This window comes from Pinus tabuliformis, chromosome 3_1 (assembly GCF_031772625.1).
Source record: "Pinus tabuliformis cultivar Carrire ecotype Pingquan chromosome 3_1, CPIR1, whole genome shotgun sequence".
Taxonomy (NCBI): domain Eukaryota; kingdom Viridiplantae; phylum Streptophyta; class Pinopsida; order Pinales; family Pinaceae; genus Pinus; species Pinus tabuliformis.
In genome coordinates, this window is record NC_142301.1 from 745,206,030 (window position 1) to 745,782,745 (window position 576,716).

At 38.3% G+C, this 576,716-nt stretch overlaps 2 protein-coding genes across 2 annotated transcripts; both read left to right on the forward strand.

Annotated features, from left to right (window-relative positions):
• Nucleotides 1–7,653: 7,653 nt before the first annotated feature.
• Nucleotides 7,654–261,282, forward strand: LOC149189511 (WD-40 repeat family protein / notchless protein). The gene is made up of 13 exons (XM_089411822.1): nt 7,654–8,105; nt 83,804–83,885; nt 84,110–84,199; nt 126,479–126,604; nt 143,327–143,454; nt 143,641–143,840; nt 144,321–144,384; nt 163,140–163,250; nt 187,008–187,145; nt 187,999–188,141; nt 188,356–188,410; nt 260,606–260,662; nt 260,811–261,282. The coding sequence occupies exons 1-13, from the start codon at nt 7,929–7,931 to the stop codon at nt 260,892–260,894; spliced, it is 1,455 nt and encodes a 484-aa protein (XP_089267948.1). The 5' UTR covers nt 7,654–7,928; the 3' UTR covers nt 260,895–261,282.
• A 121,196-nt stretch (nt 261,283–382,478) lies between these two features.
• LOC149189512 (F-box only protein 6-like) lies at nt 382,479–383,660 on the forward strand. The gene has a single exon (XM_089410257.1). The coding sequence runs from the start codon at nt 382,479–382,481 to the stop codon at nt 383,658–383,660; it is 1,182 nt and encodes a 393-aa protein (XP_089266383.1).
• Nucleotides 383,661–576,716: the final 193,056 nt, after the last annotated feature.

Consider the following 576,716-nt stretch of genomic DNA (forward strand, 5'->3'; position numbering starts at 1 on the left):
CCCTATAATCCAGACACATGCACCATGATCCATCCTCTTTGTGCACCAATACTACTGGAACAGAGAAAGAACTTTGACTAGGTTGAATTATACGATTCTCTAGTATTTCTACAACCATACATTCAATTTCACTCTTTTGGGCATAGGGATATCTATAAGGCCTAATGTTTGTAGGAACACTTCCCGGAATCAAGTGAATAGCATGATCATGATTACAAATAGGTGGGAGGCCTTTGGGAGTCTCAAATACCTTGGAATGATTGTCCATACTTTTTAGGGATATAGAGAAATAGATGATTTCTATGTTTGAACCTCTAGTGAGCATAATTGTGCAATTATGCCCCATTGTTCTTTCTTTAGAAGCTTTTTCATGCCATTAGAATTGATTATCTTTCCTAGTTTCCCTGTGATACCCCTTAATTCAACTTCCTTTCCTTCCCCAAAAAAATTCAAGAAAAAATTCTTGAAAATTAAAAGCTATCGTATATAAAGATTGTAACTATTAGACTCTTAGTACAACTCAACACCACCCATTGAAATGGAAAGCATTGGATTATTCAATACATATTCCCCCATGGTTAGCTTGATGTTATGGCACTTTCTAGAGCAATTTATAGTTCCTCCCTTTGCAACCATCACTTGACACTCTGGTGTTGGATATAGGAAGAAATTCAATTCCTTGGCTATCTTACAATGAATAAAGTTATGGGTACTACCCGAATCAGTCAACACTATTACCTTTTTCTTCTTGATATGTCTTTCTACCTTGATAGTTTGAGGAGTGGTAATTCCTGCCAATGCATTACAGGGTATACTTGGATTCATTTCTTCTTCTTTGGGGTTGGTTCATGGTGTATATCCTCTTTTCTTGACGTTTCTTGTTCCTTTTATTCTTCCTCTTCACAATCTATGTGAAATAATTTTTTCTCATCACACTTATGACCTTTAATGTATTTTTTATCACAACTGTAACAAAGCCCCATTGCTCTTTTTTCTTCCAATTGTTGTGGTTTCAACCTTTTAGGTTGTGGAAGGATAGGAGCAACAACACTTCCATCTTTATAGTTGTGAGTGGTAGACTTCCTTGTTGCCGTAATTTTGCTTTCAACTTTTCTTTCCACACTGAATGCCTTCTCCAATGAGTCAGGGTCCCAAAGGCAAACCTCATGTTGGACGTTATCCTTTAAAGCCCCTATGAAGACATTAATGCTATGCTCCTCTGGAATATCATTCACCCTTATATTTGATTTTTGGAAGTCCTCAATGTGCTCTGCCATTGAACCCTTTTGTTTGAGATTTATCAATTGGCTAAAGAAGGTATTGCTCTTTGTATCCTCACAATGCGCTATCATTTCCTCTGTAAAAATTGACCAAGTGACAAGTGGTTTACGAGAACAAAGCCATCGATACCATATAAATTGATCGGGTTCTACATATAAATATGCAATGCATACCTTTTGTGTGCGTTGCACATTATGGAAATCAAAATATTTCTCCATTTATAATATCCATGTTACCAGATCCTTGCCATCCAACTTCCTCATATCGATCTTTGTAATATGGTGTGTCTTCAATCAAAAGTTAGGGTCTTGAAATCATTACTAACATTCATTTTGTTTTAATCACGAGTTTCATCAAATACCTTTTTTCCATTAAGAAGCATTTCTTGTAGAAACTTTGTCAAACCTTCCATCTTAGCATCCATGTCTGCTTTTAATTCATCCTTCAAACTTTCCATGTATGATTTAAAACCCTCCATGTCCCCTTTTAGTTCATATTTGGTTGCTCTTTATGAGAGTGAAATTTTTTGCACTTGGTACTGTAATTTTGATATATCATGTTGCAATTATTCCTCTTCATTGTTGGGTGTGTGTTATATTCTTTCCACGAATAGTTGCATGCACGGGGGGGGTGATAGCGCTCCCTATTCGTTGCAGTAGGCACAATAAGGGGGTCACAGGGGGGCCGCGATGAATTTTTTTTTGGACCCTATAATAGGTGGGCGAACCTACCTATGGTTTTGTGCATGAGTTTGGCACGTGGTTTTGGGCATGATGGTTTTATGCCCATGATATTTTGTAGATTTGGTCAAGGGAACTACAATTATGTTTTAATCCAAGGTTAATTGATTGGGGTTTATGAATGCTTCGACTTTTATATATATGTATTGTCACATTGAAAGGAACATAATGAAAAATCAATCTGGTAGTCCCAGTTTTGGGATCTAGGGGAAAATATCTGTGCATATTTGTTTTATGTTCTCGCCATTGTTTTTTTTTGTTTTAAGAATTCGTTTGCAGGTAATTTTTGTACAAGGTTAAAACCCACATTCATGTGTCATATTCGAGCTTTCTGAGGGCTTAATAGGTGTATAGTTCTTTTGTTTGGGAGGCATTTTATAACCCAACACTGATATCTATGCTTCAATATAACCTTGTAATCACTTCAACTAATTTTTCCAACAAAAGCTATGTAAATTAAAAAAAAAAATACACACATTTTTCTTGCTTTTTAGGAGCTCGATATTGAAGCTATTGTATCTCTTTAATTTCGGATCTCCAAGTTCATCTTGTGGTATCCCTGCGAGTCTTCTTTCCAACCACACAAGCCAGACCAAGATTTGATTCTTCAAGAAATAGTTATTCCCGACCTCCCACGAGGACCTAATGATAAATTTGTTCAGTATAGCGAACTTGTACGGAGTTCCATGTGTCACTGTTTCAACCTTCAGCCCTAAAAATGATAAACAAGAAACTAGAGTTCATGCACTTTGAATCACTTTTTTATGAAATTCAAATCCGATGCCCAGAAAGAAAGTTATGACGATTTTCCCTAGGTTACCTGTTTGAGATTGAATTCTGGAGTGTGCAAAACCCCTAACTTCCTCATATCATATCTCTGAAAATATAGCGAACGAAGATATGAAATTTTTACACGATTTTAGATCCACGTGGTCGAAATTTCATCTTTTGAAGTTTCGTAGAAAAAAAGTTATAGTGAATATAACAAGATGATTTGTTTGAAGCAACAAAACCCTAAAATCCAAAGCTTTGATACCAAATGTTGTGCAACCAACTCATAAAAGAGAATAAAATATAGACTAATGACTTGACAATTAGCCTCTTCGAGGGGGGAATCCTCTTTACATCACATAAATGAACAATTCTTGGATGATACAAATGACAAGACCTCCTTTCTATATATAGGAGTCTAAGGGGTCACAATATAATCAGAGCCTACTTAACAATAATAATGTAAGGGCACAACAATAACAATAGTGGGCTTCTATGAGGCACAATAATAATAATATGGGGACTACGTGGGCACAACAATAACAATAAGGGGGCTACACTAACAATAACAATAAGGGGCTACACTAGTATTATAGGGACCTAAGAGAGTAATCCATACATGTGGGAATACATGTTCTCCACCATGATGTCATCCTCTAAGAATGGTCAATATGCATCAAGCAAGTGATGAAATGGTCTAGGAGTGCTCCTCACCCCTAGAAATTTTCAAAATGCATGGGTACATCTCCACAAGACACCTCCTTAGCCATGACATCATCCATAAATATCCCTGTGTCACCCTTCCAAAGCATGTAGGAGTGATGTGGCACTGCATAAGGCAAGTATTGGCACCAAGGAAGAATGTGCTAGTCCTCCTAAGTCATCTTAGTGACATCCATCCTCATTTGGGCTCCAAAACAAGACATTGTCCATCAAATAGGGTCAAGGTTAGTTTGACGGTGCCCTAGGTCTGTCTAGGTACATCATCAAATAGTCGAATGCCCAAGCTCTCATGCTCAACATTTCATCATTTGTAGGTACATCAATCGGTGTAGAATAATGCATAAGTTGGTTAAGGCCCAACACTCATCTCTGGAGGGGCAACATTGGGGCCACAAGGTCATGTTTTCTCTCAAAATGGGGCAAAATACCCTCTGGAATGTGTTGGAAAGATGTTAAACCATCTCTTGAGGTATCTCTACTACATATGTGATACCGTCTAAAAAAAACTTGTCAAGATCAAGTGAGATCAACATCATCATGGACATAAAACCATTAAAGTATCATAATGGACCATATCTAACGCTGGAGGCATATAGATACTAGACAAAAAACTTGTTGTCAAATGTCTAACTAGCTCAAGATCTATAAACAAGTTACCTCACTTACGATGGGGATGATCAGGTCAAGAATCTTATTATGTTTTTCCAACTCCTAAGGGGAGTGACATGTCCTATGCAAACCCATCAATCCATAGGTGTGTGTAACAAGGTGGCTATGAAGTGGGAAAGACTTTGTGAAAGATGTCACAACCACGAGACCAACTAACAGAGGTCCATCATCTTGAGTTTAATGATGCAAGGATGGAACAATCGTGGAGGCATGAGTTACCCCTTTCCTTAGCCTAACTTTTCCACCCCTCTGGTGTGCTTGTTGCTTTAGTGATTAATCTTTCTTTGGTGCATAACTTAGGAAACCAAGTTTTCTTTGTGTTTTTTCAATAACCCCTTAAGGATTTACTAGTTTCTCGTTCATTTAGGTTGGGACATTCAAGAGTTCCTTTATTTTATATGAAGCATTAAATGCTTGAGGAATTAGGTGATGGCTAATAAGGGGGGTAGAGCTCATGCTAGGATTTTGTCCATGTGCTAAACAAGTCCCAACCATCTTTTGCATTTTGCATTTTCTTCCTATTGTGGCTTTATATGCTTTTATTGTTTTTTTTGCTACATCAACCTCTAGGGACAAGTTTTCGGGTCTTCACTCAAGGATGTGGATTTAGAATGCTAATCCCAATGACTAATGACAATCAACACACAAAATGGAGATAAACAATAGGGAAGGATGGGAAGCAATAAACATGGATTACCCTTGACTATCAATCAGTGTCTCCCTGGTAGTGCCATTCCTAAACCATAAGGCCCAAGAGGAGATCCCACTAGAATACAGTCAAAGGCTAACCTCCTAGGTGAAGTGTGGGAACAAGAATATAATAAGGAGCATTCAATCATCCAATTTGCCCTCTGATTCACACTAATACACTCATAACATTAGATGAAAGCACATGATTGCTAAAATGGTTAGAGTACCTGTTATTATATGACCTACGTTCCTTCAAGAAGAATGCTAGATGGAAGAGAGCATTGAGTGGAGCAATAGGTGGAAAGCTTTGGCATAATGCTATCTGAAGACCATCCAGTGTTGTTAGCTGGTTGGCTATCAAATGAGTATAAATAATTTCTCCTCTGGGTTACCCACTTTTGGTGGGTAATAGGACTTACCCTATATCTTCTCGATTCTAGGTGCATAATAGATCATAGATGGATAGTCCCAAGGGCAACCCAATTGGTGATGACCAAATTATAAAGTATTATGGAAGGATATGATAACATGCATGAAGAAATTTTTTAATTTCATCTCTTTTCAACGCATACACAAGGAATGGAACACCCAGACATATTCCTTATTAAATAAGGCTTCCTTTGTTGTTGAAGGACATACATTTTTTGAAGAATGGCAAGGTACGTTTTTTACGAAAAGAGAAGAATTCCTCTTTTCCTGTTATATTAGCTTCTCTTAGATAGGTCCAAGCTCTCAACATTTCATCTAGCCTGGATTTTGTGTTTTCAAATTCGCTTCCCTCAATTTTCTGAAGGGAACTAACTCAATTTTAGTTTCTTTCCTATTTTTTTTTACTGGGATATATTAGCATCATTACTCTTTCTGTGGTTATTACCTATAAACAATGATATTTGTATGTTTCTCATAATCTTATTTATAGGCACCGTCATATCTGTTAATGACTGTTGGAAATATAAATGTTTTTTTATACTTGTATAAACATGTTTTTTTGGAGTCTTTCTCCACACATAATGTGTATGCATGTAACCTTTTTCTTATAATATGAAAGGTGCGGAATTTATATTGAAAAAATTGAGATTTGAGATTTAGATCCAATCATTGCCTATAAAAATAATATAAACCTCTAAAGGTTATAATGATTATCATGAGAATGACCTATGTCAAGCAAGTACAAAAATTATCTAATTACCAATCTCCAAAAATATTTATAAAAAAAATCACCAAAGAACATAAAATTCCTTTGCATAATAGAGCCACTGTCCATAGGCTTTATGAAGAGGTGAAAGTCAAAATTAGAAATTCAGTAGGCATTTCAAAAAGCTTTAGAAGTGACATCGGAATCAAGTAAGACTACCCTTTATCCCCTACTCTTTTTGGTTTATATATTGATAAATTGGAAGAGTGGCTAAATATGCAAGGTGAGGATGGTGTTCGGTTGGGGGAGTTTGTGATAAAACTTCTTTTATATGTTGATGACCTTGTATTGATTGCTAAATCGGCCCAGGAATTGCAGATGCACCTATATGCCCTTGACCATTTTTGTAAAGCAGTGGGGATGCAAGTCAATACCAACAAGACCAAAATAATGTTTTTTGAAATAAAAAGAAGCAAAGCCATCATATGTTCTTCTTCGAAGGCAACATTCTTGAAGAAGTAAATGAATACAAGTACCTCGAGATTGATTTCAACAACAAGCTTAATTGAGAGGACCGCAAAAAGAAGAGAATTTTTAGGAGGATGGAAAGCATTATATGCTCTTCAAAACAAATATCGAGAGGCAACGTTATGGGATTGGAAAACAATTAAAGTGCTTTTTTGGCTCCTAGTTTGTCCAGTGATATTATATGGGTGTGAACTGTGGGCTAGCATCATCCCCGTCTCAAAATGGAAGCAAATTGAAAAAATCCAAAAACGCTTGATCATGAGCAAGTTTAAAATAAAAAGTTCAGTTCCTTATGAGATAATGTTGAGTGAAACAAGAGAAACTCCCATTGAAACAATTGCTATAGTGCGTCTCATAAGGTACCTACAAAGAATTGAGCAAATGGGAGAAGGTATATGGCCTAAAGTTATCTTCAATGAAGAAATGAGTGAAAGAAAGAAATCATGGATGAGACAAAACAACAAATGGATGCAAAAATGGAATGTTTACCTCAATGCATGTCCCACAAATAGCAATGAGTTAAAGAGTTTTGTTATGGAGAAGTTTCATAAGCGTATATGGGGAAAAGAGTTGGATAGAAAGAATTACTATGTTCAGAAATTCAACCCCACTTGATCTCCAACAAAAATAGTACATTGGAGCTAGCATTCCATGGAGTGCAAAGATTCTTATTGCTCAATTAAAAACTAACTTGTATCAACTACAGTGCGAAACAAATTGATGGGAAAGACCTAAGGAAGGTTGGGAAGAACCGTGTGTACTTTTTGCACTTCTGGAGCAATGGAATCGGAAAAACATTTCATTTTGGAATGTGATGCTTTCAAAGACATCAAAGATAATTACAACAGTGTGTTAACACGGGTTCCTTAGCATTGTCTTTTCAATAAGAAGACTCTGAGAATGTTAAGTCATCTCATCATTAATTTAAATAATAAAAAATTTGAATAGGAAAAAACTAAAAACAAAAAAAATAATTATCCCATAAACTATATCACATAAACATTAAAATTTCATTTCATTTCCTAAAAGGTCCTTTATACTCCTTCACTAAATTTGTTCATTTTGTTATACCCCTTCAAAAAAATCAAAAAGAGTACACGCATAAAATAATATTCAATTTAAACTTTTATTTGCCCTACGTTCCAGGAACATTGCGGAGAACGAACCTGCGGTAATTCCTAAACTTCTTGGGCGTTTCCGAGCCATAATATTTCTTGAATACCTAAACTTCTCGGGCGTCTCCCCGGCTCGACGCTATTTTCAGGCGGTGGTGATTCTCATACACCGGCGGATTACATACCGAGATATTCTGAAGTTTCGTTTCTCATAGCACTTCGGTACCTTACAGAAAAGCAGTTTGGAATCAATAGAGGAAGTTGAAGGTTGACAAAATGGTTGGCACCACAGAAACGAGGATGGAGCAGCAATTTCCTCCTCATGCTCCAGTTAACAATATTATTTGTCTGATGACGGACCCAGATGGTAACGCCCTAGGAGGTCCGGTTGATCTTCCCCAGGACGCAGGGCCGCTTCAGCTGCAGTCTCTGGTCAATGCTCTGCTAAATAACGTAAGTGATTTTCTCACGCTTCCTTATTCTCAAGAGCATAAAATTTCTCACAAGTTAGACCCTTAAGTGCCTCCTTAAGTAATCTGCGGTGTGAGATTTTTAAAAGTAGATGCACTGTGCAATGGTTATCATCTTTTTGTGAGACACATGAAACAAGAAACCAAAATCTTCTCACTCAGAGTAATTATTTTAGCACATAGGACACAACTTTGCCATGGTTCTTGTTTCGTTAGCCTCTAGGAGATAGGAGATCGTGGTGGACGACCACAATCTCTGGAAGCCTTGAGGTTATGGTAGAAACCTTCAGTGGAAAAGGGACAGTAAAGTGTAAATATTGTAGTGCAAGTAATTGCAAAGCGCAAAAAACCAGAGAGCGAGATCAACCAATCACACAGAATGTCATACTCTAAACTATACAATTGCGTCGTCATCAAGTACGTTACAATACACACCAGAGTGAGAGTGGCAGGCACTTTGTCTTTTGTAAGCGAAATGAGCGTCGTAGGCACTCTGTATTTTGTAAGCCAAATCTTGGAGAGCGGATGCAAGGATGAAATTTTGTGAACAGATTCAAAAGTACTGTAAGTCATTTTGAGTCACTAAGCGAATGAACAATGAGTTTCAAAATTTGTAATTATACAGAAGCATTTACATCAAAGGTTAAGATTGAGTTACAATTACAAGGCAGTTACAAGAAATATTTTGGTCATTATGCCTAATGACATTAGCACCACATAGGCCTCCTTGTGTGCTGTTGGATATTAGGTGCATGCCGCTGCTGCACGGCATTGAATCGATGAGTCCTTTTAGGTTTGCGGACTGCACTGGAGCTGGTATTTGCTCTGAAGTTTGGATTTGTGCCAAGGCTTGGATTTGTTTTGGAGCTTGAATTTATGCTGGAGAAGCTCAAATTTGCATTGAAGCTTGATTTTGTGCCGGGCCTCGGATTTGCTGCACCTCAGATTCATGTTGGAGCTCGGATTTAAGGTAGAGCTTGGATTTGCACTGAAAATTGGATTTGTGTTGGGACTAACGACTTTTTCGGAACTAAAAATTGTGCTGGAACTAAAAACTGCACCAGAGCAACACTTAGTGCTTTGGATCAGATCAGTGTTCCCACTGAGTTTGTAATGGTCTAGCAAAAGCTTCTGAGGGAGAATCTTTTTACTTGTGCATGATATTAAGCTTGACAATGCAAAACAACGGGATGACCTTGTTGTGCATGTGCTTGATCTTCTTACCCTCAATTTGGTCCTTGTTCTGATAGCGTGCTAGATATCAATCAGTGGCTCTAGTTGTTTAGTAGATCACTTCAACAGAGATGTTTTGTAAGGTCACAAATTCAATTGATTTACGTTGAAACTAGATGCAATCCTAATTATGGTGGCAGGTCCAACCTAAATTCTTTCTCATCAATTCACTTGGTGCTGCTACAAGGACCTTGGCAAAGTGGACAAAGCTTCCGACGCAGTCCTTTGAGTTGCTCTTTTTGATTATGTAACTAAGCCTGATTGTCAAGCTTGTCACCCTAGGGGCAAGTTGATCCTACTATTTGCTCGAAGATGTCATGGACCTTGCATTGAATGTTCTAAACTTGTTCAACAAACTTAGTTGCTGTATCAGATTCCTTATACAAGTCAAAGTGCTTGTGGTAGTTGGCATAGAGTAAGTCACAGTGATTGATGTTGTAGGGTGGGAATTGAGGCAGGTTTTGAAGGTGCTGCGCCCAATAGAGCTGTGCTAAACTAGATTATGGTTGTGATGCATGAACACCTAACTATCATCCTAAGTACAAGGGTGTTTGTGATTATGCATGCACTATCACTGCGCAATATGTTTGTTCACCACTTCTATATAGCCGTCAATTTTGGGATGGAAAGTTGTTTCAAGATTTCAATCTAACATCTCCCATAATGATTTTTAGAAGGTGTTGAGAAATCTGGGATCCTGGTCTGAAACAATAAATATGGGTAAAGTGTATAGTCACATGCACGAAGAGCAACTTTGTCTTGCCTTTTATGGAAATAATTTTGTGGCAGGGCATGAGCATTGCCATCTTGAAGAACTTGGCAACCACCATAAAAACATGATCAAATTGTGCCTTTTGATCAATGGGCCTGCGAGAAAGTTCAAAGGACAGACTTCCAAGGTTGTAGTGGAATTGGAAAAGGGGTGTACAATTCTCACTGCAATTTGTGGGTTTAGCATTTACATAAACTATGCAAGTGTGAATTAATGCTACATCTAAGTATGGAGATTACACTAACAAAAATACTTTTGCAGGCGACAAGAGTTTTGCAGATGCCCAAACTACATGTGAACTTAGGGTATTATGCCTCCCAAATAAGTTTTTGGCATTGCTCACTAGCTGGAATGCTTAATTGTTGAAAGTGATAAATCAAATTAGTTGTCAGATTGTAATCTGACTTGCCTTGTGGAGATCTTGATATATGGCCATAAAGTGTAGAATTTTGGCATATAATTGCATAAATTACTTGTTGTTGCCACAAGTATCCAATATGGTCAGACTTGCGCAGCTGTTGGGTGGTTATAGTAGTCAACTATAGGTTTTGCTGTGCCTCGTATGTGCTAAATAACTATGTCAAATTGTTGTAAAAACGCCATCCACTTCAGTTAGTGCACACATTGCATTTGCATGAACTATAAAGGTTTATGGTGTGAATGAATGATAGTCTTTGCACAATTGTGTATAGTTCTTGATCGTACAATGAATAATTGTGGATGATTTCGTTGAAATTCTTTGGGTGATAAGAAATAAGATGCTCAAATTGTGTTAGAAGTGCTCCCATAGCATACTGAGGTGCATCAAACTTAATTTCCAAAGGTTTAGCATAGATTTGGTAAAATCAGAATTGATGTTGAGCTTTGCGTGCTTGTTTTCCTCAAATGGTTCTTGCAATTGTTGGGTGCACTTAAAGGTTGCTTTTGCACTGTCACACAAAGCTTGGTCAAGGGGCCACATAGCATAACAAATATGTGGTAGAAGATATCTAAATTGAAGAAGTATAGTTTTGTGGGATTTGGGGGTAGGATAGTCTTTGATTAATTGTATTCTCTTTGCGATGACATGGATTACTTCTTCTTTAATGATACAAACAAGGTATTTGATCATCTTCATGGCAAAGGAACACTTGGCGAGGATGGCATACAACTTGTATTTTTGCAAACTTTGTAAGACTTGTTTGTTATGATCCACATGCTCTTCTCAAATTTTGTGGAAATGAGCTCATCATTCAAGTACACAACGTCAAAGTGATTTGTAAAGGGTTGCAACACTCTTTTTCATCAATCAAAGTGAAGGTTGTTGGCACATTGGTGAGTTAAATGGGCATCAATGACTGCTTGTATAGACTCTCTTGCTAAAAGCTATTGTTTAGACGTCTCAAGGATTAGTTGAAACTTGGTGACATAGCTAGATTTGAGATCTATTATGATGGAATATTTCATGCTTCCCAAGCTATTGAGAAGGTCATCAATGGATGCGATAGTAGCAATTTTTGGTAGTGATCTTTTCTAGTTTGTAATAATTGTTAAATGTGCCATGTTTAACTTTATTTTATGGAAGCACTATGGGGTTTCCACATGGTGAATAACTTTCCTTGGCATGCCCTCTTTCCAATGGTTCTCGAATCCCCCTCTTGATATTAATCATTCTTTAGGATGGATATGTGATAAGGCAGTCCATTTGACAATGGTACACTTTGATCTAGATCAATCAAGTGCCAAACTTGAAAACGTAAAGGCACCCTTGCATTTGTTGCATGGGGTACATAACAAAGGATAATTGGGTTTGTACTATACTTTTGCATTCAACTTGTGAGATTATCATCACAAGTATGAACTTTGGAAGTCATGAGTTTGTAGCATCACTTCGTGAAAATGAGGGAGATATTATGCCTTAGAAGTGCCTCTAGTGCTTGGTCGCATTGTTCAATGATGTTGAGGATCATATTGAATTTTTCTACAATATGTACAATAGAATACAATTTTCTGCTAGATAATTGCTTCCTAATGATTTCCAACTAGTATTTATGCCATTACTATAATTGAATAGTTACACTTTAGAAAATCTCAAGAGTAAATGCAGCAAAAAGAGTAAAGATCATAGAAAGACAACTGTGCACAATAGAGACAACAAATTTTATCCTAGGAAAGGAAACCCAACAACTTTTCTTTAGGAGAAACTATTCTCCAGCAAGGTTTACAAATCAACATTTTGTCTAGAAATATGTGCCAATATCCAAGTCAAAATACTAGTCACACCTGGTTAATACTTCAGCAAGTCAACGCTGGTCAAACCAGTTGAATATCAAAATTTCAGTGTTGGTCAATGGCCTAGTCAAAACAAGACTGCGGTCAACTTCGGTCTTGCCTTCAACTGTGGTCAACTTGCAGCCTTCTTGTGGTCAAACTGCAACCTTCTTGCGTTCAAACTATGGCCTTTTTGCGGTCAAATTGCGACCTTCCTACGGTCAAATCCGAGATAAAATAGCTCAATCAATGCAAGTCAAACTTGGTCAAAATAGAGGTCAAATTAGCTCGGTCAAGATGGTCAAACTTGTCTTCCTTCTCCACACGTGCGGTAATGATGGAGAAAACTTGCTCTTCGTTGTTGTTGAAATGAGGCATCACAATGTCTATTTATACAAGTCAAATGGGAGTGTGACAACCTAAGAGACACACCACTTCATAGGTTGGCCGACTTGATTTCTTCATGGGCCGATCTATCCTTTTAATATAAAAAATTGCCTAATTCATCTAGGCAGACTTGGAGTCCTTTTTAGCAAAGTGGGAATAGCTCCCGATGCTACACAAAAATCAATAGATCACAATTTTTGGTCTAAATTCATAGACATTATATTGTTCCCACATAGATGGCTCACCATGTAACAAACTGTAAATGTCTAGGGTGTTAGGCCATAATGCGCTCTATTTTTTAAGGGTTTGATACCATATTGAAACATACTTTTGCATGACAAGTAATGCCTTGCTTGAGTTTGGCCACCTGTTAGTGTGCTGTTAATTTTAGATAACAATGGTATGTTCTATGCTTTAGCACAATTTACTTCAATGTTCCTTATCAGCCCAATGACAATTTCCAACTATTTCCAGTAGCAATCACATTTAACTTAATCACATTGACAGTAAATGCATATATAACATAAAAACAAGGGCAAAAGACAAGCCAAGACAAGAGGACACAAGATTTGGCGGATGCCAGGGAAAAACCCCAATGTGGAGAAAACCCTTTAATCAAATCTTCTTACTATTATTCAATAGTTCAGCAGAGAGAGAGAGTACATAAATCAAATTCATTCACCCAATACACAGACAAAAAAAAACCTGTCAAAATCAGTAGTCAACAACAATGAATTGCAGCCCTAACCAGAAAGTCAATGTTGGTCAAATCAACACCAAAACATCTCCCAAGCAGCTTGGTCAACAATAGTCCAATTCGGCCTTCAAGGAGAGTCAAAGTCAACCCAAAATAGTTTGGTCAAAGGAGAGAAATACTGCTGTAATTTTTGTTGTCAAATATGAAGTCAATGTTGAGGTCAACGCTGGTCAAACTGCCCAAAACACCTCGGTTTCTGTGCCCAACAACTCGGCTTAGGAAAATCGAAATTCTGCCCTGAAAACTGAAGTCAAACTTGGTCAAATCAGCCTTAGTCAACGCAGGTTTGATTCTCTGAAATTTTGGCATGTTCTGTCCCTGAAATTTTCGACCTCTTGCCACACGTGCGAGATAGAGAGAGAGACTGCCCAAATTGTATGAACCAATCAAGAGAAGAGAGAGAGATGAATGATGTGTGTGATGGATGTCCAAATGAGGAGAGAGGTCACTCCTATTTATACAATTCGTTGAGGGTGAGAAGACACATCCATTGGGCTTCTTGAGCCTACATTTGACTGAGGCTGACCTTGACAATTTGTGCATGAGAGTGAATAAATTCAAAATTCCACTTTTGCTTGTCAGAATGAGATGGTTTTTTTTTTTAAATTGGACCTCTCGAAAAGAGGAATACAATGCAATAATCATCTCCATCATATGAGCTGTCCTAAGGTGGAATTTGGCCCTAGTTTCCAATTTTAACACTCCCTCTCAACTAGGGAGAATTCCACCTGCCAATCCATCTGTCATCATCATGCCATCCTGTCATCATGTACCATCTCTGTCATCATTGCTATGCTTTGTTTTGCTGAACCATGAAGTAATAATGAAGAAGAAGTGATCGAGAGTGAGTCACAAGACCTTACCACTCTCCACTGACACAAGTCAGTCCTTGATCCAGATCAAGTTGTTGAACACCATGCATCCTAGTCATAGGGAGTACGACAGTACACGATGCGTCCATCGGTAGTGCTATGGTCCCTAACCACTTTTCCCAACTCATTGGCCAGATGAGAGGTACTTCCCATGAGTCTCGGACTCCATAGGTAGGATGTGTGCTGGGGCGTCGACAGGAGAAGGTGAACCACTCATTCGGCTCATATGCCATAGGAGAAGTTTAACCACTCATCCTATGCATATGACAATCGTAGGGGAAGGTGAACCACTCACCCTACACACATGTCAACCATCATGGGGTTGCACAGGGGAAGGTGAACCACTTGCCCTGTATCTAGCGCACCACTAGGGGAAGGTGAACCACTCACCCTATGGTCACTCATAGCTCCAAGAAGTAACTCAAGGCTCCAAGAGCTCCCAAAGCTCAGTGTCCAACTCATACAGGACCCTCGTAGGAGGGTCTTTCCACGACTCCAAGTCTCTCTCAGAAGGTTAAGAATTTGACCTTCCCTAAAGCTTTTGTGAGAATGTCTGCGACCTGCTCATCCGTCTTGATGTGTTGAAGCCTTATTGCTCCTTGTTGTACCATATCTCGGATAAAGTGGTACTTGATATCAATGTGCTTGCAGCGGTCGTGGAACATGAGATTCTTTGATAGGCAAATCCCACTCTGATTGTCGCAGAAGATCACGATGGTATTTAGCACGTGCTCAAATAGCTCAATGAAGAGCTTCCTCAACCAAACAACTTCACAACAGGCCATATTTGCAATAATGTATTCGGCCTCAACAGTGCTCAAAGCAACCGATTTCTACTTCCTGCTCATCCAAGATATTGAAGCAGATTCCAAAGAGAAGCAACGCCCAGACGTGCTCTTACGATCCACCACACTGCCAGCCTAGTTAGCATATGAATATCCATGTAGCCTCAAGTTCCTGGCTGTGTATCTCATTCCATAGTGGATTGTGCCCTGGAGATATCTCAAGCGATTCTTAGCAGCAATCCAATGAATGTGATGAGGCTCGACCATAAATTGACTCAACGTGTTCACAATGAAGCATATGTGAGGACGAGAGTTCACCAAGAACATTAGGGCCCCCACAAGTTGATCATACTCGGAAGGGTTTGCTAATCCGGGCCCAGCAACACTTCCACATAGCTTCTTGAAGTTGAGTTCCATCAGAGTAGATACAGACTTGCAGTCCACCATCCCACATCTCTAAAGTAGCTTCACAATGTATTTTCCTTGAGAAAGTAAAATCTCACTTGGCTTTTGCTAGACCTCCAGTCCTAGGAAGTAGTGCATCAGTCCTAGGTCCTTTATCTCGAACTCGGAAGCCAACTCCTCTTGCATTGATGAATGAAGTAGTCATCACCTGTTAGAAAGAGATCATCCACATAAAGGACCAGAATGAGAGGCTTGTCTTTTTCAACTTTGAAGTATAGGTTCGGGTCAACATCGCTCCTTGTAAATCCCAACTTCATGAGATAGCTATCAATCCTCTCATACCAAGCCCTGGGGGCTTGCTTCAATCCATAAAGGCCTTTCTTCAACCTGCATACATGAGTCTTACGATCTTGAACTTCGAACCCCGCAGGTTGTTCTACATAGACTTCCTCTTTAAGCGAGCCATGCATGGAAGCAGTTTTGACATAAATTTGGTGTAGGTTCCATCCTTGCGAGGCAGCAAGGGCTATGATCGAACAGATAGTGGTATATCGGGAAATTGATGCAAATATCCCGTCATAGTCTACTTCCTTTTGAGAGAAGCCTCGAGCAACAAATCTAGCCTTAAACTCTTTAGCGTTGCCATCAACTCCATGTTTGATCTTGTAGAGCCATTTTGAAGTTACCCCTGACTTTTCCTTGGGTCTAGGAACCACATCCCATACATCATTCTTCATGATCGACTCATACTCCTCGTTGATCGCATCCTTCAAAACTTGGTGTTTCACGGCTTCTCCGAAGGTACAAGGCTCAGATTGTACAATGGTACTTATGGCAGCTAAGTACCCTTGGTACTTGATCGACTTTTTGCTTTAACAAAATTTCCCCCTCGACGCAATGTTTTCTCAACATCTTCAAGAGTATCTTTGAGCCACAAAGGTATTTTTCTTGAAGTAGAGGGCTCACAAGGAGGTGGATCTATGGGATCCATTAGACCTTCCACATCGGGCATTGGGTCATTAGATAGAGGTTCATTCTGTTTTCGTGCATCATCATCATCATTGTCCTTCCTAGGGATAGGAAGATCGCAGACTTTCCTAAGGGCAAAATCTTCATCAAAAGTGACATCATGACTTATTTCCACTTCCCTTTGACCAGGCACATAGATTCTATATTCCTTCAAAGTTTCACTGTAGGCCACAAACGTTCCTTTCTTCCTAGATGCACTAGATTTTTTCATTTCTCTTTGGGTACATGAAAATATACGGGACAACCAAAAATTCTAAAATGAGAAACATTACCAGTGAATACTTCTTCGGGTGTCTTGAAGTCCAATGCTTGATGTGGGCATCTATTTTGAACATACACAACATTGTTGGTAGCTTCTCCCCATAAGAACTTTGGTAGACCTTGGTCATGAAGCATGGCACGGGTGGCTTCTATGATAGTTCGATTATTCCTTTCGGCAACTCCATTTTGCTTAGGAGTATATGGAGTAGTGGTCTCCCTCTTAATCCCAACTTCTCTACAATAGTCAATGAATTCATTTGACTCATATTCGGTCCCATTATCGGTCCTCAATATTTTGATCTTCTTCTTTGTTTGATTCTCGACCAAGGCTTTGAAAGAGCGGAACCATTTGAACACTTCGTCCTTCTTCAAGAAATAGATCCACGTTTTGCGAGAGAAGTCATCCACAAAAATTGCATAGTACAAATATCCACCCAAAGATGTCATGGGCAACATACCTGATAGATCAGAATGGACTAGTTGAAGAATATCAGTAGTTTGACTTTGACTTGAGGGGAATGGTCCCCTTGTATGTTTTCCAGCTTCGCAACCTCGATAAACACCTTCATGATCTAAGTTGAATTTGGGCATACCTGTGACCATCTTCCTTACATCAAGTAAGGCTTTGTAATGAAGGTGAGCAAATATTCGGTGCCATAATTCGGATTGAAGAGAAGTATCACAAGTCATTGCTCTTAACAAATTTTCTCCAACCTGATAGAGACCTTCAACCCTGAATCCAAGATTGAATGCATCTCTTGGGTTCCTTTGCCAAACATGAACCCTCCCATCAATGATGTCACCTTGAAACCTTTATCTTCCATCGTAGAAATAGAGACCAGGTTCTTTTTCAGATTAGGTACATACAATACTTCTTGTAAATGAAGGGTTTGACCTTGATTTAAGTGAAGAGTAACAATCCCAATTCCTTTCACGGGATAAGTGGCATTATCCCCAAGTATAATCTCCATATTTGTCTTCTTTTCAATCAAGTTTGAGAGAGCCTCTTTGTACCCAGTGAAGTGCCTTGAGGCACCACTATCAATCAACCAATGATCCAATGTATCCGGAGGAGAGGCGGTGGTGAGGGCAGAAATAAAATAAAATTCTTTTTGTTTTACAACATTAACTTCTTCATACCTGGAGTTTCTCGACTTCTTGGGAGGATGACCATTTCCATTTCGAGTAGCGAGAGCATTCCTCTTTCCTTTGTTGTTGAACCTATTGTTCCTTTGATTGCCATTGCCTTTGAAGTTGTTGTTATTGTTGTCATCATCTCTTGGAGTATCCTTCTTGTGAGGACACTCTCTAGCGAAGTGGCCAAACCTGTTGCAATTGAAGCATCTTCCTTTTCTTCCTTCTTTGAATCCTGACTTGAACCCTTGACCTTGTCTTCTTGGACCAACATTGTTCTTCCTCTTAGCATGAGCGGAGAAGGCGGTAGGATTGTTTCCATTTGAGGGCTTGTCTCTTTCCATCATCCTTATTTCTTCTTGAGTGCATCTAGCCAATAATTCATCAAATCCCGAAATCCTGTCATTGTTGAGGATGGTAGTGTTAAACACATCCCATTCTCTTGTAAGGCCTCCAAGTGCAATAAGAGTGAGCTCCCTGTCACCAATAACTTCTCCAATAGATAGGAGATCATTCTTGATTTCGGTAATCCTCATGAAGTAGGATTGAATGGATTCTCCTCTATCCATCTTGATGTCTTTCAACTTGTTCTTGAGAAAGAGAACTTGATTTACATTATTTACTTTGAACATCCCAACCAACTTGTCATACATCTCCTTAGATGTTTCCAAATCAGAAATATAGGCAACCAAAGGCTTGTGAATAGAATCAACAATAGTTTTCTTAGCTTTTACCTCACGTTTCTTGTACTTTATTTGTGCAGCTGTGGATGCATTGGAAGGAGGCTCCACTACTCTTCCTTTGACATAGTCCACGACATCATTTTCTTCCAATGTCAAATCTAGAGACATCTTCCATGCATGATTGTCCTTAAGCTTGTCCTCAGATTTGAAGTAAGATGTAGTCGTCATTGGGACTAGTTCCAAGTTTTAGTCCAACAACTTCCCTTAGTGATTGCTTTTCCTCACTCTTGCTTGAACTTTGTCTTCACTTGAGCTCCAATACCATGTTAATTTTAGATAACAATGGTATGTTCTATGCTTTAGCACAATTTACTTCAATGTTCCTTATCAGCCAAATGATAACTTCCAATTATTTTCAGTAGCAATCACATTGACAGTAAATGCAGATAGAACATAAAATCAAGAGCAAAAGACAAGCCAAGACAAGAGGACACAAGATTTGGCGGATGCCAGGGAAAAACCCCAATGTGGGGAAAACCCTTTGATCAAATCTTCTTATTATTATTCAATAGTTCAACTGAGAGAGAGAGAGAGTACATAGATCAAATTCACTTGCCCAATACATAGACAAAACAACCCTGTCAAAATCAGCAGTCAACAATAGTCAACTGCAACCCTAACCAGAAAGTCAATGTTGGTCAAATCAACACCAAAACATCTTCCAAGCAGCTCGGTCAACAACAGTCCAATTTAGCCTTCAAGGAGAGTCAAAGTCAACCCAAAATAGTTCGGTCAAAGGGGAGAGAAATACTACTGTAATTTCTGCGGTCAAATCTGAAGTCAATGCCGAGGTAAACACTGGTCAAATTGCCCAAAACACCTCGGTTTCTATGCCCAACAACTCGGTGTAGGAAAATCGAAATTCTGCCTTGAAAACCGAAGTTAAGCTTGGTCAAATCAACACTGGTCAACGCTGGTCAATTTAACTATGATTCTCTGAAATTTCAGCCTGTTCTGTCCTTGAATTTTTCGGCCTATTTTGTCCTTGAAATTTTCGGCCTCCTGCCACACGTGCGAGATAGAGAGAGACGCTGCCCAAGCTATACGAACCAATCAAGAGAAGAGAGAGAGACGAATAATGTGTGTGATGGATGTCCAAATGAGGAAAGAGGTCACTCCTATTTATACAATTCGTTGAGGGTGAGGAGACATCCATTGGGTTTCTTGAGCCTATATTTCACTGAGGTCGACCTTGACAATTTGTGCATGAGAGAGAATAAATTCAAAATTCCACTTCTCCTTGTCAGAGTGAGATGATATTTATATCAAAATTGGACCTCCTGAAAAGAGGAATCGAATGGAATAATCATCTCCAACATATGAGCTATCCTAAGGTGGAATTTGGCCCTAGTTTCCAATTTTAACATGTTCAAATGTAGGTATAGTATTATGGTGAAGTTAAGCCTTTTGTTTGGCTCACTTGCAATTGTATTCTTTGGCTCCTATTATTCATGGTGGAATTAGAAAGTTGACCATTGACAAACATTTGCATATGGAAAAGTCATTTCTCTTCCTTTTTCAAATCTTTGGGATAACAATTGTGGGTTCTACTTGCATAGTAAGAGTTTTGGCACTAGAGGCTTTTTGCATGGGCTCAACCACTTGTTTACTCTTGTCCTAGTCTCTGGGATAATTTTTACACTTGCGCTAACAAATTTTTGTATGTGAAATATTCCTTGTTGGAATTTTTCATTTACTTTTGGGTGCTATTCTACTTCTTGGATTTATTTTGTACTCTTTGTCTTGGACTGCAGGCATCGATCTTGTGAGGATCACTTTTTTTGCACAGTGAAGTACGTTATTTTGATTTGTGAATGGTTTGGTGCGTGGTTCCCCGAAAATGGGTATTCAGAGGGTACTTAGTCCGTCACGGAGTTGTGGTAGCACACCTTGCCTTGGTAAATTATGGTATGTTCTATGGTTATAACAGTTTACTTCTTTTTCTTATTATATTCCACCGATTAGCAATCACATGTACATAAAGTAAAGTGCAGATAGAACATTAAACGATCGACAGAAAACAAGCAAGACAAGAGACACAAGATGTGGCGGCTAGCCAGGTACAAACCCCACAATGTGTGGGGAAACCCTTTGATCAAATCTTCTTTTATCTTCAATAATTCAACAGAGAGAAATAGTACAATAAATCTGATTCATATCAGCAGTAGCAAACCCTAGATCAGTAGCATCAGCATTAGCGGCTTCATTATCAAACTAGGGCAGACCATATCTCACAAACCGACAGTCGGATTGACTTCATTCCACCACCAAAAGTTTCGGCTTCCAGAGGAGGTTCAGATGAACCTACAGCGCAGTTCAGATGAGGAGATCTTCTAGGCCACGCAAGTCAATCTTTACTTCTGCAGTTGCAGCTTCAGTTTCAACAGTTTCTGGCTTCAAACTAGGGTAGTCGATATCTTGCAAACCGTTCGTCGGATTGACTTCATTCCACCACCAAAAGTTGCGGCTTTCAAAGGAGGTTCAGATGAACCTACAACGCAGTTCAGATGAGGAGATCTTCTAGGCCACGCAAGTCAATCTTTACTTCTGCAGTTGCAGCTTCAGTTTCAGCAGTTTCTGGCTTCAAACTAGGGCAGTCAATATCTTGCAAACCGTTCGTCGGATTGACTTCATTCCACCACCAAAAGTTGCGGCTTTCAAAGGAGGTTCAGATGAACCTACAACGCAGTTCCAAAGAGGAGATCTTCTAGGCCACGCAAGTCAATCTTTACTTCTGCAGTTGCAGCGTCAAATTCAACAGCTTCCGGCTTCACATGTGTGAGAGAGAGAGACCCATTTCAGCGCTGTAGAGAAGAGACTCATATCTGCGCAGTAGAGAGAGAAAGATGTGATGAGATGAGTGAGTCCAAATGAGGAAAAGTCCTCTTATATTTATACACAACGTTGGTGGGTGAATAGATGCGACTGTTGGGCTTCTGAGCCTACATGAGTTGTAGGTCGGCTTGATAATAATTCCCTAATCAAAATAAATTCATATCTCCATGAATACTTATCGGAATCTGATGATCTTTATATCAATCCTACACCTCTCGACGAGAGGAATCTAATAAAAATATTATCAGCCATGAATAAGATGACCCACATGAAGTTTTGCCCTGGTTGCCAATTTTAACACTCCCTCTCAACCATGGAGAACTTCATCTGCAATCTGTCTATCGGTCGTTACTATCATCCATCAAATGCACTGCCCTGTACAGCTTGACCCTTGCCCTGCTCTGCTCTATTTTGCCTGTTCTTCTTTGTCTTGTTTTGCCCTGCACTGATCTGTACTGTTTTGTTCTGTTCTGCTCTGCTCTTGCATTGTTCTGTTCTACTCTGCTTTTGTCCGAATTATGAAGAAGAAGAAATGATCGAGGATGTATCATACTGATTCAAAGTCAGTCTCAGAGTATGTACCACTGGTCCCAGACCAGTCTCAACCAACCCAAAGTCAGCGTCATAGTGAGTACAACTCCAATGGTCCCAGACCAATATCATCCTCCACTGACTCAAAGTCAGTCTCAGAGTATGTACCACTGATCCCAGACCAGTCTCAACCGACCCGAAGTCAGCGTCATAGTATGGTACAACTCCTACCACTGGTCCCAGACCAGTATCATTGATCCCAGATCAATGGAGGTCATCCTAGCGTAGGGAGTACGGTAGTTACAACGATGCGTCCATCGGTACTACTATGGTCCCTAACTTCATTTCCTTGCTCATTGATCAGATGAGAGGTACTTCCCATGAGTCCCAGACTGCATGGGTAGGATGCCTCGACAGGAGAACTAATCAATCCTGTCCTCACAGGAGAACACATCAATCCTGCTACAATCGCCATGGAGAACACATCAATCCAGGCCGCCATGGAGAACACATCAATCCAGGCCTCACAGGAGAACACATCAATCCTGCTACAATCGCCATGGAGAACACATCAATCCAGGCCTCACAGGAGAACTAATCATCCTGCTACACAGGAGAGCGAATCATCCTGTTCCACAAGAGAGCGAATCATCTTGTCCCACAAGAGAGCGAATCATCTTGTTCCAGTGTGCACCACCAGGGGAGGGTGAGTCACCCTGTGGTCGTATGTTGCTCCAGTAATAACCGCAAGCCCTCAGAGCTCCCAGAGCTCAATGTATGCAACATCCAGGACCCTTGTACAAGGGTTTCTTACCGACTCCAAGTCGTTTGGGAAAATCACAGATTAGATCTTTCCTCGGGGCTTTGACAAGGTGTATCAACCTGTACATCATCTTAATGCGATGGAGCCTCCTTGCTCATCAACTTACCATATCCCAGATGATGTCTATCTGCTGGAGCAATCGACGAATACGGGATTCCTCAATAATTGGATCCCACTTGTGGTTGTTATAGAGAATCACAGTGGTATCCAATGTAAATCCAAACAGCTCACTGAAGAGCTTTCGCAACCAGACTGCCTCACACGAGGTTATGCTAGCAACAATATATCCTGCTTCGGCGGTGCTCAAAGCCACTGACTTCTGCTTCCTGCTCATCCAGGATATCGAAGCAGATCCCAAGGTGAAACAGTACCCGGAAGTGCTCTTACGGTCCACCACACTGCCTGCCCAATCAACATCAGTGTATCCAAGAAGTCTCACATCTCCGGCAGTGTATCTTAATCCATGAGAGGTTGTGTCCTGAAGACATCTCAGAAGATTCCTGGCATCAATCCAGTGAGGCTCAACCAAATATGAGCTCACAATGCTAACTGCAAAACATATGTTCGGACTGAGGTTCACCAAGAACATCAATGCGAATGAGTTTTTGAAACTCAGAGGCATTTCCCAAGTCTGGTCCGACATCACTACCATATAACTTCTAAAAGTTAAGAATCCTTGAGGTAGTCACAGGCTTGTAGTCCATCATACCGAATCTTTCCAATATATTTACCACATATTTTCCTTGAGATAGGAAAATTTCCCTTGGCTTCTGCCACACTTCAAGTCCTTGGTCCTTCATTTCAAATTCAGAAGCCATCTCCCTCTTACATTTGTGAATGAGAGGGTTTGCACCTGTTAGAAAGAGGTCATCCACATACAACACCAGTATGAGAGGCTTGTCATCTTCAACCTTAAAGTAAAGGTTAGGATCAACTTCATTCCTAGTGAATCCCAGCTTCATCAAGTAGCTATCGATCCTCTCATACCATCCTCGGGGTGCTTGCTTCAGCCCATAGAGAGCCTTCTTCAACCTGCATACATGAGATTTTCAATCATAAATCTCAAATCCTTCAGGTTGCTCCACATAGACCTCTTCTTTGATAGAACCATGCAAGAATGCGGTCTTAACATCCATCTGATGTAGGTTCCATCCTTGTGAAGCCACAAGGGCTATGATCAAGCGGATGGTCGTATATCTGGCAACAGGTGCAAATATCATAGTCTATACCTCCCTTTTGGGAGAAACCTCGAGCAACAAAACAAGCCTTATACTTTTCCGTGCTTCCATCTGCTGCATGCTTTATCTTGTAAAGCCATTTGGAAGTAACAACAATCTTGTCCTGGGGTCTGGGAACTACTTCCCAAACATCATTCTTTATGATAGACTCATATTCTTCGGTCATAGCATCCTTCCATACTTGATGCTTGACGGCATCTGAGAATGACGAAGGCTCATTTTGTATGATCGTGCTCATGATGGTCAGGTATCCTTGATACCTATTAGGTTTCTTACTTTCACGAAAGGTTCCTCGGGGTGCAGCATGTCCTTCAGCATCATCAAGTAACCCCTTAAGCCATGAAGGTCTCTTCCTAGAAGAGGAAGGCTCATATGGAGGAGGATCAATCGGATCCATGGGTTCTTCTACATCAGGCATTGATTCATCATCCTTTTCTTTCGGTTCCATGGTGTCGGCTTCTTGAGAGCTCCTCAAAGTCGGAAGATTGATCACCTTGCTGAGAGCCATATCTTCGTCAAAGGTGACATTATGACTAATTATGACTTCCCTTTGACCGACTACATAGATTCTATAGCCTTTAGTATTTTCACCATAGCCCACGAAAATTCCCTTCTTTCCAGATGCTCCCAATTTATTTCTTTTCTCTTTCGGCACATGAAAGTATACAGGGCTTCCAAAAATTTTAAAATGAGAAACATCAAGTTTCTTACCGGTGAATTTTTCTTCAGGAGTCTTGGAACCCAATGCTTGATGAGGGCATCGATTTTGTACATATATGGCAGTGTTTGCAGCTTCAGCCCATAGAAACTTCAGAAGTCTTTGATCATGTAGCATGGCCCAGACAGCTTCCATCATCGTGCGGTTCTTCCTTCCCACCACACCATTCTGCTCAGGAGTATGTGGTGTAGTAGTCTCCCTCTTAATGCCAACCTCAGGTATGCCTGAGTGAACCAATTGTAATATATCAGAGGTCTTGCTTTGGCTTGAGGGGAATGGTCCCCTTTTGAGCTTTCCTTCAGCACATCCTGGACATACACCTTCATTCTCTATTCAGAATTCGGGCATCCCTATCACCATTTGTCTTACACCGAGTATAGCTTTATAATGAAGGGGGGAAAACCTCTAATGCCAAAGTTCGGACTGAAGAGATGTGTCATAAGACATGACACCTAGCAGACTTCCATCGACCTAATATAATGAATCAACACTAAACCCAAGAGTAAAGGCATCTTTAACATTATTTTTCCATATACATACCTTGCCATCGCTGAAGGTTACCTTGTAGCCTTTGTCTTCTGTTCCCGAGATGGACACTAGGTTCTTTTTGAGGTCAGGTGCATTTAATACATCCTGGAATTTCTGGCCTTCTTGAATGCTTGTCCTCTTCCTTGATTCCCAGCTCTCCTCTTACCTTTGCTGTTGAATTTGTCATTCCTTTGATTGCCATCAAAGGGATTTTGATCATCGTCCTAGAGTGAGTCCTTTCTATCAGGGCACTCCCTTGCATAGTGACTTGCTTTATCGCAAATGTAACATCGTCATTTTCTTCTAGCCTTAGGTCCAACCTTTCCTTTTGATTTAGTCCCGGAATTATTTCTTTTCTCTGCATGAAAAGAAAAGGCAGCAGGAGGACCTTTAGGCATGGGCATTTCTTACACTTCTTCCCTTGTTTCTTCTTGAATGCATCTAGCCATTAATTCCTCGAAACTAGGAATTACATTATTGTTCAGAAGAGTAGTCCTGAACACATACCATTCAGATGGTAATCCTTCGAGAGTTGTGAGTGCCATTTCTCTGTCAGTAATGGTTTCCCCAATAGATAGGAGATCGTTCTTGATCTCGGTGATTCTTAAGAAGTATGCTTGCATACTTTCATCTTTACCCTTCTTGATTTCCCTCAGCTTATTTCTACGAAACAAAACTTGATTTGCATCATTAACTTTAAATAAACTCACCAGTCTATCGTAGATTTCCTTGGAGGTGTCCAGTTCAGAGATGTAGGCCACCAAGTGCTTGACGATAGAGTCCCAGATGATCTTCTATTGTTTTGACTTCTCCATTTTTCCATTTGTTCCACGCAACAGCGGATGCATTTGATGGAGGCTCAACAATATTGCCTCTCACATGATCCAACACTCCTTGATTCTCAAGGGTTAGATCGATAGACATCTTCCATCCGTGATAGTCAGCGTTCTCACGGAGCTTGTCTTCGACAGGAAAGAGTGTTGAGGACCCCATAGTTCTTTTAGGATAGCCTTGCCAATCTTCTCTTCGATGATTGCTCTTGCTCTTGCTGGGCTTTGTCTTCACCTCAGCTCCGATACCATGTTAAATTATGGTATGTTCTATGCTTATAACAGTTTACTTCTTTTTCTTATTATATTCCACCGATTAGCAATCACATGTACATAAAGTAAAGTGCAGATAGAACATTAAACGATCGACAGAAAACAAGCCAAGACAAGAGACACAAGATGTGGCGGCTAGCCACGGACAAACCCCACAATGTGTGGGGAAACCCTTTGATCAAATCTTCTTTTATCTTCAATAATTCAGCAGAGAGAAATAGTACAATAAATCTGATTCATATCAGCAGTAGCAAACCCTAGATCAGTAGCATCAGCATTAGCGGCTTCATTATCAAACTAGGGCAGACCATATCTCACAAACCGACAGTCGGATTGACTTCATTCCACCACCAAAAGTTTCGGCTTCCAGAGGAGGTTCAGATGAACCTACAACGCAGTTCAGATGAGGAGATCTTCTAGACGCAAGTCAATTTTACTTCTGCAGTTGCAGCTTCAGTTTCAGCAGTTTCGCTTCAAACTAGGGCAGTCGATATCTTGCAAACCGTTCGATTGACTTCATTCCACCACCAAAAGTTGCGGCTTTCAAAGGAGGTTCAGATGAACCTACAACGCAGTTCAGATGAGGAGATCTTCTAGGCCACGCAAGTCAATCTTTACTTCTGCAGTTGCAGCTTTAGTTTCAGCAGTTTCTGGCTTCAAACTAGGGCAGTCGATATCTTGCAAACCGTTCGTCGGATTGACTTCATTCCACCACCAAAAGTTGCGGCTTTCAAAGGAGGTTTAGATGAACCTACAGCGCAGTTCGAAAGAGGAGATCTTCTAGGCCACGCAAGTCAATCTTTACTTCTGCAGTTGCAACTTCAAATTCAACAGCTTCCGGCTTCACATGTGTGAGAGAGAGAGACCCATTTCAGCGCAGTAGAGAAGAGACTCATATCTGCGCAGTAGAGAGAGAAAGATGTGATGAGATGAGTGAGTCCAAATGAGGAAAAGTCCTCTTATATTTATACACAACGTTGGTGGGTGAATAGATGCGACTGTTGGGCTTCTGAGCCTACATGAGTTGTAGGTCGGCTTGATAATAATTCCATAATCAAAATAAATTCATATCTCCATGAATACTTATCGGAATCGGATGATCTTTATATCAATCCTACACCTCTCGACGAGAGGAATCTAATAAAAATATTATCAGCCATGAATAAGATGACCCACATGAAGTTTTGCCCTGGTTGCCAATTTTAACACTTATGGGCTATGGCATTTATGGCTGGGTGATGAGAAGAGCACCAAGAGAAGAAGGTGCGATACAAGGAGGGTCCTTTCAAGAGATGGGACCAATACACAGATGATGCTGCATGTGTGGATGAGGAGATACAACTAGATGGTCTTATTGAGCTACCTCCAGTTGCTATGAATGAGCAAGAGCCTCCATGTGAGAGTGTGCCTCCCTAGTGAGCTTGTTGACTGATGAGCTTAATGATGTTGATCATGATGACATGGATGTTGATGAGTGATGGCATGGCTTGAGGAAGCCAAATCAGTTATCTTGAGACTTGTTCATTGTTTAGTTTCATTCTTTTTTTGGAATTTTCTATTTCATGTGTGGAAATGCCGTAAGGTAAATTTTGAATGTAGTATGATAGTGGAGTTGTGGAAACACACACACACACACACACATATATATAAAATGTAGTATATACCCTCAACAAACCCACCCACGCACCTTGTTTCAAAAAGTGATGTCCCCATACCCGTCCCTAAACCCGCGTTTCTTGGCAACTTAGACTTTAACATGATTAATACCTCATCAAAACCTGGAAAAAGGCTTGATCACCAAAGATGAATGTAGTACCCCACCATTCTAACTCAAGCTTAGGAAAATCTACATCAACAAGGGTAATGACATCATCAAACACATTTCCACTTAGGTGATTCCTAGCAAATGTTACAATGTTAAGTCATATCACCTAGGGAAATCCCACCAAGGCAAGGTGTGCTACCACAACATGCGTCATCCAACAACATCAACATCATAATCGAATGGGACAATAGAAAATGCTATCTTACCCAATCATCAGGTATGTCCTCACCACACATTCAACACAAGAGGACAATTTAGAAAACCACCTCCTAGTGACTAATAATATCACATCATCTTGTAAAAGTCACTAGGAAGCTCCAACAAGATCATGGAACATCTACCTTCTAACAGTATTATCTAACCCCTTGGTGGGGTAGAGCCATCATCCAAGAATAATATGTAGCACATCCAAGATAAACAGGTATACAAAAACTACACCATAATGGGATAGCATGGTCCACAACCATTAAACATGCAAGCAAAGGGTCAACAAAACAAGCACATGTGAAAAGACCACCAAACTAGCAAGCATAAACATCCAACCAATAAGTGAGACTACCCCAGCCAAAGATCTCCATCAAATAATCTGATGTCATGAAGAGAAGGGGCCTAATGAAGATGTATCTTGCCAAGTTGGTCCAATGCTCAAAAGGTACCAGCTGCAAATCTCCATCAATGTGATCAAAATCACAATGTGGAATGTCATACAATATGTGGTGTACCATGTTGAATTAAGTACTAGAAGCCACTTTGAGTTACTAAGAGAATGTAAGCTCCAAAGCTCTCTCTATATAGAGAAAGTTACATCAAGACCAAGATTCAGTTACAGTTATCAGGCTGTTACAATAAAGGTTTTGCAATTATCCCTGATGATGTCAGTGCCATGTTTACCTCCTTGCATTCCATCTATCATTGGGTGCAAGTCCCTGCTGCATGTGGATGAATTTGTGAGTCCACTGTGCCGAGGAATTGCATTCAGGTTTTGGCCATAGAATTGGAATTGGTGGCTGCGGCTAAGTTTTGTGTTTGAACATTAAGCCAGATTGCGTTGAAACCTGGATTGTGCTGGAGTTAGTGTTTATGTTGAGGTTTGGAGTTGTGTTGGAGCTCAGACTTGCAATGGATCTCAAATTTATTTTGGAGCTTGGATTTGCACAGTGACTTGAATTTGCGTTGAGAATTGGATTTGTGTTGGAGCTCAAATATGCTATATAAGGCTTGAATTTATTTGACATTGGATAAACCAACGCTCCCTGTGTGTTTCGCAACATGGACTAACCGCCTCTTGTGGATCCTTATATCTGGTGATGCGATTGTTGTTGACTAACACCTGCAGGTTTTGGTCTAACGACAATAGTGATTCCCAACGAGTAGTTTCAGAGCTTAGGTGACGATTTCGATACACACCTGACTCGCGTTGGGGGGATTGTTGGACATTAGATAAACCAATGCTCCTTGCGTGTTTCGTGACATGGACTAACCACCTCTTGTGGATCCTTATCTCTGGCGATGCGATTGTTGACTAACACCTGCAGGTTTTGGTCTAACAACAATCGTGATTCCCAACAGAATTTGTGTTGGGTTTGAATTTTTTGTTCCTAGGATTTGTGCTAGACCTAAAAACAATGCCAAATGTAAACTCAGTGCTCTGTATGAGATTATTTCTGGAGGTTCTCATGGTGTAAGAGACTTGACCTTGATTTTGTGAAGGTGAAGAAAAACATACTAGGTTCTTATGGATTTCATTAGATAGAGATTCATCCTTTATAGATGGTTGTTTATAACGATCAACTCTTTCCCAAAAGTCTGTTCTGCCAAACATATTGTACATATGGACTTTTTTTCTTAGCTATCCAGGTTATATCTTTTGGTGTTCGACAGATTCCTTCCCGAAGTGTTCAATTCTCATTAGATCTTCTCGATTGTAATTTAAGAGGTCCAATAATGTATGTATATTGGCTCTTCTGAGGGAGTTATAGGCGACATATTTCGTTAGATGACTTCAATGTTGGTACAAAATGGCAAACAATGACTTCAATGCTAGTACAAAATGCTAAATGCCCTACATATGATATTCTTGCTATAGATAGCTCCTTTGAGGTTTTATGACTTGTACATTATGGCATATTCTTAATGGGAGACTCAATTTATCAAGCATACCTGGGAGGGTGATGGCTGTCTTGTTACTTGTACATCAAATGTTGATCCCTTGCTTTTATTTGTTGATGACTTGGTCTCATTGGCCTCCACTCCTGAGGGATTGCATAAACAAATCAACTTGCTAATTTTTGTCACCTCCAACAACTAATGGTCAACATGGGTAAAACCAAGGTTTTGGTCTTCAATGCATCAAAACACTCTCTTATAGTTTTACATTTCTACTTCTAAGGGACAAAGGTTGAGATCACCATAACCTACATTTACTTGGGAGTATGGTTCAGGAGGCCTTGTTTTGGTTTGCGACAGGCCCTCCAACCTCGGCTTAGTAAAGGATATGGTTCTTGTTGCTGCAAAATCTAACAGGTCCAGTGAGAGGATTCATTGGATAAGGGCCAAACCATATGGCAACAATGAGGAAGGGTTGCCAATATCACGTTGACAACCTTCTTGCTGCTGTTTAGTGGGATTTCAACCACAAGGGAGGCTTCCCTATGCCACCTACAAGATATACTAATACTATGTCTCAAGGTGACTTATTTTGGAGGTCTAAAGATAGATAGAGGGCTTGGCAGAGCCTAGGATGACCAAGATATTCAAGACTAGTGTTCAAACTCTCTAAGGATAGACTTATGACAAGGCTACTATATAGTATAAGTTAGGGTTTGGTTAAAGTTCTTTATTAGGGCATGCAATGGCATATAACAACCTTAGAAAAATCCTTAAAATGATCTTCAACAAGAAAGGAACCAAGGATTTCCAATAGAGACTAGGGCTAATGCAAACAAGAGGGTTTTAACTTTAAGGTTGTTAGATGTGTGTAAAAACAATAAATAAGGATGATGTCAACCCTTATAGGGCATGTAAAATGAATTATGATGCTAGATTTTGCTTTTATAAGATTTATTTGAGTTATCCTTCAAATTAGAGCCACTCTTATGCAATAAAACAATACTTCTCACACAAATCAACATTTGAAACCCTAGTGGCTGCCCTAACCATCTACGAGATAGAGGTTTAAGGGAAATTTAATTTGATTTAAGGTCATAAACACACTTAGAGAGATTGGTGCCTTAACCTACAATGCACAAGTGGATTCTCAAGGGAAACAAATGCCAAGGAAGGACTTTGTTGAAGTAAGGGGGGTGCACTAGGGCATCCACTTGCAAAATCCTAGTTACTATTCTTGTGAGGGGAGAAATTAATTATAAGGTCTTCACACTAGGAGTTTCTTTATAGGCTATGAAGAAGATAATTCCACATGCAATAATGAAGCAAAGTCCCATCAATGATAAACATTTAGTCATGGAGCAATATAAACCCTAGTTAAAACATTTAAAGCATGCAAAACATTAAAAAACAACAATAAACTTGCAAAATTCTTCCACAATAGCTCTTCTCTCAATCCTAAAATAGTGTTTCCAAGCCTAAAATCACATCCAAGACAAGTTGATTCCACAAAAGATCATGTTATGCCAAAGTAGTGAAAAAGACAACTAACTTGTACTCCTTTACAGAGGCTGAATTCACATGTGTGATGCTGAATAATGAAGTGAGGAGGAGGCTCTATTTATATGAGCCTTCCTCCACTCACTTTACAAATAAAATTAAGTAAAAGCCCTAAAGACAAATTCAATTTTGAATGTTCCACAAGAAAGAGGTTACAAGCCAACCTCATAACTAAAAAACAAGACAAAAATGGCATTAAGCCCACATTTGTGGGAATGAATGCTCCAATATGTGAGGCTAGGGCTAAAAGGTGCTCCATACTCCCATAAATGCTCAAGGATAATGTATAAGCCATCAAAAGTATCTGCATGCCAAGATGTCCTGCCCAATAAGTGCCCTACGTCACCCTCACAGGAGGTGGTAATCAAATCTATCAAGTGTTGGGGCTCTAAGGTGATGTGCAAGCCTACCCTTGTCATCTCAAAACTGACCGTCATCATCTATACTCTATATCAAGGGATGCCCATTAAATAGTGTTAATGCCAACCTCGGGGCATCCTGGGTCCACTGGGCACATCATCAATATCTCCAACACTAAACATCGTGGGCTCAACATATCAAGATTTGGGATTTCCTTCGGGTGTCAAGCATCATGTCAAAGCAATAAATGGCCTAAATCAAAATCTCCTGCACTAAGCATCCTGGGCTCAACATTTTAGCGTTTAGGGTTTCCTCCTAGTGTCAAGCATCATGTGGAAGCAACAAATGACCTAATGCTTTGCTCTAGTTAGGTAACATTGCGTCATGAAGGACAATCTAGGATGGCACGACTTCTACTGCTCTATTAAGGAGGTGGGGAAATCACCTCTAAAAGCCTTTGTTGCTGTGATGTGGATCACCTGACAAAACCTCCTTAAGATCGAGTGTAAATCAATCAATCATCAGTTAACTAAGTCCATAAATACATCATAGTGGATTGTACTTAAAGTTCGGGGCACAACCAATACTTGACACAGAGATCACCATCAAATACCTAACTAGACCAAGTCTCGTGTAGGTGTTCCCTCTCTTATATTTGGGATAGCTAGATGTATAACCCTATTAGGCATTTCCAACCCCCAAGGGAAAGTGACAGACCCTAGGTCAACCCATTAGTCCATAGGTGCAAGTGTAGATGGTGGTAACAGAGTGGGAAAGACCTTAGGGCCAGGTGCCATAGCTAAGTGACCAACTAATGATGGTCCAACATCCTAGGTATATAGATGTATGCAGTGATCGTGGAGGCACGACTCACCCCTTTCCTCAGATTGCTTTTTTCACCCCTTTGTTGCACCTTTTATTTCTTTTTGATAATGCTTTGATATGGGTGCATAGCTTAGGGGCCCAATCTTGCATTTGAGAGATTTAACATTTATTACCCCTTAAGATGAAACAATTTATTGCTCATCAAGGTTGGGACATTATAAGGGTTCCTTATTTATGTGTGGAGCATCAAATGCTCTGGGAATAGCGTGATGGCTAATGAGATGGGTAGAGCTCATGCTAGGCTTTTGTTCACGCACTAATTTTAGTCCCAATCATCTTTTGCATTTTTGCTTTTCTTTCATTGTGGCTTTGTTTGCTTTTGTCGTTCTTTTAGTTGCATCAACGTCCAGGGCAAAGTTTTCTGACGCAAACCCAAGGATGTGGAGAGAGTGCCAATCCCCATGACCAATGACCACTTGCTCAAAGAATGGATGTGGAATAGAGGGAACGATGGAAAGTGGTAAGTATGGAATATTAGGGGCTTCCCCAGTCTTGTCCTTCCTATAACCCTAAGGCCTCAAAGGAGGTCCCTCTAAACTAGGATCAAAGACTAACCACCTAGGTAAAGTGAGGGAACAAGAATACAGTCAAGATTGGTCAATTATTCGGATCACCCCTTGATTCATATTAGTATGCCCCAAAACAATAAACAAAAGCACATGAACGCAAAATGGTAAAAGTACTTGTTGATGGATGACCCACCTTCCTTCAAGGAGGAATGTTGGATGGGAGAAAGAAATCTAATTGGAGCATATATGTGGAGGGTCCATGGCATCATGTCAAGTGCTAATCAATAGGGTTGTTGGTTGGCTGGCTGTCGAAGGAGAAAAGTTTCTCCTATGGGGCTACCCACTTTTTGGTGGGTAACATCTAGCTCCAACTCGGACATGTGCTCACTGTAGAGTGCATGATCCATGTACTCAAATAGGTAGTGCATGAGAACTCTAGCAATCCTTGGGTCTGTTACCACTCAAACTAGCAAGGGTCCTTGGGTCTGCTCCTTATGGACTTTCATCGATGGGAGGAGACCCAGTATAAGAGGAATCACTATAATGGATGTGTCAATGAGAGAATGAAGGGTGATTCCAAAGGCTTATTCCTATGAGAGACTCAATTATATGGCTTTCTTGCTTTGAAAGCAATGTGATAGGCTCTCTAGGAAAGGCTAAGAGGATTCTCAAGGCTAGGGTTTGGGAATGTATCTTGTAAAGATGATTCCTAGGCCTAGAAATCCTTATGGAGACTTGGTATTTATGTGATCTTTACGGAGTTGGAGTTGTGAAGTTGGACCGTGGTAGACCCAGAATTAGGTCAAGTGGAATTGATTGATCAAGGAGGGGCTTGACCTAATTGTGGAAGGGAAGATGATCAAGGGACAAATCTTCTTAGAATAGAATACAATGATCCAAATGAGGTCACTAGCCAAGGGAAACCTAGGGCAAGAAACGATCGTTGGGCTAGGGCTTGCAATATCTTGAGATCCCACTGTCGGAATTTCATGAAATTTGGAGGGCCTCTAAAGGAAACCCTAGCGCAGTAATGGACAAGAAATCGAAGTCTTTTGATGGCTAGAACGTGAGATAAGTGATGCCCTAGATGACCTATGGAGGCTAGGCCTAGAAAGAGGAGAGGTGAGAGAAATATGCGTTTAAAGTGACCACCTATGGAAGGACCAGTGCCTTATCCTTTGGGAGAGATGGAGTCAGGAGAATTTATGGTTTGGAAGAGGTTTACCCAATCAAGGAGGTCTTCAAGCAACTTCACATGGCATTAGGGCATGAGAGCAACTACTTGAGATCTTTATACTTCGATATGCAATAATTGATGACTTGTCAAGATGTATTTCAACAAAATAATCTCTAGGAACATTCACCCATCCATACATGGCTCATGCAATGATGCAACACCATAAAATATCAAAATTTCCACAATTTCGCATAGGAAAGTAGTAAATTTCAGACTTGAATAGCGAAAATCCCAACAACATTCATGCGACAAAGTAAATAACAAGAATAAGCATGAAAATATTACTTACATGTACAAAAGAGTATATCTAGTCATTATATTATGCCAATAATGAAGCTGCAAGACAAGAGAGATAGATCCAAACATCAAAATTCATCCATAACATCCAAACTCGTCCTCCAAATGGGAATGCGTAATTCTCAAGAGCTACTAAATTCCAATCCAAGTGATGATGATCAAAATGAATCATTTCACTTCTATTTATACAATTTCCAATGAGCTCAATTTGCCTAATTTGGCCTAATTGATCCCCAAATAATAAAATAATGTGCAATTGTTATATCCCTTATCAGGAATATTCCTCAAACTCAAGCAAACTCCAACCAGAGATGGACTGGGAGGGCATTTACCAGATATGTTGCCTCTGAAAAGAGGACGAGATCCGGAGGCTACCCGGCCCTTTCCAGACTTTGTCTAAGAGTATAGGAGAAACACACAAGTGGTATAATAGCCGAAAATGCTCAAAGAGATACCGATAACAATGGTGCAACATATAAACATTATAACCATAAGCAGATACTCAAGAAATGCAGAGAGAATGCCAAGCCATTTTATTATACTGAGTAATAGAATGAGTACAAGAGGTGATCAGAAAGATGGCACCTCGACTTGCACAAGGCAAGTGAAGAAATACACTCAGGAGTCAGAATAGCAAAGGAATGGCCCCTCTCTGAACTGCGTCCAAGCTGCTGGGGAACTGCCAGGCTGCTGCTACTGCTAGAAATCAAATGAGGATTCAGACTTGCTCCCCTCCTCAGAAAAGGATGAAACTCTGGAATCGGACTCTACTCAAGAAACCCAGAAAAGCCCAGAAAGCTTTCCTGAAATGACCGATCCTCGAAAATCACCCCTGGGGTTCTGCGTAGTCCCCCAATGCTCTGCGCTTCCACTGAATGAAACCCTCTAGAAATCTGCCTGAAACCCCTGCGAAAACTCTCCAATATGCAAGGGCTGATCCCCTGCTTTATCTCTCAGCACAAATCCCACGGCAAACCCTCACCTAGAACTCCTGCAAAAAGGAATTGCGTCCCTCTCCCAGTGCTGCGTAGACTTCCAAAACACTGATGAAACTATTGCTGAAATGCTAACAGAAATGCCTTGCCCGAGTAGGCACTCGAAGTCCCCCGGGGCTAAGGGTGAGATCTCCGAACGAAGACACTCAATGCACTAAACAGTGCTGCAGACTAGCTAAACAACCAGCGTGCTCTAAGTCGAAATGACTATCACAAATGCTCATAATAGAATGATCAAAATGAGGGGGCTCATCTCTCCTTTATAACCCTTGCCTCTCTCCATCCCAAGGCTCACCTCCTCCTGCATGATTCCTTTGTTGCCAGTGTTTCTTCCCTCCTGCGCAGTCCCTCCATGTGTCTGCGTGGGCTCCATTTCTGCGTCCCCCTTTGGCCCCATTGACTCCCCTTTAAGTCACAATGTTGTGCTACTAGGAAGTGACTTTTTATTCTAAAAGTGAGTTATGTTCCCCTTGCTCACTTTTTAATTTACAAATAACTATAGAAGACACAAATTGAACAAAATCGAATATTCCAATTAGCCATGGCTAATTAGGAATATTATAGTCTCGCCTGGCAAAATGTTGCTTGTCCTCAAGCAACTGAAGTGATGGATGCTGCAAGATCTTCTCACTCTCCCAAGTGGCATCCTCATCCGACAAATTCTTCCACCTCACCAAGAATTCCTGGACCATCCTGCTCCACAACTGCATCTCCCTGGTATCAATGATAGCCTCCGGTTGCAATACCAAATGCCCTTCATCATCCATGGGTGGTAGCTCATCTGTCACTGTCACATGCTGCCCCAATGCCTTTTTCAGGCATGATACATGAAAAACGTTATGAATCTTGCTGCCTTGGGGCAACTCCAACTCATATGCAACTTGTCCAATCCTGCGTATCACCCTGTATGGCCCATAAAAGCGGGGCTTGAGCTTCTCAGCCCCCTTCTGCTTCAGTGACGACTGTCGGTATGGCTGTAATCGTAGGTAGACCATGTCCCCTACCTCGAATTGTCTCTCCACCCGACCCCTGTCAGCATACAACTTCTGCTGATTCTGCGCTGTAGCCATGTTATCCTTGAGAGTTCGGAGGATATCCTGACTCTCTTGGATCCAAATCTTGGCTCTAAGAGCCTTGCTATCACCAAACATCACGTCAACAAAAGATAAAGGATGATACCCATAAAGGCATAGAATGGTGACATACCAATGGTCATGTGATGTGAAGTATTGTAGCAGTACTCCCCCAGATGCAGCCATTTCAGCCATGCTCGCTGCTGCCCATTGACATAGTTACGCAAGTAGCCCTCCAGCCACTTGTTAACTATCTCTGTCTGCCCATCTGTTTGTGGGTGATAACTGGTACTCGGTGTCAACTTCGTCCCCACCAACCGGAAAAGCTCCTGCCAAAACCCGCCCATGAAACGGTTGTCCCTATCACTGACGATGGTCTTAGGAAGACCATGTAGCTGAAGATCTCTCTGAAGAACAGCTCGGCCACCTGTGCTACTGTATAGTGTGCGGATATGGCAAAAAAATGTGCGTACTTCGTCAGTCGATCAACGACGACAAAGATACAATCCTTGCCCTGTACCATGGGCAACCTGTGATGAAGTCCATCGAAATACTCCCCTTTCGGAATGGGAAGAGGCTACAATAAACCCGCGGGATGGCTCATCTCTGCCTTGTTCCTCTGGCAAACATCGCACTCCCAGATGTGCTGGAGTACGTCCTCCTTGAGGCCCTTCCATGAGAACCTCTCTCTAATGGCCCTGTAGGTTTTGGTAAACCCCTGATGTCCTGCCAATGGTGAATCATGTGATGCTTGGAGTATCTTCTTCTTGAGCTGAGACCCCTCAGTCAAGAAGATCCGGTCCCTGTAATAGATGATCTCATCGACCACCCTATATCTGTCATCTGCCACCTGCCCATCTAGAACCTCACATGCAAACCTGTCCTTGGAGTACTCTACTAAGAGTCGAGCCCTCCAGTCTGTATCCAAGCTCATAAGAGACAACGTGGCTGGTCTACGCGAAAGGGCATCTGCTACCATGTTGTTCTTACCCTTGACATACTCAATGTCAAAGTCATATGCTTGGATCTTACTGATCCACTTCTGCTGCCTCTCCTGCAGCTGCTTCTGCTCCAAAAAGAACTTGAGGCTGTTGTGATCAGTCCTCACCCTGAACCTGTTACCCACCAAATACTGTCGGTACTTAGCCAATGCATGCATGATGGCCATCATCTCCTTGTCGTATATAGAATACAACCTCTCGTGCGGAAGGAGCTTTCGGCTCTTAAAGGCTATAAGGTGACCTCCCTGCATCAACACTGCACCGATCCCCTCTCTCGATGCATCACACTCCAAAACAAATGGCTGCGTAAAATCTGGCAACACAAGCACTGGGCAGCTGCTCATAACCTCCTTGAGCCTGTCAAAGGCTCGCTATGCTGTATTCGACCAACTGAATGCCCCCTTCCTCGTCAAATATGTCAGGGGTGCAGCAAGCTGTGAGAAACCTTTGACGAACTTCTAGTAGTAAGTACAAATGCCAATGAACCCTTTAAGTTCCGTCACGTTTCTCGGCTCTGACCATTCTCTGATGGCCCTGATCTTCTCCTCGTGGACTCTCACTCCGTCCACCCCTATGATGTATCCCAGATACAACATCTCCGTCAACCCAAACTCACACTTGGAGAGTTTGGCATAGAACTACTGCTCCTATAAGATACGCAATACTGTCTCAATGTGCTGGAGATGCTCCTTCCAAGTCCTACTGTAAATGAGAATATCATCAAAGAATACCAACACAAACTTCCTCAAGTGACTATGGAAGATGTGATTCATGCAGGACTGAAATGTAGCGGGGGCGTTGGTTAGCCCAAAAGGCATCACCAAGAACTCAAAGTGCCCATAGTGACATCTGAAGGCGGTCTTGGGAATGTCCTGCTCCCTCACGCGAATCTGATGGTACCCAGATCTCAAATCAATCTTTGAGAAGAAACGTGCTCCTCTCAACTCGTCCATCAACTCATCGATCCTGGGTATGGGGTACCTGTTCTTCAGGGTCTTCTTGTTCAGGGCCCTGTAGTCAATGCACATCCTTAATGTACCGTCCTTCTTCTTCACCAACACCACAGAAGAAGCAAAAGGACTCGTGCTCGGTCAAATGTGCCCAAGAGCCAGCAACTCCTGGATAGCCCGCTCAATCTCATCTCGATAGGCCTTGGGGTGCCTATAGGGGGTGGTGATCACTGCCTGTATGCCCTGCTCAAGCTCGATGGTGTGCTCAAACCCCCGATCCGGTGGCTGTCCTGGTGGAATCTCCCCAAACACTATGGCATACCGATCAAGGATGGACTGTATCTCTGGATGTACCGTCTGCCCTGTAGTCCCTGCCTCTGATGCACGCAGCTCCACTGCCCACTCTATGTCTCCCTTCCAGAAGACTGCCTCCATCCGATGAGCCGAAACAGTCTGAGGCGGATATGTGTGCTGTCCCCGTATCTTCTCATGCCTCCCTGTCTTCTCATCATCCCACTCCATCTCTAGGGTCTTCCAATCCGTCGTGACCTTCCCTAGAGTGATAAGCCACTGAACACCTAGTGTCATGTTGTTGTCCAGAATATCGACCACAAAAAAGTGGTGAGTCAATGTGTAGGTGCCCATCGTCACTGAAAGCTCTGGAACATAACGAGCACACGTCATGGTCTGATCTCCTGGGACCAAGATTGAAAACCCATCGAAGCTCTCTGTTTGTATACCTCTCCGCTCAACCATCTGTGCATCGATGAAGTTGTGGGTCGCCCCACTGTCAACCAAAACTGATACTCGCTGGCCACGTATTGTCCCTCGTACGCGTAGCGTCAAATACTTCGGAACTCCTCGCAAGGCTGCAAGGGCCCCTCCGGTGGGTGCAAAAGATGCACCACCTGCTGCTGGCGGTGGAGGTGGCAAAGGTCCCTGTACGACATGGCTATCTCTTGCCTCCACATCATCCTCATCACCCTCTTCTTCACTGCTCTCGGAGAAGACCTCAATAAAATGTGCCTTGCCAACAACACATGTATGTCCTGGTGCCCATGGCTCCTGACATGTGAAGCACAACCGCTTCTTCTTCAACTCCCTCCTGACATCGTCGTCAATCTGTACTCGTCCTGGATTCCCCTTTGGAGGTGGAATCCTCACATCCTTACCCTTACACTGGAAAGTCTGTCTCTGGGGGTAAGGTGTCTGGGTCCTGGGTAAGACATCCTGTAAATCCCGGGTCCTGTTGATAGTGTCCTGGAGTGTGGCTGGCCTAGTGGATCGGACTAGACCCCGAAGTGGCTCTGCTAACCCCTCAACATACATATAGACCCTCCACGCCGTGGATAGGTCTGGCACCATCACAGAGACCCTCAAGAAATCTGCAATGTAGGTCTCTGGACTCCCTGTTTGTTTGAGCCTCGTTAGCTCAACAAAATGCTGCTCTAGATCCCTCCAATCAAATCGTTCCATCAATCTCTTGGTAAACTCAACATATGTTGTCACTATAGAGTGCTCGAGTGTAACCATCCCATGAAACCACCAATCATGGGCCTCACCATCTAGATGCAATGTTGCCACCTTGATGGCCTCTGTCTCCGACATCTGGTTAAGCTGGAAATAGATGTCCAGCTTCTCCACCCAAGATTTTGCCGAACTGTTTGATGAACCATCAAACGTAGGCAAGTGGAATCTACTCGCTGCACGGTGGGTGTCACCATCATGGTAATGCCGGTACCCTCTGTGATGGTCGTGGGGTCTGCTATCCCGTTGGAGCTGAACAAAATCTCTGAATGAGAGGGCTTCCCTGAACTCCTGCCCATAGGCCTGGTACTCTGCAAAATAATTGCCCATATGTCCTGGCTCTGCCTCCTACTGAGCTATGGCCCCCGTGTCTGCTTCCAAGAAAGTGGGCATGGTAGAGCGTGTAGGGGCATGTGAGGCCACCTGCTGCGTAGTATCACGCTGCTCTGGCAAATGGTGGGATGCGCCCGATCCCTCACCAACCTAGAAAACTCGTGGGCTCTCACACTGTTTGGCCTCTATTGCCGTGAATCTCTGCCCCATCACCTCAATCTGCCTCGACAGATCCTGCACCGATTTGAGGAGCATATCCGTAAATCTCTTCTAGTCATCATCTGCGATCGGAGCCTCTTGCTCTGCGTCCACAACAGGCTCCTCCGGTTCTGCGTCCACCACAGGCTCCTCCGGTTCTGCGTCCACCACCGGAACACAGTCTCCCTCTCCGTAAGTGTTCTCCAACCTATGCCCAGTGACTCTATATCTCTGACCTCTGTAATAGATGTAGGGTTTTCCCCCCGGTGTCATAGATTGCTAGCTCCACAGGCTGAGCCAGATCTATGCTCTAATACCACTGTAATATCCCTTATCAGGAATATTCCTCAAACTCAAGCAAACTCCAACCAGAGATGGACTGGGAGGGCATTTACCAGATATGTTGCCTCTGAAAAGAGGACGAGATTCGGAGGCTACCTGGCCCTTTCCAGACTCTGTCTAAGAGTATAGGAGAAACACACAAGTGGTATAATAGCCGAAAATGCTCAAAGAGATACCAATAACAATGGTGCAACATATAACATTATAACCATAAGCAGATACTCAAGAAATGCAGAGAGAATGCTAAGCCATTTTATTATACTGAGTAATAAAATGAGTACAGAAGGTGATCAGAAAGATGGCACCTCGACTTGCACAAGGCAAGTGAAAAAATACACTCTGAACTGCGTCCAAGCTGCTGGAGAACCATCGGGTTGCTGCTGCTGCTAGAAATCAAATGAGGATTTGGGGGTGCTCCCCTCTTCAGAAAAGGCTGAAACTCTAGAATCAGACTCTACTCAAGAAACCCAGAAAAGACTAGAAGGCTTTCCTGAAATGCCCGACCCCCGAAAATCACCCCCATGGGTTTTGCGCAGTCCCCCAATGCTCTACGCTGCCACTGAATGAAACCCTCCAGAAATCTGCCTGAAACCCCTGCCAAAACTCTCCAATACGCAAGGGCTGATCCCCTGTTTTATCTCTCAGCACAAATCCCACGACAAACCCTCACCCAGAACTCCTGCAAAAAGGAATTGCGTCCCTTTCCCAGTGCTGTGCAGACTTCCAAAACGCTGATGAAACTGCTGTTGAAATGTTGATGATACTACTGCTGAAATGCCAACGGAAATACCTTGCCCGAGCAGGCACTCAAAGTCCCCCGGGGCTAAGAGTGAGATCTCCGAACGGAGACACTCAATGCACTAAACAGTGCTGCAGACTAGCTAAACAACCAGCGTGCTCTAATTCGAAATGACTATAACAAATGCTCATAACAGAATGATCAAAATGAGGGGGCTCCTCTCTCCTTTATAACCCTTGCCTCTCTCTATCCCAAGGCTCACCTCCTCCTGCGTGATTCCTCTCTTGCCATGTGTTTCTTCCCTCCTGCGCAGTCCGTCCATGTGTCTGCGTGGGCTCCATTTCTGTGTCCCCCTTTGGCCCCCTTGACTCCCCTTTAAGTCACAACGTTATGCTACTAGGAAGTGACTTTTTATTCTAAAAGTGAGTTATGTTCCCCTTACTCACTTTTTTATTTACAAATAACTATAGAAGGCAAAAATTGAACAAAATCGAATATTCCAATTAGCCATGGCTAATTAGGAATATTACAGCGATAATAACATCCCTTGGTGACAAGCCCACCAAGATAGCTTAATAACAAGAATAAGCCTCTCAAGTGGGTAGAATGATTAATAAGATGAGTCGTTGGGCCTTTGAGGAGGCCTAATGAAGTCTAGAGTGTGCCATGATGTGAGAATGAACCTGAAACATAGTGGACAAGGGGTTGGCCCCTTGTTTTCCAAGTAAATGCTCATGGTGCTCCCAAGTGGGTGTGGAGGCACAAGGACATCCTCATGGGTCTGCAAGTGGATCGAAATTGCCTGTAAACCATCTGTAAGGGCTAGGATGAAGCCTTATCTTTGTTTCTTGCAGTGAGACACATCCTCATCTGGACCCTGGAACCTCTGCCAAGTGTATGGTGCAAGTGTGGAGTCGGCTAGGCAGGGTGAACCAAGTGCATCATCCTCACCCAAAAGGTGGAACTTGAGCAATCAATAAGCAGTGTTGGGGATCCATGAAGTACTCTCTGCTATGGTGGAGGCCCATGGCTCTCAGAGTCTCAACGCTCACCCTACAAGTGCCAATGTGGCCCTTTGGAGGGCCAAGACCCTGTATAGGGAGACTAAGCCCCAATTGGAAACCCACCTGCAATCTTGCATAATGTCCAATGCGTCCCCTTGCCCTCCAATACAGCAGATCATCAGAATAATCAAGTAAAAGAGCTTGTGAGTTGTTACCCACCATTTTGTGGGTGATATCCCTGGGATAATTTTTTTCTCCAAGATGGTCCTCAGTCGGCAACCAACAACCCCTTGGAGCCAGCAACTTGCTCGTTGTGCCACTTCTCTGCCACCCGAGCCAGCCATGTGGTCCCTCACCCATCTGTCATGATTGTATGTTTGAAGGTGGTCCTCCCAAACCTAAAGGTATGCCTTGTCATTTGGTAATTGAGTATTGTAGTTTAGTTATCATGGAAACTTGAGTATTGTAGTTTACTTATCATGGAAACTTTTGGGCATGAATTAATGGGGGGATTTAGCGGAAAGAGTGGGCTAGGTCTGTGATTTTGTCCCCTAGACCTCTTTTTGGATGTTACCCTTGGATCCTAGTCCCGTGGGATCTCTTTTATTGACCTTTGGGTTCTAGGGATGGTACTTCATGGAAAACCCTGATTTTGGTTGCTTGGTCCCGCTTATTTCGGTCTCGCAAGAAGTAGCCCTAATGAGAGCCACCAATTAACGAGTTCTGCAATAGAAAGGCTTCCTAACAAATCCCTTAATACCCAAAAAGAAAATACAAGAAACACCCTATTCTTTGAAGATTCTTCGCTATCCTTAGGAGGCTGAAATTTCAGAGGTTATTGTCTAAAGATTTTTCATTGTTACGTATATGCCCTAAGGAGGATAATAGGTCTCCCTTTTATAGAGTGTGGAGGGGCTTCTTAAATGACCGTTGGAGGAGACTTTAGGAGCTTAAACATTGTTGACATTTCTAATAAACACTATTAATTGGTTACCTTAAGCCCAAAGCAAGAAGACACCTTAACCTTTAATGCAATGTAGGAGCCTTATGGGTGTAAGACACTTGTGATGGCCTTCCTTAAGATGATTCCTCCACAAAACATGACAAAGAACCCTTATGCTTGAATTTGATGATCAACAACCAATAAAATTGTGCCATGACTCCACCCCTTTAGGTTTTAGCCCATAAACTTGATTTAATCCTGACAAATATAAGAACATTCATTATCTGTTTGTCATCAATGATTGGTGTTTAGTGAAAGTCAAACCCCAGGGTTGACGTCAATGACAACACCATCCAACTAGGATATTCCTAGGACATATACGTGGCTTGACACTCTTTTGAGACACATTGCTATTTCTACTACTTGCTTGAGTGTGATTTGGCTCACTATTCTTCTTGGAGTAATGCAACCCCTTGGACCTACTGCCTTCAACAACATTAATTGGCTCATCACGATCTTCACTAGGTTCTTCAATGGACTCTTCGTGTTGTTGTCAAGAAAGGGAGAATGATACATTAGGAGAAGCAGTGAAAGGAACATGATCATTGGTCATCTATCATCTCTTCCACTTGGCTGTAAGGGAACTCCTCCTGATTATGGAATTCATTACATGTTTGACACCAATGAAACCCTTCTTGGCCAACCACATTAGTTGGGGCAAGTATATTAGGCACATTTTGCTGTGAAGGATTCTTTGCATTGTAAGGGTTTCTCTTAGGAGGCCTATCATTATTAAATTGTGGCTTAGGAGGATAATGTTGATGGGATCCTCTTTTCCTCTTTAAGATTGAAAGCTTGTTCATCATAGGCATATGCCCTTGCATTACCTCACTTGTGACTCTATCAAATTTTTGAGGAAAAGCTTGCAAGGCGAGGTTAACTTAACTTGGGTACTTGGCTTTGACTGGATTTCAACATTGGCCCTTGGATGTGAAATCATGTCAATCTTAAAGGAGTTCAAATTGCGTTCAATATTAACAACATAGGTTTTAGCTTCATCTAGGGTTTGAGGTACCTTATCTTTTAAAGCATAGGACATATGTCTAGGTAAAGCCTCTATATATTGGTCAATGATGGTTTGATTGGTAGGTTTATTTAAAAGAGGAACTTCCTTAAGAAATTTGTCAAACCGCTGTGTAAACTCCTCAGTTTTCTCAGTTTTCTTGGCTTTGTGGAATTTAGGCAAGAGTTGCATGCATTCCTTAATTGTAGCCCATCTTCTGTCAAATGCTTAATGGAAATGGTCCTAATTTTTAATACTTCTTGTAGGTAAATCTATGTACTAATCCCTAGCATCTCCTCCTAAGGACAAGGCAAACGACATCATGACAATGTTTTCCTCTTCTATTAGTCTTCCACCATTGGCCCAATAAAATTCAAGCATCTGTGTTTTTGTTGTGATAACATTAGTCCCATTGAATTTGGGCAGTCGTTCCTCATATTAATCAGGCAACTTATGTGGAGCATTAGGGAACCCACTCACATCTAATGGTTTGGATGTTGCACTAATCCATGGCTTGGCCATTTTGTTAGTAGTGGATGAAGTATCGAAGAGGCTCTTAACCACATGAGATTTGGAAGCTATAAGAGAAGTTGAAGAAATAGTTGTCTTGCGAATAATTCTTTTCTTTCTTAGAGCTATGAATTTATCAGATAAACTACTAGGGGAAATGGAATGTTCAGATTTTAGAGTCATTAGATGAGAATCTATGATGTAGTCTTTAGGTTATTCTCACTAAGATTTCGCTAAAGCTTAGACTTTGGATTACAAGGAAGTTGACTCAATTCTTCCCTGGAAAGGATGCTAAAGATGTTGTTGCAAAATCTAGTAGGTCTAGTGAGAGGATTCATCAGACAAGGGCTAGACCTTATGGCAACAATGAGGAAGGCTTGCCATTGTCACCTCAACAACCTTCCTTTGACTATTTACTGGGATTTCAACCACAAGGGAGGCTTCCCTATGCCATCTACAAGATATTCTAACACTATGGATCAAGGTGACTTATTTTGAAGGTCTAGAGATTGATAAAGGGCTCGGCAGGGCCTAAGATGAACCAAGTTGGGCGTGGGGTTGATTTTGAGAGGCGTCTCAGCTTCTTTAGATGATTAGTACATCCCCAGAGTGCCTTCCCTCATTCAGGTTCTCCCTTCATGCGTCGTGTCATCTATTGCTAACTAAACAACTACTAAACTAGGCTATCAGAGAGGACATCTATAGATTGTACATTCAGGTCTCTTGGATCTCACCGTTAATGAGCCTGGGCTCGAAGATGTCTTTCTACCTAGAGCACTTTTTGGAGTTGCGCGATGGCATGATCATCCAGCCCCCTTATACATGTAGACATTGGATGCACTTGCTCATGATCCCATTGGGACAACTTTGGGGCGACTCCCATTGACTTTGGATAGAGATAAATCACCATATACCACAATTTGATAGTATTTGCCAGGTGTGCTAACTTCAAGAGTCGAAGATGGAGATGCACCTCATTTTCAATGCCCCCTATACAATGAGATTTGAAGATGCTATCATTGCCTTTATAGGGACTCATGAGTCTCTCTCTCTACTTTATTCTAGTATTAGGATCAAAGATGCTTATTCCTCTTCAGTAGGGAGATTTTCTGCAATAGATCTTAGCCCTTGCACACCATGCCCCACCCTTGGCATGGCAGGACTAATTACCTCATATGTCCTTGCTGATACGTCAGATCAGAGCAACAAGCGACAGGCTGTGTTCCTGAGCACACCATACAATAGGATGGTGAGACACTAAGTTTCTCCTTTGCCTCCCTCTCTGGGAGACCACTCGATATTATTGAAACCTGTTTCGAGGTATCAATTTGTACATAAGGGCATATGTCCTTAGGGCATTAGAGATATTGGTTCTAGACAGTTCCAGAGTAGTGCACACCCAACCCGTCAGACTACTTCCTAGATTTAGAGGAGTAACCAGAGATCTATTCGAAGTTTCCTTCTTCCGACCTCGGATGTTGAGAGTGTCCCTCACTCGTACATGCCCCTCAGATCATGCAACTGGGCTCCTTGATGGTTCTGGAACTTTTTGACAATAAGCCAGTGCCGAGTTCGCCCCCCTCACCCTCAACCATTAGAATCAATAGACCTTGATATCATTAGTGTTGAAGCTTATAATAGCTTCAAAAGGTCTTCTTCATAGGCTTAGTGTCTTAGCATGTGGAAGATGATTTATTTCCCCTTTAGGTGCTTGCTTGGTGGAGTAAGTGATTTATGTCTTCTTTCTTAAGTCTAACTGAGGAAAAGTACAATAATTAAAGTCAATTAATTATTGCGAACTATTAAGTCATTTTCTAAGGATAAATAATTTAATTGTTTAAGTGACTTAGAAATGATCTCAACCATTGAGCTCCAAGATCTTCTAGAAGGGAGGTCAGGGTTAGGAATTCAGGCTTAATGAAGATTATAGAAAGAAGCTTAAGGAAGAGGTGAAGATACAAGAGAGGAGACACACCAAAAGAAAGAAATTTGCTCTTGTGTTTGTGGCTTAGTAGATTGAAGCGTAGATGAGGAAGAGTACGAGAGGATTTGAGGGTGTATCCTGGAGGCCGAATTGTTGGAGATTGTAGGGCCAAGTTGCTGAAGAAAGAGGGAGGCTGTTTTGATTGGAGAAGCCAATTTGCCAAGGCCAAATTTCCTGAGGTGTAGTGGCAGCTAGAAGGGAAGGTGTAGGGTCGATTTGCTGGCAAATTGTTGGGCCAAAATTCTCTAGGCCGAGTTCCTTTAGAGGTCGATTTCCAGGAGGCCAAATTCCTTACGCCAAATTCATATAGTGTGGTCGAGTTACAGGTTCCAGTAAATGTATTTTTCCTTGTAATTCTCTATGGGTTGAAAACCTTGATTTTCCATATTAATGAATGATGGAGAATTGTTGTAGGTATTTTTTTGTTGCAATATGTGATTGATCTCTCCTATGTTTTATTTTCCACTACATATAATTTCTAGAAGTTAAAATACCAATGATTTTATTCTTCAACGATTCATAATTTATTTGGTTAATTAAATAAATTGCTAGTAATAAATAATTGCTATGAGAAAAAAATTTGGGCTGATATTGGGAGATTTAACATGGTATCCTTGCTTTCAATATAACTTTGAGAGAGAGAGATCCAAGATCACTAGGGTTTGTAGCAACTAGTTTCTTCTTTTTACGACAACAAAATTATTTTCTAAATTTTGTAGTTGGGGTTTTGTGTCCAAGGTCGATTTGTGAAGATGGTATCACTGAGTAGTTTGCGATATGAAGACAATTTGGAGGGGACCACTAGCTTTAGTCCTTGGAAGGAGCGAATTACCATGATTCTAATAAGGAATGGTTTGTGGGATCTTGTGAACACAAAGATTCAGGGTCCTTCAAATCCAAACCTTGCAGCGAAGCATAATCTCAAGGATACCAATGCGAAGTGTATAATCTTGGATGGTGTGAGGGATCATATAATTCCTCAAATATCAGGGAATGACATGGACATCAGATGTGGGTAGCCCTAACCGGTCTTTATCAGAGCACAAACGAAAATAGGAAAATGGCGTTGAGGGAAAAATTAAACAACATCAGGATGAATAGATCAGAGACCGTAACATCTTACCTCATGAGAATCCAACAGGCTCATGATGAGCTTCTAGCTGTCGGGGAAATTGCAATTGATTCAGAGTTGGTGAAGGTTGCTCTGAAGGATTGCGTTAAGCATTGAACCACCTTTGTGGATGGGATCCTTGCTAGGCAACAACTTCTTCATTGAAGTTGGTTGTGGGATGACTTCATCTAGAAGGAGATTTGGGAGAATTGATTGACCCGAGGATAGCGAAGGAGTAGTGAGGAGAGAGATGAGCTTGCTCTTGCTACACAAGCGAAAAATGGCAAAGGGAAGGCCAAGTAGAACCAAAGTGGAGGTGGACCTTCACATAGTAAAAAGGAGAAGGACATGAGCAAAGTCAAGTCCTTTGCATGTCACAAGTTAGGGCATTTTTCTAGTCAGTGTCCCAACAAGAAGAAGGGATGGGAAAAGATAGCCATGACAAACACTACACAAATGGATGAGATGGATGATAAGTTTGAGAAGAACTTTGCCTTGGTGTCATGCCTTTCTAGAACCATCATGGGAGGTGTTTGGTTTGTGGACAATAGGGCATCTCATCACATGATGGGATCTCTAGACATTTTCACTAGCATGACTAGGGAGTCTAGGGACATACATGTAGAGCTTGGTGATAATGCCAAGCATGCAATAGAAGGCATTGGCAACATTGAGTTTCAAATGAACTCAGTTGGTATCATGGACATGGACGAGGTGCGTGCCGGGTTTGCAGAAGAATCTCCTTTCAGTTTTGGTCATAGAAGCCAGAGGACTAGAAGTCAGCTTCACGTGAGGTGAAGTGGCTATTGGACTGAAAGGAACTGATCCCAAGAAGAAGTGAGTTATTGGGAGAAGGGAGAAGAATCTCTATCTGTTGAGAGGACAACTGACGAAGGATCTCATACATAAGAGTGACAACTAGATTTGAGATATGGCATAGGAGGATGGGACGCCTACATTACAGAGCTCATCCTGTCAGCTTTCTAATACCTAGCTCTACTAATTTAATAAAATTTCTGCGATGAAGAAACTGAAAATTGAATCCAAACACTTTTACGAAATATACAAAGTTTTCTAACAAATAATAGCGTCAGAAAATAAATTCACGAAGACACAAGCACACAATAAACAATACACCATAAATTACCTAGGAAAACCTAATCAAGGAAAACCTGCCAACTTGTGTGTTCTAATATTCTAAGGAAAAGTCTTAGAAATTGATCACAAATATTGGGAGAAATTCCCCTTCAGTTCACTGATCCACAACTCGTTGATCTATGCTCCTCTAACCAACTCGACCTTCTTGCATGCAAAGTTGTTATAGGCTGAATCGATCCCTCTATGCAATCTAACTCGACCCTGAAAGGAAACACGCTGGCTAAAGAAAATTTGAGGCAATTCGACCTTTCTTCTCTACCCTAATGCGTTGATCTGGAAAAATATCCTTTACTGTGTTGAACACACCAATCTCTAGTGTGTCATTTGATTATCCAAGTCTGCACCCTTCCCTTTTTATAAAATTGAACCGACCCATCAACTCAAGTTGAACTGGCCCATCAACTCCATGATGGCTGAGATTAAATCTCCATGGACGGTTGAGATGGATTTACTTTTTGACTATAGGAAAACTAAAAATTTCCCAAGTCAAAATTTAGAGAAAGTATAACTGTGCCTTAACTTCACTTATGTGTTCCTCTGCTAAATTTAGCGCACTTCTAAATTTAGTAGAACCTTTCCATCTCTAACTCCAATTAACACTCTCTCTTAGAGAGGAACGTGTTTTGTACTACACCCAATTCATCTCCGAAGTAGACAAATTTGCCCCTTGCCAATGCCTTGGACCTGATATCTGTTGTCTCCTCCTCTATAGGCACATATTGGAGTTTGAATTTAGCCCTTTGAACACAATCTCTGATATGGTGGTACCTGATCTCGATGTGCTTGGAGCGGTCATGAAACACAAGATTTCCAAAGGGCTTGATGCAACTTTGATTATCATAGTTTATGATCATAGGCTCCAACTCTAACTGAACAACCCGACAAGTAGCTTCTTCCTCAACCAAATAGCCTTGTAAGCTGCCAAGTTGGCAGCCATGTGCTCAGCCTCAGTTGAGCTTAGTGCCACTGATCTTTGTTTCCTCTTGAATCGGGATACAACGTTGACCCAACATTGAAAGCACAAACTGAAGTGCTCTTCTTGTATGTTGAACCCCTTCCCCAATCTACATCTGTGAATCCTTGAAGACTCACTCCATCAATTTGTCTATACAACAACCCATAATCCATTGTGCCCCTGGAATACCTCAACATGTGCTTGGAAGCAACCCAGTGCACTTGAATTGGCTTTGGCTCAACTGGTTGACTGTGAAGCAAATCTCTGGTCGTGTGTTCACTAGATACATCAACGACCCTATGAGCTCTTATATAGAGTAGCATCTACTCGCTCACCTCTGGTAGCGTCCACCTTCCTCCAGTTTGTGACTAGAGGCGTGGTCATGGGCCTACAATCTTGCATGTAGAATCTCTTGAGAATCTCTTGTGTGCACTTGCCTTGTCCCAAGAATATCTCTCCATCACCCTGCCAAACCTCCAACTCAGGGAAATAGTACATTAGCCCTATATCCTTCATCTCAAACTCTTCTGCAAGATCTCTCTTCCAGTCATGGATGAGCTCCACATCTCCTTAGAACATCAAATCATCAACATGTAACACAAGAATGAGAGGCTGGCTATCAACCACAATATAGGACAACTTAGGGTCAACTTCAATATTGGTGAAGCCCAATCCAAGAAGGTAGCTGTCTATTTGGGCATACCATGCCGTCGGTGCCTGCTTGAGCCCATAAATAGCTCTCTTCAGCCTACACACATGCTTGTCTCTATTGAAAGTTTCAAACCCCTCAGGTTGCTCAACATATATCTCTTCCTCAACATGTGCGTTAAGGAAGGTGGTCTTCACGTCCATTTGGTGGATCTTCCACCCCATTTCAGTCGCAATGGCCAAAATAGTCTTAATGGACGAATATCGGGTCACTTGTGTGAACGTCTTATCATAGTCTATCCCTTCGACTTGAGAGAACCCTTTGGCCACAATTCTAGCCTTACATTGCTCCACACTCCCATCGTGAACCAACCACTGATTTGCTCACTGGTTTGGGCACAATCTCCCAGACGTCATTCTGCATGATAGAGGAATATACTTCCACCATGGCATCTCGCCATACTCGCTGAGACGTTGCCTCCTTATAACAATAAGGCTCAGAGTCTATCACCTAAGTCATAAGTGCCATGTACTCCGTATATCTCCGTGGTTATTTACTTTGTTTGAATGTGGAGTTGGGGGCTCCAACTCTCTCCTGAGCCTCCCTGTTCAACTGATCTACCCCTGGCTCGTCCTCTTCTTGCACTGGGAGTCACTCGCTGAGTGGGCCCCTCTAACTCTATTCTCTCCTCTTGTTCTTGCGCTTTCTCCTCAATTGTGTGCGGGTCGGCCTGCCCAACAACTGGTTGGGATGGAGTCTGAGGAGTTGGCTGAGCCTCTTGCATGGGAGCCTGTTGCTCCTCCTCCTGTGCTGCACCTTGCTCACGCTCCAAGGACTTCTTGAGAGCCCTCTTTTCCTCGAACTTCACATCATGTCTTATCATTGTCTTCATGAGTGTTGGAATATACACCCTGTACGCCTTAGATGTCTTGTTGTAGCCGATGACAATTCCCTTCTCTGCTGTGGGCTCAATCTTCTTCTGCTTATCGGAAGACACATGGTAGTAAACAAGTCTGCCAAAGATCCATAAATGAGACATGTCAAGCTTCTTGCCTGTGAAAGCCTCCTGTGGTGTGACTTTGCCTAGCACCTTGTGTGGACTCTTGTTCTGCAAAAAGACTACAATGTTGCATGCCTCTGCCCAAAGAAACATAGGTAGCCCCTGGTCATGCAACATAGCCTTGGCTACTCCAACAATGCTCCAGTTCTTGCACTCAGCCACCCCATTCTGCTGAGGATTATGAGGTGCGGTGAGCTCTCTCTTGATGCCCTCCTTGACACACATGATATAGATTTATGCAGGAACAAAATGAAATACAGATTTAAACATAAACATAGAACTTCAAGAAAATTGAACTTCAATTCATTCATAATAAAATATTGAAAAACTGTTTGCATGCAGAAAGGAAATAAATTAGCTCGGGCAATGGTAGCTATCTTTGAGAAGAGATGTGGCAGCTACATGCCTTCTAAACTATGTTACAATGAGGCTTGAAGGTCGTTTTATTATTGAGGAACAATGGTAAATCCTAAACGTCGAAAAACCTAACCTTAGGAGATGAAGTGCCAAAATTCTGTGGGCCCTGTTGGGTTTAGTTGGGACATCAACTTCCGAGGTCATAACTTTCGCATACGATCTTCGTTTGACGTGTATGATACCTCGTTAGAAAGATCTATTCGAGGACTACAACTTTCGACTATAAACCCTTGCCATAAGCTATGTGTTTTCCTGTTTTCCAAAAAAATCCATTTAGGGCCTCAAAATGGCTCTGGAAGTTCAAGACTCGAAAACTACCAAAAATAGTAATTTTGTTAGAAATTAGGAAACGAAAAGGAAATAATGTTGGGGGTCCAAGTGGAATAGGCGAGTGGCCACCAATATCCACTTGGATTAGTCCTCCCCCCTTATCCCCCCTTAGGAAAAAATGGTCCCCATTGCGTTGAGTGCCTCCATGATATGAGGAAATTTTCGCTGAACTTGGTCCCTGGTGAGCCACTTGCCTTGGTGCAGGAGTTGACCGACTTTGACAACTCGATACAGTTGAATTCTTTGTTTGCGAGTACTTTTAACCTGTGTGTCGATGATCCGATCAGTTGTGGGTTGTTCGATGTAGTTTGGATTGAGCTCTGTTGGTGTCAGCTGCTCAACGATGTTTGATGTATCTAGCAATGGTGGAAAGTATGGCCGAAGGTAGTCCACATTGAATACCTGGTGCGGGTAAAGGAATGGAGGGATACTTAGCTCGAAAGCATTTTCACCCACGACCTTGGTGATGGTGTAACGCTTGTATCGAAGTGGTTGAAGCTTCTGATGGGCTCCGACAAGCCGTTCCTTCTGTAGATGCAACCATACCTTGTCACCCACCTGAAACTTGTGTGGCACTTGATGTTGATCATGATGTTGTTTGTACTTGGCGTTGGCTTTCTCTAAGATATCATGAACTTGCTGGCGAATGCGCTGGATATGTTCAATAAACCTGGTGGCTTCATCAACCTCAGACTGTACTTGTGCTAACTTTGCCGGTGTAGTTGCAAGAGGCATGGCTACATCAATCAGGCACAATGGTTGAAATCCCAGGCCCACTTGGAAGGGGCTTTGGCCAGTCGAGCTGTGGAGAGCTCTATTATGGCTGTGCTGCAAATAGAGAAGACTCTCATCCCACGTCCGTGGGTGCTTGGAGTTATACATGCGGAGTATGTGCACTATCATTATGTTGATGACCTCCGTCTGACCATTAGTCTAGGGATGGAATGTAGTCGATTTGGTGAGCTTAGTGTCCAACAATGACAAGAGGCTTGACCAGAATACACTCAGGAACCTGCTATCCCGATTTGACATAATGGTCTCTAGAATTCCAAAATGTACCCAAACTCGTTTAAAGAAGAGTTTGCCAGTGTCTTCTGCTGTAATGCTCTTTTTGTAGGCCATCAATATTGCCATCTTAGAAAATATGTTAACGACCACAAATACACAGTCATTACCATGGTTGGTAGAAGGAAGGCCAGACATATAGTCCATGGAGATGGATTCCCATTGCTGGCTAGGGGTAGGCAGAGGAGTGTACAAACGTTGCTTCTTATTGGTTGGCTTGGCGATGGCATAAGCAGTGCAAGATTTGATATATTTCCCAACATCTTGTCAAAGTTCTGGCCAATAGAAATAGTTTTGCAATACTGGCACGATTTTCTCCAAGCCAAAGTGTCTTGCGATGCGACTATAGTGCGCTTCCCAAATCAGCTTGGCACGCTCACTTGAAACAACACAAAGGTGCCCTAGGTAGCACAACAATGCGTCCTAGAGGTGGTAGTTTAGTACTTGCTTGACATCCCGCTAGCATTTGGTATGTGGTGGCGAACTCTGGATCACTTTTGTATAGTTGCGGCCATGAAGAGGTCTCGTGGCCACAAGAGTTGAGAACAGTGGTCAATGCTGCAATCGGGGGTCGACTGAGGCAATCTGCGACGTGATTGGTGCTGCCCTTCTTGTATTTGATGTTCAAATGGAATTGTTGTAGATATGTGGAGCACTTCTGATGGCGATCATTCTACAACTTCCCTTGTGTCTATATAAACTGAAGAGGTTGGTGATCTGTGTGGATGACCGTCTCCTTCCCCATAATGTAATGTTTCCACTGTCAGCAACCTGCATGATGGAATACATCTCTTTATCGTCAGTAGGGTATTTCTGAATTGTATTAGAAAATGTCTTACTGTGATAGGCCACCAGATGCCCTTGCTGGGTGAGAATTGCACCAATAGCATAGTCGGAGGCGTTTGTCTCAATTTCAAATAGTTGTTGCACGTCTGGCAATGTGAGCACTGGTGTAGAGCAGAGGCGGTGCTTCAGCTCAATGAACGCCTTCTATTGGAGCTTAGACCATAAAAACTTTGCTTTTGCTTTGCCCTTGGTAACTTGACTCAGTGGCCAAGTGATATGAGAGAATCCCAACACAAAACTCTGATAAAAATTGGTAAGGCCCAAAAAGCTTCGAAGCTTTGTTAGAGTGGTTGGGGCTGGTCAATCCCGAATGACTTGGATCTTAGCCGGATCCACATGTACGCCTTGCTCATCAATGATATAACCCTGGTATTTGCTGGTTCATGCCAAAGGCACATTTCTCGAAGTTGGCACATAGTTTGTGTTGTCGCAGGGTATGAAGGACCTGCCGAATGTGTTGCAAGTGCTCTTGCCAACTCTTGCTAAATATGAGGATGTCGTCCAGATATACAACCACAAATGAGTTGGTGAACTACCACAAGATCTCATCCATCAGCCTCATAAAAGTTGCATGGACATTTGTCAACCCGAAAGGCATGACCAACCACTCAAGAAGACCTTCTTTGGATTTGAAGGCGGTCTTCCAAACATCTGTGGGTTCTATTGGAACCTGGTGATAACCAAACTTCAAATCAATCTTGCTGAAGTACTTGGCCCCCTTGAGCTGGTCAAGAAGGTCATCAATCCGCGAGCTTAGATACCTATTCCTGATAGTGATTTTATTTAGTGCCTGATAATGAATGCAAAGTCTCCAGGTCCCATCCTTCTTCTGCACAAGTATAATCGTGTTCCCACAAGGTGAAGAACTTGGTGGGATGTGCCCTATTTGCAACAATTCCTAGACTTGTCGCTTGATTTCTTCGTTCTCCAGAATAGAGTGGCAGTATATTGGCCCATTGGGTAGGGGTGCACCAGGAGTCAAATCGATCAAATGCTTAACCTGACAGTGCAAAGGTACCCTTGTGGGTGAGGAGAAGACATCCCTGTATTCTTCCACGACCTTATCCCCCTGCTTCTGTGGTGTGGAGGAACCTTTCCTGGGGGCCATGGATGTAGCGATGATCTTTGCCTTACTTTGAGAGAATCATAAAGAAAACAAATTTCCCGGTTTGGGAGATGATCTTGTTGCATTGCTTAGCAGAGATCAAAGAGATGGTGGTAGGTGGGGCTACCTTGGGTATCCTGTACAACCTATTGCCCAAAGTAATAATAACAGTGCGAGGCTTGGGCTCATACACAACATGACGTTTCCACAAGTATGGTTGGCCTAATAACACATCACAAACTTCAAGAGGAGCAACATCACACAGTACCTCATCCGTGAAGGGCTTGATGCTGTAGGGAAGGCGACATTGCTGGTTGACGCGAAGATTTCGTCCTTGGTGGAGCCACCCAATGGTGTATGGCTGTGGTGTGGTGTGGCCGGTAGGCCCAACAACTTAACGACCTCTGCTGAGATGCAGTTCTTTTGGCTCCTGCTGTCGACAATGAACTGCAACAGAGACCCCTTCACCCACATCTGTGAGTGGAAGAGACGCTCCCCTTCCTCTAGATCTTTGGGCTCAATCTTCTGGACCTTGGTGGTGGCAATGATGGTGCTAGGTCTACATCGATAATCTGCTTCCCCTTGTCGTTCCCTGTGTTGGGTTCTGACTCAGAGTCAGAACATGCATCTGACTCTGAGGCCTTCAGCTCGGCCACTAGTGACTGCTTGACATGACACTCATTTGTTTGTGAGTGGAGCTCTTGTGGAACTCACACCACTTTCCCGTGTCCTTCGTCTTCGCGGTGCTATTCTTTGTTGGTGGCTTCGATGGGTTGTCCTGAGTCACCCCGCCTTGGCTCTGTCCTTTGTTCTGCGGTTTGGATGGGGGCTTCCCCCTTCTTTGGGTTTGTAGAGCCAAAGTCGCGCTTCTGTTTAAATTTCTGCTCGATCTTGACAACATATCGGTATGTGGTGCCCAGTGAGGAGATGTCCAAGAACTCCATCTCGTCCTGAATGTATCTGTGCAAACAACCACGGTACTTGAGTACCAGATGCCACTCAAAATCCTTGATACCCAACTTCGTGCGAAGGGTATGAAAAATGATTGTGAACTCCGACACGTCTTGGTCCCTTCCTTGCCGCAGTGTAGTCCATTTTATGTACTTATCTTCATAACTTCTGACAGGGTAATATTGTTCCTTGACGACGTCTTGGAGAGAATTCCAAGTAAGCATGACCGAAAAGTGAGGGTTCCTTCTCGTCCCTTTGCTCATAGTTGGTTTTCCACCAGTCCTTGACATGGGGGGCGACTTTGAGTTGTGAAAAGTAATATTCTCCCTATTGGAAAAACTATGGACTAAAAACTATCCTTCTAATAAATTTAACCATATCCATTTATCTACGACATTTGCATCTATTTGGCCTTCAAATATATGAATGTCAAAGTTCACATGTACCTTAAGGGGGGTGGCGCCCCCGAGGTGGCTGCCAGATGAAGATGATTCACCCGCTACTACTAGCCGAAGGATTTGGGAAAAGTTATCCATCATCTCATTCTTTTTTCGCTCGAGGGGTTCTTCGAACAACATTTTGAAAGGATCTCAACTCCCTTGTCTTTCTTTTCTTCTGCCATGGGAGCCGTCGGGGTCGGCGAGGCCGGTCTTGCAAGGGTTCAACCAGTTCAAGTCCTAACTCCTTATACCCCGACCTCGTTGGGTACATGCACAAAACACAGAGGAAGAGCATACCACTTTGATACCATTGATCCAAATTTATGCAGGAATGAAATGGAGTGCAAATTTAAACATAAACACAGAGCTACTGCGAAAACTGAACTTCAATTCATTCTTAACAAAACATCAAAAAAATATTTACATGCAAAAAGGAAATAAACTAGCTCAGAGAATGGTAGCTATCTTTGAGAAGAGATGTGGCTGCTACATGCCTTTTGAACTGTGCTATAATGAAGCTCAGAGGCCTTTTTATTATTGAGGAACAATGGAAAACCCTAAACATCCAAAAACCTAACACTAGGAGATGGAGCACCCAAGTTTGTGGGCCCCATTAGGGTTAGTTGGTACATCAACTTCCGGGGTCATAAATTTGGCATAAGATCTCCGTTTGACATGTACGATACCTCATTAGAAAGATCTATCTGAGGACTAAAACTTTTGACTATAAACCCTTGCCACAGGCTACAAGTTTGCCTATTTTCCAAAAAACGTCGTTTAGGGCCCTGTAACAGCTCCAAAAGTTCAGTGCCCGAAAAACGGCCAAAAATAATAACTGTGCTAGAAATTAGGAAACTGAAAGGAAATAATGTTGGAGGTCCAAGTGGAATAGGCGGGTGGACACCAATATCCACCTAGATCAACACAAATCTCTGAAGGCGTTGGAGATGTATTCCTCACCATTGTCCGATCTCAACGCCTTGATCCTCTTAGCAGTCTGGTTCTTCACCAAAGCTTTGAACTCCACGAACTTTGAGAAGGCTTGATCTTTCTTCTTCATGAAGAAGATCCATGTCTTTCTCGAGTGGTCATCAATGAAGGTGACATAATATCTATAACCCATCAAGGATGGAGAGGAAAATAGTCCACTACATTTGAACGTACTAGACCCAGGATGCTCTTGGCCCCGCTGTCTCTGCTGGAAAAGGATGTCTTGGCATACTTGCCAAGTGTGTAGCCCTTGCACACGTCATGCTGATCTACACTGTACTATGGCAACCTTTTGGCAATCTCCCTCAAAATCTTTAGTGCTCCATGGTGTAAGTAACCCATACGCTTATGCCAAAGCTCCCCAAGGTCACATCTACGCACACTGATCTCTTTGCTGCTCAAGGCCATGACTGTCTCAAACTGTAATATATAGAGGTTCTTCAGCTTAACTCCAATTTACTTCATGGCTCCAAAATTTAAGGGCTTGAGGAAAGCCTTTCCTTTGCTGAAGATGACCTCATAACCTTTGTTTTCCAAGGTTGAGACTGAAACAAGGTTTTTCTTCAATCCAGGACATAGATGACATATTTAAGGTAGAGAGGATTCCCAGACTCCCTCTTAAACTTGATGGTACCCACACCCTGTGCTAGATACTTGCCATCATCTCCCATCTTTATATGAAATTGCATATCCTTCTCTGTCAACTGGTTGAAATATCCCTTGTTCTCCGTCATATGACAAGACGCTCCATTGTCAATATACCACACGTTGCCAGCAACTGAGCTTGCCATGCAAGCTATGAGTGAAATCTCCTTCTCAAACTGAGAAGTGAACCCCCTCACCTCAATTGATGCTGCCACATGATCCTTCTTGGATCCCTTCTTCCGATTTGGACACTTTGTGGAGTAGTGCCCAAACTGATGACAAGAGAAGCACTTCACTTTGGTGATATATTTCTTCTTCTTGCCTCCTAAATTGGACTTTGCCCCTCCTGGATTTTTCTTGCCCTTGGCCTTGCCTCCTTTATCAACCAGGGCGAAGTTTTCTTCTTCCTTAGACTTCGCATGAGATCTAGATTTCGCTTGCTTTCAGATCTCCTCTTGCATGCAATCACTCCATAGCCGCCCCTAATCTAGACTTTTTTCTCTACCATTCACTGCATCAATGTTTCCCATAACTTGGGAAACCCTAACAGTGCACAATTGACAAGGTCTTTGTTCAAAATTGTCTCTCCAACCTCGGTTAACTCGTCCTTCACTTGGGCGAATCTGGCCAGGTAAGAAATCACAGACTTAGACATAGTCATCTTGATATTTCTGAGTTTATCTCTGAGTACCGGCTTCTTGGCCTCACTCATACCCTAGTACAACCCTAAGATAACTGTCCACATGGCCCGAGCTGTCTTCTTTCCGAAAAGGTGAGGTATGATATAATCCTTGACTACTTCAAGGATTATTCTTTTGGCCTTTGCGTCTGTCTTGTTTTGTTGGGCTAGTTGCTGAGGATCTGTTGGTGCAGTTAGTGGACTCTCCACAAATTCCCAAACTCCCTGCTCCTCCAATACTATACCAATCCTCTCCTTCCAAGAATAGAAATTCGAGGCCCCACCAAGGCGATCCTCAAATCTCAGCCCCAAATACGTCATCTTGCTTCTTCGATCTACTTAGAAATCCTTGCGCAGAGCCTGCTAGGAGAAAACGCTATCGTAGATTGTAGCCAAAAACTCTAGTGCAACCTTTAAGTGAATGGCATCTGCTTTCCTATGTTTCTCACCTACTTTTCAGAAAAATAACACGCTTTTTGGTCTTCAATCAAAGACCTGCTCTGATACCATGCTAGCTTTCTAATACCCAACTACTAATTTAATAAAAAATCTGTGATGAAGAAGCTAAAAACTGAACTCCAAACACTTTTACTAAATATGTCGATTATTCTAACAAATAATAACAACGGAAAATAAATTCACGAAGACACAAGCACACAATAAGCCATATGTTAGAAATTGCCCAGGAAAACCCAACTAGGGAAAACTTGCCAACTTGTGTGTTCTATTATTCTCAGCAAAAGTGTCAGAAATTGATTACAAATACTGGGAAAAATTCCCCTTCAATTCGTTGATCCACAATAGAGTGATTTGCGCTCCTATAACCAACTCAACCTCCTTGCATGCACTGTTCTAGTGCGTAGCTGTTACAAGCTAAATCAACCCCTATGTGTAAGCTAACTTGGCTTTGAAAGAGAAATACTGGTCGAAGAAAATATGAGGCAATTCAACCTCTCTTCTCTACCCTAATGCACTGTTCTTGAAAAATCTCCTTTACTGAGTTGAACACACAAATCTCTAGTGCGCGTTCCCTGTTTTTAAATTCAAACTTACCCATCAACTCAAATTGAACTGGCCCATCAACTCCATGAATTGCTGAGGTTAAATCTCCATGGATGATTGAGATGGATATACTTTTTGACTATAGGAAAATAATTTTCTTCCAAAGTCAAAATTAAGAGAAAGTATAACTCTGCCTTAGCTTCACTTGTGCGTACCTCTACCAAATTTAGCGCACTTCTAAATTTACCAGAACCCTTCCATCTCAAACTCCAATTAACACTTCCTATGTTACAGAGAATGATTACAGGTTTTCCAGAGATCATAGTGGAACAAGATGGAGTGTGCAAAGGACATGCAGTTGGCAAGCAGGCCAAGGTCGCGTTTCCTCACAACATGTCTAGGTCTAAGGGAGTGCTAGATTTGGTGCACCCAAACATTTGTGGTCCTATGTTTGTGAAGTTGATCATAGGGTCTTTGTACTTTGCGATATTCATAAATGATTTTTCAAGGAAGACTTGGATCTACTTCCTGAAGATCAAGTGAGAGGTCTTCAGTTGGTTTCAAGAGTTCAAAGCTCTTGTGGAGAACCAAACCGAGAAGAAGATTAAGGTGCTGAGATTAGATAATGGGGGCGAGTATATCTCCAACGAGTTCCAGGATTTTTGCAAGCCAACAAGGATTAAAAAGGAGCTCATTGTATCTTACAGCCCTCAGTAGAATGTGGTTGTCGAGAGGAAGAACATGACCATAATAGAGGTAGGAAGGGCAATGATCTATGACCATAAATTGCCTATGTTTTTATTGGTAGAAGCCTGCAATACAACTGTTTATGTGTAGAACAAGAGTCCTTACAGGATATTGGAGGACGTGACTCCTGAGATGTTTATAGGAGTGAATTGAATGTGTGCCATTTGTGCATCTTCAGTAGTCTAATGTATGTCCATGTTCCCACATAGAAGAGGATTAAGCTAGAGCTCTATTCAGAAAGGGGTGTATTTGTGGGCTATTATGAGGTCTCAAAGGCCTACTGAGTCTACATTCTAGGATAAGGAAAGTAATAATCATTCATGATGTCAGATTTGATGAGGGCATGACCTTTAGGAGGTCTCATGAGAGAGATCTAGTAGGGGTAGAGGATCAAGAGCGAGAGGCTCCTGAGGCTGAGCAGGGACCAACAACACTAGCACCAGTGGCACAACTTGTAGATTTGGAGGAGTGAGATGTTCCCTTGACATCTACCAAGAGGAGGCCGAGATGGGCCGAATAGACCTCGAGGGGTGCTAAGGAGCATGTGGAGGCCCCTAGCAGCACTTTTAGGTAGACTAGATCACCAACAAGATTTTCCAGTTATTTGGCTTTGTCGAGCAAAATCAGTGAATCCGAGCCTTTCACTTTTGAGGAGGTAGCTAATGAGCAGGTTTGGAGGGATGCCATGGTGGAGGAGTGTAGCTCCATCATGAGGAATGATGTATGGGATATAGTGCCAAGACTGGAGGGAAAGTCAGTGGTCACTTCTTGATGGATCTACAAGATCAAACATGCAGTTGATGGAAGTGTTGAGAAATACAAAGTAAGGTTCGTAGCGAAAGGGTTCTCCTTGCAGGAGAGAGTGGATTACAAGGAGACATTTGCACCTGTCGCTAGAGATGCATCCATTAGAACAATTATGTCCATTGCTTCAGAGATGGAATGGAGGATACATTAGATGGATGTGAATACTGCTTTGCTCAACGGGATGATTGGGCAACCTCAGGGCTTTGAGATGAATGGGAGTGAGTCTCATGTGTTCAAATTGAAGAAGGCCCTTTATGGGCTGAAGCAGGCTCTATGCATATGGTATGCCGGGATTGATGGATATCTTCTTGGTTTGGGCTTCACCAAGAGTGAGGTGGAATCTAACTTGTACCATGTATTTGTTAAGGGTGAACTGCTCATCTTGGTACTTTATGTGGACAATCTCTTCTTGACAGGATCATAAAAGCTTATACTACATAAGAATGTGCAAGGAGAATCTTGCTTAAGAGTTTGAGAGGAAGGACATTGCCTTGATGCATTACTTTTTGGGATTAGAGGTGTGGCAACAGCCAAGAGAGATCTTCGTAGGGAAGGGCAAGTATGTAGTTGAGATCTTGAGGAGGTTCAGGGTGGAGGATTGCAAGCTTATGACTATCCCGATGTTCACTAACTTGAAGAAGCAAAGTGCTTCTGAGGGCGAGTTGGTGGATCCCACATTGTATAGGCAGCTAATAGGTTCCTTGATGTATTTGATCAACACTAGGCTGAGAATCTGCTTTGTTGTGAACACACTCAACCAGTTCATGGTGGAGCCAATACAAATTCATTTGGTAGCAATGAATCATGTGTTGGGTATTTGCGAGGTATAGTGGACTTTGGAGTGAGATATGCCAGAGTTAGTGGAGTGGAGCTATAGGGGTACACAAATTCTGAATGGGCTGGGAGTGCTATGGATATAAAAACCATGTCTGGATGTTGTTTCAACTTGGGATCAACCATGATTTCGTGGTACAACAGGAAGCAACAACCAGTGGCACTTCAACAGAGGCATAGTACATGGCAATGAGTATTGCGAGTTGTGAGGCAGTATGGCTTTGCAAGATGCTTTCAGGATTATTTGATCTTGAGATGGGGCCAACAATGATTCACTGTGATAATCAGAGTTACATTAAGCTCTTTGAGAATCTTGTGTTTCGTGATAGGTCCAAGCATATCGAGATCATATATCAGTTCATCAGAGACATAATTCAAAGATGTGTTGTGAGATTGCACTACATTTTGACAGAGGAGCAGGTGGCAGATATTCTCACTAAACCTCTAATGAAAGGGAAGTTTGTGAAGTACTGAGATAAGCTAGGGGTGGTGGAGAATTCCTTCCTTGCTATGAAGGAGTGTTGAAGTTTATAGTAGCTCTGAAGGTTCTTTTGCATAGGCTTGGTGTCTTAGCATGCAAAAGATGGTTTATTGCCTCTTTAGGTCTAAGTTGCACTGAAATGGATACGGGAACGAATATGGATATGGGGTTTCAAATGGATACGACAAATTTAAAAAAAATCCGGATACGATATGACAAGGAAACAACGTATATATATATATATTTTCATATTACCATTCATATTTAAGAATCGATATTCTATATTTAAAAATACATAATTGAACTTAGACAGTTACTGTGCACTGTGCATTGAATGCCATGTTGACTAATGTTAAGTTATGGTATGTTCTGTGCTTATAACAGTTTACTTCTTTTTCTTATTATATTCCACCGATTAGCAATCACATGTACATAAAGTAAAGTGCAGATAGAACATTAGACGATCGACAGAAAACAAGCCAAGACAAGAGACACAAGATGTGGCGGCTAGCCAGGGACAAACCCCACAATGTGTGGGGAAACCCTTTGATCAAATCTTCTTTTATCTTCAATAATTCAGCAGAGAGAAATAGTACAATAAATCTGATTCATATCAGCAGTAGCAAACCCTAGATCAGTAGCATCAGCGTTAGCGGCTTCATTATCAAACTAGGGCAGACCATATCTCACAAACCGACAGTCGGATTGACTTCATTCCACCACCAAAAGTTTCGGCTTCCAGAGGAGGTTCAGATGAACCTACAACGCAGTTCAGATGAGGAGATATTCTAGGTCACGCAAGTCAATTTTTACTTCTGCAGTTGCAGCTTCAGTTTCAGCAGTTTTCGGCTTCAAACTAGGGCAGTCGATATCTTGCAAACCGTTCGTTGGATTGACTTCATTCCACCACCAAAAGTTGCGGCTTTCAAAGGAGGTTCAGATGAACCTACATCACAGTTCCAAAGAGATCTTCTAGGCCACGCAAGTCAATCTTTACTTCTGCAGTTGCAGCTTCAGTTTCAGCAGTTTCCGGCTTCAAACTAGGGCAGTCGATATCTTGCAAACCGTTCGTCGGATTGACTTCATTCCACCACCAAAAGTTGCGGCTTTCAAAGGAGGTTCAAATGAACCTACAACGCAGTTCCAAAGAGGATATCTTCTAGGCCACACAAGTCAATCTTTACTTCTGCAGTTGCAGCTTCAAATTCAACAGCTTCCGGCTTCACATGTTTGAGAGAGAGAGACCCATTTCAGCGCAGTAGAGAAGAGACTCATATCTGCGCAGTAGAGAGAGAGAGATGTGATGAGATGAGTGAGTCCAAATGAGGAAAAGTCCTCTTATATTTATACACAACGTTGGTGGGTGAATAGATGCGACTATTGGGCTTCTGAGCCTACATGAGTTGTAGGTCGGCTTGATAATAATTCCATAATCAAAATAAATTCATATCTCCATGAATACTTATCAGAATTGGATAATCTTTATATCAGTCCTACACCTCTCGACGAGAGGAATCTAATAAAAATATTATTAGCCATGAATAAGATGACCCACATGAAGTTTTGCCCTGGTTGCCAATTTTAACACTCCCTCTCAACCATGGAGAACTTCATCTGCAATCTGTCTATCGGTCGTTACTATTCATCCATCAAATGCACTGCATTGTACAGCCTGACCCTTGCCCTGCTCTGCTCTATTTTGCCTGTTCTGCTTTGTCTTGTTCTGCCCTGCACTGATTTGTACTGTTTTGTTCTGTTTTGCTCTGCTCTTGCATTGTTCTGTTCTACTCTGCTTTTGTCCGAATTATGAAGAAGAAGAAATGATCGAGGATGTATCATACTGACTCAAAGTCAGTCTCAGAGTATGTACCACTGGTCCCAGACCAGTCTCAACCAACCCAAAGTCAGCGTCATAGTGAGTACAACTCCAATGGTCCCAGACCAATATCATCCTCCACTGACACAAAGTCAGTCTCAGAGTATGTACCACTGATCCCAGACCAGTCTCAACCGACCCGAAGTCAGCGTCATAGTATGGTACAACTCCTACCACTGGTCCCAGACCAGTATCATTGATCCCAGATCAATGGAGGTCATCCTAGCGTAGGGAGTACGGTAGTTACAACGATGCGTCCATCGGTACTACTATGGTCCCTAACTTCATTTCCCTGCTCATTGATCAGATGAGAGGTACTTCCCATGAGTCCCAGACTGCATGGGTAGGATGCCTCGACAGGAGAACTAATCAATCCTGTCCTCACAGGAGAACACATCAATCCTGCTACAATTGCCATGGAGAACACATCAATCCTGCTACAATTGCCATGGAGAACACATCAATCCAGGCCTCACAGGAGAACACATCAATCCTGCTACAATTGCCATGGAGAACACATCAATCCAGGCTGCCATGGAGAACACATCAATCCAGGCCTCACAGGAGAACTAGTCATCCTGCTACACAGGAGAGCGAATCATCCTGTTCCACAAGAGAGCGAATCATCTTGTCCCACAAGAGAGCGAATCATCTTGTTCTAGTGTGCACCACCAAGGGAGGGTGAGTCACCTTGTGGTCATATGTTGCTCTAGTAGGAACCGCAAGCCCTTAGAACTCCCAGAGCTCAATGTATGCAACATGCAGGACCCTTGTACAAGGGTTTCTTTCCGACTCCAAGTCGTTTGGGAAAATCACAGATTAGGTCTTTCCTCTGGGCTTTGACAAGGTGTATCAACCTGTACACCATCTTAATGTGATGGAGCTTTCTTGCTCATCGACTTACCATATCCCAGATGATGTCTATCTGCTGGAGCAATTGACGAATACGGGATTCCTCAATAATCGAATCCCTCCTCTGGTTGTTACAGAGAATCACAGTGGTATCCAATGTAAATCCAAACAGCTCACTGAAGAGCTTTCGCAACCAGACTGCCTCACATGAGGTTATGCTAGCAACAATATATCCTGCTTCGGCGGTGCTCAAAGCCACCAACTTTTGCTTCCTGCTCATCCAGGATATTGAAGCAGATCCCAAGGTGAAACAGTACCCGGAAGTGCTCTTACGGTCCACCACACTGCCTGCCCAATCAACATCAGTATATCCAAGTAGTCTCACATCTCCGGCAGTGTATCTTAATCCATGAGAGATTGTGTCCTGAAGACATCTCAGAAGATTCTTGGCATCAATCCAGTGAGGCTCAACCAAATATGAGCTCACAATGCTAACTGCAAAACATTTGTTCGGACGGAGGTTCACCAAGAACATCAATGCGAATGAGTTTTAGAAACTCAAAGGCATTTCCCAAGTCTGGTCCGACATCACTACCATATAACTTCTAAAAGTTAAGATCCTCGAGGTAGTCACAGGCTTGCAGTCCTTCATACCAAATCTTTCCAATATCTTTACCACATATTTTCCTTGAGATAGGAAAATTTCCCTTGGCTTCTGCCATACTTCAAGTCCTTGGTCCTTCATTTCAAATTTAGAAGCCATCTCCCTCTTACATTTGTGAATGAGAAGGTTTGCACTTGTTAGAAAGAGGTCATCCACGTACAACACCGATATGAGAGGCTTGTCATTTTCAACCTTAAAGTAAAGGTTAGGATCAACTTCACTCCTAGTGAATCCCAACTTCATCAAGTAGCTATCGATCCTCTCATACCATGCTCGGGGTGCTTGCTTCAGCCCATAGAGAGCCTTCTTCAACCTGCATACATGAGTTTTTCAATCATAAATCTCAAATCCTTCAGGTTGCTCCACATAGACCTCTTCTTTGATAGAACCATGTAAGAACGCGATCTTGACATCCATCTGATGTAGGTTCCATCCTTGTGAAGCCACAAGGGCTATGATCAAGCGGATGGTCGTATATCTGGCAACAGGTGCAAATATCATAGTCTATACCTCCCTTCTGGGATAAACCACGAGCAACAAAATGAACCTTATACTTTTCCATACTTCCATTTGCTGCATGCTTTATCTTGTAAATCCATTTTGAAGTAACAATTGTCTTGTCCAGGGTCTGGGAACTACTTCCCAGACATCATTCTCCATAATAGACCCATATTCTATGGTCATAGCATCCTTCCATAGTTAATGCTTGATGACATCTGAGAATGATGAAGGTTCATTTTGTATGATTGTGCTCATGATGGTCAGGTATCCCTGATACCTGTTAAGTTTCTTACTTTGATGGAAGGTTCTCAGGGTGCAACATGTCCTTCAACATCATCAAGTATCCCCCTAAACCATGAAGGCCTCTTCCTAGAAGAGGAAGGCTCATGTGGATGAGGATCAATCGGATCCATGGGTTCTTCTACATCAGGCATTGATTCATCATCCTTTTCTTGCGGTTCCCTGGTGTCGGCTTCTTGAGAGCTCCTCAAAGTCGGAAGATTAATCACCTTGCTGAGAGCCATATCTTCGTCAAAGGTGACATCATGACTAATCACGACTTCCCTTTGACCGATGGTGAACATTTCTTCAGGAGTTTAGGAACCCAATGCTTGATCAGGGCATCGATTTTGTACATATACGGCGGTGATTGTAGTTTCAGCCCATAGAAACTTCGGAAGTCTTTGATCATGTAGCATGGCCTGGACAGTCATGTAGCATGGCCTGGACAGCTTCAATCATCGTGTGGTTCTTCCTTCCCACCACACCATTCTGCTCAGGAGTATGTGGTGTAGTAGTCTCCCTCTTATTGCCAACCTCAGGTATGCTTGAGTAAACCAATTGTAATATATCAGAGGTCTTGCTTTGGCTTGAGGGGAATGGTCCCCTTTTGAGCTTTCCTTTGGCACATTCCGGACATACACCTTCTTTCTCTACTTGGAATTTGGGCATCCCTGTTACCATCTGTCTTACATCGGGTAGAGCTTTGTAATGAAGGTGGGAAAACCTCCGATGCCAAAGTTCGGACTAAAGAGATGTGTCACAAGACAAGACACCTAGCGGACTTCCATCGACCTGATATAATGAATCAACACTAAACCCAAGAGTAAAGGCATCTTTAACATTATTTTGCCATATACATACCTTGCCATTGCTGAAGGTTACCTTGTAGCCTCTGTCTTTCATTGCCAAGATGGACACTAGGTTCCTTTTGAGGTCAGGTGCATTTAATACATCCTGGACTTTCTAGCCTTTTTGAATGGTTGTCCTCTTCCTCGATCTCCAGCTCTCCTCTTACCTTTGTTGTTGAATTTGTCATTCCTTTGATTTGCCATCAGAGGGATTTTGATCATCGTCCCGGTGTGAGTCCTTTCTTCTCTTTGCATGAGAAGAAAAGGCAACAGGTGGACCTTTAGGCATGGGCATTTCTTGCACTTCTTCCCTTGTTTCTTCTTGAATGCATCTAGCCATTAATTCCTCGAAACCAGGAATTACATTATAGTTCAGAAGAGTAGTCTTGAACACGTACCATTTGGATGGTAATCCTCCAAGAGTTGTGAGTGCCATTTCTCTGTCAGTAATGGTTTCCCCAATAGATAGGAGATCGTTCTTGATCTCGGTGATTCTTAAGAAGTATGCTTGCATACTTTCATCTTTACCCTTCTTGATTTCCCTCAACTTATTTCTAAGAAACAAAACTTGATTTGCATCATTAGCTTTAAATAAACTCACCAGTCTGTCGTAGATTTCCTTGGAGGTGTCAGAGATGTAGGCCATCAAGTGCTTGTCGATAGAGTCCCGGATGATCTTCTTTGTTTTGACTTCTCCATTTTTCCATTTGTTCCAGGCAGCAGCAAATGATGAAGACTCAACAATATTGCCTCTTGCATGGTCCAGCACTCCTTGATCTTCAAGGGTTAGATCGATAGACATCTTCCATCCATGATAGTCAGCTTTCTCACGGAGCTTGTCTTCGGCAGGAAAGAGTGTTGAGGACCCCATAGTTCTTTTAGGATAGCCTTACCAATCTTCTCTTCAATGATTGCTCTTGCTCTTGCTCGGGCTTTGTCTTCACCTCAGCTCTGATACCATGTTAAGTTATGGTATGTTCTATGCTTATAACAGTTTACTTCTTTTTCTTATTATATTCCACCGATTAGCAATCACATGTACATAAAGTAAAGTGCAGATAGAACATTAGACGATCGACAGAAAACAAGCCAAGACAAGAGACACAAGATGTGGCGGCTAGCCAGGGACAAACCCCACAATGTGTGGGGAAACCCTTTGATCAAATCTTCTTTTATCTTCAATAATTCAGCAGAGAGAAATAGTACAATAAATCTGATTCATATCAGCAGTAGCAAACCCTAGATCTGTAGCATCAGCATTAGCGGCTTCATTATCAAACTAGGGCAGACCATATCTCACAAACCGACAGTCGGATTGACTTCATTCCACCACCAAAAGTTTCGGGTTCCAGAGGAGGTTCAGATGAACCTACAACGCAGTTCAGATGAGGAGATATTCTAGGCCACGCAAGTCAATTTTTACTTCTGCAGTTGCAGCTTCAGTTTCAGCAGTTTCCGGCTTCAAACTAGGGCAGTCGATATCTTGCAAACCGTTCGTCGGATTGACTTCATTCCACCACCAAAAGTTGCGGCTTTCAAAGGAGGTTCAGATGAACCTACAACGCAGTTACAAAGAGGAGATATTCTAGGCCACGCAAGTCAATCTTTACTTCTGCAGTTGCAGCTTCAGTTTCAGCAGTTTCCGGCTTCAAACTAGGGCAGTCGATATCTTGCAAACCGTTCGTCGGATTGACTTCATTCCACCACCAAAAGTTGCGGCTTTCAAAGTAGGTTCAGATGAACCTACAACGCAGTTCCAAAGAGGATATCTTCTAGGCCACGCAAGTCAATCTTTACTTCTGCAGTTGCAGCTTCAAATTCAACAGCTTCCGGCTTCACATGTGTGAGAGAGAGACCCATTTCAGCGTAGTAGAGAAGAGACTCATATCTGCGCAGTAGAGAGAGAGATGTGATTAGATGAGTGAGTCCAAATGAGGAAAAGTCCTCTTATATTTATACACAACGTTGGTGGGTGAATATATGCGACTGTTGGGCTTCTGAGCCTACATGAGTTGTAGGTCGGCTTGATAATAATTCCATAATCAAAATAAATTCATATCTCCATGAATACTTATCGGAATTGGATGATCTTTATATCAATCCTACACCTCTCGACGAGAGGAATCTAATAAAAATATTATTAGCCATGAATAAGATGACCCACATGAAGTTTTGCCCTGGTTGCCAATTTTAACAACTAAAGACAACGAAAGGCAATGAGCCTATGGTTTGAGTGTCAGAACCATAAAACTTTAAAAGTAAAACAAATTTAACCAAAGAACCTTATTGCTTAAAGCTTGAAAGGGTTTGACAAATATATCTAGACCTCAAGAATAATTATTATCTGACCATTTTTTGTTTTGAATTCATGTTATGTTACATTTACAATCATGTTTTTTTTCAATTATCAGTAGCTTTTCAAAAAGTTTAGTGTTTCGACTATTTGGCAGAATTTGGTAGCTGGTTTAGTGTTGTCTAGATCTCACAGTCAGAGGATAAATCCTTGGTCTTTGACAGGATTACATTGGGCATCGATCTACTCCGATCTTTTAACAAGTTGAGGTGGGCCTAAATGGAAACCACTAAACTTGTTAACTAAACATTAACAATTTTTTGTTTCTATAGCAATCTTCCTATACAAGACTGTAAAACAAGGATAATCAAATCTATTGGATTCAACTCTTTTTGTGACTAAATTTTGATGCATACAAACTAAAATTAAATTAAATGCAAATCAAGTAGTAGAAATTATTCTTTTGAGTTTCCATTTCTTCTTGAGAGGGGAGCTTGTTGAGATTACAACTACTTAAACCTATTTAGGGGTTTAGTTTACGGGCTACTCTCAACTTGAAGGTAGCTTCTCAATCATGCTTTGTAAGGGTTAAGCCTCTTTTTGTGCTTGAGTATCAATGTTTCCATATACATTTCATTGTTATCCCCTTAAAAATGCATAGCTTTGAAGTTTGAAGTGATTACTAAATCCATTGTTTTTATTTAGTACACAATCTTTCTCGAATCTCAACATATTCAACTTGTACCAGATGATAGATTCATTGATTATGGTAGATAGGTTGTATGCAGGGGTCTTGAGATGGCCTCCTCCAAGCAGCGATAGCTGCCTTCGGGCTCCTCCAAATCCAAGCAACCACCGCAAAATGAATTATGACGACCTCCTCCAACACACAAGTGGCATGAATAAGTTAAGAGGGCGGTAGGTGAACTTTTCCCCAAGCAAAAAATCCACTAGAATGAAGTTTTGTTCTCTCAAAGACTTTTATGCATGGATCCGTTTCCAAAAATTTGGATACGTATCACAATTTTCTGGATACGTAACCTGATTTCCGGAAACGAATCCAAAATCCTTAAACAAATGCTTGAAACATTTCAGAAATAGGATTTGCCGTTTCCGAAAAACCGAAACGGCTTGGAAACGTTTTCGTGGCGTTTCCTACGAGTTTTTGTTTCTGAAATGCGGAACAACATTTCCAGGGGTTGGGAGGGACGTTTCTGGTAACTTAGCTTTAGGTGCTTGCTAGGTGGAGGAAGTGATTTATGTCTTCTTTCCTAAGTCTAACTTAGGAAAAGTACAATAATTAATATCAATTAAATATTGTGGACTATTAAGTCATTTTTTAAGGATAAATAAGCTAATTATTTATGTGACTTAGAAATGATCTCAACCATTGATCTTCTAGAAGGAAGGTTAGGTTTAGGGACTTGTGCTTAATGAAGATTATAAAAAAAAGCCTAAGAGGTGAAAACACAAGAGAGGAGACTGGTCAGTAGATTGAAGCACAGAGGAGGAAGAGTACAGGAGGATTTGAGGGCGTATCCAGGAGGCCGAATTGTTGGAGATTACAGTGCCGAGTTGCTAAAGGAGGGTGGTTGTTTTGATTGGAGAAGTCGATTTGCCACGGCCAAATTTTTTGATGTACAGTGGCAGCTTGAAGGGAAGGCGTTGGGTCGATTTGCTGGCAAATTATTGGGCCAAAATTCTCTAGGCCGAGTTCCTTCGGAGGCCAAATTCCCTGGGCCCAATTCATCTAAGTGGGTCTGAGTTATGGGTTCCAGTAAATGTATTTTTCCCTGTAATTCTTTGTGGGTTGAAAACCTTGATTTTCCAGATTAATGAATAATGGAGAATTATTGTGGGTATTTCTCTGTTGCAATATGTGATTGACCTCTCCTAATTTTTATTTTTGGCTAGTAGCTACATAAAAGTTCTACGAGTTAAAATAGTAAAATACCAATGATTTAATTTTTCAGCAATTCAGAATTTATTTAGTTAATTAAATAAATTGTTGGGAATAAATAATTGCTATGAGAAAAAGATGGGATGGTATTAGGAGATTTAAAAATCAGCCCCATCATCCGATCTCTGCCCTACTCTCTTTCTTGAGTCTTGACAGGTTCTTGGGCTGTGTTGTCCACCCTTCCAGTCTTGGACAAATGCACTTAATGTTTTGTATCACCATACCTTTGTCACGGGCTTATACATATGTTTTGATGTTTTTCTTATGTAGGTTTCTTTCTTTGTAATTTTTTGGCATTTTCTAGGAGTTGCGCTGGCACTGCCACATTATATTCATATTGGTTGTACTCTTCAGTCCCATCAACCCACTTTTATGGTTATCTGTTGGACGTTAATAAAATTATCTTATCTATCTTATCTAGCTCAACATGGGGCAAGCATTTTATTAGAGACTGGGCGTGTCATGTTTTGGCATTCCTTAATGGCTATAATGTTTTCCAAATTCTGAGAACTTTAAATGCTATCCAGATGTGGTTGGTGCCGATGATGTTTATTATGTCATGATTAATCTCTTCAATCCTCAAACAAACCCAACTCTACCTCTTGTTGATCGTGTATCCATCACATTCAATATTCCTTTCAATTGGAAACCTGAACTAATCCATACAATTACCAATATTTTCATTTTGACCATGAGCTAGATGATATCTATACCAAGAGATTGAAATCAAATCCCTCTCACATGCAATTTCCTTAGTTTCTTCCAAGGTTGCACGAAACGGGGAAACGGGTACGTGTTTACGAAACGGGCACGGGTACGAAACATGACCCCCCCAAATTTTGGAAACCGGGAAACACGAATATATATATATATATATATAGGACATTTAAGAAATATGTGCAATCATAAAGCATATATGATACATTCTAATTTATTACATTATGATAAAATTGTCAATTGTCAATGCATAAACTATAAGTCTCTAAATTTACATCACATTTACTCATGAATGATCACATAATGAAAATAGAAATATCCAAAATCAACCACGAGAAATTTCTAATTTCTTGCCTCGTGCTTGATTGGGAGTCTCCTCCTACATAGTCGGACGACCTTAGTGCTCTTGATTAAATACAAGTTTCATACCCTAGTACCCTACATGCTCTTGATTATTGGGAGTCTCCTTTGCATAGAGGGCTTGGTCCTCTTGATTAAATACAAGTTCCATACCCTAGTACATGATAAAATCCAATGGAAACATTGCAATCGCCCCAATCCTGAAATCCTGAAAAACAGATAAGTCTGCTGGATTTTGAGTGAGATCTAAAATTCCACTTTCTCCATATGAAATCCAATGAGGGCAAAACCACTCTCAAACATCCTGAGTCATTTCATGGTAATGTTAAAAATTTAAGTAAAAGGATGAATTCTTTTCATCCTCTTACTTCAAGAATTTAACATTACCATGAACTGCATATGCCTCAAACTTCCTGATGAACTGCATATCAACACTAGGGCAAAAGTTCACTTTTATAACTTTAGACAGGCATCTAGAAGCAACTAGAAGGCATTAGAAAAACCTAATTAAAAATTAGAAGACAAATTAATTAAAAAAATATTAAAAAAAAGTCAAGTTGCATGTGGAAACAGCGTCGTATGGCCCAGAAACGCGTTTCCGGCCGTATTGGCCACGTTTCCACCTCGAGAAACGTGTCAGTTTTCCGTGTTTTGTTTCTGTTTCCTTACGGAAACTCCTCCCCTGCCAGCGTTTCTTGCAACTTAGGTTTCTTCATATATCGTTTCTCATACAACCTACAGATACCCATTATGGAACATACGATATCATTTTCTTGACAATTATTTATTTGACAAAGATTGTAAAGCCTCTCCATAGACTCATTGCGCAGATTATTGGTTGATCCTTATATAAGAGGAAAGTAGCCTAAAAAGTTTATCTTTGCTTTCTCAGTAAAAATAAAAGAGCATTTTTATACAGGAAAAATGTAGGACATTGTGAACATGCCACTTTTCTCTACGATGCTCCAACCAAACCCCATCCATTGCTATTGAGTTTTCCACGGAACTTAAGAATCAGGTTTGAGTCTAAGATCACGATTACAAGCACACTCGAATGCCACGACACAAGCACTTTGCATAGCAGAATAATGTACAACAGTGAATCAACTAGTACACAAGACAATTATCAACCCAAAACTTGTTATATTACAAATCTTAATGCAACATAGGGCTCCTGTACCAGGGATCACGGCCCTTACAATTAGCTCTGATACATGAATGACTAGGGCTTGGTATCAACAACCATGATCACCAATATTTACCAGAACAAAGTACACTTGACTTACTTGCTGAAGGTGTGCACTCCAGTCCTTTGAGTCCATGTACCTTGAACACATCTGACAAGTACTTTGCCTCCTCTTCTACTGATCACTGCAACTTATGCAACTTCAGAATGCTTGCATCTCCAGCAGTTCTGCCACTATCAATCTTCTAGTTGCTTCTAGAATGACTGAACATAGGCTCATCAAACTGCCCTCTAGCAGCCCTCTTGCAACACCAAGATGTCTGCTCATAGGGGTTTCAACATAGCTGCCCTCTAGCACTGATATGGCTCCTCCAACATCACTACTCTCAGGGACTTCCAGATCTGCCGTCTTATCAGTGAGATGCCCACCTGCACACACCAAACTAGGGCATACCCAAATCTGCCTCCTAACAATCCATTAGCTGCTCCAATGATCACTGTACATGAGGTCTTCTTTCACCACCCACTAGCTGTGCTTTGCTCCTCAAAGAGACCAGCACATAAGGTCTTTACTTCTGCCCTCTTATCTCTGAAGTTTCCCACTGTAAATCCCTGAACAAGGGCACAACAAGCTGCCCTCTTAACTGCTCTTTTGCTGCTCCCAAAAGCTCAATTCTTAGGGCACTAAAAACTGCCCTCTTAACTGTCACAAGTCTGCTCCTTGTTGACAGTACCAGGGCATCTCAGAACTGCTGTCCTAAGCCCTTTAGGACAGTCCTATCCACACTCTCCAACCCTGCAATATTTCTCCTTGAAGATGCTGATACTCGGCCTCCTAACAACCTCGGTCCTGTGGAGAAATACCTCAGCCCTACACACAGATTGGACTGCCCCTCTTTTCTGTGCACAACCTCAGAACTTGGCCCTCATACCTTTTTACCATGGCCCAGAATTCTGTGTATAAGACCCTATCCCCTTTGCTCTCCTCTACTTCAGCTCGGCCCACACTCAATGCTCATAATACCCTCACGGCCTCATGCACAGGGAGACTCGGCCTTATTGAACAGAGGTAGGGAAACTCGGCCCTAATACAGATCGGAGCACAGAGAATTTTGGACCCTCTTTCACAGTGATATTCCACAGCTAGGTTGCACAGAACTGTCCACAAACCTTTCACCAAACACGGCCAGCCTTCCTCCATCCTGCTCCAGAACTTGAGACAAAAGACAAAACCGAGACACGTCTTTCTGCTCCTTATCCAGCTCGGATCTTGAGGTCTGTGGCTTCCTTTAGTTTTGTCTTCACTTAAGAAGAAATGCACTTGTTGGATGATCAAATGAGGTGACATCTCTTTCTTACTTATACTGTTCTATGAAGGCAATGGCTAGCCCTCAAGGGGCACCACTTAAGCCTAGGACTTGAACATATTGACATCTACCCCAACTAATAAGAAAATATATTTCCTCCATTTGATCAAGACACTCCATGGTTGCCTAAGTACCCCCTTAGCCCTTCAAGGGCGCCCTCTTGCAATCAATGAACAGACCATCAATTTGTCCTCTTGGTTTCGCACCCACAACTTTGGGTGCAAAACCCACTGCTTAGGTACACTGCCCACAAAGCTCATGTGGGTCAAACTTCTCCCAAACCCAGTACTCTAGGGTGTGGGAGTACCTCCCAAGCTACACAAATCAACAATTACTCCAAACAGGCTGCAAACATGCCATTTGTTCACCATCCACATGGTGTTACGAACTGCCTTTAAACGTTAAATATTGTGAAGAATATACATTGAGAATTTGAAGGTTCAAACCTGTTGGCACGGAATCTTCACTTTAGGAAAATAAATGACTCTGAAAATTTGTAGTGTGAATTCAGTGTTAACACAGGATATTTTGCTCAACTTGTGAGTAGCAAAACTCCTCTCTGATTGGGCTGGTGCTTTTCCAGGGTTCCATAATTCATCCTGCACTGAAATTACCCTGTAAATCTGCAAGCAAATTTGTAATAACAGCATATAAAATAATCACTGGCATGCAATTAAACTGCCAAAGATGTGATAAAGAAAAATATTTTGAAATGATTTGGTGGAAATTTTCTGTTTACAATAGGTTAAGAATGGTTAGAGAAGAAGATAGAAAAATGCGCGAAGTGGTAAGTATTAACAAAATACAGGCTTAAGAAACTTATAGAATTCTGTGCAAAGAATCAACAATGTAACGACAAATTCTAAGATCTAGAGAAAAAGCATAATCAAACTTTATTTTGCATTAGTCAGAAGGTTGATTGCACCATAGAGACAAATACAAAACTGATCTAGTGATATCCCCTGCACAGAATACAGAAAGCTAGAAGAGAAGAAGAGAAATGGAAGAGAAGTGCTACTGCTGCAGAGAAACTCCAACCCTCAACTCTGAGTGCTTCCCTCTTCTATCTATCCTTCAAGGCACATTAGCCATGCAAGGAATCCTCCTTAGTTCATGCACGTTGATGACTTGAATGTAGTTCTCCCCCTCACGCACTTAGTCCAAGTCAAGATACTCTTTGTCAACCTGATGATGGAGTGTAGTGAAGTGGCCACGTGCCTATGTCCACTAGACATACACTTGGTTGACTGGATGAGGAAGTGTCATGAAATATGATATATCCATGCTATCTAGTCTAAGTGGAGTGGAAGAAGCCATGTCCTTGGCCCAAGTGGAGATACCTTTTGTTCAACTAGTGATGAACTAAGGATAAGCAAGGCATGCACTTAGTCAAGGTGGAGATATGCTTGGTTAACTTGATGTTAAACTGGGGTGAAGAAGCCCATGCACTTAGTCTAAATGGAGATCTATTTAGTTGACTTGATGATAGAGTGAAACAAAGTAAGGCATGCGCTCTAGTGTCCTTTTAGTTAACTTAGGCATGCACCTAATTAACGTAAGCAAACTACCTCATACATATCCTCAACTGACGCATGTGTCCTAGTTAACTTGGACACTGCTCATTGTTAACTTTTTCATGTGCCACCTCACTCCCAAACTCGTCCATGCGTCATAGTTACCTTTAGTTGATTCATGCATGCCCTTGGGGTGATGACTTAGGCGCATACCTAGTTAACTCCAGCATGTGCTACATTACTCCAACTCATGCATGCTCACTGCTCTCTCATGTGTGCACCTTGATCCTGCTACCACTTTGTCACTCCAAAAATTGGCATGAAGCTGCCACATGTCACCTTTGCGTGGATGCCATATGTCATTGCTTCATGGTTAACTACTAAAACTAGAAAATCTTTTCATGTTGACAAAATTAGGCTCATCAAACTTGATTTTCTGTAAGGAACCTGAATATGTGCTCATAATTGACATGCAAGCTCTAGAACTGTAACTGCTAAAAATAGCAACATCGTGCATGTCACTCAGAAAAGGCTTATTGAAATTGTGAGCTCACAAGGATTTCAAATCTGTAATCACCATTGCCATGTGGACCTCCAAACTTTGCCTCCTAAAATGTAGGAGAAATGCTAAAAATAGCAGTCTTCTTCATTGCTTACTACTGGCTTCCTTTGCTCTGGAATATAGACCTTGTAAGCCTTTGAAGTCTCATTATAACCCACAAATAAACCTTTGTTGTTGGAGGGCTCCAACTTGGTCCTCTTGTCTATCTGTACATGGATATAAATTGGACAACCTAAGATGCGCATATAACTCACCTCTAGCTTCACACTTGTGAATGCCTCTTTTGGTGTCTTGTCCTCCAAGATCCTATGAGGACATTGGATTATGGATGTAGATTGCTGTGTTAATTGCCTCTGCCCAAAGAACATTGACATGTTCTGATCATGTATCATGGCCTTAGCAACCCCTATGATGGATTGATTCTTCTGCTTTGCAACTCCATTCTTTGTAGGTTGTACAGAACAATCAACTCCCTCTTGATTTTTGCCTCCTAGAAACTCTCAAACTGCATGGAAGTATACTCTTCATTCTTCTTCCCTATTTGGTTTTCAACTAGAGCTTTGAACTTCTGAACCCTGCTAAATTACCTCATCCTTGGTCTTCATGAGTAGATGCAAGTCTTGTGAGAGAAGTCATTAATGAAGAAATCATAATACAAGCTTCTTGTTATTGATGCTACTTACATTGATCCAAAAACATCTCAGTGTACTAGGTCGAGAATTCCCGTATATGTATGCTCGTTGTTCGGGAAAGCAACCTTGGCATGATTGTCAAGCATCCACCTTTTGCATACACCAGGTTGCTCAATACTAAACTTTGGAAGACCTATGATTACCTGTCTTAGAATAAGCATTTCCTTGTGATGCAAGGGCTCTGTCCACTCGTCACAACTCACACAATCTATCATTGTTATTCACCAAGGTTTGAACAATTTCACCTTACTACCTATACAAATTACCTTCTCTAACCCCTATTATCTTGAGATGTATCTGGGCTAGAATCCTTCAGTACGAGGACTTGCTGGTTCTTGAACTCCATTGCAAAGCCCTTATCCTTTGTAATCAAAACTGAAAGCAAATTCATTCTGAGACTTATTGAAAACAAGACATCATCAAAATCTAAAGAGTTACTTGACTCGAGTTGGAAAGGAATTGTACCAACTTTTGCTACTAGGTACGTGGTGCCATCAAGGAGCTCAACCTGTACTCCTAAGTCTTGCTTCTTCAGACTAGAAAACAATTGCCGGGATGATAGCATATGTCAAGGTCCCCCACTGTCCGCGTACCTTGCATCCCTTGGAATTGTGTTGGTATTAAGGTAAGATATTATCGAGAAACTCTTCTTGAACATGGCAGCAAACTGGTTCATCTCAGTTTCTGCAGAGTCTGCCACTTGTGTTTGTTGTTTCTTCCCTTTATCCTTCTTCTTATCTAGACATTGTGATGCATAATGATTATGTTTATGACATTGTTGATTTTACAAAGGCCCTGTCTTTCTAGTGAGTTTGATTCCTCACTCTTGCCCTTGCCTTTGCTGGCTCATTTACCTTTGCCCTTATTTGACTGTCTAAATAGAGCCAGGTTCTGATCATCACCGTTCTTGTTGGCCTCTGATTCCATCCAAATCTCCCCTGGATACAATCAAAGCCTCTCAAAGTTAGGAAGGTTTTCCCAAGCACAAATACCTTTGACAAATGGTTTCCATGAAGTTGGAAATCCATCTAGTGCCATGTTCACTAGCTTTGCATCTACAACCTTCTCCCCAACTGCTACAAGTTGATCATGAATCTGTGTGATCTTCATAATTTCATTGGTGACTATGTTTGATTTGGTCATCTCTATGGATTTGCGTTTGTTTTGCAATATCTTCCTGTTTATGTTTTTTTCTCTAGTAGAGACTAACCAGGACATTGGACATCTCTTTCGCTGTCTTCTTCCTGAATATATGAGGGATTTGTTGATATTTTATAGCATTAAAAATTAGTTGTTTGGCAATCACTTCCTTCTTGTTGGGAGTTGCCAATTTTTATGGATTTGTAAGTAGAGTCACAACATCCTTGACAATATCCCAGAAATCACTCTTCTAGTAAGAATGTAACCCTCACCTTCCGTGATAGGAAAGTCAAGGCACCATCTAGTCTGTCCTCAAACCTGAAGCTAACTGATGCCATCTTCGAGACCTACTGCTCAAACTACCAAATTTCAGAATTAGTTTGAAATCCTCTAATTGCTGTTCCTTTTTCGCAGCAATTAATTTGTTGCTGCAAATTCTCGAGATTCTCAATCACTGAAATAGCTCTGATACCATGTTAAAATTTCTAGCCGTAGGTGAACGAGTAAATTGCTGAATCTAATTAACGCTGAAATTAAATTTAAAGCATAGCATCAATCACACAATAGCTGGAAATTAAACAGCGGAAGCATAAAATCATTTCTGATATACACAGGTAACCTTCAAAATCAGTTTTTCATCCATTCAAAATTATGAGGAAACTTCCACAGGCTGCCCACTAAAAAACAGCTCTGCACGGCTATTGAAATCAACTTGAATCAGGTGGAACAATCTACCTGAGAAGTTTGGCCTCCTGTACAGTTGTATGCATCCATATGGTCCTCCTGTATGACTGTACAGTGTTCAATATGTCTGTATGGATCTGTTCTGCACACGGTACAACTTTATGGAACCCTGTACAGATTCCGGACTCATGTGCTGCCAATAAATGCCTCTTTCCTAGCTGCATGCTCTCTGTCTTTCAGTCATTCAACTTGCGCAACTGCGCAGCTGTGTATGAAAACCTCTATCTATTTTTGAGACCTAGTCTAAGTCACGCATGCATGAGATACACTTTTTTAGAGTTACAGCTAAATATAAGATTTTTACTTTTACTAAAGTAAATTACAAAGTAGAATTACTTTTCAGAAATATAATTACATTGAGAAAATTACTTTTTAAAAATACTTCGAACTTCTTCTGGCATGTTCACACTGAACTGGTGTGGAAGTTCCTCTTCAAGCTATAATTCTGAACAAGTAATGTAGCTCCAGCTTTTCTCCCAGTCCTTCATTTTGGCCATGTATGTTCTTGTTGTTTCAATTCTATGTGTGATTAATTCTGCTGGTTTTTGTAGTTGCAGATCTACCCTAAATCCGATATACTTGTTCATTGTGCTGAGAGGCGCTTTCCAGCCCAGTCTGGTAGAGATGTTGTAATGTAATGTTTAACATCTGGTAGAGATGTTGTAATGTAATGTTTAACATTTTGACCAAGTCAAATTATGTAAAAATAAAAATAAAAAAATAAAATTAAATAAAAAGATTAATGTAATGTAATGCAAACATTTTAACTTGATCAAAGAAAAAAAAACCAATAAAAGAAAAATGACGCTGTAAAAATAAAATAATAATAAAAATAAAAATAAAAATGACTTATGGTATTCATGTGGCATATAGCCTATTTAAAGGGGAAATTAAACCAGCCTAGATCCATCTTAAATCCGGTGCTTGGTAGATCCGGAATTAAGATGGATCTAGGCTGGTGTATAATGCAGGCATTCCTTTGAGAGTAAAAACCTAGACAAACCTTTCCATGCAAATTACACCTTCATTTTGATACCCTCCCCTTTGCAAGTTCAGCAACTTTGTAATATACCTCCAAAGAGGTTTGTCTTCTCTCATTACCACCTGCCAATATCTGAAGGTGAATTATTGAAGGTGAATTAGACGAAGCCACTGATAAAATGGAAGAGTTCAACCATAGAAAAGAAAAACGAAGTGAAGATTTCAGTTCTATTCGAATTTGGCTCAAATGCTTCTCACAACCTGCTGCTTCACATGCAATTGCTGCCTCAATCCTTACAAATGAAAAAAACAATAAACAATCAATCCTTACGAAATGCAAGCAAACGGTAAACAATGATAAAAACTTGTGGCTATGGCTCTTTTTCTGCTTAGAAACATTATTCTTAGTTAAATTAAAAATGGGTGAAGTTCATGTGTTTGAGAATTTTTTCCATGTTTACTTCACTAACGTTGCCTCATTTCTGAGAAGTATTTTTGTGGTTCATAACTCATCTTCTATTGAAAGTTTCTATCAATCATTACCTCATATTCGTCATTACATGAATCTCCATCCCTCGAGATGAAATACTATTTACCTAGGTATTTCATCTCTGGAGATGGCTCATTGTAATTATGCATTACCTTTGGGAACTACTAATAAAACAATGACCAATGGGCCTGATGCAATCATCAGAGTCAGAAGAGTGAGCTGTGAAATAACTTCTAGATCCACTTGGTTTTCTCTCATCCCTATGATCCTGTTGAATTGATGGATGTATGAATAAAATGTTGTTGGGATCAATCACTTTTCTTCTCTTTTATTTTGTCTTCAAGCTCCTGCCCATGTCTCTTCTTGTTCTCCATCTGTGTAACTTCGAGTTACAGAGTTACAGAGTTTTACAGCAGTGATACCTTGTGGCTTGTCAAGTGATTTAGTTGTGGCTCATGAATAATTTTTGATCTCTTTTTGCTGGCTGGTTGAATTTATGCAGAACATTTTACTAATCCTTATCTATGTTTTGCAGGAAGAGAAGCTTCCTTATGCCTTTTATATTGCTGATCAGGAACTTGTTGGTCAACTTGGGGTATATTTGTTGAAGAATAAAGGTAGCTTATCTATAGTTTTTCTGGCTTATTATGTTGTCTAAGTTTTCAAATTACCTTCCTGGTAGATTCTTTTCCTAATACCTTTATTTTAAGCTTTACTACAGGACAATACTTAGCATGTCAGGTTTCAAACAAATGATATAAAACCTTTATTTGTTTATCTCATGAAAAGTTGCTTTAATACAATATACTGAACTTTTTATTTGATTGATATATTTTGGCAGTATCTGTGGAACAAGTATTACGGATAGTGTATCAGCCTCAAGCCATTTTTCGAATTCGCCCAGTTAGTCGATGCTCATCTACAATTGCTGGTCTAAGACCTTTTCACTTCAGACATTCTATGTATATATTTTAAATGTTTGTGGCCAGTTAAAATGGTTTTGATTCACACTCCATAGCAAGTGGACGCTTTATCATGCCTTCATGCTTCGATAGCTTCATTGTTTCCCTTGATTTTACAATGTACATTGGATATGTCTGCTCTCAAGGTTTTTTATTTCTTGTAAAGTAATACTAATTCAAATTTGTACTATGAGAGCTTTTCATAACGTATTTAATAGAAAATAACTATAGCCTTAGTTTATATTTGCTTTGAAATGTCTTTCTATGTTGAACTTGCATTTTAAAAGTTCCTTTTTTGCGTAAAGCACTGCACTATATTGATGAAATAAATATGACCTAATGCACTTTAAATTCTTACTAGAGTGTGAACGAGAATCAGAAATCCCACCTCACTTTTGCCTTCGAGGCAAAATTATAACAAGCTTCCTCTAATCTTCGATTTAAAATTTAGGTATGTTGTTTGAATATATTTTAGGGACACAAATCCAGTGCCATGATGGAGACAGAGATTAGATTAATGTAGAATCTACCTGTTGCTTGGAACATGTTCTCCTTCGGTGGATATGACACACAACAAATCCATATCTTGGTGCAGCAATGCCTTACCTTGGGATGCGTGCAAATCCTTCATGGTAGGGTTAAGGTGCAGCACTAGTTGCCTTGGGAGGTGTTACCACACAAATTGGCACCTTTAGCTTAAAATCCCAAAGATAGGGTACCAGCCTTGTGGAACTAGGAGGTTAGCCATTGTCACCTCTCCTCTGCACTATAGGCTAGGTTAAATGGAATCCTAGGTAAGTGGGGCTTCCCCATTGGTGAACTTCAACTAGGTAGGAATGGGAGTAAAGATAACCTAGCCATAATTGTGATGGAAATATAAACGTGAAAGATGGGCTTGTAGTGATGAGTGAATAGGAGACTAGTGCTTATCTTGCTTGGGCTATGGGGTCTATACCACTCTTGAGTATTTGTCCTCTTGTCTTGGTTGTTGAAGTCCCAAACATCATAAAGATTGCGTAGAAGAGCATCAAGCTAAGGATAATGAAACTTTCAAGGCTTAAAATGAAGTTAACGCATATGAAGTCAACCCAAGTATCAAAAAGAGAATTGTGCACTAGATCTTTTGTGAAAAAACAAAACCTCAACATATTTACTTCTAATACATTGGAAACCTAATTTAAACTCAAAAAGGAAAGGAATTATAATGGAAATTATACATCCTTTGCATTATCCTTCATTGTGATAGCTCTTACCTCATTAAGCTTGCAACTCAAATCCTTCTAAGATTATCCTAGAACAAACACTAAAGAATATACAATATTACACAATAGCTTTGCAAATTTGAGACTAGCTTCATCCCATTATTCTCCACTAATGCTTGCTTATATTCAAATAACATGAGGTGCTATGTGTCAATTGGATGTAGCTTGGGTGGTTGGGTGAAATGTTGTTATCCTCCCTGCTCAGGTTCAAACTTCAATTCATGCATGTGACATGTTGAGCTTGTAATGAGTATATCCTTGTTGTCTGAGAGTCCCGTGAGGACTGAAACATGTATATTCCTCATATGGAAAATAGAGATACTTTGGAAAAGAAAAAAGAAAAAAGAACAAGGGCGTTCACTTTGTAGAGGCAAATATTATCTTCTATTGTACATGTGGCATTAGTCCACTATCGTATATTGTTGTTGAATAGATATTCCCTAGTTTATTTGAGGATATTAGTTTTTTTGCACATATATTTAGTGTTTGTTAGATCTAATACTATTTTATTGTAGAGGTTGTTGAATTGGACAGTTTCTTAATATTATGCACATCTTGGAAAGGAACCTTATCAAAGCTCATGACTAATTCAACTAACACTCTAACAATATTCAATGCATTGGAAGGATTCATTAGTTGAAGATATCTTGTGGGAAACATTGTTATTTGTCTTGAGCATCCTCTCTAAACCAATGCTTTGAGGTCAAAGCATGTTCATAAGGGAGGACTTGCAATGAACATAAGGTTTTGCCTAGGATAAAGTAGTATAATTGTAGTTATGTAGGGGTATAGGCCGACTATAGGTAGGCTAGTTAATATTTACCACATGACGTGTGTATATAAAGTCATGGTTTACACTTTTCATTCATATTGTTCTCCTTTTATCTTTGTTTGAGATATTTATCTTTGAATATGTTATTGTGCATAATCTACACTTGTGTTACTTATATTGAGCAAAGTACATTAAATGGTTTTCACCATGCAAATAGGTGTTAGAAAATCAGAAGGTAGAATTTTTTTCTTATTCTTGATAATTACTTGTGAGGTTCTTGATTTGTTATTACATTTATTTATATCTTCTTTCTTTCTTTTAGTTCATCAAGCAATTACCAAATGTATGCTCACAGGCAGGGCAAAACCCCTCTAGGGGAAAACCTAGTCATTAATTCTTCCTTCAATAGTTTCCGGAGATATTCCAAAACTCTTGACCTTGACACAAACTTTCCTCCACACCAAGTCATCCTTCTTCCTTACTTGCAGATGATCCTTCTTGACCTAGCAACAACAACAACAACGGTAGCACTTTCTTTGACCCAACAACTTCGACCTAGCCTTGGAGACTTTGATCTTCACTGAAATACTTCGATCTTTACTTAGAACCTTCTATCTTGGCCCAATACAACTTCTTGAGGTGACAACATCACACGACAACTGGATACAACATCAACATGACAACTGGTTATGACATCTTACGGCAACTGGCTACGACATCAATAAGAGAACTTCAATCTTCCAAACTAGGGCACGAGAGAGAGAGAGATAGTTGCACCAAAAGTTCGATTTTCCCTTTCTCCTTCTCCTGGACCAAACTCGCACTTCCTTCTCCTCCTTCTATTTCTCACTTCTTCCAGCTTCAAGACCGAAGCATGAAACCCATGCTTTAATAAGTCATAATAATAATAATAATTTTTTTTATTTATTCTTTTGACAAGTACATTACAAGATGACTCAAATATATTTAATGAAAACCAAACCTAGTTACATTTTCGAACATTTGGCACCCAACTACTATGTGATGCATCTCATCTATCCTAGCAAGGCACCTAACTACTATGTGATTCATCTCATCTTATCTTGACAATTAGTTCCTAGCAGATTTGTCTCAGATTCACTAAAATACACAACTATCTTCTTAACACAATTATTTAATGGAAGCAAAATATTAACAACCAATCTCAATCATATGTGACACGTAAAGATTCTGCCCAATCAAATCAACTCATTAAGCCTTAATCATAACTTGCTTGGGCTCCTGTCCTAGGATAATGGCTGAACTGAGAAGTTTACAATTACAACATACTGTGGATTTGATCTAGCTGATTGGGCCCTAGATTTATCCTTGATCTCCTTGGCTGATTTGGATCTCCTATACTAAACCCCTGCACCTTTCTTGGGTCTAGCACACTTGAGTATGGCACTCCTCACTTGGGAAAATCTCCTTCTCAATGGCTTGTGCCACTATATGGATTGTATTTCACTTCTTCTTGGCCTTGCTTTTATAACTTTACATTGAGCTAAATCCCTAACCTTAATCTTCAATGTGATTGACAATAGAGATTAGATCTCATCCTACTTGAGATTATGGGTTGAGATTAAAACATAATCACTTAAGTGAATACTTTATATTTCCAAAGTGTCTTTAGCTCAATTGTCAACATAATTAATTGTGCTTTTCCTAAGTTAGACTTAGGCTAAGTCACAATAGCAACTTAATCATACTTGAGCAAGTGTTTTAAGGAAACTTTGGGTGACTTCTACACGCCCAAACACTTAGGCTTGTACAAAAGTTATTGCCAGAGCTTCAAACATCAATACTCCCTCTTAGTGAGGAAGGTACTTCTACCACTTAGAACTGGTTTTAATCCTGGAATTACATCCATTGTCAGGGATGCTCACTCTGAACTGGAAGCCTTCCTCGCCATTTGGTTCAGAATCATCCTCGAAGACTTTCTCCCATCCTTTAAGGTCATCTCATACCAAGAGACCTTCTTGGTAGACTTGGAAGGATCTGCTAACTGCTCCACCCCACTTGAACTTGATTGCTGACTCCCACTGAACTACCCAACCTTTAGGCTTCATGCTCCTTGTTTTTTGTCACTGCTTTGCTTCTTTTCATTTGCCCGAATAGGCTGGCCCTTTAGCCTATACAGGTTGCTCTTGTTGAGAAATCTAGGGGCAATAAGTGTAGGTGATTTCTCTTTTATGATAACTATTTGTGATGTATTTTTACTTTTCTTACTTAGCTTCTTATTTTACTTGTTTATTATTGAGTTCTTCTATCATCAACCAACTACCAAAACAATAGAGCAATGAGGCAATAGGACACAAGATGTAGGTGATCAGCCATGTCCAAAACGTCTCCAATCTTGAGAGGAAAACCCAAACGAATTCTTCTAATTACAGAATCTTTAATTGACGAATTTCAAGACCTAGACCCTTGACCAACAACCCCTCCAAGACCAAGTCAATCCTTGCCTCAAGTCAAAAACACTTTCTTCCTGATAACACTGCAATTTCTTCTTCTTCCTTAACCCTTGGCCCTGCAATTCAAGTCTAAGATTCTCGGCCTCTCTTCCTGCAGTTCTCGGTATTCTGAAGATGACTGCAATTTCCACACGTGTGACCGAATTAGGGTGTTAAAATTGGCAACTAGGGCCAAACACCATGTGGGTCTTCTTATTTATGGTAGCTGGTATTTTTCTTGGATTCCTTTTGCTGAGAGGTGTAGGATTGATCTAAAGATCATCCGACTCCGATATGTATTCATGGAGATATGAATTTATTTGTATTACTTGACAAATTGTCAAGGTCGGCCAGCGACCAAATTACCCCGACTTATCCTCAACGTTTTACTATAAATAGAGGTGGCTTGCAAGTCATTTGGTACACACATCTCTTGTTATCTCTCTCCACTTGTTTGGGTTTTGGTGGTAGGAGAGATCAATAGGAGAATATGCTGCCCTAGAGAAGATCTAGCCCTAGCTCTAGACACAGTCAAATAAGGCTCTAGACAGTCCTAGGAGGAGACACCTCTACGCAGTCAAGGAGGGTTTTATATGCATTCAAGAGGAGGCACTTCTAGTAGCAAGGAGATGGCTTCTATACGTTTTCAAAGGAAGCCCTAGACGCTGTCAAAGAGAAGTCTAAAACGCATCAATGAAGCATGCCCTAGCCGCAGTTCAGGTGCGATCTATACGCTGTCATAAGGAGGCTGAAGAAGAGTTCTGGCCGCAGTTGAATAGAGGCTCATAATCCACATTTAAGGAAGGACTAAAACCAGTCTCAAGAGGCTTCTATCTAGCCCTAACCGCAGTGAAGGAGGCCTATTCTCAGCTGAAGATACGCAAACCTAAGTGCCCTAACCACAGATCTGATCCGCAACTATTATAGAGCCCTCATCCGCAGTCCAAACAAGGTGTCTTTTAATGCTATCATATCTGGCCCTTATCTGCTGTAAAGTGCAACACTTAGCTGCAACAAGTGCAAGGTCACTTAGCCGCAATCAAGGAAGTTTGAACGCTATCCAGAAGTGACCTATCCACAGTTAGTGAGGTTCTGTTCCATAGCTAGAAGAAGGCCCTAATATCACAGCCAATAGAGAGGCCTCAAGACGCTGTGAAGGAGCCCTAATATAGCCAGCATCACTGTAGATGATAACGTTGTATCAAGGTCATGAATAGACATGATTAACTAGGCCTGTTGGAAGAATCTATAAGCTACAACTAGCTGCTTTGCTAGGCTGCAAGCCATAGCAAGTAGCTAAGGCTGTTCTGAAGGAGCATTGCAGTATTTATTGACTTCAACAAGCAGAGTGGATTAGGAGAGACTCTCCTAGGTGGACTGTTACCCTTGAAGGGCTGAGTTGTCTAACGACGTGGAAGATTTCAGGACTTCTTCTTGTGCCCTATCTAGAATTGTAGGCGCAGGCAATCAGAAGTATATTGTAGCAACATTGTTGATCAACCTAAAAGGGATATGCTATTGTACTCTTCGTGAGTGTTTGAAGTCTGTCAGTGTTGAATCCTAGGACAATCGTCATTATCAGAATGATGGACTTATTGCTGTTGTTATACAATATCTAATTTGTGTATTTATGCTATCTCTCTCTGCTGAACTATTGAAGAATATAAGAAGAATTGATCAAGGGTTCCCCACATTGGGGTTTGTCCCTGGCTGGTGCCACAACTTGTGTCCTCTTGTCTTGGCTTGTCTTCTGTTGTTTATGTTTCTGTTCTATTTGCACTTTACTATCATGCTGATGTGATTGCTAATCTAAATATTGTTGTTGGGCTAATATGAAAAATTGAAGTAAATTGCTCTAAGCATAGAACATGCCTAAAATTAACATGGTATCAGAGCTGAGATGAAGACAAAGCCCATGCAAGAGTGAAAGGGCAATCACCAAAGACAGTTGGAAAGGACAAAGGCTCAATGGGTTCCTCATTCCTCTTCCCGGGTGAAGACAAACTCCGTGAAAAGTCTGACTATCACGGATGGAAGATGTCTCTGGATTTGACATTGGAAGAGCAAGAAGTGCTGGATTATGTGAAGGGTAAAATCCCTGACCCTCCATCAAATGCACCGCTACTACAAAGAACAAGTACACCAAGGGTGAAGTCAAAGCGAAGAAGATTATCAGAGATTCCATTGGCAAGCATCTGGTGGCCTACATCTCCGACCTAAACACCTCCAAGGAGATCTATGACAAATTGGTAAGCATGTTCAAGGTTTGTGATGCAAATCAAATTGTTTCTCAAAAATAAGTTGAACGATATTAAGAAGGGCAAGGATGAGGATATTCAATCCTACTTCTTAAGGATCACTGAGATCAAGAATGATCTTCTATCGATTGGAGAAATCATATCTGACAGGGAACTTACTATCACTACCCTTGGAGGACTCCCACCTGAGTGGTATATATTTAGAACCACTATTCTCAATAATGATCGAATTCTAGGGTTTGAAGAATTGATGTCGAGATGCATTCAAGAAGAAACCAGGATGGTGGAGCAAGAAATGCCTTCTAATAGAGGCAACCCTACTTCTTTCTCCGCTCATGCCAAAAGGAGAAATAATGCAGGGTCTAAAGGTCACATCAATGGAAAGCTCAGATCTAAGAATGGAAGGAAAGGCAGATGCTTTGCCTGCAATAAGTTTGGCCACTATGCGAGGGAGTGTCCAAATAGAAGGGACACATCACATGATGATTATCACAATCATTTCGGGGCCTACTTCAATGATCAAAGGAATGGCAGGTTCAATGGCAAAGGAAAAAGGAACGCAGGGCATCAAGAAAATGGTCGACCCTCCAAGAAAGCAAGGAACTCTAGGTATGAAGAATCAAATGTTGTTTCTAATAAGCAAAAGGAGTATTATCTTATATCAACCCTCTCCACTACCTCTCCTCTGGACTCTTTGGGAAATTGGCTTATTGATAGTGGTGCTTCAAGGCACTTTTCTGGATACAAGGAAGCTCTATCTAATCTGATAGAGAAGGAAAGAAACTTGGAGATTATTCTTGGAGACGATGCCACCTATCCTGTGAAAGGCGTAGGGAATGTTACTCTTCAATTGGATCATGGTAACTCGATTCATTTACAAGAAGTTCTTTATGTACCTTATCTCAAGAAGAACCTGGTGTCCATTTCGGCAATGGAAGACAAAGGTTACAAGGTGGCATTCATTGATGGAAAGGTACGTGTTTGGAAAAGGAATTTTAAAGATGCTTTTACTCTTGCGTTTAGGGTTGGCAATTTGTATCAAGTTGCAGGAAGCCTAGTGGGGGCCATGTCTTGCGACACATCCCTACCGATGTGAGTCAAATGGTGACAAGGATGCCAGAAGAGCATGAAGGTACATGTATGAGATGTACTGAAGGAAAACCTTTTCCCTCAAGAAGTAGCGTGACTACTGATATGGATCAACCTAATGGGTCTGAGGTTCATGATCAGGAACCTCATAAATACAGGTTAAAGAAAGCTCCCTGATTTGAAGCAAACATCCCGTGCCTGGTTTGAAAGGATTGACAACTATTTGATGAAGTTGAGATTCACTAGGAGTGAAGCTGATCCAAACCTTTCCTTTAAGGTTGTGGATGATAGACCTCTCATTTATAAATGTAAGAGGGAGTTGGATTCCAAATTTGGGATGGTAGACTGCAAGCCCGTGACTACCCCGATGAAGCTTAACGTTAAGAAGTTATGCGGTAGCGCTGCCGGACTTGATTTGGGAAATGCCTTTGAGTTTCGTCAACTCATAGTAGCATTGATGTTCATGGTGAACTCCCGTTCGGATATATGTTTGCAGTTAGCATGTTGAGCTCATATATGGTTTGAGCCTCACAGGATTTGTGCCAAGAATGTTCTGAGATATCTTCGGGGCACAATCACTCATGGACTGAGATACACTGCCGAAGATGTGAGGTTGCATGATTATTTTGATGCTGATTGAGTAGGCAGTGTGGAGGATTGCAAGAGCACTTTTGGGTGCTGGTTCTCTTTGGGTTCTGCTTCGATATCCTGGATGAGCAGGAAGCAGAAGTTGGTTGCTTTGAGCACCGCTGAGGCCGAATACATAGCTGAGAGTATGGCCTCCTGTGAAGCTATCTGGTTGTGGAAGCTCTATAGTAAGCTATTTGGACACGTGCTTGACACCACCGTTATCCTTTGTGACAACCAGAGTGGGATCCGATTATAAGAGAATCCTGTATTTCATGATCGCTCCCAGCAACATAGACATCAAGCACCACTTTATTCGGGATATGGTACAACGAGGAGCAATAAGGCTCCATCACATTAGGACTGATGTGCAGGTTGCCGATATTTAGATGAAGCCCCTGGGAAAGGTCAAATTCTTGACTTTCCGAGAACGAGTAGGAGTCGTGGAAAGATCCTCTCCTGAGGGTCCTGTATGATATATTGAGCTCTGGGAGCTCCGGGGAGCATGGGGTACTTCTTGGAGCATGAGCAACCATAGGGTGAGTGGTTCAACTTTTCCCTAGTGGTTCGCTATGTAGGCAGGATGCGTGGTTCATCCTTCTCTTGCTGAGACACAATCATAGGGTGAGTGGTTTAGCCTTCCCCTAGTGATTTGTTGTGTACAGGGTGAGTGGTTCAGCCTTCCCCTAGTGATTTGTTGTGTACAGGGTGAGTGGTTCAGCCTTCCCCTGGGATACCCCTAACGACATGTAGGCAGGATGAGTGGTTCATCCTTCTCTTGCTGAGACATCCTACCCATGCAGTCTGGGACTCATGGGAAGTACCTCTCATCTGGCCAATGAGCAGGGAAATGAGGATAGGGACCATAGTACTACCGATGGATGCATCGTGTACTACCGTACTCCCTATGCTAGGATGATATTGATCTTGGATCAATTGGAATTGACTTCGGGTCAGTAAGAATGGTATGAGACACTCTCTTTATTTGGAACTAATTTCGGATCAGTAAGAGTGGTATGAGACACTCTCTTTATTTGGAACTGATTTCGGATCAGTAAGAGTGGTATGATACACTCTTTTTATATGGGACTGACTTCGGGTTAGTAGAGAATAGTATGATACATTCTCGATCACTTATTCTTCTTCATAGTTCAGCAGAGTAGGGCAGAGAAGAGCAGTGCACTGATGGCAGAGATAGTAGAGACTGGTAGATGGATTAGTAGATGGAGTTCTCCCTAGTTGAGAGGGAGTGTTAAAATTGGCAACTAGGGCCAAACTCCATGTGGGTCTTCTTATTTATGGCAGCTAATATTTTTCTTGGATTCTTCTCGTCGAGAGGTGTAGGATTGGTCTAAAGATCATCCGATTCCGATATGTATTCATGGAGATATGAATTTATTTGTATTACTTGACAAATTGTCAAGGTCGGCTAGCAACCAAATTACCCCAACTTATCCTCAACGTTTTACTATAAATAGAGGTGGCTTGCAAGTCATTTGGTACACACATCTCTTGTGATCTCTCTCCACTTGTTTGGGTTTTGGTGGTAGGAGAGATCTGTAGGAGAATATGCTGTCCTAGAGAAGGTCTAGCCCTAGCTCTAGACACAGTCAAAGAAGGCTCTACGCAGTCCTAGGAGGAGACACCTTTATGCAGTCAAGGAGGGTTTTATATGCAGTCAAGAGGAGGCTCTTCTAGTAGCAAGGAGAGGGTTTCTATACGTTGTCAAAGGAATCCCTAGATGATGTCAAAGAGAAGTCTAAAATGCAGTCAATGAAGCATAGCCTAGTCGTAGTTCAAGTGAGATCTATATACTGTCATAAGGAGGCTGAAGAAGAGTTCTGGCCACAGTTGAATAGAGGCTCATAATCCGCATTTAAGGAAGGACTAAAACCATAGTCTCGAGAGGCTTCTATCTAGCCATAACCGTAGTGAAGGAGGCCTATTCTCAGTTGAAGATACGCAGCCCTAAGGGTCCTAACCGCAAGCTTGATCTGCAACTATTATAGAGCCCCCATCTGCAGTCCAAACAAGGAGTCTTAAACGCTGTCATATTTGGCCCTTATCCGCTATAAAGTGCAGCACTTATCCGCAACAAGTGCAAGGTCACTTAACTACAGTTAAGGAAATTTGAACGCTGTCCAGAAGTGACCTATCCATAGCTAGTGAGGTTCTGTTCCATAGCTAGAAGAAGGCCCTAATATCACAGTCAATGGAGAGGCCTCAAGACGCTGTGAAGGAGCCCTAAACACAACCAAAATCGGTGTAGGTGACAACGTTGTATCAAGGTCATGAATAGGCGAGATTAACTAGGCTTGTTGGAAGAATCTATAAGCTACAACTAGCTGCTTTGCTAGGCTACAAGCCATAGCAAGTAGCTAAGGTTGTTCTGAAGGAGCATTGCAGTATATATTGACTTCAGCAGGCAGCATGGATTAGGAGAGACTCTCCTAGGTGGACTGCTACCCTTGAAGGGCTGAGTTGTCTGACAGCGTGGAAGATTTCAAGACTTCTTCTTGTGCCCTATCTAGAATTGCAGGAGAAGGAAATCAAAAGTATATTGCAGCAACATTGTTGATCAACCAAAAGGGATATGCTACTGTACTCTTCGTGAGTGTTTGAAGTCTGTCGGTGCTGCATCCTAGGACAACCATCATTATCAGAATGATGGACTTACTGCTGTTGTCATACAATATTTGATTTGTGTATTTGTACTATCTCTCTCTCTCTTTGCTGAACTATTGAAGATTATAAGAAGAATTGATCAAGGGTTTCCCCACATTGGGGTTTGTCCCTGGCTGGTGGCACATCTTGTGTCCTCTTGTCTTGGCTTGTCTTATGTTGTTTATGTTTATGTTCTATTTGCGCTTTACTATCATGTTGATGTGATTGCTAATCTGAATATTGTTGTTGGGCTAGTATAAAAATTTTAAGTAAATTGCTCTAAGCATAGAACATACCTCACATATGCTTTTAAAATATACGATCGCTCACAAATTCAAAGCATGTAAGGAAACAAATATGGAAATGTCTTGCAAAAGGAAACAAGTTAGGAATTTACTTGCAAAAATAAATGAGACGATACTTGCCCAAATAAAGTATTCAATTCAAAACATATTCATCAATAATAAGTACGTGAAAGTGTATTAGCATGAGATGCACCTAAGCTAAAATTTGATGCAACTATCTTGGTTACTTTTAATTTAAATGCCTATGCTAGATGTGACATTTCTTCCGACTGTTTTGAAACAAGTCTCTTATGTGAGTTGTGGAAGGGGTCCAAGAGAAAGACAACAACGACTATATTAACGATACCTTCCTTGGATTACCCAACACACTCGATGGCACTGCAGAGACTGTGGCTCTGACGACTGCAAGGTCACCATGTTAACCACATAAGAGGGTCTGTGTCCCTCAAGTTGATGAAAGAAAGGGGTCCTAAAAGATGTCTTTCAACCAAGCTTATCCTTGGAGGTAAATTAAGTTAAGATGCAACTACACTAAAATGCTTAATACAGTATGCAAGTAAGTTTTCCAAATAGAGATTTGCAATGCTTTCAATATAATGGAAATAGTGCTCAAAGTAAATTGCAAAATGTGAACTCAATTGGAAAAGGAAATTAGCTTGCACATGAATTAAGTAAGATTACTAAATGCTTTGCTTCAAGGAAATGGAAATATGCCCAAATAAAGATAACTTGGATAGTTACTCAAGATAATGCAAGATACATAAGCTTCATGAACATATAAGATTGTAAATTGCTCAAAATAATTGCTTTAACAAATGATAAACCAATAACCAACTAAAACAATGAAGCTTGAAATTTGTTGCTTGCAAAATGAACAAATGACTTAAAATAAAAGAACATGTAAACAATTAGCCTATTGTGAGGCCAACATGAAGCAAATTGTTAGAGTAACTAAATCGACTTTTCTACTTGAAATGAGATGCCTTGCATAAAATAATTTGGTTCCAAAAGCCTAAAGGAAGTACTTGAAAGCTAAACTTGAAATGACAAAGCATGAAAATAAGTAACAAAAGAAAATTCAGAAAATTAGCTTGTGAGAGTGATGTTGTGTTAATTTTATGTCATGCAAGATGAAAAAACTAAGAAAACTAGCTCAAGATCAAACCACCCACATGTTCTTCATTTTGCAAAAGGAGAAAATGATGCCTTGGGTGAAAACCCAAGCTCCCACAAGAAAAATTAAGCTTTTATTAGATGTTACAAGATGAGGAACCTTCAAGAGGTCTCAAGTAAATCTTTAAGAGGAGTCTTTACAATTTAATGATGCTTTTCAAGCTCTAGATCTCCTTCTTGAAAGTCAAATTCAGAAAATGAAGCAAGGACAATGAGAAAAACCCTCAAGATTGAAGAAGTTAAGTGTTGTTTGATGCCCTAAGGCTTGGCCTCCAAAGGTGAATGGAAGGTTGCACAAAACAAGGAGCGAATCCTCCTCAAAAGGCCACGACCCTGCCAAATAGAAACCCTCCTCTTTATCCTCGGCCTCCTAAAAAAATTCAACCTTGGAAAGGGGTTGAGAGGTGTTAGAAGAAAAAGGTTAGAGCTTGTGTGATCCTTTTTTGATGCTCTTATCGTCAACACTCTACCTATGCACTGCAAGATCAAGAAACAAATTAGTGTAGAGAGAATATGAAAACAATTAAATAAAATACAAATAATATACAAGAAACCAAATCAAGTGATATCCCATCACTTGGTCTAGTTAAGAAAAACTCTTAAATAACTAATATGAATCAACGAAGTACTATTTCAAAGATTTAAATTTTTAAAATAATTGCTTGTATACAAGTTATGCCCAAACAAATCCTTGCAAGACACTTTTCGTAAGAGAAACTAACTGAATCCAATTAAACTAATGAGAGTTCTTTTGAAGGTGCTCTAAGAATGGGTTGGTCTCCCAAAGAGTTCCCCTCACGCTTGATCCAACACAAATTCTTCTACAATACTCAAATCAAACATTAGTCTATATAGATTTAGATAAGCAAACAATGAATTGAAACTTCTAGAAATTTATTTGAAAATAAACTAGAACTTTCGAACTCTCTAGCCTACTTTCAAATCAAATGCTAATAGAAGATAACTTTGCACTAGCAAGTTTACAAGAACATATGGAAAATGAAAGAATTTAAAGTATAGAAAGATTATACCAATAGCTCACAATGCACCATGCTCCAAAGGAAAAGCACCCGTCAATGGATCCCCAAAGTCTTTTTATTGATATTCTTGAAAGTGTACAAAGTAGCAGCGCTTCCACAAGCACAACAACTAGTAAACAATGGATACATAAGTGAGAGCACAAAACTCTTATTATATAGAATCTTGGGAGCCAATCCCAAGGTAAATGGTGACAATTTCAAAGCAAATGGGTGACAATCCCAAAGCAACTTCATGAAAATTCGAATTTCCCAAGTGGCATCAAGAATCCCTCAAGCAAAATCGAATTCCATGATGAAATGACTAGTGTATATGGGTGGGGACTGGTGTGGGGACAATTTCCCATAAAAGTCTTTGCCAAATATTCTTCCAAATCGTCCCAAATGTTTATTAACTCCACAAATTCGAATTTCCCAGTCAAAAGCTGCTGCATTTATGTTAAGAAATTCAATTTCCTTGAGTGGGCCATGTATTTATGATGCAAGATGCCAAATCATCCTCCACTTATCCTTTGACTCATTCCTTTGACTTGAGATAATTTCCAAGTCATTTTGTCACATGAAACTATATATTTTCACCATTTATTTAATTGATGGGCTAATTTATTGTCACATTTTTCACAAAACCTAGGAAAAATGGGTTTTGAGGGTCTAGAACTTATTTTTTACCGCTCAAAGTGTGTCATAGTAGAAATTTGAGGGTGAGAGGTGTAATTTTGAGCACATATACCCTATACAACTTCTCTAGACATCAGTTATTACAATTTATTTTCAGAATTTATTCAAATTTCCGCCGTGTGAGAAATTAAAAAATTGACCCCTCAACCTAATCAACTTCCACGAAATTTTTTGTGTGATTTAATATGGTAATATACAATGACCCTAGACACTAGGACTCACCTAAGACCTCACTATCAAGCCGCACTCCGGCTTGGGGGTTATACTTGGAGGAAAAAACTTAATTAATTATTAAGTCCTCGTAAGGATATGATAATTAACCAAGAGAAAAAAACCTCCCAGAGTAAACTCACTTGATGACAAGGTCCCAAGTTACTTAGGCCTGTTACATGACTCGACTCCTCATACTAGTATCACTTTTATATTGTCTTCGTAGGGCTTGTGGAATTTGAGTACAACAAAGAAAGATGAGAAAAAGAAGTAGAGTTGAAAAACTCTGGTGACATGATGAACTCTGATGGTACATTGAAGCTTCTGATACACCCTTGGGCATGGAGGCTTCAAAAAATCTTCAGGTGCCACTCCAGTGGTCGACACCTTGCAAAGACTCCAATGATAGACATAATGAGCAACAGGATAGTGAGATGTTGTTGTTAATCATAATGCTCATAAATAGGATTTATGCATATATTAGACATGTAATAAATAATTAGTCAGAGGCTTTATAATAGAGTGATGTAATGATGAGTTAGTAAATGTAGTCGTTCAAAGACTTGGTGTTTGGGAGTTGTGTAATGTATTCCTCTCTTTCATAACGTTTTGTCCAAGATTGAACTATTGGACAACATTATGAACCTTGCAGTTTTGTATGAATCCAAGCACTGGGTACCGAACTTTTAGAGGAATATTGGACTACAATGGAGAGGGTTCAAGTTCACTTGTTTTGTTGCATCATTCAGTGCAAGCGGAATGTTCCTTGACACATTCTCTAGGTTGAGTTTGCAGCTCACCATTACTAGGTTAAGTCATTTTTACACTGACTTTACTACTTCACCACGTTTAAAACTTCACTAATTTGGCCATTCTAGAGATTGACACCCTTACCTTGCATATTGCTCCTTGAAGGGCATTGGTATTGCTTTGATCAGTTTCTTTAGGTGAGTCCATTGTTGGTTTGTTGAGGTTATAAACTATTATGATGAGTGGGCATCTCAATGGGCAAGGTCTCCTTGTTCAAGTAGTCCTTGGATGCCCCTGGCCTTCTCTTGTCCAACAACAAGTTGGCCTCCTATGCATAGCATTTCACGAAGATGAGAGTTGTGAAACCTGTTGACCACTCAAGTGTCAACTACCGCATAAGCAAAGTATATTTTTGAAGATTCTATCATATTCAGAGCAATCATAATTTTCGGACTTCATGATGATCATGCAACTTCTGGTCATCATATTGTATTCCAAATTCGGCAGCGCTATGGGGTCAGGATGTAAAAATGATTCTAGTATGTTGAATATAAAGCCATGTAACACATCTAGGTAGCTTAAGATTTTTGCTAGAAAGTTTTCACTCTAGGGAGTTTTTTGTTTTCTTAGCTCATTATTTGTGTTTCTCAACACTAAATAATTGGTGAAGTATTTCTCCCACACATCCCCCAAAGGTAGATTGAGATTTGATGGTAAGGTCTTAGGTGAGTCTTAATGTATAGATTCGATGTAAATTACCATACTTGATCATGTCTAAAGTTTTGCAGAATTTGCTTGTGTATAGGGGTCAATTTTTAATTGTCAAAATTCCCTCACTAAACTGGATTTTTTTATGTAATATTTGATGTAAAATGTAAAAAGTGTTGTCTATAGAAGTTGTTGGGAGTATGAGTACTCAAAACTACACCTCAACATCTCAAATTTCTATCTAGACACACTTTGAGGGTGGAAAAATATGTTTATACCCCTCTAGAGTCGTATTTTTAAATTTCTGGCAAAAAATGGTGACTAATTAGCTGAAAATTGTTCAGAAAATTAAAATGAGAGAAAAATAAAATTCTCTCCAAGTGAAAAATAATTAAAAAGGGATGTGGCATGTTGGAAAATCAATGCAAATAGATTAGGGTTTGATTCTCCTTTCTTGATAATTAGTTGTGAATTGTGTTGGCTTTTTTTACTTCTTTATTATCTTATCTTTCATCAAGCAATTACCATATTGTGTGTATAAAGATCACAAAACAAGAGACACGAGATGTAGGCATTATGCCAGGGCAAAACCCCTCTCGAAGGGAAAACCCAGTAAAAAATTCTTCCTTTCAATAGTATTCTTTAAGACTCTTCACCCTAGACAAAGACCAAACCTTCCCTCCACACCAAGTCAGGCTCCAAGATCTTCGACCTCTTTTCCAACAACTTCAACTATGCAATAGCTTTAGGCATCAGGCAGCTTCCGACATCAATGAAACTTGGAAGACTTCGATCTTCTAAATTAGGGCACGAAACAGAGAGAGAGAGGCACCAAAAGTTTGATTTTCTTCTTCTCCTTAGACTCCACCCAACTCGCACTTCCTTTAGCTTCCTTAGACCCACTTCGACCTACTTCGCACTTCTCCAACTTCTCTTGAGATATTGAATTAGCTTGAGATGAGATGCTCCAAATGAATTCGACTTGCTTCTATTTATAGGCTCCAAGTGAGGTCGAATTAGTGTCCTTATGCCGACTTGATCTCTTCTAGGCCGACTTGGTGTGGACGATACATAAATTATATTTGACTCAATAATATACCTTTCTACATGATTCAAAAACCCAAGAAGGGTCTCTTTGAATATACAATGACTCTATAAACTCAATATTAATCCTAGGAGTCCACAATGGGGATTTTGACTAATATAATGATGACCCAAGCATGAAACCCATGCTTTAATAAGTCATTGTTACAATAATAAAAATTATTTTCTTTATTCTTTTGACAAGTACATTTCATGATGACTCAAATACATTAATGAAGACTGAACCTAGTTATATTTTCTAACATGGCCTTCCCTAGAAAGGAATCTCCAAAAAATCAAATTAGTTTGAGATGAGATGCTCCAAATGAATTCGACTCACTTCTATTTATAGGCTCCAAGTGAGGTCGAATTAGTGTCCTTATGCCGACTTGATCTCTTCTAGGCCGACTTGGTGTGGACGATACATAAATTATATTTGACTCAATAATATACCTTTTTACATGATTCAAAAACCCAAGAAGGGTCTCTTTGAATATACAATGACTCTATAAACTCAATATTAATCCTAGGAGTCCACAATGGGGATTTTGACTAATATAATGATGACCCAAGCATGAAACCCATGCTTTAATAAGTCATTGTTACAATAATAAAAATGATTTTCTTTATTCTTTTGACAAGTACATTTCATGATGACTCAAATACATTAATGAAGACTGAACCTAGTTACATTTTCTAACATGGCCTTCCCTAGAAAGGAATCTCCAAAAAACAAGCAGAAACGTCCCAAAAAGAAATTCGTTGGTCTAGAAAAAGAATTAATTTCCCAAGAAAATCGATTTTTTAATGAAATGTCCCAAGTTGGTTAAGTTGAATGAGAAATTTTGAGGAAAAAATTGGAAAACAATTTTTTTGGTCCGGGATCAAATTTTTGAGTCAATCTAGCTCCATCTTCAAGGAAATTGAATTCCTTCCTCAAGATCAACATAGGCAATCAAGAGACAAGATTAATTGGATGTGGATGAAGCCTTCAACTAGCCGTTTTCTTTTGGGATTGAGTCAAATTTGTGCAATTCATTGGATCTAGCCGTTTTCACTTGGATAGGGATCTAGATCCCTCATTTTTTTTCTATAAATTGAGCTCAAAGCTCTTCAATGTAACATGAAAAAATTCGAGTTCTTGGCTAAGTGAAGCTCTGCTGGATTTGTAATATTTTCTTGAGCAATAAAAGAAAGTGTTTGGAGGCAATGCGATGGTGTTATTCTTCAGTATTTTATGGTAACATCATTCTGATCTATTGTGCTTCATATTCTACTAATGTTATCTCCATATTCTACTAATGTTATATCTTGTCATTTCCATTTTCCATTTGGATTTATTGGTGTATAGTTATCTCGCATCATTATTTGGATTGGATAAAAACTTTAGATTGGGTAGATCTAATGGGTTTTCGGTTGAACCCCTAAACTTCCTTCTCACTATGCTATCTAATCTTTGTGGATCTAACAAATCCAAAATATTGTTATTTCACTAGCCAATTTGTGGATTTACTATTTGCACAGGTATCTTGCATTAGTATTTGAGTTTAGAGAAACTTTTTTGAATTAATTGGTCTAGTGGGTATCCCTAGATCTTTTGTTTCGTTGTGTTATCTAGCTCCTTGTGATCTAATAATTTTACCTTAAGTGTGTAGAAATCAAATTTTATTTGATCAGATCTTGAGCACATGGGGATGTTCTCTGTTGAACCAACCAACTACTCAAGACATAGAAGCTGAGGAACTCATAGTGGGATTTTTCAAACACTTATCATACAAAATTTCAAGGGAGTTTTCTTGCCATTTGCTCTAAAGAAAAAGAACTTATTTATCTTCAAATTTTTCTCATTTTAAAGTGCTTTTACTGAATAGATCTGGCTACTTAGGCTTGTATTTTAATACCCAAGAGTGGAGTTGTACTCACACTCTTTGGGCTTATGGATCTGTAAATTTTGTAAATATATTCTATGTATGATTACTAACCCTTTTGTATATATTTCTCTTGTATTTTTTGTCTATTTTTTTACAGATCTGAAGGACAAGCAAGTATTTTGGATTAGAAATTTTTTTGATTTTTTTGGTTTGCTGGTTAAGGCTTGAGGATCAAAGATAAATCGAAATTTTGTTGAAGCTATACACCTGATCTGCTCTCAAACCCTTGTTTTTTTTCTTGGACGGCTTGGGTTTCTAGCTGATCAAATTTAATTTTGGGAGCCGTCCTCTCTTGCCTAGCATATCAAAATTTGTTTTGGGCAGATCGATTAAATTTTTTGAGGCTGTTTTCATTCTTGGAGCAAAATCGAAATTTCTTCTAGTAGGCCGTTTACATTTTGAGCCTCTTTTTCTGAGGCTGCCAGCTCAAAGGAGATTTCTCATTTTTCTTAAATCTCTTTCCGAAAAGGATTGATGACTGGTCATATTTTAGAACAAATTTCTTGGAGGTCATATGCAGTTTCTGAAGTCAAAATTAATTTTGTGGAAGTTTACAAGCAATTCCGTAAATTTGAGCAAAAGGTTTGAGCGAATACCCAAATTCGGTTTTGAGGAATTAGACATTTAAATATATAGTTTAATTTCCAAGGTTTCCAATCTCCTAGCCATAGGTTTTCTCCCTTAATCCCTTGTGTATTTTCCTTGGGCTCTGATGTCAAATATTTTGAGCGGATTTCACTTTGAGGAAAGTTGATTTTCTTTGGGAGAAATTTTCTCATTCTAAATTTTATAAAATTATTATAAAATTTCTCTCTCATTGGTGTTTTGAGGAGTGATATTAAAGTTCCATTTGTAAATCTTCCTTAATATTTTTCAAACCCTCACCTTTATCTGAAGGGGGTTTTCTTTGTAATTTTAATAAAAATATTTTTTCCTAGAGGGAGCTTGGGATTTTATCCCATGGTATCCCACCTCATTTAGAAAGGATGATTTCTTGTGCTTGTGACTAACTTTTTAACTTAGTTTTCTTTTCATTATTTCATTAGCCTCTAGATCTAACTTCTAATTTGTTTCCTTGCTCTCATTGGATTAGATTAGTTTCATGTTCATTGCATTTTAGTTCTAATCTCTTGAATTGCTTCACTTGGTTACTGTTAGATCTATGCTTCATTGATAATTATTTGATCTAATTGCTCTTATGGTTTCATTGGCTACTAGATCTAACTTACATTTGAGTAATTCCTGTCTTTATCTCACTTGTGTTTTAGATTAAAGTAGCATATCTTTAATTTCCTAATTAGCAATCTCATTTGCCATCATTTAAATAACTACTTGTGCTCTTAAATTCACATTTGCTCTTGAACATTCAATGAAGATATATTAGTGAAGTGACATTTTAAATCTAATCAACAACTCATTTCACATAAAGAGCAGCTTCTATTAAAGCACTGTGTTATTTCTGTAACTCACTTTGTTTCAATTGATAAATATTTATATGCTTCATTGATCATTGTCTCATTATAATTTTGTATTCAAAGTAACCTTGATCATAAGCAGATTGGTATTTCTTTCTTTGAAGCATCTTGTTATAATTTTATCTCATTGAAGCATTCCATTTGCTTCTCATTTGCATATTAGATCTAGGTTTGCATCTTTGAAATTTATCTCTAAGCATAAGCTTGGTTGATAGAAATTCTAGGACCAACTTCCCTAACTTTCATCAATTTGATAAATTTGAGTATGGAGTAACGTTAAAACATGTGACCTCACAGTTCTCTTGTGGTCGAGCCCTTGTAGGAACGAAGGCACGTGTGTTGTCATGGAGGCTAGGTGGGTATCGTTAATGATGGACTGTTGCTGCCTCGTTTACACACTTGATTAGCGTGGGAAAAATCCTCAACCCACAAAGTGTGACTTGGTGCCAAACTAAGAGAAGGGGCTGTCACCTATTCCCAACTCTCTCCGTTAAAGCTCTCTCCTACTTGAAGTTAAGGGGGGTGGTCCCTAAATGAAGGTTAGATGAGATGAGATGAGTATCTAGGAGATCTTTTTAATGGGACTACTTCAAGATATGAGCAAGCTAATGAGTGTGAGCAATATAAAAATGTATATTCGATGATAATTAATACAATATTCAAGATATAAACATGTCAACCAGTGCCTTGATAATTGCTTCAAAGAAATAGTAAAGACTTGCTCAAATAGATATTCAAAATGAAATAACAAGTAGTCTTGCACAGTAGAACAATGTTAGATAAAAAAAATATCACTTGCAAGATATAAATTGCACTCGTAAAGAGATGCTCAAGTAAAGATAATGTCATTCACTAAGAAACCAAATTTGACCTTAACCCTTGTCGTGTTCCGAATCGGGCGAATTAGACACGATTCAGTGGGATAGGTGTCCACCAGATCGTGTTCGATCGTGTTTAGCTAGACTCCATTGTGTCCTGATCCTGGGACATGGATCCCCTTGTTTGGTGTGTCGTGCGGCCCATAAAGGGCGGTTTTGGCCCATTTCACAATTTTCACTTTCTCTCTTGCTGTGGGTGTGTGGGAACGAATAGCAAGGGGTTTGGGAGCATTTTGGAGGTGATTCAAGCATTAGGTAAGTGCATTTTGTCTCTTTATTTTTTGCATTTTTATTACAACAGTTTGCATGTGCATTTTTTCTTTATTTTTTTACAACATTCATGGCTCAATCAAGGGCAATAGGGAAGGGGCAAAGGAAGGGGAAGAATGTCCCCATTGGAGATGCCCCTCCTATTCTATTTTCATCAGGGTCTGCAAGTGTTCCTTGTATTGGAAGTGGGGCTGCAACAACAACTTCAAATGTTGAGGGAAGACAACAACCTCAAGATAACAATTATCCCTTGTGCAAATATGTCACAAGAGAGCAAGGACTAGACAACAAGTTGAAGGGAGGAGGCAATGTTGCTTGGAAATGCAACTACTGCAAAAATCATTTCATGAGCACATATTACCGTGTGAAATCTCATTTGTTGGCTTTACGAGGTTGTGGAATTGCACAATGTACACAGGTGTCTTTAGCTAAAGAGGAAATAAATGGAAAAAGAGGCCAATGTTGGTATGGCAAAGGTGGCTGCAACATCTAAAAAAACAAGAATGATGATCCCCTTCCATTCTTGAGGAAAAGTAGCAACAAATTTCCATTGAGAGTTTTGGTGGGAGACAAACAACAAAAAGAAAGGCAGTGGCACTTGGTCCGATGGACAAGATTTTTCAGAAAGAGAAATGAGAAGAGCTTGATCTCACCATTACATTCTTTTTCTATCAAAACTTCATATCCTTTAATGTTGCACGCTCACCTTTATTAATTGAGATGCGCTGAGCTCTAACTCAAGGGGATCCATTAGGGTATGGGCCTCCTGGGTTAGAGAAGCTTAAAACCACATTGTTGTCTAAGGCAAAGAAAGAAGTGGACAAAATGCTTAATCCTACTAAATCAACATGACCAACATCTAGGGTTAGTATTGCTTCTGATGGATGGATAGATCCAGCATGCCACCCACTCATCAACTTCATGGTGTCTTCCTTGAATGGTTCAATTTTCTTGAAATCATTGGATGCACTTGGCAATACAAGGATGCACAATATATGGGTGAGTTGTTCATTAAAGTTATTGAAGATGTAGGTGTTGATTCTTGTGTGCAAATCATTAAAGATAATGCACCTGTTTGCAAGGCTGCTGGCATGATTGTGGAAGCTAAATATCCACAAGTATTTTGAACACCTTGCATTGTCCATTCTATGAATTTAGCACTTAAATGTATTGCTTTTGATGTGCTTTGGATTGGAAGTATTATTGAGGATGCACGACATATCCTTAACTTTGTACAAAATCATACAAATTCCCTCACTATTTACAAGGCGTACACCAATCTATCATTGTTGAAGATTGCAGATACACCGTTTGCCTCTTCATTCTTTATGTTGAGGAGGTTGAAGGAGGTCAAGACCGCTGTTGGGGCCATGGTTATTTCGTAGTTTTGGTTTTTTTGGAGAAAGGCAGATCAAGTAGCCTAAAAAAGAGTGGACACAATGTTAGATGATGCTTTGTGGGAGAGGGTAGATCTATTTATTAAGATCATGGACCCTGTCATTTCTTTGCTACGATTTGCAGATACAGACGAACCCATCCTAGGAGAGGTTTATAAGGGATGGGATTCCATGATTGAGTCTGTGAGGAGCATTATTTTACAGAATGAGTGCCTCGAGTATGACACATCATCAGAGGCCTTCTTCACTACCATACAAGATATTTTTGTTAGCAGATGGGACAAAAATTGCACACCTTTGCATTGTTTGGCTCACTCATTGAACCCAAAATACTACAACCATGAGTGGCTGAATTATGGACCCTCTTGCAGATTCTCTCCTCACATGAATGGTGAAATTTCACAGGGGAGGAAAGATGCATTGAGGCAGATTTTTCAGGATAGAGCATCCCTTGATAAGGTGGAGGATGCCTTTGCAGAGTTTTCCACTGGCACTGGTTGATTTGCAGGATATGATGTGATTAGAGACAAGGGGGCTAAGAAGCCCTATTCTTGGTGGGCAACTCATGGGGCAACAAGCCCTCCTCTACAACAATTAGCTATGAGGCTCCTCTCTCAGGTGACTTCATCCTTTTGCTGCGAGAGGAATTGGAGCACATATGGGAATTTGTATAATGTCAAGAAGAGCAAGATTGAGTAGTCCAGGGAAGGTTGTATGTGCACACCAACCTTCGTCTTATTTACAAGCAGAGGGATGAGTGGTTGAAGGGAAAGACAAAGACGTGGGATGTCTTTCTTGATGATATGGGTTTGAACAACAGTGTTGAGTTGGCATTGACCAACTTGGATTTTAATAGTTCCACACCAGTAGATGCAAATATGACAATGGATACAGAGGAGGATGCACCAGAGGAGAGCAATGGTGACCATGATGATGATAGTGATGCTGACTTTGATGATGATGATTGATGACTCATGAGCTAGCTGCTGTCTTGAGGCTTGTAGTTGTTTTGTATTTTCTATTTCTATTTGCCATTGGCATTACTACTACCTATGTAACACATTTTGATTTTGATGACTTAATGAGAAAGCTGCAGTATCATGTCTTTCTCCTATTGGATCATTGATGAATATGTCACAATTGTATTTGTATGCATAATGTTACTTTGTAAAACTTACATCTAGATGAACATCTATTTTTGAATCAATGAATTTGTATCATGAATGAGAATTTGTGTAAGAAATATCTAATTTTTAATATATATATATTATAATAAAAGAATACATAATGTGTCCTAATGTGTCTTGTTCTGGGGGGTCAACATGCTTGTGTCAGACATGTGCATCCTCGTGTCTTTTGTGTCCCATGTCCCCATGTTTGGTGACTTAGGTCATTCATGATCATAAGCATAAACATTAAGCACATGTAATTGCAATTTGAAAGATAGCTTACAAATGAAATTCAATGGATCAAAGTATTGCTTGCAAAATATAAGTGAGTGGTGCACTTGCTAGATGAAGTACCCCAAAAACAAGAGATAGTAACATTACTAAGCAATGAGGCCATCCATGATGCAAGCACATGAAATAAATAAACTTGTAAGTAAACTTCAAAGTGCTCTTAAAGTAAACGAGTTAGAATGATATGCAACTTAGCTAAGGTGCGATGCAATTATCTTGGTTAATTTTAATCTATATGCCTATTCCAGGTGAGAGATTATTCTTTCAACCTCTTACCAAGGGGTAAAGATTGGGGTGATTTGCAAGGAAGAGGGGTTGATGAGGCACTTGTCCTTGTTCACGACACACTTCCCCTAATCCTTACATATCATGTGTGCCATCGTTCCTACAAGGGGACAAAACAAACTTCATAACTGTAGTGTCACACACTTTAACTTACTCCGTACCAAATAGAAGAAATTTTGAAGGAAAATATTTGTCCTATTATGTCTATACAACCAAACTTATGCTTGGAGGCAAATTTTAAATGTGCAAGATCTAAACTAAAATGCCTAAATGAAATCCTTTTAAACGCTATTGTTTCCAAAAGAAAGTATTGATACAAATGCCTCAAAGTAAATGAATCAATTGCTCAAAATAAGATTGTAGCGTTGACTTCAATTATCCCAAAATGGAAATAACCCAACATTACTCACAAGCTTTGTAAAAGTAAATGGCATGTTAATATAAGCTTCATAAGTGACCCAAAATTTGCAAGTTTGCTCCAAGTAAATGAAAAATGCTTCAAAAGATGTACCAATGAACAATATAATTAAGACAACATTGAGCGCAAGTGGGCATAAAGATAGTGAAGCATGTATCAATAAATCATGTGAAACAAATGCTAAATAAATGAATATGGACCACTCAAAATATAGCCAAAAGTGAAATGCTTGTTTGTGATGTGTTGTAGCAAATAAAATGAGCTGCCCAAAAGATTTGTAAATATTGTAGATTAAACAACCATGGAAATAAATTTGCCCAACATAAGAGATCTAGCAAATGAAATAACAAAACTTGATTGTAAAGTTGATGAATTGTGAGTGTTATGTGTTGAAATTATGAGTTAAACCATGCATAAGTTAAATTAGATTAACAAGAGCAAAACATGCAAGTAAGTTAGAAACTACTTAAAGGGTCAATTGACCCAAAAGAGAAGTCCTCCTTCTAAATAAGGAGGTGGGATGCCATGGGAGAATTCCCAAGCTCCCAAGGCAAAATTGAACTCTAGAGTGGAGAACCAAGTGTATCCTCTTGCAAATCGAATTCCTTGAGTTGACCCAACATATCTCCTTCGAGAAAATCAAACTATCCATGTGTGAAGACAATGAATGCCAAGTGTGAAGCAAGGGAGAGTTATATCTCATGTGATTTCAACCATCAAGCCAAATGATGCTACATCTCATCATGCCATGCGTTGAACCTCCAATCAAGGAATGCGTGAGCCTCCTTGGGGAATGTGTAGATCCTCTTCTTGATTGTAGTTGCCATGTGTATGTGATAAGAGGAGTTAGAGTGGAGACAAGTCTCCAACAAACTCTCAATCAAATATTCCATCTGTTGATTTGGGGTAGCATTGGATGTGCTCTAGCCACGAAATTTGGTGGAGAGGTTGGGGCACATGAGATCTTCAATACCCAGAAAGGGTTTGGGTAGATCCTAAACAGATCAAGAGATATTAAAATAATTAATATTTTTAATGGAGTCTAGATCCTAAACAAATCAAGAGATATTAAAATAATTAATATTTTTAATGGAGTCCCTAAGCGTAAACTTAGGGAAAATAAACTATTAATGTGTATTGATATGAATCTGTGTTAGAGTGGTTCAAAAGACATGGATCAAGCCAGATCTAAGCTTAGCCGTTGATTAGGGACTTAATCTCAGTCGTTGATATGTCGACAAGAAAAGTATAAGAGGAGGCTTGAGGGTCACTTGGAGAATACACCAGAGTGATCAGTCATTCTATTCTCTAAAGCGGGGTTTGCTAAGAGAGATAGAATCAGTGATCGGAGATCTGCTGAGGGTCATTGAGTACAAAGAGACAGAGAGGCAGAGATAGTGCCGGGAGAGCAACAGAGCAGCCAGAGAGAGTGACGCAGGAGTAGCTAGTGCTCACGCAGGGCCACGCAGAGGTAGCTAAGTGCTGCGCAGAGCACCAGAGAGGCCAGCGTAGCTGATGCAGAGGCTTAGAGAGCTGACGCAGGGTCTCCTGGGGCTGACGCAGGCCAAGATAGGCCGATGTATGGCCAGCGCTGGGCTAGGAGAGGCTGACATAGTTCAGACTGGGCAGACGCTAGGGTTTCTGGGGCAGATCAGTGCTGAGTAGCTGCCGGAAGGATTATTCGGGGTTTCAACCAGTAGATTTGTTAGAAATTGAGAAGTATTACTGCCAAGGAAATTCTCTGTTGGGTAGTTCAGTTTCGGCAGCTAGATTGTACTCTGATATTGCTTAATAAGAAAACCCTCAGATAGCTGCATCGGTTTTCCCACATTGGGTTTTTATGGGGACAATAGTCCAAAAACAATGGTGTCATATGGTGTGTTTGTTCTTGTTTCTTTTAGTTGCTGATCTGTAATATGTTGAGCATGCACTGGTGTTTATTTTCAGTATTTACATTGTAAATAACTTGTTAAGGAAAAAATAACAAGTAGGTAGGAATAAATCAGATAGAGTGCATGGAGGGTTTCTAACTAAGTAAACTTAGAAACTTCAACATGGTATCAGAACGTGGTTGCAGATCACACGAGGACTAAAAGACATCAGCCGAGCAGAGCAATAGCAGCAGAGAACAACTGTCCTGAGGTGACAGAAGCTGTTTCTAGTAGCATAAAAGCAAAGTATTGTGACGCAGAGCCAGCCAGGGTCACACAGAGGAAGTCGGAAGCTGCGCAGAGCCTCACAGAGGCCAGCATTGTTGATGCAGAGGGTCAGAGGGTTGACGAAGGGCTTCCCAGGGCTGACGTAGACCCATCCGGGGTGATGCAGGGTCAACGTGAGGCAGAGAAGGGCCGACGCAGTTCACAGAGAGGCAGTCACTGGGGTCTAGAAGGCTGCAGAAATATTGCAGAGTGGCGCTGTGAGGTACTATAGTCAAAACAGTACCTGACAAAGCAAGGCCAGAGGAGTTGTTACTGAGGGTTTCTAGCCAAGGAACCCAGATTAGCAGTGTAGTTGCACAAAGACGATCAGAGTAGGGGGCATCTCGACAAGCGGCAAAAGGATTTCTAGGAGGGAAAGTAGAGACTCAGAGGGAGTCCAGAAGAGAATTTCCAAACGGGAAGTAGAGACTCAGAGGAGTCAAACAGAGAGCTTCCAGGAGGGAAGTAGAGGAGCATCATGGCACTACACGGGGTAAGAGACCAAGATAGACTGGATGGAGCATCGAACTTTGCAGTCTGGAAGGCCAGAATCTTATCAATGCTTGATAGGAATCGTGTCAAGAACTTCGCCTTGAAGGTAGTAGCTATCCCAGTCGACCCCAGTGATAATGACAGGTACGAGGAGGCAATAGCGAGGGCCAAGGGCATTATCTTTGACGAGGTCAAGGATCATGTGGCACCACATATAGCCGCGAAGGAAACGACATTTGAGATGTGGGAGGCTCTCAAGAAGCTGTACCAGCATACTTTTGCGCAGAGAAGAATGTTGCTCGAGAATCAGATGAGGTCGTACCAGATGAAGAAGGGTCAATCGATTGACACCTTGGAGGACTGAATGAGATCCGAGACTAGTTGACTGCTATAAGAGCGACACCGGATTGCTATAAGAGCGACACCGGATTAGGAGCTTATGGTGAGAACAACCCTGAATGTTGTCTCAGAAGATTGGGAAGTGTTTGACCAGAGTATCTTGGGCAGAGGGACTCTCCCACCTTGGGACGAGATGTGGGGAGCTCTTCACTAGGAAGAGATCAGAGGGCGGTTGAAGACAGGTAGCAGCAGCAAAGGGATCAAGGTCAAGCAGGAGGAGGAGGATGTGGCCCTAGCATCTGAGGGAAAGCAAGAGAAGCGAAAGAAGAAAGATCTCTCCAAGATCAAGTGCTTCCACTGTGGGGCGCTGGGTCATTATGCGACCTAGTGTCCAAGGAAGAAGAGTAAGGGAGAGTCTTCCGAGACTAAGGCAGCGCTAGCACGAGCAGAGAAGGAAGTTTTGACAGATGATGACTGTGCCATGAGTGCACACGCACCACTTGAGCGGAAGTTATAGCTACCTCCATGTTTGGAAACATGAATGAAAATCTTTAAAATTATGTTTTTTTATAAAAAAATTAAATATTTAATGTATTTTTTACAACGACTGAGTCGATACCGAGTCGGAGTTGGAGTCGGAGTCTACCCTCGACCGAGTTAGAGTTGGAGTCGGAGTTTTAAAACATTGGGTAATATACAATGACTTTAGACACTAAGACTCACCCAAGGCCTCCCCATCAAGCCACACTTTGGCTTTGGGTTTATGCTTTGAGGAAAAAACTCAATTAATTATTAAGTCCTCGAAAGTACCTAATAATTAACCAAGTACAAAAAACCTCTCAGAGTAAACTCACTTGATGACAATGTCCCAAGTTATCTATGCTTGTTACATGACTCAATTCATCACACTAGCATCACTTTAAAGGTTACATCATCCCCACAGGGCTTGTGGAATTTGAGTACAAAATAAGAAGGAGATGAGAAGAAGAAATTAGAGATAAAAAACTCTGATGATATCAGAACTTTGATGGTACATGAAGCCTCTGACATATCTTTGGGCATGGAGTCTCCAAAAATTTTAGGTGCAACTTCAGTGGTCAACAATGGACTAAGCGCCTCCTCGACCTATCCTTCTTGCAATTCACCCCAGTCCTTAGCAAGTTTTGAGAAATTGAGGGGAAGCTTCACCATAGATTAGGCATTTAATTAAAATCGATCAAGATCTCTTGCATCACACAGTCTAATTTTGCATTCATTCATCTAACATTGCCTCATTTTGCATTTGTTGATTTGCGAGCATTTCATCTTACTTGCAACATTGCGTTATACTTCTCTTGTACTTGTCATTTGAATTACTTGCTCATTGTCCTATGATATTGTTCCATCTTTTCTGAGCACATCTTTAAAGTAAAAGTTTTATTTATCTTGCAAGTGTTGAAAAGTGTAACTAGGTTTGGTCTTCATAATAACATGTGTAATTGTGATTTTATGTAATTGATGTAAAAGAGAAAAATAAAATTATTATTGTAATGCTTGTCTCATGGGTTTCATGAGCAAGGAATTTTATTTTTAGTGATGACTCCCATTGTGAGCCTTTAGGATCTGTCATCTAGTCATAAAAGTCAATTTGAGTCTATGTCATGTATGGAGGACCCTTCTTGGGCACACTACATTTTTGTATGAGTCATAAAATGTATAAGAAGGCCCTCCAAGACCAAGACAAAGTCACCTCCTTCAAGTCGGCTTCAAAAGAATAATATAATCTCTCAAATAGACATGTCGGCTCACAATCATCTCATGTCGGCTTATATACATGGGCAAACAACTATAAATAGGGCAGTTCGGATTCCATTTTAGAGCAAAATTTCAGAGAAGTAATTCGGTCAAGATCTGAAGCTAGGAAGAAGTGCGAAGGTCATCAAGGGAGCCTAATAACCAACGAGGAAGAAGGAAAGGAGCAGTGAGGTCTCTAGTGTTGTTTTTGGACTGTTTTTGGGCCAACTTACCTCCACATGTGCGAGATTGTAGACCTGTGTATTGCAGAAAGAAGGCCGAGGTATTACAGTCATAGTGAGAGAGGATTTCGGGTGAAAGACAAAGCCAAAGTGTCAAGAAGAAGTTTCCTTCTAGAGTGAAGAAGATATAAGGTCAAAGTTGGTTAAGCTCATGTGCTAAGTGTTTCTGAAGTAGAACCAAGGAGTGCATTACTGAACCAAGGGACCAAAATTCTGAAGAGTAGTCATAAAGGACGAAGAAAAAAAGATTTGATCATTGCAGGAAGAATATCATCAAGGAGGATTTGTGTCTTGGTCTTGGAGTGGCAAATAGGTCAAGGATCTTGGTCTTGGTATTTGTCAATTGAAGTCTCTAAAAGAAGAAGAATTTGTTGGGGTTTTGCTCTCAAGTGGGAGAGGTTTTGGCCCTGGCGAATAACCTACATTCTGTGTCTCTTGTCTCTTTATTGTTTATGCATTGGTAACTGTTTGATGAAAGAAAAACACAATAATAATCTAAAGAGAAGAATCTAATCTAAAAGGTAAAAAAAATTCACAAGCAGTTATCTCTCAGAGAAATCACCTAATATCAATGCCCTAGATTTCTCAACATGGTATCAGAGGTAAGGTGACAAAGTCAAGGAAAGACATCTTATCAAGGAACACTTAGGGATCAAATCTCAAGAAAGGCATCAAAGCAAAGATCATCTTTAAGACAAGATCTACAAAGGAAGCATTATAACCCTAGATTGAAGGAGGAGTCTACAAAGAAGTCTTGGGATCATAATCAAGAAAAGAAGGCCAAGTTGAAGAGATCTACGAAGCAGGGTCCTTACAATTGAAAACATCACCAAGAAGTCATCAATGATCTTCATTAAAGGATCCAAAGAGATCTCACTCTCTATGGGTTCAAGGATCACTCTTGAAGAAAACTACCTTCATCAAGGAGAAGTTTTCTATTCTCTACATCATCATCAACATCAAGGAAGCAACAAGGAGAAGGAGCATTCTATCACGTAAGTATATTTATGTCCACATCTGAATCTGTCAAAATGTATTTTTGCAAGGAAAGCAACAAATTGGTTGGGGCTTCAAATTATCTTGCATGGAAGAAAAGGACAGATCTGAATCTCATTGAAAATGAGGTTATGGAACATGTCAAAGGATCTATCACTAAACCAAGAAAGGAAGATGCTCAAGCTCTTGCAAATTATATGAAAGGGGAAGTTAGGGCTCAAAGGATTCTCATAGAATCTATCAAGGATCCCTTCATTCCATATGTATACAAACTTGAAACTTCAAAAGAAATCCATGACAAACTGGTAGAGTTGTATTCCGTAAGCACTGTTGGAGAAGTCATCTCATTAAGGAAAGAACTCTACAAGCTGAAGATGTCAAGGGAAGATGGAATAGCCTCATACTTTATGAGGATATATGAAATCCGGGATCAACTACAAGATCTGGGAGAAGTCATGTCTGATAGAGAAATGACTACAGTTGTATTAAATGCACTACCAAAGGAGTGGGGTACCTTTACTTCAAGTATTTATGGGAAGAGAGAAGCTACTCCATTCCATGATCTATGGTCACTGTGCAAGATTGAAGAATCTAGACTAAAGGCCAAATATGATGTGGGAGCAGGTGAGCAAAATCAAGCATATGCTATAATGACAAAGAGAAAGGGAAAATTTGAAAAGTTTGGTCCTCGGAAAAAGAAGAGGAACATGTCTATAATCAATGTTTTAAAACTTGCCGAGGGTTGACTCCGGCTCCGACTCCGACTCCCCACTCGTTATCGACTCAACCTAGTTGATTTCAATGACTCGGTCGTTGTAAAAAATAGATCAAATATTTATTGTTTTATGAAAAAACATAATTTTAAAGATTTTCATTCATGTTTCCAAACACAAAGCATTAGAATATAGAGAGAAGACAACATATGATCAAAGTAGGCTCATGAATATATCCATTATATCAAAATGGCACCCAGTGCACTGTCTAATACATACATGATATAGAGATCAAAACAAAAACACATAACCAAGGAGACTCTAAATGGCCACTACAGCAAAAGTAAAACATCACTAGTCACTAGTCACTACTAGCTACTGCTAGTGAAGCTAACATCATCTGGCTCAAACTCTGAATCAGAGTCAGACAGGGAAACCCATGGCTCCTCCTCCTCATCACGATCTCCAATTGCAACTGTAGAAGTAGTAGCACTAGTAGGCGCAACAGCTGCATGCTGAGATAAACAAGCTATGGGCTTGCGTCGTGGTTGAGTAGAGGAAGTGCCTGCAACTAGAGGACTTGGGGCTAGGCCTGGTACTAGTGGATCTGCATTTAAATGAACATGATGTTCAACTACTGCCTCCATCTGTAAATCCAAATCAATACTAATATTCTCATCAAACTCAAACTCTGCTGGATGACTCCCCACTACCCAATCTGATGTTGGATCAATATCTTTCAACACAATGGGATCTGTATCAGGTCTTTTGTTCAACAATTGGTTGTCTTAGCTGGAGGTTGTATTGGACATAGACTAGATGATTCAATTGTTTTTGTTCCAAATAGTTTCTCTTCTTCTGTGAATAATCTCAAAGACAGACCAATTGCGCTCACACCTAGTAGAACTACAAGTTTGACTCAAAATACGGATTGCATACATCCGCAATTGAGGAAAATGTCTACCAAATGCCTCCCACCATTGTGCTGCAGAAAACGTAGTTGTGTAATGAGTTAGCTCAACAAATTATATCCAACTTTCAAATTATAAATAATTTAACAAAATATGAATTTGAAAATTGAAATTGTTTGTTTACCTGGCTCATCTGCTTCCCTTGCAATCCTCGCTAGGTTCTTGTCAAAGGTACCTGTGGCTCTGCTGAAACAAGTGATCTGTCGGTGTATCTCTTGCTGGTCACTCTCCTTAGGGACCATGTGGTCAATGATGTCAATCAATCCATCTCTAACCTCCCCAGTCAAAGCTTTTGCCTCTAGAGCTTTATAATGATACCTTGGGTTCAGAAAATACGCGGCTGCATGTATAGGGCGATGAAGTTGATTGTTCCATCTTTGATCAATGATTTCCCAAATGGGCCCATACTTAGCCACTCTATCCTTGTATGCTGCCTTTATCTTCTCCTTTGCTTGATCCATAGCCTCATAAATGAAGCCCATAGCCAATCTTTCCCTATCCACCAACCACAACACCTTAACCAGTGGTTCAACAACCTTCATAATCTTTGCTGCCTTTTTCCAAAATATTTCTTCTTTAACTTTCTTTCTCACATCTTTGCCATCATGTTTGCAAGACCATTGACATTCATTCCATTCATCATTGGAAAACACCCTTTGCAAGTTTCTATGTTGGGAAATCATAGATTCCAATGTCAAAAAATGAGTTGCAAATCTAGTGACGGCGGGCCTAACAATATCCTTGCCCCCTGTATGTTTCCTCATCAAGTTCAAAATCCATGATTGATTGTAGATATATTTTGTTATGCTTTTGGCATGCTCTACAATGTTCTTGATCCAATATATTTTAGCAATATCCTCAAGCATGAGGTCTATGCAATGTGCATCACATGAGGTCTGTAGATATATTTTGTTATGCTTTTGGCATGCTCTACAGTGTTCTTGATCCAATATATTTTAGCAATATCCTCAAGCACGAGGTCTATGCAATGTGCATCACATGGGGTCCAAAATATGGTTTTATGTTTTTCCTCTAACATTTTACCAACAAGAACATAGTTAGAGGCATTATCTGTAATGATTTGAACAACATTAGCCACCCCAACCTCTTCCAAAAGATGTAACAACAAGTGTGCATCTTTCACCTATCAGATGCATCAACTGATTTTAGAAACATAGTTCCCTGTGGGCAAAAGATAAGAAAGTTTATGATGGTACGGTTCCTTTGATTAGTCTATCCATTTAACATGATGGTATATCCTGTTTTTGCCCATGAGCTTTTGAAATCTTTCAAATATTCATCAATGGACAAAATAGGGCCTTTGAAGTCCTGTCCAACGGCAAATATGACTTCAAACATAGGTTCATAATATGGTGAATGAGAAGCATTGAAGGGGATATCAACATCATACCACCATCTCGCTATGTAATCACAGGCAGTGTCTCTCAATTATTTCTTCCAATGGTCATCTAAAGTGGGCTGCATTTGACCCCTATTAGCTCGAGGAACATGTGCACTATCAGAGGGAGAGGAGAGCGTGAAATAACTTTTGATAGCACCCTTCTTTTTAATTTTACCCTTACCCTTTTCTTGAATAAACTCCAAAAAGGGAGGAACATTGTTAGCTTCACTCTCTTAAAAACAATTATAAATCCAAATAAAATAATTAATTAAATTAAATCATGAGAGTTAGTTTCTCAAACTAAGGAGTTTAATTAGGAGGAGAGATTCTCTCCAACTAGTTCTCCTAAATTAGTGTGCAAGTTGCGAAAATGTCTCAACCAAGTGAGTCTAAGATAGACGCACTATCTTAAGACCACTTGCTCATGTATTTAAATGTATTATTAAATTACTTGAATAAGAGAGAATTACATGAGCATGAGAGACCACATGATGGCTCTCTGCCTTTTCTGCCAGTTTTTTGTTCTATGTGTTAATTTCCTGTGAATGTGTTTAATATGGCTGAGTGGTTTCAACATAGCGAAAGGGGTTGGATGCATCAATGCAAGGGATAAATGAAGAGCCCTCATAATCAAAATTGGGGTTGGCAACCATCATGTGTTTTAACTCCTCTTCCTCCCAATTTCAGCATCTATTTCATTTTGCCTAGCTTTTTTTCGTCAAACTTCTCAATTTTTTCTACCAACTCCTCCCTAATGTCCCCAATTTGTTCTGCTGGTGCTGCACATGGAGCAATTTGGCCTCTAATACAAACCAAGTGTTGTTTCATTCTATGAATGCCCCCTCCACCTCCCTTAATTTTCTATGACAAAATTTGCAAAGCATATGCCCAAGCGACATCTTTCATTCTAGGAGCCATTTTCTGATATTTGGACTTGGAAATGAAAGGAAACAAATCTGAAAATGAAAAAAAATAACTCTTCAATGTTCATTTCTTTTACAAAAATTACTCCTTTTCAAATTTGCAAAAAAAAAAAGCACAAGCAAAGGCAGATTTAAGAAGTGAAAAAATAATACCTCTAGGCTTTAGCCTCCTCAATGCTACTCCAATGGTTGCCCAAGAAGCTCCTCACTGCTGCTCTAATGATTGCCCAAGACTCCTCACAGGTGCTCAAAAAACCAACTCAACATCTTTTAACAAACTCCTCACAAATGCTCACACAAATGCAATGAGATAGTTGTGAGGAAATGTGAGGGGGTTGGGTAGCTTTTATAGGCTTGGGAGAGGTTAGATGGACAAGCAAAAAACCTAAAACAAAAAAAGAAACCAAGTGTGGAGTTGACTTTCCCTCCAATTTTCGTCTTTGATCGGGTTTGACTGGCTCGACAGGTTTAAGTTGGACTCGGCTAAGCCGACCTGTTTATTACTGAACCAACCGAGTCGGTGACTAGCTTGGATGATTTGCTAACAGAATGGCCTTTGGACCGGTTTTTGTACCAAGCCAGCTCGGACAGGGGTCCGGCTTGGTCGGCTCGGTCGATTCTCGACTCCAAATGGGCTTGACTGAATCTTAAATCATTGGCTAAAATACAATGCTATGGGTGTCAAAAATGTGGGCACTATAGGAGAGATTGTCCTAAGCTCAAAAAGGACAATAACAAAAGAGGAAGAGAAGAAGCTCACATCATCGAGGAAGTGGAGGAAGTTGAAAAGAAGAAATCCAAGAAGGAGGAAGTAATAGATCTCCACTATTGAGATAGTCTTCCTCACCTAAGTTCTTTTCAAGTTCCTAAGTCTTCTGTTGTAAGATATGGCTATCATGATTCACTAAATGGGATGCATCAAGGCATCATAGAAGCATTGAAAGCAAGAGCTTGGGACATCATCATAGAGAAGCATGAAAGATGGTTAGAATCTATGGAAGTCAAGGATATAGCTCTTGGGAATCTCATTGGAAACATAAGTGGCAAGGTCATCTAGTTCAAGGTTCATCATACATCTGTCAAAAGGAAACATCTGTTGATGGGGATACTTTAGATCCTCAAGATTCTCTGATGGAATCTTCATTGAAAGGTTCACCGATCATGAGGGGAAGCAAGTGTTTCATCAAGAATTCCAAACTTGTGGAATTCATGGGATGATGGTATGATGACATAAAAGTGAAGCAAATCAAGGGATTGAAGCTCTTTCAATCAAAGAAGCTGCTGCAGGAAGTTTGGATGAGCCAAAGGAAAAATGAGGTATGTATGCTTATATTTGATATTGTGGAAGTCATGTCATATGGTTGCAAATATCATAAACCAATGCTCTATCTTAAGAGCATGATCAAAAGAAAGGATCTCCTCTCTCAAAAGGATGTAGGAATGCATGCATTCACTAGATGAAATCAACATAATATGTCCTCATATGAAGTATGAGGTGGTTGACTACAATTGAAGAACTAGGATTGCAAGCTCCTGGGAATGAAATGTGTGAAGAAAGGAAGGAAGAGATCATGGAATATGAAGCCATGGTAAAGGCAATCAACATTCGAAAGACCAAGAAGATTTGACTAGGATATCTCCATGGAAGATATGAAGACCATGATGGAGTCTGAAAAAGAAAGAGACCCTTGACAATATATATGTTTGGGAGATGTGTCGATATGTATGCAGGATGTTGATGCAAACTAGAAGATGTCATGATGAAAGACCATCACAAAGGTAATGTTGATTTTAATGTTCATTCCTTTATTTTTGAACAAATATCTGGATGGATTTATGCAGGGCTTCTGAGGGAAGATCTATGGATGTCTTCCACCACCGATGCACATGTAGTAGGATGAAAGACTCTTAAGTAAACATGGCATGAAGGAAGGCCAGATATGGATTGATGGATCACTTTCTGACGATGACATCGCTGAATCATAGATGAAAGTGACAGATGGTCGGTGTCCTATGTAGAAGTCCCAAACATGAAGACTCTTGGATAACGAAAATAAGTTCATGACATCGTGAGGAGTTCTTCAAGCAGCTGGTTGTCCCATCCTCTCCACCCGAGGAGTTGCTGTAGGTCCCTAATTAAGAGGGAGTCTGGAAACAAGTTTCTTACTTGGAAGAAACTTGGAAATTCCTAAGCCAAGAGGGAGCTTAGGCACATCCTTTCGTAGGAATGGGTACATTCCTTTATTGGAATAGATATGTCCCCCCTTATTAAGAGGGAGAGATAGACACATCATTCTTGTCTTCACGTGGGAAGACAAAATGGAGGATTGGGTAAACATCTAGCATCCGATACTCTTTGAGGATGAGTTAGGGCATCCAAGATAAGAGTAGTTGTAGAGGACCGATATTCTTTGAGGATTGAGAATCCAAGATAAGAATAGTCCTAGTGGAACACACCCTGAGAACCTGTGTGGGGTATGTTCCGAGAGAGACAATGTTGAGGTTGTCGATACATCATTGGTCTCGCCAACATTATGCTCAGATCTTGTGGAGAGATAGAGCTGTTAGTCAAGGCCTTGCTATGTGACAATGCTGGTTGATATGATGCTAAACAGATGGGCTACCAATCCGACTCTTCTTATGAGAAATTCTTTGGATTGTGAATGACCAAGTACCATTATGAATACCTCCCTAGTTAAGAGGGAGTGTTGAAAAGTGTAACTAGGTTCGATCTTCATAATGACATATGTAATTACGATTTTATGTAATTGATGTAAAGAAGAAAAATAAAATTATTATTGTAATGCTTGTCTCATGGGTTTCATGAGCAAGAGATTTTATGTTTAGTGATGGCTCCTATTGTGAGCCTTTAGGATTTGTCATCTAGTCATAAAAGTCAATACGAGTCTATGTCGTTTATGAAGGACCTTTCTTGGGCATGTTACATTTTTGTGTGAGTCATAAAACTTATAAGAAGGCCCTCCAAGACCAAGAAAAAGTCACCTCCTTCAAGTCAGCATCAAAAGAATAATATAATCTCTCAAATAGACATGTCGTCTCACAATCATCTCATGCCGACTTATATACATGGGCAAACAACTATAAATAGGGTAGTTTAGATTACATTTCACAACAGAATTTCAGAGAAGTAATTCAGTCAAGATCTGAAGCTAGTAAGAAGTGTGAAGGTCATCAAGGGAGCCTAATAACCAGTGTGGAAGAAGGAAATGAGTAGCGAGGTCGCTAGTGTTGTTTTGAGATTGCTTTTGGGCCAACTTACCTCCACGTGCGAGATTGCAGATTTGTGTATTGTGGAAAGAAGGCCGAGGTATTACAGTCACAATGAGAGAGGATTTCAGATGAAAGACAAAGCCAAAGTGTCAAGAAGAAGTCTCCTTCTAGAGCTAAGAAGATATAAGGTCAAAGTTGGTCAAGCTCATGTGTTAAGGTTTTCTGAACTAGAACCAAGGAGTGCGGAATTGAACCAAGGGACCGAAATTTTGATGAGTAGCTGTGAAGGAGGAAGAAACAGAGATTTGATCGTTGCAGGAAGAATCTCATCAAGGAGGATTTGTGTCTTGGCCTTGTAGTGGCAAATAGGTCAAGGGTCTTGGTCTTGGTATTTGTCAATTGGAGTCTCTATAAGAAAAAGATTCTGTGTATGGTCTCCTCTCAAGTGGGAGAGGTTTTGGCCTTGGCGAATAGCCTACATTCTGTGTCTTTTGTCTCTTTATTGTTTATGCATTGTAATCTGTTTGATGAAATAAAAACACAAAAATAATCTAAAGAGAGAATCTAATCTAGAAGGTAAAAAGCATTCACAAGCAGTTATCTCTCAAAGAAATCACCTAATATCAATGCCCTAGATTTCTCAACAAGAAGTTCTATCTTATTGCTCACATTTCAACATTGTGCTATCTCTTGTACTAATGCTTGTCTTGCAACATTGTTATCCTTGTAACTTGGAATATTATTTTCATTTGCAATACAATATCTTTATTTGAGCATTGTTTATAAGGCATTGGTGTATCATCTATATATCTTGTTGGACGTCATATTGATTTAATCGAATCTATCTTCGATATCTACATTGCTCATTAATAATCATACTTGATAATTAACCTTTAATCCAAGTTATATTGAATGGTAATTTCCCTTCCCTTTATCTCCTAGCGGTTGTTATCTCCAGCACGTTTTCCTTCAATAATCATATTTAGGATCATCCACCTTAGCTTACCTAGGAGAGAGCTTAAATGGAGAGAGTTGGAAGCAGGTGACAATCCCTTCTCTGAGCGTTGCGCCTTAAAGACTATCCCTGGTGGGGTTGAATTTTTTTCCGACATATAGGTGTACTTTGCCGCAGATGCTTTCAAGATTCTTCATGACCATTTCTGGTTCGTTCTCATTGGCTTTAGGCAGAAGCCAATGACCATATTCTGCAAGTGGTCTAGGTTTTTCGACTCTACCACCTATAGAAGACTGAGAAGGATGGATTTCATTTTTGGATGCCCCATCTACTATGAGATCTGAAGTGGATACAATTGCCTTTTCATTGGAGTCCCAAAAGTCCCTCTCCATCTTTTGCTTGTATTCGAACAAGTGGTGCTTGGTATTATATGTGTGGGAGGCTTTTGGGCTTATATTTTCTTTCCTTAGATTAAACCCACCACTAGATAGTACCAGGATGATCTCCTATTTTTTCCTTGTGCTTACACATAGTGGCACCAAGAGGTAAGTAGAGAGCAATTCCACCTCAGCTTCCAAATCCATGAGATGTTGAGGAGACCCTCAAGCTTCACTTGTGAGACCCTTACGATGCTGTTGGGTTTGGTTTTGGGTATTCTATCTTTCACAGCAAACACACTTCTTGCTTCTCATCTAGATCTTAGTGGAGAGTGGCCTCTTCCAAGTAGCATGTTGTGCCTAGATCTTCCAGTGCTTCCAGATCTTCTAGTTCATTTGGCAGTTCTCCATTAGGGGTTTCTTTGCTTCATCCTTGGATGGTAGGGGAGATCCACCTATTGTGAGCACATATTTAGAGGTTAATAGCTTCTTCTTCTCATCAATTGTTAATGGAACCCTGAAACCTTGAGCACATTTTCTAGACACATTCAATAGAGACATTTTTCTTGGCTCTTGAAATCTTGATAGGGTTTCTTTCTTCTCTAGGATAGCTAGCTTTTTATCTTTTTTGTTTTAGATGATAGACTTTAGGTCTTTGACCTCATAGGTTAGATATGCTATAATAGGAGCTGCACTTGCGCTCCCACTATGTATTGATTCTGATGTAGCTAGCAGTGCCTTTGACCTATTTATGGTCATTTGTCAGACTTAAATAAAATTTTCTTATTATCTTTTCACACTTCGTAATGAGACCTTGCATCACTCATTATGAAGCAATGTGTTCTCTTTCTTATCTTTCTGTGTACACCTATCTATGATCATGTGCATGTAAATCCAATAGGTGCTCTCTCTGTTATTTTGCTGAGAGAGAACCCATATTTGTTGTGAAATCACCTAGACATTCCCATTCCAGCACTTGGTTTAGGGCTGGGACAGGTTTCCAGCTAGGCTAAGGAGTTAGGTATATACCCTAGTTTTCTTCCATCACAACTTCAGAGGTTCGGAGAGATCCAGCATGTAGCAGCCAACTACCCCACAAAATTATTTGGTACCTTAAGTATGGTTGGCAACAACAATGCTAGCTCCCTCTTTTTCTGGTGCAGATTGATGTTTCTCTTCTTGCATAGAGCTTTACCTATTTCCTTTTTTTCAGTCTGGGTTTCATCTCTTGTGTTTACCCTTTGGTATTCTTTATTTTTATTTGTAGTTATTTTTGTGCATAGGAGTTCCCATCGGCTTGTTCACATTGCCAGTGTCACATGTTGTACTTTCTAGTCCCATTGACGTTTTTTGGTCATTTGTGGACATTACCATGGTTTCTTTCTTTCTGGATGGGAAATGCCCTAGAAATGTTTCTGTGCTGCTTCCTGGGCTTCTCATCCCTGTTTTTGCACTTAAGTTCCCAGTTAAGTAGATCCACACAAATCATACAACAACAAAGTACAAAGTACAAGCTATAATTGTCAGATGATGATTTCGCAGTCTCAAACGCCTTTATAGGGTGATGTCCCTTGGTGAACTCGTCTATTTCGCCAGTGAGCTGTCTTAAAAACTCCTGTTGTATGTCATAACATATCATTGCTCTTTCTAACAAGTAATGAAATAACTTGTATTATCTTGCAGTGTTAGGAAACATGTAGATGAAAAAGGTGTGTGAAGGCCCATTCAGGTTGAAGAGCAATTCTATAGTTCCTGATATTGGCAGACCTGTTTAAACTTTAAACTTTAATGATAATGAAAATAAGTCTTCTCTTGCTTTCTCTAATTATGTATTGATATCTGCAATATAGTTTTCATTGTGCTTATCCGTGATGCTTTATGTTTTGGTGAATCAGTTTGATTAATTTTGCCTAGTGTCTTAATTCTCTTAGCTTTGATGAAATAATTCTTTTTTATCACAATGTTGTTTCTTCCAAGACACTTAAGATGCCAACTTCTAAGTTATTCTGCAAGCTTATTTATCAGATGAAAATGGCATCCTTTTTTACTTTGGTCTTTGGTTGAATGTCAAGGAAACATGGTACCAAATGCTCTCTTTTTAGTGGCCCCACAGATAAAAATTATTTAGAACATATTGCCTTCATGGTCTGTAAATTACACCCAGGCTTTACTGGTGGTTGGAATAGTTTGATTAATATTGAATGTATTGAATGAGGTATTGAGCTGCGTACACTTGTCTATATACTAGCATCTGGCTGGGTTTAAAAATTGAAATTTTACTTATATCTGCACAATCTTTCCAATCTTTAGGGGCTTAAAGTTTCTGGTGCAAAAGTATTCTATATTACTCTGTTAACAGAGGCACTTTTGTCATTCTCCCTTGTGATTGCCAAGAACTTTCATATGCTTTTACTTACATTATTATAATCCTGCAGGGCATACAGAGGCTGTTCTTTCAGTAGCATTCAGCCCAGATGGACGACATCTGGCGAGTGGTTCTGGTGATACTACTGTTAGATTCTGGGACCTTAATACTCAATCTCCATTATACACATGCACAGGTACGGTTTGCTCTCTGTTTAAGTTAACTATTGGGTTTGTGTTCTTTCTGCATGTGGGAATAGATCCCACATAAATGTTTAATCTTCGTAACTGGTAGTTGTGCATTATTCTTTGCTTTGTATGCTGCCCATAAACTGTTATGGAAACATATAAATTCAGAAAACTTGATGTTATTGTGGAGGGAAAGATGGATTTAATATTAGATTCTGGAAGGAGGAAGAAGGCATTGTTATCCTTCCTGTTATTTAAATCAGTGTTGATAATATCGGTATCGGGAAAATATCGGCGAGGGTCCGGAAAATATCTTATCGGCAATATCGGCGCAAATATCGGCAAATGTCGGCAAGTATAAAAAATGCATAATATATTCATTTTTTTTCAGATTTCTAAACATATAAAGCAATAACAACATGAACTAAACACATTGGCACATAAATATGAAGAAGGCATTGATATATATGATGTCAAATAGAAATGATACATCAAACTTCAAAGGCGATACCAAATCCTGCTGATCCCTGATAATTGTCCAATCAAGGACTCAAACAAAATAACATCACATATCCTACTGATCCCTGATAGTGATAAATTGATAATTGTCCAATCAAGGACTCAAACAAAATAACATCACATATCCTGCTGATCCCTGATAATGATAATTGTCCAATCAAGGACTCAAACGAAACAACATCACATATATAAAACTTTAAAAGTATTTCATCATCATGAGTTATAAACTTATATGTAGCAAAAGTTGCAAAACAAATAAAACTAGCAGCTATCTATCTGAGACCATTGGCCTCTCCCTAGCAGCTTTCTTTCTGTCTTGTTCAGCAATTGCTTCACGAGCTTTTTGTATAACCTCTGCACTAGAAACCATACAAGGCATCACATCTGCATCATATGCAGAGAGTTTAGCCAGATGGTATTTCAATCGTGTAATCCCTCCTGACATCTTGGTCCCACACAAGTTGCATGATATATATGCCTGATTTGCCCCACCAACAGCCTCCCCATACTCCCAAAATGGGTCCAAGGCTTTTGGCATATTTGACATTTGTAGTGAACTAATTCAAACCTAGGGCACAAAAAAAACAAAAAATTGGCATTAAATGAGTATAACTATACAGTGCCCAGCAAACACTCAAGAAACTATTTTAATTTTTAAAGCAACATCTTCATGTTCAGAATTTAAACAACAAAAGCAAGCATAAAAAATGCATAATATATTCATTTTTTTCAGATTTTTAAACATATAAAGCAATAACAACATGAAATAAACACATTGGCACATAAATATGAAGAAAACACTGATATATATGATGTCAAATAGAAATGATATATCAAAGGCGATACCAAATCGTGCTAATCCCTGATAATTGTCCATTCAAGGACTCAAATGTGGAGAACCAATACAAAATAACATCACATATAATAATAAAAGTATCTCATCATCATGAGTTACATGTAGCATAACAAATAAAACTAGCAGCTATCTATCTACTGCCCTCTCCCCCTTTTACGGGAAAACATGATGGGCTGTTTGCCAGGCCTGCCCCTAGTAGTAGAAGGCCTTGACACTGCCTCTGCACCTAATGTCAAATAATGAGTGATAGGCATGGAGCTATGCTCTCCTATATCTATAGCAGATGGTGTTGATGCTGATGCTCCCGCAGTGTCCTCCTCCTCCTGCTCCTCCTCTAAGTGCTGCTGCTCCTCTGACTCCGAGTCCTCCTCTTGCTGCCCCTGCTCTAATGGATCATCTGCCACTGGCTCTAACCATGAAGGTGACTCCTCCAATATGGGCTCCTGAGACTCCACCCTCCACGGAGACAATACATCAATATTGTCTAAGGAAATGGCATCTGGATCCACTGGTGATTCTATTTGCCTCACTCGAAGTCGGATGTTGTAATGCACATACACCAAATCGTTGAGGCGTGCGAACTCCAACCTGTAAGAGTGTCAAAAAAAGTAATGAGTCTTGACTCTTGACTCTTGACACTTGAAGGTCATAAATTAAAAATTAAAAATTACAATAAGTGTAATTGCTCAACTGAAGGCTTGAGTTCAAAGTTATACCTGTTGCGCTTTTTGGCGTGTATTTTCTCAAATACACTCCAATTGCGCTCACACCCTGAAGAGCTACATGTTTGACTCAAGATTCGTATAGCCAATTTTTGCAAATTTGGTGCCCTTGCACCATAGCTTCGCCACCAAAGATCTACAACAAAATAATGAAATAAAAAATTCAAAAACTTAAAAGTTAAAAGTTAAAAGTTAAAACATAATTAAATTCAAATTTCTAATTTCTAATGAGTGATGACTTGTCACTTACGTGGCATGAAGAGGTCCCTTTCCTTAATGGCATCATCAAAGCCAAATAGGCCAACACAATCTTGATAACACTGTACCTCGCGCTTGATTTTGCTACGAAGCTCAGAATCAGGTACCATCCTCTGAATATAGGAATGGAGCCCTTCCATCACCTCGCCATCAAAACCAAAGTTGCATTTGTATGCAAATGCAGGGTTGAGGAAGAGTGCTGCTGCATGAATGGGTCGATGAAGCATCCCTGTCCACCGACTATCGATCACATCCCATAACATCATCTGCCTATTAAGGCCAGCAGAACCCTTGTCTGCATAATAGGAACGAATGGCCTCCTTGGCCCTATCCATGCCCTCATACAAATAAGGCATTGCAGGCTTCTCTCCATCCACCAATCTAAGAACCTTTACTATAGGTTCGCTAACTGCACATGCTTCTTGTACTCCACGCCAAAATGTCTCAGAGTACACCATTTTTGCAATGGCTCTCCCATCAGGTCTCCTGCTGTATCTACAATTACGCCAATCATCAGACACAAACATTTGCTTCAACTCGAACTGACATCGAAGCAAAGACTGAAGAGTAATAAAGGTTGTGGCAAAACGTGTGATGGCAGGACGCCGCAACTCCTTGTTTCTAGTGAACCTCCTCATAAGGCTAAGAACAAAAGCATGGTTATAAATAAACTTGGGGATGCTCCTAGCCATATCAACTGCCTCCTTGATGAAGGAGAGTTTCCCCATATCCTCAAGCAACAAATCAAGACAATGCGCTGCACATGGAGTCCAGAACAATGTGGGATGCCTCTCCATAAGCATTCTGCCGGCAGACACATAATTAGCTGCATTGTCTGTTATGACTTGCACCACATTCTGCACACCAATCTCCTGAATGAACCCATCTAACAACTCACATATCGTTGCTGCATCTTTGATATGTTCTGATGCATCCAACGATTTAATAAACATGGTACCTTTAGGACAATGTACCAAGAAATTTAGAAGGGTCCTACCCTTCTTATCTGTCCAACCATCAGACATCACTGTGCATCCAGTGACTTCCCATGTCTTTTTCAACTCCGCCAATCTAGAGTTGATGTCCTATTTTTCTGCTTGAAGAATTGGCCCCCGCAACTCCTCATATGTGGCACTTTTGTACCCTGGGCCCACAACAACAATAGCATCACACATTGGTTGCCAAAATGGATTGGTTTTTGTGATGCTGAGAGGTAAGTCGCTCCAAAAAATACACCTCCCCATGACTCTATCTGCTTCTTGCTTCTCCTTTTTTTAACAAGCGATTTTATGCCAGGTTGTGCTCCAGCTCCTGTTCGTGGAACAAAAAATGATGACCTCGCATTCACACTAGCAGTAGCGCTAGCATGTGATGGTGTGCGAGTTGTGGAGCCCCTCCCACTAGGGCCAGTAGGGCCACTACCCTCAACATCAAAATCAAGGAGAAGATATCCCGAAAGATCTACCTGCACGTTCAGCTTTGTTTCTTTCCGCCTCTTCCTTCTTTCTGTCCTTTTCTTCAATTGCCTCAAGAGCTTTTCGTATAAGCTCTGGACTAGAAACTTCACAAATGCCAACATCATGTCCAGTGAGTCTAGCAAGATGGTATTTCAGTCGTGTAACCCCACCTGTCATCTTGGTCCCACACAATTTGCATGCAAGATATGCACGATTTGTCCCACCATCAGGGATCCCATACTCCCAAAATGGGTCCAAGTTTTTTGGCATATTTGTATTTTGTAGTGGGCTAACTCAAAAGGAAACCTACAGCACCAAAAAAAATTTGGAATTAGTAACTTAATAAGTAATACGAAATTACAAATAAGTTAATAACCGCATCATTTTACAAAACAACATCCTTATCTCTTAGATCAGTGGAGGAAAGAAATTTTATTTCTGAGATTTTGCAATTTGTGATTGATCATTGATCATTGACCTCTCTGATTTAAACTCTGCTGCATAATTTTATTTCTGATACAGCCAATGGTGAATGGTTTTTAACTTTTTATTATCTATAATTCAAATTTCAGAGACAGCTCCCAGCCTAGATTAAATAAATTTTAAAAAATGTAATATATAACCCTTGTTTTTTTAATATATAAAATTCTTAAGAAAATGACAGTTAATTTGTTTTTATTATTTTCAAGCTCTGGAATTTAAATGTTTGATTCTTATGCTGTGGGGGAGTCGAGGCAGAACTTTCAGAACATTCTAATATCTATGCTTCCTTTATAAATATGCTGTAGTTCGTCTCTCATTATTATTTTAACTTGAGATATTAATCACAGGTTCTGAAAATTATTGGAAAATTAGAGAATTGTATTTGCTGGACTAAATCTGTGATTGCAGGCAGACAAGATGGAAAACAAGGCTCAAATGAAAGAAAAACCTGTGTTTACAGGTGAAGGTAAAAATTTGGGACTGTAGATGCATTTGAGATATCTCTGTGTTATATTGAGACAAGAGTAGACAACAGATTATAACTCCCAACTGGAATAATAGAAGAACTGTTTAAATTTTTTTCACAATTGAAAGTTATTGTATAGGAGTCTACAAAAGTGTCTAGAAGCCCTCCAACGACAAGCACTAGCCATCCTCTTGAAGTCGGCCTCCAAACAACGAGAAGAACTCATGTCGGCTCACCTCAAATATTTAATAGACACCCCTATTTGAAAAAGTTCAGGTCGGCTTATTTATGGGACAAACCACTATATATACGTGGGCAGGGTCTCTGCATTTACACCGTCAAAAATTCAGATATACGGTTATACCTATGAGATTTTTGGATGGATGTAACAGTGATAAGTTTGGAGTCTGGACCTTTATTACAGAGAAGTAATTCGGATCTCTGTTTTGGGTGGATAGATACATTCAAGATCTCTGTTTTGGGTGGATAGATACCTGTTCTCGGCAGCCAAACCCTCCGCAGCCAAACCCTCCTTCGCAGCGACCGGTTCCGTCTCCAGCGATCACAAAAACGAAATGACATGACTCTAAAAACTCATAAACCGTTTTATACAGGCCGCCGGCGATATTTGCCATTGTCTCGCGATATTTTAGAAAATATCGCCGATATATCGGAATTCTCGCGAGAAATTAAAAACAGGCAAATATTGCGATTTTTCGGGGGCGATATTTCGGCTCGCCGAAAATATCGCGATATTTGCGAATATCGCCGATATTTCGGCGATATTATCAACACTGATTTAAATAACTTGATCAAACATGGGCTGAGCAGGCCGAGGGATGGGAATCTTGCGATACTAAATTGTTACTGCTTAAGACATCACATGATATTCAACTTCTTTTTCAATGTTAAATTTGATTTCCCTTGGAAGGACAGTTGGCAGAAGACCCCAGAGTAAACCACAAGGATTTTTGCATGTAGTATACTTACGCAAGTATTAATAAATGTAGTTACTGATGGCAACATTGGTGCTATTTGATGTTTGACAGTCACTGGTTACCCTGTTACTGCCTGTGTACAGTGCACATTCTTGTGATTATAGACTAGGAGGTGTATTAGTTAACGTTCAATGCATTTTCTCAGTAGTTTTGTGTAGGAAGTACTTTAATTTTTATATTTTGTATAAAAATCTTGTTAAAATTGTGGCTACTTCTGTCACAGAATTCAAACCTTTTCAAAATTGTGTCTACTTTTTTCCCAGAAGGAATTGTGTTAGTCATAAGAAATAAAATATATTCTTTACATGAAAGATGCATTCCCAACCATCCAAGAATGGTTTTCAAAAAAGAGCAACAGCTATTACTCTGATGATAACGTGAAGGAACTTACCCCTTGAGGGGAAAAATGAACAAAATGTTCCACCTTGATTACAGGAAAAAAGATTAGCCCACCATTTTGCACTATCTTTCCAAAATAAGATCTCATAAAGTTCTGTAAACAAAGTCCAATACCTTATCTATAAACATAATGTCCAAACAGCCCAGAAAACTAAACATTATCGAATGAAAACAGCAGCACAGATGGTGTGAAACACAACCCCCACTAACCTAATCATCAAATGACAGAGAACATCTGAAAAGAAGAAGTGAGCAGCAGCCAACACTTTAGGTAGCATATATAATAATAATAATAATCCAATTTTAAGGTCACAGCCAAGCCAGACACCAAATTGGTGTATGAGACCCCCTTGTTTATGGGACAAGGGACCCACCTCCATGCAACGATTTGACTGCTTAAGTCTGTAAACACATACATATTCTACCCTTCTCTGGCTTTGAACCTGTGACCTCTTAGGAGGAAACATATGCCCTTAACCATTAGGCCCACTCAAGCCAGCTTCTTCATGAAGAATGGAAGCAAGACTGCAAGATAAGAGTTATGGAATAAACTGCCTGACTGTTTGCTGAGTGTGCCCGTCCCTTGATTCCAGAACAGTCCATATACCAGCATCCAGAGATAGGCCAGCCTTAGAAATGAAATCTGCATCTTTGTTATTTACCCTTTATACATGTGAGAAAGAAATAGTGTTAAAAACATCACAAAAAAGTACAACTTCCTCCAACATGGGCCTCGAGAACAGATTCAGCATCCTATATACCCCATTTACCAATTTGACTATCACTGAAGAATCACCATAAATATGAATATGAGAAACTCCTTTAGGCTTTTTCAGCAGCAATCATCAATAATAACTTTTAAAGCAGACAGCCCAGCATCATTATTGGTTCCCCTTGCCCCCGACCCTGCCTTGAATTTGTAACAGCGATTATCATTCAGGAGAAGAAGTCCTCCATCCCCACATCTTGGTGGGGATCCTTGGCTAGCCTTGTTAAAGAAAGACCAAGCACCAGAATTGTCTATTCGAAAGTATTTTTTTTCAGCTTCTTTTCTATTGCTGTCACTGTTCTTTTTGGCCACGTGCTTTATCTGTATTTTTTCCAGCGAAGTAAAATAGAATTGGCTGTAGCCTGTAACAAACCAAAATGTTTGATTCCTTCAAAGCAAAATGTTTGTAGTTCACTTTTTCGTTCATTATTGGAAATTTATTCTGTAGGCATTATAGGATTTGAGAATGTCTGGAGATGAATCATCCGAGATTGTAAATCATGGGAACCTATGGCCATCACCTGAAGGTGGTACACCATTTGCTATTTGCTGTAGGCATTATAACAAACTGGAGATAGCTAAAACATGATATTTCGTTAATATATATTACTTCCTGATGCATAGAAACTCAGCAGGTAGGGATGGATGGCAATTTAAAATTTGATTCTGGCTGTGACTGGAGTAGCACCACTGTTATCATTTTTAAACTATAACTCCTCTGCTATTAAAACCCCATGTATATTGCATATTTTATTTCTGTTTGTGTTGAACTTTGAGTTCTTGAAAGATAAATGTTTGTACTTAAGTTTGTCATTCATTACTGAAATTTATTGCATAGGCATTATAAAAAAGTGAAATTAGTCAAAACAAGATCATGCATGAATATATATGTCTTCCTAATGCAGATAAACCCAGGAGGTAGAGATGGATGGAAAACTAAAACTTGCTGCTGCTTGTGATTGGAGTTGGACGACTAGGTTGTGACTGGTTTAGGAATACTATTATTGGTTTTAAACTATGTCACCTGACATGGGGACATGGGACATGCAGGACACGAAAATTCGAGTGTCCAATACAGGCACGTTGACCCCCCAGAACATGACACATTAGGACATGTTATATATTAAAATTTAATACTAAATAGATATTTCTTACACAAATTCTCATTCATGATACAAATTCAGACAGATCTAGATTCTACATTGTAAATTTAAAATTTGTAAGTTTTACAAAGTAACATTATGCATACAAATACAATTGTGACAGATTCATCAATGATTCACTAGGAGAAAGACAAGAAGCTGCAGTTTTCTCATTAAGTCATCAAAATCAAAATGTATTACATAGGTAATAGCAATGCCAATGGCAAATAGAAATAGCAAGGTAGTAGGTAGCTCATGACTCAAGAGTCATCAATCTTCATCAAAATCAACATCACTATCATGGTCAGCACTGCTCTCCTCTGCTGCATCCTCCTCCTCTGTATCCAATGTCATATTTGCATTTGTTGGTGTGGAGGATGACCCCTCAACAATATCACGATCATCAAAAGTGACATGATCTAGCACTAGGTCATTAAGATCCAAGTTGGCCAATGCCAACTCAAAACTGTTGTCCAAACCCATATCATCAGGAAAGACATCCCACATATTTGTCTTTCCCTTCAACCACTCATCCCTCTGCTTGTAAATAAGATGCAGGTTAGTGTGCAAATACGCCATTGTCTCTACCTTGGATTGCTCAAGCCTACTCTTCTTGACACTATACAAATTCCCATATGTGCTCCAATTCCTCTTGCATCGAGAGGATGAAATCACCTGAGAGAAGAGCCTCATGGCTAACTGCTGTAGAGGAGGGCTTGTTGCCCCATGAGTTGCCCACCAAGAATAGGGCTTCTTAGCCCCCTGTCTCTAATCACATCATAGCCTGCAAATCGCCTAGTGCCAGTGGAAAACTATGCTAAGACATCCTCCACCTCATCAAGGGATGCTCTATCTTGAAAAATCTGTCTCAATGCATCCTTCCTCCCCTGTGAAATTTCACCATCCATGCGAGAAGGGAATTTGTGGGAAGGTCCACCATTTAGCGACTTATGGCTGTAGTATTTTGCGTTCAATGAGTGAGCCAGACAATGCAAAGGTGTGCAATTCTTGTCCCATTTGTTGACAAGAATATCCTGTATGGTGGTGAAGAAGGCCTTTGATGATGTTTCATACTCGGGGCACTCACTCCTTAAAATAATCGTCCTCAAAGACTCAATCGTGGAATCCCATCCCTCATAAACCTCTCCTAGGATGGGTTGGTCTGTATTTGCAAATCGTAGCAAAGCAATGATAGGGTCCATGTCACATGATCTTAACAGTGGGATCTACCCTCTCCCACCAAGCATCATCTAACACTGTGTCCTTGACTCTTTTTGAGGCTGCTTGATCTGTCTTTCTCCAAAAAGACTAAAACTTTGAAATAACCATGGCCCCAAGAGCGGTGTTTGTTGATTTTGGGTAGCAGCGGATGTGCTGTAGCTTTGAAATTTTGTGGAGGGGCTAGAACACATGAGACCTACAAGACCTAGAAATCGTTTGGTGAAATTCCACCCGGATTGTATTTTATTAAAATAATTAATATTTTTAATGGGGTTCCTAAGTCTAAACTTAGGAAAATAAAAATATTATTGGGTACTAATGAAAATATGCGTGAGAAACTTCTAAGAGACTAGGATCAAGTCTAATTTAATCTTAGCCATTGATTAGAGATTAGATCACGACCATTGATATCTCAATAGGAAAAGTATAAAGGAAGACTTGAGAGTCATTTAGAGACACACCAGGCAAATACTCAATAACCCGAGGGAAATCAATTCTCAAGAAGTGAGAGTTCGATTTCAGAGGGAGAGTTGCAGGGTGAAGGAAGAGGAGGGCATCAACATCACTCAGAGACTGAGGAGGAGGTGACGTAGTGCATCAGAGCAATAGCGCAAAGGATAGCTCTGAGAGACAACGCAACTAGGGACGTAGTTCTCACGCAGAGATGACGCAGTAAAGGTTGGAGGCTCAGTGGGGTGTCAGAATTTCTCCAGAGGGAGGAGGAAAATTATCTTAGGTGTTTTCTCAGAGGTTTCTCTATGTTTTGCAAAATCATTCCTTGAAAAGAGATTGTTGCTGAAGAATAATAAATAAACCCTCATTTGCTGCACCGGTTTTCTCGCATTGGGTTTTTCGGGGACTATTGTCCAAAAATAACTGTGTTGATGCGATTGATTCTTATGCTTGTATTTCAGTGTTCTTTTCTCTATGCTATTTTGTGACACTGCAGTAGAATTTACTTTGATGTTTACTGAAGGGTTTTGTAAATAACTTATTGTGGAAAATAAGCAGGAGAAATAAATCAGTTACTGCAGTAGAATTTCTTGTTTGAAATTTTCACATGGTATCAGAGCTGAGATCGGGCAACAGGATTAGAAAATCTGCAATGAGTCGAGAGCATGATGCTGGAGAAACAACTCAAAATGACCCACGCAGTTCTCCCGGGAAAGAGGAAAGCACGAAGAATATGGATCACGACTATTCTATGCTAGCTTCCAGACTGGAAAAAGAAGTCGCTTGCTTGGCAAGTTCTGCTTCCTCTGAGGTTTGGTATATTGATAGCGGAGCTTCTGCGCACATGATAGGAATAAGAGAATGTTTCTCGAGCTATCAAGAAGAACAGATGAAATTCCAAACTACCATGGGAAATAAGTCAAAATGTACCCCCGTAAGAAGAGGTACTATAGTTTTTCAAACAGAAGTAGGGGATCGACTTCGAGCTACCAATGTGCTGCATGTGCGTGGATTGGGGATGAACTTATTCTCTGTATCCTTGTTACAAAACGAGGGCTATGATGTTTTCTTCATGGGGAAGAAAGTATATGTCAAACATCCAAGTTGGAAGAAGAAGGTCCAAATTGGAGTTAGAAGTAATAGACTGTATAAGCTACAGCTAGAATCTCGAATGGCACTGATAAGCAACAATGGAGAAAAATATTTGAATGAATTATGGCACAGGAGGATGGGGCACTTACACCATGGGGCTCTAAGAATTCTCAAAAGGACAGTCACAGGAGTCCCAGAATTAAGTACCAAACGAGACGATGTATGCAGAGTGTGCGCACTAGGCAAGTATGGCAAAGCGGCTTATTTTAGAAGTAACAGTAGGGCTAAGAGTGTTCTGGGATTGATACACTCAGATATCTGCGGACCCATGTCCACAAAAGCTCTTAGTGGTGTCGAATACTTCGTCACCTTCATTGATGACCATTCCAAGAAGACTTGGATCTACTTCCTAAAAACCAAGGATGAGGTTTTTGATCGATTCAAAGAGTTCAGGCTCTGGTTGAGAATCTGGCAGGGAAGAGGATAAAAGTGTTGCACTCAGACAATGGTGGAGAGTACATTGATAAGGACTTCACTAATATCTGTGCAAAGGAAGGCATCAGAAGAGAATGGACAACTCCATATAATTCAGAGCAGAATGGAGTAGCAGAGGGGAAGAACAGGACTATTGTTGAAGCAGCAAGGGCAATGTTGTATGATCAGGATATGCCCAAATTTCTATGGGCAGAAGCATGCAACACAACAATATATGTCCAAAACAAGACTCCTCATAAGGCATTAGGTAAGATTACTCCAGAGAGTGTCTTCACCAACAAGAAGCCTGAGGTGAATCATTTCAGAATATTTGGGAGTTTGGCATACTGCCATATACTCGAAGAAAAGAGGAAGAAGTTGGATCAAATTGCAGCAAAATGATATCTTGTGGGATATAGCGAGAATGCTAAGGCATATAGAATCTATCTTCTCGGAAATAGGAAGATCGTAGTATGCCGGGATGTAAAGTTCATGGAGGACAGAGCTTTTAGGAAATCCTGAGAAATTCCTTCTGAAGAGTAGTCAAATGATCATCCATTGATCCAGCGACTTCGACTAACAGAAACTAGCACCAATATTTCTCCAAAAGACAAGAATCCAGAGGTATCATTGCAGGGGGAGTCTTAGAAGGAGGAGAAAATAGATCTACTCACTACCAGTGGAAGAACGAGCCGGGAACTTTGACAGATACTACGAGATGTAGAGGATTTCGTTGTAGCTCCTAGGAACGAGAAAGGGGAGCATAGACAACCAGATAGAGACCAAACCTTAGTGGCTCAGGTTAGAGAACCCTCTAGCTTTAAGGAGGCCGTTCAACATCAAGTATGGGTAGATGCTATGGTGGAGGAATACAGTTCCATAATGGTCAATGATGTCTGGGAAGTGGTACCTAGACCTCAGGACAGGTCAGTTGTAGGTTCGAGATGGATCTACAAGGTTAAATATGCTGCAGATGGCAGTGTGGAAAAATACAAAGCCAGGTTCGTGGCTAAGGGGTATGCTCAGAAGGAAGGAATAGACTACGAAGAAACCTTCGCCCCAGTAGCCAGGTATACTTCTATTAGATCTGTGATATCCCTTGCAGCACAGATGGGGTGGGAGATTCACCAGATGGACGTCAAGATTGCGTTCTTGAACGGGGTGATAGAAGAAGAAGTATACATTGAACAACCAAAGGGCTTAAACAAGTGCCTAGAGCATGGTACGGTCGAATTGATGGTTACTTGCAGAAGATGAGATTTGTCAAGAGTGACACAGATCCCAACCTCTACTATTTGATTGTAGAGAATGAACCTCTAATTCTGGTGTTATATGTGGATGATCTTTTTCTAATAGGTTTATTTAGGCTCATCAAAGATTGCAAAGAAAACCTAGCTACAGAATTTGACATGAAGGATTTGGGACGGATGCATTATTTTCTGGGGTTGGAAGTTTGGCAGCAAAAGGGTGGAATTTTCCTTGGACAAGGAAGATATGCTACAATTTTTTTGAAAAGGTTTAGAATGCAGGACTATAGACCTATGGATACTCTAATGATTACCAACTAGAAGAAGATCGATGCATCTGAAGATAAAGAAGTTGATCCTACCTTGTACAAGCAGCTCATAGGGTCCCTAATGTATCTGGTCAATACCAGGCCAGGCATTTGTTATGCTGTCAATACCCTCAGTCAGTTCATGGTGGAACCAAAGAGGGCGCACTTGGCAGCAACCAAGCATGTTCTCAGATATGTACGAGGAACAATCGAGCATGGATTAATGTACACCCGAGGCAATGACATCAGGCTGAGTGGGTTCATTGACGTAGATTGGGCTGGAAGTTCAGTAGATCAGAAAAGTACCACTAGGTATTGTTTCAACATTGGATCAGGAATGACCTTGTGGTGTAGTAGGAAACAAAAATCCGTAGCTCTGAGCTCAGCTGAAGTTGAATATATGGTAGCTAGCACAACATTGTGTGAAGCCATATGGCTTAGAAAGTTGCTTGTGAATCTACTTAGGAGAAGGATGGAAGTGACCAATATTTTGTGTGATAATCAGAGTTGCATCAAGCTCTCTGAGAATCCAGTTTTTCATGATCGGTCAAAGCACATTGACATCAGGTGTCACTTTATCAGAGACTGTGTCTAGCGAGGGGCAACATAGTTACGATACACTCCGACAGGAGAACAGGTGGCAGGCATTCTCACCAAGGCTCTAGGAAGAACACAGTTTGTTTATTTCAAGGAGAAGATGGGGATGATTGAGAATCCGTTTCAGTAGCAGAAGTGGATAGTGCAGTGAGTTGCAGTGCAACAATTAGTAGTGGCAGTGCTATGGGCAACATGATGTAGCATATTGAGAGGGAGCTGCAGTACAAATGCAACAGTGATAGTGGTAGTGTCATGGGCAGCAGTACAGGTTATAGCAACGCAGTGGATGAAGGGCAGCAGGCCGAGCATCAACATCGCAGAGGAACGATGCCATGGATCAGTGTGATACTTCTACTAGGAAGTATTGCTAGTGCATATTCCTCGCTAAGAGGGAGTGTTGACTTTGGGTAGCATCGGATGTGCTCTAGCTCCGTAATTTCGTGGATGGGCTAGAACACATGAGATCTCCAAGTCCCATAAATCGTTTGGTGAAATTCCACCAGGATTGTATTTTATTAAAATAATTAATATTTCTAATGGGGTTCCTAATTCTAAACTTAGGAAAATAAAAATATTAATGGGTATTAATGAAAATATGGGTGAGAAGCTTCTAAGAGACGAGGATCAAGTCTAATTTAATCTTAGCTGTTGATTAGAGATTAGATCACGACTGTTGATATCTCGACAGGAAAAGTATAAAGGAAGACTTGAGAGTCTTTTGGAGACACACTGGGCAAATACTTAGTAACCCGAGGGAAACCGATTCTCAAGAAGTAAGAGTTCGATTTTAGAGGGAGAGTTGCAGGGTGAAGGAAGAGGAGGGCATCCACATTAGTCAGAGAGTGAGGAGGAGGTGACGTAGTGCATCAGAGAGACAACGTAGAGGGATAGCTCTAAGAGATAGCGCAACTAGGGACGCAGTTCTCACGCAGAGATGATGTAGAGGTGATGCAGTGAAGGCTGGAGGGTCTGTGGGGTGTCAGAATTTCTCCAGAGGGAGGAGGAAAATTATCCCAGGTGTTTTCTCAGAGGTTTCTCTATGTTTTGCAAAATCATTCCTTGTAAAGAGATTGTTGCTGAAGAATAATAAATAAACCCTCATCTGCTACACTGGTTTTCCTGCATTGGGGTTTTTTGGGGACTATTGTCCAAAAATAACTGTGTTGCTGTGATTGATTCTTGTACTTGTATTTCACTGTTCTTTTCTCTATGCTATTATGTGACACTGCAGTAGAATTTACTTTGATGTTTACTGTAGGGTTTTGTAAATAACTTATTGTGGAAATTAAGTAGGAGAAATAAATTAGTTACTACGGTAGAATTTCTTGTTTGAAATTTTCACAGTGTTGACCTCCCTCAACGTCTTCAACATAATGAATAAAGAGGCAAACTATGTATCTGCAATCTTCAACAATGATAGATTGGTGTACTCCTTGTAGATTGTGAGGGCATTTGTATGATTTCGTACAAAGTTGCGGATATGTAGTGCATCCTCAATAATACTTCCAATCGAAGGCACATCACAAGTAATAGATTTAAGTGCTAAATTCGAGGAATGGATAATGCAAGGTATCTAAAATACTAGTGGATATTTAGCTTCCACAATTATGCTAGTAGCCTTGCAAATAGGTGCATTATCTGTAACGATTTGCACATAAGTATCAACACCTACATCTTCAATAACTTTAATGAACAACTCACCAATATATTGTGCATCCTTGTATTGTCCAAGACTCAAGTGCATCCACAGATTTCAAGAAAACCAGTCCATTCAAGGAAGACACCATGAAGTTGATGAGTGTGTGGCGTGCTGGATCTGTCCATCCATCAAAAACAATACTAACCCCAGATGTTGGCCATGTTGATTTAATATGCTCAAGTATTTTTTCCACCTCTTTCCTTGCCTTAGTCAACAATGCGTTTCTAAGCTTCTCTGACCTAGGAGGCACATACCCTCATGGAGCCCCTTGAGTTAGAGTTCGAAACATCTCAAGAAATACGGGTGAGCGTGCAACATTAAAGATATGAAGTTTTGATAAAAAAAGAATGCAATGGTGAGATCAAGCTCTTACCGTCTCTCTTTATGAAAAATCTTGTCCATTGGACCAGGTGCCACTGCCTTTTTTTTGCTGCTTGACCCACATCCGCACTAAAACTCTCAAATGGAAATTTGTTGCTGCTTTTCCTCAAGAATGGAAGGGGATCATCATTCTTGTTTTTTTTTAGAGGGTGTAGCCACCCTTGCCACACCAACATTGGCCTCTTTTTCAATTTCTTTCCTCCTAGTTAAAGACACTTGTGTACATGCTATAATTCCACAACTTGGTAAGGCCAACAAATGAGCCTTCGATGGTAATAAGTGCTCTTGAAATGATTGTTACAATAGTTGCATTTTCAAGCAACATTGCCTCCTCCCTTCAACTTGTTGCCTAGCCTTTGCTCTCTTGTGACATACTTCCATAGGGGATATTAGTTTTCTTGAGCTTGCTGTCTTTCTAAATTCATTATGCCCTCAGCATTTGAAGCCGATGTTGCAGCCCCATTTTCAATAGAGGGAACACTTACAGACCCTAATAATGAAATTGGAATAGGAGGGGCATCACCAATGTGGACATTCTTCCCCTTCCTTTGCCCCTTCCCTGCTGCCCTTGATTGAGCCATGAATGTTGTAAAAAAATAAAGAAAAAATGCACAAAATTGTAAAAAAATGCACATGCAAACTGCTGTAATAAAAATGCAAAAAAATAGAAGCAAAATGCACTTACCTGTTGCTTGAATCGCCTTCAAAATGCTCCCAAACCCTTTGCTATAAGCTCCCACACACTCACAATAGAAGACACACTCAAGAATGAGTGTCAAATGAGCCCAAATCGGGCTTTATTGGCCGCGCGACACACCTTTTTAGGGGATGCGTGTCTTGAAATCGGGACATGATGGACACAATTTCGGGATTCGTGTGTCCCTCGAATCCCATGATTCTGGACACGATGGCCACAATCATAGGACATGTGTCCCACCAAACCGTGTTCAATTTGTTGGATTTTGGACACGATAGTACTTTTGGACGAATGCAGTTTCTTAGGTTTTAAACAATAACTCCTGAGATATTAAAACCCCATGTATATTGGATTGTTGTTCTCTTTGGTGGTTGATAATTGTATATTTTCTCTCTTTGTGATGCTAGTGAGCTCAGATTGTTTTTAGATTCACTTGTTTGATTTCTTCTTGCCATGTGGCAATTGTCTTTATGTTCTTCATTCATTTTGTAGGGCACAAAAACTGGGTTCTTTGCATTTCATGGTCACCGGATGGAAAACAACTTGTCAGTGGAAGCAAAGATGGAGACCTACGAATTTGGGACCCTGAGACTGGGAGGGCATCAGGGAATCCACTTAATGTAAGATTATTGTTATCTTATTGTCTCTAATATTGATGTTGTTTCCTATGTTTAATCTGATTATTGATTGAGAAATCAAACAAGAAAAGTCCATTTTCCTTCTCTTTATGTTTTGTCCAAACTAAGTGGCTTTCCAGTATGTTGTGTTTGATGTTTAGTCTGTCACCAAATGCTTGGTTATTTCAGGGCCACAAGAAGTGGATTACTGGGCTTGCTTGGGAACCTGTACATCTGCAAGCCCCTTGTCGCCGCTTTGCCAGTTCAAGTAAAGATGGAGATGTTCGTGTTTGGGATACTGTCCTAAGGAAGTGTGTGATGTCCCTAACTGGCCATACACTTGCAGTGACTTGTGTGAAATGGGGAGGTGATGGGATGATCTATTCCAGGTTTTAATTATTCTCTGCTTTAATGTATGAATCAAACATTTCCATCGGCATTTCTGTTGCTTGTGTTTCTCTCTAAGTTCATAATAGATAAAGGAATGCAGATATAAAAAAAAGCTGAAAAAAGTATATATATAATTGTATATAGGAAAGAAAGAAGTTATATTAATTTCACTTAGTGACCAAAGATGGGTAAGTGGGACTCACATGTACATCCAGTATCAGTAGCCAAAGAGGCAATGCGCAAGACATCTCTTCTTGAGGAAGTGACCAAGACAATGCCTTCAAATCAAAGTGATTACATTGGTCTTTCCTTTTGAGACTTGACCCATGGAGCTTGTACATTGTACAATTATCTATCTCATTCTATTTTTTTTAAAGGTGTGAGTGAATCATAAAAGAATCATGTGAACAATGTTACAAGTGTGTTTGACAGATGCTGTTTTTTGCTTCATGTGGTGACATGATTGTAATGTGATGTAGTTCGCAGGACTGCACAATCAAAGTTTGGGAAACTTCTCAGGGGAAGCTTATTCGTGAATTAAGGGTACGTCTATTTCCTATATTCTGTTTTTCCAGATTTTGTCCCTCTCCCTTGACTATCATACCATTTGATTAATAATAAAGTTTGTTTTCAACATATTTATGATTTCTTGTAACTTTGATGAAACAATATCAATTATGGAGGATCTACTAAATCCTAGTAGTTGATGATCAAACTATAAGAGGGATAGAGCATTCTGTGTATTTTCAAAAGAAAGTAGTACATCAAAATGTGAGCTCATAATTTTCAGAAGAAAGTAGTACATCAAAATGTGAGCTCATAATTTTCAGAAGAAAATGCTAGTAGTTTGTTGTGACTCGTGAGGTTATGAAAGTATTATTGTAACATGTGCCAATTTTTTCTGGATAGCTATGTTGTGGTCTGGTTGATAAGACTTAGCTTGCTGGTAGTGAAACATGAAAATTGTACTGGATGCGTACATCATTCTGCAGAATGTGCTAATGGCAGATGAGAAAATATCCAGCAGAGCATGACCTTTATTGTTGAAGACATACAGAGTTTTCTAAGTTCCAATGATAATTAATAGTGTCCATTTAAGTTTTACTGTAACTTCTCCTTTGCAATGCTCAATATGGAAGATTGTTCATATTGTCAAGGTTGTACATGAATCCAATTATCAATGATGTAGCTTCATTCAACATAATACAAATCTACATCTGGTTTTCATGTTTATCATTCCTATGTTGATTTGATTGATTTTCACATGGAACATGGATTCTGGCACCCATACTGCACCAGATAATACACAATGCGTATTAAGGACTCACATCCATTTGATATTGCAGTTGACCATATATTTATGGCTGCATCTTATAAAGTTGGTCTACCAATCACCAACCATAAAGCTTAGTTTAGTTTTATATAATTTTCTATACTATTTCATAATTGGTTGTTCCAATGGTCTTTCGATTCTCAGACAGCTCGGAATCTTGGCTAGGTTAAAAATCTTTGTTTTGAACTTTACGGCTTTTTGAGTAGCAAAGTCCCTACAATTGCATGCGCTAGCAATTTTTATTTTTTTATTTTTTTTCTCTATGTGGTTAACGGTCCCCAGGTCTCAGTGACTCGCTACGTCCACGGAATATTGTTCCAGGCAGATCCATCCGAAGGAGTCACTTCCCACTGGCTCAGACACGGAGCCTAACACCGCGAGTGTCGAGAGAATTGAACCCATGACCTCTCAATAGCAGAGGTGCTTAACTATCGGAACTCGATCAATTGAGCTAATCCTTAGGGCTATGTGCTAGCAATGTATTATATCTCAAAAAGTTATGATTACATATTTTCTTTGCACATGTTCTGAAATTTCACTCAATATTTTGTTAGTACTTTTGTTCCAGTTGGAAGCCAAGACACAATATAAGATGTGCATATGCTTTTTGTGCCTTCCAATTCTCATAATTCTCTAAAAGCTGTGGAGTAAGCATTAATATTTGTAGATTAAGCGCACAAATTAGATGCCTTTTGCACAACTAAATTAGAAATCAAGGGGGTATTCTTTGTGTTGGGATAAGTTCTTTTAGCAAGTTGATTGGCACAAAGGTGGAACCAAAATTTCATTGAAGTTCGAATTACCTTGTTTGAAAATGTATTGAAATTGGGCACAACTTTACGTATGGGATGGCAATCTTTGTTGCAATCCTAGTGTTCTAATGGTTTTTACTTTCTTAGCTTGTCATTAATGACATTAAATGTCCATGTTTTTGTTTAGGCCTCCATTGTGTTTCTTGGGTCATTGAATTTTTGGGCATATACCTTGTGCTCTCAAATTTAATTAGTAATTGGAAAATTCTTTGTTTTCACAGTTCTCTGAAATGTTGTTAACCAAGGTTGCATGTGAGCCCTGTTCAAGATGTTTAGTAAAAACTGATTGAACGCTTAAGCAATTTCTTTGTTTCTACCTGAAAGTACTTGTTAAGCAAGGTTACATATGCAAAGTAGCCTTATATTCTTGGAATGTGGTGTCTACTGCAGTGGATAATGCAGAATGTGGTGTCTGCTGCAGTGGATAATGAATTCTTCCTAAATTTGCAACTAAGCTTCATATTTTCTTCGTACTTGTTGCTTGTAAGGAAAGTTCTACGAATTCTTTGTTATATCCCTGGACATCACAATCTGGTTACTTTTCTTGGTGGACTTAAGAGTGTGCATGGAGGAAATAAGTTTGGGGGTCAAATGGGTGTCAAGTCATTTAGGCAAGAAAAGGAATAGATGAGACTGTGTTTCAGGTCACTTGGGTTGCATTGGTATCACTTCAAATAATTCAATAAATCACTTTTAAATCTTAAATTTTGAATACCAATCAAAGCCTAACCTAACCCATAAATCCAAGACCTACACACTTCGATAAACCTAACCTAATCTAGATGTATACCAAAGAGAATACTGGCAAGAAAAAGTAATAGACAATGGGGAACAAAGAGTCTCGAGTGTTGAAAGTTTACCTAATATTAAAGGTAAGTGTGATAAGCTTTCCTTTCTGTTTTCCTACTATTCCAAGGGATATCTTGTTGGTTTTTCCTAGTAACTCAGATCAGTTCTATGTCCAATCATGATCATAAACACACTCAAATACACAAATTCAAGCTCTTTGCACAGGGGAAATGTAGCAACAGTGAATCAACAAAGTACACAAAAATATCAGTGATGCAAAACTTGATTTTATTATCCTTCAATAAAACAAACATAGGGCTCCCGTACCAGGGATGATGGCCCTTACAAAGCCCTGATACAAGACAATTAGTATACACAGTATGCACTAGGGCTTGAAGTCAACTACTTTTGACTGTCAATCTGCCCAAAATACCAAGAAAAAAACTTATCTTGCTGAAGATGCCCTTACACAACAGTCCTTTCAGTCCACTTTGTCTTCACACCTTGCAGGTCCTCTGCCTCCTTTGACCACAGAGAAATACCTCCCTCATACTCCTCTGCCCACCAGCTGCTCACAGAGTATTTGCTTCTTTAAATACACTGTATACTCAGGCCTAATCTGCTCAGCTTCTCACAGTGATCAGCCCTTCAAATCACTGTACAATCAGCTTTGCGACGCGCTGTTCAAACACTCCTTTGTTGAACAGACTTCCACAGTCACACTCGGCAATCATTCTCCACAGAATTCAACCCAGATTGGCAACGTCGCATGAAGCGGGGACGAAATGGGGACGTTTTTTGGAAGCGAGGATGCGGAAGCGTCATTTTCCAAAAATCTAGGAAGCTAAGCGTCTCGGAAGTGTCTACTATATATATTTATATTTTTTTGCATTTATATTCAAAACAAACATCCCAAATACCAAATTAGTTTAGAAGACATGAAAATATGCATATTTTTACATAAATCAAGATATATATGGCATCCATGATTCCATTGTACATCAATGATTAATTATCCGAGCATCAACCATCTATATTCTAGCAATTACAAACATACATCAAATTTTTAAGCATATTATAAAACATAAAACATTTAAGCATATTATAAAACATAAAGCATATTATCTAGCAGGTGAGCAACTATCAACATTAGTCATGTCCAAAATTCAAATAATAATGTTTACAAAATAGGCCGCTTGGTCACCACCAATACAAAAAGGTTCAAATTCACAACAAGCCTACAAGTCTAATGATTAATCTATGACAAAAGTAGTAAATTGTTAATATATCTACTAATCTCTCCTGCTTCCACCACAAAGAGAACATGGTAGTGGGCCTCCACGTGGTGGCAATGAAGAAGATGGTGCCTGTGGAAGTTGTGGGAGTGGGACTGAAACTGATGAAGACGAAGCCCCTGTTGTTGGTGTTGAACCATGGAACTTGGGAACCAAGGGACCAGATGGTGGTGGCAACTCAACTCTATCATCATCATCCTAGAATCACTCAAAAAATTCATACCAAAAAAACCACTAGTTAACAAAAAAAATTAAAAACAGGGATTAGAGAAATGCTTTATAAGCAAAATTGACACATTTGAATTCAATGGACATACCACTTATTGACTGAATTTTGGAATTCATACCACAATGGACATATCTGGATAAGAGCATCCTCTAATTGCTCTAATCGCAACACTCCATCCTCCAAATTGGGCTCCTCTGGATTCCTGTCCCAAACCTTAAGGTCTTTATTAGTCTTTGCATCATCACAGTAATGGGACAACAATCGCAAGTTGTAATGAACATAAACCAATCTCTTTGCCCGGTCTAAACTCAACCTGTTCCTTTTAACACTGTGGATGAAAGAATGAAAGCTCCAACACCTCTCTGCAGAAGAAGTGTTTACCACCTGTGATAGCACCTGCAATGCGAAAGTCTGTAGAAGTGGAGTAGCACCTCCATCCATGTTCCACCATCCATGCTCCCAAATGGACTAGTGCTAAGCGTATAGTTGCTCAACTGTTTCCGTACCATGGCAACCTCCTCCTCATTAGGGACTAATTTACCCAATGCAATCATATGCTTTTCTAGAACCTCTGGATCTAGGTATGGTTTTCTCCTGCTCCCCCCAGGTGCTAGTGTTGAAAGCCATGATGGATGATAGTATTTAGGTGTCAAAACATATGCTAATGCATGCAATGGAACATTTAGCATTTCCCATAGGTTTTCCACCTTTGCACGAATATAATTGTACAAGGTGATATCTCTAGGTTCAACAATGTCTTTAATCTGCCCCAACATGCTATCCATTTTCTCATACACCTCCCCAATTATTGGCCGATCTGAATCTACAAACTTGATCATGTAATAAACTGGTTTGGTGATTTGCAAAACATATTTAACCTGTGACCAAAAGAACATGTCAAGAATAGTGTCCTTGGCTACATTAGCACCATCTTTATCAGTGTTAATTTCCTCCCATGATTCAGAGGTCACCATATTAGTTAAAGCTTGTCTCACCTTCACTAGCCGCCTAAAGGTGAGGTAATAACTTGCAAATCTTGTTTTTGCAAGTTTAGGCAATTGCAACTTGGAGTAAGTGCCATAGAAGTAGTTTACCCTTGTATGCCCTATGATAAATTTAATAAGTTGCTTCCCTTTCTTGTAAAGCTCATTAATCCATCTGCATTCTTTATGCTTCACAATATCATGCATCAAAAGGTGCAATGTGTGCACCAAGCACCCAGACCAAAATATGTGTGGATGAGTACACTCAATAACTTTTCCTGCTGCCTTACAATTTGCTGTATTATCTATGATCACTTGAACCACATTATTGGGACCAACATCTCTGATTGATTGCAATAGGAGAAGTTGCACTGATGGAGGAGGAGTCATGACATGTAATAAATACTGCACCACTAGCAGAAACACCAAGAACATTTATCAAATGTTGGTTTCTAATATTTGTCCACCCATCTGATACAATGGATACCCCCCAATCCACCCACTCATTTGTAAAACGTGTCAAAGATCTTTGAACCTTTGCTTTTTCTCTTTCTAATAACACTGTTCTAGCTTTCTCATAGTTGGGGGACTTGTATCCTTTTGGGGCTTCATTGATGGCCTTTACCATTTAATGCCAATAGGGAGAGCGAAGCACATTGAATGGTACACCTCAATCACAAAGAAATTAGACTATCTTTTCATCCACATCATCCCTTCCAACAACATTCAAGAAATCCCCTATTGTTCTTTTACCTCCAGAGCTTGTAGACAGTAGAAGTACCACGAGGAGATGAGCTACCAAATCTAGAGGTTGCACTTGATTCAGACTTTGTTTTCTGTTTCTTTCTTTTTTGTTGTGCAACCTCCTCTATTTGGATGTATTTTCTTCTTTGTTCAACTGAAATGTTTGGGCAAATTTGTATCCCCACAACACCCTTTTTATGATCACTGTCCATCACACCATAAAGATGCCTCCTCACACGGGTATATGAACCACTAAATGTTTTTCCTCCATGACAACCATGAGGGCACAAAAATTTGTAGCTTCCACCACCTTTTCCCCCTTCAAGTTTGGTCACATAGTTCCACAAGGGTGTCAATGCAGCTTTCCCCTCTAGTGTTTCAGTGTTCCCTTCAAGTTCATCCCCTTCCTCTTCAAACCCTTCCTCCTCATCATACATTGGGTTAGTCATATGGGGACCGCTATCCTCTTGTTCTTCTTCCTTTCTATTCCTACTCCCCCTTGCCATCATTAAAACCAAAAGTGGAATGATACATAGAAGCCAAAAGAACACCATCTTGGAATATGAATATAGGTGGTGGACAACCTGCAATTAAATGAGCAAGAAGAAAGAATGGGAAAGAGTAGGAGAGGGAGGAGAAAAATACAAAAAACAATGACAAAAAAATGAGGGAGTTTGGGGTTTGCACTTACCTCTTTAGCTCTTGTAGATGGAAGCCCTTCTTTACTCCTCCAAGCTCCTCCTCCTCCTAGCTCCTCCTTCACTCCTCCAAGCTCTACTCAAGTTTCTCCTCTCTTCCCCAAGCTCTCTTCTCCTCTCTTCTCCAAGCTCTCAAAAAATACAAGTGAGCAAATGAGAGGTAAAAGGGCCTTTTAATCCCTTCATTCCTTACCCTAACCTATCTTGGACCCACCCCCAAGCACTATAAATAAAATAAAATTAAAAAAAGTCTCTTGGGTCTACATCAGTCCCTCTCGCCCAACGTCATCCCAACTAGCCCAGGGTCAGCCTCTGGAGCCTCTGTCCTCCCACCCTGACTCTTTCTGGCACTGCGCAGCTCCTGGCTACCTCTGCGTGGCCTCTAGCTGGCTCTGCATCAACCCTCTCCCGGCTTCTGCGTTGATGCTCCTGGTACCCTCTCTACCTCTCTGCTTCTGTATTCACTGCCTCTCAGCTATAACTCAGATCACTCCTTCGATTTCCTCAGCAAGCCCTGCCCAAGAAAATTGAAATCTTAATCAACTCGGTGTGTTCTTCAACTTACCTTCAAGCCTCTTCTTAAACTTTTCTCGTTGACAATTCAACGACCGAGATTAAGTCCCTAATCAACGAATAAGATTAGATCTGGCTTGATCCATGACTTTTGGACCATTCTAACTCAATTTGATATTAATTCACATTAATATTTTATTTTACCTAAGTTTTAGACTTAGGGACTCCATTAAAAATAGTAATTATTTTAATATCTCCCAAACTGGTTAGATTCTGCCCAAAACCATTTTTGGGTCTTGGAGATCTCATGTGCTTTAGCCTCTCCACCAATTTTCAAGGCTAGAGCACATCCGATGCTACCCCAAATCAACATCCTCCTGACTACAGCTTGATGTCTCCTCACTTCTTCTCGAGTGGCACATGAGCACTCATGACACAATCGTCATCCTCCTCGACTTCTTTCTCCACCTTCGTTGGCACTGCCTTAGAGTTAGAAGCCTCTCCCTTACTCTTCTTCCTCGCACACTGGTTCGCATAGTGACCTAGTTCCCCACAATGGAAGCACTTGACCTTGGAGAGGTCCTTCTTCTTCCTCTTTTCTTGCTTTCCCGCAGATGCCAGAGCCGCATCCTCTTCCACTTCCTTCTTGATCCTGACCCCTTTGCTGCTACTCCTTGTCTTGGTCAGCCGTCTGATCTCTTCTTGACAAAGAGCCGCCCACAATTCTTCCCAATCTGGAAGACTCGCCCTGCCCAGTATGCTCTGGACAAATGTCTCCCACTCCTCGGAGACTGCGTTTAGTGCGGTCCTCACCATCAACTCCTAATCCGGCATGGCCCTTATGAAAGCCAGTTGGCCATGGATCTCCTTCAACCGACTGATCACTTCGCTGGGAGGAAGTGGGATTAGAACAGGCAATGTTGGCAGAAGATGAGAAAAAACTTTGGATGTTTGTTCTCTTTGTTCCTTTTGATGGTTGGCCACAAGAAGGATGAAGATAGTGAAAGGGGTCATTGGTGGAAGGGATAGAAGTTGAGTCTTGAATCTCATAATCATCATACCCACTCTCTTTCATGGCTTTTAATAATTCCCTCTTCCTTGCAATGTCATCTTGGATGGCCTTCTCCATAGCCTTATCCTCATAAAACTTTTCAAGCTTGGAAATGTATTCTGCCCTAATAGGACCTAACATTGCATTTGGTGCATCACATGGCTTTACTTGGCCTCTTACCCCAGCCAAGTGTTGTTTCAATCTAAGAATACCCCCACCTCCAATAGATTTATGGCATAATTTGCATATCATTTTTCCATCAATTACATCACAATGAGCCCATGCACTGTCCTTTCCTTTTGGAGCCATGTTTACTTGAGATAATTACAATTTGCAAAGAAATCTGCCATTTAAAAAAAAATTGTAGCTAAGCAACATGGAAAACCAAAGCTAAATTTAGGAAAACAAATGCACATGCAAGCTACAAAATTTGATAGCATAGAACTAGAGATTTGATAACATAGATCATAGAAGTGAGAAGTTTATAAATTTATAACACATAAAAATTTTAATTCATAGACAACAGCAAATGAGGAATTTTCAAGTGAAAGTCCTTACCTGGAAATGCAAACTAAGCTTCCTTAGCCTCCTCTTGAAGATGCCAACTCCATTGACAACTACAAACTATCTACAAAATAGCTCCAACTCCAACTTCAAGATGACTACTCCAGCAAAAACTCAACACTCTCCAAGCTCCCAAACAAACTCACAAACACTCATAAACACTCATAAACACTCCAAATCAGATGTGTGAGACAAATGAGAGGGAGAGGGGCCTCTAAAAGGCTTGGAGAGGGTGTTTTTGGATGGAAAGCACCCTTAGTTTCCCTCCAAAACCCCTAAACTTCATTGAGAAAGTCGTTGTGTGGGGCCTAGGTGGGCATGGCAGGTAACCGACCAGTTTGCTACAAACCGGCCGATTTCGTCCTAAACCGGCCGGTTGGGACCTGTTAGGGTCCATTTCTTGCCATCCTGCTTCCTTAACTAGGTTTTTGCTTCGGTTCCAATCGGTGGCCCTGCTGATCGTCCGGTTAGACATGGTAAATAACTTGTTAATTAACAGAAAAAGTAGGAAGAAATAAATCAGAAAGTACAAGAAGGATTTCTAACAGATAGACTTAGAAATTCCAACATGGTATCAGAGCGTGGTTGTAGATCACAGGATAACTAAGGGCATCGGCCGAGTAGAGCAACAACAACAAAAACAACTATCCCAAGTGATAGAAGCTATTCCTAGCGGAAAAACATCGAGGAAGGGGTGACGCAGTGCCTGTGTCATCAGTTCGAGCTGGGAAGAGGATCATCACAGTGGCAGAGAGGAGCAGACCTGACCTACGCAGTGCCCGATCATCTTTCTAAGTCAGGAAGGATTGATGTCTGTGGCTAGGAGGTGCGGATTTTGCTAGTGCTGGGATTGCGCAGAGCCTAGAGGCTCTAACCTTCAGTTTGCTAAGGCATAAGAGGCTGTGGGAAAGTTGCAGAGTGAAGCTGGTGGGGTACTGTGGTCAGAATAGTACCTAATAGGGCAAGACCAAGGAGGAGGGAGTTGCTGTCGAGGATTTCTAGCCAAGAAATCCAAATCAGTGGTGCAGCTGCACTAACGATCGAAGTGGGGCATCTCGACATTGGCAGAGGGGTTTCCAGGAGGGAAATCGAGGCTCAGAGGGAGTCACACAGAGAACTTCCAAACGGGAAGTAGAGAGACTTGAAAGAGTTGAAAGAGGAGTAGCGAAATGGCAGTGAATGGCATTGGGTTTTTCCGGGGACATTTGTCCAAAAGTAATGTTGTCACTTGTGTGCTTGTTTTCATTCAGTTGATGATTTGTAGATGTTGTGACTGTATTGTGTTTATTTTGGTATTTAAATGTTTTAAATAACTTGTTCAAAATTTAAAAGTAGAAGAAATAAACCAGTAGAATACAGACTAATTTTCTATCGGATAGCCATAGAAAATTCAACATGGAGTGCCTTTTTTATAGAAAAGAAGAGGCTGATAGGGATTCTAGAGAATTCTATTTCTAATTTCTTTCATTAAATTTTGTTATCTAAGTGTTTAACTACATAAAAAAGTGTTAACTTAGTGTTTTTGGGCCATAGAAGGGAACGCCACACTTCTTGGCCCCTTGAGATGTTTGGAAAATAAAAAAAGAAGCAAAATTGTGGCTGAAACGTGCCACATTGCGGCCGAAACGGTCCTGAAACACCGACAACCATCCTGACTGGCATTTCGAAGTCGCGAAACACCATCTAGGATGGTCGACAATGTTTAAGGTTTGTTTCCATGTTGTTTCGAAGTTTCGACCCATTTTGGGTACTGAGACCGGCCTTATCTCGACGCTTCCTGCAACATAGACATCTAATATAGCGAATTGTCTTGCAAAGGATACTTGTTTGGGGATTCATGAAGTGATTCATGTTGGAATTGTGTAAGTTTATTGCTATTATCTTCAATTTGCGTGCTATAATTAGGGTTTCTATTTGTGCCATATTAAAAGTGTAATATATTTCTTAAAATCTGGATGCTTTATGACATGTAACATTTATCTTGTAAGTTCCATCAAAGGAACTTACTTTATGGATCCTTTGACCTTAAATCTCCCATTTAGAGAAGTTGCTAGGGTTTTTAAGGGAAGAAATTTAGTTTTCCACCCTCTTCATCCAAGGCCCTCTATCATAGACCTTGCCCTAATTGACTCCATTTCCCAATTGAGAGAAGACACTAGTCTAGTTGTGGTGATCATCTTAAATTTCTACTTCTTTTCCTAATTTCTTTGTAGCTAGGGTTAGGGTTTGATTTTAATTTGCATGTTATGGTAATTTTGCATCTATATGTCATTATTCTATTGATGAAAATTGCATTTAATAAATTAAAAAGGCAAATCTGGCATTAATTGCATTTTGTCCCTAAATTAGGGTTGATGTCTTGGCTTCTATTGCTGTTTTATGCATATAAAACCATTAAAAACTACAAAAGTTTCCTTTTCCGTAGCTTACCTCTTGATAACCTTTGATACTTTATTGAATCTATCCCTTAAAGGCCATTTCATAGTTGCTATATGCTTTTGGATGTTATATACCCACATATTAATAAAACCGTAGTTTATAACAACACTCTTCTAGTCCATTGGGGTTCGTGGCAATTGTGCTTGATTGCTTGTATTTCTTATCACAATCACTGAGGCCTTGCCAATACCTTTCTCCATAACCTTTATATCATATAACACCCTTGAACCCTTGTTTATTAAATATCTTGGGGTGATTTCTTTAGGGAAGCCTCCCTTGTGGGGATAACATTTGCCAGTAAATAGCTTAGTGAGGCTTTGCACTAGGCTTGATAGATTTTGCAGTATCAATGATCTTGGTTAAGCTCCCTCGCTTATTCATCTTTGAAAATTTTAAGGCACCCAACCCAAGCCTCCAAGGTAAACTGGTTAGTCTGCCCTAGTCCTTGATAGATTTTGCTCCAAGCCTCTTTGAACCTCTCATCAAGCTCCTTTTGAGATGAACTTGGTTAAGTTTGCTTCCTTATTCCATCTTTAAATATTGAAGGATGCTAGGGTTGGAGGTCTAAGGGATGCAATTTTGCCTTGGTTCCTTGCACTTGTATCTATTTCTTTTTCTCTCGAATTGTCTTGCTCCTTGGCTCCATATGCCCCCAAAAAAATATTGGTGTGCCAAGGCACTTATCTTCTATACTCACCAATTTTTATTGTAAAATATCTAAAACATATTGTTAGGGATTTACTCTCCTAATGATTCTTGGGTTGTGTGTGTTTGGGTATTTTTTCCCCTTTGAACTCAAACTTGGAAGTTACCCTAAATCCCCGGTGATCCTATCCACCCTAAACTGTAATTACTTTATCTTTTGGTTGGTGGAAGTGCAAGTAGAAGCCTTAGGGGGCTCTTGGCTTGTCCAAGCCATTTGATCCCTAAGATCTACCAAGGAGAACCCTAGTTGAGTTGGAGAAGACTTGGATAGAAGCAAAAACAGTGTTGGTGAGGGGCTAGTGGCCCCCTTTGAGTTGCAGTGTGTCTCACACTTGAGCTTTTGAACTTTATCTCAAGAAATGCGAGATTTTGTTGTAACAAAAACCCTATATGGATGGTCAAAGAAAACCTAGTTCCACATTGTAACAAAGATGCTACTAGCCAATAGTTTTCAGACAAGCAAATGAATGGAGATAGTAAAGTTCACACTTGAGATTTACAAGGATCAAAAGAGAATTGTTGGAACTAAATTTCATACAAATCATGAAATACCCTCTGCACAAGTACACTAGAAAGAGATTCTAGTGTGCTTGAGAGAGATTGGAAAAGACAAGCACAAATACTGAAAACTGAAATACACATGTGGACCTAAGAAAAAGATGCTAATCACAAGAGAGAATGCCAAAATAAAGTGCTTTTAGGCTTATGACACTTTGTATTTCAGATCAAGAAGATCATAAGGTGAGATGATACAAACGAGAGCATGAGTTGTGTATTTATAGTATATACACAACTCAAGTGAGGTGTCCCTTCAAAAGAGCATTATGGGTCCACAAAACAAAGGCACAGACACCAAGAGGGTTATTGAGCTAACGTTTCAAGTTCGACTAGGTCAGCCTTAACCATAATATGATAGAACAATAAAATATGGCTCTGGGCATAATTACAAGTAGATATGGATACATATGAATGGGGTCCATGGCTGCATGAACATATTACAACAATAATTGTGACTTTTAAATTGCATCTTTACTTTTGAGTTAGGAGTTTATAAGGTACCTTCTATTGTTTTTTAAATAGACTTCACCTTTCATTTTACTCACTTTTTAATCAATTATTAATGGAGTAGATACCTTCTTTTGTGTAAAAATTAATACTAAAATGTATATTTTTTTATTTAATTAAGAACAAAATATTCTTTAGTTATAATCTTTAACTCTTAAAGTTAACTTTAGACTTATTGGATTTTTTTTTCCATGAACGCTTTGTTTGACCATCTCTTCAGTTTTTGTTTGATTGTCCGTTGTGATTGTTAATAATTGGCAAATTTAATTCTTTTGGACATGCCACAAGTTTCTAGTTGGTTGCTATGGTTTGATAGATGTGCTCCTACCTCTGCAGCTCAGCAGCATGTGTGGACATTGTTTTTGGTGATTGGATTGTACTATGTAGGAATCTATGGCTGAGAATGAGTGATGATGATATGCTGGGAAATGTCTCTCTGTGGAGGGCCCCATTTTTTTTCTTTTGCACCTCATTTCTCTTTTTCTTGACAGCGTGTGTATGTTTGGTTGCTCACATTTTATTTTGTTTCGAGGATCACAGATCCTTTTTATTTGGAAGCTCCCATGTGTTTGTCCCACCTGATTGCATCAGTTTTGTTTGCTCATGATTTTTTTTGAGGTTTTGAATCTGGCTGCAATCTCAGAGGGCTGCTCCAGTGGTCTTTTTTGTGGATGTACTCTGGTAAGACTGCCAATATTAGTTTTTAAATATCTATTTTTTTCCTTCAAAGCGACATAGTGTTGAGGTATGACGAGCCTTATTTTATTTTGCAGTAATATTCTCTCCTGCTGATGTACATAGACTATTTTGTTTACAGAAACATTGAATAAATTCAGAGGCTACCAACCAAGGTAAGTTTACTGCCACTGGCAAAACGAAATTAACCACCAGCAAACAAGGTTCCAAGTTTATCTGATATAACTTGCGTTACACCTTGTTGTAGTCACAACATGCCATAGGCAGTACCAAGGTAAGTTTACTGCCACTGGCAAAACGAAATTAACCACCAGCAAACAAGGTTCCAAGTTTATCTGATATAACTTGCGTTACACCTTGTTGTAGTCACAACATGCCATAGGCAGTCATAAGAAAAGGGACAAGTCGATATTGTCCAAAAGTCCAAAGATAATGATCAATGTCAATGTTACAAGGATTGGTTCATAGGCAGTCAAGAAGACTATCATATGTGTTACCTAAGAGCTACGTTACCGGATCCGTCCACCCTGGGAAGTGGATTCGCGGATCCCCGTATCAGAAACGGATTCGGATCCGGATTCACTTGGATGCGGGAGAAACCAGTTTTTAACGAGGGAAAATATCTTAGTAACAGTTTTTAACTAGTGAAAATATCTTGGTAATGCCCTGACCCTGTATTGCACTTTAACCCTGATAGCTGCTCGCTGGAAGCTCACACAGTATGTGCACGTGCAGCGAATAAGACGGCCAAAATGATGCGATTGGTATTAATATTAGTGGTTTTGGTATCTACAGACTTCGTAGTATGACGCAGCGACTTGGTTTTTTATTTATCTGCTGGACATATGCAGTTTCGCACATTTGAAATCATTATATTTTGGATATGTTATAATATTAATTTAATTATAAATATGTTATACTTTACAAATCTGTCATATGTTATTGACATTAATTTAAAATGTTATAAAAGAACACGTATTAATTTAATTATAACTTTATAAATCTGTTATACGGTATTGACATTAATTTAGAAATGTTATAAAAGAACATGTATAATTACATGGTGTTTATATTTGAGATATGTTATAATATTATAATTAAATTATAAATATGTTATATTTTATTTATATTAATTTAATTATACTTTTATAGCTATGCTATATTTTATTCACATTAATTTAATTAAAAAATTTTAAATATGTTATACTTTATTTATATTGGTTTAGAAATGTTATAATTTTATAAAGTAATTTTCTTGTGTATATATATTATAAATTAATTATTCAAAATATAAAAAATTTGTTATTTTATTGTCCATATACATTATAGATTAAAATTATTTAAAATATATCAAATTTGTTATGCACAAGTTTTAAAATTTGTAGATTATATTTTATATTAAACTTTTATGTATTGTAAGTTTATTATTTAATTCATATAAAATTATGTGTATTAAATTATTATTATTTATCATTTAAATAGCTTTGTAATATATTATAGTTTATAATTTAATTTTTATAAAATAATTAATGTTACTTTAATTATGACGTATTGTATTTTTTTTCATGAAATTCATCTACACAATTCAGCTTGAGTGGGCCTGATGGTTAAGAGTATGCGTTTCCTCCTATGGGTTCAGAGGTTCAAAACTAGAGGGGTAGAGTATGTATGCCTTCGTAGACTTAGCAGTGAAATCGCTACACGGAGGTGGGTCCATTGTCCCACAAACAAAGGGATCTCATACACCAATTTGGTGTTTGGCTTGGCCATGACTTTAAAATATGATGATAATAATAATAATATAAACTCTATTGTTGTTGATGGATAGTGATCACAATAAATTTGGACATTAATATCAAATTTTTATTATAAAAATATATTTATATTAATCGTATTTGCCGTTTCCTTGCCGTATCCGAATCCTAGCTTTTCAAAAATCAAGCGGATCCGGATCCGCATCCGAATCCGTATCCGTATCCGTATCCGAATCCTGGTAACTTAGCCTAAGAGACACAACAATGCTAAAGGAGATAACTCTACATCATAAGTATTAATATAAATAATATATGTTAGGAATATTAAATGGGTATTTACTACAATGTTGAATGGATCATACTGGATAAATGGTCTCCTAAATTTGGTGACATTTTATGTTTGAAGAATTGCAAGAGCTGCTAAAATACTTTGAACTTTCATGCCTTACAGTATGTATTATTTGAATATCCTTCTGTGTTGTGGTTGTATTAAGCCTTGTAACACCATCTAATGTCATTATGCATTGGTCACATTTGGATGATGGAAGGTTTTTGACACTGTGTATCCACTGGCTTCATGCTGACCTATATTAGAAATTTGTAATTATTGGTGAGAGCTAATGAACCAGGACACTTAATGAAAAATCATTTTGGTTGGTAATAATAAATATTGACATGTTGCTGGACAGCTGGAGGTCAACATGAAATGCAAATATATTTTCTGAATGAATCATTAAGCTTTTGATAACATTGAAGGAAGACTCCACAAACAATTTTTTTTTAGTTGTAAAAAAAAAATCTTGAAGTGCTTTGACTCTGTCATTTTTGAATTGGTCTCCCATGTGTTTACACTTGTCTGAAGGGGAATAATATGGATATCTAAAACATTGTTGCCCAAAGAATTTTCAACAATTGAGAAACTTGATAAACAAAAAATAGGAAGGGATGGCAAAAAGATCTGGTTTCACTGAAAGAAGCGAGGTGCACTGTACTTCCAGTGTCACATGTCAGTCTCTGTCACGTGCATCAACTAAATGGAATAAAATTTCACATGCAACTTCCAATGTAAAAAGGAAGGTGACCTAAGAAAAACAAATAACGTTGCCCTATAAAATTAATGAAAAGATAAACTAGCATAAATCTGTGTTAGCCTTCATTTTTTTAGACACCAAGAGAATTTGGGTCCCTCTTGATCCCTCTCAACGCTTAATGGATCCAGATTCAAGATGGATCTATGCTAGTACTGTGACAATGTTGGATTTGTTCCCTTGTGGAAGAAAGGAAACCTATAAAAAAAATTAAAAACATTGCCCTATAAAAGTAAATGAAAAGATAAACTAGCATGAATCAATCTGACGCCGGGATCTTTTAAGTGGCAATAGAATTTAGGTCTCTTTTGATTCCTCTCTGTACTTGATGGATCCAAAGTTAAGATGGATCTATGCTAGTAGCTGTGACAATATTGGATTTATTCTCTTATAGGATTTAATGTTGTCATTTTGCTTTTATGAATTTGACTTTATAGGTTTAAGTTTTAACTTGTTTCTTGCATATAAGTTTGGTTTTTCAAAAGGTTTGTTTAGGTGATGTAAAACACTCTTGTTCCATGGCTAACCATACATACTAGTCTATTGTTTCTTATATTTAACTTCTAGTCGTCAATTTGTCTTCCTTTTATGGCTAACCATCTCATAGTTCTGTAGTTACAAGTGTCGGAGTACAATGGTGGTGCTTTAAATATTGAGGTTTAGTTGTTCTTGAGTTTGGCCTCGGAGATGTATTGTAATGAACATAGATGTTTGTTACTGAGGCTAGTATATATGCTAGAATAAGTAAATATAAATAAATGTATGGTGGGCCCAGATGTAGTCCAATTGTCAAGGCCACTCTGAATGTGCCAATAACATGTCGTGGATTCTTTTATCAATCAGTCATTCATGTATTGTCTTTTATTTAATTCATTCATTGTGCATTCTCTCTTCTATTTTCCTTTGTACTTGCCTGGGGTATTTGCCTAAGTGTTCTGTGGGTCTTACTTGCATTAATCTGATTTTATATGATTAGTGTATCGTATCTGATCCACAGATAGTACAAGTTAAAAAATTAAAATATCTAGTGCACAAGAGGTTGCAACTGTGTGAATAGATGAAATACAAACTTTTAACATTTTTTTACTAGTCTAGATATTAAATAATTGTTCTCAGATTCTGCTTTAGACACTGAATCACCAAGACTTTTAAAGAAAGCTTGGATTTCTTGCTTTCTTAGATGCTCACAATCCTCCCACCAACATTTATATGGATGATTTACTTCTCACTGAATTTAAATGTTAAGGTTTTATTGATTAAAATTTTTTATTACATGGTTCCAAGTAATATCTTGGAAACTATATTTTAGACACTGACCAAGCCCTTGAAATAAATTCTGGGTTATCATCTTGGCAGCTCACAATTCTCCCCTAACGTATTTCCTGCTGCATTTTCTTTTACAAACTGCTCGCTGTTCACTGCAGTTAACTCAACATTGTTATGGCTTGCATCTTCTTGCTGCCTGTATTTTTGCCCTAGAATAATATAATTATCTAATTTTCTAAAATGGATATGGACTATTGTGTTCGACATAAGGTTTTAACTTGTATTATTGGAACAGACAGGATTGGACCAGATCTGGCTTGTTCAAACTGGTTTGGAGGTTCTCCGTTTTGAATCAGTCACTACTGAACTGAATTTCACTGGTTCTTTACCTCATTAAAAATGAGCAAATAATCAAAAAATAAATAAACAAGAGCCCTAACCCTACCGAAAAGCCTAATTTGCAGATGATGACTTATCCTATATGGACTTAGAGCTGCTTCCACCACCACAGGATCCAGTCAATTTTGTTGGATCTGTAAGAGCATCCAGTTCAGGTGCTGTGCATACCGATACTGAGAATGCAGAGGATCTAGATTGAGATGATTATGCAGTATCGTTTTATTGTATCATTGTAGATTGGAGCATGATTATTTTTGGACTCTGGAGGCCATTTAGGGCCTTTGTTTATGTTTTCTTTTTTCAAATATATATTGCACTCAGTGCCATTTTGCTATATTCACCCTTACATTGTATATACATGTAAACCTTTGCATATTTTGTGCCTAATGGTTTGGATTTATGTTGATGCGCATGAATATTTATATTCTTTTATCAAAGTTTGAATATTTTATATATTTTTTCTTTGACCAGTTTTTTTCCCCATTCCAGTCTGGTTACAGTTTTTGAAATTGACTGGTTAGGTTCTGGTTCCAGTAATTTTGGTTTTATCATTCAAATTTAAAACCTTCACTTAATGCGTGTTCTGAAATTAAATTAGATGTAGAAATGATTCTACATTTTTTCATTTATATATATTATAAATTACGGTTATTTCAACTGCTGCATTGTTCTTAGGGATTCTCTGAGAATGTTTAAGGTGCTTCTGGAGCACCCATTTGGCTTTCACTTTTGCTTCTTCAGCCCTGCATGTAATGCCTACACCAGAATATGTACCTGATCTTGCATCAACTCAATCAGTTATGTAATATGTTGATGTTTGCATTGTGTGGAGTACAATTACTAGTTATTTTAATACCGCTCATTTCCTTTTACAGGGGCATGGACATTGGGTTAATACTCTTGCTTTGAGCACAGAGTATGCACTTCGAACAGGGCCCTATGATCATAAAGGGAAGCAGTATTCTTCAGCTGAAGAAATGAAAAAGGTAATTCCTCACTTCAAACAGCATATTCATGCAGATATTTTGCCTTGGATTTGTGTCCTGCAAATATTGTTCTATATTGATGACAATCTTTTTCCACTGGTAAGTTATGAAACTGGAAAATCTTTGGTGACCTTTAAATTCCAAAATTTCAAGTACACACTGGAAAGTGACATTTGTTTCACAGTTCATCCCTTTGTTTTCAAGTATGGTAGAAGTCAGCCATGATGGTTCTGGCTTCAATGGATCCGTTACCAATACAAGTTTACTAGCACACAGTGAGATTAAATCTTAAATGGGACTGGGTGTGAAATTTTAATTACTGTTGCATCTACCTGGTTATTATTCTCCTATCAATTGATTATTTGTCTTCTACAAATTGTTTGTGGCAAACGATGAATAAAACACTACTGCAACTTCACAGAAAAATAAATGACCACAGGAACTGAGAAAATTATTGCACACACACACAAATAAATAACACTAATATTTTGGACAACTGTCCTTGGAAAAACCCCAGTTTGGGGAAAACCAGTTGTGCAGATGAGTATTTTATTATTCTTTAGCAAAATCTATGATGGAGAAATTACAATTCTTTGTTTTAAATGAGCAAACCTTCGGAAAATTATTTCTACCACTTTTGCAAGTCAATCTACCCTCCTGGAAGCAATTCAGCCTCCTCTTAACAATTTGGCTCCCCTTTGGCTCCTGATCTGCTCACACGTGCAGCCCTAGCTCTGGCAAACTCGCACTGCTGAGGAAATAAGTTAGCCTCCCTCTGGATTTCGACTTCAACTAGCAAAATCTACTTTCCTGTGCAAATCGATCTCTCTTGCAATCCATCTCCTTGATCCAGCAATTCATCTTCCTGGAGAAGTTCACACTACTAACTAGGGTAATTTACACCCCCCTTGAGCAATTCACACCGCTGGAAAATCGGCTTGTCTCTACAGAAAAATGATCTCCAAATATCTCGGAAATTACTGTGATAGATTGCTCTGACAATTCTGTCTCCAAACCCTGCTGATCTCAATCTGTTGATGCCCCTGCGCTGTCTATGTGCCTTGATGTTGTGTTCTCCAAATTCCCATCAATTTTCTCTTATAATCTCTCGTTGACGAATCAACGACCATGATCTAATCTCAATCGATGGCTAAGATCACCTTGACCACTTTTCGTGACCTTTCTAGAAGTGACTAGAGGAAAATCAATTTACCTCAATTAATTATGATTAATTAAGTTGTAAATATTCCATTTCCTACTAGGAAATTAAGTGTTAGTACAAAGCTATGAACTATGAACAACAAATTACAATAAAGAACAAGCACCAAGAATTAGAACACCAACAAATATGAGCAGAACAACTGAGCCATTTTATTAAAATTTGGAAATTTGGGTACAAAGCAGTGTTGCGAAAATCGCGATTTTTTCCCAAAAAACTTGATTTTTGAATTTTTTGATTTTTTTTTTGTATTTTTTAATTTTGCCGATTTTTTGCCGACTTTACCGATTTTGTCCCAATTTTTACGATTTTTTTCCGATTTCGGACCCTCACTGATTTAATCCCGATCGCAATGTTCGCAACATTGATACAAAGAGTAAAAACAATGGAACTTGGGCTTGTTATTGCAAGTTATGCAAAACCTAGGTGATCTTTGGCTAACCCATGTGTTAGAATAACTCCCAACTAAAGTGTGCACTACCCAAAAAATTCTGCTAATTGCTGCTCAATGGTAACTGGAATTTTTCTCTAGGTAGTGCCCAGAAAAATCTACAAAATTAACCCTGGTCTCCTCTGACCAATTCCACAAAAACCCAGAAAGGATTTGGGTTAATTTCGGGTGTCCTGAAACCCCTTCAAGAAGTGCGAGTTCCCTCTCTGGCTATTTGTGCGAATTACTGGAAGAAATTCTACTGATAAACTCTCAAATGCACCACTAGAATCTCCTCCTAGCTACTTTGCAAAAATAATCTCTAGAAGCCCTTCCTCACTTCCCTTAGCTCCTTCAATTCAACTCTGTCCCAACCTCTACGCAGTTTTTGCCCAAAAACCCATGTGCATTGCCAAATTAAGAGAAATCCAGTCCCCAATATCTCTTCCCTTCAACCCTACGAATCCACCACTAAATCACCGACATAAAATAGGAAAATCCTCTTGCAAATTTACTGGTCTTTTAATCCACTGTAGTTGATCCACAAATGAATAATTCGAGCTGCCTCTGCGCCCAGGAAGTGCACAAAATTGGGGAAAAACTCCTGCAATGATGCCCTGTGAGAGCCTTGAAAGATCACCCAAATTTCTTCACTAGGGAGATAGTCGAAGTTCTCCGAAATGAGGGTGGAATTCTACTTGGAACTCTTGTGCTAAGCAACACTCCAACTCCTATGCTAAACAACTCCAAGAGAGGGCGATTTTTGAATTCGGATAGACAAAAAATAGAGAGAATTGCTCGTTTGTTGCCTTAAGTACTCCAATCCCCTTAGCCTCCCTTGCTGGCCCCCACAATCCACTGCAATTTTGATTTTTCCTCTCCCCTAGTGTGCATTGCTTCCTTTGCATCAAAATCTACATGGGGCCTACTCTACCCACTTTTCCTAAATTATCAATGTCGCCAAAAATCCCCTCTAATGCCTCTAATGCCAAAATTGTAAAAGCTATACTATTCTTAGCAAAATTATATAGTAGTGGATATCACATAAGCGATTTTCCTAAGTTAGACTTAGGAAAATTAATAAACTGGCTAATTTATTCTAATCAAGACCTTTTCCTTAGAAACCTTTTCTGCTTATTGCAGAAAATGTGTTCCTTAGCCTCATAGACATCATTTGAGATTAGAACACCTGTCCAAGCTACACAAATTCACAGTCCTTCTTAGCGAGGAAGGTGTTCTGCATAACACCCAACTTGTCTTTGAAGAAGATGACTCTCGTCTTCCCCAAAGCCTTCGTCAGTATATTTGCTACTTGCTCATCTGTGGGTATATACTATAGCTGAACAATCCTGTGCTGCACACAATCCCTGATGAAGTGGTATACGATACCTATATGCTTGGATCTGTTGTCAAACAATGAGTTCTCTGACAACCTGATGCAACTCTGATCATCGCAGTGTATGGCCTTCGTTCCAACCCTTTGACCAAACAAGGCTACGAGTAGCTTTCGAAGCCACATAACCTCGTACGCAGCCATGCTCGTTGCTATGTACACTGCCTCTATAGAACTCACTACCATGGATTTGTGCTTCCTATTGTACCACGAAACAACTCCTAATCCCATGCTGAAGAAACAACTTGAAGTGCTTTTCCGATCCACCGTGTTACCTGCTCAGTCTGCATCAGTATATCCAACCAACTTGATATTCTCTTCTCAAGCATACTTGATCCCATACTCGATAGTGCTGAGCAAATATCTTAGCACATGTTTAGCTGCCGTCCAATGCACACTCTTCGACTTTCCCATGAACTAAGTGAATTTACTGCAAAGGATATATCTGGTTTGGTGTTGACTAAATACATGAGAAAGTGATAATTTTAGATAACAATGGTATGTTCTCTGCTTAGAGCAATTTTACTTCAATTTCTTTATTAGCCCAATATCAATATCCAATTTAGCAATCACATCATCATGATAGTAAAATGCAGATAAAACATAAACAATAACAATAGAAGACAAGCCAAGACAAGAGGACACAAGATATGGCACCAGCCATGGACAAACCCCAATGTGGGGAAACCCTTGATCAAATCTCCTTATAATTCTTCAGAAGTTTAGCAGAGAGAGTACATTATACAATATTCACTTGCCCAATTAATGTGAAAATTTGATCAGTCAAATAGCAGAAACAGAAAGCCCTAACCAGAAAGTCAACGCTGGTCAATAGGGAAAATTTTGACCTCTAAAACAACTAGGTCAAACTCGGTCAACCCAGCCTCCAAAAACAAGTTAAATCATCCCAAAAACAATCTAAAAAATTCCAGTCAAATCTGGTCAACCAAAGTCAACGCTACAACAAACCTTAGCACTATCAATGCTAGTCAAACAACCTCGGATTTCCTGCCTAGAACCGTGGCCTGCCCAAACAAAAATACCCCACATAAAACTGCCGTCAAAGATGGTCAACGCTGGTCAAAACAAACTTCTGTGATTTTCAGTCAACTCTGGTCAAGACAGGGACAACAAAAGAACAATCCCTTCTTCGCACGTGTGGAGAGAGATAAGCCTCAGAAATCCGTACCCAATCAAGAAGAGATAGATGTGTGAGTGACTAAAGTATCCAAATGAAGAGGAGGCACAATGTATTTATATGCAAACGTTGAGGATGAATAGACGTGACTGTTCGGCTTCTGAGCATACATGAGTTTGCTGGCAGACCTTGACAACTTGTCAATAATCAAAATAAATTCATAATTCCATTTGTACATGTCAGAATGGGATGATCTTTAGATCAATCCTACACCTCTCGGAGAGAGGAATCCAATTAAAATATCAACTGCCTCATATCAGTTGTCCAAGGTGAAGTTTGGCCCTAGTTGCCAAAATTAATACTCCCTCTTAACTAGGGAGAACTTCACCTGCCAAACTGTCTGACAATCTGTACCATCACTATCTCTGTTCTGCTATGCTGAACCATGAAGAAAGAAGAAATGATTGAGAATGTATCATACCAATCTCCACTGACCCGAAGTCAGTCTCCAATAATAGAGAGTGTGTCATACCACTCTTAACCGACCCGAAGTCAGTTTCCATTGATCCCAGATCCATATCAACATCCTAGCATAGGGAGTATGGTAGTACACGATGTGTCCATCGATAGTACTATGGTCCCTATTCTTATTTCCATACTCATTGGCCAGATGAGAGGTACTTCCCATGAGTCCCGGACTGCATGGGTAGGATGTACCGACAGGAGAATGTGAACCACTCATCCTGCTCATATGCCAGAGGAGAAGGTGAATCACTCATCATATGCATATGCCACCATGGGGTATCACAGGGGAAGGTGAACCACTCACCCTGTACATTGCGCACCATTAGGGGAAGGTGAACCACTCACCCTATGGTCGCTCATCGCTCCAAGAAGTACCCCAAGCCCCCCGAAGCTCCCAGAGTTCAACATCCATCTCATACGGGACCCTCATAAGAGGGTCTCTCCACGACTCCAAGTCGTTCACGGAAGGTTAAGAATTTGACCTTCCCCAGGGGCTTCGTAAGAATATCAGCGACTTGATCATCAGTCCCAATGTGTTGGAGCCTTATTGCTCCTCGTTGTACCATATCTCGGATAAAGTGGTACCTGATATCAATATGCTTGGAGCGGTCATGAAACACGAGATTCTCAGAAAGACGAATCCCACTCTGTTTGTCGCAAAAGATCATGGTGGTATCCAACACATGTCCAAACAACTCACTGAAGAGCCTCCTCAACCAAACAATGTCACAGGAGGCCAAACTAGCAGCAATGTATTCAGCCTCAGCGATGCTCAAAGCAATCGACTTCTGCTTCCTGCTCATCCATGATATCGAAGCAGAACCTAGAGAGAAGCAACATCCAAATGTGCTTTTACGATCCACCACACTGCCAACCCAGTCTGCATCAGAGTAACCATGGAGCCTCACATTCCCGACAGTATATCTTAGTCCATAAGTGATTGTGCCTCGAAGATATCTCAAGAGATTCTTGGTAGCAATCCAATGTATGTGATGAGGCTCGAACATAAACTGACTCAATGTATTCACTGCAAAACGTATGTCTGGACAGGAGTTCACCAAGAACATTAGGGCCCCCACGAGTTGACGATACTCATAAGGATTTCCCAAATCGGGCCCAGTAGCACTCCCACATAACTTCTTGAAGTCAAGTTCCATCGGAGTAGTCACGGACTTGCAGTCCACCATCCCAAATCTTTCAAGTATCTTCACAATATATTTTCCCTTAGAAAGGAAAATCTCACTTGGTTTTTGGCAGACCTCCAACCCTAGGAAGTAATGCATCAATCCTAGGTCCTTCATCTTGAATTCAGAAGCCAGCTCCCTCTTAAATTGATGAATAAGAGAGGGTCTGCACCTGTCAGAAAGAGATCGTCCACATAAAGTACCAAGATGAGAGGTCTATCATTCTCAACCTTAAAATAAAGGTTCGGATTAGTTTCACTTCTCATAAATCCCAGCTTCATTAGATAGCTATCAATCCTCTCATACCAAGCCCGAGGTGCTTGTGTCAACCCATAGAGGGATTTCTTCAATCTGCATACATGTGTCTGACGATCTTGAACTTCGAACCCCTAAGGTTGTTCTACATAGATTTCCTCCTTAAGTGAACCATGCAAGAAGGCAGTCTTGACATCCATCTGGTGTAGATTCCATCCTTGTGAGGCAGCAAGGGTAATGATTGAACGGATGGTGTTGTAGCGGGCAACTGGTGCAAATATCTCATCATAATCTACAACTTTCTTTTGAGAGAAGCCTCAAGCAACAAATATTGAACTTTTCAGCACTTCCATAAACTCCATGCTTGATCTTGTAGAGCCGTTTCGAGGTGACAACGGATTTGTCCTTGGGTCTAGGGACCACATCCCATACACTATTCTTCATAATCGACTCATACTCTTCATTCATTGCATCCTTCCAAACTTGGTGCTTTGCAACTTCTTCGAATGTGCAAGGCTCAGATTGAACAATGGTGCTCATTGCAGTTAAGTACCCTTGGTACCTATTCAGCTTCTTGCTTTCACGAAATGTCCCCCTAGGTGCAATATGTCTCTCGACACCTTCGAGAGTCTCTCTAAGCCATGAGGGTCTCCTTTTCGAGGGGGAGGGCTCATGAGGGGGTGGATCAATAGGATCCATTGGTCCTTCAATATCGAGCATCGACTCATCCTGCGGTTCTCCCTGCTTTCCTGAATCTGCTTCTTTGTCCTTCCTTGGAATGGGAAGGTTAGTAATCTTCCCAAGGATAACATCTTCATCGAAGGTGACACCATGACTTATCTCCACTTCTATTTGACCAGGCACATAGATTCTATATGCCTTAGAAGTTTCACTGTAGCCCACACATGTTCCTTTCTTCCCAGAAGCATCCAATTTGCTTCTCTTTTCTTTCGGCACATGAAAATATACGGGACTACCAAAAATTCTAAAGTGAGAAATATCAGGTTTCTTATCGGTGAAAACTTCTTCGGGAGTTTTGGAGTCCAACGCTTGATGAGTACATCTGTTTTGAACATACACAGCGGTGTTTGCAGCTTTAGCCCATACAAACTTCGAAAGGCTTTGATCATGAAGCATGGCACGAGTGGCTTCTGTGATAGAACGGTTCTTCCTTTCAGCAACACCATTTTGCTCAGGAGTATATGTGGTAGTAGTCTCCCTCTTAATGCCAACTTCTCTACAATAATTTTTGAACTCATTTGATTCAATTCGGTTCCATTATTGGTCCTCAATATTTTGATCTTCTTCCTGGTTTTATTTTTGACCAAAGCTTTGAAAGAACAGAACCATGAGAATAATTCATCCTTCTTCTTCAAGAAATATACCCAAGTCTAGCAAGAGAATTCATCCATAAAGATAGCATAATATAAATATCCTTCTAATGAGTTCACGGGCATCGCACCGGATAGATCAGAATGAATCAATTGCAATATGTCAGTAGTCTTGCTATCACTCGAGGGGAATGGTTCCCTTGTATGCTTTCCTTCGGCACACCCCTAACAAACACCTTCATGCTCTACTTTAAATTTGGGCATTCTTGTCACCATCTTCCTCACATCGGGTAGAGCCTTATAATGTAGATGAGCAAACCTTCAGTGCCATAATTCGAATTGAAGTGATGTGTCGCAAGGCATAGCTCCCATTGCGTTTCCTCCAACTTGATATAGGCTATCAACCTTGAAGCCAAGTGTAAATGCATTGTTGAAATTTTTATTTCACACACGTACCTTTCCATCGATGACTGCCACCTTGAATCCTTTGTCATCCATCGTCGAGATAGATACAAGGTTCTTCTTTAGATCAGGTACATATAGTACTTCTTGTACATATAGTACCTTGATTCAATTGAAGAGTAACATTCCCAACTCCCTTCACGGGATAGGTGGCATTGTCTCCAAGGATAATTTCCAAATTTGTATACTTTTCAATCAGATTTGAAAGAGCTTCCTTGTACCCAGTGAAGTGCCTTGAGGCACCACTATCAATCAATCAATTTTCCAAAGTCTCTGGAGGAGATGCAGTGAAGAGGGCAGATATATATATATATTTTTTTGGCTCGATATCAACAACATTAGATTCATCATACCTGTTTTTCTTGATCTCTTGGGAGGGTGACCATTTCCTTGATGAGGGGCGGGAGCATTCATTTTTCCTTGGTTGTTGAATTTTCCATTCCGTTGATTGTTGTTTCCCCTAAAATTGTTGCTGTTGTGGTTGTCATCATCATGAGGTGTATCTCTTCTATTAGGACACTCCCTAGCATAGTGACCAAACTTGTTGCAAATGAAGCATCTTCCCTTCCTTCCATTTTTGGAACTTGACCTTCCTTGACATTGCTTCTTTGAACCTAGATTGTTCTTCTTTTTAGCATGAGTGGAGAATGCAGTAGGATCATTCCTATTTGAAGGCATCTCTAGTTCCTTCATCCTTGTTTCTTCTTGAGAACATCTAGTCAACAATTCTTTGAAACCTGGAATCTTGTCATTGTTAAGAATAGTAGTGTTGAACACATGCCATTCACAAGAGAGTCCTCCAAGGGCAATGAGAGTAAGCTTCCTATCAACAATAACTTCTCCAATCGAAAGAAGATCATTTTTGATCTCAGTAATCCTCATGAAGTAGGATTGAATATCTTCATTTCTTCCCTTCTTTATATCCTTCAGCGTGTTCTTGAGGAAAAGAATTTGGTTTGCATTGCTAACTTTGATTATACCAACCGACCTGTCATATATCTCCTTTGATGTGTTCAAATCGGAGATGTAAGCAACTAAATGCTTATGAATAGAATCCCTGATGATCGTCTTGGCTTTGACTTCACCCTTCTTGTACTTTGTCTTAGCAGCAGCCGGTGCATTTGAAGGAGGTTCTAAAATCTTTCCCTGCACATAATCCATAACATCTTCCTCTTCTAATGTCAAATCAAGAGACATCTTCCATGCATGATAATGAGACTTATCATGAAGCTTATCATCAGACTTGAAGTAGGATGTGGAGGCCATTGAATCTTGTCCTTGATCAGTGATTGCTCCTCTTCGTGATTGCTCTTCTCACTCTTGCCTGGGCTTTGTCTTCACCTCAACTCCGATACCATGTTAATTTTAGATGACAATGGTATGTTCTATTCTTAGAGCAATTTTACTTCAATTTCTTTATTAGCCCAATATCAATATCGAGTTTAGCAATCACATCATCATGATAGTAAAATGCAGGTAGAACATAAACAATAACAATAGAAGACAAGCCAAGACAAGAGGACACAAGATATGGCACCAACTAGGGACAAACCCCAATGTGGGGAAACCCTTGATCAATTCTTCAAAAGTTCAACAGAGAGAGAGAGAGTACAATATGCAATATTCACTTGCCCAATTACAGTGAAAATCTGATCAGTAAAACAACAGAAACATAAAGACCTAACCAGAAAGTCAATGCTGGTCAGTAGGGTAGATTTTGACCCCTAAAACAGCTCGGTCAAACTCGGCCTCCAACAACAAGTCAAATCAGCCCAAAAATAGTTTGAAAAAGTCCTGTCAAATCTGGTCAACAAAAGTCAACGTTGCAGCAAACCCTAGCACAATCAACACTGGTCAAACACAGTTCAAACAACCTTGGATTTCGTGCCCAGAACTGCAGCCTGCCCAAATAGAAATACCCCACACGAAACCACAGTCAAAGATGGTCAATGCTAGTCAAAACAACCTGCTGCAATTTTCAGTCAACTCTAGTCAACATAGGGACAACAATTGAACAATCCCTTCTTCGCATGTGTGGAGAGAGAGAAGCCTTAGAAATCCGTCTCCAATCAAGAAGAGAGAGATGTGTGAGTGAGTGAAGTGTCCAAATGAGGAGGATGCACTTTGTATTTTTATGCAAACGTTGAGGATGAATAGACATGACTGTTGGGCTTTTGAGCCTACATGAGTTTGCTGGCTGACCTTGACAATTTGTCCATAATCAAAATAAATTCATAATTCCATTTGAACATGTCAGAATGGGATGATCTTTAGATCAATCCTACACCTCTTAGAGAGAGGAATCCCATAAAAATATCATCTGCCTCATATGAGCTGTCCAAGGTGAAGTTTGGCCCTAGTTGCCAAAATTAACAGAGAGCCTATCAACCAATGTTGCATGAAACAGGGACGAAACGGGGATGTTTTTTGGAAGCGGCGATGCAGAAGCGTCATTTTCCAAAAATCTAGGAAGCGAAGCATCTGCTATGTATATATATATATATATTTTATATCTTTTTTGCATTTATATTCAAAACTTGCGTTTGCTATATTTATATTTTTTTTGTTATATATATACATATATTTTATATTTTTTTTGCATTTTTTTTATAATTTTTTTTCGGAAGCTTAATGCTTTGTACGGCCATAGCGCTATCCCAAACGCGTTTCGGAAAAACCGAAATGTGTTTTGGGTACATGCTTCCTGAAATTTTCAGGGAGCGTGTTTATCAACCTGAAATGCGTTTCGAATAGCGCTTCCCCCACGCATCCCTATGGATCGTGGATCGGGGTTTTGATCTGGGGGGGACATTTCCTGCAACACTGCTATCAACTATCTATACAAGGTGGGGCCCACATCCTTCTTGTTGAAAAATCTAGGGAAAAATATCAGATAGGCTTATTTACATGATTTCTCTTTAAACTTTGATACTTTCTTATAGTATTAGATTAGGGCATCAATATTATTAATTTGTTCTATTCATCATCAAGGCAAGTGCCAATAAGAAGATCACAATGCAAACAAGAAGACACCAAAAATAGGCTCCAAGCCAGGGCAAAACCCCACAAGGGAAAAGCCAAAAACTCTTCTTATAGAATCAATTCAATGAAGACTTCCTAGACCTTGACCCAAGACCAACCACCAAGAGATAAGCCAACCAAACCCTCCAACGAAATTTATGCAAAACGGATATGGGGAAACCCTAGTTTCCTCCAGCATAGTCGCACGTGTGAGCTGATAGAAACAAAGATTCTCTTCCTTTTTCTCCTTTGCTGCCCTCCTAGAAATGTCGCTCCTTCCTCGCTTGGGTCAGAACTACCTTTCTCGCTTGGATCATAAATCTTTTTCTCGCTTGGATCAGAAATGTTGCCTCTGAGTGTGTCATTCAAATGAGGACAAGCTCTCCTTTATATATGCTTCTTGAGCGTGGATTAGGCCTCTTCTACGACGACTTACTTTTTGGTGGGCTTCTAGACTCGTCATTTTACAATAATACTTTTCTTTCTTTAATTCTTGAGCCACACAAGGGCTATTACATCATGGGTGCTTGACCTAGGACAAACAACCAATGGGAAAGAAACCCATTTTTAATAAATAATTTTCTTTTTACAAATAATTTCATTTTCTTTTTCTTTTGACAAATACAATAATGATTACATCAATTCATGACTCATATACAATTATGAAGAGTGACACTAGTTACATTTCAACACTTCTCTCTGGATGCGTCTATCTTCCTCCAATTAGTGATTATGGGAGTAGACATGGCTCTGCAATCCTCCATCCTGAATCTCCTAAGGATCTCAATGCAGTATCTCCCTTGACCAAGGAAAATCTTGCCATTTGTCTGCCATACCTCCATGCTAGAAAATAGTGCACGGGCCTCAAATCCTTCATTTGAACTCAACTGCAAGATCCCTCTTGCATTCCTCTATGAGCCCCAGTGAACCTTTAAGAAACACGTCGCCCATGTACAAGACAAGAATGAGTACCTCATCCCCAACCACCATGTAGTAGAGGTTTTCATCTGCCTCACTCTTCACAAAGCCCATGCCCTACAAGTATTTGTCGATGCGCTCATACCACTCCCTGGGAGCCTGCTTGAGCTCGTACAAATCTCTCTTCAACCTGCACACATGGGTCTCTCTACTGTGCGCTACAAAGCCCTCCGGCCGTTCAATGTGTTGAGAAATCTATAGGGCTGTAGTTAGGATGATTCCTCTTAAACTTGGTAACTGCGTGTGATGTCTTTTTACTTTTTCTTACTTATTCACTTCTTCTCTTATTATTATGTTTGTTCTTATGATCAAACAACTACCAAAACAATAAGAACAATAGTACACAAGAAGCTTCTCCCTTGTTTTTCTTCCTGGGACACTGGGATGCATAATGTCCCAGTTCCCCATAATGGAAGCACTTCAACTTGGAGATGTCCTTCTTCTTCCTCTTCCCTTGCTGTCCTGCAGATGCTAGAGCCGCATCCTCCTCCTCTTTCTTGATTCAACTTCCCTTGTGACTACTCCCCACCTTGGTCATCCTCCTGATCTCTTCTTGGCGAAGAGTTGCCCACATATCCTCCCGACCTGGAAGAGTAGCCCTGCCCAAAATACTTTGGACAAATGTCTCCCACTCCTCGGAGACTACATTCAGGGAAATCGTGACCATAAATTCTGGATTCGGTGTAGACCCCACGGAAGTAAGATGGTCACAAATCTCCTGCAATCTGAGGAGGAATGGATCTATCTGCTTTCCCTTCTGCATTTGATACGACAACAACTGATTCTCCAACAGGATCTTCTCTGCACGGAAGAGTCTTGATATAAGGTCTTCAAAGTATCCCACATCTCCTTTGCTATGTTCTTTTCAGCAATATGTGGTACGACATGATCTTTGACCCCGTCAAGGATCATGCACTTTGCCCTCGCCATTGCATCCTCATACTTCTCATTTTTAGATAGGTCGACCGGGATAGCCACGGTTCTCAAGGCAAAGTCGTTGATGCGGTGTCGATCCAGGACTGACAGGATCTTGGCCTTCCAGATGACAAAGTTGGAAGCCCCGTCCAGCCTGTCCTGATCCCTCAGTTCGTTCATTGCCATTTCAACTCCTCTTCTGGACTCCCTCTGAGGTTCGAATCCCCTCTTGGAAATCTCCCTCTAAGTCCTGATTTCCCTGCTGGAAATCTTCCTGCCAAATGTCGAACCACTCCTCTCCAATCCTCCTTGCAACTGCAACTCGGATCTGGATTTCTTGGCTAGAAATCCGTCAAGGTAGCGACTCCCTCTACCTTGGTTCTGTCCCCTTAGGTACTGTTCTGCACCAATAGAAACAACACCCCACCAGCTTCTCAATCACAATCTGCCCACAACTCCCCAAGCCCCGATAACTGAAGAAACTGAGCCTTTCAGGCTCTGCGCAATCTCGACAACGACAAAATTTGCTCCTCCTGGCCACAGTGTCGATCCTTTTTGGCTGAGAAAGATGACCGGGCACTGCGTAGGTTTGATCTGTCCCTCTCTGCCTCTGCGCTGACCCTCCTTCTGGCTCGAAATGATGATGCAGGCCCTCTGCGTCACTGCGTCACTTCTTCTTTGTTGCTTCTGCTCTGGAACAACGCCGTCTCTTGGGACAACTGCTACTGCTGCATATTCTTCAGATTACTTCTGGTGCCTTCAGTTCTCCTGATCTGCAATGCTCTGATACCATGTTGAAATTTCTAAGTCTGACTCGTTAGAAATCCCAACTACATTATCTAATTTATTTCTCCTGCTTGTTTATTCCATTAACAAGTTATTTATAAATATAAACACTGAAATAAACACAAATGCAACCTTAACTCATATACAGATCAACAACTGAAATAACTGAGACAAACACACAAGGGACACCATTATTTTTGGACAATCGTTCTTGGAAAAAACCAATGCGGGAAAACCGATGCAATAGATATGAGGATTTTATTATTATGCAGTTTCTGAATACATCTAGGGTGCCAGAAATGGCTCACCCAACAGAGAATGCCCTTGGCAATAGTACCTCTCCTCGGAGACAGATATTCTGGCTGATTAATCATTGGATTAATGATCCCACAACAACAATGGCAGCTCCTTAGCTGGACATCGAAAGCTGCTCCAAGCTTCTCTGTTGCTTTGCGTCACTCTGTAGAGACTGCGTCACCCTTCCTGGCTCACCAACACTTAGTCTGCCCCATGAAAATTCTCCCGATGCTGCCTCTTGGCCCCGTGTCAACTTTCCTAGCCTCCGTGCAACTACTGAAGCCTCTGCGTCAGCCCTCAGACCCTCTGCGTCACCCACGCTGGCCTCTTCACCCTCTGCGTAGCTCCCAACTGCCTCTACGTAGCTCCCAACTGCCTTTGCGTCAACCTACTCCAGGCTATGCGCTGTTTCTCTGGTACTATCTCTTTCTCTCTGCTATGTATTCTCGGCCTCGTGCCGTACTACTCCTCGCTGCAATAGATCACTTGTTCGATTCTCTCAGTAAACCCCGCTCCAGAAAATTGAACTTACTGATCAGTTTGGTGTATCTCCAACTGACCCTCAAGCCTCCTCTTATACTTTTCCTATTGAGTCTTCAACGTTCGAGATTAAGTCCCTAATCAGCGACTAAGATTAGATTTGGCTTGATCCATGTCATTTAGAACATTCTCACTTAGTTTTATATTAATACCCATTAATATTTTAATTTTCCTAAGTTTAGACTTAGGAACCCCATTAAAAATATTAATTATTTTAATATCTCTCTAACCGGGTGGAGTTTCCCCAAACCATTTTTGGGTCTTGGAGATCTTATGTGCCTTAACCTCTCCACCAATTTTCATGGCTAAAGCACATCCAATGCTAGCACAAATCAACACATATAAATTAAAGAGGAGCCTCATTTGTAGCTCATCATCACTTGGATTTCGATTTTCTATTGAGAAAGAACTTGTAGTGGAGTATGGAATTTGGATGTTTCTTGATGAATTATGATGTTTGGATAAATTCGTTTGTTATCGTGGAGCTTATTTTTGGCAATATTATGGATGTATATACTCTTCTTTATCTTGTCAGTGTCATACAATTCTATGTTTCTATTTTGATGAATGTCTAATGCATGAAAATTTGTCCTTATGGTGAATAAATGTGCCCTGATTAATGCCTATTGCTTGGACCATTGAAAACTATTGGAATATGTGTTACTCATTAGATGAAGAATGAATGAATGTTCCTAAAGGATTGATTAATATGCATCCTTGAAACTCCAAAAAATTGTCATTGAAGTATAAAATTCTAGAAGTTGTGTTGTTGCTGCTGCGTCCAGGGTAGCGAAATTTCTTCTAGGTCTCCTTGAAGAGTGAATTGCCATCTTATGGTTTATCTTGACTCCATTTTCTCCCAAAAGGAAAACATCGGTGTAGAAATCCTTGGTGATCATATCAACTCAATGAAACATCATTATTTTCGCCTTCTTTTCTCCCTCCTCATTCTTCATCCTTCAAGAATAAGTAGCCCCTCTAGGGCTTGGTGCGAAATCCCTTAGGAGTGAGATCTTTCAAAACTAATTTGACAATCTCATGCGCTGGTGTTTCTTCTAGGTCTCCTCCAGTTTTGGGGTCATTCTCACGGTTGAATTTCAAGATATTTGCTGCCCTAGCCTTCATACCAAGTGGGAACACTTGAAGCTACCTTGACTTGGGCATTTCTTGAAGGTTTATGCTTAACTACTTGTTGAAGTACATCATACAAAGCCTTTTCTTTTAACTACCCTAACCTTGGATGAACTTATAGCTTGGCATACAAAGCAACCCTAGGTCTCGTGTAGCTATCAAAAGGGGTTTTTCATGGAAAGCCTTTCTAGGTTCTCCCAAAGCTTGCACCTTTATTGAGCCTTTCCATTGAATGGTTCGCCTTCCCTCACTTCAAAATTATCCCAGGGATATCTATCACAAGTGAGGGATACTCAGACTCCTCTTGTCGGTGAAAATCCGAGAAGGGGACATAGGCTATGGTGCTAGTGGGCCTTTGTCCCAAATTGTTGTTGTGCCCTCTAGCTTTAGCCTATTTACTAGACTTGCTAGTTTGTGCAACAACAAGGCCTAACAAGCTCTTTGCCTCCAATGTTTTTCCTCATTAGGCCCAATACCTATGAGTAGATGTATTTTGTGATGCACTTGGCATGCTCTAGATTTTTTTTTACCCACTCCACTTTGCCTATGTCCTCAAGCATGAGGTCTGTGCAATGTGCAACACATGGAGTCCAAAATATGGTCTTATATTTGGACTCTAGCATCTTTCCAGCAAGAACATAGTTTGAGGCATTATCTATGATGACTTGCACAACATTCTCCTCCCCCATTGCCTGAATAATTTCATCCAAAAACTCAATAGAAGGTCCGCATCCCTCACCTTATCAGATGCATCAACTGATCTCAAAAACATGGTTCCTCGAGGGCATGAAACAAGGAAATTTCATCTTTTATAATCTAGATAATAACTAAATTTTTGATAACTAAAAAAAATAATGTTTGATAACTAAAAATAATATTAGTTATAGTTTAATAATATAGTTATCAAACATTAAACAATATTAAACTTAAATATAGTTTGATAATAATAACATTAGTTATGTTATATAGTTTAATAATATAACTATATAATAACATGAAACTTAAATATATAAATAAAATATCGTTACCTTTAATAAAAATTTAATTAAACTTAAAGTATAACCTATTAAAATATTAATACATTACCCCTTGTATTAACTAAAAAGGCTTAACTAAAGGCTTTCTATAATAAAACTACCTTAACTAAATTTAAATTACAAAGCAATAAAATTTTAATTAAATTTATTATATATTTTACTATAATATTAATTTATTACTTTTAACATATATCAAACCGTATGTATAAAGTAAATTATACACTATATCAATGCTATTAAGTAATAAACTTTTATTTGCTAACAATCCTCTCTTTGTGCAACACTATCGACTATCCTCTCTGTGCATAGCTCCATCAATGATTTCTCAACGCACACGATGGTCAGCATACAATATACGCTCGATCCCTGTGTGTTTTCATTATATGACTATATCAACTAGAAAGCCTTTATCCGCATCTTTGATGACTCAAACTAAATTCGGGGGATGAATTCAGTTTGGAATTTAAATGACATTTTAAAGTTCAAACCCTAAACTAAAATCCGACAGATCATGTAACAAAAAATAAAACAAAAGCATAGAGGATCTAACAGATTTTAGCGTGGATCTGTTTCTAGAAATCCGGATATGGATGTCGATTTTTCTCACATTCGTATTTGGATTTCTGGAAACAAGTCCAAAAGCTTTTAAATTGCCTGAGATGTTTCAAAAATCAGATTGGGCATTTCTAGAAAAACTAAAACGGATTGGTAACGTTTCAGTGCCATTTTAGTGTCGTTTTGTACCCATTTCCTTTTCCGAAACGCTGAACGACATTTCTAGAGGTTGGGAGGGATGCTTCAGATAACTTAGGAAATTAATGATAGTGCGGTTCTTTCCACCGATCCATCCATCTGACATGATGGAACAACTTGTTTTGACCCATGACTCTCTATACTCAGCGAAATACTCATCAATGGAACAAATATCTTTTTGCAAAAGAGCTCCTCTCAAGTCATGCACACTAGGGCCTTTGTAGCCCTTTCCTACAACTATAACAAAGTCCCACATAGCTTGGTAATAAGGTGAGTGGGCAACATTAAATAGGATATCTGCATTATACCACCATCTAGCAATGTATTGAAAAGAAGATTCTTTGCATTGCTTTTTCCAATGGTCATCCAAAGTGGGTTGTGTTGATTTGGGGTAGCATCGGATGTGCTCTAGCCTTGAAAATTGGTGGAGAGGTTAAAGTACATGAGATCTCCAAGACCCAGAAATGGTTTGGGCAGAATTTAACCAGTTTGGGAGATATTAAAATAATTAATATTTTAATGGAGTCCCTAAGTCTAAGCTAAGGGAAAATAAAATATTAATGTTTATTAATATAAAATTGAGTTAGAATGATCCAAAAGTCATGGATCAAGCCAGATCCTAAGTCACCTGACACGGGGATTCGGGACATGTAGGATTCGAGATTCGTGGTGTCGGATTCGGACACGCTGACCCCCCGGAATAGGACACCTTAGGACACGTTATATATATATATATATATATATATATATATATATTTAAAAAATATACATATATATTAAAAATTAGATATTATCATATTTCTTACACAAATTTTAATTAATGATACAAATTTATTGATTTCAAACATAGATCTTCATCTATAGCTATTAAGCATGCATAGTACATACAAAATTCAAATAAATGTCAGTGGTACTGGTCACATAAATGATAAATCTATTAAAAATTTAAATCATGATTCATAATTCATAATTGAAAGACAACTTACAACTACAAGATAGTAAGATAAACACACTGACAGCTGTAGTTTTCTCATTAAGTCATCAAATCAAATGTGTTACGTAGGTAGTGTTGGTGCAATGCCAATGGCAAATAGAAATAGAAAATATAAAACAACTACAGGTATACAAGCCTCAAGGCATCAATCAGCATCAGAATCAGCATCACTGTCCCCATCATCATGGTCCCCACTACTCTCCTCTGCATCCTCCTACTCCCCTGTATCCATAGTCGCCTCTGCATCTGCTGGTATGGAGGTTGACCCCTCTAAGTCATCAAATCTAACAGGCTCTAGCACTGGATCATTGAGATCCATGTTGGCCAATGCCAACTCAACAGTGGTGTCCAGACCCATATCATCAGGAACAGTGTTACTTGGGAGCGGGAGCGAAAACGGGGGCGGGAGCGACATATTCAGAAGCTCTTGGTTTGGTGCTCTTGATTAAATACGAGTTCCATACCCTAATACATGTCAAAATTCAATGGAAACATTGCAATCCCCCAATCCTAAATTCCTGAAAAATTGATAAGTCTGTTGGATTTTGAATGAAATCTAAAATTCTACTTTCTCCATATGAAATCCAATGAGGCTAGAACCACTCTCAAACATCCTGAGTCATTTCATGATAATGTTAAAAATTTAAGTAAAATGATGAAAATGAAGATTAAGGAGAATGTCACTTTTACTTTAAGAATTTAACATTACCATGAATAGCATATCAATACTAGGGCCTAGACTTGATCATGAAGCTGCCAAAATGCTCTACTCCTTGCTGCAACAGCACAAATCACTTGCCAACAGCACAAATCACTTGCCAAATGAAAATATTAATGAGCAAACACGCCCTTTTCATTCCTGCACTAAGCTTAGCGAGTCCTGGAAATAGGACATGTGTCCCAAAATCGCGACACGCTTTTGAAAATCGTGACACGACCTCGGATTCGACGTGTCGGAAACGGACACGACGTGTCATATGATCTGGACACGAATCCGGATCGAATCGTGTTGGATTCGCTGGATTCGAGATTCGTAGGGGGTTTAGGACGAATCCGGTGGCTTAGGCCAGATCTAATATTAGCCGTTGGTTAGGGACTTAATCTTGACTGTTGAATTATCAATGAGAAAAGTATAAGAGGAGGCTTGAGAGTCACTTGGAAAACACACCGAGTTGATCAAGAATTCAATTTTCTACGGCAGCGCTTGCTGAGGAAATTGAAGGAGTGATCAGAGTTGCAGCTGAGGGGTAGTGAATGCAGTAGCAGAGAGGTAGAGATAGTACCGGGAGCATCAGCGCAGAAACCAAGAGAGAGTTGACGCAGAGCCAGCTAGAGGCCACGCAAAAGCAGCCAGAGGCCACGCAGAGGCAGCCAGGTGCTGCGCAGAGCCTAAGGAGGGCCAGCGTGGGAGACATAGAGGCTCTAGAGGCTGACGTAGAGCCCAGAGAGGCTGATGCTGGGCTAGAGAGGCTGATGCAGACCCTAGAGGTTGACATTGGGAGATTTCGTGGGGTAGATTGGGGCTGATATCTGTCTCCGACTGAGAGGTACTATTGCCGAGGGCATTCTCTGTTGGGTGAGCCATTTCTGGCACCCAAATTGTATTCTGAAACTGCTTAATAATAAAACCCTCAGATAGCTACACCAGTTTTCCCACGTTGGGTTTTTCCGGGGACATTAGTCCAAAAATAACAGTGTCACTTGTGTGCTTGTTTTTCCTTCAGTTGATGATTTGTATGTGTTGAGACTATACTTGTATTTATTTTCAGTATTTACATGGTAAATAACTTGTTAATTAACAGAACAAGTAGGAAGAAATAGATCAGAAAGTACAGGAAGGATTTCTAACAGTTAGATTTAGAAATTCGAATAGGTTGACATTGAGTTAGACTTGGTTGGGAGGAAGTGGGTCCAAAAATAACAGTGTCACTTGTGTGCTTGTTTTTCCTTCAGTTGATGATCTGTATGTGTTGAGACTGTACTTGTATTTATTTTCAGTATTTACATGGTAAATAACCTGTTAATTAACACAACAAGTAGGAAGAAATAAATCAAAAAGTACAAGAAGGATTTCTAACAGTTAGACTTAGAAATTTCAACAGGTTGATGTTGAGTTAGACTTGGTTGGGAGGAAGTGGGATTAGTAGAGGCAGTGGTGGCAAAAGTTGTGAAATAACTCTGGATATTCTTCCTCTTTTTTCCTTTAGATTGTTGGCCTTGATGATAAGATCCAAGAGTAGGAGGAACATGGTGAAATGGGTCATTGGTGGAAGGGATAGAAGAGGAGTCTTGAATCTCAAAATCAACATACCCACCATCTTTCATGGCTTGTAAAATTTCCTTCTTCCTTGCAATTTCTTCTTGGATAGCCTTTTCTCTAGCCTTATTCTCCTCAAACTTGGCAAGGTATTCTACCCTAACAATACCTATCACTTCCTTTTGTGCATCACATGGCTTTACTTGGCCTATAATCCCAGCCAAGTGTTGTTTCAACCTGAGAATAGCCCCACCCCCCCAACAGGTTTATTGCAAAATTTGCATATCATTTTTCTATTAATCACATCACAATGAGCCCATGCAATGTCCTTGGCTTTTAGAGGCATGATGGCTAGAAATATTTGAAATTTGCAAGTGAAAGAAGTCTGCAAATTAAAAAAAAATGCAGCTAAGTGTTGAAGAAAGTGTAATTAGGTTCGGTCTTCATAAATGTAGTTTCGATCTTTGTACTTGTAAAATAAAAAATTATTATTTTATGTAAATTGTAAAAATGAGTTTCTTGCTCATTACATAGGTCAAGCACATGTTTGAGTGCTTCTAGGAAGGTCAAAGAGAATGTAATTATTGAAGACCCATGTGGGCATGTTACACTATGTAAACATATGTGTTAGAGTCAAAGAAATATGTTTAGGGTGATCCTCCAAAGCAAAGACAAGTCTCCTCTTCAAAGTCGGCTCAAATATGAATTTTTGGTACACTTAAGGACAGGTTGGCCTCACTAGCTCAAGTTGGCCCAAATAGGAAGGAAAATCTCCTATATATAGGGAAATTCGACCTCACAAAAGCATCGTCTACTCATCTGTGAAATCAGCGAAGAAGGAAGGACGAAAAAGAGGTGCGAGAAAGGAGCATTGAGGTGATTCTAGGGCAACGAAGAAGAGAGAAAAAAAGAAACCGGGTTTGGGAGGACTGTTTTAGAGCCTAATTCTGTCACACATGCGAAGAAAGGAGGGCAGTTCTGCAGTCACATCAGATCCACAAGGGCAGCAACATAATAGAGCTCGATTGGGCTAAGAAGAGACTCCAAATAGCCCTCCATCTCAAGCAAAGGAGATCCCACATCTAGCAAATGAAGGGAGCAAGTAAAAAGGTCTATCTCAAGCCCTAGATCAGCCACACATGCGAAGAAATCAGATCTGCACTAGGGTTAAGAGGATCAACCTCTGAACTCAGAGATACACCAAAAGAAGAGGCTCATTATCTAGTCCAAGTATCAAGAAGAAGAAAGATTGCCAAGTGAAGGAAAGGAAGGCACCAAAGAAGAGGTCTCTAAGGAGACCTAGGGTTTCTGCAGTTGTTGGAAAAGGAATGAAGGAAAGTGCCATCAGTTGCCAGAAGAAGTGCCAAGAAAGAGATCAAGGTGCAATATAGGAGGCATTGATTGAAGGACAAAAAGGAAGTTTCAAAAGAGAGACTGTGTCTTGTGCTTGGAGGATCTACTGGTCAAGGGTCTAGGGTTTGGTATTTGTCAATTGAAGCTTCAATAAGAGAAATTTGCGGAAGGGTTTTCCTCTCTAAGAGAGAAAGGTTTTGCCCTGGCTAAGAGCCAACTTCTTGTGTTCATGTCTCTTTTGTTTTGGTAACTTTTTGATGAAGTAAGAGAACACACACTAATAATAATAAGAGAAGATTGTGTCAATAAGAAAAGTAAAAGTACCTCACATATAGTTATCATCGTCAAGAAGAATCTCATCCTATTCTAGATGCCCTAGATTCTTCAACACTAAGTCAAATGGAAAACCTAAGATAAATTTGGGAAAAAAATGGGGCATATTTAGCCTACAAAATTTAAGACTTGAAAACTAACTATTGAACTTGAAATTTGATAGCATAGAGCATATAAAAAAAATAAATACATGGACAACAATGAAATATGGATTTTTCAAGTGAAAATCCTTACTTGGAAATGCAAACTTGCTCCCTTACCCTCCTTTTGAAGATGCCAACTCCACTATCAGCTCCAAACTAGCTCCAAAATAACTCCAAGTCCAACTCCAAGCCTTCAAGATGACTACTCCAGCAAAAACTCAACACTCTCCAAGCTCCCAATGAAGCTCACAAAAACTCCAAATGAGATGTTTGAGGCAAATGAGAGGGGAGACCTCCTTTTATTGGCTTGGAGGGGCTGTTTTTGGAGGGAAGCAACCCTTAGATTCCCTCAAAACCACCTCACAAGCCCCAAAAAACTCAATTGGTGGGTTCGTGGCCGGCCTGGCAGTGAACTGGCTGGCTTATGCCTGGTTTGACCAAAAAACTGGCGAGGAGGGCAGTCTAACCAGGTTTTTCTACTGGTCCGGTGGAGTTAGCTAATGAACGGGCCGGTTTGACTTGTTTCCGGTTTGAACCGGCCGGTTTTGAATACTATGGATCTATCCTTATGTCAAGATCTGCTATGGAGGCCTGATCATCAAGATGTGCTATATTAAGGTTTGGTCTATCACTATGGTCAAAGTCTATTGTCAAGATCTGATCTATCCTTATGTGCTACATTGTTGTTCACTTCACCCACACAATTATTTAGTTCTGCCATACGTTTCAAGAAAACCACTTTATTCCCTCCTGATATGGACATGTCGATTTGTCCCACGTAAACTCTCTTATGACCTGCTTTATGGTTATGTTTAAATTGTCTTTAAAATTATCAATTGTGAATGATGGTTATGATTTATCAAATTATCAGTTATGGTACATGGATGGCTTATAGTAATATGCACTAGAAATCTTTATTTTGTTTATAACTTGTAGTTTTATTTTTGTGATTCCTAAATGGTTTTGATTCTTAACTATATTCTGTTATTTATTATGAAAATATTTTTATACCTTTTTGTACTTGCCATTTCCCTGCTGTATCCGGATCATGGCTTTTCAAAAATCTAGTGGACCCATTTCTGAATCCATGTCCTGGTCATTTTGCTTAATATCAAGGGTCACTCTGGGGGTTTTCTTAGAATTGCACATATGCCTTGGATTAGATAGTTTCTTATGCATATCTGTGCGGTCCTTGGAATCTCAATTACATATATGATGCAAACATTTTGCTAAATCATTGATTGGATAACCTATTCATTTTATGTGTCTTTGCTGTGTTCAGGCTGCATTGGAAAAATATAATGCTGCCAAAAGGGATGCTCCAGAGAGACTAGTTTCTGGGTCTGATGATTTTACAATGTTTCTTTGGGAGCCTGCATCTAGTAAACAACCAAAGGCACGAATGACAGGGCATCAGCAGGTATGGATTTCATTTCTGTCTTGTTGTCCGAAGCAATCGTCAACACAAACAAGCAATTTGATAAGGGGCATAAAAATAATCTATGAAAGTATTACATGCCAGTCATATTGGCATTAGGTGTTATTTATGGTCATAATGGCATCAGATGTTAGTCAGGGCCATATAACATTATATGCTAATTATATTAGCAATTAATGTTAGTATGTTATTACCTGTTATCAATATAGTAATCTTTTGTTGTTGATCCTTCGAGGAAGTTCATTGACAACTGCACTTCAGTTATGTAGAGGCTTTCCATGAATATAAAGTTTATACTTGTCCTCACCTATATGAGCATTTTGTGAATCTTACCATTTTACTACTTTCTTTCATATTTCCCTTGTAAGTCAAGTGTTCATTCACTGTCACAACTCAGAAGTCCATTCTCAAACTAATTATCTTGCTTGGACATGTAACTGAAGAAAAATGCCTGTATCTCTAGATAGGGTCAGAATCTGATTTTTCCTCACCTATATGAGCATTTTGTGAATCTTATCATTTTACTACTTTCTTTCATATTTCCCTTGTAAGTCAAGTGTTCATTCACTGTCACAACTCAGAAGTCCATTCTCAAACTAATTATCTTGCTTGGACATGTAACTGAAGAAAAATGCCTGTATCTCTAGATAGGGTCAGAATCTGATTTTTCCTTCTTCTCATATTCCATGATTAAGTTTGTAGGCGAGTTTTCTTGGATTTCTATTTTGCAGAATAGTATGCAAGTCAATAAATGGAGTTTTTCAAAATTCAAACATGTATTGTAGCGTGTTTCAAGTGCTTATAAATGCAATGTGTGCTTCTTCTGTCTTTGTAGCTTGTCAACCATGTTTACTTCTCACCTGATGGGCAATGGGTGGCAAGTGCCTCATTTGATAAGTCTGTAAAGTTATGGAATGGCATTACAGGGAAGTTTGTTACAACATTCCGTGGGCATGTCGGCCCAGTGTATCAAATTAGGTCTGGTGAAGATATTTTTTTCCTTATAATATGGAGTGCCTTTTTATTTCCCTTTGCTCTTCCATCATGTGGACAGTTCACATGTTCATCTCAGTTTATAATCTATTATGGAGCATTCTGTATCCTTGGTTTGACTTTCCTGAACTTCTATTTAAATTAGATTGTCTTCTCAATTCACACCTTAATTATAGTTTACTGTCTTCTCAATGCACAGTTGGTCTGCGGATAGTAGACTGTTGCTAAGTGGAAGCAAGGATTCAACACTTAAGGCAAGTAACATCAGTATTTTAATTTTGTATTGTTAATAACTTAAAATTTTTACTTTCAGTGTTTATTGTTCTTAATCAGGCATCTCTGATTTCAATCCTATGGGTTGTTCAAAGTCCCATTTGATTTGACCAGTTTTGCTGGATACCGTGGGTGCATGAATTTTACAGAGGCAGTATATTGCACATAAAAATTATGCATGTTTTCTGAAATTTTAATGCAAAATGTTTGCTTGGAAATAGATAGTTATTTATCATATTAAGATTTTAGAGGCTAAAGAAAATTAACAAGAACTTTTTGCATTGATCTACCCAGTATGCTTTCACCATCTCTCTGAAGTCTTGATCTTAGCCTGATATAAAGAAACTATTATAATGCCTTGCAGTAAGCTATAGGAATCTTTGAATTTCATTATCCATCTCAAGTGATAAAATTTCACTTCTTAGCACAACAGATACCAAGATGACTCCTTAAGCTTAATGAAAGCGGTAAGCCTACAATTTACTTCTTTTTGGTAAAGTAAACCCTAATTACTAGAGAATGACCATAAATGTTAATTACACTAACATTGAGACTATGTAGGGAGGTTTGATGTCTTTGTAAAGGTTAAGTTATGGTTTGTGACCAAATATTAGCATTAAATATTCATATTATACTTGCATGTAATCTTTCTGGAAGCCAGGACATTATTATGCATATGCATGTAACCATGACACGTAGATGCATTAATGTACAATGCATAAGCTGCAAGACGTTTTTTTGACTTCTTGTGTGTTACTTCAAACGAGTGCTAGTGTCACTTAGTATTTATAGTGAGTAACTTAGCCAGATTGAATTAGATTTTTGAAATGTAATCTTGACAAGTTGCTTGAAATAACATTTCTCTCTGAAACAGTTAAAGAGAAGTTCCAATCTTCAAGAGAAAATTTCCTCACTTATATGTCATCTTTTTGTCTGAAGATAGAACTTGGTGCTATTTTTTGACCTTTGTTTTATTTATTTATTTATTTTTATATTTTATTTTTATTCTAATGGCTGAAATATATATTACTTTTCTTTGCTTTCTGATCACCAGCTTCTACATGTGGTGAACATTACATAAAAGATTCAAATTTTTCGGAGTACTGTGTTAAAGGTTATTTACAATCAAATTTTCAAGCCCATTATCAGGAGAAATCAACTCGAAAAGTATGCTCATAAATCATTTTCCATAAATATGTTTTTGCATTAAAACATAATGTATTTTGCAGATTTTGTCAGCTTCCAATCTTTTAGCATCATACAGCCAATGCAACAACTAGAAAACAAAATACATAGGCCTTGGTTAGTTAATGAGTAAACTAGTGTAGAGTAAGTTATTATGCAAGCAGTCCTACTCAAGCACTGGGGTACAAGGAAAATTTTGAGGATCCAAACTTATCTTATTAGCGTAGAAACATTGGTGAATGATTTAAATTGTCAAAATGCCAACTATGAAATGTTTGATGATATTTTTGTAAAATATTCAATTTTCTAAAGATTTTATATAGTTTATAGAAATTTTGGCGATTTTTAAGTATAATAATTCTATCCTATAGAATTTGGGTGAATTGCTTTTGAGAAAAATATGGCAATTGTTAAATTATTTTTGGAAGAAAGGGGAAAAATTAGCCAAATGGAAAAATTAGACCCTAATTTTCTTTGCTAAGGTATAAGACATTAAATTATATTCAAAACTAGAAATAAAAATATTATTAATGTGCATTAGTGACCAAAATAGGTCAATCGCACTTGAGGGTACTGTTATTGTCACCTATCACACACCCCTACCAGTTAGCGAGAAAAACCCTTCACCCCACAAGGTGTGGTTGGTGGCAAAACTAAGAGAAGAGGCTGTCACCTATTCCCAACTCTCTCTGTTTAAGCTCTCTCCTAGGTCAGCTAAGGGGGTGGTCCCTAAATGAAAAACTTAATTTAAAAAGGATGTGAGGTTTATAGTGTTGGAAAATCAAAAAGGCAGAAAGATTTTTTATACAATGATAATTACTTGTGATTTTCTTATGTTCTTATTAACTTTCTTGTGTTCTTCTTTTATCTTAGTTCATCAAGCAATTACCAAAACCATAACACAAAGATCAAAGACACCAGATGTAGGCAAACAGCAAGGGAAAACCCCTATCTAGGGGAAAACCCAGTGAACAACTCTTCCTTCAATAGTTTCACGAGATAATCCAAGACTCTTTGACCTAGACACAGACTTCCTCCAATCACCAAGTCAACCCTTCCCTTCTTCTGCAGATGATAACCTTCTAGCAATATCTTCGACCTAGAACAACATTAGTAGTAGCAGCAACACTTCGATCTAGTAGTAGTAACAACTTCGACCTTGATGCAGTAGCAACTTTGATCTTAGCAGCAACAACAAAATTTCGACCTAGAAGCAACAACAAAATTTCGACCTAGATGCAGCAGAAACTCGACCTTGATGCAACAGTAGAGACTTCGACCTTCCAACAGTAGCCCAGTAACTTTCACACTTGTGAGAGAGATGACCTAGAAACTTTGATCTATCAATCCTTCTCCTCCTGTAATTTCGTACACTTCTTCTTCTTCTTCTTCTGCTTGTATATCGAACTTGTGAGTGGATGACCTTCAAATGAATCGAACTGCTCTTTATTTATAGCCTCTTTTGGGGTTTGAATTACCTTGCTGTAGGGTGACTTGATTTGGTAAGGATCGACTTGGTGTGGAGGTGACAAATGACTTATTTGACTCAATAAAAAAATCTTTTTACACTATTCAAAATCCCAAGAAGGGTATTATTAAATGGACAATGACTCTAATGACTCTATAAAACCTAGAAGTCCTCAATGGGGACTTTGACCTAAAACATGATGACCCAAGCATGAAACCCATGCTTTAATAAGTCATAATAAAATTCCTTTTTCTTTCTTTTGATAAATACATTTTATTATGACTCAAATACAATTATGAAGACCGAATCTAGTTACATTCTTTAGCACTCCCTCTTAACTAGGGACGTATTGATAATGACATAAACATACAAGTACATGGAAGTACATTAGCTGGTTTGAAACATCGACCAAATAATACTGATGTGATTAATCTGGAAGACAAGCTTACTACATGGAAGATCTCAAAACACATGAACCATGAAGAGTTTAGGCACACACGGTGCCACAGACTAGATTCCTGACTAGGATAACAATAGTATGTTCTATGCTTAGAACAATTTTACTTCAATTTCTTTATTAGCCCAATATCAATATCTAGTTTAGCAATCACATCATCATGATAGTAAAATGCAGATAGAACATAAAAAATAACAGTAGAAGACAAGCTAAGACAAGAGGACACAAGATATGGCACCAGCCAGGGACAAACCCCAATGTGGGGAAACCCTTGATCAATTCTTCTTATAATTCTTCAAAATTTTAGCAGAGAGAGAGTACAATATACAATATTCACTTGCCCAATTACATTGAGAATATCAGTCAAACAACACTAACAACAAGCCCTAACTAGAAAGTCAACACTGGTCAACAAGGCAGAATTCTTCCTCCAATTCAGCTCGGTCAAACTCAGTCAACTCGACCTCCAACAGCAAGTCAAATCAGCCCAAAAACAGTGCGGAAAAGTCTAGTCAAACTTGGTCAACAAAAGTCAACGCAACAACAAGCCCTACCACAGTCAACGCTGGTCAAACAGAGGTCAAAATGCCTTAGATTTTGTTCCCAGAACCGTGGCCTGCCCAAACAAAAATCCTCCACCCAAAACTGCACTCAAAACAGGCCAACACTAGTCAATGCAAGTCAGATTAGCCTTTTGCAATTTCAATCAGCGCTGGTCAACGACTGGAACAAAAATCCCTTCCCTTCTTCTCACGTGTGGAGAGTTGTCTCTGAAATTCGTACCCAATCAATGAAGGAGAGAGGAGGTTGTGAGTGAGTGAAGTGTCCAAATGAGGAGGAGGCACCTTGTATTTATGTGCAAACGTTGAGGATGCATAGACGTGACTGTTGGGCTTCTGAGCCTACATGAGTTTGCTGGCTGACCTTGACAATTTGTCCATAATCAAAATAAATTCATAATTCCATTTGTACATGTCTGAATGGGATGATCTTTAGATCAATCCTACACTTGTCGGAGAGAGGAATCCAATAAAAATATGAGCTGTCCAATGTGAAGTTTGGCCCTAGTTGCCAAAATTAACACTCCCTCTCAACTAGGGAGAACTTCACTTGCTAAACTATCTGACAATTTATACCATCCCTGTCTTTGCTCTGCTGAACTATGAAGAAAGAAGAAATGATCGAGAATGTATCATACCATTCTCCACTGACTCGAAGTCAATTTCCAATAATAAAGAGTGTGTCATACAACTCTTAACCGACCTAAAGTCAGTTTCCATTGATCCCAGATCAATATCAACATCCTAGCATAGGGAGTACAGTAGTACACGATGCATCCATCGGTAGTACTATGGTCCCTATCTTCATTTCCCTACTTGTTGGCCAGATGAGAGGTACTTCCCATGAATCTCGAACTTCATGGGTAGGATGTGCTGGCAGGAGAAGGTGAACCACTCATCCTTCTCATATGCCATAAGAGAAGGTGAACGACTCATCGTATGGATATGTCACCATGGGGTATCACAGGGGAAGGTGAACCACTAACCCTGTACATCGCACACCATCAGGGGAAGGTGAACCACTCACCCTATGGCCATTCATCGCTCCAAGAAGTACCCCAAGCCCCCTGAAGCTCCTAGAGCTCAACATCCATCTCATACGGGACCCTCATAATAGTGTCTCTCCATGACTCCAAGTCGTTCACAGAAGGTTAAGAATTTGACCTTCCCCAGGGGCTTCGTAAGAATATTAGCGACCTGATCATCAGTCCCAATGTGTTGAAGCCTTATTGCTCCCCGTTCAACCATATCTCAAATAAAGTGGTACCTGATATCAATATGCTTAAAGCGGTCATGAAACATGGGATTCTCAGAAAGACGAATCCCACTCTGGTTGTCACAAAAGATAATAGTGGTATCCAGCACATGTCCAAACAACTCACTAAAGAGTTTCCTCAACCAAACAACTTCATAGGAGGCCAAACTAGCAGCGATATATTTAGCCTTAGCGGTGATTAACGCAATTGACTTCTGCTTCCTGCTCATCCATGATATCCAAGTAGAACCTAGAGAGAAGCAGCATCCAGATGTGCTTTTACAATCCACCACACTGCCAGCCCAGTCTTCATCAGAGTAACCATGGAGCCTCACATTCCCGACAGTGTATCTCAATCCATGAGTGATTGTGCCTCGAAGATATCTCAATAGATTCTTGGCAGCAATTTAATGTGTGTGATGAGCCTCGACCATAAACTGACTCAATGTATTCATTGCAAAACATATGTCTGGACAGGAGTTCACCAAGAACATCAGGGCCCCCACGAGTTGACGATACTCAGAGGGATTTCCCAAATCGGGCCTAGCAACACTTCTGCATAACTTCTCGAAGTTAAGTTCCATCGGAGTAGTCACGGACTTGCAGTCTACCATCCCAAATCTTTCAAGTATCTTCACAATATATTTTCCTTAAGAAAGGAAAATCTCACCTAGCTTTTGCCACACCTCCAACCCTAGGAAGTAATGCATCAATCCTAGGTCCTTCATCTCGAATTCGGATGCCAACTCCCTCTTACATTGATGAATAAGAGGGTTTGCACCTGTTAGAAAGAGATCGTCCACATAAAGTACCAAGATGAGAGGTCTATCATTCTCAACCTTAAAGTAAAGGTTCAGATCAACTTCACTTCTTATAAATCCCAGCTTCATTAGATCGCTATCGATCCTCTCATACCAAGCCCGGGGTGCTTGCTTCAACCCATAGAGGGATTTCTTCAATCTGCATACATGTGTCTGACGATCTTGAACTTCAAACCCTCTAGGTTGTTCTACATAGACTTCCTCCTTAAGTGAAGCATGCAAGAAGGCAGTCTTAACATCCATCTGGTGTAGATTCCATCCTTGTGAGGCAGTAAGGGCTATAATCAAATGATTGGTGGTGTAGCGGGCAACCGGTGCAAATATCTCATCATAGTCTACAGCTTCCTTTTGAGAGAAGCCTTGAGCAACGAATTTGGCCTTCAACTTTTCCGCACTTCCATCAGCTCCATGCTTGATCTTGTAGAGCCATTTCGAGGTGACAACAGATTTCTCCTTGGGTCTAGGGACCATATCCCAGACATCATTCTTCATAATTGACTCATACTTGGTACTTTGCAACTTCTTCGAATGTGCAAGGCTTAGATTGAACAATGGTGCTCATTGCAGTTAAGTACCCTTGGTACCTATTTGGCTTCTTGCTTTGACGAAATGTCCCCCTAGGTGCAACATGTCTCTCGGCATCTTTGAGAGTCTCCCTAAGCCATGAGGGTCTCCTTTTTGAGGAGGAGGGCTCATGAGGGGGTGGATCAATGCATAGTTTTAAAATTCGGCCGTTTCGAAACCGAAACGACCGAGTTGATCTGTTTTGTTGCCCTCAGGAGTGACTCGGTAGAAGAAACGACTCGTTTGGCCGAGTCAGCCATGACTCGACTGAGTCATTGAATGACTCGGCCGAGTCATGGCTGACTCGGCCAACTTGGTCGAGTCATGGCTGACTTGGCCAACTTGTCCGAGTCATGGCTGACTCGGCCAACTTGGCTGTTTCCATACTGACTCGGCCGAGTCACAAACAACGCCCTGTAACCCCAGTAAAACAGTGATTTAACAAATTTTTAATGATTTTTTAAGGTGTTTGCTGATTGGCTTGGACTCCAATGTGTTTTATGAATTAGTTAAATGTTATTTGGGGTCCATTTCCCCCTCCCAAACCCTATTTAACACACTCAAATGCTCTCTACTATTGATATGCTATTCAAATTTCATGGTCATGTTAAATTCTTAAAGTAAAAGTGACATTCTCCTTAATCTTCATTTTCATCCTTTTACTTAAATTTTTAACATTACCATGAAATGACTCAGGATGTTTGAGAGTGGTTTCGGCCTCATTGGATTTCATATGGAGAAAGTAGAATTTTAGATTTCATTCAAAATCCAGCAGACTTATGAGTTTTTTAGGATTTCAGGATTGGAGGATTGCAATGTTTCCATTGAATGTTGTCATGTATTAGGGTATGGAACTCGTATTTAATCAAGAGCACCAATCCCTCTATGTACCTTGATGTTAGTGACATTGGTTGTCGAACTCCTCTGGGATTTGCTCCCAAACCAGGAGCTTCTAAAAATGTCGCTCCTGCTCTCGTTTTCGCTCTCGCTCCCCACTTTCGCTCCTGCTCCCAAGTAACATTGAGCCAGATGATGTTGGCAACTCTTGCGGTAGCTAGTAGTACTGGTCACAGACTTTTGTTGTAGAGGCCATTTATAGCCTCCTTGGTTATGTGTTTTTGTTTTGATCTCTATATCATCATCATTATGTATTGGACAATGCACTGGGTGCCATTTTGATATAATGGATATATTCATGAGCCTACTTTGATCATATGTTGTGTTCTATCTATATTCTAATGCTGTGTGTTTGGAAACATGAATGAAAATCTTTAAAATTATGTGTTTTTATAAAAAATAAATATTTAATGTATTTTTTACAACGACCGAGTCATTGAAATCAAGCCGGCCGAGTCGATACCGAGTCGGAGTCGGAGTCAGAGTCGACCTTGGCCGAGTCAGAGTTTTAAAACTATGGATCAATGGGATCCATTGGTCCTTCAGCATCGGGCATCGACTCATCCTGGGGTTCTCCCTGCTTTCTTGAATCTGCTTCTTTGGTCTTCCTTGGAAGAGGAAGGTTACTAATCTTCCCAAGGGCAGCATCCTCTTCGAAGGTGACATCATGACTTATCTCCACTTCTCTTTGACCAGGCACATAAATTCTATATGCCTTAGAAGTTTCACTCTAGCCCACAAATGTTCCTTTCTTCCCAAAGGCATCCAATTTGCTTCTCTTTTCTTTCGGCACATGAAAATATACAGGACTACCAAAAATTCTAAAGTGAGAAACAATCGGGTTTCTTATCGGTGAAAACTTCTTCAGGAGTTTTGGAGTCCAACGCTTGATGATGGCATCTATTTTGAACATACACGGCGGTGTTTGCAGCTTCGGCCCATAAGAACTTTGGAAGGCTTTGATCATGAATCATGGCACAAGTGGCTTCTACGATAGAACGATTTTTCCTTTCAACAACACCATTTTTCTCAGGAGTATATGCGATAGTAGTCTCCCTCTTAATGCCAACTTCTCTACAATAATTTTTTAACTCATTTGATTCGTATTCGGTTCCATTATCGGTCCTCAATGTTTTGATCTTCATCCTGGTTTGGTTTTCGACCAAAGCTTTAAAAGAACGAAACCATGAGAATACTTCGTCCTTCTTCTTCAAGAAATATATCCAAGTCTTGCGAGAGAAATCATCCATAAAGATAGCATAATATAAATATCCTCCTAATGAGTTCACGGGCATCACAACAGATAGATCAGAATGAACCAATTGCAATATGTCAGTAGTCTTGTTATCACTTGAGGGGAATGGTCCCCTTGTGTGCTTTCCTTTGGCACACCCTTGACAAACACCATGTTCTACTTTAAATTTGGGCGTACCTGTCACCATCTTCCTTAAATCGGGTAGAGCCTTATAATGTAGATGAGCAAACCTTCGGTGCCATAATTCAGATTGAAGTGATGTGTCGCAAGACATATCTCCCAGTGGGCTTCCTCCAACTTGATATAGGCTATCAACCCTTAAGCCAAGTGTAAATGCATCTTTGAAATTTTTATTCCACACACGTACCTTTCCATCGATAAATGCCACCTTAAATCCTTTGTCCTACATTGCCGAGATAGATATCAAGTTCTTCTTTAGATCAGGTACATATAGTACTTCTTGTAGATGAATGGTGTTACCTTGATTCAATTGAAGAGTAACATTCCTAACTCCCTTCACGGGATAGGTGACATTGTCTCCAAGGATAATTTCTAAATTTGTATCCCTTTCAATCAGATTTGAAAGAGCTTCCTTATACCCAGTGAACTGCCTTGAGGCACCAATATCAATCAACCAATTTCCCAAAGTATCCGGAGGAGATGCAGTAGAGAGGGCAAATATAAGATAAAATTATTTTTGCTTGTTATCAACAACATTAGATTCATCACATCTGGTGTTTCTTGATCTCTTGGGAGGGCAATCATTTCCTTGATGAGCAACGTGAGCATTTATTTTTCGTTGGTTGTTGAATTTGCCATTCCTTTGTTTGTTGTTGCCCTTGAAATTGTTGTTGTTGTGGTTTTCATCATCATGAGGTGTATCCCTTCTATTAGGACACTCCCTAGCATAGTGACCAAACTTGTTGCAAATGAAGCATCTTCCCTCCTCCCATTTTTGAAACCTGACCTTCCTTGACATTGCTTCTTTGAACTTGCATTGTTCTTCTTTTAAGCATGAGCGGAGAATGCAGTAGGACCATTCCTATTTGAAGGCATATCTAGTTCCATCATCCTTGTTTCTTCTTGATAACATCTAGTCAACAATTCTTCGAAACCTGGAATCTTGTCATTGTTAAGAGTAGTAGTATTGAACACATGCCATTCACGAGGGAGTCTTCCAAGGGCAATGAGAGTAAGCTCCCTATCAGCAATAACTTCTCCAATCAAAAGAAGATCATTTTTATCTCAGTAATCCTCATGAAGGAGGATTGAATATCTTCATTTCTTCCTTTCTTTATATCCTTCAGCTTGTTCTTGAGGAAAAGAATTTGGTTTGCATTGCTAGATTTAATCATGCCAACCAAACTGTCATATATCTCCTTTGATGTGTTCAAATCGAAGATGTAAGCAACTAAATGCTTATGAATAGAATCCCTGATGATCTTCTTGGCTTTGACTTAACCCTTCTCGTACTTTGTCTTAGCAGCAACCGGTGCATTTGAAGGAGGTTCCGAAATCTTTCCCTGCACATAATCCATAACATCTAGCTCTTCTAATGTCAAATCCAGAGACATTTTCCATGCATGATAATCAGACTTATCACGAAACTTATCATCAGACTTGAAGTAGGATGTGGAGGCCATTGAATCTTGCCTTTGATCAGTGATTGCTCTTCTCACTCTTGCTTGGGCTTTGTCTTCACCTCAATTTTGATACCATGTTAATTTTAGGATAACAATTGTATGTTCTATGCTTGGAGCAATTTTATTTCAATTTCTTTATTAGCCCAATATCAATATCCAGTTTAGTAATCACATCATCATGTAGTAAAATGCAGATAGAACATAAACAATAAAGTATAAGACAAGCCAAGACAAGAGGACACAAGATATGGCACCGGCCAAGGACAAACCCCAATGTGGGGAAACCCTTGATCAACTCTTCTTATAATTCTTCAAAAGTTTAGCAGAGAGAGTACAATATACAATATTCACTTGCTCAATTACAGTGAAAATTTGATTAGTCAAACAACACTAACAACAAGCCCTAACCAGAAAGTCAACGCTGGTCAACAGGGCAGAATTCTTCCTCCGATTCAGCTCGGTCAAACCCAGTCAACTCGGCCTCCAACAACAAGTCAAATCAGCCCAAAAAATAGTCCGAAAAAGTCCAGTCAAACTTGGTCAACAAAAGTCAATGCAGTAGCAAGCCCAAGAATAGTCAACGTTGGTCAAACATAGGTCAAGCTGCCTCGGATTTCATGCCCAGAATTGTGGCCTACCCAAATAGAAATCCTCCACCCAAAACTGCACTCAAAACAGGTCAACACTGGTGAATGCAAGTCAAATCTACCAACTGCAATTTCGGTCAACGATAGTCAATGGTTGGAACAAAAAACCCTTCCCTTTTTCGCGTGTGTGGAGATTTGCCTCTGAAATTCGTACCCAATCAATGAAGGAGAGAGAAGATTGTGAGTGAGTGAAGTGTCCAAATGAGGAGGAGGCACCTTGTATTTATATGCAAACGTTGAGGATGAATAGATGTGATTGTTGGGCTTCTAAACCTACATGAGTTTGCTTGCCGACCTTGACAATTTGTCCATAATAAAAATAAATTCATAATTCCATTTGTACATGTCAGAATGGGATGATCTTTAGATCAATCCTACCCTTGTCGGAGAGAGGAATCCAATAAAAATATGAGCTGCCTCATATGAGTTATCCAATGTCAAGTTTGGCCCTAGTTGCCAAAATTAATAGGGTGTGACTAAGATGGACTAAAGCTTTCAGTCTCTCTAAGTACCATCAGGCTTACTTACTAACCATCAACCTAGGGAACTAGGCACGTAATGCAAGGTCAGAGCTCGATTACCAACGCCACCCTCCCTACTTTGGGAACTAGACATAAACACATAGGCCGACCAGATGTCCTCCCAGGCATTTTGTATTACACACAATGCCTCAACATTCTTGATTATTGAAATCGGTAACATCAAATCTCTCTCGATCAAACCGATTGTTAACATCAATCATGCTTCCAAAACTTTGAGAGATTTACCTAAACAATCACAACCCCAATTAGTAACAAACTTTCAAATACATAAGTAAATACAAACCTTCGGGGTCTTCAGACATCTTGATGCTGCGTTGATTGTCTCAATTTATCATAGTAGGATTTCACACTTCCCAAACAAATATGGTTGAAGTTTCCTCAACCATACAACTTCCTTTCCTACTTCACATGCAATAACATATTCTACAACTGGATCTTGCTTTCCTTCTTTCAGTAGCACCTTAATATACATTCTCCAATTTCTTCTTCAAGGTATCCATCATGACTATAATATGCGCTCCCTCTCAACTTGGGAGATATACCTTTTCTTTTATCCAGGCTCCCTCTTAACCTAGGGAGATCAACTACTTTCTATGACATCGGAGAATCTATCATAACTTCAATCTTTCTTATCAGAGTCATCTTGATTATCATCATTCATATAACTTCCTTCATCATGCTTGCCAATCAAGTCAAATTTTCTTACTAATATCTCCAACATCTTGAAGATCACATACCTGCACTACTTAAATAGCAAGTACAACCAAATACATATATAGAATCATGAAGTTGACTATATCAGAATCATGGAAGCATTAGACATCATATATGTACTCTTAGTTAGGTTGATAATCAACAAGAGACTATACTTCTATATTTCAACTTCTTGCTCGAGTTTTTGTTACAGACCCTAGATCACAGCAGTAACTCTGTCAAAATATCAATCTCATTATATCTGGGGCCTTAATATTTCCTTCAGAGATATGACAGACTCTTTTGTGACATATTGCAAACCCTAGAAACAATTCAAACAAATGCATCTAACAACTTTTAGAATTTATTCGTTAGATTGCTACTAGGATTTAATGCAAACCCTAGATTCCACTTATGAGACAATAAAAAACCAATCACAACTCAATCTAAGGTTTCAACAATATGACCAATCTTTTGTAAACACTAGAATTTATTATCACATCATCATATCCTAGAATATCAAACTTCGACTAGGGCTTAGTTACAAACCCTAGAGTTTACACACTATGAGCATCAACAATTAGGTTAGCACATGCACATATCTAGGACTTCATAACCATGCACAAGCATATCACAACAACATCTATTAGGCAAATCCAAGATACAAATAGTAAAGTTAGACATACAACAAACTTGATCAGGCTAGGCTTTTGATCAGACACATAACATACACCTATGGTTTCATTCCTAGGAGCTTAATCTAGATATTATAAGGGTTTTGCTCACTAACCCTAATTTACTAAAGTCTCTAAAGTTCTAGGATTTCAATACATAGACATTACCATCCACTCTAAAGGACAAGGGTTTCCATAGCAATACCAAAACTTCAAACCTAACATTACCATCAAGACCCTAAACATCAAAAGAATAGTATTCTCTAGATTTCATCAATAACCCTAAGTAGACTAGGGTTTTAACATTGACATACCCTTAGGTTAGGGTGTTTTTACAAAGAACCTTTTTAGTGTTCCACAAAAGTGATGAATGATTTTTAATGAGGGTAGGTTTAATCTAATGATTTATCTCCCAAATAAGAATCCTTGTGATTCAAAGGTCCTAGACATAACGATGTTAGTAGTGTAGAATAGATTATTAAAAGGAATGAATATACCTATATCATGAAGAGAACAAAGCTTATGGTCTAAGACATACCTTTGAGTTGTTTTTTGACAAACCTTATAGGACATTAATTCCAGTAGAACTTCTATCATGCTTTGTCTTGTGAGGTCTTCTCCATAACCCTTGAGCATTTAGCAAGCCTTTCCTAAACAAGGAAAATATGAAAAGAAATGTTACCAACATCTAGTACAAACACATCTAGGTAATAGAGGAAACCAAATATAAAAATATAATACAAGGAGTAAGATACTTATCCTTGAAAAATGGTGAGGGCTCCCTCTTAATCCAATCTCAAGGAATACCTATCAAAACAATTCAAAAATGTTTTTTCAAAGCATGTTAAACCTACAAGTACATAAAGGAAAACAATTCAAAACTTAAGAGTCCTTAGCAAATGGATCTTTGACTTTGGATCCTTGCATCTTGTTCTTCTTCGGTGAACCTTCTTTGGCAAAGTTTGCTTGATCCTTGTCCCTCCTTTTATTCCCTGGATTCTCAGGACAATCCTTTTTATAGTGACCCATCTTGTGACAATTTTAGCATTCTATCTTGGATAGGTTTACCTTTCTTCTAGGCTCTTTAGACTTCTTGAAGGTTCCTTTGTTCTTTTGATGAGTGGAATAGGCATTTCAAATTTTTTACTCTTCATTCTCTTTGCTGTTTACTAAAGAAATTCTGACTTCTTCTTGACTACATGAATTCCATAGTTGTTCGAATGTACGAGTCTCCTTCCAACTGTTGATCCCTAAAGCAAAGGCACTCTAAGAAGATGGTAATCCTAGAAGTGCTGTGATCATGAGCTCCCTTTCTGGTACTATCTCATCTATAGCTTGGAGATCATCTCTAATTCTAGCTATCCATACAAAGAAGGAAGCTACAGTGTCATCCTTTGTCATCTTCATAATTCTTACTTCATTCTTAAGACTTCCAACTTGACCAAGATTCTTGATTGTGAATAATTTGGATAAGGCCTCATACATCTCTTGAGCAGAATCTACGTTAGAAATGTATGGAATGAGGTTATCCTTTATTCCATCTATCATTAGGGTCATAGCCAATATTTCAGTTTCTCTAAACTTTGCTTTTCCCGCATCACTTGATTCATCTGTAGGTTTCATTACTTTTCCTTTGGCCGCATCCAAAACTTTATTCTTTTCGAGGATGAGATCTATCATCTTCTTCCATGCCTTGTAATTGGATGCTCCTTCTAATTTGTTTTCTCCCTTTATTGAGTTAGATATGGTTCTTGAAGACAGTAGGCTTCTCTCCTTATATGATCCCCTTATTCAACTTCTTGAGATTTCCTTATTCTCCTTTCAATAGATCTTCAGGCTGCTTTTTTCCTTCTTCTTCACTTCAGTCTGAAACCATGTTGGAAAATAAAAAAGGTAGAAATATTTTCTTTACGACTTGTGATTTTCTTATGTTCTTATTAACCTTCTTGTGTTCTTTTATCTTAGTTCATCAAGCAATTACCAAAACCATAACACGAAGATCAAAAACACCAGATGCAGGTGGAAAACCAAGGAAAAACCCCTATCTAGTCGAAATCCTAGTCAACAACTCATCCTTCAATAGTTTCACGAGATAACCCAAGACTCTTTGACCTAGACACAGACTTCCTCCGATCAATCTTCCAGTAATATCTTCGACTTAGAAATCAAAACTTCGATCTAATAGTAGTAACAACTTCGACCTTGATGCAGTAACAACTTCGATCTTAGCAGCGACAACTTCAACCTAGAAGCAACAATAGAATTTCAACCTAGATGTTGCATAAACTTCGACCTTGATGCAGTGGCAGAAACTCAATCTTGATGCAGTAGTAGAGACTTCGACCTTCCAGCAGTAACCCAATAACTTTCACACGTGTGAGAGAGATGACCTAGAAACTTGGACCCTTACCCCAGTTTACAAGTTTGCTTGTTTTTTATTTGGCCCAACCCACATGTTTTGTCCTGCTGATATAAATTTTAGAATGCATTAATTGTAAACATACAAATAGTACTACTATTTTTCACATTTCCTATCAGCTGAAATTTATACAAAATTTAGACAAGCGTTCAAGCATGTGAGACACTTATTTTTGGTCAAGGTGATTCTGGAAAAACCCCACAACCTTTTGGGGAAAACTGGTCTTCAAAGGATAATTTTATTGCTTGAGAAAATTAGTCTAAGTACATAAAAATAACCACAGTACTTATCTCCTTTAGCTGAAGCATTAAATTCAATTTCTGGAAATTTGTGCCCACTGAAATAATTTCCAGATTTTACAAATTTCATGCCCAAAAATTCTTCCTCGATATCAGTGCAAACTTGGCCTCAACTTTTGTGTTGTGAATGCCTCAAAATTTGTGCCTCAAGGTGCCATGATTTCTGCACTGGAGGTGATTGATGTCCCTCGATTTTCGTTCCAGGAAACCTCCTCGAAATTTGTGCTGCCTGTAGCAACAAACCCAAAATCTTTGCCTTGAAATTCAGGCCTAGTCAAGGTAGGAACATTCCTCGAAATCCATGGGCAAGAGCCTCGAAACTCTTTCCTTTGCCCTCGATTTTTGTGTTGTTGTTTGTCTCAAATTTCATGCTGATTGTCCCCTCAATTTTTGTGTTTGTCTCCTCGAAAATCGTGTCTCCAATGGTTGCCTCCGTTTAGAAACTCGAGTTCTTCTTCTCAATCTGCGAATTCTCCTTCAAGTTCTCCTCTCCTCTTCTCCTCAAGCTCGCTCAAGTGTGAAGCGAAGAATGAGCCTCCCTTTTCTCCTTTTGTCTCCTTGGAAAAGATAGAATCCCTTAACCTAAGATTCAATGGATGAGATGTAATCTCCAAATCTCAAGATGTGTGGTTGAGATCACTTTTCCCAAATGAACCCCCCTTATACATTGTCCCCATTACTTAAACGCCTCCTAGTACCTTTTCTATTTTTCTCATAAAGTGATTTTCTCAACTCACTTTAATATTAGAAAAATGAACTAGTACCTTTTCTATTTTTCTTATAAAGTGATTTTCTCAACTCACTTTAATATTAGAAAAGTGAACTATGTACTTTACACATAAAGTCACTTTATAAAGTACAAGTGACTTTAATATTAGAAAAAGTCCAAGGTACACCACTTTTAAGTATCTCTTCCACCCATGACATTAATATAACTCATAAATGTCACCAAGACAAAAGTCATTAATGTGTCTACGAGGCTAAAAGGGATAAATGCCTAGTAACACATCTCCTTGGTATTATTTTTAACACAATCTTTCTCCTCCTGCAATTTCATACACTTCTGCTTGTATATCGAAATTGTGGGTGGATGACCTTCAAATGAATTGAACTAATCTTTATTTATAGCCTCTCCCGGGGTTCGAATTACCTTGATGTTGGCCGATTTGATCAGGTAAGGGCCGACTTGGTGTGGAGGTGACAAATGACTTATTTGACTCAATACAAATTCTTTTTACATGATTCAAAAGCCCAAGAAGGGTCTTATTAAATGGACAATGACTCTAATGACTCAATATAAAACCTAGAAACCCTCAATGGGGACTTTGACCTAAAACAAGATGACACAGGCATGAAACCCATGCTTTAATAAGTCATAATAAAAATTCCTTTCTTTCTTTTGATAAATACATTTTATTATGACTCAAATACAATTATTAAGACCGAAGCTAGTTACATTCTTCAACATCTAGGAGATGTTAGAGTGAATTGGATTACTTTTAAGATTATGAGCAAAATATAATATGAGCAATAAAATATGAAATCAATTTCAATGACCTTCAACACATGAGATAATAATAAGCATATGTAAAACCAATGCCTTCAAAATTGCTCTAAAAAATGAATAATACTTGTTCAAAATAAAATAAAGTGTTTCAAATTGAAATGCAAGCAATCCTGAAAATCAAGCAAAAGATGTTAGCAAGATGTAATACCAATGCAAGAGATAAGATATGCTTTCAAGAAATACTGTTAAAATATATGATCATTCATAAATTCAAAGCATGCTAGGAAGCAATATGGAAATGACTTGCAAAGGAAACAAGTTAGAACCTTGCAAACAATAAATAAGATGATACTTGCCCAAACAAAGTATTCAATTCAAAACTTTTTCATCAATGACAAGTACATGGATAATTTGCAAGTAAAAATACATTAACATGAAATGCACCTAAACTAAAATGCGACGTAATTATCTTGGTTACTTTTAATATAAATGCCTATTCTAGATGTGACCTTTCTTCCAATTGTTTTGAAACAAGTCTCTTATGTGAATGTGGAAGGGGTCCATGAGAAAGATAGCAACAACTATATTAACAATACCTTCCTTGGATTACCCAACTCACCCGATGTCTCTGGTGTTGCAAAGGTTGTGGCTTTGACGACTGCAAGGTCACTATGTTAACTAGATAAGAGGGTCTATGTCCCTCAAGTTGATGGAAAAAAGGGGTCCCTAAGAATGTCTTTCAACCAAGCTTATACTTGGAGATAAATTAAGTTAAGATGCAACGATACTAAAATGGCTAATATGGTATGCAAATAAGTTTTCCAATATAGAGATTTGCAATGCCTTCAATATAATAGAAATACTGCTCAAAAGAATAGATAACTTGGATAATTTCTCAAGATATTGCAAGATACATAAGCTTCATGAACATATAAGATTGTGAGTAATAATTGCTTTGACAAATGATGAACCAGTAACCAACTAAAGCAATGAAGCTTGAAATTTATATGCTTGCAAAATGAACAAATAAAATGCATGTAAATTTTCCCAAGGTAGATTGCAATGCTTGAAAAGCGAATTGAAATAGGATTGATGCCTACAATAGCTTTGCAAAAGGAACATTAACTTGATAAAATATAAGATAACTAGCTTGACATAAAAGTAAATAGTTGCTTTGGAAATAAACTTGTCCAATACACAATGCTTCAAGATTCAAGATATAAAAATGTAGCACAACAATGAGGCATAAATGGTTATTAGACTAATGCCAAGCTAATTATGTCCAAGATTGCTAGAAATTAGAAAGTTGTTTGCATAAGAATAAATTGCTTTGGAAAAGAATGCGAACTTGTAGCTTGTGGCAACAAAAATAGATGGTGCAAGCTTGTAGCAAACTTTAAGAAAGGAAATGCGATTTGTGTTACTTTCCGATTTTAGAGCATGCATGTTGTGTGAAAAATGAGAGAAATGAAAATGTTAATAATCAATCCACCCACAAGATTCTCTCCCTAAATGGAGAAATAGGATACCATGGGTAAAACCCACACTCCCACAACAACAAAAAATGATTTTTATTATTATGGTATTACAATAAGGTTAGAGCCTCTTAGAGGGCTGCCCAAGAAAGAATGGGAAATATACAATATGAGATCTTGCAACAACACAGAATTCTCTTCAAACTATAGGAGCCTCAAGAGAGATGAAATGATTCTACAACTTGAAAGAACAAGCTTCCATAAAGTGCACAGCCTAGCCTCCTTGATAAGTCCTAATTCCCACGACCTCCTTGGAAATGAGCTTGAACGCTTGAGGGAAACTACAAGAAAGATTGTTAGTGTTGCAAAACTAAGACATGGTTAGTGTGCAAAAGAGAGCATGCAAATAAGTGAATATAATACAAAATAATGTACAAAAGGCTAAATCAAATGATGGGAAAGGACCCGATCATTTCTCTAGCTTGTGAAAAGCTCTTGACTAGCTAGATAAGGAAATGAAAACGCAAGATCAAAAGATATATTTTTTTTGAGATTTTAACTTATGCACAGACTATGTCAAAAGGAGAACCCTGCAAAACAAACACTTCGAAAGATTAGACTTATGAGATTCAAATAACGATGAGAGATTTTTGAAAACTATGCCAAGAGTGGGGTGGTCTCTTGAAGACTTCCCCTCACGCTTGCTAATTGATCCAAAATATGATCCTCTACAAAAAGTCCAACACACATTAGATCATATGGATTAAATCAATAAGCAATGGTAAGATAACTCTAGAAATTTATATGAAAACAACTAGAGACTATTTACACCTAGAGTATATTCATAAACCAATTGTAAATGTAAGATAGCTCTACATTTACAATTCTATAAAAGCATATGAAAAATGAAACACAATTTAATCACAAGTAGAGAAGGTTATACCATCAATGAACCAAGCACATGCTCCAATGGAATAACAGTGATGAATGAACCCCAAAGTCCTTTTATTCAAATGAAGAACAAGAGTACATAGAAGTAGCACTTCCCCAAGCACAATAGCTCATAGCAAAAGAAATTAAATTAGAGCTCAAGGTTCAATTATATAGGAGAATGGGAGAAAATCCCAATAAAGAACCATTTGCCAAGTGTGATGATGACAATCTCAAGGTTCCCACTTGCAATTCGAATTCCTCCAGAGAGGCCCACACAATTCTGGAAGAGACCAACTCGTTGTAGAGGGAGGGACAAGTGTATGTGGGAGTGGAGTGGTGGTAGACCACTCTCCACTCATCTCTAGTGGAACTCCAAGTTCAAAGCCCACCAAAAATTGATTCCTCATGCAAAATCGAACTTGTCTCCTCATTTAATGTGTTTTTCCTTGAGAAATTCGTGGTCCCCTCCAAAAATTCAATTTTCTTGGAGCACATGTCTTTTCCTTGATTTTAGGAGTCCACATCACCTTGGAACTTCACTTTAACTCATCCATGATTTTCCACCTCATTTCCACATCATTTAGCATGTGTGGATATTTATTTTTCTCCATTTATTTAATTGTTGGCTTAATTTATTGCCACATTTTCCACTAAACTTAGGAAAAGTGGGTTTTAAGGGTCTAGAACATATTTTTAATCCTTCGAAGTGTGTCACAGTAGAAAGTTGAGGGTGAGGGGTGCAATTTTTATTACTCATAACCCATACAACTTCTCTAGACATCACTTATTACATTTCAGATACAAATTTTATTCCAATTTCTGCCATGCGGGAACTTAAAAAATTAAAAAATTACCCCCTAGACTTGACCAAATTCCACGAAACTTTACGAGTGTTATAGTATGGTAATATACAATGACTCTAGACACTAGGACGCGCCCAAGCACTCACCATCAAGTTGTACTCCAACTTTGGGGTTATGCCTGGAGGAAAAAACTCAAAAGGGAAAGGCAAAGAAAGGTCCCAATCAGGGACAAGGCTCACAGTGAGGAGTAAAGAGGAAAAATGATCTGTCGAAGATCAAATGCTTTAGGTGTGGTGAGTTCGGCCACTACAACACTCAGTGTCCTCAGAGGAAGAGGGATAAGAAGGAGAAGCAGGAGCAGGCAATAGCTTCGGCATAGATCAACAATTTGTCTTCCAAGTTGGAGGATGAAATCGCACTATATGCAGCGATACCTCCAGGAGAGAGGTGGGGTGACGTTGAAGTTTAGTCACCAGAGTTGCAGGATTTTGTGTAGGGTCCATAGAGGTATCAATCGGAAAGGTATTTCCTCATGGTTCATTACCTTTGCTACAGGGGCTCACAATATTTAGTAGCAGGTTGGAGTAGGGTCATCTTGATGCAATCATTTCTTGAGGTACTATTGCAGTACTAGTTGTAGTCAGATGTTGAGGGGCATAGTGCAGTTGTAGCGCAGACAGACTCAGTGGATCAGTGTCATCTTGATGCAATCATTTCTTGAGGGACAATTGCAGTACTAATTGTAGTCAAATGCTGAGGGGCGCAATGCAGTTTGCAGCGTAGACAGACTCAGTGGACAATGCAAAGGCTAGTAGCAATAAAAAACTCAAGAGACAGTAGCACGGGGACACAATTGATTCAGTGTTTTGAATTTCAGTTGCAATAGTTGCAACAACAACAACAACAACAACAACATGAGATCAGTTGTAGTGCAGTGGCAGAGTTCGCAATAGCACGAATGCAGGGTGGTTCAGCTACAGTTGTGGTAGATGAATCATCGTTCCGCAGTGCTTGGTGGACAATGGTAGTTACAGTTGTCAGACATCAACAACGTATTTGGGAGGATGTTATGAGACAAAGTGAGAGAACACCTTCCTCGCTAAGAGGGAGTGTTAGATTTGTAGCGTCAGATAGGTGTTCTAGTCCAGACTTTGGTTAAAAAGGCTTAGAAACACAAGAGCTCCAGAACCCAGAAATTTTTTCAGGAGAAAACACTTAGATATGGCTCAATTAAGTTAATTAGTCAATAATTAAATTTTTCCCAAGTCTAACCTAGGAAAGATGATTGATTAACAAGAATTAATTGAGAAAGGTGAGATTTCTCTAGAAATTCACATCGATCAACCCAGAGATGATCTTAGCTGCCGATGAAGATTTAATCATGGTTGTTGGTTAGCCAATGAGAGATTATAAGAGGAGACCGATGGGGTTGAAGCTAGACACACAGGAAGAGCGAGTTTCCTTGGCAGATCGATTTTCTAGAGAGCAATATTTAGCTGGAAGAATTCAAGTCAGAAGGAAGCAGGAGCAAGAGGGAGATCGGTAGCAGATTTCCGGAGGAGGATTCCAGATCCGAAAGATTCAGGAGAGGAGGCCGAATTATTTTCCTAGAAGGTTGTGCAGGTGCCTTAAGAGGGCAATTTGATTCAGCTGGGAAGGAGGTCATTTCACGTTCCGGAGACCGAGAATATTTTCCAGAGGGCAGGAGAAACACTTCCAGAGGCAGCAACAGGCTAGACGATTAATTCAGGAGCACATCCGAGCAGTGCGTAGAAGGGATTACGGAAGCACTGCATAGAGGCATGCGCAAGGGTTTTCCGGGGCTAGAATTCAGAGAGCAGATCATTCCTGGATTGCTTGTGGAGAAGGGAAATTTTCCCTTGATAATTTTTGCCAGTATTTCTCTTAGATTGGTTTGCTAGATTAAGAATCCAAATTGTACTCAGAATTTTTTCTGCTGCATAGTAATGAAACCCTCATCTGTTGCACTGGTTTTCTCACATTGGGTTTTCCCGGGGACAATTGTCCAAAAATAATTGTGTCAAATTTTTATTGTGTGCTAGCATTTTCTCAATTTCCTGTTTATTTCTGCAACGTTTTTATTTGTGAAGAATTGTAGTGTGATTAATTTGTTATTTTGCCGTAACAAAATACGCTGCATAATTTATCAGTTAGAAGAATTAATTTATGTTGCTGCAATTTAATTTGAATGGTTTATGTATTTTTGGTCGTCTGTCTTTTATTTGGTCCAGTTTTATTCCGATTTGCATTTTTGGGGTCAGTCGCTCCAGTTCTAATAACATTGGTCAAGAGTCCTCCTTAAATGTACCCTCCTCTTAGAATAGCTCATGTTTGAAGATAACACAACTCCCTCTACGAAAGCAGCTCCAGTGTGACACCACCTTTGCTAAGTATAGACCACCACCTATAATACATCTCCTCCAAACCTGAAAATAGACCAAGTAGAATACTCCAATGCATAAGGACGAATGATAAAATGAGAGAATAAGCCAAAAAGCTTCTTTAGGGTGCACTTCCCAAGGATAAATATAGATGTTTGCGTGGGAGCTAACCCAATTCAAAGCTTGGAGTAAAAAGGAAATAAAAATGGAATATGGCTTGGAGTACAAGTCACTCAACCAAGTCAAACCTCATCCATTATGTAGGGCACACCTCCCTAAGCCCAAAATAGTAATCATGAATCACTCATCAAGTAGGATTGGGCAGGGTCCAAGGAGGACCGCATCAGATAGATGTTCCTCTTGGATCATTACCTTGGCTACGAGGACCCACAATTTTCAGTAGCAGGAGCATTAGTTTCAGTAGGCACAGTCAGATCTTGAGAGAGTTGTAGAGACTAGTTGCATTCAGTTACTAGAGAGGCACAAAGACAGTTGAGTGCAGATAGTTACTCAGTAGACAGTGCATATGTTAGTTGCAGTCAGAGACTCAAGAGACAGTTGGAAAGCTAGTATGCGGACACAGTGGATCCATAGATTGGTTCTTAATTGCAGTAGTTGCAGCAGCAACAACAACATGAGATTAGATGTAGCGTAGGGAGTGTTGGCAACAGTGCAGGATGGCACAGAGATGTGTCAACAACAACGCAAATGTAGGGTGATTCAACTACAGGGCTAGTAAATGAATCAAAGTATGCGCAGTGGCTTGATGAGAAGTGACAAGTTACAGATGTCAAACATCAGCAACATGAGGGAAGATGTTATGAGGGAGAACACATTCCTCGCTAAGAGGGAGTGTTTGTTTTTATAGTGTCGGACATGTGTTCTTGTCTTGATTTGTGGCTCTAAGAGACTAAGGAACACAAGATCTTCAAAACCCAGAAAATGTTTCGTTGGATAAGCTTGTGAAATGCCTTAATTAAATTAGCTAGCCATCATTTAATTTTTTCCTAACTTAGGAAAACCGGTTAATTAATAGTAATTAAGTAAGGAAAGGTGAGAAAGCTCTAGAAACACACACGGATTGAGTTTGAGATGATCTTAGCCATTGATAACGATTTAATCATGGTCGTTGGTGATCCAACGAGAGATTATAAGAGCATGTCAATGGAGATGAAGAAGACAGACTTGAGCATAATAGTGAGACACAGGGAGAGCGAGTTCCTTGGTAATTCGAGCTATCCAGTTGTAGAGTTCAAGCCAGAAGGAAAGCAGAAGTGAGAGGAAGTAGTAGTAGTGATTTTCGTTGGAGTTCCAGTGTCAGAGAGTCAACAACAAGAGGGTTGCAGTATTTCCTCAGTGAGGCTGCACAAAGGCAGTGCAAAAGCTTCAAAGGGCAGATCGATTGCGCTGAAGAGGAGGTCGATGTAGGTGCTAGTGGTTGGGAAAATTTCTGGGAGGCCAAGCGAGTCATATCCATAGACAGAGACAGGCAGAACGATAGATTCCGGGTAGCTCCTTAGGCAGTGTGAGTAGGGCTTGTGCTAGGCTTGCGCAGAGGCAGATGCAGGCACTTTCATGTGACCCAAGACAAAGACAACTTTTGGAGCAGGATCAGTTACTGGGTGAGACAAATTATCTCACAAATATTTTGGGTAGATTATTTTGCTGGAGGATAGTCAAATTGGCATCCAGATTTATGTACTTAGATTTTCGCTACTGGATAATAAAATAAACTCATCTGCTGCATTGGTTTTCCCTTTGGGGTTTTTCTAGGGACATTAGTCCAAAAATATTGGTGTCATTTTTATTGTCTGTGTGCATCTATTTCTCAGTTTCTAGTTTATTTTCCATGACGTAATTTTATTGTGAAGAATTGCAGTGTGATTTATTCATTATTTGTCGTAACAAATAAATTGCATAATTAATTAGTTGCAAGAATAAATTTCCAGTTGCAACAATTTCAAGCAATTTTCACATACAACTGCAGGGATATACAAATTTAGATCGGGAAGAGAGTGTGGAATATAGGAAGAGCACATCCGAATGTTACTTCAGTTTGGGTTCTGCTATGATATCCTGGATGAGTAGGAAGCAGACATCTATCGCACTCAACACTGTAATAATTGAGTATATTGTAACTAGTTTGGCAAGTTGTGAAGCAGTGTGGCTTCAGAATATATTTGCAGGATTGTTTGATCAGTTGTTGGAAACGACTGTGATGACTGGTAGAAGTACATTACATTTCTACGGACATGGTATAGAAGGGCGCAGTGAGGCTCTAGTACATTTCTACAACGAGCAAGTAGTTGAAATTCTCTCAAAGCCTCTATCCTGGATGAAGTTTGTCTACTTCAGGGACAAGCTTGGAGTAGTTGAGAATTCCTCCTCTGGTGAGAGGGAGTGTTGATGTTATAACATTAAGGGCAGATATTCTCCTTAGGTCAAGGGTATTGGTCAGGTGCCATGTAATGTGGTTAGGGAGATTAGCCCAAAGAGCATCAGTGCCTAGGGTGCTCCCCTGGTCAGAAAGTTCTGACCATATTCCAAGGGTTACTTGGCTAGTGGGTAGGGTAAGTGCCCCATAGCATTGAGCAAATGTTTTTACCATTCAAGTATCATGTGACAACATGAGGGAATGGTAAATTGGCCCAATGTTTCCCCATTGGTCAGGGATATTGACCTAGTTCCAAGTGATAACTTGGATAGTTGATGACCCAAGACTAGTCAAAGGAGTACCTGACCATATAACCAAAGGGTATTTGGTTAGTGGGTGACTAGATCCTCTGAAAAGGATATCTGACTAGTGGGTAACTAGATCCTTTGCATGATGCTGATGCAGGATGCTTTCCACATGGCTCTGGAATAGAACATGAAGTGGATGGATACATTAACATTGCGGGCTCATTCATTCTTTTTTTGGGATGGAGAATATTTTTAGCAAAGTGGACATTTGAGGAAGTCAAGGTGAATACCTCGCTAGCTAAGAGGGAATGCTGATTTTTGGGTAGCTGTGGGAGGTATTCCCCAGCTACACATGTCAGCCAAGAAAGGAAATTAAATTAAATTTTAAGATGCTCAAGTCGGCCCTGCCATGTGAATGGGTGTGACCCTTGGTCAAACCCACCTTTTTTTAACCACTATATATACCAATTCAACCTCCTTCATTCGGATAATTCAAATCACATACAAAATTCATTTGTTCTTTTATTCACACGTGCAAAGGAGAGAAAGAAGAAGATCGAAGTTTGACCAAAACTCTGACTAGTGTTGACCGAGATTTTTTGAGGTCAGTTTGACTTGTTCTAATCGAGATTTTCTGAGGTTAGTTTGACTTATTTTGATCGCGATTTTTTTAGGTTAGTTTGTCCTATTTTGACTCAGATTTTCTGAGGTCAGTTTTCCTTGTGTGGACTGAGTTTTTTTGAGGCATTTTGACCGAAATTCTAGGTAGCTTGACCGAGATTTGTTTGGGAAGTTTGATCTAATCTTTGGGTAGTTGCAAAAGGCCATATTTTTTCCTGTTTTCCCAGGTTTGACTAGTGTTGTGATTTTGGTCTAGGTTGACCATTTTTGACTTGAAATTATCAAATTGTACTTTGTTGAATTGAAAAATATCTCCTAGAAAATATTGTTGGGTTTTCTTCTGAGTTTGGGTTTCCCATGGCAAAATTTTTGGTGTCTATTGTGCATGGCTTTTCTATTGTGATCTTTATTGTTCTATTGCATTTACAGTTGAATTTTATAAAGTGTAATTGTATAATGATAGTCTGGAATGTGCTAAAGTAATGTCATATATCATTGAAATTAATTATTAGGTGCATAAAATTGTGCTTGTCTAAATTAGCAGTAGAAAATCAACACTATCATTTCAAATGGATGGACCGATGGAAAGAACCATACTACCATAAATTTCCTTGTCTCTTTCCCTCAAGGAACCATGTTTTTGAAATCACTTGATGCATTTGATGGGGTGAAAGACGCCAACTTTTTTTTTTAGCTTTGGAATGAAATGGTTAAGATAATGGTGAGCGAAATGTTATGCAAGTCATCATAGATAATGCCTCATACTATTCTTGTTGGTAAGATGCTAGAGTCCAAATATAGGACCATATTTTGGACCCCATGTGCTACACATTGCCTGGACCTCATGCTTGAGGGCGAAGACAAAATGAATTGGGTAAAGAACACTATAGAGCTAAGAAATTGGATTCGTCCTCCCCCCCCATCGTGTCCTGAATCCCACGAATCAGACACGATTTTCTAGGACACGTGTCTGATTCTCATGTCCATCATGTCTTGGAGCGTGTCCAACGTGTCTTGGAGCGTGTCCTATATGTCCTGGAGTACACCCATCTATCATTGTTGAAGATTGTAGATACCTGGTTTGCCTCTTCATTCATCATGTTGAAGAGGTTAAGGCAGGTCAAGAGCGCTCTTGGGGCCATGGTTATTTCAGAGGTTTGGTCTTTTTGGAGAAGGACAGATCAAGTAGCCTCAAAAAGAGTGAAGGACACAGTCTTAGATGGTGCTGGTGAGAGAGGGTAGATCTCACTATTAAGATCATGGACTCTATCATTACTTTGCTATGATTTGCAGATACATACCAACCCATCCTAGGAGAGGTTTATGAGGGATGGGATTCCATGATTGAGTCCACGAGGACCATTATTTTATAGAGTGAGTGCCCCGAGTATGAGACATCATTAGAGGCCTTCTTCACCACCATACAAGAGACTCTTGTCAGCAGATGGCAATGTTGTGAACATCGTGATTGGTATTAAATCAGTGAGGGTCCGAAATCAGAAAAAATGGGTAAAAATCGGCAAATACAAAAATAATGGATTGTAGATTTCTGTGGTTTGGTTTTTAGAATCTAAACTCGGATAATCCACAGTTTTCACTTTTGCTTTGTCGACGTTTCAAGTCTAGACCAAGACTCATCATCAAGACTTGATTTACAAAGGAGAGAGACAATAGTGATAAATAAGGTTGTGGTTGAAATGTCAAGTATGTGAGCCGACCAGTCTAATGATTTGAATTAACTAGATTTTTAATATTTTAATATTTTTGTATTTTTTTAAAATATTAAAAATCTAGTTAATTCAAATCATTACACTGGTCGGCTCACATACTTGACATCTCAACCACAACCTTATTTATCACTACTGTCTCTCTCCTTTGTAAATCAAGTCCTGATGATGAGTCTTGGTCTAGACTCGAAACGTCGACAAAGCAAAAATGAAAACTGTGGATTATCCGAGTTTAGATTCTAAAAAAATACAAAAATATTCATTTTTTTATCAAAATTTTTAATATCTAAAGCATCCACAACATAAAATAAATGTATTGACACATAAATATGAAAAGAGAGCTAATATATAAGATGTGTAATATCATGTCTAGTGCTACATCACACATAATAGTGAATCATGCCCTGAATACTAAGTCCTGAGTCCCAACTCAACTTCAAAATATAAAAGAAAAATATAATAATATATCTCATATCACGAGTCATAATGTCATGTACAATGAAATGAACTAAATAACTAATACTGCTGATTTCCTTTGCCCCTCTTGCGAGAAAAATGTAACAACTTTCCCTCTAGATGAAGAAGGCGATGGGGATGGCAGTGGACTCTGTTGTGCTCTAGAAGCTAAAGAACTAGGAGCTATGGAAGGTAGACCACATCCTCTACTGGTGACAGGGGTAGGTGGTGTCACCTCCTCCTCCTGTTGCTCCTCCTCCTCTACCCCCTCCACTACCTCCTACTCTAACCAATTAGGGGTCGACTCCATGATAGGCCTCTCGGCCTCAACCCTACATGTAGTAGTGGTGTCAAATCCATAGAATGAGATGGCCTCCACATCAGGTGTCCTCTCAAGTTGCCTCACCCACAATCGAAGATTGTAGTAGACATAGACCATGTCATTAAGTCGTTGGGACTCCAACCTGTACAAGGGTCATAAATTATTAATTAATAAATTATAAATAATAAATTAATAATTAATAAATTATAAATAATAAATTAATATTTATAAAAAATTATTATTTAATGAATTCAAAAACTTAATTGGAAATTTGGAATATTTTAATTTTTAACCTGTTGCGCTTCCTGGTGTGTATTTTTTCAAATACACTATAGTTGTGCTCACATCCCGAGGAGCTACATGTTTGGCTGAGCACTCGAATGGCAATTCTTCAGAGATTGGGTACTCTACCACCAAAGCTTCTCCACCATGCATCTACAACAAATAAGATAAACATAAGAAAAAATGAAATTTGAAAGTTGAAGCGAAGTATGAACTTGAAGAGACAATGAAATTTGAAATAAACTAAAGCTTACCTGGCATTTTATTCTTCCTATCCACAACAACCATGTCAAAGCTAAATGTGCCACCTGCCATCCTGTATATCATCATTTCTTTGGAGATTTTTGTATGTTCTGTTGGAGATGGCACCATCCTTTAAACACAAGTGAAGAATCCATCCATGACCTCAACATCAAATAAGAAACCACAGGAGTAAGAAAATGCGGGGTTCAAGTAGATCCCTGCAGCATGAATGGGACAATAGAGTGTATTGTTCCATCGCCCATCAATCACTTCCCATAGGGGTTGTTGTTTCTCAACCCCTCATCCCCTTTATCATCATATTAGCTCTGAATGGATTCTTTGGCGCTATCCATGACCTCATACAAGTAGCTCATTGCAGACTTGTCTCCATCAACTAATCGAAGAACCTTTACCAAAGGTTCAATAATGCTACACATCCCTTGCACTCCCACCCAAGAGCTTTCCTGGTATGAAACTAACCTGCATATGGCCTCTCCCTCTGGTTTGCGGCTATATGCCAAAGCACACCACTCCTCTGAAAGGAACATTCTCTTCACATCCCACATAGAATTCAAGAGGGATTGAAGAGATATGAAATTGGTGGCAAACCATGTAATGGCACGACGCACCAACTCCTTGTTGTTGGTGAATGTTCTCATCAAATGAAGCACAGATGCATGATTATATATAAAATTTGTAATGTTTTTTGATGATTCAATAATATTCTTGACAAAAGGAATTTTTCTTATGTCCTCCAACATCAAATCAATGCAGTGTGCAACACATGGTGTCCAAAATATGTTAGGATGCCTCTCCATAAGCATCTTGCCAGCAACAACATAATTTGTAGCATTGTCTGTTATGACTTGGGCAACATGTTGTGGACCCACCTCCTAAATGAACACATCCAACAAATCACATAATAACCATGCATCTTTGATATGTGCATATGCATCAACAGATTTCATAAACATTGTCCCCTTGGGACAATTAACCAAGAAGTTAATACGGCTTCTACTCTTTTGATCGGTCCAACCATTTGACATCATAGTGCATCCTGTGTGTGCCCATGATTCCCTAAATTCCTCCATTCTCCTAGTGTAGTCAACCTTTTCATTTTGAAGAATGCACCCTCTAAAGTCATCATATGAAGGGACTATTACCCACCATTTTGTGGGTAATGTCCCTAGGAGAATTTTTTTCTCCAAGATGGTCCTCAGTGGGCAGCCAGTAGCCATTAGCTAGCTCATTGTGCCATTTCTCTACCACCTAAGCTGACCATGTGGTCCCTTGCCCATCTGCCATGATCGTATGTTTGAAGGTGGGCCTCCCAAAGCTAAAGGTATGCCTTGTCATTTGGAAATTGAGTCTTGTAGTTTGCTTATCAAGGACACTTCTGGGTATGGATTAATGGGGGGATTCGGTGGAAAGAATGGGCTAGGTCTGTGCTTCTGTCCCCTAGACCCCTTTTAGGACTTCACCTTGGATTCTAGTCCCGTGGGATCTCTCTTACTGACCACTCGGTTTCAAGGATGGTATTTCATGGGAAACCTCGATTTTGGTTGTATGGTCCCGATCCTTTATCCACTTATATTACCCCCTTTCCATTCATTATTACCCCATCCAACACTTCTCCCACTTAGGTCCAGATTCCTCCATTGAGTCCACATAGGGTTAGCTCACCCCTTCCCCTTTCCCACACCTTGGGCCATGGCTTGGAATGAAGCCCAGAGGTTGATGCAGCTAAAAAGAAAGTCAAAAGCATATATGGCCACATTCAACAGGAAAAGTACCACAAAATGCAAAAAATGGTCAGGACAAAAACATTTAGCACGTGGGCAAAAGCCATTACATGAAGCTCTACCCATCATCATGGCCATCACCCCTGTTCCAACAAGTTCTATGAACCTTCCTCATCATATAGGAACCCATGATTGTCCCAACCCCTAGTGGGCAAGGAACCACCCCACCTTAAAGGGGGAATTCACTGCTATATATTATACATCATGCTCTAGCCCCTTGAGCGCCGGGCATTTAATCAAAGAAAATCATAAAACAACAAAAGTCATATTAAGAAGGGTGGAAAAATCAAGGCCAGGGCACCTCATGTACCACGATTGCTCCCTCCTACACCTTATAAAACCAAATGTGGTCTTCCATCCTATTAGCTACCCCTATGCCCCAGCATGTGACTCAGGGCTGCCCCCTCTCATTCCCTACCTCATTCACCTATCTGCCGCATGCCACCACCTTTTGACATATGTATCTTGACTATATTATCCCCTCTAGAAGCAGAAACCACCTAATAGGGTACTTGGTTAACCCCATTCGGAGTTCAGGAGACATTAGCACACCCGAAGCCTATTATGGAAGGGCAGGCCACTATGAAGTTCCCACCTATGGTCCATGATTTGGTAAGTTCATTTACTTGATTTCTCTAATGACTTGTTGTATTGGAAGCCTAGGGAACGCATTGGATCTTATGCAGGATTGCAGATGGTTTCCATTTGGGGTTTGGTCTCCCTATACGGGGTCCTAATCCTTCAGAGGGCTACATTAGCACATATAGGGTAAGCGTTGAGAGCCATGGGCTTCCATAGCCACAAATTGCACTTCATGGATCCCCATGGCCATTCTGAGATTGCTCGTGGTTCACTTATTAGACAAGGAGGATGCACCTGACCCATCATGCCCAACTGGCCCGAGAGTTACACCACACACTTGGCAGATGATCTAGGACTTCTACGATTATGTGGCATCGTCTGCATTGTCATCCTAGCCCTTGAGGGCATCCTACAGGCATCTTCGACTTGTTTGGAGACCCAGGAGGACACTTGTGTGCCCCCACAGTCATTTGGAGCACCACATGTTATTACAAGGGGCCAACCCCTTGTCCACTGCTTTTGAGGGTCCTATTCTTTATTATGGCACCCATGGACCTCATCAAGCCTCTTAGAGGGCCCTACGACACGCATAGATTATTATTTGTCCTCTTGATAAGCTTATCTTTTCATTTGTGAGTTAGTTAGGTCATTTGCACATTATTTTATTTTTAGGGGCTAATGAAGGCTCACTAGCTAAATCAAACTCCTAATTGATGTATAAATAGGAGTTAGTGGGATGCATTTGTATCATCACTTGATTTGGGATCTCTTTATCTTTAGAGAATTTCGTACTTTTTCCTTCGAGGATTATTTTGGACGATGGATGACTTTTGATGTATGGATTTGGGTTATTTCTATCTTGAGCTTCTTATTTGCAAATGTGATGCTGGTTGGATATACTCTATAACATTGTAAGTGCAAATTTAACACTATTTTCTTGTTGCTGCATATATTTGAATTTCGCTATAATTAGGGCTAATTGCTGCATGTACGAAATGTGGAATTATGTGTCTATTTAGCTTATTGTTTGTATGGGCCATTGTTAGATGAATGAAATGCCCTAGAGATTGTGTTATCTTGATAAGCTTGCACCATTTGTATGAATTATCAATGCTTGAAAGTCACTTTTCTTCTCTTTCGTCTAAGATTGGATGAAGTTGACTTTTGGAGCCTCCTTGAACAAGAAACTAAATCCTTCTTCATTAGTATCCTTGACTCCATATCCCCAAGTGAATTAGGCACTGGTCCCTCAAAAAGGGTGATCATTTTAACCCTCTTTTACCCGTTTTTCCCTTTTTCCCTAGGTCTAGCGTCATTAGGTCACCTAGGGCATCAATTTCCCAGGAAATTGGCCATAAGAAAACTTTGATCTCCTAGATACAATTGCGTTGGTGGGCCCCCTTGCTCTCCTCCAAATTTGAAGCAATTCTAACGGTGGAATCTCTGGATACCTCAAGCCCTAGCTCTAGGATCAAGTTTTGCCTACATGTTCCCAAGGCTACAACCTAGTAGGATCAATTTGACATCTTTGAAAGAAAATTCATGTTTTATCCTTCCCCCTCGCCTTGACCAGGTTAAGAACATCATTGGTTGCCAAAATCCATTCCCTAACCTGGGCTAGGTCCACTTGGCCTCATGTGGTCCCATTCTTCACCAAAACCCATTTATCAAGGACTATTCGAGAATCCAAGTTGTTAAGAGGATTTTAGGGATTGAGAACATCCTTTATAAGTCTTATCCTTCAACCTCCACCCTCCAATCCTCATCCCCTCTCCCTAGAAGATCAAGTACCTTTCTTAAAGGGCAAGCAAGCACTATCCTTCAAACTCTTCTGGAAAGGGAACCTTTTGGGTCACTCCACACCTCTCATTGACTTACACTTTATAAGTGACTTCCTAACTACCAGGTATCCTCCCATTGGTGAAAGTCCGTAAAGAGAAGGGAGTCTTAGCTGTGGTGATAGTGAGTTAAGTCTCCATCGTTGCCCTTGACCTAGCAGTTGCCCTCTTAGGAACCCCCTTTAGGTCCCTTGCTAGTGGTAACAGGGACTTTGTACCCTGGGCCAACAATAGCAATAACATCAACTGCAGGCTAGAAAAATGGATTGTTCCTGGCAATGCTGAAGGGAATATCACTCCAAAGAAGAAACTTGCCCAACAACTTGTCAGTTTCTTCCTTCTCCCTTTTTTTAATAACTGACGAGATAGATGTTTGTGCAGTAGGTGTGGTTCTAGGAACAAAAAATGATGAGGTAGCTAGAGGGTTGGGTGTAGATGTTGATGGTGAAGTAGATTTGTACCACTCTTACGGTCACCTCCCAATCTTAACACTCTACTCCCTACTATTTGACTCTTCAAAACTGCCTTGGACAATTTGGTTGTCTTTATTTCTTCCAATGATTTGAGGGTTCTTCGGATGATTTCTGGATTTGTATTTGAGCAAGACCCTACGTCATGTCCAGCAACTTGTGCAAGGTGATACTTCAATCTGTATACCTCCCTTGTCATATGATGCCCAATAACTTGCAAGTCAAATTTGATCTGTTAAACCCTCCATCAGTTTCACCAAGTTCCCACAGAGGGTCCATTTTCCTCGGCATGTTTTTAACTTTGTTGAATCTTGAGTTTTAATGTAAGATTGAAGTTTGAAGTTTGAACCTAAGGTACAAGAAGAATTGCAAGTTAAACAAATGGAATTAAAATTTACATAAAGCATTTGGAATTTTTGACAAAAAAAAACACTTAACTCAATGCAACAATAATGGCAAAAAATACACATTCAAACCCAAGCAAAAATGATGGAAAAAAACTAGGGCACAAGAAGAAAGTAAACAAATAAAACTAACAATCAAGATTTTTCATTTTTGGCCCAAAAAAACCCTCTCCACTAAATGCAACAAAAATAAAAATAAGAAACACATTCCAATTCAAATAAAAATCATGGAAAATAAATGGGTGATAGAAATTCAAGGAAAAACAAGACAAAAACAAAAAAAATGGCCAAATTTGATGCCCATACCTAAAAACCATGCTCTGCTGAAGAAGCTTGGTCCAAACTTGAATGTTTTTTGCTTGGGATGCTAAATTCCTTCACTTTTCTCCTCTCTTGCCCTTGTAGATGAGTTCTCCTCTTCCTTAGCTCTCACTCTTGCCCTCTGTCTGCAAAATGAGAAAAAAAAGCTAAATTTGGCTTTAAAAGTTTGTTGTTTTCTGCCCCCGCGATTTTTAAAGATTGGATCGTGATTTTTTGGTAAAAATCACAATTTTTTGAAGTTGAAAAAATTGCCGATAACATTGGCCGATAAAATCGTTGGCTTGAAAAACTTGCAATTTTTTCAAAACATCGTGATAAATTCGCAATGTTCGTAACACTGCCAGATGGGACAAGAATTGCACACCTTTGCATTGTTTGATTCACTCATTGAACCTAAAATATTGCAGCCATGAGTGGCTTAATGGTGGACCTTCCCGCAGATTCCCTCCTCACATGGATGGTGAAATTTCACAGGGTAAAAAGCATGCATTGAGGATGATTTTTCAGGATAGAGCATCCCTTGATGACGTGGAGGATGTCTTTGCAGAGTTTTCCATTGGCACTGGGCGATTTGCAAGCTATGATGTGATTAGAGACAGGGGGCTAAGAAGCCCTATTCTTGGTGGGCAACTCATGGGGCAACAAGCCCTCCTCTACAATAGTTAGCCATGAGGCTCCTCTCTCAGGTGACTCTATCCTCTTGTTGCGAGAAGAATTGGAGCACATATGGGAATTTGTATAGTGCCAAGAAGAGTAGGCTTGAGCAGTCCAGGGCAGAGACAATGGTGTATGTGCACACCAACCTTCGTCTTATTTATAGGTAGAGCAATGAGTGGTTGAAGGGAAAGACAAAGATGTGGGATGTCTTTCCTGATGATATGGGTTTGGACAACAGTGTTGAGTTGGCATTGGCCAACTTGGATCTTAATGACCCAATGCTAGAGCCTGTCACTTTTGATGAGCATGATACTATTGAGGGGTCATCCTCCACACCAGCAGATGCAAAGATGACATTGAATTCAAAGGAGGAGGATGTAATATAGGAGAGCAGTGGTGACCATGATAGTGATGTTGATTTTGATGATGATGATTGATTACTCATGAGTCATGAGCTACCTACTACCTTGAGGCTTGTAGTTGTTTTGTATTTGCTATTTCTATTTGCCATTGGCATTGCTACTACCTATGTAACACATTTTGATTTTGATGACTTAATGAGAAAATTGCAGTTTCTTGTCTTTCTCCTATTGGATCATTGATGAATCTGTCACAATTGTATTTGTATGCATAATGTTACTTTGTAGAATCTAGATCTATGTATGAATTTGTATAATGAATGAGAATTTGTGTGTGTCTATATATATATATATATATATATATATATATATATATATAACGTGTCCTGTTCTGGGAGTTCAATGCGCCCATGTCGGACACTCAAATTTTCGTGTCCTGCATGCCCCGTGTCTCCGTGTCTAGTGACTTAGCTATACAGTATGCCAAGTGTATCACAAGAACATCTACAACCACTCATCGATATTGAGCCTAATGAGGAAAGACATTGGGTGCAAGGAACTTGTTAGGCTTTGCCATCACGAAATTTGCAACTTACTCACATTACAGTCTTTCACTTATGAGTAATAGAGCTTGCAGAAATTCTTTTCTAGTGATGATTGTAATGTATCTCTATGGGCTTGTAGACAAGATGGAAAAGACACCAAAAATAAAGTTTTTGACAACAATTTCTGCAAAAAGTCATTAAATGTTGTGAGAATGGGTTGATGCTCTATTTCTTGGGCTTAGAAGTGTGGCAGAAACCTAGAGATATTTTCCTCAGCCAAGGAAAATATGTTGTCAAACTCTTGGAGAGATTTGGGATGGTGGATTACAAATATGTGGCGACACCAATGGAGGCAAACTTCAAGAAGTTATGTGGTGAAGTTGCGGGACTAGATCTAGCGGATCCTTCTATATACTGGCGACTGATTGGGGATTTGATATTTATGGTCAACGCTAGACTGGATATATGTTTTGCTGTTAACACCTAGAGCCAATTCATGGTGGAACCTTTGCATGCTCATTGGGTGGACGCAAAACATGTGTTTTGATATCTGCATGGGACAATCAATCATGGACTAAGGTATGTCTCTAGTGGTGATTTGAGACTACATGGGTATACAAATGTAGATTGGGCTGGGAGTGTTACCGACAGGAAGAGCACATCATGGTGTTGCTTTAGCCTCGGATCTGCCATGATGTCCTAGATGAGTAGGAAGCAGAGATTTGTCGCTTTCAGTACATCCGATGTAGAGTATATTGCAACTAGTATGGCTAGCTGTGAGGCAGTGTGACTGTGGAAGCTCTTTGCAGAGTTGTTTGATCATGTGCTTGATACAACTGTGATATACTGTGACAATCAGAGCGGGATCAAACTTTCAGAGAATCCAATGTTTCATGACAGATCGAAGCACATTGAGATAAAGTACCACTATATCAGAGATATGGTACAGAGAGGAGCAGTGAGGCTCCAACACATCTCGACATATGAGAAGGTTGCAGAGATTCTCACCAAGCCTTTGTCGAAAGCGAAGTTTTGATTCTTCCGAGAGCAGCTTGGAGTGCAGGAGAATGTATCCCTCCTTGGGAAGGAACATTGTTGATCGAGAACACTGAGCATATGTTGTTCCCCCATTCTTTCTACTAGGCATGGATTTGATGGTGGGGGTGAGAAGTGAGGGTACTCCTTGGAGCCATGGACTTGGTTGAGTACATACCCCAGTATGCAGCCTACGTGCAAGTCACCTTCATGTCATTATTGACCAAGGGCCATATTGAGATTCCTACCACATGAGTACCAGTTGTAGATGACATCTACAACTCTTCCTTGGGTAACCCTGCATTAGTCTATCCAGATATAAAAAATGAACATCAAATCACATTTACCTTTTATGATGGCCTTTCATCATGACATCTACTTTCTTGCATTAGCATCCTGCATATATATTGACACATCTCCAAAAAGATATATAACGTCAAGGGTCTCTTTCCTTTTCAGACTTTATCAGGATCTTCATATCTTTCCCATGGAGATATCATAGTGAAATCTTCTAGTCCTTGGATGTTGATTGCCTTCTCCATAGTTGCATTTTTCATGATCTCTTCCTTTCTTTATTCACACATTTCCTCCCAGGAACTTCCACTCATAGTTCCTTCAACTTTGTCAACCACCTCATATTTCATATGAGGACATATTCTGTTGATTTCATCTAGTCAATGTGTGAACCATGCCTTCATGCATCCTTTCATAGGAGATCCTTTCTTTTGATCATGCTCTTGAGGTAGAGCATAATATTTGCAACCACATGACATGACTCTATTTTATCAAATACAAGCATACGCACTTCATATCTTTCTTTTGGTCATCCAGACTTCTTTTGTTAGCCTCCTTGATTGAAAGAACTTCAATCCCTTGACCTGATTCACTTCTTTTGACATCATACCATCATTCCATGAATCCCATACAAGTTGGAATTCCCAGTGAGAGACTTGCTTCTTCCAGTAGAGTGAACCTTCCAATGAAGATTCCAAAATAGGATCTTGATCATCCTCATCTTGCAAATGCTTCTTTTGAACGATGTATGATGAGCTTTATGCTAGATGACTTTCTTTTTCCCATAAGTACTACTTATGCTTCTAATGAGTTTACCAAGAGCTACATCCTTCTATAGGTGACAACCATAGACTTCTATTTCAGCTATCTTTCATGCTTCTTTATGATCATGTCACAAACTCTTGCTTTTAATCGAATGCTTCTATGATGCCATCTCCTAACATGATGCATCCTATCATGCTTCTAATGATTCCTAACATGATAGTTATACTTTATAACATAAAACTAAAACATGAGAAGAACTAGGTGAGGAAAACTTATCTCTATAATAGTAGAGATCTTTTATTTCCTCCTTGAATTTCTTCTTTTCAGCTTCTTCCACTTCTTCAGTGATATGGGCTTCTTCCCTTCTTCGTTTGTTGTTGTCCTTCTTGAGCTTAGGACAATCTCTCTTGTAGTGCCCATATCCTTGACATCCATAGCATTGGATCTGCAACATATTGATCTTTTTCTTTTTTTGAGGACCAAACTTGCCAAATATCCCTTTGCTTCTTGATATGACAACAAATGTTTGACTTTGCTCATCTGATCCTGTATCACTTTTTGCCTTCAATTTGTTTTCTTCAATCTTGCATAGTGACCACAAATTATTTAATGGGATAGCTTTCTCTTCTTCATAGGCCTTTGATACAAGGTTTCCTTTTTCATCAATTAGAGAATTTAGAACAATGGTAATCATTTCTTTATTAGATATCATCTCTCCTAGATCTTGAAGTTGATTCCTTATTTGAGATGCTTTTGTGAGACATGTAGATATCCCTTCATCCTTTGATGCTTTCAATTTGTATAGATCAGATCTTAGTGATATGATTTTTCCTATCATGCTTTCAGAGAATAGTTCTACTAGCTTATCATATATCCCTTTTGATGTCTCCAACTTTGCTACATATGGGATGAGGGAATCCTTGATGGATTCTATAAGAATCCTTTGAGCCCTTAGATCCTTTTTCATATATTTAGATAGTGCTTTCCCTTCAAATGGTTTGGAGACTTTGCCATTGACATGATCAATAACTTCATTTTCCTTGAGGACTAAGTCTATCCTCTTTTTCCATGCAAAGAAGTTCGATGACCCAACCAACTTGTTGTTTTCCTTGCAAAATGAAGTCATTTCACTAGATTTAATTATAGAAATAAAGATACTTACTTGTCAAGTGAAGATGAACTCTTTAACTTGCTCCCTTTGTTGATGATGATTGATGACTTGATGATGTCTTGATGCTTCTTGGATAATCTTCTTCAAGGATAAGGATTTTCTTTTGAGATGAAATCCTTTGCTTCAAAGAGAGGGAGATTTCTTTGATATCTTTGATGATGACAACGCCTTTTATGTAGCTACCTTTGGATGAGTAGTCTTCAAGATGCTTCAAATCCTAGTCCTTCCTTTCTTGAGTAGAGATAGGGTGATGATTGAGTGTGGATCCCAAGAATGCTCATTGAACTAGGGTTTTGACTTTTGTCAAGATCATGATGTGATCCTTGTCCTTGAAATGCCTCGGAGATGAGAGACTCTTTTTAATGCTTTGATGTCCTTGATACTTTTCTCAAACATTGTTCCTTGAGTGTCCTTTATTGAGCTGCCCTTCCTTGACTTGTTACCTTAGCTTTGATACCATGTTGAGAAATCTAGGGCACATATCTTAGATTTCTCTTATAATGTTAACTGCTTGTGAGTACTTTTTACTTTTCTTAATTAGGTTCTTCTTGTACTTGATTATTATTATGTGTTCTTCTTCATCAAACAACTACTAAACATAAAGAACAATGAGACAAAGGACATAAGATGTAGGCGATTAGCCAGGGCCAAAACCTCTCCAAGCTTGAGAGGAAAAACCCAATGAATTCTTCTTCTTATAGAATCTTCAATTGAGAAATTCCAAGACCTAGACCCTTGAACGAGAACCACTTCAAGACCAAGTCAATGCTTCCTCTTTGAATAACTTCTCCCTCCAGCAACTTCGACCTACTCAACAACTACAACTGCAACTATAACTTCGACTTGCGCAGAAACTGCAACTTCGACTTGCCTAGAAACTACAACTTTGACTTGCCAAGAAGCTGCAACCAGAAACTACAATTTCGACTACAACCAGAAATTGCAACTGCAACTTCGTTATGCCTAGAAACTGCAACTTCTCTCTTTCGCTGGTAGATTCTCTCTCCTGGACAATTTAGCTTCCAAAACAACTCTTCTTGGTAACCTAACTTTAATTCTGCAACTTGGCTTCACTGCAATAATATGTGCCCTAATTCCTTCGCACTTGTGGAGAGAAGTAGCCAAAACCAAATCCAAAACTTAGACTCTTCTCCTTAGACTTCCACTTCTTCGCACTTCCTTTTGTCTTTCAGATCGAACATGAGTGAGTGAGAGTATGTTCTCCAAATGAGAGGTCGATGTCTTCTTTATATAGGCTTCACATAGGGTCAAATTGCTTCCTTTGGGCCGACTAGAAGTTTCCTTAGGCCGACTTGAACCTTGTGCCATGATGAGGCCTTGGAGGGCCTTTTGACTTGATTATGACTCAAATAATTTTTCTTACAATATGTTACATGCCCAAACGGGTCATTCATACATGACAATGACTTAATGACTTTATAACAAACCTAAAAGCACTCAATGGGTGCTTGACATATAAAATAAATTCTCTTGAACATGAAACCCATGCCTGAAGACATACAATAATAAATTTATTTTTTCTCTTTTCATTAAATACATAAAATCATGATACATCTGTCATTATGAAGATTGAACCTAGTTACATATTTCAATAGTATCTTCATTTGACAAGTAAGTACTCTATACTTTATGTCTCAATCTACAAACCAAATGACTTCTTTTTGCAAGAAGAACAATAAACTGGTTGGGACCTCGAATAACCTTGCATGGAAGAAGAGAATAGATTTGATCCTCTTAGGAAATGAAGTTAGTGAATATGTCACGGGATCAATCACCAAACCTTCTCAAGAGCAATCTCAAGCACTAACAAAGTATATGAAAGGAGGAATATGGGCTCAAAGAATCCTCATAGAGTCAATCAAGGATTCTCTCATCCCTTATGTAGCAAAGTTGAAGACATCAAAAAAGATCTATGAAACGCTGGTAGAATTGTTCTCTGTAAGCAATGCATGAGAAATTATATCATTGAGAACCGAACTATACAAGATGAAGGTATCAAAGGAAGAATGGGTAGCGTCATATCCTATGAGGGTATCTCAAATAAGAGATCAACTACAAGAGCTAGGAGAAGTAATGTCTGATTGAGAAATGACCACCATTATGCTCAATGCACTACCTGATGAATGGGGCAACTTTGTATCAAGCATCTACGGAAAAAAGGAAACCACTCCATTCAATGATTTGTGGTCATTATGCAAGATTAAAGAACAAACACAAGCATATGCAGCTATGGCTAGGACGAAAGGAAAATTTGGAAAGTTAGAGCCTCGAAAGAAGTTTCAAAAGAAAATTGATGTCTAAAATCCAAAGCTATGAATGTAATGAATATGGGCATTTCAAAAGGAATTGTCCTAAACTCAAGAAGGACAACAAGAAGAGAAAGGAAAGAAATGAAGCCCATGTCACCGAAGAAGTAGAAGAACTTGAAAAGAAGAAGACAAAGGAGGAAGTGAAGGACCTCTACTATGACTAAGATAACATCATATACTTAGTTCTTTTCAGTTTTTAGAAGATAGTTGTCATTACAAGTATGATAGGATGCATTATAGCAAAGATTGAGATGACATCATCATAGAAGCATGAAAGGATAGCCGAAGTAGAAGTCTATATGGTCAAAGTAGTGATCTCACATGATATAAAGGTAGTAGCTCATTACATCATCATTAGAATCATAGAAGGACAATCAAGTAAGTAGTTGATATGGTTGGAGAAAGTCATCTGGAAAAATAGGAAGATAAAAGTTTGTCTCACTTCATCATCATTAGAAAGAAGCATTTGCAGAATGAGGATCATCAAGATCCTCCATTGGAATCTTTGTTAAAAGATTCACCTCTACTTGGAAGAAGCAAGTCTCGCAGATAGTCTACATTCCACCTTGTGTGAGATCCACAATTTAAAAGGATTATGGTATAATGACAAAGATTTGCAACATTGGTTGAAGTATTTTCATCTTCAAGCAAGGAAAGGAAGCTGCTAGAAGGAAGTCTAGATGACCAAAGAAGGAAGAGGTATGTATTTGATAGATAAAGTCATGTCATCATATAGTTACAAATGGAATGGTTGAATGTTCTATCGCATGAGCATGATTGAAGAAGAAGGGACTCTTGCTTATGAATGATACATGAAGGTATGAATACAATGTACCTTGAAATCTTCTACATATTAACAAGATGGAATCGACAATTTGACCTTATGAAGAATATGAGGTTGTTGGCAACTATGGTTCCTATGGTGAAGGAACTATGTATAGGAGATCTTGAAGAAGCCATATGTGAAGAAGGTGAAAGAAGAATTCGTGAAAGATGTATCTATAGATAAGATAAGTGTTCAACATCTGATATCAAGATGGATTAGCTATGACATTTCCATGGAGAAGGTATGAAGACCCTGATATGTATGCTGGAAAATGAGAACCTTGGTAATGTATGTCTTGGAGATGGACTCATATGGTATGTGAAAGGATGTTGATATTGCAAGAAGAAAATGTCATGACGAAAAGGCCATCATAAAGAGGTAACTTTGATTTAATGTTCATTTTGATTTTTGAGAAATCATCTGGTTGGGTTAAAACAAGGCTACTGAGAAAGGGTTGTAGAAGTTCATCTACAAGATTGGATGGAAGATCTTGAAAGAATGATGACTTGGAAGAGGTAGTTGTATGAAGGATAGCCAGATGATGACGAAGAAGGACACTTTCTAATAAAGAAAAGGATGACCTGACTATTGGTTCAACACTATGCTTCGTTGAAGGGAAAGCGATGTAGAAGATGGTCGATGCCCTACAAAGAAATTCTAAAAGAAGAAGGCTCCACGATGAAGAAGTTGAAGTTCATGACATGATGTCTAAAGGAGGAGCCCTACAAGAAACTAGTAGTACCATGGTCTCCACCGAAGAGTAGTTAGCTGTTGTTGGTAACAAGTCCCTAGGAATGAGTAGATCCTCGCTAGTTGAGAGGGAGAGATAGACACATCATTCTTGTCTTCATGTTATGAAGAAAGAATGGAGGATTGGGTAAGCATCTGAGACTGATACCAATACTCTTTGAGGATGAGGTAGGGCATCCAATAAGTAAGAGTAGTCGAAGAGGAAATTCCATGAGGATGTGTAAATCCAAGATGGGAATGGTCCTAGAAGGACATACCTTGTGAACATTCAAATGGGGTATGTGCCTTGAGAGACAATGATGAAGGTGTCTATTAGTCATTGTCTCCCCAGCATTGTGCTCTAATCTAGTGGAGAGATAGAGTTGTTAGTCAAGGCCTTGCTATGTGACAATGTTGGTTGATATGATGAGATGCATTGATATAAGCTGAATAAATAGCTTATGAGATGGCTTACCAATCCGACTCTTCTTATGAGAATTCTTCAGTATGAGAATGTCCAAGTACCTTGTATGGATTATGAATACCTCCCTAGTTAAGAGGGAGTGTTGAAATAGGTAACTAGGTTCGGTCTTCATAAATATGAAATGTACTCTTGATTCTTGTATATTGTAAAAAGAAATAAAATATATTATTATTATTTTTGTAGCATGGGTTTCATGCTCAAGGTCAATTTATTTGTAGGTCAAGCACCCATTGAGTGCTTCTAAGAATTTGTCATGAAGTCAAGAAGTCAAAGAGTCATTGTAATATGTAAAAGACCCCATTGGGCATATTGTATCATGTCAAAAGAATTTTTTGTAAGTCAAAAAGAGTTAAAAGACTCCCTCCAAGATCAAGTTAGCCTTCAAGCAGTGAAGTCGGCCTCATTATGGTTGTTCGAGCCTCATAAGAAGACTATATATAAAGATCCATCGATCTCATTTGAAGAGCATGCAAGCAGCTTGTTGAAGAACAAGGGGGAGTCTAATAAGAAGAGCAAAGAAGAAGAGAAGAAAAACAAGATAAGACCGAAGTTTGAGAAGACTATTTTGGGCCATTCTTTCCATGCATGCGAAGAGAATTAGGGTATCTTTCTACTGCAGCAAGGACGAAAATTTCAGAGATCTAAGGAGCCAAAATCAAGTGCCAAATAAATCAAGTTTGCAGGCCGAATTGTCAAGGGAGAGAAAGCTAACCATGCGAAGGAGAAAGGAGACAAATTCAACCATATTCCAACCACATGTGTGAACTAGGGTTTCTGCAGTAGAGGCCAAAAACTATAGTCCTGAAGCAGCAAGCCGAAATTCTGAAGAAGAGGTCGAAATCTGAAGTTCAGAGTAGGTTGTCTTGGGTTGACTTTGTGAAGGACAAGCTCATCAAAAGGAGAAGCTGACTTGGTCTTAGCGGGGTCTTTGTCAAGGGTTTTAGGTCCTGGAATTCGTCATTTAAGATTCTATAAGAAGAGAAGAATTCTTGTGGGTTTGAGAGGTTTTGGCCCTGGCTAGCAGCTTATATCTTGTGTCCTCTTGTTTCATTGATCTTCATGTTTTGGTAGTTGTTTGATGATAAGAACACAATAATAATCAAGTAAACAAAGAAGCTAGCTACAATTACATCAAGTAAAGTAAAAGAACATCACAAGTAGTTATCAAAGTAAGAGAAATCACCCTAATTCGGTTGCCCTTGATTTCTCAACACAACCTCCTTACAGAAAGCAATGATTTATTTGGATGTATATTCCACTCCATTATCAGATCTTAACACTTTTATCTTCCTTTCTGTAAGATTCTCCAGAATTTCAGTGAGCTCCAGAATTTCCTTAGATCTTGGAGTACTACTCCCAAAAGGTTTCTTCAATTTTTTGCCTAATGCACATCTTACAAATTCCTTCGTGCTCTTCCTTTAGTTTAGGGATGCCATTCACCATAAAGTTTAAGGATGGTAAGATTTTGTAATGAAGGTGTCCAAAAATTTTATGCCAGAGTTCACATGGATATTGATTTCAAGATGAACTAAGGCTTGAGAGAGAGGTGTAAGTAATCTGTAAAGCCTTCCCTAAAGAATCCCAATGATTTTTGCATCATGAATGCTAGAGCCCTTACCCCAAACCATAAATTTTCCATCTACCAAAGCAATTTTATCACCTTTAACTTCTTGACAAGAAATGGAAAGTAAAATTTTCTTCAAACCTGGGACATCTAGGATGTTGTTGAGATGTATGTTCCTTCCATCTTTCAGCTGCAATGTGGTTGATCCAATTCCTCTGACTACATAGGTTTTCTTGACTCCAAGCTCGATTGAATGAGAAGACATTCCTTTTGATAGGGTCTTTAGTTGTCCATGTTCACCTGTCATATGTCTAGAAGCTCCACTGCCAATTACCCATATGTTGTCAACTTAAAAAGTACCTGTAAGTGTTGAGAATAATTCCTTGATCTTTGTAGTGGAATTCTTAGTCATATAATTCTTGATAGATAATAAGAGATCCCCAAATGCTTTGATCCCTTGCTTGAAATGACTTGTTATTATAGGAAATTGCTTCAATGAGAACTTCAAAGACTTCTTCAAGGATGTAGTGATCCTCATTATGCCCTCCGTCAACCTTAGCTCTGATACCATGTTGAGAAATCAATAGGGCTTAGATTTGAGTGATTTCTCTTTAACATGATAACTACTTGTGATCTACTTTTACTTTTCTTTATAATTAGCCTCTTCTCTTATTATTAAGGTGTTATTTGTTGATGTAACTAGTGTCAGTCTTCATAATTGTATTTGAGTCATGATGTAATGTATTTGTCAAAAGAAAGAAAAAGAAATTTTATTGTAAATGAAATTGACTTATTAAAGCATGGGTTACATGCTTCGGTCAATGTTTAATAGGTCAAAGCCTCCATTGCAAGGGTCTATGTTGGGTCCCTATAATACTAGTGATTACCTCATTACTATTGTAGTTATACCCCTTATTTATATTGTTGTGCCCCTATTACCCCCATATTGTTATTTCTGTGCCCCATAGAATCCCTCTATTGTTATTTTTGTGGCTTTATATTATTATTGTTGGGTCGGCTGGATTATATTGTGACTCCTTAGACTCCTATATATAGAAAGGAGGTTTTGTCATTTGTATCATCCAAGAATTGTTCATTTATGTAATGTAAAGGAGGTTGCCCCTCGAAGAGGCTGAATTCTAAGGTGTTGATCTATCTTTTCTATCTTTTCTTGAGCTGGTTTCATAACATTTGGTATCAGAGCTTTGGATTCTAGGGTTTCGCTGCTCCAAACAGGTCATCGTGGCATTTTCGCTATAAATTTTTTTCTGTGACGTTTCAAAAATCGCAAAAAAAACCCATTTGAGAAGAAATCGCGCTGAACCTTGGGTTCGAATTTCAGAGCTTTTCGCGCGATATTTGCGGAGATATGATCTGAGGAAGTTGGTCTTTTTCCAGACTCCTGAACTACATTCAAAACAGGTGACCTGGGGAAAATCATCATAACTTTCTCTCTGGGGATTGGATTGAAATTTCGTAAGAAGGTACAGAAAGAGGACGGATTGTAGTTTCTTGTGTGTGTGTTTCAGATTCAAAGGTTGAAACAGTGACTCATGGCACGCCGTACAAGTTCGCTCTACTGAACTAGTCTAAAAGCAAGTCACTGTGGGAGATATCTCATAACTCTTCCTTGGAGAATCCAATTTGGGTCAGACTTGTGGCATTGGAAAGAGGAAGCAGAAGGCTACTATAGGTCACAATTTCAGAATTGGAGGATCTGGAATTACAGAGATACATCAGATTCAATATCAGGCTTCTACAAAGTGAAAAAAGGTGTGTAGTTTTTTTTTAATTTTTGTGTAAGTTGGGTTTGAAGGAATTCAAAGGGCATAGTAAAGCATTATTATCGGTAACTGATGCCCCGAGGAAAGAAAATGCAAACACCTAGTAAGGAACCTGAAAGCTCTAGCATGACTCATGAAGAAGAGGAAGAAATGCTACATGATATATCAAAATTACAAGAACAAGTGCAACAAATGTCACGCTCACAAAAGTTAACAGATGCTAAGATAAATGGCGTGGAAGCTAAGATAAGTGGCGTGGAATCTAAGGTAAATGGAGTGGAATCTAAGATAAAGGGCATGGAAGCTAAGATGGATGAGTCGAAGACAGATTTGAAGAGAGACATGGCAGATTTGAAGATAGATTTGAAGACAGACATGGAAGAATTGAAGAAGTTGCTACAAGAAAGGGTCACTAATGGTGACAAGGTAGTAAAGGAAACTCATGATGAGAACAAAAGAAATGTTAATCATGATTCCATAGACGCGAATGTTGGATCGAAGAAACACCATATTCCAAAAATCGATATGAGGAAGTTTGATGGCAAGGATCCCGCCACATGGATATTACAAATGGAGCAATTCTTCGATCTCAATAATGTGCAAAACGCACAAAAGGTACGTATGGCAACTGTATATTTGGAACCAAATCAGTTTGTATGGTATCAATGGCTTTGTTCTCGTAAACAATTTATTACTTGGGCAATTTTTACGGAAGAATTGATAGCACATTATGAAGATACAAAAAGCAACACTTTTTTTAGCCAATTGATAAGTCTCAAACAAAAGGGTTCAGTAATGGAGCACATTGAGGAGTTCCAAAAATTGAACATAAGGGGAAAAGATATTCCAAGGAGCATAGGATTGATGTGTTCATAGGGTCTTTAAAGGATAATATCCAACATGATGTTCGCCTTTGGGAACCTGATTCATTAGAGAAGGCATTCAGGTTAGCAAGAAAAATGGAAAGCAAAATTATGGCAACCAGGAAGCATACCACTCACAACTATAAAGACGGAAGTGTTGTTGCCCCTAGTCTTCCACAACCTATAAGGTTGACACCACAACAATTGGAAGAAAAAAGAGCAAAAGGGCTTTGTTACAGTTGTGATAGCAAATACACTAAAGGTCATAAGTGTGCTGAGAAGAAATTATTTTACATAGATTGTGAAGAGGAAGAAGAAAAGGAGCAAGAAAGGTCAAAAGAAGAAGATATACTCCAAGAACAAAGCCTAGATGAAGAACAAATAAATCCGACCATATCTTGTAATGCATTGGCAGGAATTACCACTCCTCAAACCATCAAGATAGAAGGACAAATCAAGAAGAAAAAGGTAATAGTGTTGATTGATTCAGGAAGCACCCACAATTTTATTCATTGTAGGGTAGCAAAAGAATTGAATTGCTTCTTATATCCAGCACCAGAGTGTCAAGTGATGATTGCAAATGGAGGAACAATAAATTGCTCTGAAAGTGCCATAATATCAAGCTATCCATGGGAGAATATGTATTGACTAGCCCAATGCTTTCCATTCCAATGGGAGGTGCGGATGTTGTACTAGGAGTCCAATGGCTACAATCCTTGGGTACAATAGCTTTCAATTTTCAAGAACTTTTCATCAAATTTTCTACGGAAGGAAAGGAAGTTGAATTAAGGGGTATTGCAGGGAAACCAGGAAAGATAATCAGCTCTCATGGTAAGACAAAGCTTCTAAAAAAGGAGCAAAGAGGTGTAATTGCACAATTATGCGCGCTAGATGTTTCCACATTGGAATCATCTATTTCTCCAGAGCTCCAAAAAGTCCTGGACAATCATTCCAAGGTATTTGAGACTCCCAAGGGTCTCCCACCTATGCGTGATCATGATCATGCTATTCATCTGATTCCAGGAAGTGTTCCTCCAAACATCAGGCCGTACAGATATCCCTATGTCCAAAAAAGTGAAATTGAACGTATGGTTGCAGAAGAAGGATGGATCATGGCGCATGTGTCCGGATTATAGGGAGCTCAACAAGCTCACTATTAAAGATAAGTTCCCCATTCCTGTTATTGATGAATTACTAGATGAATTGCATGGATCAATTTACTTCACCAAGTTGGATCTTCGTTCGGGATATCATCAAATCAGAATGAAGATTGAAGACATTCCGAAAACGGCATTTAGAACTCATGAGGGTCATTATGAATTTTTGGTCATGCCTTTTGGCCTTACCAATGCACCTTCAACATTTCAAGGTTTGATGAATTCAATTTTCAAACCATTCCTTAGAAAATTTGTGTTAAATTTTTTGATGATATACTAATCTACAACAAGTCTTGGAAGGATCATGTTGAACATGTTGACAGGGTGCTACAACTATTGGAGGAGAAACAATTATATGCAAAAATATCCAAATGTTTCTTTGGAGTCCAGGAGGTGGAATATTTGGGTCATATTGTATCTCATGAAGGAGTTAAGGTAGACCCTAGCAAAATTAAAGCCATTAAGGAATGGAAAATCCCCACATCCATAAAGCATCTGCGAGGATTTCTTGGGTTGACAGGGTATTATCGCAGGTTTGTTAAGAATTATGGGAGAATAGCAGCACCTCTAACAACATTATTGAAGAAAGATTCATTTTCATGGACTCCGGAAGCAACAAAGGCCTTTGAACATCTTAAAGAGGCAATGTGCCAAGCACCGGTCTTAGCTACACCGGACTTCACAAAAACCTTTATTGTGGAATGTGATGCTTCAGGAAATGGAATTGGTGTTGTTCTAATGCAAGATGAAAGACCCATTGCTTTTGAAAGTCGTCCAATCAAGGGAAAGTTTTTAAGAAAAGCTATTTATGAGAAGGAAATGTTGGCAATACTCCATGCACTTAAGAAATGGCGACCCTACCTAATGGAAGACACTTCAAGGTAAAAACGGATCATGATAGCCTTAAATACTTTTTAGAACAAAGATTATCCTCTGAAGAGCAACAAAAGTGGGTCACAAAGATGTTGGGTTATGACTTTGAAATCATCTACAAAAAAGGGAAGCAAAATGTGGTGGCAGATGCACTCTCAAGAAAGGATGAGGATGTGGAAGCATTGTTGTGTGCCATTTCTATTATCCAACCAGATTGGATAAACGAAGCAAGGGAGGAATGGAAGAATGACGAAGAAGTGTGGGCACTTATTCGAAAGCTACAACAAGATTCCAGTACTTCTGATACATTTAGCTGGCAAAATGATTCGTTATGGTACAAAGATCGCTTATACCTCTGTAAGAATTCCCAGCTAAAACAAAAGATTCTTATGGAATTGCACACTTCTCCCTTAGGAGGGCACTCAGGATTTTTAAAAACTTACCACAGGGTTAAGAAGGAATTTTTTTGGGATGGCCTTAAATCAGATATTCAAAAGTTTGTGGCGGAATGTTTGGTTTGCCAGCAAAATAAAGTTGAAACAATTAAGACACCGGGTCTATTACAACCTTTATCCATTCCAAGCCAACATTGGGAGGAGGTTTCAATGGATTTTATCACAGGTTTACCCAAGTCTGAGGGAAAGAGTGTCATCATGGTGGTAGTTGACAGACTTACCAAGTATGCACACTTTTGTGCACTATCACATCCATGTAAAGCCAGTGCAGTTTCTACTGCATTTATGGAAACAGTTCAAAAGCTACATGGAAACCCAAAGATTATTGTAAGTGACAGAGATCCCATTTTCACTGGAAATTTTTGGACAGAATTATTTTCTTGTCTTGGTACTCAGTTAGCTCATAGCTCATCTTATCATCCTCAATCTGATGGGCAAACTGAGATAGTAAACAAATGTTTGGAAGGATATCTTCGTTGCTTTGTATCTGATAAACAGACATAATGGGTCAAAGGGTTGCCTCTGGCTGAATGGTGGTATAACACTTCCTTCCATACAGCAACAAAAATGACCCCATTTATGGCACTTTATGGGTATCAACCACCATCCATCACATCATATTTAAGAGAAAATTCTAAGGTTCAGGCAGTGGAACATCACATCGAACATCAACAACAAATCCTCCAACTCTTAAAGGATAACCTTGTGTTGGCACAAAATAGAATGAAACAGCAGGCAGATCAACATCGCAATGAAAGAAGTTTTGATGTAGGTGATTGGGTATTCCTACGGCTACAACCATATAAGCAAATGTCCCTAAAGCAAGCTAAGAAGGATAATAAATTATCACCAAAGTATTATGGTCCGTACAAGGTGTTGCAAAAGATTGGTACTATGGCATACAAATTGGAGCTTCCTGCAGCTTCTCGATTGCACCCAGTTTTCCAAGTTTCATGTTTAAAGAAGGTTATAGGTGACAAGCTCCCAATTCAAACAATATTGCCAGAACTTGACGAGGAAGGAAAAATTATATTGGAACCGGAAGCAGTCACAGAAACAAGAACTCGACAGCTACGAAATCGATCAATTTCAGAGTATCTTATCAAGTGGAAGAACTTATCTGCTGAAGATTCCACATGGGAGGATGAGAATTTTATGCAGAAGTATCCAGAACTACTCAAGCGTTGAGGACAACACTTTTTTGAAGGAGAGGGGCATGTTGGGTCCCTATAATACTAGTGATTACCCCATTACTATTGTAGTTATACCCCTTATTTATATTGTTGTGCCCCTATTACCCCCATATTGTTATTTCTGTGCCCCATAGAATCCCTCTATTGTTATTTTTGTGGCTTTATATTATTATTGTTAGGTCGGCTGGATTATATTGTGACTCCTTAGACTCCTATATATAGAAAGGAGGTTTTGTCATTTGTATCATCCAAGAATTGTTCATTTATGTAATGTAAAGGAGGTTGCCCCTCGAAGAGGCTGAATTCTAAGGCGTTGATCTATCTTTTCTATCTTTTCTTGCGCTGGTTTCATAACAGTCTAGGGTTTGTGTCAAGAGTCCTTGTTCTTGTCATAAGGTAGTAGACCCTTCTTGGGCTTCTTGAGTCAAGAAAAAATTTATTTTATTGTAAATTAGGTCATTTAGGCCTCCTCCACCAAGTTAGCCTCAACAAGGGAATTCGACCTCATAGACTCACTATATATTGGAGCAACTCTACTCATTTGGAAGCACATCTCACACAAGTTCGAATCACAAAAGCTGGAAGCAGTAAAAGGTGTGAAATTCAAGGAAGGAGGAGGAAAGGGCTAGCGAAGGAGAAGGAAGTCTTTATCTAGCTAAGGAAGTCAAAATTTTCTCTCTTGTCTCACATGTGCGAAGGAACTGAAGCTGCAGGAGAGCTGAAATTGCAGTCTTGAAGCTAGGCCGAAATTTTGATGCATTAGGGTGAAAAATTTGTCCTTGATGCAGTATTGAAGCAATGTTGATGCAGTATTGTTGCAGTCGATCTTTGAAGGTGTTGGAAAATCAATAGAGATGGCAGTTAAAACGATTTTCCTCTTAATGGCATTAACTTGTGATCTAAGTCACATGACACGAGGACACGAGACACAGAGGACACGTAAATACGAGTATTCAATACGAAACTCAGCGACCTGGAAACAGGACACGGGGGACACGTTTTATATATATTTAATAAAATATATATATATATATATCGAAATATAGTTTTTTATCCATATTAAATTGCAGGTTGCAGCTTATTTAATCAAATTAAAATATAATTACTTCTCAAAGTTCATAGTTCACTTTAAAAAATTAAATAGAATCAAAATTTACTATTTAGAAATTAGAATGTGATATGCTTGGTCTTGATTCTTGAACATTCAATGTTCATTGTTCATGTACAACTTACAAGCACATAAGAAAATAACTAAAGTCTAATCCTATTGATTTCCTCTGCCCCTCTTGTTAGAAAATGCCACAACTTTCCCTTTCCCTCTAGATGTAGATGCTGGTGCTAGTGGAGTTGGCAGTGGAGTTTGCTATGCTCTAGACGCTGAAGAACTAGAAGTAGGAGCTATAGGAGGTAGACCAAATCCTCTACTGGTGGCAGGGGTAGCCTGGGCAGATGGTGTCACCTGGAAACATTACAATCTCCCAATCCTGAAATCCTGAAAAACTGATAAGTCTGCTGCATTTTGAATGAAATCTAAAATTCTACTTTCTCCATATGAAATCCAATGAGGCCGGAACCACTTTCAAACATCCTGAGTCATTTCATGGTAATGTTAAAAATTTAAGTAAAAGGATGAAAATGAAGATTAAGGAGAATGTCACTTTTACTTTAAGAATTTAACATTACCATGAATAGCATATCAATACTAGGGCCTATACTTGATCATTAAGCTGCCCCGCTCAAAAATTATTTGTTTCTTTCAAAAAAAATTGCAGCTTATGTATACAACGTTTTCTACCAACGAAATACGCGTTTTCCAAATTCAGGACACGACGAAAACCAACGAATACGTATTCCATTTTACAGGACACGATAAAAACCGTATTCGACACATATTAGCGCTGTTTTCGTGTCCAGTGCGTAAAATACGGGACACGGGACCCTGGAGGATGTGTCCTGTGACTTAGCTTGTGATATTATTATTAGTATCCATTCTCTTAATTATCTTTTGTTATCATCAAGATTAATGCCAAGCAACAAATAGAAGAGAACACAAGATATAGGCACACTGTCAGGGCAAAACTCCCCTCGAGGGAAAACCCAATCATAAATTCTTCCTTCTGTAGATTCAAGATGAGACAACCAAGACTATTACAAACTAGACTAGGGACTCCTCCATCAAGTCATCCTTGTTCTTCCTTTCACAGTGTCTGCATACCAAGATTTACATCATTGTGTGAGCACCAAATTCTTGTCACGCTGAGACATCATCATTGTGAGACCTTATTACTGTAAGGTCACCGAATTGTGATACCACTGATCTGAAATGTCATCTTTTTCACCTAACTGTGATGTCACTGAAATTGTGAGACTCTTCTCACTGAGATAACATTGAAATGTGATAGATCCTTCATTGTGGTAATGGCATACTTCAAACTGTGATAGATCCATCACTTCGAATAGTAATGTCATCCTTCTCACTGTGATTACATTGAACCCTTAACATTGTAGGAGCACTGAACCCTCAACATTGTGATAGCACCGAGCTTACAATACTGTAATAACACCGAGCCCATAATTTTGTAATAGCACCGAAACTGAAATGGCACTGAACCTGTAATCATTGTGATGATTGAAACATATCTTCTGAGATAGCACCGAGAGCATTTCTGTGATTTCCAAACTATAGAGATAATATGAACTTCTGTAATTGTAATTTGAGCGAAGGTTATACTCCTTTATATAGTTGTTCGTCCATAGAAATGAGCCAACATGACTTATATGAAGAGATGCGTCTATTATATTAGGCCGACATGAATATATTGAGGGAAACCGACTTGTAGATAACTTATTTGAGGCCGACTTGAAGAATTTGCTGGAGAGGATGACTTGATGGAGGAGTACAAACATTAAATTGACTTTGACTCAATCCTATAGCCTACAATGGAGGCTTGACCTATAACCATTGACCCAAGCATGAAACCCATGCTTTAACAAGTCAATTCAACAATAATAAAATTCTTTTCTTTTGAAAAATATATTACATTTTTTTACTTCAAGTACAATGAATACTGAACCTAGTTACATTCTTCAACACTCCCTCTTAAGTTTTAACTAGGGAGTATTCATATTTACATATAATCAAAGAGGTACATGGAAGTTCCAACTTTATCTATGAAGAAGTTTTAGGCACCACAATGCGATGGACTAGATTCCCAACCAGGGCAATCTATTCTTTGGTCTCTCAACAATTTAGGCGTCACAATGCCACAGACTAGCTTCCTGACTAGGGCAATCTATCTGTGTGGGAATAAGATGGACTCAAGCTTTCAACCCCTCTAGGTACCATCAGGCTTACTCGCTAACCACCAATCCAAAGATCCAGGTGTGTATCCTAAAACATAGCTCTATAATCAACACCACCCTTTTCTAACTTTAGGACCTAGACATCAACACAAAGTGCTGACCATATGTCCTCCCAGGCAATGCTTCACTCCCAACACCTCAACACTCCTTGATCCAGTAAATCAAGGATGACCAATCTCTCCCAATCAAATTGATTGGTAACCAACATGCTATCAAAACCTTCGAGAGATTCACCTGTACAAACACAACCCCAATCAATAATATACTTTCACATGTACATAATCAAATACAAACCTCCGGGGTCTTCCAGACAACTTGATGTTGCTTCTCAACTTTTCATAGTAGGACTATCAACTGAATCTTTGACAGAAGATTCCTCAATCATACACTTTTCTTTCCTACTTCATATGCAACAACATATTCTTCAATCGGATCCTGCTTTCCTTCTTTCAGCAACACCTTAAAATGCATTCTCCAATTTCCTTCTCTCAGTCATAGCCTTCACTAAAACTTATGGCTGTTAGTCGTGGTCCATTGCATGACACATGAAATAGAGAATCATATCTATCACTCCCTCTTAATAAGAGAGGATCTAATCATTCATGTACAAAAAATATTCTCAACCATCATTTTATCCTAGGGAGATTTCTTTCATTCAAGCTCCCTCTTAATCTAGGGAGATTTCTTCTATTTTCGTCATCGAAGAATCTTTCGTGGCTTCCAACCATTTTCATCAGAGTTATCATCATCCTTATCATGCTTATCACATCAACGAACATCTTCACCATATTGATGATTGTGTACTTGCTCAACTTAGATAGCAAGTACAACCAAAATTATAGAAGCATGAAGTTAGCTATATCAAAAACTTATAACAATGGAAGCATTTAGACTTTATATATATCAAATACCCAAACTTAATTATAACCAAGAGACATATACTCTTCAACATCTTGCTAGGGACTTTGTCATAAACCCTAGACTACATCATAACAACTTTCATTACATCTAGGGTTTCAATGTTTCTTCCAAAGGTATGACATACCTTACTACAACATATAGAAAACCCTAGAAACAATTCAAACAAATATAGATCTACAAAGCATCTAACAACTTTTCAAAATTCATATGTTAGACTTCTCACTAGGGTTTCATACAAATCCTAGATTTCATACAAAAGAGTCAATCAAAACCAATTAACATGACTAGCTTCCACTAGGGTTAGTTGCAAACCCTAGATTTTCAATCAAACATCAATCCCAACCAAAACTCAGATAACAAATTATCACATTGTCATCATACATCAGAGATTTTTACTTCTACTAAGGTTTAAGTTCAAAACCCTTGAATACTATCATCCTAGAAAGACAAACTTTGACTAGGGCTTATTTCCAAACCCTAGGATTCATGACCACCGACAAATAGGTCAACTCATACATCTAGGACTTCATCATCATGCATAGGGATATCATATGTCAAACAACATTAATATATTAGACATATCTCGACCTAGAACAATCTAGGGTTTCATTCCTAGGACTCTATAACAAGGGTTTTGCTTATAGAGCCAGCCAAACCCTAAAAATCTAGGGTTTCATAACATAGCAAAGCAAACCCTACAATACCAAAACTTCAAAGGTTCGAGATTTCAAACAAACATCATTCAACCCTAACAAGTTAAGATTTCATGATCATACTGAAATCCCAAACATGACATCATCAACAAGAACTTCAAATAACCCTAAGCAACCTAGGCTTTCACACATTGTCAGAGAGGGTTCAATAAAATCAATTAAGAATGTAGAGAGGGCTAGATTTATCGAGAGATGAATCTCCCTAAACAAGAATCTTTATGATTCAAGATATCTAAACATAACGATGTTAGTAATGGAATGAAAACTTCAAAACTAAGATAAAGAGAATTTTATAAGATATATAGACATACTTGGAGATGTTTCTTGACAAAACTTGTAGGTATTTCTTGAAGTGTTAAGCCATCAATTTTCTTTATACCTGTGGTACATACAGAGACAACATGTGATACCAAGGACATAATCATGGAGGAGGGAATCTTTCAAACATCAGTGGGACCTTTTATTTGACATCCTAGATATGTAAGCCCTAGAAGATAAGGATGTCTAGGGAAATCTTTATCCTGGTCTAACTATAAGAAATAATTATTTAATATTAGAAGAACATACATACCTTGTGATTTCATACCTCTAATTTGATAACTTGTAGTAACAATACTTACTTGGTTCCTTGGATTGTCAATTTCGGTTTCAATAGACTTTGGATTGTTTATGTGATGACTGAGTTTTCTTCATGTGGAAGAATAATAGCCAACTGTGAGAGCATGACACCGAACTGTGGAAGCATAGAGATCATCTTTCCACCCTGTTCGAGCTCCTTGTAATGACAAAACACTTAATTTATTCAAACTAGTTATCTTTTTATTTTTTATTTTTTATGAGATCATATTATTTCAATGGCACCAAGTCTGAGATCTTTGTCACTGTGGAGGGACTCTTTCTTTTTGAGGTTGAAGACCAGATGTACTACTTCACCTATCTTTGAAGATATTTTGATATTGAGCACCGAACTTTCTTACTGAGGTGTATCACTGAGATCTTTTGTCTGAGGTAACACCGAAACTATTTTACTGAGATGAGACCAACACTGTGGTCTCTGTAATAGCTAGAAACATGATCACCATCATAGTCCGAAACTGAGATATCATTGAAAACTTCCGTTGTAAACACTGAAAATTTATCTCTGGGATCACCGAAAACTTCTGTGAAGTCTGAGCTTCTATTTTGTAATGGTACTGAAAACTTCCTCTGAGATTCTTCCTGAAATCTTCATTTTTTGTAATACCAAGCCCTTATCACTTGTTTGAACCGAACCATTAAAGTTGAGCACTCTTACTGCTATGGTATTGGAACATTGTTACTTCCTTACTGTTAACTTTCTTACTGTGAAACCAATTTACTATAGAGATCCGACCTTCTGTCACAACACCGAGATCATTTGAGCTCCTGGAGATGAGTTTCATTAATTTCATTAGCCCAAAACTGCCTTTGACCATGACCATAGCCCTGATACCATGTTGGAAAATCAATAGAGATGGAAGTTAAAACGATTTTCCTCTTAATGACATTAACTTGTGATATTATTATTATTTTCATTCTCTTAATTATCTTTTCTTATCATCAAGATTAATGCCAAGCAACAAATAGAAGAGAACACAAGATATAGGCACACTGCTAGGGAAAAACCCTCCTTGAGGGGAAATCCAGTGATAAATTCTTCCTTCAGTAGATTCAAGATGAGACAACCAAGCTCATTACAAACTAGACTAGAGACTCCTGAGTCCTCCATCAAGACATCCTTGTTCTTCCTTTCACAGTGTCTGCATACCAAGATTTACATCACTGTGTGAGCACCAAATTCTTGGCACGCTGAGACATCATCACTGTGAGATCCTATTCCTGTAAGGTCACCGAACTGTGATGCCACCAATCTGAAATGTCATCTTTTTCACCTAACTTTGATGTCACCAAAACTGTGAGACTCTTCTCACTGAGATAACACTGAAATGTGATAGATCCTTCATCGTGGTAATGGCATCCTTCGAACTGTGATAGATCCATCACTCCAAATTGTAATGGCATCTTTTGCACTGCGATTACATTGAACCCTTAACACTGTAGGAACACTGAGCCCTCAAGACTGTGATAGCGCCGAGCTCACAATACTGTAATAACATCGAGCCCATAATTCTGTAATAGCACTGAAACTGAAATGGCACCAAACCTGTAATCACTATGATGACCGAAACATATCTTCTGAGAGTGCACCGAGAGCATTTCTGTGATTTCCGAATTACAAAGATAATCCGAACTTCTGTATTGTAATTTGAGCAAAGGTTATACTCCTTTATATAGTTGTTCGTCCATAGAAATGAGTCGACTTGACTTATATGAAGAGATGCGTTTATTATATATGGCCGACATGAATGTATTGAGGGAAACTGAGTTGTAGATCACTTATTTGAGGCCGACTTGAAGAATTTGTTGGAGAGGATGACTTTTAAATTGACTTTGACTCAATTCTATAGCCTACAATGGAGGCTTGAGCTATAACTATTGACCCAAGCATGAAACCCATGCTTTAACAAGTCAGTTCAATAATAATAAAATTCTTTTCTTTTGACAAACATATTACATTTTTTGACGTCAAGTACAATGAAGACCAAACGTAGTTACATTCTTCAACAGAAGGTTGGAAGAACAATTTGAGGGCTGATTTGGTGGAGTGAGGAAGGTCTTTTGGTCTAAGGTCTTGGTCTATCTCAACTTGAATTTGCTAATGGAAGAGTTTGACTGGGATTTCCCCTATAGAGGGGTTTTAGCCCTGGTTGAGTGCCTACATATGGTGTCATTGATCTTTGTGTTTTTCTTTGATGAAACTAAGATAAAAGAAGAACATAAGAAAGTTAATAAGAACACAAAGATATCACAAGTAATTATCAACATAGGAAAATCTTTCAGCCTTTCCGATTTTCTAACATTATTATCATCAAACAACTACCAAAGCATGAAGATCAATAAAACAAATGGACACAGGATGTAGGATGCTAGCCAGGGCCAAAACCTCTCCTAGAGAGGGAAACCCACAAAAAGTTCTTCTCTTCTTATAGAATATTCAAATGACGAATTCCAAGTTCCTTAGACTCAAGGCCAAGTCAACCTTATCTTCACCAAGTCAAACCCAGTCAAATCTCTTCCAACTGCACAACTTCGATCCTTAGCAACAAATTTCGGCCCTTACTGTAGACCTGCAATTTTCGGCCCCCTGCAAATAGCTACAACTTTGCACGTGTCGATGAATTAGGGCTTTTTAGGCTTCCTCCTTCCTTCGCTTGGGCTGCATCTTCTTCAAAGGCTAGTATGTGATCAAATTGACTCTCTTTCCTTGGATTTTGTCCCTTCTTTTCTCCTTCAAAAACTTCGACCTTGTAGCTACAAAAACCCTAGCCTCTTTCACACGTGTGAGAGATAGAGAGAGAGAGAGAAAAAACGGAAATCTTGTCTTTCTTCTTCCTTCTAGACTTTTGCTTGTCTTCTTGCTTCTTGTTCTTGCTTTCTTGAGTGCATGAGTGAGTTCCAAAGGAGGTTGAATGATCTCTTATATAAAGGCTTCCAAGGAGGATGAATAGCCCTAATTAGGCCGACTTGTTCATTGCCAAGTCGACTTGGCCTTGAAGGGGTTATTTGACACTTTTGACTCAAAACTATTTTTTTTTTTACTTCTTACAAGATGCCCAATGGGGTCTTTTACATATGACAATGACTTTATAGATCTCTTGATTCTATGACAAACCCTAGAAGCACACAATGGGTGCTTGACCTAAAAATAAATTGACCTTGAGCATGAAACCATGCTATAAAATAACAATAATAATTTTTCTTTTCTCTTTTACATCAAGTACATAACATCAAGATTACATAAGACATTATATGAAGACCAAACCTAGTTACATATTTCAACAGGGTGGGCCCCTAAGTGGCACCCATTCGACCCCCAGTTGAAGGCTATATAAAGGAGATCATTTCTCCTCATTTGGACACATCAGTTTGGTCTCATGCATCTCTGATCCAACGAAATAATAGGAGGGCCGAAATTTTAGGAGGATGGCCAAAATTTCAAGAGGAGACCAAAATTGTAGGGAGGGCCGAAATTTCAGGGACTTGAATTTTGACATGACACTTAATCATGATTTTGATTATTGGTTTGGTTATTATTTTGCTCTCGTTATTTATGATGTATTGATGAATCTAGAAACTCTCTCTCTCTCTCATAAGGAAGAATTTTTGTTGGGTTTTGCCCTGGATGTGTCCCTAATTTTCTATGTCTCGTCTCTTTGTTTCATGGTTACTTTACTACTCTTTCATGTTATCAGTTGATGTTTTTCTTTTGTATAACTGCCTAGATGTTTTTCTTTTGTATAACTGCCTAAATGATATTTAATTTAATGCTATATGAAACTAATGTTTAAATTGATCATTGAAGTAGTTCTCAGGTGAAGAGAAACTTAAGTCTAGTAGGTGCCGTAGAAAATCAACATGGTTTCAGAGCTAAGGTTTGAAGAAGGAAGTTGAAGATCACTTATGTTGGCTTGATATCAAGAATTCATGGATTGGTTCACATTCTCTGTTGTTTTGTGGGTTGTTCTTGTGGCTTGTCATATTTTGAGGAATACTTGAGGCACAAAAATAATCTAACTTTGCTATTGACTCGTAATATCTTTATGGGCTTGATCCAGTGACTCATATTACACAAAGGACTCACATTATACAACGAATTCGCAAGACTTCTCTGATACACAATAATCTCTATACTTCGTGGCATCATTTAACAGAACTTGACTTTGTGGCATTGCAAACAAAAATTGTCATTGTTACAATGCTCGCACTCTATGGATCGCTTAATCATTACAGTGGCATCGCTCAAAGGCACAATGACGTCACCCAATATCTCGTGGATCATATATGCTCTACGTATTGGCATAGCCCTGTGTGATATTTCCATTCTATATCCAGTAGCATAGCTTTGTTTGACATCACATTGTTAGATACGCCGAGACATTGTATGACATAAATTCATTATAAAATAGCAGGGACATAATCATGACCTGAATGTATGACTAGGATACTATATGAAGTATGAAGATCTGAAGAAAAGAAGTGACTACAATGAAGGCGACCTACTAATGAAAGATTGCTATAACAACTAAAAGTACCATTCATATTACAGTGGCTCTAGTTCGTAGTTTTTTCTCTATAACTCTATGTGTTAAGATGGCTCACACCAAGGCCTGCATTGTGGCTTGCAACTTGAGTAAAACTGTGATTCTTATGACAATGAAATAATGACTTTGATCCGTAATTCCAAAGGAGTTGAGGTAATTGAACAAATGAAATCAAGATTCCATCTACTTATACTATTCCGAGAAGACATCTTGTCTACAAAACTTGTGGAAACCGAAATGAAGAAATTTATGTGGTTGAGGTGAAGCATCTTTTACTAAAAATTGGTACATGACAACCAAAGTAATTTCAAAAGGTTGTAAATCCTATCATAAGAAATAGGATTGAAGAAGGGCGCCTAGGAAAGATGTAATCCTAGATAGAAATGATAGCATGCGAATGTAATGTATACATATGTTGAAGATTGGTGATCCTTAAGAATATTTCATATCGAAGGTTTGCAAACCTAAAAAGCCATTAGGGTTTGAAACTTTGAAGTTATAACCCTAGCTCAAATTGCAAACCCTAGTCGATAATTGTTAACCCTACCTCGATATAAAGGGTTGAGAAAATGTTGGGCTTATGAATTGATTGCTAAAAGATCTGACATCTTGATGTTGAGGTTGATTTGTAGGTTAGATTCCAAAAGAACTCAAGACCAAGAGGGAGTTGTCTTGATCTCAAAAATATCAGTATCTTATATTTCCTTTATTGTTTTAATCATTATTGACATTGGATTGTTTATGATTTGTAAACCGTAGGTAGGGCTTGAAGATGAAAAATGGACCGAATCCTAGAATCGATTATGTTCGAAAGAAGAAACCCTAACTTCTTGATGCTAATATGAACTTGTTAATGATATGGACTCATTGTTGATCATGTGGACTCTTTAATTTTTCAGTACAATTGATACAAGTACGTTATTTCTGAACTATGGTAATTACATGTGAATATATATTATAGTTCTTTTATCTTCATCAAGCAATCACACTTCAAAAGTTCAACCAATAACCATGAAAGGAAAGTAGAGATCACAATGTTGAAAACTTAGGTTGTCTCAAAAATTTTGCTCCTTAGAAACTTTGGCCTCTTTCTTAGATTTCTTCCACGTGTGTGTGTGTGTGTGTGTATGTGAGAGAGAGAGAGAGAGAGAGTTGTGAGTGATAAGTGAGTATGTAAAATGAAAAAGTTCAAGTGTATTTTATACCCAAGAGACATGTCTCTTAAATTAAATCACGTATCTTCGTAAATTGAATTGTAGCAAGTCTGCACATTTACATTTTTATTCATATTTGTTAAAGTGTTGAAGATCATGTAAATAATGGTGGGAAGTAACTCTTGGTAAGTATATTTGTTTACATCTTGTTCATATTTTGTCTTTTATGCAAATACTTGCTTAAATTATGGTGGCTAGTAACTGATGGTAAATATGTTATTTACGTATGAGTTACTTTCAAGGATCTTAATTTTAGGTGTTTTTCTTGATTTCCCTTGTTTTAATTTTCTTTCTTCTAATTTAAAATTTAATTTTTTTTTTAATGTTTTTACATGGTATTATAAATACATCAAGGATTATGAAGTTCGACCATAGCTACATTCTTCAACATGTAGGACTACGGGGTAGTAAAAAAATTGATAAACTTTCTTATATTTTGAGTTTTTACTATTTTGCGAGGCTTGGAGCCAATTCTTGCTGAGTTAAAAAGTACTCCAGGGTTTTTTACAAGTCTAAGTCTGACAACTTCGGTTGAAGGTTTGTCGTATTAGTTGTGAAATCAAGGTGTTGCAAAAAGATCTACACAGTGACACGCTAATGCATATGAAATTTATTCAGGTATGTCTATTGAGACATGACAAATACAACCCAACGACTTGTAGATATGGAATATCTAGCATCTTAGAAAGCAAATTTTCATAGTTTGACATATCGTAAATAGTTATTTCTATGTTACTGTGTGTCATATTTTTCAGCCTATTGTTTCACTCATTATTAAGGGAAAACAACTGAAAATTTATGGAGACTTTGAGTTGTTTTCCCCTAATAATGGGTAAGCTAAGTCACAAGACATGTCCCTCAAGGGAAAACAACTGAAAATTTATGGAGACTAACTTTCCCTATAATTTTTGAGTTGTTTTCCCTTAATAATGGGTAAGCTAAGTCATAGGACATGTCCCTCACGGTCTTGTGTCCCATATTTCACGCGTCGGACACAAAACGTGCCCTAAAACATGTCTAAAATGTTTTTGCTCATGTCCTCCAATTGAGACACGTGATTTAGACGCAGCGAAAACACGCGACAAAAACATGCCCTAACGTTTTTGGCTCTTAGGACACGTGTCCCACAAAAAGTGACATTTAAAACCCGTGACATGGTTTACTTTTGGGTTTTTTTTTTGTCATTGCACGTTGCTGAAGTTGAGTTTGCTTGCCACCGAAATCGAATTTGCTATGCACTGTGAGGAATTTCATTGGATTCGAGTGCAATGCTCACAACTTCACATTGAGAGCGCAGTTCACAAGTTCTTCTAAATTTCTAGTTTTATTTTATCAATCATGATATTTCTAAATTTCTAGTTAGTAGTTTCTTATGTGCTTGAACAATTGTTAATAACACAAACAATGAATTTTGAACTGTGAATATCATTGAGGTAGTAAATTAATAAACTCATTAATAAATACTAAATAGATATCTTCGTGATTCATCTCTGTAAATGTTCTAATTTCTAAAAATATGGATCAAGCACTATATTTCAGTAATTATATATATATATAACGTCCCTCGTGTCATGTTTCCAGGGTCACTATGTCTCGTGTCAAATATTGATTTTTAGGTGTCCTCGTGTCTCGTGACTTAGTGGGTAAGTGTTTACCGAAAATGCCGCACACAAAAATATAAGACACTTGTACGAAGACCACTATTTACAATATTCTAGCAGCTAACAAGCATGCAATTGCTGCTGCTACAACATTTATGACCATCTACTATAAATTGGCAACCTATTAGATGTTCTACAATTTTCACATTTATGCTACTTTTAAAGGATGTCTTGTGACTTGTCAGAGCTATTATTTTATTATCATAGTGTTATGGAGTTATTACATTATTATAATGAATTTTCCATTTTAGTTATTATTTTAATTTTTTAATGGCATGTTATACATGCATTGTCATTGGCGTGGCAATGTGTTGCTATGTTGGTTCTTTTTGCTTTTTCTATTTTATACTCTTTTTTTTTATAACTTTGGTAGGTATAAGGATGTTTGATTGGGAATTATAAGAAATGATGTTGATTTTATTCATGTATTGATTTGATTATAATGGTATACGAATAAATATGGTAAAGTTGCTGGTGTCTGGAGGATAAAAGCCCGTGATCTTTTATTCCATTAGATGAGAAGAATAAAAATGTATATATAAATGTATAAAATGAATACATAATTGATGATCATTTTACAGTGATATTCCTAAACGAGTGTCTTCTTGTGATGTATTTTAATTAAACATATGATCTTTCATTATTATTATATTATCAATTAATTAATTTGTTATTATTATCATCATCATACTTCAATGCTTATTTTATTTCTTATTTATTATTATTATTTAGTTTTAGATTTTATGTCTGTAACAGAGTCAATTATTGGTGGGTTCAACTCCAACATGGAATAATGCCAAAATTCTAGTGGTGCTGAGCAGGGGGGACTTGTCTATCATGGATGGCTTGTTGATTAGGATATTGGATGGTTGATCACCTAGTGACTGAGTAGGTGTATTTAGCTCCTAACCAGTCTTTAACATTTTTTCCTGACAATGCATGTATTAAGTTAAAGGGGATTGATCCATAACACATTGTTATTAGGAAATATTTTGGTCAAGAGTTCCAAAGAGATGATGTTGGAAGTTCATCAACATTTATGTGGAAACCCATTGAACAGGAGGGTCTATCTGAGAAATATACTCCTAAAATCTTTAAAAATGTCTTCGTAACTGTCTTGTTGAACCTTTTAGATCTGTAGACTATTGCCTTTGAATGATTTATCTTTCATGTGATTAGACTTCTATTGATCTTGTATATGTTGAAATTTGGGAAGCTATGGGACGTGTTATCGAAAATGTTACCGCTCAGACTAGCAAGAGACCTAAAGGAGATCCCTAAAGGGAAAACGCTAGACCAAGGGCAACAAATGGAGACTTAGCCCACTATCACCTCAGCTAAGGCTCCCTTCTATTTACGGACTTTCATCGATGGGAGGAGACCCGGTATATTATGGAGTCACTGATGAAGGATGAATCAATGAATGGATGCGAAGTGACCCAAATAATCCCTTTCTAGAAGAGTTTGAAAGATAGAGCTTGCTTGCTCTCTAAGCAAGGTACAATGTCTTCTAGGAGAAGGAAGGGAGGATTTGAGAGTGAAGTTTATGGGATAAGAATTGTGAAGGAGTTTCCCAATCCCTAAAATCCTTGTTAAAATTGGTATCCCAAATGGTTCTTGAAGAATTGTCTTTTTAAAGGAACGAGGCCACACAAGACCAAGTGGACCCAGTCTAGGTCAAGAGGAAGGAGTTTAGCAACCAATGGTGTCCTTAGCCTAGACAAGGTACGGAAAAGGATCAAAGAAAGAATATTCACTTAAAGGTGTTGAATTGATACAATAAGGTACTAGCCCTTGGGGATGCTAGGGAAAAGTTTGATCTCGGAGCTAGGGCTTGGCTTTTCTCACAACTCCACTGTTAGAATGGCCTCAAATTTGGAGGAGGTCTTGAGGAAACACCAACGCAAGAGGGGCTAGGAGATCAAACATTTTGGAGGGCTAGTTCATTGAGAAAATGATGCCCTAGGCGACCCAACTTGACTAGACACAGGAAAAGGTGAAAGAAGTAAAACAAGAATAACATTAAGAGCATGTACGTACATGTAATAGAATATATCCAACTATCCACAATTTGACAAGAGAGAAGCTCCAAGATAAGATAGACTATATCCACACATCAAAATTCATCCATAAAGCTCCAATTCATCCAACAAGAAAAAGTGCGAAAACCTCAAGAGAGAGAAAAGATCCAATCCAAATTGATGATGAGCAAATGAACTCATCTCACTTGTATTTACTATTTATACACTAATGAGGAGTTTGAATTAGCCTCCTTGGCCTACATAGGCCCCAAAAATAAAATATTGTTCTAATAACCTAACTTTTGGTGACAAGCCCACCAAACTAGCTCATAAATGAAAGAATAAGCCTCTCAAGAGGTCAAATAATAATCTATGCATGTCATAGGGCCCTGAAAAGTGTTGGACAAGGGGTTGGCCCCTTGTTCTCCAAACAATAAACCCGTGGTGCTCCCAATGGGTGTGGGGGCACATCAATAACCTCATGGGTCTCCAAAATGAGTCGAAGATGCTTGTAGATTATCTGCAGGGGCTCTGATGATGATGTAGGGTATGCCACATCGTCATACAAGTCTTGGGTCAGCTGCCAAGTGCATGATACACCTGTGGGGATGGCTGGGAAAAAATGAACCAGGTGCATCTTCCTTGTCCAACGGGAGTTACTCGAGCATCTCTGACCATCCTTGAGGATCCATGGAGTGTTGTCTACTATTGTGGAGGCACATGGCTTCCAACACACATCCTACATGTGCCAATATAGCCCTCTGGAGGATTAGGACCTCGTATAGGGAGACCAAACCCAAGATGGAGACCATCTGCTGCATAAGATCCAATGCTTCCCCTAGCCTTCCAGTACAACAAGTCATTAGAGAAATCGAGTAAATGAGCTTACCAATCATAGACCATAGGTGGGGACTTCATAATGGCATGCCCTTCCATAATGGGCTTCGGGATGTGCCAATGTCTCCTAAACTCGAAATGTGGTTAACCAAGAATCCTATTAGGTGGTTTCTACTTCTAAAGGGGATAATATATTCAAGGTACATCCTTCAAAAGGTGGTGGCTTGTGAGAGATAGGTGAATGAAGTAGGGGATGAGAAGGGGTAGCCCTGGGTCACATGCTGGGGTACAAGGGTAGCTAATAAGAGGGAAGCCCACACTTAGGTTTATAATGTATAGGAGGGAGAAAAATCGTGGCACATGAGGTCCCTCGGCCTTGTTTTTTTTCACCCTTCTTTATATGCCTTTTGCCTTTTTATGATTTTCTTTGATTAACTGCTTGGGGCTTAAGGGGTAAGAGCATGATGCACAAGATATAGTAGTGAATACCCACCCCCTTTTAAGGTAGGGTGGTTCATTGCCCTCTAGGGGTTGGGACAATCATGGGTTCCTATATGATGAAAGAGGCTCATAGAACCTGTAGGAACCAAGGTGATGGCTATGATGATGGGCTAGAGCTCATGTATTGGCTTTTGCCCACATGCTAAATGTGTTTGTCCTAACCATCTTTTGCATTTTGTTGTACATTTTCCTGTTGAATGTCGCCAAATATGCTTTTATCTATTTTTTTTTTAGCTGCATCAACCTTCGGGCACCATTCGAGGCCATGACCCAAGGTGTGGGCAAAGGGGAAGGGGCAAGCTCACCCTATGTGGACCCAGTGGAGTAATGTGGACCTAGGTGAGAGAAATGATGAATGGGATAATGATGAATTGAAAGAGGGTAATATAAGCGGATAAGGTAGTGGGACCACGCAACCATAATCGGGGTTTCCCATGAAATACCATCCCTAAATCCAAATGGTCAGTAAAAGAGATCCCACAGGACTAGAATGCAAGGTTAATACCCAAAAGGGGTCTAGGGGACAAGGGCACAAACCTAACCCATTCTTTCCGTGGAATTCCCCCATTAATCCATATCTAGAAGTGTCCATGATAAACAAACTACAATACCCAATTACCAAATGACAAGGCATACCTTTAGGTTCGGGAGGCCCACCTTCAAACATACGATCATGGCAGATGGGCGAGGGACCACATGGCTAGCTTAGGTGGCGGAGAAATGGCGGCACAATGAGCCAGCTAGTGGCTGCTGGCTGAGGATCATCTTGGAGAAAAAAAATTCTCTAGGGATATCACCCGCAAAGTGGTGGGTAATAAGATGGATTTCCCCATAGAAACCCTAAGACCCCAAGAGGAGCCCATTTGACCCCAAAGGAGAATTCAAATTGATAAAAGAAATATTATTGGGCACTCCTCTTATTATTTATTGTGATATAAATTTGGGGCAAGCATTTGGAAAAGCATTATTAAAAGAGAATTTGAATTGGATTCAAGAAAATATATTCAAATATTATTGACTAAAATTTGAATTCAAATGTTTCCCGCCAAAGATCTCATGTTGACCTCAAGTCGGCCTAACCACAAGTCGTGACCATTCATTCATGGAAATGACTATAAATTGGGCACCTATACTCCAATCAGCAAGAAAAGAAGCTCACACTTCTTTGAGGTCAATTTCTGAGGTTCTATTGTTTCACATTATTTATAAGGCTCATTGAGGCTCGCATACTCTATATATATTACAGTGACACGCAATATATTCCTGCAGGACACATTTGATTCTCTGTGGAGGCTTGTATAGTTCAGAGGCTCACATTATTTAGTGGCACGCATTATTCATTGGCTCGCAACCAATTTTTGATGATGGCTTGCATGCTCTGATTAAGGGGCTTGCTTTGTCACTGTGGATCTCATTTAGGGCTCACTTTATTTTCTAAGTCTTGCACTAAGTTTCTGTGGTCCGCATAAGCTCCCGTGGGTCCTATATGATATATCTAAGGCTCGATTATATATTGATTCATATAATTCGACTCTAAGACTTGCATCTCGTAATTTTGCAGCTCTCGTATTGTCTCTATGGTCCGCATCTCATGCTCCTGTAGCTCGCATTTATTACTGTGGTTCGCTATATATATTGCTGTGTGGCTTGACTCGAATTTCAATGGTTTTGTGGCCCACAATGCAATGGTTCTGTGGTTCGTATCTTATTGCAGTGGCTTGCACACTCTAGTCTATGGCTTGCATACTCCACTACTTCACAGTGGCTTGTATTCTCTACCCTATTGCTCGTTAATATATATTCAGTATTTCTATAATTTGCATTGTTATTTGCAGTCTGTTGTACAACAATGACTTGGTGATATGACTGTAACTTGGAGACAGAGCGACCTTTGATATGTCTGTAACCTTATATAACTGTGCCCTTGGTGCATATATAAATGGCAACAAATCTATATGACAATGACAACAGCACAGGCAGTAATCTACATATGACAGTGAGAGTGACTTAATGTTACACTGATTCTGTTGGAGGGCTTAAATATTCTCCCATTTAGCTTATCTTCTGCAATTAATCGATTCAAGCCCTCCATAACCAAAAGAAAATGAAGGGGGGAAAGGGGACAACCTTGTTGGAGACCACATTTAGCATGAAAGAAAGGGGAGGCTGATCCATTAATGAGAATGCTATATGACACATTAGAAATGCAACAAATAATCTAGTTAATGACAGATAAAGGAAAACCCAGGTGTGTCAATAACATCCGCAGGTATGACCAACTGGTTCTATCAAAGGCTTTAGATAGATCAATCTTGAGAATCATACCCTTCAGGTTCTTAGTTTTAATAGAATGGAGGCCCTCCTGAGCAATACTAATGGCTTCATGTATCTGACGATGGTTCAGGAAAGCAAACTGTTCTGGGGTGATGTGGTTGGATAGAATAGGTTTAACACGTTAGCAATAATTTTGGCAATAATCTTGTAAATGCAGTTGCAAAGAGAGATTGGTCGGAAGTCATTGAAACTCTGAGGTGTATCGGACTTAGGGATAAGGGCAATGAATGTTGAGTTAAATGCATCATACATCCGACCATTGGTTTTGCATTCTTCAATGACACTAAGAAGATCATGTTCGAGCAATTCATAGAAAGAGAGATAAAATTCGACCGGCCAACCATCCGGGCTTGGACTCTTGTCCTTCTTAAACCATTGCAGACCTTCTAGTTCCCTCATCGGCACCGGCTTGGTAAGGTCTTCTGCTATGTCAGGAACTACAAATCTCGGAAATAAACTGGCAACTTTGATCACTTCCGACAATGTAACTTCCTATGAAGCTTTGAATAACTGACCAAAGTGTGTGGTTCCGAGTGTGGCAAGTTGATTAAAAGAATGCACCTTTTGACCTACCTCATTTTGCAGGTTCCATATGGTGTTGATGGCCTTGCGTCCTCTAGCAAATTGTTGATAAAACTTGGTATTGTTGTTGTGAGAGTGACCTAATGTCACACTAATCCTTGTGACAGTAATTTTGTTCTTATGATACATATGATACAGTGACCTATGTACATGATGACAGTAAACTTACCTATGTTGCATGATGACAGTGATTACATAACAGTGACCTTTGTTACACAACAGGGATCTCGGTTTATGATTATGACAGTGACAGCGACCTTTGTTATATGGCAGTGTCCATGATAGTATGACTGATGTGACCTTGATGATAGTGACAACACGATGGATGACAGATGCGACAGTGTCTCTATGGCAGATGTGATATTGTATATGACAGTGATATGATAGTAGTTCTCCTAGATTTGTTTCATTCAGTTACAAACGAAGTTGTGAACTGACTTGGGTTGGCCTTAGGAGGCCTGATCGATGTTTATTATTCTCATTGTACTTTGTATCTCAGCTGAACAATTGACGAACATCTAATAGAAGAAGAATCTGGTTGGGTTTTCCCACTTGTGTGGTTTTTCCCTGGTCTCTGACCTAAATCCCGGTGTCTCTCTTGTGCATGTTTTTCCTCTACTGTTATTTACTGTTCCGCTGCATTGTTGATGTTATTGTTTTCTCTACATAATTGCTAACGATGATTTGATGTAATGGGGTGAATGTAATGTGTAAATGATGAAAAGTTTTGAAAATGCAATTATCTACAGCAGAAAACAATGAAGTTCTAAGAATTAACAGATGTATTTTCTCATTTAACGAGCTTCTCTTATCTTGATTTCTTTTCCCATAAACATTATCCATTCTAGAATTGTTTTCTGTTTTGGAGCGATAAACATATACCCTTGTTGAAGGAATTTCTCTTATTTTAACTTTTGATGCTAGATGTTGCCACATCTGTATCTATGGGGTATCACTGTGGAGTGTAACTGTGTACATCACGAGTTTATGTAGAACAATTTGAAATCTTAAGACAGTAATGCTTAAGCTTAACTTTAATTGGATTTTGTGTTAGTTTTAACTTTTAAGTACCACGTGAGGCTGACAACATTTTGGAACTTTATGAAAATCTTATATGGAGAAAACTACATTTCGTACTACCAGTAATTGTTGCTGTATTTAGAACTTTATCTGCATTTGGTTGCATTTTTTCCAAGGCATGCCATTTTTTTTTGTGTTGATATTACTATGAAGTCTGGTCTTCCAAGATCACTAATACTTTTGTTGATATTCTTTGTGGGTGTTTGAATCTTCTTCATATATTTGCATGCAAATTTGTGGATCAGAAGTTAAAGTAGGAAGGTTGTAGGTACCTAGAGATGAAATTTGTTTCTGGACATTAACAAATTGAATCCTGATCTGTGGTAGCTGTTTTATAAAAACGTTTTTATGACCTTGAATCTCCATACCAATCTAAATTGCATTTTATCAGATATATTACTTTTCAAGCATTCTAAATTGCTGATTTCTTTTCCAGCTTTGGGACATGCGCACTCTGAAGTTGAGAGAAGATCTTCCGGGTCATGCAGATGAGGCATGTTGTTGTATATTATTTAATTATAGGAATTACACCTACAGTTATCCCTATGGGCTAAAGTTTTCAGCTGTGTTGTGAAATGATTTTGTTGGATATGCTTTCTTGGTGACTGGCGAATTATCGTTTGTGTGCCCTACCTTGACAGGTGTTTTCCGTGGATTGGAGTCCTGATGGTGAGAAGGTAGCATCTGGTGGGAAAGACCGTTTGCTGAAATTATGGATGAGTTGACAACGTGGAATGGGGGAGTTACATATTGGATTCTGGAACTCTGATCAGCCTATGGCATAGAAGGTTACTTTTACAATTGCGGTTCTTTGTTCAAACAGTGGGCTAGGTCTGTGCTGTCATTATATTGATTTTGTCTGTTCATTGATTGAGAAATTCTTTAACATGACTATTGAAATATAAGCAGGGCATTTATTTTTAGGGCAGCATGCTTCAGTTTATATTACAACGGAAAGGCATGTAGAAATATCATTGAAAAGCACTTCTCAATGTTCATGAAATTCACAATGTGCATCTTTATGTAAGAGGATTTATGTATTGAAGTAAATTATACCTGAAATGTGTTTTTCCATGTCAATTGACATAAATGGTAGGACACACCAATTTTGTATGCCCAGTCATTTACAACTACCGATGGTAAATGTTTATACTTAAGCTGAAATTTATGGCGAGTAGTGAAATTCTTTATTCAGGTTGGACAACACAACATGTCCATTTGGATGAACGAAAAGCTAAATATTGTACTGTATGTCTTGGAGATTTCTTTTCCATGTCAAACTATATGAATGGCAGGAGCCACAATGGACAAGTCATAAGGAATTGTGTATTCTAAATTACCTGATAAATTGTTCTAATTTGTAGTTTATGTTCATCTAAGAGGGTAAACTAAGTGTTTATCATGAGCATGGGATCTGAAATGTCATCAGAAGAGAGTGCTTTAAATGCTGAACATTGATAGCTTGGCTTGCAATTCATCTTCAATGACATTACCATGATGATGATGATAATTACCATCCACTGAGACTACCTTTGGTCTATTGTATTATACAATTAGATTAATTACCTTGATTGTCATGTTATTTTTATGGTTGAATATCATGAAGTTGAAATTTTTAAATTTCTTCTGAATTTTATAAATTAATGAGTTATGGAATTTGGTTTTATTGTAAACATCTTGATAGTTAGATGTAATGTCTTTGTAGGTCAGTCATTGCAACAGAAAGTGTTTTTCGCCCTCCACATTATTTGTCTTAACACATTTCACATCTTTTTTGTTGAGGAGTTTTGGGCATTGTCCAATGTCTTGTTTTGCTATGAAGCTCATGGGATTTTGTTCTTTTCTTTGTAAGATTTATTTTCTTTTTCTGTGTTGGCAACAAGGGAGAGTTAGTTTTGATGATTTAATTTTGAGTTAATGAGTTCTTTATAGTAATTCAACTCCCTTATTTTCATCTCTTGCTCCACATTTTTGTTTTGAACTTAATTACAAGGGTGCTTTCTGTTGAAGAATCTGGGGCATGGAGTTAATGAGATTCTTCTTAGCATGATAATTATTTGTAAGGTATTTAACTTTTAGTTTATTAGAAACTTCTTAAATATTATTGTGTCTTCTTTTGTTCGTCAGATAGCTACTATAACAAAGAGACAAGAACGCAAAAATGTTGGCTTTCTGCCGGGGCCAAAACCTCTCCCTCTTGGAGAGGAAAACCCGCACAAAATTCTTCTTATAGAGATTCCAATTGACGAACACCAAGACCATGACTCTTGACCTAATTAAGCCACTCCAAGACCAAGACACCAATCCTCTTCACTGCTGAGATTATCATCTTCACTGCTACTTTACCGAGGTCATCTTTGAGATCATCATAGCTACGCCATCATCGAGATCATTACTGTGCATTCACTGAGTTTATCACTGTACATTTACTGAGATCATCATTGAGATCATCACTGCATATTTCCTGAGATTATCACTGTGTAATTACGAAGATCATCACTGTTCCTACGAAGTCTATCTACTGAAGCTGCACCGAGATCTTCTATTATGATTATGCCTTTGTAATTATATCTACATTACGGTCATGAACTCACTGTGTCATGATTATAACTGCGTCCAGAACGTGAGACAAGGTGTGTTTGCCAAGATCCTTATCATCATACTTATGCCTTGACTGTGACTGTTCTTATAGAGTATTCTGAGTGTGTATCCCTTCATCGTTAAAGATACCGAGACCATGACTTCATCTTATAAGTATGCCGAGACAGAGATACTGTGATTATAGTTATGCCGAGAGTGTAATATAACAGATGTGTCGAGACTGTAGTAGGATCATTGTGATCCTCTCCATCATGAATGATTGTGCTGAGACTGCAAATATCCATGAAATTTCAGAGACCTCGAAATAGTGTCCTCCTGTAATACGAATTACAGACTCCTGTACCCATCGAATTAATTCAGAAAGTCCGAGTTTCTCCTCTATACTGTACCCACGAAAATCACAGAGGAATCCGATTTTCCTGTCTCTGTTTTGCGCAGACCCTCACTGGGTATATATAGTGGTTTCAATCTCTATAATTAGCCGACTTGATCAAGTGAACTGTTGTGTAAGCCAACATGACTTCTATTTAATTCATTTGCTGGCCGACGTGAAGAGGATTGTGCTTGTCATTACTGGAGGGCTGTTAGACACCATTTTACAGACTTGTATATATTACATATATGCTCAGGAAGAGCTCTTTACATATGTATTTGACTCTTTGACTTTCCTAGGCCTATGGAATGAGCAAGAGACTCATTCTTATAATTTTACAGAAATAATATTTCTTTTTATTGGAAAGTACAAAGATCAAAATTACATTTGTAAATACCGAACCTAGTTACACTTTCGAACCTTGAATATGTTTCACTGATGTTTGAAGCATAAGCCTCTCATCCTTCATGCTAATCAAGTTCTTATCCTTGATCATAGCATTACTCTCAATAGGAAGAAGCCTAGAGTCTATAAGGAGGATAGGATGAAGAGTATTGTACTTAGTTTACACGGATTTATTATAAATTGTTTCTGGATGTGCTTGATTTTTCTCCACATTCCCTTAGAGATAACTACATCCCAAACTTTCCAGCAACCTAGAATCCCTGGGGTAACTAGCTATCAATACCAAAATCAAAATTCTGCAGCTTTACTATTTCCTCAAGACCAATATGCTTTCCAATCTCCATTTTCTTTTTTCAACACTGCAGTTCCAATTTAGATTGTGAAGAAATCAGTTCCAAGATATTTAAGGAAAACAGATGTCCTCCGAGTTGAGTATTATCATGAAGAAAATTAGTGTATCTGAATTGTTTGATTTTAAAATCACTACCTTTCTTTTACCTATATTTATAGAGATCTTGGAGCTAGTACAAAAATCAATAGTATAGAGATCTCAGAGAATTTTAACTTGCCTATTAAGGGCGATGGGGCACCATGCTAAAACGACTATCATCTAAGGGCAAAGGGGCACCATGATAAAGGGCATCGAGTCCACTTCCAACTAACATATCGAGGTTTTGTTTTGATTAGATTTTGCATTTGGATTTCTTTTTAATTGGCTTTAATTCAATATGGGCTTTTGTTAATTTTCTTTCATATATTGGAGCCATTGCATGTCAATATTTGGGTGTCTATTTCAGATCCTTAGAACTCATCATAGTCTTTGTACCTTGTAATCACAGTTTGTCATGTCTTGTAAATATTATTTATCTTTGGAACCTATAGTTATTTTGAAGGATACATTACATATATATGTAACGTAATATTTGTTTTTTAGAAGTTTTATTAACCCATGTATTTTCTTTCTAAAAGGAGGGTTTGTATCTTAGTCAAATGGTTTCATGCAATGATAGAGTCGACTCAAGGTACAAGGATTGCAAAACTTCAATCAGTTTCTTGTGTGAGAATTGTGTGAATATCATCCCGTGTACTTGATTCCAAAAGCTTATACAAGGATTGCAAAACTTCAATCAGTTTTTTGTGTAGGAATTGTGTGAATATCATCCAGTGTACTTGATTCCAAACGCTTATATACGATCCAATGTCAATATTTTAATGGATGCTTAGTTATTATGCACAATTGCAACAATCTTGAATTTTTATCGTAATCCATATTAATGAGGCCTTTTTAAAGCAAGAAATGAATATTAGTACTCACCATTTTTATGACACAATTAATTGAGATAAAATTGATGCTTGGAGCCAAAGTTTTGAGTCCATTTTTAGATAGTAGATTCTCACAAAGCAAGATCGTGAAAGAAGAGGTGCATATCAAAGGCTTTGGGGACACTTCGCTAGGATTTTTTTCATGCTAGTAATGAAGACTTTGGTCTCTATTGATTCTACCATTAATGACATTACTTGATGGCTTGGTTATCATGCAGATGCTCTTGGTGGCTTTTCCCACTTTGCACAAGGCATGAAGTAGTTCTATTATGGCTAGGCCTTAGTATTTTGATTATTGATCTGATTATTTTTTAAGCTCTAATCATCAGCAATGAACCTGGTACCAACCATGGCACCAAAGGCCCCTTTAACTTTTGTTACAAAGTTGTATCACTAAGTAATGATATCCCATCAATAAAACTCCACCTAATAATGACGTTTTGATGAATATGTTGTTGTTTGTGAATGAGGAGATTGAAACGAAGCAAAAGCCAACCCCAAAACTTGCAAAAGTAAGGGAGGAAAAACACTAAACAAGTGCATTAGAGTTTTCCAACATATGTATTAGAGAGAGAAAAAACACAACCATAGAACAAGAGAATACAAAAGATATAGCGCCTATAAGCTTAATCACTTGTATAAAAGAATGATTCTTGTAGGCTAAAGAACAATCACATCATTGCACAAAATGATCTTATAAATGAGGTTTGGGTTGTGCTTTTATACACAACTTAGGGAGGGTGTCCTCTCAAGTTAAGGGCCCATATAAGTAGTATGCATTCCTTATAAGGATTATGAACCTACAAATCAAAATTGACTAAGTTGGCCTTAACCATAGCCGACTATTTACAATAAATGATGTCCTTGGATGTGGTGGAGGAGTTGTACTACATCTTTCAGAGATTCATTTTTTCTCTCTAAAAATGGGCTTGGGAGTAGGGTCCAACAATTATGCAGAGCTCTTATCTTTAAAATTGTTGCTTATGCTTGCGATTGAGAAAGGAGTGGATCATTTATAGTTCTTTGGAGACTATGTTGGTTAAATTGGGTCAAAGGGTCTTACAAAGGTCACAACATGAGACTACTGCCTTTGCGAGAAGAAATATCAAGACTAAAAGACACCTTTATTGTTTTTTTAGTGCTTCATGTTTATAGGGAATTCAATAGTCAACCAGATGATCCTTCTAAGGAAGGCCTATGATTGGATTTTGGGACCAAGTTGATCAAAAAACAACAAAATGATCAATTCTATGAAATTTGTCATAGACCTTTCATTGATAGAAACAATGTAAACTTTGAAACGAGAACTAATACTATTACCCGTTTCGTAAAGATGGCAAAAAATTGACCCGATTTTGAAAAGGGGCAATGCAAAACACACATATTTTTTTAGAGCATAGTTTTTGGCACTTTAAATAACCGATGCGATTACCCGTTTCATAGGGGTAGTAAAAACATGACCCGATTTTGAAAAGTGGTAATGCAGAATACAATTTTTTTTTTTGGAGGATATTTTTGACACTTTAAATTTTCTTATGTATCAAATATAAATATTTGTTTTTAAATGTTAGTGATTTCATGCTGATTTTGAAACGTGTTGATGCAGCGTACATTTTTTTAGAGGACTTATTTTCACACTTAAAATTTATTATGTCCATTTTTTTTTTTTAAATTATGATTACTTAACGAATTTTCGCGTCTCTTTTTTTTTTTAAATGTTGATTACTTAAAAAAACAAATATAAAAATATATATAAAAAAAAGACAAAAAACAAAATAAAAAATGTTAAAAATAAATAAATTATCTCATAAACCATAAAAGAATTTGAAAAAATAAAATAAAATTAGAAAATATATATATATATATATATATAATTAAGTAAAAAAAAACATTTAAAAACAAATTAGATTAAAAAAATAGAAAATTAACCAAAAAAATAAATTAAAAACATTAAAAAAAACTAAAAACTAAAAAAAAACTCAAATTATAAACCAACAAAAAACACCAAAAGAAAATATGATATATTTCTTTTGAAATTAAAACAAAAATTTAAATAACATTTAAAATTTTAAAAGAAATATGTATTTTTAATTAAAAAACAAAAAACAAAACAAAACAAAACCACTTTTTATTAAGCTTACATTTTTTATTTAAAAACAAAAAATTAAAAAAAATTAAACATTTTTTTTAATAAACAAAATTATTAAAAAAATTTAAACACATTTAAAAGAAAAAATGAATATATATATATAATAACTTAATTTTCTTTTAGCCGCTAAGTTGGTGTGAGAAAGACTTAGCGGCTAAAAGAAAATTAAGTTATTATAAGAAGGTCATCAACCCCACCCTAGAAGATCAAAAGTATCTCTCTATTTTAACTAGCTCAAAGAAGAAAATTAATATAGCAAAGATTAGAACAAATTCTCATGAGCTCTATAGTGAAACAGGTCGTTGGGTAGTTCCTAAAACGCCATGGACGGAAATGATCTGCCATATATGTAAGAATAGGAACATCGAGGATGAAAACCACTTCCTCTTAGAGTGCCCCGCGTATAACCACATTAGATCTCAGTTTCACAATCTTTGTTACAATACTGACTTTCCTAGCCTTTTACAATGTCAAAATTATAGTGAGCTCGGGAGGCTTCTCTCCAAGCTTTTTGAGCATAGGAATAAAATCTTAAATCAAAATAGATAATTTGCGGACGTTAACCATCATCATCATCATCATATAAAGAAATGAAAAAAACAAAACATTTATTAAGAAATGAAAAAAACAAAACATTTAAACAATTTTTTTTTTAATTAAAAATTAAAACATTTAAAATTTAAAATTTAAAAATATTATTTAAAAATTTTGATTTTTTTTAAGGTGTGTTTTATTTTGTTTTGGTTTTTTTTGTTTTGTTTTTTGTTTTGTTTTTGTTTTTTTGTTTTTTTTGTTCCCAAAAATAATCCACTCCTGGTGGTGCGACCTTGGGCAGCGGGTGGGCAGAGGGGCCACAAGACTTTTTTTTTTTTTTAAATAAAAAAATTAGGTTAAACAAAATCAGATTTTTTAATAATTTTTTTAATTTTTTAAATTGTAAATAAAAAATTAAATTTGTTTATTTTATATATATTTTTATATTTGTTTTTTAAAGTAATCAACATTTTAATCTTAATTTTAGTAGTTTTTTTGGTTAATTTTCTTCTTCTTCTTCTTTTAATCTAGTTCGTTTCTAATTTTAATTTTTTTTAGTTTTTTGTTAATGTTTTTTAAATTTTTACCTATTTAATTTTTATTTTATATATATATATATATATATATATATATTATTTTTTATTTTTTATTTTATTTATTTATTTTTATTATGGTTTACAATATTATTTTATTTCTTTTTGCCATTTTTTTTTAAATATGTTTTTTTTACTATTTATTTGTTTATATATATATATTTGAGTTTTTTTAATTCTTATAGCTAATTTTGTTTTTTTTTTTAATTTTTTAATTTTATTTTATGATTTCATTTTTTTTTTTTAAATTTTAATGTTTTTGGGGTCATGATAAAATATTTTATGCCATTATTTTGAAATGTTGAAATTTTACCCTTGAAAAAAAGGTGTTTCGTTTTGAGGGTGTTTTTTGGACAATTTTTGCACAAAAAATTGGTTTTCACCGCCATTTTTAAAACATGTTGAGAATTTACCCTAGAAAAAAAAGGTGTTATTCCAAGGACACTTTTCGTTTTTACCACTGTTTTTGATGTTTTTACAGGGTTTTTTGGCCAGAGTTCCCGTTTTGAATTTATAGTTCCCGTTTCAAAGTTTACATTGTTTAGAGTTGATTAGATATGACCGTTTTATTTTGATTCATATGTTTCAGTTACATTTTGGGGACTTTTCATTATATCTCCATGCATACATACTTATCTTATATGTGTTGAAGAATCTAGGGCAATGTAGGTTAATAAGATTCTTCTAGTCATGATAACTATTTGTGAGGTGTTTTTAACTTTTCTTATTAGCAAAATATTTGCTTGTTATTATTAGAGCGTCTTCTCAATTCATCAAATAGTTATCAAAACAAAAGCTACAAGAACACAAGATGTTGGCTTTCTGCCAGGGCCAAAACCTCTCACTCTTTGAGAGGAAAACCCACACAAATTCTTATTATATAGATTCCAATTGACGAATACCAAGATCAAGACCCTTGACCCAAGATCAATACACCAGTCCTCTTCTTTGTTATTCCTGAGATCATCATCATTGCTGCAACACCGAGGCCATCCCTACTGCACCACCAAGATCATTACTGCTTGCATCACCGAGGCCATCATTGAGATCATTATTGCTGCAACACTCCTTTACATGACACTTGTTGCCCCTTCACTATAACAACGAGATATGTATATATACATACGAGAGTTTCATCGAGATCTTCATCTTGAAACTATGTCTTCATTAAGATCATAATTGAGATCATAAATACCATCGTCCATAATACATGTCGAGACAAAGTTTCATTGTTGGATAACCGAGATCCTTCTTATTACAACGGCACCTAGACTGTGACTGTGTCTAGAGAGTAATACATGAGTGTATTATAGGGATCCTTCTCCTCACAACAATGCCTAGATTGTGACTACATTTGTCTCAGTGATCATCAAAACAGTGAAGAGGCCGAGACACAGAGATATTGTCCATTCGAAAGTTTGAACTTCCTATACCCATCCGAAAATTACAGGAAATCCGAGTTCTGTTTTATACATTGGCGTAGACCCTAGTTGGGTATTTATAGTAATTCATCCTCCATAAATTAGCCGACTTGTGTTCATGAGGAGATGTGTCATTTCGAGTGAGCTAAATGAGGGTATTTTAATTCATTTTGCAGGCCGACATCAAGAGGACTGTGCTTGTCTTTTTGGAGTGATTTTCTAGACACTAGGTTGACTCATATACATTTTACATATGCTCAAGAAGAGCTCTTCATGAATGACATTGAATCTTTGACTCAATAATAAATCCTAAGGCTCTCAATGGGAGCCACTAACAAATAAACATCTTGCTCTTGAAACCTATGTAGCAAGGCATACAAAATTCATTTTATTTCTTTTATTTCATCATTTACAAAGATCATGTCATTATGAAGACCAAACCTAGTTACACTTTCTTCAACACTCCCTCTTAACTAGGGAGGTATTCATAATGGTACTTGGTCATTCTCAATCTGAAGAATTTCTCATAAGAAGAATCAGATTAGTAACTCATCTATATAGCATCATAGTAGCCAACATTGTTTCCATAGCAAGGCCTTGACTGACAACTTTATCTCTCATTTGATCAGAGCACAATGTTACCGAGACCAATGACTATAGACACCTTCATCCTTGTCTCTCAAGGTACATGCCCACCCGGGTGTTCACTAAGTATGACCTTCTAGGACTATTCTTATCTTAGGTTCTAGCCCTCATAGAATATCAGTCCTCTTGCCTACTCTTATCTTGGATGCCCTACACATCCTCAAAGAGCATCAGATGTCCGATGATTACTGAATCCTCCATTCTTTCTTCCCAAGTGAAGACAATAATGTTGTGTCTATCTCTCCCTCTCAACTAGGGAAGATATGCCCATTCCTGTAAAAGAATGTACCCAAACTCCTTTTAATTAGGAACTTGCCCAAGCTCCCTCTTAATTAGGGACTTGTCAGAGCTCCCTCTTAATTAGGGACTCTCCTTTTCATTAGTAGTTCCTTCTTCGTGGGTCCTTCAGCTGCTTGATCAATTTCTTTCCTTGATGTCATGGAGTTTAGTTGAGCTTCTTCCTTGTAGGGCATAGGCCATCGATCACTTTCCTTCTTGGTTCGTCATGTCATTCCTTACTTCATGGAAAGTGGCCTTCTTGGTACATATCTAGAACCTTCTTCATATGGCTTCTTCTTTCTCATCATGCTTCTTTCAGGAATTTCCATCCACCACATGAATGCTAATTGTCCTTGCACTTACAACTCTTGTTCCAATAACCCTACATGAACTCATCCAGATATTATTCAAGAAATCAAGTAGTACCTTACGAGATGGCTCTTCATCATGACATCTTCCTGTAGGTATCAACATCCTACCTACATGTTGACACATCTCCCAAAGATATCCATTGTCAAGGGTCTCCATCTTTTCCAAACTTCCATCAGAGTCTTCATATCTTTCTGGGAGATTTCCTAGTCAAATATTCTTGGTCTTTTGGATGTTGATCGCTTTTATCATGGTTGCATATCTCACGATATCTTTCTTCCTCACACATTCCGTTCCCAGGAGCTTTCAATCAGAGTTTCTTAATTGTAGCCAACCACCTCATACTTCATATGAGGACATATTATGTTGACTTTATCGAGTGTGACTTATGCCTTCTTGCATCATTTTAGAGGAGATCATTTTTCTCTTGATCATGCTTCTCAAGATATAAGTAGTGATCCATGTTACCTGTGACCATACAACATGACTTTATAATATTACATACAATCATACATACCTCATTTTACCTTTAGGTCATCTAGGCTTCTTTCAGTAGCTTCTTTGATTGAAGTGGTTTCAACCCCTTGACTTTCTTATTCTATTATGTCATCATCCATGAATTCCACAAGTTGGAGTTTCTAATTAAACACTTGCTTCCTCTCTAGATTAGTGAACCCTCCGATGAAGATTCTATCAGAGACTCTTGAAGATCTTGTATATCCCCATCTGGAAGATGTTTCTTTTTGACTTGATGTATGATGAGCCTTGTCCTAGATGACTTCATCCTTTCCTTCAATGTTCTAGTAGCCCTACATGAGCTCATCCAGATATTATTCAGGAAATCAAATAGTACGTTACGAGATGGCTCTTGATCATGGCATCTTCCTGTAGGTATCAACATCTTGTATACATGTTGACACATCTCTCAAAGATATCCATTGTCAAGGGTCTACATCTTTTCCAGACTTCCATCAGAGTCTTCATATCTTTCCAGGAGATTTCCTAGTCAAATATTCTTGGTCTTTTGGATGTTGATCGTCTTTTATCATGGTTGCATATCTCACGATAGCTTCCTTCCTCACACATTCCATTCCCAGGAGCTTTTAATAAGAGTTTCTTAATTGTAGCCAACCACCTCATACTTCATATGATGACATATTATGTTGACTTTATCCAGTGTGACTTATGCCTTCCTGCATCCTTTCAGAGGATGAGATCATTTTTCTCTTGATCATGCTTCTCAAGATAGAAGTAGTGATCCATGTAACCTGCAACCATACAACATGACTTTATAATATTACATACAATCATACATACCTCATTTTACCTTTAGGTCATTTAGGCTTCTTTCAGCAACTTCCTTGATTGAAGTGTCTTCAACCCCTTGATTTGCTTCTTCTATTATGTCATCATCCATGAATTCCACAAGTTGGAGTTTTTGATTAAACACTTGCTTCCTCTCTAGATTAGTGAACCCTCCGATGAGGATTCTATCTGAGAATCTTGAAGATCTTGTATATCCCCATCTAGAAGATGTTTCCTTTTTGACTTGATGTATGATGAGCCTTGTCCTAGATGACTTCATCCTTTCCTTCAATGTTCACTGAGGTTCCCAAGAGCTATATCCTTCATGTTTGTCTGCCATGAATTTTGTCCTTCATGATTCCCATGGTGATGTCATGAGCTCTTGTTTCTAATGCTTCCATAATGCCACGATGCATCTTATTATCATGGTCATATCTATAACAAAAGATTTAGGAGCTTATGATAAGACCCTTTTGTGAGGGATACCATCTCAATCACAGTAGAGACTTATCACTCCCTCTTTCCTTGGCCCTTTTCTTCAGCTTCCTCCATCTTTCCGGCGCTATGATCTTTCTTTTCATAATCTTTCCATAGCATTGTTTTGTCTTAATTGAAGACCAAACTTCCCTTTTCTTTTTTCAAATGTTTGAGTCCTTTAACCTTCAATACTTTTGCCTTCAACTTGTCTTTTTCTATTTAGTATAGAGACAAGTTGTCAAATGAGGTAACCTTCTTGTTTATTGACATTTGTTACCTTGCTTATCAATTAAATCAATGATGATTATATTCTTATCATCTCTCTTAGATCTCCCAATTGAGATCTCATGAAGATATTCCTTCATTCTTCGATATCTTCAATCAGGTCTAAGTGATACGACCTTCATTGCATTTCAGAGAGTATATCTTCTAGCATTTCATATATCTCTTTTATGTCTCCTCTCTTGCTACATTGGGATGACAGGACCTTTGAATGATTTCATAAGAATCCTATGAGTCCCTTGATCCTTTTCCATGCATTCAAACAATGCTTGACTTTCAAAGACTTTTCCATAGACATCATTGACTTCTCTTTCAAGGAATATATCTATCCTCCTTTCTTATGCAAGTAATTTCAATTATCCAACCGATTTATATATCTCCTTGCAATCATGAAGTCATTTTACCAAATTGATTAATGAAAAATACTTACTTGACATGTGAAGATAAAATATGCAGCTTGATCACGTTGAAAATGCACTGATGCTTCCTCCAGATGATCTTCGAGTTGATGTGATTTTATTGTAGATCCTTGCTTGAGTTGCTTAGCATGAACAACTAAAATCCCTTTAAAAGATCTTTGAGACCTTGCATTGTCCAACACCAAGCGCTGAAATTGCTCTAGAGTATAAGTTTTTCAAATCATTGTGCTATGACAGAGATTGTAATGACACCAAATTTGTGGCTAGCACCATGGTTATTTCAAGGTTGAATAGAGGGACTGAATTAGCACCGAGACTATGAGAGGTATCGAAGAATTTCCTTCTCTTCTTTTGATTGAGATTACTTAATCATATTGTGCCACCGAGATGTTAATATCATATCTCTGAGACTGTGGGTAGTATGAGACTATGAAATTATTCGAGAACTTTAGATAAGGATCCAAATTAGTCTTGTTGTAGGACTAAATTGTCTTGTTTCTGTAGACTGATCCTTCAATCTTTAATGTAGGCTTGAAACACAAAGCCCTTCAACTTGCTTTGATGCCCTTCTTAAAGATTGATCCTTGAATGCATCTTTTTGTTTCCCTTCCTTTGAATTCAGCACCTTAGCTCTGATACCATGTCGAAGAATCTAGGGCAATGTAGGTTAATAAGATTCTTCTAATCATGATAACTATTTGTGAGGTGTTTTTAACTTTTCTTATTAGCACAATATTCACTTGTTATTATTAGAGAGTGTCTTCTCAATTCATCAAATAGTTACCAAAAAAAAAGAGACAAGAACACAAGATGTTGGCTTTTTTCTAGGGCCAAAACCTCTCTCTTTGAGAGGAAAACCCACACAAATTCTTCTTATAGAGATTCCAGTTGATGAGTACCAAGACCAAGACCCTTGATCTAATAGTCGCTCCAAGATCAAGATACCAATCCTCTTCTTTGTCATTGCTGAGATCATCATCATTACTGCAACACTGAGGCCATCACTACTGCACCACCGAGATCATTACTGCTTGCATCACCGAGGCCATCACTGAGATCATTACTGCTGCAACATTGTTGCACCTTCATTAAGATCACTGCTGCTCCTTTACATGACACTTGTCGCCCCTTCATTATAACAACGAGATATGTATATATACATATGTGAGTTGCACCGAGATCTTCACCTTGAAACTATGTATTCATTAAGATCATGATTGAGATCGTAAATACCATCGTCCATAATACATGCCGAGACAGAGTGTCACTGTTGGATAACCAAGATCCTTCTTATTACAATGATGCCTAGATTGTGACTGTATCTAGAGAGTAATCTGGGAGTGTATTACAGAGATCCTTCTCCTCACAACGATGCTTAAATTGTGACTGTGTTTGAGTCGGTGATCATTAAAACAGTGAGGAGGCTGAGACACAAAGATTTTGTCCATCTAAAAGTCTGAACTTCCTATACCCATCCGAAAATCTGAGCTTCCTGTACCCATCCGAAATTACTGGAAATCTGAGTTTTGTTCTATACTTTTGCGCAGACCCTAGATGGGTATTTATAGTAATTCATCATCCATAGATTATGTTATGCTCTTAACCTGCAAAGCAATATCCAAACATAGAATTTGCGAAGAAAAGATACCGAGAACACAGAATATGCGAAGAAAATATACCCAGAACACAGAATAGCAATGATTTTATTATTCAGAGAGAAAAGTTCACAGGCCTCTTCGAGGTGGCAACCTCCAATAGAGCAGAGCTCGATTACAAAACAAGACACGATGCTCCTCGCAGGGAGTCTCTATCCTTTATATATGACTCATACATGCAATACCACGGGCCAATATCGTGGGTTTTATTAATACCATCTATCTAATACTACCGCCCATTTACCATCTATCTAATACTACCGCCCATTTGCAACTAACTGTGGTCCCGTCATTAATTGCGGGTTAACCACTTACAAATATTAATATGGGCTTTATTGACTCTTGACTATGACGTGATCCCATGACATAAATAAGGGGGTTAGGGTGGGACCCTAACATGCCCTCCCCCTTAAGACTAGCCTTGTCCTCAAGGCTGAAGCTGCGGAAACTGCTGAAGAATAGTGGCTGGTTCCCAAGTTGCATCTTCCGGAGAGGTGTCTTTCCATTTGACGAGGACCTCCTTAAGCATGCGGCCGCGCAGGTGCTTGTCTCGTGTGTCTGGAACCTGTTCAGGTTGAAGCCAGATTGACCCTTCTTCGTCCAATTCAGGTAGACTGGTTTGAACTCGGCAATTGTTCCCAATCACTTTCTTGAGGCACGATACATGGAAAACTGGGTGGATTTTTGCTGTAGGTGGCAAAGCCAACTTGTAAGCCACTTCTCCAATGCGCTGAAGTACTTGGTATGGTCCGTAGAATTTTGGAGAGAGCTTTTGACAACCCTTGTCTTTGAGTGATGTTTGCTTATATGGTTGCAGCCTCAAAAAGACCTGATCCCCTTCTTGAAATTGGCGCTCTGAGCGATGTTGGTCAGCCTGTTGCTTCATACGGTTCTGAGCTTGATGAAGATTCTCGCGCAGATGGGCAAGCATGGTTGCGCGGTGTTGTAGGAGTTGATCCACGGCTTGTACTTTGGAGCACCCCGTGAGATAAGAAGTAGGGGAAGGCGGAAGTTGTCCATAGACGGCTTCATAGGGAGTCATTTTGGTGGTGACATGATAGTTGGTGTTATACCACCATTCCGCCAGAGGTAACCACTGTACCCAAAGGTGTTGTTTTTCTGAAGTGAAACACCTAAGGTAGGTTTCTAGACATTTGTTGACGGCTTCGGTTTGACCATCTGTTTGTGGATGATATGAAGTACTGAGTTTGAGTTGAGTGCCTTGTATTCTGAAGAGCTCCTGCCAAAAATTACTGGTGAAGATTGGGTCGCGGTCGGACACAATAGAAGTGGGCATGCCATGCAATTTGAAGATCTGATCTGTTATCTCAAAATCAGGCCCTGGAAGGCTGCAGACCAGGAAGATTTCAAGTAACTATTTCAACCTACTTTAGGCTGAGGCTTAGCCTCCTTAGCCTGAGAGGGCTCTCTCAAAGGGTTAATGATATTGATTAAAGATATGGATAGATGGCTAACTCTATGGTTTGTGATTTTATATGTTTGTAGATTGGAAGATGGAGACTTGCTACCATTGGGCTATGGAGTCAGTGACAGAGATAAGGATAACAAAGAGCTCTTCTTATAAAACTGAGGCTTGTATATACTTCAATGAAAGAGTGACATATTCAAGAAAGTCTCAATAACTTGAAGTTCATAGGAGTCAGAGCATGTGAGCATGAATTCTGAGTAATGATACATCAAGGTATTCAAAAGGAAATAATTTAAAGTGATAGATCAGAGTTTAATACTTACATGGAAGTCAGGGCATTCAGCATTTAAACATTCAGAACATAAACTCATATGGGACCACACAGTTTATGAATGTATACAGGAAGTCAGAGCACATTCAGTGAATTCTGAGTGATTATACATCCATACCACTGTAAGAATTAAGGAAAGGACAACATCGCATATTTTGAACATAAAAAATCCTTCATGAATCCTGAGAAGTAAGCATTAAGACTATGGAAGTAAAGCATTTCAAAGATAAAAGATGAAGCTCACTGAAGTACACTAAGAATCTCAGCTTCAGAAAAGTCCAACTGCTTCTGTATATATCAATCCCTGCATATCATTTACAAAAGTAGTCTTTTTCTCTAACATTTTCCAACCCCTTGTACATCAGCTCTTCTGCTATATATAGAGCTCTTTACACAACTTAGATTCCTCTTCTAGGATGAGGAAAATTCGAATTCTACCTGACCTGACACCTAATGACACTCAAAACTAACTATTAAATGCAAATGACACCTAACTAGCAGTCCTAGAGACCTAATACAACTAGGAGTGTATCTCCTTATCATGATTACAAAAACCTTATCTAAGCATTAAACACTCCTTTTGACACATAAAACTCCATGAATTCGAATTTGATGAAGCCCATAACCTTCCAGCTGGCCCTTGATGACTCATCCTTTTGGTGTTCCTAGAAACTAGGAGACTGTCCCTTGCTCTGTTCTGGCTGAAAAATAGGTCTTGGGACAGAGCTCATAACTTCTCGTACAAAATGTATTTGGAAAAAGTGAAGGAGGCTTTTGTAAAACAATCCATGCTGAACAAAAACCTCTTTTGGGTTTTTGAAACACTACTCCAGCTGCCCAGAATCGATCCTTGAAAAACAGGTGTAAAACAGGAGATGAAAAACTGCATCTACAGCAGTTTCATAGCGCAACTTTGGTCATTAATTTCTCTCAGATCGTAATGGATTTGAGGAAACTGAAGGAGGTTTTTGTGAACCAATCCATTCTTAACAAAAACCTCTCTTGGTTTTTTGAAACACCTTTCCTACCGTCCAGAATATTTCTTTGAAAAATAGGTGTAAAACAGAGAAATATGCTTGTAAAAAACTGCACCTACAGCAGTTTCGTAGCGCAAGTTTGGTCCTTCATTTCTCCCAGATCATAATGGATTTGAAGAAAGTGGAAGAGGTTTTTGTACTTCAGTGTCTTAAGAATGAAAACCTCTTTCACTTTTTAGAGATGAGTTTTTAACTGCTCAGAAACGCTTCTAGAAATTGACTGGTAAAAACAAGGAGAGAAAGTTCCTCCTTTTTTGCTTTTGGTCTCCACAAGGATCTTCTTTGATTACACAAAAATGTATTGAAGTGCCATGTTCTTCATGTGCTGTAGACCTTGTCCATGCACCCCTGTGAAAATAAAACCTCTTTAATGCTGCCTGAGGGATAATGAACAATACTAGCTGTGATCACTTTTATAACAAATGGTTTATGATTCATATATGCCTTTCCTTTGCCTGTTTTGCCCTTGCTGGATGTTTGTATTGTGTAAATGATCCTTCTTTAGAAACTCTCTTTCAAAAAGGTTTCCCTTTTGTCCCTCAACTTTCATCTGTCCTAAAGTTTTTCAAAACTGAATGCAGAGGCATCATTCTTCAAGGAAAAATTCAACAAGGTAAATCATCAAAATTTGATGACTTAACCTTATTTGCTAAGTGACTTTCCTTAGTTTAAGGAAACCTTTCCCGCTGGCTTAGTTGTGGCTTCAGATCTTCAATTTTCCTTTTTCAATTGCATGTTTCCTTGCCCTTTCCTTGAATTGGGCAATCTCAAGATTGGTAGACATCAATTTCCTTTTGACTTCCTCAAAGCTACATTCTTCTTCTTGAGTGCTAACTGCCTTGCTTGAATTAAAATGAAGAACTCTGATCTATGCTGACCCTGAGCTTGCCAAGTGCTTCTTATGCATGAAAGGAACACGAAAGTGACCAAGACCAATTCTTCCTTACCTTACCCCTTTTCTTTGAAATTTGTTTAGTGATAACATGATCCATGAAAGTTTGAGCAACCAAAGTGGGTGTGAATGGTTGGGGTAGGGCGCAAAAATGAGCATACTTTGACAGTCGGTCCACAACCACCATGATGACTGACTTGTTCCCAGACTTTGGAAGACCTGTAATGAAATCCATGGAGACCTCCGTCCAAATTGACGCCGGAATGGGCAATGGTTGTAATGTGCCTGGTGTGTTGACGGTTTCCCCTTTGTGGCGTTGACAGACGTCACATTCTGCTACGAAAGTAAGGATGTCCTGTTTCATGCCAGCCCAAAAAAATGATCGTCTGGTGCGAGCATATGTCTTCTGAAAGCCCGAATGTCCTGCAATGGGAGATGAGTGCAATTATGCCAAAATGCGACTTTTGAGGGTGGATGTTGGTGATATTACGACTCTGTCCTTGTAGCGAAGAATATCATTCTGCCACGAGTAGCAATAAGGTCAAGAAGAGCTCTTCATACATGACATTGACTCTTTGACTCAATAATAAATGCTAAGGCTCTCAATGGGAGCCACTAACAAATAAACATCTTTCTCATGAAACCCATGTAGCAAGGCATACAAAAATAATTTTATTTCTTTTATTTCATCATTTACAAAGATCATGTCATTATGAAGACTGAACCTAGTTACACTTTCTTCAACAATATGGTGATTTTATGTATAAAGACTATGATGATGTTTGCACTCAGGCTTGTAGTTATTTTGGAGGAAAATATTTGTATCAGTGTTTGTATAGCTATATGGCCTCTCTTTTTGGATAGATCTTGGTGGATCCTCATATTTGAATACATGCTTGTCATGTATGCGCAAAATGTAATTTTATATATTAAATAAAAGTACACTTTTTTCCAAGGGAAAATAAATAAATGATCTCCTTGCAATAATTAATCCTTGAAAAATGAAATAATGACAATATGAGATGGTTACACCATGTGAATATTACACCATTTTTTCACCATTCTCACAAAGGAATGGTGACCTAGCTAGCTTACAGTTCCTTGACTAATCAATGAAAAGTTTCTATTGTTGGCCTTATTATTTTAGAAATAAGAACCCCACTAAGCATATAAGGGGCATGACAGATTGGTATTGATTATTTTAGATTGAGAATATTTGAAATTTGTGGGCCAACACCCCAAGGACAATCCACCCCTTGGCCTAGGCTCGATACCTATTGAATTTTGTAGCTATGGTTGGTCTTCATAATGTACAATTTGTACTTGTAATGATAAAAATAAATCATATTTGTGATGAAAGAAAAATATTTGAAGTATGTTCTTCATGCTTGCAAATATATATATATATATTGATTCTATATTCAAAAGAAAATATTACAAGGCATGTTCTTCACGACCTTATCAGTGAGAATTTGATAATTTTTTAATTTGGAATCTATAAACCACAAGATGTCAAGTCAACCTCCCTAGCAATGAAGTCGACTCAACCCCATGAGGCACCTATTCAGACCCTTTCTAGTGCATATAAATATGAGACTCGTCCTGTCTCCAAAAGCAGCATTCACTAAAAAACACTTTTGTTTTTTTATCTAGAGTGAAGGAGGTAAGAAGAAGTAAGGCTGAGATCAAGGAGAAGAAGCCAACCAATAGGAAGGTTCCCCTCGAACGTGTGGAGAGACTCCTAGTGCAGGTCCGAAGTTTCCTTAGGTCAAAGCCTGCGATTTCTATGGAATAGTCTGAGTTCTTTGTGGAGAGGAGCGGGCTGGAATAGTCCAAGCCGTTGAGGAGCCCGTTGAAGACATCTTTGTGACATGTTTGGCTTGGCATCTTCTGGTTGTCTTGAGGTGACATCTTGCTGGTTAGTTTTTTACCATGAGATTGATTTTGATGTATCTCTTGTTGTACTGAATATTTCTCTAAGAAGAAGGTTGCTAGGTTTTCCTCCTCATGTGGATTTTCCTAAGGTAAATTCTTGTGTTCTTTATTTGGTTTTATCTTCATGATCCTACTATAATAGATGTAGTATTGTTGATGTCTTCTATGTATTTGCTTAATGATGAATTTATGAATAAGAATGTGAAAAAGGGATAAATCATTAGCAGTAATTATTTGTATAGAAGACACTCTAAAAAGTCAACATGGAAACAGAGCCAAGTTCAAAGAGCAGCGCCAGAAAGAAAGTCATCATTGTTTCATGCAAGTCCTAGAATTTGAGAAGACCGAAAAATCTCAGAAGAATGCCTCTGTTAAGTTACAGGAAATCGCCTCAGGGTTGAATATACTTGTGAAGCAAAATCGAGGACTATTAGCCTAGGATTGGTCATTTGTGCACTATTTCATAAAGGTCAAAGTCTCTGTAAGATCAAAGGTTACCTTAGGATGGAATCTCAATAGATATAAAAGGAGTCTTTATATTAAAGTAGGCCAGGTATATTTTGCCTCAAATCTCTGCATATATTGTAGTAAGGAAAAAGTCTCAGATTATATTTAGTATGCCTAAGACTACTTTAAGTTGTTATTTGAAAATCTCAAGAGAAGCCTCAATAGGCTGAAGGATAATAGTAGTAATAGTCACTTTCCACATCTATCTTGCTTTAACAATGTAAACTTTGAAACGAGAACTATAAACTCAAAATGGGAACTCTGGCAAAAGAACCCCGTAAAAACATAAAAAATAGTGTTAAAAATTAAAAGTGTTGATGTTGGAATAACAATTTTTTTTCCTAGGGTAAATTTTCAACATGTTTTAAAAATGGCGGTGAAAACCGATTTTTTGTGCAAAAATTGTCCAAAAAACATCCTCAAAATGAAAAATGTTGACACTGGGATAACACTTTTTTTTCAAGGGTAAAATTTCAACATTTCGAAATAATGGCGTAAAATATTTTATCATGACCCCAAAAACATTAAAATTTCAAAAGAATAATGAAAACATAAAATAAAATATATACTAAAAACAAAACATAATATATATAGACAAAAAAAAACTATCATAAAAATGAAAAAAATAAAAATCAAAAATCAAAACTAACCTATAAAAGATAAGAATTAAAAAACTAAATAAAAACTTTAAAATTATAAACAAATAAATAGTAATAAAAACATATTAAAAAAAAAGATTTATCTTGTAAACTATAAAAAATTTCGGCAAAAGAAAAATAAAATAAAAATAAATTATAAAATTAAGTATGTTAAAATAGAAAATTTTTAAAAAACATTAACAAATAATTAAAAGAAAAATGAAAATTAAAAACAAACTAGATTTAAAAAAAAAACAAAAAAATAAATAAAAACTATTAAAATTAAGATTAAAATGTTGATTACTTAAAAACACAAATATAAAAATATATATAAAAAAGACAAAAAAAATAAAAATAAAAAATGTTTAAAAAAAATATCTAATAAACCATAAAAGAATTTGGGAAATTTTTTTAAAAAAATATAAAATTAAGTAAGTGAAAAAAAAAAAAAAATACAATACAAAACAAAACATTAACAAAAACTAGAAAAATAACTAGTAATAAAAAAAATAAAAATAAAAACAAACTAGATTATTAAAAAAAATAAATAAATAAAAATAAATAAAATAAATAATAAATAAATAAATAAAATAAATAAAAATTAAAAGACCAGTAAAATTAATATTAAAAACATTTAAAAAAAATAAAACAAAAATAAATTAAAATTAAAATAATAATAATAATAATTTAAAAATATATATATATATCTTTTCAAATTAAAAATAAATAACTAAATAAATAAATTTAATGTTTGAAAAAAATATGTATTTTTTTTTTAAGCTCTACTTTTTTTATTTGAAAAAAAAAATTTGTTTTTTTTTAACAATTTTATATATATATATATATATATATATATATATATATATATATAGAGTTTACCCCTGCTGCCGCCCGTGGTGGCGCGGCCCTGGGCGGAAGGTCTGCAGGTAGAGGACGATTCCAGGAATTTCCCCCCGGAATTGCCCTTCGCCACTTGTGGTGGTGCGGCCCTGGGTGGAAGGTGATTCCGAGAATCACCCCTCCATCGCCCGGTAGCCCGTGGTGGCGTGTCCCTGGGCGGAGGGGGTCTGCATGCGGACCTTCCGCCTAGGGCCGTGCCACCACGGGTGGCCAGGCGGCAGTGAGGGAAATTTTTTATTTCCTATTATTTTTTTAATTGTTTAAAAAAAAATTAAATTTAAAATTTAAAATTTTTTATTTTTGTTTTTAAATAAAAAAGGTAGGGCTTAATAAAAAATAAATTAAAAAAATACATATTTACTTTTAAACTTTAAATTATTTTTTTTTAATATGAAAAGATATGTATATTTTGACCAACATAAATCCATCTTAAGTACTGATCTAAGATCAGAGACGAGGGGCGACGCAGGGCGAATAGCTAGGGTTTCAGGGTTTTGCAGGGGTTGTTCTCCATGGAAGGACGCAAAGGAGGGAGCTCCACTCCCTCCTACAAGCAGGCGGTGGCCAGCAGGGGTAGAAAACCAATGGAATATGACAGAGGACCTTCAGAAGGAAGGAAAAGAAATAGTGAAGAGGAACAAGATGGTACTAAGTCAAGGGAGAATAATAGCACTATGGAAAAAGAGGAAGAAGACAAGGAACAAGGAACAAAAGACAAAGCACACATGGGACCTTGTAAACCCAAAGCTGCGGTTACACCTAGAGTCGTTTTAAATGATCCTGCTCTGCAAGCGCACAGGGACCACATGCAAACATATGCTATCATTTGTAAATTCATGGGTTTTTGTCCCGCTGAAAAATCTTTACAAATGTAGATCAAATACCATTGGAAACCAAAAGGAAGCATTGACCTACATCTGGGGTCAAAGGGTTTCTTCACTGTGGTTTTTGCAAATATTGAAGATAAGGACAGAGTGTTTGAAGGAGGGCCCTACTTTTATGCTGCAACAGGCCTCTATATGCGACCATGGATCATGAATTTTGTTCCGAAGCATGAGACTTTTACTTCGATCCCGTTTTGGGTAAGAATCTACTCTCTACCTCTTGAATACTGGCAAATGGAATCCTTAGCTGCCATAGGTAATAAGTTAGGACGTTTTGTTAGGGCTTCTGAGGCCACTAGAAGGGGAAAGTATACTTCCTTTGCTAGAATATGTGTGGAGATGGATCTCTCTGGAGCTCTACTAGATGAGGTAATCTTAGAAGTATTTGATGAAGAATGGGTGCAAATAGTATATTCTGAACATATTCCATTCAAATGTCGCAAATTCCATGAGCATGGGCATCTATTCAGAGACTGCCCTCTTAGTAAAATAGAAAATAAGAGCAAACCTAACACAATGAAAGATTCTGAAAGCTTTCACAAAGTAGCACATAAAGGAAAATGAAACAAAAGGGGGCCAAAGACACAAAAATCAGAAGGGCAACAAGCCAGTCAGAACAAATTCCAAGTGCTCGAAGAGGAAGATGGGATAACAAATATAGATCAGGCAAAGGGAGGAGGTCCAGAGGAGGAGGGGAAAGAAGAAGATAGGGAACAAACACAAGATAATAATAAACAGAAAGAAACTATGATGAGTGATGCAGAACAGGAGATGGACCATGAAATGACCCAAAGTGAGATGGAAATGGAGGACAATGAACTACAGGAGATTCTTGAGAAAGAGAACCTAGATCTGGAAGGTTTCTTGAATCAAGAAACTAAGTAAGGGATATAGTATATACTCATTACCTCCAGAAAAGTTCAACAGAGTTTAGTAGTTGTTTCTATGGAAAACCCAAACCAAGGGGCTAGAGAGGCAAAGAAACAATGAAAGGAAGAGCAACGAAGGTGTGAAAACGATGAAAACCACACCAGGATTAGCACCCAGAAACCCAGGAAAGAAAAGAGGCAGGAAAAAGCAGAACGAACTATTGATGGAATGTGGAAAGCTAATGATAGACTCAGGTAAGATGAAAGACCTAACTAGTTACTCCTTTACGAATCTTTAATAATGAAGTTCACATCTTGGAATATTAGGGGTCTAGGCAATAAAAGAAAACAAAGACTAATTAGTTATAGAATGAAACAAGAAGCTTTGAATGTGATCTTCATCCAGGAAACTAAATGTTCCATTAAAAAAATAAAAGAGATGCATAGCAATTGGCTCAATCGATATGAGTTTCTGGAAGTCAAAGCAGAGAATACAGCAGGAGGCATACTCACTCTTTGGAATCCCAAAAAAATTGGCATTTTAGATGCTGAGGCATCTAGGGAATATTTATCAGTGGTCATGCAGCCTGTGGGAGATAAGGAAACCTACCTAGTCACGAATGTGTATGGTCCCCAAAGAGTGGATGGCAAACTCTTGTTTCTATATTCTCTGGAGGATCTCAGAGCCAGACATTCAGGCAGACCATTGATCTTGGGGGGCGATTTCAACATGATCAAATCACTTTCGGAAAAAAAGGGGGAACGAGAGTTCTAAGTAAAGAATCTTTGACATTTCAAACTTTTATAGATAATATGAAGCTAGTGGACATTGTAACGAGTAATGGTATCTTTACTTGGAACAATAAAAGAGGAGGAGAGTCTCAGGTGGCCTCAAAATACGTCCCTAGTTCTCAAGGAATCTCCTAGCTCTATTACTTTTGTCTATTTAGCCAACACATTTCGGGTTTGCTATTTCGATGGGGCATGAGCTGGAGGATGTTGTGGAGTTTTTTTTCATATTAATCTTGCTACAATCTACAGTTTTAGATCGTTTGGAGGTATAGGGACCATTTTAGGGTTGAAATGCTGGCTTTATAGGGTGCGTTACAAGTAGTTATGTGGCTCAGCATTGACAAAAATTTGGTGGTTAGCTACCCTCCACGATCAAATGGATTAAAAAAAATGACTTGGAGGTCCCCTCTCTTTGCAACCGGATGTAGAGGGTTCAAATTTTAAAGTCTCTCTTTTATGAGATATCCTTCCAACATATCCACAGAAAACAAAACTCTAAAATCAATGCTTTCTCTAAAAGTGTTCTGTCTAACATATGCATTTTGAGCTGGCATATGCCTTTTGACCTGGTTGTGGAGAGAGCCATTAGAAGTCATGGTTCTTTTGATATCTTCTAAACTTAAACTGAGATGATGGGCTTCAATAATCCAAGGCGTCCATAGGAAAATCATGAATAATATAATCTCACTACTGAGAGTGGTTGTATTGACATCATAACCTTTGCTTCTAATAGAATCCAAGCCCTTATTTCAAAGAATGCAAAAAACATTAAGCAAATGATATTACTGTTTTTAAGAAGAGTAACATAATGGTAATATATATATATACACGATCTAACTCGTTCCTCTTTTAGCATTGTTGCACACTTCCACAATATAGGTCCCTGGTTCTCAAGGAATCTCTTGGCTCTATTACTTTTGTCTACTTAGCCAACACATTTTGATGTGCTATTTCGATGGGACATGAAATGGAGGGTGAGGGTGTTGTGGAGTTTAATGTTAATCGTGCTACAATCTATAGTTTTAGATGGTTTGGAGGTATACGGGACAATTGTAGGGCTGAAATGCTGGTTTTATGGGGTGATTTACAAGTGGTTATGAGGCGCAGCATTGACAAGATTTCGGTGATTGGGGACTCTCACCATGATTAGATGGATTCAAGAAAGAAATGACTTGGAGGTCCCCTCTCTTTGCAACTAGATGCAGAGAGTTCAAGTTTTAAAGTTTCTCTTCTATGAGATATCCTTCCAACATGTCTACAGAAAACAAAACTCTAAAAAACAATGCTCTCTCTAAAAGTTTTATGTCTGGCATATGCATTTTTAGCGGGCATATGCATTTTGACCTGGTTGCAGAGAGAGCCATTAGAAGTCAAAGTTTTTTTGAGATCTTCTAAGTCCTTCTTCTTCTCCATTGGTCCTTCTGTGGTATTTCTGGGCTCTTTCCCTGTTATGCTATTGATTTTTGTACTTATAATCTCTATGTGCTCAAGAATTTTGTTATGTGTTTAAGCTACATATGAATTTTTTTGATACCCATGTCCGCCTTTACAAAATTGTTTGAAATATAGCTACAATGTGCTTTTTTTGGCCAGCTATAGCAGCAGTTTTCTTGTGTCGATGTTGGACAATAGTCTAATTTGTTCAGGATTTATACTCATGTACAACATTCTTTTTACTAAAAAAAGGTACTGTTTTTTTTCTTATGAACAAAAAAACACGATCAAACTCGTCATCTACCTAAAATAATTAAGAGAGCATGCCTAATGATCCCCACATGTTGCATATTAGATTTCTTTTCGTGCTTTGTATTAAGGAAATAAATACCAGATAAAACATAAATATATCTTAAATTTTCCCCATGAAAGTATGGATTTTATGTTCAAACTCACGAAACATGGAAGAAATTTGCAAAATAATATCGTGTATTGAAACTCGGATGTATATCTTAAAGTAGTTTGAATTATCTGTTTACATGAAAGTTCATCTAAAAATTAAATGCATTACATTTTCAATCTCTCACTTCAAAAAAACAAATGTCACTTTCTTCATAAAAATAATGCAGTTTTATGCTCAAGATCACAACTAAAGAGAGCATCCAAAAAGCGTAAATCCAGTGAAAATTGTGATTTTTCATCAGGTTGGATATTGTCAAAGGTTCACCTTATATGCTGCGATAGTGTAAAAGGTTTACCCCGATTTACTATGTTGTGTAACATGGCCTTCCTTCTACCATTAACGTAGAAACAAGCCATGAAAACAAAAACATGCATTGTCTCTACAGATTTCATTATTTCCAACTGCAATGAATGTAACGATAAAAATATAAGTAGCCCTAGACATTAGGGTGCAATTATAGGAAATGAGGTAGAAAACATTGTCAAGGGTGCAATTATAGGATATAAGGTAGAAAACATTGTCAATGAGTTCCAGTGCACCTTACCGCATAAGGTGTATATATATAGCTTTCATCCCTTGAATTGAATAAAAGTCGGAGCAAAGATAGTAAAATGAAACTCAAAATATGCCAGCATGAAGATGAAGTTGAATATGAGTTCGAGGATGAAGATAAATTTGACAATGAGTTCGCGATAAGCTCCAAAAGCAGTTTCTTATTTGGGAATTACAGGAGAATATGGCTTCTTCCTCCAATTCCTCTCCCTCTTCATGCTGGAAGGAGATTGCAAAGATGCCTTCATCAGTTTGCAAGAAGCTGAGTGGTAATATGATCACAAATTGGCTCTACTATCTTGAGTGCGTAGGAGCAGGGGATTACATGGTTTTCTCCCTAGTTTCAAGAAATGAGATTTTCTATTATGATTTGACGCAACAGTTATGGGGATCTTTTCGTTTCCAATCAAAGAGTGACCGTGCGGGTCTCTTTGCGTTTGAACCAAGGCCCGATGTGAAGGTAGAGTAATCCTAACCCTAAAAGGATAGACTAGAATTGCTAGTCCGTCTAATATGGTTGGATTGAGACTCAAGAGTTTTCCTAATTTTATTATGCATTAGTCTGATGGATCGCTAGTTTGTAAGGATTAGGGTTGTAGTTGTAAATTGCCTCTAAGGTCAGAACATTGAATTTGTTTGGTTGTCCTTCAAGTTTATAACCCTTATGTTGTTTGGACGGACTTAGTTTGTTTTGTGGTGTCTTTGAGGTGCATGTTGAAGACAAGTTATTGTGTATTGTAATGGTTTTGCTTGCTGTTAGAATCGTGGGATGTCAACCTATATTGTAAGAATAAATGTTGGTTTATTTGTTTGGCTTTCTTTGTCATTGTAATTTCTTGCTGATAAGTGTTAAAGGTGGTTTATGTTTGACACAATTGTTATTTATGTTATATGTTAATTATTGTTCTAAGTTGTATTTAGAATTTCTTGTGGTGCATTTTCAAGATCGCACATAATGTGGTTTTCGTTAATATTTAGAGCTTCTTGTCATGCATTTTCAAGATTTCACATAATGTGGTTTTTGTTAATATGTATCAATGATTTTTTTGTGGTTTTCGTTAATATTTAGAGCTTCTTGTCATGCATTTTCTATGATCACGAATTGGCTATGCTATCTTAACTGCGTAGGAGCAGGGGATTACGTGCTTTTCTCCGTAGTTTCAAGAAATGAGATTTTCTATTATGATTCGACCCAGCAGTTATGAGGATCTTTTCATTTCCAATCAGAGAGTGACCGTGCGAGTCTTTTTGCATTTGAACCAAGGCCCGATGTGAAGGTAGAGTAATCCTAACCCTAAAAGGATATACTAGAATTGATAGTCTGTCTAATATGGCTGGATTGAGACTGGAGAGTTTTCCTAATTTTATTATACATTAATCTTATGGATCACTAGTTTGTGAATGTAGTGGTGCCGATTAACTTGTAAATTTAGAAAGATGGTTGTAAGGATTAGGGTGGTAGTTGTAAATTACCTCTAAGGTAATAACATTGAATTTGTTTGGTTGTTCTTCAAGTTTATAACCCTTATGTTATTTGGAGTTAGTTAGTTTGTTTTGTGGTGTCTTTGAGGTGCATGTCGAAGACAAGTTAGTGTGTACTGTAATGGTTTTGTTCGTTGTTAGAATAGTTTTGATATTTATTATTATGATGTTGATTATTTATGAAATACTGATTTTCAGTGGGATGTCAACCTATATTGTAAGAATAAATGTTGGTTTAGTTGTTTGGCATTTTTTGTCATTGTAATTTCTTGCTGATAAGTGCTAAAGGTGGTTTATGTTGACACAATTGTTATTTATGTTATATGCTAATTATTATTCTAAGTTGTATTTAGAACTTCTTGTGGAGCATTTTCAAGATTGCACATAATGTGGTTTTCGTTAATATTTAGAGCTTCTTGTCGTGCATTTTCAAGATTTCACATAATGTGGTTTTTGTTAATACGTATCAATGATTTTTTTGAAAAGATTATTGGATTCAGTTAATTTGTGAAGGGTTATGGATTTGATGGTTCCATTATCTTGTGACTTCAATACCATGTTATTTTTCATTATAATTGTTTTCGATGATGATCTTTATGAAAATTAAGTTTCATAGTTTGCATTGTTGAGTTTCACATTGGTTGCAGATAAATAATAAATGTTGCACTTAGATCAATTTCAATATCAACACAAATGTTTGTAATTGTATAGTGTTACCCAAATTTTTGGGGGAGGGAGAGACGGGAAGGGAAAGACATGTCTACATTACATTAGTGTAAAAAAAATTGAAAAAAAATTTCAACCTTTTTTAAAAGTATGCTAACTAATATTCCGTCCATATAAACAGATAGTTGGACAAAAATCTTGCTCAATCATGAACAATCAATCTTGAGGAGCTTGAGTTTTTCAATCTTACTTGTTTTGTTTGCGAGGGCGAGATGAATGTCATCCTCAGGTGTGGAGTTTTGACCGTGGAGACAACAGAATCGAAACTATGAGATGGCATACGTTTTTATTTTAGGTGTAGGAAAGCACCACTGTATATAAATTTCGTATTTCAAAAAGTAGTCTGTAAATTTCGTATTTCAAAAAGTAGTATTTTTTACATAGGTGTCTATGAAAAGTTTGTTGTCTATGGAAGTTAGTTATGTGGTTTCTTCGATTACCTGTTCAAGCTCAGACTTCTTTTCTGGCTTGCTTGGGGAGCACATGTAGTTACAGTGGAATATAGGTTTTGAGTGTCCACAAAAATCTAAGAGTGATAAGGGTACGTCTTAACTTAGATGACAATCTAGGGCCTCCATAGGAAAATAATGAATAATATAATCTCACTGCTGAGAGTGGCTCTATTGACACCATAACCCTGGCTTCTAATAGAATCCAAACCCTAATTTCAAAGAATGCAAAAAACATCAAGCAAATGATATTACAGTTTTTAAGAGGAGTATGTTGGAAATAATAATCCCAACCAACGAAATAAACAACCTGACAGCAACTATACTTGTTAGAAGTATCTGACAGTAGCCATACTTGTCAAACATATTTTTTGAAGGTTGCGTCTCTGTTTGAAGATGGAAGGACTAAAGTGTAAACCATTCTGAAATGCAGCAAAGAATTTAAAGTAGTCAATGTACTTTGGTAAATAGATATGGGCAAGCATTTATTCAGTAAATATTGCCCACACTCTAGAAACACATGCATGATTCTGATCACACTCAACAACAAAATCATATTAATTTTTCTCTGGCATGAATTAAATGTAAAATTGTATGTTGAGTTATATATGAATGTAAAAGTCATTTTGTAATGGGTTAGAGAGAAAGAGAGCCGAAGTCTTTGGGGAGAAAATGGTGGAGCAAATTTTGGTGGGTGAGTGAAAACAACAGTTACAATTTCACTGTGTGTTATTTGTGTGAAATTTTAGTTTTTACTTAGTAAATGAGCCGTAGCCTCATGTGAATGTATTTTCATGTTTTAGAATATAATACTAAGTTTTTATTGTGTTTCTCCAAACCTACTTTGTCATTTTTGCAGTGAGTAAATATTATTTATAAGTCTCTGAAATAGCTCCGCAGTGCGCGAAATCCAAGTATGTGAAATAGCTTCACGTAAATCAGCTCAACTTTGGCGAAGTCAAAGACCTATGCCCCTTTGCGAAAATCAAATTTACTAAATATTTATAACATGGTATTATAGTAGACAAGTGTTTTTACTAACATTGAAAATTGTTTTGAGGATAGATTGTTTTTTAGCATATTTACGAGTAGGGAGAAAGTTTTTTTACCCTCAGAAATGGTAACATGAAGCACAAGCTTGACTAATCCTCAAATACCTCAATTTAATGGCAAAAATTATGATTATTGGGCTATTACAATGAAGGCCTTGTTTTCTTCTCAAGACATTTGAGAATTGGAGAATGGTTTTGAAGAACCAGTAGATGCAGCATCATACAATGCCTTATCTCAACAAGAAAATGATTTGCTCAACAAGAAAATGATTTGTTAAGGGACAACAGGAAGAAGGATTCAAAACCCCATTTTATATTTTACAAGTAGTTCATGAAAGTATTTTCCAAAGGGTTGCAGCAGCAATGAAGTCCAAGAAAGTATGGGACACCCTCCAGACAGCCTACCAAGGCATGGCAAAAGTCAAGATAGCAAAGTTGGAAATGTTGAGGAGAGATTTTGAAACACTTTGTATGAAAGAGTCTGAGAATATAGACTCATTTTTTACACATGTAAGTGGGCTGGTTACTCAAATCAGGTCTCATGGTGAGACACTAGAGGAAAGAAGAATAGTTGAAAAAGTTTTGAGAAGTTTGACAGCAAGGTTTAAAGCCATTGTTGTGGCCATAGAAGAGACAAAGGATCTCTCATAGTTCTCAGTGGATGAGCTTAATGTATCACTGATTTCTCATGAACATATACCGAATAGAGAAGCAAGCTCTTAATTGGAGCATGCCTTCAAGACACAAGTATCATTTACTCAAGGTTGAGGCAGAGGAAGATCATATGCTAGAGGAAGAGGAAGAAGCCCACACAGAGGTGGATGAAGCAGCCCTTCAAACTCAAATGGAAGAGGCAGCAATCAAAATCCAAGTCAAGGCCCCAATGAAAATCAAGCACAAGGTCAAAGATATGATAAATCTCAAGTTCAATGTCATTATGCAAATGAATGTAGAAAGAAGAAATGTGACATTAGTAACAAACCAAGTGTAAATTTCACATAAGAAAATCATAACCATGATAGCATGTGTTTAGCTTGTAATGTAGCACAAGAAAAATAAAGTGATATATGGCATCTAGATTCAGGGTGTAGCAACCACATGACAAGAAACATAGAAATGTTTTCTGATCTAGATGAAAGTGTGAAATTTGAAGTGACATTAGGGACTGATAGCAAAGTCTCTGTCATGGGAAAAGGAAGAGTTAATATCCTAACAAAGAAGGGCAAGAAGAAATACATCTTAGATGTTCACTTTGTCCCTGTTCTGAAACATAATCTCATGAGCGCTGGACACCTCATGTAGAAAGGCTACAATGTCTTCTTCAAAACTGATGTGTGCACAATTTTGGATAGGCCTCCAAGTAGACAGTTGATTGCAAAGGTTCAGATGACAAAGAATAGAATGTTTCCCTTAAAAATAATATCAGATTTGCAGAAATAAGGTGCACAAGCACAACTATCTATGAATTCACAAGAAGATGGAAGAAAAGAAGCAGTTGTCACACAAGTAAACTTTCAAGTAGAGGTAAAAGATGAAAACTAGTTATGGCACTTGAGATTTGGACATCTCAACTTTGGAGGTTTGAATTTGCTGCATAAGAAAGACATGGTGAAGGGTTTACCACTCATAGAAAAACCAAACATCATATGTGAAGGATGTATCTTGGGCAAGAAATATAGAGAGACATTTCCAGCAGGAAAGTCAGTGAGGGCAAAGGCACCTTTGGAAGTTGTCCACTCATATCTATGTGGACCAATGCACGCACCATCAATTGGTGGCAACCACTATGTATTGACCTTCATAGATGACTACACAAGGAAGACATGGGTCTTTCTCCTAAAATAAAAAAATGAAGTATTTGAATGCTTTCGCCAATATAAGGCTCTTGTTGAAAAGCAAAGTGGACACTACATCAAAGTCCTTAGGACTGACAGAGGTGGAGAATACATCTCAAATGACTTCAATTTTGTAGGGAGCATGGAATTCACAAGAAATTTACAACAAGATATACACCACAGCAGAATGGTGTGGTAGAAAGGAAGAATATGACCATTATGGACATGGCAAGGAGTATGTTGAAGGCAAAGCATTTTCCAAAAGACTATTGGGCTGAAGCTGTCACTTGTGCAGTATATATCTTAAATAGATGTCCAACCAAAAGTGTCCAAAACATTGTTCCTGAAGAGGCATGGAGTGGAAGAAAACAAAATGTCACTCACATGAGAGTTTTTGGATGTGTGGCGTATGCAAATGTCCCGGATGAGTTAAAGAAGAAGTTGGACAACAAGGGGGAGAAATGTATATTTGTTGGATACAATGATGAATCCAAGGCATACAAGCTCTACAATCCATCAACTAAGAAGGTCATAATCAACAGATATGTGCAGCTCATAGAAGAGGAAGCATGGGACGGAAGTTTAGAGAAGATAATCAATGTCAAAGCATGTATATCACATGAGGACAGAGAGGAACTAACAACAACAAGTAATTCCTCAACACTGACTCCCTCTACTCCTATTCCAGCACAACAAAGTAGGCAGCAAGCAACACCATCAACAAATAAGAGGATAGTTTCACACAGCCAAGCATGTGCTTCTCCAAGCACACTGCAAAGCGTGGCACCAAGTGACATGTCAAACCCATCTTCAACAAGCATAAGAAGACCAAAATTCATAAATTTAAATGAAATTTATGAGCAAGATGAAGTTGATATTAGCGCAGGTCTAAATTCCTTATTTGACAATCCACTTTGAAGATGCAGTCAAAGAAGAAAGGTGGGTTGCGACAATGGAGGAAGAAATAGAAGCAATAGAAAGGAATGAAACATGGGAGTTGGTGAGCCTTCCGAAAGGAAAACATGTCATTGAAGTGAAGTGGATCTATAAGACCCAAAGCAACATTGAGGGAAAGATTGACCTGGGTTTGACCTGGTATTATGTATTTTCTTCTTAGGAGCCAGCTTCTAACTTGTTTTTTGGGGATTTTTCTAAGAAAAGTGGGTAAGAAAGAAACTTTTGGAGGTCAGATTCTTTCCCAGTGGAGCTTTCCAACTTGATTTGTGAAATTATCTGAAGAAGTTCCCCAGTGGAGTCGCCATTATGTTATCACTCAGGTTGTCCTTAAAGCTCCTTAAAGGATACGGCCGAGGTAACCACAAACCAATCTTTGGACTGCAGGTCCTAGCCTACCAGCAGCCAGAGAGGGCTCTCTCTTTAGGATTTAGCTTTGTTGATGATGATTTTAGGCTAGTTATTAAGTACAAGGGGTTTTGTTTGAGTTTTGGTGGGAAGGGTGATGCTTTCAAGTAAAGAGGCAGGGATATCATGAAAGTTTTAGAACCATTGGGCGTGGAGTCAAGGAGTAGGACTGCTGGTGCGTTTTCTTGGTCACAAGAGGGAATATGGAGCAAGCTAGCTGAACATGAAACAATTCAAGCTAAAAAGGATGGAATGAGGGCTAGGAATGAGAGGCAATTAAGAATCTCTCATTCAGCTTAGCAGAGGGAAGGTGAATGGTCTCTATCTAGGAGCAGTGAAGAATCCCTAGATAACTATCAAACATGAGCGAATTAGGGGAAATATGAGCCACAGGGATTCATATTCATTACTAATTCAGATGAAAACATAAAGAAACAGCAGAAATTGAGCATAGAAGGCAATTAAACCAATTCTAAACTATTCATTCTTTCTGCTATTTTAGATGGTGCATCAATGGAAAACAAAGGTAAGAAACACTTATTGAGTCATGTTGCAGCACAAGAATTCCACATTCAATTCTTCAAAACATTAATACATAGTACACAGTCATTCCTCCAAGCTTTTCAGCAGTCTTTGATTAAGTAAAACATCAGGTATACAGAGCGAGTCTCTCTTGGAGCTATACAACCAACCAACCCTTTAAACCATGAATTCGGGTCGTTTATATAGGGAAAATATCTAACAATATTCATTACAGCAGATCTTAAACATATATGAGGGAAATGAGTTTTTTAATCTAATCTTGTCGTGGAATTAATGCAAGAAGATATCTAGGTGCCGCACTGGGCAGCTGCCTCAAAAATATGATTTTGAAATCTGTCCTTATGGTTCTGTGCGTTTCATTCAGCCATAACTATGCTTTGGGCTTTGATCCCCTACTCTTGAGTGGCTTTGATGTGTATTAAGTGTGATTTGAGAGCCTTTAAATGGCTGTACCGCTTTCTTTGACTTTGTTTGGGGGCTTTTAATGTTCACCCGCTTCGGACTGATACTCTTTGCCGCTTCACTGATACTCTTTAATTTAATCCGGGCTTCATCTTTCCTCTGATACTCTTTGACACTTGAATTGGGCCATTTTCTCTCCCTCGGCGTGTTTGAAACTGTCAAATCACCCGTTTTCTGCCCTTTCAAGGTAAGAATGGCTGCTGCAAATGATTTCTGTGGCTTCTGGAATGCTACTGGCACTGGCCGATTTGAATAGGAATCATAAATGAAGAAATCCTGTTAAAACTGCGAATTTTCGGGCCTCTTGGAAGCCGAACGATATGAGGCTTTCCATTTTGGTCATTTTTCCTTAGCGATGCGCGATTAGTGCTAAGCGCTAATCGCGCATTGAAAACTGCCTCAGATTTTCATTCCGGGCTCTCTTTGCTACGATTTGTGCCCTTCGCGCCTTCCTTTAGTGATGATGTTGGCATGACGTCAGTATGACGTCAGCAGGGGTCCCAGTACGGTAGTGACGTGGCAGGGTGATGTGGCAGGGTGACGTGGCAGTATGGCGGGGTTTTAACTCGGAGATCGGAAATCGGCAAGGACAGAGGGCAATGGTTTTTATATATATGATGCGATGGGAGCGATCGCTGATTTCGGAAAGGCGACATGGCATGCTGATGTGTGATAATGGAAAATATTGCGAAAATGAATGGATCATGATGCGATATGATTTCGGATGCGATAGCAATATCGCATCGGCAAACGAGAGGGGGCGTATGTATATAGGTAAAAAACCTTGCGACTGCCGATCGCGAAATCGCATCGGCGAAGCGATATCGGGAGAGTATAAAGGGGCGGGACGATGAATGAATGCTGCGACCTCCGACAGCGATATCGCGTCGAAGGAGAGGAAGACTTATCGGAGGAGAGTTAATGAGATCGAAAAGGCCGTTTACAGCTTTGGAAGGGATCTTGCTGCATCGGAGTAAGTCCGATGGCATTTGAAGGGGGTTTTTGTGTTTTGGAAGGAGTCCAAACATCTCAGGAAGATGGTTTTTTGAGCGAAATGAGGGTTCTTACTAAGTTTCAAGTAAAATTAGTAATTCCCAAGCGATACCTATGGTTATATTTCAACCAGAGGAAGGGATAAGTATATAGGGGAATTATTGACATAGTTTTAGTAGGGGGAGGGGAAAAGATAAGGAGTTACATAACAAAGTTAGCAGTTAATATGAAATGTGATGAGAGAGCGCTAAGTATCCAATCTTAGGCTATTAAGGGGGAAAATGACTCATATAATAAATATAAGCATCCTTAAGCAAAGAAGATCTTTACTTAGGAAATGATATGGCAAATGATGAAACCTAAGAGAAATCAAGCAGATCTTGACCTCTTTGGGGAGGTTAGTAAATGATTTGGGGAATAAGAAGAAGGGGGAGTTAGTCATGCTTCGCTTGAAGTCCTCCAAGGGAAAATTGCATTGCATTTGTGATCTGAAAAGGTATATCACTTGAAAGCATGAAGTGGATCACACAGCTTGATTCTGCAACCAAAAAACTACTTACCCAGCCTACTTGCCTAACATTTTCTCTTCTTTTGGTTTGGGTGCACTTGAACTAGCATACCCAGCTTTTCATTCTTTTCTTCTTGCTGTCCTCCTATCTACATCTACACTTATTTCATCCAGGGGCTCAGATTAAGTAGTTGAGCACCCTTGTTTCTCTACCTATCTATAAATCTGCCAAGATTAAGCTGTTTGGACAGATGCTAATTCTCTATATTCTACAATAGGAAATTGAAACCTAGGGAGGCCAAGATTAAGCTGTTTGGCCCTCCCTAAACTGAAAAAATTTATCAAAAATGGAACAACTCATCAAAAAGGAACATAGCAGTGGTATTTAGACTAGCACACTCTCATGGGCAATTCTCTGGCCTTTGTAGCAAATATGGAACGTTGCAACATGCAGAGTATGACATATTTGGCATGTAAAAATGTCGATCATGAAAGATGAATACCTGCTGCAGCAAGAGGCTAACAGTGCACAAAGGTAGCTGCGTGAAAATAGCTTCGCAAAAGTCGAAGACCTCTACCCTCTGCAAAAATTAAATTTACTAAATATTTCTAACAGAGTAACATGATATATATATATATATATATATATATATATATATATATATATATATATATATATATATATATATATATATATATATATATATATCAAACTCGTTTGTTGCACTCTTGGGGGATATACGTCCCTAGTTCTCAAGGAATCCCCTAGCTCTATTACTTTTGTCTATTTAGCCAACACATTTCAGATTTGCTATTTCGATGGGGCATGAGCTGGAGGAAGTTGTGGAGTTTTTTCCATATTAATCTTGCTACAATCTACAGTTTTAGATGTTTTGGAGTTATAGGGGACCATTGTAGGGTTGAAACGATGGCTTTATAGGGTGCATTACAAGTGGTTATGTGGCTCAGTATTGACAAGATTTTGGTGGTTGGAGACCCTCCACGATGAAATGGATTAAAAAAAAAATGTCTTGGAGGTCCCCTCTCTTTGCAATAGGATGTAGAGGGTTCAAGTTTTAAAGTCTCTCTTTTATGAGATATCCTTCCAACGTATCTACAGAAAACAAAACTCTAAAACCAATGCTTTCTCTAAAAGTGTTCTGTCTAGCATATGCATTTTGAGTTGGAATATGCCTTTTGACCTGGTTATGGAGAGAGCCATTAGAAGTCATGGTTCTTTTGAGATATTCTAAACTTAAACTTAGATGACGGGCTTCAATAATCCAAGGCCTCCATAGGAAAATCATGAATAATATAATCTCACAGCTGAGAGTGGTTGTATTGACATCATAACCTTTGCTTCTAATAGAATCCAAGCGCTAACTTCAAAGAATGCAAAAAACATCAAGCAAATGATATTACAGTTTTTAAGAAGAGTAACGTGATAGTCATATATATATATATATATATATATATATATATATATATATATATATATATATATATATATATATATATATATATATATATATATATATATATATATATATATATATAGATATATATATATATATATATATATATACACGATCAAACTCGTTCCTCTCTTAGCATTGTTGCACACTTCCACGATATAGGTTCCTGGTTCTCAAGGAATCTCTTGGCTCTATTACTTTTGTCTACTTAGCCAACACATTTTGGATGTGTTATTTCGATGGGACATGAGCTGGAGGGCGAGGGCGTTGTGGAGTTTTTTTAAATATTAATCTTGCTACAATCTACAATTTTAGATGGTTTGGAGGTATACGGGACAATTGTAGGGCTGAAATGTTGGTCTTATGGGGTGCTTTACAAGTGGTTATGAGGCACAACATTGATAAGATTTCGGTGAATGGGGACTCTTTTCACGATTAGATGGATTTAAGAAAGAAATGACTTGGAGGTCCCCTCTCTTTACAACTGGATGCAGAGGGTTCAAGTTTTAAAGTCTCTCTTCTATGAGATATCCTTTCCACATGTCTACAACAAACAAAACTCTAAAAAACAATGCTCTCTCTAAAATTTTTATGTCTGGCATATGCAATTTGAGCGGGCATATGCATTTTGGCATAGGCATTTTGAGTGGGCAATGCATTTTGGCATATGCATTTTGAGCGGGCATATGCATTTTGACCTAGTTGCAGAGAGAGCCATTAGAAGTCAAAGTTCTTTTGAGATCTTCTAAGTCCTTCTGCTTCTCCATTAGTGCTTCTGTGGTATTTCTAGGCTCTTGCCCTATTCTGCTATTGATTTTAGTACTTATAATGTCTATGTGCTCAAGAATTTTGTTATGTGTTTAAGCTACATATGAATTTTTTTGATACCCATGTCTGCCTTTACAAAATTGTTTGAAATATAGCTACAATACGCTTTTTTTGGCCAACTATAGTAGCAGTTTTCTTGTGTCGATGTTGGACAATAGTCTAATTTGTTTAGGATTTATACTCATGTACAACATTCTTTTTACTAAAAAAAGGTCCTGTTTTTTTCTTATGAACAAAAAAGCATGATCAAACTCGTCATCTACCTAAAATAATTAAGAAAGCATGCCTAATGATCCCCACAGGTCACATAATAGATTTCTTTTCGTGCTTTGTATTAAGGAAATAAATACGAGATAAAACATAAATATATCTTAAATTTTTCCCATCAAAGTATGGATTTTATATTCAAACTCACGAAACATGGAAGAAATTTGCAAAATAATATCGCGTATTGAAACTCGGATATATATCTTAAAGTAGTCTAAATGCATTACATTTTCAATCACTCACCTGGAAAAAAATTGTCATTTTCTTCATAAAAATAATGCAGCTCTACGCTCAGGATCACAACCAAAGAGAGCATCCAAAGAGAATAAATCCAGTGAAAATTGTGAATTTTTATTAGGTAGGATATTGTAAGAGGTTCACCTTATATTTTGCGATAGTGTAAAAGGTTTACCCCGATTTACTATGTTGTGTAACATGGCCTTCCTTCTACCATTAATGCAAAAACAAGCCATGAAAACAAAAACTGAACTGTCTCTACAGATTTCATTATTTCCAACTGCAATGGATGCAACGATAAAAATATATGTAGCGCTAGACATTAGGGTGCAATTATAGGAAATAAGGTAGAAAACATTGTCAAGGGTGCAATTATAGGATATAAGGTAGAAAACATTGTCAATGAGTTCCAGTGTGCCTTATGGCGTAAGGTGTATATATATATAGCTTTCATCCCTTGAATTTAATAAAATTCGGAGCAAAGATAGTAAAATGAAACTCAAAATATGCCAGAAAATCAGGACGAAAGACAAATAGTCGGTATTACTACGCAAATTATTACTTGATTAAGGTATGTTATTTAGCTAGAAAAGATACAATTCTTAACTTATTTTACAACATTAAAAGCTTGGAAATATTAACATATTTTAGATTAGTAAAAAGTTTTGAATTTATAGTGAATGAACGCTTTGTCAAGAGATTTATGAATGAATGAATGCATGTTTTTTTGTAGTACATTCTTGGTTCAATTTTTTTATTATTAATTTTATTTAAATTAATCAATTTCATTTAGGATTTAAATTATGAGGGGTAAATTATTTAATTTAAATAAGATTGAATTAAATAGTTTAGATTTATGTTAACTCTGGATCCATCTAAGGCTGAAAGGGATCAAATTTATTGAGATGCAAGCTTTTTTTAGAGTAAAAAGAGATTTGATCCCTCTCTTGGCTTGGTAGATCTATAGTTAATAGAGATCTAAACTGGTGTAATTTAAATTCATGAATAAATGTCTTTTTAAAAATTAACATTATTTAAACCTTGATAGTATGAGTAACTCTTGTCTTATCTTTGACTATCTTGTTATGTAATTGAAATTCAAGAAAAGATGCTTTCCTCAAGGTTGTCATTATCTAAACCTTGATTGTTTGAGAGGGTGAACACAAACATGAAGTTTGTGAGGCATATAGAATGGTAAGTCCCACATCATACACCTTTCCATTAGATAGCAATCGTGATAAAATCTCTTTAACCCAAAACACTTGCATTGGTTCCATTGAAAGAACAATTGTGCATTTTTCCTTAAGATCTAGTAAGAGTTGTCTTGCTTGTTAGGTTGTGATGGCAGAATATAGTATGTATTCTGAGTAGGTTTTTAACCATTTTGATTGCATGGTGCCATATCTCATAGATTCACATGATATATAATCTCTATTATATATAGGTGTAAAGGTTGTATTATTTATTTTAATGATTCGTGCATTATAATGGTATTCATTAACTTCACTAATTTGTGCTTAAGACGGTATAAGTTCAGATTAATGACAATCTCTATCACTCCTTTTTCCCTCTCTTTCTATGCCTTTTACTATTAAAGGCGCTAAATTGGCTAGGATTAGGGCTACATGGTTGATCCAACACAATCTTTTCTCACTATTATTTGATCTAATCTGTTATGAATCATAACTCCGCTATTTGGAGGTGTTTTGTGCCCAAAATTTAAATAATTCTAGTACTTGAATGACTGCTCAACGTTGAGCTCTGGTTCTAGTTTTAATTGGGACTATTGGCTCTAAAATGTGATGGGGTCTTGTTCAACCTCCTTTCCTGGCTCTCCTTAGGGTCTTTTTTTCTCTGTTCAAGCTGTATGCTCTTGCTAAACATCTCATTAACCTTTTTCTCTGGTTCTTATTAACTTTGCTAGGTCTGCACATTTTTTCCTTCAAATTGTGTTGGTCATAGTTAAACAACTCCTTGGTGTCTATGACAACAAAATCTCGCACTTCTAAAGATAATGTCCAAAAGCTCAAGTGTGAGATTCACTACACATCACAGGGGGATATTGTCACCTGACCTAACTTCTTCTTGCTTTTAGCCAGATTTCCTTTGGATGAAGGAGAATTCTCCTTGTAGATCATAGAAATCTAATGTACGAGTCAAGCCAAGTCAAGAGCTCTCCAAGGCATCTACTTCACACTTCACAGACCAAAGGATCTGATTAATTTGGGTTTAGGTGGTAGATAGGATTGTTAGGCTTATTTAGGGTGATTAGAGTTTGGATTGAATGGATATGTCCCAAAACATTCTCAACCATAAGATTCCATAGAGAGTGGAACCATAGAAAAACAACATCAATGACTTGCAAAAGGTATAAGGTGATAGAGAATGAATGATCAATGCCTCAGCTTATCAATGAAATTTTGGGCATATGGATTGAGTGGGAAAAGTTTCCAAGAGAGATGATGCATGAGATTTACAAGACAATGTTGCGCAATGAGGGAGCTAAATGAAGGTCTCTCACCTTGTGAATCATGAATCTAGGTAAAAAATAATAGGAGAGATAAACGAAGGTCTCCTACCCTTGTTAACCTAGGAGACTCAATTTTTGAGATAAATGAAAAGAGAAAGAGGAAAAAAAAGGTCTCTTACTAATTAAACCTTTTGACCATGAAAACCAAGACACATTTTATTTCTTTTAAATTTTGAGCAAGTAACCCCCAATCTCCTCCACATGGACATGCGGGTCGATGGTGATTATATTTTCAAATAAAGCATAGGTAAATATCTCACTGCTGTTCTATATTTCCTTGGAAAATGAATATGTTTTTCAGCCATGTGGACTCACCAAGTGATCTTGTAGGTTTGCCCAACCTTATTGTATTTAAGGCCACTTAAAAAGTATGGAAAAGTTAGATCCAATTAAATCAGAATGTAGATCCCTGTAGGTCAGTCCCATATCCATTATAGGTCACCTAGTCAAGTTTTGTTCCAAATGTGTGTGTATATTTTCTCCAAATTAAACAAATTGTAATTTTATTAAGATATAAAATTATATATAGTAGAATCTAGATATCATGCATGATATTTTGTTGGTATAGCCCCCCCTTATGATTCTTCGGAATGCTAGAATGTTATGAAACCAATTCACAAAAAGATAGAAAATATATATTAATGGATTAGAATTCAACCTCTTCGAGGGGGCAACCTTCTTTGCATTACACAAATGAACAATTCTTGGATGATACAAATGCCAAAACCTCCTTTCTATATATAGGAGTCTAAGGGGTCACAATATAACCAAGCTGACCTAACAATAATAATATAAAGGCACAAAAATAACAATAGTGGGATTCTATGGGGCACAATAATAACAATAAGGGATACAATGACAATAGTAATGGGGGAATAAATAGTATTATAGGGACGTAACATGACCCTCTCCTTCAAAAAAGTGTTGTTCTCAACACTTGAGTAGTTCTGGATGCTTCTGTATAAAATTCTCATCCTCCCATGTGGAATCTTCAACGGGTAAGTTCTTCCACTTGATGAGATACTTTGAAATTGATCGATTTTGTAGCTTTTGAGTTCTTGTTTCTTTGACTGCGTCAGGTTCCAATATGATTTTTCCTTCCTCATCAAGTTCTGGAAATATTGTTTGAACTGGAACCTTGTCACCTGTAATCTTCTTTAAGCATTAAACACGGAAAACTGGGTGCACTTGAGAAGCTGCAAGAAGCTCTAATTTGTATGCCATATTACCTATCTTTTGCAACACCTTGTACGAACCATAATACTTTGGTGATAATTTATTATCCTTCTTGGCTTGTTTTAGGGACATTTGTTTATATGGTTGTAGCCGTAGGAATACCCAATCACCTACATCAAAATTTCTTTTGTTGTGATGTTGATCTGTCTGCTGTTTCATTCTGTTCTACGCCAAGGTGAGGTTATCCTTTAAGAGTTGGATAACTTGTTGCTGATGCTTGATGTGATATTCTACAACTTGAACCTTAGAATTTTCTCTTAAATATGATGTGATGGATGGTGGATGATATCCATAAAGTGCCATAAATGGGGTCATTTTTGTTGCAGTATGGAAGGAAGTGTTATACCACCATTCAGCGAGAGGAAACCATTTGAACCATTGTGTCTGTTTATCACATACAAAGCAACAAATATATCCTTGTAAACATTTGTTTACTATCTTAGTTTGCCCATCAGATTGAGGATGATAAGATGAGCTATGAGCTAACTGAGTACCAAGACAAGAAAATAATTCTGTCCAAAAATTTCCAATGAAGATGGGATCTCTATCACCTACAATAATCTTTGGGTTTCCATGTAGCTTTTGAATTATTTCCATAAATGCAGTAGAAACTGTACTCGCTTTAAATGGATGAGATAATGCATAAAAATGTGCATACTTGGTAAGTCTTTCAACTACCACCATGATAAAACTCTTTCCTTCGGACTTGGGTAAACCTGTCATAAAGTCCATTGAAACCTCCTCCCAACATTGGCATGGAACCTATAAAGGTTTTAATAGTCCTCGCGTCTTAATTGTTTCAACTATATTTTGTTGGAAAACCCTGTGGTAGATTTTTAGAAATCTTGAGTGCCCTCCTAAGGGAGAGGTGTGCAATTCCCTAAGAATCTTTTGTTTGAGTTGGGAATTCTTACATAGGTACAACTAATCCTTGTACTATAATGAATCATTTTTCCAACTAAATGTATCAGATGTACTAGGATCTTGTTGTATCTTTTGAATGAGTGCCCACATTTCTTCATCATTCTTCCATTCTTCCCTTGCTTCATTTATCCAATCTAGTTGGATAATAGAAACGGCACAAAGAAATGCCTCCACATCCTCATCCTTTCTTGAGAGTGCATCTGCCACAACTTTTTTCTTTCCTTTTTTGTAGATGATTTCAAAGCCATATGCCAACATCTTTGTGACCCATTTTCGCTGCTCTTCTGAAGATAACGTTTATTCTAAAAAATATTTAAGGCTATCATGGTATGTTTTTACCTTGAAGTGTCTTCCCATTAGGTAGGGTCATCATTTCTTAAGTGCATGTAGTATTGCCAGCATTTCCTTCTCATAAATAGCTTTCTGTAAATACTTTCCTTTGATTGGATGACTTTCAAAAGCAATGGGTCTTTCTTCTTGCATTAAAACAACACTAATTCCATTTCTTGAGGCATCACATTCCATAATAAATGTTTTTGTGAAGTCCAGTGTAGCTGAGACTGGTGCTTGGCACATTGCCTCTTTAAGATGTTCAAAGGCCTTTGTTACTTCTGGAGTCCATGAGAATGCATCTTTCTTCAATAATGATGTTAGAGGTATTGTTATTCTCCCATAATTCTTAGCAAACTTGCAATAATACCCTGTCAACCCGAGAAATCCTCGTAGATGCTTTATGAATGTGGGGATTTTCCATTCCTTAATGGTTTTAATTTTGCTAGGGTCTACTTTAACACCTTCATGAGATACAATATGACCCAGATATTCTACCTCTAGTACTCCAAAGAAACATTTGGAGTTTTTTGCATATAATTGTTTCTCCTCCAATAGTTTAAGCACCATGTCAACATGTTGGACATGATCCTTCCAAGACTTGTTGTCGATTAGTATATCATCAAAACATACTAACATAAATTTTCTAGGGAAGGGTTTGAAAATGGAATTCATCAAACCTTGAAATGTAGAAGCTGCATTTGTAAGGCCAAAAGGCACGACCAAAAATTCATAATGACCCTCATGAGTTCTAAATGCTATTTTTGGAATGTATTCAATCTTCATTCTAATTTGATAATATCCTGAATGAAGATCCAACTTGGTGAAGTAAATTGATCCATGCAATTCATCCAATAATTCATCAATGATGGGAATGGGAAATTTATCTTTAATAGTAAGCTTGTTGAGCTCCCTATAATCTGGACACATGCACCATGATCCATCCTTCTTGTGAACCAATACTACTGGAGCAGAGAAATAACTTTGACTAGGTTGAATTATACTAGCCTCTAGCATTTCTGCAACCATACATTCAATTTCACTCTTTTGGACATAGGGATATTTGTAAGGCCTGATGTTTGGAGGAACACTTCCTGGAATCAAATTGATAGCATGATAATGATCATGAATAGGTGGGAGGCCTTTGGGAGTCTCAAGTACCTTGGAATGATTGTCCAAGGCTTTTTGGAGATCTGGAAAAATGGATGATTTCGATGTGGGAACCTCTAGTGAACATAATTGTGCAATTATCCTGCATTTTTGTTTCTTTAGAAGCTTTGTCATTCCATTAGAGCTGATTATCTTTCCCGGTTTCCCTTTGATACCCCTTAATTGAACTTCCTTTCCTTCTATAGAGAATTTCATGAAAAGTTCTTGAAAATTAAAAGCTATTGTACCCAAGGATTGTAGCCATGGGACTCCTAGTACAACATCAACACCAACTATTGTAATGGAAAGCATTGGGCTATTCAATACATATTCTCCCATGGATAGCTTGATATTATGGTACTTTCTTGAGAAATTTATGGTTCCTCCACTTGCAACCATCACTTGACACTTTGGTGCTGGATATAGGAAGCAATTCAATTCCTTGGCTATCTTACAATGAATAAAATTATGGGTACTTCCTGAATCAATCAACACTATTACTTTTTTCTTCTCTATATGCCCTTCTATCTTGATAGTTTGAGGAGTGGTAATTCTAGCCAATGCATTACAAGATATGGTCAGATTCATTTCTTCTTTTTCTAGGGTTTGTTGCTGGTGTATATCCTCTTCTTTTGATGTTTCTTGTTCCTTTTCTTCCTCCTCTTCAAAATCTATGTCAAAGAATTTCTTCTCGGCACACTTATGACCTTTAGTGTATTTTATATCACAACTATAACAAAGCCCTTTTGCTCTTTTTTCTTCCAATTATTGTGGTGTCAACCTTGTAGGTTGTGGATAGCTAGGGGTAGCAACACTTCCATATTTATGATTGTGAGTGGTAGGATTCCTTGTTGCCATAATTTTTCTTTCCATTTTTCTTGCCAACTTGAATGCCTTCTCCAATGAATCTGGTTCCCAAAGGCAAACCTCATGTTGGATGTTTTCTTTTAAAGTCCCTATGAACACATCAATCCTATGCTCCTATGGAATATATTTTACCCTTATATTCAATTTTTGGAAGCCCTCAATATGCTTCATCATTGAACCCTTTTGTTTGAGATTTATCAATTGGACAAAAAAAGTGTTGCTTTTGTATGCTCATAATGTGCTATCATTTCATCCATAAAAATAGACCAAGTGATAATTTGTTTACGAGATCAAAGGCATCGATACCATACAAACTGATTTGGTTCCAAATATAAAGTTGTAAAGCGTACCTTTTGTGTGTTTTGCACATTATGGAGATCAAAAAATTGCTCCATCTGTAGCATCCATGTTCTGGGATCCTTGCCATCAAGCTTTCTCATATCAATCTTTGGAACATGATGGTTCTTCGATCCAACATTAGAGTCTATGAAATCATGATTAACATTTATTTGGTTCTCATTATGAGTTTACTTTACTACCCTTTCGCCATTAGTAAGCATTTACTGTAGAAACTTTGTCAAATCTGTCTTCAAATCTTTCATGCTTGTCTTCAAATCTGTCCTCAAATCATCCATCTTAGCTTCCACGCTGTCCATCTTAGCTTCCACGCCATTCATCTTAGCTTCTACGCCTTTCTTTAAACCATCCATCTTAGCTTCCACGCCTTTCTTTAAACCATCCATATTAGCGTCTACATCTTTCTTTAAACCATCCATATTATTTTCTATTACTTTTTGTGTGAGTGAAATTTGTTGCACTTGGTCTCGTAGTTTTAATATATCATGTTGCATTTCTTCCTCTTATTCATGAGTATTGATAGAGCTTTCAGGTTGCTTACTAGGTGTTTCCATTTTCTTTCTCTGGGGCATCAATTACTGACAATAATGCTTCACTATGCCCTTTGAATTCCTTCAAACTAATTTTTCCAGCCAAGCTTTTGCAAAAATTAAAAAAAAACTACACACCTTTTTTCACTTTATAGGAGCTTGATATTGAATCTGATGTATCTCTATAATTTTGGATCTCCCAGGTTTGAAATTTCTTCATGCAATAACCCTCTGAGTAATCTTTCTAACCTCGTGAGTCTGATCAAGATTGGATTCTCCAATGAAGAGTTATGCCAAATCTCCCATGATGACTTGTGCATAGACTTGTTCCATAGAGTGAAATTGTATGATGTGCCACATGTCACTATTTCAACCTTAGGTTTTTAAAATAGTACCCAAAAGACTACATTCTGTCCTCTTTCTGCAACTTCTTATGAAAATTCAATTTGATGCTCAGAGAGAAAGTTATAACGATTCTCCCAAGGTGACCTGTTTGGAATGTAATTCCAGGGTCTGAAAAAACCCTAATTTCCTTAGATTATATCTCCGAAAATATAGTGAGACAGGATCTAAAATTTGGAGCTGAGGTTCAAAATAATTTCTTTGCAAATGGGTTTTCTTGTTAACTTTTAGAACTTTTTAGAGAAAGCATTATAGCGAACATTCCACAAGACCTGTTTTAGATGAACTTCTGGAGCTTGCGAAAACCCTAACGTCCTTAGATCATATCTCCAAAACTATAGCGAGACAAGATATGAAATTTGGACCCGAGGTTCAACAATATTTGGTCTCAAATGGATTTTTGATTTTTCTTTTGAAATGTCGCAGAAAAAAGGTTATAGTGAAAATTCCATGATGACCTGTTTGGAGCAGCGAAACCCTAGAATCCAAACCTCTGATTCCAAATGTTATGAAACCAACTCACAAAAAAAATAGAAAAGATAGATCAACGCATTAGAATTCAACCTCTTCGAGGGGGCAACCTCCTTTACATTACACAAATGAACAATTCTTGGATGATGCAAATGACAAAACCTCCTTTCTATATATAGGAATCTAAGGGGTCACAATATAAGCAAGCCGACCTAATAATAATAATATAAAGGCACAAAAATAACAATAGTGGGATTCTATGGGGCACAATAATAACAATAAGGGATACAATGACAATAGTAATGGGGGAATCACTAGTATTATAGGGACCTAACATAGAATCATTAACTTTGCTAATTTGTGATTAAGACTATATAAGTTTGGATTAATCACCACCTGTATCACTCCTTTTTCCATCTCTTTCTATGCTTTTTACTATTAAAGGCCCTAAAGTGGTTAGTATTAGGGTTACATGGCTAATCCAATAGAACGTCTTCTTTCTATTATCTAATTCAATCCATTATGAATCGGACCTCCCCTATTTGGATGTGTTTTTCCCCAAAAGTTAAGTAATTTGAAGACTTCAATGCCTGCTCAATGTCTGGTTATGGTGCTAGTTTTAAATGGGTCTCTCAACTCTAAAATATGACTAGGGTCTTACTCAACCTCCATTCCTGGCTTTTCTTAGGGTCTTTTTTTCTATGTTGAAGTTGTATGCTCTTGCTCAATATCTCATTAACCTTTTTATCTAGTTCTTATTAACTTTTCTAGGTCTCCACATTTTTTCTTTCAAATTATGTTGGTCACAGTTAAATAGTTCCTTGGTGTCCCTGACAACAAAATCTCACACTTCTAGAGATAATGTCCAAAAGCTCAAGTGTGAGATTCACTACATATCATAGGAGGATACCGTCACCTCACCAACCTTCTTCTCACTTTTAGTCATCTTTCCTCTAGATCAAGGATAATTCTCCTTGTAGATCATAGAAATCTAATGTACCAGTCAAGAGCCCTCCAAGGCATCTACTTCACACTTCATGGATCAAAGCATCTAATTAATTTGGGTTTATGTGGTAGATAGGATTTCTAGGCTTATTTAGGGTGATTAGAGTTTGGATTCAATGGAAATGTCCCCAAACATTCTCAACAATAAGATTCCGTAGAGAGTAGAACCATAGAAAAAAAACGTCAATGATGTGCAAAAGGTATAAGGTGATATAGAATGAATGATCAATGCCTTAGCTTATCAATGAAATTTTGGGTAGATGGATTGAGTGGGAAAATTTTCCTAGAGAGATGGTGCATTAGATTCACAAGACAATGTTGTGAACTGAGGGAGCTAAATGAATTTCTCCAACCTTGTCAATCATGAATCGAAGGCAAAAAGAATAGGAGAACTAAAAGGAGGTCGCCTACCCTTGTTAACCTAGGAGACCCAATTTTTGAGATAAATGAAAAAGAGAAAGTGGCAAATAAAGGTCTCTTACTAATTAAACCTTTTGACTATTAAATCCAAGATATTGTTTATTTCTTTTAAATTTTTCACAAGTAACCCCCAATCTCCTCCACATGGACATGCATGTCCATTTCCAAATAAACCAAAGGTAAATATCTCACTATTGTTATGTATTTCCTTGGAAAATGAATAGGTTTTTCACCCATGTGGAGTCCCCAAGTGATCTTGTAGGTTGGCCCGACCTTCCCGTATTTAAGGTCACTTAAGAAAATAGGGAAAAGTTGGCTCCAATTAAATCATAATGTAGATCCCTGTATGTCAGTCCCACGTCCATTATAGGTAACTCAATCAAGTATTGTTCCATGTTCAAATGTGTGTGTATATTTTCTCCAAAGAAAAGGTGTTGTAATGTTATTAAGATATAAAATTATATATAGTAGAATCTAGATGTCATGCATACTATTTTGCTGGTATAGCTCCCAACCCCCCCCAAATGATTCTTCAGAATGCTAAAATCGGTAACTTCGCTAATTTGAGATTAAGATTGTATAAGTTTGGATTCATAAACATCTCTATCACTTGTTTTTCCCTCTCTTTATATGATTTTTACTATTAAAGGCCCTAAAGTGGTTAGTATTAGGGCTACATTGCTAATCCAACACAAAGTCTTCTCACTATTATTTGATCCAATACATTATGAATCAGACCTCCCCTGTTTGGAGGTGTTTTGTGCCCAAAAGTTAAACAATTCTAGGACTTCAATGCTTGCTCAATATCTGGCTCTGATGCTAGATTTAATTGGGTCTCTCAGATCTAACACGTGACTAGGTTCTTTTTCAACCTCCTTTCATTTCTTTGATTAGGGTCTTTTTTTCTATGTTGAAGTTGTATGCTCTTGCTCAACATATCACTAACCTTTTTCTTTGGTTCTTATTAACTTTGCTATGTGTGCAGAATTTTTCCTTCAAATTGTTCTGGTCACATTTAAATAGTTCCTTGGTGCCTGTGATAACAAAATCTCACACTTCTAGAAATAATGTCCAAAGGTTCAAGTGTGAGATTCACTACACCTCAGAGTGTGATACTATCACCTCACCAACCTTCTTCTCGGTTTTGGCTAACTTTCCTATGGATGAAGAAGAATTCTCCTTTTAAATCATAGTAATATAATGTACGAATCAATCCAAGTCAATAGCTCTCCAAGGCATCTACTTCACACTCAACAGATCAAAGGATCTGATCAATTTAGGTTTAGGTGGTAGATAGGATTACTAGGCTTCTTTAGGGTGATTAGAGTTTGGGTTCAATGGAAATTTCCCCAAACATTCACAACCATAAGATTCCTTAGAGAGTGGAAACATAACAAAACAACATCAATTACTTGCAAAAGGTATAAGGTGATAGAGAATGAATGATTAATGCCTTAGCTTATCAATGAAATTTTGGGCATATGTATTGAATGGGAAAAGTTTCCAAGAGAGATGATGCATGAGATTCACAAGACAATGTTGCGCACTGAGGGTGCTCAATGAAGATCTCTCACCTTGTCAATCATGAATCCAGGGCAAAAAAAATAGGAGAGCTAAATGGAGGTCTCGTAGTTAATGTAGGAGACTCAATTTTTGAGATAAATGGAAAGAGAAAGAGGCAAACAAAGCTCTCTTACTAATTAAACCTTTTGACCATGAAAACCAAGACACTATTTATCTTTGTTAAATTGTGCACAAGTAACCCCCAATCTCCTCCACATGGACGTGTGGGTCCATAGTGATTATATTTCCAAATAAACCATAGGTAAAGATCTCACTATTGTTGTGTATTTAATTAGAAAAAGAATAGGCTTTTCAACCATGTGGACTCACAAGGAGATCTTGTAGGTTGGCCCAAACTTCTTGTATTTAAGGCCACTTAAGAAAATATGGAAAAGTTGGCACCAATTAAATCAGAATGTATATCCCTGTAGGTCAGTCCCACATCCATTATGGGTCATCCAATCAAGTTTTGTTCCATTTTCAAATGTGTGTGTATATTTTCTCCAAAGAAAACAAGTTGTAATGTTATTAAGATAGAAAATTAGATATAGTAGAATCTAGATGCCATGCATAATATTTTGTTGGTATAGCCCCCCACTTATGATTCTTCGGAATGCTAGAAAAACAGACCTATAAAAGTGCTCCCTTTATATAAGAGGGATGAGAGTACATCCTCAAAATACTTGTTAAATTGTCAAAATAATAAGCCTTGAAGGCTGTTTCAGTATTAGTGAAGTGGAAAAAATAACATAAACATTTTTCAAAATGGTATACATTATCCGTTGTCATTATATCTCTGTGATAACTATCATAATAGGGATATTCCTTGAAAGAGTTCATGTTGTTGTTTGTCTTTTACTTCAGCAAGTTGCCAGCATTTTGGTGCCAGGTCTTGCATTGGATAGTCTGTCAGCATCTTTGTTTTGGTTCAAGTATATGTGATTATAACTTTACGACTGATAAAAACCAATTCCTGGATCAGTTGGCTTAAACAATGCATTAAAATAAAGTAATGAGGGTAAAGAAATAGATCTCAGATATATGTGCCTTGCTGCAAAAAAACATGTTAGTGATGTAAAGTATTCACTGAACAAGGATGAAAGACAACCACATAATCATAATAAAAGGAAACTCTATATTTTATATATTTGTATTGCATAGGAGCACAGGCTAAAATTTCAAATTCTGTTTTAAAATTTGTTGTTAATGACATGGATAAAGCTCCAACCAAAAATCAATCATCCTAACCTTATTTTATCCCATTTCAATATTTTGACTCCATCCTTTAATATCTCACCTCCAATTTTACTTTTTAGCACAATTGGGTTCCCTACAAGTTGGGCATTACATCTTAGAAGTTAGAACACAAACCCACCCACCAATCCCCCCCCCGCCCACCTAAATGGTCATTTTATTTTCTTTCATGGAAAGGATCATTATAATATTTTGAATGTTTTGCATGTTCAATGCCTTTGTGAAAATGTTTGCAAGCATGTTTTCAGTTTTGCAGCACATAAATTCATCTTCTTTGTGTTGCATTTTTTTCCTGTTGAAGTGATGTATGTGCTTAGTCCTTGCATGAAGTCTAGACTCTTCATGAGCTTAAGTGCACTCTCATTATCATAGTAGAGGGTTGTGGCCTGAGTATTTTGAAGGTTTATGTCAACTTGAACCATCCTTAGCAAGTTTGTTATATTGATGGTTACATCCTCTTTTCTATGTGCATCCTCAAACACATCCATTGATCAGGTGCTCAATAATTTGCTCAAAATTCAAAGTTGTCAGATCAGTGTGGAACTTGAAAAACCGTGTAGTGTTCATAATATTAAATCTGATGTAACTCATTTCGTCTGAAACAGACTCCGTATGCTCCTAGAAACATGTTATGTTCATTCTCCTAGATAGGTGAATTTAAAAAAAAGAATATGCAGGCCGCTAAGTGAGAAGTCTGTACTATTGACGTGGCATTGACTAGGCATGCCTATGTTGCAGGGTGACTATGCATATGACTGTTTATTTCTAGTAAATTAGATGGTGCCAAGTGGCATGATTTCATTGGTGCAGATTTGGACGAATTTCATTTGTTGGTTGGTGGCAAACCACAGGTTGCCAAGTGGCCCAGCGAGGGGCCTCCATGTGGCAACCCGAGGACCACCAAAAATTGGGTAACGTCCAAGCAGCACCGAGTGGGGATTAAACCCATGACCTCCGAGTGATAAGTCCAAGCCATTACCAACACGCCACACGATAGTTCTTATTAACTATTATTATCGACACATATCTAAAGTTAATGTCTGGTGCCATCTAGAAAAGGGGCCAGCCACAGGGGACAACACCTAGGTGTGTGCACCCAGTGGAACCAAGGACAGAGCAGAGTGGGGGCCCAACTAGTGGGGACAGGCCATTGGCCATAGCCTCGTGCATGTAGCCCCCCATCTGGCCCAAATTTTTGTGATTAAGGCCTCATTGGGCACTTAATCCATTCGACAAATTTTCTCGAAATAAGGCAAAGTCGGCACTCAGTTAACACAGTTGGAGGCGAAATTGTAGGATGGTTCCGGATTTTGGGGAAACTAAGGTGCGATTAGTAGAAAGACTTGGGAAAGCCAAAACTTCTTCTGTTTTTGCCCAAATCAGGAGAAGAAAGAAGCTAGACAAGCATTTTTGGGCATTCTGGAGCCATTGGAGCAAGTTTTAGAGCTATTTGAGCATTGTAAATTGATGTATTCAAAATTTTGATCATAATAGAGAGGGCCAAGCCATTTGAAGCTAGACCAAGGAGATGTAGCCCATGTAGGGTGAATTCCTTCCTCATGTGTTGTTGTGATACTGTTTTGGTGTTGTTCATGTATGTTGTATGTTTTTTTTTAGTCATTTGTTTATGTTAATTTGTTCATGAAATTTACATAAAAACATTCAAAAACTCATGTTAAAACTTGCTATTATCCTCATGAATCCTTGAGAACTTTTACATATTATCAAGTGGAATTTAGCACAGCAAAACCAGTTTTCACATTCAGATCAAGTTTGGTATCAGAGCTCTTTGCTTTCTTTGTGCAAGGAGGATTTAACTATTTGCAATTGAATGTGATTCTTACAAGGTTGAAGCTCAAGACAGGAGAAGGAAATCTTGTTGAAGGTCCTGAAGTTGGGTCAAGGAGAAGGAGTGCAAGATTGCCTCAATCTCCACCACCAATTCTACCTAAAATTGCAGTTGAAGCTTCAGTAAGCATGTCACATGAAGCAGAGCCTACAAAAGGAGAAGGTTCTTTAGGGGGAGGAGGTAATGGAAATGGAGGTAAACCTCCAACATCTCCAATGTGATCTTCATCTTCAACTTCACAGGCATATTCATCCTCTTCCACTAATACAACCCTTACTCATACTCATCAACATACCTCGAAAGGAATTGGTAAAACACCCATATTAAAACTTGATTTTAAATTTGAACTGCCCATGTATAATGGTGAAGTGAATGCAGAGAAGCTTTCCAATTGGGTTCGACAGTTGGAGGTCTATTTCATAATTCAAAACCTTCAAGATGACGATACAAAGATTTAACTAGCTTCTTTGAGATTGGAGGGTGCATCACTAATATGGTGGGAAGCCAAGACATAATAAGAGATAAAACAACATGGTAAGATCTCAATTTCTTGGTCTAATTTGATTACTTCAATTAAAAGACAATTTTACCCTTTAGCATATATGCATAAAGCCATCATGAATTGGAAGAACCTTAGACAACTTAAAGGTCAAAATGTGCAAGATTACACCGAAGAATTTAGAAGAAGGTCTCTAATATTAGGTGTAGAATTGCAATCACAAGATACATTGTTGAAGTATATAGGAGGTTTACATAGCTACCTGAGGCATACTATCCTAATGTTTAATCCCACTAGTCTAGATGAGGTTTGTGTGCAACCGACTCATCTTGAGGGAAGAGGGAAAAATACTCCAGAAGAGGGTAGTAAAAAGCCATTTGAGGATAAAGGAAAAAGAAAGGGTTTCAAAGGGAAAGGAAAGAAAAATTCATCCATTAATAAGGAAGCAGAGAAACTAACATGCAAGAATTGTTCCAAAGAGGGTCACGATGAAGCTCATTGTTGGAAGTTTCATCCTCAGATGAAACAAAATAAATTCAACAATAAGGGAAAATAAAAGACAACTGGAACCATTCAACAAGATTTGGAATCCGATTCAGGTGATGAAGCTAAAATTATAGCCATGGGTATGAAAGGAAAAGAATCCATTGCTAGCACTAGTACTTCAAATTTACACAATGAAACCCCAAATGAAAAGAATAGGATAGAACTTTTCCACATAAGGGTAACCTCGAAACATAGAAAAATTGATACTCTTTTAAATAGTGGCTCTCAAACCAATCACATCTCTAGAAACATTGTCAAAATTTTAAACTTGGAAACCATTCGACATCATAAGCCATATCTATTAGGATGGGTTTGTGACAATGCACAATTACAAGTAACTACAAAGTGTAGAATGAAATTGGCCATTACCGCAAATTTCATAGATGAAGTTGAACTTGATGTTGTGCCATTAGACATATGTGGTATAGTTTTGGGAAGTCTGTATCTCTATGATAGAAAAAATATCTTCCATAGACATTAAAACAAATAACATTTTTTCAAAGATGGGGTAGAATACATTGTAATATCCCATTGCAAGAAACTAAATCGTTCACTTTTAAATGTAGGGCATATGAAAAGACTAGTGAATTATAGCAAGAATTTTGTGCTTCTAATGATCAAACCCAGGAATGATGTTTATAATGAACCTTTTCAAGCTTGCGACTGAAGATTGAAATTTGAATTGGTTGATGTTGCTAACCAATATGATGATATGTTTTAGGAACTGAAATGATTGCCTCCCAACAAAGGAATCCCACATGAAATACAGTTGCAGCAAGATTATCATCTTCCTAACATTGGCATGTACAGGATGTCAGTGATGGAAAGTGAAAAAATTAAGTAAAAAATTCAAGAGTTGTTGGATGAATGGGTCATCAGGCCAAGTTATTCATCATGTGGATCACATATTGTTTTGGTGCCAAAGAAGGATGGAACATGGCACATGTGTGGTAAATAATTGTTACCCACTACCTAGAATAGATGATTTACTTAATAAGTTGAAATATGAAAAGTATTTTACTGATTTAGACTTAAGAAGTAGCTACCATCAAATTAGAATTGCTAAAGGATACATTTGGAAGACAACATTCAAGACAAACAAGGTTTGTTTGAATGGCTAGTTATGCCTTTTGGTTTATGTAATGCTGCTACTACCTACATGCATGTGATGAATGATGTGTTGATGCCATTTATTGATGATTTTTTTATAGTCTACTTAGATGACATCTTAATTTTTAGTAAATATCGTGATGAACATGTCATTCAAGTGAGAAAGAATAGTTGCATTTAAAGATGTCAAAGTGTGAGATTGGAAAAAGTTCTTTAGTTTACTTAGGTCATATTGTTGGAGGAGGTGAGTTGAAAATAGATCCCTCCAAGGTTGATGTCATTTTTAATTGGTGAAGGCCCAAAACAGTTAATGAGGTAAGAAATTTTTTGGGAGTATGTTATGAAACCAGCTCAAGAAAAGATAGAAAAGATAGATCAACGCCTTAGAATTCAGCCTCTTCGAGGGGACAACCTCCTTTACATTACATAAATGAACGATTCTTGGATGATACAAATGACAAAACCTCCTTTCTATATATAGGAGTCTAAGGAGTCACAATATAATCCAGCCGACCTAACAATAATAATATAAAGCCATAAAAATAACAATAGAGGGATTCTATGGGGCACATAAATAATAATATGGGGGTAATAAGGGCACAACAATATAAATAAGGGGTATAACTACAATAGTAATGGGGTAATCACTAGTATTATAGGGACCCAACATGCCCCTCTCCTTCAAAAAAGTGTTGTCCTCAATGCTTGAGTAGTTCTGGATACTTCTGCATAAAATTCTCATCCTCCCATGTGGAATCTTCAACGGATAAGTTCTTCCACTTGATAAGATACTCTGAAATTGATCGATTTCGTAGCTGTCGAGTTCTTGTTTCTGTGACTGCTTCCGGTTCCAATATAATTTTTCCTTCCTCGTCAAGTTCTGGCAATATTGTTTGAACTGGGAGCTTGTCGCCTATAACCTTATTTAAACATGAAACATGGAAAACTGGGTGCAATCGAGAAGCTGCAGGAAGCTCCAATTTGTATGCCATAGTACCAATCTTTTCCAACACCTTGTACGGACCATAATACTTTGGTGATAATTTATTATCCTTCTTAGCTTGCTTTAGGGACATTTGCTTATATGGTTGTAGCCGTAGGAATACCCAATCACCTACATTAAAACTTCTTTCACTGCGATGTTGATCTGCCTGTTGTTTCATTCTATTTTGTGCCAACACGAGGTTATCCTTTAAGAGTTGGAGGACTTGTTCTTGATGTTCGATGTGATGTTTCACTGCTTGAACCTTAGAATTTTCTCTTAAATATGATGTGATTGATGGTGGTTGGTACCCATAAAGTGCCATAAATGGGGTCATTTTTGTTGCTGTATGGAAGGAAGTGTTATACCACCATTCAGCCAGAGGCAATCATTTGACCCATTGTGTCTGTTTATCAGATACAAAGCAACGAAGATATCCTTCCAAACATTTGTTTACTATCTCAGTTTGCCCATCAGATTGAGGATGATAAGATGAGTTATGAGCTAACTGAGTACCCAGACAAGAAAATAATTCTGTCCAAAAATTTCCCGTGAAAATGGGATCTCTGTCACTTACAATAATCTTTGGGTTTCCATGTAGCTTTTGAACTGTTTCCATAAATGCAGTAGAAACTGTACTGGCTTTAAATGGATGTGATAATGCACAAAAGTGTGCATACTTGGTAAGTCTGTCAACTACCACCATGATGACACTCTTTCCATCAGACTTGGGTAAACCTGTGATAAAATCCATTGAAACCTCCTCCTAACATTGGCTTGGAATGGATAAAGGTTGTAATAGACCCGATGTCTTAATTGTTTCAACTTTATTTTGTTGGCAAACCAAACATTCCGCCACAAACTTTTGAATATCTGATTTAAGGCCATCCCAAAAAAATTCCTTCTTAACCCTGTGGTAAGTTTTTAAAAATCCTGAGTGCCCTCCTAAGGGAGAAGTGTGCAATTCCATAAGAATATTTTGTTTTAGCTAGGAATTCTTACAGAGGTATAAGCGATCTTTGTACCATAACGAATCATTTTGCCAGCTAAATGTATCAGAAGTACTGGAATCTTGTTGTAGCTTTCGAATAAGTGCCCACACTTCTTCGTCATTCTTCCATTCCTCCTTTGCTTCGTTTATCCAATCTGGTTGGATAATAGAAATGGCACACAACAATGCTTCCATATCCTCATCCTTTCTTGAGAGTGCATCTGCCACCACATTTTGCTTCCCTTTTTTGTAGATGATTTCAAAGTCATAACCCAACATCTTTGTGACCCACTTTTGTTGCTCTTCAGAGGATAATCTTTGTTCTAAAAAGTATTTAAGGATATCATGATCCGTTTTTACCTTGAAGTGTCTTCCCATTAGGTAGGGTCGCCATTTCTTAAGTGCATGGAGTATTGCCAACATTTCCTTATAAATAGCTTTGCTTAAAAACTTTCCCTTGATTGGACGACTTTCAAAAGCAATGGGTCTTTCATCTTGCATTAGAACAACACCAATTCCATTTCCTGAAGCATCACATTCCACAATAAAGGTTTTTGTGAAGTCCGATGTAGCTAAGACCGGTGCTTGGCACATTGCCTCTTTAAGATGTTTAAAGGCCTTTGTTGCTTCCGGAGTCCATGAAAATGAATCTTTCTTCAATAATGTTGTTAGAGGTGCTGCTATTCTCCCATAATTCTTAACGAACTTGCGATAATACCCTGTCAACCCAAGAAATCCTCGCAGATGCTTTATGGATGTGCGGATTTTCCATTCCTTAATGGCTTTAATTTTGCTAGGGTCTACCTTAACTCCTTCATGAGATACAATATGACCCAAATATTCCACCTCCTGGACTCCAAAGAAACATTTGGATCTTTTTGCATATAATTGTTTCTCCTCCAATAGTTGTAGCACCTTGTCAACATGTTCAACATGATCCTTCCAAGACTTGCTGTAGATTAGTATATCATCAAAAAATACCAACACAAATTTTCTAAGGAATGGTTTGAAAATTGAATTCATCAAACCTTGAAATGTTGAAGGTGCATTGGTAAGGCCAAAAGGCATGACCAAAAATTCATAATGACCCTCATGAGTTCTAAATGCCGTTTTCGGAATGTCTTCAATCTTCATTCTGATTTGATGATATCCCGAACGAAGATCCAGCTTGGTGAAGTAAATTGATCCATGCAATTCATCCAGTAATTCATCAATGACAGTGTTAGTGTCGGTCTTGAAGCCCTCCATCAGCGATCAAAGCTCTTTGCATTTGCATAAGTAGGTGTCTCATCAGTGTCAATTTTTTGCATCCCGTTAGGCATGCCAATAACCCTGATGGAGGAGCTGGGGTGTTGTACCCCTCTTGGCATTGCTGGTTCAGGTCATTTCAGTCATTTAGCTCTTTCAAGCTTGTCTTGTCTTGTCTTGAGGTCAATTTCCTAGGTCTAGGGATTTGGTCAAATATGTTTACAGGGTCATGTGTCTGAAAAATCAATGAGTATTCAGCAAGCCAGAGGGATGATTGTAAAAGTGTTTCTTCAAGATTTCTTATCTGGTACAGCTAATCTTCACCTTGGATTTAAAAACTCTGTTTTTTAAAGCCAAGGTCATTTTCCAAGTTTTTGTAAATAAGTGATGAAATTTCAAAAGTCTTCAGCGGACAAAATGCAACCCTGGTCCCCTTGCCAAGATCCCTCAGATGATCTACCTGCAAAAAGAATAAAGTCAAAGCACTCAATGAGTCAAATTCAGGATAAAAGAAACCAAAAAATCAGTGTTATAAAGTGTCAAAAAGAAAACATTAGAAAGTGGGTTTGTGAATGAAATTTTTTCAAATGAAACTTATAAAACCCAAATTCCCTCCTATCACTCTCATTGTGCATCCTAGACGCTTGCAAGAGAGGTTTGAGAGAGTAATTGAGAGAAAGGAGAAAAAACAGAGTGATTTCGGGCATTAGACTGGTGCGCGACCCGTCAGAGGGTTGTTTCCAGTGCAGAAAAACAACGGGCGCGACCCGTCAGAGGGGCGTGCACCGGGCGCGACCCGTCAGAGGGGCGCGACCCGTTGGGCGTGGTGCGCGACCCGTTGAACTGTATCTCTGCAAACTCCAAACAAATTCGCTCAAACGCCCTCCAAGCCATCAAATCGTTTGAGGTAGGTGTTCTAAACATGGAATGGTTGCTGGTTATGAATGGTGGATATCATGAACATGTTTAATGATCAAAATTTTGCAAGTGAAACCTCTTCATATGACTGCAATGTTAATGGGCAAAATGTGCTAGGGTTTGTGTTGTTTCAAGGTGTTTTGTTTTCCTTTGTATTTGTTTCCCTCCTTCCCCTTTCACTCACACTTATATGTATATCTCTTTTTCCCCATACTATTTTATAAATGAACTACAAATCCTCCCCTCTCCTTAATCACAAAAATGCAAACCCTACCCCTCTCCCATAGCATCACAAATTCAAACCCTAATTTCCCTCCACCATATGCATGTGTAAACAATAAAAATGTTGGTGAATATGTCAGCAGTTTTGTGCATATGTTTCCCTATCTCCCCTATTAATACATGTATGCATATTCCCATGTTCACTTTCATACATGTTTTTTCCCATATGCAGTGATCTTTGCAAATGATTTCCCAATATCCCTGAAATATGTATTCCTATATGCATAATGGTTTGCAACATTTTCCTTAAAAATTCCCTGTTATATTTATATATTCCCAATTCCTTGTTAAAAGGTCCCTCCCCTAACATTCACCTCATGTCTTTTTCCCCTTGAAACAACATAGAATTCAGCACTTTTTACAGGCAGAGACAGCAGTACAGTTTGTCCACTTTGCTCCTAAACTATGTCAGAAACCGAAACTTATGAGCAAAGTGATGACCATTCATCATCAGCAGAGGTTGAGGTACAGAGGAGGCCTCGTAAAGGTGGTAAGGGTGGACATCATAAGCGAGAGGAGCCCACTTCTTTAGCAGAGTTACAGGCCTGTCCTATGGCAGTCACTTGCTTTCAGTACATGTCTTGTTATGAGTTCTGTGAGAGGATTTCTCGGATTCAGCACCATAGAGAGTTGGCCCGCCTTTTTGTTTTACACCTCCATGATGGACATGTCAATCTTGCAGGGGTGAACTTTACTTTGACACCCGAGGTGATCTCACATGCTACAGGGATACCTAATGTTGGTGAGGTGTGGACTAAGCGCAAGATGCTAGATATTGTTCACTTTGAGCCTTATGTCCAGCCACCATTCATAAGACATTTGGCGGGTGTTTTCCCATTCAGGTTTCTCCGGAGCGAGTATGCTCCCATCATGAGGCTTATTATGCACTATTTTACCTGTGAGGGCAGATTTTCACAGGTGTACTCATATCACATTCGCCTTTTGATGCACTTCACCCGAGTGAGGATGATGAACATCCCTGTCTTCTTTTGTCAGAACATTCAGAGGATGGTGCCCATGTTGCAGAGGAAGACCCCGGCACAACAGTACAGGAGCCTTCATCATTATGGTTTGATTCAGCTAGTAGTATTGCATCAGTTGACACAGCAGGGTATCTCATGGGAGGAGTTCATCTCTCGTGAGTTTTTCACAGCGCCACCCCAGCCACATCCTGAGGTCATTCAGGAGGAGGGAGGACCATCTCAGCAGCCTGATATTCCGGTCACTCGACATGTTAGTTCCTCATCTCAGCTCACTTATCAGAGAGGCCAGAGGGCCTTGTTTGCAGCAGCTCGGCGAGTACTATCTCCACAGCAGGTGGAAGGGGTCTCGCCTTCATCTTCAGCTCAGCGAGTGTTATCTCCACATCAGGTGGAAGGGGCCTCGCTTTCTTCACCAGCACAGGTACCAGAGAGGGGCAAACAACCCATGATTGATGAGGGTCCATCAGGAGTTCCCGATGTTGAGTTTGTTGATCTTGAGACCAGTTCTCCTAGCCAGGAGGCAAAGGAGATCATTCAGTATCTCAGAGCTGAAAATGATGCTTTGCAGAGGAGATTTGAGGGTGCCCAATGGACCATCACCTACCTGGAGCAGCGCAACAAACAATTGGAGGAGGAGAAAGCACTTGATGAGCTATGGAGGATTCGTAGTGACCGAACCTTGAACCGTAGGAGACCCGGTGACCCATTGCCTGCAGACCGAGAGTCTATGCTCATCCAGGAGAATGCACACTTGGAGACGCTGTTGGCTAAGGCCAACCAAGATAAAAAGTTGTTGAGGAACATGAAAAACCATTACTGGGCGAGGATGCATGTGTGCAAGGCCAAAATGAAGATGTTTCAAAGGCGGTTGTCCGAGGCCCTAAAAGGGAAGAAGAAGACCAATCCACTCCGTATCTTGGCTGAGGCTTCAGTCAAAGATCATGGAACCCAATAGCCTAGCCACAACTCAAATCCCAAATTTTTTTGAGAATTTTGGGTAATTTTGGCATTTTTTGGTAATTTACAGGTTTTGGCTCTTTAACGGGTCTCACCCCCGGTGAGACCCTTTGTCATGGCAACTCCTTTTCACTAAAACTCGGCATTTCCTGATTTTTTATGCAAAGTTACATATGCCCATGGATGGACTTGAGTTTTTATGGAGTTTTGGGCCTCCAGAAGGTCAAAATACATGAAAAATTTGACTTTCTGCCACTTTTTTGAACTGCAGAAAGCTGTCTTGGGAGAATTGGTTTTTGACAGGGCAAATGAACTCCAAATTCAAAAATTCCAGTTGGGTTGGAAAGTGGACTCACAGACCTTTCCAACAAGCCCACTTTTGCTCCATTTTGCCACCTGCAAGTACCCCAAACAGAGCTCCAAAGGGGCGCGACCCATCAGGCAGGGGGGCACGACTTGTCAGGCAGATTTGTCCAGAAATGCACTGTACAACCCAGAAAACGCAGATTTGACTCAGTTTGACTTTTTGGGGTTGAAGATGATTATCTTTGATGTAATTTTTGTAACTCTAAGACACTTTTACTCTTGTTTAACACTTCTAGAAGATTCATTCATGTAATGGGTAAATATTTAATGAATGGATTGGTTTCCAAGTTTATAGAGGCAAGTTGTTTTGACTGCCTAGTTTGTAGTGCTTAGTTTAGAAGTGGTTGAAACAGCTCCTAGGATAGTGAGCTCGACCCATGGAGGCAGGGAAAGAGGTTAGATCATCTATATTATGTACTTTCTTGCTCATTTTCATGGTTGGACTCTTGAGGGAGAAGCTATCATTGTATTATTTCACTGTATCTCTGAAATTTTTGGCTAAGGAAGACCAGGGTTTTGCAGTACTCTTTGGGATTCTTGTGGACTCATGTGTTGATGGTGTGTTTCTCAATGTTCTTTTAAGTGTGTTTATGTGAATCATTTCCTTTCCTTTACTGCTGCACATTAAACAAATGAAGTGTTAAAGTATGAATTCATGCTAGCCATGCTCTTCTTTTAAATTTGTTTAATTTCAATGTTTTCTACTGTCTAAAGGGAATTCAAAGTCATTGTTTGCTCTATTTAGCTCCTCATCTTTCATTCCTGATCATCCATCTCAATTTAAGGCATCAATACTGTTTCCTACCTCGCGCCAAGGAACCCCCTGCAGAAACTGTGTCAAATCCCCGCACCCAAAATTGCAATTCCTCAATTTTCCACCAAAAACCTAAAAAACCCCAAATCAACCTTTTTAATCAGTTTACTAGCCTAATATCAGTGTTACCTTGTTGGTCATCTCATCTCATTGAAGATCTGCCGAGATTGACCGGAGAGAGCCTTCTCCTGCCCCGTAGGGCTAGCTACGAGGCTAAATGGTTTGATGTAGCCTTGTGGTTTACCTTTCTCAGCCTGAGGTGAAATTTCAAGCGCTAACAGACAGGAATGGGAAACTTATCTTTAATAGTGAGCTTGTTGAGCTCCCTATAATCTGGACACTATAATCTGGATATTATCCTTTAAAGACCCTATGAACACATCAATCCTATGCTCCTCTGGAATATCTTTTACCCTTATGTTCAATTTTTGGAACTCCTCAATGTGCTCCATTATTGAACCCTTTTGTTTGAGACTTATCAATTGGCTAAAAAAAGTGTTGCTTTTTGTATCCTCATAATGTGCTATCAATTCTTCCATAAAAATTGCCCAAGTGATAAATTGTTTACGAGAACAAAGCCATTGATACCATACAAACTGATTTGGTCCCAAATATAAAGTTTCCATACGTACCTTTTGTGTGTTTTGCACATTATTGAGATCGAAGAATTGCTCCATCTGTAATATCCATGTGGCGGGATCCTTGCCATCAAACTTCCTCATATCGATTTTTGGAATGTGGTGATTCTTCGATCCAACATTAGCGTCTATGGAATCATGATTAACATTTCTTTTGTTCTCATCATGAGTTTCCTTTACTACATTTTCACCATTAGTAAGTATTTCTTGTAGAAAATTAGTCAAATCTGTCTTCAAATCTGCCATTCCTGTCTTCAAATTTGTGTTCAAATCTATCTTCAAATTGTCCATCTTAGCTTCCATGCCATTCATCTTAGCTTCCACGCCATTTATCTTAGCATCTGTTAACTTTTGTGAGCGTGACATTTGTTGCACTTGTTCTTGTAATTTTGATATATCATGTAGCATTTCTTCCTCTTCTTCATGAGTCATGCTAGAGCTTTCAGGTTCCTTACTAGGTGTTTGCATTTTATTTCCTCGGGGCATCAGTTACCGATAATAATGCTCTACTATGCCCTTTGAATTCCTTCAAAATAAATTTTCAAACCAAGCTTAAGCAAAAATTTAAAAAATCTACACACCTTTTTTCACTTTGTAGGAGCTCGATATTGCCTCTGATGTATCTCTGTACTTTCCAGTCATCTAGTTATGAACTTGTGACCTGTAGTATCTCTCTGTGTCCTCTTTCCAATGCCACAAGTCTGACCCAAATTGGATTCTCCAAGGAAGAGTTATGCGAAATCTCCCACAGTGACTTGATTATAGACTAGTTCAGTAGAGCTAACTTGTACGACGTGCTGCGAGTCACTGTTTCTACCTTTGGATCTAAAAAACACCCACAAGAAACTACGGTCCATCCTCTTTCTATACCTTTTTACGAAATTTCAATCCGATCCTCAGAGAGAAAGTTATGACGATTTTCCCCAGGTCACCTATTTTGAATGTAATTCAGGAGTCTGCACAAAGACCAACTTCCTCAGATCATATCTCCGAAAATATTGCGCGAAAAGCTCTGAAATTCGGACCCAAGGTTCAGCGTCAATTATTCTCAAATGGGTTTTTTTTGTGACTTCTGAAACGTCACAGAAAAAAAGTTATAGCGAAAATTCCACGATGACCTGTTTGGAGCAGCGAAACCCTAGAATCCAAAGCTCTGATACCAAATGTTATGAAACCAGCTCAAGAAAAGATAGATCAACGCCTTAGAATTTAGCCTCTTCGAGGGGGCAACCTCCTTTACATTACATAAATGAATGATTCTTGGATGATACAAATGACAAAACCTCCTTTCTATATATAGGAGTCTAAGGAGTCACAATATAATCCAGCCGACCTAACAATAATAATATAAAGCCACAAAAATAACAATAGAGGGATTCTATGGGGCACAGAAATAATAATATGGGGGTAATAGGGGCACAACAATATAAATAAGGGGTATAACTACAATAGTAATGGGGTAATCACTAGTATTATAGGGACTCAACAGAGTAGCCCAATATTGGAGGAAATTCATAGCTAAATTTTCTTCTATAGAAACATTTTTGCATGCATTGACAAGTGTGAAAGAGGTTTTTCAGTGGGGAGGAAAACAATAAAAGGCATTTGATGCATTGAAGGAAAAGATCAGTTCAGCCCTAGTACTTGCACTTCCGGACTTGATATAGTTGTTTGAGATCCAGACTGATGTTAGTGACTACACCATGGGTGTGGTCCTCGTGCAACATGGTAAGCATATTTGTTTTCATTCGAAAAATTTCAATGGTGCACTGATTAATTATCCTACATATGGCACGAAATTGTATGCATTGGTGCAAAGTGTGAAAAAGTGGAAACACTACTTGATGGTTAAGGAAACAATCATTCACATTGATCATTAGCCATTGCAATACTTGCAATCTCAATGTAAGTAGTAGCAATCAAGGCACTTTCGATGAATGTGTTTTTGCTTCAACAATTCCACTTGGTGAGATGGTATAAGAAAGGTATCTACAATAAATTTGTTGATATGCTTTCTAGGCCTATTATTAGTGCAACTACTTTACTCAAACATAATTCTGTTCACATTTATTAAAGGATTTTCATTATGTGCACTCAGTGAGCCTAACAATAGGAAGTTGGGAGTGTACACACCACTTTTGGTACCTTCACGACTATGGGAGAGTGTTTCTATGGATTTTGTAGGAGATCTTCCATTGTCAAAAAGAGGTTATGACTAGTTGTATGTAGGTGTGGATAGGTTCAACAAAATGTGCATTTTGATGCCATTTAAAAAGAAAATTATAGCTCACCAAACTGCTCAGTTATTCTTTCAGAATGTATTGGTGCATTTTGGATTTCCCGCATCCATTGTTAGTGACCAATATTCTCGCTTTGTTAAGAACTTTTGGTCAAGCTTGTGGGCATTCATGGACACCAAATTGAAAAACACTACAATATTTCATCCACAACCATATGGTCAAGCAGAGGTGGTGAACAAGACCGTGATACGTCTTCTTTGTGGATATTGTAGCAAGCATCCTAAGTTATGGGATGAAAATTTGAAGTACATTCAATATGCTTACAACCAGGACAAGCACGTTGGATGAACATTTGCACTACATTCAACATGCTTAAAACTGGGCCAATCACTCTTCAACTCAAACATCGTCATTTGAAGCATATTTGGGATACCTGCTTAAGTCTCCTTTAAATTTCATCTTTGGAAAGGATGTCGCTATTGATGGTCATAGTGACATAGACAAAGAAAGAAGGTTCATTGAACAAATCCAATTGGTACACCAAAGAGTTCAAGAAGAGCTCGAAAAGAGCCAAGGAAAGTACAAGTCAAGGCATGAAAAGCATCATGTAGATCACAAGTTCCAAGTCGGTGGTTAATTTTGGCTTCACATTAGGAAAGAGATGCTCCATGGAAAAGGTAAAAGGCTGAAGCGAATTAGATATGGTCCATTCAGAATTTTGTAAAAGATTGGAGACAATGCCTTCAGGTTGGATTTCCCTTCATATATGCAAATTTATGTTGATGTTAATGTGTAAAATTTAAGGTTGTATGAGCCTCCTCTGATTGTAGATCAAGGAGAGAATGTTCAAATTCCATCCATTGAAAATTTATCTCCTGAATACCTTGATGAACTACAATAAGACACCATTCTTGACAAAAGAAAAAGGTCTTCAAAACATGGGAACATTGATTACCTTAGTGTGGGGCTCAAAGGAAAAAATCCTTTTAAGGCCAAATGGATCGAGATTTGAAAGGTGAGGGAATTATACCCTCAACTATTGAAGAATTGAAAGTGATCTTTTGGGGTCCAGAAGCTTCCAGTGGGGAGGAATGATCAGGTGCTCAAAAATTTGATCAAAATTAAAAGCTAGAGGATTGGTATGGAACCTAAACAATCACGTAGTTCTCATTATCCTGAATCTAACGCAATAGATTTCACATGAAACAGACTCCGTATGCTCCCAGAAACATGTTCTATTTGATTTCCTAAATAGGTGAATTTTTGAAAAAAAATGCATCCAGGTTAGTCAGCAGCCCGTACTCATAACATGGCATTGGCTAGGCATGTCTACGTGCTAGGGTGATTGTACATATGACTATTTAACTCCGATGAATTAGATGGTGCCAAGTGGCATGATTTCATTGGTGCAGATTTAGACAAATTTCATTGGTTGGTTGATGGCAAACCATAGGCTGGCACGTTGACCAGCTAGGGGCCTCCACATGGCACCCTGAGTGTTGGAATAATACTGAGAGGGGGGGTGAATCAGTATTATCAAATCAATAAAAATTTTCCATTTCCATACTTAGATACATATACGCTACTTCAATTAAGGGAACTCACGTGTATACGCAACTGTGTCTAATGCAACTAGCGTATATCCAGAATACTTATGATTCAGTTAATCCATTAAGTGTTGATCTTTAGTTAGTGCATGAGAACTTCATTAGCCATATGTACAGTAAGCAGGTGCAGTAAAATAGAACAGATCATCACACACAAGAAGCACACATGAACACCATGATATAAGGTGGAAACCCAATGTGGGTGAAAACCACCTGTTGCAAGTCATCTCTATCTTCTTTTAATAAGAAACTTCATTTTACAATAGTTCTGTACTGGTGCAGTCTTATACCAGTACGCAGGCTTCTACCTGTAGAGGGCTACAACCCTCTCTCATTTTCCAGACTCTCCTGGATGGGAGCTACAACCCCTTAGCTCTTGTACTAGCTGATCCATTTACTAGTACGTAGGTGCCTGCCTACTGAATGCTCCAATCTTCACTCGTTCTCTAGCTGCTACTGAAAGGAGCTACCACCCCCTTTTCTCTTGTACTAGCTGATATACTAGTATGTAGGTGTCGGCCTACAATCTCCTTTCATCCTCCAGGGACCACATTTCATACATTTTTAGACTAGATACTCCTGAAGCACAACACTATAATCTGAAGGCCACGTTTCATCCAATTTTCATACTAGACCCATAAATATCATTGAAGCACAAAAAAATCAATACTAGCATCATCAATTTCTGAATCACTGAAACCCTATCAACAACACAGTCACCAGAACACAGAGTAGACAACAGAACTCTGCAATAACAATCAGACCCAACTACAACTTCAAATATCATACTTCATAATGTATACGCTACTACGATGAACCAAACCTGCGTACATACGCGCTTTCACCAAAGCCAACCTGTGTACAGATCTATAAATATTCAATCATGACTTGCAACTTTCTCAGACTTAAGTTATACCTAGTTCAGAACATTAAATACGTCAGTATACAGATCTAGAATAAGCATAATCAACCATATAGAGATAGTTCATTTAAAACCATTTGATCCCGATCTATCCTTAGATCTTGTTCTCCATCAGCCGGTGAGATCCCTCCTTAGCTTAGATCAAGCAATGCATCATAACCCATATCCTACATACTGGATCTCATACATCATCAGATGTTCAAGAATTTCTCAATACATTTGCCTAATGATCTTATTCTCCTTTTATAGTCTTAGGCCTTACTCAATACCATGGTCCAAAACCATAACAAATCAATACCATGGACCTAATACTTGGGATCAACACTTCAGATGCAATACCAAGGACCAAAACCATAGGTCTAAATACCACGAACCCAAAATAATCTTTCCCACATGTACACGCTTTTTCGTGCATGAAAGTGCGTGCATACGCATACGCGACTTTTGATCCACAATCGTGCGTGTATACGCTCCTTTGTATATAGTGAAGTTGTGTGTATAACCTGCGTGTATACCCTACTTGGTATATAGCGAACCTGCGTATATACATGACTTGGTACATAGTGAACTTGCATATAACCTGCTTGTATACCCTACTTGGTATATAGTGAACCTGCGTATGTACTCTGAACCTGCATATATACTCTTCTTTCATCATTCTTCGTAGTCTGATCATCAAATCTTTGCTACTGATCTGCTGCAATATGATCTGTCATCTGTGTGATTTTCCATCAAGAACAACACTTGTCTCATAATGCCAACAATCTCCCCCTTTGGTCTTGATGGTAAAGCTAACTTGTCATACTGAGAGTTGTCATCTGATTCCTTTGAGCTGTCCTGCATCCCATGCATTCAGTCACATCTGATATCTCTTCTGTAGATTCATCTATATGTATATAAGTGAGTTGTTCTTCTACGAGTGGGTTGCCATCAAGTACAACACATGCATCATAATGCCAACAATCTCCCCCTTTGGACTTGATGGCAACAACACCAAATCACTCTCCCCCTTTGAAATCAAGGGCAAAGGGCGGACCAATATATTCTCTTTCCTTGATAAACATTCTGTTGTTCATACTCCCCCTGAGTACCTGCTGAAATCTCTGAATGTGCTCCCCCTTTGTATATGCCAAGGTGTAACAATCTGTCCATGCTCCCTCTGAGTATATGCTGAAAGCTCTGCTCTTGTTGAAGTGTGTTGTTTATGCTCCCCCTGACTATAAGCAAGGTCTGCAAAAATATGTTCTACAAGAAAGAACATGACTCTATACATCATAGGTGACCTTCCTAGCACCAAGGACTCATACATACATCCATCTCCCAACCAAGCGGGGATATACCAGAATTGACTCATCTACCCAGCCAAGTGGGGATACACCAGAAGTTTACATATGACAAATAAGTACATTACATTATTCATCCCAGGGATAGTGGGGAAACCAACATAGGCCGTTACATGACCTTGATAAGAAAAGATATACATGACATAGAGACAAAATATTTAAATCAATTCTATGAAAGACATCAGCAACATCTGTCAATCATCATTTAGATCAAAAACCATGTTCTCCTTCTGCACCTATTCCACCTGAGATCAAACCAACATATACGCGAGTGTATCCACAGAAACAGGCATATATACGTGGATGTTCTTCATAAAACTCGCGTACAACCACTTCCAAATCAACAACCTGTAAATGTCCTGTAACAAGGTATGTCTACATATAGATATCAACTCATCCTTTTGAACATAATCATAAAATCATTCAAATTATATCATATGTGAAAAACACCATAGTCATCTCATCATCATCAAGATCTGCATGATCTTATATACCATCCATGTAACATTACACGGGAATATCCCTTGTCTAATAGTCATCAATCAACATATGTGAGTATCAACCTATCATCATATAGATAAGAACTCATCATCATATCTCCAATAATGCAACTCCATGTATCCAACACTATGTATCTAGAGCTCAATACTTCTTGATGTCATCCACAGCCACAATCCTCATCCATGTGAGTGCCAGGAACTGTAGTAATCCTGCATCATAATTGTATTGTATGATCTTTATGCATATGACAATGGTAGCATATGAGTGGCCCATCACCAAGTACTTTTTACTTATCCTTATCCTTATGAAGATCACCATGTAAGCACCATATATGCATCATCAAAGAATCAACCATAAATCTGATCTGAACATCAACTATGTAACCCCAAGAATCATATGAGACTATATCATAGCAAGATATATCATTTAGCCATATAAGCATCATCACCAAGGACTACCAACCATAATGCCAACAATGCATTATTGAAAGTATATGTTCCCTCTGAACCTGTGCCATCTTGTTTATTGTCAGATCTGATCATGCATATATCAGCAAGAAGTATCAAGGCATTATCATCATCAAGTTAGGATCAAAACACTTCTAAACATATTACAAGTGTCAAAGCATTTCCACACATCATCAGCAGATTGTAACCATTATCAAATAGAGCAAATAATGGATTGAATCATATCAGACCGCTGTCCCCACTGCTTTTCCTCAAATTGACATATACACGACTGTGCAGTGTCAAACTCGCGTATATACACGAATTCCCTTTATGCAACTTGCGTATGAGATTTAGGACACTGAATTTTTACACTTTCAGCTTCCCCTGAGTCTGTTATGTCTGTATATGGTGTTGTGCCACATCTTCCTGACTGTACTTCCTTCTTCTTCCATATCTTCAAGTGTGATGATGTTTTCTCCTTTTGGTGTGGTGCTCGTACCTTGTTCATACATTCCTTTACTATATGTCCAAGCTTGTTACATGCATAACATCTCATATGTTTCATATTCCTCCTGTAGCAATCAACAACTTTGTGACCAAACATATTGCAACAAAAACAAAATCCCTTAAAGTACTTGGAATGTGATGATCTTTCTGCATGACAGTCTTGAACCACTCTTCTTCTGCATTTGGTTGCAACATGTCCAAGATTATGACATACATAACATTCAACATTATTCATCGGAGGAGTAAAATATTTTCTTTGAAGAATTTCTTTCCTTGGCTATTGATGGGGTTGACCTCTCATCTCCTTGTCGAGCATTTCAGATTTATCATTAGATTCCCTTGTCTTACTTTGTGAACTAGATTCTTCTTCAACAGATTCATGAAAACCAAGACCAACTTTGATAGCAGGAGATCTTTGACTACTAAGAATATCATCCAAGATCTTAGTACTATCTTGAAATCGTAAGAGCTTATCTTTTTCTTCTAATTTATCTTTTAGAATATTTACCTCAACCTGATGTTGCTCTTCCTTTTCAAGATACTGCTTCTTCATGTTTTCTTCAACATTTCTTCCTTCTTCCAACTGATGTCTTAGATCAAGAACTTCATTTTCTTGTTTTTCATGAGCTTGGAGTAGTTATTTATTCTTCTTCTTTGATTCTTCAAGATCTTCCTTTAGCGAGAGGATCGTAGCTTCAAGCCGTTCATAGTAACTGGATCTATCTCTGAGTTTCTTGATTGTTGTGCTTCTTTCATTTACTTCATTTCTTAATGATGTCACTTCATCCTGCAACTTTTGATATTTTTCCTTGAATAGCTTCCTTACCTTGTTACCTTCCTCTAGTTGAGCTTTTAGTCTGGTAGCTACTTCCTTGAAGGCACATTCCCTTTTGTTCAATAGATCTTGTTGATCTCTAATTTTGTCTATTAGCCTTTTAAATTCTGCCTCTATTTGATATCTTTCTTGCTCACCCATAAGAGAAAATTCAGTTGTTTCGCTATCGCTTTCATCGTCTTCAAATGGATAAATAGATGTATCACCAAAGGATAACAAATTCATACATGATAGATCTTGTTCATCTTCATTCTGAAGTGATTCTGAATCTGAAGTGCTTCTTCCACATAATCCCCAAACGATTCTCCCACTGTCATAGTTCTTCAGAGATGTATTCTTCTTCTTAGGTGCTTTATTCTTAAGCTTCTTTCCCATTTTTCCACGGATCTCCTTCAAGCGATCAAGCTTCTACCAAAGGACTTGCTCTGATACCAATGTTGGAAATAATACTGAGGGGGGGTGAATCAATATTATCAAATCAATAAAACTTTTCCATTTCCATACTTAGATACATATACGCTACTTCAATTAAGGGAACCCGCGTGTATACGCAACTGTGTCTAATGCAACTAGCATATATCCAAAATACTTATGATTCAGTTAATCCATTAAGTGTTGATCTTTAGTTAGTGAATGAGAACTTCTTTAACCATATGTACAGTAAGCAGGTGCAGTAAAACAGAACAGATCATCACACACAAGAAGCACACATGAACACCATGATATAAGGTGGAAACCCAATGTGGGTGAAAACCACCTGCTGCAAGTCATCTCTATCTTCTTTTAGTAAGAAACTTCATTTTACAATAATTCTGTACTGGTGCAGTCTTATACCAGTACGCAGGCTTCTATCTGTAGAGGGCTACAATCGTCTCTCATTTTCCAGACTCTCTTTGATGGGAGCTAAAACCCCCTTAGCTCTTGTACTAGCTGATCCATTTACTAGTACGTAGGTGCCTACCTACTGAATGCTCCAATATTCACTCATTCTCTAGCTGCTACTGAAAGGAGATACCACCCCCTTTGCTCTTGTACTAGCTGATATACTAGTACGTAGGCGCCGACCTACAATCTCCTTTCATCCTCCAGGGACCACATTTCATACATTTTCAAACTAGATACTCCTGAAGCACAACACTATAATCTGAAGGCCACGTTTCATCCAATTTTCATACTGGACCCATAAATATCATTGAAGCACAAAAAAAATCAATACTAGCATCATCAATTTCTAAATCACTGAAACACTGAAACCATGTCAACAACACAGTCACCAGAACACAGAGTAGAGAACAAAACTCTGCAATAACAATCAGACCCAACTGCAACTTCAAATATCATACTTCATAATGTATACGCTACTACGATGAACCAAACCCGTGTACATACACGCTTTCACCAAAGCCAACCCGCGTATAGATCTATAAATATTCAATCATGACTTGCAGCTTTTTCAGACTTAAGTTATACCCAGTTCAGAACATTAAATACGTCAGTATATAGATCTTGAATAAGCATAATCAACCATATAGAGATAGTTCATTTCAAACCATTTGATCCCAATCTATCCTTAGATCTTGTTCTCCATCAGCCGGTGAGATCCCTCCTTAGCTTAGATCAAGCAATGCATCATAACCCATATCCTACATAATGGATCTCATACATCATCAGATATTCAAGACTTTCTCAATACATTTGCCTAATGATCTTCTTCTCCTTTTATAGTCTTAGGCCTTACTCAATACCATGGTCCAAAACCATAACAAATCAATACCATGGACCCAATACTTGGGATCAACACTTCGGACGCAATACCAAGGACCAAAACCATAGGTCTAAATACCACGGACCCAAAATAATATTTCCCACATGTACGTGCTTTTTCGTGCATGAAAGTGCGCGCATACACATACACGACTTTTAATCTGCAATCCCGCATGTATATGCTCCTTTGTATATAGTGAAGCTACGTGTATAACCTGCGTGTATACCCTACTTGGTATATAGCGAACCTGCGTATATACGCGACTTGGTACATAGTGAACCTGCGTATAACCTGCTTGTATACCCTACTTGGTATATAGTGAACCTGCGTATGTACTCTGAACCTGCATATATACTCTTCTTTCACCATTCTTTGTAGTCTGATCATCAAATCTTTGCTACTGATCTGCTGCAATATGATCTGTCATCTGTGTGATTTGCCATCAAGAACAACACTTGTCTCATAATGCCAACATTGAGGGCCACCAAAAATTGGGTAAGGTCTAAGCAACAACAGGTGATGGTCAAAGCTGTGACCTCCAAGTAACAATTTCAAGACAATACAAACACACCACACGATAGTTCTTATTAACTATTGCTGTCGGCACCTATTTAAAGTTAAAGTTTGGCACCATTTAGAAAAGGATCCAGCCATGGGGGCCTGTCCCTGGGAGAGTGCCACCCAGTGTAACCATGAGCAGAGTGGAGTGGCGGCTCAAACGATAGGAGTGGGCCATAGGCCTTAGCCCCGGGAACGTAGTGCCCCATGTGGCCCAAATTTTCAAGATTAAGGCCTCATTGGGAATTTAATCCATGAGACAAATTCACTTGGAATTAGGCAAAATCGGCGTTTGGTTAGCAGAATAGGAGGAGAAATTATAGAATGGTGCCAAATTTTGGGGAAATTGAGGTGTGATTAGTAGAAAGACTTGGGGAAGCAATAACTTCTTCAGTTTTTTACCAAATCATGAGCAAAAAGAGGCTAGACATAAATATTTTGCGCATTATGGAGTCATTGGAACATGCTTCAAAGCTATTTGAGCATTGTAAACTGATGTATTCACACTTTTGAGCATAATAGAGAGGATCAAGCCATTGGAAGTCGGATCAAGGAGATGTAGCCCAGGCAAAGTGAACTCTTTCATCATGTGTTGTTGTGATATTGTTTTGATGATTTTCATGTTTGTGGCTAAAGGAGGAGTTGTTACTGAAGAGCAAGTAATTGCATATATTATTTTTCAATCATTTGTTTATGTTAATCTCTACATGAAATTTACATAAAAACATTCAAAAACTCATGTTAAAAGTTGCAATTAACCTCATGAATCCTTAAGCACTTTTACATATTCTAAAGAGGAGGTTAGCACAACAAAATTAATTTTCCCATTCAGATTATCGATCAAGGCTATATTTACCATCTTATGAAGTTGATTGTTGCACCTTTATTTACTTTCTATGGCCTTCTCTACCTTTCAGGAAAATCTTAAAACTCTTCCATAGTTTCTAGTTACCTTTGTTTTCTTGAAAAATATGCCTCATATTTACAAAAACGTATTTACATTAGAAATGCAAAAGTGTATTTGTGTGAACTTCATAACTTATTCTTAAGAGCCACTAGAGCATAAACAAAAGCATAATTTTGTATGTGATCTAAATATTTGGCTATGTGAAGGGAAAACAATTGCTTTTCCAAAAGGATAAAAGGCTAAAGCTGATGGTGTACCTCACCTTTTGACAATGTACTGAAAGTAGATAGAGATAAAACCTCTTGAATAACTATAAACATACACTTGAATTCTATGGCATAAAAAACACTCATATCCACATGTAATTCTAGGGCCCTAGAAAAGCACTAGAAAATGACCATCACTGTACAAGCCAGTGTGACAATACACCTTGCTGTAAGTAGCACATCATGCTGAGTAGTCTAAAACAAGCCTCAACAACAATTGGAAAACCAACGGTCCTTGAAAATGTGCTTGAAAGTCTCCAAGTGCTTTCAAACTGGGCAGAGTATATTTGAGAACTGTTCTCCAACCTAACCTTGGAAGGAACTCAATAAATGACCCACCAAACAAAATCTTGCAGCATATTGGAAATTTGCAGCATCCAAATTCTATGGATATGACAAGCCCAATGTTATTCTAGATACTTCTATACCAATCTTGTGTTAAGAATAACAAAAAGAAGATTCCTTCAATGAAGCACTAAAAAAATTCTATGGGTGTCACGTCGAGCAGTAAAAAGGGTCTTTTTCATCTCTATTTACCTTACATTATTTATCAATCTAGGAACGATTTTTTATCTCAAAGAGTGTACTCAGTTTGAGGTGGTCATTTTTCAGAGTAATACTACTAGTATAATTCTTCTACAAAAGTAACAAGCTTCTAAATGTAATGGCAAGAATTGGAAATGCTTGTAACTAAATCATTCAATGAAGAAACTACAGTACTTCATCAGTCAAGAGTTCAGTAATACTAACTCTTCCATTTTAATTGAAAAGCAATCAAAAAGAAAAGATCATCAACTTGGGAACTGGACACAATAGTCAGTGTTCACTACAGTTTCATATCGTTCTACACTCCAAAGCAATGACAATTCAAATAATAGGAAATGGAACAAGAACTACTCTATTTAACAAGATTGAACAACAAAGTCTTAACCTACAGAAATGAATGAGACGGTAACTGTATTCTACATGAATTAAGAAACAATCTCTACTTTAGAAACGATTCAAACAACAAATAGAAATGAGACAACAAACTAAAGGAAATGAAATATTGAATAGCAACTTGAACCGAATGTAAATGCATAGCAAAACCAAATCAAATTACACACAACACTTATATATTGAAAGGAATAGTAATCTGAGTTTCAATACAACAGTTGTTATTAACGGTTATAAAGAAACAACAATTGTGATCATGATGGAACAACAATCACGTTTGGAAGTAAACCGTGGATAAATAATAATATCGATTTATGAATACACAGCACTGTTACTTTGTAAATGAACAACAATGGAAATCTGGAAGGAATAACAATGTCATATGATAATATCAGTTTGTTAAAGGAACAATGATGCAATATAAACTTAGAATGAATAGCATAACATTTCTATTATAGAGAATAACATTACTTATTCAAATAGAAATGAAATATAACAGAACTGATATGTGAAATAATAAGGAACAATAGATTACTAAACAAAGCGAATAAGCGAAATCAAACCACACACGAATTAGAAAATAATGGTACAGGGGCAAGTGATCCACCAAGGCCGAGCCCTTAGCCTCCAAGGACACACTACTTAAGATTACTCTAGAATCAAAGACGGAAAAACAACTAGAGTTTATATATTAAGCATCAAAATAGAGTTACAGTAATTGCTCTTTTAGAGAGAGTCGATGATCAAAGTTCCAATTACAATAGTAAGTTTCATAAAAACAACAACAATTCCCCTTGGGCTAGCAATGTTGTCTCTTCTTATAGCAGACGAGCAGAGATATCAATGATATAGAGAATCGTTAAGGTAGCAATCCCTCAGGATCAAAGGATCATGAGGGATTCGCCATACTGTTAGTTCTCAGTTATCTTCTTGTTCTCTTGCACCGATTTGGTATCTCCTCTTCCTTTTCCTGGCTTATATGCCCCAATTTGGATTGCCTCATTTGGATGTGGTTCCCTGTCAAAGGGACAACAGTTAACCTTGTCTTGTCTTTTCCTTTAGAAAGGTGATGTTCCGTTTTCTCCTTTTTCTGCATAGGAAAATGGTGATTATTAGTCATTTTACGTTGCACACAAATCTTCTAGACTTTATCATAATCTTTCACCATATACTTATTTCATAATGTAAAGAAGTCATGAATTTAAGGAAAATATGACAAAATAAGTGGTAATTACATACCTTCTCTAGTGCTCAACATGTCACATTGAAGAAACAGGTGGCCAAACCTCCATTCCAAGTCCTCCTAAAATGGCCCAGGAATATCAATCTTCTTGAACAACTTGGATGTTGGAACAAGGGCTTGCAACTCTAATCTGAAACTGATTACTAGTTAATGTTGTGCTAGTACCATTTCTAGATATAAAATTTTATTTGCTTTGGTTTTCTTATCCATAGAGAGTTTATTAATGAGCATGTGATTGTCAATTCATCTAACTTGGTGAAATTTAGTGTTTTGCATGAACTTAAAAGCATGAATTTAAATGGCTGAACAACAACATATAAAAACACATCAAGCACAAATAACAGAGCTCAACACACAAAATTTTGTTGAAGGTGTTCACCCCTCCTGAGCTACATCTCCTTGGTCCAACTTCATAGTGTGGGCCTTTTTATTAGCGTCAATAGTGCTAAAATTATTGTTACATGCATCTAATTCTCTTGGAACCTATTCCAATGAGTTTAAAACATTCAAATATATCAGAAATGACTATTGGTTTCCTCAATTTGGTTACCAGCTGCTCTGGGAATGGCCTCTAACAGTTGGTTGCCCTCGACTTCAAAAATATTCAAGTGACCAAAAACACATGTAGCTGACATCTTCTGCCTCTGAAACCTACTATAACTATTTACCAACATGCTAATTAGCCAAAAATTACTAATTTTTTACTCAATTTGGTTACAAGCTGCTCTGGGAATGGCCTCCAACACCTGGTCGCCCTCGACATAAAAAATATTCAAGTGACTAAAAACACTTGTATATGACCTATTCGGCCTCTAAAACCTATTACAATGAGTTCCCAGCATGCTAATTAGCCAAAAATTACTATTTTTTTACTCAATTTGGTTACCAACTGCTCTGGGAATGGCCTCCAACACTTGGTGGCTGTCGACTTCAAAATTCTTCAAGTAACCAAAAAAACCCATAGATGACCTCTTTTGCCTCTGAAACCTACTCGAATTAGTTCCCATCATGCCAATTAGCCAAAAATGTCTAGTATTTTTTGAAATTTGGCTGAGAATTGAGTAACTTAATTCTCAAATAGTTTTTCCTAGAAAACCTTCGCTAAATCTGGAGAACTCTAGTTAAGTTTGCCAAGTTTGGTGGTAGTTCTAAATTTAGTGGCTGCACCATAAATTTCGCCAACTTAATTACAGATTTAGTTAAATGCCAAAATTATTAGAGATGCACTAATCCTGCTTAACAGTTGGCCCCTAGGTCCTAGTTTAGGCGCTTGGTCACATGGGGTGGGGGTTGGCCTTGTGGGGATTTTTTTTAACCAAACATTCAGAAGCTCTACCTTTTGCAAACGATATTGGTTTTTCAAACTGTTCATTTAGGTCTGAAGCAATTATGAGCACTTTCATTGTTTTTAGCTAAAATACTGATCCCTGATCATTCCTCCCCACTAGAAGCCTTTTGGAGCCTAAAAGCTCTCTTGATCACTGTTGATGAGGGGACTATTCCCTCATACTTCAATCTTCATCCATTGAAATTCTCCTAATTTCGTTATTTGGAGCTTTTCATAAAAAGTCAATTTTTTCCTTGTTTCCGACGACCATCTATTGTTGTCTTTGACAACGTCATGCTGTAATATTTCTGAATTTGGAAAAAAACAATCTAATTTATTAGAAAGCATCTTGTTCCTACCTTGGTCAATAATCAAAGGAAACTTGGAATATTTCTCACCTTGCACTTTGTCTCTATGGCGATTTTTAGGTGCTTTTGCCTTCTACTTGAGTCGACTTTTGTTGAAGTTTCTTCGCCATTGTAACGTGCTGTTTGGAAACCAAAAATGAACATTTTTGAAATCCATGCCTTCTTTTCCAAGCTGCTTTTTCCTTTTCCCTTTGACCTTTGCAACTTCTTGCACCGACACCTTATTTTCAACACCGCCACCAGTGTTGGCTGCTGCAAATGTTTTTCACCTTCTTTCAAAGGAAACATGTTATCATTCTGAAACAAATCATTACAAATATAAGCACCTTTATGAAAAGTATCATTCAAAATATCTCTTTGTTTGATCATAAAACAATGTCAAGTTCTAACTTGCATTCACTAGCCTCTTCATTTTCCTTACATTAATTAAAGAAATGTTTAGTTTCTTGCAATGAGCTCTCACAATATACTTCACCCCATCTTTAAGTAAATAATATTTGTGCTCGTTGCGATGAAACACTACTTTCCTGTCATAAAAATACGGACTTACCAAGATAATTCTAGAAATGTCAAGTGGAACCACGTCTAACTTGACTTCATCAACAAAGTTTGTAGTAATAGCAAATCTAAAAATGCATTTCCTTGAAACCTATAAATTGGCATCGTTAACTATCCAACCCAAAGGGTATGGTTTATGATGTGGTATGGTTTCAAGTTTAATCTCTTTAACTAAGTCTTCTGAAATCAGTTTTGCTTGTGATCCACTATCAAAGAGTGCATCAATCTTGGTATGATTTGAGATTACTTTGATAGTGAACAACTCTTCCCTTTTGTCTTCATTTGGAGTGTTTTTGTGACTATTTGAGGAACTAGTAATTTCAACATGTTGACCTTTCAAACCCATAGCTGTAATTTTTGTCTCATCTCCTGAATCTCACCCTAAGTCTTTTTCTGCTATAGCAACATTTTTTCCCTTCTCTTTGGCTTTCAATCTATTTGGTTTTAATTCTGGATGAAATTGCCAACAGTGGTCTTCATCATGGCCAGTCTTTGAACAGTTTTTGCATGTGATTTTTTCCTTCTCTTTTTTTATACTTTCATTCTTCTTTCCCTTCCATTTTCCTTCCTTCTCTTTTCGCTTACCCTCACTTTCACATTTCTCCTCTATGTTTTGTTTTCCCCTTGCCTTAAGATGTGTGGCTTTCACACATACTTAATCTAAGTTGCTTGGGTTAAACATAAGGATACTATGTTGCAAATAGGAATGTAAACCTCCAATAAATTTCAGGAGTGTGTCATATGAATTCAAGATCACCCCCAACAATAAAGCATTTTTCGTAAATTCCTGTGTATAATATTGGACTATTTGGCCTTTAAGCTGCCTAAAATTCTGCCAACTCATAATGGATTTTTGCATATAAGCTAAAGGATAAAACTGTCTTTTAATTGTAGAAACAAATTCAACCCAAGAAATGGATATCTTACCATGGATTCACATTTCCTCTTGAGTCTTTGCTTCCCACCAAATTAGTGCAGCTCCTTCTAGCCTCAATGAAGAACCCATCGACCCCAAGGACATGAAAGGTGTCTATGTTATTCCTTGTTCTTGTGGGACCCCCTATGTTGGTGAGACTGGGCACCTGATTAATGAAAGGATTCATGAATGCTCAGTCAACATAAAACATGGGAGGACCCGGTCTTCCACCCTAGCAGAACACGCGGAAAAAACAAAGCATCATGTACGTATTAAGGAGGCCAGTGTTATTGCCAAGATTGCGCCTTTTCATCACTAGAAGTTTAGTGAGACCATAGAAATTGAAAAGTGGCCGAGCAATCTCAATAGGGATGATGGCTAGAAGATTAGCAGATGTTGGATCCCTGCCCTTTCTTCCTAGCCGCCCCCGCACCCGCCCCCGCCCCGTGTGTTGTTCTTTTATTGTGATGTTCTCATGTCTTCTAGTCCGTGTGTTGTCATTTATTCCTCCTCTACTCTTTGGTTTCGATACTAATTTAACTTTTTATTTTAATATTACTTGTTCTCTTATTAGAATAAGATATTGGTTTATATAGGTAGTAAAAATATTTTTTAGCCTTGGTTAATTAACACATGGGAATAATTAATATAATATATTTTTTACCTTAATAAATGAATTTTGAAGATTGATGCTAGTTATCCCTTTTTAACTTTAATATAAATAAATAAAAATTCTTGAATGAATTTAACTAATTAGTTCCACAATAAATTTAAGAAATTTCCATTATCTAACTAACTAAGTAAGTTGGTCGTTAATAAACAATTTTACATTTTCTTATTGTTTCATTTAATATTAATAATATTATTTTGTTTTTAATTGATATAGATTTAATAGTAATAATAAACTTACTTAAAGGCAAATTAGGCCTTAGTTAATTATTAGTATGGTGCAGTAATTAATACAATAAGTTTCACCTTAATGAAGAAATTTAATGAATGATGCTAACTATCCCATTATACCTTTAATATAAATGAATAAGAATTCAAAAATGAAGTTAACTAATAACTTTATAATAATTTTAGAAATAAATTGCCACATAGTCAATTCTGTTAGGTTCTTTGATTTAATATCTAACTAACTAAGGAAGTTAACCTTTAATAAAAGATTTTAATTTTATTTAATAATATTCGTTTATATTTATTCTATATAATTTTAATAATAATAATAAATCTATTATTAGTTTATACTCATTAAATATAAATAGATAGATTTATTCCAATATAGTAATAAAGTTAACAAAACAAACTTTTGAATTAATTGAATGTCCCTATCCCTATCCCTCGGTCTAGTATAATTTCTCGGTCAAATATAGTTGTTTCCTGGTCAATTATAGCTGTTGGATGATCTGCTTTCTCTATTTAAATTGATGCCATGAGGTTCTTTAACTTGTCCTGACGATGAACCACACTTGTTGGTTTGAAACGCGTCGACAAATGTATTATGATGTGATTTTTGCCAAAAAATATTCTCAATACTTGATATGGATCACAGTAGCCTAAACTCAACAAGAAAAAGGTAATAATGTTGATTGATTTGGGAAATACCCATAATTTTATTCATTGTGAGATAGCCGAGGAATTGAATTTCTTCCTATATCCAACACCAGAGTGTCAAGTGATGGTTGCAAGTGGAGGAACCATAAATTTCTCTAGAAAGTGCCATAATATTAAGCTATCCATGGGAGAATATTTATTGAATAGCCCAATGCTTTCCATTCCAATGGTTGGGAGTCCAATGGCTACAATCCTTGGGTACAATAGCTTTTAATATTCAAGAAATTTTCATGAAATTTTCTTCGGAAGGAAAGGACGTTGAATTAAGGGGTATCACAGGTAATTCGGGAAAGATAATAAGCTCTAACGGACTAAGAAAACTTCTAAGGAAAGAAAAACGAGGCATAATTGCACAATTATGTTTGCAAGAGGTTCCTACATCGAAAGCGTTTATTTCTCCAGATATCCAAAAAGTCTTGGACAATCATTCAAAGGTATTTGAGACTCCCAAAGGCCTCCCACCTATTTGTGATCATGATCATGCTATTCATTTTCCAGGAAGTGTTCCTCCAAACATCTGGTCTTAGAGATATCCCTTTGCACAAATGAGTGAAATTAAATGTATTGTTGCAGAAATGTTAAAGGCTGGTATAATTGAATCTAGTCAAAGTTATTTCTCTGCTCTAGTAGTATTGATGCACAAGAAGGATGGATCATGGCACATGTGTCGAGATTATTGAGAGCTCAACAAGCTCACTATTAAAGTTAAATTGTCCATTCCTCTCATTGATGAATTATTGGATGAATTGCATGAAGAAATTTACTTCAGCAAGTTGGACCTTCATGCAGGGTATCATCAAATCAGAATGAAGACTGAAGACATTCTGAAACTAACATTTAGAACTCACGAGGGTCATTATGAATTTTTGGACATGCCTTTTGGCCTTACAAATGCACCTTCTACATTCCAAGGTTTGATGAATTCCATTTTCAAACCCTTAGAAAATTCGTGTTAGTATTTTTTGATGATATACTAATCCACAACAAGACTTGGAAGGATCACGTTCAATATGTTGATAGAGTGCTTAGACTATTGAACGAGAAATAATTATATGCAAAAACCTCCAAATGTTTCTTTGGAGTACAAGAGGTGGAATACTTGGGTCATATTGTATCTCATGAAGGTGTTATGGGAGACCATCAACAACAAAAATTTCTCCAACACTTAAAGGACAACCTCACTTTGGCATAGAATCGAATGAAACAATAGGCAGATCAACATCGCAATGAAAGAAGTTTTGATATAGACAAATTGGTATTTTTATGAATACAACCATACAAACAAATGTCCCTTAAGCAAGCTAAGAAGGATAATAAATTATGAACAAAGTACTATGGTCCTTACAAGGAGCTGCAAAATATTGGTACTATGTCATACAAATTGGAGCTTCCTGCATCTTCTCAAGTGTCCCTAGTTTTCCATGTTTCATGCTTAAAGAAGTTTATAAGTGACAAGATCCAAGTTCAAACAATATTGTCGGAACTTGACAAGGAAGGAAAAATCATATTGGAACCTAAAGCAATCACAAAAACAAGAAACCTACAACTACGAAATCGATCAATTTCAGAGTATCTCATAAAGTGGAAGAACTTACCCACTGAAGCTTTCACATGGGAGGACAAGAAATTTATACAGAAGCATCCAAAACTACTCAAGCATTGAGGACAACACATTTTAAAGTAAAGAGGATTGTTAGGTCCCTATACTAATAGTGTAACCCCTTATTGTTATTAGTGAAATCCCTTTATTATATTGTTGTGCCCATGTAGTCACCATATTGTTATTATTGTGCCCCATAGAAGCCCAGTGTTGTTATTGTTGCGCCCTTACATTATTATTGTTATGTCGGCTCTGATTACGTTATGACCCCTTAGAATCCTATATATAGAAAGGAGGTCTTTTCATTTGTATCATCCAAGAATTGTTCATTTGTGTAATGTAAAGGAGGTTTCCCCCTCGAAGAGTCTTATTTTGAAGGTGTTGATCTCTCTTTTCTATCTTTTTGTGAGTTAGTTTCATAAAATATAAATTTCAGCTTCAAGAGGGATCCTTTGTGACTAATGGTTTTTCACTCAGGCTTATGGTAGACCTGGTCATAGTGAGGGACCTATAGAATTCCTTCTTGTGTTAAAAGGAAATGCTTAGAGGTTGAATGATCAAGATGGAGAAATCCAATGGGTAAATTTTTGAGTTGTGGAGGCTCAAAATGGAAGATATGGTGGTTGATAAATATTAGTGGATTATGTGGATTTGGGTATAGCATATATGAGGATGTTGAAAAAGACTTGACCAAGTTGGTTTGGAAGGAAAAAATCACAATATGATTGTATTCTAGAATTAGTATCATAAAATGACTTAGGGGAAGGTACAACAAAGGAATTGTGGGAAAAGTTGGGGAATTAAAATTAGTCTAAGTCCTTGGTGAGAATGTTCTTCCTATGGAAAAAGTTGTATAACCTAAGGATGAAGGATGGGGAGTTTTCCACAGATCATTTGAACACCTTCAATATTGTGGTAAGTGAGGTATTATAGGTTGATGTTAAGATTCCACTAATGGTATATTATCATTGTTTCCATAGGTAGTAATCCACGTACTTTAAGTTTCAATGAAATAATATCATACTTTTTATTAGAGGAGATGAGATGGAAAGACATGGAAAGCTAAAATTAAGATGTCTTTTTTGTAAGAGGATGTTCCTAGAATGGAAATTAAAATATTTCCTTGAGTGGGAGATCTAAATATAGAGGAAGATATAAATATCTAGGAAAGTTTGTAAAGTTATGTTGGAGATGTGGAAAATAAGGGCATTAAAAGAAATACTATAAATACAAAATTATGGAGAAAGGGAAAGGATGTGATGATTCTCCTTCTAAAAATGAAAAAAACCATCAAAGGAACGAGAGTATGTGACTTGGCTTCTTCAATTCCACATGTAGATCATGAGGCATGGCTAGTCAATTTAGGTGCATCCATTCATATGACTCTTCCTCAATTCCACATGTAGATCATGAGGCATGGCTAGTCAATTTAGGTGCATCCCTTCATATGAATCCTCAAAAGGAGTGGTTTTTTTATTATGAAATGTTTGATGGTGGTCAAGTTCTCTTAGGAGATGACTTGACAAATAGAATAATAGGAGAAAAAAAACATAATTTGAAGCTCACGGATGGAAGGATTAGAACACTCACTAGTGTTCTATACATCCCAAGAGTGGTGAAAAAGTTGTTTTTTGTAAGAAAGTGAGTGGTGCAAGGTGTAAAAAAATTGGTTGAAAATGATACCTACAAGATTGTTTGAAAATAAGTTGTATTAACTAGAATTCCAAACTCTATTCCTCTCAAAATTTCTTCACAACAAATATGATAATATTATATTAGGAATCTGAAAATTTCTACTTTATTACTCTTTATTTAGACTTCAAGATATGTAGATTTAACTCTAATTAGTGCATGCATACAAATGGAAATAATGCAAAAAAATAGAGACCGACAAAATAAGCTCACACACACACATAATGCACAATATATGCTTTGCGAGACTCTTTCAGGAGAAAACCAAGATGGAAGTTGAGGTCACTTCACTCTCTTTCTCTGTTTGTAAATATGGCTATAGGTATAAATAAGTAAGGCCTGTGGCCCATGGGATGTTATAGTACATTGTTCCTCTCTATGTTCTTTACCTCCTATCTCTCTTGGTTATCTTTTCTTAGCCGTGGAACAAAATTCTCTCAAAATAATGGAATGCCTCTTCCTCGTAGTGGCTCGGTTATAAAACAAATTGATAGCCTCCTAGTGGTTATGTTTGACTATGTCAAATCTTAACTATAGTTAAAACATAGACCCTTACAGCTTCTTTTACATGAAATAAATGTGGATATCCCCCTTTCCATGAAGAATGGAGGTTGATGTGGCATCCTGTCAAACCATGGTGGTGAAAATAATAAGGTCAACTTCTAAGTGGCATAACTTTCACATACGACCTCCAATTGGTGTCATTATTGTATCATTAGAAATTTATTTGTGTGTAGAATAACATGAAATGGTGCAGTGCTAAAGCGATAAATTTTTACCCCCCAAAACATCATTTTGTGCCTCAAAATGATCGCGAAAGTTTTCAGACAATGTTTTTCCAAATTGGGTCCCATCAATAAAAACTATCTTGTTTGTTGATTCGTCCATTTTTCCCACTCCAAAGTTATTGAGATGGACGAAAAAAAATTAATTGTCCAATCTGGATCAATATAATTTTTTGGGAATGAATGTCAATGATGAGTGCAACACCACTGTTATTGCAACAAGTGGAGTAGAAGAAGGAAAAACATGTATATCCTGTAGAGAAAAGAATATGTTGCAGCACAAAACACTATGACATATTGGAGACAAGGACAAGTAATACATGGCATTGATATGGTAGAAAGTATGTCTAGTCTCTCTATATATTTTGATTTCTATGAACATTGGTTATATTGGAAGTAGGATTTGGTAAGATTCTCTTATGCTTTTATGAGCTCAAAGGCTGTATTGCAGTTGATGCATAATGATGTTTAAGCACCTGTGTTGGTTCCATCACTATGTAAATCTATGCACTATGTTTCATTTATACATGTCCTGTTGAGGAATACATCAATTTACTTGCTTGGGAATAAATATGAAGTATTTTAAAAGTTCAAAGAGTTTAAGGCTCTTGATGAAAATTAGACAGAAGAAAATTGTGGCATTGAGGATAAATAATAAAGGAGGACTTTACAAGAATGGATTTGGATAATTATTTAAGAATTCAAATATAGAAAGGTAGAAGACTACTCCATACATAAAACATAATGCAGTTGAAAAAGGAATGAACAAGACATTGACAAAGAATGAAAGGAGAATTCCTAATGGTGCTAGGCTACAATAGGAATTCTAGGTGGAGGTATTACACTCTATGTGTTACCTAGTAAATAGTTCACCCTCATTAGTGTTGGATATCAACATTCCACATGAGGTATGGAATAGTAAAAATCTATGTCTTAAATGTATCAGGGTATTTTTTATGATGCATATGTACACATTCCAATGGAGAATAGGACAATTCTAGATAAGAAAGTTGACAAGTGTATCTTTATTGGATATAAAGTTTGTTTGAAATATTATAATATTTGGAATACATCAACTATGAAGGTTGTGTACAGTAGAGATATGGTATTTATAGGAATCAAATATGTTGTGAAATTGGAAATCCTACTAAGGGAAAAAGAACCACAAAATTTATAGTTTGAATTGAAGGGTTATTAATCAAACACTATAGAAGAGAAAGAATCAAAAGGAGAAGAATGACATACTTTGTTATGGAGGATATTATTTTAGGAAAGAAAGAAGTCAAAAATGTATACTCCACCTAATTTCCTTTCAATTTTTATTATTATTATCACTAATGGTGATTCTATAAATATTAGGGATGTATTGAATTCAAAGGGTAGAAACTTTAGAAAAAGGTCATGGTTGAAGAAATGATAGCCTTGGACAAGAATGAGGTTTGGATTCTAGTGGAGTTGTCAAATGGAAGAAATCACATTAGAAATATATGGGTGTTTAGGAAGAACTTGAATGTAGAAAGTTAAGTAAATAAATACAAATATTTATTAGTAGCAAAGGGTTATTCCAAGGTTAAGGAAATTGACTTTGGTGATATTTTTTTCTGCTATTGCGAATTTAGCTTCTATTATGTTTCTTTAATTTTTTTCTTTTGAAGTAAAACAGATGGACATGAAGAAAGAATTCCTAGATTGGGATTTATAGGAGTAAATCTACATGAAGCAGACATAATTCTTTATTGTGAAAGGAAAGAAAGAATTGGTATGCAGACTAAAAAATTCCTTACATGGGTTGAAGAAATCACCAAGGATTCGATATAAAAAAATGATTCTTATTTCTTTGGACATGGCTATAGTGGGAGAAAATCAAATAGTTGGTGATTCTCTTATTTATTTGGTCGTGGATGTGTATAATATCATGATGAATGAGAATTATAGAGAAATCAACAAGTGAAAAATTAGTTGTCCTCTAAATTTTACATGAAGGACCTTGGTGTTACAAAAATCATCTTGGGCATGACAATTAGAAGAAATTTCAAAAATAGGAAGCTATAGTTAAGCAAGTAGAATAATGTTGATATATTATTGTATAGATTTGGTATGTACAAATATAAATAGATAAATGTGTTTATCCCTCTAGGCGTAAAGTTCACTCTAGTTTAATGTTGCAAGGATCAAGAAGATGAAGAGGACATGTCTCATGTTCAATATGCCAGCATGATTTAAATCTTTATGTATACAACTTGAGTGGGCCTAATGGTTAATATCATGTGTTTCCTCGTAAGAGGTCACGGGTTCAAAACCATAGGGGGGTAAAGTATGTATGTCTTCGTAGACTTAGCAGTCAAATTGCTGTGGGAAGGTGGGTCCCTTGTCCCACAAACAAGGGTGTCTCATATACCAATTTGGTGTTTGGCTTGGCTGTGACCTTAAAATTGGATAATAATAATAATAATAATAACTAGACTGGACATTGCAAATGTAGTGGAAAGGTTGAGTAGGTATATGTCAAAACAAGGGATGGAAAATTGGAAAATAGTAAGTAAGGTTTTTAGATACTTTCATGGCATTACTAGCTATGGATTTTGCTACCAAGGGAGACTAGGACAAGAGATATTTTATAGTGTAACGCTTAACTATAGAAATTGAATAAATGGTAGACACTCCTTCAAGCAAGGAAGCAGTATGACCACAAAGATTGTATTGAAGTATTGGGTTGGTATAGAAATTTTTAAGCATAGAATGTGACAGTAAAAGTGAAAAATTCTTAGTAAAGAACTAGAATATCATTTGAAAAGATGGGCAGTTTTAAGCATGTTGTAGATTCATTAACAAAACCTATTAGAACTAATAATTTCTCTTCCTAGAGAAATAATGAGAATTATTTCCCTGAAATATTGAACATGTACTCTTGTACCCCCCTTTATATAAGGAAAAGAAAAAGCGGGAAAACTTTTGCTATGTGTTATATTCTTTTCACATTTATACCCAAGCATTGTAGATTGCACAAAGCATAGTAAGGGATTTCATAGAGTAGTGTAATCCTCTTTGAATTTGGGTTTGGGGGTAGCAAACCCCGCCCCCCACCCCCCAAAAAAAGAGAGAGAGCATATTTTGCATATGTTTACACATGATTTTGAGCCTTAACAATTTTGTGGCACATGCTGGTTTTTCCCATCGTATTTTAGATTTAGTTAAGGAACTAAAATTTCACTCTAATCCATGGTAAATGGATTAGTGGTCTTTGGATGGCCTAGAATATGTACATTATATTATAATAATGTACATAAGAATATACATGAAAAAATATTGTTGTTGTTTCTAGTTTGGGTTTCTTGGATAAAATATTTATATTAATGTGTGTGTTTTCTAGTGCATCTTTTTTGCCTTATTAGGAATGCATTTTCAATAATTAAGTGTACATGATTGATACCTACAAAAATAAAATACATAATCAATCTCCAACCCTAGCAGCAATTCTATCTTATAGGTAACATACGAAATGGATTGTTTCTAGTAAGATTATGAGAATTAGTCCTAAGATGGTAGATGCAATGCCTATAATCTCATTGGTCTTCTCTCAATTTGGGATAGAATTTGGACAATTGAGTAAATGAAATATTTTATGGATGAAACCTCATGGACATTGTGTATTACTCCCATTCACTAGACAAAATATGTGACTTTATACTTGATATAGAGGGAAAACCAAGGCAACCTACTAATGAGCTTCATTGTGAGTCAAAAGACACATATATTCACCATGAGAAAGCGAAAGCACCCAATAGTGAGTAGCTTTAGATAAGGTTTGATTTAGTGCTCCTATGTTACAAATAAATGGTAATGAGGTTTAATAAACTTCTCATTTTATTTTTAGTGCTTTGGGGCCCTCAAATGTTTATCACATGTTAATGTGAAAAGTTAATGTTTCCATCATAAAAACTATATTATGAGTGTATTATCCATTGTTACGATACTACCATTACTTTTGTGTATTTCTATATGCTAATGACTATATAAAGGATTAGTTTTCATCTTTCATCTCATGTCATTGTTAAACAATGACAATACTATGCTAACAAAAATTCTACAAGCACATCAACATACTTTGGTTTCAATCACTATATATTACTCTTGTCAAATTTAATTAAAAAAATCACATACAAAATAATAATATGATTATACTATTGTAATTCATTTATTAAAATTTTAACAGATGTTAGATGTTAGCAATGTAGTGATGATTGAATAACTACAATTTGTATTTTCAACATACGACATTTATTGATATTGTGGAAAGTCTAGGTACAATTCCATTTACCATATCATTATTGTGTATTCATCTCCATTGGGGTCATATCATTGAATTTTTTGTGTGAATATTTAAATTACTTGTTTTTCTCTATGTGTGGATTCAATAAATATGAATCACTATTATCACTTAATGTGAGGATTTTTGGAATTATGGTTATACTGGGGGGGGGGGGTGGTGAATCAATACAATAGATATTTTATAATTTTAACAATATATGAATATTCAGATCATTAAACACATAAATAACATAAGAAACACATAAGAACACTAGATGTATGAGGAAGTCGTTGAAGGGAGAAAACCACAAAAACTTATTTGTTCAAATATTGTTATACAACTTCTTGTTACATCAATTTACTAACACCAACCAAAAGGATATACCCATATTGTGATTTATAGCAACCAACATGAAGGGGTCTTTGATACCCTAATTTATAGGCACCAACTTAAAGGAGACACCTATCCCCTAATATTGATGGGCACCAACTTAAAAGAGACATTGATCCCCTGAAATTCGTAATGACCAATTTGAAGGAGACATTAATCCTCTGAGATTATAGGAACCAACCTAAAGGAGACACCAATCCCATGAAGTTTATAGGTGCCATACTGAACAAGACACGTATACCCTAAGCTGTATAGGAACTAAATTGGATTTCCTATTAGATCCATTTTTCATGACATTTTAAAAGTATATTCATAGGAATCCTCATTAATTATCAAATATACAAACACCTTAATGTCTTTGAGCTTATTCTTATCCCTTTACTTGTAGCAAGAATTTTCTCTTTCTACTTAAATGATATAGATCTACACTTTAGTACAATATTCTTCTCTTTACTGTCCCTAATATCGCACAGAAACTATTTCCAAACTCTTATTTGAGTGATTATGGGTACACTTTGGAATCCCACAATCCATTATCTCTTATAGGGATGACAGGTTCCTAAGTACATTCTAATCAAGCCTCTAGTCATTGTTGGATACCAATCTCACTAGGTCCATGACCTTCCACCCCAAAACAAATGGTCAAATGGAGGTCATCAATAGGATGATCATGCACATCTTGTGCTTGTACAACTAGAAGCATCCATTCACATGGGATGAAATCCTCCCCTATCTCCAACATGACTACAACAAATATCTCCATAGCTCAATTGGCCATAACCCCTTTAAGTTGGGGCTGGGGTTCCAACCACTATGTTCGATTGATGTTACCATACCACTTGCATCTACTAAAGAAGATTCAACTCATGTCCAGTTTTTGCTGGTAGAGCTACAAGCTTCATTGAACACATTCAAAACATCGACCAATAGGTCCATGACATATTGCAGAGAGGAAATTCTAAGTACAAACAATGCCATGATTAGCATCGAGTGCCACACAAGTTCCTTGTGGGTGAAAAAGTTTGGTTACATTTTCAGAAGAATGCCTCGTTGGGGCCCACCACAAGCTTCACCCACTCTAATATGGGCCTTGCACCATAACTAAGGCTATAGCAGACAATACTTTCGAGCTCGACATTCCATAATTCCTTGGTCGACACCCAGTATTGATGTGGACTAGTTGCAGCCATACTTTCCCCCATTGCTGGACACATATGACATTGCTGAGAAATTGACACCAGGAGACCTCAACCCAAGTTTTTTTGAACAGACTGTGAAAAATAGGATCATGGACACAAAAATCGTTGTCAAATCTTTCACCAGGGCAAGTGGCTCAAAAGGGACCAGGTTCAAGAGAAACTTCCTCACTTCATGGAGGTTGTGCACACAATGGGGACCATTTCTTCCTAGGGGGGATGACTGATATAAGTTGATGTTGATGGCCACCTGCCTATTTGAGCTAGACCTCTATCTGGTTTCATCACTTTCCTTGATTGTAGCACAATTTACTATGTTTAGCAGTTTTTCGTGTCCTAACTTTTTGAAGCTATTTTGACCCCCTAAACAACATTTTTTTGAGGTCCATGGCAAACCCATATCCATAGGCAAGGACCTTCCACAAATATTGTAGTACTCAGAGAGACCTTTCTGATGAAGTACCGCACATGCCAAACAAAGATCATATGACCATGTTACGACCACGGGAAGTTCGCTGCCCAACTAACTCCAATGGGGCCCAAAAACTCTTGTTGTTCCATCTCTTAAGGTTAGGGTTTTCCCTTTGTTGGTAAATTATAAAAAAGACCTAGAGCCTCATTTTAACGCAACTCAGAGGCATGTAGCCACCAGATCTCTTCTTAGAGATAAGCTACCATCACCTATCACTTCAACTAGTTTATTTCCATTATGTATGTAAGCATCTCTCAGTTCGTTGATATTACTGAAATGAAGATTATTTATATAGAGTATTTTTTTATGTTTATATTTGTATTATGTTGTGTTCCTACATAAGTATCGATCATTACCTAGGTTGGAAGTCATACCATCTAGGTTTCATATTGGGTTCCTTCTTTTGAGGCTCCAAGGTAATGAGAAACACCAAACACCTTAACACTTCGAAAGATTTAACACAAAAATTATTGGGGAAAATATTAATACCTCTAGATCTGCTACCTGAAACCATGGATGAACATATCTACCATTCATAAGTTCCAAAATATGGTTCTTTGTAATTTCACTCGTAAGTGAAGGCCCCTAACTCTTTGAGCCCCACACCTTAACTCTACATGACCTTGGTTTATGACCTAGTCCTTATTGAAGCTACACATTATAAGATTTCATAACTCCTTGATTGAGTGATATTTATAGATCTAGTATTATATCAAGGTGTTAAGGTCTTGAAGCCCTTAAGAGGTCTTGAAGCCCTTAAGAGATACTCCTTAATACCTTGTGATTAGTGTAGTGACTGGGAGCTAATAACATCATATATTGGAGAAATCAAGAAAGTGAAGAGAAACATACTCAAGAACTCTGATAGAGCATGGATCGATATGGTCCACCTTACCACATCAGTACCACTTCACCTACGATGGACTTTCCACATCATCTAATATATTCAATCTAGAGATACCACATGTCTAATTGTTGGCATGTACTTTCCAGATGTGACGAATCAATTTACTAGTCAACCATCCAAATTTGGTAATAATACATGCCATTGGGAATTGTGATATCCTTGGTTCATTTCCTTTTGTAGACATGGTTATTTTCTACTTAATTGTGAATATTATTTGAACTTGATGGCTATGGAGACCATGAATTAAGTTGATTGATAATGTAAATGAGTTTTATGATGAATAAATATCTTTTTTGGAAATTTTATGGGAAAGAGAACATGAGTAATATGGACTTGTTGTTATCCTAATAATTGTTAAGTGGTTAATTCCACATGGTGTGCTTTCACAAATATTTCTCCCAAAAAATCCTAGAAGAAAGGTTTCCACCATGGGAAGCAACATCATTGGAGTGATATGTTATGTTGAGTGGAAGAAAAAACTTAGCTAGATAGAAATTGTAAGTTTGGTAAAAAAGAAATTAAGAAAAAAAGTATGGGAGAGAAAGGTAGGCTAAAGAGGAAAAACTAAAGACTTTTTCTTAATTTAAAGAAAAATCCTATGTAAAACAAAGACGATGTAGGACTTAAAATTTATACACTTCTAAACAAATCTATTAGGAAGAAAAATTGTAAATACAACTAAAGGAATACAGGAAGGGGTTGTTATTCCAAGATACCCATTGAGCAGAAGACAAAATAAGTATAATCTCTGGGGGAGTTGTTGATGTGTATCTCATTGGTTGCGAGGAATGTTCTTTTTTCCATATTGTTCCCAAAATATCTCTTCTTGTAAGATAAATTGTTACTATATTTTACGATTGCGTGGAACTAGGTTCATAGTATATGTTTGATTAACTTATATGAATGTTTAAAGGTAAACTAGTGGAATTTACTTAGTAGTATTGACCATTGAATGGGTTCAAGCATAAATGAAAAGTATATTTTAGATTAATTAAATATGAGATATATTATATTGTGGTATGTTGTCTTATATACAAAATTTTGTATATATAATCTCTATTTATGCATCACTAATTAAATAACCAAGGTATAAGAATATGGTATTCCTAAAAAATTTGACTGTTATGAGTAAGCGAATGGACTATAACAAAAAAACATACACAAATATGTAGTTAATTGATGCCAATAAACTCTATATACAAAGTACTAAGCTATGGGATAATATCTAATAAGTGTCCTAGAAGGGTTTATCATAGTAAACTCTAAAGTATTACTTATATTAACACTTATAGATTTCTTAAACCTTTTTGTGTACACGATGAAATCCATATTGTGTATTATGTTTATATACATATAGAAACATTCACAACCATTAAAGGTTTAGCCCATACTATGAAAAATTATTTAAATAACTAACATACAGGTTGAACAAGAAGAAAAACTTTACATGGAAAATAGGGAAGCTATCTAAAAAGTATCAATAATATTCAATAGGATAAATTAATAACTATATATTAACTTCAGAGCTTGAGAAGTTTTATTAGGTAGGGAAAAATGGAATAAAACTAGACATTACTACTTCATGCATTATATATGGCTTACAACGTAACGAGGTTGTATGAGGATAACAAGCAGAAACAATGCAAATCTTTAACTCAAGCCTAAATTTATACTAATTAGGGAACATGGTAAAGGGACTTAGGTCCACCCCTTTATACAACATTTGGAGTAAGAAAAAAGCTAAATCTAGTAATTTCCTCGATGTTAATTACTAAGCAGAAGAATCCAAACATCCTTTAGGAATGTGAATTTAGTGGAGAAATATATAGTGAATATAATTTCAGCATAGCATTGAGTAATTATCTAAGTCATATCCTATTTAAACATAAAACTTATTAATACACAAGAACTATTTTGGAATATGCTAAAGGCATTAAACTTGAACTTTTGATTACTCTAGGAACAAGGAGGGTATTAAGTGAAATAAATCTTCGAATAAATTGGAATTGAAGTTAATAACATAGCCTGATGGCACTGTCATATCGATTTTTCTTAAACAATATTTTATTGAATCCTATTACGGATCCTTGACAATCCTAGTAAATATATAGAGAAATGATCAAGAGAATATATTAGGGAAAAAATTCATAGAAAAATAACATGCTAAGTATTTTAAACCAAAGGTCAATTACGTAAGACATAGTAAATAAATCATTTACATAATTCCACTTTAAATTTGTACGATAGATCGAGATGATAATTTCTCAAAATATGATATTTTATCATAGTAACTGAACGTCTATACAATAAACTAGGACTTATTATAGTCATTACTCCAATTAAATCATATATAATCATCATGGGTGATGAAGTAAATAAACCTAGAATTACAAAGGGTATTCCTAAAACTACTCGTAAATTGAGCAAGAAGAATCCATGTTCGTAGAAAATAGAGGGCGAGTGTTTGGTTGCCTTCCAAACATGGAAATGGTATAAAAACTTATGACTTGTAGAAGAGAAGAAGGTCCAAGATGAAGTAAGAGCTTGAGTTAGGAACTTGAAAGGGAAGTCGATGTAAGCACACTAGAGTTTGATCAACAAAGGCCAAAGGATACTTGTGATATCAAAGGGGACATGAAGACTCTGTTAGAAAATTGAGAAATAATTACCACTCTTCAAAGAGTGAAATTGAAATAATACATATTAAAAAAAAGAGCACCTATAGTGGATTGAGGGAGGTGCAACTAAACTCTACCTATACACCAAAACCTAGAGTAGTCTAGTTAAACATGATAGTGAAAAAATAAAGGATGATAGTAGGAAAATTGAAAAATCCTAAAATAAATCATGAATATATTACCTCATAAAAATGCCATAGTGTATGAATTGCGATAATAAGAGTGTTGACATAGGAAAACCCTCAATAAACTTTGACTAGAGAATACATGGGATAGTGAATAGATTAAACTCAATGAAACAAAACCCGAATAGGGAGACAACTAATGTGAGGAACGATGAATTTACCATTAGTGAAAAAAACCCTCACCTATACATTAACAATTGGTGAGTTACTCAAAACCCTCACCCAAGGGTGAACATTTGCACTATTCGTTCAACTTGTACAAGGAACAAAGAATTGTTTTTAGAGGAAAAAATAAATGTATAAGTATGTTGACAATTTGAAAGAATTTGGAAGAATTTGGGTTCCTTGCATTTATGTCCAGGGGATTATTTGTCATCACCGTAGTAACACAATCCTTTCTTTCTTCTTTCAACCATTTTTGCGGGGGACACCTTTTGAACCTTAAAAGTTTTGGTAGTTCTCTGAGCCTAGGTGGGGCATCCCTTAGCTATGAAATTTGGATGAGGCGACTAGGCAGCTAAATCATGTTCCACTTCAATAGCCTTTGTGCAAGATTCCATCCATGTGGATGGATGGTGCATCCAGACGTGGTCTTGGATGGCTTCTTTGAGACCACTTATAAAAAATTCTAAGTAGAATTCATCTCCCAAACCTGCTGTGCGAATGGCCAACGTCTCAAACGCTGTAATATAGTCATTTGCTGTGATTGTATGTTGGAGCTTAGTAAGAAAACCTAATACATTAGATTCGTGGTCAAAGTGGTCACAAATAGATTTCTTGAACGCCTACCAAGCAATTTTCCTTGGATAACATTTCTGATGCCACTGCCACCATTGCCATCTCTCTTGGTCCAAGTAAAAGCCTCCCATATGTAGTTTAGATTCATCATCTATGATGTTATTTAGAGTGAAATATTGGTCCATTTGTGCTACCCATACTACTAGATTAGATCCATCAAATTTGTACGTTTCCAACTTGGGTGGTCTAGGGTGGGAATGTTGGTGATTTCCATGGAAGTGAAGATGATGGCTAGATTCTCCTTCAAGGTCTTCATTAAAACCATGTGCCTGCAATTGCAGCGTCGACTTGCCCCTCGTGAATGTGGCCATGAATGTCTAAATCTGGTTCGTTAAAGAAGCAAACTGTTTTTCAATGGTCTTGATCTTCTTGTTGGCCATGGCTTGAGCTCTGGTTTCTACCATACACAGATCTGAGTCACTTGTTGTCACTTTGAAAAAATTTGGGACCACCGAAAAATTGAAGCTGACAAGTGAATGGTACCACCTCGCTCAGCTCATCGTTCTTATTCTTATGGCATGAGTCTCTTATTTTCTTGGGAATGAGTATAACTCTGAAAGGAGTTTTACTCCCCGCTTATCAATACTGCAGTGGCCAATTTCCAAAAAATTTTAATCCTACCCAATGTCCTGCAAGGATCATCACAGGGTATAGGAGCCACAAGCCTCCCTGCACAAATGGTCAGATCTGCCTGCGAAACCCTCAACTACCGAATGTGACTTGGACTGTAGTAGTGACAGAACCCCAGTTGCTAGATCTGAATGGTACTGTGGTGGTAGACCTTGAACTAGTGGATCTAATTGTTGTGATGGCGACAGAATCCCAACCACTAGATCTGATCTGGCAAAGAAGATAATGGGCGATCTTTCAGGTGAGCCTAGCGGGCTTCTGATATACCCAGAGGGTACGTGGAAGACAGTCGATGCGCAGTTCTCTCTAATGCAATACTACTCGAAGGGGTACCCACAGAGGTTACAAGGGAGTCCAACAAGCATGACCTCCTCTAATATTTCCTGTGTGCATGCCTCCCCAAATCCGCAGGTTTATGTGCACAATGATAGATCCAGTGGTTTAAAGACGCTAAAACATGTCTCTAGCCTAAAAAAATTATGAAAAGCCCTCGAAAGCACTCAGATACCAGTTGTTATGCTCTTGACCTGCGAGAAGATGCCAAAATACCAAACATACGAAGAAATAGAACCCAAAACATAGAACAAAATGAGAAATAACAACAAGTATTTTATTATTCAGAGATGAAAGCAATGTTCACTTGCCTCTTCAAGGGGGAAACCTCCAATGGATAAGAGCTCATTATAAAATAAGACACGATGCTCCTTAATGGGGAGTCTCTATCCTTTATATAAGATTCATACATGCAATATCATGGGTCAGTACTAAGGTTCTCTTAATACCATGGCCCGTTTGCAACTAATTGTGGTCCCTTTCTTTAAATGTGGGTCAACCACTTACAATTATTAATATGGGCTTTATTCTCTTTAACTAACTATAACTAGGACTTGACCCTATTACATAAATAAGGGGATTAGGGTTGGACCCTAACACATTACATCTTAGATGTTAGAACCCCCCCGAACAAAAATGCTCATTTTATTTTATTTCATGGAAAGGGTCATTCCAATATTTTGAATGTTTTTCATCTTCAATGCCTTTGTGAAAATGTCTACAAGCCTATTTTCAGTTTTGTGACACATAAATTCATCTTCTTTGTGTTGCTTTTCTTTTCTTGTTGAAGTGATGTATGTGCTTAGTCCTTGCATGAAGTCTAGTCTCTTCATGAGCTTAACTGTAATCTCATTATCATAGTAGAGGGTTGTGGCCTGAGTATTTTGAAGGTTTATGTCACCTTCAACCATCCTTAGCAAGTTTGTTATATTTATGGTTTCATTCTCTTTTCTATGTGCACCCTTAAACAGATCCATTGATCATGTCCTCAAAAATTTGCTCAAAATTCAATGTTTTTGCATCAATGTGGAACCTGAACGACCACATAGTGCTCATAATATTGAATTTGACGCAGCTCATTTCATGTGCAACAGACTCTGTATGCTCCTGGACACATGTTCTGTTCATTCTCATAGACAGACAGGCTTTTTGAATATGCAGACAACCCAGTCAACAATCCATATTACTAACATGGTGTTGACTGGGCATGCCTACATTGGAGGGTGACTATGCATATGATTATTTACTTCCAGTGAATTAGATGGTGCCAAGTGGCATGATTTCATTGGTGCAGATTTGGATTAATTTCATTGGTTGGTTGGTGGCAAACCATTGGCTACCATGTGGCCCACCCAGGGGCCGCCACATGGAAACTAGAGGGCCATCAAAAACTGGGTAAGGTCCAAGCAACAATGAGCAGGGGTTAAACCCCCGACCTCCAAGTGACAAGTCCAAGCCATTACCAACACGCCACATGATAGTTCTTATTAACAATTGTTATCGGAACATATTTAAAGTTAAAGTCTGGCACCATCCAGAAAAGGGGCTAGCCATAGGGGACAACCCCTCGGTTTGTGCCACCCAGTTGAACCAAGGATAGAGCAGAGTTGGGTCCCAACCAGTGGGGGAGGGCCATTGGCCTTAGCCCCTGGCATGTGGCCCCCATGTGGCATAAATTTTTGGGATTAAGGCCTCATTGGGCATTTAATCCATCCAACAAATTTGGTCGAAATTAGGGAAAATCGGTGCTCAGTTAGTGTAATTAGAGGCAAAATTGTAAGATGGTGACGGATTTTGGGGAAATTGAGGTGCGATTAGTAGGAAGACTTGGGGAAGCCATAACTTCTTCATTTTTTGAACAAATCAGGAGCAGAAAGAGGCTAGACAAGAATTTTTGGGCATTTTGGAGCCATTGGAGCAAGTTTTAGAGTTGTTTGAACATTGTAAATTGATGTATTCAAACTTTTGAGCATAATAGAGAGGGCCAATCCATTAGAAGCTGGACCAAGGAGACATAGCCTAGGCGGGATGAATTCCTTCATCATGTGTTGTTGTGATACTATTTTGGTGATGTTCATATATGTTATATGTTGTCTTTTAGTCATTTGTTTATGTTAATTTGTTCATGACATTTACATAAAAACATTCAAAATCTCATGTTAAAACTTGCAATTACCCTCATGAATCCTTAAGCACTTTTACATATTCTGAAGAGGAATTTAGCACAAAAAAACCAAATTTCCCATTTAGATCAAACTTGGTATCAGAGCTCCTTATTTTATTTGTGAGAGGATTTAACTGTTTGCAAGTGAATGTGATGCTTACAAGGTTGAAGCTTAATAGAGGAGAAGGAAAGCTAGTTGGAGGTCCTAAAGTTGGGTCAAGGAGAAGGAGTGAAAGATTGCCACAATCTCCACCACTAGTTCTACCTCAAATTGTAGTTGAAGCTTCAGTAAGCATGTCACATGAAGAAGAGCCTACAAACATGTCAGAGGATGAGAAGGTTTTTGGGAAGGCTTTCTTTGACATGACGAAGATGGTGAAAGTCATCCACAAAGAGTGTAATACAAGACTGCAGGGTGAAAGCTCCAAGAGTCCAAAAGGAGAGGGTTCTTCAAGAGGATGAGGTAATAGAAATGGAGGTAATCCTCTAACATCTCCACCATCATCTTCATCTTCAACTTCACAGACATATTCATCATCGTCCACTAACAAAACCCTTACTCATACTCATCAACATTGCTGAAAAGGAATTGGTAAAACACCCATCTTAAAACTTGATGTTAAATTTGAACTGGCCATGCATAATGGTGAAGTGAATACAGAGAAGCTTTCCAATTGGGTTCATTAGTTGGCTGTTTATTGCATAATTCAAAACCATCAAGATGATGATACAAAGATTTAGCTAGCTTCCTTGAGACTCGAGGGTGCATCATTAATATGGTGGGAAGTCAAGGCATAAGAAGAGATAAAACAACATGGTAAGATCTCAATTTCTTGGTATAATTTGATTAATGCAATTAAAAGACAATTTTAACCTCTAGAATATCTGCAGAAAGCCATCATGAATCGGAAGAACTTTAGCCAACTTAAAGGTCAAAATGTGCAATATTACACCCAAGAATTTAGAAGAAGGTCTCTAATGTAAGTGTAGATTTGCAATCACAAGATACATTGTTGAATTATATAGGGGGTTTAAATAGCTACCTAAGGCATAATATCTTAATGTTTAGTCCCACTAGTCTAGATGAGGTTTGTGTGCAAGCCTCTCCTCTTGAGGCAAGAGGGAAAAATACTCCAGAAGAGGGTAGTAAAAAGCCATTTAAGGGTAAAGGAAAAGAAAAGGCTTTCAAAGGGAAAGGAAAGAAAAATGCATCCATTAATAAGGAAGGATAGAAACTAACATGCAAGAATTGTTGCAAAGAGGGTCATGATGAAGCTCATTGTTGGAAGATTTATCCTTAGATGAAACCAAAGAAATTCAACAACAAGGGAAAACAAAAGATAGTCGAAACCATTCAACAAGATTTGGAATCCAATTCAAGCGATGAAGCTAAAATCACAACCATGGGTATGAAAGGAAATGAATCCATTGATAACAATAGTACTTCAAATTTGCACAATGAAAGTCCAAATGAAAAGAAGAGGATAGAACTTTTCCACATAAGGGTAATCTTGAATCATAGAAAAATTGATACTCTTTTTGATAGTGGCTCTCAAGCCAATCTCATCTCTAGAAACATTGTCAAAATTTTAAACTTGGAAACCATTCCACATCATAAAACATATCTATTAGGATGGGTGTGTCACAATGCACAATTGCAAGTAACAATAAAGTGTAGAATGAAATTTTCCATTATTGCAAATTTCATAGATGAAGTCGAACTTGATGTTGTGTCATTAGACATATGTGGTATAGTTTTGGGCAGCCCGTATGTCTATGACATAAACACTATATTCCATATACATTAAAAAAATACCATTTGTTCAAACATGGGGTAGAATACATTGTAAGATCCCATAACAAGAAACTAAATTGTTCACTTTTAAATGTGGGGCAGATGAAAATACTAGTGAATTCTAGCAAGAATTTTGTGCTTCTAATGGTCAAACCCAAGAATGATATTTATAATGAAGCTTTTCAAGTTTTCGATTCAAGATTTAAATCTGAATTTGTTGATTTTGTTAACCAATATGATGATATGTTTCAGGAACCGAATGATTACCTCCAAAGAGAGGAATCCAACATGAAGTACAGTTGCAACAAGATTCTCCTCTTCGTAACATTGGCATGTATAGGGTTTCAGTGATGGAAAGTGAAAAATAAAAATAAAAAAATCAATATTTGTTGAATAAATGGTTCATTAGGCTAAGTTCTTCATCATGTGTATCACCTATTGTTTTGGTGCCAAGGAAGGATGGAACATGGCACATGTGTGTGGACTTTCGTGCATTGAAAATGATTACGGTAAATAATCATTTACCATTGCCTATAATAGATTATTTAATTGATCAATTGAAATATGAAACATATTTTACTAATTTGGACTTAAGGAGTAGCTACCATCAAATTATAATTGCTAAAGGAGACATTTGGAAGACAACATTCAAGACAAAACAAGGTTTGTTTGAAAGGCTAGTTATGCCTTTTGGTTTATGTAATGCTCCTACTATATTCATGCATGTGACGAATGATGTGTTGAGGCCATTTCTTGATGAGTTTGTTATAGTATACTTAGATGGCATCTTAATTTTCAATAAATCTCGTGATGAATATGTCATGCATGTGAGAAAGAATAGTTGTATTTAAAGATGTAAAAGTGTGAGTTTGGAAAAACTTCTTTAGTTTACTTCGGTCATATTGTTGGAGGAGGTGAGTTTAAAATAGATCCCTCCAAGGTTGATGTCATTTTGAATTGGTCAAGGTCCGAAACAGTTAATGAGGTAAGAATTTTTTTGGGAGCAGCCCAATATTGGAGGAAATTGATAGCTAACTTTTGTTCTATAGAAACTCCTTTGCATGCATTGACAAGTGTGAAAAAGGATTTTCAGTGGGGAGGAAAACAACAAAAGGCCTTTGATGCATTGAAGGAAAATATTAGTTCAGCCCCAGTGCTTTCACTTCAAGACCTGAGACAATCATTTGAGATCGAGACCGATGCTAGTGACTATGCCATGGGTGTATTCCTTGTGCAAGATGGTAAGCCTATTTGTTTTCATTCAGAAACTTTCAATGGTGCAGTGATTAATTATCCTACATATGGAAAGGAATTGCATGCATTGGTGCAAAGTGTGAAAAAGTGGAAAAACTACTTGATGGGTAAGGAAACAATCATTCACAATGATCATCAATCATTGCAATCCTTGCAATATCAAGCTAAGTTGCAACAATCAAGGAACTTTCGATGGATGTGTTTTCTTCAACAATTCCACTTGATGAGAAGGTATAAGAAGGTATCTACAATAAAGTTGTTGATATGCTTTCTAGGCCTATTATTAGTGCAACTACTTTACTCAAGCATAATTCTGTTTTGCATGAAATTTATATTGAGAAGTATGTATTAGACAATGACTTTTAGGATGTTTATGAAGGCTTGAGTCAAGGTAACCAAGTAGCAGAATTGGATTGTCATTTGCAATGATAACTTGTTGTACCATCTTTGTAAGATTTTTATTCCACAGGGAGAAAGAGTCAACATCATAAGAGAGGCACATACTTCTCTTATTGTTGGTTATTTCGGTGTAACTAAGATGATGGCACATCTACAAAAGTATTTTTATTGGCCTCATATGCTTGAAAGTGTGTCACATTTTATTAAAGGATGTTCATTATGTGCACTCAGTAAGCCTAACAATAGGAAGTTAGGATTATACACACCACTTCTAGTACCTTCACGACCATGGGAGAGTGTTTCTATTGATTTTGTAGGAGGGATTCCATTTTCAAAAATAGGTCATGATTATTTGTATGTAGGTGTGGATAGGTTCATAAAAATGTGCATTTTGATGCCATGTAAAAATTAAATTACAGATGAACAAAGTACTCAGTTATTCTTTCAAAATGTATGGGTGCATTTTGGATTTCCCACATCTATTGTTAGTGATTGATATTCTCACTTTGTTGGGAACTTTTTGTCAAGCTTGTGGGGATTCATGGACACCAAATTGAAAAAGAGTACAACATTTTATCCACAAACAGATGGTCAAATAGAGGTGATGAATAGGACCATGATACATATTCTTTGTTTGATATTGCAACAAGAATCCTAAGTTGTGGGATGAACATTTTCACTACATTCAACATGCTTACAATGGGGCCAAGCACTCTTTAACTCAAACATCGCCATTTGAAGCATGTTTTGGATACTTGCTTGAGTCTCCTTTGGATTTCATATTTGGAAAGGATGTTTCTATTGATGGTCATAGTGACATAGAAAAATCAAGAAGGTTAATTAAAAAATCTAATTGGTACACAAAAGGGTTCAAGAAGAACTCAAAAAGAGCCAAGGAAAGTACAAGTCAGGGCATGACAAGCATTGGGTAGATCACAAGTTCCATGTCGATGAAGAATTTTGGCTTCACATTAGGAAAGAGAGGATCCATGGATAAGGTAAAAAGATAAAACCAATTAGATATGGTCCATTCAAAATTTTGGAAAAGTTTGGTGACAATGCCTTCAGGTTGGATTTTCCTTCATATATGCAAATTTATGTTGTTGTCAATGTGTAAAATTAAAGGTTGTATGAGCCTCCTTTGATTGAAGACCATGGAGTGAATGTTTGAATTCCATCCATTGAAGATTTTTCTCCTGAATACCTTGATGAACTACAACAAGACACCATTCTTGACAGAAGAAAAAGGTCTTCAAAACGCGGGAATGTGCATTACCTTTGTGTGGGACTCAAAGGAACAAATCCTTCTAAGTCAAAATGGATCGAGATTTGAAAGGTAAGGGAACTATACCCTCAACTGTTGAACAAATGAAAGTAAGATTTTGGGTTCCAAAAGCTTCTAGTAGGGAGGAATGGTCAGGTGCTAAAAAATTTGATCAAAATTCAAAGTTATTGGATTAGTGTGGAACCTAAAAAATCGTGTAGTGCTCATCATTTTGAGTCTGGCACAACTCATTTCGTGTGAAATAGACTCCGTATTCTCCCAGAAACATGTTCTATTCATTTTCCTAAATAGGTGAATTTTTTAAAAAATTATTCAGCCAGCCTAGTTAGCAGTCCGTACCCATAACATGGCATTTAGTAGGCATGCCTACATGTGATGGTGACTATGCATATGGTTGTTACCTCTGGCGAATTAGATGGTGCCAAGTGGCACAATTTCATTGGTGCATATTTGGATGAATTTCATTGGTTGGTTGATGGCCAACCAGAGGCTGGCACGTGGACCAGCTAGGGGCCACCAAAAATTGGGTAAGGTCTGAGCAAGAGCGAGCGAGAGTCAAACCTATGACCTCCAAGTGACAAGTTCAAGACATTACCAAGACACCACACAACCACTGGTGGAGTGGAGTGGGGGTTCAGATGGCTGGGGTGGGCCATTGGCCTTAGCCCCGGGCACGTGGCCCACCATGTGGCACAAATTTTTGGGATTAAGGCCTTATTGTGCATTTAATCCATCCGACAAATTAACTCGGAATTAGGCAAAATTGGCGTTTGGTTAGTGGAATTGGAGGTGAAATTGTAGGATGGTGCCAAATTTTGGGGAAATTGAGGTATGATTAGCAGAAATACTCGGGGAAGCCATAACTTTTGAAGTTTTTTTACCAAATCGGGAGAAAAAAGAGGCTAGACAAACATTTTTGGGAATTCTGGAGCCATTGGAGCATGTTTTAGAGCTATTTGAGCATTGTAAACCGATGTATTCACACATTTGAGCATAATAGAGAGGGCTAAGCCATTAGAAGGTGGACGAAGGAGACCCAACCTATGCAAGGTGAACTCCTTCATCATGTGATGTTGTGATACTATTTTGGTGATGTTCATGTCTGTTATATGTTGTTGTTCAATAATTTGTTTATGTTAATCTCTACAAGGAATTTACATAAAAACATTCAAAAGCTCATGTTAAAACTTTCAATTAACCTCATGAATCCTTAAGCACTTTTACATATTCTGAAGAGAAATTTAGCACAACAAAATTAATTTTCCCATTCAGATCATCCATCAAGGCTATATTTACTATCTTATGAAATTGATTGTTGCACCTTTATTTACCTTCTATGGCCTTCTCTTCCTTTCAAGGAAATCCTAAAACTCTTGCACAGTTTCCAATTACCTTTTTTTTTTTTTTTAAATACGTCTCATATTTACAAAAACATATTTTTAATAGAAATGCAGAAGTGTCTTTTTGTGAACTTCATAACTTCTTCTAGAGCCACTAGAGCATAAACAAAAGAAGAATGTTCTATGTGATCTAAAAATTTGGCTATGTGAAGGGAAAAAAATTTCCTTTTTCCAAAAGGATAAAAGGCTAAAGCTCGTGTTGTACCTCATCTTTTGGCAATGTACTAAAAGTAGACAAAGAACAAACCTCTTGATCAAAAATAAACATACACCTGAATTCCATGGCATAAACAACACTGATATCCACATGTAATGCCAAGGCCCTAGGAAAGCACTATAGAATGACCATCATTGTACAAACCAATGTGAGAATAAACCTTGGCCCGATGTAACACATCATGCTGAGTAGTCTCAAACAAACCTCAACATCAATTGGAAAACAACACTCCTTGAAAATGTGCTTGACAGTCTTCCAAGTGCTTTCAAACTAGGCAGAGTATATATGAGAACTCTTGTCCAACCTAAAATTGGAAGGAATTCAATAAATGACCGACCAAACAAAATCTTGCAGCATATTGGAAATTTGTACCATCCAAATTCTATGAAAATTACAAGCCCAACGTTATTATAGATACTTATATACCAATCTTGAGTTAAGAATAAGGGAAAGAAGATTCCTTTATGAAGCACTAAAAAAATCTATGGGAGTCACATTGAAGAAAGAGGTGGCCAAAACTTCACTTCCATTCCTCCTAAAATGACCCAGGAATATTAATGTTCTTGAACAACTTGGATCTTGGAATAACAACTTGTGAATCTATGATCAAGGAGGAAACAAGAGGTGAGAGGGTCATACCCCTGAGTAAGAGGTTTCCAATCCTTCCAAGCATGAGTTCTAGAATACTAGAATTTCTGCCAGGAAAAAATGCCCTTAAGACTCAATCTTTGCACCTGAAGTGTGGCATATTTGCAACACCATCACTGCTAACTTTCAATTTTTTGGAGAAGATCTTTCACTGCTAGCTTTAAAATCTGTTCAAAGAACTTATATTGGGAAACATTCAAGTTCCACTCTATTCAATATGGTCATTGAACAAAATAGCTTAGAAGTTCACTAAGAAAATAGAGAAAAAAACCATTGCACAACATAACATAGAAGAATTTATGGGTCTTGATGGAAGAGATGGAAGGCATCTTGTGAGCTAATTTTATGTCTTACATCTATTTGTGATATTGATTATTAATAGGCTAAAAGACCATATGGTAGATGCAAGAAGTTTATCTATTGGACAAATATTTTTCTATTTTCAGAACTTTTGCTACTAGCTTCCTTCCTTGTGGGCTTTGTAATCTATGATAACTATAATAAAGTATGACAGATTGTGTTTAGTTCTTGGTACATTTTGCATATTTAAATTTGGCTAATTTGTCAAATATTTTCTTTCTTAGGCACAAAACATTCTGCGTTAGAATTTACTACTATTAAGTACTTTTCATTGGTTCCTAGAATGACCTACATCTAAGCAGGCTGTTATATTTAGTTTTGGACAACCATTCTAAGAAATTAGTGTTTGTTTCAATCTTGGATTTCTTAATTGTTTCAATGGTTCATATCTAAGGAGAATAACAAATAAGCCTAGGTGGGTGTTGGATTCACTAGTTAGACTATGCAATAGTTGATAATTACCTCATTTCACATTTCCAACATACCTACACATATGGCTTCCCGTGTCATGTCAGGGAGATTTGGTGGCTCTCTTCAAAGCCCATGGGACATCCTAAGCGATGGTTTTGAGAATATAACTTTTGATCCATCAACTTGAGAAACTTAACATCACAAAACCAACTTGGCTCTCTTCTTCTTCCTTCAAACTTTTTATTTTTCACTAGTGGGATGAATGAAACCAAGCCTCCCAATGACAAGACTTATGCCTATATAAATCAATTACAAGGTCAATTCTATGTTGTGCCTAAGTGTAGGGATCACGTCTTGATCACCTTATTTCCCCCACCATGCACTAGTATAGACCCATGGCACAACATTATACACTACAATCGTCCATTTATTGACATAGCTAGAGCAATGAAGAGGTTGTATATACTATTTAGTGGATAGATGTAAGAAATAAATTATGAACAAATAAGTGAGCAAGCATGGAAATATTATGTTTGTTTAGAGGAAGTTTAATTGGCAAGCATGTTGTTTGATATGGTGCACATTCTCAGTGTATTTTTAATGTAAAAGCGAGCAGGAAGATAGGAAAGCGTCTGGAAAAAAGCTTACAATTGTTCACCTTTCTTCTTTTTAACTTATCAATTTGACTAATTAGACTCTAAATTTGGATCACCACAAATTGACTCTTTGAATAAGAGGTCCATTGTGTTTTTCTCTTGGACACTCTCAACACCGATGAAGACTGTAGCTAGGTGCAGTGTCTAGGCTTCAAATTTTCAATTGGTTAACAACTTGGAAAAACCTTGTTCATTGTTTGTTTGTTTCTATTTCCAAATCATGATTGTGCATCATGAATAGCATAATTTATGACCAACAAGAAACTGTCAATGTTGATGAGAATGTGCATTGGACTTTGATGCCAATGCTAGAATATAACTCAATGCATGCCTTGATTAACCTAAGAGCTTGACTAATGATGGTTCAATTTTGTATTTGTTTTTATATGTTTTATTTTGAGTGAATACTAACTAGAATTACTATTTGTAATAACATAAATTAGTACATTTAACAAAACTTTCAATAATGAAGCATGACTATATGTAACACTATGATGCTAATGGAAGTATATTAGGATACAATCACATGGAACCTCAGCTATTATTGAACTAATTTTGAATCACACACATCTGTTTGTTAAATTATTTTTCTTATGTTAAAATAAATAGGATAATAACACCCCCTCAGGGCAATTTGGTTATCAGACCTTGAATTACAATATTTTAGAAAGACTATTTGATACATTTACAAGTTGGAGTTTTGATCTTAATTTCAATGAACCAAATTGTATGAAGTCAACAATGCTGATAAGTTTGTAATCCACAATTAAATTTATCAGAGAAAGTCAGATGATGGTATAATTTAAATACTCCTACGAGTGTTTGATTACTATTGGATTTGTGAACTTTATTATTACACTAAATTGTTCTCTACTTGTAACTTTTATTTCATTCAAGTCTTATCTATGGTTTATCATTTATATGAGTTAAACCTGAATTATTTTGTGTATATTTTAATTTTTGCCTTTATAAAATCTTATGTAGTGGCATCCATATTCCAACATAGAAGGATATAGATATGTTGTTATGTCACAAGTAGTATTCAAGCAACATTTTTTCCTTTGGTGAAGTAGGAGAAAAAGAGGGATGAATATTGTGAGTGCATATAGGAAATAGTGTTCAATAAATCTTTGTCAACCTCCTAGTATACATATGCATAGAAGCGAGAAGGTAAAAAATATAGAATGTTCAGGCAGTCTACCTCAGAGTTGATTTCTCCATCATTCCATATGGCATCATTATTTAACTTTTTCCACCTTCAATTTAATATGCTATTTTATCATAGTGACTCAACATCTATACAATAAACTAGGACTGATTGTAGTCATTACTCCAATTAAATCATATATAATCATCATGGGTGATGAAGTAAATAAACCTAGAATTACAAAGGGTATTCCTCGGACTACTCATAAATTGAACAAGAAGAATCTTTGTTAATAGAAGATAGAGGGTGAGTGTTTGGTTGCATTCCAAACTTAAAAATGGTATAAAAAATTATGACTTGTAGAAGAGAAGAAGTTCCAAGATGAAGTAGGATATTGCACTAGGAACTTGAAAGGGAAGTCAATGTAAGAACACCAGAGTTTGATCAACAATTACCAAAGCATACCTATGATATCAAAGGGGATATGAAGACACTGTTGGAAAATTGAGAAATAATTACCTCTTTAAATAGTGAAACTGAAATAATACACATTAAAAAAAAGAGCACTTATAGTGAATTAAGGGAGGTGCAACCAAACTTTGCCTATAAACCAAAACCTGGAGTAGTCTAGTTAACCATGGTAGTGAAAAAATAAAGGATGATAGTAGGATAATTGAAAAATCCCAAAATAAATCCTGAATATATTACCTCATAAAAATTGCATTGTGTATGAATTGCGATAATAAGAGGGTCGACTTAGGAAAACCATCAATAATCTTTATATAGAGAATACATGGGTTAGTGAATAGAATAAACTCAATGAAACAAACCCCTAATAGGAAAAAAAATAAATGTGAGGAAGGGTAGATTTACCATTGGTGAAACAAAACCCTCACCCAGACATTAGCAATTGGTGAGTTTCTCGAAGCCCTCACCCAAGGGTGAACATTTGCACTAGTCGCTCAACTTGGACAAGGAAAAAATAATTGGTGTTAGAGGAAAGCATAAATGTATAAGTATGTTGACAAAATTTAAACCATAAAACCAAAAATGGGGTATAATTTCATTACTTTTGTAGGGATGTGAGATAACCAACCTTGCCAAATAGAAATTTGGTCCAAAAGGGCAAAAGGCCAAAATAGAGAGAGGCCAAAAGCTATTGTCTTGAAACCCTTGATGGTTGGAGCACTACCATTAGGTACCAGACATGCCAAAACAGTCATGGAGGAGTTAAAACATTAGCCTTTTATCGCTAGTATGAAAATAGAGATTTGAAAAAAACCACTAATAAGAACTAAACACTATAAAGATAAGAAATTACGGAATTTCGTTTCAACCCAACATCAAAATCAAGTTTCAGTGTCATGCTATTTGATAGGAATAAAGAAAAAATAAGTTACAAGACCTCACAAGGAATAATGTATGCAGGTCATGGCTGAATTCCACATTTCCTCAACCCAAAATTAGAGTGATGAAGAAAAAAACCAAATGACTGAAATGAATGCTATACATCATAGGTTACCCTATTCCATAAACATTGTCCATTTCAAGTTGTTGGATCACTCAAATCAATATTGATCATGTACATAGAAAGAAAACATGGCCACCATGTGATAACAATGAGGTGTAACCACGTTATAGTGCCACGTGGTTGAGCTATGGCCCCAGCCAGAGGGATGACCCATAAATCATATGTTAAGTGAGAAATTAACAAAGTATTATTATTACATTAAGGTGGGAAAAATGTGGGGCCTATTAATATATTTACAATAGCCCATTATAAACAAAAATCTATAGCATCATGTGCCATAGAATAAGGGTAAATCATGTTGCTATCCCTACCAAGGTGTGTCATTCTAATAAAAAGGAATCACTTAACTTATGATGTCATAAGGTTAAAGCCAAAGGTAGGGCCCAATTATTTACCATAGCCATGGTCTATGTGTATGTGTGTTAAAACAAATAAGCACCAATATATTTAAATCATAGATAATCAAGTTAATAATAATGAATAAATTATATAAGGGTACATATGTACAAGTTTAAAATAATGAAGGAATTATATAATAAGGGTACAGATGTACCAGAAGGTTTAGGGTGTAGTTGGGTTGAATATTAAAGAATCACTTCACCTCGATAGTAAAGGTTACCCAAGAGGTTAAGGGTAACGAAAGCACATGAAAAACATATTAATGATTATGAAAAAGAGAATGTATGTTATGAGTATCCAGTAAGTAAACATGAAAATCAAGATACATCGTATAAAACTCTTGAAAAATATTGAAAATGTTAGTATTCTTGTTGCAAATTTCCCTATAAAATGCTAATTAGAAATATATATATATATATATATATATATATATATATATATATATATATATATATAGTTAATATAAGATACATTACATGTGTTATCAAAGTTGTAGGTTTGACATTCAGTCCTATGGGCCAAACTACAACTAAAAATTTAACGAAGTTAGTATTTGTGTTATACATAACGAAGAAGAAAAGAACATAGAAATGGAAGAAGCAACAAGGCAACTACCACACACTTGTAAATTGTACATTACACTTGTAAAATATTATTGCAAATGTTTGATATAATATTTGGGGCGAATTCTTGGGAGTTCCCCCTCCCCTTTATAGTTGTTTTGTGTATGATATCACATTGTTGTTATGTATATGTTATGGTTATCCCATATTGAATTTAATGTAATTATGTGGTATATATAATTGGAGAAACTTGTAATAAAATTGAAGTGTTAGTAGTGAGTGTAGGTTGGGTTGAATAACTGAGAAAGATGAAAACTCATTTGTGCTGCACATCACTCACAAGTGGATTGAAAGTTGCCACAACATGGGGCCATGATAGTTGGTATCAAAGCCTGTTTCAAAGGAAGTGTGTGACATAGAGTTGAGTAGTTGGTTGCAGTGTGACATAGTTTGGCAGGGACAAGGCAACAAAGTGAGGGTCGAGTTGAAAATTAGATAGTTTATATTCATGACAAATTCTTAAACTAAATTGATGGTGAATGCTAGTGACGAATGACAGGTAATATGTGAATCCATCATGAACATCAAGGGAGTTTTCATGAACAAAATGTTGGATCAAATTCATGTATTGAACATGAATATGGATGGACTTGAGGCAGAGAATGTCGAACTTAGGGAGAAGTTTAGTGAGCAGGGATAAAGTTATGCATACCTCAAGATGTGATATGAGTATCTTGAATGGATATATGTTCATAAAGTGAATGAAGTCAAAGAACTTGAAGTTGCAAAGGGACATAGTGACTTTAATTCCATATTTCCTCAACTAAAAATTAGAGTGATGAAGCAAAAAACCAAATGAGTGAAATGAATGTTATACATCATAGATTACCCTATTCCATAAACGTTGTCCATTTCAAGTTGTTGGATCACTCAAATCAATATTGATCATGTACATAGAAAGAAAACATGGCCACCATGTGATAACAATGAGGTGTAACCATGTTATAGCACTGCATGGTTGAGGTATGGCCCCAGCCAGAGGGATGACCCATAAATCATATGTTAAGTGAGAAATTAACAAAGTATTATTATTACATTAAGGTGGGAAAAATGTGGGGCCTACTAATATATTTACAATAGCCCATTATAAACGAAAATCTATAGCATCGTGTGCCATAGCATAAGGCTAAATCATGTTTCTATCCCTATTGAGGTGTGTCATTCTAATAAAAAGGAATCACTTAACTTATGATGTCATAAGGTCAAAGCCAAAGGTAGGCCCCAATTATTTCCCATAGCCATGTTCTATGTGTATGTGTGTTGAAACAAATAAGCACCAATACATCTAAATCATAGATAATCAAGTTAAAAATAATGAATAAATTATATAAGGGTACATATGTACAAGTTTAAAATAATGAAGGAATTATTTAATAAGGGTACAGATGTACCAGAAGGTTTAGGGTGTAGTTGGGTTGAATATTAAAGAATCACTTCACCTCAATAGTAAAGGTTACCCAAGAGGTTAAGGGTAACAAAAGCACATGAAAAACATATTAATATTATGAAAAAGAGAATGTACGTTATGAGTATCGAGTAAGTAAACATGAAAATCAAGATACATTGTATTAAACTCTTGAAAAATATTGAAAATGTTAGTATTATTGTTGCAAATTTTCCTATAAAATGCTAATTAGAAATATATATATTTTTAATGTTAATATAAGATACATTACATGTGTTATCAAAGTTGTAGGTTCAACATTGAGTCCTATGGGCCAAACTACAACTAAAAATCTAACGAAGTTAGTATTTGTGTTATACATAACGAAGAAGAAAAGAACATGGAAATGGAAGAAGCAACGAGGCAACTACCACACACTTGTAAATTGTACATTACACTTGTAAAATATTATTGCAGATGTTTGATATAATATTTGGGGCAAATTATTTGGAGTTGCCCTCCCCTTTATAGTTGTTTTGTGTATGATATCACATTGTTGTTATGTATATGTTATGGTTATCCCATATTGAATTTAATGTAATTCTGTTGCATATATAATTGGAGAAACCTATAATAAAATTGAAGTGTTAGTAGTAAGTGTAGGTTGGGTTGAATAACTGAGAAAGGTGAAAACTCATTGGTGCTGCACATCACTCACAAGTGGATTGAAAGTTGCCACAACATGGGGCCATGATAGTTGGTATCAAAGCTTGTTTCAAAGGAAATGGGTGACATAGAGTTGAGTAGTTGGTCGCAGTGTGACATAGTTTGGTAGGGACAAGGCAACAAAGTGAGGGTCGAGTTGAAAATTAGATAGTTTATATTCATGACACATTCTTAAACTAAATTGATGGTGAACGCTAATGACGAACCACAGGTAATATGTGAATCCATCATGAACATCAAGGGAGTTTTCATGAACAAAATGTTGGATCAAATTAATGTATTGAACATGAATATGGATGCACTTGAGGCAAAGAATGTCGAAATTAGGGAGAAGTTTAGCGAGCAGGGATAAAGTTACGCATACCTCAAGATGTGATATGAGTGTCTTGAATGGATATATGTTCATAATGTGAATGAAGTCAAAGAATTTGAAGTTGCAAAGGGACAAGCCATGGATGAGATCGCAAAGTTATAGAAGAGTCTTTATGAATCTCTCAACGATATTACGATTTTGAGAAAGGCACTTGGTAAAGGTTCGATTGGCAAAGCTTCCCACATCAAGATTAAGGAACCAGATTCGTACGATGGAATGAGAAGTGTGAAAACACTTGGAAAATTTCTATGGGATATGGAACAATACCTTGAATAGTTTGACCTTACATCTAAAGAGGCCAAGCTAAAGGTTGCTACAAAATTCCTTACGAAGGATGCCAAGATGTGGTGGAGGTGAAGAGTGGATCAGATTTCCCATGGTAATGCTAAGGACATCTTGACTTGGGAAGAAATGAAGGAAGCATTGTTGGCTCAATTCGTACCACAAGATGAGAGATGGAACGCACGAACGCAAGTTAATTACATCAAGCAAACCGGAAGTCTACAAGCTTATCAATGGGAATTTGCAAGTGTGATCTTGGAGTTAATCGACATGGCAGAGAAAGACAAGGTTTCAAACTTCATTATTAGATTGAAACCTTAGGTATGCAGTGAGGTGAAGCGATAGAAGATAAAAAACTTGAGGGGGACTTTGTTGCGGTTGATAGATTGGTAGACCATTACAACAAAAGGACTAAGGAAAAGAAGAAGATGCCTAATAAATTAAAGGAGAGATATTCAAAGGATGATGAGGAAAGAATAGGTGTTAAACCAAAGGCAAAGAAACCTTTTAATTATTGGTTGTTCGAAGGTGACCATACAATGAAGAATTGTCCTTGAATACCAGAAGTCGTAGCTATTACACAGTTAGATGGAAAGAGGAAGGAACTAATTGTTGGATTATGCAAATTTTGGGTGCTGAAACAATAATGAAGGATATACGAAAGTGTGATTCTGAGAGAAACAAATTGGAGTATGTTGAGTAAAGGTTGGGCAAGGCACATTGCTTACCATGGTGGAAAATAGTGCAACTCATAACTTCAAGAGAGAGGAAGCAATAAGAAAAGTTGGACTGAAGTTCGTTCCAACTCAATCTTGTCTCAAGGTAGTGAAATATCCACCAAACCAAGTGATTGGAGTGGCAAAGCCCATGGAGGTGAAGATTGGTGAATAGTTAGGCAAAGTTGACTTCACAATCGTGAAGATATATGATTATGAAGCAGTTTTGGGGATAGAATTCATGAAGCAGTTTGAAGCAATGATCATTCCACATTTGAGGAAGATCTATATTTACAACAGAATGGATGACATACCATTGAGTGTCACGGTCATGACATCGATGAAGGGCGAGTGTAATATAACAATGAAAGGTTTAGAAGAAGTTAAACAGAACAAATAATTCTATGAGAGGCTGAGCTGAACGGAGGAAAAAATCATGGAGCAAGCAGAGGTCATAAGAGCATTGTTGGATAGCTATCTCGATTTGACAAGAAGGCTAGAGGAAATGGAAGAGTGCAAGAATTCAAACCAACAAAAGGAGGCTTAAGAGGCATACATGTAGAGATTAGAGGAGGAGGATGTTGGTACTAGGATCAAGATATTGGATAAAAATGAAGATGGGAATGGAAGGCCATCAACCTTCCCAGACCCACCATATTTTTGAACTTAGAAAGGAAGATGGGCTCATTTTCATCTTCTCAGGACAATGAGACCCCTTGAAGTGATGAGCATACCATAAGGCGAGACAGGTAGGAGGATCATATGAAAACATGATGTGATGACGATTGTGATGATGTTAGATTAATGCATTCTTGTGGAGTAGGTGATACGGTCGAATTAACTACCCGACTAGTCACCATCATGAGGGGTACCAAAACAAGATGTTCTCAAGAATTTGCGACGAGATATGGGCATGGAGCAGGTCATAGGAAGATATATTTGGTTACCATAATGGAGATGATGTATTTGGAGAAAGTGAGTTTGTGAGGATGGTGTTGTCAAGGGTGATAATCTTTTTAAAGTGGGGGAGGATGTTAGGACCCCGAGTTGGCAGTACAACCAACAGGCACACATGACCGCCCACAAACATGGAGAGAGGTAAAAAAGTGAAGTAGAATTGGGTTGAGAAAAGAGGGCATGATGAGTGCGCCCACACGAAGGCATGGCATCCACCTATGCAACAAGACGACTTGGTGACACAGGAATTGCAAAGCAAGTTGGAAGGTGTGTGCCTTGAGCGCACCCACATGGAGGTGGGGCACCCGACACAAAACAAAATGTCATAAGGGCGAGAGTGCCCACACATAGGGCAAGCACACCAAGCAGAACTCGGCCCATCTCTCCATCATACACATTATAGTGCTCCACAACATGGGGTGCCCAGGAAATGGCAACATGACTAAGTGGAGACAAAGATGTGGGGAAACAGTGTTGTGTGACACAAGCATGGAGCTGTGAAGGATTGGCATGCAGACCAAGCAAGCAATTTTAGGAAGTTAGCGTCTTCGTCAAGGAAAAGGAAACACCTAAGAAAGAGGCATTTTTTCCCACAAGGGGCATCCACCTTCCAACCGGCAGGTTAGCCCAAGGGCGCACTCCCCCGCGAAGGGGTGTCCACCTACCATACTACTGGTCGGCCAAGAAGATTGGAAAACATGTCAAGTCGACCCAAGTTGGATGAGGGTCATTTACCACAAAGGAAAGAGAGTATAAGTAAGATGAAGGGTCATTCGAACAAGGAATTCGAACTAAGTAAGTCAACCAATATCACAGAATGCACTTGGAAACCTATGATATCACAAAAACAAGAAATTCACACCAAGAGTAGGAAAGAGACATAGAAAATGTGACAGACAAGTTGAGGCTCGCCTAGTGAGATTGAAAAATTGTTAGAGTTAAGTATTTTGGGTCTGGGCATAATTTTGAGGTTTCTAGTTGGTCGCATTATTTGGGCAGAAGTTGCACTACCCAGCAGGGATAACGACAGGCTACACGACTTGGGAAATACCAACTGGACTAGTCGTTGGTGCAACCAGGCAACTACCACTCACTTGTAAATTGTACATTACACTTGTAAAATATTATTGCAGAATCTTCATATAATATTTGGGGTGAACTGTTGGGAGTTCCCCCCTCCTCCTTATAATTTTTCTATGAATGATATCACATTGTTTTTCTGCATGCATTATGGTTATTGCACATTGAATTTAATTGAAGCTAATGTAATTCCATTGCATATGTAATTGGAAGAAAGCTTAAAATAAAAAATAAGTGTTGGTAGTAGGTGTAGTCTATGTGGAATAAATGCGAAAGATGAAAACTCATCAGTGTCACACAACACTCACAAGTGGACTTAAATTTGTCACAACATGGGATTGTGACACATCGGCTGCCACTATAACATCTAGGTGAAACTGCATAGCCTCAAGCATGACACATGAGTAAATTGAGGATTAAACCTGTGACTCGCATGGCAGCATGAATGCCTTAGTAGTGCATTCATTCACGAATAGGTGACACACCCTAAGGTTACTTCTAATATTATACTTAATTGGATATATGATTTTTCATATATATATATATATATATAGAGAGAGAGAGAGAGAGAGAGAGATTTCATTTATATAATACTTCTTAATTATACTATAGTTTATTATTCTTGACTAAGTGATTTTTCTTTTATTATTCTTTATTTTGTTTAAATTGATGACCCTTTCATTATGTTTTATTATATTTTTTATTCTTTTGTTATTAAAATTTGTTAATTTCTTTAAGATAGTTTAGTAATTAATAAGTTTTTGAACTTTACATAAAAATTCGATGAGTAATTAATATATCATTATTCATCTTATTATGATCCAATACTTTAGAATGTGATTTTTACTGAAATATTTTCTTGAATACAATATGAATCACAAAAGCCTTAATTCAGAGATAATATACACTTATATATCACCAACCCATCTTAAGTGGGGATGCCAAGAGCGGAGAGGAATTAAATCTCCTTTCACTCTAAAAGATGTCTAAATATTGAGAGATTTGATCCATCTTGGTGCTTTTGGTAGTTCCGGAGTTAAGATAGATCTAGGTTGGTTTAATTTCCTCCTTCAAATAAACTATATTCTACATGAAAACCAAGGGTCAATACCATGTGTTCTCATAAACGTGGAGCTCAAAAACTATTAGTAACTTGACCAAGTCAAGTTTACCTTATTATTTATTTTAATTTTAATTTATTCTTGTTTTAACCCCCTTGGTGCTTTTGGTAGTTGCCGAGTTAAGATAGATCTAGGTTGGTTTAGTTTCCTCCTTCGAATAAACTATATTTCACATGAATACCATGGGTCAATACCATGCGTTCTCATAAACCTGGAGCTGAAAAACTACTAGTAACTTGACCAAGTCAAGTTTATCTTATTATTTATTTTAATTTAAAGTTATTTTCGTTTTAACCCTCTTGGTGCTTTTAGTAGTTCTGGAGTTAAGATAGATATAGGTTGGTTTAATTTCCTCCTTCAAATAAACTATATTCCACATGAATACCATGGGTCAATACCATGTGTTCTCATAAACCTGGAGCTCAAAAACTACTAGTAACTTGACCAAGTCAAGTTTACCTTGTTATTTATTTTAATTTTAAGTTATTTTTGTTTTAACCCTCTTGGTGCTTTTAGTAGTTCTGGAGTTAAGATAGATCTATGTTGGTTTAATTTCCTCCAAATAAACTATATTCCACATGAATACCATGGGTCAATACCATGTGTTCTCATAAACCTGGAGTTGAAAAACTACTAGTAACTTGACCAAGTCAAGTTTACCTTATTATTTATTTTAATTTAAAGTTATTTTTGTTTTAACATAAAATAACATAAAATTATTTTATGTTCGACGTTTGAACCTCATTAGTAGATTCATCTTAAAGACCAAAATTATTATTTTATTTAATCAACTAAAATATTATTATTATTTATATTTTTATTAATAAATAAAATAATAATAATAATAATAATTAGTATTAATATTGTTTTATTTAACCTTAATATGTTTGAAACTTTCGCATAAATAACATCTTTTACATACGAAATTAGAAAATACTCCAATACAATTAATTTATTAATATAAACTAATAAATAATAAACTCAAATATTAAAAAGAAAATACACCCACCCACACTACCAATATAATTTATATCTTAATAAATACAAAATGGTAATATTATATCCACTTAACCCTATAAACAAATAGTTCCTCCCCTACTTTACCCACTCATAGTAACAGGAATAAATCATTGTACAACTACCCAATAATAATGGTTTTATATGTAAAATATATTTCCCATAATATGACCTTATTTTAATATATATATATATATATATATTTTGATTTAACTAAATTATTAATTTAATATTATAATGGAATCTTCAACCGTGTCGTTTAAAAATTAAAAGCCAATTATTCACATCTCCACGATGTAAAATTCACAATTGGTTTACATAAATCTACGGAAAACTCAAAGACACGATTAAAGTTTTGACCACATAAATACACCACAATGTCAAAATAAAAACTCAACTGGTTACTCCGTTGCAAAATCCCCGGCATGTTTCAGCTCCAATCATTTCTGACCGTCTCAAAATAAACAGGTCAAACCCCCTCCCATTTCTTTTGCTATTCAAACCCCTCTCCGTATGTTCTTTTTATTTGGAATGTTATAAATTTGTTATACACTGATCCTTGGCTTTAGTTAGTCTGCTATTAGCATTTTGAAAATGAAGGATTCTTTTCGTTGGAAAGAATTGCCGCAGGATATACAGGAGAAAGTATTGGCAAGACTCCCTCTCCGATGCACTGGTAGATTTCGCAGTGTGTGTAAAAAATGGAATAACCTGCTTTCGTCCACAAGATTTGTAACAACGCTATGGGCCCAAACGCCTGCAAACAGAAACCCATGGCTCGTTGCCCTTTGTTGGCTCAATGTCGTTGAATTTTGTCCGTCATACAACTTCACCACGAAGACATGGGAGAAGCCCTTCTCATTTTCCTTCCTACAGGAGAAGGCAGCTGCTATAGGCGGGGGTTTTCGTGTCGGACTTTGTTATATGTCATCAGGCGCAGGTCTATGTATAGTGGATCTAATGCCAGTAAGTTTAAGAATTGAAACATTGCCCAGAGAAGAAAATTTTCTTTGCAACCCAATAACACGAACATTTCTGAAACTTCCGAATATCCCATCCAGGAAGAGCATAGGCATAATGGAAGGGGAGGGAAACACCTACAAAATTGTGGCGATCAGTGAGTCGCGTGATGGCGGGCATATGAGAGTGTCCATTTATGATCCCTCTCAAAAGATCTGGACAATGGTCGGACAACTGCCCAACAATTTGAAAGTAGCTGAAGGAAGAATGGTTGCCTCCAAGAGTTCTGTCTATTGTTTGGTGTGTATGGAAAGCTACGGGTATGCCATTGTGGGCTTCAATATCGGAGATGGCACGTCCAATATAATACCGTTGCCGAAATTGATTGAAGATAGCAACCCTCAGCTTTTCACCTGTCGAGGGCGGCTGCTACTTGTGGGATACGTCCACATCGACGGTCAAGTTGAAGTGCACGATGAGCATGAGTTCCAGGAGCAGTTTCTTATTTGGGAATTACAGGAGAATATGGCTTCTTCCTCCAATTCCTCTCCCTCTTCATGTTCATGCTGGAAGGAGATTGCAAAGATGCCTTCATCAGTTTGCAAGAAGCTGAGTGGTAATATGATCACAAATTGGCTCTACTGTCTTAAGTGCGTAGGAGCAGGGGATTACGTGGTTTTCTCCCTAGTTTCAAGAAATGAGATTTTCTATTATGATTTGACCCAGCAGTTATGGGGATCTTTTCGTTTGCAATCAGCGAGTAACCGTGCGGGTCTCTTTGCGTTTGAACCAAGGCCCGATGTGAAGGTAGAGTAATCCTAACCCTAAAAGGATAGACTAGAATTGCTAGTCCGTCTAATATGGCTGGATTGAGACTCAAGAGTTTTCCTAATTTTATTATGCATTAGTCTGATGGATCGCTAGTTTGTAAGGATTAGGGTTGTAGTTGTAAATTGCCTCTAAGGTCAGAACATTGAATTTGTTTGGTTGTCCTTCAAGTTTATAACCCTTATGTTGTTTGGACGGACTTAGTTTGTTTTGTGGTGTCTTTGAGGTGCATGTTGAAGACAAGTTATTGTGTACTGTAATGGTTTTGCTTGCTGTTAGAATCGTTTTGATATTTATTATTATGATGTTGAGTATTTATGAAATACTAATTTTCAGTGGGATGCCAACTTATATTGTAAGAATAAATGTTGGTTTACTTGTTTGGCTTTCTTTGTCATTGTAATTTCTGGCTGATAAGTGTTAAAGGTGGTTTATGTTGACACAATTGTTATTTATGTTATATGTTAATTATTGTTCTAAGTTGTATTTAGAATTTCTTGTGGTGCATTTTCAAGATCGCACATAATGTGGTTTTCGTTAATATTTAGAGCTTCTTGTCATGCATTTTCAAGATTTCACATAATGTGGTTTTTGTTAATATGTATCAATGATTTTTTTGAAAAGATTACTCGATTCAGTTAATTTGTGAAGGGTTATGGATTTGATGGTTCCATTATCTTGTGATTTCAATACCATGTTATTTTTCATTATAATTGTTTTCGATGATTATCTTTATGAAAATTAAGTTTCATAGTTTGCATTGTTGAGTTTCACATTGGTTGTAGATAAATAATAAATGATCAATTTCAATATCAACACAAATGTTTGTAATTGTATAATGTTACCCAACTTTTTTGGGGAGGGAGAGACGGGAAGGGAAAGACATCTCTACATTATTATGAAAATTAAGTTTCATAGTTTGCATTGTTGAGTTTCACATTGGTTGTAGATAAATAATAAATGATCAATTTCAATATCAACACAAATGTTTGTAATTGTATAATGTTACCCAACTTTTTTGGGGAGGGAGAGACGGGAAGGGAAAGACATCTCTACATTACATTAGTGTAAAAATTCAACCTTTTTTAAAAGTAGGTTAACTAATATTCTGTTCATATAAATGGATAGTTGGACAAAAAGCTTGCTCAATCATGAACAATCAACCTTCAGGAGCTTGAGTTTTTCAATATTGCTTGCTTTGTTTTCCAAGGCCAGATGAATGTCATCCTCAGGTGTGGAGTTTTGACCGTGGAGACAACAGAATCGAAACTATGAGATGGCATACGTTTTTGTTTTAGGTGTAGGAAAGCACCACTGTATATAAATTTCATATTTCAAAAAGTAGTATGTAAATTTCATATTTCAAAAAGTAGTATTTTTGAGATAGGTGTCTATGAAAAAATCTATGGAAATTAGTTATGTGGTTTTATATTTCAAAAAGTAGTATGTAAATTTCATATTTCAAAAAGTAGTATTTTTGAGACAGGTGTCTATGAAAAAATTGTTGTCTATGGAAATTAGTTATGTGGTTTCTTCGATTACCTGTTCAAGCTCATACTTCTTTTCTGGCTTGCTTGGGGAGCACATGTAGTTACAATGGAATATAGGTTTTGAGTGTCCACAAAAATCTAAGAGTGGCAAGGGTACGTTTTAACTTAGATGACAATCTAGGGCCTCCATAGGAAACTAATAAATAATATAATCTCACTGCTTAGAGTGGCTCTATTGACACCATAACCCTGGTTTCTAATAGAATAAAACCCTAATTTCAAAGAATGCAAAAAACATCAAACAAATGATATTACCATTTTCAAGAGGAGTATGTTGGAAATAATAATCCCAACCATCGAAATAAACAACCTGACAGCAGTGATACTTGTCAGAAGTATCTGACAGCAGCCAGTATGTTGGAAATAATAATCCCAACCACCGAAATAAACAACCTAACAGCAGTGATACTTGTCAGAAGTATCTGGCTGAGCAGCCAGTATGTTGGAAATAATAAACAACATGACAACAATGATACTTGTCAGAAGTATCAACAGCCATACTTGTCAAACATATTTTTTGAAGGTTGCGTCTCTGTTTGAAGATGGAAGGACTGAAGCCAGGTGTGAACCATTCTCAAATGTACCAAAGAATTTAAAGTAGTCAATGTACTTTGGTAAATAGATATGGGCAAGCATTTATTCAGAAAATATTGCCCACACTCGAGAAACACATGCCTGATTCTGATCACACTCAACAACAACATCATATTAATTTCTCTCTCTCATGAATTAAATGTAAAATTGTATGTTGAGTTATATATGAATGTAAAAGTCATTTTGTAATGGGTTAGAGAGAAAGAGAGCCCAAGTCTCAGCAAATATTGCCCACACTCCAGAAACACATGCCTGATTCTGATCACACTCAACAACAACATCATATTAATTTCTCTCTCTCATGAATTAAATGTAAAATTGTATGTTGAGTTATATATGAATGTAAAAGTCATTTTGTAAAGGGTTAGAGAGAAAGAGAGCCCAAGTCTCTGGGGAGAAAATGGTGGAGCAAATTTTGGTGGGCGTGTGAAAACAACAGTTACAGTATTTTACTGTGTGTTATTCCTACGAAATTTTAGTTTTTACTTAGTAAATGAGCCGCAACCTCATGTGAATGTGTTTTCATGTTTTAGAAGATAATACTAAGTTTTTATTGTGTTGCTCCAAACCTACTTTGTCATTTTTTCGCTGAGTAAATATTATTTATAATTCTCTGAAATAGCAACACAGTGCACGAAATCCAAGTATGTGAAATAGCTTCATGGAAATCAGCTCAGCTTTGGCCTCTGCCCTTTGTGAAAATTAAATTTACTAAATATTTCTAACTTGGTATCAGAGTTACTAACATTGAAAATTGTTTGGAGGGCATATTGTTTTTTAGCATATTTACGAGCAAGGAGAGTTTTTTTTTAGATTATTGGGCTATTACAATGAAGGCCTTGTTTTCTTCTCAAGACATTTGAGATTTGATGGAGAATGGTTTTCAAGAACTAGCAGATGCAACATCATACATTGCCTTATCTCAACAAGAAAATGACTTGTTAAGGGACAAAGGACAGTTCATGAAAGTATTTTCCTAAGGGTTGCAACAGCAATGAAGTCCAAGCAAGTATGGGACACCCTCTAGACTGCCTACCAAGGCATGACAAAAGTGAAGACAACAAAGCTAGCAAGTATGGGACACCCTCTAGACTGCCTACCAAGGCATGGCAAAAGTGAAGACAACAAAGCTGGAAATGTTGAGGAGAGATTTTGAAACACTTTGTATGAAAGAGTCTGAGAATATAGACTCATTTTTTACACATGTAAGTGGGCTGGTTACTCAAATCAGGTCTCATGGTGAGACATTTGAGGAAAGAAGAATAGTTGAAAAAGTTTTGAGAAGTTTTCCAGCAAGGTTTAAAGCCATTGTTGTGGCCATAGAAGTGACAAAGGATCTCTCGCAGTTCTCAGTGGATGAGCTTAATGCATCACTGATTTCTCATGAACATAGACTGAATAGAGAAGCAAGCTCCTAATTGGAGCATGCCTTCAAGACACAAGTATCATTTAGTCAAGGTTGAGGCAGAGGAAGATCATATGCTACAGGAAGAGGAAGAAGCCCACACAGAGCTGGATGAAGCATCCCTTCAAGCTCAAATGGAAGAGGCAGCAATAAAAATCCAAGTCAAGGCCCTAGTGAAAATCAAGCACGAGGTCAGAGGTATGATAAATCTCAAGTTCAATGTCATTATGCAAATGAATGTAGAAAGAAGCAATATGACATTAGTAACAAACCAAGTGTAAATTTCACAAGAGAAAATCATAACCATGATAGCATGTGTTTAGCTTGTAATATAGCACAAGAAAAATAAAGTGATATATGGTATCTAGATTCAGGGTGTAGCAACCACATGACAGGAAACATAGAAATGTTTTCTGATCTAGATGAAAGTGTGAAATTTGAAGTGAAATTAGGGACTGATAGCAAAGTCTTTGTCATGGGAAAAGGAAGAGTTAATATCCTAACAAAGAAGGGCGAGAAGAAATACATCTCAAATGTTTACTTTGTCCCCGTTCTGAAACATAATCTCATGAGCATTGGATAGCTCATGTAGAAAGGCTACAATGTCTTCTTCAAAAATGATGTGTGCACAATTTTGGATAGGCCTCCAAGTAGACAGCTGATTGCAAAGGTTCAGATGACAAACAATAGAATGTTTCCCCTAAAAATAATATCAGATTTGCAAAAGAAGGTGCACAAGCACAACTATTTATGAACTCACAAGAAGATGGAAGAAAAGAAGCAGTTGTCACACAAGTAAACTTTCAAGCAGAGGTAAAAGATGAAAACTAGTTATGGCACTTGAGATTTGGACATCTCAACTTTGGAGGTTTGAATTTGCTGCATAAGAAAGACATGGTGAAGGGTTTACCACTCATAGAAAAACCAAACAACATATGTGAAGGATGTATCTTGGGCAAGAAATATAGAGAGACATTTCCAGCAGGAAAGTCAGTGAGGGAAAAGGCACCTTTGGAAGTTGTCCACTCATATCTATGTGGACCAATGCACACACCATCAATTGGTGGCAACCACTATGTATTGACCTTCATAGATGACTGCATAAGGAAGACATGGGTCTTTCTCCTAAAACAGAAAAGTGAAGTATTTGAATGCTTTCGTGAATATAAGGCTCTTGTTGAAAAGCAAAGTGGACACTACATCAAAGTCCTTAGGACTGACAGAGGTGGAGAATACATCTCAAATGACTTCCTTCAATTTTGCAGGGAGAATGAAATTCACAAGCAATTTACAACAAGATATACACCGCAGCAAAATGGTGTGGCAGAAAGGAAGAATAGGACCATTATGGAGATGGCAAGGAGTACGTTGAAGGCAAAGCATTTTCCAAATGACTATTGGGCTGAAGTTGTCGCTTGTGCAACATATATCTTAAATAGATGTCCAACCAAAAGTGTCCAGAACATTGTTCCTGAAGAGGCATGGAGTGGAAGAAAACAAAATGTCACTCACATGAAAGTTTTTGGATGTGTGGCGTATGCAAATGTCCTGGATAAGTTAAAGAAGAAGTTGGACAACAAGGGGGAGAAATGTATATTTGTTGGATACAGTGATGAATTCAAGGCATACAAGCTCTATAATCCATCAAACAAGAAGGTCATAATCAACATAGATGTGCAGCTCATAGAAGAGGAAGCATGGGATGGAAGTTTAGAGAAGACAATCAATGTCAAAGCATGTATATCACATGAGGACAGAGAGGGACTAACAGCAGCAAATAATTCCTCAACACTGACTCCCTCTACTCCTATTCAAGCACAACAAAGTAGGTAGCAAGCAACGCCATCAAAAAATAATAGGACAGTTTCACACAACCAAGCATGTGCTTCTCCAAGCACACCGCGAAGTGCGACACCAAATGACATGTCAAGCCCATCTTCAACAAGCATAAGAAGGCCAAAATTCAGAACTTTAAATGAAATTTATGAGCATGATGAAGTTGATAGTAGCGCAGGTATGAATTCCTTATTTGCATTATTTTGTCATGTAGATGACCTAATCCACTTTGAAGATGCAATCAAAGAAGAAAGGTGGGTTGCGACAATGGAGGAAGAAATAGAAGCAATAGAAAGGAATGAAACATGGGAGTTGGTGAGCCTTCCGAAAGGAAAACATGTCATTGGAGTGAAGTGGGTCTATAAGACCAAAAGCAACATTGAGGGAAATATTGAAAGGCACAAAAAAGGCTAGTTGTCAAAGGATACAAGCAATAGCATGGAAGAGATTACGCGGAGACATTCGCGCTAGTCGTGTGAATGGAGACAATGCACGCAGTTGTGGCAATTGTCACGTAACACAAATGGAGAGTGTATCAAATGGATGTAAAATCAACATTCTTAAATGGAGTGTTGAAAGAGGAAGTATATGTCGCACAACTACCTAGTTACGAGATTGAAGGCTAAGAAGACAAAGTATATCAGTTGAGGAAAGCTCTTTATGGGTTGAAGCAAGCACCGCGCGCATGGTATAACAGGGTAGATGCTTACTTGTTGGACAATGGTTTTGACAAATGTGATGGTGAGCCTACTCTCTACATCAAATAGAGTGAAGGTAAGATTCTCATTGTCGTCTTATATGTAGATGATTTGATTTTTACAAGCAGTGATGATTTCCTCATCGTTGATTTCAAACAAGTCATGAAGAGTGAATTTGAAATGACTGACTTGGGATTGTTAAGATATTTTTTGGGCATAGAAGTGAAGAAAACATAAAATGACACTTTTATCTCTCAAGCAAAGTATGTGGCAGAAATTTTGGAGAGGTTTAAAATGTAGAACAACAAGTCTGCACCAACTCCAATTGTCATAGGGTTGAAGTTGAGCAAAGAAGATTGAAGCAGCAATGTCAATCCAACATTATACAAAAGTATGATAGACAGCTTGATGTATTTGACTGCCATTAGGCCAGATATAATGTATGCAGTAAGTTTGGTGTCAAGGTTCATGGAGACACCCAAGGAGACACATTGGCAAGCAGCGAAAGGGATTCTGAGGTATGTCAATGGGACAAAACAATATGGTGTTTTGTACACAGCAACAAGTGATTTCAGGTTGGTTGGTTACACTGACAGTGATTAGGCAGGCAGTATCGATGATAGAAAAAGCACATCAGGATATGTTTTTCATTTGGGTTCTGGAGCCATTTCATGGACCTCCAAGAAGCAACTAATAGTTTCAATGTCAACATCAGAAGCTGAATATGTCGCAGCAACAAAAACAATGTGTCAGGCAATTTGGATGAGAAGGATGTTGAGGGATCTTCGTCATGACCAAGAGGGTGTGACAACTATTCTCTACGACAACACCTCAGCAATTACATTGTCAAAGAATTCTTTCTTGCACAAGAGGACCAAGCATATTGATGCTAAATATCATTTTATTAGAGAGTTGATTAACAGTGATGAAATTGTGTTGCAACACTGCAGGTCACAGGAACAATTTGCTGACATCTTCACAAAGCCATTGACATGTGAAAGTTTTGTTTATCTCAGATACTAATTGGGAATTGTAAATGGTGGCAATTGTGATTAAAGGGGAGTGTTGGAAATAATAATCCCAACCACTACAATAAACAGCATGACAACAACAATACTTGTCGCATGTATTTTTTGCAAGTTGTGTCTTTGTTTGAAGATGGATATATATCTTAAAGTAGTCTAAATTAAATGCATTACGTTTTCAATCACTCACCTGGAAAAAAAAATGTCACTTTCTTCATAAAAATAATGCAGCTCTACGCTCAGGATCACAACCAAAGATAGCATCCAAAGAGCGTATATCCAGTGAAAATTGTGAATTTTCATCAGGTAGGATATTGTCAGAGGTTCACCTTATATACTACGATAGTGTAAAATATTTACCCCGATTTACTATGTTGTGTAACATGGCCTTCCTTCTACCATTAACGCAGAAACAAGCCATGAGAACAAAAACTGAACTGTCTCTACAGATTTCATTATTTCCAACTGCAATGGATGCAACGATAAAAATATATGTAGCGCTAGACATTAGGGTGCAATTATAGGAAATAAGGTAGAAAACATTGTCAAGGGTGCAATTATAGGATATAAGGTAGAAAACATTGTCAATGAGTTCCAGTGTGCCTTATGGTGTATATATATATAGCTTTCATCCCTTGAATTGAATAAAAGTCGGAGCAAAGATAGTAAAATGAAACTCAAAACTATTACTACGAAAACTATTACGTGATTAAGGTATGCTATTTAGCTAGAAAAGATACAATTGCTAACTTATTTTACAGCATTTAAAAGCTTGGAAATATTAGCATATTTTAGATCAGTAAAAAGTTTTGAATTTATAGTGAATGAACGCTTTGTCAAGAGATTTATGAATGAATGAATGAATGCATGTTTTTTTTGCAGTAGATTCTTGGTTGAATCTTTTTTCTTTTAGTAATTTTATTTAAATTAATCGATTTAATTTAGGGTTCAAATTATGAGGGGTAAATTACTTAATTTAAATAAGATTGAATTAAATAGTTTAGATTTATGTTAATTCTGGATCTATCTAAAGCTGAAAGGGATCAAATTTATTGAGATGCAAGCTTTTTTTAGAGTACAAAGAGATTTGATCCCTCTCTTGGCTTGGTAGATCTATAGTTAATAGAGATCTAAATTGATGTAATTTAAATTCATGAATAAATGTCTTTTTAAAAATTAACATTATTTAAACCTTGATAGTATGAGTAACTCTTGTCTTATATTTGACTATCCTGTTATGTATTTGAAATTCAAGAAAAGATGCTTTCCTCAAGGTTGTCATTATCTAAACCTTGATTGTTTGAGAGGGTGAACACAAACATGAAGTTTGTGAGGCATATAGAATGGTAAGTCCCACATCATACAACTTTCCATTAGATAGCAATCGTGATACGGTCTCTTTAACCCAAAACACTTGCATTGGTTCCATTGAAAGAACAATTGTGCCTTTTTCCTTAATATCTAGTAAGAGTTGTCTTGCCTGTTAGGTTGTGATGGCAGAATATAGTATGTATTCTGAGTAGGTTTTTAACCATTTTTATTGCATGGTGCCATATCTCATAGATTCTCATGATATATAATCTCTATTATATCTAAGTGTAAAGGTTGTATTATTTAGTTTAATGATTCGTTCATTATAATGGTATTCATTAACTTTACTAATTTGTGATTAAGACGGTATAAGTTCGGATTAATGACAATCTCTATCACTCCTTTTTCCCTCTCTTTTTATGCCTTTTACTATTAAAGGCCCTAAAGTGGTTAGGATTAGAGCTACATGGCTGATCCAACACAATCTTTTCTCACTATTATTTGATCTAATCCATTATGAATCATACCTCCCCTATTTGGAGGTGTTTTGTGCCCAAAATTTAAATAATTCTAGTACTTGAATGACTGCTCAATGTTGAGCTCTGGTGCTAGTTTTAGTTGGGTCTCTTGGCTCTAAAATGTGATGGGGTCTTGTTCAACCTCCTTTCCTAGCTCTCCTTAGGGTTTTTTTTCTCTGTTCAAGCTGTATGCTCTTGCTAAACATCTCATTAACCTTTTTCTTTGGTCCTTATTAACTTTGCTAGGTCTCCACATTTTTTCCTTCAAATTGTATTGGTCATAGTTAAACAAATCCTTGGTGTCTATGACAACAAAATCTCGCACTTCTAAAGATAATGTCCAAAAGCTCAAGTGTGAGATTCACTACACATCACGGGGGATATTGTCACTTGACGTAACTTCTTCTCGCTTTTAGCCAGATTTCCTTTGGATCAAGGAGAATTCTCCTTGTAGATCATAGAAATCTAATGTACGAGTTAAGCCAAGTCAAGAGCTCTCCAAGGCATCTACTTCACACTTCACAGACCAAAGGATCCGATTAATTTGGGTTTAGGTGGTAGATAGGATTGTTAGGCTTATTTAAGGTGATTAGAGTTTGGATTGAATGGATATGTCCCAAAGCATTCTCAACCATAAGATTCCGTAGAGAGTGGAACCATAGAAAAACAACATCAATGACTTGCAAAAGGTATAAGGTGATAGAGAATGAATGATCAATGCCTTAGCTTATCAATGAAATTTTGGGCATATGGATTGAGTGGGAAAAGTTTCCAAGAGAGATGATGCATGAGATTCACAAGACAATATTGTGCAATGAGGGAGCTAAATGAAGGAATCTCACCTTGTGAATCATGAATCTAGGTAAAAAATAATTTGAGAGCTAAACGAAGGTCTCCTACCCTTTTTAACCTAGGAGACTCAATTTTTGAGATAAATGAAAAGAGAAAGAGGAAAACAAAGGTCTCTTACTAATTAAACCTTTTGACCATGAAAACCAAGATACTTTTTATTTCTTTTAAATTTTGCACAAGTAACCCCCAATCTCCTCCACATGAACATGTAGGTCCATAGTGATTATATTTCCAAATAAACCATAGGTAAATATCTCACTGTTGTTCTGTATTTCCTTGGAAAACGAATAGGCTTTTGAACCATGTGGACTCACCAAGTGATCTTGTAGGTTTGCCCAACCTTCTTGTATTTAAGGCCACTTAAAAAATATGGAAAAGTTGGCTCCAATTAAATCAGAATGTAGATCCATGTAGGTCAGTCCCACGTCCATTATAGGTCATCCAATCAAGTTTTGTTCCATGTTCAAATGTGTGTGTATATTTTCTCCAAAGAAAACAAGTTGTAATGTTATTAAGATATAAAATTACATATAATAGAATCTAGATGTCATGCATAATATGTTTTTGGTATAGGGCCCCCCTTATGATTCTTCGGAATGCTAGAATGTTATGAAACCAACTCACAAAAAGATAGAAAAGACATATTAAAGGATTAGAATTCAACCTCTTCGAGGGGGCAACCTTCTTTGCATTACACAAATGAACAATTCTTGGATGATACAAATGCCAAAACCTCCTTTCTATATATAGGAGTCTAAGGGGTCACAATATAACCAAGCTCACCTAACAATAATAATATAAAGGCACAAAAATAACAATAGTGGGATTCTATGGGGCACAATAATAACAATAAGGGATACAATGACAATAGTAATGGGGGAATAACTAGTATTATAGGGACATAACATGACCCTCTCCTTCAAAAAAGTGTTGTCCTCAACACTTGAGTAGTTCTAGATGCTTATGTATAAAATTATCATCCTTCCATGTGGAATCTTCAACGTGTAAGTTCTTCCACTTGATGAGATACTCTGAAATTGATCGATTTCGTAGCTTTCGAGTTCTTGTTTCTTTGGCAGCGTCAGGTTCCAATATGATTTTTCCTTCCTCGTTAAGTTCTGGAGATATTGTTTGAACTAGAACCTTATCACCTATAACCTTCTTTAAGCATGAAACATGGAAAACTGGGTGCACTTGGGAAGTTGCAGGAAGCTCGAATTTGTATGCCATAGTACCTATCTTTTTGCAACACCTTGTACAAACCATAATACTTTGGTGATAATTTATTATCCTTCTTAGCTTTCTTGAGGGACATTTGTTTATATGGTTGTAGCCGTAGGAATACCCAATCAACTACATCAAAATTTCTTTCGTTGTGATGTTGATTTGTCTGTTGTTTCATTCTATTCTGCGCCAAGGTGAGGTTATCCTTTAAGAGTTGGATAACTTGTTTTTGATGCTCGATGTGATCTTCTACAGCTTGAACCTTAGATTTCTCTCTTAAATATGATGTTATGGATGGTGGATGATATCCATAAAGTGCCATAAATGGGGTCATTTTTGTTGCAATATGGTTATACCACCATTCAGCCAGAGGAAACCATTTGACCCATTGTGTTTGTTTATCACATACAAAGCAACAAAGATATCCTTGCAAACATTTGTTTACTATCTTAGTTTTCCCATCAGATTGAGGATGAAAATATGAGATATGATCTAACTGCGTACCAAGACAAGAAAATAATTCTGCCCAAAAATTTCCAATGAAAATGGGATCTCTTTCACTTACAATAATCTTTGGGTTTCCATGTAGCTTTTGAATTATTTCCATAAATGCAGTAGAAACTGTACTCGCTTTAAATGGATGAGATAGTGCATAAAAGTGTGCATACTTGGTAAGTCTTTCAACTACCATCATGATAACACTCTTTCCTTCGGACTTGGGTAAACCTGTGATAAAATCCATTGAAACTTGCTCCCAACATTGGCATGGAATCGATAAAGGTTTTAATAGTCTTGGGGTCTTAGTTGTTTCAACTTTATTTTGTTGGAAAACCCTGTGGTAGATTTTTAGAAATCCTGAGTGCCCTCCTAAGGGAGAGTGTGCAATTCCATAAGAATCTTTTGTTTGAGTCGGGAATTCTTACATAGGTATAACCAATCCTTGTACTATAACAAATCATTTTTCCAACTAAATGTATCAGATGTACTAGGATCTTGTTGTATCTTTTGAATGAGTGCCCACACTCATCATCATTCTTCCATTCTTCCCTTGCTTCATTTATCCAATTTGGTTGGATAATAGAAACAACGCAAAGAAATGCTTCCACATCCTCATCCTTTCTTGAGAGTGCATCTGCCACAACATTTTGCTTCCCTTTTTTGTAGATGATTTCAAAGCCATAGCCCAACATTTTTGTGACCCATTTTTGTTGCTCTTCTAAATATAACCTTTGTTCTAAAAAGTATTTAAGGGTATCATGGTCTGTTTTTACCTTGAAGTGTCTTCCCATTAGGTAGGGTCGCCATTTCTTAAGTGCATGTAGTATTGCTAGCATTTCCTTCTCATAAATAGCTTTGTGTAAATACTTTCCTTTGATTGGATGACTTTCAAAAGCAATGAGTCTTTCTTCTTGCATTAAAACAACACTAATTCCATTTCTTGAGGCATCACATTCCACAATAAAGGTTTTTGTGAAGTCTAGTGTAGCTGAGACTAGTGCTTGGCACATTGCCTCTTTAAGATGTTCAAAGGCCTTTGTTACTTCTCGAGTCCATGAGAATGCATCTTTCTTCAATAATGTTGTTAGAGGTGTTGTTATTATCCCATAATTCTTAGCAAACTTGCGATAATACCCTGTCAACCCGAGAAATCCTCGTAGATGCTTTATGGATGTGGGGATTTTCCATTCCTTAATGGTTTTAATTTTTCTAGGGTCTACCTTAACACCTTCATGAGATACAATATGACCCAGATATTCTACCTCTTGTACTCCAAAGAAACATTTGGATTTTTTTGCATATAATTGTTTCTCCTCCAATAGTTTGAGCACCATGTCAACATGTTGGACATGATCCTTCCAATACTTGTTGTTGATTAGTATATCATCAAAAAATACTAACACAAATTTTCTAAGGAAGGGTTTGAAAATGGAATTCATCAAACCTTGAAATGTAGGAGGTGCATTAGTAAGGCCAAAAGGCATGACCAAAAATTCATAATGACCCTCATGAGTTCTAAATGCTATTTTTGGAATGTATTCAATCTTCATTATGATTTGATGATATCCTGAATGAAGATCCAACTTGGTGAAGTAAATTGATCCATGCAATTCATCCAATAATTCATCAATGATGGGAATGGGAAATTTATCTTTAATAGTGAGCTTGTTGAGCTCCCTATAATCTGGGCACATGCACCATGATCCATCCTTCTTGTGAACCAATACTACTGGAGCAGAGAAAGAACTTTGACTAGGTTGAATTATACCAGCCTCTAGCATTTTTGCAACCATACGTTCAATTTCACTCTTTTGGACATAGGGATATTTGTAAGGCCTGATGTTTGGAAGAACACTTCCTGGAATCAAATTGATAGTATGATCATGATCATGAATAGATGGGAGGCCTTTGGGAGTCTCAAGTACCTTGGAATGATTGTCCAAGACTTTTTGCAGATCTAGAGAAATGGATGATTTCGATGTGGGAACCTCTAGTGAACATAATTGTGCAATTATGCCCCATTGTTGTTTCTTTAGGAGCTTTTTCATTCCGTTAGAGCTCATTATCTTTCTTGGTTTCCCTGTGATACCTCTTAATTCAACCTCCTTTCCTTCTACAGAGAATTTCATGAAAATTTGTTGAAAATTAAAAACTATTGTACCCAAGGATTGTAGCCATGGGACTCCTAGTACAACATCAACACCAACTATTGTAATGGAAAACATTGGGCTATTCAATACATATTCTCCCATGGATAGCTTGATATTATGGCACTTTCTTGAGAAATTTATGGTTCCTCCACTTGCAACCATCACTTGACACTCTGGTGTTGGATATAGGAAGCAATTCAATTCCTTGGCTATCTTACAATGAATAAAATTATGGGTACTTCCTGAATCAATCAACACTATTACATTTTTCTTCTTGATATGCCCTTCTATCTTGATAGTTTGAGGAGTGGTAATTCTAGCCAATGCATTACAAGATATGGTCAGATTCATTTCTTCTTTTTCTAGGGTTTTTTCTTGGTGTATATCCTCTTCTTTTGATTTTTCTTGTTCCTTTTCTTCCTCCTCTTCACAATCTATGTAAAATAATTTCTTCTCGGCACACTTATGACCTTTAGTGTATTTTCTATCACAACTATAACAAAGCCCTTTTGCTCTTTTTTCTTCCAATTGTTGTGGTGTCAACCTTGTAGGTTGTGGATGGCTAGGGGTAGCAACACTTCCATCTTTAAGATTGTGAGTGGTAGGGTCCCTTGTTGCCATAATTTTTCTTTCCATTTTTCTTGCCAGCCCGAATGCCTTCTCCAATGAATCTGGTTCCCAAAGGTGAACCTCATGTTGGATGTTTTCTTTTAAAGTCCCTATGAACACATCAATCCTATGCTTCTCTGGAATATATTTTACCCTTATATTCAATTTCTGGAAGTCCTCAATATGCTCCATCATTGAACACTTTTGTTTGAGATTTATCAATTGGCTAAAAAGAGTGTTGCTTTTGTATGCTCATAATGTGCTATCATTTCATCCGTAAAAATAGCCCAATTGACAATTTGTTTACAAGAGCAAAGCCATCGATACCATACAAACTGATTTGGTTCTAAATATAAAGTTGTAAAGCGTACCTTTTGTGTGTTTTGCACTTTATGGAGATCAAAAAGTTGCTCCATCTGTAGCATCCATGTTCTGGGATCCTTGCCATCAAACTTCCCCATATCAATCTTTGGAACATGATAGTTCTTCGATCCAACATTAGAGTCTATGAAATCATGATTAACATTTATTTGGTTCTCATTATGAGTTTCCTTTACTAACCTTTCGCCATTAGTAAGCATTTACTGTAGAAACTTTGTCAAATTTGTCTTCAAATCTTCCATGCTTGTTTTCAAATTTGTCTTCAAATCATCCATCTTAGCTTCCACGCCGTCCATCTTAGCTTCCACGCCATTCATCTTAGCTTCTACACATTTCTTTAAACCATCCATCTTAGCTTCCACGCCTTTCTTTAAACCATCCATATTAGCTTCTACGTCTTTCTTTAAACCATCCATATTATTTTTTGTTACTTTTTGTGCGAGTGAAGTTTGTTGCACTTGGTCTCGTAGTTTTAATATATCATGTTGCATTTCTTCCTCTTATTCATGAGTATTGATAGAGCTTTCAGGTTGCTTACTAGGTGTTTCCATTTTCTTTCTTCGGCGCATCAATTACCGATAATAATGCTTCACTATGCCCTTTGAATTCCTTCAAACTAATTTTTCCAGCCAAGCTTATGCAAAAATTTAAAAAAACTACACACCTTTTTTCACTTTATAGGAGCTTGATATTGAATCTGATGTATCTCTATAATTTTGGATCTCCCAGGTCTGAAATTTCTTCATGCGATAACCCTCTGAGTAATCTTTCTAACCCTATGAGTCTGATCAAGATTGGATTCTCCAATGAAGAGTTATGCCAAATCTCCCACGATGACTTGTGTATAGACTTGTTCCATAGAGCGAAATTGTATGACATGCAGCGGGTCAGTATTTCAACCTTAGGTTTTGAAAATAGTACCCAAAAGACTACAGTCTGTCCTCTTTCTGCAACTTCTTATGAAAATTCAATCTAATGCTCAGAGAGAAAGTTATGACGATTTTCCCAAGGTGACCTGTTTGGAATGTAATTATGGGGTCTGAAAAAACCCTAATTTCCTCAGATTATATCTCCCAAAATATAGCGAGACAAGATCTGAAATTTGGAGCTAAGGTTCAGAACAATTTCTTTGCAAATGGGGTTTTTGTTAGCTTCTGTAACTTCGTAGAGAAAGCGTTATAGTGAACATTCCACGGGACTTGTTTTAGATGAACTTCTGGAGCTTACAAAAACGCTAACATCCTCAGATCATATCTCCAAACTATAGCGAGACAAGATATGAGATTTGGACCCGAGGTTCAACAAGATTTTGTCTCAAATGGGTTTTTGATTTTTCTTTTGAAATGTCGCAGAAAAAAGGTTATAACGAAAATTTCATGATGACCTGTTTGGAGCAGTGAAACCCTAGAATCCAAACCTTTGTTACCAAATGTAATGAAACCAGCTCACAAAAAAATAGAAAATATAGATCAGTGCATTAGAATTCAACCTCTTCGAGGGGGAAACCTCCTTTACATTGCACAAATGAAAAATTCTTGGATGATACAAATGACAAAACCTCCTTTATATATATAGGAATCTAAGGGGTCACAATATAACCAAGCCGACCTAACAATAATAATATAAAGGCACAAAAATAACAATAGTGGGATTCTATGGGGCACAATAATAACAATAAGGGATACAATGACAATGGTAATGGGGGGATCACTAGTATTATAGGGACCTAACATAGAATCATTAACTTCACTAATTTGTGATTAAGATTGTATATGTCTGGATTAATCACCACCTGTATCACTCCTTTTTCCATCTCTTTCTATGCTTTTTACTATTAAAGGCCCTCAAGTGGTTAGTATTAGGGCTACATGGCTAATCCAACACAACATCTTCTCACTATTATATGATTCAATCCATTGGGCATATGTATTGAATGTGAAAAGTTTCCAAGAGAGATGATGCATGAGATTCACAACACAATGTTGCACACTAAGGGAGCTCAATGAAGATATCTCACCTTGTCAATCATGAATCTAGGGAAAAAAAATAGGAGGTATCCTAGTTAAGATAGGAGACTCATTTTTTGAGATAAATGGAAAGAGAAAGAGGAAAACAAAGCTCTCTTACTAATTAAACCTTCTGACCATGAAAACCAAGATACTATTTATGTCTTTTAAATTGTGCACAAGTAACCCCCAATCTCCTCCACATGGACGTGCGGGTCCATAGTGATTATATTTCCAAATAAGCCATATGTAAAGATTTCACTGTTGTTCTGTATTTAATTGGAAAAAAAATAGGCTTTTCAACCATGTGGACTCACAAGGAGATCTTATAGGTTGGCCCAAACTTCTTATATTTAAGGCCACTTAAGAAAACATGGAAAAGTTGGCACCAATCAAATCAGAATGTATATCCCTGTAGGTCAGTCCCACATCCATTATGGGTCATCCAATCAAGTTTTGTTCCATTTTCAAATGTGTGTGTATATTTTCTCCAAAGAAAACAAGTTCTAATGTTATTAAGATAGAAAATTACATATAGTAGAATCTAGATTCCATGCATAATATTTTGCTAGTATAGTCCCCCACTTATGATTCTTTGGAATGCTAGAAAAAAAAACCTATAAAAGTGCTCCCTTTATATAAGAGGGATGAGAGTGCATCCTCAAAATAATTGTTAAATTGTCAAAATAATAAGCCTTGAAGGTTGTTTCAGTATTAGTGAAGTGGAAAAAATAGCATAAACATTTGTCAAAATGGTATACATTATCAGTTGTCATGATATCTCTGTGATAACTGTCATAATAGGGATATTGCTTGAAAGAGTTCACATTGTTGTCTGTCTTTTACTTCAGCGAGTTTCCAACATTTTGGTGCCAGGTCTTGCATTGGATAGTCTGTTAGCATCTCTGTTTTGGTTCGAGTATATGTGATCATAACTTTACGACTGATAAAAACCAATTCCTGGATCAGTTGGCTTAAATAATGCATTAAAATAAAGTAATGAGGGTAAAGAAATAGATCTCAGATATATTTGCCTTGCTGCAACAAAACATGTTAGTGATGTAGAGTATTCACTGAACAAGGATGAAAGACAACCACATGATCATAATAAAAGGAAACTCTATATTCTATATATTTGTATTGCATAGGAGCATAGACTAAAATTTCAAATTTTGTTTTAAAATTTGTTGTTAATGACATGGATAAAGCTCCAACCAAAAATCAATCATCCTAACCTTATTTTATCCCATTTCAAAATTTTGACTCCATCCTTTAATATCTCACCTCCAATTTTACCTTTTAGCACAATTGGGTTCTCTTCAAGTCGGGCATTATATCTTAGAAGTTAGAACACACCCACCCCCCCTCCCCCAACCTAAATGGTCATTTTATTTTCTTTCATGGAAAGGATCACTATAATATTTTGAATGTTTTGCATGTTCAATGCCTTTGCGAAAATGTTTGCAAGCGTGTTTTCATTTTTGCATCACATAAATTCATCTTCTTTGTGTTGCATTTTTTTCCTATTGAAGTGATGTATGTGCTTAGTTCTTGCATGAAGTCTAGACTCTTCATGAGCTTAAGTGCACTCTGATTATCATAGTAGAGTGATTTAGCCTGAGTATTTTGAAGGTTTATGTCAACTTGAACCATCCTTAGCAAGTTTGTTATATTGGTGGTTACATCCTCTTTTCTATGTGCATGCTCAAACACATCCATTGATCAGGTGCTCAATAATTTGCTCAAAATTCAAAGTTGTCAGATTAGTGTGGAACTTGAAAAACCATGTAGTGCTCGTAATATTAAATCTGATGCAACTCATTTCATTTGAAACAGAATTTGTATGCTCCAAGAAACATGTTATGTTCATTCTCCTAGATAGGTGAATTTAAAAAAATAAAAATATGCAGGCAGCTGAGTGAGAAGTCCGTACTATTGACGTGGCATTGACTAGGCATGCCTATGTTGTAGGGTGACTATGCATATGACTATTTACTTCCAGTGAATTATATGGTGCCAAGTGGCATGATTTCATTGGTGTAGATTTGGATGAATTTCATTGGTTGGTTGGTGGAAAACCACAAGCTGCCAAGTGGCCCAGCGAGGGGCCTCCACGTGCCAACTTGAGGACCACCAAAAATTGGGTAACGACCAAGCAGCAGCAAGTGGGGATTAAACCCATGACCTTCAAGTGACAAGTCCAAGCCATTACCAACACGCCACACAGTAGTTCTTATTAACTATTATTATCGGCACATATCTAAAGTTAATGTCTGGTGCCATCTAGAAAAGGGGCCAGCCGCAGGGGACAACACCTAGGTGTGTGCACCTAGTGGAACCAAGGATAGAGCAGAGTGGGGGCCCAACTAGTGGGGATAGGCCATTGGCCATAGCCCCGCCCACGTAGCCCCCCATCTGGCCCAAATTTTTGTGATTAAGGCCTCATTGGGCACTTAATCCATCCGATAAATTTGCTCAAAATAAGGCAAAATCGGCACTCAGTTAACACAGTTGGAGGCGAAATTGTAGGATGGTGCCGGATTTTGGGGAAACTAAGGTATGATTAGTAGAAAGACTTGGGAAAGCCATAACTTCTTCAGTTTTTGTCCAAATCAGGAGCAGAAAGAAGCTAGACAAGCATTTTTGGGCATTCTGGAGCCATTGGAGCAAGTTTTAGAGCTATTTGAGCATTGTAAACTGATGTATTCAAAATTTTGATTATAATAGAGAGGGCCAAGCCATTGGAAGCTAGACAAAGGAGACGTAGCCCATGCAGGGTGAATTCCTTCCTCATGTGTTGTTGTGATACTGTTTTGGTGTTGTTCATGTATGTTGTATGTTGTTTTTTAGTCATTTGTTTATGTTAATTTGTTCATGAAATTTACATAAAAACATTCAAAAACTCATGTTAAAATTTGCTATTGTCCTCATGAATACTTAAACACTTTTACATATTATCAAGTGGAATTTAGCACAACAAAACCAGTTTTCACATTCAAATGAAGATTGGTATCAGAGCTCTTTGTTTTCTTTGTGCAAGGAGGATTTAACTATTTGCAATTGAATGTGATTCTTACAAGGTTGAAGCTCAAGAGAGGAGAAGGAAAGCTTGTTGAAGGTCCTGAAGTTGGGTCAAGGAGAAGGAGTGCAAGATTGCCTCAATCTCCACCACCGATTCTACCTAAAATTGCAGTTGAAGCTTCAGTAAACATGTCACATGAAGCAGAGCCTACAAAAGGAGAAGGTTCTTCAGGGGGAGGATGTAATGGAAATGGAGGTAAACCTCCAACATCTCCATTGTGATCTTCATCTTCAACTTCATAGGCATATTCATCCTCTTCCACTAATACAACCCTTACTCATACTCATCAGCATACCTCAAAAGGAATTGGTAAAACGACCCTGTTAAAACTTGATGTTAAATTTGAATTGCCCATGTATAATGGTGAAGTGAATGCAGAGAAACTTTCCCATTGGGTTCGACAGTTGGAGGTCTAATTCATAATTCAAAACCTTCAAGATGATGATACAAAGATTCAACTAGCTTTCTTGATATTGGAGGGTGCATCACTAATATGGTGGGAAGCCAAGACATAATAAGAGATAAAACAACATGGTAAGATCTCAATTTCTTGGTCTAATTTGATTACTTCAATTAAAAGACAATTTTACCCTTTAGCATATATGCATAAAGCCATCATGAATTGGAAGAACCTTAGACAACTTAAAGGTCAAAATGTGCAAGATTACACCCAAGAATTTAGAAGAAGGTCTCTAATATTAGGCGTAGAATTGCAATCACAAGATACGTTGTTGAAGTATATAGGAGGTTTACATAGCCACCTGAGGCATACAATCCTAATGTTTAATCCTACTAGTCTAGATGAGGTTTGTGTGCAACCGACTCATCTTGAGGGAAGAGGGAGAAATACTCCAAAAGAGGGTAGTAAAAAGCCATTTGAGGATAAAGGAAAAAGAAAGGGTTTCAAAGGGAAATGCATCCATTAATAAGGAAGAAGAGAAACTAACATGAAAGAATTGTTCCAAAGAGGGTCACGATGAAGCTCATTGTTGGAAGTTTCATCCTCAGATGAAACAAAATAAATTAAACAACAAGGGAAAACAAAAGACAACTGGAACCATTCAACAGGATTTGGAATCCGATTCAGGTGATGAAGCTAAAATTATAGCCATGGGTATGAAAGGAAAAGAATCCATTGCTAGCACTAGTACTTCAAATTTACAAAATGAAACCCCAAATGAAAAGAATAGGATAGAACTTTTCCACATAAGGGTAACCTCGAAACATAGAAAAATTGATACTCTTTTTTGTAGTGGCTCTCAAGACAATCACATCTCTAGAAACATTGTCAAAATTTTAAACTTGGAAACATTCGACATCATAAGCCATATCTATTAGGATGGGTTTGTGACAATGCACAATTACAAGTAATTAGAAAGTGTAGAATGAAATTGGCCATTACCGCAAATTTCATAGATGAAGTCGAACTTGATGTTGTGCCATTAGGCATATGTGGTATAGTTTTGGGAAGTCTGTATCTCTATGATAGAAAAACTATCTTCCATAGATATTAAAACAAATAACATTTTTTCAAAGATGGGGTAGAATACATTGTAATATCTCATTGCAAGAAACTAAATCGTTCACTTTTAAATGTAGGGCATATGAAAAGACTAGTGAATTATAGCAAGAATTTTGTGCTTCTAATGATCAAACCTAGAAATGATGTTTATAATGAACCTTTTCAAGGTTGTGACTGAAGATTGAAATCTGAATTGGTTGATGTTGTTAACCAATATGATAATATGTTTTAGGAACTAAAATTATTGCCTCCCAACAGAGGAATCCCACATGAAATACAGTTGCAGCAAGATTATCATCTTCCTAACATTGGGATGTACAGGATGTCAGTGATGGAAAGTGAAAAAATTAATAAAAAAATTCAAGAGTTGTTGGATAAATGGATCATCGGGCCAATTTCTTCATCATGTGGATCACCTATTGTTTTGGTGCCAAAGAAGGATGGAACATGGCACATGTGCGTGAACTTCCATGCATTGAAAAAGATTACAGTAAAGAATCATTACCCACTGCCTAGAATAGATGATTTACTTAATAAGTTGACATATGCAAAGTAGTTTACTAATTTGGACTTAAGAATTAGCTACCATAAAATTAGAATTTCTAAAGGATACATTTGGAAGACAACATTCAAGACAAAACAAGGTTTGTTTGAATGGCTAGTTATGCCTTTTGGTTTATGTAATGCTTCTACTACCTACATGCATGTGATGAATGATGTGTTGACGCCATTCCTTGATGAGTTTGTTATAGTCTACTTGGATGACATCTTAATTTTTAGTAAATATCGTGATGAACATGTCATTCATGTGAGAAAGAATAGTTGCATTTAAAGATGTCAAAGTGTGAGATTGAAAAAAGTTCTTTAGTTTACTTAGGTCATATTGTTGGAGGAGGTGAGTTGAAAATAGATCCCTCCAAGGTTGATGTCATTTTGAATTGGCGAAGGCCCAAAATAGTTAATGAGGTAAGAAAGTTTTTGGGAGCAGCCCAATATTGGAGGAAATTCATAGCTAAATTTTCTTCTATAGAAACATTTTTGCATGCATTGACAAGTGTGAAAGAGGTTTTTCAATGGGGAGGAAAACAACAAAAGGCATTTGATGCATTGAAGGAAAAGATCAGTTCAGCCCTAGTACTTGCACTTCCAGACTTGAGATAGTTGTTTGAGATCCAGACTGATGTTAGTGACTACACCATGGGTGTAGTCCTCATGCAACATGGTAAGCCTATTTGTTTTCAATCGAAAAATTTCAATGGTGCAGTGATTAATTATCCTACATATGGCACAAAATTATGCATTGGTGCAAAGTATGAAAAAGTGGAAACACTACTTGATGGTTAAGGAAACATTCATTCACATTGATCATTAGCCATTGCAATACTTGGAATCTCAATGTAAGTTGCAGCAATCAAGGAACTTTCGATGAATGTGTTTTTGCTTCAACAATTCCACTTGGTGAGATGGTATAGGAAAGGTATCTACAATAATTTTGTTGATATGCTTTCTAGGCCTATTATTAGTGCAACTACTTTACTCAAACATAATTCTGTTATGCATGAAAGTTATATTGAGAAGTATGTATTAGACAATGACTTTCATGATGTTTATGCAGGCTTGAGTCAAGGTAACCAAGTAGAGGAATTGGATTATCATTTGCATGATAACTTGTTGTACCATCTTCGTAGGCTTTATATTCCATGGGGAGAAAGAGTCAACATCATAAGAGAGGCACATACTTCTCTTATTGTTGGTTATTTTAGTGTAAGTAAGACGGTGACACATCTACAGAGGTATTGTTATTGGCCTCGTATGCTTGAAAGTGTGTCACATTTTATTAAAGGATGTTCATTATGTGCACTCAGTAAGCCTAACAATAGGAAGTTGGGAGTGTACACACCACTTTCGGTACCTTCACGACCATGGGAGAGTGTTTCTATGGATTTTGTAGGAGATCTTCCATTTTCAAAAAGAGGTCATGGCTATTTGTATGTAGGTGTGGATAGGTTCAGCAAAATGTGAATTTTGATGCCATTTAGAAAGAAAATTACAACTCAACAAACTGCTCAGTTATTCTTTTAGAATGTATTGGTGCATTTTGGATTTCTTGCATCCATTGTTAGTGACCGATATTCTCGCTTTGTTCAGAACTTTTGGTCAAGCTTGTGGGCATTCATGGACACCAAATTGGAAAACACTACAATATTTCATCCACAACCATATGGTCAAGTAGAGGTGGTGAACAAGACCGTGATACATCTTCTTTGTGGATATTGCAGCAAGTATCCTAAGTTATGGGATGAACATTTGCAGTACATTCAATATGCTTACAACTAGGCCAAGCACACAGGATGAACATTTGCACTACATTCAACATGCTTAAAACTGGGCCAATCACTCTTCAACTCAAACATCGTCATTTGAAGCATATTTGGGATACTTGCTTGAGTCTCCTTTAAATTTCATCTTTGGAAAGGATGTTGCTATTGATGGTCATAGTGACATAGACAAAGAAAGAAGGTTCATTGAACAAATCCAATTGGTGCACATAAGAGTTCAAGAAGAGCTCAAAAAGAGCCAAGGAAAGTACAAGTCAAGGCATGACAAGCATCATGTAGATCACAAGTTCCAAGTCGGTGGTTAATTTTGGCTTCACATTAGGAAAGAGACGCTCCATGGAGAAGGTAAAAGGCTGAAACGAATTAGATATGGTCCATTCAGAATTCTATAAAAGACTGGTGACAATGCCTTCAGGTTGGATTTTCCTTCATATATGCAAATTTATGTTGATGTTAATGTGTAAAATTTAAGGTTGTATGAGCCTCCTCTGATTGTAGATCAAGGAGAGAATGTTCAAATTCCATCCATTGAAAATTTGTCTCCTGAATACCTTGATGAACTACAACAAGACACCATTCTTGACAGAAGAAAAAGTTCTTCAAAACACGGGAACATTGATTACCCTAGTGTGGGGCGCAAAGGAAAAAATCCTTCTAAGGCTAAATGGATTGAGATTTGAAAGGTGAGGCAACTTTACCCTCAATTGTTGAAGAACTGAAAGTGATCTTTTGGGGTCCAGAAGCTTCCAGTGGGGAGGAATGATCAGGTGCTCAAAAATTTGATCAAAATTAAAAGCTATAGGATTGGTATGGAACCTAAACAATCGCGTAGTGCTCATTATCCTGAATCTAACACAACAGATTTCACATGTAACGGTCTCTGTATGCTCCCAGAAACATGTTCTATTCGTTTTCCTAAATAGGCGAATTTTTGAAAAAAATATGCATCTAGGTTAGTCAGCAGCCTGTACTCATAACATGGTAGTGGCTAGGCATGCCTACGTGCTAGGGTGACTGTACATATGACTATTTGCCTCCGACGAATTAGATGGTGCCAAGTGGCATGATTTCATTGGTGCAAATTTAGATGAATTTCATTGGTTTGTTGATGGAAAACCATAGGTTGGCACGTCGACCAGCTAGGGGCCTCCACATGGCACCCTGAGGGCCACCAAAAATTGGGTAAGGTTTGAGCAAAAACAGGTGATGGTCAAACCCGTGACCTCCAAGTAACAAGTTCAAGACAATACAAACACGCCACACGATAGTTCTTATTAACTATTTTTGTCGGCACATATTTAAAGTTAAAGTTTGGCACCATTCAGAAAAGGAGCCAGCCATGGGGGCCTGTCCCTGGGCAAGTTCCACCCAGTGTAGAGCGGAGTGGAGTGGGGGCTCAAATGATAGGAGTGGGCCATTGGCCTTAGCCCCGGGAACGTAGTGCCCGATGTGGCCCAAATTTTCAAGATTAAGGCCTCATTGGGCATTTAATCCATTAGAAAACTTCACTTGGAATTAGGCAAACTTGTCGTTTGGTTAGCAGAATAGGAGGAGAAATTGTAGAATGGTGCCAAATTTTGGGGAAATTGAGGTGTGATTAGTAGAAAGACTTGGGGAAGCAATAACTTCTTAAGTTTTTTACCAAATCATGAGCGAAAAGAGGCTAGACATACATTTTTGGGCATTATGGAGTCATTGGAACATGTTTCAAAGCTATTTGAGCATTGTAAACTAATGTATTCGCACTTTTGAGCATAATAGAGAGGAGAAAGCCATTGGAAGTTGGACCGAAGAGATGTAGCCCAGGCAAAGTGAACTCCTTCATCACGTGTTGTTGTGATATTGTTTTGATGATTTTCATGTTTGTGGCTAAAGGAGGAGTTGTTACTGAAGAGCAAGTAATTGCATATATTGTTGTTCAATCATTTGTTTATGTTAATCTCTACATGAAATTTACATAAAAACATTCAAAAACTCATGTTAAAAGTTGCAATTAACCTCATGAATCCTTAAGCACTTTTACATATTCTGAAGAGGATTTTAGCACAAAAAAAATAATTTTCCCATTCAGATTATCGATCAAGGCTATATTTACCATCTTATGAAGTTGATTGTTGCACCTTTATTTACTTTCTATGGCCTTCTCTGCCTTTCAGGCAAATCTTAAAACTCTTCTACAGTTTCTAGTTACCTTTTTTTTTTGAAAAATACGCCTCATATTTACAAAAATGTATTTACATTAGAAATGCAAAAGTATATTTATGTGAACTTCATAACTTATTCTTAAGAGCCACCAGAGCATAAACAAAAGCATGATTTTGTATGTGATCTACATATTTGGCTATGTGAAGGGAAAAAAATTCCTTTTTCCAAAAGGATAAAAGGCTAAAGCTGATGGTGTACCTCACCTTTTGACAATGTATTGAAAGTAGACAGATATAAAACCTGTTGAATAACTAAAAACATACACCTGAATTCCATGGCATAAAAAAAAATCATATCCACATGTAATTCCAGGGCCCTAGAAAAGCACTAGAAAATGACCATCACTGTACAAGCCAGTGTGACAATACACCATGCCGTAAATAGCACATCATGCTGAGTAGTCTCAAACATGCCTCAACATCAATTGGAAAACCAACGCTCCTTGAAAATGTGCTTGAAAGTCTCCAAGTGCTTTCAAACTGGGCAGAGTATATTTGAGAAATCTTTTCCAACCTAACCTTGGAAGGAACTCGGTAAATGACCCACCAAACAAAATCTTGCAGCATATTGGAAATTTGCAGCATCCAAATTCTATGAATATGACAAGCCCAATGTTATTCTAGATACTTCTATACCAATCTTGTGTTAATATTAACAAAAAGAAGATTCCTTTAATGAAGCACTAAAAAAATTCTATGGGTGTCACGTCGAGCAGTAAAAAGGGTCTTTTTCACCTCTATTTACCCTACATTAATTATCAATCTAAGAACGAGTTGTTATCTCAAAGAGTTTACTCAGCTTGAGGTGGTCATTTGTCAGAGTAATGCTAGTAGTATAGTGCTTCTGCAAAAGTAACAAACTTCTAAATGTAATGAAAAGAATTGGAAATGCTTGTAACTAAAAATTCAATGAAGAAACTACAGTACTTCATCAGTCAAGAGTTCAGTAATAATAACTCTTCCATTTGTAAACTGATAATTGAAAAGCAATCAAAAGGAAAAGATCATCAACCTAGGAACTGGACACAATAGTCAGTGTTCACTACAGTTTCAGATCATTCTACACACCAAAGAAATGCTAATTCAAATAACAGGAAATGGAACAAGAACTACTCTATTTAACAAGATTGAACAACAAAGTCTTAACCTACAGAAATGAATGAGACAGTAACTGTATTCTACAGGAATTAAGGAATAATCTCTACTTTAGAAATGATTCGAACAACAAATGGAAATGAGACAACAAACTAAAGGAAATGAAAAATTGAATAGCAACTTGAACCGAATGTAAATGCACAACCAAACCCAATTGAATATTACACACAATACTTATATATTGAAAGGAATAGTAATATGAGTTTCCATACAACAGTTGTTAATCACGGTTATAAAGAAACAACAATTGTGATCATGATGGAACAACAATCACGTTTGGAAGTAAACTGTGGATAAATAATAATACCGATTTATGAATACACAACACTGTTACTCTGTAAATGAACAACAATGGCAATCTGGAAGGAACAACAATGTCATATGATAATATCAGTTTGTTAAAGGAACAACGATGCGATATAAACTTAGAATGAAGAGCATAACATTCCTGTTACAGAGAATAACATTACTTATTCAAATAGAAACAAAATATAACATAACCGATATGTGAAATAATAAGGAACAACAGATTACTAAACAAAGCGAATAAGCGAAATCAAACCACACATGAATCGGAAAATAATGGTACATGAGCAAGTGATCCACCAAGGCTGGGCCCTTAGCCTCCATGGACACAGTGCTTAAGATTACTCCAAAATCAAAGATGGAACAACAACCAGAGTTTATATATTAACCATCAAAACATAGTTACAGTAATCACTCTTTTAGAGAGAGTCGATGATCAAAGTTCCAATTACAACAGTAAGTTTCATAAAAACAACAACAGTTCCCCTTGGGCTGGCAATGTTGCCTCGTCTTGTAGCAGTCGAGTGGAGATATCAATGATATAGAGAATAGTCAAGGTAGCAATCCCTCAGGATCAAAGGATCCTGAGGGATTCGCCATAATGTTAGTTCTCAGTTATCTTCTTGTTCTCTTGCGCCGATTTGGTATCTCCTCTTCCTTTTCCTGGCTTATATGCTCCAATTTGGATTGCCTCATTTGGATGCGATTCGCTGTCAAAGGGACAACAGTTAACCTTGTCTTGTCTTTTCCTTCAGAAAGGCGATCTTTCGTTTTCTCCTTTTCCTGCATAGGAAAAGGATGATTATTAGTCATTTTACATTGCACACAAATCTTCTAGACTTTATCATAATCTTTCACCATATACTTATTTGATAATGTAAAGAAGTCATGAATTTAAGGAAAAGATGACAAAATAAGTGGTAATTACATACCTTCTCTAGTGCTCAACATGTCACATTGAAGAAACAAGTGGCTAAACCTCCATTCCTAGTCCTCCTAAAATGGCCCAGGAATATCAATATTCTTGAACAACTTGGATGTTGGAACAAGGGCTTGCAACTCTAATATGAAATTGATTACTAGTTAATGTTGTGCTAGTATCATTTCCAGATATAAAATTTTATTTGCTTTGGTTTTCTTATCCATAAAGAGTTTATCAATGAGCATGTGATTTTCAATTCATCTAACTTGGTGAAATTTAGTGTTTTGCATGAACTTAAAAGAATGAATTTAAATGGCTGAACAACAACATATAAAAACACATCAAGCACAAATAACAGAGCTCAATACACAAATTTTTGTTGAAGGTGTTCACCCCTCCTGGGCTACATCTCCTTGGTCCAACTTCATAGTGTGGGCCTTTGTATTAGCGTCAATAGTGCTAAAATTGTTGTTACATGCATCTGGTTCTCTTGGAACCTATTCCAATGCGTTTAAAACATTCAAATATATCATAAATGACTATTTGTTTACTCAATTTGGTTACCAGCTGCTCTGGGAATGGCCTTTAACAGTGGGTGGCCCTCGGCTTCAAAAATATTGAAGTGACAAAAAACACATGTAGCTGACCTCTTCTACCTTTGAAACCTACTATAAATATTTCCCAACATGCCAATTAGCCAAAAATTACTAATTTTTAACTCAATTTGGTTACAAGCTGCTCTGGGAATGGCCTCCAACACCTCGTCGCCCTCGACCTCAAAAATATTCAAGTGACTAAAAACACTTGTATATGACCTATTCTGCCTCTAAAACCTACTCCAATGAGTTCCCAGCATGCCAGTTAGCCAAAAATGACTATTTTTTTACTCAATTTGGTTACCAGCTGCTCTGGGAATGGCCTCCAACACCTGGTGGCCCTCGGCTTCAAAATTATTCAAGTGACCAAAAAAACCCATAGATGACCTCTTTTGCCTCTGAAACCTACTCAAATGAGTTCCCATCATGCCAATTAGCCAAAAATGTCTAAGTCATTTTCGAAATTTGGCTGAGAATTGAGTAACTTATTTCTCAAACAGTTTTTCCTAGAAAACCTTCACTAAATCTGGAGAACTCTAGTTAGGTCTACCAAGTTTGGTGGTAGTTCTAGATTTAGTGGCTCCGCCATAAATTCTGCCAACTTAATTACAGATTAATTAAATGCCAAAATTATTAGAGATGCACTAATCTTGCTTAACAGTTGGCCCCTAGGTCCTAGTTCGGGCACTTGGTCACATGGGGTGGGGGCTAGCCTCGCGGGGCTTTTTTTAAACCAAAATTTTAGAATCTTTAACTTTTGCAAATGAAATTGGTTTTTGGAACTGTTCATGTTGTTGGAATCATGGAGACAAAATTTATCCATTCATTCAGGTCTGAAGCAATTATGAGCACTTTCATTGTTTTTAGCTAAAATACTGATCCCTGATCATTCCTCCCCACTAGAAGCCTTTTGGACCCTAAAAGCTCTCTTGATCACTAATTATGTTGAAGAGGGGACTCTTCCCTCATACTTCAATCTTTTTCCATTTAAATTTTCCTAATCTCATTATTTGGAGATTTTCATAAAAAGTCAAAGTTTTCCTTGTTTCTGACGACCAGCTATTGCTGTCTTTGACAACGCCATGCTACAATATTTTTGAATTTGCAGAAAAACAATCTAATTTATTAGAAAGCATCTTGTTCCTACCTCGGTCATTAATCAAAGGAAACTTGGAATATTTCTCACCTTTCATTCTGTCTCTATGGCGATTTTTAGGTGCTTTTTCCTTCTACTTGAGTCGACTTTTGTTGAAGTTTCTTAGCCATTGTAACTTGCCATTTGGAAACCAACAATGAACATTTTTGAAATCCATGCCTTCTTTTCCAAGCTGCTTTGTCCTCTTCCCTTTGACCTTTGCAACTTCTTGCACTGACACCTTATTTTCAACACCGCCACCAATGTTGGCTGCTGCAAATTTTTTTCACCTTCTTTCAAAGGAAACATGTTATCATTCTAAAACAAATCATTACAAATATAAGCAAGTTTATGAAAAGTATCATTCAAAAAATCTCTTTGTTTGATCATAAAACAATGTCAAGTTCTAAGTTGCATTCACTAGCCTCTTCATTTTCTGTTATGAAACCAACTCAAGAAAAGATAGAAAAGATAGATCAATGCCTTAGAATTCAGCCTCTTCGAGGGGGCAACCTCCTTTACACTACATAAATGAAAAATTATTGGATGATTCAAATGAAAAAACCTCCTTTCTATATATAGGAGTCTAAGGAGTCACAATATAACCCAGCCGACCTAACAATAATAATATAAAGCCACAAAAAAAACAATAGAGGGAATCTATGGGGCACAGTAATAAAAATATGGGGACAATAGGGTCACAACAATATTAATAAGGGATACAACTACAATAGTAATGGGGTAATCACTAGTATTATAGGGACCTATCATTTTCCCTGCATTAATTAAAGAAATGTTTAGTTTCTTGCAATGAGCTCTCACAATATACTTCACCCCATCTTTAAGCAAATGATATTTGTGCTCATAGTGATGAAACACTACTTTCCTGTCATACAAATACGGACTTCCCAAGATAATTCTAGAAATGTCAAGTGGAACCACGTCTAACTCGACTTCATCAATAAAGTTTGTAGTAATAGCAAATCTAAAAATGAATTTCCTTGAAACCTATAAATTGGCATCGTTAACTATCCAACCCAAAGGGTATGGTTTATGATGTGGTATGGTTTCAAGTTTAATCTCTTTAACTAAGTCTTCTGAAATCAGTTTTGCTTGTGATCCACTATCAAAGAGTGCATCAATCTTGGTATGATTTGAGATTACTTTGATAGTGAACAACTCTTCCCTTTTGTCTTCATTTGGAGTGTTGTTGTGACTATTTGAGGAACTAGTACTTTCAACTTGTTGACCTTCAAACCCATAGTTGTAATTTTTGTCTCATCTCTTGAATCTAACCCTAAGTATTTTTCAACTATAGCAACAATTTTTCCCTTCTATTTGGCTTTCAATCTATCTGGTTTTAATTCTGGATGAAATTGCCAATAGTGGTCTTCATCATGGCCAGTCTTTCAACAGTTTTTGCATGTGATTTTTTCCTTCTATTTTTTTATACTTGCATTCTTCTTTCCCTTCCATTTCCTTTCCTTTTCTTTTTGCTTACCCTGACTTTCACATTTCTCCTCTATGTTTTGTTTTCCCCTTGCCTCAATATGTGTGGCTTTCACCCATACTTCATCTAAGTTGCTTGGGTTAAACATAAGGATACTATGTTGCAAATAGGAATGTAAACCTCCAATAAATTTCAAGACTGTGTCATATGAATTCAAGATTACCCCCAACAACAAAGCATTTTTTGTAAATTATTGTGTATAATATTGCACTGTTTGGCCTTTAAGCTGCCTAAAACTTTTCCAACTCATAATGGATTTTTGCATATAAGCTAAAGGATAAAACTGTATTTTAATTGTAGAAACAAATTCAACCCAAGAAATGGATATCTTACCATGGATGCAGCTCCTTCTAGCCTCAATGAAGACCCCATCGACCCCAAGGACATGAAAGGTGTCTATGTTATTCCTTGTTCCTGTGGGACCCCCTGTGTTGGTGACACTGGGTGCCTGATTAATGAAAGGATTCATGAACGCTCAGCTGACATAAAACATGGGAGGACTCGGTCTTCCACCCTAGCAGAACACGCGGAAAAAACTAAGCATCATGTATGTATTAAGGAAGCCAGTGTTATTGCTAAGATTGCACCTTTTCATCACCAGACGTTTAGTGAGGCCATAGAAATTGAAAAATGGCTGAGAAAACTCAATAGGGATGATGGCTAGAAGATTAGCAGATGTTGGATCCCTGCCCTTTCTTCCTAGCTTCCCCCGCCCCGCATGTTGTTCTTTTATTGTGATATTCTCACGTCTTCTAGTCTGTGTGTTGTCCCTATCCCTATCCCTCGGTCTAGTACAATTTCTCAGTCAAATATAGTTGTTTCCTCAACAAATATAGTTGTTTCCTAGTCAATTATAGTCATTGGATGATCTGCTTTCTCTATTTAAATTGATGCCATGAGGTTCTTCAACTTGTCTTGACGATGAACCACACTTGTTGGTTCGAAACGCATCGACAAATGTATTATGATGTGATTTTCGCCAAAAAATATTCTTAGTACTTGATATGGATCACAAAGCCTAAACTCAACAAGAAAAAGGTATTAGTGTTGATTGATTTGGGAAATACCCATAAGTTTATTCATTGTGGGATAGCCAAGGAATTGAATTGCTTCCTATATCCAACACCAGAGTGTCAAGTGATGGTTGCAAGTGGAGGAACCATAAATTTCTCTAGAAAGTGCCATGGGAGAATATTTATTGAATAGCCCAATGCTTTCCATTCCAATGGTTGGTTTAGGAGTCCAATGGCTACAATACTTGGGTAAAATAGCTTTTAATTTTCAAGAACATTTAATGAAATTTTCTTCGGAAGGAAAGGAATTTGATTTAAGGGGTATCACAGGTAATTTGGGAAAGATAATCATCTCTAACGGACCAACAAAACTTCTAAGAAAAGAAAAACGGGGCGTAATTGCACAATTATGTTTGCAAGAGGTTCCCACATCGAAAATGTTTATTTCTCCAGATGTCCAAAAAGTCTTGGACAATCATTCAAAGGTATTTGAGACTCCCAAAGGCCTCCCACCTATTTGTGATCATGTTCATTCTATTCATTTTCCAAGAAGTGTTCCTCCAAACATCTGGTCTTACAGACATCCCTTTGCACAAATGAGTGAAATTAAATGTATTGTTGCAGAAATGTTAAAGGCTAGTATAATTGAATCTAGTCAAAGTTATTTCTCTGCTCTAGTAGTATTGATGCACAAGAAGGATTGATCATGGTGCATGTGTCTGGATTATTGAGAGCTCAACAAGCTCACTATTAAAGTTAAATTTCCCATTCCTCTCATTGATGAATTATTGGATGAATTGCATGAAGAAATTTACTTCAGCAAGTTGGACCTTCATGCAAGATATCATCAAATCACAATGAAGACTGAAGACATTCTGAAACTAACATTTAGAACTCACGAGGGTCATTATGAATTTTTTGGACATGCCTTTTGGCCTTACAAATGCACCTTCTACATTCCAAGTTTTGATTAATTCCATTTTCAGACCCTTAGAAAATTCGTGTTAGTATTTTTTGATGATATGCTAATCCACAACAAGACTTGGAAGGATCACATTCAACATGTTGATAGAGTGCTCAGACTATTGAACGAGAAATAATTATATGCAAAAACCTCCAAATTTTTCTTTGGAGTACAAGAGGTGGAATACTTGGGTCATATTGTATCTCATGAAGGTGTTAGGGGAGACCATCAACAACAAAAAGTTCTCCAACTCTTAAAGGATAACCTCACTTTGGCATAGAATCGAATGAAACAATAGGCAGATCAACATCACAATGAAAGAAGTGATATAGACGAATTGGTATTTTTACGAATACAACCATACAAACAAATGTCCCTTAAGCAAGCTAAGAAGGATAATAAATTATGAACAAAGTACTATGGTCCTTACAAGGAGCTGCAAAATATTGGTACTATGTCATACAAATTGGAGCTTCCTGCATCTTCTCAAGTGCCCCTAGTTTTCCATGTTTCATACTTAAAGAAGTTTATAAGTGACAAGATCCAAGATCAAACAATATTGTCAGAACTTGACGAGGAAGGAAAAATCATATTGGTACCTTAAGAAATCACAGAAACAAGAAACCTACAACTATGAAATCGATCAATTTCAGAGTATCTCATAAAGTGGAAGAACTTACCCACTGAAGATTTCACATGGGAGGACAAGAATTTTATACAGAAGCATCCAAAACTACTCAAGCATTGAGGACAACACATTTTAAAGTAAAGAGGATTGTTAGGTCCCTATACTAATAGTGTAACCCCTTATTGTTATTAGTGAAATCCCTTTATTATATTTTTGTGCCCATGTAGTCACCATATTGTTATTATTGTGCCCCATGGGAGCCCAGTATTGTTATTTTTGTGCCCTTACATTATTATTGTTATGTCGGCTCTGATTACGTTATGACCCCTTAGACTCCTATATATAGAAATGAGGTCTTTTCATTTGTATCATCCAATAATTGTTCATTTGTGTAATGTAAAGGAGGTTTCCCCCTCGAAGAGTCTTATTTTGAAGGCGTTGATCTCTCTTTTCTATGTTTTTGTGAGTTGGTTTCATAAAATATAAATTTCAGCTTCAAGGGGGATCCTTTGTGACTAATGGTTTTTTACTCAGGCTTATGGTAGACCTGGTCATAGTGAGGGACCTATAGAATTCATTCTTGTGTTAAAAGGAAATTGTTAGAGGTTGAATGATAAAGATGGAGAAATCCAATGGGTAAATTTTTGAGTTGTGGAGGCTCAAAATGGAAGATATGGTGGTTGATAAATATTAGTGGATTATGTGGATTTGGGTATAGCATATATGAGGATGTTGAAAAAAGACTCGACCAAGTTGGTTTGGAAGGAAAAAAATCACAGTATGATTGTATTCTAGAATCAGTATCATAAAATGACTTAGGGGAAGGTACAACAAAGGAATTGTGGGAAAAGTTTGGGAATTAAAATTAGTCTAAGTCCTTGGTGAGAATGTTCTTCCTATAGAAAAAGTTGTATAACCTAAGGATGAAGGATGGGGATTTTTCCACAAATCATTTGAACACCTTCAATATTGTGGTAAGTGAGGTATTATAGGTTGATGTTAAGATTCCACTAATGGTATATTATCATTGTTTCCATAGGTAGTAATCCATGTACTTTAAGTTTCAATGAAATAGTATCATACTTTTTATTAGAGGAGATGAGATGGAAAGACATGGAAAGCTAAAATCAAGATGTCTTTTTTGTAAGAGGATGTTCCTAGAATGGAAATTAAAATATTTCCTTGAGTGGGAGATCTAAATATAGAGGAAGATATAAATATCTAGGAAAGTTTGTAAAGTTATGTTGGAGATGTGGAAAATAAGGGCATTAAAAGAAATACTATAAATACAAAATTGTGGAGAAAGGGAAAGGATGTGATGATTCTCCTTCTAAAAATGAGAAAACCCATCAAATGAACGAGAGTATGTGACTTGGCTTCTTCAATTCCACACGTAGATCATGAGGCATGGCTAGTCAATTTAGGTGCATCCCTTCATACGACTCCTCAAAAGGAGTGGTTTTTTTGTTATGAAATGTTTGATGGTGGTGAGGTTCTCTTAGGAGATGACCTGAAAAATAGAATAATAGGACAAAAAAAACATAATTTGAAGCTCATTGATGGAAGGATTAGAACACTCACTAGTGTTCTATACATCCCAAGAGTGGTGAAAAACTTGTTTTTTGTAAGAAAGTGAGTGGTGCAAGGTGTAAAAAAATTGGTTGAAAATGATACCTACAAGATTGTTTGAAAATAAGTTGTATTAATAACTAGAATTCCAAACTCTATTCCTCTCAAAATTTCTTGACAACGAATATGATAATATTATATTAGGAATATGAGAATTTCTACATTATTACTCTTTATTTAGACTTCAAGATATGTAGATTTAACTCTAATTAGTGCATGCATAAAAATGGAAATAATGCAAAAAAATAGATAATGACAAAATAAGCTCACACGCACACATAATACACAATATATGCTTTGGGATACTCTTTCAAGAGAAAATCAAGATGGAAGGTGAGGTCACTTCACTCTCTTTCTTTGTCTGTAAATATGTCTAAAGGTATAAAGAAGTAAGGCCCGTGGCCCGTGGGATGTTATAGTAGATTGTTCCTCTCTATGTTGTTTACCTCCTATCTCTCTTGGTTATCTTATCTTAGCCATGGAACAAAATTCTCTCAAAATAATGGAATGCCTCTTTCTCGTAGTGGCTCAGTTATAACACAAATTGATAGCCTACTAGTGGTTATGTTTGACTATGTCAACTCTTAACTAGAGTTACAACATAGACCCTTATAGATTCTTTTACATGAAATAAATGTGGCTATCCCACTTTCCATGAAGAATGGAGGTTGATGTGGCATCCTGTCAAACCATGGTGGTGAAAACAGGAAGGTCAACTTCTGAGTGGCATAACTTTCACATACGACCTCCAATTGGTGTCATTATTGCATAATTGGAAATGTATTTGTGTGTAGAATAACATGAAATGGTGCAGTGCTAAAGTGACAAATTTTTACCCCCAAAAACATCATTTTGTGCCTTAAAATGATCGCAGAAGTTTTCAGACACTGTTTTGCCAAATTGGGTCCCATCAATAAAAATTGTCTTGTTTGTTGATTCCTCCATTTTTCCCACTCCAAAGTTATTGAGATGGACGAAAAAAAATTAATTGTCCAATCTGGATCAATATAATTTGTTGGGAATCAATGTCAGTGATGAGTGCAACACCACTGTTATTGCAACAAGTGGAGTAGAAGAAGGAAAAACATGTATATCCTGTAGAGAAAAGAATATGTTGCAGCACGAAACACTATGATATATTGGAGACAAGGACAAGTAATACATGGCATTGATATGGTAGAAAGTATGTCTAGTCTCTCTATATATTTTGATTTCTATGAATGTTGGTTATATGGGAAGTAGGATTTGGTAAGATTCTCTTATGCTTTAATGAGGTCAAAGGCTGTATTGCAGTTGATGCATAATGATGTTTAAGCACCTATGTTGGTTCCATCACTATGTAAATCTATGCACTATGTTTCATTTATACATGTCCTCTTGAGGAATACATCAATTTATTTGCTTGGGAATAAATATGAAGTATTTTAAAAGTTCAAAGAGTTTAAGGCTCTTGATGAAAATTAGACAGAAGAAAATTGTGGCATTGAGGATAAATAATAAAGGATGACTTTACAAGAATGGATTTGGATAATTCTTTAAGAATTCAAATATAGAAAGGTAGAAGACTACTCCATACACAGAACATAATGTAGTTGAAAAAAGGATGAACAAGACATTGACAAAGAATGAAAGGAGCATTCCTAACAGTGCTAGGTTACAATAGGAATTCTAGGTGGAGGTATTACACTCTATGTGTTACCTAGTAAATAGTTCAAACTCATTAGTGTTGGATATCAACATTCCACATGAGGTATGGAATAGTAAAAATCTATCTCTTAAATGTATCAGGGTATTTTTTGTGATGCATATGTACACATTCCAATGGAGAATAGGACAATTCTAGATAAGAAAGTTGACAAGTGTATCTTTATTGGATATAAAGTTTGTTTGAAATGTTATAATATTTGGAATACATCAACTATGAAGGTTGTGTACAATAGAGATACGGTATTTATAGGAATCAAATATGTTGTGAAATTGGAAATCCTACTAAGGGAAAAATAACCACAAAATTTATAGTTTGAATTGAAGGGTTATTAATCAAACACTATAGAAGAGAAAGCATCAAAAGGAGAAGAATGACATACTTTGTTATGAAGGATATTATTTTAGGAAAGAAAGAAGTCAAAAATGTATACTCCACCTAATTTCCTTTCAGTTTTTATTATTATTATTACTAATGGTGATCCTATAAATATTAGGGATGTATTGAATTCAAAGTGTAGAAACTCTAGAAAAAGGTCATGGTTGAAGAAATGATAGCCTTGGACAAGAATGAGGTTCGAATTCTAGTGGAGTTGTCGAATGGAAGAAATCACATTAGAAATATATGGGTGTTTAGGAAGAACTTGAATGTAGAAATTTAAGTGAATAAATACAAATATTTATTAGTAGCAAAGGGTTATTCCAAGGTTAAGGAAATTGACTTTGGAGATATTTTTTCTCCTGTTGCGAATTTAGCTTCTATTATGTTTCTTTAATTTATTTTTTTTGAAGTAGAACATATGGACACGAAGAAAGCATTCCTACATTGGGATTTATAGGAGTAAATCTACATGAAGCAGACATAATTCTTTGCTGTGAAAGGAAAGAAAGAATTGGTATGCAGACGAAAAAAATCCTTATATGGGTTAAAGAAATCACCAAGGATTCGATATTAAAAAATGACTCTTATTTCTTTGGACATGGCTTCAGTGGGAGAAAATAAAATAGTTGGTGATTCTCTTATTTATTTGGTCGTGGATGTGTATAATATCATGATGAATGAGAATTATAGAGAAATCAACAAGTGAAAAATCAGTTGTCCTCTAAATTTTACATGAAGGACCTTGGTGTTACAAAAATCATCTTGGGCATGACAATTAGAAGAAATTTCAAAAATAGGAAGCTCTAGTTAAGCAAGTAGAATAATGTTGATATATTATTGTATAGATTTGATATGTACAAATATAAATAGATAAAGGTTTTTATCCCTCTAGGTGTAAATTTCACTCTAGTTTAGTGTTGCAAGGCTCAAGAAGATGAAGAGGGCATGTATCATGTTCAACATGCCAGCATGATTTAAATCTTGATGTATACAACTTGAGTGGGCCTAATGGTTAAGATCATGTGTTTCCTCGTAAGAGGTCACAGGTTCAAAACCATAGGGGGTAGAGTATGTATGTCTTCATAGACTTAGCAGTCAAATCGTTGCGGGAAGGTGGGTCCCTTGTCCCACAAACAAGGGCGTCTCATACACAAATTTGGTGTTTGGCTTGGTTGTGACCTTAAAATTGGATAATAATAACAATAATAACTAGACTGGACATTGCAAATGTAGTGGGAGGGTTGAGTAGGTATATGTCAAAAAAAGGGATGGAAAATTGGAAAATAGTAAGGTTTTTTGATACTTTCATGGCATTACTAGCTATGGATTTTGCTACCAAGGGAGACTAGGACAAGAGATATTTTATAGTGTAACGCTTAACTATAGAAATTGAATAAATGGTAGACACTCATTCAAGCAAGGAAGCAGTATGACCAAAAATATTGTATTGAAGTATTGTGTTGGTATAGAAATTTTTAAGCATAGAATGTGACAGTAAAAGTGAAAAATTCTTAGTAAAGAACTAGAATATGATTTGAAAAGATGGGCAATTTTAAGCATGTTGTAGATTCATTAACAAAACCTATGAGAACTAATAATTTCTCTTCTTCTAGAGAAATAATGAGAATTATTTCCTTGAAATATTGAACATGTACTCTTGCACCCCCCTTTGTATAAGGAAAAGAAAAAGCGGGAAATTTTTTACTATGTGTTATATTCTTTTCACATTTATACCCAAGCATTGTAGATTGCACAAAGCATAGTAAGGGGTTTCGTAGGGTAGTGTAATCCTCTTTGAATTTGGGTTTGGGGGTAGCAACCACCCCCACCCCCCCCCCCCCCCCCCCCCCCCCCCCCCAAAACCAAAAAAAAGGGAGAGAGCATATTTTGCATATGTTTTGGTAGTTTTCAACACATGATTTTGACCCTTAACAATTTTGTGGCACATGCTCGTTTTTCCCATGGCATTTTAGATTTAGTTAAGGAACTAAAATTTCACTCTAATCCATGGTAAATGGATTAGTGGTCTTTGGATGGCCTAGAATATATACATTATATTATAATAATGTACATAAGAATATGCATGAAAAAATATTATTGTTGTTTCTAGTTTAAAATACATAATCAATCTCCAACCCTAGCAGTAATTCTAGCTTATAGGTAACATACGAAATGGATTGTTTCTAGTAAGATTATGAGAATTAGTCCTAAGATGGTAGATGCAATGTCTATAATCTCATTGGTCCTCTCTCAATTTGGGATAGAATTTGGACAATTGAGTAAATGAAATATTTTATGGATGAAACCTCATGGACATTGTGTATTCCTCCCATTCACTAGACAAAATATGTGACTTTATACTTGATATAGAGGGAAACCCAAGGCAACCTGCTAATGAGATTCATTGTGAGTCAGAAGACACATCTATTCACCATGAGAAAGCGACAACACCCACTAGTGAGTAGCTTTAGATAAGGTTTGATTTAGTGCTCCTATGTTACAAATAAATGGTAACGAGGTTTAATAAACTTCTCATTTTATTTTTAGGGCTTTGGGGCCCTCAAATGTTTATCACATGTTAATGTGAAAAGTTAATGTTTCCATCATAAAAACTATATTATGAGTGTGTTATCCATTGTTACGATACTACCATTACTTGTGTGTATTTCTATATGCTAATGATTATATAAAGGCTTAGTTTGCATCTTTCATCTCATGTCATTGTTAAACAATGACAATACCATGCTAACAAAAATTCTACAAGCACATCAACATACTTTGGTTTCAATCATTATATATTACTCTTGTCAAATTTAATTAAAAAAATTCACATACAAAATAATAATATGATTATACTATTGTAATACATTTATTAAAATTTTAACAAATGTTAGATGGTAGCAATGTAGTGATGATTGAATAACTACAATTTGTATTTTCAACATACGACATTTATTGATATTGTGGAAAGGCTAGGTACAATTCCATTTACCATATCATTATTGTGTATTCATCTCCATTGGGGTCATATCATTGAATTTCTTGTGTGAATATTTAAATTATTTGTTTTTCTCTATGTGTGGATTCAAGAAATATGAATCACTATTATCACTAAAAGTGAGGATTTTTGGAATTATGGTTATATTGGGGGCGGGGGGGTGAATCAATACAATAGATATTTTATAATGTTAACAATATATGAATATTCAAATCATTAAACACATAAATAACATAAGAAACACATAAGAACACTAGATGTATGAGGAAGTCATTGAAGGGAGAAAACCACAAAAACTTATTTGTTCAAATATTGTTATACAACTTCTTGTTACATCAATTTACTAACACCAACCAAAAGTATATACCCATATTGTGATTTATAGCAACCAACATGAAGGGGTATTTGATACCCTAATTTATAGGCACCAACTTAAAGGAGTCACCTATCCCCTAATATTGATAGGCACCAACTTAAAAGAGACATTGATCCCTTGAAATTCGTAATAACCAATTTGAAGGAGACACTAATCCTCTGAGATTTATAGGAACCAACCTAAAGGAGACACCAATCCCATGAAGTTTATAGGTGCCATACTGAACAAGACACATATACCCTAAGCTGTATAGGAACTAAATTGAATTTCCTATTAGATCCATTTTTCATGTATTCATAGGAATCCTAATTAATTATCAAATATACAAACACCTTAATGTCTTTGAGCTTATTCTTATCCCTTTACTTGTAGCAAGAATTTTATCTTTCTACTTAAATGATATAGATCTACACTTCAGTACAACGTTCTTCTCTTTACTGTCCCTAATCTCACACAAAAACCATTTCCAAACTCTTATTTGAGTGAATATGGGTACACTTTGGAATCGCACAGTCCATTATCTCTTATAGGGATGACAGGTTCCTAAGTACATTCTAGTCAAGCCTCTAGTTATTGTTGGATACCAATCTCACTAGGTCCACGACCTTCCACCCCAAAACCAATGGTCAAATGGAGGCCATCAATAGGATGATCACACACATCTTGCGCATGTACAACTCGAAGCATCCATTCACATGGGATGAAATCCTCCCCTATCTCCAAAATGACTACAACAAATATCTCCATAGCTCAATTGGCCATAACCCTTTTAAGTTGGGGCTGGGGTTCCAACCACTATGTTCCATTAATGTTACCATACCACTTGCAGCTACTAAAGAAGATTCAACTAATGTACAGTTCTTAGCTAGTAGAGCTACAAGCTTCATTGAACACATTCAAAAAATCGACCAGTAGGTCCATGACATATTGCAGAGAGGAAATTCTAAGTACAAACAATGCCATGATTAGCATTGAGTGCCACACAAGTTCCATGTGGGTGAAAAAGTTTGGTTACATTTTTAGAAGAACGCCTCATTGGGGCCCACCTCAAGCTTCATGCACTCTGATATAGGCCTTGCACCATAACTAAGGCTATAGCAGACAATACTTTTGAGCTCAACATTCCACAATTCCTTGGCCGACACCTAATATTCAATGTGGACTAGTTGCAGCCATACTTTCCACCATTGCTAGACACATCTGACATTGCTGAGAAATTGACACCAAGAGACTTCAACCCAAGTTGTTTTGAACAGACTATGAAAAATAGGATCATGGACACAAAGATCTTTGTCAAATCCTTCACCAAGGAAAGTGGCTCAAAAGGGACCAGGTCCAAGAGAAACTTCCTCACTTCATGGAGGTTATGCAACAATGGGGACCATTTCTTCCTGGGGGGATGACTGATCTAAGTTGATATTGATGGCCACTTGCCTATTCGACCTAGACCTCTATCTGGTTTCATCACTTTCCTTGATTGTAGCACAATTTACAATGTTTAGTAGTTTTTTGTGTCCTAAAATTTTGAAGCTATTTTGACCCCCTAAACAACATTTTTTTGATGTCCATGGAAAACCCATATCCATAGGCAAGGGCCTACCACAAATATTGTAGTACTCAGAGAGACCTTTCTGATGAAGTATCGTACATGCCAAACGAAGATCATATGACCATGTTATGACCGCGGGAAGTTCGTTGCCCAACTAACTCCAACGGGGCCCAAAAACTCTTGTTGTTCCATCTCTTAAGGTTAGGGTTTTCCCTTTGTTGGTAAATTATAAAAATGACCTAGAGCCTAAATTTAACACAACTCAGAGGCATGTAGCCACTAGATCTCTTCTTATAGATAAGCTACCATCACAGATCACTCGAGCTAGTTTATTTCCATTATGTATGTAAGCATCTCTTAGTTCTTTGATATTATTGAAATGAAGATTATTTCTATAGAATATTTTTTTATGTTTATATTTGTATTATGTTGTGTTCCTACATAAGCCTCAATCATTACCTAGGTTGGAAGTCATACCATCTAGGTTTGATATTGGGTTCCTTCTTTTGAGGCTCCAAGGTAATGAGAAACACCAAACACCTTAACACTTTGAAAGATTTAACACAAAAATTATTGGGGAAAATCTTAATACCTCTAGATCTGCTACTTGAAACCATGGATGAACATATCTACCATTCATAAGTTCCAAAATATGGTTCTTTGTAATTTCACTCGTAAGTGAAGGCCCCTAACTCTTTGAGCCCCACACCTTAACTCTACATGACCTTGGTTTATGACCTAGTCCTTATTGAAGCTACACATTATAAGATGTCATAACTCCTTGATTGAGTGATATTTATAGATCTAGTATTATATCAAGGTGTTAAGGTCTTGAAACCCTTAATAGATACTCCTTAATACTTTGTGATTAGTGTAGTGACTAGGAGCTAATAACATCAGATATTGGAGAAATCAAGAAAGTGAAGAGAAACATACTCAAGAACTCTGATAGAGCATGGATCGATATGGTCCACCTTCCCACATCAGTACCACTTCACCTACGATGGACTTTCCACATAATCTAATATATTCAATCTAGAGATACCACATGTCTAATTGTTGACATGTACTTTCCAGATGTGACGAATCAATTTATGAGTCAACCATCCAAATTTGGTAATAATACATGCCATTAGGAATTGTGATATCCTTGGTTCATTTCCTTTTGTAGAAATGATTATTTTCTACTTAATTGTGAGTATTATTTGAACTTGATGGCTATGGAGACCATGAATTAAGTTGATTGATAATGTAAATGAAATTTATGATGAATAAACATCTTTTCTGGAAATTTTATGGGAAAGAGAACATGAGTAATATGGACTTGTTGTTATCCTAATAATTGTTAAGTGGTTAATTCCACATGGTGCGCTTTCACAAATATTTCTCCCAAAAAATCCTAGAAGAAAGGTTTCCACCATGGGAAGCAACATCATTGGAGTGATATGTTATGCTGAGTGGAAGAAAAAACTTAACTAGATAGAAATTGTAAGTTTGGTAAAAAAAAATAAAGAAAAAAAGAATGGGAGAGAAAGGTAGGCTAAAGAGGAAAAATGAAAGACTTTTTCTTAATTTAAAGAAAAATCCTATGTAAAACAAAGACGATGTAGGACTTAAAAATTATACACTTCTAAACAAATCTATTAGGAAAAAAAATTGTAAATACAACTAAAGGAATACAGGAAGGGGTTATTATTCCAAGATACCCATTGAGCAGAAGACAAAATAAGTATAATCTCTAGGGGAGTTGTTGATGTGTATCTCATTGGTTGTGAGGAATGTCCTTTTTTCCATATTGTTCCCAAAATATCTCTTCTTGTAAGATAAATTGTTACTATATTGTATGATTGCATGGAACTAGGTTCATAGTATATGTTTGATTAACTTATATGAATGTTTAAAGGTAAACTAGTGGAATTTACTTAGTATTGACCATTGAATGGGTGCAAGCATAAATGAAAAGTATATTTTAGATTACTTACATATGAGATATATTATATTGTGGTATGTTGTCTTATATACAAAATTTTGTGTAAATAATCTCTATTTATGCATCGCTAATTAAATAACCAAGGTATAAGAATATGGTATTCCTAAAAAGAAATTGATTGTTATGAGTAAGCGAATGGACTATAACAAAAAAAACATACACAAATATGTAGTTAATTGATGCCAATAAACTCTATATACAAAGTACTAAGCTGTGGGATAATATCTAATAAGTGTCCTAGAAGAGTTTATCATAGTAAACTATAAAGTATTACTTATATTAACACTTATAGATTCTTTTTGTGTACACAATGAAATCCATATTGTGTATTATGTTTATATACATATAGAAGCATTCACAACCATTAAAGGTTTATCCCTTACTATGAAAAATGATTTAAATAACTAACATATAGGTTGAACAAGAAGAAAAACTTTACATGGAAAATAGGGAAGCTATCTAAAAAGTATCAATAATCTTCAATAGGATAAATTAATAACTATATATTAACTTTAGAGCTTGAGAAGTTTTATTAGATAGAGAAAAATGGAATAAAACTGGACATTACTACTTCGTGCATTATATATGGCTTACGATGTAATGAGGTTGTATGAGGATAACAAGCACAAACAATGCAAATCTTTAACTCAAGCCTGAGTTTATACTAATTAGGGAATATGGTAAAGGGACTTAGGTCCACCCCTTTACACAACATTTGGAGTAAGCAAAAAGCTAAATCTGGTAATTTCCTTGATGTTAATGACTAAGCAGAAGAATCCAAACATCCTTCAGGAATGTGAACTTAGTGGAGAAATATATAGTGAATATAATTTCAGCATAGCATTGAGTAATTATCTAAGTCATATCCTATTTAAACATAAAACTTATTAATACACAACAAGTATTTTGGAATATGCCAAAGGCATTAAACTTGAACTTTTGATTACTCTAGGAACAAGGAGGGTATTAAGTGAAATAAATCTTAGAATAAATTGGAACTGAAGTTAATAACATAGCCTGATGGCACCGTCATATCGATTTTTCTTAAACAATAGTTTATTGAATCCTATTACGGATCCTTGACAATTTACTTAAATATATAGAGAAATGATCAAGATAATATATTAGGGAAACAATTCGTAGAACAATAACATGCTAAGTATTTTAAAGCAAAGGTCAAATACGTAAGACATAGTAAATAATTCATTTACATAATTCCACTTTAAATTTGTATGATAGACAGAGACGATAATTGCTCAAAAGATGATATTTTATCATCGTGACTGAACGTCTATACAATAAACTAGGACTTATTGTAGTCATTAATCCAATTAAATCATATATAATCATCATGGGTGATGAAGTAAATAAACCTAGAATTACAAAGGGTATTCCTAAAACTACTCGCAAATTAAGCAAGAAGAATCCATGTTCGTAGAAAATAGAGGGCGACTGCTTGGATGCCTTCCAAACTTGGAAATGTTATAAAAAATTATGACTTGTAGAAGAGAAGAAGGTCCAAGATGAAGTAAGAGCTTGAGTTACGAACTTGAAAGGGAAGTCGATGTAAGCACACTGGAGTTTGATCAACAAAGGCCAAAGGATACCTGTGATATCAAAGGGGATATGAAGATTCTATCGAAAAATTGAGAAATAATTACCACTCTTCAAATAGTGAAATTGAAATAATACATATTAAAAAAAACGAGAACCTATAGTGGATTGAGGGAGGTGCAACCAAACTCTACCTATACACCAAAACCTAGAGTAGTCTAGTTAAACATGGTAGTGACAAAATAAAGGATGATAGTAGGGCAATTGAAAAATCCTAAAATAAATCATGAATATATTACCTCATAAAAATTCCATAGTGTATGAATTGTGATAATAAGAGCGTCAACATAGGAAAACCCTCAATAAACTTTGACTAGAGAATACATGGGACAGTGAATAGACTAAACTCAATGAAACAAAACCTGAATAGGAAGACAACTAAATGTGAGGAACGGTGGATTTACCATTAGTGGAAAAAACCCTCACCTATACATTAGCAATTGGTGAGTTACTCGAAACCCTCACCCAAGGGTGAACATTTGCACTATTTGCTCAACTTGTACAAGGAACAAAGAATTGTGGTTAGAGGAAAAAATAAATGTATAAGTATGTTGAGAATTTGAAAGAATTTGGGTTCCTTGCATTTATGCCTAGGGGATTATTTGTCATCATTGTAGTAACACAATCCTTTCTTTCTTCTTTCAACCATTTCTGCGAGGGACACCTTTTGAACCTTAAAAGTTTTGGTAGTTGCCTAAGCCTGGGTGGGGCATCCTTTAGCTATGAAAGTTGGACGAGGCGACTAGGAAGCTAAAGCACATTCCATTTCGATAGCCTTTGTGCAAGACTCCATCCATGTGGATGGGTGGTGCATCCGGATGTGGTCTTGGATGGCTTCTTTGAGACCACTTATAAAAAATTCTAAGTAGAATTCATCTCCCAAACCTGCTGTGTGAATGGCCAACGTCTCAAAGGCTGTAATATAGTTGTTTATTGTGCTTGTATGTCGGAGCTTAGTAAGAAAACCCAATAAATTAGATTCGTGGTAAAAGTGGTCACAAATAGATTTTGTGAATGCCTGCCAGTAAATTTTCCCTGGATAGCATTTCTGATGCCACTGCCACCATCGCCATCTCTCTTGGTCCAAGTAAAGGCCTCCCACACATAGTTTAGTTTCATCATCTACGATGTTATTCAGAGTGAAATATTGGTCCATTTGTGCTACCCATACTACTAGATTAGAGCCATAAAATTTGTACGTTTCCAACTTGGGTGGTCAAGTGTGGGAATGTTGGTGATTTCCATGGAAGTGAAGATGATGGATAGATTCTCCTTCAAGGTCTTCATTAAAACCATGTGCCTCCAACTGCAACGTCGACTTGCCCCTTGTGAATGTGGTCATGAATGTCTGCATCTGGTTCGTTAAAGAAGCCAATTGTTTTTCAATGGTCTTGATCTTCTCGTTGGCCATGGCTTGAGCTTTGGTTTCTACCATACAGAAATCTAATTCACTTGTTGTCACTTTGAAAAAATTTGGGACCACCTGAAAATTGAAGCTGACAAGTGAATGGTACCACCTCGCTCAGCTCGTCGTTCTTATTCTTATGGCCTAAGTCTCTTATTTTTCTAGGAAGGAGTATAACTCTGAAAGGAGTTTCACTCCCCGCTTATCAATACTGCAGTGGCCAATTTCCAAAAGAGTTAATCCTACCCAATGTCCTGCAAGGATCACCCTAGGGTATAAGAGCCACAAGCCTCCCTGCACAAATGGTCAGATTTTCCTACGAAACCCTCAACTACTGAATGTGACTTGGACTGTGGCGGTGAAAGAACCCCAACTGCTAGATCTGAATGGTATTGTGGCAGTAGACCTTGAACTAGTGGATCTGATTGTTGCAACGGTTACAGAACCCCAACTGCTAGATTTGATCTGGCAAAGAAGATAATGAGCAATCGTTCAGGTAAGCCTAGCGGGCTTCCGATATACGTAGAGGGTACGTGGAATACACTCAATGCACGGTTCTCTTTAATGCACTACTACTCAAAGGGGTACCCATAGAGGTTACAACGGAGTCCAACAAGAATGACCTCCTCTTATATTTCCTGCGTGCATGCCTCCCTAAATCTGCAGGTTTATGTGCTGAATGACAGATCCAGTGGTTTAAAGACACCAGAACACATCTCTAGCCAAAAAAAATTATGAAAAACCCTGGAAAGTTCTCGGATTCCACTTGTTCTGCTCTTGACCTGTGAGAAGATGCCAAAATACCAAATATACGAAGAAATACAACCCAAAACATAGAACAAAATGAGAAATAACAGCAAGTATTTTATTATTCAGAGATGAAAGAAATGTTCATTTGCCTCTTCGAGGGGGAAACCTCCAATGGACAAGAGATTGTTACAAAATAGCACATGACGCTCCTTAATGGGGAGTCTCTATCCTTTATATAGGATTCATACATGCAATATCATGGGTAAATACCATGGTTCTCTTAATACCATCGATCTAATACCATGGACCATTTGCAACTAATTGTGGTCCCTTTCTTTAAATGTGGGTCAACCACTTACAATTATTAATATGGGCTTTATTGACTCTTTAATTAACTATAACTAGGACTTGACCCTATTACATAAATAAGGGGATTAGGGTTGGACCCTAACACATTACATCTTAGAAGTTAGAACCCCCCAACACAAATGCTCATTTTATTTTCTTTCATGGAAAGGGTCATTCCAATATTTTGAATGTTTTTCATCTTCAATGCCTTTGTGAAAATGTCTGCAATCCTATTTTCAGTTTTGCGACACATAAATTCATTTTCTTTGTGTTGCTTTTTTTTTTTTCTTGTTGAAGTGATGTATGTGCTTAGTCCTTGCATGAAGTCTAGTCTCTTCATGAGCTTAACTGTAATCTCATTATCATAGTAGAGGGTTTTGGCTTGAGTATTTTGAAGGTTTATGTCACCTTCAACCATCCTTAGCAATTTTGTTATATTGATGGTTGCATTCTCTTTTCTATGTGCATCCTTAAACAGATCCATTGATCATGTCCTCAAAAATTTGTTCAAAATTCAAAGTTGTTGGATCAATGTGGAACCTGAACGACCACATAGTGCTCGTAATATTGAATCTGACACAGCTCAGTTCATGCGAAACAGACTTTGTATGCTCCTAAACACATGTTCTGTTCATTCTCCTAGACAGGCAAACTTTTTAAATATGTAGGCAACCCAGTCAACAATCCATAGTACTAATGTGGTGTTGACTGGGCATACCTACATTGTAGGGTGACTATGCATATGATTATTTACTTCCAGTGAATTAGATGGTGCCAAGTGGCATGATTTCATTGGTGCAGATTTGGATTAATTTCATTGGTTGGTTGGTGGCGAACCATTGGCTACCACCTGGCCCACCCAGGGGCTGCCACGTGGCAACTAGAGGGCCACCAAAAACTGGGTAAGGTACAAGAAACAACGAGCAGAGGTTAAACCCGCGACCTCCATGTGATAGGTCCAAGCCATTACCAACACACCACATGATAGTTCTTATTACCTATTGTTATCAGAACATATTTAAAGTTAAAGTCTGGCACCATCCAAAAAAGAGGCCAGCCATAGGGGACAGCCTCTCGGTGTGTGCCACCCACTAGAACCAAGGATAGAGTAGAGTTGGGGCCCAACCAGTGGGGGAGGGCCATTAGAATTAGCCCCTGGCACGCCCCCATGTGGCATAAATTTTCAGGATTAAGGCCTCATTGGGAATTTAATCCATCCGAAAAATTTGGTCGAAATTAGGCAAAATCGGTGCTCAGTCAGTGTAATTGGAGGAAAAATTGTAAGATGGTGACGGATTTTGGGGAAATTGAGGTACGATTAGTAGGAAGACTTGGGGAAGTCGTAACTTCTTCATTTTTTGAACAAATCAGGAGCAAAAAGAGGCTGGACAAGAATTTTTGGGCATTTTGGAGCCACTGGAGCAGGTTTTAGAGTTGTTTGAACATTGTAAACTGATGTATTCAAACTTTTGAGCATAATAGAGAGGGCCAATCCATTAGAAACTGGACCAAGGAGACATAGCCTAGGCGGGATGAATTCCTTCATCATGTGTTGTTGTGATACTGTTTTGGTGATGTTCATGTCTGTTATATGTTGTCTTTTAGTCATTTGTTTATGTTAATTTGTTCATGAAAGTTACATAAAAACATTCAAAATCTCATGTTAAAACTTGCAATTAACTTCATGAATCCTTAAGCACTTTTACATATTCTGAAGAGGAATTTAGCACAAAAAAACCAAATTTCCCATTTAGATCAAGCTTGGTATCAGAGCTCTTTGTTTTCTTAGTGAGAGGATTTAACTATTTGCAAGTGAATGTGATGCTTACAAGGTTGAAGCTCAATAGAGGAGATGGAAATTTGGTTGAAGCTTTTGAAGTTGGGTCAAGGAGACGGAGTGAAAGATTGCCACAATCTCCACCACCAGTTCTACCTCAAATTGTAGTTGAAGCTTCAATAAGCATGTCACATGAAGAAGAGAATACAAACATGTCAGAGGATGAGAAGGTTTTTGGGAAGGATTTCTTTGACATGATGAAGATGGTGAAAGTCCTCAATGAAGAGTGGAATACAAGACTGCAGGGTGAAAGCTCCAAGAGTCCAAAAGGAGAAGGTTCTTGAGGAGGAGGAGGTAATGGAAATAGAGATAAACCTCCAACATCTCCACCATCATCTTCATCTTCAACTTCACAGACATATGCATCATCTTCCACTAATACATCCCTTACTCATACTCATCAACATTGCTGAAAAAGAATTGGTAAAACACCCATCTTAAAACTTGATGTTAAATTTGAACTACCCATGTATAATGGTGAAGTGAATGCAGAGAAGCTTTCCAATTGGGTTCATCAGTTGGATGTCTATTGCATAATTCAAAACCTTCAAGCTGATGATACAAAGATTCAGCTAGCTTCCTTGAGACTGGAGGGTGCATCATTAATATGGTGGGAAGTCAAGGCATAAGAAGAGATAAAACAACATGGTAAGATCTCAATTTGTTGGTATAATATGATTAATGCAATTAAAAGACAATTTTACCCCCTAGAATATCTGCAGAAAGCCATCATGAATTGGAAGAACTTTAGCCAACTTAAAGGTCAAAATGTGCAATATTACACCCAAGAATTTAGAAGAAGGTCTCTAATGTTAGGTGTAGATTTGCAATCACAAGATAAGTTGTTGAATTATATAGGGGGTTTACATAGCAACCTGAGGCATAATATCCTAATGTTTAGTCCCACTAGTCTAGATGAGGTTTGTGTGCAAGTCACTCCTCTTGAGGCAAGAGGGAAAAATACTCCAAAAGATGGTAGTAAAAAGCCATTTAAGGGTAAAGGAAAAGAAAAGGGTTTCAAAGGGAAAGGAAAGAAAAATGCATCCATTAATAAGGAAGGATAGAAACTAGCATGCAAAAATTGTTTCTTGGAAGATTTATCCTTAGATGAAACCAAAGAAATTCAACAACAAGGGAAAACAAAAGACAGTTGAAACCATTCAACAAGATTTGGAATCCAATTCAAGTGATGAAGCTAAAATTACAGCCATGGGTATGAAAGGAAAATAATCCATTGCTAACACTAGTACTTCAAATTTGCACAATGAAACTCCAAATGAAAGGAAGAGGATAGAACTTTTCCACATAAGGGTAATCTTGAATCATAGAAAAATTGATACTCTTTTTGATAGTGGCTCTCAAACCAATCTCATCTCTAGAAACATTGTAAAAATTTTAAACTTGGAAACCATTCCACATCATAAAACATAAGGGTAATCTTGAATCATAGAAAATTGATACTCTTTTTGATAGTGGCTCTCAAGCCAATCTCATCTTTAGAAACATTGTCAAAATTTTAAACTTGGAAACCATTCCACATCATAAAACATATCTATTAGGATGGGAGTGTCACAATGCACAATTGCAAGTAACAAGAAAGTGCAGAATGAAATTCGCCATTACTGCAAATTTCATAGATGAAGTCGAACTTTATGTTGTGCCATTAGACATATGTGGTATAGTTTGGGGCAGCCCGTATGTCTATGACATAAACACTATATTCCATATACATTAAAACAAATACCTTTTGTTCAAACATGGTGTAGAATAAATTGTAAGATCCCATAGCAAGAAACTAAATCGTTCACTTTTAAATGTGGGGCAGATGAAAATACTAGTGAATTCTAGCAAGAATTTTGTGCTTCTAATGGTCAAACCCAAGAATGATATTCTATAATGAAGCTTTTCAAGGTTGTGACTCAAGATTTAAATCTGAATTTGTCGATTTTGTTGACCAATATGATGATATGTTTCAGGAACCGAACAATTACCTCCGAAGAGAGGAATCCAACATGAAATACAGTTGCAGCAAGATTCTCCTCTTCCTAACATTGGCATGTACAGGATGTCAATGATGGAAAGTGAAAAAATTAGAAAACAAATTCAATATTTGTTGAATAAATGGTTCATTAGGCTAAGTTCTTCGTCATGTGTATCACCTATTATTTTGGTGCCAAAGAAGGATGGAACATGGCACATGTGTGTGGACTTTCGTGCATTGAAAATGATTATGGTAAAGAATCATTACCCACTGCCTATAATAGATTATTTAATTGATCAATTGAAATATGAAACGTATTTTACTAATTTGGACTTAAGGAGTAGCTACCATCAAATTAGAATTGCTAAAGGAGACATTTGGAAGACAACATTCAAGACAAAACAAGGCTTGTTTGAAAGGCTAGTTATGCCTTTTGGTTTATGTAATGCTCCTACTACATTCATGCATGTGATAAAAGAATAGTTGTATTTAAAGATGTCAAAGTGTGAGTTTGGAAAAGCTTTTTTAGTTTACTTGGGTCATATTGTTGGAGGAGGTGAGTTTAAAATAGATCCCTCCAAGGTTGATGTCATTTTGAATTGGCCAAGGCCCAAAACAGTTATTTAGGTAAGAAATTTTTTCGGAGTAGCCCAATATTGGAGGAAATTGATAGCTAACTTTTGTTCTATAGCAACTCCTTTGCATGCATTGATAAGTGTGAAAAAGCTTTTTCAGTAGGGAGGAAAACAACAAAAGGTCTTTGATGCATTGAAGGAAAAGATTAGTTCAGCCCCAGTACTTTCACTTCAAGACCCGAGACAATCATTTGAGATCAAGACTGATGCTAGTGACTATGCCTTGGGTGTATTCCTTGTGCAATATGGTAAGCCTATTTATTTTCATTCGGAAACTTTCGATGGTGCAGTGATTAATTATCCTACATATGGAAAGGAATTGCATGCATTGGGGCAAAGTGTGAGAAAGTGGAAACACTACTTGATGGGTAAGGAAACAATCATTCACAATGATCATCAATCATTGCAATACTTGCAATCTCAAGCTAAGTTGCAGCAATCAAGGCACTTTCGATGGATGTGTTTTCTTCAACAATTCTACTTGATGATAAGGTATAAGAAGGTATATACGATAAAGTTGTTGATATGCTTTCTAGGCCTATTATTAGTGCAACTAATTTACTCAAGCATAATTCTATTTTGCATGAAATTTATATTGAGAAGTATGTATTAGACAATGACTTTCAGGATGTAGGCTTGAGTCAAGGTAACCAAGTAGCAGAATTGGATTTTCATTTGCATGATAACTTCTTGTACCATCTTCGTAATATTTTTATTCCACAAGGAAAAAGAGTCAACATCATAAGAGAGGCACATACTTCTCTTATTGTTGGTTATTTTGGTGTAACTAAGATGATGGCACATCTACAAAGGTGTTTTTATTGGCCTCATATGCTTGAAAGTGTGTCATGTTTTATTAAAGGATGTTCATTATGTGCACTTAGTAAACCTAACAATAGGAAGTTAGGATTATACACACCACTTCTAGTACCTTCACGACCATGGGAGAGTGTTTCTATTGATTTTGTAGGAGGTATTCCATTTTCAAAAAGAGGTCATGATTATTTGTATGTAGGTGTGGATAGGTTCATAGAGATGTGAGTTTTGATGCCATGTAAAAATTAAATTACAGATGAACAAACTGCTCAATTATTCTTCCAGAATGTATGGGTGCATTTTCGATTTCCCACATCTATTGTTAGTGATCGTATTCTCACTTTGTTGGGAACTTTTTGTCAAGCTTGTGGGGATTCATGGACACCAAATTGAAAAAGAGTACAACATTTCATGCACAAAAAGATAGTCAAATAGAGGTGATGAACAGGACCGTGATACATATTCTTTGTGGATATTGCAACAAGAATCCTAAGCTGTGGGATGAACATTTTCACTACATTCAGCATGCTTACAATGGGGCCAAGCACTCTTCAACTCAAACATTGCCATTTGAGGCATTTTTTGGATACTTGAATAAGTCTCCTTTGGATTTCATATTTGGAGAGGATGTTGCTATTGATGGTCATAGTGACATAGACAAATCAAGAAGGTTAATTGAAAAAATCCAATTGGTACACAAAAGGGTTCAAGAAGAGCTCGAAAAGAGCCAAGGAAAGTACAAGTCAAGGCATGACAAGCATCGGGTAGATCACAAGTTCCAAGTCAATGATGAATTTTGGCTTCACATTAGGAAAGAGAAGATCCATGGATAAGGTAAAAAGATAAAACCAATTAGATATGGTCCATTCAGAATTCTGGAAAAGTTTGGTGAAAATGCCTTCAGGTTGGATTTTCCTTCATATATGCAAATTTATGTTGTTGTCAATGTGTAAAATATAAGTTTGTATGAGCCTCCTTCGATTGAAGATCATGGAGGGAATGTTCGAATTCCATCCATTGAAGATTTCTCTCCTGAATACCTTGATGAACTACAACAAGACACCATTCTTGACCGAAGAAAAAGGTATTAAAAATGTGGGAATATGCATTACCTTTGTGTGGGACTCAAAGGAAAAAATCCTTCTAAGTTAAAATGGATCGAGATTTGAAAGGTGAGGGAACTGTACCCTCAACTGTTGAACAAATGAAAGTGAGCTTTTGGGTTCCAAAAGCTTCTAGTAGGGAGGAATGATCAGGTGCTCAAAAAATTGATCAAAATTCAAAGTTATTGGATTAGCGTGGAACCTAAAAGATCGTGTAGTGCTCATCATCTTGAATTTGGCAAAACTCATTTTGCGTGAAATAGACTCCGTATTCTCCCAGAAACATGTTCTATTCGTTTTCCTAAATAGGTGATTTTTTTTTTAAATTATTCAGCCAGCCCAGTCAGTAGTCCATACCAATAACATGGCATTGAATAGGCATGCCTACGTGCCAGGGTGACTATGCATATGATTGTTACCTCTGGCGAATTAGATGGTGCCAAGTGGAACAATTTCATTGGTGCATATTTGGACAAATTTCATTAGTTGGTTGATGTCCAACCAGAGGCTGGCACGCTAACCAGCTAGGGGCCACCATGTGGCACCCTAAGGGCCACCAATAATTGGGTAAGGTTCGAGCAAGAGCGAGCGAGGGTTAAACCTGTGACCTCCAAGTGACAAATTCAAGACATTACCAACACACCACATGCTAGTTCTTATTAGCTATTGTTGTCAGCACATATTTAAAGTTAAAGTCTCGTGCCATTCAGAAAATGAGCCAGCCACGAGGGTAGTCCCTAGGCGAGTACCACCCAGCGAAACCATGGGTGGAGTGGAGTGGGGGCTCGGACGGCTGGGGTGGGCCGTTGTCCTTAGCCCCAGGCACGTGGCCCCCCATGTGGCACAAATTTTCGGGATTAAGGCCTCATTGTGCATTTAATCCATCCAACAAATTCACTTGGAATTAGGCAAAATTGGCATTTGGTTAGTGGAATTGGAGGTGAAATTCTAGGATGGTGCCGAATTTTGAGGAAATTGAGGTATGATTAGCAGAAAGACTCAGGGAAGCCACAACTTTTGAAGTTTTTGACCAAATTGGGAGAAAAAATAGGCTAGACAAACATTTTTGGGAATTCTGGAGCCATTGGAGCATGTTTTAGAGCTATTTGAGCATTGTAAACCGATGTATTCACACTTTTGAGCATAATAGAGAGGGCCAAGGCATTAGAAGGTGGACCAAGAAGACCCATCCCACGCAAGGTGAACTCCTTCATCATGTGATATTGTGATACTATTTTGGTGATGTTTGTGTCTGTTATATGTTGTCGTTCAGTCATTTGTTTATGTTAATCTCTACAAAGAAATTACATAAAAAACATTCAAAAGCTCATGTTAAAACTTGCAATTAACCTCATGAATCCTTAAGCACTTTTACATATTCTAAAGAGAAATTTAGCACAAAAAATTAATTTTCCCATTCAGATCACCCATCAAGGCTATATTTACCATCTTACGAAGTTGATTGTTGCGCCTTTATTTACCTTCTATGGCCTTCTCTTCCTTTCAAGGAAATCCTAAAACTCTTGCACAGTTTCCAATTACCTTTGTTGTTTTGAAAAATATGTTTCATATTTACAAAAACGTATTTTTAATGGAAATGAAGAAGTTTCTTTTTGTGAACTTCATAACTTCTTGTTAAGAGCCACTAGAGCATAAACAAAAGAAGAATGTTCTATGTGATCTAAATATTTGGCTATGTGAAGGGAAAAAAAAATTCCTTTTTCCAAAAGGATAAAAGGCTAAAGCTAAAGGTGTACCTCATCTTTTGGCAATGTACTGAAAGTAGACAAAGAGCAAACCTCTTGATCAAAAATACACATACACCTGAATTCCATGGCATAAACAACATTGATATCCACATGTAATTCCAAGGCCCTAAGAAAGCACTATAGAATGACCATCATTGTACAAGCCAATGTGAGAATAAACCTTGGCCCGGTGTAACACATCATGCTGAGTTGTCTCAAGCAACCCTCAACATCAATTGGAAAAACAACACTCCTTGAAAATGCGTTTGACAATATTCCAAGTGCTTTCAAACTAGGTAGAGTATATCTGAGAACTATTGTCCAACCTAAAATTGGAAGGAATTCAATAAATGACCCAGCAAACAAAATCTTGTAGCATATTGGAAATTTGTACCATCCAAATTCTATGAGAATTACAAGCCCAATGTTATTATAGATACTTATATACCAAACTTGAGTTAAGAATAAGGGAAAGAAGATTCATTTAATGAAGCACTAAAAAAATCTATGGGAGTCACATTGAAGAAAGTGGTGGCGAAAACTCCACTTCCATTCCTCCTAAAATGACCCAGGAATATCAATGTTCTTGAACAATTTGGATCCTGGAATAACAACTTGTGACTATATGATCAAGGAGGAAACAAGAGGTGAGATGGTCATACCCTTTAGTAAGAGGTTTCCAATCCCTCCAAGCACGAGTTATAGAATACTAGAATTTCTGCCAGGAAAAAATTCCCTTAAGACTCAATATTTGCACGTGAAGTGTGGCATATTTGCAGCACCATCACTGCTAACATTCAATTTTTTGGAGAAGATCTTTCACTGCTAGCTTTAAAATCTGTTCAGAGAAATTATATTGGGAAACATTCAAGTTCCACTCTATTCAATATGGTCATTGAACAAAATAGCTTAGAATTTCACTAAGAAAATAGAGAAAAAAAACCATTGAACAACATAACTTAGAAGCATTTATGGGTCTTGATGGAAGAGATGGAAGATAACTTGTGAGCTAATTTTATGTCTTACATCTATTTGTGATATTGATTACTTAATAGGTTGAAAGACCATATGGTACATGCAAGAAGTTTATCTATTGGAAAAATGTTTTTCTAGTTTCAAAACTTCTGCTACTAGCTTTCTTCCTTGTGGGCTTTGTAATCTATGATAACTATAATAAAGTATGACATATTGTGTTTAGTTCTTGGTACATTTTGCAGATTTAAATTTGCCTAATTTTTCAAATATTTTCTTTCTTAGGCACAAAACATTCTGCGTTAGAATTTACTACTATTAAGTACTTTTCATTGGTTCCTAGAATGACCTACATCTAAGCATGGCTATTATATTTAGTTTTGGACAACCATTCTAAGAAATTAGTGTTTGTTTCAATCTTGCATTTCTTAATCAATGTTTCTTATCTAAGGAGAATAATAAATAAGCCTAGGTGGCTGTTGGATTCACTAGTTAGACTATGACATAGTTGATAATTACCTCATTTCACATTTCCAACATACCCACACATATGGCTTCCCGTGTAATGTGAGGGAGATTTGGTGGCTCTCTTCAAAGCCCATGGGAAATCCTAAGCGATGGTTGTGAGAATATAAATTTTGAGCCATCAACTTGAGAAACTTAACATCACAAAACCAACTTGGCTGTCCTCTTCTTCCTTCAAACTTTTTATTTTTCGCCAGTGGGATGAATGAAACCAAGCCTCCCAATGACAAGACTTATGCCTATATAAATCAATTACACGGTCAATTCTATTTTGTGCCTGGGTGTAGGGATCACGTCTCAATCACCTTATTTCCCTCACCGTCCACTAGTATAGACCCATGGTACAACATTATACACTACAATCCTCCATTTATTGACATAGTTAGAGCAATGAAGAGGTTGTATATACTATTAGGTGGATAGATGCAAGAAATAACTTATGAACAAATAAGTGAGCAAGCATGGAAATATTATGTTCGTTTAGAGGTAGTTTAATTGGAAAGCGTGTTGTTTGATATGGTGCGCATTCACAGTGTATTTTTAATGTAAAAGTGAGCAGGAAGATAGGAAAGCGTCTGGGAAAAATCTTACAATTGTTCACTTTTCTTCTTTTTAACTTATCAATTTGACTAATTAGACTCTGAATTTGGATCACCACAAATTGACTCTTTGAATAAGAGGTCCATTGTGTTTTTCTCTTGGACAGTCTCAACACCGATGAAGACTGTAACTAGGTGCAGTGTCTAGGCTTCAAATTTTCAATTGGTTAACAACTTGGAAAAACCTTATTCATTGTTTGTTTGTTTCTATTTACGAGTCATGATTGTGCATCATGAATAGCATAATTTATGACCAACAAGAAACATTCAATGTCGATGAGAATGTGCATTGGACTTTGATGCCAATGCTAGAATATAACTCAATGCATGCCTTGATTAACCTAAGATCTTGACTAATGACAGTTCAATTTTGTATTTGTTTTTATATGTTTTATTTTGAGTGAATACTAAATAGAATTACTATTTGTAACAACATAAATTAGAACCTTTAACAACACTTTCAATAATGAAGCATGATTGTATGTGACACTATGATGCCAATGGAAGTATATCAGGATACAGTCACATGGAATCTCAGATATTATTGAACTAATTTTGAATCACACACATATGTTTGTTAAATTATTTTTCTTATGTTAAAATAAATAGCATAATAACACCCCCTCAAGCTAATTTGGTTATCAGACCTTGAATTACAATATCTTAGAAAGACTAGTTGATACATTTACAAGTTGGAGTTTTGATCTTAATTTCAACAAACCAAATTGTATGAAGTCGATAGTGCTGATAAGTTTGTAATCCACAATTAAATTTACAAGGGAAAGTCAGATGATGGTATAATTTAAATACTCCTATGAGTGTTTGATTACTATTGGATTTGTGGACTTTATTATTACACTAAATTTTTCTCTACTTATAACTTTTATTTCATTTGAGTCCTGTCTACTATTTGTTATTTCTATGAGTTAAACTTGAATTATTTTGTGTATATGTTAATTTTTGCCTTTATAAAATCTTATGTAGTGGCACCCATATTCCAACATAGAAGGATATATCTATGTTGTTATGTCACAAGTAGTATTCAAGCAACATTTTTTCCTCTCGTGAAGTAGGAGAAAAAGAGGGATGAATATTGTGAGTGCACATGGGAAACAGTGTTCAATAAATCTTTGTCAACCTCCTAGTATCCATACGCATAGAAGCGAGAAGGTCAAAAATATAGAATGTTCAGGCAGTCTACATTAGAGTTGAGTTCTCCATCACTCCATATGGCATCATTATTTAACTTTGTCCACCTTCAATTTAATATGATATTTTATCATAGCGACTGAACATCTATACAATAAACTAGGATTGATTGTATTCATTACTCCAATTAAATCATATATAATCATCATGGGTGATGAAGTAAATAAACCTAGAATTACAAAGGTTATTCCTCGGACTACTCATAAATTGAGCAAGAAGAATCCTTGTTAATAGAAGATAGTGGGTGAGTGTTTGGTTGCATTCCAAACTTAAAAATGGTATAAAAAATTATGACTTGTAGAAGAGAAGAAGTTCCAAGATGAAGTAGGATATTGCACTAGGAACTTGAAAGGGAAGTCAATGTAAGAACACCAGAGTTTGATCAGCAATTACCAAAGCATACTTATGATATCAAAGGGGATGTGAAGACACTATTGGAAAATTGAGAAATAATTACCACTCTTCAAATAGTGAAATTGAAATAATACATATTAAAAAAAAAATAGCACCTATAGTGAATTGAGGGAGTGCAACCAAACCTTGCCTATAAACCAAAACCTAGAGTAGTCTAGTTAACCATGGTAGTGAAAAAATAAAGGATGATAGTAGGATAATTGAAAAATCCCAAAATAAATCCTGAATATATTACCTCATAAAAATTTCATTGTGTATGAATTGCGATAATAAGAGGGTCGACATAGGAAAACCCTCAATAATCTTTATATAGAGAATACATGGGTTAGTGAATAGACTAAACTCAATGAAACAACCCCCTAATAGGAAGACAAATAAATGTGAGGAAGGGTGGATTTACCATTAGTGAAATAGAACCCTCATCGAGACATTAGCAATTGGTGAGTTTCTATTAGAAAATTATATATTACAGAGCAATGGAACACATAGAATATTTCATCAATATAAACACAGAAAACACATAAAACCAGAGAGACACAGATATACGTGGTTCACCTAGTTTGGGCTATTTCCACCCCGAATAGCTAGTTCTTCCTTTCTATTATCCAGCAAAATGAAGAGACACAACCTACAACAAATCCGTTGTAATATCCTCTGTTTTCTCTCACAGTCTCACCTCTCTGTTTCTCACTTGGAGAATACACATCTATTTCACAGTCTCAATACAATGCCCTCATACAAAGAGATGGGGTTTCCTTCTAGGGAAAAAAACCCTAAACTAAACATAAGTTCTACCGTCAGATCATCCGCTTAATGAATGGCCTAGATTGACTAGAAATTACTATAATTTTACAGGGCAATTTTACATCTGTTTTTAGCTTCAGGGGCGCTACCCTGAAACCCCCGCCAGAGGACCGTTGGCCCCCGGACCCCCCCAGCCAGGGGGGATCGGCCCCTCTGAACCCTCACGGGGGGGAAAAGTCCCCCCCGCACCCACTCGCATGGAGGGGTGTACAAACTTCGTGGGGTATACATCTGGCTGAAAGAAAGACCTCTAAATAATCATGCTCCACACCCAACAATCTCCCACTTGGAGAATGATTATAGCAACTCCACCGCTGCTTCATTTGCTAGACAATGACTCCTATTTGGACTTGACTATTTCTCATCTTCATCGTCATACTTGAAGACCAATTGAAACTGAGCATATTCTTAGTTTCTGCCTGGTTACAACTTTTGTTAGCATATCTGCAGGATTCTGGCTAGTGTGTATCTTTTCCAACTTCGACTCTCCATCTTCCAACATTGATCGTATGAAATGGTACTTGAGCTGTATGTGTTTAGTCTTGGAATGAAACGCTGAGTTATTTGCAAGATGAATGGCACTTTGGCTATCACTGTATAACATGCCCATATCATGCTTCTTACCCAATTCACCCATAAGCCTTTCTAACCAAATCATTTCTTTACTAGCCTCTGTAGCAGCAACATACTCTACTTCTGTTGTTGAAAGTGAAACAACACTTTGGATTTTTGAAACCCAACTGATAGCTATTCCACCTACAGTAAATATATATCCTGTAGTGCTCCTTCTGTTATCTCTGTCACTTGTAATATCTGCATTAACGTGTCCCTGTAGAGAAATGTTTGAACCACCAAAGCATAATGCTTGATTTGTGGTACCTTTCAAATATCTGAGAATCCATTTCACTGCCATCCAATGTTCCTTTCCTGGATTGTTCATGTATCTACTTACAACTCCCATTGCATGTGCAATATCAGGCCTTGTGCAGACCATTACATACATTAAGCTTCCAACTGTTGATGCATATGGAACTTTAGACATATAATCCATGTCTTCTTGGGTCTTTGGGCACATTTTCTTACTAAGTTTGAAATGGATAGAAAAATATGTACTAACTGGTTTTCACTGTGCATATTAAATCTTTTCAACACCTTTTGTATGTACTCATTCTAAGACAATGTTAATTTGCGATTTTTCCTATCTCTAGTTATTCTCATACCAAGGATTTGTTTTGCAGGTCCCAAATCGTTTATTGCAAATGAATTTGCCAATTTTCTTTTGAGCACATTTATTTCCTACATGTTAGACCCTGCAACAATCAAGTCATCCACATACAATAACAATATAATATAGCTGCCATCATTTTGCTTTTCAGATAAACACAATGATCAGAGTGACATCTAGTATAACCTTGTTCAGATATAAACTTGTCAAATTTTAGATACCATTTCCTTGGAGCCTGTTTTAAGCCATACAAGCTCTTCTTCGACCTTCACACTAGTTTCTCCTTCCCTTTTACCTCATATCCTTGTGGCTGCTGCATATATATCTCTTCCTCCAAATCCCCATGGAGAAAGGTTGTCTTTACATCTAACTGCTCAAGATGCAAATCTTCAACTACTACTAGACTTAAAATAGTTCTGATTGAAGTCATTTTAACAAGAGGAGAAAATATTTCATCAAAATCAATACCTTTCTTCTGTGCAAACCCCTTCACCACAAGTCTAGCCTTGTACCTCTATTTTCCTCCTTCTTCTTCTTTCAGCCTGTAAACCCATTTATTCTTCAACGTAGTTTTTCCTGCAGGCAACCTAACTAAGTCCCAAGTTTGGTTATGCATTAAGGAGTCAATCTCTTCTTCCATGGCTAACTCCCACTTCTTCCTGCTTTCAACCTGCATTGCTTCTTCATAACATTCGAGATCACTAGAATCAGTCAACGATAAATAATATAATGAAGGAGAGTATCATTCAGGGGGTATACTTATCCTGGTAGGTCTTCTACCACCACTTTTAGGTGTTTGGGGTGCCTGTTGCTGTTGTGGTGGTTGTTGTTGTTGTTGTGGTTGTTGATTATTATTATTTTCAGGCACCTTTACTTTTTCAATGATCTCATCAAGAACTGCATATTCCTTGTTTTCTTTTTCCTGTTTCTTTTCTTGCAACTGATTCTTATACAAGACCTTTTCATTGAATATTACATCTTTGCTCCTAATGATTTTGTCATTTTCATAATCATATAAGCGATAACCAAAATCATTAGCACCATATCCAATAAAGGTACATTTCTTTTACTTTGCAACAAGCTTTGTTCTATTTTCTTTATTAATATGGACAAAGGCCTCACAACCAAAAGGCTTTAAAAAGGAGTAGTTTACCTTTCTACCTGTCCATGCTTCCTCTAGAACACCACCATCCAAGGAACTTGAAGGCATTCTGTTTATTAAATAAACAACAGTATCTACAACATCTGCCCAAATTTGTAAAGGCAATCCTGCATGCAATCTCACGCACCTTGCATGCTCCATGATTGTTTTGTTCATCCTTTTTGACACACCATTTTCTTGTGGTGTTCTTGGAACTGTATTCTCTCTGCGAATTCCATGCTCAGAATAGTACCTATTAAACTCTTTGCTGCAATATTCACCTCCATTGTCTGATCTGAGACACTTCAATTTCTTTCCTGTCTTAATCTCAACCAAAGCTTTCCATTTCTTGAAAGTATCAAATACATCAAATTTATTCCTAGTACAATAAATCCAAGTTTTTCTAGTTGCATCATCAATAAAAGTAACATAATAATGAGAGCCACCGAGAGATGATACCTGAGCAGGTCCCCATACATTTGTATGCACAAGCTCTAATTTTTCTCTCTTCTTTTCTTTCCCAACTCTAAGAAATCTAACTCTCTTTTTTTTTCCATAAATGCAATTCTCATAGAAGTCTAAATCAACATTCTTTAAACTCGAGAACAAATTCCTTGAGTGAAGAATCTTCATCCCCTTCTCACTCATGTGTCCAAGCCTATGATGCCATAATGTTGCATCTGCTCCTTTAGAAGTTAAAGCATTAACAGAGTTAGAAATACCATTGCATAAATACAATGTACCAACCTTTTCACCTTTTGCTATTACCAGGGCTCCTTTGGTGACCTTCTAAGTTTTATCTGTGAAATTTGTCACACAACCTTCACCGCCTAACTACCCTGTTGAAATCAGATTTTTCTTCAGATCTGGAACATGCCTTACCTCCTTTAGTATCCATTGGTTTCCATTCTACTATTTTACAAGAACCTTACCCATTCCAATAATTTTACAAGGTTTATCATCACCCAAACAGACTTGTCCAAAATATCCTTGAACATAGTCATGAAAATATTTCTTATCAGGTGTGGCATGGAATGAGGCCCCTGAATCTACCACCCAGGAATCAGTAATATTTTCAAAAGAAAGAATCAAAGCATCTTGTAACACCTCACTTGTCGCATTTGCTTCATGATTGTTTTCTTGTTGTGCATCTCCTTCTTTTCCCTTCTGAGATCTACAGTCTTTCTTTAGGGTGTCCTTTCTTTCTGCATTTCCAGCACACTATCCTCGATCTAGACTTGGATCTTCCTTTCCTTGATTTACTGCGATATCCTGAGCTCTTTCCTCTTTCCATTTTTCTTCCCCTAGAATCTGCACTTAAAGCATTACCCGATGTCTCATCAAAGATTTTCCGTTGCATTTCCTCGCTAAGGATAGCACCGACAACATCATCAAACTTTAAAGTACTAGATCCAGAAACTGAGTTACTAATGGCCATTACTAAACCATTCCAACTTTCTGGCAATGTGCACAAGAATAACATAGCTCTAACTTCATCATCAAAGTTTACCCCTACAGAACTTAACTGACTTGTAACAGTATTAAAATCATTTAAATGGTCTGCAACAGATCCACCTTCCGACATCTTCATATTAAATAATCGTTTCATAAGAAATACCTTGTTTGAGGCTGAGGGTTTTTCATATGGTTTCACCAACGCCTTAATAAAACCCTCTATCATTGTTTCCTTCTAAATGTTGAAGGTGACCGATGCTGCGAGGCACAAACGTACTGTTCCGAGTGCCTTTCTATCGAGAAGGTTCCATTCTTCATCTCTCATACCCATTGGCATCCTTTTTTTTCCGCCCAATGGTAGGTACAGATCTTTTTGATATAGATAATCTTCCATCTACATATTCCACAACGAGAAGTTTTTTTCATTAAATTTCTCGACCCTAAACTTACCATATTCTGCCATTGCTCCCACTCGAACCAGGAACCCTTCTCTCCTATGAGTTTGTCAGTCAAATAGACCTTCGACTTTGATACCAGTTGTTAGAAAATTATATATTACAGAGCAATGGAACACATAGAATATTTCATAAATATAAACATAGAAAATGCATAAAACGAGAGAGACACAGATATACGTGGTTCACCCAATTTGGGCTACGTCCAGCTCGAATAGCCAGTCCTTCCATTCTATTATCCAGAAAAATGAAGAGACACAACCTACAGTAGATCCACTGTAATATCCTCTGTTTTCTCTCACAGTCTCACCTCTCTGTTTCTCGCTCGAAGAATACACATCTATTCCACAGCCTCAATACAATGCCCTCATACAAAGAGACGGGGTTTCCTTCTAGGGCAAAAAACCCTAAAATAAACATAAGTTATACCATCAGATCATCCACCTAATGAACAACCCGGATTGATTAGAAATTACTATACTTTTATAAGGAAATTTTACATTTGTTTTTAGCTTCGGGGGCGCTTCCCCCAAAACCCCCACTAGGGGACTATTGGCACCCGGACCCCCCAATCGGGGGGGATCACCCCCCTGAACCCCCACGAGGGGGACAAGTCCCCCCCGTACCCCCCCGCATGGAGGGGTGTACAAACTTCCTGGGGTATACATACGGTTGAAACAAAGACCTCTAAATAATCATGCTCCACACCCAACAGTTTCTTGAAACCCTCACCCAAGGGTGAACATTTGCATTAGTCGCTCAACTTGTACAAGGAACAAAGAATTGGTGATAGAGGAAAGCATAAATGTATAAGTATGTTGACAAAATTTATACCATAAAACCAAAAATGGGGTATTTCATTACTTTTGTAAGGATGTGAGATAACTAACCTTGCCAAATAGAAATTTGGTCCAAAAGGACAAAAGGCCAAAATAGAGAGAGGCCAAAAGCTATTGTCTTGAAACCCTTGATGGTTGTAGCACTACCATTAGGTACCAAACATGCCAAAAGAGTCATGGAAGAGTTAAAACATTAGCCTTTTATCGCTAGTATGAAAATAGAGATTTGAAAAAAACCACTAATAAGAACTAAACACTATAAAGATAAGAAATTACCAAGTTTCGTTTCAACCCAACATCAAAATCAAGTTCCAGTGTCATGCTACTTGATAGGAATAAACAAAAAATAAGTTACAAGACCTCACGGGGAATAATGTATGCAGGTCATCGCTGAATTCCATATTTCCTCAACCAAAAATTAGAGTGATGAAGTAAAAAACCAAATGAGTGAAATGAATGTTATACATCATAGGTTACCCTATTCCATAAATGTTGTCCATTTCAAGTTGTTGGATCACTCAAATCAATATTGATCATGTACATAGAAAGAAAACATGGCCACCATGTGATAACAATAAGGTGTAACCATGTTATAGCGCCACATGGTTGAGGTATGGCCCCAGCCAGAGGGATGACCCATAAAGCCTTTCTAAACAAATCATTTCTTTACTAGCCTCTGTAGCAGCAACATACTCTACTTCTATTGTTGAAAGTGAAACAACACTTTGGGATTTTGAAACCCAACTGAGAGCTATTCCACCTACAGTAAATACATATCCTGTAGTGCTCCTCCTGTTATCTCTGTCACCTGCAATATCTACATCAACATGTCCCTGTAGAGAAATTTTTGAACCACCAAAGCATAATGCTTGATTTGTGGTACCTTTCAAATATCTGAGAATCCATTTCACTGCCATCCAATGTTCCTTTCCTGGATTGTTCATGTACTTGCTTACAACTCCCATTGCATGTGCAATATCAGGCCTTGTGCAGACCATTACATACATTAAGCTTCCAACTGTTGATGCATATGGAAATTTATACATATAATCCATGTCTTCTTGTGTCTTTGGGCACATTTCCTTACTAAGTTTGAAATCGATAGAATAATATGTACTAACTGGTTTTTCACTGTGCATATTAAATATTTTCAACACCTTTTGTATGTACTCATTCTAAGACAATGTTAATTTGCGATTTTTCCTATCTCTAGCTATTCTCATACCAAGGATTTGTTTTGCAGGTCCCAAATCGTTTATTGCAAATGAATTTGCCAATTTTCTTTTGAGCACATTTATTTCCTACATGTTAGACCCTGCAACAATCATGTTATCCACATACAATAACAATATAATATAGCTGCCATCATTTTGCTTTTCAGATAAACACAATGATCAGAGTGACATCTAGTATAACCTTGTTCAGATATAAACTTGTCAAATTTTAGATACCATTGCCTTGGAGCCTGTTTTAATCCATACAAGATCTTCTCAAACTTCACACTAGTTTCTCCTTCCCTTTTACCTCATATCCTTGTGGCTGCTGCATATATATCTCTTCCTCCAAATCCCCATGGAGAAAGGTTGTCTTTACATCTAACTGCTCAAGATGCAAATCTTCAACTACTACTAGACTTAAAATAGTTCTGATTGATGTCATTTTAACAAGAGGAGAAAATATTTCATCAAAATCAATACCTTTCTTCTGTGCAAACCCCTTCACCACAAGTCTAGCTTTGTACCTCTATTTTCCTCCATCTTCTTCTTTTAGCCTGTAAACCCATTTATTCTTCAATGTAGTTTTTTCTGCATGAAACCTAACTAAGTCCCAAGTTTCGTTATGCATTAAGGAGTCCATCTCTTCTTCCATGGCTAGCTCCCACTTCTTCCTGCTTTCAACCTACATTGCTTCTTCATAACATTCGGGTTCACTAGAATCAGTCAATGATAAATAATATAATGAAGGAGAGTATCATTCAGAGGGTATAATTATCCTGGTAGATCTTCTAACACCACTTTTAGGTGTTTGGGGTGCCTGTTTCTGTTGTGGTGGTTGTTGTTGTTGTGGTTGTTGATTATTATTATTTTCAGGCACCTTTACATTTTCAATGATCTCATCAAGAACTACGTATTCCTTGTTTTCTTTTTCCTGTTTCTTTTCCTGCAACTGATTCTTATACAAGACCTTTATATTGAATATTACATCTTTGCTCCTAATGATTTTTTCATTTTCATAATCATATAAGCGATAACAAAAATCATTAACACCATATCCAATAAAGGTACATTTCTTTGACTTTGCCTCAAGCTTTGTTCTATTTTCTTTATTAATATGGATAAAGGCCTCACAACCAAAAGGCTTTAAAAAGGAGTATTTTACCTTTCTACCTGTCCATGCTTCCTCTAGAACACCACCATCCAAGGAACTTGAAGGCATTCTGTTTATTAGATAAACAACAGTATCTACAGCATCTGCCCAAAATTGTAAAAGCGATCCTGCATGCAATCTCACGCACCTTGCACGCTCCATGATTGTTCTATTCATCCTTTTTGACACACCATTTTCTTGTGGTGTTCTTGGAACTGTCTTCTCTCTGCAAATTCCATGCTCTAAATAGTACCTATCAAACTCTTTGCTACAATATTCACCTCCATTGTCTGATTTGAGACACTTCAATTTCTTTCCTGTCTTAATCTCAACCAAAGCTTTCCATTTCTTGAAAGTATCAAATACATCAGATTTATTCTTAGTACAATAAATCCATGTTTTTGTAATTGCATCATCAATAAAAGTAATATAATAATGAGAGCCACCGAGAGATGGTACCTGAGCAGGTCCCCATACATTTGTATGCACAAGCTCTAATTTTTCGCTCTTATTTTCTTTCCCAACTCTAAGAAATCTAACTCTATTCTGTTTTCCATAAATGCAATTGTCATAGAAGTCCAAATCAACATTCTTTAAACCCGAGAACAAATTCCTTGAGTGAAGAATCTTCATCCCCTTCTCACTCATGTGTCTAAGCCTATGATGCCATAATGTTGCATCTTCTCCTTTGGAAGTTAAAGCATTAATAGAGTTAGAAATACCATTGCATAAATACAATGTACCAACCCTTTTGCCTTTTGCTATTACCAGGGCTTCTTTGGTGACCTTCCAAGCTTTATCTTTGAAAGTTGTCACACAACCTTCACCGCCTAACTACCCTGTTGAAATCAGATTTTTCTTCAGATTTGGAACATGTCTTACCTCACCAATTCCAATAATTTTACAGGGTTTATCATCACCCAAACAGACTTGTCCAAAATCTCCTTGAACATAGTCATGAAAATATTTCTTATCAGGTGTGGCATGGAATGAGGCCCCTGAATCTACCACCCAGGAATTAGTAATATTTTAAAAAGAAAGAATGAAAGCATGTTGTAACACCTCACTTGTCGTATTTGCTTCATGATTGTTTTCTTGTTGTGCATCTCCTTCTTTTCCCTTCCGAGATCTACAGTCTTTCTTTAGGTGTCCTTTCTTTCCGCATTTCCAGCACACTATCCTCGATCTAGACTTGGATCTTCTTTTCCTTGATTTACTGTGATATCCTGAGCTCTTTCCTCTTTCCATTTTTCTTCCCCTAGAATCTGCACTTAAAGCATTACCCAATGTCTCATCAAAGCTTTTCTGTCGCATTTCCTCGCTAAGGATAGCACCGACAACATCATCAAAATTTAAAGTACTCGATCCAGAAACAGAGTTACTAATGGCCATTACTAAACCATTCCAAATTTCTGGCAATGAGCACAAGAATAACAGAGCTCTAACTTCATCATCAAAGTTTACCCCTACAGAACTTAACTGACTTGTAAGAGTATTAAAATCATTTAAATGGTCTGCAACAGATCCACCTTCCGACATATTCATATTAAATAATCGTTTCATAAGAAATACCTTGTTTGAGGCCGAGGGTTTTTCATATGGTTTCACCAACGCCTTAATCAAACCCTCTATCATTGTTTCCTTCGAAATGTTGAAGGCGAACGACGCTGTGAGGCACAAATGTACTGTTCCGAGTGCCTTTCTATCGAGAAGGTTCCATTCTTCATCTCTCATACCCATGGGCATCTTTTTTTTCCGCCAAATGGTAGGTACAGATGTTTTTGATATAGATAATCTTCCATCTACATCTTCCACAGCGAGAAGTTTTTGCCGTTAAATTTCTTGACCCTAAACTTACCATATTCTGCCATTGCTCCCACTCGAACTAGGAACCCTTCTCTCCTGTGAGTTTGTCAGTCAAATAGACCTTCGACTTTGATACTAGTTGTTAGAAAATTATATATTACAGAGCAATGGAACACACAGAATATTTCATAAATATAAACATAGAAAATGCATAAAATGAGAGAGACACAGATATAGGTGGTTCACCCAATTTGGGCTACGTCCAGCCCAAACATCCAATCCTTCCTTTCTATTATCCAGCAAAATGAAGAGACACAACCCACAGTAGATCCGCTGTAATATCCTCTATTTTCTCTCACAGTCTCACCTCTCTGTTTCTCGCTCGAAGAATACACATCTATTCCACAACCTCAATGTAATGCCCTCATACAAAGAGATGGGGTTGCCTTCTAGGGCAAAAAACCCTAAACTAAACATAATTTCTACCGTCAGATCATCCGCCTAATGAACGGCCCAGATTGACTAGAAATTACTATACTTTTATAAGGCAATTTTACATCTGTTTTTAGCTTTGGGGGCCCTTCCCCCAAAACCCCCGCTAGGGGACTATTGGCCCCCGAACCCCCCAATCGGGGGGGATCTACCTCCCCCCCCCCCCAAACCCCCCACGAGGGGGAAAAGTCCCCCCCACACCCCCCCCCCGCGTGGAGGGGTGTACAAACTTCCTGGGGTATACATACGGTTGAAACAAAGACCTCTAAATAATCATGCTCCACACCCAACAATTTCTTGAAACCCTCACCCAAGGGTGAACATTTGCACTAGTTGCTCAACTTGGACAAGGAACAAAGAATTGGTGTTAGAGGTGTTAGTGTCAGTCTTTCCAGCCTTCCTACAGTGATCAAATATGCTCTTACAAAGTGGTCTCAGAGTGTCAAGGTCAAATTTTGTCATTTCAGTGAGTCTTCAAGCAAAATTTGGTCACTAGGCATTAGGTTTAGGGTTTGCCCAAATGTCAGTCCATGTCATCATTCAGCTGATCTATCATCATTAATAGGGTTTTCATTATCATGTCAATGTCTGATGAGTCGTTTTACATCTTGTTCATACTTCAGTTGCGCCTAGGTATGGTCATTTTCCTCTCCTAGGGTTTTGACGGCAATATCTCTTGGACAGTCAAATCATCAGCAAAACTTGTTTCCTGATGTTCATACACCTTCCCCTATCCTTAAAGTACCTTATCAAACACTTCTCATCCCTTAGATCCACCAAATTCCTCATTTTTGCACAAACCCTAGTTTCTAGCTACAACCTGGCAATTTTCTAGGTTTGGCCTGTGTTTTTCCCTTTTGAACCCCTTCCCCTCACTCAATCTCTGAGATTCCACTTTCCCCTGCTTCCTAACATCCCTCCCCACTCCCAACAATTTCCCCAAGAATTTAGAAGCCTCTTATCCCCTTCATTTCGCTCCATTTCGACAAAATTCCTTGTTTCACACATCGGGACAAGTCGCACTCAAATGATTTTCCAGAGCAATCAAAGATGAATTTTGGGAAACTGAGAGAGGTTTTTGTCCACAAAATGCCAAGGAAGAAAAACCTCCTTCAAGTTTTTCACAGGTGTCATGGTTTGAGAGAAATGTCAAGAATACCGTTGCCTCAGGAGAATCAAAGACACCTCTGAAGTGACCTTGGGAAAATCAAGTTTTCTCCTATCTTGGTTGGCCAAATGATTTTCTTTATGGGTAAAATGATAACCAGACACAAATATATTTCCAATGAGCTATCATGAGCTCAATTTGGGGTTGAGGAAGGCATTCAAAAGCTGACCGCAACAACACTCTTCCTTGAGGCAGCCTCATTTGACACTTTTTGACCAGTCTTGGGATATTTGATTTTTGATAGGTCAAATGAACTCCAAATAAAAAAATTCTAGTTGGGTTGAAAATTATACTCAAAGACCTTTCCAACGAGCTATCCTGCACCTGATTCTGACACTGGGAAGGCCTCCAAAAGCCTCCTGCAAAAGCGCGCGACCCGTCAGAGGCGCGCGACCCGTCAGGACACCTTTGCCAGTGCAAAAATTACACTGGCGCGACCCGTTGGGGATTTCTCCACAGAAATTTGCCAGTAAACTTGCCAAGGAGCCACAAATTGCCAAATTTTGTAAGGTAGGCCCTCAAATCATGAAAAATTGTTGCTTGTTACAGTTTAAGAAGATCATGATTATATTTGTAGAGGTCTCCATTTGCAAGTAGAAGTCTCCATTGTGCTTTGGCTTGAAGTTGTAAAATTGATAGGGTTTTATATGATGTTTTGAGGTATCCCTTGTCTTCCCTATTTTTCACCTCCCATTCCATATTCCCTATCATTTTTATTTAAATTTCCCTTCCACAATTGCTAAGAGCCCTAAACCCTACCCCTCTTCCTAAGAAATCAAAAAATTAAACCCTAACCCTACCTCCCATAACATCCTTGCAAATGAAATTGTATGATGATGTATATGTCATGCACAGTACCACCCCAACCACATCTTGAGGACATTCAGGAGGAGGGAGGACCATCTCAGCAGCCTGATATTCCGGTCACTCGACATGTTAGTTCCTCACCTCAGCTCACATATCAGAAAGGCCCGAGGGCCTTATTTGCAGCAGCTAGGCGAGTACTATCTCCACAACAGGTGGAAGGGGTCTCGCCTTCATCATCAGCTCAGCGAGTGTTATCTCCACATCAAGTGGAAGGGGCCTCGCTTTCTTCACCAGCACAGGTACCAGAGAGGGGCAAATAGCCCATGATTGATGAGGGTCCATCAGGAGTTCCCGATATTGAGTTTGTTGATCTTGAGGCCAGTTCTCCTAGCCAAGAGGCAAAGGAGATCATTCAGCATCTCAGAGCTGAAAATGATGCCTTGCAGCGGAGGTTAGAGGGAGCTCAATGGACCATCACCTACCTTGAGCAGCGCAACAAGCAGTTGGAGGAGGAAAAAGTCCTCAATGAGCTATGGAGGATTCGCAGTGACCGAACCTTGAACCGAAGAAGGCCCGGTGACCTATTGCCTAAGGAGAGGGAGTCTATGCTCATCCGGGTCAATGCACACTTGGAGAAGCTGTTGGAGAAGGCCAAACAAGACAAGAGGCTGCTAAGAAACATGAAAAATCATTATTGGGCAAGAATGCATGTGTGCAAGGCCAAGATGAAAATGTTTCAAAGGCGGTTGTCCGAGGCCCTAAAACGGAAAAAGAAGACCAATCCACTCTGTATCTTGGCTGAGGCTTCCATCAAAGATCAAGGCACTCAATAGCCTAGCCACAGCTCAAATCCCAAAATTTTTTGAGAATTTTGGATAATTTTGGCATTTTTTTTGGTAATTTACAGGTTTTGGCTCTTTAAAGGGTCTCACCCCCCGTGAGACCCTTCATCATGGCAACTCCTTTTCATAAAAACTCAGCATTTCCTGATTTTTTATGCAAAGTTACATATGCCCATGGATGGACTTGAGTTCTTATGGAGTTTTGGGCCTCCAGAAGGTCAAAATACATGCAAAATTTGACTTTCTGCCACTTTTTTGAACTGCAGAAAGCTGTCTTGGGAGAATTGGTTTTTGACAGGGCAAACGAACTCCAAATTCAAAAATTCTAGTTGGGTTGGAAATTAGACTCACGGACCTTTCCAACAAGCCCACTTTTGCTCAATTTGGCCACCTGCAAATGCCTCAAACAGAGCTCCAAAGGGGCGCGACCCGTCAGGCAGGGGGGCGCGACCTGTCAGGCAGTTTTTTGCCAGATTGCACTGTACAGCCCAGAAAACGCAGATTTGATTCAGTTTGACTTTTTGGGGTGGAAGATGATTATCTTTGATGTAATTATTGTAACTCTAAGACACTTTTACTCTTGTTTAACACTTCTAGAAGATTCATTCATGTAAAGGGTAAAAATTAAATGTATGAATTGGTTTCCAAGTTTATAGAGGCAAGTTTTTTTGACTGCCTAGTTTGTAGTGCTTAGTTTAGAAGTGGTTGAAACAGCTCCTAGGATAGTGAGCTCGACCCATGGAGGCATGGAAAGAGGTTAGATCATCTATATTATGTACTTTCTTTCTCATTTTCATGGTTGGACTCTTGAGGGAGAAGCTATCATTGCATTATTTCACTTGTATCTCTACAATTTTTGGCTAAGGAAGACCAGGGTTTTGCAGTCCTTTTTGGGATTCTTGTGGTGTCATGTATTGATGGAGTGCTTCTTAATATTCTTGTAAGTGTGTTATGTGATTCATCTCCTTTCTTTCCTTCTGCATATTAAACAAATGAAGTGTTAAAGTAAGAATTCATGCTTTCCATGCTATGCTTTTAAATTTGTTTAATTTCTATGTTTTCTACTGTTTAAGGAGAATTCAAAGTATTATTTGCTCTCCTTAGCTCCTCACCGGTCTTTTCTATCCACTCACCTCAATCAAAGGCATCAATATGGTCTCCTACCTCGCCCCAAAGAACCCCCTGCAGAAACTGTGTTAAATCCCCGCACCCAAAATTGCAATTCCTCAATTTGCCACCAAAAACCCAAAAAACCTCAAATCAACCTTTTTAATCAGTTTACTAGCCTAATATCAGTGTTACCTTGTTGGTCATCTCATCCCATTGAAGATCTGCCGAGATTGGCCGGAGAGAGCCTTCTCCTGCCCCGTAGGGCTAGCTACGAGGCTAAATGGTTTGATGTAGCCTTGAGGTTTACCTTTCTCAGCCTGAGGTGAAATCTCAAGCGCTAACATACTGGCGACCATACTGGGGAGAAAAAACTTGTTTGTGGGTTGATGTGTTTGTTTCATAAGTCTTAGACGGAGCCTAAAGTTATGCCAGGTAGCCTTCGAAATGCTTTTGCTTTGCATAAGTGGAAGTAGATAAACGTTGCTTCAGTCAATCTCCGTGAGCTTGTGAATACAGCACTTCATTTGCATTTTACCCCAGTACATGTATCAAGTTCAGATCTGATTGTTGATGGTGGACAACGATTAGACACTGACAAGGCTGAAAGCATTCACCTGGCGACTCTTTTCACTGAAGAATCCAGCAACATGTGCTTCATGGTGACTTCACTGCAGGAAGATCAGTAGCTTTGAGCTTTTCAAGATGGATCGGATTGCAAGAAGATATGCTCCCTTGAGCTGAGATCACATTCCAGGTTTTCCGAATAAGATGCCCAAGGTAGATTGGCCCACATTTAACGCTAATGGTAAGAAGGATGTTGCTTTGCATCTGGTTAGATTTCATATGCATATTCGCAAGTTAAAGATCAATTTTCCTGAGGACTGTTTGATGAAAATTTTTATGGCTACTTTGGAAGATGAAGCCCGATCCTGGTATGAAAGTTTGCCATCTGCTTCAATTTATTGTTTAAGGGATTTTCATACCGTGTTCTTTGAAAAGTATAAAGAATCATATCCATCTTTGATTTTAGTTCAGAACTGTTGTAGCCATGTACATAATTTTATTAAAAGCCTTGAGACGTATTATGAAGATGATAATTTTATGGACGTTGAGATCATGGAGGCTCTGTATGAGAATCCATTTCAGCAGCATAAAGAAAACTTAGAGGATACTTCTCCAGATGATCAGGATATTTTGCAGAAGAATCAAGATCAGCAGGTTGAAGATGGTCATATGGCTGTAATTGAGGAAAGAGAAGAGCTTGTTTCAGATCTGTCCACAGAAGAAAACCAGGTTGCAGAATGTGATAATGTTAGGACAACTATTTCAGTTCTAGATTCAGATTGTGATGACCAAGCATACCTTGTGCCGAATCCTGAAAAGGAGAGTTTTGTTGTTGAGATCATAGACAAAGTTCTTGATCCAAATGTCCTTATGCCATCAGAACAGAGCCTGCATGAGGAGGTAATTCAGCCAGCTCATGAACAGCAAGATGAGATCTTTGTTCAAGTAAGTGAAAACTCTTCTTTCAATCATAATTTGGATAGTTTGATTGCCATGTCATATGAAGATGATCAACAATGTTTCCAAGTTTCGGAAGATCAGGACTGTCATTCAGACTTTTCATGTTTTGAAATGTTATTTCAAGAAGACAAGGCTTGTTTGAGCAAAGGGAAACAGAAAGTCTTATCTCCTTTGTCTGAAGAGGAGATAGATCAGCTTTTGAAAGGTCATGCTACAACCCAAGCTAAAGCAAATCGGCAGTGTGCACATGGTCACAAAAGTGTTGGTGAAACTTCTTCCTCTTTTGAAAATGATGACAGTCTTGTAATTAGTTTTATAGATCAGCAAACAGATAATATTTTCTTTCATGAAGATGATGAGGCTGTCATGTTTGATGATCTTGAGGATTGTTTTCTGTTCAAGAATGACCTAGACCATGAAATTGAGGAATATAAGCTTGAGAGAGACAATATGTCAAAATTTCTCACGGTCAAGGAATTTACAGCCAACACTCATATGGCAGAAGCTTATACTTCTCTGTGCCTTCCTATCAATCAGCAACCCACTGTTTTTTCAGATCAGAATGAAGCGAGTACTTATATTTTTGCAGCTGGATCTCCAAACAAGGTAGTGCTTCAGGATTATCAAGATCCCTTTGGCATTCTTCTGCAAGCATTAGAAAAGATAAATGTTGCCTGGTTCATTATCATAAGCTTTGGTTTCAGTGGTTATTTTGAGTTGCCTACAGGTTCATCGTTTCGCCTGCTCGAGATAAGCGAGAGAAAAAATTTGGTATGTAGCCATCTGCTGGATTGGTTACATTGGAAAGCTCATTATACATGATTGTACATATTTCATTAGTATGCAGGTGGTTGTCATCATGATTCCAAATCTTGATGGATTGCTGCCGTTTTTCCAAAAGCTTTGTAAAGTTTTGTTTTAAGTCGGTCATGAGTCATTTATGTTTGGTCTGTTGAGTGAGTTTTTCAAGTTATTTCAGTTTGCCATCGAGTCAGTTTGAGTCAAGTTCCAGTTAAGTTTCAGTCAGGTTTCAGTCAATAAATGAGTCAAAGTCTTGTGTCATTTGCCGAAATAATGACTCCATCGCCCAATGGTTGAAAGCACTGGTCTGCTCTCCCAGAGGTCTAAGGTTCTTGGCACCTCCAAGGAGCTACCATCCCCATTGGAGCCAATGTTAGTGTCAGTCTTTCCAGCCTTCCTACAGTGATCAAATATGCTCTTACAAAGTGGTCTCAGAGTGTCAAGGTCAAATTTTGTCATTTCAGTGAGTCTTCAAGCAAAATTTGGTCACTAGGCATTAGGTCTAGGGTTTGCCCAAATGTCAGTCCATGTCATCATTCAGCTGAGTCTATCATCATTCATAGGGTTTTCATTATCATGTCAGTGTCTAATGAGTCGTTTTACATCTTGTTCATACTTCAGTTGCGCCTAGGTATGGTCATTTTCCTCTCCTAGGGTTTTGACGGCAATATCTCTTGGACGGTCAAATCATCCGCAAAACTTGTTTCCTGATGTTCATACACCTTCCCCTATCCTTAAAGTACCTTATCAAACACTTCCCATCCCTTAGATCCACCAAATTCCTCATTTTTGCACAAACCCTAGTTTCTAGCTACAACCTGGCAATTTTCTAGGTTTGGCCTGTGTTTTGCCCTTTTGGACCCCTTCCCCTCACTCAATCTCTGATATTCCACTTTCCCCTACTTCCTAACATCCCTCCCCACTCCCAAAAATTTCCCCAAGAATTTAGAAGCCTCTTATCCCCTTCATTTCGCTCCATTTCGACAAAATTCCTTGTTTCACACATCGGGACAAGTCGCACTCAAATGATGTTCCAGAGCAATCAAAGATGAATTGTGGGAAACTGAGAGAGGTTTTTGTCCACAACATGCCAAGGAAGAAAAACCTCCTTCAATTTTTGCACAGGTGTCATGGTTTGATAGAAATGTCAATAATATCGTTGCCTCAGGAGAATCAAAGACAACTCTGAAGTGACCTTGGGAAAATCAAGTTTTCTCCTAGCTTGGTTGGCCAAATGATTTGCTTGATGGGTAAAATGATAACTAGACACAAAGAGATTTCCAATGAGCTATCCTAAGCTCAATTTGGGGTTGAGGAAGGCATTCAAAAGCTGACTGCAACAACACTCTTCCTTGAGGCAGCCTGATTTGACACTTTTTGACCAGTCTTGGGAGATTTGATTTTTGACAGGTCAAATGAACTCGAAATTGAAAAATTCCAGTTGGGTTGGAAAGTAGACTCAAATACATTTTCAACGAGCTATCCTGAACCTGATTCTAACACTGGGAAGGCCTCCAAAAGCCTCCTGCAAAAGCACACGACCCGTCAGAGGCGCGCGACCCGTCAGGACACCTTTGCCAGTGCAAAAATTACACTGGCGCGACCCGTCAGGGGCGCGCGACCCGTTGGGGATTTCTCCACAGAAATTTGCCAGTAAACTTGCCAAGGAGCCACAAATTGCCAAATTTTGTAAGGTAGGCCCTCAAATCATGAAAAATTGTTGCTTGTTACAGTTTAAGAAGATCATGATTATATTTGTAGAGGTCTCCATTTGCAAGTAGAAGTCTCCATTGTGCTTTGGCTTGAAGTTGTCAAATTGCTAGGGTTTTATATGATGTTTTGAGGTATCCCTTGTCTTCCCTATTTTTCACCTCCCATTCCATATTCCCTATCATTTTTATTTAAATTTCCCTTCCATAATTGCTAAGAGCCCTAAACCCTACCCCTCTTCCTAAGAAATCAAAAAATTAAACCCTAACCCTACCTCCCATAACATCCTTGCAAATGAAGTTGTATGATGATGTATATGTCATGCACAGCACCACCCCAGCCACATCTTGAGGTCATTCAGGAGGAGGGAGGACCATCTCAGCAGCCTGATATTCCGGTCACTCGACATGTTAGTTCCTCACCTCAGCTCACATATCAGAAAGGCCCGAGGGCCTTATTTGCAGCAGCTAGGCGAGTACTATCTCCACAGCAGGTGGAAGGGGTCTCGCCTTCATCATCAGCTCAGCGAGTGTTATCTCCACATTAGGTGGAAGGGGCCTCGCTTTCTTCACCAGCACAGGTACCACAGAGGGGCAAACAACCCATGATTGATGAGGGTCCATCAGGAGTTCCCGATATTGAGTTTGTTGATCTTGAGGCCAGTTCTCCTAGCCAAGAGGCAAAGGAGATCATTCAGCATCTCAGAGCTGAAAATGATGCCTTGCAGCGGAGGTTAGAGGGAGCTCAATGGACCATCACCTACCTTGAGCAGCGCAACAAGCAGTTGGAGGAGGAAAAAGTCCTCGATGAGCTATGGAGGATTCGCAGTGACCGAACCTTGAACCGAAGAAGGCCCGGTGACCTATTTCCTAAGGAGAGGGAGTCTATGCTCATCCGGGTCAATGCACACTTGGAGAAGCTGTTGGTGAAGGCCAAACAAGACAAGAGGCTGCTAAGAAACATGAAAAATCATTATTGGGCAAGAATGCATGTGTGCAAGGCCAAGATGAAAATGTTTCAAAGGCGGTTGTCCGAGGCCCTAAAACGGAAAAAGAAGACCAATCCACTCCGTATCTTGGCTGAGGCTTCCCTCAAAGATCAAGGCACTCAATAGCCTAGCCACAACTCAAATCCCAAAAAATTTTGAGAATTTTGGATAATTTTGGCATTTTTTTTGGTAATTTACAGGTTTTGGCTCTTTAACGGCCCTCACCCCCGTGAGACCCTTCATCATGGCAACTCCTTTTCACAAAAACTCAGCATTTCCTGATTTTTTATGCAAAGTTACATATGCCCATGGATGGACTTGAGTTTTTATGGATTTTTGGGCCTCCAGAAGGTCAAAATACATGCAAAATTTGACTTTCTGCCACTTTTTTGAACTGCAGAAAGCTGTCTTGGGCGAATTGGGTTTTGACAGGGCAAATGAACTCCAAATTCAAAAATTCCAGTTGGGTTGGAAAGTAGACTCATAGACCTTTCCAACAAGTCCACTTTTTCTCAATTTAGCCACCTGAAAGTGCCTCAAACAGAGCTCCAAAGGGGCGCGACCCGTCAGGCAGGGGGGCGCGACCTGTCAGGCAGTTTTTTGCCAGATTGCACTGTACAGCCCAGAAAACGCAGATTTGACTCAGTTTGACTTTTTGGGGTGGAAGATGATTATCTTTGATGTAATTATTGTAACTCTAAGACACTTTTAATCTTGTTTAACACTTCTAGAAGATTCATTCATGTAAAGGGTAAAAATTAAATGTATGAATTGGTTTCCAAGTTTATAGAGGCAAGTTGTTTTGACTGCCTAGTTTGTAGTGCTTAGTTTAGAAGTGGTTGAAATAGCTCCTAGGATAGTGAGCTCGACCCATGGAGGCAGGGAAAGAGGTTAGATCATCTATATTATGTACTTTCTTTCTCATTTTCATGGTTGGACTCTTGAGGGAGAAGCTATCATTGCATTATTTCACTTGTATCTCTGCAATTTTTGGCTAAGGAAGACCAGGGTTTTGCAGTCCTTTTTGAGATTCTTGTGGTTTCATGTATTGATGGAGTGCTTCTTAATGTTCTTGTAAGTGTGTTATGTGATTCATCTCCTTTCTTTCCTTCTGCATATTAAACAAATGAAGTGTTAAAGTAAGAATTCATGCTTGCCATGCTCTGCTTTTAAATTTGTTTAATTTCTATGTTTTCTACTGTTTAAGGAGAATTCAAAGTATTATTTGCTCTCCTTAGCTCCTAACCGGTCTTTTCTATCCACTCACCTCAATCAAAGGCATCAATACGGTCTCCTACCTCGCCCCAAAGAACCCCCTGCAGAAACTGTGTTAAATCCCCGCACCCAAAATTGCAATTCCTCAATTTGCCACCAAAAACCCAAAAAACCTCAAATCAACCTTTTTAATCAGTTTACTAGCCTAATATTAGTGTTACCTTGTTGGTCATCTCATCCCATTGAAGATCTGCCGAGATTGGCCGGAGAGAGCCTTCTCCTGCCCCGTAGGGCTAGCTACGAGGCTAAATGGTTTGATGTAGCCTTGAGGTTTACCTTTCTCAGCCTGAGGTGAAATTTCAAGCGCTAACAAGAGGAAAGCATAAATGTATAAGTATGTTGACAAAATTTATACCATAAAACCAAAAATGGGGTATAATTTCATTACTTTTGTAGGGATGTGAGATAACCAACCTTGTCAAATATAAATTTGGTCCAAAAGGACAAAAGGCCAAAATAGAGAGAGGCCAAAATCTATTGTCTTGAAACCCTTGATGGTTGTAGCACTACCATTAGGTACCAAACATGCCAAAAGAGTCATGGAAGAGTTAAAACATTAGCCTTTTATCGCTAGTATGAAAATAGAGACTTGAAAAAAACCACTAATAAGAACTACACACTATAAAGATAAGAAATTACCAAGTTTCATTTCAACCCAACATCAACATCAAGTTCCAGTGTCATGCTACTTGATAGGAATAAACAAAAAATAAGTTACAAGACCTCACAGGGAATAATGTATGCAGGTCATGGCTGAATTCCATATTTCCTCAGCCAAAAATTAGAGTGATGAAGCAAAAAACCAAATGAGTGAAATGAATGTTATACATCATAGGTTACCCTATTCCATAAACGTTGTCCATTTCAAGTTGTTGGATCACTCAAATCAATATTGATCATGTACATAGAAAGAAAACATGGCCACCATGTGATAACAATGAGGTGTAACCATGTTATAGCGCCGCATGGTTGAGGTATGGCCCCAACCAGAGGGATGACCCATAAATCATATGTTAAGTGAGAAATTAACAAAGTATTATTATTACATTATGGTGGGAAAAATGTGGGGCCTACTAATATATTTACAATAGCCCATTATAAACGAAAATCTATAGCATCGTGTGCCATAGCATAAGGCTAAATCATGTTGCTATCCCTACCGAGGTGTGTCATTCTAATAAAAAGGAATCACTTAACTTATGATGTCATAAGGTCAAAGCCAAAGGTAGGGCCCAATTATTTCCCATAGCCATGGTCTATGTGTATGTGTGTTAAAACAAATAAGCACCAATACATTTAAATCATATATAATCAAGTTAAAAATAATGAATAAATTATATAAGGGTACATATGTACAAGTTTAAAATAATGAAGGAATTATTTAATAAGGGTACAGATGTACCACAAGGTTTACGGTGTAGTTGGGTTGAATATTAAAGAATCACTTCACCTCAATAGTAACGGTTACCCAAGAGGTTAAGTGTAACAAAAGCACATGAAAAACACATTAATGATTATGAAAAAGAGAATGTATGTTATGAGTATCCAGTAAGTAAACATGAAAATCAAATATATTGTATTAAACTCTTGAAAAATATTGAAAATGTTAGTATTATTGTTGCAAATTTTCCTATAAAATGCTAATTAGAAATATATATATTTTTAATGTTAATATAAGATACATTACATGTGTTATCAAAGTTGTAGGTTCAACATTGAGTCCTATGGGCCAAACTACAACTAACAATCTAACGAAGTTAGTATTTGTGTTATACATAACGAAGAAGAAAAGAACATGGAAATGGAAGAAGCAACGAGGCAACTACCACACACTTGTAAATTGTACATTACACTTGTAAAATATTATTGCAGATGTTTGATATAATATTTGGGGAAAATTCTTGGGAGTTCCCACTCCCCTTTATAGTTGTTTTGTGAATGATATCACATTGTTGTTATGTATATGTTATGGTTATCCCATATTGAATTTAATGTAATTCTGTTGCATATATAATTGGAGAAACCGATAATAAAATTGAAGTGTTAGTAGTAAGTGTAGGTTGGGTTGAATAACTGAGAAAGGTGAAAACTCGTTGCTGTTGCACATCACTCACAAGTGCACTGAAAGTTGCCACAACATGGGGCCATGATAGTTGGTATCAAAGCTTGTTTCAAAGGAAGTGGGTAACATAGAGTTGAAAAGTTGGTCGCAGTGTGACATAGTTTGGCAGGGACAAGGCAACAAAGTGAGGGTCGAGTTGAAAATTAGATAGTTTATATTCATGACACATTATTAAACTAAATTGATGGTGAACGCTAGTGACGAACCACAGGTAATATGTGAATCCATCATGAACATCAAGGGAGTTTTCATGAACAAAATGTTGGATCAAATTCATGTATTGAACATGAATATGGATGCACTTGAGGTAGAGAATGTCGAAATTAGGGAGAAGTTTAGCGAGCAGGGATAAAGTTATGCATACCTCAAGATGTGATATGAGTATCTTGAATGGATATATGTTCATAATGTGAATGAAGTCAAAGAACTTGAAGTTGCAAAGGGACAAGCCATGGATGAGATCGCAAAGTTATAGAAGAGTCTTTATGAATCTCTCAACGAGATTACGATTTTGAGAAAGGCACTAGGTAAAGGATCGATTGGCAAAGCTTCCCACATCAAGATTAAGGAACCAGATTCGTACGATGGAATGAGAAGTGTGAAAACACTTGGAAATTTTCTATGAGATATGGAACAATACCTTGAATAGTTTGACCTTACATCTAAAGAGGCCAAGCTGAAGGTTGCTGCAAAATTCCTTACGAAGGATGCCAAGATGTGGTGGAGGCAAAAAGTGGATCAAATTTCCCATGGTAATGCTAAGGACATCTTGACTTGGGAAGAAATTAAGGAAGCATTGTTGGCTCAATTCATACCACAAGATGAGAGATGGAACACATGAATGCAAGTTAATTACATCAAGCAAACCGGAAGTCTACAAGCTTATTAATGGGAATTTGCAAGTGTGATCTTGGAGTTAACCGACATGGCAGAGAAAGAAAAGATTTCAATCTTCATTATTAGATTGAAACCTTAGGTATGCAGTGAGGTGAAGCGATAGAAGATAAAAAATTTGAGGGGGACTTTGTTGCGGTTGATAGATTGGTAGACCATTACAACAAAAGGACTGAGGAAAAGAAGAAGATGCCTAATAAAGTAAAGGAGAGATATTCAAAGGATGATGAGGAAAGAATAGGTGTTAAACCAAAGGCAAAGAAACCTTTTAATTATTGGTTGTTCAAAGGTGACCATACAATGAAGAATTGTCCTTGAGTACCAGAAGTCGCAGCTATTACACAGTTAGATGGAAAGAGGAAGGAACCAATGGTTGGATTATGCAAATTTTGGGTGCTAAAACAGTAATGAAGGATATACAAAAGTGTGATTCTAAGAGAAACAAATTGGAGTATGTTGAGATAAAGGTTGGGCAAGGCACATTGCTTACCATGGTGGAAAATAGTGCAACTCATAACTTCAAGAGAGAGGAAGCAATAAGAAAATTTGGATTGAAGTTCGTTCCAACTCAATCTTGTCTCAAGGTAGTGAAATATCCACCAAACCAAGTGATTGGAGTGGCAAAGCCCATGGAGGTGAAGATTGGTGAATAGTTAGGCAAAGTTGACTTCACAATCGTACAGATATATGATTATGAAGCAATTTTGGGGATAGAATTCATGAATCAGTTTGAAGCAATGATCATTCCACATTTGAGGAAGATCTATATTTACAATAGAAGGGATGACATACCATTGAGTGTCGTGGTCATGACATCGATGAAGGGTGAGTGTAATATAACAATGAAAGGTTTAGAAGAAGTTAAACAGAACAAATAATTCTGTGATAGGCTGAGCCTAATGGAGGAAAAAATCATGGAGCAAGCAGAGGTCATAAGAGCATTGTTGGATAGCTATCTCGATTTGACAAGAAGGATAGAGGAAGTGGAAGAGTGCAGGAATTGAAACCAACGAAAGGAGGCTTAAGAGGCATACATGTAGATATTAGAGGAGGAGGATGTTGGTACTAGGATCAAGATATTGGAGAAAAATGAAGATGGGGATGGAATGCCATCAACCTTCCTAGACCCACCATCTTTCTGAACTTAGAAAGGAAGCTGGGCTCATTTTCATCTTCTCAGGACAATGAGACCTCTTGAAGTGATGAGAATACCATAAGGCGAGACAGGTAGGAGGATCATATGAAAACATGATGTGATGACGATTGTGATGATGTTAGATTAATCCATTCTTGTGGAGTAGGTGATACGGTCGAATTAACTACTCGACTAGTCACCATCATGAGGGGTACCAAAACAAGATGTTCTCAAGAATTTGCGACAAGATATGGGCATGGAGCAAGTCATAGGAAGAGCTATCTGGTTACCATAATGGAGATGATGTATTTGGAGAAAGTTAGTTTGTGAGGATGGTGTTGTCAAGGGTGATAAACTTTTTAAAGTGGGGGAGGATGTTAGGACCCCGTGTTGACAGTACAACCAATGGGCACACATGACCGCCCACAAACATGGAGAGAGGTAAAAAGGTGAAGTAGAATTGAGTTGAGCAAAGAGGGCATGATGAGTGTGCCCACACGAAGGCATGGCATCCACCTATGCAACAAGGCGACTTGGTGACACAGGCATTGGAAAGCAAGTTGGAAGGTGTGTGCCTTGAGTGCACCCACATGGATGTGGGGCACCCGACACAAAACCAAATGTCATAAGGCCGAGAGTGCCCACACATAGGGCAAGCACACCAAGTAGAGCTCGGCCCATCACTCCATCATACACATTATAGTGCTCCGCAACATGGCGTGCCCAGGAAATGGCAACATGAATAAGTGGAGACAAATATGTGGGGAAACAACGTTGTGCGACACAAGCATGGAGCTGTGAAGGATTGGCATGCAGACCAAGCAAGCAATTTTAGGAAGTTAACATCTGCGTCAAGGCAAAGGAAACACCCAAGAAAGAGGTATTTTTTCCCACAAGGGGCATCCACCTTCCAACCGGCAGGTTAGCCCAAGGGCGTGCTCCCCCGCGAAGGGGTGTCCACCTACCATACTACTGGTCGGCCAAGATGATTGGAAAACATGTCAAGTCGACCCAAGTTGGATGAGGGTCATTTACCACAAAGGAAAGAGTGTATAAGTAAGATGAAGGGTCATTCGAACAAGGAATTAGAACTAAGTAAGTCAACCAATATCAGAGAATGCACTTGGAAACCTATGATATCACATAAACGAGAAATTCACACCAAGAGTAGGAAAGAGATATAGAAAATGTGTCAGATAAGTTGAGGCTCGCCTAGTGAGATTGAAAAATTGTTAGAGTTAAGTATTTTGGGTCTGGTCATAATTTTGAGGTTTCTAGTTGGTCGCATTATTTGGGCAGAAGTTGCACTACCCAGCAGGGGTAATGACAGGCTACATGACTTGGGAAATACCAAGTGGACTAGTTGTTGGTGCAACCAGGCAACTACCACTCACTTGTAAATTGTACATTACACTTGTAAAATATTATTGCAGAATCTTGATATAATATTTGGGGTGAAATTTTGGGAGTTTCCCCCTCCTCCTTATAATTTTTCTATGAATGATATCACATTGTTTTTCTGCATGCATTATGGTTATTGCACATTGAATTTAATTGAAGCTAACATAATTCCACTGCATATGTAATTGGAAGAAAACTTAAAATAAAAAATAAGTGTTGGCAACCCAATAACACAAACATTTCTGAAACTTCCGAATATCCCATCCAGGAAGAGCATAGGTATAATGGAAGGGGAGGGAAACACCTACAAAATTGTGGCGTTCAGTGAGTCGCCTGATGGCGGGCATATGAGAGTGTCCATTTATGATCCCTCTCAAAAGATCTGGATAATGGTCGGACAATTGCCTAGCAATTTGAAATTAGCTGACAGAAGAATGGTTGCCTCCAAGAGTTCTATCTATTGTTTAGTGTGTATGGAAAGCTACGGGTATGGCATTGTGGGCTTCAATATCGGAGATGGCACGTCCAATATAATACCGTTGCCGAAATTGATTGACAGCAACCCTCATTTTTTCGCCTGTCGAGGGCGGATGCTACTTGTGGGATACGTCCACATCGACGGTCAAGTTGAAGTGCACGATGAGCATGAGTTCCAAGATGAGTCTGCAGAGCAGCTCCAAGATGAGTTTACAGAGGAGCCGCAAGATGAATCTGCAGAGGACCTTCAAGATGAGTTTGCATATGACCTCCAGGATAAGTTTGAAGATGAAGTTGAATATGAGTTCGAGGATGAAGATAAATTTGACAATGAGTTCGCGGATGAGCTCCAGGAGCAGTTTCTTATTTGGGAATCACAGGAGAATATGGCTCCTTCCTCCAATTCCTCTCCCTCTTCATGCTGGAAGGAGATTGCAAATATGCCTTCATCAGTTTGCAAGAAGCTGAGTAGTAGTATGATCACAAATTGACTATGCTATCTTAAGTGCGTAGGAGCAGGGGATTATGTGGTTTCCTCCCTAGTTTCGAGAAATGAGATTTTCTATTATGATTTGAGCCAACAGTTATGGGGATCTTTTCATTTCCAATCAGAGAGTGACCGTGCGAGTCTCTTTGCATTTGAACCAAGGCTCGATGTGAAGGTAGAGTAATCCTAACCCTAAAAGGATAGACTAGAATTGGTAGTCCGTCTAATATGGCTGGATTGAGACTCAAGAGTTTTCCTAATTTTATTATACCTTAGTCTTATGGATCGCTAGTTTGTGAATGTAGTGGTGCCGATTAACTTGTAAATTTAGAAATATGGTTGTAAGGATTAGGGTTGTAGTTGTAAATTTCTTCTAAGGTGATAACATTGAATTTGTTTGGTTGTCCTTCACGTTTATAGCCCTTGTGTTGTTTGGAGTGAGTGAGTTTGTTTTGTGGTGTCTTTGAGGTGCATGTCGAAGACAAGTTAGTGTGTACTGTAATGGTTTTGCTTGTTGTTAGAATAGTTTTGATATTTATTATTATGATGTTGAGTATTTATGAAATACCAATTTTCAGGGGGATGTCAACCTATATTGTGAGAATAAATGTTGGTTTAGTTGTTTGGTTTTCTTTGTCATTGTAATTTTTTGCTGATAAGTGTTAAAGGTGGTTTATGTTGACACAATTGTTATTCAAGTTATATGTTAATTATTGTCTAAGTTGTATTTAGAACTTCTTGTGGTGTATTTTCAAGATTGCACATAATGTGGTTTTTGTTAATATTTAGAGCTTCTTGTCGTGCATTTTCAACATTTTACATAATGTGGTTATTTTTAATATGTATCAATGATTTTTTTGAATAGATTACTTGATCTAGTTAATTTATGAAGGGTTATGGATTTGATGGTTCCATTATCCTATGACTTCAATTCCATGTTATTTTTCATTATAATTATTTTCGATGATGATCTTTATGAAAATTAAGTTTCATTGTTTGCATTGTTGAGTTTCACATTAGTTGCAGATAAGTAATAAATGTTGCACTTGGATCAATTTTCAATATCAACACAAATGTTTGCAATTTTATAGTGTTACTCAACCTTTTGGGGAGGGAGAGATGGAAGGGAGAGACAAGGCTACATTACATTAGTGTAAGAAAAATTGAAAAAAAATATTCAACATTTTTTAAAAGTAGACCAGCTAATATTCCGTCCATATAAATGGATAGTTGGACAAAAAGCTTGCTCAATCATGAAAAATCAATCTTTAGCAACTTGTGTTTTTCAATCTTGCTTGCTTTGTTCGCCAGGGCCAGATGAATGTCATCCTCAGGTGTGGAGTTTTGACCGCAGAGACAAAATAATTGAAACTATGAGATGGCATACGTTTTTGTTTTAGGTGTAGGAAAGCACCATTGTATGTAAATTTCGTATTTCAAAAAGTAGTATTTTTCAGATAGGTGTCTATGAAAAAATTGTTGTGTGGTTTCTTCAATTATGTGTTCAAGCTCAGACTTCTTTTCTGGCTTGCTTGGGGAGCACATGTAGTTACAATGCAATATAGGTTTTGAGTGTCTACAAAAATCTAAGAGTGACAAGGGTACGTCTTAACTTAGATGACAATCGAGGGCCTCCATAGAAAAATAATGAATAATATAATCTCACTGCTGAGAGTGGCTCATTTGACACCATAAGACTGGCTTCTAATAGAATCCAAATGCTCATTTCAAAGAATGCAAAAAACATTAAAAAAATGATATTACAGTTTTTTAGAGGAGTATGTTGGAAATAATAATCCCAACCACTAGAATAAGCAGCCTAACAGCAACGATACTTGTGAGATAGCGATACTTGTCAGATGTATCTGACAGTAGCGATACTTGTCAGACGTATTTTTTGCAGCTTGCGTCTCTGTTCGAAGATGAAAGGACTGAAGCCAGGCGTGAACCATTCTAAAATACAGCAAGGAATTTAAAGCAGTCAATGTACTTTGGTAAATATATATGGGCAAGCATTTATTCAGCAAATATTGTCCACACTCCAAAAACACCTGCGTGATTCTAATCACACTCAACAACAACATCATATTAATTTCACTTTGTCATGAATTAAATGTAAAATTGTATGTTGAGTTATATATGAATGTAAAAGTCATTTTGTAATGGGTTAGAGTGTAAGAGGTTAGAGAGAAGGAGATCCCAAGTCTCTGGGGAGAAAATGGTGGAGAAAATTTTGGTGGGTGCATGAAAACAACAGTTACAGTATTTTACTGTGTGTTATTCGTGTGAAATTTTAGTTTTTACTTAGTGAATGAGCCGCAACCTCATGTGAATGTATTTTCATGTTTTAGAATATAATACTAAGGTTTTATTGTGTATCTCCAAACCTACTTTGTCATTTTTTCCGTGAGTAAATATTATTGATAAGTCTCTGAAATAGCTGTCCAAGCAAGCATGGGACACCCTCCAGACAACCTACCAAGGCATGGCAAAATTCAAGACAAAAAAACTGCAAATGTTGATGAGAGATTTTAAAACACTTTGTATGAAAGAGTATGAGAATATAGACTCGTTTTTTACACATGTAAGTGGGTTGGTTACTCAAATCAGGTCTCATGGTGAGACACCTGAAGAAATAAGAATAGTTGAAAAAGTTTTGAGAAGTTTTCCAGCAAGGTTTAAGGCCATTGTTGTGGCCATAGAAGAGACAGGATCTCTCACAGTTCTCAGTGGATGAGCTTAATGCATCATTGATTTCTCATGAACATAAACTGAATAGAGAAGCAAGCTCCTCATTGGAGCATGCCTTCAAGACACAAGTATCATTTGGTCAAGGTCGAGGCAGAGGAAGATCATATGTTAGAGGAAGAGTAAGAAACACACACAGAGGTTGATGAAGCAACCCCTCAAGCTCAAATGGAAGAAGTAGCAATCAAAATCCAAGTCAAGGCCCAAGCCAAAATCAAGCACGAGGTTAGAGGTATGATAAATCTCAAGTTCAATGTCATTATGCAAATGAATGTAGAAAGAAACAATATGAAATTAGTAAGAAACCAAGTGTAAATTTCACAAAAGAAAATTAGAACCATGATAGCATGTGTTTAGCTTGTAATGTAGCACAAGAAAAACAGAGTGATATATGGTATCTAGATTCAGGGTGTAGCAATCACATGAAAAAAAACATAGAAATGTTTTCTGATCTAGTTGAAAGTGTGAAATTTGAAGTGACATTAGGGACTGATAGCAAAGTCTCTATCATGGGAAAAGGAAGAGTTAATATCCTAAAAAAGAAGGGCGAGAAGAAATACATCTCAGATGTTTACTTTGTCCCCGTTCTGAAACATAATCTCATGAGCGTTGGAAAACTCATGTAGAACGGCTACAATGTCTTCTTCAAAAATGATGGGTGCACAATTTTGGATAGGCCTCCAAGTAGACAACTGATTGCAAAGGTTCAGATAGCAAACAATAGAATGTTTCCCATAAAAATTATATCACATTTGCAGAAAGAAGGTGCAAAAGCACAACTATCTATGAACTCACAAGAAGATGGAAGAAAAGAAGCAGTTGTCACACAAGTAAACTTTCAAGTAGAGGTAAAAGATGAAAAATAGTTATGGCACTTGAGTTTTGGACATCTCAACTTTAGAGGTTTGAATTTGCTGCATAAGAAAGACATGGTGAAGGATTTACCACTCATAGAAAAACCAGACAGCATATGTGAAGGATGTATCTTGGGCAAGAAATATAGAGAGACATTTCCAGCAGGAAAGCCAGTAAGGGCAAAGGCACCTTTGGAAATTGTCCACTCATATTTATGTGGACCAATACAAACACCATCAATTGGTGGCAGCCACTATGTATTGACCTTCATAGATGACTACATAAGGAAGACATGGGTCTTTCTCCTAAAACAGAAAAGTGAAGTCTTTGAACGCTTTCGCCAATATAAGGCTCTTGTTGAAAAGCAAAGGGGACACTACATCAAAGTCCTTAGGACTGATAGAGGTGGAGAATACCTCTCAAATGACTTCCTTCAATTTTGCAGGGAGCATGGAATTCAGAAGCAATTTACAACAAGATATACACTGCAACAAAATGGTGTGGCAGAAAGGAAGAATAGGACCATTATGGAGATGGCAAGGAGTATGTTGAAGGCAAAGAATCTTCCAAATGACTATTGGGCTGAAGTTGTTGCTTGTGCAACATATATCTTGAATAGATGTCCAACCAAAAGCATCTAGAACATTGTTCCTAAAGAGGCATGGAGTGGAAGAAAACAAAATGTCACTCAAATGAGAGTTTTTGGATGTGTGGCGTATGAAAATGTCCCAGATGAGTTAAAGAAGAAGTTGGAAAACAAGGGGGAGAAATGTATATTTGTTGGATACAACGATGAATCCAAGGCATACAAGCTCTACAATCCATCAACCAAAAAGGTCATAATCAGCAGAGATGTGTAGTTCATAGAAGAGGAAGCACGGGATGGAAGTTTAGAGAAGACAATCAATGTCAAAGGATGTATACCACATGAGGACAGAGAGGAACTAACAGCAGCAAGTAATTCCTCAACACTGACTCCCTCTACTCCTATTCAAGTGCAACAAAGTAGGAAACAAGCAACGCCATCAACAAATAATAGGACAGTTTCACGCAGCCAAGCATGTGCTTCTCCAAGCACACCGCGAAGCACGACACCAAGTGACATGTCAAGCACATCTTGAAAAAGCACAAGAAGACCAAAATTCAGAAATTTAAATGAAATTTATGAGCAAAATGAAGTTGATAGTAGCGTAGGTCTGAATTACTTATTTGCATTATTTTGTCATGTAGATGACCTAATCCACTTTGAAGATGCAGTCAAAGAAGAAAAGTGGGTTGCGGTAATGGAGGAAGAAATAGAAGCAATAGAAAGGAATGACACATGGGAGTTGGTGAGCCTTCCGAAAGGAAAACATGTCATTGGAGTGAAGTGGGTCTATAAGACCAAAAGCAACATTGAGGGAAAGATTGAAAGGCACAAAGAAAGGCTAGTTGTCAAAGGATATAAGCAGCAACATGGAAGAGATTACGCGAATACATTCGCGCCAGTCGTGCGGATGGAGATAGTGCACGCAGTTCCCGTGCAACACAAATGGAGAGTGTATCAAATGGACATAAAATCAATGTTCTTGAATGGAGCACTGAAAGAGGAAGTGTATGTCGCGCAACTGCCTAGTTACGAGATTGAAGGCCAAAAAGACAAAGTATATCGGTTGAGGAAATCTCTTTATGGGTTGAAGCAAGCACCGCGCACATGGTACAAGAGGGTAGATACTTACTTGTTGGACAATGGTTTTGACAAATGTGACGGTGAGCCTACTCTCTACATCAAAGAGAGCGAAGGTAAGATTCTCATTGTCGTCTTATATGCAGATGATTTGATTTTTACAAGCAGTGATGATTTCCTCATCGCTGATTTCAAACAAGTCATGAAGAGCGAATTTGAAATGACTGACTTGGGATTGTTAAGATATTTTTTGGGCATAGAAGTGAAGAAAACAGAAAATGGCATTTTTTACTCTCAAGAAAAGTATGTGGCAGAAATTTTGGAGAGGTTTAAAATGTAGAACAGGTCCGCACCAACTCCAACTGTCATAGGGTTGAAGTTGAGCAAAGAAGATTGCAACAACAATGTCAATCCAACATTATACAAAAGTATGATAGGCAGCTTGATGTATTTTACTGCCACTAGGCCGGATATAATGTATGCAGTAAGTTTGATGTCAAGGTTCATGGAGACACCCAAGGAGACACATTGGCAAGCAGCGAAAAGGATTCTGAGGTATGTCAATGGGACAAAATAGTATGGTGTTTTGTACACAGCAACAAGTGATTTTAGGTTGGTTTGTTACATTGATAATGATTGGGCAGGTAGTTTCGATGACAGAAAGAGCACGTCAAGATATTTTTTTCATTTGGGATTTGGAGCCATTTCATGGGCCTCCAAGAAGCAGCCAATAGTTTCACTGTCAATAGTAGACGTTGAATATGTCGCAGCAACAACAACAATGTGTCAAGAAATTTGGATGAGAAGGATGTTGAGGGATCTTCGTCATGACCAAGAGGGCGCGACAACTATTCTCTGTGACAACACCTCAGCAATTTCATTGTCAAAGAATTCTGTCTTCCACAAGAGGACAAAGCATATTGGTGCTAAATATTATTTTATTAGAGAGTTGATTAACAATAATGAAATTGTGTTGCAGCACTGCAGGTCACAGGAACAATTTGTTGACATCTTCACAAAGCCATTGGCATGTGAAAGTTTTGTTTATCTCAGAAACTATTTGGGAATTGTAAATGGCGGCAATTGTGATTAAGGGGAAGTGTTGGAAATAATAATCCCAACCACCGCAATAAACAACCTGACAGCAACGATACTTGTCAGACGTATTTTTTGTAGGTTGTGTCTTTGTTTTGAAGATGGAAGGACTGAAGCCAGGCATGAGCCATTCTAAAACAAAAACATCATATTAATTTCGCTCTATGATGAATTAAATGTAAAATTGTATGTTGAGTTATATATGAATGTAAAATTCATTTTGTAATGGGTTAGAGAGTAAGAGGTTAGAGAGAAAGAGAGCGCAAATTTCTCGGGAGAATATGGTGGAGCAAATTTTGGTGGGGCGTGAAAAGAACAGTTACAGTATTTTAATACTAAGTTTTTATTGTGTCGCTCCAAACCTATTTAGTCATTTTTGCAGTGAGTAAATATTATTCATAAGTCTCTCAAATAGCTCTGCCTCATGTGAATGCATTTTCATGTTTTACAATATAATACTAAGTTTTTATTATGTTGTTCCAAACCTGCTTTGTCACTTTTGTCGTGAGTAAATATTATTCATAAGTCTCTCAAATAGCACCACAGTGGACCAAATCCAAGTTTGTGAAATAGCCTCGTGGTGCGCAAAGGTAGTTGCCCGAAATCAGCTCCATAGCTGCACGAAAATAGTTTCGCAATAGTCAAAGACTTCTGCCCTCCGCAAAAATTAAATTTACTAAATATTTCTAACAAAGTAACCTAATATATATATATATATATATATATATATATATATATATATATATATATATATATATATATATATATATATATATATATATATATATATATATATATATATATATATATATATATATATATATATGATCAAACTCGTTTCACTCTTCCAGGAATAATCTCAGAGGACCTTACGCTCAATGACAAAGAAATAGTAGCAAGAATTCTCCCCTTTGGAGGCTCAGATCACTGGCCGGTTCAACTGGAAGTTCAGGGCATTGGTACCCCCAGGAACAAACCTTTTCGATTTGAGAACATCTGGCTTTCCCACCCAGATTTCATCAGCAACATTGCCAAATGGTGGTCAAAAGATTTGAACATTTAGGGCACAAGAATGTTCCTTCTTTAGAAAAGACTAAAACACATCAAGCTCAGGCTAAAAGACTGGAACAAGAATGAATATGGCAACATTTTTGAGGAAAAAAATCTATTGAAGGTAAAATGCAGGAACTCAACCAAGCCCTTACCACAGATGTCTTTGACGAAGACAGAAGTGCTCAAGCCACCAAATATCAACAAGACTGGGAGAATTTATGTAAACAAGAGGAAATATTTTGGAGACAAAAATCTAGAGTTCAATGGCTAAAAGAAGGAGAATGTAATACTAAATTTTTCCACAAATCCACCATGGCGAATAGAGCTCATAATAGAATTTCTTTAATCAAGGATGGGGGAGGTAATCTTCTCAATTCTCATGAAGAAATAGAAGTAGTACTAGTTCAGCACTTTTGAGGCATAGCAAAGGAAACCTGCTATGACAGAGAACACTCCATTAGGGACTTCACTAGAGATATACCTAGGCTGGTGTCTCGAGAGGACAATTTCAACCTTAACAGGCCAGTGACTGAAGAGGAGGTTAGTGAGGTCCTCAAAGAAATGCAGAATGGTAAAGCACCAGGCCCAGATGGTTTCAAAGTAGATTTATTTAAAGCTTGCTGGAATATTGTCAAAAAAAATACACTGAATGCAGTAGAAGACTCCATGTTGAATAGATCTATTTTGAAAGCGTTGAATACCTCCTTCATCACCCTGATCCCTAAACAGGAGTCAGCCCAAACTCCTGACAGGTTTAGAACAATAGCATTGTGCAATGTAGTTTACAAGATAATATCAAAAGTTGTGGCCAATAGCCTCAAACCTCTCCTTCCTACCCTAGTTTTTGTGGAACAATCTAGATATGTGGAAGGAAGGAAAATTCTTAATAACATCATTCAAGCACATGAGATGGTGCACTCTCTGACTGCAACAGGAAGGCTGGAATGATCATGCAATTGGACATAGCCAAGGCCTATGATAAGCTGAACTGGACCTATATCAAGAAAGTTCTTATTGCTTTTGGCTTTGATCACAATTGGGTGAGATGGGTCTTGGCCCTTGTTACTTCCTCCAGCTTTTCAATTTTGGTCAGTGGTTCTCCCTCGGAGACTTTTATTCCTTCTAGAGGCCTCAGACAGGGTGACCCACTCTCTCCCTTTCTCTTCATCCTCATGATGGAAGGACTGGGTCGATCTATCAAGCATGCAAAAGAAATTGGTAAGATCAAAGGTCTCCAACTTTCTGATAGTGGACAGACCTTGACTCATCAAAAATTTGTTGATGATACCATGCTGCAGGGAATACCCACAGTCAAATAAGCTCTTGCGTATAAACAAATCCTAAGTGACTTTGCCATGGCTTCAAGTATGGAAGTTAATCTCTCCAAATCTAATATTTTTTTTCTTTAATACTAATATTGTTATTCAGAGGAACATCTCTAGAATTCTGGGCTTTCAAAGGGAAACTCTCCCCTCAAAATATTTGGGAGTTCCTCTAAAAGCTAAACCATTTCAAAAGAGCATCTGGGAGCCAATGATTAATAAATTGCAAGATAAGATCAGGAAATGGACTGTGAGATCCTTAAACTTGGCTGGTAGGCTGGTGCTTACAAAGGCTATTCTTCAGTCAATCCCAGTTGTCATGCTGTCAACTCTCCCAGCACCTAAAGGAGTCTTGTAATAATTCAGAACCATACGAAGAGACTTTCTCTGGGGCAAGGGGGAAGAAAGGAAGAAATGGGCCTTGGTAGCCCGGGAAAAAATCTGCAAACCTAAAAATCATGGGGGTCTTGGATTGGATGATCCTGAGATTCTAAGCAAGGTTTTAGGGGAAAAATTATGGTGGCGCTGGGTAAAAGAACCAGAGGCTTAGTGGGCTATAATTTGGAAAGAAAAATACGCTAGCTCATGGCAAAATAATGATCATATAAGGATGGATGGAAATATTAAGGGATCACACATTTGGAATAAGGCCTAGGAAAACAGGGGCTTAGTCCAAGAAAACAACTTCTGGGAAATTAGAGAGGGAGACTTAGCTTTATTCTGGGAGGATAGATGGCAACAAGAACCTATTCTATTAAAAGAGGACTTGGAGGACCTCAAGGTTGAGGCAGATACTAAAGGGCTATCCAAGGTAAAAGATTTTTGGGATCAAACCAACAATTTAGGAAAATGGAGAACATGGAGGAACTTTGATTTTAGGGATGACAACCCCCTGAAAGCTAAAGCTGAGACACTAATGAAAGAGTTAAATCAAAGGAAAATTTTAGTGTCAAGGGGGCATGACCAGCTGAGATGGGGCAACAAAAATGAAGGTACCTTTAATCTCAAGGAAAAAAAACTCATTCTCCTTGATTTAGATTCACATGCGCCAGATAGGGTTTGGCAAAACCTATGGAGGCATCAAGGTTGGATGAAAATCAAACACTTCATGTGGCTAGTTCAGCATAGGAAAATTTTGACTTGGGATAACATTCAGAAGAGGGGTGTCCTGGGGCCTTCGAAATGCCAGCTCTGTGAAGCACAAGAGGAAACAATGGAGCACCTTCTCAACAATTTCATTTTCACCTCCAAGTTGTGGGATTCTTTTGCTGCCATTTTCCAACAGTCTGACAGAGACGAAGGGAGTATTATCAACACCCTAAACAACTGGAGAAGAAAATTTTCAGATAATGAAGTTCTGAACCTCTTGGCTCAGCTTGGGCTCTTACGCCAAGCTTCATTATTTGGAATATTTGGAAAGAAAGGAACAAAAGGATTTTCAAGAATGAAAAGAAGCCTTCCCTCTGCCTTTTTGAACAGATCTTAAAACAACTTAAGGAGACGATGGGCACTATAGTCCGAAATATCCCTAAGAATCCTCCTTCTGTAACAGATTTGAGGATTCTCAGTTAGTTAGGGTTGCAAGGACTTATACCTCAGGGCCTGGATAGGAAGGTTTTAATTTTGGATTCTGGGCTAGATTGCTGGCTTCCTCCCCCTAAGGGTTTTCTAAAATTCAACATTGATGGTGCTTCAAAAGGCAACCCGGGTACTGTTGGTCATGGCGGGGTTTTAAGGGATGAAAATGGAAGTATTCTTTTCATCTTCCATTGCCATTTAGGAAGAGCCACCAACAATATGGCAGAATTAATGGCTATGGAGCAATGTTTAGAGTTCCTGGTTCAAGATAATCGCCATAATGTGATTGTTGAAGCTGATTCTAAGTTAATCACTAACTCGGTCAAAAGAATCAGCTGGGGTACAAAGACGGAAAAGGCCTCAAGAAATTGGAGGTTGATCCAGGTCTTTCAACGGATTCACGGTCATCTCCAATGTCTTCGTATAGTCAGTTTTAAACATGTGCAAAGAACAACCAATAAATTGGCGGATCTCCTAGCCAATCAAGGAGTGATTTGCACAGAAAATAGGGTTGCGATGAATTGGCAAGAGCTACCTCAGAAAAGATTAAAGGCAAATTGTCATCACCAAGCAGATGAAGATAAGATGGTGTTTCGGAACAGAGCCATGGAGGTGGGGTTCAAATGACTCAGTAGCTTTATGATCAGCGGTTTGTTCACAGTCGGGTCTTTAGCGGGTAGCAAGCAATGGTCAGCCTTCGCAATTCGAATCAAAACTTTCACAGCGGCTCCTAGAGGTAGCAGATCAGGGGTTCAGTTTTTTGGATGACAGGCAGGATGGGGGGAGCTTCATCTCATAGTGGAGCAAGAGGCTGGAAACCGAGAACTCTCAGCGGCCCCGGAACCCTAAGTTTTTCTTCTTTGTTTGTAATACTGTGTCCAGGGCGGTTTGTCGGTGATCGCAAGCCTCGCAAGCGGGAAGTGGTTTTTCCAATTTGGGAGCAATTCCATTCAGCGAACACCACGTGGAAATGGGGTCGGATGGAATACCGCCCTCATCGCACGCTATTGTTCGGTGATGTAGACCAGTGTGACATGATCCTCAACCGTCGGATCTTGCAAGGCAGATCTACGGGTGGGAATGATCGAGCATGTTGGTGGGTCCATATGGGTAAACGTTGCACTTCTAAGCATAGCGATACCATCCATAGCCGTAGGATCGGGCAGGAAGGTTCGACAGTTGAGATCAAAGATGCAAGTCAGGACAATGGCGGGAGGAGTCAGTGTTTAGTACTCTTGGCGGGAAGCACCTTTCTTATTTAGTTCCAGAGATTCACGGGTTTTGTGTTATACGAACATGAAATCTTTATAGAACAACACATTTGTTCTACGTCGGGTCCGACTCTTGCTTGTCGATTTCTGCTTTGTATTTCTTTTGCGATTTTTGAGGTTTGGTTGTTAGGATCAGGGCTTTTGCCTCTCACCCGTTAACAGTTAGTGTTGGGTTTTTTCTTGGTCCACAACTTACCGAGGATTATTGTATTTTATGTATATTATTTATTGATTATTGGAACAGAAGATTCGACTCTTGCTTTAGCAAGAAAAGATATGTATATTTCAAAAAAATTCATATTTTTTGGGTTTTTTTTTGAGTTTTTTTTGTTTTTTTAAATGTTTTTAATATTAATTTTACTAGTTTTTTAATTTTTTTTTGTTAATTTTCTATTTTTTTAATCTAGTTTGTTTTTAATTAATTAATTTATTTATTTTTTAATGTTTTTTTAATTTTTCTATTTTTACTTACTTAATTTTATATATATTTTTTTTTAATTTTGTTTGTTTGTTTTTTTTTTTCCAAATTCTTTTATGGTTTATGAGATAATTTTTTTTAACATTTTTTTTTAATTTATTTTTTGTATTTTTTATATATTTTTTTAAGTAATCAACATTAAAAAAATAAAAATAAAACAACTTGAAAATTCGTTAAGTAATCATAATTTCAAAAAAAATTGGACATAATAAATTTTAAAGTGTGAAAAATAAGTCCTTTAAAAAAAGGTATGTTGCATCAACACATTTTAAAATCAACATAAAAATCACTAACATTTAAAAACAAATATTTATATTTGATTCATAAGAAAATTTAAAGTGTCAAAAATATGCTTTGAAAAAAAAGAAGTGTGTTCTGCATCGCCACTTTTCAAAATCGGGTCAAGTTTTTACTACCCCTACGAAACGGGTAATCATATCAGTTATTTAAAGTGCCAAAAACTATGCTCTAAAAAAAATATGTGTTCTACATCGCCCCTTTCAAAATCGGGTCAATTTTTTGCTATCTCTACGAAACGGGTAACAGTATTAGTTCCTGTTTCAAAGTCTATGTTGTTTTTTGCTTTTGAAGAAGATTCAAGAGACTTGCATGCATTCCAAGGATAAAACACCATTGTGCTTAGATGACCCGCATTTTTACAAGGAGGCCGAGAAAGGGATACCTCAAGACCATTGAAGTCTTTCACTTCAAAATGAAATTAACCTTAGAAGTCCACAGATTCAAAGACTTGTTCTGAAGACCGAGAGCCTCAAGAAAGGTGATCAAAGTGACCAATTGACAAGTTACAATTTTGTTTAAGGTTAAGGACATTAGAAGTGTTCATGATCCATTCCTCAATGGTGATTGGTGTTAGTGTATTTTTGAAAAATTGAGTGTTGTATTAGTTTGAAGTCCAAAGATCTAAGAACTATTAATAAAGGTCGAGTAACTTCAAAGGATCATGAATTACCACAGAGTCTACATATTAGTGAAGCATATCTTGTTTTAAAGTCTAGATCTCAAAATTTGTGACCAAGAAGTCTCAGAAAGCAAGTCTTCTATATACCTATGAAGAAGTTGAATCCTCAAAATCATTCAAAATTCAATCTGATGTTAGCTAAAAGACATCTTTGTTATATACATAAAAGAAGGTTATGAGACCTAGATGAAATGCATTGCAAGGGGCCGAGCTAACATCCCTTTGAAGTAAGCAACTCGAAGAAATTTAAAGATACCTTTGTACTGAAGAAAGGATTGATTTGGCCAGAGATACAAGTTGCAATACAATCTGAAGTTTATTCTAAAGTCTCAATGATCTTTTTGGAAGCTTTGTCTTGACGTGACTTGTGTAGAATTCCTATCTCTTGAAGATTGAAAAGAAACCTTAAGGATAGACATGGAGGAGTCCATTCTTTGATAAATTGATATGGCAAAGAGAAATGGCATCATTGTTGTGGATCAACATAATCACATAAGTAAAATATGTGACATGATTTATTTTTTATGAATCGAAAAATTGAAATATGATGATAAGCATGTGCAGAAGTGCATATAAAATTTCTAACATGGTATTTTGAGGAACAATATATATTTCATGGACTATGGACACTTATTTTTTGAAGGAAACTTAAAGGGGATAACTATCACAGAAGTATGCTTTAGTGAAAAGAAGTTGAGTCCCTCTTCAAATTAAAAGCTCAAGGCACTTGCTGATCTAGAAAGCCAAGAATATTGGACTAATTAAATCTATTATTGCTAATTGTTGAGCCTCTTAAAGGATTGATGCCATGTGTGCTACTACGGAAAAACCTTACTGTTGATATAAATACTTGGATGAAGATGAGCTTCTTGGTTTGGTGAAAACAATGATGATTATTAATTGTTTAATCACATGTGTAGATCAAATCTAGGGTTTTGACATTTGGATATTTAGGGTTTGTAAACCCTAGCAATCAGCAAGGTTTGAAGAAAAACCCTAGAATTTGATGTTTTCGCTGAAAGCTTAGAGACCCTAGATTTTACAAGGAATGGCATCAAGATAATGATGTGGATAAAGTTAATAAAGATGCAAGATGGATGCAAGGTGACTAAAGATCAAGAGGGAGTTGACATTCTTCTCAAAGATAAGTATTTTATATCTCTCTTATTTGATTATTGCTATTGTTGTTGACTTTACTATTAGTTAGTCTCTTGTCTTTGAATTTTTTGCTTGATTGTTATTATTCTTCCATGGCCTCCTAGTGAGGATTGTAGGTACATATTAAAAGCTACCTTGGTAGCAGGTGGAAGAACAAAGCAAAGTTGTGACAAGAGCACTCTCCCAAGAATACGGATTTATGTTGAGAGTTATTGTATTAGATGAGATTTGGACTTAGAGGGAGAAGACAAATCAACAAGATGAAAGTATGCCTAGATCTATGCTGAAAAGAAGTTAGTTGTGACTTCCAAGATAAAGTATGATTGGATGACAAGAAGTACAAACAAAAGAGGGAGAATACTATGAGGTCAGGTACACTTCTACTAAAAGTCTATTATCCTTGTGATTTTTGTTGAAAACTACATCAGATGGATGTAGAGATTGACTTCTTTGGTGAAATAAGAGTACATAAGAGCTACCTCAAGCTTGTGGGGTACATACTTGTAAGCATAAAAGAAGGCTTTGTATAGGCTCCTCATATTTGATTGATGAATCAAGGTTGATCATATATGATTTGTTTTTCTGACAAACGCAGCAGAGCTAATGTGTTAGAGTGAGTTACATTGACCAAAAATAGGAAGCGGTGAAATTTTTCTCAAGAATCCTTGCCTTAGCTTCAAAGGGAGTTGGTTGCTTACTTTGATATGAAGGATTTTGTGCATGGACTGTTTACTCCCATGATGAACAATCTAAGAGATTCTGAGTCTGAGCACTCGACTGGCTTCTTGACGGATTAGGTTGGACATTTGATTTGCAATATGTATTGAGATATCTACATGATATTATGGTTTGAGATGTACGGTTGCATGATTATATTGATTATGATTGAGTAGGGAATGTTGAAAAATAGGAAGAGTACATATGGAACTTTCTTCTATTTTACTATGATTTCTTGTATGAGTAGGAAGTAGGGGAAAAGTATATTGCAGCTTGGTTGGTGAGTAGTGAAGCAATGTGGCTTCAGAAACTACTCAAGGGATTGTTTGATCATGTGCTAGAGTTGACCGAGATAGATTGTGACAAATAAAGCTATGTGAAGCTTTCTAATAACCCTGTGTTTCATAACATATGCACATCGAGGTAAGTACCACTACATTTGTGATGTAGTACAGAAAGAAGAAATGAGGCTCCAATATATTCCTATTGATGAGCAGACAACCAATATTCTTCAAAACCTCTACCCCAGGCAAAGTTTGTGTACTTTAGGGACAAGCCTAGACTTGTGGAGAACCCCTCTATTAGTGAGAGGGAGTGTCGATGTGAAATCAATAGGGGCATGTCTTAGACTATTAGTGACAAGAGGAGCATGGCCTGGACTGTTGATGAGTGGACAACCAGGGCATTGTCCAGACTGTTGGTGAGATAGCATTAGGGACATACATTCTTGAGAGGAATGGTCCCTAAGGCCCAGTCATTTGAAAGAGTGGGTGACTTTCAGTGTTTTTGGCCTAGTCACTCGAAAGAGTGGGTGCCTTTCTACGTTTGGGTCTGGTCACTCTATAAGAGTGAGTGCCTTTTAGCATCAAGTTGAGTTACTCATTGAATGAGCCCATATAACACCAATGGCCTGGAGTGAGGCCTGTGGAATTGGGACATATATGTCCTTTAGGGTTTTATCGTGTTGATGGAAAAAACCATGTGGAGTGAGGATGTAGATGTCTCATGGAGTTTGGACAACCCTATGAATTTGGAATGTGGATGTTCCTTAAGGTTTGACCATGGTGATGGAAAACTTGTACTAGTCTGTATACCATGATGTTGAGGCATCGATCAGATCATGATGACTAGTTGATATTGATGTTGTACCATAGGCTAAGTGTGTTAGCCTAGATGATGGTACCAAGTGGATATTAATGATGTACCATAGGTTAAGTGTGCTAAACTGGGTAATGGTACGGAGTGGATGTTATGATTGTTATAGCCAAGAGTGTTGACCTGGATGATGTTGATGCTAATTTTGATGATGTTGTGAAACCTTATTTTTAGAGAAAATATGTCAACAAAGAACATCTGGATGGTCATTATGAATAGCTCCCTAGCTAAGAGGGAGTGTTGAATTTTGTAGTTATGGTTGGTCTTCATAATTTACAATTTTTACTTGTAATGATAAAATATAAATCATATTTGTGATGAAATAAAATTTATTTGAAGCATGTTCTTCATGCTTGCAAGAAAAAGAAAATATTTATTGATTCTATGTTCAAAAAAGGAATGGTATTCATGACCTTATCAAAGGTGGGAATTTGAATTTTTAATTTTGTAATCTAGACACCAAAAAAATGTCAAGTTGGCCTCTCTAGTGATGAATTCAACTCAACCCCAAGAGGCACCCATTTAGACCCCTTCCAATGCATATAAATATGAGACTTCTCCTCCCTCCAAAAGCACCATTCAATCTCATTAAAAGACACATATGTTTCTAATTTAGAGCAAAGGAGACAAGAAGAAGGAACGCTAAGATCAAGAAGAAGCCAACCTAGAGGAAGATTCCCCTCGCATGTGTGAAGAGACTTATGTTGCAGGTCCAAAGTTTCCTAAGGTAAAAGTTTGAGATTTATATGGAATATTTTGAGTTCTCTATGGAGAGGAGCGGGCTGAATTTCGGTCTCTATTACAGACACAGTCTGAGCTGTTGAGGGGCATGTTGAAGACATCTTTGTGACATGTTTGGCTTGGCATCTTGTGGTTGTGTTGAGGTGACATCTTTCTGGTTAGTTTTTTACCATGAGCTTGACTTTGATGTATCTCTTGTTAAACTGAATATATCTCTAAGAAGAAGGTTGTTTGGTTTTACCACCATGTGGATTTTCCTATGGTAAATTTTGTGCTATTTATTTGGTTGTCTCTTTGTGATCCTAATATAATAAATGTAATATTGTTGATGTCTTCTGTGTAATTTCTTGATGATGAATTTATGAATAAAAAAGTGAAAATTGGCTAAATCATTAGAAGTAAATATTTGTATAGAAGACACTTGGAAAAATCAACAATGCCTACCCTTGCATGACTTTTTGTTGTCATGTGTTAGTGAATTGGCCTTGCTTTTGTATTATACCTTTAATGACTTTGGTGTTAATCCTTTGAGGTAGTTTTGTAATATGTATGCCAAGTGAATAGATTCCTACACTCTTATGTTTTTTTGGACTCTATGCTCATGGTTGTTGCATAGTGCAACCCCATTTTCTTTGTATGAAATTCCACTTTATATTGTTTAATTTTATTACTTAAAGGAAGCATTTTATCCAAAATAATAAGAAAAGATTCATATCAATGATCAAATGATCACATAGTGGCAATTCCATGTTCACCATATTTTAATTACATGTTAGCTTGTCATCTAACGATGGCTCAATTTCTAGCAACAATTCAAAATAAACTTTATCTCTTGAAATATATAGAAGATTTATTTATATTTCATTGAAAGAAAAGGGAATATTGTTCACAGATACAACAACAATTTAAGCATCTCTCTACTAAATTGGAGGTATATGATTTGATACGAAAAAGCTTAAATTTATTGGATTACTTACTAATATTCATAATGAAATGAGTGTTTTGACTTTTAAGCGAGAATTTCAATATGCTCTAAAGATTGAGCCAATATTAAAGAAATGGTTTTTGTTGCCTGCTCTTCTAAAGCTTTTGGTTTCACTTCTCCTTCCCCCACTTAAAAGATTGCATAAAATCATAACCAATCCCAATTCGAGAATTAGGGTGAGTATTTATGGAAGTATTATATATGTCACAATCAATATATATGGCCATTTTGATGAGAAGTGCCAAATAGAAGGCCATTATAGTGAAGGCTTTGATAGAGTGTAACAATTAGATAATGAAGAATATGAAGAGATTTTAATTTTCAATCCTAGCACCTCTATTCATGATGTCATCTTTGCACAATCCTCAATCCTGTCTACTCCAAAAATGGGCCCACTCAATGAAATCAAATAAGAAATAATGAGGAAACATGGGATTGGCTTGATTTTATTTAAAATTATTGTATTTAGTAAAATTTTGGTACATTTTAGGGGTTTAGAGGTTGATTTCTTAATTTATATTTTTTATTAATGAAAATCGTTGAATGATGATACAACCTCTTCGTAGTAGTTTGCCTAAATAGATTGTGACTAGCCACGAAGGTAAACAATCACAACTTTTGACCTTACCCTTTTATTAATTCATTTAATAATTTAATAATTAATTATATTTATATATTTACCTATTTAATATTATTTTATCAATATTTAATTAATATATTTGTTCATAACATTGTCTTTCTCTTAAAAATGCTTTGTCCTCAAAGCAGAGGTAACGAGGGATACTGTTGTCGAAACTTTTCTGTTTCCCATGAGGAATCTTCTTCTGGAAGATTTTTCCACTCGATGAGGTATTCTCTAATAGTTTTGGAATGTAATACCTTCTCTCAAGTAGCGAGGATGCCTTTGGGTTCTGAAACAATCTTTCCTTCTTCATTGACTTCAGGTATCTCAGTTTGTTTGTTGGTTTTGTCCCAACAATTTTTTGAGACATGAAACATGAAATACGTTGTGGATTTGACAATTACCTAGCAGTTTCAATCCATAAGCAATGTCAATGATCTTCTTGATTATTTGGAAAGGCCCATAAAATTTTGGAGCCAACTTGTTCTTCCCTTGTTGTTTCAAAGTTAATTTCTTATAGGGTTGTAGTCTTACGAAGACCCAGTCGCCTTCCTCAAAATCTCTTTCTGTATGGTGTTGGTCAGCTTGTTGTTTCATTCGATTGCTAGAGGTTGTTAATTTTTCCTTTAATATTCTAATAATCCTTTGAATTTCTTCCAAATGATTCTTCATTACTTGTACCTTAGAGCCACTTAATTCAAAAACCTTCCATTTCAGAAGTTCAATAACCATATAGAGCTTGGAATGGGGTCATTTTAGCTAAGGTATTATAGGTGGTATTGTACCACCATTTTGCTAGGTGAAACCACTAAGACCATTTGTTTTTATTATCAGTCACAAAGCATCGAAGATATGTTTCCAAGAACTTATTCACTATTTCTATTTGACCATATGTTTATGGATGATATTTTGAACTCATGTTAAGGGTTATTCCAACTTGATTGCAAAATTCCTTCCAGAAAATATCGCCAAAAATGACTTTCAGGAGACCATGTAACTTGTAGATGTTTTTACAAAAGAATTCTACAATTTTCTTGGTTGAATATGTTTTCTTGACTGCCATGAAATGTGCATATTTAGTGAGTCTATCCACCACAACAAATATCTTGTCCTTACCATCAGACATAGGTAACCCTTCGATGAAATCCATTGATATTTCCTCCCATTTCTAATTTGGAATATGTAAAGGATGTAGCAAACCAGGGGTTGGGACGTTTTCACTTTTATTTCTCTGAAATATGTCGCATTCGATGATGCACTTATGAGTTTATTTACTCTTTCCCTTCCAATAGAACAATTGATGTGTGTTGTAGTATGTTTTGAAGAACCCAACATGCCCAGTTGCAGTGGAACTGTGTGATTCTTTAATAGCCTTCATTTTAAATTTGGATGACAGACTTAAATAAATTCTACCTTTATACCACAATATGTCATTTTTCCCTTCGAAATTGGGGTGTTGATTAATATTTTCAATTATTAAATAAGAATCTGGATCCTTGGCATATTTAGACTGAATCTCATCTAGCCAATCCGGAATTACCATCAATGTGGAGCATGTTGTGACATCTTCATCTTTTCGTGAGAGAGCGTCAAACACTACATTATCCTTTCCATTTTTATGTAAAATTTCCATGTTTAATGTTATGCAACTAGCTCACAAAAAGATAGATCAACGACTTAAAAAATATTCTCTTCGAGGGGGAAACCTCCTTTACATTACATAAATGAACAATTCTTGGATGATAAAAATGGAAAGACCTCCTTTGTATATATAGTAGTCTGAGGGGTCACAATATAATCAGATCTTACATACCGATAATAATGTAAGGGCACAACAATAACAATAGTGGGCTTCTATGGGGCACAACAATAACAATATGGGGGCCACATGGGCACAACAATAACAAAAAGGGGGCTACACAAACAATAAAAATAATGGGGCTACACTAGTATTATAGGGATCTAAAGTGTTTTCCTCAACGCTTAAGTAGTTCTGGATGCTTCTTTATAAAATTCTCATCCTCTCATGTGGAATTTCCAGCGGGTAAGTTCTTCCACTTAATGAGATACTCTGAAATTGATCGATTCCATAGCTGTCGAGTTCTTGTTTCTGTGACTGCTTCAGGCTCAAATATGATTTTTCCTTCTTCGTCAAGTTCTGGCAACACTATTTGAACTGGAAGCTTGTCACTGATAACCTTCTTTAAGCATGAAACATGAAAAATTGGGTGTACTCGGGAAGATGCAGGCAACTCCAATTTGTATGCCACAATACCAATCTTTTGCAACACCTTGTAAGGACCGTAGTACTTGGGTGATGATTTATTATCCTTCTTAGCTTTCTTGAGAGACATTTTTTTGTATGGTTGTAGCCGTAAAAATACGCAATCACCTACATCAAAACTTCTTTCACTGCGATGTTGATTTGCATGTTGTTTCATTCGATTATGCACCACAGTGAGGTTATCCTTTAAGAGTTCGAGAACTTGGTGTTGATGCTTGATGTGATCTTCCACTGCTTGGACCTTAGAATTTTGTCTTAAAGACGATGTGATGGATGGTGGATGATACCCATAAAGTGCCATAAATGGGGCCATTTTTGCTGCAGTATGGAAGGAATTGTTATACCACCATTCGTCTAGAGGTAAACACTTGACCCATTGTGTTTGTTTATCATATACAAAGCAACGAAGATACCCTTCCAAACATTTGTTCATTGTCCCAGTTTTCCTGTTAGATTGAGGATGATAAGATGGGCTATGAGCTAATTGAGTACCAAGATGAGAAAATAATTCCATCCAAAAATTTCTAGTGAAAATGGGATCTCTGTCACTTACTATAATCTTTGGGTTTCCATGAAGCTTTTGAATTGTTTCCATAAATGCAATGTACTAGCTAAAAGGATGACATAATGCACAAAAATGTGCATACTTGGTAAGTCTATTAACTACCACCATGATGACATTCTTTCCTTCAAACTTGAGTAAACTTGTGGTAAAATCCATTGAGACCTTCTCCCAATGCTGACTTGGAATAGCTAAACACTGTAATAGACCCAGGGCCTTAATTGTCTCAACTTTATTTTGTTAGCAAACCAAACATTCTACCGCAAACTTCTGAATATCAGATTTAAAGTCATCCCAAAAAATTTCCTTCTTGACTGTATGGTAAGTTTTTAAAAATCTTCAGTGCCCTCCTAAGGGAAAGGTGTGCAATTCTAAAAGAATATTTTGTTTGATTTGGGAATTCTTACAAAGATATAAGCAATATTTGTACCATAATGAATCATTTTTCCAGCTAAATGTATCAGATGTATTGGGATCTTGTTGCAACTTTTGAATGAGTTACCACACCTCTTCATCATTATTCCATTCATTCCTTGCTTCAGTTATCCACTCAGGTTAGATAATAGAAATAGCACAAAGCAATGCTTCCACATCCTCATCCTTTCTTGAGAGTGCATATGCAACAACATTTTGTTTCCCTTTTTTGTAGATGACTTCAAAGTCATAACCCAACATCTTTGTCACCCATTTTTGTTGCTCTTATGAAGATAATATTTGTTCCAAAAAGTATTTAAGACTATCATGATATGTTTTTACCTTGAAGTGCCTTCCCATTAGGAAGGTCGCCATTGCTTTAGTACATGTAGTATTGCCAACATTTCCTTCTCATAAATAGGTTTGTGTAAATAATTTCCTTTGATTCGATGACTTTCAAAATCAATGGGTCTTCCTTCTTGCATTAAAATAGCACTAATACCATTTCTTGAGGCATCACATTGTGAAAATAAAAGTTTTGGTGATGTTTGGTGTAGCTAAGACTGTTGATTGGCACATTGCCTCTTTAAGATGTTCAAAGGCCTTTGTTGCTTCTGGAGTTTAATAAAATGCATCTTTCTTCAGTAATGATGTTAGAAGTGTCACTATTCTCGCATAATTCTTAACAAACATGCGATAATTGTGAAAATTTGGAAGCCCAAATTTCTATTGCAACAACTGATTATGTTTCTTCTATTTGTTAATTACTTAACAAAATTATTTATTGTTTCCTATAGTAGACACTAAAAATGATACACTGCAGCCTCCACCATTTAAATAAGATGTGGAAACAAGAAATTGAACAAGAAAGAAATACACAACACATCTACATAGTTATTTTTGGACAAATGTCCCCAGAAAATCCCAGTGTGGGAAAATTGGTGTAGCAGTTGAGAGTTTTATTATTACGAAATAGTTTTGAATACAATATTTGGATGCCTGGTTGGTTATCTAGTACATATAATATCACTGAAAGAGAGATAAGTGAGATTACCTCACACTATCACTGGAAATACTAGCTTATCCAGCCAATGAATGGCCAGCCCCTGACTACCTCTACACAGTCACTGTGTAGGCCCTACGTCACAGCTATTGGGGTCTGCGTCACTCCTCCTGGGTGATCGATTTTCCTCTGAGATTTCAACTTCTACCCTCCCAGTCTCACACCCCGGCTTTTGGCTCTGGAAATCGTTTCTCCAACAAATTTACAGATTCCCTCTGGGCTTTTGTGTTGCCACTTCGTGGCCCTACGTCAACCTCTCTGGCTTTATGCTGCCTTTGCTAGATCTCTCTCTCCCTTCTCTACTGAGTATTCCTGGATTAGGAGAAATCTCCAATCGAAACTATCCCTACCCTTCACTACAAATATCACTTCAAATTTCTCTCCAGCAGCTGCTTTGCTTCATAAATTCAATCTTTTGATCTCTACTTGATGTGTTCTCCAAGTGCCCATCGATGTCCTTCTTATAATCCTCCAGTTGAGAACCAACGGCCCAGATTAGATTCTAATCAATGGCTCGGATCATTTGGACTCGATCTCCGTATTCTTCTATAAGTTTCACACACAGTTAGATTAATACCCTTTAATTATTTTAATTTCCTAAGTTTAGACTTAGGCACCCATTAAAAATGATTAATTATTTTAATAAACTATCTCCGGGTGGAATTTCCCAAATCGATTCCTAGGTATTGGAGAATGCATGTGTCTAATCCTCCCTACAAATTTTGAGACTTAGAGCACATTTGGTGCTACCAGAAATCAACAATAATACACTGTCAACCCGAGAAATCCTTGAATATGCTTTATGGTTGTGGGGATTTTCCACTCCTTAATGGATTTAATTTTGTTAAGGTCTACCTTAACACCCTCATGAGATACAATATGCCCCAAATATTCCACCTCATGTGCTCCAAAGAAACATTTGGATTTTTTTGCATATAATTGTTTCTCCTCCAATAGTTTGAGCACCCTGACAACATGTTGAACATTATCCTTCCAAGACTTGTTGTGGATTAGTATATCATCAAAAAATACTAACACATATTTTCTAAGGAAGGGTTTGAAAATTGAATTCATCATGTTGAGATGTCATTGTTGTCAATTATAGCCATATGGATTGAATATATATATATAATCCCAAGAAGCGTTGGACCCGAGGAGTAGTCCCAAGGAGAAAGAGGAGAAGTACCAAAGAGGAGCGAGAATCAGTTCAAAGAGAAATCATAGGGAGCCAAAGGAAATTCATCGAAAGCCAAGAGCAGGAGCCAAGACAATCCAAAGAGGATCAGATCCAAGAGAATACCGCATATGCCCAAGCGAAAGAGCTAAAAGGAAAAAGCAATGTTATCGAGTAATAGAATTTGGAAACCTTAATAATCGATTATCGGAATATATCACAACATGTATAATAAAATTAAACCGGAGAAATATCATATCAGTGTTTTTATTGTGTGCCACCACTCAAAACTCCGATCTCCGATCTTCGATAAGACCTAAGCTCTAATCTCTAATGTGCGATATGGAGCTCCAATCTTCGATATGCGATGTGGACCTTTGATCTATGACTTCTGATATGCCGACCCGATGTAATTTAAGTTAACGATTTAATTATCTAATTGCATTTGCCTTTATCAGAATTTTTGAATGGCACCTCTGATAAGATTCTCTGATTATCGATTGCCGATATGGTTGCGGACCCAATTGGTTTTATCATAAACTGTCTAATATAATATAGTGTTCGCCTACGTCAAAAATTTCCTTTATCGTAAATTTTGTAGGCAGTATCATGTTAAAAATTATAATTCAAACCTCTGATATCCATGTGGTACCAATGTACGGGAATAAAGTGACGATGTGGCATGTGGGACCTCCTGGAATCCATTATAATATGGTTTCGCGTTATTCGTTTAATTAAAAGCTATGGCCCCTCCTATATTTCTATTATAATATCGTTTCCGCATCAATGGAACTAAGTTATATTTGGTTGATTATTAACAAAGACCCCTTCCGACCGCTATTCAACATATTTTCAATGTGCCACCTCATGCATCAGTCAACCTCTCCTCTAATAAATGTGTCTTTTTGTTTATTGGCAAAACTCCTATAAATACAAGTCTAAACGTTCATTTCAAATCATCGATTTGGTGAAGATCTACTACAGAGATACATTACAGTTCACAACTCGTGAACGAGGAACACCGAGAAGGAATTTAAGGATTAAATTGTTTGGGTATATCTTCTCTAGAGCTCTTAAATTGGATCTATAGAAGACCCGTGACTCGAATCAAGGAACATTTCATTTTTGGTGAAGCCAAGATCTATGGGACATTGTAGTTTCGGTGGAGTGCGGATTCGTGGATAGTGTAGTCTTGGTGGAGTTCAAATCTTAATATAAAAGTGTGAAGTAATATTCGAACTATCTATGGAGGGGAAATAGCTTAAAGGCTTGAAGTTACAGATACACGTGGAGCTCGAACTACACATCATATCTGTGATTATTTTAAGTACAATCACCTGTGTTTGTTGGGAGCTCGGCCTACACTACAGTGAATAGAGAGCTCAAACTTGTGCAGACCCCGAACCAGTAAACAGATTGAAAGACTCAAATCAACAATGTCATTTGTGGAGAGCTTGGACATATATCCTTTGGAGTTAACTCAAGAAAGTCATCTTGAAAGAAGGATCAGACCTGTTTCTTTGAAGAAACTCATATTACAGTAGTAGCATTCAAGTTGTCCTGATGATGGATCCCGGTTGGGATTTGAAACGTTGGCAGAAAATGGTTCTTATTGTGGATTCTCCGGTAACTAAGCCGAAAATATCTTATCGTTGAAGCATTGTGAAGACTCCCTTGAAGATTTCTTGAAGAAGCCCTTGAAGATGCTTAGACTGGGTGCGAAACTTGGGCTTCCTATTGAAAACAAATTTAAGGTCTTGGAGATATTATTGGATACTATGATGCATTGAAGCAACCATGAGGTGACAAAGGGAGAGATTGTTTGGGTACCATGAAGAGTTATGGCGACACCTTCTAAGAAAACAAGGTTTTCATTGATAAAGTGATTTGGAGGAGGCGTTGTTGAAGATAGACAGGGCTCATTGCAGAAGATATTGGGAGCGATAAAGAATAATCAAACTTATCTTGATGAATTGTAGCCGAGGGTTGGATCCCTAGAGGTAGGATCCTCATAGAGGCAAGGTTGGTGCCTTGGGAAGATAGGGTTGGAGCCCTAAAGGTTAGAGCCTTGTTAAGTCCAAGTAGGTGCTTGGAAAAGTAGAGATTGAAGTAGTGGGTTGGAGCCCTAGAGGATAAGAGTCCTCAAGAAGACCAGGTTGGAGCCTGTACCAGAGATAGGGTTGGAGCCCTAGAGGTTGGTGCCTCAAAGTGACAAGGCTGGAACCTTGGTAAGTCCAAGTTGGTGCTTGGAAAACTACAGGTTGGATCCTATGATATTGAGGATTGGTGTCTTCATCTAGGGTTGGAGCCCTACGCATTATTATACTTAATTTATTGTAAAGAAGAGGATTGGAGTCTTCATTATTTAAAATTAATAAAATTATTTATTCTATCATTTTTCTTTTTGTGTTCAAGTTATAAGTGATCTAACTAGTAAAAAATAACAATTGAAAAGAAATGTCAATTCACCCCCCTCTCAGTAGTTCAAACAATTGGTATCAGATCCAGTACCTTCACTCAAAGCCTAACATCTTGAAGGTTGATCCTTAGAACACAAATGGAAAATCCAAGGAAGAAAGCCTCCAATCCTTCTAATGATGTCTCTTCCTCATCAGTGAAAACTGAAGACAATCAAATTGAGAAAGTTCCATTGTTCAATGAAAACTTTGATATTTGGAATATGAGAATGAGGAATTTCTTAATGGTTGAAGACATTGAAGTCTAGGAATTAATGATTATTGAAAGCATGATAGAAGGAGAATCCAAGGAGTATAATGAAAGAGTGATGAAGGCAATCTTGAATGGGCTACCAAATCCTATAAAGGCCAAAGTGGAAAAATGTTCATCAGCAAAAGTTATGTGGGACAAACTTCATTATCTTCACTCAAAATGAGCATTGATCATGACTGTTAGTCAAGAATATGATGGAAAGCAATAAGGAAATCCAAAATCCCTTAAGGAAGTTGAAAACATGAGTGAAGACATCCAGGCTAAGGAAGACCTAGAAGATGAAGAGAGTAAAGATGACTTCAAAGAAGATCTCATGGTGAAGCTTTTAGCTACCCTAGAAGAGATAAGTTGTTTGAAAAATGAGAATGAGGAGCTCAAGAAGTAATCACAAGGTGGTGACCATGACCTTGACAAGACAAGGAAGGAAGTTAACCTTTTCAAGCTTCAAGTTCAAGAAAGAGATGAGGATCCCACTAATCTTAAGAAGGAATTTCATCAAAACAAGAGAAAGCATCATAAAGAAGTCATATCCATGAAAAACAAATTGGATAAGGCAAAGAAAATGGAAGAAACTTTGTCAAACCACCTTGAAAAAAGACGCAAAATCTTGAACAAACTTGAAGCAGAAATTGGTCAATACAAGGAATAGGTCTCCTCCCTTAGATATCAACAAGAATACACAAAGAAACACGCACAATGAGTTGATAAGGTGATGGAATCTTTGGAACTCATAGAAGGACAAGTTGAGGATGCAGAAAAGGAAATAATGCCATGAAAAGCCAACCGGAAGAAAAGGATGAAGATATCTTCAAACCAAAATCAGATATCAAATTTCTCAAGGCCGAAACATGTGAAGCAACAAGGATGAAGGAAGAAATGGAGATAATTCTAGAAAAGGAGAATGGATAAATATTCAGGATGAAATTAGATGTCATCTCCCTTAAAGTAGAAGCTAATGAAGCAACACGAGTCAAGGAAGAAATTGAGAAACAACTAGCTAGGAAAAATGATGACTGTGGAAAAATGGAAGAGATTGTTTCACTAAGGAAAGAAGTTGAATTTTTGAACAAAAGCTTGAAAAGTTCTCAAGCCTTGGATGACATGTGTAGCCATCAAAGATCTCCATTTGATAAAACAGGTTTCGGTTATGCAAGTGAATCCTCAAACAGAAGTAAAGCAACTCTTATTGCTTCAAACATCAGAGATGTGGAGAAACTGGGAAGAAATATTGATGTCCTCAGTTCCAGCAAAGGCAAAGAGAAGAGTCAAGATGACATTGTGTTGATGGTGCTGGACCTTCCAACATCTCAATGGGATCTCCTGGGTAAGAAGTCCTGATTAGACCTCAGACCGTTTGGTGTAGGAGTCCCAGCAGTGGATCGTAAGGTAATGCCCTGACCGCGATGTCGCACAGAGGCAAGTAAGATAACTATGTCAATAGCAAGGGTGTGATTGATGCACTGAGTCAAGGAATGAGTATGAGAGGTTCCAACACTTTAAAGGAAGAGGAAGGTGAAGGTGAGTTCCAAGTTGAAAGGGATCAGTCCCAACTCGGCTAGGAACACACAAAACAAAGAACATGCACAGCTTCCGGCAAAGTAGTCGACACGGATGTGGCAGTCACAACATATAAGGTAAGATAACACGAACAACACTCATGGATCAGTCTGAGACGAGTGTGACGGTTTATATAACAAGGTTCAGAGAAAGGTTTATCTGATGTCCGGTAGAGCAGTCGACACAGACGGTGACATCATTAACAACATATGCAACACATTAACAACAAGATTCATATAATTGCATACAAATCAGTTCATATACAAGTACATAAGTTAAACAATATATATCATTAAGGCAACTAGAGCAGTCCAACTACAATAACAACATATGCATGAAAATGTGTTGTCTTTTATTATATAAAGAAGTGTAAGTCAAAATCATACAATACACCATGTAAACCTGCTAGCCCCATCAGTGGAATGTTACAGCCACATTCGCCTGCTCCTTCAAAGAGATATACTAGCTCCGTGCAGTGGAGAAGCCAAGGCGCGTTACAATACTATCCAAGCCTTCTTCAGGATTGACTTAACAGAAGCTTGGTTGACCAAAAGCCTATACAATGAGTTATGAGGGACTATTTATATTAAAGGGTGGGGTGACCCTTGACATTCCCCTTTGTGACAGTTCAACTACCCTCATGACGCTTCACCTCCTCTATGACTGTTACATCCAAGTGTTGACACTCCCACTATGATGAGACCAACTCTTTGACATGCTTGTGATGGTGAAGGTGGTGAGATGATGCCAAGATTGGTTGTCTGTGATGATGTGCATGCACCTCATGGTGACATCTTGCTGAAGCGAACTCTTGCGTCCATTGCAACCGATGCATTGGTTTGGCCCCTTCACCCAAATCGTTTGCTAACATGCGCATGGTCTTCTTGGGTATGGATGAACTGGAAACACATTGATGCATAGTGTCCATGTTGATATTCAAGTGTGTGCTGGTGGTCATGCACATCAACTTGCCGAAGTAGATGTTCAGCCCTAGTTGGACTTGCTTCTTGTCTTCGCCTTGGTGAGTGTGTTGAATGGTTGGATTGCATGTGTGCGCTCAACGATATGCATGCTTCTGGATCCCTTGCATGCGATCAACAACATTGCTCACCATGTTTTCTCTGTGTCAACTGCTGAGATAGATCCTTAACTCGTATTGGCACAGTTTCATCCGCGAGTGTATCTTGTGCCCATTGTTGTTCATGTTCCTGCTGCAACTCATTGGATTGTCTGTGCAGCTTCATGTTCTTCCTGAGTTGTTGATTCAACACATGAAACTCCTTCTTTGTTGCATCATCTACCTTCGTGCGATCTTCATGTCGCACTGTCACTTCATGTCCTGAGTCTCCAAAGTTGCTTTCATTATCAGTGAATCTTCTTGATCTTGTAGCTTTGCTCTGCCTCTATGTTGTCAACAACCTTCCTCTTTCATTCATTGCATTTGATATGTTTCCTTCAACTGTTGTCCATGATGATGCTCGTTGTGAGGCTATTGCTTGATGTCCTTGTCCATGAACAACTTGATGTCTTCGTGAGTAGGTAAGCACATGGACAATTGATCAAATGCATCCCCAAGCGTGCTCTAAACGGTGTCTTCATCTCTTCTCTCTTGGAAACCATTGTACATGTACTGCTGAGAGGCAGATGAACACTTTTGATACCTGAAGACATGGAAACACTCATATCAAGCAACCTGTCAGTTGAAAACCAAAATGAACATGAGAATTGAATTGCAACATACCTAGGTGAATGATCATGAAGGTTGTGCAATTTCGACCAGGAGGCTGAGTGACTGGCTGCCAGAACTGCACAAAAGGTAGTATGGATTGGCTGCTGGATCTGAAAAATGTGCAATCTAGTTGGGTAGTTGGCTGCTGGGATTGAGCAATGCACGATTCCAGTGGGGAAAGATTGTTGGCCCAGGGACAGTTTTGTGCAATTTTTTTGGCAAAGCAGCCACTGACCTCCAGAAATGTGCAATTCAATCCAAGAGGCTAGAGCTAGGCAAAAATGCACAAATATGGAGAGGAAGGTGAGCCTTCCTTCTCCAGATTGTGCAAATCAGCCTTGGTGAAGGCAGAGACCGGGCCATGTGGTGAAGTAAAATTCTAAGTGCGGACACAAACAATTCCTCTAGCTCGATAGCAAGTCTAGCCACAAACAAGACATTCTATGGAAGGTTTCCTTATGTTAAAACCAATTAAGAGGACCTACCTCTTAGTACGTTTATCTCGTTTGGTGATGGCCTTACTTGCTCGCTCTAGCTATCTCCCGTTTCCTTCTTCGAACACCTGAAACAAGTAAACAACACCAAACAACAACCGTGATAATAGACAAATTGTAATTCAACCTACTTAACAATTCAAGAAACATTAAGACATAAACATGTGAGATGACACATTATGTAGGAAATCAATCGATGGTTGCATGTATATTAAATCAAGAAGAGATTATAACTGTTGTCTTGACGTTGTTGTTCTCCTCTGATAAATCCGGTTCCCACACACTTCCATTAGCATTCCATGATGACCTCAACAATGGTATTTTTTAGGCTCTTCCCTTTAGTCTTCACACTAAACCAAATTCACACTTCTCCCTCACACACAACTAGAGAGCTACAAATATGAATAACTTGTCGATTACTCCAAACTTAATTAGCACTAGCACACCCACACTAGCTTGTGCTTGGGAAAAAGGGATGTTTATATAGCATGAATGGATGGGAGATGGTTCCTCTTCTCATGGGAGAAGGTCTCATATCTTGAGGTAGTTCCATCCAAATAGGTGAAAGGGGCCCAAACTAACATCCTCGACTACATCTAGCCCAACCATTTACCAGACTTCCGTTACAAAGCTTCTAGAGTTGGAAGCTTCGGCTCCTTATTTAAAAAACTTTCCAAAAGATGATCGACACGACTGGAACAAAGATTAGTCCCTCCGGTCGACACTAGGGACAGTTATAATCCCTGCATATCGGCTCGAGTAGGACACGGGTCATTAGCACCGGTCTTGTAAATTGCGAAAAACAGAAGATTTTTTGGAAATGATGCAAAAGGGAATTGTTTTGCTCATGAAGAGGGACACAATGGGAGTTTCTTCATGAAGGGGAAGCATGTAGGGTTCACTGTAGAGGTCCTCTAGGATCATGGAATGGGGAGTACAGGGACATTGACAAAATGATGTGTAACATATGCCCCCTAAAGCATGAAGGCCGAACTAGAGTGAGGGATGAAATGCTTTATGAATCAGTGCGGGGAACCGGAGTCTGCTGTCGAAAAACCTGCAAGCAAGTACAAATACATATACATAATTGAAAACTCTGTCAAATGATACATGAATTGTGGTATGGACATAGCCATCCAAAGAAAGATAATGCAAATGGATCTAGGTATGGGCGCAACCATCTGATAAAGAGGATCATAACAAAACCAAGGTATGGTCGCAACTATCCAATAATAAGACTCATGGCATGGTCGAGCCATCCATCTGAAAGAGACATGTATATCAACATGATCATGTCACATCGTCTTGCAACCTGGACTTTTGTAATCTGAGCCCAGGGTCTTGCACTCCAACACGACCTGATCAAAGTACAGATTCTAACATGCAAATAGATGTGTTGACGTCAAACATGCTAGAAAATCGCTTGATTACCAGTCAATAATGTAAATTGTTAACAAGCGCGAGAGAAACCACCAATAATGACAATGGTCCTCAAGGTACTATCAACACAATTCATGGAATGTGAATAAAGGAATTGTAGTTGAACACCCGTGAAATCACCCGATCGAAAGCTAATGATGTGAAATTGTCGTGAAGTGTGAAGAACTTACCATTAGGGCATGCAAGCTCTAAGGTACTAGAAGGGAGTCTCTCGATCAACTTCCTGGATAATGAGCTAAAGTCAAAAGGAAGTGACCATGTCAAAGGAGGGCCATGATTGATCCAGGTGGATGTTGGTGGCCACCCACCTATCCCACTTGGACCCCCACAACTATTTCTTTCAGTTTTCAGTTTCCATATTTGTAACACAATTTACTATTTTTGGCAGTTTTTCAAGTCCTGAACTTCTAGAGCCCTTTTGAGGCCCTAAACGACATTTCTTTGGAAAATTGGGAGCAACATAGGTCTGTGGACCGATGTTTCTCATCCCAAAGTTGTAGTCCTCAGATAGATATTTCTAGCGACATATTGTGCGCGTCAAACGAAGATCGTATGCCAAAGTTACAACCCCAGGAAGTTGATGTACCAATTTACCCAAAATGAGGCCCATAGTTTGGCGCTTCACATCCTAGGGTTAGGGTTTTCCATTGTTTCTCAACAATAAATAGGCCTTTGAGCCTCATTGTAAGATAGTTCAGAGGCATGTAGCCACCACATCTCTTCTCAGAGATAAGCTACCATCGCCCTAGCTGTTTATTTCCATTTCTGTTTGTAAGCATATTTCAGTATTTTACATTAATGAAATGAAGTATTATTTTTGTTGCATCTCTATATTTATGGCTATATCTATAATTTATTGCGCTCTTGTTTAAATCCGGATTAATGATATTAGAGGGGTCTACTCTTTCTCTGTTTTTCTTTGCATGTCCCCAACAAGGTCAGGATATAAGGAGTTAGGGCTTAAACTAGTCGAACCTTTGCAAGGCTAGCCTTGCAAATCTCGATGACCTCCCATGGTGGATGAAAAGAAAGACGAGGGGGCAGGAGATCCTATCAAAATCTTGCTCGAAGAAGCCCTCGAGCGATAAAGGAATGCGATGATGGAAAACTTTGCCCAGATCCTTCAGCGGCTACCCAGGGGCGATGCATTTGCTTCCAATGGCTACTCTAGAAATGACACACCCTTTAAGGTACAAGTTAACTTTGAAATCCCCATATTTGAGGATCATATAGACACAAATGTTGTAGATAAATGGTTAAATTTGCTAGAAGGTTATTTTTTTGTTCATGATTTTTCCAGCCGAGAAAAGATCACTTTCGCACTTCTCAAAGTAGCCCCCCATGTCAAGGACTGGTGGGAAACCTACTACGAGTAGAAGTATGAGAGTACGGGGTCACTATTTTTAGCCACACCCACTTGGAATTTGTTTCGGGATGCCATCAAGGAGCAGTACTACCCTGTCAAAAGCTATGAGGATAAATACATAAAGTGGACCACGCTGCGGTAGGGAAGGGACCAAGATGTACCGAAGTTCACAAATATTTTTCATACCCTTCACACAAAGTTGGGTATCAATGATTCTGAGCTGCATTTGGTACTCAAATATTGTGGCTGCCTACACAGGTACATCCAAGATGAGATGGAGTTCCTGAACATCTCCTCGCTCAACACGACATACCGATATGTTGTCAAGATCGACCATAAGTTTAAGAAAAAGAAGCGAGACTTTGGATCTGCAAATCCGAAGAACAAAGGACAAAGCCAAGGCAGGGTGACCCAAGACAACCTGTCGAAGCTGCAAGAAAAGAACAACACGATGAAGTGAAAGAAGGACACAGGAAAGTGGTATGAGTTCCATAAGAGCCCCACTCATAACACAAGTGAGTGTTGTACCAAGCAGTCAATGGTGGTCGAGTTGAAGGCTTTAGAATCAGATGCATGTTCCGACCCTAAGTCAGAACCTGAAAAGGGGAATGACAAACGGAAGCAAATCATTGATGCGGAGCCCAGTGCCACTATTGCTGTCGAGCCAGGTAGTAACTCCACAAATAACTTCATATTATTCCTTCAGGTAGGTCTTTATTATATACATGAGGGAGACTGTTCACTTCATCTCTCGATGACTGTTCATATTTATTATTATTTATTTACATCAATTGTATTTATTCACCCAATCCTGATGATTAGGTGTCAACATTTCCCCCCTTAATCTGAAGGGATGTTGGTGAGTCCAAACATCATTCTGAATTGTTCAGGCTTTTCTCTTCCAAGCGCTTTGGTGAAGATGTCTGCAATTTGCCCATTAGTGGAACAATGAAGGAGATGGATTGTCTTAGCCTCAACATGATGTCGAATTAGATGATATTTAGTATTGATGTACTTCGTTCGATCATGGAACTTTGGGTTCTTGGTCAACTTTATTGCAGAGGTATTGTCAATCATGAGTGGAGTTGATTGTACTTGTTTTACCTACAAATCTTCAAGAATTTTCCTGAGCCACACAATTTCTTTTGTTGTCTCAGCTGCTGCCATGTATTCTGCTTCTATTGTGGAATCTGTTGGAACTGTTTGTTTGCATGATCTCCATGAGACAGCTCCTGATCCAAGACTCATAGCATATCCTGAAGTAGATACCCCAATTTCTTTGTCTCCATCGAATTATGAATCAAAGTATCCAATCAAACTAAAGTCCTCCACCTGTGTATACTTGATTCCAAAGTCTTGAGTTCCCTTCAAGTACCTTAGAACTCTTTTTGCAGCACACCAATGTCCTTCACAAGGCTTTTGCATAAACCTGGAGAGGATTCCAAAAACAAACGAAATGGCTGGTCTGGTAGTAGTTAGGTAGTTGAGACTTCCTACAAGCTGTCTATCCTTTGTTGCATACTCAAATTCTTTTCCTTCAATAGATGTGAGCTTTAAGTTTTGTTCCATTGGAGTAGTAAGAGGATTGCATTCTTTCATGCCAAACCTATTCAACAGATCTCCAATGTATTTCTTTTGAGAAAGAAATATGGACTTTGGATGTTGGGTTACTTCAATAACAAGAAAGTAATGAACATAGCCCAAAGCAGTCATTTCAAAACTTTTCCCCAATTCCTTCTTTATGGATGCAATGTAGCTTTCATTGTTCCCTGTCATCAAAAGATCATCTACATATACCACAAGATATAAAACTGTTTTTCCAACTTTCTTGACAAATAAAGTTGCATCATCACGATCATAATGTTTGAAATTGAGTTTCAGAAGATGCTCAATTAGCTTTTCATACCAGGCTCACGGTGCTTTGAGGCCATACAAGGACTTCACAAGTTTGCATACTTTATGTTCATGTCCTTTCACAACAAATCCTTCAGGCTGGGACATAAAAACATTCTCTTTTAGATCTCCATTCAAGAAAGAAATTTTTACATCCATTTGATGGACTTTCCAATTGTTCTGAGCTACTAGGGAAAAGAGTGTCCGGATGGTAGCCCATTTTTTTGTGGGGGCAAAAGTCTCCTCATAATCGATCCCTTCCTTCTGAGAAAAACCTTTTTCCACAAGCCTAGCTTTGTGCTTGTCAAGTGAGACATCAGCTTTATACTCGTTCTTGTAGACCCACTTGCATCCAATTGGTTTGGTTCTTAATGGAGGATCAACCAGCTTCCAAGTGTCATTCTTTATGAGGACATCATACTCCTTTTGCATCGCTTCTTTCCATTCATCATTAGAAGCAGCTTCTTTGAAGGAATTTGGTTCAAAATCTATGGAAAAGTTCAATTCACAATCATAAGAAACATCCATATCAACAAGTGAATTAGAGTCATCTACATCACCTCCATTTTGCCGGTTTGAATTTCTAGTTCCTGTCTTTCCAACCTCATCAGGATAAACACTTTCAAGTGTCTTTGTCAGTGACTTTGGGGGACTTTTCTCAGATGGTCCAGGCTGCTTCGTTTATTGAGTTAGGACTGAATCAAGATTGAGTCTCCCAGTTCTATCAATCACATCACTTAAAGCATCATCCGTTGTTGGAGTTTCATGCGGGGGAGAGTGTTCTTCAGAAGAATATTCCACATGTTGATCTAGTATAGGAATCCCCCCTTCAAGATGTGGAATCTGATTATCAAATTCTTGAAATGATTTTTCATTTGCGAATCTATCCAAGTGATCAAGTTGTCGCTCAACAACATTGTCAGTTTTGGATGATTCAAGAAAAATTACATCTCTAGATACAACAAACTTTTTATTGACTTCATCATAGAGACAGTATGCTTTGGAGGTGTTTGAATACCCCAGGAAGAGACACTTACAACTTCTTGCACCAAGTTTGTTTCTATGTACTTTTGGTATCAAGGCATAACAGGTCGAACCAAAGACCCTGAGATGCTTTACTGAAGGAACATGCCCATACCACATTTCATATGGAGTCTTGTTTCTAATAGCATTATATGGACATCTATTCTTTATATATGCAGCACATAGAACAGCATCAGCCCAAAACATTATCTTTACATTTTTGAAGAAGAGCATGGATCGTACTAGATTTAAGATTGTCTTATTCATTCTTTTAGCTACACCATTCTGTTGGGGATTATAAGGTACAGTTGTTTGATGTTTTATCCCATGTTGGCGAAGATAGTTTTCAAATTCATTTGATCTGTATTCTTTTTCATTATCAGTGCGAATAGACCCAATATGAGATTGTGCATCATTTTCAATCCATTTATGAAAGTTCTTGAATGTTTGAAAAGCATCAAATTTGTTCTTAAATAAATAAACCCAACACATTCTGGTCTAGTCATCAATAAATGTCATCATATATTTATTTCCATTTGCAAAAGGAACAGGCATTGGACCACATAAATATGAATGAATGAGTTCAATATTTCTATGTGCTCTTGAATGTGAACCATGAAAAGGCTATTTTCTATGCTTTCCTAGAATGCAAGCATCACATTGCTTAAATTTCCTAGGAATTGTAGGCAAACCAGCAGCACCATTTTTCTTCAACAAGCGGAGGCTGTCATAGTTCAAATGTCCAACTCTAGCATGCCATAATAAACTTGATGGAAGTGTACCTTCTTCATAATTAGAATTGTATGAGAAATGGTGTGCACGAGCAAAGGTACCTTGCAGCTTGAGAAGCCTTTCTTCTTCTATTCCCCTCATGAAAAGTGAGTGGTCAGATGCTTTTCTCACCTCAAGCTTTCCATCAAACATATGAATGGAGTGACCTTGCTGGCAGATGTCGACCAAGGACAACAAGTTTCTCTTGAGCTGTGGGAGATATAGAACATGATGCAAAAGAAGCCTGGAAGACCAGGAAATTTAAGCCTGATTGTGCCAAGCCCTGATGGCTTGATTTTTGATTGGTCTGCAAAGTATACTGTTCCATCAACATTGTCAGTAAATTCTTCAAAACAATCTTTTCTATGAGTCATGTGGCAAGTTGCTCCTAAATCAAGCAACCAATCATTTTTCCAAGAATCAAGTGAAGCATTAAATAAATATTCATTTACTCCAATATTACATTGTGCCACAACATAGTGAGTGGATTCAGGGGCTTTACCTTTGTCTGTATCATTAGTTTTACCTTTGGGTTGATTTCTTTGCTGCTCAATTTTGTCCCAAGGTAACTTGCATGTAGAGGCATCATGTGATCCATTTCTTTTGCAGCGTATGCAGTGCAAATATTCCTTTTCTCCTTGAGAGTGTCTGCCCCCTGCCTCTGAAGTATCTTCCTCTTCCTCTTCGACCACCTCTTCCTCTGAAAGAATCTTGAGCAGGATGCTTTTCTTAATGAGCAAGACACACAGCCTCTTCAGAAGATTCAGGGGCTGTCTTCTTTCCGAAAGCTTTCTCTCTTTCAGCAAATTTTTTTACAAGAGAGTCAAAGGCAATATCTTTATGATTTCCATTTGCTTGCAATGACTCAAGATAATTGGAGTAAGTAGGATAAAGTGCCTTGAGAAAAGAAATAAGAGGAATATCTAATTCAACCTTAGTGGATTTGATATCATGCATTATAGATTTTACTTCGGATGCAAGAGCAAGAGGATCATTATTTTGTAATTCAAGAGTGAAGAGTTTAATCATGAGTTGAACAAATTCAAGTGCAGAATGTGAGTCATAGAGTTCTTTCATCTTTTGAAAGGCTTCGAAAGCATTTGAAAATGGCGAAATATGGCAACTCACCTCTTCATTTACAGATGCTGTGATTAATGCATAAGCTTTGTTGTTCTTATTTTCCCAAATGGTGAGCTATTTGTCTGAGTTAGGTTGTTAAAGTTCTTTGTCTCCATCTCCAATGCACACTCCTTTCCACAACTCATTGAAAATGAGGGTGTGTTTTATCATCCGGGACCACTCAAGATAGTTCTCCTTGCTAGTGAGAACTATTCCCACCATGGATATGATTGAATGCATAGTGTAACAAAAAAACTTTTGTTTCTAAAAAAATGATTCTGATAGAGGTATTAGAGCAGATATCAAAGTGATTTTGAATACCCACTACGTTTCATTATAATACTCTCTTTCAATATAGTACTGTCATGAAAAAAACATTGTCATAATTGTGGTATGTGTAACACATTAAGAATCATACGTAGCATGGTAACACCATTTCAACATTGTAGTAGTATTGGAATAATAGACCAACAACGCTATACTATCCATTTTTAATACATCGGTGTATTTGAGAATGAGACAGCGTAGTGTGGAACACACACACACACACACACACACACATATATACCAGAACAACAGTATTCTTGGACAGCAGATGGCAATCTACTCCTTCTCTTGGTACTATGCTGAGAGTTTGCATTCAAAGGATGGCTCAGAACAACAGTATTCTTGGACAGCAGGTGCAATGTCACTTTAGGATGGCATGTCGCTGGCGGATGGTAGTCAACTCCTTCTCTCGGTACTATGTTGAGAGTCTGCGTTAAAAAATTCATGAGGGAATAGCAGCAAACATTCAAGAGCAAATGCGTTTCCTGGTGATGGAACGGGGGATGGAGTAAGGTGTATTAATCAAGAATAAATGTGTTTCTTGTAGATGAAATGAAGGGTGTAGGCTGCCTCAAAAGAGTTGCTTCATTCAAAACCAGAAAGGTTTAGATGACACGCAACAGATTCTTTCAACAGTAGTCATCCCCGGCATACAACCGACCACAAAACAATTTTGGTTTTCTGGAAATCATAGGTTGTAATCGTTTGGAAAAGGCTCAAATTAGATTTCCCTGCCTCTGAAAGTAAAACCTCATCACACCAAACACTTGGGATGATACTAAAACCTCACTATGGTTCGCAAAATATATAGGATATCGGACTAGGATTAGGATTTGAAAGAACAGGCAAAGTTGTGGCTCTCGGGGATGCGCAGACTTCCATAGGTTGAAGTCAATAAACTTGCCCCTTATTACACCAGACACTATAAACTATGGCACGAGTTCGATGAGTGAAGAATTTTAGCTAAGAACGATGTGCGGAGAACGATTTTCAAAAATAGCCCTCTGCAGTGGAACGTTGTTACTAGGTCAGGGGTGTTAGTTCTGCAATATGGGCAGAACAGGAAAATAGGCAGAAAAGGGAGTTACAAGGGCAGGAATACTAAAAATAGGTATGGGCTCTGATACCATGTCAGGCTAGGTAGTAACTCCACGAATTAATTCATATTATTCCTCCAGGTAGGTCTTTATTATATACATGAGGGAGACTGTTCACTTCATCTCCTGATGACTACTCATATTTCTTATTATTTATTTACATCAATTGTATTTATTCACCCAATCCTGATGATTAGGTGTCAAGAGTTGCCACCGCCGAGGTCTAGAACAAGGAGCCCGAAGATCCCGAGGAGGGGGAGCATCTATTCCACTCACAGATGTGGGCGAAGGGTTCACCGCTACAATTCATTGTCGACGGTGGTAGCCAAAAGAGCCTCATTTCAGTAGAGGTCGTGAAGCAGCTGGGACTACCAACCATACCACATCCACAACCATACAACATCAGGTAGCTTCACCAAGGACGAGATCTCCAAGTCCGCCAGCAGTGTCGCCTTCCCTACAACATCAAGCCCTTCACAGATGACGTATTGTGTGATGTTGCACCGCTTGATGTTTGTGATGTATTATTAGGCCAACAATTCTTGTGGAAGAAACATGATATGTATGAGACAAGGCCTCGCGCTGTTATTATTTCTTTGTGTAATACATTATACAGGATACCGAAGGTAGCCCCACCTACCGCCACTTCTTTGATCTCTGCTAAGAAAGGCAGCAAGATCATCTCCTAGACTAGGAAATTTATTTTTTTTCTAGTTTGATCTCAAAGTAAGGAGAAGATCATAGCCACATCCATGGCCCCCGGGAAGGGTTCCTCCATGCAGCAGCAACAACATATGGATACGGTCATGAAATAATACAGGAACATTTTCTCCTCACCCACAGGGGTATCGTTGAACTATTAGGTAAAGCATTCATTCGATCTGACTCCTAGAGCTCCTATACCCAACGGGTCGATATATCATCGCTCCATTCTGGAAAATGACAAGTATAAGCAATGACATGATGAGCATCAGGTACCACACAAGTTTCAATTGGGCGAAAAAATTTGGTTGCATCTGCAGAAAGAACGCCTTACAAGAGCCCATCAGAAGCTCAAACCACTCTGATATGATCCTTACACCATTACCAAGGTTGTGGAAAACAATGCTTTGGAGCACAACATTCCCCCATTCCTTCACTTGGACCGAGTGTTCAATGTGGACTGCCATCGACCATGCTTCCCACCATTACTATACACATCAAAGGTTGCAGAACATCTCACCTGGGACCAAGTTCAACAGAAGTTTCCTCATCTCATGGAGGAACTCAATGCAATGGGGACCATTGCTTCCTAAGGGGGGAGGAGTGATTCAGGTGGATGTTGGTAGCCACCACCTATCCCACTTGGACCCCTACAACTGTTTCTTTTAGTTTTTCAGTTTCCTTATTTGTAGCACAATTTACTATTTTTGGCAGTTTTTCGGGTCCTGAACTTCCAGAGCCGTTTTGAGGCCCTAAATGATGTTTTTTGGGAAAATTGAGAGCAACATGGGTCCTTGGCCCAATGTTGCTTATCCCAAAGTTGTAGTCCTCGAATAGATATTTCTAGCGAGGTATTGTGTGTGTCAAACGGAGATCGTATGCCAAAGTTACGACCTTGGGAAGTTGATGTACCAATTTACCCAAAACAGGGCCTATAGTTTGGCGCTTCATCTCCTAGGTTTAGGGTTTTGGATGTTTAGGGTTTTCCATTCTATCTCAACAATAAATAGGCCTTCGAGCCTCATTGTAAGATAGTTCAGAGGCATGTAGCTGCCACATCTCTTCTCAGAGATAAGCCACCATCGCCCTAGCTGGTTTATATCCATTTCTATTTGTAATCATATTTTAGTATTTTACGTTAATGAAATGAAGTATTATTTTTGCTGCATCTCTGTATTTCTAGTTATATCTGTAATTTGTTGTGTTCCTGTTTAAATCTGGATTAGTGGTATCAGAGGGGTATGCTCTTTCTATATTTTTATTTGCATGTCCCTAACGAGGTCAGGATATAAGGAGTTAGGGTTTGAACTATTCGAACCTTTGCAAGACTAGTCTCACAAATCTCGATGACCTCCCATGGCGGATGAAAAGAAAGACGAGGTGGCAGGAGATCCTATCAAAATCTTGCTCGAAGAAGCCCTTGAGTGATAAAGGAACACGATGATGGAAAACTTTTCCCAGATCCTTCAGCGGCTATCTAGGGGCAACGCATCTGCTTCCAACGGCTACTCTGGAAACATCACACCCTTTAAGGTACAAGTTAACTTTGAAATCCCCATATTCAAGGGTCAGATAGATGTAGATGTTGTTGATAAATGGTTAAATCTGCTAGAAAGTTATTTTTTTGTTCATGATTTTTCCAGCCGAGAAAAGATCACTTTTTCACTTCTCAAAGTAGCCCCCCACATCAAGGACTGGTGGGAAACCTACTACAAACAGAAGGATGAGAGGACAGGCTCACTATTTTCAACAACACCCACTTGGAATTTGTTTCAGGATGCAATCAAGGAGCAGTACTACCCTGTCAAAAGCTATGAGGACAAATACATAAAGTGGACCACCCTGAAGCAGGGAAGGGACCAAGATGTGTCGGAGTTCACAAATATTTTTCATACCCTTCGCACAAAGTTGGGTATCAAGGATTCTGAGCTTCATTTGGTACTCAAATACTGCGGTTGCATACATAGTTACATCCATGACGAGATGGAGTTCCTGAACATCTCCTCGCTTGGCATGGCACACCGATATGTTGTCAAGATCGACAAGAAGTTTAAGCAAAAGAAGCGAGACTTTGGATCTGCAAATCTGAAGAACAAAGGACAAAGCCAAGGCGGGGTGACCCAAGACAACCCATCCAAGCCGCAAGAAAAGAACAACACCACGAAGCGAAAGAAGGACACAGGAAAGTGGTGTGAGTTCCATAAGAGCCCCACTCATAACACAAGTGAGTTTTGGACCAAGCAGTCGTTGGTGGCCGAGTTGAAGGCTTCAGAATCAGATGCATGTTCCGACCCTGAGTCAAAACCTGACAAGGGGAATGACAAAGGGAAGCAAATCATTGATGCGGAGCCCAATGCCACTGTTACCACCGCCAAGGTCCGGAACAATGAGCTCAAAGATCTCGAGGAGGGGGAGCATTTTTTCCACTCACAGATGTGGGCGAAGGGTTCGCTGCTGCAATTCATTGTTGACAATGGCAGCCAAAAGAACCTCATTTCAACAGAGTTCGTGAAGCAGTTGGGACTACCAACCATACCACACCTACAATCGTACAACATTGGGTGGCTTCATAAGGGACAAGATCTCCGAGTCCACCAGCAGTGTCACCTTCTCTACAACATCAAGCCCTTCACATATGAGTTATTGTGTGATGTTGCATCACTTGATGTTTGTGATGTATTATTAGGCCAACCATGCTTGTGGAAATGACATGTTGTGTATGAGTCAAGGCCTCGCATTGTTATTGTTTCTTTGTGTAATACATTATACAGGATACCAGAGGTAGCCCCACCTACCACCACTTCTTTGATCTCTGCTAAGAAAGGCAGCAAGATCATCTCCCAGACTAGGAAATTTATTTTCTATCTGGTTCGCTCTCAAAGTAAGGGGAATATCATCACCACATCCATGGCCCCCGAGAAGGGTTCCTCCATGCAGTAGCAACAACAAATGGATACGGTCATGAAAGAATACTGGAACATCTTCTCCTCACCCACAGGGGTACTATTGAACTGTCAGGTCAAGCATTCATTCGATCTGACTCCTAGAGCACCTTTACCCAACGGGTCGATATATCGTCACTCCATTCTGGAAAATGCCAAGTACAAGCAGCAACATGATCAGCATCAAGCACCACACAAGTTTCAAGTGGGCGAAAAATTATGGTTGCATCTGCAGAAAGAACGCCTTACAAGAGCCCATTAGAAGCTCAGACCACTCCAATATGGTCCTTACACCATTACCAAGGTTGTGGGAAACAATGCTTTTGAGAAAAACATTCCCCCATTCCTTTGCTTGCACCAAGTGTTTAATGTGGACCGCCCTCGACCATGCTTCCCACCATTACTGGACACATCAAAGGTTGCAGAACAGCTCACCAAGGACCAAGTTCAGTAGAAGTTTCCTCATCTCATGGAGGAATTCAACGCAATGTGGACCATTGCTTCCTAAGGGGGGAGAATGATCTAGGTGGATGTTGGTGGCCACCCACCTTCCCACTTGGAACCCCACAATTGTTTCTTTCAGTTTTTCAGTTTCCTTATTTGTAGCACAATTTATTATTTTTGGCAGTTTTTTGGGTCCTGAACTTCCGGAGCCATGTTGAGGCCCTAAACGGCGTTTTTTTGGGAAAATTGGGTGCAAAAAGGGTCTGTGGTTTATTGTTTCTCATTACAAAGTTGTAGTCCTCAGATATATCTTTCTAACAAGGTATTTTTTGCATCAAACGAAGATCGTATGCCAAAGTTACGACCCCGGGAAGTTGATGTACCAATTTACCCAAAACGGGGCCCATAGTTTGGCGCGTCATCTCCTAGGGTTAGGGTTTTGGATGTTTAGGGTTTTCCATTGTTTCTCAACAATAAATAGGCCTTCAAGCCTCATTGTAAGACAATTAAGAGTCATGTAGCCACCACATCTCTTCTCAAAGATAAGCTACCATCGCCCTAGCTGGTTTATTTCCATTTCTGTCTGTAAGCATATTTCAGTATTTTATATTAATGAAATGAAGTATTATTTCTGCTGCATCTCTGTATTTTTGGTTATATCTGTAATTTTTTGCATTCTTGTTTAAAACCGGATCAGTGCAGAGGGGTCTACTCTTTCTCTGTTTTTCTTTGCATGTCCCCAACGAGGTCGGGATATAAGGAGTTAGGGCTTGAACTAGTCGAACCTTTGCAAGATCAGCCTCGCAAATCTCGATGGCCTCCCATGGCAGATGAAAAGAAATATGTGGGGGCAGGAGATCCTATCAAAATCTTGCTCGAAGAAGCCCTCAGCGACAAAGGAACATGATGATGGAAAACTTTTCCCAGATCCTTCAACGGCTACCCAGGGGCAACGCATCTGCTTCCAACGGCTACTCTGGAAACGCCACACCCTTTAAGGTACAAGTTAACTTTGAAAGCCCCATATTCGAGGGTTAGATAGACACAAATGCTGTATATAAATGGTTAAATCTGCTAGAAGGTTATTTTTCTATTCATGATTTTTCTAGCAAGGAAAAGATCACTTTTGCACTTCTCAAAGCAGCCCCCCACGTCAAGGACTGGTGGGAAACCTACTGCGAGCAAAAGGATGAGAGTACGGGCTCACTATTTTCAGCCACACCCACTTGGAATTTGTTTCAGGATGCCATCAAGGAGCAATACTACCCTGTAAAAAGCTATGAGGATAAATACATAAAGTGGACCACGCTACAGAAGAGAAGGGACCAAGATGTGTAGGAGTTCATAAATATTTTTCATACACTTTGCACAAAGTTGGGTATCAAGGATTCTGAGCTGCATTTGGTACTCAAATACCGTAGCTGCACACACAGGTACATCCAGGACAAGATGGATTTCCTGAACATCCCCTCGCTCACCACGGCATACCGATATGTTGTCAAGATCGAGTAGAATTTTAAGCAAAAGAAGTAAGACTTTGGATCTGCGAATTCGAAGAACAAATTTCAAAGCCAAGGCGGGGTGACCCAAGAGAACCCTTCAAAGCCGCAATAAAAGAGCAACACCACGAAGTCAAACGAGGACATAGGAAAGTGGTGTGAGTTCCATAAGAGCCCCACTCATAACACAAGTGAGTGTCGAACCAAGCAGTCATTGGTGGCCGAGTTGAAGGCTTCAGAATCAGATGCATGTTCCGACACTGAGTCAGAACCCAACAAGGGGAATGAAAAAGGGAAGCAAATCATTGATGCAGAGCCCAGCACCACTATTGACACCATCAAGGGCCAGAATAATGAGCCCAAAGATCCCGAGGATGGGGATCGTCTTTTCCACTCACAGATGTGGGTGAAGTGTTTGCCGCTATAATTCATTATCGACAGTGGTAGCCAAAATAACCTCATTTTAGCAAAGGTCGTGAAGTGGCTGGGACTACCAACCATACCACACCCGCAACTGTACAGCATCAGGTGGGTTCACCAAGGATGAGATCTCCGAGTCTGCAAGCAGTGTCACCTTCCCTACAACATCAAGCCCTTCACAGATGAGGGATTGTGTGATGTTGCACTGCTTGATGTTTGTGATGTATTATTAGGCCAACTATACTTGTGGAAGCGACATGCTATGTATGATTCAAGGCCTCGCGTTGTTATTATTTCTATTTGTAATACATTATACAGGATACCTGAGGTAGCCCCACCTACCGCCACTTCTTTGATTTCTGCTAAGAAAGGCAGCAAGATCATCTCCCAGAATAGGAAATTTATTTTCTGTCTGGTTCGCTCTCAAAGTAAGGGGAAGATCATAGTCACATCCATGGCCCTCGGGAAGGGTTCCTCCATGCAGCAACAACAGCAGATGGATACGGTCATGAAAGAATACAGGAACATCTTCTCCTCACCCACAGGGGTACCATTGAACTGCCAGGTCAAGCATTCATTTGATCTGACTCCTAGAGCACATTTACCCAACGGGTCGATATATCATCGCTCCATTATGGAAAATGCTAAGTACAAACAGCGACATGATCAGCATCAAGTACCACACAAGTTTCAAGTGGGCGACAAATTCTGGATGCATCTGCAAAAAGAACGCCTTACAAGATCCCATCAAAAGCATAGACCACTCTGATATGGTCCTTACACCATTACCAAGGTTGTGGGAAACAATGCTTTGGAGCATAGCATTCCCCTATTCCTTCGCTTGCACTGAGTGTTCAATGTGGACCTCCCTCAACCATGCTTCCCACTATTACTGGACACATCAAAGGTTGAAGAACAACTCACCAGGGACCAAGTTCAGTAGAAGTTTCCACATCTCATGGAGGAACTCAATGCAATGGGGACCATTTCTTCCTTGGGGGGGGGGGGGGGGAGGAATGATCCAGGTGGATGTTGGTGGCCACCCACCTATCCCACTTGGACCCCTACAATTGTTTTTTTCAATTTTTCAGTTTCCTTATTTGTAGCACAATTTACTATTTTTGTCAGTTTTTGGGGTCCTAAACTTCCAGAGCTGTTTTGAAGCCCTAAACGACGTTTTTTGTGAAAATTGGGAGCAACATGGGCCCATGGACCAATGATTCTCATCCCAAAGTTGTATTCCTCGGATAGATCTTTCTAACAAGGTATTGTGTGCGTTAAATGGAGATCGTATGCCAAAGTTATGACCTCGGGAAGTTGATGTACCAATTTACCCAAAACGAGGCCCATAGCTTAGCGCTTCATCTCCTAGGGTTAGGGCTTTGGATGTTTAGGGCTTTCCATTGTTTCTCAAGAATAAATAGGCCTTTGAGCCTTATTGTAAGATAGTTTAGAGGCATGTAGCCGCCACATATCCTCTCAGAGATAAGCTACCATCACCTTAGCTGGTTTATTTCCATTTCTGTTTGTAAGCATATTTCAGTATTCTACATTAATGAAATGAAGTATTATTTCTTTTGTATCTCTGTATTTCTAGTTATATCTGTAATTTGTTGCATTCCTATTTAAATTCAAATTAGTGGTATCAAAGGGGTCTTCTCTTTCTCTGTTTTATTTGCATGTCCCCAACGAGGTCAGGATATAAGAAGTTAGGTCTTGAACTGGTCAAACCTTTGCGAGACCAGCCTCACAAATCTTGATGGCCTCCCATGGAGAATGAAAAGAAAGATGAGGGGGTAGGAGACCCTATCAAAATCTTTCTCGAAGAAGCCCTCGAGCAACAAAGGAACGCGATGATGGAAAACTTTGCCCAGATCCTTCAACAGCTACCAAGGGGCAACACATCTGCTTCCAACGGCTACTCTGGAAATTCCACACCCTTTAAGGTACAAGTTAACTTTGAAATCCTCATATTCGAGGGTCAAATAGACATAGATACCATAGATAAATGGTTAAATCTCCAAGAAGGTTATTTTTTTGTTCATGATTTTTCCAGCCCCGGAAAGATCACTTTTTCACTTCTCAAAGCAGCCTCCCACGTCAAGGACTGGTGGGAAACCTACTGCGAGTAGAAGGATGAGAGTATGGACTCACTATTTTCAGTCGCACCCACTTGGAATTCATTCCGGGATGCCATCAAGGAGCAATACTACCCTGTCAAAAGCTTTGAGGATAAATACATAAAGTGGACCACGATGCAGAAGAGAAGGGACCAAGATGTGCAGGAGTTCACAAATATTTTTCATACCCTTCTTACAAAGTTGGGTATCAAGGATTTTGAGCTGAATTTGGTACTAAAATATTGCGGCTGCCTACATAGGTACATCCAGGACGAGATGGAGTTTCTGAACATCTCCTCGCTCGGCACGGCATACTGATATGTTGTCAAGATCGACCAGAAGTTTAAGCAAAAGAAGCGAGACTTTGGATCTGTGAATTTGAAGCACAAAGGACAAAGCCAAGGCGGGGTGACCTAAGACAACCCGTTGAAGCCGCAAGAAAGGAACAACACCATTAAGTCAAAGTAGGACATAGGAAAGTGGAGTGAGTTACATAAGATCCCCACTCATAACACAAGTGAGTGTCAGACCAAGCAGTCGTTGGTGGCCGAGTTGAAGGCTTCAGAATTAGATGCATGTTTTGACCCTGAGTCAGAACCTGACAAGGGGAATGCCAAATGGAAGAAAATCATTGACACGGAGCCCAATGCCATTTTTGCCACTGCCAAGGTCCAGAAGAATGAGGCCAAAGATCCTGAGGAGGGGGAGCGTTTTTTCCACTCACTGATGTGGGTGAAGGGTTCGCCGCTGCAATTCATTGTCGACAGTGGCAGCCAAAAGAACCTCATTTCAGCAAAGGTCATGAAGTAGATGGGATTACCAACCATACCACAACTACAACCATACAACATCGGGTGCTTTCACCAAGGACGAGATCTCCGAGTCCACCACCAGTGTCGCCTTTCCTATAGCATAAAGCCCTTCACAAATGAGGTATTGTGTGATGTTGCACTGCTTGATCTTTGTGATGTATTATTAGGCCAACCATACTTGTGGAAGTGACATGTTGTGTATTAGTCAAGGCCTTGTGGTTTTATTATTTCTTTGTGTAATACATTAGAGAGGATACCAGAGGTAGCCCCACCTACTGCCACTTCTTTGAAAAGAAAGACGAGGGGGCAGGAGATCCTATCAAAATCTTGCTCGAAGAATACCTTGAGTGACAAAGGAATGTGATGATGGAAATCTTTGCCCAGATCCTTCAATGGCTACCCAAGGGCAATGCATCTGCTTCCAATGACTACTCTGGAAATGCCACACCCTTTAAGGTACAAGTTAACTTTGAAATCCCCATATTTGAGGGGCAGATAGACGCAGATGTCATAGATAAATGGTTAAATCTACTAGAAGGTTATATTTTTGTTCATGATTTTTCCAACTAGGAAAATATCACTTTTTCACTTCTCAAAGCAACCCCCCACGTCAAGGACTGGTGGGAAACCTACTACAAGCAGAAGGATGAGAATACGGGCTCACTATTTTCAACCGCACCCTCCTGGAATTTGTTCCGGGATGCCATCAAGGAGCAGTACTACCCTGTCAAAAGTTATGAGGATAAATACATAAAGTGGACCATGCTGTGGCAGGGAAGGGACCAAGATATGCCGAAGTTCACAAATAGTTTTCATACCCTTCGCACAAAGTTTTGTATCAAGGATTCTGAGCTGCATTTGTTACTCAAATACCGTGGCTACCTACACAAATACATCCAGGACAAGATGGAGTTCCTGAACATCACCTTGCTCGACACGACATACCGATATGCTGTCAATATCGACCAGAAGTTTAAGAAAAAGAAGCGAGACTTTGGATCTGCGAATCCAAAATAAAAGGACAAAGCCAAGGCGGGGTGACCCAAGACAACCCTTCAAAGCCGCAAGAAAATAACAACACCACGAAGTCAAAGAAGGACACAGAAAAGTGGTGTGAGTTCCATAATAGCCTGACTCATAACTCAAGCGAGTGTCAGACCAAGCAGTCATTGGTGGCCGAGTTGAAGGCTCCAGAATCAGATGCATGTTCCAACCTTGAGTCAAAACCTGACAAGGGAATGACAAAGGGAAGTAAATCATTGATGTGGAGCCCAGTGCCACTGTTGCCATCGCTAAGGTCCAAAAGAATGAGCCCGAAGATCCCGAGGAGGGGGAGTGTATTTTCCACTCACATATGTGGGTGAAGGGTTTGACACTGCAATTCATTATCGACAGTGGTAGCCAAAAGAACCTCATTTCAACAAAGGTCATGAAGCAGCTAAGACTACCAACCATATCACACCCGCAACCATACAACATCGGATGGCTTCACCAAGGACGAGATCTTCAAGTCTGCCAGCAGTGTTGCCTTCCCTATAACATCAAGCCCTTCACAGATGAGGTATTGTGTGATGTAACACCGCTTGAAGTTTGTGATGTATTATTAAGCCAACCATACTTGTGGAATTGACATGTTGTGTATGAGTCAAGACCTCGCGTTGTTATTATTTCTTTGTGTAATACATTATACAAGATACCGGAGGTAGCCCCACCTACCGTCACTTCTTTGATCGCTGCTAAGAAAGGCAACAAGATCATCTCCCAGACTAGGAAATTTATTTTCTGTCTGGTTCACTCTCAAAGTAAGGGGAAGATCGTAGCCACATCCATGGCCCTTGGGAAGGGTTCCTCCACGCAGCAGATGGATACGGTCATGAAAGAATACAGGAACATCTTCTCCTCACCCATAGGGGTACCATTGAACTGTTAGGTCAAGCATTCATTCCATCTGAATCCTAGAGCACCTTTACCCAACAGGTCGATATATCACCGCTCCATTCTGGAAAATGCCAAGTACAAGCAGTGACATGATCAACATCAGGTACTACACAAGTTTCAAGTGGGCGACAAATTCTGGTTGCATATGCAAAAAGAACGCCTTACAAGAGCCCATCAGAAGCTCAGACCCCTCCAAAATGGTCCTTACACCATTACCAAGGTTGTGGGAAACATTGCTTTGGAGGTTGCAGAACAGCTCACCAGGGACCAAGCTCAGCAGAAGTTTCCTCATCTCATGGAGGAACTCAACGCAATGGGGATCATTTCTTCCTAACGGGGGAGGAATGATCCAGGTGGATGTTGGTGGCCACCCACCTATCCCACTTGGACCCCCACAATTGTTTCTTTCAATTTTTCAGTTTCCTTATTTGTAGTACAATTTACTATTTTTGGCAGTTTTTTCGGGTCCTGAACTTCCGGAGCCGTTTTGAGGCCCTAAATGACGTTTTTAGGGAATATTGAGAGAAACATGGCAATATGGGTTAATGGATCGATGTTGCACATCCCAAAGTTGTAGTCCTCGAATAGATCTTTCTAGCGAGCTATTGTGCACGTCAAACGAAGATCGTATGCCAAAGTTACGACCCTGGGAAGTTGATGTACCAATTTACCCAAAATGGGGCCCATAGTTTGGTGCTTCATCTCCTAGGGTTAGGGTTTTGGATGTTTAGGATTTTCCATTATTTCTTAATAATAAATAGACCTTCGAGCCTCATTGTAAGACAATTCATAGGCATGTAGCCGCCACATCTCTTCTCAGAGATAAGCTACCATCGCCTTAGCTGGTTTATTTCCATTTCTGTTTGTAAGCATATTTTAGTGTTTTACATTAGTGAAATGAAGTATTATTTCTCGTGCATCTTTGTATTTCTGGTTATATCTGTAATTTGTTACATTCATGTTTAAATCCGAATCAATGATGTATCCCACATCATTGACACGAGACAAAGGGATGCAAAATGATTTTGGATGATACAAAGAATCAGGGGTAAGTGTAACTGCAGAAGGACAACTCTTGAACATATTGAAAACACGACTGGAAGTTTGGCAGCTTTTGGATCCATAGGATCAGTGGTCATGATGACGTGACAGAGATCAAATGGAAGGAAAAAATAAACGTTCCAACCCAGGAAGGTCAACGATAAAAAGGAGGATATCCCAACCCGAGACGAAGCAGAAAGTGTCATGTTCAAGAGTGAGCTGCCGACACAACTAATTGGATTTCCAAATTTTCCCCCTCCATTTCTGGCAGGTACCCCAATTATTTTTTAATTGTAAGCTTGAAGGGGATAGCATATGCTTGCACTATAAGTCCATCCTTCAGATGAATCCGACCTAGTAAGTTTAACAAGCCCTAGGAAGGAGAAGCTCATGTTCGTCATGGTGACGAATCCGGTGTCGTTTAATATTTTAACAAGTCTGAAAAAGGTGAAACTCGATATCTTTTTCATGTTTAGAGAGTTTGAAAAAGACATGGAAAAGAAAACTCCACATGGTCCCTTTTCGTACATTTGTGTCCCTCGAGCCCGAAAAGGTAGAAAACGATACTTGAGAGAACCGCTTGACCATTTCAGTCAAGGAGTACCTTTTTCGTAAATAGTGCATCCCAGCCCGAAAAAGGGTAAATGTATATTGGGCGCATAACATTTCACATCCATTAATGAGTTCAAAATGACAAGAGCTTGGCAATATTTTCGTGTTTTAAGGATCGGAAAAGAGCTTGAAAGTGGACCCCCCATTTTATTCTCTTTTACGAGTCAAAAGGGAAAAATACTCGACAATCTTTTCATTTGAGTTTTACGAGTCGAGAAAAGAGCTGGAACGTGACTCGACACCATCGTCGAACATTCATCACTTGTCGCTGCGTAAAAAGGTAAAGTGAATTATCCAATTCTTGAGGCAAAATAGGTCAAAAATACTCAAAAACCCTAACATTTCATGAAAAACTGAATAAAAGGAGGGAAAAGTAATTTTTTTTTACCATTTACCATTTTACCTTGTTGTGAAAAACTTTTCACCCACTTTTGTCCTAATTTTTCCAGAGCAGTTTGCGGGAGATCTAGGAGATCATTCGCCAAGCCATCAGTTACAAGTAAGAGCCAAGTCTCTAAGATCCATTTCCATATTGTTTATTCCTGTTTTTATCCATTTTTGGATTTCTAAGGGAGGTTTTGGAAAAAAAAATCGCCCTCGTTCGGCACGATTTCGGGCACGAAATCATGCTGGCCGAGGGTTGCTAAAACACCCAACCGCGTTGTCGGCACAACTGTTTTTAAAACAGGCGTGCCGGTGCTGTGAACAAAGAAAAAACCATTTTTCTCTCAAATCCACCATTTGAATCCAAGTTTTAGTTGCCAAAAATGATTATTGACTTGAATACATGGTTTTTTGCAAGAAAGAATCGTCGAAAATGGTAGACTAGAAAGAACATGAGCATGAAGATGTGGACACCCAAGCAATGAATGATCCAAACTACTTAGATTCCTTGAGGAACTGTGGGCTCCTCAAGTTCTTTCCTTCACTAGGGATGTGGGCTCAACCTGAGTTGCTTCGTTACCTGATTAGTCTCTAGGACATAAAACAGGAAATATTTATCATCGGTGACTAGGAGCTGGAGTTGGAAACTTCAGACATCTATTTAGTCACAGGACTGTCCCAGAGAGGGGAACCAGTCAACCTAAATGGGTCACAGCCGATTGGGGAAAGCATATCCATGCTACTTGTCGAACATTGCCCAGAAGCCCTCAAATCCAAGAGTGGCAAGATTGAGATTTCCACTGTGCAAGATCCGACACTGAGAGTGCTACTATTGACTATCAATAGAGTGGTTGGGTCCCAAGCAGAGCACTAAACTAAAAAGTCAAAATTTCTATATGCTATCGACTGTACAACACCGATGATCTTCAATTAGGTAGAAGCCATGAAGATCAACATGAAACACCAGCTGTCAAAAGATAAGGGGGGGAATCTGAAGCAATTTTGCTTCGAATCTGTACTAGTGACCTTCTTCCTGGAAGGGGTTCCACTGTTCCAGTACCAGCTAACTGAGGTAGATCCGTTGACGCCATGACACCCACGGATGGTTTGTTGGAGTCGTTTGATGCCTAGGATCACTAGGGACAACATATGTCCTACCGGCCCGCCTTCTTTTCATGACTACGACAATAGTTGATCGTAGTGGAGGATTGGTTGTACAGCTATACTGACTTCCACGGAGATTCAAATATGTCGCTTCCAGATGGGGAGGATTTCGACGATGAAGGTAAAAAATAAATTTCTGATTTTTTGATTTTTCAATTGTTTTATATATATATATATATATATATATATATTTTGTTTTATCAATGCAGATGTTGGACCAGAGCGCCCTATCCGGAGATAGCCAAGCCCGTCACTCACCAGTTTGATATTGTTCCTTACCAGGAGGGAAGCGACAAAGTGGAGGAGATCGTGAGGAACCTTGAGGGGTTAACTCGTGGTATCCCAGAGTATGCCCAGGTGGGAGACATCCCACACCAGTACCATAGGCATACAGTGGTCGTATCAGATCAGATCCGTTGATTGCTCACTCGTGTGGCATGAGCAGTTTCATGTTACCATGATCACCATGCGGATTAGCTCCTAGGTCCGGCATTTACATTTTTTAGGCCTGCGTGCCATGGATATATGAGACCTGCGAGCCGCCGATGTTATTTGAACACACATATTAGTTTTTGGGGTTTTGATGTATCAAACATTATCGCCATATATATATATATATATGCTGTATTTTCTTGCTTACTATGGTACGAATGATTTGTTTAGGCTTTTCACATGTTTTGTAAATGTTTATCCAACACATAACTATCTAATGCGTCTGCCAATGTATTCATGCATCTGGGAATATGATTATATGTAATGTAATCAGAATTTCTTTCCAATAGAAGAATATGTAGATACATTCTCAATATCAGAGGGTTTCTGACGGAATATTGTTCGTTGAGTTGAAGGACAACAAGCTGTGAATCCAAGTTGACAACCAATTCCCAAATGTCAAGAGAAATGGCCTCTGACAACAATTCGATAACTGTGCTTTATTCAGCAATGTTATTAGTTGTGCAAACTAAAAAATACATTGAAGATCAATCAACTCACCATGAGGGTCATAAATGGCCCATGCCACGGAGGATAGATTTCGGGTAGTACGGCAAGCACCATCAGCGAAACTGATGTGAGGCGTCATAGACATCTGCAAAGCAGGGAAAAACATAGTAAATAGGAAAGATGTTTGAAAACCAACACACCAAACCACACTGCACAAAAATGAATGACACACTAACGTACACAAGTAACCATACAAGATGACCTAAGCATAGTACTTTTTGAGAGATTCCACGCTCAGACTCGGGTAATCAATGAAAATAGATGAATATAGGAGTTTTACCATTGTCATGATGAGTAAGCATTGACTTAGCCAAAGAATAGAATAGAACTCATATAAGGCTTTGCCCCCATGCCCCCTGGGCGAGGGAGGGTTATGAGTCAGATGACAACTCCATTGAAATAATACGCAATCGATAGAAACTCGGGGAGGGAGAAAAAGCCTTAATTATGCAAAGATAAAGGTGCCCTTAGTTGAAAGATCTTGACGATTTCAGGAGAAACTGACATGGAAATAGGCAGCGGAGAAGCGAACGTCTAGAAACACATAGACATGACTGTCAGGCTAGGAAAGAACGAGGAACGATGATGAGTATCGTTCCAAGGTGGTTTCTACAGGGACATTACTGCCATGTTACTTTTTTCAGCAAGGAAAGTCTAGGTTAGGGGATTAGGGGATTCTAAAGCACCAAGCCACGGCGATTGAGAATATGTATCGAGGTAAGTCCTTGAAATAGGAAAATCAGAGGAGACGGAACTTTAGGCCGAAACAATTTCCATGTATTTGATTTCGGCAAGACTAAGTGGCATAACCTCGCCCCAAGAATCAACAAGATCTGATGAAGGTATGACCCAAGGACCAGATTTGACCGAGATCATGTTGATAGAGGCAACATGAAGAGGTGGGAGTGGAAAAATTCCCATCAGGGTAGAATCTTTAAAAATTCCTGCCTCACACTCTCGTAAGGAGCATTGGTGTGCTTGACATATATAACATTGCCATCCGAGGAGGAAGAGGCAAAGAAAGACAGTTGGTCAACTGTGACGATCTTCCCTTGATGGGGAAAACGAATCACGTGGAAGAGGGAGGAGGCTACAGCATGCATGGCATGGGTCCAGCTCTGTCTGAGTAGAAGATTATAATTGAGATTAGTGTCAACAATCTCTACATCGACGTGTATTGTCTTTCCCTCCAAATTAATGGCAAGGTTGGGTAAGACACCGAATGTTTGCGAATCGCGCCCGTTGAAAGCTTCCAAAGTGTTAGGGGATTGGTTCAAAGTAGGAGAACTAATTGCCTTCCAGCAAGCAACTGACATGATGCAGGTAGAAGTACCTTCATCAATGATGGTCCTATGAATGGTTTTCTCATTGATAATTACCTAAATGAGAAAGGAAAACTGATGAGGCAATCGCGGAACATGGTTCTCTAGATCAAAACATATCAAATTGGAATTAGTAGGATCAATACCCCCAATAGCTGACAACAATGATTTTCGCTGAGATGGACAGCTTTGGAGTACCTCGAGAGCAGACATAGTTGATGACGCCTAAGCCAAATCCTCAACAATATTATAGTGTTGAGCGGCTTGAGCATTGGGATTGTATGAGGACTTCCTTAGCACACCTCAAGAAGGTGGTCGAATGGCAGAATCAGGGTTAGGGTGCTCGATATGAAGAGGGCCGAAGAAGAAGGGGTGGCCTCTTTCTCTTTCCTGACTGTCCAAGCAGGAGTTTGATAATCTTTTGATCTAGTAGCCACATTAATAGGTGTACTCATCATAAACACTTGAGATCTTGAGGAAGCAGATGATTGAGGCTGGTCTACCATTTGAGTCTACTGAGACAGAAATGGCTCTTTTAGGACTATTGGGGTCCCTTTGAGAAAATGACTAACTTCAGACCATCGGGGACAATCCTTAGTATAGTGATCCTCCTCACAAATGAGGCATGGATACTTAGGCTTCTGTTGTGAAGAATCACCAGGAGACGACTTAGGAGGACCCTGTTTTGGGGCATCGGCTTTACCCTTGCCTTTGCCTTTCTTCTTACTTTTCGAGGATTTTTCCGCTACAGTAGACTGAACAACATGGACCTCTAAGGTTTTACCAGGGCCAGGTGGATTCTGGGAGGAACTATTGGAAGTAATGTTCAATACTAACTTCTTTTTGGAAGAAGGTTTTGCAGGGGTCTGGGACACTGAACAAATTACTCCATCAACAGGAGGTGTAGCCTGTGACTTCGATGTCGTTGGGTCGGATGATGGCCGCAGAGCATTGGGTAATAACTCATACAAAGTGCCAAATTGAGAATAAACAAGATCTAAGTACTGTGCACGAGCAATGGCTTGTTCTTCGGTAATGCATCCACCCATAACTATATCGCGAGCAATTGGAGCGACGAATGACTTGGTAAACCATTCGATGAACAACTAATCAGTAATCTCGAATTTGATCAGGTGACATCGATGTCTTCATTCATGGATGTGATTGGATATGTGCGCCGTAGTATCTTGCTAAGCGATGTGAGAAAATAGGTGCCAGTTTCATAGAAAATCGACAACTGGAAATGCGTGAGGAAATCCATGGCTAAAGAGTTGAAGTCATGGCAAGTACTTCGAGGGAGCTCGATGTACCACTTGGTTGCAGCACCTGTAAGGGTTCGTTGGAAAATACGGAGATGAATAGAATCATCAACGTAGGAATTTGAAGAGCACCATAGGTGATATGTCATCACATGGGCTTGAGGATCTTCTTTTGATTTCCCATCGAGCTTGGGACAATTACTCGATATCTTGGACGGAACTGGAGGCCAATATGGCGAATGAAGAATTGGATCATTCGTGAGTTGAGACACATCTTGCAACAATAGTGTAGCCAAGAACGACAATTGAGTATTGAAAGGCGTTGGAGGTCGATAAGCGGGTCCAACCAAAGGAGCCCATCCCTACTAGTAAGGATTTTTTCCCCATAGTGGAGGGTTTTGGCCATATGGCATTTGATTTTTCCCCCACTGTAGGTTCCCTTGGCCATAGGGAGGATTTTGACCTTGAATGCCTTGGAACTATCTATCCATATGTTGTTGATAAGCAACGTATGGGTTAAAATGTTGTTGAGCCTGTTGACCTTGGACATATGGATATTACACCTATTGTCCCTGAACATGCGGGTTTTGAACCTGCTACCCTGAACAAGAGGATTTTGGATCTGTTGTCATTGGACATATGGATTCTGCACTTGTTGTCCTTGGACATAGGGATTTTGGACCTGCTGCCCTTGGACAAAAGGATTCAAGACCTGTTGCCCTTGGACATTAGGATTTTGGGCTTGCTGCTGTAGGATTTGACCTTGACCTTGTCCTTTCAAGGGTTGACCCCGTTGATATGTATATAAGGGTTGTTGTTGCCCGGGTTGGCTCTGCTATTGTAAGGGTTGAACTTGCAACTGCAAAGGCTATCCCTACAGCCGTAGAGGTTGGCCCTATGAAGGCATAGGTTGGGAGGTTCGTGAAGAAAAATGCATCTGTTCTGCATGTTTTTATGCAAATGTTGCAAGGGTTGCCCCCGCAGTTGTTGCAGTTGTCCTTGCTACAGTATCATCTACCCCTGCTATTGCGCGGACAACCCTTGCTGCAACAAAGGTTTCCCTTGTTATTGTAGAGGTTGTCCTTGATGTTGCAGAGGTACTTGAACAGTTCTCAGAAAATTTCCGAACTGTATCTGGCCATAGCCACCCTGAAAAGTGGATGGACCAGGCTGAACATACTATCGAGGCTGAAGGACGTAAGGTGGATTGACCATCCCTTGAGAACCATATGGAACATAAGGAGCTTGGTATTGAACCTAAGCCTCATAAGGCTGCTGATATTGGAAATTTCTTGACCCAGACAGACGAATGGGATTTTGGACCTGTTGGTACAGGACATTGCTTGATCCAGCAGGACCAACAAGGTTTTAGATAACACCAGAAGAAGGCTGGTTCATCCCAACCATGTGAACTTGTGAGCTACTCACATTGGTTGTGCCTGATGTCATAGAAACACTCAAATTCTACCCCCTAGGTGGTAGCAGAGCTTGTCCACTTACTAGAGGGGTCGAAGAACTAACAACAACATGCCTTGAGACCGTCGGTTGAACTGGACGGGTAATTGGGACAGACGAGACAAGAGGATTTGGAACGGTGGGTTGCACTGGGACTGAGGTAATGGTAGAAATCATGGCATGTTGGGAGGTCAGGTTCAGAATGAATGGACTTGTAGTAGGCATGGCGCCAGACGCCCAAACAGGGTTGTGATAAAGTGATGAGGCACTAGGTGTACCTGAGATCAATTGTGCTAAAGTCACATAATTAGGTGGAAAATCCTGATACACACTAATGGGAATGCTCCCCGTGAAGGGGAAACCTTCAGGAGGAAATTGGTGTGCTTCCTCTTTGACATTGTGTGGAGTAGAAACTTCTGATTGATCCGGAGAGGTAACTGTAGCTTCGCCTTTGGGTTCCATAGCTGGGAACAAACGACGACGAACAACTGAATATGTACGAGGGGATAATTCCAAAGGAACACCCAGTTGATCGTACAGACGCTGCGGTGATATCACAACAAGGTCGAACAAAGGATTCAAAGGATATATAACCAGTCCAAGCTGACTGTCAGTAGTCGGTGAACTCCCAAGAGTCTGGATGGGATTGTCCGGAGATTCCGGGCCAATATCAACAGGTGACCTAGTATTTGAAGTAGGTGAAGGACAAGATGACAAAGGTTGAATACTCAGAACGATTCTGATTTCAACACCTTGGCCCTCGAGTGACTCTAGTAATTCAGGAAAAGGCTCCTTAGACAATCTTTCAGATGGAGGAGAGGAAACAAAACTAGGTGAACCAGATGGTTCAGCCACGATGACCTTGTTTTAGTTAACAGGAAAAGAGAGATAAATTTCAAGGATTTAAAATGTAATTTATGGAAAACTCACAATTTGGTCTAGAAAAGGTTAATAGGATGCTATAATATCGTGGGAAACAATTATTTAAGATGCATAAATTTTTTTTCCACTGGAAAAATCAGTAACTTTCATTAATATTAGAAAATTACATAAGCAGATGCCATGGCATTACTGTCTTGTTCATACAAAAATCACCTCTTCAGGTGTTGTTCAGTGAGTAGTTACAAAAAAGTGTTGTATACATTCATTTGTTCTGGCTTTTCAGCCTATTCGATATCACAAAAAGATTCTGTTTTATAAACATAGTGGCAATGTTCCCAAAAATTTAGTCAAAATAGTCTTCTTGCTCTGTCAGCTATCGGGACTGTTGTCCCTCTGTTGTCTCTGATCTATATATGGCCTGTGGTAAAATTGGTGCTCTTCTGTTCCATTCTGCTCCACTATTTGCCCATCGCCTCTGGGAAGTGTCGAGGCCTCTTTGGATAATTTGTCAGCCTCGCTATTGTGTTCTCTATAGATATGTAAACAAGAGAAATGATCAAAAGCTGCTTTGAGAGTGAGTGCATCATGTAACAAATTGCTGAGTGTGTGTGAATGACATGTAGTGACATTGTTAATCCAGTTAACAACCACCATAGAATCCCCAAATATATTGATCTTTGTGTGTTGATGCGATAAAGCAAAATGTAGTAAATTGTGTAAAGCAGAGAGCTCAGCGAAATTGTTTGATCCATTTCCGAAGCCCATTTTTGCAAGATATCTATGATGCTCGTTTATGTGCAGGACAAATCCTCCTCCACATCCGGCTTGGTTAGCAGCCCCGTCGAAAAAGGCCCACGGGGTGGATCTGTCGATATCGGGCATAGGCTGAATGGTTCTGGGTCTGGGCGGTGGCGGATCAGGTAGCTCCTGATATGCAGCAATAATAGCGATTTCAATCCGGCTCCATATTATCGGTCGGTCCTCGAAGATAACCCGATTTCGGGCGAGCCAGATATACCAGGTGGCCACAGGGGGAAGGTTTTGAAACTTTGTGCCCGGGTGGCTATGTGTCCAGGTATCCCATGCGCTCTGTATATCAGGGCCAGTCCAAAGGCCCGCTATGCCCAATTGATTACATATATTGCTCCATAGGTTTTGTATAGAAGGACAGAGCATGAATATGTGATCTGTGTTCTCTGACGCATTCTTGCAGAACGAACACCAAGTGGGGCCGTATATGGCTCTGTGGGTGAGATGATCTCCCGTGGGGACAATGCCATTGAGTGCGCACCAGAAGAAGAGTTTAGAACGGGGAGGGGCCTTGAGCTTCCAGAGTGTATGCCACCACGAGAGGATCAGTTCCGGAGCTCTGTGGGATATGAGAGCCTTGTACCCATGTTTAGGAGCATATGAACCATGTTCCGCAAGGCACCAAATAAGATCATCCGGCCCTTGTTTGATGCGGATGTGTGATTCAGTTAAGGCCATGGTGTATCGTTCCCATTCCTGATGCCATTGAAGAGGGAGATCCAGCTGCTGGGCAGTTTTCCAAGCTTGGGAAAAGATGTCCGTATGATGCTGATCGGCAATCTGAGCGAAATGTCGGATGTCCCGAGATTGTAGGTGAGTGATGAGCTCCTGATTTAAGATGTGTCTGCCCCCACTGTTAATCCATGGGTCCAAGCCAATCCTGCCCGTCATCCCATCGTTAATTCGCCAGGCAAGATTGTCCCGAATGAGAGGAAGGGAATCTACCAAAGCCTTCCAGACTGATGAGCATCCTTTAGATGACCAGGATGGTAGCCGGGCCCAATCCAGTATAGCTTGCGGCCATATGTATTTGTGATAGGTTACCTGTGTCCACAGATTTTGACTAGTGAGCAAAGTCCATCCCATCTTGGCGGCCAGTGCCTTGGCGAAATCTGGGAGGTCTTTGAGGCCCCATCCTCCCCATTTTTTGGGCAGAGAGATTTTCTTCCAGCTGATCCAAGCAAAGATTATTTTCTCCTGACTCCCGTTCCAGAGGTATCGATTGCACAGCTGTTGTAGCCTTCCCAGGATATTCCTTGGTATCCAGGCCAATGCCATCCAGAAGACCGGGGTAGCCTCTAGTACAGATTTAATGAGCACCAATCTGCCTGCCCTAGAGAGATATCTGTAGCTCCATCCCATGAGCCTTTTTTCCAATTTGGCCACCAACCAGACCCAATCAGCTATTCTTTGGCATGTTGGCTTCAGATTGAAGCCCAGGTATTTGAGGCCTCTATCCAGAGGATGTACCGAGTAGGGGAATGCCTGGAGGGCTGTCCGGGTCTCCTGTACAAAAGTGCGAGAGTAGGTGATGGTGGACTTCATCTGATTTGGCTGCATTCCAGTCGCAGCAGAAAAACGTTGCAAGATTTTCGTGAAGGTCCGGGTGTCTCTAACACTACCATCTAGAAGAATAAGGACGTCGTCCACAAAAAGTAAGTGAGTAAGATAGCAAAGGTCAGATATACCAAGACCTCCAATGTCTCCATTCCTCTTTGCAGCTTCCATGAGGCGGCTGAGGCCTTCCATGACCAAGAGGAAGAGAAGGGGTGATAGGGGGCACCCCTGTCTCAGACCTCTTTCAGAGTGGAAAAAAGTAGAGGCCGAGCCGTTGATGAGGATACTGAAGGAGGGAGAGGTGATGTAGGCCATGATCCAAGTGATGAAAGCATGAGGAAACCCTAGGTGTATGAGGATCATCTTAAGATAGAGCCAGCTGACTCGATCGAAAGCTTTGGACAGGTCGATCTTGAGAAGGATGGCTTTAAGATTCTTTGACCAAATGGAGTGAAGGGCTTCTTGAGCAAGTCCAATGGCCTCGTGGATCTGCCTGGATTCAAGGAAGGCAAATTGCTGCGGGGCAATGGACCTGGAGAGGATGGGTCTAAGACGGTTTGCAATGGTCTTAGAGATGATTTTATATAGGCAGTTACACAATGAGATGGGCCGGTAGTCCTCAAAGGATGCCGGGGAGTCGGATTTGGGTATGAGGGCAATGAAAGTAGAATTGATAGCATGATATATGGTTCCCGTAGTCCGGCTCTCCTCGACCACCCTCAACAGATCCTGCCCCAATACTTCAAAGAAGGCTAAATAGAATTCGATGGTCCAACCATCTGGGCCGGGGCTTTTGTCTTTCTTGAACCATTTCAGCACTCCTTCGAGTTCCTCCACTGTTACCGGGTCTGTTAATGCCTCCACATCATCTTCCTCTACGAATCTCGGGAAGTGGTTTGCCACATTGATGATATCCAGTAGATTAGCTTCCCGGGGGTTCTTGTATAAATTCCTGAAATGGGTGGTACCCAGGTGAGCAAGCTTGTTAAAATTGTCTGCAATATCGCCATCCGGGGAGGGGAGCTTCCAGATTGTATTAGATACTTTCCTGCTCTTTGCATAGTTATGGAAGAACTTTGTGTTGTCATCCCCAGCTTGTATCCATAACGCTCTACTCCTTAATCTGATGGATTCCTCTCTTTCTTTGAGGATCTTGGCTTTTTGATTTTCTAATTCAATAAGCCTGCATTTGTCAGCAGCTGAAATGAACCCCAATCCTCGGTCGTCCGTGAGGGAGCATAGATCAGCCTCAATTTGGGTGAGTTGTGCTGTTTCCCGCTCCAATTTCTCCTTGGACCACTGAATAGAAATGTGCTTTATTTCTGAAAGGTTCCTGCAGAATCCTTTGGCATGAGATTCATTGTCATCGATAGGGTGAGCCATCCAGTAATCCTTTATCAGCTTGACGTAAGAGGGGTCCTTCAGCCAGGTGTGATTAAATTTGAAGGGTGCCTTGGGTTTCTTGGTAGGACCCTGAATTTCCAAGTAAATAGGATTATGATCCGATAGCCCCCCCGAGCCAACCCATTGTCTGTAGAGATGCAGACGCTGAAGGAGAGTCCCCTTTAGGAGGAATCTGTCAAGTCTGCAAGCAAGAGCAGCATCCCCCACTCGTCGATTCCTCCAGGTAGGAAGGAGGCGCTGCATGGGGATATCCATGAAGTTTGATTGCTCCAGCAGATTGATCATGTAATCGGTAATGGGGTCAACTTGTGCTTCCGAGCCCTAAGACTCCCTGAATCCCAGAGAGAAATTGAGGTCTCCTCCGATAATGACATGGTCTTCATTCAGTATTGGAAGGTGAGTGATGTGCTGCCAGAACTCTTCTCTCTGTGTACAGGGAGCATAAACATTGACAATTCTGAGATCCATGCCGAGATCAGCTGTGAAAACGTCCAAACCAATGAAACCTGCCCCCCCCAAGTCGAAATCAATTTGATGGAGCGAGGGTTAATTCCAATGGCTAGCCCCCCAGATCGACCTACAGCATCATTGGCATAAAAGCTCCAACCAGGGACCAAGGCTTGTAAGGCTCGAGTACTCTGATCAGATGAGCAAAGGGTTTCTTGAAGCATGATAATATCTATAGGCTCGGATTCAATGAGCCGCTTCATGGCTAGTTTCTTGGAGGAACTAGCCAGTCCTCTGCAGTTGAAGGATAGGCACTTCATGGGGGAACACCTCTCGGGGTGTGTCCTGCTCTAAGAACCCCGTCAATGGTCGATTGTCGGCCAGAGACCACCTCTGCCCCAGCAAGTTTAATGGCCTTTGAGAGATGGGATTTTCTCCCTCTGGTATTCGGTACACCCCCTTCAGGAATAACAATGCCCAGGCCAGATTGTCCGGCAGGGGTCTCTTTGGCAGGATTCCTAGATCGAAGAAAATATGGGTGAGGAGGGGAAGCTGGCCGCGGAGAGGTGCAAACCTCAGGGGAAGAAGTGGATATGATGGGATCGGTGTTGCAGATTAATGGAGATGATGTTAATGTGCATTGAATCATGGAGGGATGAGGAGAGAGACCAATGACATGGTTACCATCAAACGAAGAATGTAAATGAGAGGTAAAAGAATCTGAGATCATACCCGCTTCTGCCGCCGAGCGTGCCCTGGTAATAGGGGGCGATGGACGCCGGAGTCCAGCTTCGTCCGCGGGAGCTGAGGCCGAAGGGGGCGGGCCTGCAGAGGGAGGACGAGCAGTGCTGGGAGATGCCATCCTGGAAGGAGTCGGGGTATTCTTCGGAGTGTCTTCAGCTTTCTTGTTGAGAGGGCAATCTTTAGCAAGGTGACCGACTTTATGGCATCATCTGCAACGGAAGGGGACTCCTTCATAATCCAGTAGCTGCACCCTGATACACCTTCCCCACTGAAGCGTGATCTGCTCCTCAAGCCCTTCCCTGGTGTCCAGGTGAACCAAAATCCGCGCCAATGTTCGACTCCCAGATTCCACAAATGTGCGATCGTAGTCCAAGTAAGTCCCCAGAGCATTGCCAACTTGAATGAAAACTTCTTCAGCCCAGAATGGTAATGGAAGACCAGGGAGACGAACCCATATTGGTCCTACACCGAGCTGCTCCCTCTCAGGGTCGAAAAGGGGATTCCAGCGCTTGAGGAGGACCGGGGCCATTTCAATGTGCCAGTACCAGCCCAAAACCAGGTTTGTTTGACTTTCCTTGGAAAATTTAAGGGAGAACCATCCTCTGGGGAGGACATGGACCTCTGGTAGGTCAAAAAGCACTCCGCCCCAGATCTCCTTCACCCATAGATTGAGCCTCTGTCTCGAGTATGTTCTACCCCTGACGTGCCCTACTAACACAGTATTTGCAATGTCCATATATTCTCCGAGCGGCTTCGATTCGTCGAATTTGATGGAGATGTCCCTTGTCGTAGATCTAACACATTTTGCCTTCTTTTTGCCGGATCGAGGGGCCGACGGATGATCCACCAGAGGGTTGGTAATACCTTCCCGAGAAGGGGGATGAGAGGGATGAATAACGACCGCTGGAGTTTCAAAACAACCGGATGGGCGGACTCCCGGGACAGGGGGATGAGATGCGGGAGTAGCGACCGGTGGGGGGAATGGTACCGATAGGAGGGGCGGAGCCTGTGGATCGAAAGAGGGCGAGGGAGGAGTATGCAAGGCCAAGAACTGCAGAGAACCCGGCGAGAGCGGAGGGACTTCGAAAGGCGGAGATTCAATGGGGTGTGCTCCTGTGGATGATGGAAAGGCGTGATAAGCAACGGGCGCAGCGGAGGATGGGTAAGGCGAGCGCGCAGGGATAGTAGAAGAGGAGGAGGGCGCAAACTGAGAATGAGGAGCAAAACAGGGATTCCCAAAAATAGTTTTTTCCGGCGAGGGATCCGCCGAATAGTCCACCGCTTCATGCTCTGAGTCATCCATAACTGTCACTTTGTCGGCGACCGAAAATGACAGGTGAAGAAATCGATGGGGATGCTGCAGCTGGAGGTTCCCTGGCCGTGATCGCAGCGGTAGTATTCTAGACGTAGAAGAGCTATCGAACCCTAGCCTCTACGAACCGTAGTAAGATACGCGACAGGAAACCCTAGCCCAGTCCTTTGCGCGTGCGATCCATCGTCCTCCGCAAATCCATCTAAAACTTCTTTTCTTTTAAGATGCATAAATAAACTGGTGCTCTTTCATATTTTAAGAGTCAAGAAAGAAGCAAAGATGACTCTATCACTTTCGATTGGAAACGAGCTCGAAAGGACAAGTGCTCGAATGATCTTGTAAGTTTAATGAGTCAAAAGATCCAATCAATACTCTGGATGATCTAGGTAAAATGGATTACTAGGCAACTGTGAACTACAGAATACCGCCCGGCAAACTGAGAAGTAAGGGCAGGAAATCTCCCCGAATGTTGTGTTCGGTGTATCACGTTTGCAAGGCAGAAGACTCGGCTTCTATGGATAAAATATTATAGCCTAGAGGGGTCTCCCTTTATATACTTGTCGGTACGGAGAGCACAAGTCCGTACTAGCACTATCTGGTGCCAAAGCTATTGACAAATGCTAGGTTTAAAGATGTCGAAACACGTCTCTAGCCTATACCTTCTAGATATGATCGTTAGGTTTCAAATGCGCCTTATGTCAATTGAGTTAATTTTAATTTTTATCTTGAATTATGTGTCGGTTTTCAGGCCTTAGCGATGTGACTCGAAAAGTCCTAAATGCAGCTAAATGAGACAAGACCCTTTCAAATCGATGAATTTTCAACACTAGAGAGGGTAAAAACACAATTAAATGCAAACAATCAAGCAACCGAAAGAAAAATGATTTTTCACTACTTCACATTTTGAAAAAATAAACTAATGAAAAATTCATTCCAATTCCTATAGTAAGTACACTCCAAGCAATCCTTTCAGAAGTAAATAGAATTCTTTTTCTTTTCAAATGAAAATAAAATCCTAGTCTTCAATGATGTTAACTAACGTAACATATTGATGCAACAAACTCGAATTATGTACTTTTCACAAAATGACAAAATGAATTTCTCATAAAACACTTCAATGAAAAAGTTTCGAGACAATCGATTCTCAAGCAAATGAAAAACACAAAAAGAAAATTTCTTTCAAACTAATGATGCAATGACTCTACCAAAAACAAGATAGACAATGTGAACTAAGTTGGAAAAGAGACGTTTAGACAAGAAAACGGAACTTTTCAAACTTGTGTAATGGAGACCCAAAGCAATAAGAGGACTATAAATGAAATGCGAGTAAATGCACCAACAATTTGACTCACTGAGTTCACAATTAGCTGAATGGATGACAACCTAGATGCCCTAGGGCCACAAACCATCCAAGGACCCAAGAAATCAAGCAAGAAGAAGGAAAATCAACAAGAAAATAAACCAAATGAATTGAAACTTTCCAGTCAAGGAGAAGACGGTCTAAACAACTTACAAGGCAGGATTTGAGAGAGTAAGACACACTAGCCAAGATCTAGGGTGAACCCTAATCTTCACTTACAGGCATCGGTGCAACTTCCTAATTGAAAACAAGCGCCAAAAGGGGGTCGGCGGGACTGTTCCTCAACATATCGTGCTGATCAGCGTGACTGTCAGCGAAATAAGCGCGTTGAACAAGGATGCAAAGAAAAAAATAAAAAATTTCAAAAGTTGGGGCCATACTTGCTACTGTGAATTTCAGACCTAGAGCAGTAAATAAAGAAAAGCAGATAGAAATAAATGGAAATGGAAAAACTAGAAAAGTTCACACGAAACCATGAAATTTCAAGAAAGCAAACAGAAGGATTGGTTTCCCCAGCAAAGTCGCCAATTTGTGGTGAAGTAAAATTCTAAGTGCGGACACAAACAATTCCTCTAGCCCGGTAGTGGGTCTAGCCACAAACAAGACATTTTATGGAATATTTCCTTAGATTATAACTATTTAAGAGGGCCTACCTCTTAGTATGCTTATCTCGTTTGGTGATGACCTTGCTTGCTCGCTCCAGCTATCTCCTGTTTCCTTCCTCGAACACCTGAAACAAGTAAACAATAGAAAACAACAACCATGATAATAGACAAATTTTAATTCAACCCACCTAACAAGTCAAGAAACATTAAGACATAAACATGTGAGATGACACATTATGTAGGAAACCAATCGATAGTTGCATATATATTAAATCAAGAAGAGATTACAACCGTTGTATTGACGTTGTTGTTCTCCTCCGAAAAATCCGTGTTCCCACACACTTCCATTAACATTCCGCGATGGCCTCAAAATAGGTAATTTTAAGGCTTTTCCCTTTAGTCTTCACACTAAACCAAATTCACACTTCTCCCTCACACACAACTAAAGAACTACAACTATGAATAAATTGTTGATTACTCCAAACTTAATTAGCACTAGCACACCAACACTAGCTTTTGCTTGGGAAAAAGGGAGGTTTATATAACATGAATGGATGGGAGATGGTTCCTCTTCTCATGGTAGAAGGTCTTATCTCTTGAGGTAGTTCCATCCTAATAGGGAAAAGGGGCCCAAACTGACATTCTCGACTCCATCCGGCCCAACCATTTACTAGACTTCCATTACGAAGCTTCTAGAACTAGAAGCTTCGGCTCCTTATTAAAAAACTTTCCAAAAGAGGATCGACGCGATTGGAACAAGGCTCAATTGCCCCGGTCAGAACTAGGGACAGTTATAATCCCTACATATCGGTGCGAGGAGGACAGGGGTCATTAGCGCCAGTCTTGTAAACTTGGAAAAAGAAAAGATTTTTGGGAAATGATGCAAAAGGGAATTGTTCTGCTCATGAAGAGGGACACAATGGGAGTTTCTTCATGAATGGGAAGCATGAAGGGTTCACTGTATAAGTCCTCTAGGATCATGGAACGGGGAGTATAGGGACAATGACAAAATGTTGTGTAATAGGCCAAGGTTGGCCTGACTTGCTGATGGACAACTAAAAGCAAGTAAGTCGATGAAATGCATGGTGACACTAAGTGATAGCAAAAGTGATAAAAAGTGTATGGAGAACATGAATGGAATATTGAGCAAAAAAATCAACATGCATGTGAGTGAGGTCGTTTGCCAATTGGGCGAACGTCTATGCAAAACAATTTCATGCATGCGACAGCAGTGAGATAGAAAAAAAAATTGAAACAGAGCTATGACAAGCTAGAATATATGTAAATGATAGCATGCGCTCACACAAATGAATACACAAAAAGCAAACAACACTCACACAAATGAATACACAAAAAGCGACAGAAATGCTGAAAAAAGACAAGTTGAGGCCACTTACCCATGAATAGCTTAGTCGAATGTGTCGAAGAGTCTTAGCTATGCTGTGGGATGTCAAAGCTCCAAGATCGATGTGAATGAATGAGCTCTAATGTGTCAAATAAATAAGTTTGGTCTCAAGACACGCATGCCACAAATCTAGGAAAAATCGACACTTGGAGGGAAACTTCTAAAACAACTTTGCATGTACCCCCCAGCTGCTAAAAGTAGCTCCCTTAATCATGGAATGCCTTTTGCATGTTGTCTCTTGCTATTCCAGGAAGATCAAGTCATGCATGCATGCAAGTCAAGTTTCCTTGGTTCCAAGCGGAACTGGTCAATCGGACTGTCCATGCATGCCAGTGCTCAATTGCTTGGGAAAAATGCGCATTCCTAACTGTAATCTGGGCTAACTGTCCAAGGGGATTGCATAATTTCTGGGCCCAACAACTGATTGCTACCTAGATTTGCACAAATCCTGGGCTGAACAGCCTATTGATGGGAAAAATTGCGCAAATCCTGCTGGAAGGGTTGGTTGGCATGATTGCGCAATCCTGGAGACTAGCAGGTTGTCAAAGAGGATTGCACAGTTCCTGGAGGGAAAGGTTGGTTGCCCTCTAGGAATGCACAATTTTCAAGGGGAAGATGCTCAGCCTGCAGCTGGACCAAGTCCGGGTAAGCAGCCTGTGAGGGGAATGGATTGATTGTGATCGACATGTTGCCTTTGTGCAATGAAAACACTGAAGCTTGAGTACTTGATGAAGCAAGACAAAGTGTTGTGTAAGGTTTGTAGGGAGGCTCCAAAAGTGGCTAAGGAAAAATTTTGGAGGGTGGTTGTAGCCACTACAACACTTGGCGACACACTGGTAGAACTATAACTCTCTGCATATACCTTGTTCATGAAAAGCAAGTCTAACACCTCTAGAAGTATTGTTCAGTTCTTAGCTCATCTTGGTTTCACACTAACTTGATTGTATGATGTAGCATATGCCAATCCCTTGGTCGATTGACACACATTCCAAGCCAATGAAACATAGTTGCTTCGATTGGAATTAAGGGGTATATAAGTGCACAAGAAGTATAGTCATCAAAGTGTTAGTTTCATCTCTCGTGTTGCTCCACTACTAGCAGACCACGACAGTACCTTGGTGGAGTCACATAGGAACACAAGCATGGCTCCGCTGCCAGCGATCCTGGTTAGTACCCCGGCAGAGTTACTTACATCACCTCCCTATGTAGGAAGCCTTTCTCTTCTTTTGCCTTATTCATTTTTCATTTCGAATTTTTTGACATTTCAATTTTTTTTTCATTTTCATTTTCACTACACATAGCACTTATTCATTTCAGAGGCAAAAGAGGGATCCTGACTTATTGAGAACAGAGGAGGTTGTTCCAGCAGAGAAGTAGTTTATTATATCTATGACATGTCTGTTAAGGTTTTCCCCCTCACCTTACTCTACTTGACTGGGCTGACAAGGGTTAACCCAAAAACAATCGACTAGAGAAGGTGACACTAGTTAACGCACAAGTGTTGTGCTTACACCAAGGTTCACTTCGAAGATTACGTATTTTTCTTCGATGTATCATGGACTAAGAGTAACAACTTCATCATAAAGAGGCAAGATGACAGATAACCAAGTAGTGATAGTTGTACAAACCCTCTTGTACTTTACCCAGCTCGTTTCATGAGTCATGCATGGTTTCATGCAAAACTAACCTATGAACGAACTAATAATCATCAAAGAAAAGCAAGAGCAGAAGCAAAAATGAAAGCGAAGCAAGTAAACAAATAAGCAAGCAGACAAACAAGCAATCAAAACACGAAAGCAAAGAAGCATGCAAGCAAACAACTGAAAGTAAACACTACTCCTACTCCTACATTAACAGTGCATGGGCCTGATCACATGAAGTGATACTTCCAATGCAGCCACCGGAGCATTGGTAGACCCATGTGGGTGAAGGCTTGGTCCGTGAGTAACCCAGTTGTGTGGACCAATATACAAGAAAAATATAACAGTGAAGACTGCCACACTTCGTGTTTCAAAGTGCACATGGGACATAAGTGAGTGTGTGTGCATGAAGGACAATCTGTGGACTTATCATGGTGTTGTGTGAAACTACATGCAAATTTGAAGCAAAAGCACACTCTTAACTGAGACATGCAAGCAAATGAAAGAAACAAAGATAACTTGCATCGCGAACGAGTGCTTGCAATGTAAGACTCCTCCAATGCATGAGCAATGGGATCGTGCAGTTCGAGTGGAGGAAGTGTGATCTGTGTGTGAGGTGGATCATCAATGCATACAGACGAGTGATGAGGAGCCTTGGTGATTGAACAGTTTCATGATCGGAAGTTAGACTAACCCCAAGAGAGCGAGGGCCTGACATAACCATTAGCTCAGGCTGAAGTGCCTCGACAATCTTGGGTGTCTCAACTTCATCATCAGGTAGATCATCATAAACTGGTGGCTTCAAAAGATCAACTGCGATAGATTCATGATCATGATAAAAAATGGAAGCAAATGAATCACGACCGCCACGATCAAAAAATCAATGAATTCTTTGGCATCCTCATAATCAGATGAATCAAATAGAGGGGTAGATGAAAAGTGAACAAACTCATCCTTTGTGTTTTCAGAAAATACAGATGAAGGACCAAGTGGATCTTCAATGAATAATTTATCCTCTCCGTTGTCGAATGATGGACTAGCATCCAATGAGTCATGTGAGTGATCAAAAATGGGTGCATCTGTAGATGAAGACACACATACAAAATCATGGATGGCAAGTTCACCAAAGAAGCTAGGAAGGAACGGAGGGGGCTCGGATGGAAGGGAGTCATACTTCGCTAAGTGTTGATGTTCAAGCTCCCACTCATACTCTTCATGAATGACAGTGCATGTTGGTTTTGCAACACCAACTCTGTCAGTGGGTTGTTCGTCATTCACAATAAGTGAAAAGTCCAGAATGGACAAACACAAGACAACATCATCCGGAGGAACACTTGAGTGCGAAGATGGAGGTCGAAGCAAAGAATGAATATGGGAACTCAAAGGACTCACAACCAACTCTGCACGAAAATTGAGTGGAGTGATGTTGGGAGGGTGTGAAGAATGAATAGATGTGTGAACATGATCCTTAGCATCACTGGGCGATGGTGGAACTGTTGAATGAAATGGAGGCGAATAGTCCATTGCGACAGTGCCTACTCCCACATGGGATTGCACAGTTCCATCAACGAAGAAGGTTTAGCAAGGCTTGACATCAAGCTTTCTCTTAGGACGAGCAAATTTCTTAAGACAATACTCGAACCGGTCCCAGAGATAAGCGAACTTCATCTGGCTCCTTGGAGCTTGAAACTGTAAGTCACAGAAGCCCTGCCAAAAATAAATAACGGATTCATGTGGAGCCATCCATTATTGTAACAGTTTCTAGTCAAGATGGTCTGGATCGAAATGATAGAACGTGTCTTCAATAAGATCACAGAAGTGCTCACATGAGTGCACGGTGTTAGCTGGTAGGCTGAGCACCCAACAAAATGGGGATTCGCGAAGTGTGAATGCAAGCAGTAAACCGGCCTATTCATTTGTAAACTCATATTCCTCATAAATCATGGAAAGGAAGTTATTTAAGTTCTCAAGCCAGGCCACTTCACCTTCACCATCATACGTGTGAGTGGACAAGAGATTGAAAATCTTCCTCGAGATGGAGACATCTTCAGGATTCGAAAAACACCTCAGGGGAAGAAGAATGCAAGACTCCATGAAATATATGCAAAGGTTCAAAACTGGATGAGAGGACACTGCTTGTCATCAGATCCTCCTTCTAATGCCAGAAATGTTGCTAGTGCTGGACCCGCCAACATGTTAAGGGGATCTCCCTGGTAAGAAGTTCCAATTAGACCTCAGACCGTTTGGTGTAGGAGTCCCAGCAGTGGGTCGTAAGGTAATGCCTTGACCGCGATGTCACACAGAGGCAAGTAAGATAACTTTGTTAGTAGAAAGGGTGTGATTGATGCAGTGAGTCAAGTAATGAGTATGAGAGGTTCCAAAACTTCAAAGGGAGAGGAAGGTGAAGGTGATTTCCAGGTTGAAAGGGATTAGTCCCAACTCGGTTAGGAGCACAAAACACAAAGGACATGCACAGCTTCCGGCAGAGCAATCGACACGGATGTGACAGTCACAACATACAAGGTAAGATAACACAAACAACACTCACAGATCAGTCTGAGACGAGTGTGACGGTTGATATAACAAGGTTCAGAGAAAGGTCCGTCTGATATCCGACAGAGAAGATGACACAAACGGTGACAACATTAACAACATATGCAAAACATTAACAACAAGATTCATATAATTGCATACAAATTAGTTCATATACAAATACATAAGTTAAACAACATATATCGTTAAGGCAACTGGAGCAGTCCAACTACAATAACAACATATGCATGAAAATGTGTTGGCCTTTATTATAAAAAGAAGTGTAAGTCACAATCATACAATACACCATGTAAACCTACTAGCCCCATCAGTGGAACATTACAACCACATTCGCCTGCTTCTCCAAAGAGATACACTAGCTTCGTGCAGTGGAGAAGCCAAGGCGTGTTACAATATTGTCCAAGCCTTCTTCAAGATAGTCTTAGTAGAAGCTTGGTTGACCAAAAGACTATATAATGAGTTATGAGGGACTATTTATAGCAAAGGGTGGGGTGACCCTTGACATTCCCCTTTGTGACAGTTCAACTACCCTCATGACTCTTCGCCTACTCTATGACTATTACATCCAACTATTGACACTCGTCTTACACTTGACATGACTCAACATTACAATGCACATGTACTCATGTGAGACAACATGGCTTGAGAAAGCCTTGCAAGACATCACTGACACTCGGTGCGCTGTGATGATACCAACTCTTTGACATGCTTGTGATGGTGAAGGTGGTGAGATGATGTCAAGCTTGGTCATCCGTGATGATGTGTGTGCACCTCACGATACATCTTGTTGAAGCAAACTCTTGCCTCCATTGCAACCAGTGCATTGGCTCAGCCCCTTCATCAAACTCATCTGCTAACATGCGCATGGTCTTCTTGGGTATGGTTGAACCAGCAACACACTGATGCATAGTGTTTGTGCTGATCTTCAAGTGTGTGTTGGTGGTCATGCGCATCAACTTGCCGAAGTACATGTTCAGCCCCAATTGGACTTTCAACATAGTTACTGATCAAACGAGAACGTGAACTGGTATCCATTTTTTTGAGGTAGAAAAAAATCACCCGATTTTGAAAAGTGGTGATGCCAGAATACACTTTTTTTTAGCATATTTTTGGCACTTTAAATTTTATGTATCAAGTATGAACATTTTTTTCCGATGTTAGTGATTTTCATGCTGATTTTGAAAAGTGTTGATGTAGCATAAACACATTTTTGTAAATGTTACTGATTTTCATGTTGATTTTAAAAAGTGTTGATGTAGCATCAACTCATTTTTTTAGAGGGCTTATTTTTGACACTTTAAATTTTTTTATGTATCAAGTGTGAACATTTTTTTTTTGTTAGTGATTTTCATCTTGATTTTGAAAAGTGCTCATGAGCATAAACCCTTTTTGTTTATAGGGCTTAGTTTTTACACTTAAATTTTCTAATGAATTAAGTGTGGATATATTTTTTTTAAATGTTGGTGATTTTCATGTTAGTAATAAAACATGACAAAAATAATAATAAAAACATGACAAAAAATATATTAAAAAAAATAAAAAAACAAAAACAAAAAACTTATAAAAATGTAAAAAAAAAAAAAAACATAAAACATAAAGCATGACAAAAATAAAAATAATAAAAACATGTTAATAATAAAACATAAAAAAAAAGACATGACAAAAAAATAAAAGAACATGATGATGATGATGATGGTTAACGTCCACTGAGACCAAACTTTGGTCTATCTCACCTAAAGAAACGAATTATTTAGTTTGATTTAAGATTTTATTCCTATGCTCAAAAATCTTGGAGAGAAGCCTCCCCAGCTCCCCCTTACCCCCACACACCCCCCTGCCCTCCCACCTGAGCCCCCAGTGTGCGACCTCTTAGCCATTGGCTGGGAGCTCGAGTGGGGGAGGGGAGAGGGGAGGGCAAAGAGGGGGAGAACCAAGAGTGGACAGGGGAGGGGGGTGAAGGTGGGGAAGGGGACGAGGCAAGTATTGTGGTATTTTTTAATTGTATTTTTTTCTAATTTTTTTTTAATTTTTATTTTTTAAATTGTTTCTTTTAATTATTTTTTTATAAATATCTTTATTTTTTAATTTTTATATTTAAATTTTTTTAATTTTAATTTAAGTTTTTTTTATAATTTATTTTCCTTTTTAAAATTTTTAAATTTAATTTTTTTTTTTAATTTAAATATATATATATATATATATATTTTTAATTGTTTTGAATTATTTTGTTTTTACTTTTTATTTTAATTTCATTTATTTTATTTTATTTTATTTTTTGATAATTATTTAACATTTTTTTAAATGATGTTTTTATTTTTAAATTTTTTTTAACTTAAAAAAATGTTTTTCCATATATATATATATATATTTTTTTGGGTTTATTTTCTATATTTTTTAAATTTATTTTTGGTTTTATTTATTTATTTTTTATTTAAATTTTTCATTTTGACAAGTTAATTTTAATTTTTTTTACATTTTTATGGTTTTTTTGTTTTTTTTTTTAATTTATTTTTTTATATATTTATGTAATTTAATTTATTTTTTGTCATGAATCTTTCCCCTTGCCACCCCTGGCCAGTTGGACCTCAGGGTCGCTGGGGAATTTTTTTACATTTTATGTTTTTTTTTTTTTTTATGTTTTATTACTTGTTACTATCTTTTATTTTTATTTTTTTCCAATATTTGAATTTTTGTTTTCTTATGTATCTTTCATATATATATATATATATAGTAAGGTGTGTGTCGATGCTTGTCTAGCAACCCGATCCCATTATGTGCAATTTGATAGTTGATTTTCAAATGTTTTTCGCAATGTATCAAGTTGTCTTAGGCTAAGATTTCAAAATCGCTATACATTTAGTATTTTTTTTTTTTTTTTTAAATTACTCTTTGTATAATAACTCTTTCATTGAGGTGTTGATTTTTAAAGTTTTTTTAGTCATAAAATTTTTCCATAATGTCATGCTTGAAATATTTTGAAAATTTAAGGTTGTTTTGTAGTAATAATCTTTGGTTTTAATTCCATGGTTGAAAATTTGTCAAGAATTTTAATGTTTTTCTAAGTCATGATATTTTATCTTTAATGTTATGGTTGAAAACAATTTTAAATAATTTTTCTTAGCACCATGCTTGAAAATTGTTGGAATTTTAAGGTTTTTCAAAGAAGTGTTATTTTAAATTTAATGTCATGCTTAAAAATCCTTAGAGTTTTAAGGGTTTTCAAAGACGTGATATTTTATTGTTAATGTCATGCTTGAAAATCATTGGAAATTTAAATTTTTTCAAAGTCACGATATTTTGTTTTTAACGTCATTACTAAAAAAATGTTGAAAATGTACCATGAAAAGAAAAAAAAACGTTATTCTGACATCAACACTTTTCGATTTCAAGGTGTTTTTTGCACCAAACAAAATGGCTTTTATGTTTTTTACTATTATTTTTTAAAAAATATCGAAAATTTACTCTAAAAAAAAAAAAAAAAAAACTTTATTCTGACATCAACACTTTTCGATTTCAAGGTTCTTTTTCATGTTTTTTTTTGGATTTTTGGGCTCGAGTACCCGTTTTGAGGTAATAGTTCCCGTTTTATTAGTAACTATGTTTTGCTTCTTGTCTTCACCTTGGTGAGTGCGTTGAATGGGTTGGACTACATGTGTGTGCTCAATGACATGCATGTTGCTAAATCCCTTGCATGCAATCAACAATATTTCTCACCATGTTTGCTATGTGTCAGCTGCTGGGATAGATCCTTAACTCATACTGGCGCAGTTTCATCCGCGAGTGTATGTTGCACCAACTGCTGGTCATGTTCCTGCTGCAACTCATTGGACTATCTATGCAGCTTCATGTTCTTCCTGAGTCATTGCTTCAACACATGCAACTCCTTTTTTGTTCCATCTTCTGCCTTCGCATGATCTTCATGTCGCACCGTCACTTCATAGCCTAAGTCTCCAAAGTTGCTTTCATTATCGTTGGATTTGCTTGATCTTACAACTTTTCTCCACCTTTATGTTGTCAACAACCTTCCTCTTGCATTTGCTGCATTCAGTATGCTGCCTTCAACTAATGTTCATGATGTTGTTTGATGTCCTTGTCCACGAACAACTTGATGTCTCTATGAGTAAGTAAGCCCATGGACACTTGATCGACAACATCCCCAAGCGTGCTTTGAATGGTGTCTTCGTCTCTTCTCTCTTGGAAACCATTGCACCTATACTACTGAGAGGAAAATGAACACCTATGATACCTGGAGACATGGCAACACTCATAGCAAGAAATCTATCAGTCGAAAACCAAAATGAACATGAGAACTGACTTGTAACATACCTGGGTGAATGATCATGAAGGTTGCGCAATTTTGGTTAGGAGGTTAAGTGACTCGCTGCCAAAACTGCACAAAAGGCAGTCTGGACTGACTGGGAGGCTGGACTGGCTGTTGGATCTGCAAAATGTGCAATCTAGTTAGGCAGTTGGCTGCTGGGATTGCGCAATGCACGATTCCAGTTGGGAAATATTACTCGCCTAGGGACAGTTTTTCAAAAAAATTTGGGCCAAGAAACCACTGACCTCCAGAAATGCGCAATTCAGTCCAGGAGGCCAGTGCTAGTCCAGAATGTGCAAACCTGGAGAGGAAGGTGAGCCTTCCTTCTCTAGATTGCGCAAAGCAGCCTTGGTGAAGGCAGAGATCAGGCCAAGGTTGGCCCAACTCGCCAATGGGAAATTGAAAGCAAGTAAGTCGATGAAATGCATGGTGACACTAAGTGATAAACAATGCATGCAAAAAATGAATGGAAGATTGAGCAAACAAATCAACATGCATGTGGGTGAGGTCGTTCGCCTGTTGGGCAAACATCTGTGCAAAACAATTTCATGCATGCAACAGTAGTGAGATAGCAACGAAAATTGAAACAGAGCTAGGACAAGCTAGAATATATGTAAATGGCAGCAGGTGCTCAAACAAATCAAGCAAACAACACTCACACAAGAGAATACACAAAAAGCGACAAAAATGTTGAAAAAGACAAGTTGAGGCCACTTACCTATGAATAGTTGAGTTGGATGTGTCGAAGAGTCCTGGATGTGTTGTGGGATGTTAGAGCTCCAAGATCAATGTGAATGAATGAGCTCTAATGTGTTGAATAAATAAGTTTGGTCTCAAGACATGCATGCCACAAATCTAGGAAAAGGCGACACTTGGAGGGAAACTTCTAAAACAACTTTGCATGTAACCCCCGGCTGCTAAAAATAGCTCCTTAAATCATGGGATGCCTTTTGCATGTTGTCTCTTGCTATTCTGGGAAGATCAAGTCATGCATGCATCCAAGTCAAGTTTCCTTGGTTCTGGGTGGAACTGGTCAACCGGACTGTCCATGCACACCGATGCTTAACTGCTTGGGAAAAATGCACATTCCTGACTGTAAGCTGGGCTCACTGCCCAAGGGGATTGTGCAATTTCTGGGCCCAACAGCTGAACTCTACCCAGATTTTCGCAAATCCTGGGCTAAACAACATGTTGATGGGAAAAATTGCGCAAATCATGCTGGGAGTGTTGGCAGGCAAGATTGCGCAATTCTGGAGACCAGCAGGCTATCAGAGATGATTGCGCAATTCTGGAGACCAGCAGGCTATCAAAGAGGATTGCACAATTCTTAGAGGGAAAGGCTAGTTGCCCTCCAGGAATGCGCAATTTTCAAGGGGAAGTTACTCAGCCTACAGCTGGACCAAGTCTGGGTAAGCATCCTGTGAGGGGAATGGATCGACTGTGATCAACAGGCTACCTTTGTGCAAGGAAAACATTGAAGCTTGAGTACTTGATGAAGCAAGACAAAGTGTTGTGTAAGGTTGGTAGGGAGGCTCCAAAACAGGCTAAGGCAAAATTTTGGAGAGTGGTTGTAGCCGCTACAACACATTGGAAGAAACCTTGCTCCAAGAAGATGTGAAGATGGTGTCAAGACTGCAAGAGGAAATAAATATGATCAAAGGCTTCCAAGACAGAATAACTTTAGAAGTACATCCAGACAAAATTGTGCAAAAAGTGTCAAGGATGCAAGAGGAAATGGATATCATCAAAGAATTTTGAGACAAAATGCTTTCAGAAGTGAATCAAGGCAATCATCATTTCCCAGGTACCAAAATTTATTTCATGGATATTGTTATTCTTGTACAAATTTTGGGCACATGGAAAAGGATTGTAGGGAATACCACAAGGGAAAATATAATCGTCCCCATCAGTTTCCCAGAAGCAATTTTGCAGGAGGAAATTATGCTTCCTCATTTATGTACAAAACTGAATGCTACAAATGTCATAATATTGGTCATATGGCTCGTAATTGTAATTTGAATTGGGTCCCTAACCAAGCTCAAAGCATAACTACCAATCCAGAAAAGAAAGTCACACAAGTCTGGAGAAAGAAGCAGATTGGATCAGAAATCCTCTTGAACACTCAAGCCAACAACACATGTTGTTGATCTGATGAATACATCTTTGATAGATTTTGATGATGAGATTCTTCCAAGAAGAGACCATCCATACTGTTAGGGGGAGCTTTTGTTTCTGAACTGTTCTTGCAAAAGCTATCTGTGAAGAGCCCTATGAGACACTTGATGAGTCACATATGGACAATCGTGCTATGAGGCATATCTCCCAATAGATCATCTCCCAAAAGTAACTCCATTGAAGAAAATCATCCATTGATTGAAGATATCTTCCACTTGCAGCAATCTTTCTTGTCTAAATAAAAAAAAAAGATCTAGAGGAGTTTATGCAGGTAGGGGGAGCTAATTGATCATCTACAATTGAATTATAGATTGTCACTAGTGTTGGAAAATTACGGGCTGCTAAGATCAAACTGATAGCAAAAGGCATTAAATGCTTGATAAAGACAAAAAAATGAAGTTAATCTCAAAAGATTCTGAAAAGAGCTAAAATATGGAAATGACATTTGTGGAAGTAGACAACAGTTGAATCAAAAGGATATACAAACAATGATAAAGTATTCGAACTGGTATTTGAGTCTCTGCAAAGAAGAATATACAACCAAATATTATAATACTTGACGAATAGAGTAAAATAGACCCAGATCAGTATAGCACCAATGGAGAACTATATAACAGAATGACAGAGGTAACTGAGCATCATGATGATGACAGAAAAGGGAGCACAAGCTCCGGGGGATTTGTACAAGCAACTATCTAAGCAACAACAAAAGAAGCAACATGACAAGAAAGAGAAGTAGGTTGAAGAAACACAACTATTGTTGAGATGTCCTTCAAATAGGTAGTAAAATTCATTAAAAAATTGTTGAGCGCCCCATTTTCCATTGATGTCAAAGGGGGAGAAGATACAAAAAGGAGAGGATCCGGGTTAAGGAGTATATTTCCATCAATGACAAAGGGGGAGATTGTTGAGATGTCAGTGTTGTCATTGATGGTCATATGGATTGAATATATATATATATATATATATATATATATATATATATATATATATAGAGAGAGAGAGAGAGAGAGAGAGAGAGAGAGAGAATCCCAAGAATCACTAGAACCAAGGAGCAGTCCCAAGGAGCAAGAGGAGAAGTACTAAAAAGAAGAGTGAGAAGCAGTTCAAAGAGAAGCCATCAGAAGCCAAGTGAAGGAGCCAAGACAATCCAAGGAGGATCAGATCCAAGAGAAGACTGCATATGCCCAAGAGAAAGAGCCAAAAGGAAAAAGCAGTGTTATCGGAGTAATAGACTTTGGAAACCTTAATAATCCATTATCGGAATATATCACAACGCATATAATAAAACCAAACCGGAGAAATATCATATCATGATTTTTATGGTGTGTCACCACTCAAAACGTTGATCTTCGATCTTCGATAAGACCTAAGCTCTGATCTCCGATATGGACCTCTGATCTCCGATATGCGATATGGAGCTCTGATATCTAATGTGCGATATGGAGCTTCGATCTCCGATATGTGATATGGACCTCCAATCTCTAACTTCTGATATGCGGACCTGGTGTAATTTAAGTTAACGATTTAATTATCTAGTCGCATCCTCATTCATCGAAACTTTTGAATGGAACCTCTGATAAGATTCTCTGATTGCCGATTTCCAATATGGTTGCAGACCCGATTGGTTTTACCATAACATGTCTAATATAATACCGCATCCGCATGCATCGAAACTTTCCTTTATCACAATTTTTGTCGCCAATCTCATGTTAAAACTTCTGATACAAACCTCTAATATCCATGTGGTGTCGATGTAAGATAATAAATTGATGATGTGTCATGTGGGACCTCCCGACATTCATTATAATATGGTTTCACATATTCATTTGATTAAAAGTTATGGCCCCTCCTATCTTGCTATTATAATATGGTTTCCGCATCAATGAAAATATGTTATATTTCGTCAGTAACAAAGACCCCTTCTGACATCTATTCAATATATTTTCAATGTGCCACATCATGCATCAGTCGGCCTCTCCTCTAATAAACATGTTTTTTCGTTTATTGGCGAAAATCCTATAAATACAAGTCTAAACCTTCATTTCAAATCATCAATTCGGTGAATATCTACTACAGAGATACATTACAATTCACAACTCGTGAACGAGGAACACTGAGAAGGAATTGAAGGATTAAATTGTTTGGGGATATCTACTCTAGAGCTTAGAAATCGGATTTTTAGAAGGCTTGTGGCTCGAATCGAGGAACATTTCAGTTTCGGTGAAGCCCAAATCTGTGGGACATTGCAGTTTTTGTGGAGCGCGGATTCGTGGGTAGTGTATTCCTGGTGGAGCGCGGATTCGTGGGTAGTGTATTCCTGGTGGAGTGCAGATCTTAATATAAAAGTGTGAAGTAATATTTGAACTGTCTAAGGAGGGGAAATAACTTAAAGGCTTGGAGTTACAGCTACCTGTGGAGCTCGAACTACACGTCGTATCCGTGATTACTTTAAGGATAATCACCTGTGTTTGTTGGGAGCTCGATCCTATACTACAATGAATAGAGAGCTCAAACTTTTGTAGACACCAAACTAGTAAACATTTTGAGTGACTCAAACCAACAATGTCATTTGTGGAGAGCTTGGACAGATATCCTTTAGAGTTAACTCAAGACAGTCATCTTGAAAGAAGGCTCGGACCTGTTGCTTTGAAGAAACTCATATTACAATAGGAGCATTAAGAAATATCTTGTTGTTGAAGCACTGTGAAGACTCCCTTGAAGGGTTCTTGAAGAATCCCTTGAAGAGGCTTAGAGCAGGTGTAGAACTTGGGCTTCCTATTGAAGACATTTTGAAGGTCTTGGAGATATTATTGGATACTATGATGCATTGAAGAAACCATGAGGTGACAAAGGGAGAGATTGTTTGGGTACTATGAAGAGTTGTGGTAACACCTTCTAAGAAAACAAGGTTGTCATTGATGAAGTGATTTGGAGGAGGCATTGCTGAAGATAGACAGGGCTCGTTGCAGAAGATATTGGGAGACATAAAGAATCAAAACTTATCTTTGCAAATTTCAGTTGAGGGTTAGAACCCTAGAGGTAGGAGCCTCATAGAGACAAGGTTGGTGCCTTGGGAAGATAGGGTTGGAGCCTTGTGAAGTCCAAGTTGGTGCTTGGAAAAGTGCAGATTGAAGCAGTGGGTTGGAGCCCTAGAGGATAGGAGTCCTCAAGAAGACAGGTTGGAGCCTGTACTAGAGATAGGGTTGGAGCCCTAGAGGTTGGTGCCTCAAAGTGACAAGGCTGGAGCCTTGGGAAGTCCAAGTCGGTGCCTAGAAAACTACAAGTTCGAGCCTATGAGATTGAGGATTGGTGTCTTCATCTAGGGTTTGATCCCTACACATTATTGTACTTAATTTATTGTAAAGAAGAGGATTGGAGTCCTCTTTATTTCTGATTAATAAAATTATTTTTCTATCGTTTTTCTTTTTGTGTTCAAGTTATAAGTGATCTAACTGGTAAAAAATAACAATTGAAAGAAATATTGATTCACCTCCCTCTCAGTATTTCCAACACATAAAACCTTGAAATGTGGAAGGTGCATTAGTAAGGCCAAGGTATGACCAAAAATTCATAATGACCCTCATGAGTTTTGAATGTTGTTTTCCGAATGTCTTCAGTCTTCATTCTAATTTAATGATATCCTAAACGAAGATCTAACTTGGTGAAGTAAATTGCTCCATGTAATTCATCCAATAATTCATCAATGACATGAATGGGAAATTTATATTTAGTAGTGAGCTTGTTGAGATCCCTATAATCTAGACACATACGCCATAATTTGTCCTTCTTGTGCACCAATACTATTGTAGCAGACAAAGAACTTTGACTAGGTTGAATTATACCACCCTCTAGCATTTTTGCAACCATATGTTCAATTTCACTCTTTTGGGAATAAGGATATATGTAAGGCCTGATGTTTCGAGGAACGCTTCCTAGAATTAAATGAATAGCATGATCATGATCATGAATAGGTGGGAGGCCTTTGGAATTCTCAAACACCTTAGAATGATTGTCCAAGACTTTTTGGAGATCTAGAGAAAGAGATTATTTCGATGTTTGAACCTCTAGTGAGCATAATTGTGAAATTATGCCCCGTTGTTCTTTCTTCATAAGATTTGTCATGCCATTAGAGTTTATTATCTTTCCTATTTTCCCTGCGATACCCCTTAATTCAACTTCTTTTCCTTCCCAAAAAAATTTCAAGAAAAGTTCTTGACAATTGAAAGTTATCGTCCCCAAAGATTGTAACCATTAGACTCCTAGTACAATATCAGCACCACCCATTGAAATGGAAAGCATTGGACTATTCAATACATATTCCCCCATGGTTAGCTTGATATTATGGCACTTTCTAGAGCAAGTTATAGGTCCTCCATTTGCAACCATCACTTGACACTCTAGTGATGGATATAGGAAGCAATTCAATTCCTTGGCTATCTTACAATGAACAAAAGTATAGGTACTACCTAAATCAATCAGCACTATTACCTTTTTCTTCTTAATATATCCTTTTATCTTGAGAGCTTGAGGAGTGGTAATTCATGACAATGCGTTACAAGATATGGTCAGATTCATTTCTTATTTCTCTAAGGTTGGTTCCTGGTGTATATCCTCCTCTTTTGATGTTTCTTGTTCCTTTTCTTCCTCCTCTTCACAATCTATGTAGAATAATTTCTTCTTAGCACACTTATGACCTTTAGTGTATTTGCTATCATAACTGTAACAAATCCATTTTGCTATTTTTTCCTCCAATTTTTTTGGTGTCAACCTTGCAAGTTATGGAAGACTAGGAGCAACGACACTTCCATCTTTATAGTTGTGAGTGGTAGACTTCCTTGTTGACATAATTTTGCTTTCAACTTTTCTTGCCACCCTGAATGCCTTCTATAATGAATCAGGTTCCCAAAGGCAAACCTCATGCTGCATGTTATCTTTTAAATTCCTTATGAATACATCAATCCTATGCTCCTATGGAATATTGGTTACCTTAATATTCAATTTTTGGAAGTCTTCAATGTGCTCTATCATTGAATCCTTTTTTGAGATTTATCAATTGGCTAAAGAAGGTGTTGTTCTTTGTATCTTCATAATGTGCTATCATTTCCTCCGTAAAAATTGACTAATTGAAAATAGTTTTATTTGAAAAAATCCATCTATAACATACAAATTGATTAGGTTCTAAATATAAATATGCAATACGTACCTTTTGTGAGGATTGAACATCTCGTAGATCAAAATATTTTTCCATCTGCAGTATCCGTTTTATTGGATCATTGTCATCAAACTTCATCATATCTATCTTTATAATGTGGCAGTTATCAAACCCCACATTAGAGTCTCTAAAATCATAATTAATATTCGTTTTGTCCTCATCATGATTTTCATGGATTACCTTGTCATCACTAAGAAGCCTTTCTTGCAACAACTTTGTCAACCCTTCCAACTTGACATTCATCACATCCATGTCTACTTTAAAAACCTTCATGTTTCCTTTTATACCATCCATGTCCCCTTTTAATCCATCCATGTCCCATTTTAATTCGTCCATGTCATCTTTGGTTGCTCTTTGTGAGAGCAAAATTTGTTGCACTTGGTCTCGTAATTTTTATATATCATGTTGCAATTCTTCCTCTTCATGCGTCATTGTAGAGATTTTTGAGGTCTTAAAGGGTGTAGAATTATTTTGTTTGGGAGGAGTTTTAGAACCAAATATTGATATTTATGCTTCAATATTCCCTTTGAATCACTTCAAACTGATTTTTGAAACAAAATTTATGCAAAATTAAAAAACACACACCTTTTTCTTGCTTTTTATGAGCTCGATATTGCAAATTATGTATCTCTGTAATTTTGGATCAAAAGGTCTGAAATTTCATCCCGTGGTAGCTCTTGGACACTTCTTTGTAACCCCACAAGTTATATCAATATTGGATTCTTCAAAAAGAGTTATGCCCAATCTCCCACGATGACATGATTATTGACTTGTTTAGTAAAGCGAACTTGTACGAATTTCCTCATGTCACTGTTTTGACCTTCGTCCATGAAAATGATACACAAAAAAGTACATTCCGTGCACTTTCATTTATTTTTTATGAAATTCAAATTCGATGTCCTGAGAGAAAGTTATGACGATTTTCCGCCGGTCACCTATTTGAGATTGAATTTTGGAGCCTGCAAAAACCTTGACTTCCTCGGATCATATCTCCGAAAATATAGCGAATCAAGATCTGAAATTTGGATACTAAGTTAATCGAGATTTCGGTTCCATGCGGTCAAAATTTCACTTTCTAAAGCCTCACAGAAAAACAATTATAGTGAAAATTCCAAGATTTCCTGTTTGAAGAAGTGAAATCCTAGAATCCAAGTCTCTGATACCAAATGTTATGCAACCAGCTCACAAAAATATAGATCAATGACTTTAAAAGTATCTTTTTCGAGGGGGAAACCTCCTTTACATTACATAAATGAACAATTCTTTGATGGTACAAATGACAAGACCTCTTTTGTATATATAGGAGTCTAAGGGGTCACGATATAATAAGAGCCTACATAACAATAATAATGTAAGGGCACAACAATAACAATAGTGGGATTCTTTGGAGAACAACAGTAACAATATGGGGGCTACATGTGCACAAAAATAACAATAAGGGGGCTACACCTTAACTTCCTCGGATCATATCTTTGAAAATATCGTGAATCAAGATTTAAAATTTGGACATGAAGTTAACCAATATTTCGGTTCCATGTGGTCAAAATTTTTGTTTCTGAAGTCTTATAGAAAAATATTTATAGAGAAAATTTCAAGATGACCTGTTTGAAGAAGCAAAATCCTAGAATCCATGTCTCTGATACCAAATGTTATGCAACCAGCTCACAAAAAGATAGATTAGTGACTTAAAAAGTATCCTCTTCGAGGGGGAAACCCCATTTACAGTAAATAAATAAATAATTCTTGGATGATACAAATGATAAGACCTCCTTTGTATATATAGGAGTCTAAGAGGTCACGATATAATCAGAGCCTACATAACAGTATTAATGTAAGGGCACAACACTAACAATAGTGGGCCTCTATGGGGCACAATAATAACAATATGGGGGCTACATGGGCACAACAATAACAATATGGGGGCTACACTAGTATTATAGGGACCTAACAAACTATGTGATACTTTTAGAGCCTTAATTTTAAATTTGGATGACGTATTTAAATAAATTCTACCTTTATACCATAATATGTCATTTTTCCATTCGAAATTCGAGTGTTGATTAATATTTTCAATTATTGAACAAGAATCTGGATCCTTGCCATATTCAGTCTGAATCTCATCTAGCCAATCTAGAATTACCACCTATGTGGTGCATGTTGTCACATTTTCATCTTTTCGTGAGAGAGCGTTAACGACTACATTATCCTTTCCCTTTTTATGTAAATTTTCCATGTCAAGTGTGGAAAGTTTCTCCATCCACTTTTGTTGTTCTGTTGATAAGGTCTTTTGTTGCAGTAGAATTTGAAGATTATTTTGATATGTACAAATTGAAAATTTTCTTCCTAATAGATATCGATGCCACTTATTCAGTGCATGTATGATGGAAATCATCTCCTTCTTGTAAGTAGAATTCAATCTTTCTCTTTTTTTGATCTTCCAACTCTCGAAAGTTATGGGGTGATTATCTTGCATTAATACTACTCCAATCTCGAATCCTAAAGCATCGCATTCTACCACAAAGCGTCTAGAAAATTTTGGGGTTGCTAGCACCGAAGTAGATGACATCACTTCATTTATTGACTTAAAATTCCCATCTGCCTTATTATCCCATTGAAAGGCATTTTTCTTTAACAGGTTTGTTAGGCGTGCAGTTAATTGCGCATAGTTTTTTATGAACCTCCTGTAATATCTTGTTAATCTGAGAAACCCTCGTATTTTTGATATGCGTTTTAGCTTTGGCCATTCCTTGATTGTTTTAATATTATTGGTTCTAATTTGACTCCTTCCTTGGATATGATGTGACCTAGGTATTCAACTTATTTTTTTATGAAAGGTGCATTTTGATAGTTTGGCATAAAATTTATTATATTCTATTAAAGAAAGTAACTCTTCCAAATGCTTGAGATGCTCTTTCCCATTTTTGTTGTAAATAAGGATGTCTTTAAAGAAAACTAGTACAAACTTTCGTAATTATGGGCGAAAAAGTTCATTCATTGTTGCTTGGAAAGTGGTTGGTGCATTGGTTAACCTGAATGTCATTACTTTGAACTCATAATGTTTTTCATGAGTTCTGAATGCAGTTCTCTCGGTATCTTTCAACCTTACTCGAATCCAGTAATAACCTAATCTTGGATATAACTTTTAGAAATATTATATGCCATGGATCTCGCCTAACAATTCATCTATAAATGGAATTGGAAATTTGTTTTTAATAATTTTTTTCAATCTGCAATAATATATACATAGTATAAAAGACCCATCCTTTTTGCGAACTAGTACTATTGGAGTGGCATATGGCCTTCTACTCTTTGTAATAACTCCACATTTTAATAAGTCTTAGATTAGCCTTTCTATTTCTATTTTGTGATGATGAGGATAATGATATGTTTTGACATTAACGGGTGCTGCATCGGTTTTAACTTCAATGATATGTTCTATCTTCCTTTCTGGAGGTAATTTCATAGGCAACTCTTGAAATACCTTGTTATATTTTTGGATCAAGGTTGTAACCTCTAGTTATTGTATTGATGCTCCATTTGTAGTTAATAAATCCAATTGTTGACATTGAACAATGAATGCAGGATATCCTTTACAGGTAAGTTTTTTCATTTTTTGTACTGATATAATCTGAGTCAGGAGGGCTTGAAAACCAAACAATTTATATTTCCTTCTGATCCGAATTGGATCCATAAAGTGTTGGAAATAATACTGAGAGGGGGGGGGGGGGGGGGGGGGGGTGAATCAGTATTATCTAATCAATTGAACTTTTTCAATTTCATACTCAAATTCATATACACTACTTCAGTTAAGTATACCCGCGTATACACGCAATTGTGGCTATTGCAACTAGCGTATAACCATTAAACTCATGATTCAGTTATGTGATCTTCAATGGATGCATCAGAACATTATTAGCCATATTAACAGTCAACAGTAGCAGTAAAACAGATAGATCAACACACATGAACACCATGATATAAGGTGGAAACCCAATGTGGGTGAAAACCACCTGCTGCAATTCGTTTCTATCTTCCTTTATTAAGAAACTTCTTTTACAATGTACTGGTGCAGTCCTTTACCAGCACACAGGCTACAACCTACAGAAGGCTGCAACCTTCTCTCATTCTCCAGACTCTCCTGGAAGGGAGCTCCAACCCCCTTTGCTCTTGTACTAGCTAAGATACTAGTACGTAGGTGCCGGCCTACAATCTTCTCTCCTCCGGGTACCACGTTTCATAAATTTTCAGACTGGATACTCCTGAAGCACAACACATAATCTGAAGGCCACGTTTCATCAAATTTTCATACTGGACCCATAAATATCATTGAAGCACAAAACAATCAATACTCGCATCATCAATCTCTGAATCACTCAAACACTGAAGCCCTGTCAACAACACAGTCACCAAAACACAGAGCAGAACTCTGCAATAACAATCAGAACCAACTGTACCATCGAAATCATGCATCAGAGTGCATACGCTACTTGGAAGTGTCGAACCTGCGTGTATACGCAACTTCATCAAGATGAACCAGCGTATATGTCATTAATCACTTATTCATAACTTTGCTGCACTCCCTGACTTCATATATAACCAGATCATTACATATACAAGGATAATATATGTTTTATCACCCAGATCTAGTCCATCGGATCACATAAATATGAGTCATTATGATCTTGATCCATATTAGTTCTCATCCATCAATACACAATCATCCAACCAAGATATGCAGAATACTGACACCATTAAACAGTCATCAGAACTCATCAACAGTTAGAACCACCTGTAACTTCAGACATCATAGCTCAAATTGTATACGCTACTATGATGAATCAAACCCGCGTACATACGCGCTTTTACCAAAGACAAGCCGCATACAGATCTAAAAATATTTTCTCATAACTTGCATCTGTACCAGACATCGGTCATATTCATAACACTTATAGAACAATACATGCGTCAGTATGCAGATCGAGAATAGCATAGTCAACTATATAAAGATAGTTCATTTCAAACCATTTGATCTCGATCTCTCCTTAGTTCTTGTTCTCCATCAACCGGTGAGATCCATCCTTAGCTAAGATCAAGCAATGCATCATCAACCCATAACCTACATACTGGATCTCATACTTCATCAGATATTCTAGTCTTTTCAGATGCCCTTGCCTAATGATCTTCTTCTCCTTTTATAGTCTTAGGACTTGCTCAATACCACAGTCCAAAACCATAATAAATCAATACCAAGGGCCCAATACTTGGGATCAACACACTTGTCGAGATACCACGATCCAAAACCATAGGTTCAAATATCGAGAACTAACTACCATGGACCAAAAGTAAGCTTTCCGACATGTACGCGCTTTTCCGTGCATGAAACTGCGTGTATACCCTACTTGGTATATAGCGAACCTGCGTATACGCGACTTGGTATATAGTGAACCTGCGTATATACCCTACTTGGTATATAGTGAACCTGCGTATACGCGATTTGGTATATAGTGAACCTGCATGTATACCCTACTTGGTATATGGTGAACCTGCGTATATACTTTTCTTTCTTCATTCTTTGTAGTCTGATCATCAATTCTTTGCTACTGACCTGCTGCACTCTAATTTGTGATCTGTGTGATTTGCCATCAAGGACAACACTTGTCTCATAATGCCAACAATCTCCCCCTTTGGACTTGATGGCAAAGCTAACTTGTCACACTTAGAACTATCATCTGATTCCTTTCAGCTGTCCTCCATCAGTCACATCTGATATCTCTTCTGAAGATTCATCCAGTTATACATAAGTGAGATGTTCTTCTATGAGAGGGTTTCCATCAAGTACAACACATGCATCATAATGCCAACAATCTCCCCCTTTGGACTTGAAACAACACCAAATCACTCTCCCCCTTTGACATAAAGGGCAAAGGGTGGACCAAGATGTTCTCTTTCCTTGATAAACATTTTGCTGTCCATACTCCCCCTGAGTACCTGCTGAAATCTCCAAATGTGCTCCCCCTTTGTATATGCCAAAGTGTACCAATCTGTCTATGCTCCCCTTGAGTACATGTTGAAGTCTCTGCTCTGCTGAAGTGAGCTGTTCATGCTCCCCCTGACTATAAGCAAGGTCTACAAAAAGATGTTCTACAAGAAAGAACATGACTCTATACATCATAAGTGAACTTCCTAGCACCAAAGACTCATACATACATCCTTCACCCAACCAAGTGGGGATCAACCTCCCAACCAAGTGGGGATACATCAGAAGTTTACATATGACAACCAATTATATTTCATCTTCATCCCAGGCATAGTGGGGAAACCAATATAGGTCGTTACATGACCTTGACACCATGAAAGAGATACCACAAAAGAGATATATGACATAGAGATGAAATATCAAGACTATGCAAATCATCAATAACTACTATCAGCGGCATCTGTCAATCACTGTATATATCAGCAATCATGTTCTCCTTCTGATCTTCTTTCTGCAGCTGATCCACCTGAATCAAAAACAGCTTGAGTACTAGAACCAAGAGCTTCTAAGGTAATGCCAACAATGCATTATTAGAAGATTATCTGCTCCCCCTGAACCTGTGCCAGATGGACTCTGACAGACCCATATCAGACTCTCTGCAACCAGAGTCTGTCCCTGCTGATTTCCTTCAAAAACTCCATATACGCGTCTGTACCTGCATAAATCGGCGTATGTACACGGATACCCCTCATCCAACTCGCGTACACCAATTTCCATATCGAAAACCTGTAAATGTCCTATAGACTCATCCTTTTAAAACATCATCATGAAATCATTCACATTATATCATATGTGAAACCACCATAGCCATTTCATCAATATCAAGCTCTACATGATCCAAGTATCATTACTTGGGAACATCTGCATCAATCAACATATGTAAGTATCAACCTATCATCATATAGATACGAACTCATCATCATGTCTCCAACAAAGCGACTTTGAGTAGTCATCCATGTATCAGCACTATGTATCTTGAGCTCAAGCTCTTTTGACAAAACTTCTTGATATCATCAACAGCAACAATCCTTATCCACATGAGTGCCTGCATCATAACTGTATGATCTTTATTCATGTGTCAACAACAGTATATGAGTGACTCATCATCAAGTGAGTAAGATGTGTATTCAAGCTTTGTACTTCTCCTTATCCTTATGAAGATCACCATGTAACACCATATATGCATCATCAAAGCATCAACCATAAATCTGATCTGAATATCTACTATGTAACCCCAAGCATCATATGAGATTTTATCATAGACAACTCACAACCACATCATAGCAAGATATATCATTTAGCCATATAAGCATCATCACCAAGGACTAAATGCCAACAATGCATTATCAAAGGCATATGTTCCCTCTCAACCTGAGCCATCTATTTACTGTTAGATTTGATCATGCACATATCAGCAATAAGCATCAAGACATCATCATCATCAAGTTAGGATCAAACCCTTCTAAACATCTTACAAGTATCAAGACATTTCCACACATCCTCAGCAGACTGTAAACATTATCAAACAGAGAAAATAATGGACTGAAACATAACAAATCCTTTTCCTGAACCTGTCCCTACTGCATTTTCTTCAGACTGACATATACGCGACTTTGCAGTGTCTAACTCGCATATATACGTGACTTCCCTTTAAGAAACTTGCGTATGAGATTCAGGACACTGAAGTTTTACACTTTCAGCTCCCCCTGATTCTGTTATGTCTGTGCTGTGCTATGTCTGATTATATTGTGCTGTGCCATATCTTTCTGAGTGTACTTCCTTTTTCTTCCATATCTTCAAGCGTGATGATGTTTTCTTCTTTTGGTATGGTGCCCGTACTTTGTTTCTACATTCCTTTGTTGTATGTCCAACCTTGTTGCATGCATAACATCTTACATGTTTCATATTCCTCCTGTAGCAATCAGCAGCTTTGTGACCAAACATATTGCAAGAAAAACAATATCCATTAAAGTACCTGGAATGAGATGATTTTTCCGTGTGATGATTTTGAACCATTCTTCTTCTACATCTAGCTGCAACATGTCCAAGATTATGACATTCATAACATTCAATATTATTCATCTGAGTAAATGGCCGACTATTACTTCCATAGTTAGGAGTAAAAGGTTTTCTTTGAAGAACCTCTTTCCTTGATTGTTGATGGGGTTGACCTTTCATCTCTCTTATCTCCTTGTTGATCATTTTAGATTTCTCTTTAGAGTTCCTTGCCTCACCTTGTGAACTAGATTCACCTTCAATAGATTCATGAAAACCAAGAACAGTCTTGATAGCAGGAGACCTTTGACTATTAAGAATATCATCCAAGGCTTTAGTACTATCTTGAAATCGCAACAGTTTATCCTTTTCTTCTAATTTACCTTTCAAGATATTTACCTCAACTTGAAGTTGTTCTTCCTTTCCAAGATATTGCTTCTTCATGTCTTCTTCAGCTTTCCTTCCTTCTTCCAACTGATGCCTTAGTTTGAGAATCTCCTTTTCTTGTTCTTCATTCAGATCCTGCTGCATTTGACGAATTCTGAAGGAACATTCTAGCTGAGGTTTTAAGCTGATAACTTCGTTTACCTATTTTTCATTAGCTTGGAGTAGATATTTATTTTGCTTCTTTGATTCTTCAAGATCTTCCTTTTAGCGAGCGGATCGTGGCTTCAAGACTTTCATAGTAACTGGATCTATCTCTGAGTTTCTTGATGGTTGTGCTTCTTTCATTGACTTCATCTCTTAGAGATGTTACTTCTTCTTGCAACTTTTGATATTTGTCTTTGAATAACTCTCGTTGAACCTTTAGTCTAGTAACAGCTTCTTTGAGGGCACCACTCTTTATGTTCAGAAGTCTTTCTTGTTCACTAATTTTGTTTTTCAACCTGTTAAATTCTGCCTCTATTTGATATCCTTCTTCCTCACCCATAAGAGCACATTCAGTTGTTTCGTTATCACTTCCATCCTTTGCAAATGGATAGATAGTTGGAACATCAGAGGATAGCAAATTCGTACCTGATAGTTCATCTTCATTCTGAAATGATTCTGAATCTGAAGAGCTTCTTATACCTAATCCCCAATCGATTCTCCCACTATCATAGTTCTTCTGAGATGTCTTCTTCTTCTTAGGTGCTTTCTTCTTAAGCTTCTTTCCCATAGTTCCACGGATCTCCTTCAAGCGATCAAGCTTCTACCAAAGGACCTGCTCTGATACCAATTGTTGGAAATAATACTGAGAGGGGGGGTGAATCAATATTATCTAATCAATTGAACTTTTTCAATTTCATACTCAGATTCATATACGCTACTTCAGTTAAGTATACCCGTGTATATACGCGACTGTGTCTATTGAAACTAGCGTATAACCATTAAACTCATGATTCAATTATGTGATCTTCAATGGATGCATCAGAACATTATTAGCCATATTAATAGTCAACAGTAGCAGTAAAACAGATAGATCAACACACATAAACAACACACATGAACACCATGATATAAGGTGGAAACCCAATGTGGTTGAAAACCACCTGCTGCAATTCGTTTCTATCTTCCTTTATTAAGAAACTTATTTTACAATGTACTGGTGCAGTCCTTTACCAGCACGCAGGCTACAACTTGTAGAAGGCTGCAACCTTCTCTCATTCTCCAGACTCTCCTGGAAGGGAGCTCCAACCCCCTTTGCTCTTGTACTAGCTAAGATACTAGTACGTAGGCGCCGGCCTACAATCTTCTCTCCTCCGGGTATCACGTTTCATAAATTTTCAGACTGGATACTCCTGAAGCACAACACATAATCTGACGGCCACGTTTCATCAAATTTTCATACTGGACCCATAAATATCATTGAAGCACAAAACAATCAATACTCGCATCATCAATCTCTGAATCACTCAAACACTGAAGCCCTGTCAACAACACAGTCACCAGAACACAGAGCAGAACTCTGCAATAACAATCAAAACCAACTATACCATCAAAATCATGCATCAGAGTGCATACGCTACTTGGAAGTGTCGAACCTGCGTGTATACGCAACTTCATCAAGATGAACCAGCGTATATGTCATTAATCACTTCTTCATAACGTTGCTGCACTCCCTGACTTCAGACATAACTAGATCATTACATATACAAGGATAATATATGTGTTAGCACCCAGATCTAGTCCATCGGATCACATAAATATGAGTCATTATGATCTTGATCCATATTAGTTCTCATCCATCAATACACAATCATCCAACCAAGATATGCAGAATACTGACACCATTAAACAGTCATCAGAACTCATCAACAGTCAGAACCACCTGTAACTTCAGACATCATAGCTCAAATGGTATACGCTACTATGATGAATCAAACCCGCGTACATACGCGCTTTTGCCAAAGACAAGCCGCGTATAGATCTAAAAATATTTTCTCATAACTTGCAGTTGTACCAGACATCAGTCATATTCATAACACTTATAGAACAATACATGCGTCAGTATGCAGATCTAGAATAAGCATAGTCAACTATATAAAGATAGTTCATTTCAAACCATTTGATCCCGATCTCTCCTTAGTTCTTGTTCTCCATCAACCAGTGAGATCCCTCCTTAGCTAAGATCAAGCAATGCATCCTCAACCCATAACCTACATACTAGATCTCATACTTCATCAGATATTCTAGTCTTTTCAGATGCCCTTGCCTAATGATCTTCTTCTCCTTTTATAGTCTTAGGCCTTGCTCAATACCATGGTCCAAAACCATAATAAATCAATACCAATGGCCCAATACTTGGGATCAACACACTTGTCGAGATACCACGGTCCAAAACCATAGGTTCAAATACCGAGAACCAACTACCACGGACCAAAAGTAAGATTTCCGACATGTACGGGCCTTTCCGTGCATGAAACTGCGTGTATACCCTACTTGGTATATAGCGAACCTGCGTATACGCGACTTGGTATATAGTGAACCTTCGTATATACCCTACTTGGTATATAGTGAACCTACGTATACGCGACTTGGTATATAGTGAACCTGCATGTATACCCTACTTGGTATATGGTGAACCTGCGTATATACTTTTCTTTCTTCATTCTTTGTAGTCTGATCATTAATTCTTTGCTACTGACCTGTTGCACTCTAATTTGTCATTTGTGTGATTTTCCATCAAGGACAACACTTGTCTCATAATGCCAACATAAAGAACTGTCAAAGAACCGTGACTGTATTAGGTCAGGACAACATTAAAGAATTCCAAAATAGCGATCAAAAACACCCTAAACCAGTGGCAATGGCAGCCAGCGTGGAATGAAGAGGACCTCAGTCAAATTGCGCTGACCGAGGCCCATGGAGACTGCACGGGAGGCCGAAGTAACCCCTGGGAGGTCCAGATCAGGAAATGGAGGTGATTTTTGATGCTAATCGCGCATCACTGGGCGAAACTGGCTGAAATGGAGAAGCCCCGAGCACTCAGTTGTGTGGGGAGCCAAAGAAGCATAGGCAAAAGGAAAAAAGTGCTAAAGGACAAAGGCAGGATCCGGGCTCTGGAAACCGACAGTATTGATCAGGGTGCCCTCAAACGATAAGCGGTTTTGGATGGAAGCAGAGCGATCCCACTCAACGATCAACGTGTGGCAAGAGGAGGAGAGAGAAAATCGTCGTTGATCGTGCACTAACGGTCGAGCAAGTCAACCGCACGAAACGTGCGTATGGCATCGGATCTGGAGGCCCCAAATCTAATGGCTTAGATCACGCCCAATGGGGGAAGTGGAATCAATGAAGGAATGAGCCGCGATTTAGAAGGATTTGAAGTCCATTTTGACCGCCATGGTGGAGGAAGACTTCATTCACAATGTAACCAAAGAATTCAACCAACGAAGCAGGCTAGCACAGTTACAGGAGGACATGTGGCCACTCCCTAAGTGCTAATGATGACGCTGAACAGGGAACTCCAAGCGCAGCTGCAGAAAGTGAATCGACAGAGGTGGAAGAAGAACTGAACAGACATGGGAACGAATGGCTAAAAGCCATGAACAGAGACAGAATACACTGTCGGAGTCAGTCAGAGAGAATCCCAAGAGGAGGACGAGAGACAGAGAGACCAGAATCCCGAGAGGAGGACAGAACACAGAGAGAAGAAGACAGTGAAGCCAAAGCAGAAGGAGACAGAGGGTCGAGCTGACCAAAGGTAGCATCGAGCACCAGAGAGCTTGAGAGATTCAAGCCAACCTAGAGAGGATCTGTCTGGACTAAGCACCACATTGGGCTCTTTCCATTGTAGACCAGAAGGTCACAGAGCTGGTAGGAAAACAGAGCTATGCACTCTAGTGGCTTGGGGAATCCAAGAACCACCCTGCCAAGAAAATCTGCTTCAGGTGACTCATATTGAGCTCCTACATTGTAATTCTCTGCTTAAGACACAATAAAATAAGCCACCACTGAAAGTTGGACTGGAGATGTAGCCCTGGAGGATAGGGTGAACTCCTTATTAAATTTTTGTGTTCTTGTATTTGCTTACTGTATTTCTCTGTTGTCTTTCCATTTAATTTTCTGTGTATTGGCAATTTGATCGATCCGTTGCTTCAATAACATAGACACACACACTAGCACATGAGTCTGTAATACCTTGTTCATTAAATATTTGACTGAGGTCACTCATAGGGTGATTATCAGATCAAGTGGTATCAGAGCTCTAGGCTGTAAGGTTAGACAAGTTTATGTTGGTTAGTTGTTGAATGCTCACTAGATCAAAGCTCAAATTTGGAGAAGGAGAGTTGGTGGAAACTAATCCTGAAATTGGGAGAGTCTATCCTCAGAAGACAATGTTAGAGGAAGGTTCTGTGGAGCCAGACCCTCAATTCATAGAAAGTTTCCTAGCTATAAAGTCTATGGTAGAAGAAATGTATAAGGACTTTAGAAAGCATAAGAATGAAGACTCCTCGGGTTCTAAACAAGATAAATAAGAAGATGAGTCTGACTTCCATGACCACTCCAAAGGAAAATGGAAAGAGGAAAGCTTTCTCACACCTCCTAACAGCCCGGTGCATAATAAGAAAGCATCTTTGATCAAGCTAGATGTTAAATTTGATTTGCCTATTTATGATGGAGAGCTAAATGCTAAAAAGTTGGACAATTGGATTAGACAAATTGATGTGTATTGCAGGGTACAGAACATAGGCTCAGACAAGAGTAAGATTCAGCTGGCAAGCCTACCCCTAGGAGGCACTGCCTTGGTTTGGTGGGAAGGAAAAACCCAAGCTGACATGAAAAGACATGGTAAGACTATCTCTGTCTAGAGTGAATTTGTTACTGCAATCAAAAAGCAATTCTATCCATTGGCATACATACAACAAGCCATGATGAGTTGGCAAACTCTTCGACAGTTGAAAGGGCAAAGTGTGCAAGGATATACTCAAGAATTTAGAAAAAGAGCATTGATGTTGGGTATATCATTAGACTCACCAGAGACTCTTTTGAAGTACATTGGGGGTATGCACAGCTACATGAGCATACCATCCTCATGTTTAATCCCACTAGTATAGATGAGGTATCTATACAAGTTACTCATCTAGAAGCTAGAGGAAAGAATGGAAATCCAAAAGTTGGGGGACCATCCCAACCCACTGTAAGCAAGAGCAAGAAGAAAAGAAAGCAAAAGTGGAAAGCAAGGAAGGATAACACTGCATAGAAAGGCAAAGCTTCATGCACTCACTGTCAAAAGGATGGGCATGATGATGAGCATTGTTGGATTCTACATCCAAAGCTAAGACCTAAGAAGTCCGAGGGAAAGAAGAAGAAGATTGTTGCAGCTATTCAGAAAGATTTGGGGTCAGACTTAGGAGATGAAACAACTATAGCAGCCACAGGTATAAAAGGTAAGAATTCTGAAGCATCTACTAGTGATTCTGCTCAATCTGTTGTTGATGAAGAAAATCAGAGAAAAAGACATGAGCTTTTCCATATTCGAGTTATTTCCAAAAATCAAAATATTGATACTTTGTTTGATAGTGGCTCACAAGTAAATCTAATTTCTGAAGCAATTGTAAATAAATTGGGATTAGCAACTACACCTCACAAGAAACCATACCCATTAGGATGGTTGAATGATAAAGCACAACTACAAGTGACTAGATAGTGCAAACTTAAGTTTTCTTTTGGGTCGACATTTGTAGATAAGGTTGAGTTAAACATAATTCATTTTGATATATGTGGAATTGTTTTAGGAAGTCCTTACTTGTATGATAGAAAGACTATTTTCTATAGAGTTGAGAACAAGTATCTACTTGTCAAAGATGGAATCGAATACTTTGTAAGAGCTCATAAGCTCAAGAATAATTATACTCTCATAAACTCAGGGCAGATGAAAATAATGATAAATTCATGCAAACAATTCTTACTGATGGTTGTAAAGGAAAAGAAACCTGATAAAAGCAATGTATTTGAGGGCTGTAATGCTAAACAACAAGCTGATATAGAAAAGGTTGTTTCAGAGTATGATGTCTTGTTTCAAGAACCAAAAGGTTTGCCACCCAAAAAGGGAATAGTACATGATATTATTTTGCAGCAAGATGTTCCATTGCCTAACATTGGGATGTACAGGTTGTCTGCTTTAGAGAATGTTGAAATCAAGAAGCAGGTGCAGGAGTTGTTCGAGAAAGGTTTCATCAGGCCTAGAACATCACCATGTGGGTCACCAATCATTTTGGTGAGAAAGAAAGATGGCTCGTGGAGAATGTGCATTGATTATCGAGCACTGAATAAGCTAACAATAAAAAGTTGTTATCCCCTTCCTCGCATAGATGATCTTTTAGATCAATTGAAGGAAGTTGTTTATTTCATCAAGCTGGATTTGCACAGTGGATACCATCAGGTCAGAGTTGCAGAGCAAGATGCATGGAAGACTACTTTCAAAACAAAGCAGGGATTGTATGAATGGCTGGTTATGCCTTTTGGCTTGACCAATGCTCCTGCTACTTTCATGAGATTAATGAATGATGTACTCAGACCTTTTCTTGATGATTTCTTTTATTGTATACCTGGATGACATTTTGATTTTTAGTAAAATGTGGGAAGAACATTTAAAGCATGTTAAGCAGACATTAGATGTTTTGAAAAGAGAAAAACTTTATGTTAAACTCTCAAAATGTGAATTTGGCAAAACAAATCTCTAAACTACTTGGGTCATATAGTAGGGGGAGGTGAATTGAAAATAGATCACTCTAAAGTGGCAGTCATTGTGGACTGGCCTAAACCCAAGTCTGCTACAGAAGTGAGAAGCTTCTTAGGAGCAGCACAATATTGGAGGAAGTTCATTTCTAACTTTTCCTCAATTGCAGCTCCCTTACATGCTTTAACAAGATTGAATAAAGTGTTTCAATGGGGAGACAAACATTAGAAAGCCTTCGACACCTTGAAAGAAAAGATTAGTACAACACCTGTACTAGCACTGCCAGATCTACAAAGACCATTTGAGATCCAAACCGATGCCAGTGACTATGCCATGGGAGCAGTGTTGACACAGCACGGTAAACCCATATGTTATCATTCAGAGACTTTTAATCATGCAGTAGTTAACTATCCTACATATGATAAAGAATTGTATACATTAGTTCAGAGTGTGAAAAAGTGGAAACATTACTTAATGGGCAAAGAGACAATAATACATACTGATCATCAACCACTTCAATATCTACACTGCCAAACTAAGTTGCAACAATCAAGACATTACAGGTGGATGGGTTTTCTACAACAGTTTCATTTAGTCATCAAATATAAAAAGGGCATACATAACAAGGTTGCAGACATGTTATCTAGACCCATTATAAATGCATCTACCATACTTAAGCATAATTCTGTGCTACATGAAAGCTACATTGAACAATATGCTTAGGATATGGACTTTAAAGATGTATATGCAACTTTGAGTCAAGGAAAAAGAGTAGAAGAATTGGACTATCATGTAAAGGACCGACTCTTATACCATTGTGGGAAACTCTACATTCCACAAACTGAGAGGATAAAGATAATTAGGGAAGCACACACTTCTCTGATATCATGTCACTTTGGTGTAAGTAAAACAGTTGCACAGCTGCAAAGGTTTTGTTATTGGCCAAAAATGAATGAGACAGTTTCTAGATATGTAAGAGGGTGTGCTATGTGTGCTAAAAGCAAGCCCAGCAATAGAAAACTAGGCTTGTACACTCCATTGCCAGTTTCTTCTAACCCTTGGGAAAGTGTTTCCATGGATTTTGTTCGAGGACTACCTAAATCTAGGAAAGGTCATGATTATTTATATGTTGTTGTGGATAGGTTCAGCAAAATGTGTATCTTGATACCTTGTAATAAATAGATTACAATTGAATAGATTGGAAAAATTGTTCTTTGAACATGTATGGGTTCATTTTGGATTACCCACTTCCATTGTATCTGATCGAGACACCCAATTTGTGGGGAAGTTTTGGTCAAGTCTGTGGGAATTGATGGACACCAAATTGAAGAAAATCACAACTTTTCATCCACAAACAGATGGCCAGACAAAAGTAGTTAACAGGATAGTGATCTAGTTACTGAGAGGATATCGCAGCAAACATCCTAAGCTTTGGTATGAACACTTGTGTTATGTGCAGCATGCTTACAAAAAAGCAAAACACTCTTTTACACAGAGATCTCCTTTTGAGACCTGTTTTGGTTTCACACCAAGGTCTCCTTTGGATTTTGTCTTTGGTAAAGATACCATGGTTGATGGACACGGTGATGTGGACAGGGAAACTAGGTTCATTGAACAGATCCAGGAGATCCACCAGGAAGTACAGGAACAACTCGAAAAGAGCCAAGCCAAATACAAGGCTAGGCATGAAAAGCATCAGATGGAGCATAGTTTTCAAGTTGGTGACCAAGTCTAGTTGTATATCAGCAAGGACAGAATGCAAGGTGAAGGTAAAAAGCTAAAGCCTATCAGGTATGGACCCTTTAGGATACTTGAGAATATTAGTGAAAATGCTTTTCGCCTTGATCTACCAGCTTACATGCACATCTACTCAGTCGTAAATGCAGATTGCTTGAGATTGTTTGAACCTTCAATGATTGAGGACCTTGAAGAGCAGAGTCAATTGCCTTCTATTGATGACCTGCTACCTGAATATCTTAATGAGATGTAGGAATACACAGTGCTGGACAGGAAGGTGAGGACAATGCACAGGGGATATGTTGAGTACCTCAAGATTGAGCTCAAAGGTTCAAAGCCAAGCAGTGCAAAGTGGATTGAGATTGGGCAAGTCGATGCTTGAAAACCAAATTTTGGTGGTCCAAAAGCTTTTTCAGTGGGAAGGCCGTGATCCGAATTGGATCCATAAAGAACTGTCAAAGAACCATGACTATATCAGGTCAGGACAACATTAAAGAATTCCAAAACAGTGATAAAAAACACCCTGAACCAGTGGCAATGGCAGCCAACATGGAACGACGAGGACCTCAGTCAAAACGCGCTGACCGAGGCCCATGGAGACTGCGCGAGAGGCCAAAGTAGCCCCTGGGAGGCCCGAATCGGAAATGGAGGTGATTTTTGATGCGCGATTAGCACTTAGCGCTTAGCGCTAATCGCGCATCACTAGGCGAAAAGGGCTGAAATGGAGAAGCCCCAAGCACTCGGTCGTGTGGGGAGTCGGAGAATCGCGGGCAAAAGGCAAAAAGTGCTAAAGGAAAAAGGCAAGATCTGCGCTCTAGAAACTGGCGGTATTGATCGGGGCGCCCTCAAACAGTAAGCGGTTTTGGATGGAAGCAGAGCGATCCCACTCAACGATTGACGTGTGGCAAGCGAAGGAGAGAGAAAACCGCCATTGATCGCGCGCTAACGGTCAAGCAAGTCAACCGCGTGAAATGTGCATATGGCGTCGGATCTGGAGGCCCTAGATCTAACGACTGAGATCACGCCTGATGGGGGAAGTAGAATCGATGAAGGAATGAGCTGTGATTTAGAAGGATTTGAAGTTCGTTTTGACCGCCACTGTGGAGGAAGACTTCATCCACAATGTAACCGAAGAATTCAACCGACGAAGCAGGCTGGCATAGTTACAGGAGGACATGTGGCCACTCCATGAGTGCTAATGATGACGCCAAACAGGGAACTCCAAGCACAGCTGCAGAAGGTGAATCGACAGAGGCGGAAGAGGAACCGAGCAAACATGGGAACGAATGGCTAAAAGCCATGAACAGAGACAGAATACACAGTCGGAGTTAGTCAGAGAGAATCCCGAGAGGAGGACGAGAGACAGAGAAACCACGAGAGGAGGAAGAAACATAGAGAGAAGAAGACAGTGAAGCAAAAGCAGAAGGAGACAGAGGGCCGGGCTGACCAAAGGCATCATCGAGCACCAGAGAGCTTGAGAGATTCAAGCCAACCCAGAGAGGATCTGTCCGGACTGAGCACCACATTGGGCTCTTTCCATTATAGACCAGAAGGTCACAGAGCTGGTAGGCAAACAGAGTCTGTGCACTCCAGTGGCTTGGGGAATCCAAGAACCACCCTGCCATGAAAATCTACTTTAGGTGACTCATATTGACCTCCTGCATTGTAATTCTCTGCTCAAGACTCAATAAAATAAGGCCACCACTGAAATCTGGACCGGAGATGTAGCCCTGGAGGATAGGGTGAACTCCTTATTAAATTTTTGTGTTCTTGTATTTGCTTACTGTATTTCTCTGTTGTCTTTCCATTTAATTGTCTATGTATTGGAAATCTGATCGATCCGTTGCTTCAATAACATAGACACACACACTAGCACATGAGTCTGTAATACCTTTTTCATTAAATCTTTAACTGAGGTCACTCATAGGGTGATTATCAGATCACCTTCTAGCCCATTTAAACTTTAGAAATTGTTTCTAGTGTTTTGCGGAATATGTTCCTAATGTTTGTAACCATTGTATTCCCAAGACAAAATCTACACCTCCCAAGGGTATGATGTAGAAGCTAGATTCCATTTCGTAATCACTTAATTGCAATTTTACTTTGTGACATTTCCCAACTCCATCTATTCTCTTACCATCTGCCACCATAACTCTAATATCTATTGCAGGGTATAATAATAAGTTTAGTCTCCTTGTTGTGTTAACATCAATGAAATTGTGGGTGCTTCCTATGTTTATTAATACAATGAAGTTTTCTTTCCTTATATGCCCTTTGAGCTTTAGGGTTTGTGGTTGTGTTATTCCTATGATTGCAGCTAGGTAAATTCTTGGCATAACTTCTTCTTCTGGCTCTATAATTGGGGCTTAATTTCCTTCGTTAGTATCTTCATCTAAGTCACTACTTGAGGAGCTCTCTTCTTGTTCTACTTCACAATTGTAAAGTTTTTGTGTGTTGCATTTGTGTCCTAGTTAAAATTTGTCTCCAAACTTCCAGCATTTTTCATCCTTCTTCTTTTTAGATCTTGAATATTGGTTACCTTATTCTCGCAATTCAGGCGGTATATACTTGTTAGGCCTGTCCAAGGAATTCTTACTCGGTTTCCCTTTTTAGTAATTTATTTTTTTAAAACAAGTATATTCTAGCTTGTTGAATTTACTTTTTGTTCAATAAGCTTTGTTGCATGTATATCTTCTTCGATAGTTTATGTTTTCTACAATTTTAGTTTTGTACGAATATAGTCTTTAAGTCCATATCTATACATTTTAAGTATTTGTTCATTAGTAAATCATTTATGTCGTGTAGCAAATACTTCCCATTTGTGGGTGTATTCACTTACATATCATTTTTGCTTGAGATGAACAAATTTGTTATAAACAACATCTTCTTCTTCCTCATAGAAACTTTTTAGCAAGGCATCCACGAAATTATGCCAATGGAAAGAATAGGTGTCACATTTGTCAGACCACCATAAGAACAATCATAAGCTTCTACTTCCAAATTGTTGGATGCCATCATGACTTTCTCATGTTCACCTAATGGTGGGTTTGCTTCAAAAATGGCTTCCATTTTATTAACCAAAATAATGGCACCTATATGGTCTTTTTTGTTATATTTGGGTAACTCCTTTTTAATTCGTTGATAGTCTTTTTCTAG

Coding starts and splice junctions, on each gene's coding strand:
- LOC149189511 (XM_089411822.1), top strand. CDS start 7,929: ATGGTTGGCACCACAGAAACGAGGATGGAGCAGCAATTTCCTCCTCAT. Junction 84,200..126,478: donor ATGCTCATCTACAATTGCTG/GTCTAAGACCTT, acceptor ATAATCCTGCAG/GGCATACAGAGGCTGTTCTT. Junction 260,663..260,810: donor TTCCGGGTCATGCAGATGAG/GCATGTTGTTGT, acceptor CTACCTTGACAG/GTGTTTTCCGTGGATTGGAG.
- LOC149189512 (XM_089410257.1), top strand. CDS start 382,479: ATGAAGGATTCTTTTCGTTGGAAAGAATTGCCGCAGGATATACAGGAG.